Source organism: Hippoglossus hippoglossus, chromosome 3 (assembly GCF_009819705.1).
Source record: "Hippoglossus hippoglossus isolate fHipHip1 chromosome 3, fHipHip1.pri, whole genome shotgun sequence".
In the NCBI taxonomy this organism is placed as follows: Eukaryota; Metazoa; Chordata; class Actinopteri; order Pleuronectiformes; family Pleuronectidae; genus Hippoglossus; species Hippoglossus hippoglossus.
In genome coordinates, this window is record NC_047153.1 from 21,677,089 (window position 1) to 22,253,804 (window position 576,716).

The 576,716-nt window shown below is 41.8% G+C and overlaps 13 protein-coding genes and 2 long non-coding RNA genes across 36 annotated transcripts; 7 read left to right on the forward strand and 8 right to left on the reverse strand.

Annotated features, from left to right (window-relative positions):
- Positions 1-347: 347 nt before the first annotated feature.
- hcn4 (hyperpolarization activated cyclic nucleotide-gated potassium channel 4) lies at positions 348-74,203 on the forward strand. Its single transcript, XM_034581344.1, has 8 exons — positions 348-1,561; positions 23,734-24,157; positions 39,728-39,889; positions 43,317-43,535; positions 57,992-58,138; positions 58,471-58,711; positions 68,477-68,641; positions 70,433-74,203. Exons 1-8 carry the CDS (start codon positions 882-884, stop codon positions 72,661-72,663), a joined length of 4,269 nt encoding a protein of 1,422 aa, XP_034437235.1. The 5' UTR covers positions 348-881; the 3' UTR covers positions 72,664-74,203.
- Positions 74,204-95,273: 21,070 nt separating this feature from the next.
- LOC117757207 (trans-1,2-dihydrobenzene-1,2-diol dehydrogenase-like) lies at positions 95,274-99,113 on the forward strand. Its single transcript, XM_034578103.1, is given in 8 exon segments — positions 95,274-95,292; positions 95,295-95,362; positions 95,451-95,562; positions 95,640-95,803; positions 96,886-97,138; positions 98,019-98,143; positions 98,345-98,495; positions 98,772-99,113. Coding segments are annotated over 8 exon segments (1,002 nt in total). The 3' UTR covers positions 98,882-99,113.
- A 2,168-nt stretch (positions 99,114-101,281) lies between these two features.
- Positions 101,282-105,881, forward strand: dhdh.2 (dihydrodiol dehydrogenase, tandem duplicate 2). The gene is made up of 9 exons (XM_034581352.1): positions 101,282-101,422; positions 102,463-102,574; positions 102,881-103,044; positions 103,680-103,932; positions 104,808-104,932; positions 105,193-105,343; positions 105,534-105,646; positions 105,697-105,725; positions 105,757-105,881. Exons 1-7 carry the CDS (start codon positions 101,333-101,335, stop codon positions 105,641-105,643), a joined length of 1,005 nt encoding a protein of 334 aa, XP_034437243.1. The 5' UTR covers positions 101,282-101,332; the 3' UTR covers positions 105,644-105,646; positions 105,697-105,725; positions 105,757-105,881.
- A 689-nt stretch (positions 105,882-106,570) lies between these two features.
- On the reverse strand, positions 106,571-122,866 carry pkma (pyruvate kinase M1/2a). Of its 4 annotated transcripts, none has more exons than XM_034581869.1 (11): positions 122,680-122,866; positions 116,207-116,391; positions 115,619-115,710; positions 113,222-113,353; positions 112,916-113,102; positions 112,503-112,773; positions 112,133-112,283; positions 111,815-111,967; positions 109,673-109,839; positions 107,967-108,148; positions 106,571-107,826 (listed from the first exon to the last, which is right to left on the reverse strand). In XM_034581869.1, the coding sequence occupies exons 2-11, from the start codon at positions 116,361-116,363 to the stop codon at positions 107,720-107,722; spliced, it is 1,599 nt and encodes a 532-aa protein (XP_034437760.1). In that variant the 5' UTR covers positions 116,364-116,391; positions 122,680-122,866; the 3' UTR covers positions 106,571-107,719. The 4 variants fall into 4 exon arrangements, with proteins under 4 accessions (XP_034437760.1, XP_034437763.1, XP_034437761.1 ...); XM_034581872.1 differs by lacking the exon at positions 109,673-109,839 and adding an exon at positions 109,095-109,261 and having other exon boundaries at positions 122,680-122,852; XM_034581870.1 differs by having other exon boundaries at positions 116,207-116,394; positions 122,680-122,811.
- Positions 122,867-123,138: 272 nt separating this feature from the next.
- Positions 123,139-149,929, forward strand: LOC117759626 (protein mono-ADP-ribosyltransferase PARP6). Of its 6 annotated transcripts, XM_034581864.1 has the most exons (25): positions 123,139-123,159; positions 124,591-124,698; positions 126,160-126,268; positions 127,655-127,811; positions 128,305-128,408; positions 131,218-131,312; positions 133,026-133,086; positions 133,292-133,382; positions 133,543-133,609; positions 133,970-134,119; positions 136,478-136,628; positions 137,026-137,157; positions 137,843-137,938; positions 138,131-138,223; positions 138,555-138,680; positions 138,886-138,951; positions 139,251-139,318; positions 139,785-139,833; positions 139,993-140,105; positions 142,122-142,194; positions 144,259-144,328; positions 145,752-145,831; positions 146,165-146,228; positions 146,738-146,822; positions 147,842-149,929. In XM_034581864.1, the coding sequence occupies exons 4-25, from the start codon at positions 127,793-127,795 to the stop codon at positions 147,942-147,944; spliced, it is 1,956 nt and encodes a 651-aa protein (XP_034437755.1). In that variant the 5' UTR covers positions 123,139-123,159; positions 124,591-124,698; positions 126,160-126,268; positions 127,655-127,792; the 3' UTR covers positions 147,945-149,929. The 6 variants fall into 6 exon arrangements, with proteins under 6 accessions (XP_034437755.1, XP_034437754.1, XP_034437756.1 ...); XM_034581863.1 differs by lacking the exon at positions 123,139-123,159 and having other exon boundaries at positions 124,313-124,698; XM_034581865.1 differs by lacking the exons at positions 123,139-123,159; positions 124,591-124,698 and having other exon boundaries at positions 125,138-126,268; positions 138,889-138,951.
- A 38,565-nt stretch (positions 149,930-188,494) lies between these two features.
- si:dkey-205h23.2 (CUGBP Elav-like family member 4) lies at positions 188,495-323,932 on the forward strand. 11 transcript variants are annotated; one of them, XR_004613515.1, is made up of 15 exons: positions 188,612-188,861; positions 199,497-199,579; positions 280,061-280,109; positions 290,243-290,371; positions 294,251-294,330; positions 302,714-302,887; positions 303,776-303,923; positions 305,108-305,257; positions 306,065-306,127; positions 306,703-306,783; positions 310,518-310,661; positions 315,849-315,998; positions 318,732-318,782; positions 319,544-319,617; positions 321,970-323,932. XR_004613515.1 is itself a non-coding variant. In XM_034581788.1 (13 exons), the coding sequence occupies exons 1-12, from the start codon at positions 188,612-188,614 to the stop codon at positions 315,974-315,976; spliced, it is 1,476 nt and encodes a 491-aa protein (XP_034437679.1). In that variant the 5' UTR covers positions 188,495-188,611; the 3' UTR covers positions 315,977-315,998; positions 321,970-323,932. The 11 variants fall into 11 exon arrangements, 9 of the variants coding, with proteins under 9 accessions (XP_034437679.1, XP_034437678.1, XP_034437680.1 ...); XR_004613514.1 differs by lacking the exon at positions 318,732-318,782; XM_034581788.1 differs by lacking the exons at positions 318,732-318,782; positions 319,544-319,617 and having other exon boundaries at positions 188,495-188,861; positions 306,706-306,783.
- Positions 246,976-300,611, reverse strand: LOC117759591. Its single transcript, XR_004613519.1, has 3 exons — positions 300,254-300,611; positions 248,538-248,617; positions 246,976-248,335 (listed from the first exon to the last, which is right to left on the reverse strand). It is a non-coding gene; the product is annotated as an uncharacterized LOC117759591 (long non-coding RNA).
- LOC117759590 lies at positions 302,842-382,218 on the reverse strand. 3 transcript variants are annotated; one of them, XR_004613517.1, is made up of 4 exons: positions 381,741-382,216; positions 381,113-381,218; positions 380,718-380,832; positions 302,842-302,892 (listed from the first exon to the last, which is right to left on the reverse strand). It is a non-coding gene; the product is annotated as an uncharacterized LOC117759590 (long non-coding RNA). The 3 variants fall into 3 exon arrangements; XR_004613516.1 differs by lacking the exon at positions 302,842-302,892 and adding an exon at positions 379,383-379,922; XR_004613518.1 differs by lacking the exon at positions 302,842-302,892 and adding an exon at positions 379,552-379,604 and having other exon boundaries at positions 381,741-382,218.
- LOC117759589 lies at positions 371,487-373,822 on the forward strand. The gene has a single exon (XM_034581796.1). The coding sequence runs from the start codon at positions 372,412-372,414 to the stop codon at positions 373,228-373,230; it is 819 nt and encodes a 272-aa protein (XP_034437687.1). The 5' UTR covers positions 371,487-372,411; the 3' UTR covers positions 373,231-373,822.
- A 1-nt stretch (position 382,219) lies between the features above and the next one.
- dpep2 (dipeptidase 2) lies at positions 382,220-398,748 on the forward strand. Its single transcript, XM_034581795.1, has 11 exons — positions 382,220-382,319; positions 382,596-382,753; positions 382,876-383,002; positions 383,092-383,221; positions 393,161-393,311; positions 393,598-393,667; positions 394,162-394,338; positions 395,781-395,865; positions 395,944-396,019; positions 396,493-396,628; positions 397,725-398,748. The coding sequence occupies exons 2-11, from the start codon at positions 382,599-382,601 to the stop codon at positions 398,025-398,027; spliced, it is 1,410 nt and encodes a 469-aa protein (XP_034437686.1). The 5' UTR covers positions 382,220-382,319; positions 382,596-382,598; the 3' UTR covers positions 398,028-398,748.
- Positions 398,749-399,470: 722 nt separating this feature from the next.
- Positions 399,471-419,983, reverse strand: slc12a4 (solute carrier family 12 member 4). Of its 2 annotated transcripts, XM_034581782.1 has the most exons (24): positions 419,738-419,981; positions 410,899-410,996; positions 410,677-410,808; positions 410,192-410,338; positions 409,693-409,747; positions 408,982-409,112; positions 408,626-408,867; positions 408,028-408,242; positions 407,216-407,380; positions 406,795-406,893; positions 406,639-406,696; positions 406,369-406,543; positions 406,049-406,167; positions 405,845-405,943; positions 405,551-405,670; positions 405,297-405,401; positions 404,170-404,338; positions 403,629-403,824; positions 402,568-402,737; positions 402,136-402,267; positions 401,736-401,843; positions 401,402-401,589; positions 401,139-401,272; positions 399,471-400,800 (listed from the first exon to the last, which is right to left on the reverse strand). In XM_034581782.1, exons 1-24 carry the CDS (start codon positions 419,871-419,873, stop codon positions 400,709-400,711), a joined length of 3,285 nt encoding a protein of 1,094 aa, XP_034437673.1. In that variant the 5' UTR covers positions 419,874-419,981; the 3' UTR covers positions 399,471-400,708. The 2 variants fall into 2 exon arrangements, with proteins under 2 accessions (XP_034437673.1, XP_034437674.1); XM_034581783.1 differs by lacking the exons at positions 399,471-400,800; positions 401,139-401,272; positions 401,402-401,589; positions 401,736-401,843 and adding an exon at positions 401,882-402,012 and having other exon boundaries at positions 402,053-402,267; positions 419,738-419,983.
- Positions 419,984-448,902: 28,919 nt separating this feature from the next.
- On the reverse strand, positions 448,903-473,445 carry slc6a2 (solute carrier family 6 member 2). Its single transcript, XM_034581275.1, has 15 exons — positions 473,367-473,445; positions 472,466-472,940; positions 470,770-470,901; positions 469,383-469,620; positions 461,256-461,394; positions 460,458-460,592; positions 459,320-459,423; positions 457,326-457,450; positions 457,074-457,186; positions 455,926-456,054; positions 454,953-455,052; positions 454,286-454,386; positions 452,709-452,876; positions 450,867-450,938; positions 448,903-450,165 (listed from the first exon to the last, which is right to left on the reverse strand). The coding sequence occupies exons 2-15, from the start codon at positions 472,764-472,766 to the stop codon at positions 450,142-450,144; spliced, it is 1,881 nt and encodes a 626-aa protein (XP_034437166.1). The 5' UTR covers positions 472,767-472,940; positions 473,367-473,445; the 3' UTR covers positions 448,903-450,141.
- Positions 473,446-479,054: 5,609 nt separating this feature from the next.
- On the reverse strand, positions 479,055-489,906 carry lpcat2 (lysophosphatidylcholine acyltransferase 2). The gene is made up of 14 exons (XM_034580734.1): positions 489,602-489,906; positions 489,072-489,214; positions 486,710-486,927; positions 485,496-485,608; positions 485,179-485,239; positions 484,690-484,748; positions 484,269-484,303; positions 484,046-484,100; positions 483,563-483,645; positions 483,084-483,209; positions 482,653-482,806; positions 482,019-482,117; positions 480,983-481,124; positions 479,055-480,368 (listed from the first exon to the last, which is right to left on the reverse strand). Exons 1-14 carry the CDS (start codon positions 489,710-489,712, stop codon positions 480,190-480,192), a joined length of 1,578 nt encoding a protein of 525 aa, XP_034436625.1. The 5' UTR covers positions 489,713-489,906; the 3' UTR covers positions 479,055-480,189.
- A 3,559-nt stretch (positions 489,907-493,465) lies between these two features.
- mmp2 (matrix metallopeptidase 2) lies at positions 493,466-508,227 on the reverse strand. Its single transcript, XM_034578723.1, has 13 exons — positions 507,816-508,227; positions 507,376-507,602; positions 506,235-506,383; positions 505,230-505,358; positions 504,551-504,724; positions 503,551-503,724; positions 502,607-502,780; positions 502,228-502,383; positions 501,932-502,058; positions 497,173-497,309; positions 496,407-496,566; positions 496,001-496,110; positions 493,466-494,638 (listed from the first exon to the last, which is right to left on the reverse strand). Exons 1-13 carry the CDS (start codon positions 507,969-507,971, stop codon positions 494,535-494,537), a joined length of 1,977 nt encoding a protein of 658 aa, XP_034434614.1. The 5' UTR covers positions 507,972-508,227; the 3' UTR covers positions 493,466-494,534.
- A 48,534-nt stretch (positions 508,228-556,761) lies between these two features.
- irx6a (iroquois homeobox 6a) lies at positions 556,762-562,154 on the reverse strand. Its single transcript, XM_034581619.1, is given in 8 exon segments — positions 556,762-557,301; positions 557,675-557,786; positions 558,044-558,721; positions 558,865-559,157; positions 559,380-559,489; positions 560,245-560,421; positions 560,424-560,528; positions 561,672-562,154. Coding segments are annotated over 7 exon segments (1,536 nt in total). The 5' UTR covers positions 561,738-562,154; the 3' UTR covers positions 556,762-557,301; positions 557,675-557,679.
- Between the last annotated feature and the right edge of the window lie 14,562 nt (positions 562,155-576,716).

Genomic DNA, 576,716 nt, shown 5'->3' on the forward strand with positions numbered 1-576,716 from the left:
ATGAATGTATTTGTATTTATTCCCATTTGAGTCATTCAATTAGAGGTCGTGAGAGCCCACATTTTGTTAAGACGACCCTGCTCTATCCCTAACTGTATTTGTGGGCGCAGATTACGCAGCGGGTCTGTTTTTCCATCTGAAGCCTTGAGCCTTGGCCGAACAACGGGTTGGCGTCGTCTACCTGTAGCCTTAACTTGACAGAAAGAGGGGAGCGTTTTAAGAATGGGGGGAAGAGCATTCCCCTTTAAACAAGGTGGGCTGAGCTTATTTGCAGTTCTCGCTCCTATGGCAACCCAATAGATCAGCATCATGAATATTCACAGTTCACCAAAACGCACCCTTACTAATGGATCAGTGATGTCAGCGGTGCCTGGAACGCTCTCCTGTATTTTTCTTTTCTTTGACTGAATGTGTCTGGTTGTTTGATGGCAGCTGGCAAGACATCTGGTGAACAGAGCATCCTTCGTCTTGCATGACCTTTCCCTCGTCTCCGTATCACCGTCCGTCGGGCACATCCCCTCACATGTCACGCTAAGGTGACTTTCAAGCAGTTTTTTCCACTTTTTGCGCACAATGTCCAAGCGGCACAAAGATGAGCATCGGAGAAGCAGTGGCCAAGCGGTGCGTGCAGCCCGTGCGTGAGGACATATGCAAAGTGTCAGGTAGTGTTTTTATGGGAAAGAGTGCGTCTCATCTGTTCCAGCAGAGCCACGGCGGTCCATGTCATGTGCAGCAGGCTTTCAGGGATTCAGATTAGCTCCAGACTGATCGCTCTCACAAACGCACACAGGGAGCGCGGGGCTGGTGGCAACAATCGTCTCAACACATCCTAACAACAAACTGGATCTATTGAATTTTCTCCACTGGGTCTCAATGTCATAATGGACAGGTTACACTCCTCCATGCGTAAAAGGCTCTACAGTTTGCCACAGCACATTGGACAGAAAGCATCCATAATGGGCGAGGGAGAAGACGCAGACACGGACACCCGGAGGAAGAGCATCAGGATGAAGCCTCTGCCGTCGCCGACCTCTGGGGGAAGCTGCAAAGGCATCGGGGAGACTAAAAGTGGGGAGTCCGTGATCATGGAGACGGACATAGGGAGACCGATGAAGACCAGCTCGAACGGAGACTGCCGGAGGTTTCGAGGCAGCCTCTCTTCCATCACGAGTCGGCATGTGCACGACTCGGACTCGGCGGAGGAGAGGCGCCTGATCACCGAGGGGGATGTCACCCCGAGCGAGGAGAGCCCCCCCGGAGCCATCGGCGAGGGGCCGCCGGACCAAGGCGCGCAAGGGGCCAGCGGTGGCGGCGGTGCCCAGAGCGAGTCCCCGGGTCAGCAGTCAGGGTTTATAAAGTTGGACGGCATCGACCAAATTCTGCCGGACGACGAGAGATTATATCAGGCTGGGTTCATGCACAGACAATTTGGAGCGATGCTTCAACCGGGGGTCAACAAGTTCTCTCTGAGGATGTTTGGGAGTGAGAAGGCGGTGGAAAGGGAACAAGAGCGGGTTAAATCCGCCGGATTTTGGATAATTCACCCATACAGTGATTTCAGGTATTCAGACACCTCAACACGTTCTCCAAAACAACACATGTTTTAGAATAAAGCATTAACCTTAACGTGGGTGCCTTACACAGGCCCAGATGTTTCTCTCAGTGTGTTTATTAGGACATTAATCACCTCAAGAGGAGCCCAGTCATTGTTTGCCCACCTCCATCACTTATAGTACCCTACTCCTTCATCCTGAAAGATTACACATCACAGTACAAATTGCTTTTCAGCTTTATAAAATATGATATATTAAATTTTAGGCTAAATTAATGATACATTTCAAGTGCCATAACACAGGAGAAGGAATATATTCATTAGTTAGGAGTCCTGTAGACACACTTTGTTGTGTTTTGAAGCACAACCTTTGTTAATTAGGCCAGTTTACCTAACTTGGGTAGATGCTAAATGGATAAATAATTGAATCCCTTTTAATGGTTTCTTCTCCACCATGTGTTCAGGGGACTTCATTTATCAAATTGAGGCCTTTAATTCACACTATCAAGCTTACATGTTGACTTTTCTTATGCCTTTATTCATGGTATTTTTTAAAAGCAACTTTTTTCAATAATTTAACTTGAATTATGTTTGATGAATATTTTTAGTTGTAGAGCAACTTTGACTGGATCCACATGTTTTATGTCTGTTTTAACAGTGTTGTCCCTGGTACTGACAACAGCAGCAAATCTTGGTCGAGAAAGTCCATAGCACTATTGTTGTCACACAAGTTTCCTTGTTAATGTCCTTGAGTATGTTATTGGCCACATACATCTGATTCATGGCCACACAGAGGCTCTAAACTATTAAATATGAGTAGATTTAAGGTCCCTTATCATTGCTTTCAAGATTTCTGGATATTACAAAGTGATTTTAAATATTGGATGAAATTAAATTGTTTAACTCAAATGCATACATATGCTATCACTTGATTTATCAGATGTCTTGTTTGTAAGAGGTGACAGGGAACTGCACATGTATTACCGAAAACAGTCAATGTGTGGCTTGATTCCACATACACTAAAGCATAAACAGGTGTGTCTATGAGCTTGATATTGTTAGATGGAGCTCATGATTGAAAGATACATAATTTGCTTCCTTCAGCCAATCCACTTAAAGCAAATTTGACAAAGTACATCTACTCCGACAACCTCGTACCTTGTATCGTGAGCAGGTAATGAACCTTAACCTTTTTTAATTGAAGACATTCTCCTCTAGTTTAATAATTCAGGCAAAACTATTTCATTACAAGCTGTGTCAGCCATGGCATTTAGCTCACCAACGCGTCCCCTACCTTTCATTTCAATCCTGCGGAGACATTAGCGTTGCTGTAAAAGGATTTAGAGCAGTATCATCCCTGTTACACATACTGTAACATTTCTCCTTGTCTGTGACATTGAATGCTGTCTTGGCAGCCTGTCTGTGATGGTTTTAATGACATGCGATATAGAACCTATCACTGACCACAAAAGGGTTCAGGTTTTTTTTTTTTTCTCCCTCAAGAACAAGATGTCTGACTTTGAAAGACATGTGAGTTGTAGCGCGAGTTGCTCACAGGCCCGGGGTGTCAGAGGCAAAGGCTAAATAAGACTCTTCCTGGAACAGAGAACAGACACATTTATCTGCCGGTTTATCCTGAGAGAAGGGACGAACATGCTGCGGTGGCTGACATCACTGGATGTTCTCTGATGAATTCTGAATTTAGGATGAACTACTGCGTCAGCTGTCTAAAGCTGTCATGAAAAGTCCTTGTTTTCTAAGTGAACTCTATATGTGTATCATTTAGAAGAGAGATTAAAGTAAAATCAACATAGGATTTCTTGAAATATTTAACATCACACTTCAGCTAATCCTACCCTTGATACAGACCCAGGTGATCAACTCTATTGTTTAGTGTTTCCAATCTGTCTTTGTTTTATTTTGCATTAACTCGCTGTCTGTCTCTACGAAGCATGTCGTCAGTGTTTGCTCAGTCAAAACCATAAAACAAGCACACGTCTGTAAAAGGCATTTGGAGCATATTGGTATCATGCTCATAACATTAAGACATCATACTGGATGGTAACTATTATTGCCATATCCGCACATGACAGGTCGTCATAAAGAAGTGAGATATGTTTATGACAGTTTGCCATTTTTGTCATGCTCCTCCCAGTTGGTTGTGTTTCCTCTGACCCCACTGCTCTCTTACTCACTGTGCTTAATGTCACGAGGAAGGCTGATTTTGGGCTCGGAGAGTCTGTCCTGATTCTGAAAGGTCATAGATTTGGCACCAGCGGTGAGTTTTGAAGTGTTTCTGAGCAAAGACGCTGAAACAGGGAATTCGTTTTACACCGCACTGCGGTTGAAAGGATATACATGTGTCACTCTCAGGGAGATGTTCTAAAGTAAATAGATAAATGAAAGTGCAGAGAGATAATTGTTTGGAAAATTGAGGTTGAGCCACTGACTTGTTTCAGGGGTCCGAGGGTGGATACTGTATATTACCACAATTAACCATATTGGCGATCTGAGCTCATTTAGCTTGTGGTCCAAGTGCTCAACACTGATTAGGTAATCACTCCAGTCTACAATTAAAACCACACATGTGGCACTCAATCAGGAGAGAAGAAAAAAATTGAGACTGGTAAAAGATTCTTGAGCAATTCTCTGTGACTAACTTAGAAAAGACATCAATATAAACCAACAAGAATCACTCATTAAAGTACTTTAAATGATAAAAGGTCTTTACTGATGGAAGTCAACATCCATGACAGCTTTTTATCTGTATTAAAATGCTTCAAATTATATTTGAACCCTGCCGGAGAATGTTTCATGTCAGTTAACACAGCATGTTGAGAGGAGCTACAACCCCTATTTTATTTTTAATGAACTGAAGGAGAAACATGATAGTTCTCAGAAACGAGGATGAGAAACAGGACAAGATGACTGTAATTAAAGTATACAAGGAGATGAGATGGGACCTTTTAATGGGCCTGCCGAGTCGAAGGGTCTCTGTGACTAAAAGTTGTATTCCCATGTCTGCATCAAAGCTTTGGCACTATAAGCTCAAATTAGAGTGTCACAAGGAATCACATAGTCATCACTGTGCCAGAATTCAGCAAAATCTCCTCTTGTCAAGTATTGTATAACGCTAAGAAGCAGGGGTGGAGCAATATCTTGCAATGGGGAAAAAGACGGATTAAAAATGGCATCATAATCCAATCTACAGCCTCATTTCCAGATCCAAAGCTGAACAGCTTCCTTCGATCCTGAACAAGCGTCTCCCAGTGCACAGATGTGGTCACTTAACCACAGGGTGACATCTTTAACCCTTAAAAAAGAGGAAACAGCATTCATACAAAATGACTGGTTTACAGAGTCATAAATAAGGATGGTTATTTCTGTCCCTAGGCAGAAGATGACCATAAAATATCTGTGGAGGTTTGATAGGATTATTGAGCAATACATGTGATTGGTGCTGAGGTTACTGCATCCTCTCTGTTCCTCACTGAATGCCTCTGTCTGATAGCAGCTCTGCTTATATCTCTATCGTGAAAATGTGACTTTATGATTGTTGTTTGAAAGCTGATGTGCTTTACAAGCTGGCTGAGACCTTTTGCTGATGCGTGTCCTTGATCATAAAAAGAGAGAAATCAAAGTCATAGAATCGTTACGCTGTGCTTTTTAAAAGAAACAGATTATTTCCCTGCTTGATTGGCAAAATGATATCCCTCTCACAGAAAGGATAATGCTCTATCTTTCCATGCCGAAAACCAGGTGAGAGCCTATTGACCAGATTCTATCAATGCAGCAGCATTGTGCAGAGTTCTAGACAAATGATACGGCACAATATTAGAATGCATCCCTCTGATCGGCAAGTGCCTTTTTAATTATCTTGTGGTTCAGAGCCCAGAGGACACATCTGTTGGAAAGTCTTCCACATTTCCCTGGAGAGATAGAAGAGAAATGTCGCACATTAGAACTTATTTTTTGCACTGAAGGCTCTATTAAGCTCCCCCTTTTCCTTTCAGAACTGTTTTGCCAATGCTATCAGTGAGGGGGGTCGGCCGTCCCGCAGTTTCTGTCAATCAGTTAAATCCCTTTGCTACAGTCATGTGAATCCTTCCATCCACTCTGCAAAGTCCACTTTTCAACAGCCCTTTATTCTTCCTGCACATCCAGTTCTGTTTCCCAGAGGACATGTACCTAGACAGTGGCAAAAATAAATCCTCTAAAAAAGACATCTTCCGATTTTTTCTTCTGTTATTTTTTCTTTGCAGAGAATACAGTAAAGGGAAGTAGAGCAAATGTGGCACATTAAGACTGTGATATAGTTCAAGGGAGGTAACTTTTAGGCAAGTGTTACTAAATTAGACGGTTTTCTCTGTTTTAAAAGCAAATAGTACCTATTAATTTAACCATTTTCTGCTCTGATGTTTTCTTTCTCTTGATGAAGTGACTCATAGCATTTTAAATTTCCTCCATTAATCCAAATAGAGAGATGTTGCTTTTTTGGGGGGGGGACAGCTTCTCACAGTATTAGCATATCTACTGAACATTTGCATATCTCAATCTTAAAAAGAGGAAAACTGTAAGGAGAAGCTCACAATACTTGAGAGAATGCTAACCTAACTTAGACTGCCCTTGTGTTTTCTGAAAATAATTTCCATAGCTTTTATTCTTTTGATGAATTTTAAAGAGATATTTAAAATGTTATCAAGCTTTAGCAGCCACTAACAGGTAAAGGGCTTTTGGTTTGAAAAGCACACTTACTGTACCGGTGAACACTTGGTAGTCCGTGTGATCAGATTAAATAACATTCTCTATTTCAGTCAGGTTGATTACTGGTGATTTGAGACTGCGTATTGCTATTGATTTGTTTGGATCCTGCGGGGCCTCGGGCTTGCCATCGGTGGGGGTGGATTATTGAAAAATGAGATGGAGAAACATACACAGCTGTGGCGAGGGTGATTCCCCCTCCCTGTGGCAGTGGCAGGAGTCTGAGTGAGAGTTACACAAAGGTCAAGATGAGGTTCTGGAGATGCAGCAGATGAGACATATAAAGGCTGAACGTTTGGAGCCCAATTTCAACAGTTTTTTTGTATTTCTGTTTTTTGGAGAAGTAAGTCTCAATGAATGTGTTTTAGTTGGCACCAATTTTTCAATGTTAACCTGATCAAGGCAATAATCTGAATAAGACACTATGATGTAAACAGTATTTTCTGATTACCTTATCCTGAATAAGGCCATACTCGGAAAAAGCAATAATCAAATCAAGACATTTGGAATTTTCTGACCTTAGTCCCATTACGTAGTCATGTATACATCTTAATCGCTTTATATTTCTATTATTTTTTTTACAGCATTTTGTAACATCGAAATACAGCAGTTACCAAATGCTTGCTGACTCATGTAAATGGTGTATCGTACACTTAACTATTTCAGGTTTGGGTTTTAAAACTGTAGAAATAACATTGGACATAATGGTGTAGTGGTTGTAATTTTTCAGTTCAGTTATATTTGCCAAGTTGCCTAGGTCAGTAGTTGGAATATTGGTTTCCATGTAAACATAGTACATGTACAGTAGATGATGATTATGAGATCCACGTGAGATCAACATGCTTGAAATAAAAAAATGAAAGTCCATACTGCACTGTTGTGATAAAAAGGCTGCTTGAGATTATACTGTAGGATGAATGTCACTCTCTTCTCTTGAGTCTCCATTAAATAATTCCTCCTTTAATTTAGTGCGGGTAAAACACGGGGATTACAGATGGTTCTGGCTGGGCCTGAAAGTGGGGTAATCAAAATAGGCTGCTGTGCTCAACCACGAACATTAGGAGCCAAGAGATTATTACGACACAATTTATTTAATGGAGGGAGCCCAGGAAGGATGTGCATGCGTGGTCGGTGGGTGGAAGGTTGCCTGTCATAGTGGCAAAATGATTGAGTGGTACCATGTGACCTCCTCGCCACGCACACTTTTGTGAGGGAGTGTGAAATCAGGACACGTGATGACAACTGTATAAGAATGGCCCTTTTTGTTCCTGCATGTTTGTAATTTCCACCCATAGTGACACATCATTTTATTTGGCAGAGAGCTGAGTTTAACCTTGGGAAAGTAATCTCCAGGTGAGATTATATTGATTGATTGGACATCATATACATTTTGAAAATGGGAAAGCCAGCTGCAAGCATTTTCTGGGCCCCACGTGTCACCTAGCTGCTTTGCTTGATGTATTTTGGTCACCTGACAAATATAATGTTATGTGTCCTTCCCGCTTCACCATCCTCTGCACTGCAACATCAATTTATAATCTCTCCGGGTGGATACACAGCACCGGGCGAGATCCTCTTTCAACACATTTCAGTGTCAAATGTATTTCTCTTGCCACTGGACAGATGTGATTATTGTCCCACTGACCACAGGTTAATGTGTCAGTTTCACTTATCTCAACATTTCAGGTTTGGTCAATGGAGAAAATGTATTATCAGGTCACATTTGAAATTCCTTGCATGTGACATGAGAGAAACCAGTTGACCTCTGTCGATCTTTGTGTTTGTGAAATCAGATTCTGGTTAAGCTTCATTATTCATAGCTAATGTTATTATGTTACAGTATACCGTTTGAGACCACTCTACCATTCACTTGAATGGATAAGTGGTCTCAGACTTTTATACATGGTTTTACAAATGGCTCATGCAGAGGAGACGTTGTGTAGGAGAGAGAGGATTTCTGCATGGTCTGAAAAAGTCTAAAATTTAGTAATCCTAATCAAGGCTGTGTATTGGCAAGGACCCCATGATATAATATATCACAGTATGATACGATACATATTGCGATATACTGTACATACCATGTCACTGAAAAGTGAACACACTGAATTGAAATGCATTTGCCAACATCATACAAAAGTAAAGTGCTTATTGTGCCAATTAAAGGAATATAAATAAGTACTGTATAACTCAGTGTGATAGTGATACCTACTGTATGCTTATTGTGTTTTCTTTTCCTGTGGCACAGAGACAATTATTTTACACCCAAACGCAGCAGGGACTCTGCTCATAAATCTCACTTGAAACATTTAGTTTTAATTTGACTCTGACATGTAATCAGTGCCGTAAGAAAGGCAATCAGCACAACACAGAGTATATAGGTGTAATCTTCCAATGATACCCAAGAGGGCATTCTTTACTTTGATTACAGGCACTGCAGTGACTCAGGCTTCTGCATCAACACCTAATTCATAACCAGACTAACCTTAATTCTCTCTGGTATTATTGCTTTTCCTAACTGTGTAATGAATTTATTCCATATTGAAATGTTTTTACATGTCTAAAGCAAGAAACAACCTGGTTGCCAGCAATCAACAGCACACTGTATTTTTTGGGAATTGTCAGCGTGGTTGGAATGAATTATTAAGATTGCTTGGGTGAAAATACCTCCTGTGTTCTGTCGCTCCCCTCTGATGTCTGCATCCTGGCACGCAATTTACACACAGACCTGGATGATACTTTCCATTCAACTCAGTTTTATTTGTATGGCACCAAATCACAACATATATATCAAGGCACTTTGCAGAGTAAGGTTGAGACCTTGCGTTTTTATCGAGAGAAACCCAACCGTTCCCATGATGAGCAGCACTTAGTGAAAGTACAGAAGAAACATTGTTTGCATGTACTTCTCTTGGTTTGTTATTGCTTAGTCAGGAGCCAGATGGCTGGGATTTGCTAATTTGAACAAAGCTATGAGGGTCCATAGACAAACAGTCACATTTTATGGCAACTCAATACACCACTGAATGTGACCTAACGCACAGACCAACCTAATACATGAAAGGACGTCCCTCTGCACCACATGCAGTTGAAATAAATTCAAGAATTACCTGCACACAACATTTTGACCCTGATTTGTCCTTGAGTTGGAGAAACATGTTGAGAGACTCCTCAGTGTTAAATTCTGCCTTAATCATGACTATAGGTTTTTATGTCTCGTTTAGTAACCAAATCACCCCATCCTATGGGTTGACCTCTGGGTGCATGCTGCAGCCTCTTTTCTCCTCACATAGATTCTGCTATAGGTAGTACATACAGGTTGACCTTTTCAGCCCCGACTGTGTCCCAGGTGGATTCTCACACCCCTTGTGTCCCCCCCCCAATCTGATAGGAAATGGCCAAGATGTGAAACTGGCACTGACATTGTATGTTGCTTCAGGGGGCGGACGAAATAGAAGAAACGTCATATCCAAAAGCACTTTGACACTTATCATTACCAAGTCAGCTTAATGGGAAGGTTTTATAAAGTTCAGTGACAATAAGTAGATTGTGCCAGAAATAATAGTACTCTAGGTGATGTATATAACGTGTTCGTGTGGGTGGGTACCTGTATTTATTTCTTTGTGAGGACCATTTTGAGCATAGACTTTACAGAGTGAGGACATTTGGGAAAGTGAAGACATTTTGGTCGGCCCTCACTTTTTCAAGGGCTGTTTAAGGGTTAGAAATAGGTTTAAGTTTGGCTTTTTCATTCAATTATGATGGTTAAGGTAAGGGGAATGAGAATGGAAATCCATTATGCCAAGTTGTCTTTGATAGAAATGCACTGCTCAAAAAAATGAAGGGAACACTTAATCGTCACAGTATAACACCAAGTAAGTTAAACTTCAGGTTTATCAATCTGTCCATTTAAGAAGCAAAAGTGATTGTGAATCAATTCGACTGCTTTGGTGCAAATGACAGTGACTACAGGTGCAATAGAGAGACAAAAGCAAGACAACCCCCAAAAAGGGAATGTTTTTTTTGGCAATTTCTCTCTCCTTATCCTTCCTGACTATTCTTCTCTAGTCTTGTGTTCTGCTACTGTCCTTGTCACGACTGGTAACATGAGACAGTACCTGCAGCCTAATCAGGTTGCACAGGTAGTCCAGTTTCTCCAGGATGGCACATGCATACGTGCAGTCACAAGAAGGTTAGCTGTGTCTCCCAGCACAATCTCAAGAGCATGGAGGAGATGCCATAGAAGGGTATCAACCCAGCAGCAGGACCTGTATCTGCTCCTTTTGTGCGAGGAGGAACAGGAGGAGCACTGCCAGAGCCCTACAAAATGACCTCCAGCAGGCTACTGGTGTGCATGTTTTTGACCAAAGTTCAGAAACAGACTACATGAGGGTGGCATGAGGGCCCAACATCATCTAGTGGGACCTGTGCTCGCAGCCCAGCACCTTGCAGCTCGATTGGCATTCGCCAGAGAACACTTGAATTGCCAGGTCTGCCACTGGTGACCCGTTCTCTTCAAAGATGAGAGCAGGTTCACACTGAGCAAGAGTGACAGGTGTGAAAGAGTCTGGAAACGCTGTGGTAACTTCATCCAGCATGACTGGTTTGGCGGTGGGTCGCACAGACCTTCATGTCATAGCCAACGGTACTCTGACTGCTGTTAGGTATTGGGATGAAATCCTCAGAGCGATTTTCAGATCTTAGGCTGGTGCAGTTGGCCCTGGTTTTCTCCTGGTGCAGGACAATGCCTGGCCTCATGTGGCCAGAGTGTGTAGGCAGTTCCTGGATGTGGAGGGCATTGATGCCATTGACTGGCTCTCACGTTCAAACCTCTGACCTAAATCCAATGGAGCACCTATGGGACATTATGTATCAGTGCAGGAGCTCATTGATGCCCTGATCCAGGTCTGGGAGGAGATCCCCCAGGACACCATCCACCAACTCACCAGGAGCATGCCCAGACATTGTCAGGAGTGCATACAGGCACACGGAGGCCATACACACTTCTGAGTCACATTATGAGTTGCCGTGATAAAAGTCACAAAAAATGCCAAATTGACATCTGTATGATGGAGCCACAGAGAGTTTACAAATCTTCATGCCAGTTCAAATAATGATCCTTCATGCTCTATACTTGTTGTTCACCTGTGACGTCCATCATTCCCTTGTTAATATTTCTCTCTCAAGCATCTGTGCACCGCAGACTTGGCAGGACGATGGCATTTCCACAGAGGACCTCTCCACGGTTTACTCTGCAAGAATGTATAGAAGGCTAAAGCACTTTGGAAACAGTGGGGTTTCCACTCAGAGTGGACAAGAGTCCAGTGCGCTGAATAAAGAACTCTGTGTGTGGCTTACAAGATTCGCAGGAAATGCTTCCCTGGATCAATGTGTTAGGCCTCGCTCCGCCACATGCTGTGTGTCTAGAAGACTTAGACAAATGGCTGGATTATGAGACATGCAGTGGTGAGAGACAGATTGTTCCCACTCCTCTCCTGTGTGTGTGTGCGTATGTGTGTGATTTATCTTCACCATCTCTTTACTCGATCGCATGTCCTCTTTTACCGACACCAGTTGTGGGTTGTACTAAGTTATCCAGTGTGTGATTGAATATGGGACAGAAATTTAACGTGTATAAATCATATGCTTTTTCTTACTCAGATTTGATTAAATCTATTTTAGTATTAATAAACCTCATACTACAAGGTTGAATCACTGATTGGATGTGTTGTTTCCGTGTGGAGTTTGCATATTTTCCAAAAACAAGCAGATTGGGGTTAGGTGAATTGGAGACTTTAAATGGACCATAGTTGTGAATGGTTATTTGCATCAGCCATGCGATAACCTGGCGACCTGTCCCGAATGTAGCCCGCCTCTCACCCAATGTCAGCTGGGATTGGCTCCAGCCCCACAGTGACCCTCATAGGATAAGCAGTAGATAATACATGGATGAATGTACCTCATACTTTATTTTTCCATTAAAAAAAGAGAGATAGTGTTACGTTTCCAAAGCTACACCTCGAAGTAAAAACAGATGATCTCTTTGTTTAGAGGACGATCTCCTCACACTCTCTGTCTGTGCCCTCATGTTGTACAGAGTCTAATTTTCTATCACTATTTCCTCATTTTCTTTTCTTTTTGAGCCCCTACTCTTCCTCTCACCCTTTGACCTCAGATCAGCATTTTGGACATGGACAGAAAAGCCTTTCGTTGCCGGCACTCCATTTGCTGATTGCAGCCCCTAAAGTAGTGAAGATAATGGCCCGGCACTGGTGCAGCCTAGAACAAGGGCATGAGGTGATGGTCTACTGCCTGACCAGCAGCCAGTATTACACACTGTACATTATCATAGCACTTCATCTATGTTAAGAGAAAGCCCATTGCGCCATCTAAATCTCCCCCTGGCTTTCTCCTGTTCAAGTGTGGGCTGGTGGAGTATATATTTTTGATGTGTTCAGCAGTTGGGAGGCTCTTGCCTATGTTTCCTCTGCCACACTCTGTGGCTGGCTGACAGGGGACCCCTCTGACATGACCCTAAGGACCTTGCGAGAGATAGCAAGGCATCGTGATAAAACATAGATGCAATTAGTGGCAGGATGAAAGTCCACAAAGCCGGAGTGCAGATACTGGCACATGCTAGTAGGATAAGTGAATGCTGATGGCCCCAGCTAGAGAGCTTTCTTTACTCTCCGCTTCTTTACTCTGCCACTCACTGTCTCCCTGTTTACTTTTTTTCTCGTGAGACTGCAGATTACCTTTGTACAGTTTTTGTTTCTCAGAGCAGATTGTCAGCAAGTTCTGCTCTGTGAAGCTGGGAAGGACTCTGTGGGGTGGCGGAGACGAGGACAGGGACACTGAGTAGCCACTTGTGGGACCGGGCAGAGCATGTCCAGCAACAGCCCCCACCCAATAAATAGAAAGTATCCCAGTGGGATGTGAAGGGGGCCACAAAGAGACTTCTTCTGAGCATTCTTCTCAGTGGGCTCCCTGATTACATCTGGTCATTCTGCAAAGTACCTCTGTTGATTTCATGATTTAGTCAGAGCTCTTAAGTGCACACTTCTGAGCTCTTCAAACATCACTACAAGTTTATCGGCTGGACTTCTTTCACTGAGTGGATCTGGGGCATAATCTTGAGTGTCTGGCGCCAATGCTACAGATGTCAGTGAGTTTCCCTGTAAAATTCCTACCCTCAATCTGTGATTTTGAATAAAGTTGAAGTGAATCGAAGCCGTTTAATTCCAATCAATTCTGGTATTATCACACAAATGAATGATTTTAATATCTTTTAAACCATTGATGGAGGATTATGTGCTGTGTTTTTGTAAATACACCCTCTCATCCACTTAGAAAATGATGTTTTACATCAGTTGAAGCCAAAACCACCATAGTGCACTGAACACTTAATTACACACATGTAGACGTGGGAGTAATTTTCAAAGTAAAAAGTATCTAATAACTTAGATTTAGATGTTTTAGTGTTAGTCTGTGCTTTGAAAGATCTGTCAATCAATTTCAGATTTGCTGAACTTGTGTTTGAATTTGTGCAGCTTTGTTTAACATTTGCAAGCGCAAAGAGACACCTATCAATCTAATGATTACAGAAATCTGTGTCTGTCTGACTATGGCTCCAATTCCTGGAGAATCATTCATCTGATTTACTTCACACTTGGTATGTGTATTGTGAAAGGCCCAAGAGAGGACAGTGTAGAATTGGGTGCAATTTGGACAAACAATGCATTCGATATTAATAAAATTTGAATAAACAGGTGAGCAGCGCCCTGTAGCAGCAGCAGCTGGGACTCATCAGTGACAATGACAACAACAACAACTGATTATCCAGTCGAGGTACTGAGTCGAGCTTTGCTGAACTTTGAAAAGACAGGAGTTGAACAGCTCTTTGTGCAGCAGCAGCTTCAGGGTTCTGTGGACTGAGTCCAGCAGCAGGTCTTTACTTGCCGTGGCTCAATTACAGCCTTGTCACTTTTTCAGTTTCAGAAAGAAATCTGCAACCAGCATCACCACAGGCCAGGCAAACAGGCCATTCCAAATTGCCATGTTTGGAACAGGCATTGCACTAGTCTGTTCTACTTCAGTAGATGTGACATTGGCCTTCGTATTGTCTTTCTGTTGTCAATGTTGAATTACAGTCCCAGACAAAGCTTCAGAGGTGAATGAAAGATCATGCGCTGTGCCCGTATACCTTGATGTCCTACCAGTAAGAACCACCTGTAAATCTTATTTATGGATCTCTTTAAGCAGTGTTAGCTAAGGTTGACTCCTTTCAGTAACTTTTTGCTACTCCTCTCCCCTCAGCAGTGTGGTGGAAATTTGACCTGGTGAGACTTCTGAAATAAAGAGATCTGAGAATAATAGTCTTTTAAGTATACTTTATTCCCTGCAAGGAAGGTCAGACAATCATACTGCATGCAAAGAGCATTCTGCAGAGGGAATGACAAAGAAACATTCCCAGGCATGTGCTTTTATGCAGATTTGGTGAATGTGTGTGTGTGTGTGTGTGTGTGTGTGTGTGTGTGTGTGTGTGTGTGTGTGTGTGTGTGTGTGTGTGTGTGTGTGTGTGAGTGAGTGAGTGAGTGAGTGAGTGAGTGAGTGAGTGAGTGAGTGAGTGAGTGAGTGAGTGAGTGAGTGAGTGAGTGAGTGAGTGAGTGAGTGAGTGAGAGAGAGAGAACCGGGTGAAAAGTAAAATCCCAGAAGATAAGACAGGTTCGAGGTCTTGGTGGGGAAGACGAACCCAGTCTCATATGTGTGGCTGTGACGTCATCTTGGCAGTTAAACAAGCAGTAATGGTATACATGAACAGAGATAATATATAATATAGTATAGTGGTATAATTTTCCATTACAGCAGATGTTTAGAACATCCCCCCTGTCTTCTCTTAGCCTAAAGTTGGGGAGATTTGCCTCAATACCTCTGATGAAATCTTCTAAGCCTGGGTTTGATAAAACATTGTGCCTCACCTAAATATAGCCACCTGCGACTGCACAGTCCCAGTGTCAGTGATGTGCTTGCAGTGTGCCTGCCGGCTGTGCTTAGCAAAGACAGCAGCATTATGACAGTTCATTGGAGCAGGTGACAACAAAAATAGGATTAACCCTTTTAACCGGAATTTCTTTTTTGTTTCTCCTCAACAGTTATATCTTGCTGTGTTTGACAACTGGCTTGTTAAATAACCTTTGGTTTACTTTTTATGGACAATACACAATACAATACACATGTTTTGTTGTTACAGATGTTTTCCCATTAAAGTGTGACAGGCTTTATCATAGCTCTCCTCTCCCTGTGGCTGTAGCTTACGTAAAATGTGATTTTTTTTTAACCTCTCACAAAAGCCTTTTTTATGCTTAATTTTCATTCAGTCCACTTCTTGTATTCATTCAAAAAATAGCATCAGGCTTCATTTGGCTGGTGCTGTGCTCGCTCTTGTTAATCTGGTGCCAAAACAACTATTCATGTGGCTTCAATGGAGGGCAGCAGCAAACAAGTGTTTTAACCAAAATGCCACAAGTATAATAATAATAATAATAATTATGTTGTTGTTATTGTAATGTATTTTTGATATTTTTTCTTCAAGAAATTACTTTAATAACAGTAATATAATAATTTAATAGATTAACTCACTCTGGCTTTAAAAGTCATTAAGGTGGATGTGATACATTTTGAATTAAACTGTCAAATAGTCTTTTAGACACCATGTGAGTAAAAAACATGAATTCTTTAATATTTCATTGATATAAAAATAACCTTGCCAGTAGACAATTTCACTCAATCTGAAATTTATATTACATACCCATTAAACTCAATTAAACTATGCCCTCGGTTTATAGCTAAATAAAAACAATATAGATTTTTCACTTAATCGTAGTTTTTATTTCAATGAAAAGCTTCCAAGCCAATCTTTGTGTATGCTGTTCTTCCCCTCTCGGTACATCTGTGCATAATGTTGAGTGGGGGCAGAACTGGTTCACTTTGGGTGGCGTGTTGTGTCAAACGGCCGCTTTGTGTGGAAATCAAGTCATTACAGTGTGTGAATTCTACTTAATTTTGTCCATGCCAGAGAGCTAATGCTGGCTAACAGCTGTCTGCAGACATCAGCCTGTTGCCATTTAACACAAACAGTGCAGAGGATTTAGTGAGCAGACTTGCAGCTTCTGGCCTGTCTGAGCTGTAAGTGATCATTAGAGTGGACGTCTGTCTGTATGCAACATCTAATGCAGCTTTCACAAACAAAAAATTAGATATTTTAGACGAAGATGTTAACAAGTTATCCTTTACCAGAAGAATAACAGCAATGGTCATTCAAAATGTCTAAATTTAATGATCAAAGTTTCTTATTTCTGACATCCTGTCATTTGTGGTCATGAAATTAATTTCTGCTCAGTAGCAAAACTTTCCTCCCAACATTCAGTGTTGTTGTGTGCTGTTGATCTGGTTTAACCTGCTAAGCTAACAACAGAGAAACAGTTCCAGTGAAATACATGGGTTTACACTAACACTTACACATATATGCACATACGTACTACAGGCACATAGACAAACAAAAAATACGCAGTCCTCTTCATAGTGATGCACAGGTCTGATAGGATAAACTGTCAAATGTGATTGATGCACACGATTTACATTTAAAATACCTTTACTTTCAAGGTCATGGTCAAAGTTTGAATATAACACTTTTATCAATGTTCTCTTTTGTTTGTTTCCTTATCTTTTTAATAGAAATTGCTCCAGCATTAAATGTTTCCAAAAAGAATGTGATATTTTTTCTCTCATACCTGGAGTTTTGGTATTGAAATATATGTTTGTCTGACGAGAGAACACAGGGTTTGTGGGAGCTGTGTGTTGATGTGTGTTGGTCAAAATGAAACCAGTTTGTGGGGCTGATATTTATCATAACATGAGTCAGAATTTTCAGGCATAGTCTGAGCAGGACCCTGATAACACAAATCTTCACAGAGAAAATTGGAGCAAGCAAACACACACGCACATACACACTCACACACAAACACACACAGCAAGCAAATGAATTATTCAACAAAGAAACTGCTTTTTTATGCAAAAACAGATACATTTCAATCATTTGATCAGCGCAAATCGCATTTACAGTGCACACAATGTCGGCTGGTGTCCTTGTGCGTGAATGTGTGCGTGAATGTGTGTGTGTGTGTGTGTGTGTGTGTGTGTGGAGAGCACCCATTTTTCCTCTGCTGTTCCCATTCAGTCATGTAATGACACTGACACTTTTACCTGACATGACAGATAATCTTGCTTGTATGTGACGCCATCATTCTCCCAGCATGGTGGCCAACAGATAGACATCTCTTCAAGAGAAATGTAAAAACAAGAGTGCAGATATGCATAAACAAACACACATACTCTCCCTGTATATATATAGCACTATATATAACCTATTCCTGTGTCTCTTGTGTCCCTTGTGCCTGCCTCCTCAATTTAAACATCTGGGCTACTGTGAAAGGTGAGCGAGTGTCCATCTCTGGGTCTCAGTCTCTTACAGGTAGGTGTGGGCTGTGAGGGTGAGGAGAATGAGAGAGGCTTATCATGTAGTCACATGCACTCTGATGGTGACAACATGTTCCTGCCATCCCTGGTCACCCCACAGGAGAGCAGAGAGGGCTGCAGTCTCTGTCCCTTCAGACTGCAAAATGTCAGGGATCCCTTCATCAGTACAGCAAACCCTCAGCACCATAGTTAGGTGTGAGCCATGCTACTGTGCCTCTTTCCCAGTGTTTCCAGTGTTTGTCTGCTTATGCTGGCCCCATTTAAAGAAATGAAATAGTTTCACTCAAGTCCTGCAAACATTCCCTGCATTTATTCCCTTGTTGCGCCGCAACAATTAAACACAGTTTGTGCCCCAGGCTGTTTCAGGAGGTAAAGAGTGTTGCCCATTATCCAGAAGGTTAGGTTTCGATTCCCAGTCTTCCCATTCTGTGTGGACAAGATACTGAGCCCAAATTTGCACCTGACGGCTGTGACAGCAATATGTGATTGTGTGATAAAGTGCTGCACATAAATTTGTGTGAATGGGTGAATGGCAAAACTGTACAGACATATAAATACAGACCATTTAACACATACAGCTCTGATGTTCTCCAGTAACCTCATAGTTGCATGAATAGAGTTTTGTCTTTTATTGGAGTTTTTTTTTTCTTTTCATTTGGGGTTTTTATGCTCAATGTTTTCAAAAAAATTCAAGCCCTAGCTAGAGTCTCCACTTAACCTAACCCCCATCTGCATGTCTTTGGACTGTCAAAGGAAGGTAAAGTACCTTGACAAAGCCCACATAGTCACTGGGAGAACATGCAAACTCCACACAAAAGAAACCTGCCCAAACAGGGATTCGAAACCAGTAACCTTCTTGCTGTAAGGCAACAGTGCTACCCACTGCTTGACCTCAAACTATATAAATAATAAATAAATAAGACGTTTCTATCTCCATCCACACTTGAGAGTATCACCTTCATATCACCACTGCCAGGTCATTGTATTTCGCTTTTATTTCCCTTGAAGACCGGCTGTTCACCAGCATGCAGTGTGGGTCTGTGATTTTGGATGCACACAGAGATATGAAATTGTTTAATGCCATTGAAACGTCTTCCCTAACATCCCGCACTGTATTTATAGAACAATATTCCTCTGTCAGGGTCCCAGTGCATAATAAAACACAGTAAATGGATCCTTGCTATGTTTAGGTGGACTGACCTCCATTAGCAGGCAACCGCAGAAGGGAAAAGTAGAAATCATGAGCATTTACTCTACACAGGCACGCACATACGCACATGCCACACACTCAGCATGTGTACAGATTATATGTACACAAGAAAAACAGAATACATCGGGCCTGCTACACCGCACTTCTGCATGCTTAGTTACTTGTCCCAAAATACATTTGGGGGTCAGTCACGGTGATATATTTGTTTTCGGGATGTCCTTAACTTTCATACGGATCTCTGCACCTGAATGATTGGTTTTATTGGGAAAATAAATTTGATGGTATGGTACCATGAAAAATGCCAAAGATGATGATCTTTCTTGTTTTTCTCTTTTATGTAGGAATAATTTTCATGCCTTTCTCTTTGTATTTGGTAAGATGCTTTTGTACTATGAGCATACAGCAGCTGCTGTTAATCTTACCAATCCCCATACTCCTATAACCAGTGAGGCTTGCTCAAACAGGTGGCAGCTGCGGCTCTGTTATGTCAGGGTGACATTCAGGGGTCTTAAATAGCATTCTGTCTGGTTATTCCTCCTGTAAAGATGTTGAGGAACTCCCCTCTGGCGCTGTTTTCTCCTTCTTTCAGTTTGTTTCCTCACTCTGTCATTCATACATTAACATCTAACAGCTGGCTGAGGTTTTGCTAAAAGGTTTGACATCTTTGTCAGGCAACCACAACCATGGCTTGTCTTTTTTCCTGGTTCTGAAAGACCCCCTGTTGTTGATCTCAGAGTGTGTTTAATTGTATTAACCACAGTAGCTGCATGGCTCCGGGGATGGCAGTGTTAGTGTGTCGGTATTATCAAGTTAAAGTTTCCATGGTAAACATGATATCTGCTTAACATGTTTGCTTAAGCGTGTTAGTGTTGTCAGTGCAAGGGCCCCAGTGTGCAGCGTCACAGAGCTGCTGGCATGTTACTCTTGTCATTATGTACTTGCAAGTAACTTATGCATGTGGTGTGCATTTTACCACACACACATTTACCACATGAGGATTTGCTGCTGCTATATTGTATTCATACATAATGTAGGTTGTTTTTTTTACAGTGGGCAGCATATAGTGGTTAACACTGGTGCCTCTCCGTGGCCTTTCACAGGGGTCTTTCTGTGTGGAGTTTGCATGATCTGCCTTTGTCTGTGTAGGTTTTCTCAGGACACTCTGGCTTCCTCTCACGGTCCAAATACATGCAGATTAGGTTAACTGGCAACTCAAAATTGTCTTTAGGTGTTAATGGGATTGTTAGTGATTGTTTGTCTCTACATACCTGCTTTCAGACATGCACTGAACATCCACTGAATATTCTCCTGACGAGTGAATAGTCAGTGTATGAGGACGCAAGTGTCTGAATTAGTTTCTCCTGCACATTCTCCGAGCCCATGTGAGAATGCAGCAGGATATTGTCCAGAGAATTCAGTGTGAGCGGGTTGGTGCGTTTATGACGATTCTAACATGAGACAAACAACAAAACTGAACAAAATAACAAGAATACAAATATCTCAGGATGAAAGAGAAATGCTGTACAAACAGAGAAGTGGTTGATGTGCTGTGAAAACAAATACACGTGGGGGTGCTGGAGCCAATTCCAGCTGACATCGGGGAAGAGGCATGGTATAGAAAATGGATGCTTATTATTACTGTCTGCAGTTTGAATACCATCTTGAAGGACAATGCCTCAGTTTTTTACATAAGTAAACCCATTCTCTACAATGTACTTACATTGCCACTAGCCAAGGAATTCCATATGCTGTATAAGATCAGTAATACATTTGTTTAATTTTGCTTGGTACTGCAGTTTTCACTTACAATTGCATTGCTGCACAATGATAATGTGACCTTAACAGCAATGAAAGCAGAGTTGATGTCCATTGAGATGGATTAAAACAGATTTTATTATAGTGAAATGAATGAAAACAAGTGTAGTTTGGAAGAAGGGAAAAATACATCGGGCTGCTTTAACTACACTGAGCATCGGCTGTTTTGTTTCGTATTTAGTTGTAAAGTAGCTGCAAAAATGCACTGACACATAATTTAATAGTGTAAATTAATTTTATGTGTGATCACAGCTGAGGCAAACAGCGAAGCAAAAGTGAGGATTTTCAGCTGTAACAGGTACTGAAAGAAAATTATTATCTTATTTCAATGTTAGCAGACCATGTCAAGTGTCACTCCTATTAGTGCGCTGTGTAGCTCACACACATGCACAGGCTATCTAGCATTTGTAATATCAGGGAACATGGCATTATGAAGAACAAATGTCATTACCTATGTTTGCATTTCTTGCTTTGAAGTTTTTTCTTGTCCTCTCGGGCTTTCAGTCGTAACATGAGCAAACACAGTGGTGGCGAGGTCTGTCTAAATATAACTCCACTTGACAACAGAAGACACCCTTTTACTTTGAAGAATTCCAATTACTGTCACCGTTTCCTCAGTGTGAGTGTGTGTGTGTGTGTGTCTGAAATAGTCATGAAACCTAGATGTGTGTTGGTGTGCAATGTATCTTTATGTATGCATGCTCTTGTAAACTGTTATCCAAGCACATTACAACCCAAGCATCTGGGACATGGCAGCCTGTGTAGTTTTCATTTTTCTTGCTCAAAGTGATGTAAAGCCTGTCCATAGATATCTCATCCCCTGAGACAAACATGACAAACAATTACATAAGAAATGTAGAGCTATTCAAGTTTTAATTTGATAATCTGAGAAATAAAAAGGAATTAGAATATTACTTACACAAAAAAGTTAGCTGCATCAAAGTTTGCATATTTAAATAAAACGTTTCTTTAATAGCAATATGGACATCAATGTTTTAGAAACATCTATGGGGATATTAAGGAATAGTGGTTAGGTACTTTGAGTTCATGTGTTTATCAAAAGCATCAGACAAAGAGAAAATGCTATTTTAGATCCAACTAATCAATTAAAGTTAGTGTACGTTGTTCCCTGAAAAACTGCTTTCTAGCAGTTGTCAGTCAGTGCATGGTCAGGTGTTTTGGGGGCGTAGCTTTGACTAGAGTGCGGATGGAAGGGGGTGGGATAAATCAGTTAGCTTTTGTAGCCTGCTGCTGCTAGCTACAAATCATCTAACTAAAGTAAACACGAGGAAGCGAAGAAAAAAAAAGGTTCCTGATGATTCACAAGAAAGTATTATGAGGAAAGGTTTGAAATTATGAACCAAAAACAAGAACTGAATTTTTACTCAACCTGACTTAATTTGAACCAAACGTCTTTTTGGATCAGGCCATGTGACCGTGTAGAGCAGCAGCCCCCTGCAAACCCAGGATTTATTTACTTTAACACACCGTGGATGAACTATGAAATCAGACATCAGCTGCAACAAAAAAGTAAAACAGCGGTTATTACCTGCGGTGCTCTAGCAAACTTCCAGGAAAAATGTATCTCCTACCCTGGTTATGTATGTAGCATAATTTCTTCTTTATTTCTTATGGCCCCACTCTTAAAATTGTTTTTTGCTCAGAGACAGACCTTTATGGCCCAGTTAACGGTGGGTGGATAAATCATAGGAAGCTCACTGGGCCGGTGCACAATGCAGAACTCCTGCCTGTGGTGCATTGTGTGGAGCATCCAGGATATATCACCTTTAACACAAAAGACCCAATCTGGATTCAATTACTAAGCCGGCCAAGAGTGCAATTTATATCCAAACTCTGAGGTTTGGAAGATGAACGAGGTCACAGCGCAGGTTGTAATTAACTGTTAACCCTCACTAACCTTTGAGTTGTGATTTACAATTTAAACACAAATAGCTTGCATCATGTCGAGCTGTCTGCTGGCATGGTGGAGAGGTTATATATGTGTAGGTTATTACACCATTATCATAGTGTGTTTGTGTAAGTTTGCTTTCACCACACTGCACAACACCCAACATATAAGCAGTCTATCTCATAAGACATTACAGATAAATAGGTGTAACTACAGTTATACCCTTGGTCTGTTGATATTTACAAAAGAATTCTGCCATGCTTTTTATATTTTTGTATAAGTTGTTCATAGCAAATATTTTTCCATACATTTCAATTTACTGAGATGACCATGATAGACATCAACACTATGCTATAAACAAAGTGGATTTTTAAGCACACCTTATTCCAAAGATCTTAGGGTTGAAAGGCAAAATGCTTGCTTTGGGAACAAATTTGGGAAACCACACATCAGATATCAGTGTTTCTTCTATGATTTTTTAGCAGTGGGGGGCAGACTAGCCTCCAGCAAGAAATGACATTTATTTAGTTATTAGTAATTGGTGTCGTATCGCGAACGCCTACGCCTGCGTGTGGCAGGTGAACTGCATGCGCAAAATTTTTTGGAATGTTTGTGTTTATAGGAAATGCATGCCTCATAAATTGTAGAGTGAATCAAAAAAACACAAACTAAACGTCATGTACTGTTGAGGTCCTAATAACTTCTGATTAGTGTTGGTGTTTATTGTTAAAGTGCAGTTTGAAGCAGGGGAGTGGTTACTCTGGCATGACACAAGGCAACTGGGCCTAATGTGCATTTGCCCTAATCCTGAAGCAGTGGCAGTAATTATTTTGTTGCAGCTGGAACCTGGATATATAGTGTGTATATCATGCATCATACCATATACAATGAGTTCTTGAACTATAGAGCACAGTCTGCCACCCTGTAACTCTCTCTATTCTTCTCTCTATCTAGGTTTTACTGGGACTTGACCATGCTGCTGCTGATGGTTGGCAACCTCATCATCATCCCGGTGGGCATAACGTTCTTCAAGGATGAGCACACGCCCCCCTGGATCGTGTTTAACGTTGTGTCCGACACTTTCTTCCTCATGGACCTGGTCCTCAACTTTAGGACAGGCATTGTCAAGGAGGACAACACAGAGATCATTCTGGATCCGCAGCAGATCAAGATTAAGTACTTGCGCAGCTGGTTTGTGGTGGACTTCATCTCCTCCATTCCTGTGGACTACATCTTCCTCATAGTGGAGACACGCATCGACTCAGATTTCTACAAGACGGCGCGCGCATTGCGGATTGTCCGCTTCACTAAGATCCTCAGCCTGCTGCGACTTCTGCGCCTCTCAAGACTCATTCGCTACATCCACCAGTGGGAAGAGGTATGAAAGTACACTTCAGTGTTTACTGTATATGTGTAGTATGATATGATCTGCACAATTTTGTTTACAGCACCCCCACACCAGTGTCAGCTCTTATCCTGTCAAACTCTAGTGACACCTTCGCCGGTGTCTTGTACACCCCCAATATTTTGTCTTGACCTAAAACCCCACTGAGAGTATCACTGTTTTGTTTTTTGTGGGTGTGTGTTGTGTACATCCCATTTCACCCCTTCTCCCTACCCCTTGTTTTCAAGGGTTATCATGCTCCATTTTAAGGAGTAGTGGTGGAAAATCTACCCCTACGAATTGGTAAAGCCATAACACTCGCCCCTACCCCTCAATCCCAACAAGAATCACAACACCCTACCCCTACGTGAAAACGTGCAATACTGAGGGGTAGGGCTAAGGGGTGAAATGGGATTGAGCCTTGGTGTCCATGAGAAAAGCAACAATGTCCATTTGGCTATATTTTGGATTGAACCTGAACGTCAAAAGGAAACAGTCACTCAGTAGAGCGCATACCTAACGTAATCCTGCTAACAAACAAACATACAAACAAACGGACAGGGGTGAAAAGTGAACATTCTTGATGGAGCTAACTAATGAGGGAGTCTACAAACTTTGTGAAGAAAAAGTGGTAGCATCTGGAGGCAACACTTCCTCTCAATGCTCGCGCGCACGCACACATGTCTGGACTCCTGTCTGGAGTCATAGATAACACCAGTATTGTCACAAGTTTATTTTCCAGTAGGAGTGTTTTCAGGCCGTGGCATCCCTTCCCTGTATGATAGCAAGTTGATTCACACAGAGAGAGACAGAGAAAATACCAAGGAAATCACAATGATTGACAGTTGTACAAGGGTATTGTTTGATGAAGCTAGTCAAACACATAGGGCTTCACTTCCTAAATCCAATTATAATCCAAATGGTAGTCCCATCCTGGGGAACTACTGTGAGAATGTTTGCAGAACTCACTACCTACCCCTCTCCCCTGAGAAGGAAATATGGATAGATGCTGCTTCTGATTACATCCATCCCTTGAAAGCAGTGAAGAGGTTCTTTTGCTGTACCCCAGTCACCAATAAGTTGATGAAGCTGGGATGTTGATTACCATTTTCTCTCTGTGTGCCCATCCAGCTAGCAGTGGGACTACAGAGCCCAGAGAGGCTTGATTGTAATTGCGACAAAAAATTAGAAAAGTTCCCATCACTCTCCCTGGATGGATCTTGTTGTTTAGTCTCAGAAGTGAAGCATCAAAGTCTCTGCGTGGAGTCGACACCAAAGACCCCCATCAGAGAATAATACGGGACAGTCAGAGGTATAAGATGGTTAGATGTGAGGCTATACAAGGTAATGTTTCCAAGCGAGATTTATGACGAGTACGAGCAGAGGTTCTGCTATGAACGTTGTCCAGTCACGAAATACAAGAAACACTGGATAATTTAGTAAGAGAGCCCCCCCCCCCTCTGAAGCAGTAGCAGAGCAGGGTTGAGGCTTTAGTTCAGGGTTTAGCGTCTCGATGAAGAGTGCTTTGGCAACATCAGTGTGCATGGTCATAATACAGATATAATTTTAGCAGCAGCCCTGCATCACTCCAGTACATGATGTTATTGGTGTCAGGGATTAAAGCAACATTTTCACTTACTAGTCAGATTGTTTACCTCTGCACCCGGAAACCATTTAACAGATGGTCATTGCACTTAATGTGAGGACACACTGGAACAATACAAGTCCTCACAGTATTTTATTTTCTCTCTTAGTGTGTTTATTACCCAGAAATGACATCACAAGACAATTACTTTTTAAACTTATTGTAATACTAATTAATTTCACTGCACTTATATTTTGTAATTGAACCCTAATATTATTTCAAACTCTCTTAACATGGGTTTTAAAAGTATGCTGAAAATAATTGAGCCCCTTAATTCATAATTTTGATTTACTTTCGTAAAATGTACTTTATTAGTAAGAGCTACATTGTTAGTGATGTACAGTTTATCTTTATCAAAACAACCACTGTCATAAAAGCAATCGTTTCAGACTGAGTCCCTTTATACAGATCTCTCTCTGTGGCCTTATATGATTTTATTTAAAAAAGGCATACATGTACACAGTTTATTTTTTACATACAAATACAAAAGATTATCATGTTATGGAACAATTAATTAAATCAAGAACAATTTTTCAGAAATGACATCATAATTTTCTTTTACTGCAGAGTTTTTCCCCCTAACTTCACATTGAATTGACATCAGAACCACAAGAATTCACACTAACACTGTTTTGATATCCATTAATCCCGTTTGCACAATGTTGTCAAAATGCAGCGCCACTCGGTTAATCGGTGGGTGTGTTCACCTGAGTGTATGTCATTATACGGGCAATTGGAAAGCATGAATAGCGTGCTGATTGCCAATCAAACCGCAGTATCCCCCAGACCTGCCCACGGCATTCAGAAATGTTCCCCCCGTTTTCAAATATTCAGCTGGCACTCTGGGGTAGAACAGTGTGTTTAAGTGTCGTGACATTAATCATGCAGGGCCTCTGTGATGCCATTTCAAAGAGAGGAAAAGTTCACATGAATCACTGGGGGAGAATCCCTTCGCCACCCCGTGCCTTCATGCATGCTTGCTACTGTTTCGTCTGAAGCCCACAGTGCAGGCAGGGGATACATGTAGTTTAGGCCAACCGTCATTTGAATTGAGTGGACACACTTGACAGGAAGCTGTCACATGTTCAGTCTGCAATAAGGGAACAAATGAAGGGGAGGAGGCAGTGATGGAGGGGACAAGGGGAAGGGAACTAAGAGATATAGATAAAGAAAAAGCAGTAGTGCCTTCCTAACTTGCTTATAGCCACGGGCTGTTGTTGTTTGGTTGCAAGCAACCACTACCCCTGACTAGTAACTGTGTTAGAAATAAGGGAAACATTAGGATACCGAAACATATGACAAAGACATTGGACAATATGTTCACAGAGCCACCTGCCATTTACGTGTTTTATGCATGTGTGTGTGTGTGAGAGTGTTTGCTGATGAATACTAGTTAGGCAGACAGAGTGAAAGGCCAACTTTGCCTCAGCGCCAGAGTACTCCAGATGCAACCTCATAGAAATGTCATCTGTCAGCGCAGAATAACTTGTCGCCAAGATCTCGCCACCTGACTGACTCTTTGACTTTTCCTATTGACAGCCACACTTCAGACGACGTGTACGTGTCGGATATTTTGGTAACACTTCACCCTGACCTTACTTTGATCTAAACCTGCATATTGAGCTTTGGAGAGAAATTGAAACTAGACAGTAAAGGCTAATTTATGCTGGTTTACAACCATTCCAACTTAAAGGACTCATGGAGGTATGTGGGCAGTGACGGTTACATTGTTTGCTCGTATCTCTTTGTACACAAAGAAAGCATAAATGAGCTTTACTTCTGCAGTCGAACATTTATACTTATATACATACTACAGTGTAGCATAAAAGTACAAATGTAATGTAATACACTGTTCTACCAATTTTTTATCGTGTTTCTGTTTTTACTTATATATAAACAAATACACTGTTTTTGTGGCTTTCACAGAACTGAGGCAGGATCATTGTGATCCACGATACTGTGTAATTTCTATCCCCTCTAACATCACTGAATGCCATTCAGCGTCCCTCTCCACTCTAAATATGGCTCCGTGATGATGTGCACTTCTCTGACATGACAGAAGCTGCCGACACGTGACGTCCTGATGTCCTTCAGAAAAGCCAAAGCTAGTTCATTTTACTCATATTTCACAAGTATCCGCTTTCTATAAATAGTCCCTGCATAAATCCATGTGGTTTATTGTTTGAGTTTAATTTCCTCCCCAGTAAGAAGTCACACAAAGGACACTTCTTCCGGGAGTTGGATATTGAACACAGCTCAGTGAACTGCACCGCATGGTTTAATGCCTCGTAGAGTGATACTTTTGGGAACAAATTTAAAAAAAGAATCTTCTCTCATGTACTTGCGGTAAAAAAAAAAGCTTTTTAGGTATTCAGGACAAGACAAAGGAATAAAACAATATCAAATGTACCACAGAGATGAAGAAGCCATTCATAACAAAACTGGAAACAAAACAGAGCTCAGATGTATCACAGGTGAATTGCCTGAGGCTGGCTTGTTCAAAATAGATTCATAAAATCGCAGTTGCACACTTAAGAGATTAATCCTGGACAAAGTCTGAATAGGAACTTTTTTTTCCCTTTTTCTTTCGAATCATTTACTGCTTCACATCCTTACTCACAAATAATTACACCGTTGTGACCTGCTCTTTCTTTGCAGTGGGCCAGACCAAGAAGTCAGAAATATTTTTTCATAATCCATTGGAGACATGTTGGCTCTAACTCTAACAACTCTAACAAATAAATGGTCTTTGGTCATGCAAGATTAGATAAGATAAGCTATATTGGTCCCACGGCAATGAAATTCACTTGTTAAGGCAGCAGATAATCAGAGTGAGGCACACATATTAAATTATAAAATTGAATTAATTAGGCAATTCATTGGAGAAAAAAATGTAATTAAAATACTGAAAATATGTACATAGTATTCACCTTTCCTTACAGATGGAAATATTATTTGTAGAGAAATGAACTTGGGTAAAAAACAGTGGCACAGGATGGTTCTACAAGGATGCCTACTGTATTTGTGTATATATATATATATATATATATATATATATATATATATATATATATATATATATATATGCATGTATGGTATGGTATACAACGTGACTATGAGGAAAACTTGTAGGTGTTTTTATATAGATAAAGGGGTATAAATTCACACTAGTATACAATATGATATGAATATTGAAAAATATATATATATATTTATATAATTTCACAATTAGTGAAATGACAACATGTCTGAGACATATAGGTAAGTTTCCTTTGGTTTTATGAAATTATGTGACAGGTCAAGGAGGTAGATAATATTCTGAAATATACATGTGTACATACATGCAGTGGCAAATAGTTAATGGTCACGTGCATTGCAATGAATAGACATGTCCATTCATTGCTATACTTTGTGTGTGTGTGTGTGTGTGTGTGTGTGTGTGTGTGTGTGTGTGTGTGTGTGTGTGTGTGTGTGTGTGTGTGTGTGTGTGTGTGTGTGTGTGCTTGCACCTGCTTCTGCTGGCTTTGTTGACATTGACTATAATTGCATGTCCTTAGCTGAACATACTCTGCTGTTGGCCTGAAGCTCAGACATGTTGGCACATAACCACAAATTGTTGAAGTGTCCTTGAGCTCGACGCTTGACCCCTAAACTGCTCCCAAGGGGCTTCCCAGTAGATGGCAGAGAGAGTTTGTGGGTCAACGTGGAGCCGTATTCTTTTATGAACTGCCACCATATACACTACACACTGCAGCTCAAAGAAATTGTTTTTTGATGGCAGCATTGCAGATAATAAATATCTTGAAATAATACAATTAAAGTGTCAAAAGTTTATTAAATGGCAGTAATTTTCAGTTTTCATAGTTCCATGAAGGAATGTCACGTTTTGAACATGACATTATTTTACCGACCAAGATCCATAAAGCAAAGGAGGGTAAATTTCTATCCTTATCATTATATGCTTTCTAAAGGGGGTCGACAACATTATATCTGATTTAATTACTGTAGGTTTGTACCATAGACTGTATAAAAGTATGGATGACATGACTGCTTTTAATTCCTTAATTGTCTCCTGGTGGCTGGCTGTAATATAGGTCATAAATCCTGCCTCCTCCATGTTAGTTGATGGGACACGGACCAAACTAAATTCTCAAATACATTTTTCCAAAGATGGTTTCTGCCATTTTGGATAGTTCTTATCACCCGGATGTACGTCCATGTGGTAATTTTTCCGGTATTTTTGTTTAAATCATTTATTTAATTCTATAAAAACAGGGTGAAACCTTTATATAAAGTCTATGGATGAAACATCATAATTGACAGCTGAGACTCTCATGATTGGTCAAATGAGTGTATTTGGGAGGACCACAATCCTGCGGCTCCACTCCACGATCACTCTTGCTCACCCAAACTCGCATGATGGCAGCCTTTGTATCTGGGATATTTTGGCTTCAACATCTGGATAGTGGAAGGACGTGGAGATGGGTCACCCCTGTTTATATACAGTCTGTGGTTTCTATTGAAAAAAAAACATTTTACACACAGTGGCTATCTGGTTGAAAAAACTATGGGACAATATTGCTATTCTTTTTTTGTGACTTTTTGTAGTTATGTATCTGAGTGCAGTTCTTTACTGACAATTCTCCCATAAATATTGTAAAAATATTATGAATTAAAACATTAAAGCATTTATTTGCAGATAATTATAACAGGTTAATATAATGAAAAAGATGTGTTTTATTCAGGATTCGAATAATGCAAGGAAAGCCAGCTTGTATTTATTTTGAAACGACACAATACTAATATACTGTTCAGAAATCTACATTTGCTGGAATAACCCTGATTTTCAGCCATGCCCTTTATGTGTCTTTGCAAGCTCTCCACCAGTATTTGACTCCTATTCCAAGAAATTCAAGCAGCTTGACTTTGTTCTCAACAATCTTTCTCTTGATCAGACTGAAATTTCAAGGATGGATCGATTTAATTTTAAGCATGGATCATATAGGTCTCCTAAGATGAGGACCTATATGATCCATCTTTGAATGGGGTTCGGTATAATCCTTTTTTTCTACAGCCTGTTCAAGGTATGAATGTTGCATAATTTTTCTACCTCACCTTTCAATATAAAAAATACAACCACAGAATGAGGGGTGGGGGTTCATGTAAAATTACACACTGCAGTGTAATTATGGCGGCTTTGTCTATTTCAGTATAAACAAGCCAAGCCGTCATAATGAAGAGCAGGATCTTTGGTTAAAAGGTGCTCATGTGTTCACCACTACTAACATGATCGCATTATGAGAGGAAATACGAGTAAAATACGAAGCACAAATAGATCCCAGGATGTTTAAGCAAGTAAAATCATGTCTGTAGCTGCAATCAAATAATCTCCACCTCCTCAGAGACTCTAGTTCACACACCACTAACACCATCAGTATTCTTTTGCATAACTAAAGCAACACCCTGATCCCCACCCCCCCACCAGCACATGAAATCTCCTCCTTGTTCGTCCTTTTTATCTCAGCTATTCATACATTCACTCGGATTGCTTCCATTTCTTTACACTTCAGATTTAATGTTGTTGTTGCTGTGTGATTTGACCAAAATCCCGATAGAGGTCATTACATGATTATATAATAATGCATATCATTACTCATACCTTCTTCTCCACTGTAAATTGGGGTCATGCCTTGGCAGACGTTAAGTCATGAATTTGACTGTTCTTTAGCTGATCTCTTTCCTTCTTCATGAGTTTTTGGCACATGTTGTGGCGCAGGCAAAAGCTTCTTGCAAAATCTGAGTCTGTGGTTTGTTCTGAGCGCTCGTCACTTTTGTGGCTCTCATCCTCAGACACTCTCCGCACTGTTTGACATGATTCTTGTGTAGGTGGTAAAAGAGCTTAGCAGTGTTTGGAGTCTGTGGGGACCGGTCTGTGGCTTAAATTCCAAAGTAAAGTTTCCTGTTTCGTGTCAGACTTTTTCAAACCACCTCCATGTGACGGAAGTAGCAGCTCTTTTAGGTACAAGCCCTTACTTTTGTCCTTCTCCTGTTTAGAATTACCCCCTTCTGTGTCCCGTTTACTGTCCTCCATAGCTGCTTTCAGACATGCACTGAACTTCGGATTATCATGTGATAATCACAACTGACCGAAAGAGAGCCTCGAACTCTCTGGCGTTTCCCCTGTTAGCCACCTAGTACCAGCTGGATATTGTCCTAATGAGAATACAGCAGGATTTGTCAATTAGCCATAAGCAAGTGGTCTTGTTGATGACGTTTCTAACATGCGACATACGCAAAACTGAAAAAAACTAAAATAAGACAAATATCTCAGGAAGAGGTGTGATACATGCCGAAAACACCAACTAAGATGTCAAAGTAGAAAGACAATGACATTCTAGAGCTTTTGGTGATAAGAAACAAAAACAGGTGATTTCTGCAGCAGAGTTTGTACGTTACTTCCAGCTTCCTGCATGCTGCAGCACCCATCGCCTGAACTCTCTGGAGATTTGTGTTGTTGAGAACCCCTCGGAACAGAGAATCTCATCCTGATGGGTTCTTGATATGTGAAAGGCAAACTCTGGAGGAAGTCCGGACCCAATAATTCGGACAAGTTTGTTTGTGTCGGCTTCATGCTAATTGTTTGTGTTATGTGGAAGAATGGAAAGCACGGTCCAAATGATGATTGCTGTACATAATGAAAAAGCAGTAACAAATTTAAGAATAGTGAATTATATGAAACGATAGCTGGTTTTCCATCATCACATAACTTGTCATATCACTGTCATGCATAATGACATTCAGCATGGTGTGCAGATATCACGCAGATCTCACACACACACACACACACACACACACACACACACACACACACACACACACACACACACACACACACACACACACACACACACACACACACACACAGAGAGAGAGAGCCTGTATGGGGGGCCTCCCCCGTCTTCCTCTTGTCAGCTTCCTCTTGTCACTGTTCATTGCGATAAAAATAAGACTGAGACCGGATATTCTCCTCATTGGAGTTGTCTCCTGTTGACGAACCAGTGACTTGGATGAGATTAGTCATCCTGTTAAATCAGATTCAAGACAGTGCACTAATGACTAAGCTCTGAGGGGCACCCTCTCGTCATGCCTGATGCCTGCAATACGACTGTCTTGACTGGCCGACACAGTAAACATTGCTTTTAGCGTGGATGGTGATAAGTTTGGGAGATGAGCGCTGGGGCCTTAACTGAGGGGGATAAAAACACAGATATTTTAAGTTAAGGTGTGTAGTCAAATAGTTTAAAGGTGCCACAGTGGGAAATAATAACTAGATTTACTAGATTCATTTTTCGAGTACTTTTTGCTTTTACTCCACCACATATATCAGCAAATATCTGTACCAAATTATTATTATTATTATTACTTACGTAAAATATTTGCGTACTTCCTCCAGCACTCTTAAGGTGTAAGCAACAACTTGTGTTTATTTCTTACAGGGGGCAGAACGTGATCTCTATTCATATGTTCATCTTGGATTGTTAAGATTTGTGGTTCTGCGCCCAAGTGGCAGTTTGCTGAAGTGAGAGAGAAATGAAACGATCCGTTGGTTAAATGTTCAGGTGCTTTGATAGAAGTCAGCCATGTGACTGCCTTTTATTTCCACCAAGTAAATCTACACAAAAATATTCAATTGAGATAAATCAACTAATCAGCCCCCCACTCGCTGACCCATTACCTTGGCAGAGGCATGGTCTTTCAGAGATAAGAAAAGCAGGAAGAAAAGATTTAATGGGCTATTATTGAGTGCACAATGAGACTTGCCAGCAACAGTGACAGGTCCTCAACACTCTGAATGAGACTCGTTGCGATATGAATACCCACGGTGGATTTGCTTAAAAAACTATTACACAAGAAATGTGTAATCCTGCGCAAACCCAATGGTGCGTCTCGGTAGTGAGCAGGGTGAGAGTGTTTTTTGTGATCCGAGCCCTCCAGGCCTGTTTAGACAGATGATGGAAGGGTGTTCCCTGTGGTGCACTCACAAGCCTATTTCTCATTCTCCGCATGTGCCTCGTCCACCACGACAGCGTGCATGAGCATGACATTTTGGTGGAGGCATTTAGAGTGAGAAATCTAACCCCTGCCCACAGCCTGTTTCTAGAATCTGCCACCGTGTTGCCTGATTAAAAATAACACTGTGGCGTGCATAGATTGATTTAGATGATAAACTGCCTTTTATCATCGGGGAAATCATGAAAGCCGCATCATGTGGCCAATTAACACCTTAAATCTACCAAAACATAATTCAGACCCTTTCTTTAAAGAAAAAGACAATTGTGAAATAACTATACTTTCTGCTATATCTCAACACACAATTTTTGTGTATTTTGAAATGTTTAGCTGACATTAATAAAAACTCAGTAACAGCTGTAAAAATCTAATCATTTTATTTTTCATATATATTTTAGACTGATTAGTAAGATTCAGTTTGTGCTTTCATGTGTAGTTTATGTTTAATACCACTTCCTAACATAAACGATAGTAAATAAATACACAGAGCTCCACTGTGTATTTGTGAGACTCCTCATAACCAGAAATCACTCCAATTAAATAATTTATTATGATTTATTAGTTAATTTAGTACAGTAATACTTTTTTTAATCAGAGCTGATTTGCAACAATCAAATCAACTTTGATCAAATGAAATATCCGCTGTGTTAAGAATTAAATAAGTGCTGTTGAAGTGTAGCTTTTACAATCCAAAGTACTCATTACATGAAGTATCCAAATTAAAGGTTCAGTGTGTAGGATTTAGTGACATCTAGTGGTAAAGTTGCATGTTGTAGCTGAATAACCCTCACCTTACCCTCCCCTTCCAAATATATAGGAGAACCTACAGTGGCCCTCAGTTATCATAAAAACTCAAAAGGACTTCTCTAGATGCAATGTTTGTTTTGTCCCTTCTGGGCCACTGTAGAAATATGCTGGTGCAACATGGCAGCCTCCGTAGAAGAGGACCCTGCTCCTGATCTAAATACTGTATATAGGGCTCATTCTGGGGTAATGAAAATTTGTATTATACACTAATAAAAAAATCACAATGATATGATTACTCTATATGCCATTTTTGACAAGAGATCCATTGAACCTAAATCTTACACACTGGAAATTTTAAGTATATTAAACAATATTTTGAATGAAGCCTATCCCTGGGTAGTATGGCAGTTAAATTCAGACACAAATGTGAGCGAGGGGGAGGGTGAAGGTCTGTGGTGGACAGGTTTAAGAAGTTTAGCTTTCAGACAACAAAATATCATCGGAAAAACAACAGGAGTGAAGAATTTTGTTTTCTCTTATGTGTCACGACGCCATCATGCCAGACATTGATCATCATTAGCAGTGCTAGCAGCGAACGCCAGATGCCTCAGTACACTGCTTCTTCAACTGTGTCCGGGCAACTACCGTCAGCACCATGGGACATATACATCTATTTTCTCACGTGGATCATCCTTTTCTCACACCATCTGTTTTGAGATAACTCAACAGCTGCCTACATCCTCTGCCTGTCTTGGCCTGATCGCAGCCTCACTACATATTAGTTTATGACTTTAGCACGTTTTTGACCCTTTTGACAATTTTGTTTAGATAAAATGTAAACACTCACTGTTTATTCTATAACAATAAGTCCTCATACCTGGGTATACCAGCAAACCATCGCTAATATCGATATGTCTGTGAATGAGACACATAAATGGTTCTTGCTCTAATACATAATTTGCAATGTGTTAATACCAGGTTTTATAGGAGCAGCAGTAGAAACCATTGACTTTATACAAAGTTGGAAGACGTGTCTCCACTTCCTACCACTCTGCAGAAATGAAGCTAAAACATCCTGCATACGAACGCTGCCATTTTGCACATTTGGAGCCTGAATCTGCGCAGTAGTGATCATGGTGTGGAGCCATGATAGCGAGGGCCCACCAATCCACATGCTCAACCCATAGCGAGTAAGTCTCAGCTGTCGATCATGATGGTCCACCAAGATTTTATATCCACAAATAACTAATTAAAACCAAACTTACTGGAAACATGAACATTGCACAAACAACAGTATGGTAAGAGCTACCTTAAATCACAGAAACCATCTTGAGTGTGTTTGGAGACTTTTAGACTATGTCCCATTCACTGACATGGAGGAGACAGTTCTTTTTTTGTCATTAGGGGGCGATCAAGATATTTCCCTTTTGGGGAGCTATCTACAGTAGAAACACTGATAGCAGCAGTTCTATAATTTACCATATTAGTATTTTCAGTAGTAATAAAGCAATAGATTGGCAATCAGTTAGGGGAACCACTCCTTAGGTTAAATATACAGTGTGTTGAGTTATATCATTTATATTATATCCATTTATAGCAGTAAGGGCCCCTTGAAGTGGCTTTTGTCACCATCTCAAATTCCTACAACCATGAAATTAGTACTTCATTAGTTTCCCTTTAGAAACCACTATAAGGGCGTTGACTTACCGGTGATGTGATCTGACCCGTGTTGTTGATTGAAAAAAAAAGACGAGCAGACTTACACGTGGTCTTATGAGGGTGGTGAAAGCAACAAAGAGCCCCCATAAGAAAGTGTTGTGCTGCATCTCTGTGCCCTCATCAATCACAGCTCTCTTGTTTATTCTGATGCTAATGCTGTCAGGCTCGCTCTGTGCCCCTATCAATTAAAAGGAAGTGGTCAGCAATCCATCATCCTCCATTTAACACGCCATGTTATGGAGTGCTGTGTTTGCAAACAACGTGTTTGTGTGTCTGTGTTTTTAAATACTGTATGTGTGCACACTTTCAGTACGTTTATAATACACAGAACACAGATGCCCTGCTGTCTGAGGCCCCCTTTTTTTATACGAATATTGGAGAAACATAAATAGAAAGAGGCAGAGATACAGAGACATCATTCCTCTGCCACAGAATAATGATCCTTTAACAGCCTTCTAACTGAACCAATCTCTGGAACAATTTCTCGTAACTGGAATGTCTGTTCGTTCTTGGCATGGGTGTATTTGAATTGATTACAGCTGTGAGGGGAGATAGGGGAATCACCTTCCTCCAGTGACACCACAGTTTGGGTTGCAAACTGGAGATTTGCATGGCATTACCCGTGACAGTTCTCACAGGCTTTATTCTCCACGCGGAGGTCTTTTGAGGGAGCTTCCACTGTAGAAATGTGGCAAAAGGTTATTGTTGAACCGTAATGAGTCTTTCAGACTGAGCTACAAAACACAGTAAAGGATTTATTCTGCTTCAGAAATATACTGAAAGTGAAGATAGTTTTGACTATACTGACACAAGGACAAAATAAGGCAATATGATGATATATTTCAGCTTCTGCATGTGAATATGCAGAATCTATAGGCGAAGGACAAGATTTTGGGGCCGGAAGCTTTCTGGTTTTTGCTTCTAGTTTGACTAATCACATTTTAGCAGGCTTTGTTGCCTGCAGGTAAACAACCCACGTGCAGAGCAAAAGAGGCTGAAAACTTTGACTGAAATGTATCGGCTATCAGCTTTTTAATTTATTTGCAGTCATATGCAGATATCTATTAATAGAGATGAGCCAACATGTCGTCTGGACCTAAAACACCTACAAAAGTATAATTGTTTTTGCTTTGTATGGAAAAACATTTGACTAAAAGAAACTACTTGGACTGTAAACAGTGTGCGGCTAAAGGAAGATAGACTCTTGGCCTGGATATTTGCCATCGACACTAGAACCGCCAAAATATTGGCCCCTGCCCCCCAGAGGCTGATTCTTCATCAGACGATAGCAGATGGGCTCTGAGATTTGACACCATCTACCCTAGGCTAGATCTTTAGATTGTAAGACTCTGGGAAGTTTTATCCAAGCACCAGGTAAATAATTAAAGTTTGCAAAAATTTGCAACGGATTTTTTGAAGTTAGCTGCATCAAGACACATGTTACAGTCAAGTGCTTGAATGACAATAAGGAAAGTGTGATTGGTTAATGATGTTGATTAAAAAAAATAAAAACAAGTAAGGTGTACATGTTCTGGATTAAGGGGAAATTATAAAATAGATTTTTGGAACAGATTTATCCAGTTTTGTACTTTATCAGTACAAGATGAAGATAAAAAATATATGTTGCTATCAGCATTATGCAGACAGCGAGCAACACAGCTTTATTCTCCGACAAAATATGCAGCTTCCTTTTGCAGATATAGCCTAGGGGTAGATGTTATACTGGGCTGAGATGTAGCCAATGTCTAAATCTCCAATAACTAATTAATAAAAACTATTCAAAATGTAAACAATACATTGTGTGCTTTACATCACTGTCGGTCCTTAGTGTCCCTAGAATTGTTGTATTTGAAATGATGTATTACTTAGCAAGTTTTTATACATTTAAAAGCAGTCTCTGGTATTATATAGCTTCCCCTTCCTGTCTGGAAATGTGATTTCACAAATGAAAAATATATTAGGCTCAATGTGGGAGATGGAAGGGGGATACCTCATGATTTATTCATCCGCCACAGAGCGAATTTAACACTTTAATGCTAAAGAACGCCATTACGACTCCACCAGGAAATTTGACATCACACAACATTGCATGTTAGATAACATGACTTATTTATTGTGGTGTTTAAAGAAAAGGGCTGCCTCCTCAAAAAACAACAAAAGCTCACATGTGACGTGCAGCTGTGAAGGGGAGTGTAGAAAATTAGCGCCTTTGGTGGGTCGAGTGGGGGAAAAAAGGTGCAGCTGCATGGGCAGACGACTCAGCTTTGGTGATGTAAAAGAGCCCAAGGCTAAACATTCTGAACAGCCCAAAGACACGAGGGGCACGGAGGAGGCGAGAGACACATTCACTGTGTCTGTGTGTGGACGGACAGAAAGACAGAGGGGGTGTGTGAGTGGGGACGGCTCCATCCTGGCTCCTCGCTCCTCGCCCGGGCACATTATCCTGAGAGTATACCTCTGGCTCCATGTCCGCTTGTTGACGGAGCTAAATTGATGTGATTTGATGGTGCAACAGCAGCCACACTGGTCCCTGCCAGCCTCTCTCTCAACACGCGCACAGAAAAAAACCCAAAACAAATACACAGCTACACACACTTACATTTGTATTCATTCAGTCGGAAAGTGCAACATAAACGAGCTGCAGTCCTTAACGGAAGGATGACTGCGATTAAACTCGAGGTGACAAATATGATGGTGTTCTTTATCTCGCTCCTCATCATCACCTTCTGCTGAACAACAACAGTGAAGACTGAATGTGCCCTCTTAAAAGGCGCTGAGTGGATTTTAATAAGGAGTGCGGCGATTAGCGATGCACACTCTGGTCTTCATTGGGATTAAGAGGCTTTGAATGGTTGAGGCCATTAAAATCTACACCGGCCCAGAAGCCTTGCAGCGCCTTATGAGTATATTTATCATTAGGATTAACGAACCCAGCCTGTGAACACTCTCCACCCCAGGAGCGTGGCCACCTCTACCCTTGTACCATTATTGTGTTTGGCTGAGTGGCTGATGATAAGAGCGATTCAAACGTGGGGGGGGAGGTAAAGCTCCGGTCCCAGTCCGCCAAACCCGTTCCCGGTGGGCCATTCTCAGAACAGGCAAAATCTGCATCCACCAGCTAATCTGTGTGCAATGTAGAAAGCTGTGGTTTACACAGCTTGTCGTCATCTAATTCCTAAACCACGAAACCCTGTGCATGACGTGAACAAAGAAAAGACCATTGAAGTGCTTGTGGAGGAGTGAAAATCTCCCTTGAGGTCGTATGTATATTTGTGTGTGTGTGTGCATTGCAATCTGGGGGGATTTCAGGGATCTGACCATCAGCGTGTTGAGTCATCCCACCCTAACCCATTTCCTGCTTCCCTTTCCTCCCACCCCCTCAGATCTTCCACATGACCTATGACCTGGCCAGCGCCATGGTGAGGATCGTCAACCTGATCGGCATGATGCTGCTGCTGTGTCACTGGGACGGCTGCCTGCAGTTCCTGGTGCCCATGCTGCAGGACTTCCCCCCTGACTGCTGGGTGTCCAAAAATAAGATGGTGGTAAGTGCTCTTCCTGCCTGTTAGAATTAGATAACGCCCTGTCTTATCCCATCTGTCAGCTTATAATTACTGTACAAAAACCCTCTTGACGGATTGCCTCACGTATCTTGTCGTTTTAAACCCTAAATCAAACATAATTGTTTTTATTTATTTTGGGCTTTTGACATCGGCCCCTGTTGTGAAGGGAGCGAGAGAGGCAGAGAGAGAGAGGCAGCGAGGCAGTGCACAGAGCATTGATTTCCCTGAATAGGACAAACGGCTGCTGTCTAATATTGGCTGTACATTGACAGATCCCAGTGAGCGCTCATGCTGTGCCTTAATTTTGTTGTATTGTTAACAGCTGCAGGATTAGAGCCTGTGTTAAAGCCTGACCTATAATAGAGCTCTCTGTTGTTTGCTTATGGAAGCGGACTGTGTCACACCTGATGTGTGACTGTGCATCACCCGCAGCTGATGGCCTCATGTTAACTTAACATGTTATAAAAGAGTATAGACACAAAGGAATCTCAGATATAACCAGGTTTTGTGCTTCAAGGGGCCCTTACTGCTATAAATGGATATAATATAAATGATATAACTCAACACACTGTATATTTAACCTAAGGAGTGGTTCCCCTAACTGATTGCCAATCATTATGCATGTCAATTTGTGGTCAATAGGTCAATGTTTGGAGTTTTTGTGTTCTGCAGGTCATCTCGGTGAGAAATTGAAATGACTGCATGCCGCAATAAAAGCGTCTGTGACTGAAAAGGTTTATTGGCAATGTGTCGACCAAGAAGGTTTCGCTACATCGATTTATTGCAAACACCTTTTTTGTGTCCATATATTGATTACAGACGTTTTTATCACATTCCTCTCTGGAGGAAAATACACACATCACTTAAACCGGAATGGCACTCGGAGATCGCAACAGTCCTGTTAAATTCAATCAAGCTGCTGCACCAATTTCACACAATAGATCAATTCATTATTCCCTGGGAAAATGGTGAAAATAAAAAAAGTTACAAAAAAAAAAATGTCCTTGGTGGAGGTAAGTACAGTTGAAAAGCGACCAAAATAACTATTGAAGTGAATTAATTATTCAAGTCACAGACAGAATATTACATTTATTAACAGAAACATGACAGATTGGGAGGCCAGAATAAACACGTCCTTAAACCGTGACAACACAACCGCCAGCTTTGAGTTTTTACCTAAACCTGCTTCCAGTCAGTTGATTGTTCAGCTCTTCGTGCCAGAGCAGATGTCACATGAGTAGTTACATCGCTCAAGGTATGATGTATTTGGTTCATCATGCCTCACTGCCTCCCTGACATGCTCACTTGTTTCACAGAATCTGCCTCCATTATATTTAATCATAAGAAATGACAGATGTTGCAAATCATTGTCTCTTGAGATGTTTCACACTCCAGCTAATTTTACTGCCAGTTTTCCATATACCTGTTTCTGCAGAGCTGTATACACACACACACACTGAGGAGCGGGGGTCCTGCAAAGGGGCAGTGTCGGTACCTAAAAATTAACCAATATACAGCTTCTTTGACCAACTTTCTAGTTTATTCAACCTCTTTGTCTTTAATTTATGTGGGTTAATATAGACTAAGTCACAAATATCATATTTATATTCAGACCTCCTTATGGTAAAATCCATTACATAGGTAATCTCTTACAGTTTTATGTTTCTGTTTCCTTTGACTCCTAAATGCATTGAGCATGAAGTTGCGAGAAGATTATCTTAAATTATATAAAACAGAGCTGTTAGGCAATATAACTGTGCTTGATCATAAAATGACATTACAGTATGCATGAATTAAGATTGGATTTGATGTCTTCTTTTGGATTAAATGATAGTATTTCTTCACAAATCCTTTTATTTTTTATTTGCGAGAAAACCTTGTTCTGAGAAATAAAACTGCATAATAGATAGAAGTGACAGCAAAGAAAGGCAGGTTTAAATACTCCCGCAACATGAGGTATATGTTTGTTTTTTACACAAAATACAAATTTCTTAGTTTGATGTCATTCAGACTATAAACAAGTTCAGAGTAGAACGGGATTACGTTACATCCAGCTCACAAATGTAATTTACAAGGGCATGATTTCCTAAGTAGGTTTAAAAGCTATGTAAAGTATATATATATATATAATAAAAATATTAATAAAAACAATAATTAATAGATGAATATATACTGAATAGATAAATAAGAGCAGACATGAGAATTATTGCACATTATTCAATATTGCACAAAGAAATGTTACCTCTACTCCTTTTACCAAAAATAAAGCCATATTTTAGTTATTCATTATTTTTTATCATAAAAATCCTAACACTACGTCAGCGACTCATGGCTCACATGCCGAATGCCCTCTCACGAGATGATTTCCGGTAGTTTTGAATAAATTGTTCTATGCTTCTCATGTTTCCATAATAAACAGAGGCTGTGGACTGTAGGAATCAATCTGCAGCACCAATATAAAAAAAAACGTTGCATGAGGTGCAGAGAGGCCCTCTTAATGTAGTTTAGTTTAGGGATGTTGCCTTTCATTAACATCAAAATGGAGTTTGTTTTGTTTCACACAGTAAACACTGTCTAATTAATTGCATTACATAGAAGAATGCTTCTCAGTGTGACAGAATAACAAATATATCTTTCTGAATTAATTCCAGCCTCGGGGGCAGGCACCTCTCTGATGGAAAGCTCCCTGTGTCTGTGTTCACAGTACCTGGCAGACAAAGAGGTTGTTAGTATTGATAGACTCAGTCACAGTTGGTCTGCCCCTGATTAGGATCATTAGGAGATGTTTTTTGTCTTCTCTTACTGTAGCAGTCCCATTATCTCACCGGGTCATCACTCCTTACCTTTTCAGGAGGGCACTAATAAAATCGCTATCTCTCCTATGGCTTTTTTTCCCATTGTGGAAATGAGTTTGAAAGCAATTTGGACATGTCACCCCAGGAGAGAGTTGATATTGATTTGCCATGAACTAACCATTGGGATCCAAAGGAGAAAGGGGGCAATCTATCTACAAATGAGAAAACTCACAGAGAAATCATATTTTTCTAAATAGCTGACCTACTTTCTGTCATGCAAGCCTCTAGTGTCTCACGCTCCATCCGCCCATTCTCAGGGCTCTGTTTTAGGCTCCTGCCCAAATGTCTGCTTTCTGCAAATGTTTGCATATTGAAGAGTGTGCCTCGCCCTGCCAGCTGCTCCGTATTGAAATAAGATGACTTGAAGTGGACACATGCCATTAGTTTTGTCTTAAGTAATTGGATGTTTGTGTTTGTGTGAGCTGTCAGGATGTTCATTGACCTTTAATGTGTCGCCTTCACTCTCATGAGAGAGAAAGTGTGTGCACGATGGAAAAATGAAGTGTTCTGATGAGTTCACCTTAACTGACCCCTGTCTCCTCTATTTCATCCAGAACGACACATGGGGACAGCAGTACTCCTACGCACTTTTCAAAGCTATGAGCCACATGCTGTGTATAGGGTATGGCATGTACCCCCCGGTGGGCATGACAGACGTGTGGCTGACCATCCTCAGCATGATCGTGGGCGCAACCTGCTACGCCATGTTCGTGGGCCACGCCACCGCGCTAATCCAATCTCTGGACTCATCTCGGCGGCAGTACCAGGAGAAGGTGAGTCAAGATGGCTGTGTGGTAGTAAGGTGGGATGCTGGGTTTCGTCTTGTTGTTAAATGTGGCACTTTACCACAAAATGTCTCCGTTTGTACAGCCACAAAACTCACTCTGACGTGTAGGTATTGCAGCTTTATCATAACTCTTCCAAAAAGGGAAAACAAGCACCATCAGTCCTCTCAATGTGGGACACGCTCCGACAAAACTGAGACAATTGCACCTCGTACCCCGGTTACCTCACCTGGTAGTGTGGGTGCCCCATATATGGAGGCATCCTGCAGCGGCCACAGATTCAGTTCTGGCCTAACTCTTTGCTGCATGTCTTCCTTATTCTCTCTAAAGGCAAGATGCTCAAAGCATATCTTAAAAAACATAATTTCTAGTATACATTTTTTTTTCACTCCTATCGTTTCTCTAACATTTCATTCTTACTTTGATTTCGGAGACAATCATCATATATGTTTTGGAACTTTGATTCCCAGTGCTTTGGAAGATGCTAAGACAAACTCATATCATTGAAGTATTAGCACAGGGGGGAAATGTAGTAATGAAATAGATAATAGAAATAAAATCTAGACTAAATAATATAAATACAAATACTATATCTAATAAGATAGTTATACTATATACAATGCTTTTGTTTCTAAATGTGCAATATAACTGTTGAGGAATTTTTGACCATCCTCACACATTACTGTATATGCCACTATATATTAAGTATACAGTATATATTAAATTATATCTGTACAGGAGAATAGTGCCTGTCTAATTCCACAGATACTCCCTTCTCTCCAAGCAGGACCCAAGGTCAGGTTATAGATAAAGGACCAACAGAACATTGTAGTGTCTACGCTTAGGCACTTTCATATCTAACTGAGATGCCCAGACAGAGAGGCACCAACTCTAACTCTACTGCGTATTTCAGTGGCAAGACGTAAGGACACAATGTGATTTAGGAATGCATACTTAAGGCTTAACTATCCAATAGGATGCAAACACCTACATGTAACATAGAGAGTAACAGCAATTCTAGCCATTCATGGACAATTGCTCATGTTACTCTGTTAGCGTTTGTATATTGTTTCACATTCTGGTCTCCTTGATGCATCAAGTCTACATTAAAACCTTCTGCATAAGACATCAGCTGCTGCCTGAGTTCTCCTTTCACCAGCTTCCAGAAAACTTCCATAACAATAATGTGCAATTGTGCAATTTCTCCATATTCTTTGCAATATATAATATGTGCAGCAGTCTTTCTTGGACTATGGAACAACTGCTAAGTGACATAAATGGTAAAGCTGTGCATCTCCAAAATGTCAGCTTCTCACAAACTAAAAATAACAGCCTCGTTTCTTGGTTTGTTTGGAAGACAAACAGCAAAGAGAGTACTATTACTAAAAATTGGGTCATAGTGAGCCAGGCGTCCTTATCTTTGCCTGGATGTTTTTTTTGCAGTGTTATCATATATGCACACAGACAGGAGCGTCAGTATCCTCAGTTCAGGGACAGAAAAGCCTTGATGCCTGGCCATGAAGGTCGAAACATGTGCCACAGTGCCATGGCCTCTGTGGGCCCAGCATGGGCGATAATGAGCTGAGCTGCAAGGCTGCCACGCTGTCCAACTGTCTGCAGCGAGGAGGAGACGGGAGAGCACGGCCTCCAGGGAGAGGAGACAGAGGCTCGTGAGACCCCACCCGAATGAAAAAGGGAGAGCGGGAGCAAAGAGGGCAGAGAGAAAGGAGGAGGCAGACGAGCAGAGGGTAGAGATTAGCTGACGTAATGGCTGTGTGTTGCTGCATCTTCAAAAGAAGAAAAAGACCACTGGATAAATGAACACCTGACAGATCCAGTGGTGAGTAACTAAATCCAAAAAGTAAAACACGCAAGTGGGGATGTGACAAAAGCAAGTGAATTGAGTAGCTATTAAATGAAAGATGAGCGAACCGACTCTCAGCTCAACGCTCTCCACTAGTCTGGCGAACAGCTGGCCTGTCTCAGCACCAGTCAGCATGTGCGGCCAAAGCCATTTCCTGCTGTTTCCGGGATCACCCCCTAAGGCGCCTTGAGAATCCCCCAGCCAGCTAAAAAGGCTCCCCTGTGCTCCCACAGCCTCCCATGGTGCCTGCCTGCAGAAAGGTTATTACTGCAGACTGCAATTCATTTTTTAAAGTGCGGATTCCCTCATTTATCTTTCCACATGCCTCAGTGATAAGACACTCTCTGGCTGCACTGTCACTGCGTGCTCATCTGGCTGTGGTACTACTGTACTATACCAACTCCATTTTTTAATCAGGGTTAGTTCCTTCAAAGTCGTAAACCTTTGTGTCACTGGCCTTTGCACAAGTCGTGTGACAACGAGATCTCCTTCCTTGAGATTTCACTCTGCTTTTCCTTGCTGGACTAATACCATAATCTGCATACTCAAGAAGTGGACAATCCATCGGTCAGTCTCTGGAGTATTGAGGAAGACAGGTGACTGTTTTCAGAGAGGCATGACAGAGACAGCTGTTCGTGTCTGCAGGGACCCAGCCTGGATAAAAATCGTCTCACTGAGACACCAGCGTCACAGTAGCCAGTGTCCAGCCCTGACAACTCAATCAGACAACTCACGTTTGAAATGTTTATTGCAGCAGCAGAACATAGTTACTTTCTCGTCTAGGCTCCATCAACTTCATCACTTCCCCACATAAGATTACATTAATATAATGGGTAGTGATGCCTCTGCCTACAGGTGGATTCTGGGGTGTTGGAGGGGCTGAAACAACAGGCAGCGATACTTGCCAAGGGGAGCAGAGGCATTGACAAGCAAAGGGAGTGATGGGAAATCTTTGCAGCTTAAATAGAATGCCAAACTGGGAGGGTGTGTATGATGAAGATTGTGGAGAGTGAGGTGTGTCACATGATTAGAGCAGTCCAGCTCGCTCACAAGTGTTACTCCATATATTCATACATTAATATAACAAATACTAAAGAGCCCCTAAAGTCCCTACAGCTGATCATTTTTTTATCTCACGCACAAAAGATTATTACTTGCACACAATAACTCCCACGCAAACAAATTGCTTGTGCGCACAAGATAGTTTCCTTTTGGGAACAAGTTAATGTACAGTATGTGCAGCAAATGATTCTTGCAAGATTATTTGACATCCCAAGGTGAAAATATAACATGATTATATGAGTTCTCTCCATCCCGGTGTCTGTATGCATCTGAAGTAAATTAGTAAGTTGATACAAAAAACATCTGTATAATACACCTGTCTATTAGGCTGGGTGATATTATGCTGTCTCACTTAGTAAGAAACCAGGTAAAGATGTGACAGGTGGCCTTTTGTAATTTTTCAGGTGGGCTCATTGCTAATAGAACTTTTCTCCAAATCTAATGTAATTGTCTTTGGTCCCACCTCCAGCATGGATGATATCACGGCAAACCTTGGTGAACGAGCACCATTCACCAAGTACTCAGCTTGAAATCTGGGGGGGGGGTCTTTGACCAAGAGCTGAGCTATAAATCCCACATTAAGAATGTTGTGCAATTGTGTTTTTATCATCTAAGAAACCTGGCCAAGGTCACATAATTTATCTCCCATACAGACCTGGAAAAATCATTCACCGCCTTTTTTCCTCTCGCCTCAACTACTGTAACTCCATTAATTATGGTCTTACTCAGAAATCCACTGTCTACAGTTAGTCCATAATGCTGCCGTTTCATTTTTGTCAAAAGGCATGTACAGTCTATTTGTTTCTGTTTTTATGTGTCCTTAACAAGAGGAAAAAGAGAAAAAAATATTAATTGAAAGCTCATAAAATACTGTATATTTTTTGTAAAATTACATACTATAAATTCTATAAATGTCAAAATAGAACACAACTTAAACATAACTTAATAATAAATCAACAATAATTAAAAATGGAAATTAAATGTACTAATTGTAATTCAGTTTTGAAGTGGCATTTTATTTATTTTATAAAAAATTTGATTACCCTCAGGAAAGCCCCAATTTGTATATATATATATATATTATTTTGAGGTATATAAACATTTTAAGAGTGTGAATGATAATGACTATGTATTTTTTCATTTTTTGTGTCTGACCAGAATTCAAACTAAAAACCTGCTCTACTCTAGTGTTTACAAAGATTGGTGGTAACTAGTATATTACTTTATCTGCATTAACATTAATAACCTGGATTTTTGTTTTCAAAGATCAACAGATTTTAATGTGAAACACACAACATTTTTAGATTTTTGATAGTTGGGCTATGTTTTTCTTTAAATATGTTTTAAGCTTTTTTGTGTTAATTAAATCTAACTATCTCAGTTGAAGTTAAAGTTTTTTGATAGCATGAATATGTTTATGAGCACTAACTCATACAAACTACTCTGCCACAGTTTGTCACTGCCTTAGTTGGTTTCTAAACGACATCAGAGTGTTTGGAGTGCTGAGTCAACACATGAACTGATGTTGCAGTTTACGGACTGTGAAATATGAAAAATGTGACATTTGACTCATTAAAATGCTCAAAATGCCACCACCTTCTTTTCTGTTGCCCGTTGGCTCAGAGAAATTATGCTCTGTAGTTTTCAGTTTTTGTATTCGGAAGCCAAATGCGCCTGTGTTGATATTCCAGAGATGCTATCGGCAAGACTGCAAAACTGCATCATTAACATACAGCAGCAGTCTGCAAACTGGCATGAATGGTGATTTACTCGTCTGTTTAGCTCCACAAATCACTGATATGTGTTTTGACAATCTTGCTTACAACATAATATTTATCAAATTCAAATGTGGAGTGGAGTAGCAATGAAAATGAATAGTGACCAGCATGGAGCTGGATAAAAGCTGCAGTAGGCAGGTTATTGTGTTATCGCTGTGTTGTTTATGACATTGGAGAGAGTGCTCATCGGTAAACCCCCAATCAACTCAGGCCCTGTTCAGACTTGGTATTAACATCCGTCCTGAGAGATCACAAGAGGTCAGCGCTAAGTTCATCTGTTCACACCTGGCATTACAATGTGTCCTGGATGTGTCTACTGTGAAGACACTCAACATCAACATAGAAACTCTACCGCCACTAGCTTTTTGTCGGTGTAGTTGCAGCACGTACCTACGACGTAGCTTAGACGCAGAAGCATAAATGTAGCTTTGACGCAGAAGCATGAATTGGGCTTTAGGAATGGTTGAATGAATGATTTTGTGCAGCTATTAATAAAGATTTGACCTATTCAAGAAAAGTATTGATCATTATGTGTTGGTCAGTGTTTCTATTGTGGTGTTGGCTACAAACAATTTACCATATGGTCACTGAGAAGTTTAAAATGTTAGATTCTTTGTGAAACCCTAACGGGTCCATGGACGTCAGATGAGTAGGCGGTCTTTCATATGTGAACCAGGACGGATTTACATTCACACAGCAAGAAGAATATTGCCACACGTGTCCCAGATCAACTCGGATGTGGTCTGATTGATCAGATCTCAGGACACATTTGGGTCCATAAGACCAGTTCTTAGCACTGACCACTTGTGATCAGATCACTCAGGATGAATGTTAATACCAGGTCTAAACGGGGTCTCAAATATGGCTCACTACTCGCAATGGCACAGACGGTAGATATGGACCACCGGTTAGTTGGAGAAAGAAGTGAAAAAATCAGGTCAGTGTTGTGCCAAGCATCACCAACGCTACAATTATCTGCCCGACACATGGCTGTGCATTCATCCACTGTAAATGAGCTGTAGAAAGTAGAACATGCAACCTTCATACACATGGCTGTGGGGCCAACACGAGAGGCCATCTGTCCAGCTGGCATAGAGAGGGGACATCCAGGTAATAGTTACATTTAGACGTGAAACAAATCAGTGGAACCCCCTCTGAGAGACTCTGATGAAGAGAACCAGTCTATGAAAGGATCTCAGAAGTGTACTGTCGGCACAGAGCAAAGGAGGAAAGAAAAAAAGGCTCTGCTCTCAAAGATGGTAAAATTATCATCAGAAAGCACGGGTATAATCTTTTCTGAATAGAATTCTATTACAATGTGGCACCATGTGATAAATGCCTTGGCTGTCAGAAGCTAGCAAGCGGTCTTAAATACTCTTAAATAGGAATCAGGCAGCCTGTTAACTGTTACACAAAGTGGAGAGCCCAGCAATCACATTAAATACTCGAGGTTGATATACGGCCTCCGCTGAGATGAAAAATAGCTTTATTAGATTAATTTTCACTCGGCTAAAAATAAATACTCCAGTCTTGATGTTTTTTTGCTGTGTATAAACAGAGCACGCTGATGCAGAATAATAATAATGCATGTGCTTTTTCTGCCTGTTTGCAACTCCGTTTTGTTGCGGGTGTATCTGATTGCATAGATTAGGTGGGGTCCATGTCAGATTGGAAACATGACTGAAGCACCACCTCCTCTACTCATGTGGTGCTATTTACAGAGTGCTGTAATCATGTGATTTTAATATCCTGAGATCCCAAAATGAAATGTTCATATTCATATTTTAGTGCAACCATCAATTCACAACCCTTATATTCAATTTATAACAGACGCCTGTACTCGTTTTAAACCAGCCCTGTTTGAAATGGCCTGTGTTAATGCTGGTTGCAGCTTTCTTTCCGAAACTATAGAAGTGGCCTACAGTGATTGAGCTGCAACAACTAAAGACCTGCTGCAGGACTCAGTCCACAGAACCATGAAGCTGCAACACCACTGCAGCACAAAGAGTTGTTCACCTGTTTATTCAATGTTCAGTGAAGTGCGTGAGTACACAGAACCCAAAACTGGAGAATTAGTTGTCATTGCCGTTGTAGTGAAGGCTCTGCTGTTGGTGTGATTGACAACGTCGCTTAAATTGGTTAGTCCCAGCTCCTGCTGCTACAGATCGCTGGTCTCCTGTTTTTCTTTAAATCATATATTATATTACTATATAGTCAATTAATATTGAACATATCAGGTGTACAAATCACATCAAATTTGACACAACTTCTATGGACCCTTAACAATAGACATGCCAAGTGTGAAGCCAATAAGAGAAATGGTTCTGGAGATATGCGCTCCACATTCAGACAGAGATTTTTATTAGATAGAAAAAGCAGTAAAATTATACATTTTTAAATTTGAAACCATTTATTGTTTGGCATGTGCTGCATGATACCTATTACTAAAATGTTCTGTACAGTGACTTTTTGGATACTGAAATAGTTTTAGCACTGTTCTTTTTTTAATCTTGGTATGATAAACTGAGACCCGCTCTACAGGATCAGAGTGTCACTCCTGTAGGCTAACAGAATAGTGCACTACTGTAGGATATGTTAGTGTGGTATAGACCTCTGAATAACTCTGTTAATCTGTTGGATTCTCTCATCTCCACATTGAAACTCTATATTACCCAGCGAGAAGTTCTCTTTACACCACGATCTAAAACATTGTGAGCTGGAATAGGTTAGTCATTATTCAAATCCCCCCTGAGGACCCCAACCCCCACCTCCTCTCTTGTCTCAGGCATGTTAAGAACCATTATCACAGGAAGAGAATTACATTTCCCCCAGATTGGGGCCACAAAATGGCTGCGCATGTGACTGTGCATATACAGGGTGTATACGCCGCCTGCCACTCCAGCCTGCTGTAAGCCAAAAGAAAGCAAAATAGATAATCTCATTCATTTGTAGGTGATGTGTGATCCATGTTGTCTCGCATACTTTGGAGAAAACTCGCTGATCCTTTTGAGGAATTCTCATCTCTTGTTTTTTTTTAAAACAGTATGCTGTTAATATCATCCAGAGTGGGATAACCAAGGAACGCTCTGTTGTTGTCCGTTGCCGGTGATGAAATCAGAGTTGCCCAGCAGGGACCTGCATATAAGCAGCATGTTGTGGCATGCCACTCCCTAATGGCTTTAGGAGGAAATGGCAACGGGGCTCTGCACCCCCTCCCCTTTAAATCTCCAATTAACACTTAGCAATTAAACACAGCTCTTTGGGGAATAGTTAATAAGAAGCCCGAAACTGATTGTATGAGGGTGAAGAGGCTCTAGAGATCTTTTGTTCCCCCACTTTAAACCTCCAATCAAGACCTGTGTAAATACAGTAAATAGTCATCAGAGGGAGACTGTGTTTGCACATGACAGAGTTGTCCCTGTCTCTCTAAGAGGGACAGAGATGTATTAATGCTGCCAGCAACAATCAAGGCCTTACAAACCCCTATGATGTAAAAGATGTAGGTCTCTTTCACAATAGCGACAACTTGGCAGCGCCTTGTGGGGGCTAAGTCATGATTTCCCCCTGTACTATCAACCAAAGGACACAGCTGTCAACAAGTTGAGTAGCTTAAGTCAGATTCTGCCTTACAGTAACAGCCGTTCTCATTAGTGGGGACCTGACTGATGGCATTACTGTAAACCCTGTTACATTCCCCTTTCCTCTCTGTCTGCCACACAACTTTTACTGCTGACTTAAGGCCTGTTGACGTGCCCCAGAGGGACTCTATACCGCTCTTTGAATGCACCACCAAAACCAAATCCAAAGTGCAGCCAAGGTCAATGAACTGTCTATTTAATGTCCCATAAAAATTGATGCTTCCTACAAAAGGAAATCCCCTTGCTTAAGCGAGGGTCGACCATAGTTACCACGGACTGTACTGTTTATAAAGATGGATGACTTGTCTCCACCTCCTCCCACTATCCAGACATTAAGCCAAACAATCCTAGATATGAATGCTGTCATCTTGTGTATTTGAAGCCAGTCTGCACAGTAGGAATCAGGGCATAGAGCCGCCTTATCTCGGTCTCGCCGATACACATGCTTGACCTATCGCTAGTCAGTCTCAGCTGTCAATCATGACATATCAACCGTTTGTTATAGCATCATATAACTAATTAAAACCAAACCAGAAAAATGAACATACATCAGTGTGATAAGAGATACCTAAAATGACAGGAATCATCTTTGAGAAAAATGCATTTGACTTGTTCTTTGACTTTTTAGTTTAATCCATCTCCTATCCGCTAACACTTTTAGGGGAGCTGTCATGTCGTCCATCTTTATATTCAGTCTATAATAGTGACCATTAACCTTTCAAACTCTTATCTACCCATGGCCTAGTTATTGATAGCATCATAAAGAATACATCACTAAAATATTGATAATGATAGATACTATCTCTAGCATTGGCAGGAAAAGGTACAATGACAGTAAACGAAAAACCCTTATGATTCCCATACATGGCCATTGAAGTCATAGAATGTATAAGAAAAGTATAATGTTAATGTGTAAGTGTACAGTGTGTTAATGCCATTCTTTCCAACAATTATTGCCGATAGGAAGTATGCAGTGAAAACAAGACAGAGTCCATGTCATGCTTACAATGGCGATGCTAACATGATGATTGTTTTACCATGTTCTCCATTTTAGTTTAGCTTGTACTAAAACTATACACTATACTATTAACACTAAAGTCAAATGTATTAGGTCATCATTCATTTTGCAGAGATCTGGTCATAAAATTAAGTACAAGACAATTTTAACCTCACTGTGGCCCAAAAGAAAAAAATTCAGGAGCAACAAGGGGTTAGGGTTAGGGTCAATACAATTCACAGTGGGTGGAAAATGAATGCCTTTATCAAATCTCATGGCAGTTTCTCCAAAAGTTCAGACTGACTGACATTCTGCTCCCTGGAGCCACTAGGACAGCTAAAAACCTTGATGCCATTTCACACAGCAAAGGCAATTTCTAGGACTTGGCTATTGGCTGGTACCTGTCTTAATGTAGCGTTATAAACACTGCTGAATATAAGGGGACGGCTACTGCCAGTGTTCAAACTGTTCTGATTCCTGTTTAATGTTTACAGTTGTGAGTTCACACATTTTAGAGTTGAGGGAGCCTCATTATATGAGCCCTACCTTTTGACCATGCGGTGCAAAGTTGGGGAGAAGGAGACAGAACAGTGGAGAAAAATAAATATTTAGAAAGTATAATTAAGTGGCTGACATCTCTGTTGGGGAATGAATTATTCATCTATTATTTGGTAAAAAAAATTTGCATCTGCTTGGAGAGCTGCATGAGAGAGAGGGGAATTGGGAGAGAAAAAAGCATGATAAAAGAGCAGGGGGATGGAGAGGAAAAAAAGAGTATGAATGGGAAACACACCAAAGATGGATACGTGAGAGAAGGATGAAAACTGAGAAGAGAGGAAGGATTTTTTTCAATTGAATATTGTGGACAGAGCTACAGAGTTCAGTGGGCCAACTATGCTGCTACTAAAATATGGCCAAGGCTGCAAGCTAATAGGCTAACCTACATACACAAAAATGTAATGTAATGTACTTAAAGGACAGTAAGTTAATGTAAGGTTCTTAACCTTGACAGGTCACTAGTTTGTGCATCACAAATATTCATCATTTTATGCATAAAAATTGACTGCAAAGTCAAAACCAAGATTTAATCAAACACTTTCATTTCACATATACACTTATATAAGTATGACAGAGTATTACTGCAACTTAAAGTAATAAAGTCGAGAATCAAATATATATAAAGAAAAAAATGAATTTTACTTTATATGTCCCTCTTACTCCATCTAAGAAAAGAATACCATTACCACTTATTTATTTAGTTTTATACTATGTTGTGGTTTTGGATGGGTTATATTATATCTATACACACAACATTACACATTGGGCTGCTGTGATGACAATGGTAGTTTTTCTGATTGGGATACTTGTTGTTCCAGTCCAGCAACAAGCTACGCAGCTAGTCTGGCTGTGTCCAACGTTAGCAAAAGCTTTTACCAACAACCTCACTTATGACTTCCACCAGGGAAGTTATGTTTTCACCCATGTCCGTTTGTTTGTTTGTTTGTGATGGAGATTATATCAATACAGCTAAACAGATTTCCCTCAAACTTGGTGAAAGCATGTAGTATGAGTCAGGGAAGAACCCATTGCATTTTTCAAATGTCTTTAACAGGGAATTTTTTCAGCAATTTAGTTCTCAGAGAATAATTCATGGATCTTGATGAAAAAATCGGACATGTTTAGCGGACTAATATTTATGTGCAATTTTGTGCAGATCCAAATAAAAATCTGGATCCCGTGAATTTAAATGTGGTTTCATAAGGGGAAGGTTGGGCCTTGGATGAGGTTCTAGTCAACAAATTATATCTTGTTGTGTAAAAACAACTAGTTGAGGTTTTGCTGGATTTATGCAAGGATTTTTTTGGCAAGGCACAGTCACTTCATGGAGTCTTGCTGGCACTTGGAGGTTGCCAGACTCGACTAATTGCCTGGCGAGTGCTCTGTTGCCTGAGCTTTAGAGCTGCTGGTTGGTATAATGTGTTAATGTTCTAACTCATGCTGAGCACCTTGTTGACTGCTTGCCATTACCTTACAGATAGGGAAATATATTTCCAAAAATAGTGAACCCAAGGAAAGAAAGATAGAATTCCATGGGTTTCCTTGGCTTCTCTTAAATATTGAGCAGCCCCCCCCTGCATCCTGACCCCCCTGGTTGTTAGAGAGCAGTGAGGGAGGCTCCTTAATGCTGACTGTGATTTGATTTAGCAGAGCAGGGATCTTCCTGGTGGTGGTTTGATGGTGGCTGTGCCACAATAAGATGATTTCCTGTAACAGTGGGTGTTATCAGCTCATCACAGCATCAGGAGAGCACCGTCCCAATCAGCCCCTCCTCTGAGACTCATCAGTAATTAGTAAAAATGAAATGCCTTCAATGAGACACTGATCTACTGTAAGCAGTGCAGTTGCACTCATCACAATATAAAAGAAATGATCTTGCATTTATTCCTTTGACAAATGCTCTTTCATGTTGGGAGAATCAAATCGTAACATGCTATAAAGCTCAGGATAAATGGTTCTATTAGATGTTATGACAATATTACTTTCCTTTTTTTCCATGATCGTTTAAAAAAAAAAAAAAAAAAAACGTTCTGAGGGAGATGATAATTCCATGCCTTTGAAATAGAATGCCCTGGCATGTCTAATGCAGGAGACATAAAGACATTAGATAAGATGCAAAATGTGGGTTACATCTGTCATCTTCACCCTGGTATCACACACACATGCACCATCTTCACTGAAACACTTGGCAGCCAATGGACGTCTGCAGCCGTTTTTCTGGAGTAGAGGAGCAACAGTTATTGTCTGTGGAAGGATTTTTTTTTTCATCATCAGATCAGTAAATGCTCACTTTTATGCCAAGAGGATTGTGGGGGATAAAAACTGAAACTCTCACCCTAGTGGATATCTTAAAGCTGCTTTCCACATCTTATTCCTGCATTTAAATTGTCCAATACTTCACTTGACATTCCTAAGAATTGAACTCATATTTTAGGTATAAACCACTGAGTCATTTCTCAGTGTTGGACATACAGTATAATATAATCTAACCCTATCTGCTGAATTATGGCATGTACAGTATGTGCATGTGTTATTTATATTATATACTCTTGCAGTACAGCCCGTCCAATATGGATTTCTTTGGGGGACCGATGGCAATACTGATATTAGGGAGCAAATATTTTGTCGTTGCGATGCTAACAATGCACTAAAAACGGGATTACCAGCATAGACATGCAAAAGTGTGCAGCTAACTGTCACAATAAAGGTAGCGGCCTCATCAGCACGCACTCTGACTCCAGACTGTTTTCTCAGTCTGTGAGGGACTCGAACAGCTCTGGTCAAACACAGACAAACTAAAACCCACCTGATGGGGGGGTGAACGTCTGGGCTGCATAAAGGACGTTTGTGTGGGCCAGTGCAAAGGTAGATGATGTTACCTACAGAGCCTTGACCCGACGTGATCTTAGCCCTCACCTCTGGATATTTTATAGCACAAAATTTTAACTCTGGTATGTGTTTCCGTCCAGCTCCACACACGTCCCATGATTCACAGGAAGTGTGACAGCCTTCCTGCTCTCACAGAAAACAGTCGGACAACGTATGAGGCAGCTGTCCTTATTTACTGTGCTATATTTCCACAAGATCAGCCTTTTGATGACTCCCCCCCAAGATCTGTAGTGACTAGGTTAGTGGAGTCGGATAACAAAGGAGACATCTGAGGTCAGCCATGTCACTGAGGGGTGAGGCCACTGGCAGCGTAGAAATGGTGATCAAAGAGCACCTCCAGCGTTGCCCTATGAATGGTTAATTTCCTCTTTTCCTTTTTTCTCTCTTACTCTAGCGGTCAAGGATTCTACCTGTTATTATTCCCGAGGTGCTCTCCGTGTGCTTTGATCTGCGTCTCTGCTTTCAGTGCGGTAGAATCAGTGAGAGGCCATATGACACACATTTTTGATACATTTGTTTTAAACAAACAGCATGAAGACTGAAGGATGCAAACACACACTGCACTGTAAAAGAAAAGCTGTGTGTTGTTTGAGGAGCCACAGGGCTTTCTTTGTTATTAATTGCAACTCTATACCCACGTATATAAATAGGCGTTATCAGCAGGACACGTACATGTGAACACAGCATGGATATTATATTTTTCGATTATATTATGCAAATATTAATGATTTCAGCTAATTTTTTTAAGATAATTTCTCAGTAATTCTCAGGAATCCTGTAAAACACCTGAAGTGCATATTTTGTATCCTTTCCTGTATCCGGTTATTTTTGTCAATTTAAGTATTATTTGGTTTAATTTATGATGTCAAACCTGCTGTATGAATACACACACACACACACACACACACACACACACACACGTAGATACATGCATTCACACAGCTCTCTCGTTATCACATTTATTTTGTATTGCACTTTTTTCAACTTACCGTCGCCTCAAAATAAACATGCTAGGAGGTGTGTGATTGATGTGTTATAATAGACATATATGAATGTAAAGTATTTAAGTGCTTTAATAAATGTCAACTCTTCTCAAACTTATCATAGGAGCAATCGTTCTTATTAAATGTAATTTCGCAAGGAAACATACCAACACGCATATCCTGTCTGGTTCTTCCTTGAAATGAAGTTGTGTCCACACTACATGTAGAGACAGTACTGTTGGTTAATTTCCACATACCGGAACTCGGTCTAAGGGTCCGAAACTTCAGACTTTTCATTGTTATTTGTACCAAAAAAGTTAGCGAATACAATAGCTGAACTGACAACACACTGAAGTCAGGTGCTCGCCCATCTACAAACCATTCTTTGTCAAGTATAGATAGACGTAGCCCACATATGTGATGACGACAGGATGCAGGTTATTCAAAAGTCTTTGTTTAGTCTTTAAACCAAAAATCACAGATCAAATATAAACAATGTAACAAAGACATGAACCTTCAGACTTTCAGGTGTGGAACGGTCTTCAGACACGCACCCATCTCCATTTCCTTGCGTGTCTCACCTCAGTGCCAGCTGTTCTCTGTGGCCAGGTATTTGTGCTACAGCGCCACGGCCTGTTAGTAACCTCATTGCTTTGTGTCTCTGTGTCCCTGCAGTACAAACAGGTGGAGCAGTACATGTCCTTCCATAAACTACCGGCAGATATGAGGCAGAGAATCCACGACTACTACGAGCACCGTTACCAGGGCAAGATGTTCGACGAGGAGAGCATCCTGGGAGAGCTGAACGAGCCTCTCAGAGAGGTGGGATATGTGTATTCTTGTCTTGAGTCTGTATCTGCTGTGCACGTGGCCGTGATGCATTCAAAAGCCTGCGTGCTTCCTGACATTCCCCTCAGTTCAGTTCACATTCACTGACATTTTACCCTAACACATGCACAGAGTATCCAAAAAAAGAGGTTTTCGTTTGAGGCCAAATCCAAACAAGAGTAAAACTGAGAGAAGCTAAAAAAAAAAAATAATCAATTTCCATGTTGTCACTCCATTATCTCTCTAGTCTGAAATATGGCAGGTCATTTGTAAAGCTCCAGCTCTTTTCTGCTGCTCATTTTTTTTTTCTTTGCATGCTCACACAGGAAATCATCAACTTCAACTGTCGAAAGCTGGTGGCATCAATGCCTCTATTTGCCAACGCCGACCCCAACTTTGTCACCTCCATGCTCACCAAGCTGAAATTCGAGGTGTTCCAGCCGAGGGATTACATCATCAGGGAGGGCACCATCGGCAAGAAGATGTACTTTATCCAACACGGGGTTGTCAGTGTCCTCACCAAAGGCAATAAAGAGACCAAGCTGTCTGACGGCTCCTACTTCGGAGGTAAGACGAGCTAACTCTGCATCTCAAACACAAACTCAAAGGACACACACATCTTCCTGTGTGGCTTGCATCTGGCAAGGGGAATTCTGGTAATTTTTTAACCTAGGCCCTATGTTTATAATGTGGCTGTGTGAAGGTGCTTTCAGACATGCATTTAACTCTGGATAATCTCCTGACTTTAACCGAATGGGTTGTATGTGATAACACAAATGTTCTCTGTGGAGTTTCTCCCGCCAGCCTTCAAATAAAAAACTGTGGAAAATGTCTGAGTTAGCCAATGTGAGAAAACAGAAGGAGATCCTCCTGAGGATTCACAGTGTGGGCGTGTTGATGACATTTCTTACACATAACAGACCCACAGTTATAAACACTGGGCCCAGATTGAAAAATACTGGAGTTCTTCTGTAATGATATGGCCTGACATTTTACTTTGTGAGGCGACAGCATTCAGATGATTCTATTCTTGCTCTGATATCGTCATGAGCTTGAAGTTGTATGTTCTGCAGAGCTCTGTCACCTCACTTAAAATTCAGCTTCATGGTTTATGCAGGACTTTTCCCTTAATTCACATCATGGTCTGTCTGGTAAATGTAGGACAAACTCAAATTAGGAGCATAGCATTTGCTGTAGTGGAAATGAAGAAATGTGTGTTCAAATGTGTCAGAAAGCTGTGAAATTACATACTATAAGAATGTTTAAGTCTAAACTCATTTAACTCATGTTACATTCTTAATCAGGGTCAGAGAATGTGTCAACTGCAGAGCTTATGAAACATTTTGCAATACTGCACTCACCAAAACGAAATGAGTGTGTCCAGTATCATTTTAGACGACACTGTGAAGTAAAGAGAAATGGTAGCAAAGCATTCAACAGCACATGACCTTCCTGAGAGTTTAATTACGCCTTGCCTGCTCAAGTCCTTCTCTTCCAGAGGGGTCAGAGGGGGGTTTCCACAGAAATAATGAAAAGATGGCAGCCAATCTATCTCCACACATGCTAAAAATAGTCAACATTTTTGACAACATGACCCCATCTCGCTCGAGGGCCTCGTTCTCCAAAAATGTTCCCTCCAAGGTCCCTTCTCAGCGAGGCAGTGCTCAAGATTCAGTCGGAGTTTGGAGTGAGCTCATAGGCTTGTTTGTGCTGCATGTCTGTGTGACAGTTTGATGTTCTGCCACTCAAAGACACTGGAGTGTGCTCTAGGTGGCAATGCCATCTAGGGCTGTCAATGAATTTGGTTATTTAATCAAATTATAATCAAAAACACATTTGATTGTGAAAATGAATATTCAGTTGTGAAAAAGCACTGCCACCGTTGCACAATGTCATGTTGAAAGTAAAATTTATTAACAACATCCATGCGATAATGATTACAGAGAGTTCACAACCCAACACGTCTGCAGACAAAATGACTCACATGCAGTCAGAGCAATTTAAAAAGCTCTGTTTGGCTAAACTTTGGATTTAGATCAGCAGCATAAATTTGTTCAACCTCGACATCCCTAAAATATGTCCTCAATGAGCATGACCTGATGTCCATAACTCCACCCAAACAGCCATGAGGTTATGTTTTCACCCCTGTCCGTGAGCAGATGACCATGAAACTTGGTGGAAGGATGGGGTATAGGTCAGGGATGAACCAATTCAATTTTGGTGGATCTGGATCAGGGGTGGATACAGGATTTTGTTTGCGCAATACAGCGTCTATCAACATTTTCCTTGACATTCATTTATTTAGAATCTGTTTATCACACACTAGTTGTTTTATCCTCATACCACATGACTGGTTTCGTCAATTTTTAATCAAACACAATCCCCAAACCCATGTTTTTGTTTTATTCACTTTTCACCAATTTTCACACCCCTAATGCAATTTTCACAATCTCAATACATAACCAGGAATGCATCCACATCTGACCTTTTTTCTCCATGCGTAAACACGTGTAGTGTAGAACAGATTTTGGAACAGAAACTGGCTTGGTTGCTTTAATCATAATCTTTTGATGTGTAATTATTTTCCCCTCCTGTGCATTATAGGCACAAGGCTTTTGACTCCATTATCCTGTGATTATCTCTGGCAGTGGCACTCCACTGGGGGTGTACGGGTGGGGGCCAGTGACATAGGCCTGGAGCCACTGGGAGTTTGTTACCAAACATGAGTTAGTCATTCATGAAATTAATTGGTGCAGGATCAGCATTGGGGGTTGTGGCACATGTGCATCTCTGTGTGCTTTTCAGTATCAGCATGCAGAAGGTCGAAAGTAATTAGTATTTTTTAAATTTCTGTGATTTTATTAATGTGCCGGAAAGCTGACATCTGCAGGTTTGAGTCCTTGTATGGGTGAGGGACGTACTTGTTACGGTGTAAGCATGAGAACAAGGAGCTGAAGCTGTCCAGTTGTTCATTTTTGTCAAGCACGCTCATCGTCAGCAGCCTCTGGTTTACAGTACAGCAAATGGCGTGCGTATGCGCTCATCAACATCTCGGCAAACTCATGTACCGTATACTCATTCATTCATAGACAACATGAATTATTTACGCAATTATATACTTAGCAGTCTACTCCAGTTTGTTAGCTGCTGGATTAGCTCGACGTGTCCTGGACGGGAGCGTCGGCTGGGCACACAGCGATCCAGTGGCGAGGGGAAATGTGATGTGACTTCAGTACTCACGCCAAGGGACACATGGACCGCTGCCAAGCCCGCTCTCTGGATGCTGCTCTGGGCTCAGAAAGAAAACACGCACCCTCCCTCCATCCCCACTCCAACCCTCCCACCCCCCTCCTGCCTCCTTATAGTTCAGTACAGAAACACTTATCGAAAAACTGCATCTCCGCCACCCTCTCATTCCCAGTCTAAACAGGTTATTGTTGTTATAGTTCATCCTGCGTCCACTCCAGTAATTGATGTGTTGCCAGTGGCAGACCGCGGCTCTCTTGTGGTTGGAGTGGAGCTCGGTGACCTAGTGGCGGCCCTGCATGCCAGTCAGAGGTGCTTATCAAAAGCTGCCTTTGATTGCACCGCTAAGATGGCTCACTTTGCCTCTGAGTGAGTGGCTTGTTGCAGCCCTGCGAGCGGGTGGCGTGAAAAGAAAGAGAGACACAGCCAGAGAGTTGGAGGCGGTGGAGTATGTTTTGACCGCACAGCAATCTCCTGTGTCATCTTTTTGGCTTTACTCTGTCTCTGATTGGTTCTCCGGCAAATGGTTGCTCTTTAAATCCATACTCTTGTTAAGTCCTGGGTTAGGGAACTAATACTCGTCCGCTCTCTGCTCGCTATCACTTTTTTTTTTTTTTACCTCTTTTCCCCTCTGAGCTCAAAATGACAGGTCTGTCAAGCTGCCAAATGACCACCCTGACTGAGTGAGTCAGTGAGAGAGGCTGGCAGCAGTGAAGGCCCAGGTAATCCTTGTGGTCCTTAACCCAGTTAACACCCCGACACCTCTTATTCTGAAGCAACTTCAGCTGAAGGTGGAGGCACGACAGCAGCTGACTGAGTGACAGAATGGGGGGTATGGTAATATATATAAGAGTCTTATATAACATGACAGGTTGGTTAGGATAGGATGATAAACGACAAAATGCTGTGCGATGTCATATGACACAAAACACTGAGATGCTGGGCTTGTTGTGAGTGAAGTGTTTTATATAACTGATCAGATGCTTGGGGCTCATGCTTTTTTTCTGATATATAAGTTACTTTATTTATATCTTTTTGTTATTACTGGGTTTTTTCATTTTTTACTCAGTTGGTTTGGATTAAAGAGTCGGTTGAATGAGTAAATCATTCACTCCGCTTCACGTGTGTCAGTTCAGCTAAATGTTAACATGCATTCCAACATGCTCATAATAACAATGTTATCATGCTGTTGTGTACTAGATTTCATGTTTACTGTGTTCAATGTGTGTTTCCAAATGGAAAATGTCATTAGTTTTAAATTCAGTCATTATAGTTGCTTGGAAATTGATTGGAAGTAAAATGTTCATCCTTTTGATGGAACTAGATGTAAAGAGAAGGGATAAGTTACTAAAAAAAATCCAAAGGGGGACCTGAATGCCTGCATCAAAATCCCATGGCTGTATATCCAATAGTTCAGATATTTCTCTCCAAAACCACAAATAAAGTTGTGAGATCATTAATCTTCTTCTTCTGGGAAACATACAGTATATTGTGCCAGTTTGACCAGTTTTTGGTGAGATTTCAGTCGGTTACAAAGTAGTGGAATTATCAACAGCCCATCATTGCCATCCTGAGGGCCATAACACCAGCGGTGCACAAACATCATCTACCAATCGAATATTTCCAGAAACCTCTGTCTGTCTCTCTGTTGGTCTGTATGTGACTTGCATAACTCGGGAACAATTAATCTTATCGGCTTCAATTTTGTCATGTGTATTGAGAGGGGCCCAAGGAAGCTCAGTGTCCAATTTGGTGAAATTTGGACATTTTAAATCTTAACAAACAGGCGAAGAGTGCTCTGTAGCTGCGTCAGCTGGGACTCATTTATGTAAGTGACGTAGATCATGACAACAGCAAGTTCACAACAATGGTGCGTTCTTGACAACAGCAACAACTAGTTGCGGTTTCTGTCTTCAGTGTCCAGCTTCCCTGAGCTTTTAATAAACAGGTGAACAGCTCTTTGTGCAGCAGCTTCAGGGTTCTGTGGACTGAGTCTTGCAGCAGGTCTTAACCTACTTTGGCTTAATTGCTGCAGGTCACTTTTACAGTTTCAGAAAGAAAACTGCAACCAGCATTAACAAAGGCCAAGTAAACAGGAGACCGTACTAGTGTTATAAATAGAACAATGGAAATGCCAACAATAACTTTAAATAAAATAAGTTAGCAAGTCTTTTGAATTCAAGACTTCAAACTAAAAATGAGCTTAATTTGCATTTGCACGTACTACATGTTCTGATCCGTGAATGTTGGTTTACTGTGTTTTTGTCCCTCACTAACATAAACATCTAACTTCTTACCTATTCAGAGGGTGAAAAAAGACAATGAGAAATGACGGGCGCCCAGCGTCCGCTGCTGTGCTGAAACACACCAGATATCCTCTACCTGCCTGTGCATGCTAGCCTAACGGAAGGTGTTTGCGTAGCTATGCAAATGCTGGGAGGGAGTTATCATGACATGTCACGGGGAATCAGGCAGCCTACTGCGGATGCTTCAAAGGTTAGAGAGTGTGCGCTCCGTGGGCTGTGGGCAGTGTCAGGGAGGGAGATGGGAGCTGACAGAAGGACTCAGAATCCAGGTGAGCTTTGCCAGACCAGGCTGCAGGACACAGATACTTCATCACAAACCAGGCAGCCCTGCTCATACTCATTAATTCACATCCATGCACGGTCATAAGCAGGGAGAAAGGCAACCAAACACACACACACTCAGTGACATATAGACAGAGGCACACACAGACTTAAACTTATTTAAATGCACTTTCAAAGGCCAGTATTTGCACATGTATACATAAAATCAGCCAATAATGTTAATGTTGCTATCATTGGAAAGTTATACAGAGAGAAATAAACATTAAGGACCCTTATTTTATATTCACTTTTGATTAAATTCAATCTTAAAGGAAAGGCTTTCAGCTTGGTCTATAGAATACACACTGAAATCTTGCGTACAAATTGAGAGCTGTTGCAAGGGACTCTGGGTGAATCATCTATCAAATAATTCCAGATCAATATGTCTGTTTGTAGAACGTATGTTTCAAGAGAACAGTTCATCTTACCGGCTTCAACTTGGTGTATGTGTTTTCAAGGGCCCTAGGAAGTATGTTGATTAGGTGTCATTTGAACATGTGATATAATCAATGTTGATAAACCTTAAATAACCACAGTGCTCTGTAGCGGCAGTAGCTAGGACTCATCAGCAACAACATCTCTAGTTGAGTGTTCTTCGTACTGAGTCAAGCTTCACCAAACATGGAAGAAACAAGTAAACAGCTCTTTGTGCATCAGCTTCAGGGTTCTGTGCACTGAGTCCTGTAGTCTGTCCTAAATTTCTTCAGCTCAATTACTGCAGGTCACTTTTTCAGTTTCCGAAATAGAACTGCAACCAGCATTAACACAGGGCAAGAAAACAGCCCATTCCAAACAGGCGGGTTTAGAACAGGCACAGCACTAGTCTTTCTAATAAGAGCCCAGGTCATAAAGGCTGTACCAGAAAAAAACTGTCATTTTACTCTTCCCTCCTCAGAGCTAAAATAACAGTTGTTATTCAAATTAAATGACTGCATTGTCACTTAAATGTGAAAGAGAAACACATCGTGGCTATGATAAAGATGAGTTTTCATTTTAGACAATATGACAGTATTGTGTCTACCTCACTAACTTTCCAAACACAGTTGTAGGAGCACATATCGTTGCTGAGCCAGATAAACTCAAAGCAGAACAGGAAAGTACAAAAACACATCTCATTCTCAGCCAGATATCAGTACACCGGTTATCTTGTATCATGCTTTGCTAATTTGAGCTAACAAAGCCCACAATTTTGGGCTGCTTATGAGTCATCTCTTTGTCACTGAGGACCACACAGGAATGAATGATTGTAGAAGCGGCTGCTGGGTTTGAGGAGAAAACATCCACATCTTATAGAATACAGGCAGAGCTACACCAACAAAGCCCATTCTGTGATTTCATGCAGGATTTGGGGAGCGCTTCACTGAGTCACAGGAGATGTGAATAAGCAGTGGGAGCAGAGAATTCACAAATATATTGAATGTAAGTCTCAAACCATCCACAAAAAATGTCTTGAACTGAACAGTGAAGTATACAGAAGTTTGCATCTCACTCAGCAGGATGACAGTTTTATATTTTGAATATTGGAGTATAGTGTCCAGTATTACACAAATAAATATGGGCTATATACATAATAAATATCCCAAAAAATAAGGATAAATACATGTGTGAATTGCAATAACCGGTATTCTTAAGCGCTTTGAGTGGTCATCAAGACTAGAAAAGATGTAATTTATTATTACATTTAATTTAATATATAAATACAAACCATTTATGTTTTAAGTTGTTTCAGTTTTTCTGTTTCTGTGCCAAAATACATTTATGAAGCCTACTGTATATATTTACCTCTGCTAAAGAGGTCATGATTTCATCCTTGTTTTTTGTTTGTTAGTTAGAAGCATTACAATAAAGGATGTGGTATGGGTCAGGGAAGAAGCCAGCAAATCTTGGTGAGAACATAGAGGGTGAGAACCAGATCAGTGAGCGCTTTTTTCAACAAGCTTGTTTAGTACAGAATCAAACAAACATTTGCACATAATTCTGCCCTATTTTAATCCACTTTTACCAAAAACAAGACACTTTATTTGGACCCACATTTTTCTTGACTACTGATGTTAAAGTTCCAGATATTCAGGACAGTGTTGATCTTCAGAGCAGCCGCCTGCATTTAGCCCCTCTGCACTCAGAGATGTCCACTAATCTCTTATTGTGTAGCTTGAGGCGGGTTGCAGACCCAAACCCTGCCATGGATTTTTTTTTCTCTTTCTGTGCTCGTCGTTCAGATGGCACTGCTAAGTGTCTGGGCTTCACTTGCTTTCTGCAAAGACAGTTAGATGAGGCCAGAGAGCTCACTGCAGCTCATCGCCTCATCTTGGCAGTATTGGCTTCATCCAGAAAGCCACGGGACAAGAGGATTTAATACAGAGCCGCTATGCTCCTCTCCAGAGGGGATTACTGGAGCAGTGCTGCGGGAAATGGACCCCCAGCACAGCTACAACCGGGGCTGCCCCCTCCAGCACACACTTAAGAGCGCGCACACACAAACACATGTGCCAACACACAGTGTGCATACAAACACAGGCAGGCGAGCACTGTGTTTTATCTTTCACATCCACACAGCTTTCTGAGTTAACCCAGGCATTGTCCATTCACCCATGCTCTCTCTCGCTCTCTCACCCACATGCACTCACAAACAGGAGCACACTACATATGATGTTGTTCTTATGCTTCATACCTATTCCTCCCTCACTGCCCTGTCACATCATACATACACTCTTTATCTGTTACCCGATCTCAATTTTCAAACCATTGAGCACAATCATAACCATTTCACACTCACTGACCAGAAGAGTACAAAGTACTATACAATTTAATGCCATGCAGTCACTGTGTCGTGAATGCTCCGTACTCTATGTGGACATTGTGGAAAATTTTGCATGAATTTTTTACAGAAGAGTTTGGCAGTCAATACTAAATTCATGTAGAGGTTTTGTTATTATTTCAATATAAGCTCTGCTTTTAAGGAAGATGAGCGGAGATGATGACCAACTTCATGACATCATACTCTTCACTGTCATCGTGCCAACATACAAACACTGCGTGCAATTCTACCTAAAGCAGACGCCCACGTGAAATATAAACACAATATCCACATTTTCTACAGTAGATGGAAAATGTCTTGGAGGGTAAAACAGAATTAAAAGGCAATTTAGAGAAAGACAGTGAGGGTAGAGGGTCAAACATGCATGAGATTTCTGGAGATAAGTTGGATAAAAAGATTCTTCAAAATTTTGATTTGATGTATGCTAAAGGGACTGAAAGTAGAAAAGTGAATTATCTGTGTGTGTGTGTGTGAGAGAGAGAGAGAGAGAGAGAGAGAGAGAGAGAGAGATGGAAATAGTTTCTGAGAAAGAAGGAGTGTGATAGCGAAGACAGGAAGTGAGGGTGGAGGATGAGCTGAAAGCTGAAGAGAAAAGACATTAGGGGATGTGTACAAACACACAAAGTAGTTAATACATGCGTCATTGTCACTTAACCCCTGTCCATATAAATACACACATATACAATATATATACATTACCTCCATCTAAGTGTATTCATATACTTTAGACATAATGTGTGTATATATAGAAGATCTAGCCTATATTTTCACCATCACCTCTCCCATACTGCGCTCATGAATAAAATACTGGCATGCATACGCACATATATAGTACGTTTACATCCATCTGTGTACGCACACATACACACGTTCACACTGGCTCTCATATAGACACATCATACTTGTGCATAGCCGACGTGCTGCCACACACACACCATGTCTCTGTGACAGAGCTGTACAACAGTGCAGCTTGTTAAATGGAGCATTATTTCCCTGTGCAGACATGAGGGCTGGCAGGCCTCTAAGCTCTGAAAATGGCATTAAGTGCTGCTGCGATGGATTACTGAAAAGTTGTTGTTTTTAATGCTAAAAAATGAAACTGCTCTAGATTTCACTTATTTGAGAAAGATCTTTTTTATTGGGTCATACTGAAGAAAAATAAAGAGATACAACCATACACTTTAGATCATGTCGAAAGAGGGAAAGGTAAATTGTGTTATTATTAACTATGGGGAAATTGTGGGTCTTATGTTACTGTGTTGTCATTAAGTACCAGGCTAGAATCTTTTGTTGACCACAGCAGTAGTGGTCCAGTAGCAGTACCCCATATATGTGGATGGAAATGTGGCCAGGACATCATTTACATTTGTTTGAGATTTTAAGTGAGTACGAATAAGTGACTATGAGGGGCCCTACAATGAACCACCACTCAGCTCGGGGTTCGTCTACCCTGTTGCAACACTCCTGCGCATTTTGTGACTGTTTTTATCTCTTGACGTTTGAGCATGTGTCTGTCACAGAGAAATGTATTGTTTTATCACCAGTATAATTGTTTTTAAAATTCAAATACAAGTGGGCTTCTGGATTTAACCCCACGACGTAACCCTGTCTTCTTTTTTTTTTTGCTATGTTTTGTTGCAGAGATTTGTTTGCTGACGCGGGGTAGAAGGACAGCCAGCGTGCGAGCGGACACATACTGTCGCCTGTACTCACTGTCTGTCGACAACTTCAATGAGGTGCTGGAGGAGTATCCTATGATGAGAAGGGCCTTTGAAACTGTTGCACTAGACAGACTGGACCGTATTGGTAAGAAAATGATCTTTAAAAAGATGATGTATGATTGAAATCTTTAATATGCTGTAAACTGTAAAGACCATAAAGAATACAAGAATATAATTTATGTTTACATTTAATAAACGCTTATTATTAATCTAATTTCACATAGTCACCATATGGCTGGGTAGATTTAACCAGTGGAGAATACCAATAGAATTACTGTACCTTTGTTTTCTTTTCCGAGGGTGTGTTTAGCTCGGCATTCTGAAATGAGTAGAGCAAACAACGCCTGAAATTACTTTCAAAGTCATCTTCATATAAATATGTTGATAGACCTGTGGTTTTGAAATCCCTGTGTGACTTTCCCTACATATACAATTGACTTTCTCTCCATATCCATCACTGTTCCCAGGCTCAGCAGATGAAAAATTCACAATGAAAGGCACGCCTGTATCATCACTCAGCCATCACTGCATGCTCTGTTTTATCCTCAGCTATGTTTAGAATGGAAGATAGAGGAATTGCTTTAGGGAGTCTCTTTGTCGAAAATGGCTGCTTTGAAAAGATGTGGTGGGCTGATAGGCGTGCTTCTGTGAGATGGTCTCCTGCGTACTTCCATGCTGCCGAGCATGCTCATGTACAACCCTCTTCCCTTTATAAAGTAACTCACAAAGCACTGAAATTAATTATTGTCTTGATGGACTGTGCACAATCTGACTGGAGGAATGCAGGTGATAAAGGGTCAGGTGGTGCAGAGGTCAAGCTCAATGTACAGTAGGTACAATAGCTCACAGCAATGCTTCTGCTAATCTGCCACGAGTCATAAGAGAAAATGGGGAGATTGATCCGGGTCTAATTGCATTTACAATATCTTCAGGTTTCGTGGCCTAAATTGAAAATGGCAGTCATGTGAATTAACCCCATCACTGCTCATGTGGCCATTCAACAATGACTAATGGACTTTGTGGTCGAAGTTGGACACATTTCTCTGGAAGGTTTGTTAGCAGTTAGTATGACTGTTATAATGATGTAACTCCAACCTGTCTCTTTGACCATGAGGACTTGGTTTTCATGTGCATGTGCCTCAATAATGGAAATGAAGGAGTACAAGATATTAGGGGCAAACATTTCTTAAAATTGTGAAAAGAAACTGTATCCTGATGATGGATTATTCCAAGGAAACTTTTGCATTTTATAGCAATATGGTTTCAGGTTGATCCTGGATTATTTTTTTCTTTTATGTTTCCCTTTTGAGATTAACAACCAACAACAGAAGAGAAAATATGACATCAATAGATATATGCCGACTTGTTATATTTCCTCCGCTTACGCTCTATCCCAGGCTGAACCTGCACCTTGTGGTACAATGTTTGCTTTATGTTTTGTCTCTGTTACCGAGGGAATCACAGTAACAGCTATTTAAACAAACATTGCCTACACCTTAGGCTGTCAGGCATTCTGAACGTCTGTCTCAGGGTAGTTACTGTATCCCCCGCCTATCTTTTGTTGTTTCTCTTATTCTGTGCTCTTTCATGCTTTGTCTTTGCCATTCTGCTCCATCCCTCTGTCTCTTTCTGAAAAATATTTTCCTCCCTTTTCCCACTTGTGATTTTCATATATATTTATTTTCTTTATTTTCTATCTTTGTGTGTGAGGATGCTCTATTAGAAAGGGTTTCTGGAAAATAGGGTGCTTATTCGAGTACACCAATATGTCAACCTGGTTCTAACTGCCAAGGAGATTTATGCTCCTGCTCTTTTTATCTGTCTTTTATCTAACCTGTCACTTTGTGTCTGTTTTTGTCTCTGTGTGCTTTTGAAGGCAAGAAAAATTCCATCCTGCAGCATAAGGTTCAACACGACCTCAGCTCTGGTGTACTCAACTACCAGGAGAATGAGATCATCCAGCAGATTGTGCAGCACGATAGGGACATGGCGCACTGTGCCCACCTCATGCAGAACGCCCCACCCCAGACGCCTCCCTCGCCAACTCCTGTCATCTGGGCCCCCCTCATCCAGGCCCCTCTCCAAGCAGCAGCTGCCACCGCCTCAGTAGCCATTGCACTGACACACCATTCCCACCTCCCGCCAACACTCTTCAGGCCTCCGGTTTCTGTTCTGGGGTCCCTAAAGGACCCTCCCAGTCGATTCAAGAAGTTCCATGCATTTGTTCCTTCATCCACAACACCTGGCTCTGCTAAGGACTCCCCCTCTAGCACACCCTCTAAACTGCACACTGGGGTGGACATGCCATTGTTGGCCTCTTTTCAGGCCCAACAAATGACTTCAGTTTCAGGGGCAACTGGCTCTCGCCAACAGGCTTCAGGTAGCACAGGCCAGCAAGGACCTAGTAGGGGTGGATCTTGTTCAAGTGGAGGAGGGGTGTCTGCCCTCCCTTTTGGACCTTACTCATCCTCTGGATCACCCTCATCTAGTATGGCCCAGCTGCACCCACAGCCACAGCATCAACAGCCCTTTCGCTCCAGCACTCCACCTCTTTCAAACCTCTTCCACCAGGGATCTACAGGTGGAAGCACAGGGTCAGGAATAAGTGGAGGGGCAGTTGGAGCCTGTGGTGGTGCCACAGGATGGTCTACAGGTGGAGTGGTAGGAGGTTCTGTGGAAGATGCCACTGGGGGAGACCCTCCTTGGGCTGGAGAGGAATTTGTAACTGGAACAACAGAAGCTACTCTTGAAGGGCACTTTGGTTTGGGAGGAGCTACTGGTGGGTCAGTAGGAGGGATCTCAGGGGAATCATTGGGAGGGATCTCTGATGGGTCAGTGGGTGCTGCTTATGGCAGGTTAGCAGGTGGAGCATCAGGTGGGTCAATGGGGGGCATTACTTGTGGGCCAATAGGAGATGCAGCCAGGAGATCAATGGGAGGGGTATCTAGAGGATCAGTAGCAGGGGCCACTGGAGAATTATTTGTAGTGACGTCCACTGGAGGATCATTTGGGGGAACCTCTAGTGGATCGATAGGAATGGTAGGGAATCCTGGTGGATCGTTAGGAAAGGCTTCCAGTGGATCAGCAACTACATCAACTAGCCATACAGGAGGAGGGTTGAGTGCGACAGGGGGAGGGGTAATTGGAGGATATATTGGCAGAGCAGCAGGAGGGGCAGTAGGGGGTCATATTGGAGGGGCTATAGCTAGTCCTGGAGGAGTGGCTTCTGTTGGAATTACAGCTGGACATATTGGTTCCTCCCGTTGTCAGAGTCCTATATCTACTGGCTCATCCAGCCCTATGCCTGGGCAGCTTCTCCATAGCCAGCCACCTCCAAAGCCCCCTCAGGTGGCTCCGCTGCAGCAGTTTGCTGGGGGAGGCAGGACTACCAGTGGCTTAAACCTCTTCCATTCCCCTACACAAGGCTCCCCATCCTCCAGCAGAGGACAGCCCAGCCTGCAGCCTGCTGAGGGCTCCCCATCTTCCCTCAGCCATTTTAGCATTTCAGGCCTCCAGTCTGGCTTTCTTCCACACCAGATATCCCTAGAGAGGTCTGCCCTGGCCTCACTGGCCCAGTATGGTTCAGCAAACGCCTCCCCCTGCCTTACCCCAGTGGCGCCCAGCCCTACTATTCAAAGCCCAGTGGCTGGCAGGACTTTCCACTACAGTGACCCCTCCAGTACCACAGGATCCCACAGTTCGCTGCTGATGCCTCAGTCATCTGTCCCTTCACAGCATCCCAGTCAGCCACAAACAACAGGGAGAGATTCTCCACTGGGTCGCTTTTCTGAGGACCTAAAGCTTTTATCCAGCTTACACCCATCTCTGCCCCAGGAGGTTGCCCAGGCCTTCGGCCACCAATCTCCTCACTCCTCGGTGGAAACTGGATATTACCCCTCACCCTTTTCCTCACCCACTCTTATGCCCAAACCCTGTAGCTCAGTGCTAGGACACATGACTCCTCCAATCCAGATGTCTCCAGGGCACCCTCACCAGACTCAGTCCCCGGAGACCTCCTCGGCTTTGCTTCTACGGAGGGGCTCATCCACCTACTCATCGGATCTAGAACCTCAAACTGTCCGCTCTAAACTCCCTTCCAATTTGTGAGGATTGATCACACCCTCCTGTGCTCCTCAAAACTAGATCACATGCAAACCCTCCATGTGTGGCTCTCTTTTCTTTGTGTCTTTAGACTTCACTGTGTTCCACCTCTCATTTTACCAAGATCTTGAATTTACTGTGATTTGAAAGATACTTTACTGGGTAACTTGGAGCTCTAGAATAGTTATTTGTTTTATGCTTTATTTTGTTTTTTATTTATACACAATGTATATAGATAGAGATATATTTAAATGATAAGTTAATCAAGGGACTAGGAGGGTGTGAAAAATAATCTCCATTTAAAGGACAGTAATTTTCTTTATTTCTTTAACTATGCCAAATTCATCTTTTGATGTTTGGGAAGATAATTCAATGGACTACACAATAGTACTCTTTTTTTCTGCAGGAACCTATGCACTAATACCTGCATGTGTAAAGGCTTTTTGTGTGTTTCAAAAAATGATCTACATTTTTAGATAAAACAACATGCTTCGAGACAGGCTGACTCTTGTACCATCTCATTTAGGGTCACATATTGTTGATCCTTAAATGTATCTATTAGATTGTACTTATTTATCCTCTGTGTAAACGTTTCAAAATCTTATGGGAGATGGAGAAGAGACGTTAGGAAACCAAAAAGACTTTTCCTGTGGGGTAATAATTCACCTCCTCTTGGCCCATCGATCATTATTTTATACCAGTTTATCATAATACAGTTTTTTGAAGCAGGGCGGGAGGGGTTCGGTGATATACCCTCAATCGTAATATTCAGACATAACAGCATGTGAGCAACTGGCTTTCCGCAGAGTTGTCAACTACGTCCTAACAAGCTCACATTGTCTTCCAAGCTCATGCCACTAATGTGTGTGGAAAGCATGTGTTGTTTTTCTTCCTGACTGTGCAACTGTTAATATGCGAGTGTTGGTGAGGGAAAAAAAGTGTGAGAATCAGTGGGACAGTCGGATGCGGGGCAAGACTTTTCCCCAGATCATCAAAAGGTTCTTTTTTCCTTTTTCACTCAATAACGTCCATTGACCACATGGGGTTTGTTGTAGCTCTCAGACAGTTCAAAATCAACTGAAATATAAAATAGAGTTTTTGTCATTCAGCAAACACACTACACAAACTGCAATGTCAAAGAAAGTCCATCATATGTTGTCCTGTAACTGCTACAGTATATGGTCAAGTCAACATAGACATGTGTCCTCACTGAAGGGTAGTACTGAGTCTGAGATGTTGAATGTATGTACATTTTGGGTTGCTAAAAGGCAGTACTGCAACTATGGTACCACAACTTCAAATGTCATTGGTCCAACGTTTTCATCAGCAGCCAAAGTGTCCTTTAGCAAGACACAGGACCACTACCAACAAAACAGTTTTAAACCAATCTGGATATGTGACTCAGTAGGTTGCCGCTTACCCCTACTTTTTACTGTAGAAGCTCCATAGCATACTACTACTGTGCCGCTGCTGTAATGCTAATAGAAACCCCATTATTCAAAATCAGACCTCTGTTGCGCTTGTGTTGCTGCAGGTAACAATGCATTGATATACTGTGCATAACATACAAGGAGCAAACATGAAAGATGAGACAAGAAAATGCCCTTCATGTGTATTCATCTAAATTCTGGTGACACCATCAAGAAAAGTGCACACACAGGAGAATAAGGTATCACTTGACTCCCAAAGGAGAGGAGGAGTAGTGATATGCCTCCACATGTTTGTCTGTAGCTCATCACGGAGACAGACCCAGGTTCCACTAGGAGACAGCTGAGTCCCTAACTCAGTCACAGCACTCAGCTACAGCAGCCTAATTTAACAAGACAAGTCTGTAATCCCTGACCCGAACAGGCTATCACGGAGTCACGTGCAGAGGTGCACAGTGACCACGCTCTCCCCCTCATTACATTTCCCAGAAGTCCCTATAATAAGGTATAGCAATACACACGACATGGCACTCACCTGCAGGCATGCACATTTACAGACATGCACACCATTACAAGAGCATACAGTGACTGCTCCTGTAAAAAAAAAAAAAAAAAAAAAACATTCAATACCAATCCACATGTTGTGAAAATATATTTGACTGGATTTATTAGCAAGCAAATGAATGGCTGAGAGATTTTCCACTTTCTTGTTGCATTCACACCACCCAGGCCAGTTTATTTGGCCAGTAGCTCATATACCAATTTTATAATAAGCGATTTTATGTTCATTTTTTGTTGAAGATGTACATAACTACATGGTCTGGCAGATTTAGGATATAATTATTTAAGAACATTACATATTTATAATTTATTACATCCATTTCCAATTGTGTTTTCAGCAACACTGTTGGTGATGTGTAATGATGATGATTAGAATGTTAATGCTATTTGCGTACAATTTTTCAGATAACAGGTCAAATGTCAATGTCATTATCTGATGTCGGGATCATTTAAAAAATAACAAAAAACCCAATTCATCAACAGCCCCGAATTTCACAGAATATAAAATTTAATTAAAACAATTATAAGCACGTGGAGTCAGAATTCAATGGTGACCTAGACTTCAGATGTAATAAAACAGATACATCATAACATGCCTCTATACTGCTCGTGTGGTGTCATCCAAGTGTCTGCAAGCCCGACTCAAAACCAGGTCATTTACACCGTGTTTTCATTTACAGCCAAAAAGTCCACCGGAACTGGCTAAGCTAGCGGACGTTAGCACGTCCGTAAGGGCGTCTAGTAGGAAGATATCAGAGACATTTAGGCTTAAAACATGTAGTGAATGACCTAGTTTCAAGTAGAATTTGAATGTCGGGGCTTGCGAACACTCGGATGACACCACACGAGCAGTATGGAGGCATGTTGTGTTTTTTCTATTGTTTGTTATTACGCCTGAAGTCTAGGTCACCATTGACTTCAATTGTATTGGATTCTGCTCTAACAAAGTTTACCCCTGAGACTCCAGAAGTGTTATGTGGACTCAAATACTTCACCCACCCCTCCATTGGCATAGTGGTGAATAGATGAGTGAATTTTCATTGAACTTTACCTTTAAGAGCTGACACAGAATTAGACGGGCAAAGTTAGAGGAAGAGTTCGGATTATTTGGTTTATCGTTTGAGAATTTTTGCATTAGAACAATCTGCCATCGGAAAGGCTCTAAGATACATTTTAAGTTGGCCTCACGCCTCATGTTAGAAAACCCGGGACTCTTCAGACCACCACCAGAGGGCCGGGAGGGACAGGGCTCTGTGATGGAAAGTGAGAAGAGGAAAGTGTTGTACCTTGAGAATACTGATCGTCTGTGCACAGCCTAGGCGTTTAAACCTCGGTCTTCCTGTACCTGCCAGCCTTGCACTGAACTGATGCAGACAGACTGCGTCGCCTCGCACATCAGGAAATGTCCCCTATTTTCTCCTCACTATATGACCATATAGACGTGTAGAGTCAGAGTTTGAAGCCAATCTGTGAGACGTAGGTGGAGATGTGAGAAGACATCGATGCACTGAGGGAATGATGTAGTCAGACACGGGGTAGGCGGGCAAACATGCCACCCCATGGGGTACTCATGCTGGCGGGGTACTTGTTCCTGGTTGGACTTGGGGCATGTCTTCCTCTTGTTTATGATTGTTCCTGAGTGCTAGAGGATGCTTGTCACTGCAGTATTGATTGGAGGGATATGAGGGAAAGCTATTTCCTAGCAACCATTGTTTGTGTGTTTCCTGCTCTGCCTGGCAGGGGTGGATGACTGGGGCTGGGCACTGTCTGAGGAGGGTTGGACAGGGGGAGGTACAGATTGGAGCTTAGGGAGAGATAGGCATGGCACAGGGATTGATTAGTTAGCCTGAACTTAGTCTGGTCCATTATCACAGATAAGTGGCTTAGGGAGGGGCGGATGGGGGAATCTGTCGGTTACACAATCTGCGTGAGGTCCTGTATATGTCTTTTATGTGAGAAAGCATCTCTGCAAAATCTCCTGTCATCAACTTTTTATGCAAGGAAAGTTATCAGTTTTATTGAATAAGGAAAAACTGCTTTTGATTGATGACCACGCAGCTTTGAAATGAACAGGGTTTCATAATCCTGAGGGTCATGAGACTTTCACCTGTCAGCGATGTTTATTCTTCAAAGAGATTTTCCATTTCCTTCCTTCCAAACTATTTGCTGCTGCAGCATCTGTAGCGTAATAAGGCTGTTTATTGGGGGGGGGGGGGGGGGGGGTGTTGGAGGAATCAGCTGGGAATTAGATATGGAGACTTTGAAACTTTGTTGTTGTTTGAAAGAGCTGAATAAAGGAAAAAAAACAACTGTGACTCACTTGCTAACACAGGGAACTATTTTCTATACGTCTCCCTGTGTCACCCACAATAACATGGGAAGAAAACAGCTTTGCCAGAGCAACCGAGGGGAAAAAAGAGATGAAGGATCACAGGAGCTGCCAGCATTCTGTCCAAACACTGCGAGCAAGGCTACTCTGAAATCAGTTCAGAGGAAACGGTGGGGAAGCATCTGACATGTCTGTGTTTTGATCCTGTGTATTTGTTTCAGTTTAACGTCGTACATTTATATGAAATGGTTGCTAGGGTTTAATTGAGTCTAAAGTCGAGAAATTGAAACTTGTGTATTTTGAGGTAAAAAGACAAATTAGTCATGATGTCTGACAGAAGTTATTAATGTTTTCTCTGCCTGAGGCCATACCTGGCTCCGGCCCTGGTTTTTTTTGGGCTCTGTCCAAATGGGTGTTGTGAAGCAGCCAGCAGGTTTGTAAGTTGCTTCAGTGCAACACTCCCATCACCGAGCTTTGATGGAGCTCCACATGGCGCCTCTATACCATTTCCATTCCGCGGTTGTTCCTCTAACACAGCATTCTCGGATTCTGTTTGGTGCACCTCCAATTTCGCAGCCTAATCTCAGCCCCCCCCCTCTCCTTTTGTGCCGCCCCGCTCGCCCGTGAATATGTGTCGGTGAATCAGCGATGCACGGTAATGAAATCATTTGCTGTGATTGAGGATTAGATGCAGCAGCGGCGGAATCGAACCTGCCATTTCTCAAGGGAGGCTAAGGCACGTGTGTCGTCCCCCCCGAGACCCTCGTTACCGATTCATGACCACAAACTCCCCATACCCTCCCACAAACACTCAATTTATTTCGTACACAAGCACAGGAATCAGGTGTTACCTCACAGTGACTGGATGCGATGTAAAGATTGCTATATGTGGCGAAAGGTTCTGCTTATCATAGTGTCTAATACCACTGACCTTTGCTTGCTGCTCCTGGATGGAATAACATGACACTGTCACTTTGACCACAAAGTGGGCTGCTGGCCAGTGTAACCTGGATGTGACCCAGATTGAGGACACTATGCGACAGTGGGGTGCGTGCACTGTGTCGCCCAGAGATCATTTAGGTTGAGGGCGCTGTGCGGCTCACAGGCAGGTGTCTGTTTGTAGCTGTCAATACAGAGTCACTCAATCGTGCTACGTTACAACATGTTCATACAGATGTTCAGTAATCTAACAAATATACATATGAAATGCTCCGACTTGTATCTGAAAAAAAAAAAGGTGTAGTTGTTTCTCTATTGATTGCAGCTGATGGGTCAATCCTTTATTGCACATTCATTTAATGTTTTATTTGGAGAGATGAGGGTTTACTTAAAAAAAATCCTATTTATTAAAGTTGTCTTTCATTTGTTGAAGTATGTGCTGTAATCCCACCTAATCTGAGGTCGGGAAACATGTCGACATGATAATTACTTATAAAGATTTATATATTTCCATAGGACCTATTTATATTTCTATATTTATTTTAGACTCTTAATAAGTGATGTCATCACCATATCAGATAAATACTAAGCAATGTTCACTAAATTGTGTGTATAGAATTCATGTCCATGATTTGTAATGAAACATGTCATTTTCATTGTATATTCTGTCTACGTTGGTGCGGCGCAGGAGTGGGACATCCAAGACCAAGACTTTGTACGTGAAGGCTCAACCTCTTTTTGTTTCATGAACGCTGCGACTGGTTCGACACTTCTTACAAGGACACGCATCCTTTTGGGGAGGACCATATTTTGACCGGTTTGCTATCGATCAATGGATATCTATTTTTTCTGCATTTAACATGGGATCTATGGGGAAAAAAGCAATAAGGGAACTGTACAGGTATGGTGTGACTGGACGTATACCTACGGGACATTGTGCTGACCCACAGGACAGCCACACACAAACAGACACACACACACACACAGTAGCCATGGCTGATAGTTTGTGTGGTGGTGAGAGGAGGGAGGCAAAAACTGCATTGTCGAAAAGCACACATACTGGATGAAATAAAACGGTATAGAATAAATTATAAGGAACATATACCTGAAGTGTTTGTTCTCTCTCTGTTGTGTGCATCACATAAAGCAGTCACTCGATGGCACATCAAAAGGTTGCTGTATTGCAAAACTCCGATATTCTGTGTGTGGTTGTGTGCGAGTGAGATAAGTGACGTCACAATGAGATCAGAAAATCATGTCATGCAAATTTTAAAAATATCTTTTTTTTGCATCCTATTGGACCAGAGACGCATACTCATTTGATAAGAATGACATCATCATGACGTCACTATGAAATAACATTCTAAACTGGAAATCATGACCCTCTCTTGACATGTTTGATACATCTTTTTATTTTTAGACGCTATGGCCTCTACGAAATCTGAGGGTGTAAGAGAAAGACATGCAGCAAAGAGCCGAGTCGGAACACAACCTGCAGCCGCTGCTGAAAAATGAAGCGTCAGTCCATGTTATTTTTAAATATCTTTTAAATTCAGTTTGCATAGAACGTCACAGAATGTCATTGTTTTAACATGTGTTTTCCTGGTTGTGTTCTGTGCTATGTGTATGTTCTTTGTCCCTGCTTGTATTTATATATGAAACTTCTTTATTTAATTTCGCTTGACCATGACTTTCTGGTAGAAGAAATATCATCAATGGGCCCTTCCTGGGTAAATTAATTATTTTAAAAATGAGAAAAAATGGCATCTCTACAATACTCCTTCCTCCCACAGTCAAAGACATGTAGATTGGGATTAGGTCCATTAGAAGCAACTAATTAACTGTAGCTGTGAATGTGAGGGGGAATGGCTGTTTGTCTCTGTATGTTGGCCCTGTGACACTCAACCTGTCCAGGTGAACCTCGCCTCTCACCCAATGTCAGCTGGAGTTGGCTCCAGCCCCCTGTGACCCTCAAGGGAATAGGTGGAGTAGATGATAGGTGGATGGATCATTATCACCACTCTGATGCTTTTTATTATTGCATGTTTTTGTCTACCTGTGTGCACAGGTTTGCAGCCAGCTGCAGGAAAGGGCGGACCTGTGAGGTTTTTCTTCTCCTCCACCATGTGAGATGTGTCACTATAAGCGAAAGCCTTTTTGGCGTGCACACACAATGACTCACAGATGCAGACAATGAGCGGTCAAGAGACAGGTGAGGCTCCTCAGAATGCTGGAAATGTTGGCAGACTGTAAAAAGGAGGACACTCTGCGTCTGCCCCTGTGGGCACTCAGCCATCTGCTTCATTAGAATTCCCCCTTGAGGTAACCTTCCCTTCTCCAAGAGAAACTCATTGAAAGTGAAGGGCTTTGTTTTAGATTGTCTATTGTAATTACACATTATTCTCCTCCTCTGATGCCTGCTTGCTGTGGGCTGCAAGGAGCTGGCTTATAGGAGTGTGGTGTAAACAGTGCATGACCGCTGCTGCCACGTGAGCCTCCTCTATGCTGTCTCTGCATGGTTTTGTGCAACAGGCCAGATCAGTGAGGTGGTGGTGACATCGTCGCTCGGTTGGGGATGGCTGTCTCTCTGCTGCCATAGAGGGACAACCAGCGCTAATGCCTTCCTCTGCAGCATCTGGGATAATCTGCTCTAGTTCTCCTTAGGTCATACTCAACAGTAATTAATCCCACCATTACCCCACAGGCCTCTGAGTCAAAGCATTGTATATGCGAGTTTTTGTCTCGTCTCCCAGCGAGCTTGACACTCGACTTCACACTGGTGCTGGAAGTGGGAGAAAGAAAAATAAACTTATGCCTCAATTTGAACATAAATTTAAATAATTCAATAGGGACATGGGGATTTGGGTGGATTTCTGTCAACCAGCGAGTGAAACATGAGTGTCCTGCAGCGTCACATTGGATCGAAAGTAGAGTTGTTATATAAACTCAGTACCAAAACAATTATCAGGTTTCCAGCGTCCACTATTTTTGATTTCCCCTTGTTTTGCAGACCTGTAATATTTGTTAGTTTTTTAAGCTTTTACTTTGCAGATCTTCTCACGCTCATAGCACGCAGGCCTGGCACTATGTTTTTTGGCAGCACACAGCCCAGAGCACTCACAAACACACAGTAACTACAGCACATCCGGGTTTTTTTTTTGGTATTAGTGCTTTTTCCCTGTAAAGCCCTGCCATCAAAGCCTTTTGACATCTGCCAGTTTGTTCACAAATATTGTCCAAATGCCAACTTTGCAGGGCTCCAGCTTATGATGCGCATGGCTGAAAGTTTCTTTTTTGTGTCGGTGTGTACGTGGCTGTCCATGCACGTGGGTGACTCTGCGAATTTGTGTGTGAGTGTGTGCCTCCTGGGATTAAGTTCATGAAAGCATACGCATGGATAACATCAGAAAGATGGCCACAGGTTGCCAACCTGATGTCCCCTCTCCGCCTCTTCCACCGCCACCCCCCCAAAAAAATCCAGCCCTCTGCTCTCTCGTTCTCTCTCCCCGGCAGGAATCAGGATGGTCAGAAATGGACCATATGTGCCCTACTTAGAGATGGCGGAAAGTTTCATTGGGAAATATTGTTCTTTTTACTCTTCATTTATTTGTCGAGGGGAGTTTCTTTTCTGTTTAGGATTTTTAATAAACAAAATTACAATGTTGAAGTAAAAAATAAAAATCAAACCAGCTGTCTAAAATGTTTTTGTCCTGCTCTTCAAGTAACCTGGAATTAAATGTCTTTTTGCGGATGGGACTGCAATCGGATCGACCACATGAAAATACAGGTGTAAATGCAAATCCAAGATGCATTGTGATCTGATCAGCCAGGCCACCTCTGGAAGTGATCAGGGACATTGAACACAAGAGTGAATTAAGCTGAATACTACAATACTACACACAGAGCAACTACATGGCTATTTAAAAACCCACAAGACCGTTCCAACCCAGAGAGGAAGCAGCAGCCATGAGCCAGTAAACACACAAAGCCTCTCCTCTGTCCTCACGTTGTTCAAGACTCGTGGACCTGCTCCAACGAGGAGGATGGAATATGAATGATCAGACCACAATCAGATCTCAACATGGACACATGAAGTAACACCAAGTGTGATCAAGTTATCTAGAAACAATCAGGATATGAATCCGCTTATGTCATGTGTAAATGTAGTCAGAGACATTTCACCTCAAAACCTTTAACTCGTTTAAATAAGTTTGTGGCCACAAAGTCAAACTCCAAAGTGCCCTTGGGCAAGACGTTGAATCCCCAAATACCCATTGGTGTGTGAGTGAGACTCAATATGACATTTATTTTGTGACCTTTTTTTAAATCCAGAGATTGGGAACCACTGGTGTAAAATAACTCGACCAGATAGATGACACTCAATGCACAGAGTGATATACATTTTTAACTATATTATAATGTAATAAATAACAAGACTTGCACTTAGAGAGCAGATACCTATGCCCGGGCCCATGAGTCTCCTCATGAAACCTCATTTAAATTCACTAAATCCAGATTTTTTTTTTTTAGATCTGCAAGTTTCACACACACAAAATCCATTGTCTACAGATTTTTTTTCTTCAAGATACATGAACCATTTTTTTGAGAAATTAACAAATGTTGAAGGAATCACTGTTAAAGATGATATAAAAAAAATTGGATTTGCCCTCTGATCTAGATCTGCAGCAAAAATAATGGGTTCTTCCCTGACTCAAATTTCCTGGTAAACTGTCCAGTAGTTTTCACTACTCGTTTACAAACAAACAAACCAACTAAGAAACAAACAAACAGGGGTGAGGTAATAATATGTTAGTTGCAGCAGAACAAGTTATTTTGGTGCAGTAGAATTCGTTGATAATAAATTGTATTATACATTTTTACATTGTGGTTTTGGAAGTATTATATGAAGACGGGATCTAAGTCCACTTATATTGTGCTCATATGATTTACAGTAAAACACATGATACCCACTCTTTGACCTTCTCTGGTTGTTTCCAGGTCATCGGTGAGTGTTAATCTGAACAGAGAGAGACAGACTTTGATGTGATGATGTGCCGCCTTGAGCTGTGACCCCACTGTGATATGTCAGCACACGAACCAGCAGCCCAAGTTGTCACCCTGCCATCTGCTAACAGTCTGTCCTAAATGTCGCTTTCTGAGCGAAGCCAATCCCCCCTCCAGGCAACCCCCCCAGAGCCGGATACAGTTAGCTGCCTTTACTTCTGACGAGGAAAGGCTTAAAGTCTCAATCTTGCAATGCTCCTAAAATGTTTTAAATACTGTTTATTGAATTGGTCCTTGAGATTGAATTGCACCGGTTCATCCCAAAAATGCGATATTTTCAAAATGTGACCCGTGCTCTGCTTACAAGAGCAAAGTATTTCCAGTGGGTATTTTGGGGTTTTAATTTAAATGAGTGATGTTCAGTGAAATGCTGAATGGTAAGCTGACATAGATTTCTCTCCAAACCGAATATATTCCAATATATTAGCATGCTGTATAGTTCAGGCCAGTGGATGAATCCTGCATATTTTATAAAAACTCTCTAAAATAGTCTTAAAATAATAATAAAAAAACAAAACCCAGAGGAACTCATTTGAAAGAGAGGAAAATACCATTTTCTTATTTTTAGAAATATAATCCTCCATGACTGGTGATCCCTGCAATATCATCCTCCTCCACTTCCTCCCCCTTCTCCTCCCCCATCCTTTCCTTCAGAGAGCTGATGGAGGAGAAGATCTCCCTTCCCCATATGCCTCTTGGCTTCGAAGACATGTGTGTCTCACCATTGCACTCTTTTTTTTTTTTCACAGGGTGAGGGTAAACCGTAGGAAGAGCAGAAGGCTCCTACCGCCACCCCCAGCCCCCTCAGCCTGCAGCCTCTGTTCCCTGTTTATCATATTAGCCCATGCCCTTGAGCATTTTGCAGCCAGACTCATCCTTTGAACTGAGCAGAGAAAGCAGGCCGCGGTGGCCATACCATAAATCATGCGGGTTTAGATTTTGACAGTAAGTGTCCTTGTACTAAACCATCGCTGAGCCTCAGAGTGGAGCATCTTGATTGGCTGTCTTGGTAGGCTAGTGTTCCTGCCACGGCCCCGCTTCCGGCCTTCAGGGAGATCAGAAGACGGAAAAATAACACACACAGTGTCTGTTATCGTCTTTGGCTCCGAAAAGCAAATAAATATTAGCAGCACCATATATTTGCGATAAAATCATGAGGATGTCTGCCATGAGGGGGCTGAGGCAGCCAGGATCAAATTATCCTCGGCCATATGCATCTACAAAGGCTTAATTACACCAGTGCAGGACGAGCCATTGTTCAGAATAATTAAGATAGTTCGAAGTGTCATTACTGACTGCCGTAATTATAATTTTGCAGAAGAGCCAGTCCTTGGAGCAGAGTCGCTCTTGGAGGGGGGGCAGAGAAGAGAAGAGGAGCAATTTGCGAGTCAGCCAGCCAAAGCTCTGAATGTCAAGCTGGCCCCTGCTGACCTCCGTGCTTCATCCCAACTGCAAATGAATGTCTTCGCCACTGGTGGGAGGGGGCGAAAAGAAAAGTAGCCTATTGATGGAATGGATTCCAAGTTCATACCTAATGTGATTGGAGAAAATCCTAACTGCAGATACATACTAAATACTAAGGCAGCCCTCCTTGGTGAGAGGAGCCCAATTACATCTTCAGTCTCCTGAAAACAAACAAACCAAACAAGCGTGCAGGCATTCCTGCGGTGGCCATCTTTTCAGCTGGTCAAAAACCCACTAACGACCACTCACGTCTGGCTTTTGTATGCAATAGGAATGGAAACAATCAGATCTCACTCCCTGGTCAAATGCTGTAAACGTGGGTTTTCATCAGCTCCAGCTCCGATCGGCAGGAATGGAAACGTGAGCCCTAATTTGGTAAGACAGCAAAGTGAGAGAGTGCCTCGGTTTACAATATCGAACATGATGTACTGGGGGAAAAAAATTGCCTTTTTTTTTTAATCAGGTTTACTTTGGTTTTAAGAAAAAACACATGCACCCATTAATGTTGTATAAAGGACATATTGTTCTCTGCTGCACACCTTAATTTTATAAACAAAATGCTTCTCATCAACCAGCTAACAGATGGGACACACATGGCAAACATTTCAATCATCCTCCTTATGTCAATCGGGCAGTAGCGTTATGTCATATGGCCCAGGAGAGCTGTTACAAATACCAGCACTGGGTGAAATTGATACAATCTTAGTACAATGTCAGCCTGAAAGGTCTTTTCACTGAAACATTTCTTTTCTTATTATAGGACATAAAAATTGTCACCGACTACCCCTGGTGCGCTTTAGAGCCAGAAATGGCTCTTATGCTGAAACGCTTAGAGGAGCGGTGAACAATCAGCAGCACATTCACAAAGAGAGCAAAGAATGAGGTGGGCTCGGGAGGGAGACCTCGAGCTAAATTAATTTAGTTGAACACAATGGCTACACAGTCTAAATTATAAAATACCTGTGTATTGACTGACAGCCCATATTGACCACGTCTGATCCTCTTTTGGCCGCCGTTCCAAAGGGCACTTTGAAATGATTTCTGCGCTTTTGCCAATATGACTTCAGAAGGAATCAAGTCACATACGGCTCCAGGAGGTGTGCAGATCATTCAGGCATTTGGTGATGCTGCCATTCCCTCCCTCTGCCTGTCAGCACTGCACAGTCCTTCCATTTCTGTCAGGCTCCTGACAACACAGAATATACTGTAAAAACTGAGGAACATACAAAACAGATTTCATTCATTTAAAAATAATATTTTTGTTCTCTTTCTTTAACCATGTCCAGTTGTGGTTAATGTTTGATTTGGGCACAAAAGGACTAAGATTGATGTGCAGACAGTTTGGGTTAAAACAAACCCATTTCTTTTGTTAAACCTGAAAGAGTGGATTTTTTTGAGGAGCAGGTGGACCCAAGTCGCAAAGACAAATGTTTTAACAAAAAGTGTCCTTTAAGGGAAAAATCAACAAAACAGAAAAAACAACTAGAAAAGGATATGAAAAACTGAAAAACATAGATCACACTGGGGAAACACTGGGAACTCACGAGTGAAGGAGAGAGGGTGATGACGCTGAGGAAACGCAACCATGACTGACGACGAACCAACAAGGACAAAGGGAAGCACAGAGACTTATACACACAGGGAAGACAGGAGTAATTGAACACAGGTGGGACACGTGAGGACCGATGCAGGCAATCACAAGGGCGGGAAACAGGACAAAGACAGGAAGTCAAGATGGAAAACACAAGGAGCAGAAACTACAAAATAAAACAGGAAACAGAACACAGGGAGAAAACATAAATCTAAACATAGAATGAAACAGAAAGAAACACAGAGTGGGAAACAGAGTGGAACACCATGAAACACAGGTACAGGTCAAATACAAACATTAACACAGGGATAGACACAAAACAAAAGGAGGTCATAATCAAACTGAAAACACTTCATAAAAGAGGTGAGAATAAATAGTCCGGAGTCATAACCTTGACACTGTTTTTGGTCTCCACCCACTCATGAGGGACATATCTGACTCTGATAGTTTTCACGTAATCATTTGATACTGTTTGATTCTAAAATATTGATTTCAGCTTTAGGGAAACATCAGTGACTTCACTGCTCTGAATGTTACTCCATGATTCTGTCACATTTGTACCGACTTTCTAAAGGAGACATATGTTCTTTCAGTCTTTTTCTCTAGTCTAGTGTGTTTTGGGTAGGCAATGTAAAAGCCCAAACGTACAGTAATGTCCTTCACAGAAAAAACACTGCTGCTTCTTAAATGTCTTGTCAGTTGTCATATTTATAGCCAGACAAACCTGTAAATGGTGGATTTACCCTTTAAGGCTACAGCAGCTTCATCAATTTTAAAGTAAAAACTTGGTTATTGTTAGATAATGAATGTGGTCATTATTAAAAGAAACCATTGGTGACTATCTGTAAGAAAGACGAAACAAACAGCAGAATCCTTTTGTTGACACACTGAACCACATCCTGCTGCCTGTGCTGACTTAATGGACCTATAACAATATCACATTACTCCCAACTGACAGAGACATAAATCCAACGAGAGAGCTTTGTCACTTGAATGTAAATATAGGCAATATCAGGGATTTTGCTGAAATGACTCTGCTGCTGAGTATTTGCTGGAAACACATTTTCCTAAACCGACTTGTGTCTAACCTGATCAATATGTCTGTCTCAGTTCCAGCAGCCATGTGTGTGAAACATGTTTCATGGAGTCTATAGAGTCTTTACATAACACAAAGGAAGCAGATGCTAATTTGTGTGGGGGATGACTCACTTTCATTATCTGGAGTGGATCCTTCTGCGCTATCGCACCTTTGATGTTTCCTCCTTAGGTGTTTAACAGGGAATCACTTTTATTTGCAAAATGTACAAGCTTTATATTGTACGGTGTGTGTGTGTGTGTAATTGTGTGTCTCATAGCAGTGGATTCAATAGACAGTTACAGTACAGTGCCAATTTCCCCAGAGCAAAACACAGAAAAATCATAGAGAGGGAGGAGTGGGGGAAATTGTGTTGTGTGTCAATGTGTGTGTGTGTGTGTGTGTGTGTGTGTGTGTGTGTGTGTGTGACCCTGCTTCCTTGGCTATGTGTGTTATGTGTATGCGCCAGGACCCAGAAGCTGCATGTGTTTCAGTATGTGCAAACGTGTGTGTGTGTGATAAGAGGGACGAAGGAGGAGGAGGAAGGTGAAGGAGAGAACCCAGAGCTGAGAGAGTGAAGGAAGGAAGAGGTGAGAGGGTTGTTGCAGCCAAGAGAAAAGACCTGTGAGGTGACGGGTGAGCGATAGAGTGTCTATGGCCAGGGTGGGCTTTCTGTGTGTGTGTGTGTGTGTGTGTGTTTCTGAAGAGACAAATAAGAAGTGAGAGAAACGGGGGGTGTTGGTGAATAGTCATTTCTGCTTCCTTTCTAATCTTGGCAGAGCCGCTGGGATTTAAGGAGGCAGTTCAACTCTGAACATTTCATCATCTTTATTCATGATTTTTATTCGTCAGCCACAAAGAATTGTATCAATTTTATTAACACGCTGGAGTCAGCAGTGTTTGCTGTTGTTCCTGTTGACCTATATTCCCCCCGTACCTCTGCAGCCTCTTGTGTTTTCTGCTCACCTCAAATGGCCAATCCATAGTTCATAGTTTTTGTACTGTTTTTTTTTTACCTTGAGCACACGTAACGCAGCCCTACTTGCTTTGACACCTATAGATGGGTGTGCATGATGCTTAGTGCTGGCAAAGGTCAATCTGTTGTCATAGCGAACTGTGTATTTGCCCCGCAAAGGACAGGAAAGCTTGACGGGCTTAGCAACATTGACTAAGCAGCTTAGCAAACAGTCAATTCTTGTTTATTCCTATCAAATAAATTGATATCTACTGATAATATACTGCAAGTGCAGCAGACTCTGATTTCGCTGCAGGAAAAATCCAGACTGAACATGAAATATAGTGCAGAGGATTTCATGAGTTCAGAGTCTTACCCTTACCCCATTTTAGAGGAAATAGTGCTCGCTCTGTGAAATAGTGTGTGTGACTAACTAGGTGTATCCAATCAGTGTGTGGAATGACCTCGGTGAAATGTCTTACACCACATGGAGGGAGTAGCTGAGAGAATTCAATAATTCCCACATAAGACAGAGCTTGCACTCAAAGAGATCCCATGGAGGTGAAATCCACCTCCTAATCCCCTGCCAAAAAGTCAGCTGGGAAAAAAAGAGAGAATTGGCTTTTCCTCTGGTTTTATGTCTGCCGGTTGTTAGTTGACTCTGAATCTCCAAATAGGATTCTACGCCGTCTCCGTCTCTCCCTCTCTGTGGCTCCCCCACTGACACTTCTTCCTCCCCTCCCCTCCCTCCAAAGCCCTTAAATCACTCAGACTGTGGACAAGCATACAGTTAATAAACCTAACAGCCGGCAGGGAAGTTGTTGCGTGGTGTGTGTGTTTGTGTGTGTGTATGTGTGGGAGAGAGCCAGAGGGACTTTTGTATCCATATATAGGCAATACAAAGCATTGTATATGATACTAATAGGAGTCTGGAGCAATAAATCCATCCAACATATTTACCAGAGCCACCTTTAAACCTCACGTATGGAAACACACTGGCTCTGCAGCAGTGGTGGAGCAGCTGTACATGTGCTGTATTTCGGAAAATATTTCTTTGCGATCATAATGCTCAGTGATGATGAGGCATCAAAGCCAGAGATGTATTTAGGTATATGATGTTCTGTGCCATGTCACAGCTGAGATGCTGGGTCACACAGTTTGATATGCAGGTGCACACAAGTGCAGAGTTTCCTGCAGCAAACAGGCAGCTCTCTTGTCAGAGGTGTACCGAGGCGTGACACGCAAAGACACACACACACACGTTCACACTCACACACGCATCTCCCCTCACGGCAGCCATCCACCACAGGACGGCTGATAAAAATAACACAAGCCCTATCAGGCAATTAAACATGGAGACGCAACGGAGTGTGTTGGCTGCTTAATGGTTTCAGCCTTCCTGCGGACCTGCCAGTGTGTGACTGGCCAATGGGGGGGGACACAGACCACTGATGAAGTGGGAAATCAAAAGGGGGAGGCAGCAGTTACATTGGAACAGTTTCTCTGTCATGTGGTAGAAGAAGGGCGGATCAACACAGACTGTGGAATGTTTCTGTGAAAAAAAAAAAAGGTTTAAACTTTGAATCGTAAGTAGAAATAATAAAACAATGAGTCGTCAGTATGAATCAACACTTTTCTGTGACACTTTGACAAGATTGTGAGACAATAAAAGTTTGTTCAGTAGGAGTATAATGAGTCATAATTTGCACCAAATAATATTATATTGCATTTTATATAAGCCAGATTTTTTTCATTTAATAAAATAAATTATACACTGGGAAATTGGTGCAAATGTAAAAAACTAAAAAAATCTTGCAATGTTAAAGAAAGTTTAAAAAAAAGTACTTGGATCTGCCCCTTTGTCCACGTCTGTGCTGAAATGATATGGGGAGGTTTCTGGATCATGCCTCCTTCCACCAAGTTTCATGGAAATCCACTCAGTAGTTTTTGTGTCATCCGGCTGAAGAAAAAAAAACAAAGAAAGAAAAAACAAATCAACCAAACAACAAACAGACAGGGGTGAAAACACAACTTCCTTTGTGGTGGTAAATAAATCATTTAGGTTATCAGACACCTCCTTATTTCTTATACATTTGCATTTTAACAAGACAATCTTGTTTGGCCTTATGCTCTCTACTCATTCCGGTTAATACATTTTTGAACAGTGGGGTTATCAACTGTTAATTTCTCATTTGGTCTGTGCTCATCCTAAAACCTTGTTTTGCATTTTTAGCTTCTTATAGCTCATTATAAATGGTTTGTAAGTTATGGCTAATGGGTTTATCAATAATAATTAACAAGTAATTTATCAATGCCTTAAAGGGTTGTAATCAGAAGGACTTTGTCTATTTCGCCTCTCAGTTAATTACAAGTCTACAAAGTGCATGTAGGCCTATCACCTTATTTTATTTTCCTCATTTCCTCTTAATAACTCGAGTCATTAAGACTATCAGCTGGTCAAATTGTTATGAGCTTGGTAAATGATGCCACTTCAATGGAGAGGAACTGTGCATGTTAGCAAGCATCTCCCCTGGTGAAGTGCTCTTGAGCAAGCCACTAAGTCACCACCAACTATAACTACAGGCATATCGCTCTGCAGCCAAGACCCTGGTCTGATGTGGCTGAACAACCCTACGTTAGTCACAGTTTGTTTCGTCATCGTCCACCAAACCTCTGTCGTGTGCGATCACAGGGGCTTGCTCTTTTGAACGTAGACCCAGACCGGGGTCTGCTTCAAGTAGGGATATGCAGAACACCATGGAGCTAATTGATCTCCACTCCCTAATGGACGTTACTCAGACCCAAATGAACATTATCAGCTGGATGGTATATGTCCCACGTCGTTGCTCCTGTCACCTCTTCCACTCTCACCTCAGCAGGGGGTCTGTCATGGGCTCCATATCTCCCCACACAATCTCAGCCGGCTGACACACGGGGTCACCACCACGAGGAATGGACACACAACTTTGTTTTGGTTTTGTGTGTGTGAGAGAGAAAGAGAAAACAGAGAAAGAGAGTGTGTGGCCCATGTTTCATGTTTTCAGGCTGCTACCATAGAGTAGGGGAGCTGATTGGCTGAAACCTCTCAAACAAACACAAACATTCATTGTAGGAACAGAACATCTTCTGGCATGCTTTTATTTGTTGTTTCAGATGTTAGATGTAAACATATCAGCATATTTGTAATGATGAAAATTAACCTCGGTACACCCATTCTCCTTATGTTTTTCTGCGCATTATCAGGGGATGGAGCTGCAGTAGTGTGGTCCCATCGAAACACATGCTCGATCAATCACGAGTCAGCAATCAATCCTGAGGTTTCACCTAGTTTGTATAGCATCAAATCACCAGAAACTTGGATTGAACTTCAGTGTTATAAGAGTTATCTAAAATGACAGAAACCATCTTTAAGAAACATTTATTTGACGTGTAATTGGACATTTTAATAAGGCTCATATCCCATTCACTAACATGGATGAGGCAGGATTTATGACCGATGCTGCAGCCAGCCACCAGGTGGCGATGAAGATGTTTTGGCTTCACTTTTGGGGAGCAGCCATGTCGTTCATCTTTATATATATGAACCAACCAGGTCATGTTTGAGAGAACGAATAGATTATAAGTGAAACATTTGACTGTATATAAATCTTATGCAATTCAACTATAATAATCCTTCAAATAAATGTCCTTGATTTCATAATGAGAATATTACCTTTTTTTCTACTGATGATCAAAGCTAACTTGTTTTAATCAGCTTTATATGTAAATGAAATAAGAGTACAGATGTGTCCAAAAAGAGATTAATAAGAGAGAGAGTAATAACTGGTATTAATTATTTGCATAAATAAAGATTTCCACCACAGTGAGACGTTGTAAGTGTTATGTCAAAGTAAAGTTAGCTTAAAATTTGCTTGGAGTTTGCTAGTTTGAGCACACTGAGGATTAGGACACATTGCTCAGGGGTATTTAGGTAGCATTGTGCACACTTGACACCAGCGACTGCTAGCTTATTATGTATTGTGCCACTAACGCTGCAAAATTTGGGCCTTCAACAGGCCACCAAGCATCAGGGACACAAAAGCGCAGAGCACACACTAGAATAAATATCAACCATATGATACCCAGCCTGCTGACATTTTGCCTAACGTGTCTTCCTTCTGCCGTGTACGTGTGTGTCCTCAGCCACATATGGAGAGAACACACCTCACCATGGCAAATGTGGATTTGGCTGACAAAAAAACATAGAAATACACGGACAGTGGGTTGAAATGAGGAAAGCTCACCTGACATAATGGCCCTATGTGTAGCTGTACTCTACATCCTGCTCCCCCCTCCCCATCGGCGCTAACACCCTGATGACGGGCTGCTAAGTCAGCGCCGGTCCAGCCTTCTCTTGCTCCACAGCTCAGCCTCCCAGTGTGTGTGTGCTGCGGACAAAGATAGGACTCTCAAAGGGGGCCCGCACAGTGCTAGGTGGCACAAAGGCTCCCTTTTTTTTTTGCTTGCTCTTCTCAGTCTCCCTCTATCGCACTTTCTCTAATGGAAAAAAAATGACCTGGCCCACACATCAGAACACGCTGTAGCTTTGACAAAATGACTTATTGCTCTTTGCTGCCCACTTTCCCTCCCTCCCTCCCCAGATTCATCAAGCTACCAACCTCCCCTTCAAAATGGCTGGCACCCACTGGCATTTGTCTAGCCTGTCACCCTTTCTCTGCTGTGACCTTGAGACAGAGAAGAAGGAGTGATGGTGCTCCCACAACTGCTGCGATACACTTTCTCTCCCCCCCAGAAAAAAACTCACCAAAGTGAGATAGCTCTCACTTACACTGACAGTTGGAGGAGGGGGAAAAACCCTCTGCATATCCACATCAATCAAAATAGGATTAGGATGCCTCTCTACGGCCCTTTTTATTTCCCATTAACTCACGGTGCTGATGAAATCTGAACCGCTAAATGGTAACTGGGGTTGGAAAGCCACATTGTAGCTTCAACTCTCTTCAGTAATTAAGTTAAATTCAAAAACATCATTATTAGGAAGTGTTTTCATCATTACGAGATCAGAGGCTTTACTGTTACACTGGTACGTTGCCATTGTCAATGACAAAGGGCAGCGGAGTCTTTCTGACAGCGAGATAATGACATGACAATGTGTGAAACTAAACTGTCCACTGCCATCAACCACCTTCACAGGCAAAACCATCCACGCCCCTCCGAGGAACCCGTTGTGACCGCTCGCACACGTGACCCGCCGAATGCCACTTTTCCACAGTAGTGATGCAGACGAGAGATGATGCATGAATTCTTAATCTAATAAAGACAGTGATAGGAGTGGAAGGCAATCGTCCCGGCCATGCTGAATTAATGAGGCGCTGGCTTCCTTCCGTCTGCCAGGTTTGTGAATGACTCGGCTCGTCAGCGTTCACTGTGTGAAGCCGTCGTTTTGCTGTCCGCCTCCAGGCCTCAAACTCCGTACTACGTTAGCCAACCTTGAGCTCGTGCTGAGGACTGTGGCTTTAAGCAGGAAATTTTGAGGTTTCAGTGTCTGATAAAGAGAAGATGTCCCTCCGTGAGGCAGAGAATAGTCGGGGTTACAGGCTTTTGGGTAACCCTGTCCAGAACGCCTCCTTCTTCGACCACCTGAGCCGCTGCGCTGCATGAGCTCGTCTGCAGCACAGCACAGAACCAATTCATTGCTTCACACCAATTCAAAATCTAGTTGCACTTGCCCCGTTAGGTTACATCTCATCCCTCACACCTCTACCTCTTCTCTTAACACCTGTACCGATGTGCCCGAGCTGCTGCATCCTCACCCACCCACCCAAAAAAAGTTAGAAAAAAAAATTACTTAGGAGTTGGGCATTCCCATGGCAACCAGGTCCTGTGGTATAGGAAGGGATATCAGGCCAAGCCCAATGCCATTTGCATACAAATTGCCCAGCTGGTACCTTGTTGTTATGACAACGGCACACAGCTCCCAGAATTCATTTGGAAGTGAAATACAAAAAGAGAGCAGCCGGCAAGAAGAGTCATTTTTAAAATTATTTTTCTTTTATAATGAAGATGTTGTTTTGACAGCGACACTGTTTTCCGATGTAAACCCAAATACCTGGAGGAAATAAGAAAAAAATATATGATTCTCAAGCCTCAAGACAGGCTGATGAGTGAATATGTCAGATTGTTTGCAATATAAAATATATTTTACTGGAGAAAAATCTGTTTAAATTAGTGAATTACTGTCAGACTATAAAAAACAATCCTGTTATGAAAATCTGTTGTTTTTCTTCTCCAGAATGTCTGCATGACCTCTGGCAGATACTCTCCAAACTACCTCGATCTGCCTTCTTCGTGGTTCACCTGATTTTGCAAACCTTTATATAATTCCTTGCAATGAGCCATGCCAAATCCTAAGAGCTTGAGAGAGAGAAAAAAGGGAAATCAGCTGACGACACAGTGTCCTCTGCTGGCAGCAACCAGCAGTAGAGTTCGCACAACCGTCTGCCTGTTTAAACGGATATTATTTAGCTTAAGGGCAACTGAGCCGATGCTTTTCCATAGTCATGCTGGCTCAGCTCATACTGGCCAGTTAAATTGGCCTGCTGAGTATGAGTGTTCTGTGAACCTGTTTATCCCAGAAACCTCCACGAGACTCCAGTTTAATCATTGGCTTCTGTGCCTCTGTCAAACCATCACAGGCCAATCAGCGCCTCCCTCAACGGGGGAAACAAAGGTGCTTCCGGCTCCAGTACTTGACCTGTTGGAGAGCAAGGTGAAACCTCAGCCTGTGCACATTAAACTTATTTTCCGCTCTGTGTGTTAATGATGGCAGTGAGCCCCAATGATGGTCCTGTTACAGATTGTTAGAGACAACTGGTCCAAACCACTTCAGCCTGGATTGAAAGGCCTGTATCAGCAACAATACAGCAGTGTGTGTGTGTGTGTGTGTGTGTGTGTGTGTGTGTGTGTGTGCACGTGTGCGTTACACCCCATACCTCAGGGTGGGAGCAGAAGGAAGGTGACACATCCTGCCTCCCCAGCATATAAATGCAGGAGCCTTCTCGCTGAAGTGCTGCCGGTGCTAAAGCGAGACAGTTTAGTACATTTCCTCCCCCCTGAATGTGCAACCTTCTCCCAAGGTCACAGCTCTCCAGCAACTCAGATCTTTACTGAAGCTCCACTCTGCACATTTGTCGCCCAACGTCCGATTCAACATGGCAACCCGATGGGGACTGTGGGCGCCGGGAAGATCAGCCATGACTTCAGCGTGGCCGTGAAGACTCTGCCTCCCGGAGATCACCAGGTACGCAGTCACACAAGATGTCTCCCTCAGCGACATAGCTGCTGTTACTGTGATGAATATATGCGCAGCTTTCTCTCTTTATGTGCAGATAGCAGTGATTGCATCGAGGAGCTTGGAGCGCGCCAAAGAGTTTGCCAAGAAGCACGGTATTCCTAAGGCTTATGGCAGCTACGAGGAGCTCGCCAACAACCCAGACATCGGTTGAGTGCTTTACAGCCCACTTACAGGCAGAGATGATGGTGTGTCGGTGTTCTCCTCATCATTTGTGTCCTCGCAGACATCGTGTACCTGGGGGTGTTGCACACGGAGCACTGGCGAGTCGGTCTGCTGTTCCTCAATGCGGGAAAGAACGTGCTGTGTGAGAAACCTTTTGCCATGAACTCCAGACAGGTGAAAGAGCTTGTCACGGCCGCAAAGAAAAACAAGGTCTTCCTGATGGAGGTAAGGTTTTAAAAAGATGTTGTAAGCATAGTAAGCTCAGGTAGTAGAGCAGAACAAGAAGGTCGGTGGTTTGATCCCCGGCTCCTCTACTCCACACACTGAAGTGTCCTTGGGCAAGATGATGACCTCCAAATTGCCCCTGTGCCAGCAGTGTGTGAATGGTGTCTGATGGAATAGTGCAGCATGTAGTAGTGCTGTATAACTTGTCTGTGTGTGACAAGGTGAATGTAACTTTAAATATCGTCTATACCAATTGCTGGTCATGGACGTTGCTGTAGTTTCAGGTATAATTCAATCAAACAAAAAAAGAATTAGTTTGTTTTGTGGTAATTGTTGTACAGATTTTTTGTGAGGATAAACCCCTTTTAAATCAACCATTTCCGAAGGGCCCTAACACACAAACAACCACAAAAAACAACAATGTGAACCTAATAGAAAATACAAACATTAGACAACAACATATTCATTTCAACAAACGCACAAACTTCATCATGATAAGTGCAATGCTCAACACACTGGAAGGCCACAGAGAGACCCTGAACAAATGCTTGCCCAGTAAAAATATAAACGATAGATACATGCTACATATATATATATATATATATATATATATATATATATATATATATATATATATATATATATATATATATATATATAGACATTATATACATAAAATAAATAATGAAAACATGTCACGTATCAGATGCAGAAAAAGGATGTTGCTGCTGTTAAGTTATCTAAGACGTGAGGTCGTGAAGTCAAAACGAGCTCACCCACACTCTTCTCACTCACGCACAGTCGTGCTAATCCTTAAAGCAGCAGCCTGACATTTTGGAAAAACACTCATATTCCCTTCATTGCAGGGAGTTTATAGATCAGAAGTCATAAAGCCTGAATGTCTGGGGAGTATTTACTGCTCGTGCTACAGGGAAACATCTTGTCATGTCATGTTTGAGCAGAACATCTGCTCGTATATGAAGTGAAGAGCTGTGGTGATGAACTGCTGCTGAGCTGAAACTCCTGTATTAACTGTTTACTGATGCAGTGGTGCTGTGCTCTCACCTCTGTCCCACCCCCAGGCCATCTGGTCCCGCTGTTTCCCCGTGCACGGCGAGGTGCGCAGGCTGCTGGCGGAGGAGGTGGTTGGGGAGGTGAAACTGGTGAAGGCCTACTTCGGCTCCCCCCAGCTCCACATCCCCCGCTCGGTGGAGAAAGAGCTGGGAGGAGGTGCGCTGCTCGACATCGGAGTGTACTGCCTGCAGTTTGTCCTCATGGTGTTCAACGGAGAGAGGCCAGAGTCCACCCAAGCCACGGGGGTGCTGCTTGACTCAGGTATGATTCAGCACTCGGGTCACGCAGCAGAGGTGGGATGTGGATTAGTATCATTAACCACACAGCACGAATCAGTGATCACAAACCGGCTGCTCCTCACCATGAAAAAAAAAAAGGTAGAGGAAAAGAAGAATCCCTCGAGTGACGTGATGTGAAAATTAGACCGAAAAATCACATCTTTAAATGAACTGTCCTAAATGTAAACACCTCGGGGAAGAATTCTTCACACAGAAAATCCCACACTTATCTCTTAAACGTCAGACTAATCCAAATCCTCTCTGTGGAGTACAGTAATAAAACTGGCAGGGGGGGATGTAACTGCATTTCTCACAACTAGTTATCCTTCACTGTAAGATAATCACACACTTCAGCTTTTCCTTCTCTTGTTCTCAGAGAGGTCATGCCAACAGTGGCAGATCGAAGATTTTTCTAAATCAGGGGCTATAAAGGTGCCTCAATTTGCACAGAGGGGCAAATTACATGTCCAACATCCGTGTACAATTCCTGATTCAGTGAGATGCACATTTAAGCCATTCCTTGTTCACTGTTCACACAAATTACTAGTAACTGAAAGATTTGTCTGCGTGGACGTTAAAAATAGCACACACCAAGTTAGAGATCTCTGATGTTATTATGACTACTAGTGTCAAAACATTTGGTTCATTATGAAACTGTGGTGGGACAAATTACATAGTTACAGTCTGCATATGGGAAACAATGCCTGACAGGACAGGAGCACTTCAGGGGCCAATCAGACCCCTGGATCCACCCCGGCCTGCCAGTGAAGCTGAACTGAACTTGATTTTAAAGGTATATTGTTAGATTTCCTTCATTAATTCATTAGTCCTTCAGATCAATGTTTTTTCAAATATTTTGACAGGAGTGGATGAATCTGTGGTGGTGGTGATGAAGTTCCCCAGGAACAGGATGGCCTTCTGCTCCTTTTCTATCGCCGCTCGACTCCCGAATGATGCTGTCATCAGCGGCACTGAGGGCTCCATTAAGGTACGCCGTGCCAGTCTTGTACAGGAACCTTTCACTTGATTAAGAGATGATTGAGACTAAGATGGTCCCTAATTACTTTCTCATTCGATTAAGCTGAAGTATATATCAGACAAAAGATCCATACCCACTGCGTTTCATGATACACGAGTGGAATGATCGGATTAAGATGGAAGCTCATTTCCTTTTCTGCTCGCCGTGCAGGTCCTCGGCCCCATGCACTGCCCCACTACGCTGGTTGTGAATGACAAGGAGACGGAGTACCCTCTCCCTGAGCCGGGCCTCCCTCTGAACTTCACCAACAGCACTGGGCTCTGCTACGAGGCAGAGGAAGTGAGGCGGTGCCTGCTGAAGGGTAGGTCATGGTAGAAGGAAGGTTGTGTATTTGGCCTCTAGTAGATGAAGTTGTTTGAGCCGCTGTTTAAAAGGTAAGGTGAGTCTGAAATTCATTATACATGAATGTACTCATCAGATCAGCTTATACAGTATTACACTCCCATGGCAATTTACATAATCATTACATCCCCGCTTTGACCTAATTTATGCATCTTTGTGAGTCTGTGCATAATTATTCGTGGCTATAAGCAGAAGTGTCTTTCCATCAGTGGGATTTTCTCCTCCTCATCCACAGGACTTAAGGAGAGCCCACGGATGCCTCTGGCTGAGTCCGTCTTACTGACGGAGATCATGGATGAAATCCGGAAGCAGGTGGGAGTTGTCTTCAGCCAGGACAGCCAGTGACATCACTCCGGAGCCAAGCTGTTCCACCTGACCTGAACCTGCTCAGGTGGAACAGAGGGAAGCCGCTCGAGGGAAGGCGACAAATATTTGGCACAAACAGATCACTATTGGCACCGTGTGACACGGCCCGAGCACACACACGTTTTGAGCTGTCACACAGTTAAAGATAGAGCCAGTATATTCCTGGAGCATGTACATCTACAGTTTATTTACCACTGTTTTCCTTTATACATTCTGTTTGGCATCTAGACACATCCGTGATAGCTCCAAACCATAAAGTGTATATAAAAATGGAGCAGCTCCCCAAAAGTGAAGCCAAATTATATAGATTGTCCCGTGGAGGCTGACTGCAGTATAGGTCACAACCCACCTTCTCCATGTTAGCAGATGGGACATTGTCCCAATTAAAAACTCAAATGTAAAATAAATTACTTCCTAAAATGGTTTCTGTCGTTTTATGTAATTCTTATCACACTGATGTTTGTTTGCTTGACCTTGTACCCATTTATTGAGCAGCATCTAAAATTTCTCCAGTAACGTCAGCAGATAATGTTAGTGTTCATGTTTCCAGGAAGTTTGTCTTTAGTTTGTCTTTTGATGCTAGAAAAGGGGTGAAAAGTCATGATTGACAGCTGAGACTGACTCACGATTGGTCCATCAGATGTAGCTGCAGGGTGTTGATACCATGGCTCCCCTCCATGGTCACTGCTGCTTCATTTTTATACAATGGGAGGAAGATGTCGTCCATTTTTATATACAAAGTCTGTTATGCAAACACAGTCATTCTAACTCAGTCAACAAGTAAACAACCTGCATATTCTTTACAATACAGCGCATGACAGAGACTGAGACTTTTTCTCTTTCATTAAATACACGTAAAATCTGAAAAATGTGGTTGAAAACCAAATAAATCACAAGGTAAACAAACAGACCAACCTTGTTGTGTGTCGACAGCCTGTAATCAAGTCCCTGGCCCTTTAAAGACAACCCCAGCTGTCACTGCGAGGTCTGTGATTGATGATTCCAATAAAGGACTGATTGTGAAAGCTGTGTGTCATTCCAAACATCCTCCGCTAGAGAGGAGAAGAAGAGACGTGGAGTGGCACATCTGAATCAAAGTGTTCCGTCAGGTCTGGCCCTTGTAGCAGCGCACAAATAGATTCATGTTCCCCTGCACAAAATTAGGCTGCACTGTCTGCTTCTGAAGGTTGGGAGAGAGAAAGGCCTCTATTAGTCAGCATAGAGCACGGCTCATCTCATTCTTGTTCTCAACCTTCTGTGCTCAATGAACTCTTCAAACCTGGAGGAGGTTTCACTGATAAACCGAGCAGCCCAATACCAAGAAACACTTTCATTTCTGAGGAAATGAAACATTTACATACTTAGTACTTTCTTTCTTAATACTACAGCTTTTTCTTGTGCCACATTCACCAATTATATTTAAAGTATGAAGTTAAATTTACAGACCACACAGTGTCAAGCCAGGGTAAATATGATCTGTACATGTCAGAAGACCTCTAACCTTAAACCACTCTTGGTGATTACATTCAAGCAAAAACTAAAGGACATAAAAAAAAAAACGAGATGGTAGATTAAAGATTGTTAATATCAAAAGGAATTAAAATGTAAATAAAGAAAAAAAAAAATTTGTCAGTGGCGAAAATAAAATACAAAGTCAAGTATTTCTTTTTAAGTGGAAGTAGTACAGAGAATGTTAAAATAAGATTATGATTACAATCACAAGGATAAACACAATTAATAAAAGGAGGAGCAGGAAGAGATAAAAATCAGTAATAATAATAATGTAGCCTTATATAGATGCAATGAAATGATAATATCTGGTGAGAAAAGACAAACTGAAGATAAATAACAAGATAGACAAAATCAAGGTATACTAATTCATCCTAAATAGCTACAAGGACATGATAATATCTGGCGAAAAAAATCAAACTGAGGATAAAACACTATATATCTGTCAATAATAATAATAATAATAATAATAATTTAGCCTTGTATAGCTACAGTGACATGATTGAGAAATTATATTTTATTAATCTCCACCGTAAGATTGTCTTGTCGTGGGGAAAAGAAAATACAATGGGAAATAAATGCTTAAAAAAAATGTATAGTAAGAAAATTAAATAGAAGATGTAAGTTGTACAGAGTAATAATAAGGACAAAAACAACTAATAACAGGATGAGATAGAATAATTTACACCAGTGGGATTATTCATATATGGAATGTTGTCTGCTGAAAAACACAAATCATCATCATCATCATCGTCTTCATCATCATCATCATCATCATCATCATCGTCATCATCATCACCGTGATTTCGTGCAACGCCACACGGTCAAAACGAGTACTGTGTCTCCACCTTGTGGCAAAAACCTGTCACTGCTGTAATACCTTACAGCCCCCATCGCTGTTGTGTCACTTCCTTGTTCAACATGGCAACCAGGTGGGGGATCTGCAGCAGTGGGAAGATCAGCCATGACTTCACTGTGGCCCTGAGGACTCTGTCTGCTGAGGACCACCAGGTATCAGTGTGTTGTTAGTGTGCAGACCTGTGTGTGTCTGCGGAACATGTAACAAATCACACACACACACATTCTCTGATCACACACACACACATACTGTCGAGCACACAGAGGCTGCAGGTGTAACGAAGAAAGTGGTTATATTCATTATTTAGCCTGTTCGTCCATTTACTTTCACTTTATTTAAACATTATTTGATTTGGTCGGGTTCTGCCCCATGCCCTTCAACATCACTTCCGGTTCATTTTTTTCACAAGCGGAAGTACAACTCTCTCACAAAGATGACTCCAGCGATCACTGTAAAGTGATTTAAAATCAAAATCTAGTTTCTCACACACACTGTTTCACTCTTATCTAAAACCTACAAGCTTCTCTTTAAATTGACCGCTGCCGCCAACGTGCCTCACAATCCGAGACTTTTACTTCCAAGGGGAACTATCTGTTTCCGTCTCCAGATTTCCTCTTTTACTTCTCACTGTACAAGATGAGTCTGAGTTCATTGGATACGACAACACGTGAAATCTGTTAAGGTGGTAATGTTTTTAGATATTATATGATGTTTCCTTTTTTATGTTAAGTAAGAGGTCTTTATATATATTATATATATTCATATTATATATATATTATATATATATATATATATTCATATTGGAGAGCCACCTGGTGGCTATGTATTGTAACTACACAGTTCTGAGGCAGTGTGCTCAAGTGATGGACACAATTCACTTAGTGCAACTGCAGCATTGAAAACCTAAAGACTGAAACAAAATCTAAAGGATATCAGTAAAAGGCAAGAGCTAGTTAAATGTATGTTTAATTTATTTTCAAGAGAGAAGAGTTCTCGATGATGAGAAGTTTAATTGAGCTCCACAGGTAAATGTACTAAGGCCATAATGTCTCCATGTGCTTGAGACGACAGCATCAGACCCCAGCTTCTATTTCAGCCTCAGACTAAGCTCTGCAGCAGCACAGTTGTGGTGAGACCTTTTAGTGAAGAGCAGCTGATTGTGATAAATAATGGTTTGACACTGTGTCTTCAGGTTGTGGCTGTGGCTGCTCGCAGGTTGGAGGATGCACAGGAGTTTGCCAAGAAGCACAGCGTCTCCCGAGCGTACGGCAGCTACGAGGAGCTGGCCAGAGATCCAGACATTGGTCAGTTTCTGTCATTTCAGGTTTAAATTTGATTGGTTCTTTGCTTTTTTCTTGTAATGTGTTGTCCCTTGATGTGTTGTATCTGCTGCTTCAGAAATCTCCAGGTGAAGCTCCTGGTGAATCTCCACAAATTGTTATTTCAGTGCCAGTGTCCTCTTACAGCCTGGTGTGTGTGTGTGTGTGTGTGTGTGTGTGTGTGTGTGTGTGTGTGTGTGTGTGTGTGTGTGTGTGTGTGTGTGTGTGTGTGTGTGTGTGTGTGTGTGTGTGTGTGTGTGTGTGTGTGTGTGTGTGTGTGTGTGTACACAGATGTGGTGTACGTCGGAGTTATCCACCCCTACCATCTGAGTGCTTGCCTGCTCTTCACGAACGCCAAGAAGAATGTGCTGTGTGAGAAGCCTCTGGCCATGAACACCAAGGAGGTGAAGGAGATCCTGGCGTCTGCCGAGAGGAACAACGTCTTCCTCATGGAGGTACGGGTGGAGCGGAGGAAACAATCTGGACTCCTCACAGCTTTAGTTTCTTCTCCTCTACTCCTCACCTGCAACATCATTCTGGATTCAAAGGGACAAAGTTCATCGCTGATCACATGAACCCCACCCTTCACACTCTACTTTGCTTTTCAGTTATTTCTCTCTTAACATAATTCTTGCTGCTGTGAGAAAAACAAGTCTGTCAAAATACAAAGTACGTTCAATATATTTTGCATCCATCAATTCAACTTTATAACAAATTTTGTAGATTATGCATTATTCTTAAAATTGTGTTTAAACTTAAAATATAAGACATTCTTAATGGGTTTATAGATGCAGTTGGTCCGGTCTTGTCAGCAAAGAGTCATGTGGCTATGAGGAAGTTCTCTCGTTCCCTCGACTTGTTAACGCTTAGTCATGTAATATTTCTTTTCCCAACTGTCACCAGGGGGCCTCAGTACAAACCCATTTTTATTAAGTCCTTCAAAATTAAGGAATGAGCATGTAACCCCTCATTAATGATCTAAACCTATTAGCAGCTGATTTGTGGGACCTGTGAATCACTACATAAAAAGAACCCAGCTTGTGTCCTTCAGATGTAAATGAAATGCCTCCTGTCCTGTCCTTGGCTCCAGGGCGTCTGGACCCGGTTTTTCCCGGCCTCAGTGGAGATCAGAAGGCTTCTGGCCCAGGAGGAGGTGGGCGAGGTCAGGCTGGTCAGAGTGGAGTTTGGCGTCCCGCTGATGCACGTGGCAAGATCTGTGGAGAAGGAGCTGGGCGGAGGAGCGGTACTAGATCTTGGCATCTACTGCCTGCAGTTCATATGCATGGTGTGTAACGGAGAGAAGCCACAGAGCATACAAGCCACAGGGATCTGCCTGGAGTCAGGTACGCATCAACACGAGTCAGAGGAATCTCGGACATCATTTCCCAAAGCACCAGAATCACATTTATCAGTTATCATGACGGGACATGTTGCACTCAACAACATGATGTCTGTTCTAGTATAGAAAGAAGCCTGTTATTCTAAGTGAGTCATCCTCCACCACTGCTTTCTCTTCTCTTTAAAGGCATCACACACGGGTCTCACAGGTTACAACCAACAGGGTCAACATCATTCAGCTTCTTATCTGATAATAGATGGGAGTTGTTGGGTTTCGAATTGAGGATTTCTAAACAAGGAAGTGTATGGTTGCGATAAGAGCTCAAATCTGATCTCCGTCACTGTCTTTTATGACTTAACTGCTGCAATTAAAGTCTGAAGATTCTCAGTCATCCAGGTCGTTGCATTTCTACAAACTTGTCCAAGGACTTTGGACACGCCTGTGGATGTTTCACCTCTCATCTGAATCACTCTGGTTCAGAAGAAGCCTCTCAGATGATGATCTTCAGTATAAATCGCAGTAGCTTTCAGTGACTCTGCATTTTGTTTAGCAGAGAACACAACTGAAACATGATTAGAATCCTTGATAATGCTTTTATTTTTTATGTCACCACTTTCATAGATTTTATTTAATCATTTCCTATTCAAATGTGCGTCAGGTGGCTCAGTAGGTACCGAAGGTTGGTGGTTCGAACCCCAGCTCCTCCAGTCTGCATTCTGAAGTGTCCTTGAGCCAGGGACTGGACCAAATAACCTCTGTCAGCTGTATAAATGATGTGATATAAAGACGTGCTGCATGTAGGAGCGAGGGATGGCCGATAAGACTGGAAATTGACATAAATATACAATCTATTAAGCTTATATCGTTATGTTGTTGCAGGAGTGGATGAAACTGTGGTCGTCACTCTGAAGTTCTCCAAGAACAGAATTGCTGTGTTCTCCTGCTCTTCCCGCGTTCACCTGACCAATGAGGCCGTTATTGTGGGCACCAAGGGCACGATCAGGGTAGGTCATCACAGCAGGGCCGCACCTAATCAGATAAAAAGTCTGAAACACCACATCCTTGTCACCACCACATTTGTGTCTTCAGAATAACATTAGAATTTAGCAAGTGAACTCAAGGTCATCTGTGGAGTAATTTAGGAAGGCGTGTGTTGTGAAAAACACCTTGTGTAATAACAAAAAAGTTACACAACATGACAGTTTATACTAAAGTTGCACACATGGTTCTGTATAAACTGTGATTTACTGTTGCATGTGTTTAGGTCCCTGAACACATGTGGTGCCCCACGTCACTAGTGGTGAATGGGAAGGAGACTCAGTACCCGGTGCCTGAACCCCATTTACCTCTCAACTTCCTGAACAGCACAGGGATGCGTTATGAAGCAGAGGGGGTTCGACAGTGTTTGCTCAAAGGTACAGTGTTTTATGTATTTTACTCCAGAGAAATCCATTGACAAACTAAAACTAGCACATTTTAAATGGATCTCTGTATACTTGTAATACACTCTTTCAACATCGGGTGGCGTCAGAAACACTACACTCTTAAGGCCATGTACAGACTGTACACTGTAAATGTCCTCACTCCGTGTTTTTCCTCCTGCAGGGCTGAAGCAGAGTGCAGTTGTGTCTCATGCTGACTCTCTGTGGCTGGCCGAGGTGGAGGATGAGATCCTCAGGCAGGTGGGGGTGGTGTACGACAAGGACGGCCACTGAGTGTTTTACATGATATAGTGAACTTAACATTCATAAACTACTGCTAAATAAAGTAGTTACTTTGTGAGGATGAGTAGTTTTCGTACTATTCACCATAGCTTGCTTCAGTACAGTTAATGTGTTCTGATAAAGATGCTTGAAGCAACTTTAAGTTTATCTTGAACCTATCCAGAACTTCACTGACGCTGTACTGCTTTGATAATTTGTCAAAATAAATCTTCAATTAAAGTTTGCTCAATAGTTTGGTCTCAAGAATGTTTCAACTGAATCCACCACTTAAAGAAACATTGTGCAAATAGCAGCCTCACAATTAGATTGACAGTACAATGACTTAGAATAGGGAGAGGTTCAGGAAGCGGGGGATTATGGGTAATATCTACTAATCGCTGGTTTCAGTTCAGCGAGTGGGACTACACATTCTGAGCTCCTGTCAAGAGATTGATGAGTTTAGTTTTTTCTCTACATGAAAACCATTTTAACGCTTTGACAACAATCCCAACCAAATTATAGGGCTGTAGCTACAATACAAAAAACTTTAAGAAACAAATCAATTTAAAAAAAAAAATGTCTTTGTAGCCTATCTGCACAGGTGAAGAACATTACGAAGATACATTAAGTGTGAACTGACAGGATCAGATTTTAGTGGTGGTAATAGTGGCTTAGATAGGTCTCAAAAGAATCACTTATTTAAATTGTCCAAAAGCTAAGCTTACTTTGTGTTGTGTATAATGTTCTAATACTGGTATAAAATGTTGGCATTTTAAATCAATGCAAAAATAACAAATACTGTGCTGCTGCGCTATATTAAATGACAGATTTTCTCCAGGCACCCCCTACTATGACCTTCCTGTTGCTCAGTAACTTACATTAAGATGCTTAAATGTAAACCACAAACTACAATTTGTGAATGAAAGAAAACATTTGCACTTCAGAGTTAATTCAGGCGATCATCTCTTTTATTGATGGAAATCCAATCTTGTAGGACAGCTCAGGACCGCAGCTACAACATTAATACCCCTCAACATTTAGTCGATTCTTACACTTTTAGCATTACAATCAAAAGCATGTTAGACACATGAGGACAACTACAGCAGGTCACTGATGTAGAAGGAGAGAGAGAGACTAACTAAGGGGTTCTACCCACTCATCACCCACTGGGACTGAGAGGGACCAGGCTCCCTCCCTGCATCAGCCCCCTGTGAAACATCCCTAAAAGTGCTCATTCACATCAGTCAACTTTAATGACCCATGATTCATAATTGCCAACTTTGATATGATCCAAATACAAAGAATGTAAAGGTGTTATGACACATCTAATAACACAAAATACAGTAACTAGCTCAAACACCTCAGGAGAGGACATCCAAAACTAACATTTCTCTATTGTCAGACAAAATATAAGTAGTATTGGATGTCCCACAGCAAAACTTCCCCATTCACAAAAATAATAGATTGCAACATTGTCTGTAGATTAGGAGTGCAACACTAACACGTACACTTAAATACAGTGAGAGCTGGATTAAAGAGAGGACACTTCATACAGACAGCACTACACAAGGATCTGTTTGGGTGGAGCTGAGGCTGCACTGCAGGAGGAGCCCTTTTACTTTGAAAGCCACAAGTTTGTTCATTCAGGCGGAAGAGGAGTGTGATTAATAAATGTAATCAAGGTGCTCTGTTGAGATCAGTCTGCCCCACCACCAACCCCACCTAAACATGAGCCTGTATGCGCATGCACACAGAACCAGGATGCATTCACTCATGGGACAGGTTCACTTTTAACAATACGGATAGTTGAATTAATAAATACAGCAGTTTCTGGTTAGGGTGTATTCATCTGAGGCCCTGAAGACTGGTTTGATAAGAGAATCTCGGTGTGAAGGGAATGGAGACAAAGTGGAATTATAAAGAAGGCTATACTCTATTTGTATTTTTTTTTTCATAATTGCCTAAATGATAATATGTTCAGAGTGTGGATTCTGTGATCCTGGATGTGAAAGGCTCTGAGCTGTAGTGGAGTGTGGGGCACTATGAAAGATAGATGAAGGGAGAAAGCAGAGCAGCCCCGTTTGCTCTTCAAGCCACCAGAACCACACGCATGGTGTTGGTGTAACCAGAGCCTGGACGCCAGCCGGTCAGGCAGATGACAACATCTCCCTCTTTGAAGAAGCCACGGACTTTGCCTGGAAGATAAAATATAAAAATTTTGACCAAACGATGCTTGTATGTTGTCTTAAATTCTGTTTAACATAATGTCTTGGCATCAATATGCACAGCAGTTGGGCCTTGTGCACTGCAACAACTGTGCGATACCAAGTCTTACCCATATCCATGGCGAAGTTGACACGCATGTCGACGTCCTCGGCCCACACGTCGTGGGCAGGGTTAGTGTAGAGCACAGGGAAGATGCCGCGGTACAGGTGAGCTTGGCGAGCTGTCTGAGCGTTACGGCTCACGGCGAGGATGGGGGCACGGGGCCTGTACCTGGAGATCAGGTGGGCGGACCTGCACATGTGCACAGATACATATTTGCAAACTATTTCTTACAGCATAGATACACATCAAATCACTGATTATTACACAAGGACCAAATTCAGTGCCTAAAGTCATGTTTATGTCACGTGTGGACAAATTCTATTTGGTGTTGGTTTCCAGAGTCAGAAAGAGGTTCAGTTACTATGGCAGCATGTTGAATACTTTACTAGAGAATTTCTAAATAAATATTCTATTAAATTGTGTCTTTGACTTCCTTGAAAAGCGCTATACATATACAATACATTATTAAAACGTAAGTGTGCCTTTTAACCTACTGCAAGTCATTTATATTAAAGCTGATAGGCCTACATGTGCCCTAACATGCTGTGTGATTGAACCCTTCCACTCAATCATAAGGGATGGTGAGTCGTCCCGCCCTAACAGGTGCAACAAGGGACCCTTGAACACAGGGTGAAAATGCCCACATAGTCCTGAGCCATCAATTCAGACACAATTACAGTGAATCATGGGTGTGCAGAAGTCAATGGCGTAATCCAAACGTCCTCTTTAACACTTTGAAGGCACTGGACTTCTCAGAGAAATGAACTGTATGAACCAGTCAGGTTTGTTTAATCTCATAATGTTTCACCAAATGACTCGTTCTTCTTGAGGCATTTTCTTGCAACCCCCTTGGGTCAAACGTTTTCACAGAGCCAGGTGCTGTGAAGGAGGGAACATATTTGGACTGGGCTACTGACACATCCACTTTCGCTCTTGAAATCTGTTGCTATATCCAGCCACCCTGTTTAACAGCACACATACACACAAACACACAACTGAAAGAGAGGGGATACATAAGTGCACATTAGGTGCTTTGGCGGAGAAGCGATAGTTGTGCATGACAGGCCGGTGCGAGTATGGTGACACTTTACCGTCAAGACCAGGATCGTTTCACCTCTTTCCTTCTCTTCCTTACCTCCCAGTCTTGGTGAGAACAATGATGGCACTAGCGCAGCATTTGAAGGATGACTCAACAGCTCCGACAGCTACAGCCTCTGAAGGGTCTCTGGTCAGTTGGGAGTGTCTCCTCAGCTCCTCAAACAGCTGTCTGTGGAAGGTGGCTGCCTCGGCCTCACGTGCAATCTGAGGCCCGAGGGATGGGAGGAAGGAAGGAAGAGTAGGGGGGGTGTGGGAGGGCTGGGGGTTACTCCCAGTCACACGCTTAACACCACAGCAGCACGCTGAGTCATTCACACCATTGTGAGACACTGGCAAATAATGAGTAAGACTCCTGGTCGTTTAGTTTTTGAGGAAATGATAAGGATTGTGTCCTTTAAGCACTAAAGCAAATGGAGGTACAAAAACCTCTGTCAGAAACATTATAAAATGATTGTGTTAATGTATAAATGTCTACAACAAGCTGTCTGCTCAAGGTATTTGCCAGACTCATCCATACAGTCAGTCCCTGTCTGGCCCTGCTCTGCCTCTCTCCGACTCCTTAAAAACCGATACGAGTGTCCTCCTTGACCTGCAAGGATCAGATAACCTGCCTACCTTCCGGAGCCTGTGAGCACAATGATCGCAGAGGCTAAGCTCTTAAAGGAGGCCTCGACGGCACCGATCGCAATGGCCTCAGCGGGGTCTTTGCAGAGTGGCGTGGAGCGTCGCAGGTCCTCGAACACCTGCCGGTGGAACATCGCTGCCTCGGCTTCACGAGCAATCTGGCACAAGCGAGGGCAAAATGCATCGAGCAAAGGCATTCCCACGCCAGGCACACAAAAAGGTGGAGAATTAGGAGAATGGGGGTAGGAAGTAAATAAAAAAGGGACAGGAACATGGAGAATAGAGAAAGATGGGAAAGAGGACAGGATGGACAATGAATAGAAGCGGTTAGATGTGCAGTTAGTGGGCATGGAAACAAGTGAAGATCAATATTAAAACATATCCAAGAGTCAAAGGCTGTGTCTCAATTCACATACTTCCATACCTACAGTGTTCAAAGTATGGCAACAATAATGGCACTACAAGTACCCAGATGGTGCAGCCAAAGAGTTGAATGTAAAATGATGGTCACCTCTCACCCTCAACATTCGCCATCTTGGCTTCCTTTTGGAAAGGGAGGGACCACCATCACCATCGTATTTTCAAACTTATGAATTAAAACTTATGAATTAAAAAATGTTTCCATGTCTAATGACAGGGGGCACACATGAAAGCAAAACATTCATTTCTTTAGTAGCCAGTAGATATTATGGCGACAGAAAATCATGGTCATGTTGAAAATTATGATCATATTTTGGTGAGCAGACAACAGTCATGTTTGTTTCAGTGCAAATTACAGCGTAGAAATTCACACACTACAGCAATGAGGTAACTGTTCTCACAGTTTAAAACACGCGAGTGTACTGACTGAAGTATACGATTTGAGACACAGCACAATTATTAACAATCAACAACAAAACAGTACAATCTGGAGGTTAAGGTACAGCTACAACTAGATTAAAAAAAAGAAACTATTAGAAAAATCTAATGGCCACAAATTAAATGAGATCTGAATCACACGCACTGCACACAAAAGTGAAGAGATGGTTAAAAAGGTCAGTAGGATTTAACAAGAAAAGTAGTGGAAAGAAAAGTCAAAGCTTGATAGAAAAAATGGCTACGAGACTAAGTGAGTCCTCATTATATTTTGGGCTTTAAATTGTGCTCTACTGTGAGTTGAGAAGCAGAAGACTGGAAGATACACATGCAACAATCTGAAAGGCAGGAGGCTGTAGAAGTGCAGAGTCATTCTTGCATCTGCAGGGCAGTGCAGACTGAGCGTAGCCGAGGACAGTGGAGGTTTGCCAAGAAAGGACCGAACAAAGGAGGACATGCACGACAGCATTAGCTGCATTATCCGTCTATAGTGATCATGCATAACTTGGAACGTTTACACCTTTTCCAATTGGTGTTTTTACTTCTTTCCCTGACTAAAAAACAAAAAGTAATCAGGAGTGACTTATGTGCACAGTAAATACCCGTTGACAGAAAAGGCCAGATGACTTTGGGGGTGATTATCGCGCACTTAGAAATAGTAAAGAAGGGCAGCCACAGTGACTGTTAGAAAAAGAGGTGCAGGCGTTCACTTCAGTTCAGATGGACTCAAACATCCTAACATGTCATTCATTTAAGTTTCACTTTTCACTGTGTCCCTCCTCTGTGGCAGTTACAGTTATAACAATAGTTTGTAAAAAATGTGCAAGGCCAACAATTTAAAAATCTACACAGCTGGAACCAAAATTCCAAAGGTTGCTTGAATGAGGTTGCACCAACTTTAAATATCATTATATTGAACTTATCAGATTTGATGATAGTGATTTATCGTTTACAGACTATTCTTTAGAATACCTTTAGAAAGATGTTGACTAAAAAAGTGGAAATCAGTGGATGGATAAATGAGATGCAGTTCCAGTTGGCCTTACACTCCTGACACTATCTTTAGCAGCTGTTGGGCCAAGAGGAAATACAAATACTGCTTCATTTTACAGCTGCATGAGAATATAAATTAAAATAAAGAAAGTAAATAATATAGATGTCAATATATTTTTTTAAATCATGCAATATAGACAGTCAATTGCTCCAATCAATAGGTGCTTATGAAATGACCACAATGTTTACTCTTGTTATACATGTATTTAATAGACATTAACTCACCATGTGCTGTGTGCGTACTGCCTCCAGAGGGTAGTCACCCTTGGCGGTCTCTCCGCTCAACATGATGCAGTCGGCTCCGTCCAACACAGCGTTTGCTACGTCACTGCCCTCAGCGCGGGTCGGTCTGGGCTTCTTGATCATGCTCTCCAACATCTGAGTGGTGATCATGCGAGGGGTTCCGAAGAGAAGCAAAGTAATGCTCAACAGTTTGTTTTACCAAGATAATACAAACACTGTTCTTCTTCATTATGAAATCAAATTATAAATAAACATCCTGAAAATATAAGAATTGCAGGACGTCATTTGCTGTTTTCTGACCTGAGTGGCACATGTGATTGGTTTGCCAGCTCTGTTGCAGCGACCAATCATCATCTTTTGGGCGAGGAAGACTTTTTCTGTTGGAATCTCAATACCCAAGTCCCCACGGGCAACCATGATGCCATCGCTGGCCTCCATGATCTCGTCAAATCTGCGCAACAGACATTATATAAATATTTGAACTAATTAAACTAAATCAAACCAGTACTAAAAGTATTCCTGTCAGTAATCATGGATGTTAAGAGTTGGGTTCATAAAACACAATTTTTCACAGATGGAACTTCAAAATAAGATAAAAACATTACAATAGACCTGAATTAGTGGACCCCACACATGAAACAAAGAAAAGATGAAGACATTTCATCCACACCTGCGTACACCCTCGTGGTTCTCCAGCTTGCTGATGATCTTGATGTCTTTGCCTTTCTCTCCGAGCACAGCCCTGACAGCATGTACATCTGCTGCTTTGCGGATGAAGGAGGCGAACACCATGTCCACTCCCTGCGCCAAACCAAACTGCAGGTCCTGTATGTCCTTCTCTGAAACAGCAGGCAAGTCCACAGCAGCACCGGGGAGGTTCACTCCCTTCTTGCTGCCCAGGGTGCCACCGTTCTCAATCTCACACATGAGGAAATCAGAGCCTGGAGACAAACATGAAATACTAATGAGCTCAAGACTTTTGTTTGGGCAACGTCAGTGTTTCCTAAACCTCCTAATGGATCAAAAGAGATTTTTATGGGGCGAACCTTATTTACTGTATGTGTATGCCTCTCCTGCACTCACCAATCTCCTTAACCTGCAGGGACATAAGTCCGTCATCAATGTAGATCTTGCTGCCAATTTCCACCACGTTGGTAATATTCTTGTAGTCGAGCCAGAGAACCTCATCACTGCAGTTGTTCTGGTAGGTATCGTCCAAAGTAATCTTGATCATTTTGCCCTTCTCCAGCTCCACCTCTCCTTCGCCGCTCTGTCACATCATCAATAGACACTTTGTTACTGATCAGTATTATTGAGAACTGTTGAGTCATTGTAGAGGAGCATTGTTTTGTTTTGGGGTTAAAGAGTGACAAAAGGTGGTGGACTCACTCCTTTGATGAGGCCAGTCCTGATCTCTGGGCCCTTGGTGTCCAGGGCAATACCAATAGGCCTGTACTGGATGCTGCCAGGCTCGAAGCTCTCACATGCTTCACGCACGTTCTTGATGGTCTGTTCGTGGTACTGCAGGAGGGGAGAGTGTAACACTTTTAAAATATCTCCAGAGATTTACTACCCTCTCAAGGACAGACTTTGTTGGTGTAAGAGTTACTCCAGTAACCTAAAGATTAAACTCAGCAAACAACCATATTTCAAGGTAAATATAAAAAGGTATGTCTGACATCTCTCACAGTCATAAACATGAGTCATACTGTCACAGCACCACAAGGGCTCATATCTTTCTTCCTCCCACCCTGAATAGTGTTGTGTAACTTAGAGGCTTTAAGTTAGAATGCCTTGCAAATTAAGTGTCATTCTAGAATCGTCCATATGATACAGTATCGCGTGCAGTATAAATATATTGGTCCAGAATGTCATCGCAAATAAATGTTAGTTTGTTGCAGTGGAACCTAAAACACCACCGCAGACACAGTTTACACCGCAATGTTTATTGCAAGTGTATATGGTGAGTTCATCATCTGAGGTTCGTTTCACACTGAAACTGAACAATTTAAAATCTAATATCATGCGTATACATGATCCAAGAGACTTACATAAAACAATTCATCATGGTAAACAGACTCCGACAAATAGAAGTTCAATTTTAAAAGTTTTAAAGAAACATTGTGAATGCTGATGTCAAGTGCAACCTTGGCTAAATGAGATGCAGTGAGGAATGTAGGAAGAAGTGCAGTGTTATATAAATGATGCAGCCATCTTCTCATGCAGGCTAATGAACACATGGTACAATGTTTGTGACTTTGAAGACAGCTGTCTGCTGCACTTGGCTTATGCTGCCCACCTGGGTAACCAGAGCTTTCAGTAATAACTTAAGTGGCAGTTAATTATGTTGGCTGCCTTTCACATTGGCAACACCCCAAACTTACACTACACTGACTTTACTTCAAATAAAAAAAAAAAACTGGATGGTCTTTAGAGCAGGTGACTGTTTTACATACTTTATGTATGGGTATAGGTCCACGTCAATACATTTAAAATTCATTCCCTACATTATGTGAACTGAAACTTGAGTAACTGTTCAGCTACATTCAGTTTTGCGCAATAATAATAATGCTGGTTTAAGAAAGGGGACTTCCTGGATTATGCAACATAAGCTACTTTCCGCTTCCCACTTTGGCTGAAAGTAAAGTGACCTTGGTGCAGGTTTGTGTAAACATCCACTTCCAGAATCCAGGCATGCTGCCTGCTGAGCAGATAAAGGCAGGGCACAAAGCTACAGGTGACTTATTTATAGTCCAAGCCAAAGAAGCTCTGGTTTCTTCTGCTGTTCTCTGAATTTACATTGACCTTATTGAGACTCCTGCACCCACAAGAACCATGAAGAAGACTTCAGCTATTGCTAACAGAAGTGGTAAATTGTCTTGGATTTGCAATTGAATAAGATCTACATATCTATACAAACCATGCACCTTCAAGTGTGACATTTATGTGGAGTGAAATTACAATTTTTATTTTAAAGTAAAAAATATTTATATGAGCATCTTGCTGAATCTCAATAGACTCTGTAATTAGATGTGTAGAAAACGGTCTTATTTTCAAATGACATAACAGAGACAGTATGAATTGTAGGTTTAAATGGACCCATTTCTCATACTGGATAAGATCATATTTTGATACACATGATGAGAGAGCAGAGTCAGGTTATAGGTGATGTTCAGCTCAACTGCCTGGATACAGTATTTGCACTGTTGATAATCTCCCTCTCCCCTGGCTTCTATCTTTCAACCTTGACGCTTATGTTTGGTGAGTAGAAATAACTCTTGTGACTTCTTAAACTTTTGTGGTGTGCACTCGATCTGCAGCTAGTCCAAGTATTCTGTCCTCTCAAAAGCAGAAAAAAAAAAAACACTTTTAAAGTGTGTGACACACCGACTCAATCCAGCTACATCACTGATAAGATGTTGGCTAGCTGGCAAAAACTGGCACTACTATATATCCCATTCATGGTGGCTGGACTCCTCCTGCTACAAGAGGCAAGCTGACTGCAGCTCACAATGAATTATGTGCTTTTAACTGTGAACTTTGTTGATCTTCTACTTTCAGCATAGTTATTTGGAGCAAAGAGTTAACAAAACAAAATCTAAATAAAACTAGACAAGAGAAAGCAAAGAGTGCCTCATTAAACCAACCAACGGAATTCGGTGATAAGGCACAGAACCATGTGTGATGCAAAGGATCAGACTACTTTAAACGTGACTTTTTTAATAGTCTGACTGTTGGCTGAACCTGACCTCACTCATTTACACAGTGGAGAAAGCAGTGACCCACCTCATGTGTGCCATGTGAGAAGTTCAAGCGGGCAATGTTCATTCCAGACTTGATCATTTCCTTCAGCGTATCCACTGAACGAGAGGCTGGTCCTGTAGCAGTCATTGAAAGGAAAGGGTTGAAATTCATGTTGTATAATTCCTCTGTCAATAGATCAACACATTTTATTGTGCACTAAAACTGAGGTGCATCGGTTCATTTTCTGTACAGGGATCCTCTGTTTAGTTCCATCCAGTCCCATCTTACTTTTATTTTCATGAGAATAAAGTAGGTTGTATTTATATATTAATCATGTACCATAGCAAAAAGGTTACTGACAATTTAAAATTTCAATGTGCTACAGTCTATTCATGAAAAAAAATAAAAATCTGTATCTGCAGCAATCTCATGTCTCAACAACTGAACTGTCAAGCAATGGTCAAAAACTTTAAACGTTTTAATAACCTTTCCATTTAATTTGCTTTTAATGTGTTCTCTTGAGAAATGCACAGCTACAATACCACACAAAGGAAGGGGTGTTTCCTTATATTTGAATTAAAGCACATGTTTTTCTATCTTGTAACGTGAAGACTAAGAATGTAGACCAACCAATGGTGCAGATGATTCCGGTGTTGCGTGCAGTGGTGGGCTCAGAGTCGATGTCCAGCAGGCACAAGTGTTCCAGGAAAGTGTCGGCCGTGGCGGCGTTGAGCTGCTGTGTCTGGATGAAGGCAGAGCCCATGTCTACAGACTTTGACTGAGGCATGGTGATTGGTGGTGCAGCTGAAGAAGTCCTGCCACAGAAATGGAGACAAATACACAGTCACTGACAGCGCTCTTCTGTAAACCACTGTTGGCTTACACTTAACTTAACTGCCTCCGGCCAACAGGTGGATTAAACCAAGCATAACTTTGTATAGCCTAAAAGACTGAGGCAGAAAGTCAGAGCATTTTCAACACTGTAGTTTCTTTGCTCTGGAACAAATCCGTTGAGGCCCCTTGTTTTCATTATTTTCTCTCCACCCTAGGTAAAAATCCAAGTGAACCAAAATGCATGACTACAAACCATCTGAGAACTCGCTCTGCTTACGGGGAAAAACAAACCATCGTGTGATTTAACTGGACTACAAAGTGCAGCTGTGACAACACCTTTAGGCTACCTACCCTGCTGTGTGTCCTTAGTAACATGCGGTACCTCACTCTGCTTTGTAGCTGAGCATGGGGTAGTGAATTAAAATTAACTAGGAATGTCCCTGTGGGAATCAATTAATGAATTATGTTGCTTGCTGACATTCAAGTTCAGTACGACGAGATAACTGTAATTGAATTAAAACTTGCATATGTGTCAGCCACAAAGGCCATGATAAGGCTCCTGATCTGTAATCACTGCAAATCTAGTAATGGGTGTTTCTGAGATACTTTGAATAAAAGGGTCTTTTGTTACCATTTTAGCTACTTTTACTCACCCAATAGTTTATACTAGGGCTGGGCAATTAACTGAAAATGTATCGAAACTGACTTTTAGAACCTCTAACTGACCTAATCCTGCTCATGTCGATTAATGCGGTTATTACTTTCCCCCATTGCATGCATTCACAAACTGTCGGGTTTCCACTTTGTTCATTATGCAGTGGCCGCCCGGGTTCCATGTACCATCTTGCATTACCCCGCCACATGTCCTCCCTCCCCCGCTGATCTGCGCTCACTTTACACATCAACAATAAACACAAACACTAATCGAAAGTTATCAGGACACGTACAGGACTTGAAGTTGACTTTGTGTTAGTTTGATTCACTCTAGAGTTTGAGACACATGTTTAAACACATTGAAAAAAAGTCCATCATTCTGTGCGCACGCAGTTCACCTGCAACATGTGACGCACACAGCCAGGACATCAGTGTTGAAGTGACCAGAATGATCTGGATTCTTGAGCAGACATCAATGATTAATAACAAAATAAATGTGATCGTCAGTTTGTGTAATGCGCGACAGGAGATAAGTTTTTCCTGCAGATTATGAAGTAACACAGATTTCTAACTTCATTCTTGCAAAAGAGGCGACACCCGTTCATCCATGAACATGAATTCAGCAGGGTTTTATAAAGATCAGTTCTACATGCAAGTGATTGGGGAGTGATTATTCGTAATCAAGGTATAAGTTTGATAATATTAAATCATATCGCCCAGAACTAGTTTATACAGAAAGTACATTCTTGTGATAGCTGGAAAAAAAAAAAATAAATAAAAAAGAGGAAAAACACTCAAGCCCTTTCATGTAGCTGTGAGACATTCACACTTTGATACATGTAGGAAGTAGTTAAGGCTAATACTTAAGCACAACATGGCCTTCAAACGCTAAACCAAGTAGAGTGGGATATACCGTCCTGAGCTGTGACACGATATAGTACATTATGTTCCCCCCACCCACTGCTTACTGAGTCACCCATAGCAACGACACCATTACCAATCTGATCAACAGGGCAAGGATTGCATCTAGTCAGAAAAGCAAAAAAATAAAGTACATTGCACAAAACATGTCAGTATCCTGTGTGACATAATGAGCTGCTCAGTACTTCAGTACTGTCATGTGCGACTTGTCTCAGAGAGAGTGCTTTTCTCCCTTGGTCTAACAATGACAAAATTATTCAAGGTGATGTATAGGCATGCCATCAAGACATGTTTGAACAAACCAACAAAGAATGTGTATTTGGGCAGGGTGACAAACCGCTAATCTACCATGATGAGGAAGACAGCTTCTGTTAGTGCTCTGGTTGAAGTGGTTACATAACTACACCAGACTGATGTGGAAATGCTTTGTGAACAGTCAATCTGGTGATAGGTTTGACTTTCAAGCAAAAACTGGGGGGTGGGGGGGGGTGGGGAATCAAGAATACACTGAGATCAAGAAGAAGCAGGTTTGCAGCTCCAGTTTTTCACTGAAATACACAGATTATGCAAATGCACTCTTCTGGGGTTGGTTCTTCACAAAATCCACCATTTACACTTTTCACTATCAATATATCACATCAAGGCAATGTTACAAGAATATAATCTAAATTTCACATTAGAAAAACCCGATTAAATCTGAATACAATTGAGTTTACACAAAGTACGATTGAGGAGATAGAGTAAAAACTAAAACATATGAATGTTGTTTTAGTTTTTACTTTATCTAACCGTAACCCATAGAGACAATGTACAAGAGAAGGATAAATAGTTTATAGAATATTCAGTTCACTGTCTAAACCACCCAGTGGAGAGATTGAAACAAAAACCCTCACTGGTTCCCTCATTGAAGTAACAGGTTGACAAATTAATATCTCTTTTATGCAACAACCCCTTTATGCATCCTTTTTCAGATTCAGACAGTAGACTAACTGCAAAGACTGAGAAGAGAGCTGGAAGACGCCTGCATCTGTGGTTGGGGCATCTGCAACTGAGGACACATTCTTAGTGGAAGACCAAATTCTTGGTCAAAGTCTCTTTAAGGAAAATCTGTTGCATCCCCTTCCTCATCACGTCCCAATTACAAATGGTGGGGGATTCCAGGCACAGCCAATATACCAACAGGCTCCTTGGCCTGCAGCCACTGACTGATGATGTAACATCTGAGTCAATGGGGCAGACCACTGCCAGACCAGTGCTGTACGTGAGCACTGTCACATCCCCATTAATGCAACACACAACCATGAAGTGGACTGAACCATAGAGAAAGACTGCAGAGGGGAGAAAAGAGTAAAATACCGGCACTTACGTACAGTAAGATGCACTTTGCGTGTGGGTGTTTAAATATTTCCCATATAGAACATTTGATTCAATTTGAAGAAATCAAGTTTAACTTAATTCCATGCTGCTTTAGCATTTTTGACTAAATGTTCAAATCAGTCATGCAAAACCAGACGTGGACAATGGCCTGATCTTTCACACTGCTCACACTACTTTGCCTATATAGTTTTTTGTAAATTATCAACCATTTGATTTTACTTTTAAAATTAACAGTAAAAATCAACTATCAAGGCATATTAAATGTTGGTATTTTGTAAAATACTTTTCTTAACTTACAGATATCACGCACCTTTCATTTAAATGAAATTCGAAAATCAATGCAATACTGGCAGTTGCTATTGCAAAACTAAAGGGGATGCGCCTCTGTTTTACAGGGAAAGGCAGAGATTACATTTCAGGTACCGCTACCTACAAGCTGTTTTGCTACTTGACCACTGAATGACGACTACAAACAAGTCACGTGCCCAAAAACACTGTAAATAGAGGCTTACACACCAGTGGCACCACAGACTCTGGCTGTTTTGAATGTCACTGTTACTGTGACATTTTAAACTATGTTATTTAGTTTGTCAAAAAAACAAACTGTTGACTGCAATGACTTTTCATGACCAACTGAACCTCAAACTTCCTGCATCGAGGCGATATTTTTGGAGCCATCAGAGGGAACACCACGGACAAATGACGCATCAGAAAATCAGGTGGAGACTCTCCTTCACTAAGTGCAGTCATGTCTTGGACTCCTCGATTGTTATGGAAAGACAAAAATAATATCATTGACCTGAACGATTCACTGACCCCAGACAGCCAGTGAGCAGCCGCCACAGACTAACAGCCAAAGTAACCCTGACACAGATGCAGACACAGGGCTAACTTTAGAGCTGGCTGCCAATAATCCCCTCCAATCCCCTCCCAACACATCTACCTTTGTAACATACTCAGTCACTATCTCATATAATAAGCCTGTACAATCAGTAGCAGCAACAGTAACATTGTTGTCAGGGTGTCATGACATTTACTATGTCCTGGTTTAGATGGTAGCACGTCACATTGGGCATATCCATGTTGGCTCACAGAGACATTATCCCATCAGTCACATTCACTTAAACAAAGCACCATTTGCAGGTTGAACTACATACCAACAGTAGATCTTCCGGTTTCTTCTGGGGATTAATAGGCAAGTTACAACCAGTGACCTCCACAACAAGCCCAGTTGGTTGGATTTTGCAGTGCCAAGGATCGCACCACTCCCAGCAACAGCAGTCCAAGCAGAATTGGCCCCTGCAGCGCGCATGCACATGTTTGACACTTTCAGGAGCTCAAGAGTAAATCCCTTCAATGAGGATAAAGGATATGGAGCGTGCCTGCTGTGAGAAGACACTCGCCATGACCTGATACAACGGACATGCAAGAGACTTCCACCACGACACACCAGAGCAGTGACGCTCCAATGTTCAACCAGCGAAGGTCATACAACACTCCAGGCCTAAAAACAGAGCCCTGTCTAATAATAACACACAGCATGCAGAGTCTGTTTGTAGAAATCCAACACTCAGTGTATGGTGGTACTTGTGGTATGTAGGCCTGTAAACATAAACACAAACCTTTGGTTGCATACTGTACAAAATTAAGTGCATGAATAGTGTAGAATGCTGTGCAAGGTGCATATGAAGCACTTCAAAAACACATGCTAAATCATGTGGCATAATTTTCAACTGCATCTCTATATATAAAACTGAGTTTGTCACTGCAGTGGGTAGTGGCAAAACAAATATGAGTGGTAATTCCAACCTGTGGCGCTGCATAGCATTAACCATCAAACATTTGTTAAGCACTTTATAAGCCTTAAGATCTCTAGATAAATAACTAGATATCCTCCAAACTCGTCTGCTCTCAGTCACCAGCCTGCATTAGACAGACACTGTGCGTTCCCCTTTGTTAAGCTCATCACTTAAATTCTCAGCCACTTGATACTGTGACCCGGCTGGTCCCATGAGAGAAAGACTCCATTTTCAACAGGGCCCACCTGCAGGGAGGCCTTGGCGTAGAATTGACAGTGTCGCCTGAAAGTTGGTTATGCACAAAACAATCATTGTTCCCTGCATAACAAAGCATGCCAAGGCCTTACTGCAGGTCCAGTGCATATAATACACATAACAGTAGATCTGTTTGACAAAGGATTTGACATTACACTTTATTTGCATGCACCTTTAGACAAAGCCCACTTTCCTTCAGCTGTTTTGGGAACAAAATGGCAGACGGAGGATTGTAAATCACATAAAAAGTACAACACAGAGAGCTGAAACTCATAAGTATTTGCTACCTATACAGGCATAGTGATATTTGCCCTGCGTCTCATCTATCCAGTGTGATCCAGGCCTTTATCCTCTGAGGTACCACTGCAGCACGACACTGCAGTGAAGCTACTCAGGCAACTAAATTACCATTGGTCAAAGGATTCTTATTAACTGCAACACAACTAACGAGGTTAGGTTTCGATCACAGGAAATTTAGCAAAGAATATCAAAGAATGAACAGGATACATTTATCTCGTCACTTAAACTGTCGTGTGAATGAATATGACGATAGCACGCAGATTATAAAAGGATCATTCTATCTCGGGTGAATCCCTGTCATCAGTATTGTGGTCAGTGAGCTGTATGTGATGTATAGATTTGATTATGGTGACAGACGCAGCACACGCGATGCACCAAACAGCACGTTCTCATCCTGCGTCACATTTTCCTGAGCTCGAGGCATCACGCTGGCGGACCAATGGGAGGCCGAGAACGCAGAGCCGCCACACCCACATCAGGAGGCAACAGGAAGCGATCCTGCACCGCGGCGTCCTCCACACATCACATGAAACCGGGTTGTTTTAAACATGTTAACGGCGTATTAAAATAAAACTGCAAACTGACGTGTTGTAGCTGAGAGTGTCGTGCGAGCTGCACTGCGCACGGACACATGCATCCAGTCCAACCGTCCGTTAGCTGCGTTTCAAACGAACAACGTTGTTTCACACATCCTCAGCAAATATAACACGACTTATCTTCAATAACTACAAACAAAGTGTTCCGCCATTTTAAAATAAGACTTCCATTTAAAAGTTGAGTGGAAATACGTCGCAGTGACGAGTGACTCGCACGGTCGCGGACTTACAGGACTTACACGACTCGCAGGATGCAGCTGCAGAGGCGATAAAAGCGGTTAAAGGTGGTGAGGTGACCGTGTCCTGTGGGTCGAGCGGTTCAGGCCTGTGTGTGTGAGATGAGAGCCGCTGGGGATTCAAACCTTACCTCACTGACAGACCCGCGTGGAGAGATGAACCCGGTGTGAGAGACGCTCAAGGTGATCTTCTTGCTCCTCACTCCGCCGAACTACTTTCTAGGGATGCTGCGATATCCATCCGAGGCCATATGGGTAAAAGAAAAGGAACACGCCGCCTCATTACATTCCAGTCAGCTAGCCCCCCCCCACTGACTCATCAGACACGTGCTGGTGTTCAGCTTTATGCGATGGAAAAGTCTGGAAATAAGGGTCAAACTGTAAAACAGCGCGGAAGGATACGCGGAAACAAGGTGGAAGTGCTTGGTAAAGTTAGGCAGCCAATCAGGACGCTTGAACGCATCAGTGGCTGGTGGGGTGAGACACGTGACCGTCTCAGACACGCGCTGCTGGAGCAGAGACATGATGCTGTTATTTTACTTCATTATCACATGGGTGCACAGAACTTCGGCTGCCGAAATGCATCATGGGAAGCATCACCAGACTGTCAGGTACACTCTGACACGTTCCACTGCTGAAAAACGTTGTGTGCTTTTTCTTTCTAATTTTTGGAACCTGGTACGAAATCACACTAAAACAACGTTGGACTGTTCCCGCAGTACGAGCAGATCGCAACCGCTCAATGGAGGCTTGACTAATGCTTCTATGAGGACCCCCCCCCTCCCCCACCTGCTGGTACTTCTCCACTGCAGTGTTTGAGCCAATACTTCCATCTAGTGATGAAAAATTATCTAGCAGTCTTGAGATGCTTTTCAGTGATATGCATTGTATTGTTCAAGTACATAGATCATTGGGTAAAATTAAATATATAGATATTATTATTTTGTATTTTAAATTAAATATTAAACAATACATAAAACACAAACTATATATATAATTTCTATTCCACATTATTATTATTATTATTATTATTATTATTATTATTAGTAGTAGTAGGAGTAGTAGTAGGAGTATTATAAATTACAAAATGTTATATTTTAAGCACACAGCCAATGTTGATGTGTGCTTAAAATATATGTGAATATATATGTTGATGTATACATAAAAATCACTGTGCAAATCACAAATACAGCAGCACTATACTGGTACTTTTAGTATGTTTTATTATTTTATAAAAATAATGTTTTAGATAAGTCACGACAAGATGAGATAAGATTGTCCTGTATTAGTCCCACTATGGGTAAATTTACCATGTTATAGCAGCATAAAGGAGGTAGTGACATACACATTTGGTAAAGGTAATAAATATGTATAAAATACAAGGAACTATAACAGATAGAAATATGTGCAATGTAAACAAAATATAAACAGTAAAAGAGTATTGCACATCAATAATATTGAAATTGCACAGATAGAAAATGATAATTGCCCAGTTAAGTTGGGTAATATAGATGTGAGGTGCATGTGGCCTAGTGGGAGCTGTGCTGATTGTACAGTCTAACACCAGCAGGAAGGAACAACAGTGGACAATGGAGAGAAAATTAGAAAATACAGATTTGTTGGAGGTATGTGGGTGTTAACTCTTGTCCTGTGCTAATGTGTTAATGTCAGAAAATAACAACATGTGATGTCTGTTTGTCCAGTGTTGATAATACAGCTCTGTCATACATGCTCACCAGGGGGATTCATTCTATTGTGATAATCAGCTCTGCCAAGGAGATGGCACAGGTCCTTGGCATAGACACAAATACTCACCATATCTTAACCATAGTGACATTCAAATCTTAATATTCAGTCTCCGCAGTAGAGGTCAGACAAATCAATCTGGCAAAGACGCTCTTGGAAGTACGATTACTCTGCAAGGATTTATTTTCTCTGGACTCGCTGGGACCTACAGTAAGTCACATTGTAAAGTTAGTCCACGTCACCTCCCATCCCAGTCCCCTGTTGCTCTCACCTGTTCACAGCTGTGTTGGTATTAGCACTGCTGCTTCCACTGCCCATGTCGCTGTCTCACTGGCTGCTGGCAGCCTCTGTCTGGACCCTCTAACCTCCAGTGTACCTGGGGCCAGTGGGACACACCTGTTCAGGTGAGGGCCAGATCTACCGCCCAGTCAGCCTGTTCATACAGTAGGTTCAGCCCCTGGCTGTCAGTCAGCATTAATGGCTGCTAACCTCTTCGCTATGAGCTACTGTGAGAATATCCTCAGATAAATCTCAGAGGATGAGACGGGACGCCCTAATTCTTCTGAATGTATTATTACTACACGAGTCAAACTACTGTTACCAATACGATTTGAATATTAGGGCCAAAAGAAGAGAGAAACAAATGTTAACTCCATAAAGTCACATATAGAAGACAGCACAGAAACTTGGTGGTGGGGTATCCTAAATCAGCCATTACAATTTGGGATAACTGTTATAGTACAAATAATGATAATTTGTCTGGCTGGTTCTCAAGTATCCAGCATTAAGTCATAGCTATAATGTGTCAGTTAGTGAATCATATTTCCATAACTGTTAACTGACAATGATTATTTTCTAAAAAAGAAGTACGATGCTTTCATTTTAGAATTCCTGAATTGCTCACTATATTATATACATCTCTGAGGAGATATGTTCAGGATAGTTCCAGTAATTGCACAGATTTAGCCTAATCATATACAAAACGTACAAGACAGAATGGCCTCTGCTGATGAGGTAAACATGGCATGATGTCAGACCGATACCCAATATTTTTATTCAACCATCAGAGTCAGCGTCCCTTTTGTTTGGAAGATCTGTCAATGCGAACCTGTCTGCAGCCAGTAGACAGACAGTTAGCTGGACACCTGGTCATTAATCCGTCCATTCTTTAGGTCAGTTCTAATAGATACCCTGAGATAATGAGGCTAATGCTGATTAGCTCAATGGCCCAATGACTATTGTGTCACACATGCACACAAGGACACAGTGTAACAGAAGGTAGGTAGACATTTATTCTTCATTTAGATTTGCTTTTTTTTTAACATGCCGTGGGAACATAACTATATTCTACATTTTTGTATTACTCTTTTGAGGATAGTTTGAATATTGAATGCTTAAATTTATTCATTGTGCTTTTTTTTCCTTTTGTATTTGCATGAATTTAGACACAGCACTTGAAAGCCCTTAAATATAAACCTGCCTTCAAATAATTTATAGACACTGACTTATGACATCAGACTCTCTCTTTCACACACAAACATAAACATACAGGGGCAGAGGCATATGCAGGAGCAGAGCCATTTTTTCCTGTCATTTCTCAGCTGCAGCAGTCAGCTGCAGGTCACATGACTGGCTGGGCTGGTTCTCAGTGAGCATGCTCAGACCCCTCAGTGTTGTCAGGCAAAATAAGACAGCAGCAGCAGGAGCAGAGATCTGCAATAGATAAACACACAGACCCTCACACACACCAGCTGGCTTGCTCGCAGACACACACCACCGAGAGAATTGAGAGGCAGACGCTACAGATGTGGAGGATTTCATCTCTGCTTTCTCTAAATACCTTATTTTAATGGACTCATCGTCAGCCATCATTTCAGTGGAAAAACAGCCACCGAGGCAGAGAGGCAGGTGTGCCCTTTAAGAGGGGGAGCAGCTGAGGCAAGGACAGCATCCAAGTCTCCATCCTCTGTGGAGGTAAGTGCGAATGGATGGGATGGATGGATGGACGGAGGGATGGGGTGGTGGGGGGCTGCAGAGCGCAGGGGGGAGGGGGTAATCCGCCTGACTGCATCTGTGTTTGTGTTAAATAGTTATCAGAAGGGGGAAATGGGGACGGTGGTGGTGGTGGCGGCGGATGGGGGTTGGGGGGGTTAAGGTTTGCTGGAGACCAATGGTATGTGAGACGACAGGGGCTATGGGAATGGTGTGGAGCGTGTGCTGGGTGGTGTAGATGCTAGCAGGGCCGAGGACATGGCAGGGCAGCAGGGATATACAGAGGAGAAAAACGGAGAGGAGGTAAAGATGTGGCAACGACGAGGGAGCCATGTCTAATTGGGTGCAGTTGATGTCTGAGATGGTGGTGAGGAAAAGAAGGGAGACACAAAAAGTGACAATGAGGACATGATGGTTTTCTGTAGACATGTAAAAAGGAAACAAAGAGAAAATGAACAAGTGGGGTTCTTGCAATTATAATGACCTATATAAAGCGTAGATGCATTCATGCATGACAGTTGTGTTGGGTATTCTGCCCTGTAGTGTTGAGCTATGACTCCATCTCCTCTTTGTTTGCCTTACGATCCAGTCCTGATATATTTTTCATTATATTGGTTCAATATGCACTAAAACGTGTAAACTGAAATGTGCATTCTGATGTGCAGGCTGAAATAAGTATCTTCAGCTTCAAGACACCGAGCTCAGTGTTTACATGTCTGACACAAAAGGTAATGGGCCGCTATAATACAGAGTGTACTGTGGTCGCCTTTGTCATGTCAGCAGTGATATAGCATTTTGGCCTTTTGAAAAAAGCTTAATAGCTGTAACTATTCCTTTATCAGGAAACCATTTTGTTATTATGTAAAATTATATAATTGTTTTACTTGAAATGCTGTGGCTACAATGTCCCTGTCCTATTGCTAACCCAGGAAATCTAGCATTTGCCAGATTTCCTTGAATTTATTTGCCAGACTAAGAAATAGACATCAGTGCAACATTGGAATGACATCAGCTCATGTTCTGTTTTTGCTGCACAGCCATATTTGTATGCCAACCTTTGGTGCATTATTTTAATAGATGAAGTCCCTGTGAAAAAACAAACAAATACAAAACAAAGAAATGGAGACATCATGGCCCCTGAACGTACAGCACATATCTCCCACACACTCACCACAGTGATTAATGCCACTCTGAGAGGAGGCAGAGATGGCTGTTGCTAGGATACATGGCAAGGTGAAGTGCAGACGTTTTTTAAAGGGAAAAAAAGAGGAGGAGGCCACCGTTAACAAAGCATGGCATCACTGGATGGGGCCTTTGTTTCATGTTTTTCTTCCTTTTATTGTTTTTTTTAATTTATTTTTCTCCTAGGTTGTGCAGCCCTGAAGAGTGCGAGAAAGAGGGGTGGTGGGTCGAAGCTCTCCGGTTTTCTGTTCTCGTTCCTTCCATCTGGAAAAGGCTGAAATGGTTGGCAGCGTTCACGGGCCTAAACCTGTCTGAGTGAGCCCTATGAACACAAGATCCAATGGTAAGGCAGCAACTGATTACGCTGAGTCATCCATTTATGTTATTTTTTAAGATGTATAAAGTGGCAGATTACATATATTTAGATTTGTGTGGCTACTAACTCAGCTGCAGACCTTCTATAGACATTTAAATGGTATATAAGCATAATTGAACATATTATAAATATATTGTAAGTTTATGCAACAGGACCTTCAGGCTTCAGATTTTCCTGGAAATGACAAGAGACATGATTATTTTTATTCTAGAAAATGTATTTTTATGAACTCATCCCTTTGTTATTGTCAGTTGATTCTTCTTTTGAAGGCTGAATTCAAAGAACTTTTTGTTTATTGGAAATTAGTCACATCTCTTATGTCCCTATTCTGTCCCTCTGAGATACTATTTAAAGCAGTGTTTTGATGCCCTTGAACATGAGGCTAAATGTGGACATGTGAAAAAGGATTTGAGATGAAGGGATGATGAAAGCGTTTTCTTTTTCCGCTCCACTATAACGGCCTTTGCACAATGTGTGGGCCCAAAGGACATCAAGGGCCAGTGTTGGACAGATGAGGAGTCGGACGGAGAGAATGAGTCGGAGCAGTTCCTGTACGGCATTCAGGTAGAGAAGAGGCTGTTACCCTTCCTAAAGCTTTATGCTCAATCTGGTGTTTTTGTTATAGCTGGGCAATAAAACAATATCACTAATTATTGCAATATAGTTTTTATCAATAGAAATATAACAACAGTTCAATAAATATACTGTAGATATATTGCTTATGCATTGTTGATGAACAGTGAGGAGGTATAACACCTCTATTGATCTACCACAGATTTTTAAAACGTTTTGTTTTATTTCAGTTGTTACTCTGCCGATAAAGAAGCGTTTAAAACCAAAACCTTCACTTTGGAACAAAAAACAGTCTTTAAAAGAAATAATAACGTGACACAAAGATGTTGGAAAAAAAGCACATAATAATTTAATAAGATAAAAACATCTGAAGACCAACAGCCTTTTCATGCTGAGGAGTTAATTTCATCCATGAGATAATAGCGATGGACAGACCAAACAAGATTTTGATAGTTTTGTTATTTTTCAAGCTTCAGTAGTTAAAATTATATTTAATATGAGGGTCTGTGGAGTTATTAAAATGAATTAATCCTTATGGCAATATGTCAATTAAATTATAATATCTTTTGTACAAGTTGATATTTTAGCTTAATGGTGGTGCTCATGGAAAGGTTACCGAACACATTATTCATCTTCTATCTGTTATGGAGGTTTTCTGGAAGCTGGTGAAAGGAGAACTCAGGCAGCAGCTGATGTCTTATGCAGAAGGTTTTAATGTAGACTTGATGCATCAAGGAGACCAGGAGGTGAAACAATATAACAACGCTAACAGAGTAACATGAGCAATTGTCCCCCCCAAGTCTGAAGATGTCTCCCACAGCTTCCCAGTGTATATCTCTCTCTACTTGCATCACCCATTCTAACAGCACCTCCGTGAATGGCTAGAATTGCTGTCACTCTCTATGTTACATGTCTGTGTTTGCATCCTATTGGATAGTTAAGTCTAAAGTATGTATTCCTAAATCACATTGTGTCCTTACATCTTGCCACGAATGAAATACGCAAAAGAGTTGAAGTTGGTGTCACTCTGTCTGGGCATCTTAGTTAGATATGAAAGTGCCTAAGTGTAGACACTACAATGTTCTGTTGGTTGGCCCTTTATCTACAACCTGACCTTTGGTCCAACTTGGAGAGAAGGGAGTGTGTGTGGAATTAGACAGGCACTATTCTCCTGTAGAGATATAATGTAATATACACTATATTCATAATATATAGTGGCATATGCAATGTGAGGATGATCAAAAATTCCTCAACACTATCAAGTTTCACATTAAACCAGCTGCATCTTTTCATTCCGTTAGTGTTAGTGTTGCAAGACAATAAGTCAGAGTTCACCAAAAATAATAACAATACTTTTGTGGATTATGAATATCTAGGCCAAATGTCATGGCAGTTTGTTCAGTATGGTTTGAGATATCTTACTCTGGAAATGCAGAACAGATGGACCAGCGGACTGACATTTCCATCCTAGTGCCTCACTGCTCGAAGGGGCGAACATTTCAATTTGTATAGCTGAATATTCTGTTAAAATGTGAGGCGTGTGTCAGCATTTTGGGTCGAGGAGCAAATAGGATTTTTTGTAAGCTGACAGTGGCGAATATGACATTTAACGCTGAAGTACAAATCAGGTTCTGGAAAGAATTTTGCATTTTCTCTCTAATCAGGTGTCAAAGTACTTTTTTTAGTGCTATCACCCTTTACCACCTTAAGTATCAATCATGAGCAGCGCTGCCAAATTCATTTCCACGGCCACAATTTAATGTATCATCTCATCTCGTAAAGTTCAGTGCCTCACTTCCACAGAAGATCTTAATCTGTCAGTCATCCTTTTTTACTGTTATCTTCCAAGTCCTGTGATTGAAATTTAAATCCAGTCTGGGACTTAAAGCTCATTTCTATGCACTGAGAACATGAAAGCGGTGCAGTGAAGATAAGGATGAAAGTGTGGGATCTGCTCCACACTCAGAGCTGAGGAGACGGGAGTCTGACTTCAAGTCTAGACACCGGCAATATGTGTGACAGACTTGGGTCAACTAATATTATTACTCTTCATACTAGAAAACGCTCTTTATAGAGGACATCAAGTTTGCTGAGGTAACCACAGAATACATTAAAAGTCAGAACATAAAACGATTAATACGAATACAATGAAACTTATTTTTATTGAAAACATCCACTGTGTGACATCCTGATTATGTCAAGTCATTCCACTTTACAAGACTTGCTCCAGGCAGTTTGTTTGCAAAGATCTCCTGAACAAGTTTCATCGTGCATGTCTTCCTCCTTATCACACCGTCAACTTTACAACTGATTTTGATTTCTAATTTAGGATGTGCTTGATATTGCATCAGAGCTGCTGCTCAATACTGAATAAATTACAACATTTTATAACCGGGATCACAGACAGTATGTGTCTGAATGTTACTTATATCGTACTCTAGTTAACTAGTTTTTCTCACAATGCCTCTAATAGAGTGCATTTAAAATAGTTAGCAAGTGAGCAGAGATGTAGCTAAAAATTGATAACTAGTTGGATAGCTAAAAAAGCTGTACATACTAAACATTTTGTCTAAACTAGACTGCTAAAATAATAGAGAACTGGGTATATTTAGCTAAAACATGGAGGGTTCATGGTTGAAATAGCTAAAAGTAAACGATAAATGATGAAATTCAACTATTGTGTAATTAATTGTGTGAAATAAGAATCAGAGTAAAATAATTTCAAAATTCCAATAAAGACATTTGGAGCATGGAGGCGGAATGTGTGGTCAAGTCAGTGCTGATATTTGGCTTGTTGCAGGGGAGCTGTGCCGCTGACCTGTACCGTCACCCTCAACTGGATGCTGACATCGAGGCAGTGAAAGATATCTACACTGACAGTGCTGTCTCTGTCAGGTACCACACAAATATACAAACACCCACACACACACACACACACACACACACACACACACACACACACACACACACACACACACACATAATCTATATGTGCACTATTTAGGACATTTTTGAAAATAAAAAAAGTACCACATGGAAATAAGATTCTGTCTGCTGGCTATTCTTAATTTGTTATGCAGCAAAAATTTAAATGCATGATTCAAACACATTATACACACCAATTTTGAACAAGGCACTGCATGGCAAAGCAGGAAAAAAAGCTAACCATTATTATTCCCCCTTAAGGGACAATGTAATGTGTAATGCATCAGATAAGTTATGATAAACAAGAAAATGCATTTCCTGCTGAAAATGCAGTGTGAATGTGGCGTTTGCTAAAATGCTTTGGGTGTGGGGGTTGAGGGGGGTAGTACGAAGTCAAGCCTGGAGACATTCATGCATTAAGGATGTCTCCCATAGACACCCATTAAAAAATCAAAAAATGAGTCTGAGAAGTTGAAATAAAAATGTTTTAATGTTTGAGTAGTAGAAATCTATTCAGGAGTAGTTAGTGACTAAAAGGAGGCAGAAGCAGAAAAATAACATTTCCTACTGAAAATTCATTTTCTAGTTATTTATCCCTTTTGTGGGGAGGTAGAGACTAAGATAAAGGCTACATGTGTTGTATCAGGGACTTGTCCCCACAAGCATAAATGAGTGTGTGTTTGTGTGTGCATGCATCCGTAGTTATGAGGGCCAATTTTGGGTCCAATACCATCATTGTACAGGACAGGACATTTTGACGTTGTGAGGACATTTTGGCTGGCTCTCACAAATGAAATTGCCTTTTTGTGGGTTAAGACTTGGTTTAAGGGTTAGAATTAAATTAGGTTTAGGTTAGGGTTAGGGTTAGGGTTAGGCATTTAGTTGTGATGGTTAAGCTTAGGGTAAGGGGCAAGGGAATGCATTATGTCAATGACTATAGAGAGACACGCGTGTGTGTATGTGTGTCTCAATGAGTGCTGTTAAGCTTTACTGAACACTGATGTAAGATTTGTGTTAATAGTGTGAAAAATGACTGGGATATGGCAGTTATAAAATCACATTGGTGATTTTGATCAAGAGTTGGAGAGGACATTGATGTCGATGTGGCTGGTGAAGGCCTTTGGTTGTTGATGGTGCCACTGTGAATAGATCATAAGTCCTATTGCTTCAAGCACACTGTCTGAAAGATCAGAAATTCATGAGCTGAAATCTATCTGTGTGAAGTGAAAGATGTGGGAGCTACAGGAAAAGAAGTACAAAAATAGATAATAGTAGAAAAAATCCAGGAGTGCATGAAGATGTCATCACTGAAGCTGAACTACACACACACACGTTCTAAAATCCCAAAATATCAGAAATATAGCATAAAACTTTAACAGTGATTATACTGTTATAGAAACTGTTATAACAAACTTGATGTAAGTTTAAATTTAGTTAAAACAAAATATGAAGTAGTAGACACAGTTCAAAGAACTGAAGGTTTTTGAAGAGTTAAATTTGATTGGGAAAAAACATGCAGAACAAGTTGAATATTTCAAAATGTGTGAACATTAGAAAAAAGTTGAATGTAGGTATAAATGTCCTGAATTTGACTGAATTTAAAGAATGTTAGTGACCTATAAAGGTGCAGAAGAAAAACACTGAATGAAGATTTAAAATAGCTCTTGTTGTCTCCCTGAACAGAGAGTATGGAACCATCGACGACGTGGACATCGATCTTCACATTAACATCGGTTTCTTAGACGTGAGTCAGCATAATCTTTTCTGAATGGGCACATCCTCCATCTTTGCCGATTACTATTCTAACGTTGACATTTTGCAAAGTAACACATCATTTATACTGCAGCATGTGCTCATGATTTATTTATGTAATGAGAAATGGCCTTAATTAGGGTGCTAACTCTGTATATGTGTGTGTATGTGTGTACGTGTGTGTGTGTCTGACTCAGGAGGAGGTTGCGACAGCTTGGAAAGTTATCAGAACAGAGCCCATTATTCTGAGACTGCGCTTTTCTCTTTCTCAGTACCTCGATGGACCTGGTGAGTAAAGATGTCAGTGTGGATGTTGGTTTTCTGGGAGGGACTTTAGGTATTTGTGCTACTCACTGAGCGTGGGAGGTGAGTACAGTATGTGCTACACGAGAGGGAGAGTACGTGTGAATCTGTGCACTGTGTAATAATGTTAGTCATCTTTACACAGAGCCGTCAGTAGAAGTGTTCCAGCCCTCCAATAAAGAAGGCTTCAGCTTGGGCCTGCAGCTCAAAAAGTGAGTTATGTGAGCTGTTTTATCGAACACCAATATTTTTTATAGTAAAATCGTACATTGGAGATTTCATGATAGAATCGCAGTTTTCTATAAACAGTAACATTTTGCAAAATCAAAGGTTTTAAATAAGACTAGAAATCTCAGGTTTTCTATTGTTGACTCTAAAATCATCAATAGACAAGATAGATGTATGAGGCATAAACATTTGAGCGTAATCACTCTTAGTAATCCTTTGGTTGGCCAGTGCCCTCACTCTAAATAACAATGTTCACCAGTGACAAACAGAGGCTGAGTAATAATCCACCCACTGCCTCTGCCACTCACACTTCTCCCTGCCGTGCTGTTTTCGTCACATGGCAGGATCCTGAGCACGTTCACCTCTCAGCAGTGGAAGCACCTCAGTAATGAGTTCCTCAAGGCCCAGCAGGAGAAGAGGCACAGCTGGTTCAAAGCCGGAGGGACCATCAAGAAGTTCCGCGCCGGGCTCAGCATCTTCTCCCCCATACCCAAGTAGGTCTCTCTCTCTCTCTCTCTCTCTCTCTCTCTCTCTCTCTCTCTCTCTCTCTCTCTCTCTCTCTCTCTCTCTCTCTCTCAGCACCTCGTAGCTAACACTCTGAGCTCTCAGAGGTGCTGTCCATTATATTTTTTAACATTTTAACAAGTTAAAGTTCTACCACTGTGCACTGTATTGATATAATACAGTTTTAAGGATACAATCTGAAAACTGATACAGCACAAATGCATAAATTGTGTTATTTCATTGCAAACTCTGCCTCTGGCGTTAGTCTTCCCCTTTTCAACTGGTTATAAAACCCACTAACACCAACTGACATCTGGCTTTTTTCTGTAATGGGAATGGATTCAATCAGCATTCACCCCAGAGTTAAATGACTTTGTAGTAGACACAGGTTTTATCGGCAGTGACCAGCAGTGATGGAAACGTATGATTTAACACGAATTTAGCAAGACAGCAGGCTGAGAAAGCTCTTCTGTTTTTGTTGCATTTTGGTGCATACCAATTTGCATTTGTGAATTGGTTGCAGAGCATCAGAAAATGTGACGTAGCACAGAGCAACAGAAAAATATAAACCGATTACACCTGTTCTTCTAACAGGGAAAAATTACACTGTGTTGACAGCAGACCTCTCTCCGTATCAGCGGCAGCCATCTTGGTTGTTTATGAAAATGCTTAAGCGGTGCTCCCATTGGGGGCTCCTCATGGTAGTTAACATATCAACCCGCCTCATTTTAGATTAATGTTTGTCATTTGACTGACCAGTTTTAGGAAGAATGGAAATCTGTCTGAATGGGAGGACAGGGCCAAACTCATCTGAGCAAATAAATCAGTTTTCTCATTTTAAAGTACATAGAACAGATTCTTTAGCATTATTTGCCAAAACATCTCTGGTATGTTTTTGCTTTTTTTTCACAGGAATTGTAAATATTTGAAAATGTTCTTAAAACACAAGTGAGAGCCATTCTTGCTGATTAACTTTGTCCATTTACAATTGGTTGGTAATGATTTAGAAAGAGCTTATGATTTCTCATTGTGTCACAGTATACTGTGCATCTCTAAACTTGTATGATTCAGTCTGCTCCTGCTTACAAAAGATCTCGACTTTATTCTGGAGACGTGTTGTTTATCCAGTTTCATGGTGAATGATGTCCACAGCATCAGATCTGTCAGATCCTGAATGGTTCTCTAGGTTTTAGACACTTACAAGCAAGCTATTTTTCCAAGACAGAAGATTTCTGAGGGATCGGAGTAAAACGTTATCATTCTGGTCAACAAACTGTAAAGATAGTGTTAAAAACACGTTATACACTTCTGTCTGTGAAAAGTGAAGCGTGGCGAAGATGACGCGCAGAGCAACGGAGGCTCTGACACAGCACAATATGTGGATTGACTTAAATTCAAGATCTGTCACACACACAACCAGTTTCCCTCAGGGAGAAGTCCTCTTTCTGGCCTCTGTCTTACTTCAAGATGCTTTGACAGTTATGGGTGCGCAGGGACTGAGTCTCGGCCCACTCGCTGGACGTCAGCCTCACTAACTACCAGGCTGTCTGACATCCTTATGACTTGACAGGAGTCTCATGTCAAGAGGGTACATGGATCATATCCTGAGAGTGATGCTGGAAGTGAACACTAGTTCTTGTTCTTTTTAACAGTTAGTGACTTCAGATACTGTCTAAACAGTTTTCACTAGAGTAGAGTGTGCTATGTTAACACATGACAGTCTAACCTTGTAATATTAAAGCTGAGGAGATGTTGTCATTGATGTCACTTTTAATTCAGATTCTATTCATAGGATCATTATGATAATAATTATGATAATAAGCTACATTTCTAATTTAGCAGTGTAACAACTGTTTATTGTAAAATTTTTAGGTAACACTTTATATTAAGGTGCACTTATTCATTGGTCAGTTTACACCACACATAGCATATTGTCTCTTTATTGTTCAACATAAAGCACTTATTAACGTTGTATCCTGCATTGCTATACCTCAACCACAACACTTCTTACTCTCTATTGTTATTCTCCGATACAGATATAATGTAATATACACTATATACATAATATATAGTGGCATATACAGTAATGTGTGAGGATGGTCAAAAATTCCTCAACAATAACTTCTTCACTAGTACTGTAGTACGGTACTTATTACCCCACACAGGTCCCCTGCTCCGAAGTTTCCTCCTCTTCAAACTAAAAGACGAAAGTAACACAGCTATTGCACCAAGCTGAAATATTGACGAATAAAGAGCCAATATGTACGCTAATGAACAACTAGTTAATGGTAAATAAATGTACAATAGTATAAAACGCTGCCTTTTTTTTGTGTCTTGCTTTTCACCAGGTCTCCAAGTTTCCCTCTGATCCAAGACACAGTTTTAAAAGGGAAGCTGAGCGTCCCTGAGCTGAGAGTGACCCGTCTGATGAACCGCTCCATCTCCTGTACCATGAAGAACCCTAAAGGGGAGCTGTACAGTTATCCCCCAAACAGCCAGGTCAGTGCCAGTCAGGAAAAATGAGCAGCTATATATTCAGTCAGATTCATTTTGTTGCCTTTAGTGTGTCTCCCTCACATGTTTGAATGTGTCACAACACTGAAACTGTAAATACTACACTTCTTACACTGATTTGTAAATTAGGATTGTATGATAATTTGTTCAGTGTGATCCAAGATCCTGAAAAACATGTTTAATGTGTTAAGTTTAAAAAATATGTCTGCTGTTTTTAAGGCACTGTATCTTTGTGTCTTAATCCACTGTGACCCGCTCTGACCCTCCTTCTTAGTCACCTGCCACCCGCACTGTTTCCCCACCCGAGTCTTTTCCCTGCCCTTACCATTACATGGCTGCTGCACCGTTTCCCATAATGCTTTGTCTTCACTTGACTCATCAGACTGTGGCTGTCCCGGCGGCCAGGGCCCCAGCGCAGATTACCACGAGGCAGCTGATTGAATTGTTTTTCTCATCCCAGGCGGGCGGCCACTGCAAGAACATCCCTACCTTGGAGTATGGATTCTTAGTGCAGGTTAGACCTTAAGGAGATTAGAGATCACTTGAAGAAGCACTTATACACTATGTCTTGTGAGAGTCCTCTCTAGTGTATACACCTGATAGGCATTTAAGACCAATGGGAATTTGTATAAGGAGGAAGTACAGTTCATAACTAGAATGACATTTAGCAGAGTGCACACCTCCACCGAGGCCCAAACGGCCCAATCAAATCCAATCCAGCCATACCAAAGTGCACACACTTTTAGATATTTTTTACTTAAACATGCCCAATTTTTTTTTATCAAGATCCACGACTTAATCCCTGGGAAATAAGACAAATGTTTGAAAAACGGCTTACCTTGCAATGAAAGAAAATCCTGGATTTTTGCATAATTTTGCTCACAAACAAACCAACCAGAGGTGAAAATGTAATCTCCTTGATTCTTGTATGTGCTGGTATGTGCTGTATATAATCAACAATTAGAACCTACCTTACAATCTGCATTAATGTGAGGACCCTGAACTGTGCATTGTGTGTATGCAGGTAGTTTGGGAAAGACAAATCATGGGGGCCCACACTGCATTTTATGCGCAGGGACCTCCCAGCAGTCTAGACCAGCTGTAACTGCAGTGCAAAATTGTAATTTGTGACAACTCCTCTGCCAAACTAGTTTTTATTCCTTTATGCGGCAGTGCTTTTTTTGCTTTTCTCCTGACAGATAATGAAGTACTCGGAGCAGAGGATCCCCACGCTCAACGAGTACTGCGTGGTCTGTGACGAACAGCACGTCTTTCAGAACGGATCCATGCTGAAGGTAACGCATGCCGAGAAAGAGAATCATTGAGGAGAGATTAATCAACCTTTTCCTAACATGTGTTTTCATTATGTTTACGTGATGTTTATTAATATATGATCCTGTTAAAAATAAAGTGTGTGCCAGTCCATGTGTTAGTAGGTGTGCAAATGAGTGTTATTTCATTATTCTCTGTCTTGTGTGTTCATGTAGCCTGCGGTGTGCACCAGGGAGCTGTGTGTGTTCTCCTTCTACACTCTGGGTGTGATGTCTGGAGCTGCAGAGGAAGTGGCCACTGGAGCAGAGGTGACAGCAACGCATAGTACATTGTAGATTTAATAAAAATAGAATAGAATAGAAAAATAGATTCAATATAGTATATGATATAAAGCTTTTCCTGCAGTAGTTTAGTCCTACTTGCCAAAAACTGTAGCCTAAAATATATTTGATAACAACTAAACACAAGTGCCAGACACTGACATTGGAGAGGAAAACATGATTCAATTATTTGTAGTTTGGAACTTAGGCGGCCATCTGCCGTAATGTAACAGTGAGTTGATAAAGGCATCAAAAAGAGTCAATAACTGTATTAGTTATAGGTATAAAATGTATAAGTGTAAAACCTCTGTCTTACCAGGTGGTGGACCTACTTGTGGCTATGTGTCGAGCAGCTCTTGAGTCTCCTCGTAAGAGCATCATCTTTGAGCCGTACCCATCAGTCGTCGACCCCAATGACCCCAAGACTCTGGCCTTCAACCCAAAGGTCAGCACTGCTGGAATCATAATTAATTGCCATATCAAAAGTTAAATGAATGAGATCATTAAACAGTTACACTTAACATTATGTTTTCTTCTATAAGATGTTTGAACAAACAATTTTTAAGCTCATACAAGTGATCTAAGATCTCTGTATGTTGTTCCCTCTCTCATTGCATACAATGGATGTTTGGCTTAACCCATGAACACAGAAGAAGAATTATGAGAGACTGCAGAAAGCACTGGACAGCGTCATGTCCATCCGGGAAATGACCCAGGTACGAGGAGGAAATGGGAGGGGAAGAAGGGAGGGGCCACAGTGGATGTATCAGGACACTTGATTTGTCGTGTGTAGATATCATTTTAAGGTTTTCCATTGATATAAAATCCTCATTCTTTGCCCACAGACACTGTTGGTTTAGTTGTTTTCCACTGTTGGCTGTGGGCTTTGTCTTTAACAATGACAGTTATTGCTGATTAGTTTATCTTGTCTGTGTTACTTTAGCTCACTCATTGTGGTGGGACTGTATCTATACTGAAAACTGACAACAACACATGCTTTGTGTGGCGTTCGCAGGGCTCATACCTGGAGATCAAGAAACAGATGGACAAACTGGACCCTCTGGCCCATCCGCTGCTGCAGTGGTGAGTAGACAGGGTTTGTCCTTTACTCTGCTTTGACTTTGTTTCAGAGAAAATATTCAGCACTACTCCTTCGAGATCATGTCAAACTGAACATATTAGAGCAAGGACAACATTATAATACTGAATAGAGCTTTTCTCAGCAGGAAAAATAGGCTGAATGCCATTGAGCTGTTTCGGTGTCATGATGTAATCGTTATTTTTGTTTAGTCTTTTTTTTTTGTGTTACATGGTTTCGATAAGTGCTACAGATATGATATAGATTCATTAATATTATTATTATTATTATTATTATTATTATTATTATTCACTGGCAAATAGAATCATCAAAAATGAAAGAAACAGAAACGATTAACATTGAAACATTCTTCATGCTTTTGTGTGAGGGTGTTAGCAAATGGCAGGGGCTTTAAATTCTGCTACACTCAATCACATGTTATTTATTGTGTGATCTTCTCTCTCTCTGCAGGATTATTTCCAGTAACAGGTCTCATATTGTCAAGCTGCCGCTCAGTAGGGTAGGACACCAGAATAACATCCCCCTCATCACTCCTTTATTATCAATGAGCTGTTTACGTCGTCATTGAGTAATTTAATGGTTAATGCTCCCATTTTCAATCTTTCAATTTGTCTCCCTCTCTTGTCCTCACTTGTCCCCTGTGATCTCCTCATGGCAGCAACTGAAATTCATGCACACCTCCCACCAGTTCCTGCTGCTCAGCAGTCCCCCGGCCAAGGAGGCTCGTTTTCGAACTGCCAAGAAATTATACGGCAGCACCTTCGCCTTCCAGTGAGTCCACTTTGCCCCCCCCCACTATTGGCCTTTACAGATCTCATTCACAAATTTTTTCTATTGTACGGTTATTTCAACTCTAATAAAGTCAAATCATTCAGTCTTATAAAATATGAGTAGTTAAAGGTAGGGTTGGTATATGGTATTTCATAAACACTTTTTTTAATCTTATTTGTAGAAATCATCTTCACTTCCCAATAGCCATTGATAGTTAAAGAAAAAAGCAGGTGTCTGTGGCCCTTGCAGGACTGTATCAAACACAACAAATCATTTCATACAGACCAAATGAATTGGCTGGGATACCTGTCTGTCACTAACCAACAGAGACATACACCGCTGAAGCAGAAATGATAGACAGAAGTTAGCGAGTGAGTCATGGCAAAGTCGGCCTCTAGCAGTTTTCAGGCTGTGCCTGTTCATGTGTTTTGGGGGGGCATAGCTTTGACGAGGGCTAATGTTGCATATTTCAAAGTCAAGCCTACTCTTGCTTTTCCAGGATTATGAAGCCTAGCTTTAATGTGTAGTTTTTATATTGTTAAACTTGTGGCTGTAGAGGAAATATGAGAAATCACATTCTGTAAATAATTAATGTCATATCAAGCATATTTGCATGCATTCATAATTTAGCAGTACAGCGGTACACACATGAACATGTCTGAGTGTAACACCCGGTCATTATGCTGTGGATGGAGCAGATTTCTATGGAACCATAACAAACAACAGCACAGAGCAGTGGTCCCTCTCTTGGACAGAGAACCACCTTGCTGAGCCAGCACACCGAGCCAGCCGTGTCTGTGGGATAGACACTTGTACTGTAGCAGATGGGGCTCTGCTGAATATTTTAGATACACTCGGCCCATCTGGGCACTTGCAGGGTTCAGCTCACTCACGAGCAGTGTTACCAGTCTCTTTCTGCTGATTAATTATCCAAACGTGATCATCCTCAGAAAATACCAAAAAAAGTGAGTCAGCTTGTTAGCCCTTATTTTACATTAATATAAATAGTTACACACTAATTATGAATTTGATTTACAAGCAAATCAAAAAAACCTGTTTATTTATTAAGGCTGTGGTAACAAGAACCTTACATTGCTTTAAAACTTTACATAAGAATAACAACAGAGCCAAGATGGCACTGTGGTGACCGACTGCATCTTATCTTAAAACAGTCCAGGTACCTGCACTGGGGGATGTATTCAAACAGACCCTTTTAATAATATTAATGATAAACTGTATTTATATAGCACCTTTCAAAACACAGTAACAATTTACTTTCCAAGTTATAAATGAAAAATTGAAGGCAAACAATACAAAAAGACAGTAATGGGTTGTCATCTTTCGATTTTAACTTTTCACACTATTAAATGATATAAGTTCTGTTGACTACAGTTATGAAGCAGAATTTTTATATCAGATATTGACAGCTCACCTCATAAATAAAAAAAAATAGGTATGTAATAATGACAAGATAAAGATTAAAAAGCTGTAAAGCTAATCTTAGTTGATCTTTTTTTTTTTTTATTCCATATATATTTTTTACATTTTCTTAAAATTACAATTATAAGTATTGCATGCGTATTTACTATTACTTACTGATGTCTATTTTTGACTGCCCTCCTGCTGCTGTAACACTGCTGTGGGACGAACAAAGGATTATCTTATTTTCTCTTATCTTATCTTATCTAAGACTAATAATTCATGATATTTACAAACAATAAATATAATTTTTGTGAATGGCCACTAGCTAGTCCGTGTCACTGCTCTGTGTTGATAATTGATATAACATATAAGAGATTTATAAAGCGGATTTAATTGAATTGAATTCAAGATGTTGGTGGACAGACTGTTCAGTGAATCAGAGGTCACATAATAAAATCCACCAGTGTCATTTCATTCCAATGTTCTTGACCAGCATGGATCTGGTCAACACACATCATGAGAGATCCACGCATCACACAACACTTGGTTTCATCTCTCCTTTCTTATCTCTCCCTCTCTCTACACTTGCTCTAGTGGTTCCCATATAGAGAACTGGCACTCTGTTCTGAGAAATGGACTAGTCAATGCCTCTTATACCAAACTGCAGGTACGTAACCCTGGCAGTTGGCTAAAATTTACGACGCATCTCCTCTCGGACAGTAAACCTGCTCTCAGATAGAACAGGCTCGTTGTCCGGCTGATTCATTTTTGCAGTTAATGGATGCCAGCTTCCCTTTCATCAGCTTTTGCGTTTGGCACTGTAGCGAGCAGGGCACACGGGGAGATTTTTCCTGGCCAATGTCGGCCGCTCTCTGAATATTACTGCAGCGGACAGCAGCGGACAGCACGTCTCTTCCTGTGGGGGGACAAAGGGAGGGGACTGTGGTGTCAGCTGTAATGTCAGGAGGCTGCCCTGTGTGCCCTGTAGGGGGCAACCACCTAGAGCACTGAGTAGGGTAGGTCTGACGCTGAAGGATGCAAAGGACAAGCTCTGTGATAGTGAGTACCTTCCTGTGGGTGAATACAGTAAGGAAGGCTTCCATATAAGGTCAGTAACTGGCACCCCTCATTATCTATAGGTCAGATAGTTGCCTCGAATCATTAAAGAGTTCATTTAAAAAAACCAGATTGGCACAAATGACCAAATCAGGATCGGAAAGATAATTTCAAGGCAGACACCAACAAAACAACATTCCATTCTCCCCTGCATCCATCTGCATCTTCATTTCTGAAGTGTTGCACTTAGCGACCCAGGTCTGCAGAAGATAAATATATAAAAAACACAAGAAAAGATTAATAGAGCACTAGAGAGCACAGCACGGTGGATAATTACTGCTCGGAGATACACCGCCTCGTCCTAAAAAAAGATTAAACACAATTAAATCTGAAATCTCAAGGATCTGTGAAGCTTTCTTGTCGGCCGTGATCGCTGTATCATGCTGATGTGTTTCATTCACACCTTTTGTTCTCCCAACTTATTTGAACTCTCCATCTTTGATCTCGCCTCGGTGCTCTTCCGCCTCCTCTCTCTTTCTCCTCTCCGTTTCACCTTGAGCAATGACAAGCTCCCACCCATCCCTGCCTGTTCGCCACCGCCACCCCAGGTCATTGTGGAAGAGGAGGAGGGAGGCGGCGTCAGCCTGCAGCTCCAGTCATCACACAGCCCCCCTTGTCTGTCGTTCCTTTTGATTTCTCCTAGATTCGTCCTGACCTCCATCTCTCCATCTCTATATTTTTATTCCCAAACTATCAAGTTGCTCTTTGTTCTTCCTCTTGTTCCTTTCACTGTCGCTCACGACCACTTCTCCATGTCGCACTTGTGCTTTCTCATCACGGACATCCTTCCTTGTGTGAAGGCTCATCGTCACTATCAGTCATCCTCATGTCATGTTTCATCCTCAAACCAGCATCCGTGGTCTCATTTCTGACGTCAGCCTTCCCTAAATACCTGGTCGTGTTATACATAAATTTCACTCGCAAAATTCAAGAGCATGAAATGATCCTCGCTGGACTGCACTGTGCTGTAAGAAGAAAATATGTCCACAGTTAAAAGGTGTGACTGTGCGGATTATTGAAATGTTTCAGATCACTTGAATAATGAAACCTATTTCTCTTTCTTCGGCTCGTTACTGTCCGCCATCTTTATATTTTTTGTATGTGTGTGTGTATGTGTGTGTGTGTGTGTGTTTGGGTATATGTTTTACATTACATATCATTTAGCTGACACTTTTATCCAAAGCGACTTCTAATAATTACATTCAGCCATGATGGTACAAAGTCAAACCAGCAAGAATCATGTAAGTACATTAGCTTCAAAAAAGCCAAACAACAAAGTGCTACATGTAAGTGCAACATATTAGTGCAACTTGACTGAGACCATCTTCCTAGCCAAGGTGTACTTGGAATTGATGTGTTTTTAGCCTGCGGTGGAAGATGTGTGGACTTTCTGCTGTCCTGATGTGAGCTGTATTTATTTTGCTACGTGGTGCGATTTGCAAGGTTAAATGTTACATAAAGATTTATATCGTCCTATAATTTCCTACGATTTAACCACAGTAAGTTTGGTGCGTTTCTGTATGCGAGTGTACACATACCGTGTGTGTGAGTGTGTGACGTCCTGTGCAACTGCTCAGTGACCCAATCCTTCCTTCCTGCTCTTTTCAAACCCAAGCTGCATGGGGCAGCGTATGGAAAGGGCATCTATCTGAGCCCCATCTCCAGCATATCTTTTGGATACTCAGGTAGGTGACGGATCATCCCTCACCAATCAGACCCCGCCGGGCCCCCTTTTCCCTTTTTTCCATCGTGTTGGTGAACATGATTCTGTGTGTTCTGTGTGTGACATGGCCTGAATATCATCCTGGAATATTTCATTTTCACATGCGGGAAGTTTCCATGCTATCCTCTTGTGCTGCACTGTGTTGTGTGTTCATTTTGGGTGTTGGGCCTCGGGCCTCTGAGCTTGTGTGCCACCTACCATACCATACATGTTGTTGTTGCTCAGTGGATTTGTGTGTGTTGCTTTGTGCTTTGTTAGCGTTTTTTATTGGTTTCTTTTTGTGGGGTGGGTGCATACAACCATTTAAACCTTTAGGGCCTGAGTTCATGTTATAGAGTTCAACAATGTGGTTCCTGGAGTAAGCATTTTATTCGTTTTCTGAATAGCCATCCAATGTAGATCTATAACAAGCTACAAGATTGTGAAACAATGTTAAATGCTCCAGTAGAAGCCACATGTCTTATGATATCAACTGCATTTTAAGAAAACTGTGTTTTATTAGCTACACTACCCATGATCCTCAGGTGTAATTGCGACGTCTCTGATTGGTGGAGCTCACTTTTATCCTGGAAATGTTTACCACAACTGCTAAATTCATGTTGACCTCATCCACAAAGCAACCAGGATTTCCCTCTCTAACACAATGCTGTTATTTAGAGATGAGAACAGAGTCCATTATATTAATTTTTCTCCAAATCAAATGTTTCATTGTCTCATTCATCTTGTAGCTGGTCGGCCTTAAAATGCCTTTCATAAAGATTTTCTGAAACGTCAGTGCAGAAAACGAATATGAAATTTACTTCAGCAACCAGAGGTGTTCTGAAAGTGACACTGTCATGTTTTATTTCCACTTAAACCCAAATTCAGAAGTTCGATTTCAGGATGTACAATGGTAGTCAGAGGCTGGTATTGTGGTCAGCAGGTTAGCAGGTTGCCGGGTTGCCTATGGTTTCCCAGCTTTAACGTTGGAATTTTTGAATGTCTGAAGACTGATGCAACATTTCTGGCCTTAAATCCACTTGGTTTTATCTGCTCTTGCAAGATCAAATACAGTTATTTAGATTATGATAGGTAATTCATCTCTCTAAAGAATATTGAATTTCAGCTCTTTCTTGATAATAAAAAATGATAACAGCTGTACTTGCTGTACCCACTTTTGTTTATGATGCTGAAATTCATTTGGGAGTTTGTTTTTTCTCATGTAGAAATGTTCACTAGCATTTTGGACCAGTAACCTTCAACTGAAGGTGAGCACCGTGGGTAATAATTTATCTTTACAAGGCGTTGGAGACCACTAGAGGCAGCTTTTTCACAGCATGAATGACTCGAGGTAAGGTCGCTCTGACTGAGGGTTGTTTACTCTCTGTGTGCTTTGCTTCTTGCAGGAATGGGGAAAGGACAGCACCGCATGCCCACCAAAGATGAACTGGTGCAGCGTTACAACCGCATGAACACCATACCACAGGTGAGAGAGCACGACCCATTACATCCTCACATAATTCATTTATTAAGTCATTTATTGTTGGGCAACAGGATTCCAGATTCCTATTGCAACCAAGGACAAAATCAAGGGGCAGAGACACAGGAAAATGTATAGCTTTGAGAGAAAACAACACTGATTTCCAGATGAGAACTGTTGATCAAAAGGAATGATTTATTAAAAAAGTTTAAATTAAGTTATATTATATTAAATTATTTTGTAACTATTGGTGTTAGAGCTCAGTTAGATATTGGCATTTACTGGAGCAGCTTGGTTACTAAAGCCTACTTATTGTTGTCCCTACTTTTTTTTCAATAGAGCCGACCAATACAATCAAGGTTTCTTCAGAGTCGAAACCTGAACTGCATCGCTCTGTGTGAAGGTAAGAACACGCAGAGGGTAGAACATGTGATAAAGCTGAGATTAAAGAGAGTTTGTAGAATTTTAGGTTTGATTAACACAATGTGTTTTGGTCTATTAACGAGCACAAGTTTTATAAGATGTACAAAAAAAAAAGAAACAAGCACTGATATTAATTATTTAATAAAAATGTATAATGTCCCATTTGTTAAATTTAACAACCATCTAAGCAAGAAATGAAGAACAGGAAGAAAATGACAAAGTTACACCATTTAAATCGAAATAAAAGTAACTTGTGTGTCAATGTATTATCTATAATTACATAGTAAATCTCAGCAAATAAAATAATATTGTCATAATTATCATAAAACATTTAGAAATAAAGTGCATCACAGTTAAAGCCTTTATGGTTTTGTGCATCTATTATGCAACACTACAACAACAACAACTACAAAAACAACCATTAATACAATCATAGAATAATAAGAGTGTTCTTGCTGTTGGTGAAACATGCTTGTTTCTTTGAAACAGTTATCACATCTAAAGATCTGCAGAAACATGGAAACATCTGGGTGTGTCCCGTCTCCGACCACGTCTGTACTCGCTTCTTTTTTGTGTGAGTATCATCAAAGCTTTTTAACCCCAAAGAGTTTATACTGAACAACCAAAAGAGTTGGCATGGCAACCATGTAGCAGGCAAAATGGAAATCATCATGACCCTTGAAAAAATCATCGTTCATTACTCTGGTTGCACAGTTTCACCTTTTAAACTACACATGATGGCGATTTAATGGAGAGTGATTATAGGCTACATGCTGCTGCTGTCCCTCATCACTCTGCATCATTTTAAACTGATCGTGAATGAATTGTGCTCACGGTTGAGTGGAGGGACTGCTCCTCTAAACTGGGTTTCTGTTCAGGTCAGAGACTTTCAATAGGATGTGTTTTTATGTGTTGGAGTCCATCAGGTAAAACATAGCTGCTGATGTTCATGCTCTCTGAGTTGAAGCTTTGGGATGGCCCACAATCTAATTCAGATCACAGACAAACATAATTCCACTTCAATGTGGGATTGTATTTTTCATCTTGAAGAAATGTTTGGATTTAAAACAAGATGATTTGTTGTGTCAGACCTAACACCACTGTAGTGTGTGCACACCTGGGTCGGGACAAAAATCTTTAAATGATAAGTGTGTGCAGCAGGTTTGTTTTTTTGTTACGTCAGCTGGGGTATCTACTAATTTCTTTTACAATGCACGTGCCTGTTATCGGGGAAAACCTTGGGCTCGAATCGGCTTGACACAAAAATCTGAATGCCTGTCAGGTTTTGGGTCCAGCTTGGTTAGTTTTCTCTTGGGCCTGGTCAAGGTCGAACAGAAAATTACAGCAGGTAGAAGAGGCTCATAGAGGCTCAGTTGTCATTGTCAAAATTTGTTTTTATCAACAGTACTATGCCTTGTTTATAAGATGAGATTCGACTATACTTAATCATCTGGGCCCCTTATACTACTTAATAGTACAGAAAAACACAACAGAAAAATAAATAAACTTGACTTATTTCCCAGGAATATAAAACTTAATGAATGATATGCTATACCGTGTACAAACTCCAGGTTTCTGTTTGAACATGTGCAGGTATGAGGATGGCCAAGTAGGCGATGCCAACATCAACACCCAGGAGCCTAAGGTTCAGAAGGAGATCATGCGTGTGATTGGGACCCAGATCTACTCCAGCTAATAGAGGTTCAGCAGCGACGCGTGGATGGATTCTTCTCTCTGGAGGAGGCACACAGGCAGGCAGGCTGAAAGAGCGAATGTTTGGCCGAGTGGACCTCCGGCCTGATCCTGAAGGCCGAGGCAGCTCTTGAGCACATTGTTTCTAGAGTCTTTTTTTTTTTTTTTTTTGCTGGTCCTCTCATTTGACCCTCTCTCTCCTGTTGTTCCCTCTTTCCGAATGATTACATGCTACATGTTTATTTAACCGTCAGTTAGGCTTGAGCCTGGTCAGAGTCTGTCCGCTTTTCTCAGTTCATGACATTTACAACAAAACTGTAACTCTGGTGAAGAAAAAACCAGGGCAGTCACTGGTCTGGCTCTCCACACGTACAGTATATTCACACACCCACTTTCAAATCTTGGATCAACTGGGCTTTCTCCTTCTTGCTGCACTTCCACTGATCCGTTGGACTAATTATCTCTATTTATCATTTCTCTTTGTGAATATCTAGTAAAAAAAAAATAATTCCAAACAATAATTAAATCCCTTTGTGGTTGGATGGATTTACATGCACATAGAAGTTTGTTATCTTATTGTGTTTACGAAGGCATTATCTCTGATTTCATTTTCCTCAACGAAAGACATGAATTAAGCTTCTGTGAACTTATGGTTATCTGACGGGGAGCAGGCAGCGCTCTGTTGTTTTTGTCCTTGTCTGACTGGATGAAGCTGCCAGAGTCCAGTAAACGAGGCGTGGCTTGAAGTTACGTACACTATGGGCACTTTGATTATCAAATGTAAAAAAAAAAACGAAGCAGTTAACAGTGTTGTGATTTTTCATGACAGGATCAAGACCGTTCTGATCGATGATGCACTTTCAAAACCTCACAGCTCCTCAAACAAAAACCCTCGAGTTCTATCTGACTGGACAAACATGGGAAATGACAGTTTAAATAAGAACAAGTGTCCTGAAATGTCCTTAAATCTTTATTTAATTATATTTTTGATTAACAATAATGAGATTAGACCCTGTAATGTAAAAGCGTTTAATTCAGTGTTTAGTTTTACAGAGGGTAGCCTGTGTTCCACTGGACATTATTTTTGCACAGTCATGCATTTGTCTGAAAATATGATCCTGTCTTGATATTTTGACAAAGATAGGATTAAAAATCTGTTTGTTTAATCAGGCATTTTTTTCCTTTCGACATTTTATTTTTCAATAAATCTCTTTGTGTATGATCTACACTTCTCATTGGATTAACAACTTGCAAAAAATCACTGTACAGAAAAACATTTTACAGACAATTTAACCAAACTATCTACAGACAGTATCCAGTCCAGGTGAGCTCACATCCCTCCCACTCCGACCTAACGGACACTGGATGTTACAGAGGTGCATTAAAGTGCAGCTCTTTGAGAACCTTGTATAGCTAATCAAGTTTATCAGTTAGTCATGTACTGTATGTATGTATGTATGTACGTATGTATGTATGTGTGGGTTTGTATTTTCTTGACATTATACTAGACATTGCACTTATTCAACGTTTGCCTAAGCTGGAGAAAAGGACTGTCCTCGGACCTGCAGCAGTGGAGGAAAAGAGGGAAAAAAAATATTAACGGAGTCAGGAAAACTATATTATTCAACATCTTAACTATGTCTGTACTAATATGGGCTTTCAGTGTTTCCTGGAACTAAAGATTCCGACTACTGAATGGACTCTGAGGCACTGAAAGAGAGCGAACTGTAAATAAGGACAATGGGAGGACTCGTTTAACCATTTTGCAAAGAAAGAGACGGGTGTGTACAGTTGACTGTGCTAGAAACTGATGCCTGTTTTTTTTGCCAAGAGGTTTGAGCATCTGAGAGATTCTGTTCTCTCGCCGCCCTGTCTCTGGTGAGTAATGTTTTCAGAGATGATGTCAACGACAATGATGGTGATTATGAATATGATGAAAGGTGACAATGCAGGAGGAAAAAAAAGAATAAAGCCTGATTTTGCACAGTTTTACATAAAGTCTCCCTTTTTTATGTCTCTGTGGAGTGTGTGACCATTAAATGCAGAGTTATGTTGTATTTCAGACAGAAGGGGGCACCATTACTCCACCAATGTATACGTGCACCACCTGAGTCCTGTGCTTTATTTTTCCAGTCTCCTCTGGAGATCAAAACCAGACATTTTCCCAATCGTAGTCATAACTCTCTCATTTAGTTGTGTAATATTTTTTGTAAAGAAAGTTTGTTGACCTTTTTCATGCGAGTTCTTATGTAGTGACATAGATCAAGTACCATCAGCACATAAAGCCATTACGTTCTGCATTTATTTGAAACATGATTACATCTATTAATCTATTGAGTGCAATTCATCTGGATTGTGTTTGACAATGCATGTTAGTCACACATAACAAAATATAGACCTTCATTTATTATTTTTAATGGAAATAAGATGCATTAATGCTACGATGGAAGGAAGGAAGGAAGGAAGGAAGGAAGCACAGAGAGAAATTAGGCTTAATCATTATTATAGATTACAAGAAGCTAAAGAGCCAGAGTGCGGTGGTGGAGATCAGCTGTAGGTGCACACAATGGCTTGGGCGTGTCCTCAGAATGGACCTGAACCACATGCCGGAAACCGCCCTAAGATGGTCACTAACTGGAAAAACGCGAAAAAGGTCGGCCCAAAGCGTCATGGCGGTGAACTGTGACAGCCAAGCTAAAAGAGAGGGGAGGCCCAACACGTAGCCCAGGACAGGCCAGGATAGATGCAGATAGTCGATGCCTTATGTCCCTCAAGGGATGAAGAGGAAACTGTACACAAATAAACACCAAGCACACAAAATACTCTGCCCTGCTTTATGTTGTAAATGATACTGTGCAAATGTAATGTATGTAATTGATTTACTTCTGGAGGAAGTGGTGCAGGACCGATCCATGCACTGGCATATAATTATATACACCGCAGATTGTTCAGGCTAATGCTACATCTTAATATTTTCACTTTATTGCATCACAAATTGATTCAAGTTTACATCGATTTCTTCAAATCCAATCTCTGTATGTTTAAATGTGGCAGAGCCCTGATAGTTTTCTGATCGGTCGACTGCTCGCTGCGTCCTCCCTCCCAGTGCTCGCTCCAACCACAGGAAGCTCTCCTCTTTCAAACCAGTCCAACACTTCCTCGTGGATGCTCCCCTCAGCCAAAGTCCAGGCTGATGGCTGTTTTGGCAGAGGAGGGCCTGTATTTACACAGCAAGTGCTTGGTGTGTGTTTGTGTGGAGAGTAGGCATAATCATGGGGAAGCTGAAGCACTCCTGGCCCCTTGAAAGGCACTTTATGTGTGTATTTGTGGCTACGGTAATTGGGCCCCTCCCTTTTATAAGCTGACCCATTTGACGGGGTCCATGTCTGAGCCCTTGTACTGATATTTGTGTGTGTGTGCGTGTAGCAGATGATGTGTATGGTTCATGTGTTACAATGATCTCTGAAACCCAGCCCTCGTGTTGGACATGGTCCCCTGGTTTGGCTTTGTCCCCCATTACCAAAGCCAGCTGGCTGGTCGCACACAACTGCATGTTGCTTAGATTCAACCGTGGCTCATTCCTATGTGTAATTCAACCACTGAACACTGAGGGGAGCTCTAGTGTTATGCCGCCCTGCTTTGTTTCAACGACTTTCTTTGCATACTTAATACACACTGTGGCACATACACACAGGGCATCAGGACGTACATACACATGCAGGTAAACACACACCCGCAGAGTGGTTGTTTGGTCAGATAAAGGAGTAGTGACGGGAGGGCAGGGGGTCACTGAGGGTGTCTGGCCCTCAGCGGAAGTGACTGCTCTCAGCCTCCCTCTCTCCCGCCTCCGTAATAAGAGTGACCGTTTGATTCCTGCACAAAAGGAGCAATTACAAGGAGTTGTTTAATCACCCACACTTTTATTGAGCTCGGGGTCTCTTAGCTTGCAGCTCAGGCCCCCATCGGTGGTGGCAGCGGGTGACCGGACTGACAGAGAAGGTCGGTGGTTTAACGGGGCGCGAAGGGGTCTCGTTTGAGTTAAGACTTTGCAGACGACTCTGCATGCGGCGGAGGCCCCCGGGACAGAGACAAAGAGGTAGACGATACCAGAAGACAGGCCGAGCCAGCCAGGCAGGAGAGATAGATGGACTCAACAGAGGAGACGGAGACTAGAGGGCAGAGTTTGGGGGACACATTGGAATCAGAATGACTTTCTTTGCCTAAGTGGTTTAAATGTGCAGGAGGTTCTCTTGACAGACAAATCGGCATAATTTATGCATGTGGCGCAAAACTAAAGAGGTGTTTAGTTACGTGGTGGTGCACCTGCACTTGTTGAGCAGGTGTGCTGAATTCCCAGGACAGCAGCGGAACCGGCGTCCAATGATTTTAGAAAGAAAAGCTTGAAATACGCAACAAAGCATGGACATGATTTTCTGAACTTTACAAGCAGTGAACCACACAAGGACTTATGTGGACATTGTGGGTGCAGGGGTGGCATACAAAAATGTCGAACAAAGAGAGATAGAAGAAAAAACAACAGAATACGATTTTCCTACTTTACAGTCATCCCAGAGCCCCAGTAAGCCCAAACTCCCATTCAAAACAGTACGGAGCGCCGTCAGTGTCAGTGCTTTTTATTGAATTTTCAGCCCTGGTGTTACTTTATATTTGTGTGCATGCGGAGTGCCTCCTCCTCCTCCTCCTCCTCCTCCTCCTCCTCCTCCTCCTCCTCCTCCACCCCCCTGGATATGAATGATGGAGTACAAGTCCTTGTCTAGTCCCTCAGAGATGGAAAAGGATGGTGGTGTGAGGCGAGGACGGTGCAGGGGGTGCATGGGCGATGGATGGAGGAGCCGACGGTGGTGGTGGTCAGGAGAGGAAGGGGGTGGTTGTTGTCAGATGGCGCAAACTGGGAAAGAACAGCACCACTGTGCGGTGACCGAGGGGAGATGGGTGTGTGTGTGTAGGTTTGGAGGAGGGGGGGGTGTGTTGAGAAGAAGAGGGTCGAAAAAGATAGAAGAGGATGAGAGGGGAGAGGGAGGGAGAAACAGAGTACACCATTGCCGCTCATAAAGCCAACAGCTGTGTGGGTAATGTTTTGTGACACCGAGCCTCTCTGAGCCCTTCTGTTTCCCAGAGAGCGAGGAGACGCCATATTCCGTCGTCACAAATGGCTCTGTCATTCACCCCCTAAGTCTTAATTATCGCTCCTGGTTTTTTTGGCCACGTTTTGCTCAGGCGTATGGATCCATCTGCACGCTGTATAATTCCACTCCGCAATTTACAAGTGGCATTTATTACAATGGCCTCGGCGGCATCTCCTCTTTAACACTAGCAGCTCTTTCCAGAAAGACGAGGGGGGAACAAAAGAGCAGTGCAATCTGGTAGCAACAGTGCCCACCCTCAGTTCGCTCAAATCTCTCTCTCTTGTCTTTTTTTTCCATCTTTACCCTTGCTCTCCGTATGACTATCTCCCTCCACCCCCGTACCTCTAATTTTTCCACTTCTATTCGTGTGTGTGTGTGTGTGTTTTCCCTTTGTTATTAATTTAATTTTTATGGGATTCACAGTACTCGCACAAACCGCCCCCTATCTGCCTTGAAGCAGAGGAAAAGGAAATAGCTGATGTTGATTTTTTTTCCCTCCTCTCCTCTCTCCCCCCCTTCGTAATTCATTTTGGATTAATTCCCCTGTCTTCAGAGACAATCCTAATTCTTTATTATTTCCACTTCACAGGCTTGATGACATCCCCATATCCACATATCATATCCAGGGGAAACTTTACACCCAGCAGACATTCTTGTTTTCTCCTCTCCTTCCTCCTGTCTCCCCCTGTCTCCCCCTTTTCATTTTCTCTCCCCCTCTCTTTCCGTGAAGCTCCTGTTTCTCACTCTTCTACTTCCTCTCACCAACTTAGTTCTACGCAGCTGGGCACACACACACACACACACACACACACACACACACACACACACACACACACACACACACACACACACACACACACACACACACACACACACACACACACACACACACACACAGCGCTGCTATCATTATAAAGACTTTGCATTGACTTCCATTCAACCTAACAAAATCCTTATCCCTTACCTTAACCTAACCACAATTCACATCTTACTACTGACCTTAACCAGGAGCTCAGAAATTAAGTTAAGCCTCATTAGGACTTTGGTCTCCATGAAGTCTATTGGTCCTGACAAGGTCAGTGTTCATACTGGAAAAGCTCCTAAAGATGTAATAAAAACGAGTACACACACACACCTCTCAGTCATTGTCATAATGTGTGTGTATATACTGTCCATGCCAAGTGAGCTCGTCTGTCCATGTTCATATGGCAGTGAAATTACACAGAGCGTTCTTTGCCATTAAGGAGCAACTGGAGGAAAATCTACATTCATTTGTCCCTTGTCTTCTTCTCCTCATGAAGCAATGCACAGTGCTTCTCTTTGAATCCCTTACACTGCTCACATGTCGAGTTCCTCTGCTATTAGACATGTTCATTGGCTCATCATATAGCAGCTCTTTTTCATCCGTTTGTCTTTTTTCTCTCTCTTTTCCTCAGCTCTCTCTTTGTCCCTTTTATGTTTTTTCTCCCCCCTGCATTTTACTCTTCTTCTTTCAGCCTCTTTGCCTTCTCCCCCCCCCCCCCCCTCTAAATCTCCCTCTCCAATCATCTACTCCATTCATTCTTTCTTTCTTTCCCTTTTTCCTTTGTTTCTCAAATCAGTCTTTTTTAGATTTTTAGTAACCATTTTCGCTGCTGTCATGGGCGCTCTCCTTTGTCCCACACCTACCAAACGAGCACACACACACACACACACACACACACACACACACACACACACACACACACACACACACACACACACACACACACACAAAATGTCCCATCTCCAATTCACTATTAAGTGGGCCCTGAATTTCCCCTGAGCTCTGGTATGGTGGAAGCCGCCTCTGGAGTCCGGCTGTGCTAGATGTGTTGTCTGCTCCCTTACCATTCAATTACCCTCCTGTAATCTGACAGGCTCCTCATGGCCTGCACTGGGACAATCACCTGTGTGTGTGTGTGTGTGTGTGTGTGCTGTACGAGTGCACCTCTCCCTCTCTGTCTCGTCTGTGCCTGTTATTATCTCTGTCTCTCTGAGAGTGTATCCCTCGGTTTGAGATGCATACAGATGAAAGGATGTTTTTTTTTCATTGTGCGCTTTGCTTAACTTTTTATGTTTATTTCCTTATTAAATCTCTCAGTCAAAGTCCTCCCCCGTAGATCTCTGGCCTGAAGTCACTTGACATCCTCATTTCTGATAGAATGAAAGAAACTTGCCACAAATGTCCAAACCCAACATTTTCAGTCTCTTATCTGCTCTGTTATTTTTTTCACCCTGCAATCTCCCTCTTATTTCTTTATCACTCTCTTTACTCTGGAAAATTTCATCTTGCTCTTTTCTTTTCTACATCATATTTATCAAGCCCCCCCTCCCTAATCACTGTCCCTGTGTTTTCGCTTTTAATCTTCATCTAGCGCCCCATTCCTCCTCCTCCTCCTCCTCCTCCTCCTCCTCCTCTTCTCTGTCTGTGCGAGGCAGGCTGGCTCTCGGTGTTGACCTGAGAAGGACTGACATTCAGAGGCCGGTCCCCTGCCTGCAGCACTGACATTTCTGCCAGACTTTGATGGCGCCTTTGAACAGAGATGTGTGGAGGGAAGAGCTGCCTGTCTCTCTGCCTTCCAGCAGCTCTATATTGCGCTGCCTCGCCGCTACTCAGAGTAAGATTTAGTGTAGCGGCTGCTCTTCCATCACACACACGCACACACACACACACACACACACACACACACACACACACACACACACACACACACACACACACACACACACACGAACAGAACTGTGCTTACATGGGCTACATATGCATGCCTGATATTAATGCTCCTACATCTGCACACATATCTGTATAAAACACCATTCCACACACACACACACACACACACACACACACACACACACACACATACACAATCAGGCACCTCCTACTGAGACGCCTTCAAAGACCCTCATTGCCCCCCTCTGATAAAACTGGCGCAGGGAGCGAAGCAGAGGAGCAGGGTGTTGGAGGGGGACCCGGTTATCTCTCCCAGCTCTCCCCTATCAACCCAACCCCCTCCACCTTGCCAGCCCCTCCTACTGTGGCGCCTTCAAAGACACCCGTGTCACTCCAGTAACCCCATAGCTCCTCTCCGCCCACTCCTCCTCTTCTTCTTCTTCTTCTTCCTCCTCCTCAGTGCCTTTCCATCTCTAACCTCTCTGTGCACCACCACGATCCCTTTGTTAGCAGCACAATGTTAGAAAACACACAAGAGGAAAAAAATATATACATAAATAAATAAAACAGAGACAGGAAATCGCTTGATGTAACTTGCTCTCCTGACAATCAAGTTCAGCAATGATGTAAAAATGGCGATCTGTTATTCCGCTATTATTCAGAGCCGGTTCTGTGCCAAGTCGCCTGCTTTGGCAGATCCCCCCTCGCTCTCTGTTGGGGAAGGGGAATGGGATTTTTCCCTTTTAGGGACCAATGTGCATGTGGTGCTCTGTGGGTCTAATTAAAATGACTTGGCTATTTTGCCATGCGATGGTGTCTCAGAGAGGTGGATAAGAATTGAAACACTTAATTTCCCCTCGCTTGGTGCCTCCTCTCTGTGGAGTTGGACTGAGCCGAGTGTTGATGAGGGTGTGGCTTTGACAGCTAGATGCATATTTGTGTGTGTGAGTGTGTGTGTGCCTTGTAAAAAATATTGCAGGATCATTAAAATGTCCTGCTATACTACAACGATTTCATATCAGTTTTAATCCTGCACCATACATGCCTAAAATAGCAGATCACGTGACCACTCACTTTTTTGGGGCATGCACCTGTTGGTGAACACAGATTGCTCGAATAATATCTCGTCTCCTATACAAAATTAAACAGTTGTATCATTGTAAAATGCAGAATTTAACTGAACAACAGCTGTTAACAAAGACAACAGGGTCAGCAATGCTTGTAATTGATTATCCATGTTGCGTTCTACACTGGTAGCTGAGGCTGATGCCATTTGTTTCACAGGTCATGTGATAGGAACCAGACGAATAAGCGAAGGCTACAGTGTGACAGAAAAGATCCAATCAGCAAGCGGCTGTGAACGTCTACGTCATTGTTTCCAAACATTTCCGTTTCAGCCCCTCCAGGCTAAAAGGCAGCTCTTAAGTTTTAAAACTAAAACAGGGCCAGCAGTGTTTCCAAACTTCTCAGTTCAGGCGGCTCTAAACCTGCAGAGCAGGGTGGACGCCAGGCTTATCTGTAGCAGAGTTAATGCGTTTTTTTAAACGAAAAGGTAGTGGTGTGTATGTCGCCTGAATTTGAGTCTCATGTTGATTTTATTGATGTCCCTGGATAGAAGCAGCAGAGATCTATTAAAGATCTCCTGCCAAAAAAGTCCATCTCGTATTATTTCATCTTGTTATCTCTCTTTAAATCGGTAGTCTTGACAGTAAAACAGTTGAGCTTTAGTGAGACAAATTCACTTGTGTCTAATTCATCCAAATCACTTTCAAGTGCCTTCTTGAAAAGAAGCAGATTAATCGTCTACTTTGAAGATACTGTCACTTGTTTTGAGGAAAACTCTTCAACCAGGAAACACCGTTGAAGAAACATGTGAAACTATCTCTGTATAGAGAGATTATTATGAGCAACAATCATTTTTTTATTTGCTTTTGCCCAACTGAACTGCAGATTTTACAACTGTCTTTGCTCAATGAATAAATCCAAAAACCTCTATTTGTGCAATTTATGTAATCCAAGTAATGAAATTGAACTTGTATGTAGCCAGTTTTCTTTCTTCTAAGTCTCCCACCCTGAGTCACTGATAAATACTGCTTTTATTTCCTAAGCTGGACTGGAGGGCAGCTTCCTCCTCCAAGGTTGCCAGCAGTGCATTAATACTCTTCACTTAGTGTGTCGATTATATTAGCCTGGTTTTCCTTGTTTAAAAAAACAAGGAAGATTTGAAGAGTGAATTTGCAAACACTTTTGTTCCTCGATGTCATCCTCGCTGTGTGTTTGTGTGCATGTGTGGAGAGAGAGGAAGTGACAGGTCTCGCCCCTTCAAACAGCCCTCGGGCCCAGCAGCATGGCATGATACCACCTCAGCTCCCATCCCTTCCTCATCCCCTCCTCCTCCTCCTCCTATCTCCTCGCTCCAAGCTGGGGGCCCATTGGTGCCGGCAGCCTGCCTTGTACTGGGCTATTGATTGGGAACAGGGCTGCAGCTCACCTGCTAATTGAAAGCCGATTGGGGCCCTGGGGCAGAGCTGTAAATCAGGCCCCACATGGCATTAAAAGCTGAAGGCTGACGGGCCACGGTAAATCCAGAGCTGCTAACAGTGGTAATGTATATCCATCTGTGTTAGAGCTGGATTTGAGTGTGCGTGTCCATGTATGTGTGTCCCCTTTTCTATTTCATGTGCGCACACGTACATGATGTTAATGTTCGCATGGTGCATGTGTGTGCATCTAAATACAGTACACGTGCATGTCTTTGCACATGTGAGGTTGTTGACAGTTTTTGTGTGTATTCCGTGTGGATGTCAGCTGTGTGTTTGTGTAAGCACAGTAATAAAAATGTGTGCGTGTTTGAGTGGACACTTTGGTATATTAAGAGTGTGTGTGTGTGTGTGCGCATATAGACACCACACACACTTATACAGACTCATACACAGGTGGTTCATGGTGACAGCCTGGTCTCCCCCCGGAGCAGGAGAACAGTCTCGTCTGTAATGGACACATCCTTCCACTTTCTTCAATCCTCCTGACAACAGTGGCAACAGCTCTTCATCCTTCCCTCCCTTCCTCGTCTACCTCTCTCTCTCTACCTTCCTCCAGCTTTCCCTTCTTTCTTTGTCTCTGCACAAGTCACACCTGTGATCCTCCGCTGAGACATCAGCTCTTGAGCTGAGCCTTAATGTTTTTTCCTCTCCTCTGATTCTTTTCTCCACGACAGTCTGCTTCCTCTCTCAGCTCCTCTTCTCTCAGTCTTTGGTACATCTATGTATGGTGCATGCATGTATTCATAGGCTGAGTATCGTTGGTTCATAGTTGGTGTTGCAGTTCATCCAAAAGATGTGTGTTGGAGTTGAGGTCAATTCTCTGTGCAGACCAGGTCAATTTTTTTTCACTTTCTCGTGGATCTCGTTGTGCACGGGGGCGTTATCTTGTTGAAACGTGAAAGTTTCCACAAATTGCCTCCACCAAGCAGGAAGCACTACATACATTCTCTAAAATATTATGTAGGTTTAATCTGTGTCGTTTCCCTCAAGTGTAAAAACTGGCCCGAGACTAAATCAGAAAACAAAAACCTATTCGAGATCTTCAGTATGTGGACCTGGGTGTCATGCAATATATCTATCTATCCATCTACAGTATCTCTCTCCACGTCGGGCTTAGTTTTTCTTCCATTAAATCTCACTCTCACTTTCCGCTCTCGCTCGCTCCCCGTCTCTTGGTCTGTCTCTCTCTGAGCGGTGTGATTGAGTAGGGAGGGTGCTAGCTGTCCTGCAGCATGGCGCGTGGAAACAGAGGTTAATTGGATTGTAATTAGAGCGGAGGTGATTAATTGATAGCATCTGTAAATTTGGATGTTTTCATTGTAAATGTGACAAATGAGAGCGTGGCAGGCCAGAGGAGGAAGGGCAGAGCGAGAGAGAGAGAGGGAGAGAGAGGGAGAGAGAGGGAGGGAGAGAGAGAGAGAGAGAGAGAGCAACACATGGACAGAAGTTGAGTGGCAGAGACAGGAGAGAGAAAAAGAGAGGGGTGAGAAAGAAAGGTATCACTTAGTGCTGAAGCCCATGGTGCTGTTGTGTGGCAACGTGGATATGTGATTAATTAATTTGGGTTAATTTCATTAACGAAAACTGCGACAAAACAGGTTCGTCACCAACCTTTGAGATAGACGAAACAATGATGAGATGGCAGCAGCATCACACTTACTGTGACTAAATCCACATGCAATATCAATGACAAAAAAAGACAAGACTGAAATGTTGTTGAAAAGACAAATCACGAAAAAAGAGGAGCAAAGTCACACAGGGCATTTCTTCAAACACATAATATAACATCATATAAAAGTCCAGCGCTGCACGTCTGTCTTCCTGTGCACCTAAATCGTCTTTCTTCTGCTCAACAGCAGCACAACCGACGGTAAGGCGAGACTATGTGAGCGCTCTGGCTGTAGGAGATTGGATATCCTACAGTGAAGGTAAGAGTAGACGATGGCAACAAAACAGGTTGACATTTGTACACACTTCAAATATGATAGCGCTGGACTAAAAGGTGAGAGTATAGTCTGGTCTGGAGAGAAGCCCGGAGGCTACAAAATCACTGGGAAAAAACATCCAACCTGAAGACACAGCACACAGAACCTGAGGTAACCTGATGTTACCATGTTAAATAACATTATGTTTTAAAGCTGTATTAAGTCAGTGATGTACCACTTTATATTAGCATCTCTCATCTTATGCGTCGCTTCAGACAAACACCGACAATTTAACTGCTATTGACATTTCATATGTTTATAGCAGTTAAGTTTTGTTAAAAGTTAAATGTGGCACATCCAGTAATTCAAATACACATCTTTAATGCATACGATTATTTTGGTTTGGATTAAAGTCTGTTGGGTAGCCAGCTGTGTAGTTCTTAGCATGCTCCATGTAAGAGGAGGTTCCAAATCTCCATCCTTTAATGATCTATACATGCGTATTGTTTGAGGGTGGTGGGTGGGGGCTGGAGCCACTCTCAGCTGACATTGGGCGAGCGGTGGGGTAAATCCTGCACAAGTCGCCAGCGCATCACAGGGCCAACATAAAGAGACTAACAAGTATTCACATTCACACCTATAATCAATTTAGAGGCTTCATTTAACCTAACCCCAATCTACATGTCTTTGGACTGAGAGATGAGGGTTCCAGGTATTTCATTAACAAAATGAACTGATCATTATAAGGTGAGGATTAATTTCAATATTCAAATATTAATCTGAGCCACAATATTATAGGAGAACACCTACCTATAGGCTAGTTTAGGTTCATGTCTTGTTAATCGCTGAAAATCTGCAGCCTTTGAACTCATTTTAATCTTATATGTGATCTGATCTGATGCTAAGAAGAAACAAAGAAACGATTTGACAGCACAAGTCCCTCCTTAGTCTTATGATGTGTTCTTGTTGGCTGCAGTTAAACAATGTAATTATAGTTTACCAACATGGGAAATGCAGCTCAGCTCTTATACACAATCTTAAAAACTAGATGTGCCAGTAAAACTTAAACAATGTCTTCATTACTTTTGTTTAGTCATCACACATAACACATCTTTCCGATTCATTTCAATGACTGCTCTCTGGCCGATCATATACAGTATGTGTAGATCGGATCTGAACAATGTAATAACTCTTCTACTGTACCATCTCAATCATCATTGTTCAGACGAGAGTTGTCATGATAACTTAGTCCCTCACAGAGATTCATAGCTGTTATAAACCAGTGTTTCAGTGTTTCATTTTGATGTGCCACTCAACCTGGGTTGTATTTCATTCACTGTTCGATCAGCTAGGCTAAGGTTTTGATTTTAATATACTTTCCACTCAAATAATGTACACGCAATCTAATCATTATCATATAATTGCATTTAATTTATTCTGCTGAAACTCCATCTTCTCCATGTCAGCCTTTTTAAAGCAGAATGACGTCAACCCACCGTATCGCACCTGCTTGCATGTGATACATGCAGCAATTTAAAACATCAGATCTTACTATCACATTACTGTAATAAAGAGTTTCTATTTAAACCACTGGTTACCTCAGTAGATGGTTTTGTGCATTTTTGATTTGTGCAAAAAAAGATTATCATTAAGATATATGACAAATGTTAGGAAATGGTCGTTTAATTAAACGATCTTTTGAGCCTAAACTAAATTCAAAAATTCAGATGAAAATGAGTTGTAAAACCCCACATTAGGATGGCATTCAAAAGGATTTATTATTTATATTAATATTTTGTCAAATGGCTGTATTTTACTGGGACGCTCTGTAATGTGTGTGGTTGTGATGCACTGTTCCCTCATGTTTGATTGTCCCTGCTGCTGTTTATACAATGTTGTGACTCGTGCCGTTTTTCACATGGAGATGTATGCTGCACTGTAACATATGGAGAGGGTGTGAAAGATGCACCATGTTAGGTGAGAGTGGAATGACTTCATCACAAGTCATGTCTGAGCTCGTGCTGAGAGGCTGCTCAGGCCTCTGCCTTTTGCCCACACCTCTTTATATGCAACATATACAGTGAGATAAAACACTGTATGTTGACCAGGGGAGGAAAATCAACATGTTTGCACAGGAGTGGACAAGATGTGATGCGTTCTCAAGTAATCACAATTCACAGCGGGGCGCTGGGATAACACAAAACTGCACGAGCCGTCAAATTAAGGCATCACCCTAACATAGAGAAATTAACAAGGCCGTTTTTTCCATCATCTGAGCACAGAAAAATTAATAAGGCCCCACTTTTTTACACTCACAAGTTCTCCAATCTAATTTCTGGGGCAGGTGTCACAACTCTGCAACCCCTCTCACAGAGTTCACGGACGACTCACTGTTGCTCGTGCGGTTCGTTGCTCAACGGAACAAATTGTTCATTAACTGTGGGCCTAATGCGCGAACAAATGTTCCAGGAACGTTGCCGTGGTGGTCCACGCGAGGATGGAATTAAGCTAATCAAATAAGCCTCCAGTCAGGTCCTATCAGACAGCTCCAGACTGCAGCAAATGAGCCCACGTCGCAAAATTTACATTTCATCTTCCCCGGGGGACAGGTAGGGTCCCACCTCGCCACCGCCACCACCACCACCACCACCACCACCACCACTCCCCCACCCTCAATCAGCATCTGGCTCCTGGAGGTAGAGGAGGGAAATGCGGGGGGAAAAAAAGAGGGATGCGTTGGATCCTGAAGCTGCCGAACATCTCCTGCCACTTCCTGGGCATGCTTCCGATGAGTAAGGGAGAGAAAATAGAGAAGATGACAGCAGGGGAAATATTTGCTGTTGTGGTTAGAGCACCATTCAGATCCCAAGAATGAGGGGCCGGGTATATTTGCGCAGCTGTCCATCTTCCAGGCGCTGAGTGTATGAGTTTGTACCCGCTGGAGTCTATTTGTTTGTCAAAGTCACAATGCCTGCGTTCTGTAAGTTATTTGTGCCTTCGGTTGTGTGTTACTCTACATTGTTTGTTTGTGTGTGTGTGTGTGTGTGTGTGTATACATGCATGCATGGGAATTAGAGGGAGACAAACAGAGAGAAAGAAAGAGGAAAGAAGAAGAGACCGAGAGAGAGACTGAGAGAGAGAGAGAGATGTGTGTGTGTGTGTGAGTGTGATTGAGGGCGTATCCAGGGAGAAGCAAATCCATCTGTCTTTCTCGGATAAAGATGCCAGAAAAGGAAGAAGGAGAGATTCGGCTCCAAGTGAGGCTGCAGAAGGAAGGAGAGCCAAACAGATGCCCTTATAACTCCTAACTCGTCTCCTTGTCGCCTTCCTCCTTCCAGATGTTTTCTAACTTGTCATCTCCCCGTTTTTATATGGCATACCGGCCTCCAGTCTCAAGAGGAATATTATGCACCCCATGCAAATGTGTTATTTTCTCGAAACATTTTGAACTCATGTTCTGTTTAGAAATTCTAATTACATCGTTTAAATTGTACATATGCAATTGGGAATTCTTTCCAGCGACAAACATGTACATTACTTATAGTTTCCTGTCTTTTCAGTATAGTGGGGAACTGACAGTAATTTTAGCCGACTACAAGGTTTATGGATCCCCTGCAAATTCTTGGTTTCTTTTTTGAGTTGATTTTCCTGATTTAGTTATTGATTCTTACAGCCCCACAATTGTACAGTAGGATTTTGTGCTACTTAAATTTTCATGTCAGTAACCTGATGACCTGCAATATCTGAAACCCACAAACATTTGATCATCATACATCTTCTAATACATAGAGCATTGTATTGTAAATAATGCATCAGCGCATCAAATGTATTCAAGACGACTTCATTGATAGTTGATTTATTATAAATTTATGCTTGTGTCAAGGTTTTTTACTGTATGAATAAAAGAAAAAAACTTGGGGTTACAAAACCCACATTTAAATCAGGGTTTTCCCTGCAGACATTATTTGCTCACAATTCAAGTTATCTCTATGAACAGATTCTGCATGTAAATATATAGAATCTGTAGGGGAAGGACAAGGTTTTGGGTCCAGGCGCCTCTGGTTTCTGTTTCTAGTTTGACCACGTTTGAGCAGTCTATATAGTTACCCTGATGTAAAGAGTCCCTGTGGAGAGCAAACGAGGCGGAACACATTGACTGAAATACTGAAATGCATTGGCTATCGGCTTTATTTAATTTATATGCATTTATGTGCCGATAGCTGTTAAAAGCAACAAGCCAAAACCTTGTCTGGACCCAACATTTACAAAAATGTCGCTGTTTGTGTTTTTTGTGGTGAAACGTTCAAATAAACAAAACTACTCGAACTGCACAGTGAAAGGATGATAGAGTCTTGGCCCAGAAATCCACTGTCTACACTGGAAGCCCCAAAATATTGTCTGTTTCCCCGGGAGGCTGAATTGTCATCAGAGGGCTCCAAGATAGCAATTCAAGTATTATAATAACAAAAGATCCTCCCATGGACGGTTTGACTTCCTACCTTCTTTTCCATAAACTACTCAAAAACTTCTACTCAAAGACTCATTTACTTTAACTAACTGCAGGGTTGATAGCTTCTGATGAGTGAAAACACTTTTTTACTATAGAAGAGGCTTTGAAATAAGAGATCATAACCTGGGAATCCAAAAAATCTACCTGGAAACTCAAACAGCCTTGATGTTATGACGCACTGTGGGAAGTAAAAATTAAACAAAATGACATGCTGCGATAAAGACAGGAAACACTGTTAAAAACAAAGCAATATATAATTTAAAATATATATTTCATTGTAATGGGACTCACCACCTGCCAGGAAACAAACTGTGGCAGCAGCATTTCATTACAAAAAAACAGATGTGAGTAAATAAAAGCAGCATTAAGGACTGTCCCTGTTTCCCGTTGAAAGGAGAAGCAGCCAGTATTGACTCATGCCCGTCGCTCCGGCAGAAAAGAGGAACTTGTCACTGCGGTTTACATTGTACTTGGCTTTCACCAAGCTAATCTTGTTTGGAAGCTTGATGAGGACATTTGCATAACAAATTAGCACTGACAAATGACCCATTATCAAGTTTAAATATGTTAACAGCCTGGTGATAGGTTTGAGCTCCCCAAGATGTCAAAACTATGTTTGGCTTCCACTGAACATACTTATTGCTATAGACACACATCTTCTTTGCAGTGAGGCAAACTTCAGTCTTGCATAACCAGACCTGAACACTGCTGTGTCACTGTGTCTGCACGCATTACCTTTCTGATATATGGGGGAATGCTCTGGCTTGTTTGCATTGCGTTAATCCAATCACAATTGTCTTGGGCAGCGTAAAGCCCAGAATGCTGCAACAGTGCCGCTGCAAATTAATGTCTTTGGGCAACTTGTTTTTGTTGAATATTTGCATGTGCGAGGGACATGCAACATCATTAAAATGGCTACTTCCCCACAACAACCCCAAAAATAGTGATGAAGCTGAGCGCAACATCCATCAGGAAGACCGTCTCTGTATCTCATTCCGTCAAAATTCCCCTTCACTCTCCCCACCTCTTCTAATCAGCTGACCGTTGAATGGTTTACGGCGATCCAATAAAATCTCAATCAGCCAATCATGTTATTGCTGTCAAACTTTAAATCTGTTTTCCTCTCTGTTGCTGTCAGCTGTCAATTCAGTGATTCGCTGTGAAGCCTCCTCCTCCCCAGTCACCTTCATATCCAGTACCCACACTACTCTGGAGTTTAGGAGCTGCTAAAACGCCAATGGCGCCGTTTTAGTTTGAAAACTCTGGGGTCGCATTTTAGATGGGAAACTCCGGGGCTGCGTTTAGGCAAAATAGACTCTCATCTATATCACATCACTTTCATCTGTGCATTGAAATAAATTTGGTTCCTTCTTCAAATTGAATCTGTCCTGATGTAATAGCTGACTATGTGGTTGCATGATCCAAATATGCAACAAAACCTTTTCACCATGCAGGTTGCTAACTTGGAGGTTGCTCTCATTGTTTCCAAAGGGGAGCAGGATGCTGCCTGAAATAGGCAACCAATGGCAACCTCTGTCTATATCCTCTGAGTCACACTAAAATTGGACTTGACTTATGCAGCTGGTCAATGTCCTGCACTCTGTTCATTTTTCAGTGAATGAAAAGATAAAAGCTGTCTCTCTCAAACACAATTCATAAACCATAGAAGAGAATCAGTATTTATCAAATGTGCTTGAGAAAACCTATAAGATGCTCCTCATGTTACTTTTAAGCTCAGCTATAAACCTTGAAAAATGTCCTCTTCTCTGTACAGTACATCTTAATGAAATAATATTTGTTGCCATAATAGTGCCTCCTAAGAAATGCTGACTCATGCTGGTGCAAGGAGTGAGGATAGGTTTTGTTCTAAGTCAGAACTGGGTAGATCGGTAGCACTGAACACTAATATTATCAGTAAATTGTGTACTGCAGATTCATCCAACATGTACATATAATAAATCCTCTGGATACTTTGGAGACAAATATACAATCAACACATTTACAGCTACAAACAATAGAGATGTTAAACTGTAAATGTCAATGCAAAACATTATTGGTGTTGCTGCATAACTGAAGTTTGTGTAGCTAACCTGTTTGTACAGTGCAACTTGCTCTGGCCTATATATTGAGCATGCTAATGGATAGCTGGACAGCTTTATGATACAAGGGGTCAGATTGTAAAATACTGGGGCTTGTAACAGTGATGGCCACAACATGGCTTTAATTACCTCTGCCAAGGAGGTTCTGCTTTCTCAGAGAATAATTCATGGATCTTATTGAAAAAAATGTGGCATATTTAGGACTGATATTTATATGAGTGTGCTATTTGGAGCAGATCCAAATACAAATCCAGACATAATGAATTTAATTGTGATTTCATAAGGGGACTATTGGGCCTTGGTGGAGGTATGTGCTCCACTGAGTTCCATTCTAGTTAATAAATTGTCATGATAAACTCTTTTTATTGTGAAACGATGCACTGAGTCAAGAGCTGGAAAGAACCTAGATGTTTCCACTATTGCAGATCGTAACACCTTTATGGGATGCTGTGTTGTTTAAATTTGAGGTAACGCTCATGTTATATAAGGACATTTCATCTTTAGTTAAGAGGTAGAAACTCACAGAGAGTCTCTGTTAGCTTATGATACATGCAGCTTAATTTCCAATAAGACAGCGTGCAGAATAATGGCGACATCACTGGGAACCTGAAATGTCTTCCAAATATTTATATTATCTCTCCGACATGAAAAGTCTATAAATATTTTCTCCGGGTTTGCTCAGTCTGAAGGACTCATATCTCCCGTCTCTTCTCTTTTGCCCATTTACAAATTTGCTGAATCACTTTGGGGATTTTTTTCTTGCCTACTGTCACTGACATTATCTGAGACTGTCACATACCCCCTCCCACACATTTATTCACAGAGGTTATGAAGACTGTTGGTCCTAGTTTGATTTTTATTCAAAGCAGCTCTCTGTCATCTGGATGTGTTCCAGAGATTTGAGAGTGGCTTAGGATCACTGGGTGCCGGAATGATCCAGACTTGATACTTACACTCCGAAACTAAAGAAATTAGAGTAGTTTTAAAATCATCCTATATTCTTACAGTTATCGACAAAACTAATTTGATGATTTATTGATGACTGTTTATTTAGATGAGTGCACCTTTTTCCCTTTATTTGACCTTAGCACAGCCTTTGACGCATTTCACTCTGATCAGCAGGGTAACGTATAGTAATGGGTACATTTGGATCTGCCTTCAATTGATTCACTCGTTTTAATCGAGAGTTTTTTGTCTTAACTGATCATTTTAAATTGAAGATCATTTTCCTCAGAAATCTGTTTCTGTACTTGTACTGATGAATCACTATGACAAGTCTTACTGCTTTCTACGATGGCGTAGTCAAACTTTTCTGACACTGAAGTGATACATTCACACAAAAAAAACTTAAATATTCTCTGACATTATAAAGTCATACATTTGCAAGGAATTTTCTTTTTAATTCTTTGACATTAAGGTTACAAATTGATGTGATTTTGCAACCATTCATCCACTCATCCATCCATCCACACATTTCCGTCTAGTATACTCAAGTGGAAATACCAGAAATAAAAGAGAAATTTGTCTTTTATTAATATTGAGAGAATCATTTTCTTTTAAATTCTCAGGCACAGTTGATGGTTTGTCACTATCTTTTCCTTTTTACTGTATCACTCATTTACAAGTTATTTTATGTGGCCTGGTTCCAGGTTACGTCAGTGAGTTACTAACTTTACTGTGCTCCAAAGGCCACTGGAGTCTGCTGACTGTTCCAGAGTCAAGGTTAAAATCAACTTACTGTCTGATTTGATTGAGAATATAATTTCATGCCGATCATCAGCCCAATTTAAGGGACGGTCAGTTTGTAAACAAATTCATCTGTTCCAGTTACGGCACTTAGAAGCACCGAGTGACTGTGTGACTGTGAATGACACCTTTGTATGGGATGTGTTTGAACATGCAGAGAAAACTGTTAATATTCATACAACATAAATATAGACTTTGGTAAACACTAAACAGTTGATGCAATAATAGTGACTTTTACCAAGGTCTACTCAGCTGACACTTATTTTTTGCCTACCCCCTATATTTCAAGTATGTATGTATGCATTTGTGTATTGCTGTATGAATATGGATGCACAAACATGGATATGTCTATGTGCACTCATGTTTAGGTGAGCTTATGTTTGTATGTATGCACCCTGTGTTTATAATTACTTTATTATTACATTTTTTATTTCAATATTTATTTATTTTTAGCATTATTTATTTTTCTTTTTGTCTTGCCTTGACTATTACCTGAACAATTCAAGATCTGTCTATGTTGGTTGAGATGGTTAAGTCTGAGTTTCACCCGCTTGTTTAAGTTATAGAAAATGAAGCTATTCTACATATGAAAAACATAATTACATTGAGATATATACAATCTATAATATTCCATCTCATGTCATCTGTCATGGTTGTGGAAGATGTTGTATATGCAAGGATGGTTTAGGTGACAAAAGTTCAAAGTTCAGCTTTCATAAATGAAACGTGTCCGTGTTTACATGGACACACTGTGCCTGCATCGTTAACTGTGTGCGATGGTTTTTCAGTTCATTACACTCGAGGAAAGCATTCATTCTAATGATGTTTTGTGCAGAACCGTTATGCAGCAGTTGTAAATATTTATACCTGTAAAAAAAGAAAAACAGATATACCTCATTAAGCTTTGCTGAACTTGGAGGGCAAAGGACAAATGAGCTCTCGTATCAATAATGTAATGACTGTTTGTTTCTGCATTGATATTCTGCAGCTGTGTAAACACTGGTGACAATGGGAAAGCTCACAGATGAATGGGATTATGTCTTTTTGTGTATTGAAATAAGCATTATTGGAAAGTAATTCAATTCAGACGCAGATTACAAATTCCTCATTCCTCTATTAGTTATTATAATTTCCCTCCAAGCAAGTCTCCAGCCGGTGCCACAAGTGAATACGAGATGAATGCAACACACACACACACACACACACACACACCAACACATGAATAAAACACACCCAAACTCCTACATTTTCTGTTTAACACATACATACACACCCCCAGTCAAAACAAGCCTGTCAAATTGTACGGCAGCAGAAGTCCCACAGCACATACACAGCAGTGTGTGTGGTTTGGGCCTGCTCCCCCTCATCAATCACATCTAATAGTCTCCCTCATTTGTCCATTTGATATTTGTTTGGTTATTGCCTCTGCTATTATTGTTGCTGTAGTTTGATACATTTCCTGACAGCTCGTATTTCCATTATAAGTCATCAATTAATACAGAGAAATGTAATTATTGTGACAAGGCGTCTAATGCGGGCCGCGGAGATGAGAAATGGATTGTGACGGCGTGTGCTTCAAGCTGTCACAGACGGCGGTGCGTTCTCGCCGACCCTTCTTTACGGCGCCAATGACTTATCACAGCTCCGTCCTTCTAGTTTGTGTTCTGAAGCGCACGTCCCTCTATCTGCCTGGATGTGACTGAGTTCATCTAACAGTTGACATTTTAGCGGTAATCATACTGTCATTGAACATAAATGAACATTTTCCATTAATATCTCTTTTACCTTCTCTGCTAAACAAGTTATAATATCATTATGTTGCTGAGTTACGTCCGAGATATTGTGAAAGCTACATGACTCAATATGGGAGTAAGGAAATCAGCAAACAGCCAAACAAACAAAACAACAAAAAGCAGAACACCGGGGTTTGAAAGCTTGTGGCCCTGATGTTTCCGAGCCAAACTCTGGATAAGAAAAGAGCATGAAAGACTTATTTGAACTTTGTTTTCTCCCTGATAACAGGTCCTAGACTTTAAAAACAGGTTTGTGACTTTGCAATAAGGTGCACCTTAAATTAAATAACAGATTTGCTCTCTATGATAAGATTTTTTTGTTGTTGATTTGAGGGCGGCTAGGCCTTGCACAGGAAGGAAAATTTAAAAAGTGATGAATCAGAATGGGATGATAAAATACGGACTTGAACAGCAGATGAGGGGGTGGGGGAGACTTTTCTTCTCCTTCGAATGCCTTCACTAGAATATTTTCACTTTGCAACTTTCCTGCACAAGAACAAAGTTGTGACTTCCATCAACACCACAATTACTAAAAGTGGTCAGCTCATGAGGTTTTATGATTCTTGCAAAGCTACTTTGTTTAGCTGAGTGATGTGGAGTCTCATCAGAGATTGTGTTTGTGTTACTGTCCACTTTTCTCATTGGTTTAAAGTGGCCAGAAACGAGTTGGAATAAGTTCCTTGATGAACAAAGACAGTCATGAGGTTGATTTCTTTTGTTGCCAGGCTACTGTTAATAACAAATTATCAAACACACCCACACATTCCTGAGGAGGCAGATCTGCTGAATTATGAATACTGACACTTAATAAATAAAATCAACCTGAGCTTTTCCGTTATCTATTTACTCCTGATTAACTAATGTTATGGAGGATTATGTAAGATAGGACTCTTTCAGGGGTCTTTTTTGTCCCTATATTTGAAAGCAGGCTACAATAACTTTGGCCAGTAGGGTCTCTCAACCAAATCAATAAAAAAAGATTAAATTACATCATGAAGTAGCGTGGGATCATGGGAGTCTTTGTCTTGTCGATGAAAATCTACCTGAATACAACTCAGGTGCAAATCATGTTCCTGGATGAGGTAATGAAGAGAAATTATTCATGTTTCACAGCAAACGACAACGACTAATCGTGATCTATTACAAGTGGCAAATACAAACAGTGGAAGGATTTCCTTCATCATGCGCTGTTTGCCCTTGAAGTTACAGCAAAGATGGACAAAGTGGATATGATGCAATTAAAAGGTGACCAAAAACTTTCCTTGAATAAAAGTGGGGATATCTTGTTCAGTTTGAACTGTTGGACACATTTTGGATGATGTAAGTACACAGGTCAACAAATATACTGTATACAATATATGTCCAGTCGTTTTTAGAAATTGTTTTAATTGTTAGATATTACATCTTTAAATGGTATTTTGATGATTCTGTATGACATAATCCATGAGAAATTAAAAAAAGCTTAAGTGTGAGGGAAACAGATATTGCACATGATCATTATGCTGAGAGAGGCAGAGCACAGCCCTGTGTTTAGACAGAGCAGTGAACTGTGTCTAATATGATTACATGACATTCCTCACATTTTGCACCGGGCCCAGAGGCCTGGGTTTGCCCTGATGTTGACCTCTCTTCCCTCAGATGCCCCAGCCTTGACTCCTCCATGGCTCAGTTGCCGTGTCCTGTGCACTAATTCTCTGACTAATTTCACATCTTCCCTTCCCACTCATGCATCGAGCTGCATCCATCTCTTTTTTTATCCGTCTTGCTTAGCTCCCTCCTCTCTTGTTTCATCTTGCCTTATCCTGCCAATCTCATGTCCTTGTTATCCCTACCTCTTTCCCCTGCATGCTATACCTCCCCCAACCCTCCCTCACCCTCCTCTTCTCGTGCCCCTGTCTCTTACTCTTTTTTCCTCCCTCCCTTCCCTCCACTGTGGAGGTCAGCTATGATGCAGCGCCAGAGAGCTCGCCCGTGTTTAATTACATTAATAAAACACCCTGTGAGGTAGAATGACCTCGCACCCCACGTACCATCTCCACACCCCCCGCATCCCTCACCCTCTACCGCGCTCCCCTCCCCGTTGTTCTGCGGGCTGAGGCCTATCGAGGCTCCCTGCAGTCCCAGTCCAATTGGTGCCAGGTTGCATTTCATGGCTGATTGCGAGGCATGTGTTTCTCCCTCCTCGGCTTTGGTTCCGCCCCCAATCTCCAGCGGCTCCCCGACATGCTCACTTCACTCGAGGTCATGTCAGAAACGTCTCCCTCCCTCCCCTGACCTGCTGCAGGTGGAGAGTAGCGCTGGCAAAAAACGAGACCTCCCTCCAAACAGCTGTAATGATAGACATGCCCTTCCGGATGAACTCCACAGAGGTGTCAACTCTTTCTTTTTTTATTCCTATATAGCACGCTCTGACTCTGTCAACAGGAAGGCCATGTGCTCCCCTCTGAACCACATAGATGGGGAGAGAAGTGAAAAATTCATTCGGAGAAGAGTTTGTCCACTCGTGCCAGGTTGTGGTTCACTTGGCATCTGTGGAGGCCCTCCGCTCTTCGGCGTCATAAACCGAAATCGAAGGCACACAAAATGCCCCCTGGGCCGGAAGACAATGGTCCCGTGCACATAAATTACAGCTGAAGCAGGATGGCATATGACAAGCAGCAGTAACTTAGTATTATTGCCGGCAACCGATGATTACAATCCCCCCCGTTAGCCAACAGGCCGGAGTGATGTAATATGCATAGGATTCATGTAAATGGGAACGGCTGAAATGTGTCAGAAATATTGCTGGGTTGTGTCTTTGAGAAGCAGCCCTATTTTCCTGCTGACAACCATGATGCTCAACGTAGTTTATGAATAGATTTTGTGGGCCTCGGGGTCACACAGCTGGCACTTCGCACAAAGAACCACATAAACCTCCAGCTCAGGTTGAAACATGGAAATATTACTACTTGGACTTACAAGGGTTTCGTGCAACAGCAGGAATCTAATCTCCTGCAGCCACCTTCATGATTTTCATGAATAGTCAACAGCCTCGCCATAAAAAAGTGTCATCATCTCCTCCAAGAACATTACAGCTTAATGTAGACACATAACTAACATTTCCTCCACAATGGGGAATCCTAACCTTGTGTGGGGACTTGGCTCATGCTATTTATGTGCCGCATTTCTCCTGACTGTATATACGTTGATACTGTAGCGCCATTGTGGCATGTTGTTGCCAATATATTATGAGCTAATGGCAAAACCACAGGGGCTCTCTGGCACCCTAATAGCTCTGATGGTTCATACTTTGAATTTGACTGCCAGAGCAAAAAGTAGTTAAAAACGTTACTCGCTGTGGGCATCGCTCGTCTTTTCCTCGTCGCAGAGTCGTTTATCCTCCTTCAGCCATTTCTGTTCTTCAGCAGCAGCATTCATTCAAAGAGGGGACACAACAATCTGTGAGAGCAGAACATGCAGCTTGTGTTTATCTGATAAAAAAAGCTATCTCGATGATAGAATGAGATAATTTTATGTCCCTTTGGGTCAGCTTTTAAATTTTCTCCTGAAACATGTTTCACCGAAATATATATATATTTTTTTAGAATATTTGTTTCCTTCTTCCCTGGTCTTACCATAAAAACTTGTTTTATTGATCTCTAATATGTGTTTCAATACATGGCTGGCATTTTATTGTCTCTCCTTGTGACTTTGAATTACTGCTGGTTCAGTCTGCAAAGCTTTAACTGTCTTTTATAACTGTACTAACAGTGTTTATCATTATAATAATTTCATATATTCTCTCCCTTGCATTGCATCTCCTCCCTTTGTTCTACTTCACACACTGTTCTCTGTCTGCTTTGTTATTTGTTTGGAGGGTTTTCATTAGATTCCCCGACTAGCAATTAGAGATCCTCTCCAAAGCGATGGCAGAACAGTGGCACTCAATACCCCATCTCTTTATTGCATTGTTAAGTACCCTTCAGACTCACATGGTTATTAATAACATCACTGCTAAAGCGCACGGAAAAAAAGCAACGCGGCTAACTAGGTTACCACGAGGTTTACTTTGCCTCAAAACAGCAGGTTAAACAAATTTACCTTTCACCTCATTCACTATCTTTGTCCTCTCTCTCCCTAACTCTCTCTCCCCAGTTTGAATGTGGGGACAAAGAGAGGCAGAGAGAGGAAAGTTAATTAGATAGAGGTCCACGGAGGGGGGGTAGAGTGTGGAGGGGGAGCACCTGGTAATGGAAAGGGGCTGTATGAAAACAGATGGCCCAGAATTTATTAACTTGCACGAGCGCTTCAAGGAAGCCACTGCAACCAGACATTAGGCCAGTCACTGTCTGCAAGGCGGGGGCTGTATCACAGGCGGCTGGATACAGGTAGGCTGTCAGGGAACCAAAAATAGAAAGCAGATTTATCTCAGGATCGTTGCAAATGATCCATCAGAGTAGAACGATGGATGTGGTTCAGTTCACCGGTTGACGGTTTTAATGCCTTTGAATCCACTCTGCAAAATACATGACCAGATAGCAAAAGAAGTTACAGAGTTTTATGCGAGATTTATTTTGGAATTTACTCTAAAAGTTAGTTTGAGAAGTCATCAGTCAAAACCTCTACCGCTGTACCTCGACATCTCCCTTCAGCATTGGCACCACTGTACGTTATAATTCCTATTTTAAAACATGGACTTTTACAACAGCTTATGAATAATGTCCATCCATCCATCCCACTTATTCTTTGAGGGTTCTGAGGGGTTGCTGGAGCCAATCCCAGCTGACATTGAATCAGAGGCGGGTCACCAGTGTATCAAAAGGCCAACATACAGAGACAAACAACCATTCACATTCACACCAACGGCCAATTTAGAGTCTCCAATTAACTTAACCTTAATCTGTATGAGTTTGGACGTAAGAAAGTGTTTAATACAAAACTCACATTTCTGCCTATGCTTTTGTTTTAGTTTCAGTTAGGCACTGTCGATAATCAATGTCCCGTGCTCGAATGTCTTCACAGATAAAATAAAGGAAGAGAAACATCCCTACAGAGGAGAAACTGGTGAAATTTATAGACAATAAATGTACCACAAACGTCTCTGGCAGATTCAATACAGTATATCTGCATTTTACAGACACCCAGCTCAACAAAACAACAACATGAACTGTGGCCAATCAAGAAACTAAATGTTATTCCTAATGTAGTTTTAGCCAAAGGTCAACGTGAGCTAATTAATTTATGAATCACTCAGTAGAACAATCTCTCTGCAGCGTTCAATAGGGTTACAGAATGTCTATATATATGTATGCTTGTGTGTGTATTGTGTGTGTATTGTGTGTGTGTGTGTTTATTGTGTGTGTGTGTGTAAAAGGAAAATATTTCATAAAGAGCAAAATACATTAAAAAGTTTATGGACTGTTGTATTTGTACGCTGTCAGTGCAGTTATACGGTATTCAATGTAAAACCATGAGTGCTCGCAGACACAAAATACATCCTTTAGACTGCAAAACAAACTGAGCTGTCCTTCCAGCACAATAAACAGCATTATATTGGATGGAAGCACACTACTGGGAATGGAACACTCTTAGAAAATAAGTCGAAAACAACAATATTATATTGAGCCCCTGAGGTCTTCAGACAACTTAAGAGAGGTGGGCTTCGATTCTGCCACACACTCAGGCTGCTGTGTGAATCTTACAGAAGACACACACACACACACGCGCGCGCGAATGTACACTTCAACATTCCCTTGTGGCTAAAGTGAAAAGTATTCAGTTCAAGGAAAGAACTGAGGACAGTTACAGGTGCAGAAAAGGTGAAGAGTATATCATGTGCCTTGTCTTATTCTTCCCTTTTTTCTTATTAAAGTGGGATTGCGGTATTTTTCAACCTGGGCCATATGTTTATAAATGTGGGTGTGTAAATGAATGGTACTTAGAAAAACATATGGAATCAGTCCAGTATCGTCTCCGCTGGCAGCGCTGACATCGTGGCAGTGGCTACAATGTAATCTTATAGGGCAACAGTCTATGAAATGTCCATTCAATGTGCACTCTCAAGTCTCAGGAGGGTTGATGCAGGAAGCGTGAGTGAGAGTTTGGATTTTGCTGAGAGAAACTATTATGGCTGGTTAATTTTCTGACGCTGACAATGTCGATGAAGCATTTGACTTTGGTGGCCACCCCTACTTGTTTGAGTCGGAGGATGAGGACGAAGGAGTCTCCACTGATAAAGTTATATTTTTAAACATTTGGTACAAACACTTTGGTACAATTTTCATTGGAGCTGAGAAGTCAAACCTGCACAACTTTTATCAAATTGCCTTTTTTGGCACATGCATTTGTTTGTGTCTATTCAGTGTTTCCTATTTATGGACTCAAACACAGGAAAGGAACCTCCAAAGGTGTTCAGAGTTGTAAGGAGATGCAGGAGTTTTGATGTGTTGAGCCAAAGCTGTAAAGGCAGCACCGCTGGAATCAAACAGCTTGCACAATGCATTGCTAAAAGCTAATGAAAAATAGATTTAGTGGGGAGCACGTTACTTTATTTCAGTCTCTCCAAAGCACCGTGATAGAAAGGCAGCATGTGCGACAGAACAGCTTGTGAACTAGATGTGTAGGCTCTGTGAAGCAGTGCTGTTTGTGAGTCAATGGCGTGAGCTTCAAATGCCACACCGCTGAGCCTGCCGGGCCTCCACCAAAGTAAAAATAGACTGTGATGACAAGTCTGTGGTGCCATAAAGACGCCCATTAACAATGAGTGTTGCTGGTGCTGCCGGGGGGAGCTCCAGATCAGCTCACCTCAAGCTGTCAAAGCATCCTTCAGCAAAAAAACTAAACAAAACAAAACAAACCCAACACCCCTCCTTGATCAAACAATCCCAACCACATATAGGATAAACAAAATCCGAGATGACAAAATGCCCAGTCTTTGTAAACATAGGCTGAAGCAGCTAACAAGGTTTGACTGGCTGCAGTGCCAGACTGTGTGTTACATCTGATGGAAACAGAATGCAAGCTGTTGGTGCTGGGCATGGCATCGAGCCTGACAATAGCGGAGTGCTGTGTAAGCTTCACTGTGCTTTTGCTGTCAGGCTGCACAGCGGGAGAGTCCACAGTGTCCTCATCAGATTTTTTAAAAACTATAGGGTGAACTTGGACTTATGTGCATATGTTTGTGTCTGCTTGGGAATTAAAGGGCCTCATGTCATGTCGTGGTGACATGGGTGTCAGGCGGGGGGTTAGAGGTACAACGACAGAGGCGAGGTCAGAGGAGGGTGGCATGGCCTCACGCAGAACACAAACCTGTTCATAATGGGACTGTTAAGGTTTCCTAATGGAATCAAATGACTTCACAGGGGTGCCAAACCATCACAAAGAAGAGCAAAACACAAAGCACAATCACATGAAACACAAAAATAAAGCTAAGTAATCTAATCACAGACACGCAAACCAACTTAATTTAGATTTAAACTACGGTAAAGTCCAAATGGTCTATGAAGACAAAGAAAACAACCACAAATCCACACTAATCATTTACAAAGAAATGTAAACAACAACAAAGAGACCAAACGGTAAAGGGACTTAAATGGCTACAAAAATGCAAAAAGATAAACAAGACAAAGAGACACAAGCACAATAAGATGAAAAACAACTACAAGGAGAAGCGAAATCATCACAGACACACAACTACAAAAATAACGTAAAGCGACGACAAAGATGTGCAAAACAACTGAAAAGACAAACAAAACAAGCACAAATAGACATTAACAGCTACAGAGATGTAAACCAGTAACAACGAGACACAAAATATCTACAAAGAAATGTAAAACAACGACAAAGAGACACAAACCCTGTCAGGTTGCCTTGCAGCAGGGGAGGGGCAGGAGGTGTGAGGGAGGGGGCTCCTACATACGAGTGACCAGGGGCTCGTCGTTGTATAATTTGTCCACGGATGTAGGCCACTCCGTGATACAAATAGCAGCTGTTTCTTGATAGCTAGTCTCGAGTCTGTGCCCCAGTCTGGTTCATTCAAAAGTTTCTAAATTTGCTTTTTATACTGGGACGGTCTAAAAATACCAACGGGAACTTTTTGTATTGTTCAGTCATAACAAGTTTCATCAATGAACCAAGCGGACCCCGGCAGATTGTTTGTTTATTTACTCATCTGCAGCATCTCGCTGTAAATCAGAATTGAGTATTGCTTTTTATAAGCAGACTGTATATCGTCTGATCTCCTCTCCAATTGCTATACTTCACAAGCAATCTAGGCTGAGAAATGTGTATCCTACTCTGTAGTACATGTTGTCGTCTTTTGCATTGCACTGTGTATTAAGTCCATTTGTCCTTGTGCCATTGTTGTCTCTGTATGCACCGTGAATCTCTGTAAGTTGTCATTGTCTCTGCACCAATGTCACAAAGAAAAATCCCTGTACATTTAGTCGCAGTCTATGTCGAGTGCTGTGAGTGAGGACATGACTTTTTTACCATTAATGCACGAGGGCAGGATCTTTATAGGCATTTTACGAAGCTGATCTTTCAATCACGCTACCACACAGATATATTTTTTCATTGTGTCATGATGATTATAAACAGATCACTGAAACTAATTTCTGGTATGTTATTGGTTTCCATGCATTCGGGGTTCTTCCTTAGCTAAATATGAAATGTTGATTTGAAATCCAAGGACACTGCGGTACATCTACATTTCTGTCTAGCTCTAATTTCATATATACAAAAAACATCTGTCAAACCAGGCCACGGGAAATTGAAGCAGCAATTTCATCCCGACTTTTTCAGATGCTGATGACATTGTGCTGATGTTACTGCTGGTAATGACATGCTCAGAGGGGTGTTTATTTCACAGGCACTCAGGACTACAGCTTTGAAATCTCTTCTCTTTGCAAGCTGCCAATAACTTTTATAGTCTGTGGTGACTGTATTGTCTTTGCCTGGTCTATAAAAGAAATACATTAATTCATCTTCCAGTGTCTATACAATCAAATAAAGGTAATTCACAGCACAGTTACAGGTACCACCTGTCATTACATTCATTGCTATACTGTTTTATCAATTGGAATACATGTGTTTTATATACAGTATGCACACATTCACATTTATTGCAGCACAGTTCTACCTTTGACACTGTTTTTTAGCCCAATCATTGTATTTTATGTGATTATTAAATCATACTTACACTGATGAAGAACTGTAACTTTTTTTTAAAAGAAGAATGGTGCTTATCTTCTGCTGTCAAATGTTGAGAAAATGTCTTTAGTTTCCTGAAACCTGCAAAAAATAACGCAGTTCGGCAGCGATATTGTTCTATAACTTGGTATTTATAATTTTTACGAAAATACTATATGCAATTGGCAATCACTGTTTCCAGAAATAACTTAAAGTTATATATATATATCAGAATCATGTATTCATATAAATGCCTTTAACGTAGAATCATTGCATCTTTGTAACCTTAAAACCTTTCATATCATAGCTGCACTCTTCCATGGAGGCTTCCATGTTTTTCTACAGTAGCTTAAACAGACAGAGTACTGGAGGATTGTTCTTAAGTAAATGTTCTGTTCCCTAAAAGAATTAACTAGAAGTGAAATTATTGATGTAAAATGTACCCAGAAAAAAACTTACAAAATAAGTCACTTAATTGTAATCTAGGTAAATGTTTCTGCATTCCTTTTTTAAAAGGTAAAAGAGGAGGGATACAAATATTATTATAAATATATATGATCAAACTCTCACATCGAAGAGCATCTTTAGGCTAATGGGTGTATATGCATATACGCTGTTTAGGTGAGAACTGAACTGAAGAAAACCAATAAATCCCAGTCAGGCACTTTGCTACTTTATGTAGCAATATTAATCTACATAAATCAAAAAGCCTGTCACCTCTTATAGAATTAACAACATAATAAAGCAGCAGAAAATGTGGAAATTTGTAAACAACATAAACTCCACAGTGGCCACAGCCGACAAACACAGACAGAGAGCTACACTGCAAGGTACTGAAGTAGTTGTACAGTAACTTACAACAGTCAATGCAAATAAATTCTGGGCTCACCTCACACACTGAAGGTTCTAGCATCAGTATTTCAGCACTTAGTGTTTAGTCTGACCCAGCATGCACCTGTTTGTTGTGTTTGATTTGAAAAACTTTCTCTGATGCTGGTTCCATCGTTTCCTTTATTGCTTTCTCAAACACTTAATCATAACGTGGCTTTTGTATTTGCTCTGTAATGGCTTTAACTTAAAATGTATTCAATTAAAATAGGTGGGTTAAAAAACACTTAAGTAAGAGTAAAACAAAAAATTATTTCACTGTAATGATGGTAAATGTGACTTGTTAGTCGTGAGGGGAGGGGCATTTAGTTGGTTGCAATCTGCATCGTCACCACTAGATGCCAATAAATCCCACACACTGGTCTGCTAGAAATATGAGAAGAGTATGTAAAGTAGTCAGTAGCAGCCAGTTAGCTAAGCCTAGCTCATAGACTGGAAACATAAATTGCTGACCTGGCTCTGTCTGACAAAATCTACCCACCAGCACCTATAAAGCTCAATGATTATCAAGAGATCTCCTTAATTTACTGATGTACAAATTACTAATTGCACTTTATTAAAGGTTATGTTTAACTATGTCTTGTCCCTGTGCGGTAACCTCCTTAAGTAACTGCTGCTTTTCCAACAACCTTACAATGAAGACACCAGGAAGTTCATCACTGCTTAAAAATACTCCTGCACGTACAAAAACCCCTGTATAGCAACAAAACACATTCTGGTTTCTGTACTGATTTAACAGACAAGCTATATTGTGTTAGTTAGTGAGCAGATTTTGTTAACTTTGGACAGAGCCAGGCTTGATGTTTCCACCAAGTATGAGGGTGGAATTGATCTTGTCATCGAGCTCTCCGCAAGAAGCACATAAGTGCATTTCCCAAAATGATCTACCTACAAATTTAATTCCCGTTTGGCAATTTGACTTCACAGTAGAAGGACAAAGTTGCCGCAATGCTTTCTAATAGACTAAATTACAGAGCTTTGATTTTGATAAGTTGTGAACTTGGGTCGGAAGGTTGTGTCAATTCAGGCCTCACTGCCTTCTCCAGTGCTGACTCCCTCCCACCACTTCTGTACACTCATTCTGCTCTCTTTCTAAAGTCCTCTCTCCCAGTGAACCTCAGGTGAAAGCCTGAAGACTCATAGCCAAGATGCTGTCCACATCCTGAGTCTCAACCCCCGCCACCGCCCCCTGACCTCATCACCTCCCGTCTCCAGTCAGCTTCTCTTAACATTCACACTAAAGCGTCACACTGCATTCTGCTGAGGCACGGCCTTTGTTTGTTAACTGCAACGTAATTGTCCTGCAACACCCTCTCAAGTACTGAAGTAAGTGTGTTTCGACTTTCTGTGCATGCAAGCACTTTTCTGTGTGCAGATAAGTGTGTGTGTGTGTGCATTATAGTGTATTGTGTTAAACTTTTTAAAACATTTGCAAGATAAAAAAACTAGGTCAACTTATCAAAGTGAGGCCATGAAACAATACTAGTTCTAAGTGGCTTAGAAAACAGCTTTGATACATTTTACATCAAAAGGAAACACTGCAATGATATAAGAAACCCCTGACACATTATTGCAACTTCCGCCAAAGTTATAAATGACTATCTTTATTTTAGAGATAAATGGGAAAATGCCACTATTTAACACATTAACTTCATGCATATATATAGCAATATTTTTAAGAAGTTGTATGAGGTACTGTAACAGATATTGCTTTAGAACAGCCGCAGGCACATTTTAATCCATATCAGAGGAGTCTACGGTGACAGAAAAGTGACATTCGTTTAGTAAAAACAGCCTAAAGGAAGGGAAGTGAGGAGGAGAGGGTGTGTGTACCCCTCAATGCCCCTCGCTCACACACACAACACATATATGGTAAATCAACACCACTGAGCGGCACAGCAGTGTTGCAGATTTCTGTCGGACTCTGCTGCAATTTCAGCGTGCACACCAGCAATGCTTAGTAATCTTAGCAACAACTTGCAGCCGCTCTTAAAGCACCGACTATTTATGTATTGAAGTTTTCTTTTTAGTTCATAACTCGACCAAACTGACCTCAAGCCTATACCACTTGTTTTTCAGCAGTTCTGTCGGGAGACGTTGAGCGATATCCACTGCCCACACAGGATATACATATATTCTGATGCACAGTTAATACCCAAGAAAAAGCAAAAATGCTGTAATTACATGCAATAGCAGTGGAAGTAAAAGCTGTGTGACTGTACCCAGGGGAGGTCTGCACAGAGAATTCTGAGATTCATTAGCTGCTGGAAAGCAGATGACTCATTGTGGTCTCTCTGACCTCTTATTTGTTTTTCTCTCATTTATTCCCAACCTTGCGTCACTGGAGAACTTAAACATGGAGCAAGACGCCTGCTTATCATTCAGCAGAACACCAGCAGCAGTACAGACGAAACGCCATCCATAAAAAGGGAAAATAGAGATGTAATCCACCTCTTCAAAAATAAAAACGAGCAAAATTTAATTTATCAAAAACATTGTTCGGGCTCCGCCAACAATCATTCTTGCATTTTCCCTACAGCGCCGAAGCAAATGAACTGGCAAGAAATTGTGTTTTAAGAGAAAATTATGGCTTGTGAGTGAGTGGTTCTTTATCTTGCAGCACCCGTGTGGGGGGAACAGTGCAGCCCTCCCTCAGGCAGAGACTGCAGTTGAGGTTTGAGGCTGCTCTGGTATTACCATATACACTCACAGATTCACACACACAAAAAATACTGTCACACCTCATACTGGCTGTGCCATGAATATCAATGGTTGCTCTCCTTTTGGACTCACTCTACAAAACAGACAGTGAAAAATGTTCACGCATGACTACTTTTCCACCTGGCCCACTCCAAATATCCACTTTAATGGGATAATGAACTCACAATATAAAGGAATTGTGCATGACACCAAGCTGCTATGCACAATGCATGACTTATGTCACTGATTTTGCTCCTTCAAGGGATTATATTTGAGGGAGCTAACGCAGGTTGTGTGTCTGTGACATTCCAACAAGTCACCTTGACAGTGGTGTGAATAATCTTTGTAATAAAAACAGAAATGACATTCACTCTGGACTATAAAACAGCAGTTTTACTGTATGAAATATACTCAGATTAAGTATCTTTTTGCATTATTCTGAAAGTTGCTGACACGTTTACTATGTTCTCAGCCCTCCCTGATTCCAATTCTAGATAGTCCAGTGAGTGACAATCCTCGCTCATCACTAATGGGTAAATAAAGCTTCCATCCAGAAATAACAGGAAAATAATTTTAGTGAAATGTGTCTCTGGAGTGTGCAGAGATCCGAGAAGGACGTCTTTTCTTCCGTGTTGTCCCACTTCACAGACGCAGCTGGAACTGTTCTGACTTCTCTTTTGTCAGAGAGGAGAGCAGTCGGCAGAGGTGCCCTGTGCAACCATCCAGGTGCTGAGTGTGGCGCAGACAAGAAGAAGAACCCTGTCAACCTTTCTGATACGCTTGTCTGTGTTCAAACAAAGAGGATGCTTACACACAGGCATTATTGAAGAGATCATGCAGTACCTGCATTTCCTCCTGCCGGGCGGTTTCCCGAGTCCTCACAGCTGTGCGGGGAAACTATCCCGCAGAGAAATGACAAAAAAACAAGGAAACAAAAATCACAAAGCCAATAAGCAGCACTGAAGCTAAATTAGCTCTGTCTTTGTGGGAAAGAATGGCCCCGATGTTATTGACAAGGGAGACCCGTTGTGTTTTTGATCTCCATTCAGAGCCAAAAAAATATGCAGGATTTTTTTGTAGATGGTCTACAAAGACATGATTAAATTGGAAATAAATAAATATTAATAACAAAGCCAATGCAGCGCCAGATGTTTCTGTTAGTTACTCTCAGAATACCAGTATCCCCAAAGACCGTTCACTCTGACAGACATCAGGGGTGAACACACACGCGCACACACACACACACACACACACACACACACACACACACACACACACACTGAGAGAAAGAAAGAGAAAGGGAGGGAGCAGCATGCACAGAAAACAGCACATAATCCATCAAAGCTGACTTCTCGACTACCTGGTGACCAAACAAGTTCAAGAGGTACATTGTGACACTTCCCACTGGGGCGACTCCCTGCAATGTATGTGCTTATCACACTGTTAGATATTTTTTTAAAGGTTCCCCCCTGTTGTCTATTTGTGACAGATAAGACAGCCCCTCTGATAACAGTCAATAACTCAGTGAAAGTCGCTCAAATGTCAAATTTGCATCTGCACCAGAGTCAAAGTAAGCTGGTCAACTCAATCACTGACTCATGGGAAATAATGTTCACAATGTTTTTAAATGTGAATAAAATAACATAAGGTATGAAATAGCAAATAATTGATTCATTTGTATGCAGATAGATAGATAGATAGATAGATAGATAGATAGATAGATAGATAGATAGATAGATAGATAGATAGATAGATAGATAGATAGATAGATAGATAGATAGATGGATGGATGGATGGATGGATAGATGGATGGATGGATGGATGGATGGATGGATGGATGGATAGATGGATAGATGGATAGATGGATAAAGGTATGACACCAGCCTATTAATTCTGACCTAACAGAGGTTAAGCATGTCTGTTTAATGCTGTTCAATAGCAGACATGTAGTTTTTTCTGTGATTGTCTACTGATCCCAGAAGACGTGTTTTCTCTTCAGTTCCACTGGAGGATCAAACGTCAGGCTCAGTTACAGAACAACTCCTCCTGAGGTGTCACAGAATCTGTCTCTTTGACACTTCAAACAAGGTAGATCATAGTCTGCTGTATAGGTAACACGTAGCTCTTATTCATTTTAAATGTGCCACATGCAATCAATAATTGTTACATGATATAATCAAAGCATCACCATATATCAGTATGAGCTGAACAGCCCCTGTATTGATGTTATATTCCCATCTGCACTAATCAGACATTTCTGTATACAGAATAAACTTTGCAAACACAACCTTCCCTTTGTGACGTAAAGGGCAGTAATTGTGCACAGTAGAAAAAAAAACAGAGTGTGCAGAATTTGTAATACAACTATTTTTTGTAGAAAGAAAAATATATACAGCTTCAACAATCTATTTCACGCTCTCTGAATGGCAGCTTCGATTCAGCACCATGGACAGTGACACAAGGCTGTTCTGACTGTGGAGGTTTGGAGCTGACATCACTTCAAACTACAGCGTCTTTATTCTCTCCTTTTTTTTTCTTTATCTATTCACGTTGTTCTCTCTAGCAAAAAAAGAAGAGCATGTTTAAATAGTGCAACGCTCCAATGGCTGATAGTGAGTCACATTTCAGCACACTGCAATCTTTGTAATTATGTCTTTGATCCGAGCACCTGACCAAGCTTTCATTTTCTTTTTAAGTCATTCATTTAAAGGAAAGCGGCTAAGGTCTACGACTATAGAACATATTAATACATGAATAAGCTCTGTAGCATAGTGAACTATGTTGGAGAAAAACATCAGACGTGAAGAGAGTGTGTCACATGTATTAAAAGCATGATAGTGCTTGATGACAGAAAGGTAACCCTTTGAAAGAACTGTTGCACACTTCTGTTACATGTTTTCTTTAACTTGTTGGTGTCTCTGTGTGTGATAGAAATAATGAGTGAATGATTATTGCTAATGCTGACAGGGGTGGATCCAGGGGAAGGGCCAAGGAGGCACTGGCCCCCAGCTGAAATCTGATTGGCCCCTCAAGTGGGCGTGTCCTGTCGGTAGTCGTTTATTTTGGTAAACAAACTTACTAACAATACAAACAATAAATATGACAATTTGTTGGGGGAAAAAAGTTTCATCTTTGACTTGAACACAATGTCCTTGAACAAGGACAATTTTCAGTATCCAGTATATTCAATGATGTGTGACTTTGCTTAAAGCTACAGAGCTAACAGTAAACAGGGAATGATTTAATGTGCACCTCACTGAATCAGGAATGGATGCTGGACATATAATTGGCCCCCTCTGTATAAATTGGGGCCCCTTTATGGCCCCTGATTTTGAAAAATGGCTACTGGCTTGTATGGCAATACTATGAAAGCCATGTGACGCCTTTTTAAACTGAACACCTACTGTCACAGGCAACAGAGTCAAAAGCTGCCCCAGTGAACATAGGACAAGATGGAGAATATCTCTTGTATGTATACTGCCCTATTTAAAATGCCACCAGTTGATGTTAGCAGATGTAGCAACCACCAGCGGATGTTAGGGACACGTCTTCATTTATGTACTTTAGCATCATCAGGTGTTTCAGCCTTTTAATCACAGCCTTTTTTGAACACTTATGGCAAATTTGGAGTCGTTGGACAACTCTCTCATCACCATCATCATCAAAACATAGAATGGGGGGGATACATTTTGTAAGAATGATGTTTTATCCATCTAGGATAGCTTGCAGTAGCCCAACCCCTTTCTGAGACACTTGATTGGTTTTTCCTTTGTCATCCTTCAGTATTTCATTATAGCATATATATATATATATATATATATATATATATATTTTGAATTTTTTTTATTACAACCAATTCTCTACCATTTGAATGATAATGGTATTGTTACAACTTATTATACAATTGTTTTCATTTAAAAGTGTGTCATATTTCTGTGTTACCTACATCAGACCATGTGAACACAGAGCAGTGGGGATGGAGTTTCTATCCTCTCAGGTAGTTAATAGCATTCACCTTTTCCATCCCAGCTGTTAAGTAGTTCCTGTTACATGGTTAGAGCGAAAGACCAGCAGGATTGAGATCCAGTGCTACAGAGAACATTTCTACAAGACTTCACAGAAGTGGCTCTCATAACTCAGGTCTTCAGGACGTACACCTGTTTCATTTCTAAACATCTGACAGGGATGCTTTTATGCCCACTGTGCCACATGTATTTAGAAGAAAAACTACAGACCAGAATGCTAACTGATCTATATTTATATAGCCCATTCAGTGCATCTATGTGCAGCACTTTCTTTACCACATCACTCACACTGCCAGGGTTTAGTATCTTGCCCAAAGACACTTCAACACGCAGAACGGAGGAGACTGGGATGGAACCACAGACCCATGGTTAGTGGACGAAACGCTCTACCTTCTGAGCCACAGCCGCCCCTATGTTATAATGACAGGGCTTCATGGTCTACAAACTGTACATCATTGTACAGTATCTAAGAATTGAAAATGAAATTATTAATCAGAATAGAAGCATATAAATTCTCTGGAACCACAATTTTTACCAGTAAATTTGCAATAACCATAAAAATCTATTGATATTGAGCATCTACAGAGTGTTTAGGATTAAATGAGCTAGATGGCTGTGGCTCAGAGGGTTAGAGCAGTCGTCCACTAACCAGAAGATCTGCGGTTCGATCCCAGTCTTCGCCATTCCGCATGCTGTCCTTGGGCAAGATACTGAACTTTCTCAGAGAGAAAGCTGTACTGTGTGAATGGGTGAATGTAAAACTGAACTCTAAAGCACTCTGAGTGGCCGTCATGACTAGAAAAGCGCTTTATAAATACAGATCGTTCATTATTAAAGCTAATATTCCATCCACATTTTGCCTCGTTGCTATACCAAACCTAAATGACCTCACACAACAGTCGGAGCAGACCTTCACACCATTTAAATGTCCCGAGCTCTCTCCCCTCTACACAAATGTTTGCTTTCTTACTCTACCCTGTGGGGCCCTCAGCCATCCTACTCTCACGCGCTCATTATGCAAATATGGGCTAGGTGGGCGGGGCCTGCTCACCGAGAGTACGACCTGACGTCACGTTGTGAAGTGGCAGGCTGAGTGGAGAGTGGAGAGTGGGGGGGGGGGGGGGGCACTTAAAAAAAAGAAAAGAAATGAAAACACAAAGGATATGAGAAAATAAATAAATAAGGTTGATCTCCAAAAACAAGAGAGGAAAGAGGAGTAGTAGGGAGGGAGAGGCGGAGGAGGAGTGGAGAAGAGAAGAGGGGACATATAAGGGAGGGGGTGCAGTGTGCGCTGTGCAGTTATAAGTACAGAGAGAGAGGGAGAGTGAGAGAGATAGAGAGAGAGAGAGAGACAGAGATAGAGAGAGAGTGAGAGAGAGAGAGCGAGAGAGAGAGAGAGAGAGAGAGCAGCCCGCCGGCCCATTGAGGAAAGATGGCTACAGTCACTGCAAACGGAGTGCAGCAGGAGAATGGATTCAGCACCACGAACAGCGCCGGCAGGATGAACGGGCTCACCATCGGCCAGAACACTATTCCAATGAAGGACCACGACGCCATCAAGCTTTTCATCGGCCAGATCCCCCGAAACCTGGAGGAAAAAGACCTGAAACCGCTGTTTGAGGAATTCGGAAAGATATACGAACTCACTGTACTGAAAGACAGGTTCACGGGAATGCATAAAGGTTGGTTATTTTTATTTGGGATATGTCACTTTTATGCTCCTTTAGAAAAAAGAGGGGCATAAACGTCCCAGTTCAGGGGGACGGCGCAGGAAAAGTGTGTTAATTTGCAGATGTTTGGGACACACACGCATGCACAGACATATACATGAAGCGTGAGAGGGAGCACACGTGGAGGGGCACTGCCTCCCGAGCTGCAGGCGTGATGGTCCAGCCCGTCCACGTGAATACTACAGCTGAAAACGCCTTTGTGTGTTTACATTGACGATCATGTGGCTGCCGAGCATCCCGGTTTAAAGGGGGGCGGGACAGGCACGGTGGGCTGTTGTGTTATTTCTGCAGCTGCACACATTTCATCACAACTTAGAAGAAAAAGAAACAGCCCCTTCCTGCTCTCCTTCCAGTCCATTTGCCGCTGCACATATAGTCGCAGTGAAATAAAATGCTTTCAGGGGAGCGGAAAATGCAAAACCATTATCAGGGCAATCAGCACCGGTGATTAACGTGGTGCTGTAGTGCTGCTTTGACCTTTTCAGCGGGCTAATATGCAGCGTGCACGCTCTCAGACGTCATTAGCGCTGGAAAATACTATGTGCATGGCAGATGTATTGTAATGCTGCTGCTCCGTGGGCGGGTTGCAGTCAGGAAGTACAAAGCAGGATAGTAGAGGAGGCTGAGATCCAGCATGCATCGCCCCCCCCCCCATGCCAACCCTCACTTCACTCACACACACACACACACCCATTGTCTAAAACGTCCGGGGAGCTGTGTTCACTTAGTAATTAGTCAGACAGGCCACTGATAATCAGGGATCGATCACTTCTATAGCTATCATTATAAATGATAGTTGTAATAATGGATGTCAGAGTGTGGTTATAGGGCTGGAGGATGTTTTAGCTACAAAATAAAAGACCAGGTCCAGAATTCCACCTCTGTTACTTTATGCACTATTTATACAGTGGCATAGATATAATGACAAATTTTAAAAGAAGACGATTGAATTAAGATGTTTATCTATTATTAATTTTCTATTAGTGTTTTATCTTATTCTATTATGGGTCTAGTATTAGCAAAATGTAATTGCAAGCTATTATTTTTTAATATCATTATTAAATTAACGATAATAATTCAAATCCAAAATAAGGTCACATTTCCTGTTTTAGTCCGTGTCATTATAAGCAAGCTGTCTTGAGCTGCAGGTTTTTATTTTATTATCAGTGAAAATACTGTGCTGTATTAAAAAAACAAACATCTATATATATATATATTATCTGCTATTGCTGCTTGTGACTTATGGTATTTTGTAGATAGTTCATCTTTATTTCAGTTTTTATCATTTTAATAATTTCAAATCACACACACACACACCACAAGTTCACATTTGCACACAAGCATTAGCTGCGTTGAATTCACAATCAGCTCGCCCTCAGTAAAAAAATAATGTATTCACAGGGCAGGCAAATTATGTATGATATGTAAGTCAGTGGCTACAGTTCATGATCTCATCGATCAGCACGAGGAAAGCTCTCTTGTGGGAGAAAGGAGTGTTGGGCTCAGAATTACTTTCCTGTGCGTGCACGCAGCCCTGCAGGTCTCCATGCACCACCTGTTCCTCCAGCCATCAGTTGCTGGTGCTCAACACGCTCCTCGTCTTCCCAGCGTTCCTCTTTGGCGCCCGGTGATCGATTAAAACAATATTTCTGATGTTCATGTTGTTTACGCCTGTCCTCAACCATCCCTGAATGTCAACACTCTGGAGGATGGTTGCCTCGGGAAGGATAATCCTGTTCCAAAGCCAGACAGTGTGCCCGCTCAAATCATCCTCCACCAAGGCCACTCTGATGTATGCAGTATGCCCACTTCATCCCGCATGACATTCAAAGTCACTTTGGGAGCACAGGCATGCACTTTTAATAAGATTTCACAAATGCATTATATGGATGAGTTTTTCTTATTGGCCACTCACCTAAACCATGTTCATGCCTCCTGCCGCGTCCATGTATGATACCTGTAGACCGAAGCATGAAGGGACAAGAGTAAGGAAATGGGATTAGTGTCGTTAACAAAACATAAGTAGGTAGAGTGCAATCATTAGCTGTGTCAGTCAAGGAGAGCAGTTTAAAACACGGACTGAGAGGCCAGTCTGAAACAGAGAAAAGCTTCTGTAGGGGAAGTGAAGGTAAAATGAGTCACTTACTTAACTGTGACTTCTAAATGCTGCACATTTATTCAAAGTGAATTATGTTGTAAACAACTCACTGAGTCTCCCATATAATTAGATTTAGTCTACAACTTTTAAATTAAATTGTAATTTATGTTTTACAATTTAAGTCTTACACAAGTCCACTTAACAAAACAGAAATATAATATTTACAATGATAGTAATTATAGGAACAAACTGTAAATCATAAACAATTACATTGGGTCTCATGATGCTGGTGAATATTATCACCCTCTTTTGAGATGTAAAACCCTGCAATGAAATTGTATACTTTAATTTCATCAGTATGTATCTGTTTGCTGTATTTGAACTGATGCTTCTGGATGTTCGGCTGTTGTAGCTGCAGAGCTGTGACACGGTTGTGTTGTGGACAAAGGGAATATCTGACAATTCCCATTTGACTTGTGGCTAAACGCAGAACATGATCAGGTTCCCTCGGGTTAAAGGTTCTATATCACAGAGTGTGCTCAGCATGTCGATACCTCGGAAATCAAAGACTCTCCTCTGCTTCAGCTTTCAGGGATGACCATTTAATACACAGGTTTATGGAATATAATCATTTTATATGGTTGATCATTGTGATGGAGCTTTGAAGCATCTTCCAGCTCATTGTGTTGATTTTCAGTTTGATTGTTTTCACTGATGACAGAAAGTCATGTAGTGCCGAGCTACAGTGGAGCATTAGGGACCAGCCGATGAATATACTGGAGCATTTAGCAGCTAGAGATTCACACGTTATCATCAGAGCAGAACAACAGAGCTGCTGAAGGGAGAGTGAAAATTCAACAGGTGGCCAAAAGCATGACTCCTATTATAATGTATGCTAATTGTTATGTGTCTGCTAGATATGTAAATTAACAACCATGTGTCAAATCAAATTATGATGATTGGTGGTGAAGCGTGGACGTTTGAATTCCTCTGGGTTGGTCACATGTCGGGGTCACATGTGGAAGACTCACCGTAGAAATCCCTCGTATCAGTGTTGATGCTTCTTTATCTGCAGCTACAGGCCTGTGGGTAGTTTCATTATCACCCGATGTTGCACTGCACTGGATGAATGGTATTAATCTGCACAGTGTTGTAGCTGTGGAACCATCATCAACAATGTTTAGTCATTTCCTGCGCCTCTACACAAAATAAAGTTTGGTAATAATATTTTGTCCATAGATTATGTATTACATTGTGGTTTAAAAAGTAGTTTCTTTTCTGTTCGCTTCACAAAAAATGGGTAATGTGCCATCGGATAGTGGTTGGCTATTATGTCAAAGGCCTGGGAGGCATCTAATGTTGCAGCATTATCCCACATTCAATTCACTTTTTTATCATAAACAGCAACACAAACATTTCTCACAGCAGGACAACAGGAGAATGGGGGGATGATATAGCTTGGATCGACTATCCCTTAAAAAAAGAAAAAAGAAAGTTCATAAAGATTTAGTGCGGTGCTGTAAATTTAGTTTGACTACCACTTCCACATGCCTCTTTAAACTGAGTTTGTGGCTGAGAACGGTTTGATTTGTTCCACACAGATGATGTATATGGCTGTAGGTTATCAGTTAGTAAAACATATTTAATGGATGATTTGTAGCATCTTCTTTTACACAGACCCGTGACATAGAATCACACCACAATTAAGAGCAGATCAAAATATGTCATGTTTGCTCACGACTAATTCACGTGGACCGTGCCGCATCAGTTTGAACACATGTTTTGTGCTTTGTGAATTCCTACTTTGGGCATGTGAGGTGCCTCCAGGGACTTGTCTGAATATCTACTTGTTACATTTTTCCTGTACGCGTCAAACCGCCATCGTTTCAGAGAGAAAATCTTTTTATTTGTTCCCTTAAACCAATGATTACATCCCACCTCGGAGTTGTTCAACGCTGTTGCCTTTAATGTGGCTTTGATAGTTTGTGGGTCGTCAGGGAGCCTTAGACTATGCGTGGGATGACTTGACACTATTGGCGGGCACGACGCTCATCATTGTGTGCTGCAGCCAGGTCGTGCTGTTTAACATCCATCATTTCGGCGAGCACTACATTATCATAATACTTAGCGTCGGTGCCAGAGCGCGTGCATTGTTCAGACATGCTGAATGTTGGCGGGGGGCAAATCTTTTGCTTGAGTCGCGTAATCTATCAATCCGTCTCTGATGCTGAGAGGTGGGACACTGAGCCGCAGCACACAGCCAGGAGGAAGAGATACAACGAGTTTGTTAAATATCTTCATCCATTCTGCTCCCCCTCTGTAGGTCCATGCAGTGTAATTGGCTATAAATAGTCCGACAATTTGACATAAAAACCCCTCACAGGCTCTGACATGTCAAAAGTAAACCTCAGCAGGGCACTAATATCTACTCGCAATCGACTCATAGGCTGTAACAACAAATCTTTGAAGGTGTCCTGACGATTTGTAGACAGTTTCTTTGTTGAATTCAATTCTGTTGACTTATAGTAATGACCAGTGAGTTACAGATCCATGCTTCTGTAGGGTTTTATCCACCGAGTGAGTGTTATAGAGGAAGCGTGGGGCAGTGACTGACAGTTTGTGTAAGTTGAGTGACAGGTGTAGTTTAAGTCTACAGAAAACCTGTTTGATCATTAGAGAGGGGGCTGTGTGTGAAGCAGACAGCTGAACAGCCCACTCCGAGTGGAGATGGATAGAACGACTGAAAGAGGCTCTGCAGGTAATAGCGTGGTTAACATGAAGAAACATGAAGCGCTGGCTGAATCCTCACATCGTATTTGTCTCAGTACCCGTGAGGGGGTCAGTCCATCACACTCTGCAGCATCCTGTTGTTTTACATATTTTTTTTTTAACGTGCCTGGATATTTCTCAGAAATTAATTTGCATCCTTTTCCCGGTTTAATGAACATTCTGGGATCAGACATGTGTGAAGAGAGCAAAGGCGAGCAAATTGCTCATGATTCATGAATTCACTGCTAATGAATTCAAATTTTATACAAATGTTCTCTAAAGTTATTTCAATTACAGGTACCTGATGCTTTAAAAAGCACAATTTACTTTTAATGCCTGGATGCATGTAATTGTGAGCACATACTAATTTCCATTTTAAAACAAATTGTAAGAAGAAGCGTTACAGGGGGAAAAGTTCTTTAAGTAATTACCCGGAACGTGTCTCGCAAAACCAACAACACATTTCCTGCTTCTGTCTTTGAACCAGTTTGCAGGGTTTAATTTTTCATTTTCCTTCAAATATAATTTGCTGAACTTTTGTCCATTGCTGAAATTATAGTGTCTTAAATTGTCTTTGATTACCAAAGTATTATTTTCACCCCACTTAACCTGCTCATCACAGGACGCCAACAGTCCTTCTGTTCAACCCCCACCAGAGCTCAGTCTTCGTTTCAGGACCTTGTCCACTTGCACCTCCTTTTCTTCTTCTCACATTCAACTCATCCTCCAGTCTTAAGAACATTAGCTTCATTCAAAATTTAAATCACAGTGGAAAGTTGAAATATTATATGAAGAATTTGCTTAAAGCATATCTTATCTTAAGCATTTAGTTTTACCATGTTTTTTTTCTTTTTCACTACAAATAGTATGTCCTTGACATTACAGTTAAGAGATCTTGCTTTAGATCACTATACATCACACAGAAGCAGGTCTTTTATTTTACAATTAACATTATTTTGTGGCAGTGTAGTGTTGTGCACCTTTTAGAAATCAGTTTGCACTTTCTGCTGCTTAACAAGTGGTATGTTCTTGCAATTTTTGCATGGTTGCATACCGAGGGGACAACAATGATAATGTGTAATATGAATGTAATCCCATGCCAATTAACCGACCCTAAAATTTAAGATGACAGCGCTAACTTTCTACCAGCTGCTACGTCCCTGTTCCCTCCTCACATTATATCACTGTGCCTCTTCTCATGTTCTTCAAGCTGAATGCTCATCTGTTCCACAACTCGCTCTCCCAATCACCGACTCCTCTGGGCTTCATGTCCCTTGAGCCCACAGTGTCGGATATGAAGCTTTCTTAAACTCCTGCTGATTTCCCACCACCACAAGGAAGCAGAGGCATTCATCTTGCCGGTCTGAATATATAAAGGCTGCAATGCACTAAAAATCTTTAATTTAAACTCCCAAGTCCAGTGCCCGTTCTCAACCTGCCTGTTTGGAGTGGACTGTTCTCTTGGCCTGTGTTAAAGCTCCAGAGATACTTCCGAATTATTGCTTGTCATTAGTGAGTCCTCCTCAAACAGTTCTACAATATACTTGTTTATTGATTGTGTATTGGCGTTGTTTGCAGAGCTTTATATAAACAGTCTATGGTGCAGAGTGAAGTTGAAGACGTTGTGCTCATCCTACCTGGTTTATCAGATTTTATAGTCAATGTTTATTCTAAAATGAAACTGAATTTGCTTTATTAAAGTTCACATGTGGGGTTTGTATATAAGTTTGAATGATTTACTGTGGTCTGTTAAGCCATCAACCCAAATTTACAGATTTTCAAAATAAAAGATCTGTAATTAAGCTAAATGGTTTGTTCTTACTTTGAATACAACTTGCCAAAGAGGAAGTGATTCCATGAATGTTGTTGCAATGACAGAGATCAGCACTCGTGAATGTGTCAGCCTGATATGGTGAAATAAATTAAATTATCTAAATGATTTGGACCTGAGGTTTGTCCCAGTTTTCAGCCACTGCTGTAGATGATCAGAGGATGTAGAAGAAGACCTGTTAAACTCAATCCACAGACTGAGTGTTAGCACGCTGCCTCGTCCTGGTTGACTGCTGTAGCGCGCTGGTTGTCTGTTACATTTTTATTATTATTGAACGTATCATGTGTCTAAATCGTAACAAAAATCAGCACTGCAATCTTTTTTTGTAATTTACAATACACGTGTCATGTGTAAAGCAAATAAGATGAACGGTTAGCTCAAGATGCATTACATATACAGACATACAGACATGAGAGACGTTTATGGAATTAGTAGGTAGATGAATGCTATTTTTCTTGAAGCAACTGGACAACATTTGCAGTGGGTTGATGTTGCTTCCCTTGTTTCAGATGCGGTGCCATTGGCTTTGAGAGTGTGTCTGGAAAAACCGAGTCAGTGTTGAGGATCTGTATTTAGGTCAAGTAAAAGTAGCAAAGTACTCCATTAAAAGTAAATGTTCTGCAAAGTACGGCAATTAAAAGTACTCATTATACAGAATGGCTTACAGTATATGTGGTTTTATTTTTATATGATTAATATATAAGTGCTACTTAAATGTTGTAGTTGCTCAAGGTGAAACTGATGTTAACTGCTTCATAAACCGCTGGTTTATGGAGAGTTTTTGCATGTAAAATATTAATCCTAAAAGTACGTGGTGGTGTATAGTTTAAAGCTTCATAAAGGAACAAGTGCCTGTTTTGAGGCACAGTGCTTGAAAGCAAACAACAAAAGAAAAAAAGTGAAAAGATTTTTTTTTTTAATTGTCAGGTTTCAGGAAAATGCTGGACTCTAAAGGCAAAAATAAGGAAGCTGAGACAAAAGAACTTTTCAGGTGCTTAATTAAAACTAACCTGACTGTGAACAGGTTTGCTGATTGTCAGGTTCAAGGTTCGGGTATAGGAGAGAGTTTCAGAGATCCAGTTTCCAGAGTCCAACCTGGACAGGCAGCGGAGCAAGCAGGCATCTGAGTGAAGTGGTCAGCAGAGCGTGGCAGAAATTTCAGGTATTAGGTTTTTAGCAAAAACCAGAATAGGCTGAAGAAGAGTACGAACTTCAAAGTTCAGGAACAGCTGGAGCGTGTCTGCCACTGACGGTGTCTGAAGATCTGGCGGAGTCTTGATAGATGAACCGGTTCTAATGCTTCAGGACGTATTGGACAGTGTGGCTCAGGTGTGCAGGTGAATTGGAGGGACAGCAGGAGCCATGACAAAACGAAACATAGACAAACAACACACAAGAGGGAAGAAGCAGGGGGTGGGAAATAAAAGGAAAAACTTGGCTGGAGGGTTTTTACCCCAATAACTTTAAGAAATCATCAAATTCCTTCATTTCAAATGAGAAAGATTGAGAAAGACTGTATCTAAAGATTGACAAAATGAGTGCTCCCCAAAAGTGAAGCCAAGGCATCTCGATCGCCCTCTGGTGGCTGGCTGCAGTGTATTTCATAAATCTCTCCTCCACCATGTTTGTGGATTGGACATGAACCAAACTGAAAAGTCAAAACACATGTTGAATAATATTTTCTCAAAAATTATTTCTGTAATTTTAGTTAGTTCTTATTATACTGACGTATGTTCAATTTGGTTTTAATTATTTATTTGATGCTACCACGACTCCATCACATGATGACATTGGCGCAAGATGACTTTGTTCCTCTCTGGGATATGTTGGCTTCATTTCTAGATAGGGGCAGGACGTGGAGAAGTGTTGTCCATCTTTATATACAGTCTGTGGTCTAGATCAACTTTCCTGGAAGGACAATGGCCCAAACACTTTAACTGGTAAAGCGCCGTTGCTCCTGTATTAGTGCTGTACTGATTTCTGTTTACAAACTCACACCACGTAAAATATCATGTGATGAAATCTTGCTAAGATATATAAAAAACACTGGCAAAGCAGCAAGGTGACAAATATATATATAAAAAAGACCTTATAGGGCAGTAGCAGAATGTCAGCAATAGCCTACGATTTCAGCTTCTGCTAGGACATGGCCCCCCGGGGCCTTGGTTCATGTCCCACAGTTTTGTAATGTCACAAAGGATGAAGAGTGTCACCCCAGGCCCCCAAACTTTTCTGCTTTGCTGTGTGACACGCTGTTTCATCATTGTCATTTAGGTGATTTTTCCTCTTGAGTAACTGCCTAGTTGTGGAGGAGGTTGAAGGTTGTCGTGAATGGGAGCTCTCTTGGCCGAGCGCCAGAGTGTGCCGCTGGGTTTCGGGGTTGATGGGTGCTATGTGCTGCACGCCGGGTTTTGTCTGTATGTGTGTGAGTGTGTGTGTGTGTGTGTGTGCGTGCGTGCGTGCGTGTCTCTCTTCCCATGGGAATCCTTGGCAGCAGGTGTGACATGTAGTAATGGGAAATTATGCTGCATAGTGCAAAACCTCTTCTGAACGGGGTCACCCACTGTCAACGCTGCCAAGCACGTAACACAGCAACCACTCAGTCTTTAATAAAAGCCGACTTATTTACTGATGCATATTCATTCTGCTTTCCTCAATTTTTCCAACTTAAAGAAAAGTCTCCAGAGATGATACAGTTTCAGCTCATCAGCAGAGCTTTATTAATATGTAGGCAGTTAAAACATGTGCATGCTGTTTGACTTTGCTCTCCAGTGTCCTGTTTAACAACTAATTAGAAAGAAGTATAAAGGGTTTTAGACGATGAAAACAAGTGGCTGGAGTGAGAAAGAATTTTCCATGACCCCTCTGCTTAAACTCCTCCTCCATGATCACACCACTATGTTTATGTTGTTCTATTCTACCTTGCTTATGTCATTTTACTATATTAAAATCAATAGATTAATAGAAAGAATTAGATGACAAATAATAATAATAATACAAGGTCTGTGGCAAATATTTTATTCTGACAGGCTAAAGAATGAAGGTATGCACAAGGCCAGTAAATCTAATCTGAAGCTGTATTCATTTTTTGAAAAGAAAGTGTAAGATTTTAATCTAACCCAGCCCGTTATTTTCTCGGAGAGTATAGAGCTATTAACGTCAGGGAGCCACATTCCAGCTGTCAGCGCAGTGTATGAATTCCATTGTAATATAATACATGTTTTTGGCAATAGCTTGTAAAACTCCAGTTAGTCTTATATTATGGCCCGGTGTAGATTGGAATAAGTTCAGTGAAGTCACAAATCTCTGGGTTCGTTTGGAAGGCTACAATGTGGTTTCTGGAAGACGACTGTAGAAACGCTTCATCTCTGAACAAACAGCCAGAGGGAGAGAGGTGTGAGGCGGCTTTCACATCGACTTTGAGACCTTGATTTCATTTGTTACTGTGCAATCATTTATGATGTTTAACTTTTTATTGCTTTTGTATGTTTTATTCATTCTCTGCTTTTAAACATTTAAATATTATTTTATTTACATTTTAAGTCGGTTCAGTTTGTTTTAAATGTGCTATATGAATAAACTTTGACTTGACTTAATTTAAATGAGTTTCATATTCACAAATGTCCATTTATATCCTTTATATGGCTTGTACTTTTTCCTTTATAATCAGTATTTTTACATTTTAAATATTATTCTTGATGGATATTTAAAACTAAAATCCTTTAGATTACAGTATCATCATGACATTAAAATGACCCTAACCCTAAATTCTCAGTCACCAGATTTTCTTTCTACTTCATCTTTCTTTTTTATCATTAATGGTGGTGTGTAGTTGTTTTATAACTATTGTCTGGTTGAATTAGCCTTTGTCTCTCATGTCTCCCTGTAGGATGTGCCTTTCTAACATACTGTGCCAGAGAGTCAGCACTGAAGGCCCAGAGCGCCCTCCATGAACAGAAGACTCTGCCAGGGGTAAGTGCCCCCGATCTGCCCTCTGTCATAGGCTAAAGCCCCCGGGGCAACCAGGGGATCTACATTAACATAGGAGTTATATCACAGTTGCTCACAAAAACACACCCACACACACACACACACACAAACTGTTGCACACTGAGGCACATGGCGACACAGTTTACATTAAGACACAGATTTGGAAACAGATGGAAAAAGTCACTCACATTTTCTCAGTCTCCTTCTTTTACCCTCCTTTTTTTGCTCACTCCACACACACACACACACACACACACACGCAGAAACACACACACACACACGCACGCACGCACGCACGCACACACACACACACACACACACCCCCCCATACACAGAAGAGAGCGAGTGGCCTATCTCACCTTGCAGTGTCTTATTACACTAATCACCCCGGTGGAGATATTTGATAAGCGCTCCCTCATAGCAGCCAATGCCGTCCTTCCCCTGTCCTCTCACAATATGGCTGCTGGAGACACTAATTGCCTTGAGGAATCCCACTCTCATTATCACGTATAATCAAACAGTAAGTATAAACAATCATTTTTACCATGTATGTCACCATCTGGTGTTTTTGTTTTAATTCTCTCCCCCGTTTTTTCCACCACCCGTCTTCTATCATTTGCCTTTAGCGAGCAGGTAACTTTTTCAATTAATATAATGGCCTCTTCAAACAACACAGGTAACACATAGCTCTTAAGCCCACCCAGGAGGAGACCCTCAATCTGGGATGAGCGTGAGCTTGTGGTGTCTATCTGTACTTGATGTGTGTGAGGGAGGATTCGTCTCCCACATCAGGGGAATTATCGAGGTGTGATTGAATTACCCCTGCGGGTCCCTGAGAAGGAGAAGCTGCTCCAGTACCCAAGCTCCTTACTGGCCCCCTCCACCCCTGCTTTTCTTTCACAACGTACCAAAACATCCTCTCAGGTTGGGGCTTTAATCGGAGCCGGAACGGAGAGAGAGAAAAGGAGGGAAGAGATTGGTAGGAAAGAGAAAAGGTCGTGATAGGGAATGGTTTGCAAAGAAAGAGGTGGCAAAGGCAGGTGATGGAGTTGCGGAGCTTCATATTGTTCCTTATTGTTGTGTTAATATGTTGTTTGCACTTCACTGAATGTCAAGCACACTGGCACACTGTGGCGAAAGAGTTCCTGGGAGATCCGGCTCCCTGGCTCGTTACACCTCCCCCAGCTCCATAATGAGATGATTGTCGTGATGGTCCTGGATAGGTGTTCACTCGCTTTATTGCCCACATTCTTGTTTGTCTTCTATCTAGAAAGAGGTTAATGGCATGTTCTGTGGGGCTTGGGTAAACATTTCCCCTGTAGAGCTCACAGCGAGGGGTCAGGCCTGCAATCTCGGGCTGAGCACAGCCTGCATACAGAGGGCTAATATAGATGTTCTGTCTCTCTGAGAGGGGAAGAGAGAGGGGAAGAGAGAGGGGGAGAGAGGGGAGAGAGAAAACAATGTGAATGGGAGAAAGGGAGAGACAGACAAAGACTGGGAGAGGTGACACTTCTGGACAAGCCTCATTGTCACTGTCATGGCCTGATGGGTTGAGATGCTCGCTCGCATAATGCTGCCATTTCAGGAGCTTCTTTACACAGCACTGTGGACACGACTGTGCAGTGTGCCTGTCAAGAAACTTAGAGACAAATTTTCTTTAAACGATGAGACATCGGCCTTTAAAAAAATATCAACATCTGTCTATCAGAAGGAGAAAAAAAGAGACAAAGTGAGAATAAAATATGGGACGAACAAAAATCTGATGTAGGTAAATCACATTTGCAATAACAGCCATAGTTATAATAATAGTATAATGCCATGAGGTTAACTGTAAAGTAGAGTGGTTGTTGACTTTAAACGAACTCTGACAGTCATCACACTAATTCATCATGTTTATCCCTTTCTTTGTGTGAATGAGGAGACATTTGGGTAAAGCCAAACTAAACCTTTTACCTAGATTAACAGATGAAGGCGTCATCCTTTAGTTTATCATCGTTTTTAGGTCAGATTGCAGTTTACATATTTAACTGCCAGGTTTGATCCAGACAATCAATCTTTTAGCTTTTTATGGTGGGAGGAGGAGGGCTAGAGCCAATCCCAGCTGACATTGGATGGGGTTCCACAGGTTGTCTCATATATATTGACATACAGACACAAACAATCATTCATAACTATGAGCAATTGGGAGTCTCCAACCAAAGTGCTGACCATACTTTCCGTGTCCGCTGAGAACTGCATACTCGTTCCGGTCACACATGCATGCCCACACTAAAATGAGGGTCCGGTCTGGCGTTCCATTCAGGTTGTTGGATATGTTAGATATGGAGCCTGTGCAGTCAACATGCGTAGTCAACGTGGTCACAAATTTGGGGCTGCACGCAGATATCGACATAGGGGTCTGTGAATACCCTAGTTGACATTAATGGATGACCACATTTACTTCATGAGGACCATAGCGGAACCCAGTGGACTGGCAGACGTTAAAACTATGAATTCGTCTTAACCTCAGGCAGAAGTTGAAGCAGTTAGAGGAAACCCACACAGGCACGATGAAAACAAAGTTTACTTAGAATCACCAGCGGGGGAGTAACACCGTGCCACCCTGATGGATTCATACGGTACATTAAAACATTCCAACCAAACTTTAGGTGGACTGGGAAAGAAGGTGTATGTGAGTTTGATGAACCATAGTCTTTTTGACCAATTGGCTTTGGTGTGCGACAGACAGGTGATTATGGTCTTGGACGACATGTGTCAAAAGGAAAGTAATCTGGGCAGAGAGAGTTGATAAAAGCTTCACAATTCTTGCTTCCATTTTTGTTGTCTATGTGCAGCAGTATGGTTTGCAGGAGTTGAAAAAGTAAGAACATCCTCAGCATCAAACAGGACACATACACACATTGTTGAGATATAGAGATAATGTTTTCACATAAGATACAGTGGTTGGCTCTCTGACATGTGCACACTGTTAGTGCAGCTGTATCTGACAACAGGAGACTTGAAACTCCCGTTGTCTCTTCATGACTCACGACACTGTTGCTTGTTCATGAACAGCAACATAATGATGCAATATGTTGTTTACTGAAGATATATTGTATATATGGCATAAAAAGTAGCATGGTAGCTAATGTGGTAAGATTCATAGATTCAGGTTTTTCTAAAATCCCAAAGACAATTTAGTTGCTGTTATAACTCAATATAAATGATTTGATTCAGATGAATTAAGCATTTTTACATTAACACCTTGAAAAGTTTAAGCTTACATCTTGAAATATACCATAAAAACTTACTACGACTCGTGAATTGAATCGAAAGGAACATGTGTAGCCTCCTGAGTATCTCACTCAGAGTGTATTTCTACTTTTCTGTCCTTAGTGCAATATTTTATTGTTTCATTTTAAGGCAATGTGTGTATTTCACAAAAAGGAATAGTGAAGAGCAGTGTGATAGAGAGGAGACAGAAATATTTATGTGTGTGTGAGAGAGTGTGTGGTCTCAGCAGGAAGCTACGACTCTTACATCATCTCCAGATTGGCTGCGAGTCTCATACTTCCCATAATTCACATCCCCTTTATTTACTAAATCTTGTACTGCGTGTACCGCATTTGGATTGCCACCAGGGAATCTGCCTCTGTCTGCTGTGGCTGAGGCGGGCTTTGTTTACATTGTTTGATTAATTGCATGTAAATAGCATAATGAGCTCTTGATGTCCTGTGCATCAGATCCTGCTGCTACAGTTTGTACAGTAAATGTAATCAGAGATTCAGCCTCTTGCCCTTAGTGAGCTCGGAGTTGTTGATGTGTTTATGTGCACATTCAGCATATTCCCTAATGTAGGGCAGTGTGGTGCTGTATGTGGACAGGTTAGGTCATGCCTGTGAATGATTTCTCCCTGGATCTGATTAATACCTGGGATGTTAACACACAGACCTGAGCCAAGTTGTAGCTTCTGCTCGATCCATTCGCTCTTACCTTTTACCTCAGGACAGTTTGTGTAGACCAGCTAAATTGATGATCACAAAGTTGTGATGACCACACACACCTCTCTCTCTATATATACCAATATGTGTTTGTTTGAAAACACATTAACTCTACTATGGATACGCCTGGTCTCCTCATTACTCAAAACAGAGATGTTTGAAAACAATGACGTAGACACTCAGAACCACTTGCTGATTGGGTCTTTATGGCCATATTGTAGCACTCATTGTGAGTGGCTACTTGATATGTGTTTTCAGGTGTGTTGGGTGGACTGGGATTAAAACTGATCCAGAGCCAAAACACTTGTGTGGACAGAGATTGTTTGAATAAAGAAAGAAAGAAAGAAAGAAAGAAAGAAAGAAAGAAAGAAAGAAAGTATAAATAATATTTGCAGTTGCAGAACCACAATGTTATTTCCAACTGTTTGCTAAATAGCCTCCCAGCCTGCTGCTACTGGAGCCGCAGATCTTCAAATGAATCCTGCTCTCTCTCCTTTCTGGATCGTGCTGCTCTCTCCTCTCAGGCCAATTAGCTCTTGGTGTTCGCATGTAACAAGCATGCTAATTGGGTGCTAGTGAAGCCCAAAAGCCAATTAAAATTTCCAAGGAAGAAAAAAAAAGAAGAAAGATCCAGCTTCTCTTTGTCTCTCATTCACTTGTGCCGTTCTCCTCTTCCTATCCTTTCCCCAACGTCTTCTCTCATCATCAATCTGTACCACTTTCACTCCCCCACTCTCGTTTTCCACCCTCTCTGTGAGGAATGTGCTGAGTGTGCGATGGCGCCACAACCGTACTTGTCATTTACGCAGAGGGTTTTCTGTGGAGGGATCCAGATTCCTTGGTTTCTGAGTGAGAGCACCAGCAGCCCAGCACCTGACCCCTGTATAAATGACAAGGCAGCCAAGCGCAGCAAAGAAGAAGATAGGGGAGAGACAGTAACCAACTCCTACTTTCTCAAGTGTTTCTCGTCAAATTTGAGCAGGTAAGCTTAAAGGTTTCAGCTCTCGCCAAAGTGAGTCGCAAGAATGCTCGGGCTTCTCAATTTTTTTTTCTTCTTCTTCCTCTTCCGTGCATTAAGAAAGTGCAGTAAATTGACTTCAGCATGTGTCACACAAAAATGGTCTCAGGGGGGACATTGTGCAACACCAGTATTATGTGTCACTAAGCACTCTGCCATGGACCAGTGCATCTGTGTTCTCGACACCCTCGCCCTGCATCGCACCACAGATGTGGCCATCTTGGACCTGCCATATGTCTTTGTCTGTGGCTCAGTGCATGCTGACAGAAAGCAACCAGTAGTTTTTCCCCCTAAAAATCACCCATACATTGAGTCACACATCATTTCACAAAATGTGTTCTCAAATAGTTTATCACTTCATTTTGCTCTTTATTAAAGCAGTTTTTTGGTCACTGAGGAGTGACTGCTCTTCACTGACTTCCAACTTGTGAGGTGGTATAAGCTCACGTGACATTCGCACTAACTCAGCCGATCCCCTTCCTTTATTCTCATTTATCTAGTTGATATATTAAGTATGAAATGAAGCGTAATCCAGTTGTGTGTATGTGGGTGTGTGTGTGTGTCACAGTCTTATCAAAGGACACACAAAGCTCCTCTACAGCAGGTCCACTTCTGGACAGACATGCTGCAGGTTAAACTAATTACTCAGGCCACACAGAGCCTTTACCCGTTCTTTTAAGGGACAAATTGTGCTCTGTTGCCGATCAATTTGTCCTCCGTGCCATATTTGTCAACCTCCCGTGCCCCTGAGCAGTTGCCATTATCAAGCAAAAAACAAAAAAGAAAGAAAGAAAGGGCCGGGCACTGGACGTGAGACCTCTGCTGAGGCTCCCCCTGCTCCCTTCATCATCAATTACGTCTATATCATTTTCTTTTTGTTGCCCGCTTTAGAAAAGAAATTAAAAAGGGCCATTGTTTTTCTTATCCCCCTGGGATGAAAGCATTTACTACGCTGCTGCACCGTGCGCGGCCATCCTGCCGATTAGGGAGTGAATGGAATCACAATCGAGGGATGCACTCGGCATTGTCTTCTATTATGTGGCTGGTGGCCCTGAATATTGTACAAAAATTAATTTTGTTCCATCTGATGGGATTTTCAACCTTGGAGAGTGCAAAATGTTAATCCTGGCAGGCGGGTGGACACTGTGGAATGCCTGGCGTTTTCCACGGGTGAATGTGGATGGGCACACACATAGTTGTCTGTGAGAGAACTCTTAACCAGCCCATAAAGATGGCAGGCCAGAGGCACCAAGCAGATGAGCAGGAGAGATGGTTTTTCCCAAAGGCCGCGGGACAAGAGAGTTTTGGTGTTCAGAGGACGGCGACAACTAAGGCCCATTTGTCCTTTAGATCTCGAACATATACTGCAATACAGTAAAACAGGCTGGGGCCCAGGTTGTTTGAGTGAAACAACCTCAGCCTCACGATTTATTGAAAGATCGATCTATGGACAAAGTAGCCAACATGAAAACAAAACAAAGCTGTGAGTTTTTCTTCAAAATTCAAAGATCCAAAATTCTACACTTTCAAAAATCACTGAGGCTGATGGTATCCATGACATTACCATCATCCTCCCATGACAGGTGATAGCTTTATTAGTCTGTGCTAAAACCAAAGGTTTGAAAGCAAGAAGCTGAACCTGTAAAACCACTCATAATGATCATTAAAACAAAGAAAAACAAGGTTATACAAGTTTTAAAGATGATGAATACAGGGAATCCTTGATTAACAAAATGTGAAAACCTTTCTGCATAGCTGCCTTTATTCTAAAACATTGAACGGTCTGCCACGCGTCAGCCTCACTGACTTGGTTTTGTTTTAATGTGTTGAAAGCTTGTAAGCTGAGCAGCTCCCTTACACCCTTCCCCCACATCGACACATTCACTATCTCCCCCTCGCTGACAGGTGGAGTCGGACTCCGCCGTGCATGCTCTCTTGCACTAATTTATCCACTTCTTTAGCCGTAATGAGGCAGAACTGGTAAATGTAGGGACAGCATTGTTAACATTGCTGCTTCACTGGGGAAGAGGAGAAGGCTGACAAATAGTGGGAGAAGGATGGAAATGAGGCCCGGGTGCTGTCATACCTCCAAGAATTATGATTTTAGTCTTTTCCCTTTGCTGTCTATTAGACTGCACGCTGCAATATGACATTTCCTAAACCAATTAAACATCAAAGTTTCTGTCGCATCAAGATCAGGCTGCTTTGGAAATAACAGCTGGGAGGGAAACTCCAAAACAAACTAAAAATGAATATTTGATGCTGAATTTCTCTTAAACAAAATAATCAAATTGCTGCTGATTAGAGTAATAAACTTCCATCCGGCTCATATTGAGATGATCAGTGCGTAAAACTTCTTTTAAAGTTTTTCGTGAGACGTCTTCATCTAGTTTCAGACAATGTAACGTCTCAATAGATAGAAACAGGAGTTGACATCTCACAATGAGTTGGCTGCTGTCATTACTTAGACAGCTACAATGAAAACTGTTTTTTTCTTTACTTTTCTTTCTTGCTGTTTTCATTCTACGACGTAACGGCCACATGATGAAGAAGACATGAGATTCCAAGAATGGTGTTGTCACATTACAAGAATGAAGTCGTAATATTACAAAATGTAAGTCATAAAATTACGAGAATATAGTTGTAATTTAATGAGAAAAAAGCCAAAATATTATGAGAATATTTTGATTTACATTCTTTAACAAATAAGTACTGTGCTCACCACTCATGGATCTAAAGTCTACAACCAATCTCACTGTTTCTTGAGAAACAACAAACCCTCTTTGAATATCACGCAGAATACAGTCCAGCACGACCAAACATTTCCTCATCCACAGAAAAGGGCAACATCCTCAAAGTCTGTGTAGTTCTTTGTTTTCCGGGGAAGACAGTTTCTTGCTCAATCTTTATTAGTTATGATAATTTTGTGCTGATGAGTTTTTTGTTGTTTGTTAAACCCAAAGTACCAAAGTAAATCGTAACACGATATGCTATATTCTTCATTTTAACGCAGCCAAGAGGCTAATCTTATATTACCCCTCCAAAATGACACCTAGCCTAATATTACAACTTCATTCTCTAAATCTCAGATATTTGTTTCTCTTTAAGTAGCCCGTATACGCATCTTTCCTTTCCGTCCCTCTACCTCTCTCTGACTTCCTGTCAGATAAGGTAGTAGCCTTTCATTGCCATTTACAATTCATTCAGGCAGTCACACAAGACGTGCAGGACAACCTGCAGGCATTTGTTCAAAGACAAAACAGGGGGTGAAGAAAACATGATGTCGCTGAGTTCAGCAAATCAGCCTGAGTTAACAAACTCTGCAGTTTATCACACAGGGACAAGTGTAAACCGTCGTGCTGATTCAAAAATCATCTCCACATGTTGTGACACATATACACACACAAACATTAGAGGAAGACAAGTAGTGATGATGTGACTGTGTAAATAGACCCCCCCCCCCCCCCCCCCCCCCCCCCCCCCCCCCCACCCCCACAGCATGAGTTATACCTGGATCACACAAACGCACACACACACTCATAGTATCTTGTAAAAAACGTGCGATTAAACCTTTTTTGGGAGAGGACAGAAACACGGGATAGGGGAGAGAACCAGAGAGGAAGGAAAAGAGAGCAAAAGAGGAAAGAAAAAAACTGATGAGTCATCATGAGAGAGAGAGAGAGACAGAGAGCGAGGGAGAACGAGAGGACACACTTTCTTGCATAATTAACAACCGAGCATCACCAGGACAAACTCCTCCATCAGCGTGTCCAAAGGATTAACTACGGCGCGCTCCCCTTATCTCGCCCATTTTGTTTAAGAAAGAAAATGACCTTGCGCTTGTTTACATGCTGATTAAAGACAGGAGGGAGAGAAGGAGACAGCGAGAAAGTCAAACTGTAATCAGAAGAGTTTGTTAAGTGGAGTAGTGTCGGTGGTGGTGTGCTCTCAGCAGATACAGCAAGCAGCACCCAGACTGTGTCAGAGCAGTAACGCGAAACAAACCCAACCCTCACTCACACACGATGGAGCAGCTAACAAGCAATGAGTGGGCTGGGACCAAGAAAGGTGTGTGCTCTTGTGTGTATGTGTGTGTGCGTGTGCATGTGTTTGTTTGTGAAGGTGGTGTGCAATAAAAAAAGTATGTTTAGCGTGTGGGTGGTCCCATTAGTTAGTCTGCCTGTTTTATTGCACTGGGAATAGCTGGTGTTTCTGGGCTTCTATGAGTCAGTCTGTATACACTATCTCTGCGTGTGTGTGTGTGTGTGTGTGTGTGTGTGTGTGTGTTCTTATTTCTTCCTTTTTATCTACCAGCCAGAATTTAAGACCTTTGAAGCAAAGGCATTTGTGGCTTCTTCAGGGCAGTTAACTCTTTCTTATTTTTTGGTTTAAATGAAGTGACCTGGATATTTCTACTTAACTATAAATAATTGTAATTTCTTAGTAAAATCACAGAGCGTCTGAAAATGTGATTGAGACTCATAAGTCTCTATTTCAAATGTTTCTCAAAATGAAGGCCATGTTTCCTGAAATCTCTTCTGCTTTTTTACACGTCTGTGTGCCATGAAGCCCTTTGTGCAGTAAAGCTTTACAATCAGAGCACCAGCCTGAGAGTCTCGCTGCAAAAATCCAGCATCGAGGCTTTTAGATGCTGCCAGTACCTTTGGCAACGATCGACCATCAATGATTAATTGATTGTTAAACTTCACTACAGGCAGCGTTAAGATTTTGGTGGGATAAGAAGTCATGCTCAGGTTAAGACTTCATGCATATTACAGTTTAGTTCAGTCTTATGTTTAATCAGTCAGGGTCATGGTTATTCTACATCGGTAACTGATACATTTCAGATATACCTTCACAGTTTGTCATCTCAGTTAATCGATGAACACTGAAACAGGTATTTCTTGCTCCTGCTCATATTGTAGTATTCAGTCTTTCCAAAGTAAAGTAAAAGTGGAGATCTTCCAAAGTTAGTAACCAATTCTTTTTTTGTGTTTCTATTTCTCCATTGCAGCTCAGAGCAGTTACACTGTCTAGGGAAATGTACAGAGCGACTCAGGATTTTTGTTTTACTCCAGATGCAAAACTTTAGGAAGCAATCTCTTAATGTCCTGACTGGACAGAAGAATACAGAAAGCAAAACCTGTCCTAATTTGCACATGATTCCTTTCTTTCTTTACTATGTAGACTCTGATATGAAATGCTGTACATACAGTAGTTCGTGAGCGGCTTTTGGAATTTTTCAGCAAATACTTTGAGAACACCGTAAATCTATCATTTTGTCTAAAACAAAATCCTAGTCATGTATAGTAGATACAAATGTATCAAAATCTTAAATAAAATAGGATGTGAATTAAACAAAAAATGTTGTCATTAAAAAGTAATCAATGTAATTATTAGTCAGCCATTTCAGTAATTAATTGATGTGATCAATAAATGGTATCACTCTAAATGAAAGATTTGCGAATGCAGTGAAGACTCACTAGGGATGGGAACCGAAACTCTGTTCCAAATTAGAACCGAATCCAAAATGCCAAGTACCGGGTACCCGTAATTTTTATTTATTTATGTTCTGCTTATCGGTTCCTAAACTGCAAGGACTCGTGTGTATCTGCCAGGACCTGCCCACGTGACTTTGTCACACACTACACAACAGCCTGTCCATTTGTTTAGACGCGACCTAGCATGCATGGCTAACGTGGCTAAGATGAGCCGCGATAAACGGTCAGAAGTGTGGCTTCACTTTAAAAAAGACAGTGACGACAAGGCAAAGTGCAATGCATGGGGGAAGCTCACCAAACATTTAAGGCAGCACGGCGTCGATCTGAAAGACTGTACAGCGTTTAATGTCGTGCGGCCTCCAAGCCCGAGTGTGACATCTTCAGTTAGCGCTAGTAGCACCTCGCTGGCACCTCGCTAGCACCTCGCTAGCACCTCCAGTAGAGCTAGGGAGAGCGAGCCGCGACGGCAGCGACACACTGTTCTTGCTGGCATTCAAGGGAAAGCTGACCAACATGACTTGTGTGAATTATGTCAGTAGGTTTCCTATAAATAAGACAAGCAGCTCAAAACGTTATCATCCACAAATGGTTCAGATGCTACTGAGAGATTCACATTCATCACAGATCTTAAAGTTGACAATTATTGATGTAACATTAGTTTACAGGGACAATTGGAACAGTTTCTTATACTAATTATCTACAAATATGACTGTGGGTTGTTTGGTTAATTTAAAGACATTAAGCATGTCTGATAAGGCTCTGAGATGAGTTGTGTGGGTTTTCTTTTTTAATGTTGCCTGTCGACCACAAGGCATTACCACTGCTGCCCCATATAACTAAATAACTAAAACCATTCTCAAAAGACAGTCTTGTTGTCTTTCCAATTTGACATTGACTTTGGTATCTTCTGTGTATCCTCTTTTTATCCTGAGATATTGGTATTAGTTCTGATGTTTTCAGTTTTGCATCCATCACGTGTTATAAATATTGACACGCCCAATCGCTCATTGTGAATTTTCTGGACATTTCCCTGCTGTATTCTCACATGGACTCACTCAGACATTTTCCACACATTCCACTAGGGGGCTGGCCGAAAAAGTTGCAGAAAATGTGCATTCTCACGTACAGCCCCTTTTTTTTAGGAAAATGTCCGGAGCGCAATGGATTTCTGAAAAGGCATCATTTTCATATTTGTTACTCACTTGGTAATATAAGCTTTGGTAATCGTAACTGTAAATATTGTAAAACTCGTATAACATTGTCACATCGTAGACAGGCTGTAGTGAGACAGACGAGGTGAAATGAGGGTGCACAGGCCCCCGCAAGTTTCTGATCAGTCGGGCCTGCCACTGCAGAGGAAGGCTCTGACAGGGAGGTGTCAGAAATAGCACCAAGGCTAACACCTCTCCTCCCGCTTATTAATGCATCCTCTCATAGCAACCTCACACACACACACACCCACACACACACACACCCACACCCACACACACACACACAAACACACACACAAACAATGGAACACACATCAACAAAGTTCTCACAGCTCAGACACTTGTACACATGGCTGGTGAGAGCATATCTCACACAAACACACACATACCTGCACACCTTTTGCACAGACACGCACATAGACACACAAAACACTGTCAGATCAATATTGCATTACTGAGGTATGTTCTCCTCTCAGAGGTTACAGTGATAGGTGAGGGGCGTGGGTAAGAATCTTCTCTTCTGTCTGTACAGTGGCCAGACACACAGGGCAGATCTGAGGAGACTTCACAGCTCAGACAACCAGTTTCACCTCCTGCCTTCATCGCTGTCGCTCCACTGTCTCATCCACGGCTCTAAATCGGGCCTATGATCATCTGTACAGCATGTCTATGGTAGATTGATAGATAGATAGATGGGTAGGTAGAGATAGATAGATAGATAGATAGATAGATAGATAGATAGATGGGTAGGTAGAGATAGATAGATAGATAGATAGATAGATAGATAGATAGATAGATAGATAGATAGATAGGTAAGTAGATAGGTAGGTAGGTAGAGATAGATAGATAGATAGATAGATAGATAGATAGATAGATGGGTAGGTAGGTAAGTAGATAGGTAGGTAGGTAGAGATAGATAGATAGATAGATAGATAGATAGAATCAGAAGAGAAGTTACTGTTCTTGATTTGTTTAAAAAAAGTTAAACTTCCAGAGATCATACTGATGTGTGTGTATATAAGTATATATTTGTGTGAGTGTGCGTGTATGTGTGTGTGTGTGTATGTGTAGAGGGAGTGGAGTCCTTGGTGCCGGCTGAAGCTCCAGCTTTTCCATTTAAACTGTATCATTAAAATGGGCAGAGAGGCGAGGGAGATGGCCCCTCCACACCTCATAAAGTGTGAGTGCCATGCCAGGCGAAGTGCCACGCACCGCTGCGTTTACGGCGCGCCCAATGCACTTTTTACACACCTTGTCCTCTCTCTCTAGCTCTTGATCGCTCCCATGAATATCTGTTTATATGACATTACTCACTCTCTGCTTTCCTACTTTTCTGGTTTGCCCCTTGCTAAGTATTGACCGGTATTTCAACTGCCCCCTTCGGATCCTCCTCTCTCTTTTTTTCTGTCAAATTTCTCCAACAAGGAGTTGGAGCGTAACATTGAAAGGGTATAATCAATGGAAAAGCACCACTTAGGGAGCCCATTTGATGCATACTGTAGGGCAGAGTTGATTCAAGGGTGTAGATTGAGTCAAGCCTCATTTCATATCCTCCCCAATTAGTCATCCAGCTTGTGCCCTCTATAACCCCCTTTTCTCAAAAAGCACCAGGCCAGACGGGCTCCCATTTCACACTAAACTACGAATGAGTTATTTTCTTTACATCCTCAGTCCCAGAGCTTTTTTTTCCTGCTAGAAGATAGAGCCGTATCTTCTTTTTTTTTTTACCTTTCCTCCTGCTTCTCACCTTTGCAGGGATAAGCTGAGGTGCCCCCCCCCCTTCTCCCCTAACCTCTACACCTCCTCTCCCACCTCCTCCTTCACTCCCTTGCACTCGCACCTCACCAACTTTTCCGCCCGTCCGCCCTTTTTTCCCTCCACCATAAATCTCTACCCAAATCCTACTTAAACCTGCATCAGCAGCTGTCCTTAAAACTCCATTATCTACAATTACTCCAGCATTAGGGAGTCAGAGCACACCTGCCCCCACATAAAAGTGCCCTCGCCTAAAAATATTAAACCTGCCCAAAAGGGATTTGTGCTATTTTATTTTTTTCTCTCCTTCCTTTGTTGTACCTGCTTTGTGGCTGCCATCGCGATGAGCCTGTGAACCGAAAATTCCTGCAGTCTAGATGAGTGCTTCTGATTATTGAGTGGGTGGGTGTGTGTATGTGGGCTGTGTGCACAGTATTGAGATGGGTTGGTTTCCCAGCACGATTACAGATGGGAGGTTACGGGCTCTGCCTGACTGAGAGAGAGTGACATTGGGCTGGAGTGTGTGACCGTCCTTTAGGTCATTGCTGTAAGTACATATGTAAGACTAAAAGAGAAATGGTGTTTGCAGCATCAAAAAAATGATTTACATATCGAATGAATTTTTCAAACTAATTGGATTCATGGCTAATGGGTTGGGGTCTTTCCAAGGAAGCACTGGACAGAAGAAGTATGATATTTTTTTTTTAACAGTGATAAACTGAAGAATAAAACTATGAATTGACTAAAACTAAAATTACTTTTCATACCGAAATGCCAAACATAGAATTTATGTTCTCATTTTCTTATTTAACTCTGCTATAAAACATGGCCGACAAAGCAAGTTTAAAGTACCCCTAACATTTATTTTGGGCAACATTCCTTCCTTTCTTCATGTGCACCAGGTGAAAATAAAAGCAAAGATATTTGCTGATCCTGTGATACACGCACTGTAAATGGTGATTGCAAAGTAACAGTTGTAAAGCTAGAATATTTACAACGGAATTATTGCTGCACTTTGCTTCCTTTCCCTTGAGGAAAGTTTTAATCAAAATTAAATTTCACTCGTGTATTTGCCATGAGCAGGTACAAGAAGGGATCTGGTAATTAGCAGTTACAGAGTTTAGTCTTCAAATATGCTAATCGGTTCCTAACAAAGATGGAAGTGTTTGTGGTCACTGAGCAAGACAGATGCCAAGAGAGGACATCAATTTAAGGCAAACTCGCACAAAAGATGCCAATGCTGATGGGGCATGTGCGTGGAAGACACTGCGGGCCGGAGCGTGCACGGTGCGAGTGTTGTAATGGACATGTACAGGGAGACTGGTTGGCGGGGGGCAGCGGGGGGGAGTGGGGTTGAGCGGACTCAGCTGTAGGTAGCCTGATCTGCTCTGATTGACAGTGATGGCAGATAAGGTGCTTGCGGAGAAGGGAATGCGAGTGGAGCTGCAGGCGAAGATAAGGGGGCGAGATTAGCACCCTGCCACGTCACACGCAGAGAGAGACAGAGAGGCGGTGAGGCCGAGGGGCCGAGTCCAGCCGAGAGTGAAGGATTGAGTTGTTAAGGCGGAGAGGTATTGGCTGCAGCGAATACAATGGTCAACCAAGAGTGAAGACTGACTTTATTGTATGTATGTGTCTGAATGAAGACTGTGTGTGTGTGTGTGTGTGTGATTGTTCATCAGACCGTGTCCCAGGTAGTATGTACACACCCTGTTGAGTGGAGGCAGCTCAAGGAGGAGGGCAACTAATCAGCTCATAATCCAAACGGCTGGCGTTTCCACGGCAACACTGCCGTACACTCATGCGTGGCAAACAGATACACTCGCTCCCTTATTTTCTGTCTCTTGCTTTATGTTTCTTTTTTCTCTCCTCCTCGGCCGTTTCCTGTCAACACGGCCCAATTCCTCCCCTCTCCTCTCTTTCTTAATGTCTCTTTCTCCTCTCCTCCCCATCTCGCCGTCTCACTCCTGCCTCTCTCCATTCCCAATTTTCTCCCTTCCCTCCGTCAAACCCATCCCTCTCCCCTCCTAATTTTCTCTCTCCTTTTACCTTCCTTGTCATCCCAGTATCCATCTATTCTTCCCTTCCCCCTGTGCCGTCTTTCAGTCTTTCTTCAATCTTCAATATTCTCTCTCCCTCTCATTAATTTTGTGTCTTCCTCCCATTTCCCCCCCTGTAAACACAGACCCCCTTCTTCCCTCTCTTTTTTTCTGCCCTCCACTTTTTAATTTCCTTTCTCTCCCCCTACACCCTTTTCATTTTCACTCTCCCTCCCTTTTATTCCTGTAAACACTCTTTGTCTTCACCCCCTCCTCCCTCCCCTCGTGCCAGGGGGTCCAGGGTTGGTGTATTTGTGCAGTGATGTTGGAGGCCTTGATGATCACTCTCTAGGAGATGATTATGTGGTCAGGGCCCTGCAGCCTCCTTTCCTGCCCCGCACTGCTGGAGCTCTGCTCTGCGTCTGTTTGTCTCTATGTGTGTATGTGTGTTTACCCACTATGTGAATATGAGATAATTTGCTCGTTTGTGTATGTGCGTGTGTGCATATTCCTCTCATTAATACGATAATATCGGCTGCTAATACATATGCATGTAAAGGCTGTTTTAATACTTGCTACGACAAAAAAAAAACATCTCCTGCAGATCAAATCTTTAAAGAATGCATGCATATTTTATGTATTAAATACCTTTCATTACATAGTTGGAGAATTTAAATATTGATGAATGGTGCTCATTTTGGACATCATTTTCCAAATAGGCTTTTGCTATGATGAGCAAATTCCAGTCAGTTATATGTTAGTGTGTGAGTGTGTGTATTAGTGTGTGTGTGGTGTGTGTATTAGTGTGTGTGTGTGTGTGTGTGTGTGTGTGTGCAGTCTCCCTCTCTCTTTGTCTAAGTCAGCCACACGTCCTTCCCCTGCCGTCTGTCTGCAAAGGAGCTGAGCACTCTTCTGGAGCGATGACTAACTAACACACACCTGTAAATAAACAACGAGCTGGATTTCTCTGCTCCCTTACTGCTATCTCTCTCTCTCAATCTTTTTTCTCCCCTTCTCTTGACCTCTGTCTTTTTTGTTCCTTTTCGTCTTCAGTATCCCTCCAAACTGCTGAGCCCCACCCCGGAATGCAAACACAGATGCCTGCTGCCCCTGGCATTCGAACTAGCTGTCAATATATATATACTGTGTATATATATATATATATATATATATATATACAGTATATTATATTTATTATATTATATTTTGTTTCGTTTTTTAGCAGACTGGGTTGTCTGATTACTCAGATGTCTTATTACTTGCTGTAAATGTGGAAGAAGTACTGGTCATGGTGTTCCGCCCAGCCAAATCACTCTCACTCCTTCTCTCACTTACTGCTGGAGCAATGGGCCTGACTGCGTTCATCGCTTTCACCAAGCCGAGGTTGGGCTGCGCCTCCACGCCACAGAGACAATCGATTGCTTTCATAAAATAAAATGGTGGACATGAAAGGAGCTTGATAAATGGCAGGCTATTTGGCCCTAATTGCAACCCTTTAAAATGTCTTAGGTGATGATTTGAGCAAGCTTCGAGTGAAGTTACTCAGATCAAAGTGAAGAGAGAAAGATTAAAAACGCACTAGCTGGCTGCGTCTTAACTGCACGTCTCCGACTCATGACCCCACGCGGCCCCCGGCTCCAAAGAACAGCCGATATTCTGCACCTTACAGCCAAATAAATCAAAGTCTCGGCAGAGAGCTGTCTTATCATGAGTTATGCCAGTTCCTGGATCCTGTTGCAGTTAATCATCATCCCTCAACCTCAGCCTCATTATGGCTTACTAGCTCAGAATAAACATAGAAAGATGGTAGTTGGAGAAAATATGAGGGTCGGGCTTCGGAAGCACAGACGCAGCGTGCACATACACACACACACACGCACACATATATTTTGATGACAGTCAAAAGGAAACTTGTAGCCGTAGAACATACGAGATACAGACACACACGAGCCAAGAGAACAAATATTAACAAAGACAGATGACATTCAAACAAAGGGAATACCGCTAGTAGAGTAAAGCCAGGGGAGTGAAGAAGTGCGTGTGAGTGGGTGAGTTAGTGGGTGAGTGGGTGAGTGGGTGGGGGGCATTGAGATGAATGGGGTTAGGTCAGACGGAGCCATTAGGACGATGGAGGGGAGCAAAGAAGGGGGAGAGAGCGCCGAGCAAGTGCCAGTCCGCCCGGCATCCCCTGAGCCGCCTCGGAGACGATGTTTAATCAGGCCTGTGAACCTGCGAGACTGAGGTCACCTCAGCACACTCATTAGCCTGATGGGAGCACTGTACCACGACAGATGAGTACAATCTTCACTACGTTCATCCATCTCTCAAAACACACATATAATCACCTTGCAACCCCCTCGCACACTCACATACACACACCCCTTACCCCAAATGGCTCATCTCTTCGGCTTATTATTTGTGTGTGTAAAGTGTGCTCCTGGGCACGAATATACACATACTTACACACCGCACACAGACACACACACATGCTTTGGCTGGGCCTCTACTTCATGGCTTTGGACAGTATTGAAGAGGAAGATGAGGCTCACAATTGATAAAGTGAACAAAGGGAAATGACTCCGTAAAGGACGGCAAGACTCGTAGGGAACAAATAAATACAATCAGATTAATAGAAGTCAGTCGTCATTACATACATTCATAGAGACTAAACGCAGTGTTTAATCAAACTGGCCCGCCACCTTGAAATGATGACGACTCCTCTCGGACCAAACAGGTTGGAGTTGCGCAGGGGATTGATAAGAGGTGAGACAAGGATGTTTGCTGAAGCTAAAAGCACACAGTCCTGTCTGTATGCCCCCCCCCCCCCCCCCCCCACACACACACACCTACAGTAAAAGAGCAGAAATTTATTACCATGCAAATGACAACCCACAGTGCATGCCAAGGACTTAATTACATGCCAACCTATCAGACGAGTTACATGACAAAATAGACTTGGCATTGGCAGGTTAGGATGGAACCAGGAGGAAGAAGATTAGAGAAAGGGAGACGGGAAGGTGTTTGCATCTGTGCTGCGTCCGTCGAGAATAATCCAGGAAATGGTCACACAACTGCACAAAAACACACATCAGACAGGTTAGCCCGCAGTATTTTTTATTGCATCCAGTATTACAAAGAAAGACAATAAGTATATTGTCTGTGTTTTATTACCTCGGTTGTCTCTCCCTAACCAGTTGAAAATACCCACGCTGTTTATATTGCAGCACTTCCTTTGCTGAATGTTGGTTATTGAAACTGGCAAGGACGAGAACTGTCAATATAATGAGACAATATTCACACCCCGTGCACTCAGTGTACAATACAGAGTAAACACGGTTGCATAGACATCCCAGAGCAAACACCAATCTCAGCGCCATTGTGCAAAAGAAAAGAGGGAATAAAGCATACTTTGTATTTCTCTTACGGGAAGAGCAGAGAATGTCCTATAAATCCCGATCGTGACAGCCGTGTAAATATTTATGTTCACAAGCCAGACTGAAACAGCAGAGGACATTGTGACTGGGGAACTGGGAAGTGCAGCTCCATCCTGCTCAGCACATTAACTCAATATTCATCTTCCTCCCCTCGCTCTATTTCTCCCAGTATCATCCCTGCTGCAGACCACACCATGTATATTCATTACTGACCTCTGAGCATCTCGACCATGGAAGCCGCGAGCCCCGAAGGCCAGTGTGTCGGCACCGTGAAGCCCCGTCACGAGCGTGCGCGGCATCGGCTCCATGAGAGGTTTAGCGTGTCAGGAAAATGAGAGGTAATGAATGCGGGCACGAGCGGTGCGGGGCGGCCATTTGTATCTTTGTTTGCTTCACTGTAGTTCTGCCAGCTCCCTTTAGGGCAAGTGACTTGTGCTGTGGGTGGACAGAGGAGGAGGTGACAACATGGGAAAGGACATGATGTGGTGGGCTGTTCGTGATGTTTGTGGGGTGGGCGGATTGAAAGGGGATATTGTGGGATTGGTGGCAGTTGGTGTGACAGCCACTTTTTTGTGCTAGTTTCAGAAAGCACGGAAAAAGACATTAGGAATTGTTTTTACGTTAATGTGCGAGTTTCCAGCAAAAAATGTATGTGAAGGGATTTTTACTGTTTAAAACTCTTTAATAGCAATGCAAATACAACACCTGATTTTGAGATTAGCTGCAAGTACTTTTGCCTCAGCTGTACTTTAAGGTAAATATTAGCAACACACTAAGCAGTTGGACCAAAGCACCACTGTGTGTAGATACAGCTTCACAGAGCTTTTAGCATGGCTGTAGACCCTTTGTCAAAAATAAGCCAATATTTTCAATATTAATAAACTTTGAATAAACAGGCGACCAGCGCTCTGCAGCGGCAGTTGGGACTCATCAACGTAAGATTCGTCGTGATCGACAACGGGTGCATTCACAACATCACCTGATTCTGCAGTACGGGGTTCTGTGTACTGAGTTGATCTTCACTGAACTTTGAATAAGCAGGTGAACAGCTCTTTGTGCTGCGGTGGTGCAGCTTCAGGGTTCTGTGGACTGAGTCCTACAGCAGGTCTTTACTTGTACTGGCTAGATAACTGCAGGTCAAAACTGCAACCAGCATCACCACAGGCCAAACAAACAGCCCATCCCAAACAGACACATTTAGAACAGGCACTGTACTAGTTAAATAGAAATGAAACTAGAAAAAATCTAATCAAGGAATAAGAAAACATTATGAAAAATACATTTGATACATTGTGTGGACACACTCAACAAGTCAAGTTTTATACCCAACCATGTGCATCTTGCATGCACTAATTGTGCATTGCCAGAGTAGGAATTTTTCAATCTAGTGAATGTAGTTTAGCGATGGCAGAATGTGTGTGTGTGTATGCTTGCTTTTGAATGTGTGTGTGTGTGCGTGTGTGTTGACTTTCTGGCCGCTGGGAGACAGGGGGTCTAACGAGGATGTATGGCTGTTTCAGCATCCATCTGCAGACATTTTTCTACCGTCATTCACTCCTTCTGTCTCCCAACAACACACCTCATCCCACCTTATCACACACACACACACACACACACACACACAGAAAAGCCTCCTTGTGCCATTACGTCCACTATTACAGCATTTTCCCAGAGCTGACAAATCAGAGGCGTGCTTGGAATCCAGAGCTGCGGTGGCCCGAGCCTCGTCTTAGCCCCTGTAATGGAGGTAAAACCTTTATCAGTCTTCTAAGCTGCCAGGGTCCTATCTCTGCCTTACTTCTGAGTTATTTAGACCCATTTTAGTTTCGGCTATTCGCACACCGGAAAGGTCGTATTATCATCTCAATTCGTTTTTCCGCTGATTAATTAGCTGATAGATACATTTTCATTGAAGACAGGGGATACGTATGTCATGATTGAGCTTTGTCTTATTACAGAAAAGTGCTACAAGGGTAAGACAAACACTAAAAGGAACCTATTTGAGAGTTCTCAACTAAATCTTATTAATGATGTTCTGAACTTTGGTGTAAAAATATATTTAGTTACATACTGTACATACATATATGGACTGTCTGGATTTCCTCACATTTACTATTTATTCTTATGTTTCAGCATTTCATTTGCAGTAGTATGGACGTTTTTGACAGCCTGGATGATTGATAGTCTGTGTGTGGTCAAATGATTGCAATCCTAAAATCTATTAGTTTCAGAGATTATGTGTATGAGTAGGAATCTACAGTTACTATTTGTTTTAATGCTATTTAGATTGCAGCAGCTGTACAACCCCCCCTGATTGTGCAGCACATTTTAGTGCCAACATTATTTTGATGGATCAAGAAAAAAAACTAAAAAAACCCACTTTCAAATCATCATGCTCATGCAGACGGAAGAAATACATTATTTTTCCCCACACATCTGTTAGTCTAGTTGTATGCCGTTTTAAGACAGACAGGAACAACACTGGCAGTTGATCGCGTTAATTAGTTTTACAGTTAAAGAGAATTTGAGCGGAGTGCAACACTGTTTAAGTCATTCATGTCAGTGTTTGAGCAGGCTACCAGTGTTTTAAAGCTTTGACAGCTCGGACACTTGTTGATTCGTTCACATTTAGTCAACTGTGTAGTTGTTTCCAGCGCAGCAGGGACTCATTTGGAAAAGGGAATCAAGCGGTGGAGTCTCGTAATGTACATTTACATGCAATTTATGTTTTTGGAGTGTTGTAGTTGAGTAAAGCTCATTACCTGATTTAGTTTATAATCAGGATAAGCTAGTGCCGTGCACCTTCATATCCTCATCTTCCTCTGTAAACATGAATTGACAGACTATTACCATGTAAATAGAAATTACACGGACAGAAAATTGGATGAAGTGTTTACTTGACCCAGCTTTGCAGCTACTGTTTTTCATACCCCTACTATATTTTTGGTGTTTTAATCCAAGAATAATTTCTTAGCATAATTACAGTAGGCATTAAGTGCATCTACATGTTTGATTAAAACAAAAATTATAAACGAAATTCAAACAAGCGGCACTAATTAGCACAAACTCATAGATATTGGCTCTCTAAATATGGCTGTTTTTCCATCAAGATTGATCAAATCTGTGAAAATGTCAAAAAACAACCTATTTTGCAATCTTTAAGAAAGTGATAAAAAAATTCCTGGATCAACGCCCCCTAATCTAGATCTTCCCTGACTCATACCACTTCCTCCCACCAAGTTTGAAGGTAATCCGTTTTGTAGTTTTTGCGTAATCCTGCTTACAAACATACAAACAAACCAGAGGTGAAAACATCAGCTCCTTGGCAGAGGTAATAAATATGGTGAAGTTATTGGGTTGTGTTTAAGTGAATACATATAAGTAACACTTTAATCTCCAGGAATCACCAGAGTCCTTACAGAACCTCGGTAAACAGCAACAATATGGTTTCACAGAGCACAGAGCGCTGATAAACCACACACCAGCGAATACACAACACTGCACATATACAAAGAACACTTTTTAAAAAGGTATTTTGAACAACCCAAATGCCACATGGATCTAGAAAGGATTATATGAAAAGTCAATTGTTTACCTGTTCATTTGTTACAGCTGAAAATTTATCAAATTAAATTTCACAGTCTGCACTTAAACCTCAGCTAATCCAAATACTGAGCCGAGGAGCGCATTTCAATTAAAGCCCAGGGATCATAGTACAGAACCAGTCGGATTCAGGTGAAAGGTACAAAAATCACAGCGACAGACGGCAGCATCCACTTCAAACGACGTCCTCTGAATCAATAAACAGGAAGACAGGCTGATTTGCATCTACTGTACAAACACAATCAGTCTCTTTAGCTGTTTGGGGAGAGGAACGCTGCTCAGCAAGTTCCACTCCTCTCATTACTCATAATAATGCAAGTTAGCATACTTTATCAGCCAAAACAATGCAATCCGATTAAAGGCAAATTATGACAGCGCTGTTTGTTTGGACGGCTAAGACATTAGGCCAACTTATTCAGCTCAATTACTGTACGACTCGCCTGGCTTAATGAATGAAATTGTCAGAGACCAAAACTGTCGGTATTTGAGATGAATAACTCACAGGGGATTAATTTGTCATCTCGAGTTTCTTAAACACGCAGTGATCTTTTTGTTGAGCTCAAACTCACTATACGCACAATTACATTTATGAAGTGCTCATTAGAGATAATAAATAAACAATGTGCACAAAGTGCAGGGATGTGACATCAGAAGGTGTAAGCTGTGATCGGCCTATAGAGTCGCTTAAACATCCTGCGCTGTTCTGGTAAAGCATCTTGGCCCCACTGCTGTAGTAATAGAACATCTGTACTCAGCTGCACCTCTTAGCCCCGAGCCGGGTGATGTCATTGTCACCAATCTACAGTGTGACAGGTCAGCATGTTGCATCAGCCTCAGCTGGCTTTCACAAATCCACTGTCTTTTCCTCTTTTCTGCCGTGCAGACGTCTAATCTACCTCTTCCTGCTTCTCTTCTCTTTTGTCTTCTTCTTCTTACTCTTCTTTCTTCTCCTCTTTTTTTATCTTCCTCATCTTCTTTCTCTGCTTCTTTGTCTTTCTCTTCTTCTTTCTTGTGTACTTCTTCTTCGTCTTCTCCCTCTTTGTCTTCACCTTCTTCGTCTTTTTCCCATTCATCTCTCTCTTCTTCTTTGTCTTCTTTTTCTTTCTCTTCTTCTTTCTGTTCCACTTCTTTCTCTCCATCTTTGGGCTGTTGTCAGCATTGAGAAGCCGCACACCTTTCCTGACATTACAGTTTTCTGCTGGTTTCTCTTTGTCTTTTATCTCCTCTCCTCTCCTCTCCTCTCCTCTCCTCTCCTCTCACTTCAGATTTATTTCTCTCTGATCGCTCAATCTGAACCTGGTTGGCTAAGGGAGGACTAAAACAGAAACAACAGTAAAGGGCTTTCCTGAGGTTTTTTCTCAGATGCCAGGTTGAATCAAACAATATCAGCATGCAAGTGAAGCACCCTGGACAATAGCTTAATATCTGTCATGCACAGCTCACGCTTTCAGACAGACACAGGCCTTTCCCTGAAAGGCACAGAGATAAACACACACACACACACACACACACACACACACACACACACACACACACACACACACACACACACACACACACACACACACACACACACACACACACACACACACACACACACACACACACACACACACACACACACGTGCAGCCTCTCAAGCTCCTAAGCTTCTTTTGCCCTGGATGGGAGACTGTGCCTTGCTGGTAGTGGTGATAAAGCATTTCCAGGCTGTTCTGCCCAGACCTAACCTCCTGTGTGTGTCTCTTCCTGCTCCACAGACCCAAGCCCCTGCTGGTTAAACCTATCGATTCCCACAGCCACACAGCTACACCCAAGACAAAGCCTCTCTCTTTCCTCCTCGCGCTCTCTCTGCTTGTCAGAAACAAAGCTGAATTCTCTGCCATGTTTACTCCCCCTGGTGTGTCAGCAGTGAGGATCTGAAAGATTTCTGTCAGCGTGTGTCTTGTGTGGCTCATCAGGAGAAGTCTGACACATTTTTTTTTTCCTGAATGTGTAGGTTTGCACATGTGAGTCAGGTTATGATGGAAGGCCAGGGCCACGTCTATGCCCTCCAAGTCTGATTGCAATTAAAAGGCGGGGGGAATGACTGTGTTAATATGGCACTTAAGGAGCTGGGAGCTCAGCTGGCTAGACCCATTTCTGTTAGAGTGGCCGCTGACGACTCCCAATTCTCTCAACCAATTATCTGAGCACTCATCTATGCACAGTGGGGCCACTCCCATCCCTTGACCAATCAGAAACCTGAGTGCCTGAGGTTAGTCGGTATGGCAAATTAGTCCAGCGTCCCAACACAAAGTCAAACCATAGACTGTATGGATGACACATTACCACTGCTTCCCACTATCCAGAAATGAAGCCAAAATCTCTGCCATAAGATCACCACCTTCTCGCGCATTTTGTGCTAGAGTTTGCATAGCTTAGTCATCGGGGGATGGAGCTGTGCGGTCAACGTGGCAATCAAGACACTTTAGGGGAGCAGTCGTGTCATCCATCGTTATTTACAGTCTAGAGTCAAATGCCAAATGCCAAATGTCAAATGTCAAAGTAGAGGGGGAACTTTATTGTAGCTACCTAGCTAACTAGAATAATAACCCTTGTAGAGCTAGGTCATGCAGGTTAGGTTAAGTGACGACTTGCCCGGTGTGGATGTGAGTGGTTGTTTCCTCCTGTGAAAGGCCGACGACCTGTCCGACCTGGACGACCTAGCTTCTCAGCTCTACCTTCAAAATATGACTGCTCTGCCAACTCTCCCTCTTTTGGCTTGAAACATAATTTCAAAAATTGTTTAAAACACTGAAAAAAATCAGAGCAAAGCGGCCGCGCTCAGGATGAGTCCAGCGCCATCAAAGCTGTCGCCAAAAAATATTGCCAAGCAGATTATTACAGGGAGTTTTCACTTCTTTTACTTGGAAACAATAACATTTGGCGCGGTGACATTACTGCCAGCATGAGACTCCAATAATAAATAAATCACTAAATGAAAAATAATGAAAGAGATAGTAAGAAAAACTTAAATGCACTAAATCTTTAAGATACTGTAGATCTTTTAGTGGAAGTTTAATCTATTTCTATTTATAAATGTCAGTGTTTTGTGAGCCATACATCCAATGGAAAGAAAGGTCTGATGAGAGTGTATTGGTTTGTGTATTTTAATGGTCATCCAAAAATTATTAAAAATAATAATATCCATCCATTCATGAGCTATAACGTCTCCCTATTGAGGGTCGCAGGGGGCTAGAGATAATCACAGCTGACATTGGACGAGAGGCAGGGTACACTCTGGACAGATCACTAGTCTATCACAGAGCCGACACACAGATACAAACAACCTTTCATGCCCACATTCATTACTGTGTTTACAGTAGGTTTATACCGAACCTGCATGACCGTGGTACCTGGAGGAAACCAACACAAGCACAACGAGAACATGCCGGGGCCAGCTAGCAAGTTCAAACTCATGAACTTATTGCTGCAAGGCTATTCTCTGCACCCCCCTGCTACCCAAGAAACAAATAGGTAGAATAAAGTAAAGATGTTCTGGCTTCTCCCTCATGGTATCTGAACATTTAGATAGTTTTAGATAACAGCTGCTTCAGTTTCACCAATATAATGTAGACGGATGGAATTTAGTTTGTGGTACAGCAATAGAAAACAAACTTTAGAAACTTCCACATCAACATCCCCAGGTTTCTCTGGAACTACAATGGCAATAGTACTCATTAAAACTGTCCATAGTGTGGTCTATGGAAACCAACTCAACCTTACCAGATTGGTCTTTGAAGATGTAGCGTTAAATATGTGACGGATTGAGAATTAAAAGAAATCCGGTTATGAAGAAAAAAGCAGGTTATATAGTTCAAAGCTGAGAGCCCATGGCTAGTGTCGGATCAATATAAAGTTTCCACATCCCCTCCTCTTCATCTATAGTATGTGAGAACACCAACTCGTATGTGCAGGGCATGTGTGCAGCACTCACATGTACAGTACACTGTCATGCAAATCCAGAAACACTGAGCAGTTATTCCCACATTATATCTAGGACATCCATTTTATTGGAGGCCTGGAATTAAAACTTCATCCACCGGCGAAGAGGGTTCTGTGAGTGGCAATAATTGAGGGAATATTGCCTGTCTCCAAGAGCGAGCCACGCTTTTACGTGAGGGCCCAGAAAGTCATTTCATTTTTCTGCCCATTACTTTTTCCTTCTTTTTTTCTGAATCAAAGTAATGTTGAGCTGGTGCTTTGAGACTGGGGGATATAGATGGAACATGTGTGGTGGAGGGGCAGAGGGAGGAACGGGGGGAGGAAAAGCACAGAGATGAGTGGGACTGATGTGACCGAGGGAATTACCTGAAAGAAAGATGTGGAGAAGAGAGGGGAGGGGGACATTGATGGGAGTGAGCGAGTGCCAGCGTCAGAAGAAGATGGGGCAAGAGTGATATATATATACATGTCAGAGTTTGTGTGTGTGTGTGTGTGTGTGAGAGAGCACCCACATGCGACTGTGCATGACACTCTCACCCTCCAATCCCACCCTCCATGCCCCACCCTGCTCTCTCCACTCTTTTCTCATCCACTTCCACTCCTTCCTCTTTTCTTTCTCCCTTCCCTCTCTTCGTCCCTGCCTCCCCCACTGTTTACGCTGACAGTAATTTGACAGGCCCAGGGCTGACAGACTTGAAGGCGGCAGGGTAAGCGATTGTCAGGCCTGGCGTTGTTGGGCAGCTGCTGACTGGCTGAGGAGCTGGCAGTGAGATCAGGAAGCTGCGACTGGCCAGGGGATTGATGGGGAGGCGAGGGAGAGCTGTCGCTACGGTGATGCGATGGAGTGGGATAGATGGCCCTTGAGAAGCCCGGAGGGGGGCTCGGAGGGGGTGTTTGCAATGCAACTTCAGCTCAGCCCAAGACATCCAAGCTTTGTCCAATTGGTCTTGTCTGTCCCCGGGAGCAGAGAAAAAACTGCCCTTGGACGGCTATGACACTGTGCCACCTCTTTGATTACTGCTCGGCAATCTCATACAGACAGGACTGAGACACCTCTCATACCTTGGTCTTCACGCAAATACTTTTCCCATCAATCATCACACTGAACAGGCATATGGACAGTCACAGATATTTTTCGTATTTTTCTATAGCGGTACAGTTTTGACCACATATTTCGAGCCAGGCAGGACTGAGTAGATTCGATCTAGCCAGCCATGACAACAGACAACCTCACCATGAAAAAACGGAATAGAAAGAAATGAATTGTCTCAGCAGTGATGTGGGCTTGTATCAGCCAAGCCTTGTTAGTCACGCCAGTTAAGACAATCCCGAGAACAAATAAATCAATTAAAATGAAGAAAACAAAAGTTATTGTCAAGGTGAAGGAGGAGATAAATAAAATCAGGTGCTTGATGGAGTTGAAAGGCAAAGCTAGGAGCTGGAGCACGATGCCAGCTGGACCCAGAGCCGGGGAGTCCCCTGAAGGGTTCACACATACTTATATAACCCGTTGAGAGATGGCCAGGTGGACACACACACGCACACACACACACACACACACACACACACACAAACACAAACACACACACAGTGGACAATCTGTGGGTCCAAGTGTTACTCTCACACATTCATGCGGCGTCACACTATAGTAGCACACACAGCGCATTAGGTGCCAACCTGGCTGGACTTCACCTGTGGACAAACAATCTAAACACACATGCTGTATACACATGGTTACACTGACAAACCCATACACATACAAGCACTCTTGGCAACCTCAGCAACCCAGAGGAAATCAGCATTACTTAGGATTAAAACAAAGGACCCTGAAGCTTTGACGTGACATGCATGTGCTCCCATCCATCTTAATCTCCTCTTTCTTTGGCAGTCTGCAATCTTTATTGCTTCCTCCTCTCCTCTGTCCCTCGCTCGTTCTCAGCTCTGCTGTTGGGATGACGGAGGGAAGGGCTAAATTTGTTTTTCTTGTTGGTGTTGATGTATATATGAAAATTGTTCCATGGAGTTTATCCAGGAACCAGAAGTCTACGGGTCATGAAACTCACTCTAAACATAACAATGTATAAGCTTTCAATTCAAATAGGAACAGGAGAGAATACCAAACCTACAGTTACATGGGTTTTATCCACCATCAGCAATAACCTGGTACTGCTGTACCTGTGGACACATCAGAGGGGTTTATGGGATCTTTATTCCTGATTGCACCCTTGTGAGCTGACAACGGCATAAATCTCAGTGGTGCTTTAAGCAGCAGCATATGCAGCTATGAAATGCTCAGGGAGGTTGTTACAGTGAAAAAGAGGGAGAGGAAAAATCTTCCCTACATCAGTTCGGCCTACGTGCTTCTCTAGAGAATCTACAGCCTCCACACTGCAGAAAATGTCTATATGAAATGTTATTGAATCACATTTGATCAATGAATCTTATTGTTGTTAAAATGAGTCAACTAACTGGATTCTAGGGGGACATCACTTTATACTTTCAATGCAATCGCTTCAAGAATTTGTATTTTCTGCAGATGCTGAATATTTTTCAAAAAAAAGAGGCTATAAAGGTTCTTTAAAGTTATCCGATTTGTTCACATAAGTGAATAAAAAGTTTATTTGGAACAAATCTGATTGCTAACTGTAACCACAGTAAGTACAGCTCAGTTTTGTAAAAGAAAGCTGTTTTGGTGGCATGGACATAATAATAGATAGAATTTATTTACATAGATACATAAAAATACATTGAGGCCATGCTTCCACAGCAAATATTTTGGTTATTTTTTAAATGTGTTGCTGTGATAAAATGATTGAGACCTAAATTAGGAGTTTTCTTTCAACAATCCCTGCAAAATAAGAAAAATATGTTGTTCAATTTGTATAAAAAACAAAACCAAAAAATAGACAACAATGATACAGTGGTGGCTGTGTTGTGATGGATCACTTGTTAGGGACGAGTTTTTTTGCAGTGTACAGCCTGACGCTAGTCATCACCGTCATCACTTTGGCTTGTTCCAGGTGCACCTGCTGCTTCTTTACCAAGCAGAGCTGAAACCTATTCCCATCTCTGTCTCTTAATCAACACTGAAACATCAAGTAAGGCTAACTCATTTTGGCAGAGGTGCCCGGGCCCCATGTTAACACCCTCCCCAGTGCACTATTGAGCAGATTTCCTTAGGCTGCTCTCCCTCTCTTACCCTCAACATATCCTCTTGCTTTACGTACAAAACACTTTATCACAAAAGCAGAAAAGGAAGGCAGCTTCAGTCAGACAAAAAGGTGAGACTGAGGCTGTGGGAGAGTTTGCAACAGAAATGTAAACAGGTTCTTGGGAAAAGCTTTTATGAGCTTGGACTTTAACTGATCCTCCCACCCAGGTTGCTGTACCTTTAATGAGGGAATTGGAAACATGATCGCAATGAAAACGGTGGGGCCATTATTTCATTATTTAATTAAATCTTCTCCTCTATGTTCACGCTCATCTATCGGATGGTCTCTCCTCCCAGTGGTGTTTCTTTAACGAGGACTTTTCTGTAATAGACCCTTAACGAGGAGTGAGCCTCCCTGCCTGGCCCAGCATCTGTGCTCTGCCTTGCTGGGTAGATTACGCCACGCTCCAGCCAAAGCGCCCATCACCACTCCCTCGCAGCCTGTTACTCCGTCCCTAATCCAGCCTGCCGAGACGCTGCACTTTCTCGACACTCAGGCCATATGCTCACCCAAAGATCAACTGAGATGGGAGAGCGAGGAGACACAGCTTGAGCATGCTGCCTTCTGACTATAGCGATGATGCAAGCTTTTCCGAAGCGGGTGAGCTCTTCTTTCCCTTCGTTGCAAATCTCTCTCTCGTTGAGGTGGGCAGCGGCAATAATTCATGGCAGCAGATGGAGACGTCAACTCTTATTGTTCTCCTGTGCAAAGCCTGGACAGGACGGTTAAGCCACTGTCGCTAATCACAGCCCGGCACACACACAGAGTCTGGAGTTGATCTGGTGATTACTGAGGATATGGAGATGTCTGACATTATGGATTCCGCATGCTGGGAGACCAGACTGGGCATGGGGCTTCATGGAGCATACTGGGAAGTCAGTCTGCTCCCCCCCATAACCCTATCCTATGGAGAGCAGCAGGATAGGCTGACTGTCAGGGACCCACCAGTGAGCTATGACCTTTCCTTAGCCCCTGGTAAACTGATGAGACATTCAGCCCGAGGAGGTGGAACAGAAACAAGCAGGGATTAGATCTGAGGAATGAACGTAGAGATGGCACCAGTACTGACAAAGTGGAAAATTTCAAATAAAAGCAATCATGCAACAAAGAAGTGGCAATAGAATAAAGGACATCATTCTCTCTATATTTCTTCTTAAGAATTAGATTTAATATAGATTTAAAGAATAATGGTACCTTTTACACATTAGAAATGGCAAAATCTGATCATGTTTTTTCCAAGAGACTCAACATTCAGCATTTTAAGCTTTAAATCTAAGCACATGTTATAAATCTACACTGCAATCTGTTGTGTGAAGCTGAAGGATAATAAGTGGACAAATCTCAGGCCTGTCACCCTTAGACCCTGTGAGATGGGTGCCATTCAGTATGACTGAGCTTGAGTAACCGGCGCAGAATATTAGCTCTTTGCGGTTCTCTATTTGTTTGTGTCAAAGTAAACAGGATACTCTGACTGGTAGGTCAGAACTGGGAATGCAGACGGTGTCAGCTTCAATTATAGCTCTCGTCTCTCTTTGCAGCGCAGCCACTCGTTTACCTGCATGGCCCGTATCCTTTCTCGGGGAGAAATCCTCAGTTCTTTGTCTCTATCATTATATCCCTCTCCTATCTCGTCCCTCCCTTTATTCTCTCTGATGTTCTTTTGTCCTCCATTTTTATCTCACTGTGTTCATCAAGTCATGTTGAGATGAAGAAATCCTCAGATGATTGCGGCACTTGCATTGGAGGAGAGCATTCAAAAGTATCTGTGTAGGGGGAGGGAAGGGATATGTGGAACGTTTTAAAGATTGAAAGGTCAGGATGGTAAATTGCCTCTCTGTACATGAGTCTGACTAGTCCTTTGACTATAATGTGTAGGATTAATCCATCCGCCTGCCCTTTGTGCTCACAGCTAACAAGAGCCTGCGTAATATGTAAGGGGCTGATTTTTGGAACATTCTGTGAATGTTTTCTCCTCCCTCTAAAGTGCTCTTTGAACGAGTAGGCTTTTGAAAGATGAAGCAAAGGAAGATCCTTCTGTGAAATGGGGTTTAAAATAAGAGAAAGAGAAATTAAAGTTTATGTCAGTGTTTGATATTCATATAAGTAGGGAAAAAATCCGGCCGCGATGTGTGAATGTGTAAAATTTCTTATTTTTATTTTATAGGGTATACATACATATATGTGGCTCTGTCTTTTCTGCAGATGCTCCTGCATATGCTTTTCTCCCCTTCCTCTCACTATTCTGTGAACGGCCAGGCTGATATCTGTGGTGGGCTTCATTTTCATATAATTGAATCGAGGCCCTTCCCACTGCGAGGCAGGATTTGGTTAAGCTGAAAGTCCTCCTTGACTGCTGTTACCTTTGTGCAGATTCGGTTACAGCTGTTACCACGGCAGCAGCCTGCCAGGGCCTGTCTCCGCGGATACCTCCCCTAATTACTGTGTTTATTGGAAATTAAAGATATACCAGCTAATGAAACGCGGCAAACATTACTTCTAGCCTGGCTCCCATCTCCCATGCGAGGCTGAGGCGGAAAGAGGTGCTGCACATTAGCATAAATATGAATTTTAGTCAGCTGGAAAGCACTTGAATGAAGAAAAAAATAATGAAAAAGGTGTGTTTTCATTTCCCTCTTTATTTTCAGGATCGTGATGAATAAATAGATGGTGGCGGACTGGGCACAGGAAAAGCATTGGAGACAGATAAGATTGTAGGCTTCCCTTTGTATACGGCCCCTGAGCTGTATGGATGTCTGGCAGGCAGACAGAAGGAGGACATGGAGGACGGCCTAAGTGTATTGGCATCTGTGGGCTATACAATGAAGGCCTCTGGTTCTCTGCTGGTCTGTTGTTTGCCACCAGCAGTTTAACCCCATTGTCACAGCTCCCAATGCAGGAGACGGCAGATCGATTGAAGTGCCCATATCATAAACACGCTCAGGTCTCAGAAGCTGGCAAAGGACGGCATAGAGCTGCTCCATATTTGGGTATTGGCAAAGCAAAAGGACTTGCTTGTCCTGCTACACAACATATTTCATTATTGCTACATTTTGTATATGCCATTTCTTGTATAATAACTTTTGTACATTAGTGATGTTTTGATAATCCTAAAGTAGGGAATGAGTGTGGGTGCCATGTCCATGATGCTATTACGATGTTTTATTTGTCTAGAAGTGTTGCAGTTTCTTTACTGAGTTTAAACTGTTGCTTCCTTTAACCGTCATGCCCCTTGCCTTTGCTGTGCCTTAGTCCCAGTTTAATTCCCAGCCTAAGCCCTTTATGACACTGTTTTTGTGGTCTATCCAATTGATGCTGATACTGCCATGGCTTGGTATGACTAGCCAATCAACCTCCTGGGCCGATGCAGTCATTAAGCTGCCATCTGCATTAGCAGAAACTTGTTTTTTGGTGTTCAGGGGAGTAAACAGTACAATAATCAGCAACAGATACATGCAGAGAGGCAGGGTTGAGATAAACGGGGGTTACAGCCTTATTCTCTCCTGAATTATCTCATTTCTGTCGTACGTTTTTTTTGATAATGATATTTCACATAGACTCCACATATTCTACCATCAAGGGACAGAATATACTTTGCAGTTAGAGTCAACAGTTGAGAGCTGTTAGCATTTCCATACAATTAGCGTGTGAGTGTCCACCATGCACCATGTCTATTTCCTGTGTGTCCTCCTGCCCACCTCCTTCAGTCCCAGGGACTTTGAGATGACAAGCTTATTACTTACCACAACTCCCATCCATTTTATGTTCAGCGTTTTCATTCATAGGTCAGCACGGGTCGCTAAATAGGTCCCTCTCGTACATTCATATATGCAAGACCTGTGTGTGTGTGCACATGCATGCACTAAACACACACAATCAAACATAGGGGAATATTAGGTATTGGGGCAAGGTTGTACAGGCAGCACATTAACTTCACTGTAAATGACCTCAGTGCTCCCCTAGTCACACTCGACCCTCTCTTTCCTCTTTAGGGATCATCATTTTCTCTCCTTCTCCTCATATGTTTTATTCTTTCTTTTGCATGGTGCTCCAAAGAGCAAGAAAACCCAGGTTTGTACCAGAGGAGCATCAAAGATGAGGGAAGAGAAGAGAGCAATTTTTTTTTCATTTTCTTGTATATATATATATTTTTTTTTCCCCCTCTTTCTTTCTTTCTTTTTATCCTGTCCCTTCTGAATAGTTCCTCCCCAGAGATGATGGCTGCTTGAGTGTCATTCTGACGGGACACAGGAACTCTGGGGACTAACACTGTCTCCCTGCTTCCAGAGGGAAAACTTGTGAAGAACTATTTTATCAGACCTGTCCCACGGAGAGTCCTCCCTTTTCTGTTCCCTATTGTTTTCATTTTGAAAACACGGTGATGGTTGTGCAAAGAGAAGAGATCAGAGGACATGAAAGACAAAGACGTGGGATCTTTTTGCTCTGTAAAGATGCCATCTCCTTGTTGAGAGAGCTCAAGGATATGCATCAGAGGCAGTTTCATGTCGTGTTCTTTGTTGTCTATTTGACGCTTCGCAGCTAATTACGCTCCCTGTAGAAAGTTATGGTCTCTCTGCGTCTTTAAACAGTAAACACAACTATCCTGTTTGTGCAGCGCTGTATGCTATAGCATCCCCGTGGTGGCTCGTGGTGCTGCCTAGCCTATCAGTTTTGTCCTACACACATTTCCTTGTGTGCAAATGTCCTCTGCACACCTTGGAGCTGTTCTGTAATATGATTAACGCAGAAGTCGTCCCAGCAGTGGCCCATGCTCCAGAGCACTGCGCTTGCCCTTTGGACTGTCTACAGCTGCAGTGATGAAACCAAACACATTTATCAGCAGCACTGATATTAAACTGCAACAATTTCATCATCCTACTGCCAGACACCACACCCTGAAAAATAAAAATAATAATGGCGAAATCCAATTTGATAAAGCAATAATTGGATTTACAAACATCTGAGAGGAGATGCGATCCCACATTATTTATTTAATGAAGTCTTGTGATATTGGCCATATGTAAATTGTTAACCATGTGAAGAGTTTTTTAATAAATCCCCTGGTACGTTTGCGGAGAAGTGGTGAAAGGAATATGTTATTAAGTGTTGGTGAAGCCCTGCTGGTGTGGACTGTCAGTTACGTGGGGTGCATGATAAAATTACCAACTGATTGATGGTTTTGAAGGAGGCCCCGCTTAAAACGGAAGCAAGGGCATGCCGAGGGCCGGAAACCCAGGTCTGTTTAAAAGCTCCCACTCAGTCAGCGCATGAATGAAAGCTCTCAATAAATAAGCAGGCCAGGCCGGCTATCGCGACAGCCCTGTGAGGTAAAGATGGGGAGAAGCGTGTAGGGAAGGTCCTTTTCTCGCCATCCATCTTCGCCACTTCTTCACTGTTTAATCCCTCTGTCCCATCTGGGAGGAGTTGAGATTGCATAGCTCCTTCATTCTTATAACATTACTCCCAATGAAACTTGTCCCAAGTGACTGTTGGCTCCTCACAAAGCTTTGATTAAAGCCAGTTCGCCTTGGGACAGCCAGCGTCTATGCAATGACAGCTCACTGCAGAAGGGCTTATAATGGTACGGGGGAGCGTGGACTGTATGGAGCCCTCAGTGCAGTATGTGGTAGTATTAATCGCCCGCATGGCAAAGACCATAGACACCCCCTGCAGTTTGTCTTGTGTGAGCGGCCTTGAGGGACTTATTCTCACACGCCCTCGATGACATGCTGTCTTGGAGTCTCGAAGCTCGTCAACGAGCTCTAAAGTGAAATTTTAATGGGCTACAGTATATGCATGACCCCCCAGTGAGATTTTTCCATTTGATTTTAAAAGTGGATGCCTGCAGATGCTGCCATTTAAATGACCAGCAGCGCAGAGAGATCAACTGTTCAAAAGTGTGGACGAGAGTTCTTGTGTGGACGAGAGTTCTTGTGTTTCTCCAAATTCTTCTTCCTTGCAACTCTACTCTAATCGTCCAGCAGGCCAAGGATGACTGACAGAGCGACACATCCGTCCAGCTCCTCTCCTTGCTGTGGTAACCTCTGCCATCCTCCCAGGCTGTATATTGGCAGTGTGACCTATTTTCATCAACACGTCCCAATCCCACCTCTAGGCCAGAAGCAACACAGCTCTGAGGGACGTGAAAGGAGGATGTGCTGTTTACCAAGCCTCTGTCCCCTCCATGTCTTTAGTAGAGGTCGCCAAAGCACGGGCTCTGTCTTTCTCTCTCAATCTCGCAAACACACAAACAAGGACACACTTATGCTGAAGTACTGAAGGACAGATGCTCTACATTTATTAGGACACATACCTGTAACATAAATCATGTGCTTTTAATTGATTTTGAACATGATTCCCTTAACTACCATCCTTGTACATGTACACATGGTGAAAATATAATGTTTATTGTTCTTTAGTCCTCATAATTACAGTCACAATCCTGGTCCCCTCTGATAGTTAGCTCCTGCGTGTTTACTATCAAGTAGTAAAAGTTATGATATTGGCAAAACCCTGGTCCCATCCCATAGTCAGGTGACTCAAGTGATTATCTTATTTATACATTCTCAGCACGTATTGTTAATTTGTGGTTACTAATCCCCCATTTGTTTCAACACACAAGCTATTCAAAGAACTACACTTTCAGATATGAGCATCTAACACATTTCCCCCTCATCCTCTTCCACCACACAGAACACGTTCTTGTTGTCCAGTGCCTCGGTGTCGAGGCCAAACGCAGGCACACGGACAAGCAGAGGGATGAGTCTCACTTTGTGAACAGTCTCTGGCTACAGCCGTCGCCTGCTTTTGGAGAGTGATTTTTCAGCCTCCAGGTGTTTACCTGCAGGATATGCATCCCTCCTGAGAAACACATCAGTGTCACACAGTAGCTGTGGGCAGGCACATCGCTCAGTGCTGAGTGAGCGAACGAGCGAGACGAGGGTGGGGCTGGCGGTGGCAAACAAACAGGGAATCGAGGGCAGCGCCGCTTTGTGTGCAGCCCTGCTGGAGCTCAGACTCATTAGGTATGAAGCCATCTTGGAGCAGGCATTTGTATCCTGTGAGAGATCCCACCACTGTCTGCACTGAGAGAGCCATCAGATCTTCTACAACAGGCCCCTTTGAACACAACAGCTCAGCCCCCTCCCTGTCCCATGCTGCTTAAGCCTGCTGCAGCTGCTACTGCATGGAACAGAGATAGGAATATTTTGTTCACTTATTTTGCCCTCCATGTGTAGGCTGTGCGGTGAGAGTTGTAAATGGAAGGGGGAATAATAGATGAGTATCTGCTTGCATCTGATGAAAGGTCTAAGTGATACAAATGTGTCCCATTTCAGTGATCCATCCAGCCCTGTGCCATCGCGGTGATTTGTGGGAAAGGTCGTGCAAGAAATGACTTTGGCTGAGGAGGCGAATCCCCTGCTTATGTTTGTTGTGCCTGGTGCGGCGGCCCGCAGAGCGATGGGCTGGGGAGATGGGCGTCTGGTGCAGGTGGTGTTTTTGGAGGATAGGGCTGATATATCATTTGCCAAGGTCGTACTCAATTAGGCTATTTGTTGAGCATAGCTGCATGAGGTTGGTTTAATCAACCGAGGAATGGAGACAACAACGACAAAAAAGGAAATAAATTAGGCATGGCCAGGCCACACTCTCAGGCACGCAGCAGCATGCTGGAGAAATGCTCCATTTAGCTGGCCGTCTCCGTTCCCAGAGAACCGACTGTCCCCACATACCACACACGTATACACACACCGCTCATTTCTTCTGCGACTTTCTGGTACAACTGAAACAACCTTTCTGAATCATGCCAGGCTACACACGAAAGGTCAATTATGCCAGATGGGCACAATTAGAAATACATTTTTAAAAAAAGAGTGAGAACAGGGAGAAAACTGGGAGTGACTAAAGCTGTAATTTGTGGCATACATCAAACATTGTGGCAGTGCCATGACAAAGAAACAACATTTGTTTACCCTGATTAAGCCAAGACCTTGAGGGGTGCTGAAGCACCTGTGTAAGTGGGTACAGCCCTGGAGGAGAGGAGTCAGACTGTGTTAATAGTGGAGCAATCAGCGGCCATTCAGGTTAATGGGGTTTCAGCTAGGCGGCCCTGGCTAATGTGTGATTTGGAGGGTCAGCCCATAGCTCAGCGGCAAACACCGGTCACATTCAACCTTGCCACACGCTGCCAATGCAGACTTTCCCACCACACCCTCAGGCTCCTCGGCTGCTTATGACAGTAAATATTTGATTAAATAAATGAAGGTTGATTAGCTCTCAAAGGCTTGGAAATAGAATATGTTGTGCTGAGGAGCGGGCGACTTGGGTTTCAGTTTCTTACTAGGGGACCGTCTCTAAATAACCCAGCGTCTACATTGTCACCTGTTCAGACTGTAAAGTAAGTTAAGAAGTGTGTGGGAGGATTGTGAGGCGATGGCAGATGATTAATAAGGTTGTACAGAAACAACACAGATAATGTGACAGAGTTGCTAAAAGATAAGAAGGAATGTGTTGATCACGTCGCTGCGTTTTCTCACTCGTACCTTTTCTTTCCTGTCTTTCCCTCCGCTTCTCTCTTCCTCACTCGCTTTCTGCGAGACCTCTTAAGCTGTGACATTTCTGTTTCCCTGGAGACAGAGCGTGCCAGGCGGTTGCCATAGCAACACCCTGCTCTTTAAGGCCCGCACAGCATTAGCCCGCCCCCCTACCCCATACCGGGGATGTGGGGTATGGGAAGAGGGGGCTCCAGAGAGAAAGCCCACCTGCTGGCTTTCTGCTAATTGGCTATTTCTCTTCTCACCACTTCCCTGTTTCTGCTTCAACTTTTTACCCCCTCCCTGGATTGCCTCTCTTTTCTTTACCTCTTTGCACCACATACACTCTGGATGCGGTTTCGCACTCACACTCACTGTTGCTCTCTTTCTCTCACACATTCTTGCTCTCGCCTTTATATACACTCTTTTTTACTTTTTGTGGAGCTCCACCACAACTCTGGCCTTCAGCATCTGGCATTTATCTTCATCTGACCCTGTCAGTTCCTTCTTCCTTTACCTCTTTATTTCATTTTCTATAGCGCAACTCTTTTATATTGTCATCCCAGGGCTCTGCCACAGTGGTTTTGACCCTTGCACACACTGTACTTAATATTGCTGGCTTGTCATGTTGGTGATATAACAATTTAAGCTTATTCTGATAGGTGGCCCTGGCTAAGAGCATCAGGTAAATGTGAAAGGTCAAATGTAATCCTTTGTCCTTCCAACCAGGCATCATCTTAGCATCTAAAGACAGGGATAAATCTCCTTCTCATACACATCGCAGCGCGCTTCACCTTCATTCAGGCTCAGTCATGGAGTGGATGAGTGTAAATTACCAGTGGGGGTGTGTGTTAGGGCTACGGTTAGTTGGTTAGGCCCATCTCCTCCTGGCCACTGATCCTCTTTCTCGAGAGACCTCCATGGATTAGAAATCATCATCTCTGTGTCTCTCACGCCCAGCCATCATCTCTGTCCTCTTCCTACACATCGTTGCAGCTGCTCTCCCTATACGCACCTCCATTTGGCAAAACCGAAAGCTAATATTTCTCATCTTTCCCCATGCGCTATACTGCCTGAATGCACCTACTGATTGAATGACATGTTTGTAAAGTGATATTTATGGTGCACAATGTATTGTTTGTCCTGCACTGTCCATTTGAGCTGAATGTTCGGTGCTGTCATTCCTGTTCAACATCTGACCAAACGCATTTGTAACCATGTCAGTTGATAACACTTCCTCTGTGCCGTGAAAAAAAGAAGTAATTTTATAGAAGATGAATACAGAAATTCTGATGCTCTCTCTGTGCTGAAGTCTGATAGGCCCAGGGTATTTTCTTTGGTGGTACTTGTCACAAGGAGGGCTGACAGGTGGCCAGACCAGCCTGTCACCCCATCGGCTGGTGACATTTGAGCGATATGAAAATGACTTTGCGTGCATCACGCCGGGGCTCAGCTATTCCTTTTCAATTAAGTCCATGAACAAACCTTCTGTGTGTTTTCCTGCTGATAAAGTCATAGCTATTGACTTGTGAGCAGCGCCAGTGACGATGATGAAATCTGTTTGCCGTCACACAATGAATGCTAAGCAGTCTGTTTGTCTATTTGCGAGGAAAAAGATAACCAAATAGATGGTTATATCAGTGAAATGGGACTGGGCGAGATAAAACAATAATAGCAGAATCTAAAGGCTAAACCCCGACCAATACTCTATAAATGCCACATACTGGCTTGAAGATATAGGCTGTCAAACCATTTGTAAAGGTATATTTTCTCTGCTGTCAGTTTCTGTACATCATAGACATTGCCTGGGGCACCTGTGGCTCAATGGGATTTATTAGCGCCAGGCATCTCGCTCCCATAATGGCAAAATTTGGCGGGTGATGAATAGATTTTTAACAAAAATGATAGAATATGGACAAACAAGGACATGTGACCTTTTTTCCCTGAGTTTTCTTCTGCTCAGGCCCAGTCCAACTGGTCCATTTAGCTTCAGCACATGGAGCTAACGATTACACTATTGATCCATTGACTGGCTGGGTTTCATTTTTCCAACCCATCCAACTTTGAGCACTTCAATTATCAGAGCCATCACAGCCACACTGCTGCGAGTGGTAGCTTGTCCAACAGTGTAATCTGTCAGGGAATGAGATCCCAACAGCAATGTCATCGCATCAGACGCTCCCCCATAAGTCACCTTGATCATGAAGGGCCGTCAGGGGCTGACAGGGTAGTGAAAGGGCCCAAGTAGCCTTAGAGATCACCGGAGCTCAGATTAGCTTAGCTGCACAATCGACCCAGTCCCATGACAACCCTAGGGTTTGAGATTTGAGAGCAAGCCTTGGACGCCCTGTTAGCAACCTCAAGGGCTTTTACACAGATGTAAGTCATACAAACTGAAATCAGTTTTCTGTAAAGAGGGTTAGTTTGGGTGTTTCCTGTATTTTATAACATACATTTTCAGGTGGTTACACTGAAGGCCCTGTACCCACATTTGTGTCGTTTGTTTGTTTGGCTTATTTTGGTTCTATGATTTTTCTTGGTATAAATTTGATGTAATTATGGAAATTGAATCAGCTATCCTGTCTAATTTCTACCACATTCTGGATTTAGTCTCAGTGTATCACCCTTGATCAACAAATATATTTTTTTCTGTATCGAAAACACTTCACATTCGCACACAGGTGCTACAAAAACTAAACATAATTCATATTCATATATGGTGAACTTTTTTAAGCAAGAACAGAAAAATATCTCTATACTGGCTCAGGCTGCGGTGATTATTCCACATACAGGTAATATCATGATTATTATAATGATTATTCTGGTGTTCGGTGCTTTATCTAAAGTGGTGGTCTGGTTCTCCTTTGGCTTTTTAATGGGATAACTAAGTCCTTTTATATTCAATGTAGAATTGTAAGCAGGACAGATCTGGTTTCAAACATGTACAGTATTAATTCAATGTGTTAAGGTGGCTCTAGTCTGCCAAGTAACAGCCGTTGAAAAAGATTTGTCAAAGACCCAAAAGTAATGCATTGTCTTTAAATATCTATCTGGTTCTAGTTTCAACATATCCACCATCAATGGCCTTTAAGATTTAATGTTCATATTACAAAGTTATTAACTGGAGGGAAAGGAAAAAATGACATCACAGGCGTATGCTCTGCATCAACACTGATGATAACGCCACTGAGGCAAAAACAAACACAAGACAAAAAGAACAGAATGAGCAAAGATAAACAGCCGAAGAAGCAAAATGCAATTTGTCTTCTGAATTCATTTCCTATTTTGACATTAGTATGTCTCTGTATGTGTTTATGACGAAGCTATATTCTGGAAAATCACTACTATGCGTATTCAGAGTGGTTTAATATCACTGAGAAAACTACAGCACATAAACACATAAACCACAATTAACTTTAGAGGCCACCAACATCAAGTCGTGATTCTCAAGCAGTAGATTTGAGGAAATTGTGCTGCATGTATTAGAAGTGGGTAAATAATGACCAGGCTTTTTTTCTCTTATGAAACATGGCAGACATGAACAAGGACAGGTTTTCAGAAGCAGTCTGTCCGGCCTGAACTAGCTGGCCAGTGGGGGACAGGATATTGATCTGAGATCCAGTCTGAGCTGGGTGAAACAGCACGGCCATACCGCCGCCCACGCCAACACACAGTCGCTCTATAAAAAGATCGGATTCCTGTGGAAATAAGGTTGTGTGTGTGTGTGAGAGAGAGAGAGAAAGAGAATGAAGGGGAGAAAGATTGTGTGCATGTGTGTGTGATGGTGTGAGAAGTAGGCGGAAAGTGTGTGTATGTGTGCACAATCACATGGAGCGCATGTCTGTGTGTTTAAACGATCCCCCACCAGGGTGACTCTTGCTGAGAGCATCAGGTCTGGAGGTTTGTGACTCAGAGCTGCAGGAATAGACAGAGCTTGGCTGGATGCAAGGCCAAATGGACTGCATTCAAGGCAGATATTAGTCACCACACTTTTGGCTTTGAGCACACAACAAATGGTGCGACTAGTTTTGACCAGAAAAATTAGTTTTGCCAGTGGTGAATACAAAGCACAGTTTATCCAGTTGAGGTTTTAAATACCCATTGACCCAAACAGGATTTGTAGCAGTGGAAAGTTAAAAAGGTTGTCCCCGATAGAGGAAAAGAAAACAATGTGATTATTTCACCTATTATCACATGTAAGTGTAAGCCTGAGTGTAATTTCCGCAATCTTTCTCCATCTGGGATGTCACAGATTTCCCTGGCAAAAAGTTCACAGCAGTTTTTAGTCAATTGGAATTTATTTTGTTAAATATAAATTCGCTCTGCTTTGATTTGAATTTTTATCAAGCTGTATTTACCCTTCTAAGATTACTAACTAGAAAACGCAGCGTTTTCCCAAGTGCATTGCTCGCTGAAACTTTGGCCCATTCACTTGTTTCATCTACATAATTTCGCTGAGCTGTAATTACCATAACAAAGATTTGATGTCCTCCAGTGACATTGCTCAGAGAACAAATTCCAACTCAATAGCTCTCAAATAACATCTAATATAAATGAGAATTGGTCGGATGTTGACAGCTTTATGATATGCAGCAGATAAGGTAGGAAATGCACCAGATTAGAGCTATTTTCACAGCAAAGTGCCTCTTAAAGAACCACAGGCACAAAGTAGTGACAGACTTATCTTCACTCTAATTCCAAAGGTGAGAATTTCTTTACTTTCTTTCCACATTTTTCTCTTACTTTTTCCGATCTCTTGTTTTTTTTCTGTTTAACCCTTCAATAACCTCATCAAATGATAATTACTAATAATTACTTTAGAACAAATTTCTTTATTAATTTGTTCCATTCTTATATTACCAGACTTCTTCGAAGGTATAAGTAGACATAAGAATACATTGATCCTGTCCATTGGTTGGCCAGGCTGTGGTTTGGAGTGTCATGATCAGGGAGTGGGATTGATTTACTTTGGCTGCTCCGATACTCTCAGCTCTGGTTTCAGGTGTTTGCAAAGCTCTACCTGCCTGCAGAGAACTGCATGCCCGCCACAGGAATACACACAGTTAAATTGGAGACTAGTGTTATGCCAAGTTAACACCGGTTGTCAGCAGCACGGCGGGAGAGAAGCTCCGGCGGTGGTGTAGGATTCTATAACTGAGCTGCGACCAAGATGCCAGCTTTACGTCTATATAAAAAAAAAGGAACAAACTGTAGGATCTTTAATTTTACATGGCCATACACAGTTCAGCCATATACTAGGTTTTTACCTCATATTGTTAGTTGACCATGATGTCTCAAAATATGAGAGTCTAATTGATCAATGCTCATATTATACAGTCTTATAAAATAGAAAAATAATCCACCCCTCCTACACACAGGCACTGGGTTGTGGATGTGGTGGTGCATTTAAAACCGAGAAGTTGAAATACTCCACTGGGGGATCCACCCAACGTTTTTATAGTGACTTGTGGTAATTTTTTTAAAATTTCCAATCTTAATGACACATAGGCCAAATCCCATTTCACCCCTTCTCCCTACCCCTTGTTATCTTGCCCCTTGAAACAGAGGGTCAGTGTTTCACTCACAGCAAGATAAATTAAACAGGCTATCACCTCTTTATGTGCATACCTCTTGGGTGAAAAGTAAAATTGTGTCTGATAAATGCACCATTTCCACACTTATTTACTTCATATGAACCTATTTATTTAGACAGACTATTTTTAGATGTGTATTGTCTGTTTTTAGTCTTTTTTGTTTTTACAAGCGTTAGCATGCTACCATTTTATTTAAGGTTGTTGTGAAAAAAATGACCATAATACATTGAAATTATATTAAACTTAGATATTACAATTATTATCGGCATTTAAAAAAAAACTATTAATGGAGAAAATACTGCATTTGTGGATCTCTCTCCCATCTTGCTGGTGATTCACAAGGCATTCTGGGAAATTGTCCTATAGCCCTCGGTTTGAAGTGTGAGTCTGAAGAATTTCCATTTTGAGGGATGTAAAGCCCCAACACTTGGCCCTCCCCCTTCATCCCAAAAATAATTGGGACATACTACGATTGTATGTAGTATACAGTATGTTTTTTGTGCATTTAAAATGGCGACAAAATATTTGAATAACAAATTATATAGTCTTATTGGTTTAAAAAAAATAACATGAGCAGTTTATGTAGAGAGAATAACCCAAAGTAAGAATTCTACATGCTAGCATTATGAGCAGAAGGTGATAAACAGTTAAATGTACAACTTACTGTGCCTGACAACATTGCGACAATTTGTTGATTATCAAGATTGTTGAGACTGAATTCGTAACGCTGAAGCCAACAACAGTATGAAATAATCAATTAATAACCTCAAACAGTCCATTAATAACCTATGGTAACATTTTCTAATTGTCTACATGACTTTTTAAATAGATGTGCAAGTACCTTGCTGTTGATTAACAACCTCCCCTCGGTACAAAACTATACCTTCCATACTCTGCAGCAGTCAGCAGTGTTATTCTATAGTAGAAAAAAATCATTTCAGCAAAGGTGAAAAAAACATACGATAAATGCAGTACAGAAAAAAACTAACCAAGTCAATGTCAAGAGATCAAGGAATTCCTTTAAGTCGTAAAGCTGGAGTGACAAGGCTAAGAAAGGAATTATCAAGATGAGTCTGGCCCTACTTTGCCCCTGTCGTGCTTAAACGGGCACTTTGCTGTGAAAATTGCTCTAAGCCACTGTATTTTCTACCTTATCTCCCACATATCATAAAACTGTCAACATTCTACCCCATTTTCATTTATATTGGATTTTATTTGAGAGCTAGTGAATTTGAATTCTGTTCTGTTAGGGTTCTAAGTCTTTGTTATGGTAAATTCATCTCAGTAAAAATTACAGAGGGTGACACACGGTGGCTCAGTGGTGAGCTCTGTTCCCTCACGGTGAAAAGAAGGTGCCCTGTTCCTTTCAGCGTGGCACTTGTAAATTTTTATTGTGTTTCCAATGACACCACAGGGTGCTCTGGCTACTGGCAGGCCAAAGACTCGCAGCTCTAGTTACACTGAAGAATCTAAGAAATATGACTATGGTTGGACAATTATGTGTTTACATATGATAATATACTCTATGATTGTAATGTTTTTTTGAGTTGTATCTGAGTGAAACCAGTCAGTTACTTGCCAAGCCCCGTCCTGTGTCCAGCTCAGGTGAGGAAGACGCTACCCTGCCAGTCTCTTACAAAGAAACGTCAGGATTAGTATGTGTGTGTCCTCTTTATCCAGCGCTAACACCTTTACCATGTTGCCAGCCGCACACAAAACGAGCGTCGGCTCAGCCTTGTAGCACACACGTACGCAGCACGTTCCACAACATGGGCACTCTGAGTGCGCCTGGGTGTCAACACTACCCAACTCAATTACTTTAGTCTGCAGCGCACCACTAATCCCCACCCCGCCGCTCCTCCACTCCGCCACCATTATTCCTGTACATCAACAGATTTGCATGTACTTTCACGCCACTATTTAGTTTGCTGTTTATTTTTAGAAGCCCATGCCTAATTAGGGGGAGCTGGTGTAGAACACAAGCATAAACGGCAACATTAGTGCTGGTGCTAATGAGAGAAGATATTGTGGGTAAAGCTCAGTAATTTCATCCTGTACTGTATTATTATTCTTCCATTATCATCTCAGCGGATGGCTGACCCCTCTACCTCTATTGCTCTCACTCTCTTTCTCTCCTTCTCTTGGCAGTGTTGGGATCCCTCTTTTTCTTAATGTGCGTGTGCGTGTGTGTTCAGGTTGAGGTAGTTGTGTGGAAAAAATGCATGTGTGTTTGCTTATGCTGGCGATGTTCGTGCGCATGGCAGGCTGCTCTGAGTGCAAACAATAATGAGCCGTGGGGAATGATGTGAGAAAACCACTGAGTCGTTCCCTGAACACCTATTTTTCATATCAACCATTATAGTTATAGTGTAACAATCCCGTGCACATCACCCCCCATTGTTCAGCTCATTGGGAAAAGAAGACACAGCGAACAGAATCAAAAGTAATCAGTGTATGTCAGGGACGCTTCATAAACCCTATGTCTGTGTTGCAGGAATAATTTCCCCCAATCATCTTCTGATTTCCATGTCTCTGATATTTATTTTTAATCGGAATAACCCTCATCATCTACCACAATGCACCTGGGCCTTTTCCATGCAGATGACTTTTGGTCCGTTGCAGGATGAGGAGGAGTGGAGCTGTATTACACAAATTATCCGTCACACAGGCAACGTGTTCGTGGAGGCTAAGCAGGGGGGGATGCATCGCTCTGGGCAGTCAACTGTGCTGGGCTCGGTGTGAGCCAGCCGTTCTACAGGCTCATTATCTTTATCAGTTTGCTCTTACTATAGGGACAGTAGTGAGTAGTGAGATCAGAAGATGAATCTCTCACGAGTATAATATGCTGTACCCTCAATTAGTATGCAAACATATCCATTAAGTCCTAGATATTTTCTCCCCTTTGCATTTCTGCCTCATGCAGAGATGAATCAACCACAAAAGCATTGCTCTATTATAACAGTGAATCTGGTGCAGACTAGAAAGATGTTTTTCACAAAGCTTCATCCAATCAATTTACTTTTAATCCCAGAATGGTAACTGTATATATTTTTTTCTTGATGGCACTGCTGGTCCCCAGAAACCAGAGCAGAGGGGGAGAATCTGTAGATTCATCCTCTGTGCTAGGGGGAGACGGTCTGTGAGTTGTCATCGGGTACCTGGACAGTGGCAGCAGGAAGCTGTAGAGCTGTGTGCCGTCACGCCTGTCTCCCCGCTGGCCCTCTCACGCTGAAGCCCCTCTGTGCTCCTCCGCCTAATCAGCCTACTCAGTATGCAGAACAACCTCCCCGACGGCCCCAGCGCTCAGCCCCCAGTCACTGACCTCCCCTAAAGCTATGGAGCCGAGCTGGGCTGAGCTGTGCCCAGTCAGCCGGTGCCAGATGTCAGATGGGATGGATGGCAGAGATAGTTATGCAGAGGAACGAGCGGGGCCTGGATCAGGTAAAATTGGCAGAGACTTTTTTTTTAACAGTTTGCCTACTGCGGAGCCAGATGGGTGTCGCCTGTTTGCCTCGTAAGACAACAAATATATAAGTGTCAGGATGCGAGAACATCAACAGGAAATTGTGTGAAAATCTGTTTTCTTGTTTTAGTTTTTTCATTATTTAGGTGATAAATCACCACATACCATATTTGCCTTTTTAATACCACACCATCAACTCAACTCATCAAACAAGTCAAAACATGTAAAATCTGTTATTTGTAATTAATACATACACGAGCAATGGAGAATACTGTTTAATGGGTTAATAAAAGCAAACACCCAGTCCTGGTTTAACGGTCGTAACCCTCTGCCACTCAGGAGCTGATATGCTCCTATCTATAGAATCGGGTATGAGCAATAGACAAAACACACCTACTCTGAAAAAAACATTTCATACGTGTAAACATCAGTTACTCTTAAAAGATAAAGACTGGGCCCATTACAAATTGAAAAAGAGGAGTGTGGATGCCAGTGCTGCTTTTCCACACTTTGGATTCACTATTATTGTCAGTGTATTACAGTGAACTAGTTGCAGTCAATGCAGCCTTGCAGATTTGCCGTCACTCACTTGTTCTGGATAAATCTATGTAACGCAGATAATACATCCCTGAAGACACGGCCGCTCTAAGGCATTGGGTGTTGTTCTGTAATTTGTAGTCATTTAGCCGATCTCAGTAGGACAGCCTGTTCTTGTTTGTTTGGGATTTGGGGAACTGCTGTCAGTCCTGTGACGTCAAAGTGCTGCCAACGCTATTTTAATGCGAACACGGGGAAGTGAAGCGCAACAGCAAAGCACTGACCGCTCGTCACAGATGGTCTCAGTGGCCAGACTCAAAAGACAAAAAAAAGAAAATCACAAGCGATCCACTGAATGACATTTGATTAGGTCGCAGCACGTTTTAAATTATTACATTAGTTTGATGAATATTTGAGTCGACTAATGGCCCACCAGTCGTATTAGCTGTGCACATACATGCTCCCTCCCATCCACACTCCTTAATGAAGAAAAGGCTGATGTAATCCAAAGCAACACAATGCCCATAACCCCGCACTGATGTTCACACACCTGCTGTATGTCAGGCAATTTCACCAGAAATTCACATAAAAAAAGAAAACTCTCCTCCCTGGGAATTCAGAAGTAGAATTCCTTGTCTGCCTCTCAACATGTCACATTTTAAAAGGAGTCTGGGTATTGATCTCTGGGAAGAGAGTCTGTCAGACTTGCCATGTGCCAGCTCGCGGCTCCCAGCTCAGCCAGAGCCCAGAGAGGATGTTATCCCCCGGGGCTGATTAGAGGCATTTCACTGGGAGACTCCCAGGTCACTCTTTAAGCTGCTTCCCCCTCCTGCAAGGCTGCCATGTCAGACACCCGAGACTCAGGGAGATGACTCCTGAGGAAAATGACATATTTCTACAGCTGTTATCTCTAGGTTACTTCTGTTTTTAGTCATTTTGTGGTGTGTGTGTGCGTGTGTGTTTGTCACAGAAAGTTCTGAATTAATTACCTCTGTTAGACTCAGGTTTCCAATATGTACGTATGTCTGTGTGCGTGTGTGTGTGTGTGTGTGTGTGTGTGTGTGTGCAATCTTTCACCTGTCGGTCCTCATTGTCACCGCTGTGCTCTGATTGATCACATGGTCTGATTCTGTCAAACACTAGTTCAAACCCACTCGCTGCCATGAGAGGGAGAAGACGATGGTGAGAGATGAAGAGAGAATAATCTATTTTCACTGTTATCACATCGTGCCCCTAAATTTTACAGTTGTTTCTAAAATCTGTGTTGTACGAAATACATGTGTGAACTGTTTGGCTTTAGTCGAGTTCCTTATGTTTTTAAACTATTTGGGACGATTATTTCACAGGGTAAATAAAACCTATATTGAGAAAAGAGAATAGTGTTAATGTGAAGTGTGTAAAATAGAGGGATGTGTGAGGGAGGGGGTGGAGAACAAAGAGGCATTGAAACAGTGTCTGGGCATTTCTGATTGATAAGCTCTCGCAACAAGATGTTCACTGTTGCCTACTTCTTAAAACCAGTTTTAGAGGGCACAACATTTGTGGTTTAAGGCTACAAAGGAAGTAGCTACAAATAGGCAAACTAATAGAGACAGATCTCCTTCACTAAACAGGCAAAAAAAAAGAAACAACATCAAATTTTGGAATGGGCTGTTTGCTTGGCCTGTGGTAATGCTGGTTGCAGTTTTCTTTCTGAATACTTTCAAAGTGACCTGCAGAGATTGAGCTGCAGCAAGTAACGGCACACAGAACCCTGAAGCTGCACCATCATGGGCGGCTGCACAAAGAGCTGTTCACATGTTTATTCAAAGTTTGGTGAAACTCGACTCAGGACACAGAACCCCGAGCTGGAGAACCAGGTGTCGTTGCTGTTGTCTTTAAGGCTGTGGTGGCTGATGAGTCCCAGCCACCACTGCTTCAGAGCGCTGGTCATTTATTTATTCAAATTTTATTCATACAAAAATCGTATAATGTATCAAATGTCCACATTACAGCAAATTCAACACTGCACTTCCTTGGGCCCTAAACAATATGTTAACCATATTGATCCAAGATCTTTACATTAAGACATTTCTGTAATTATTAACAGACAGATTGAAACTGCTGACTAATAAGAACTAACCACCTAAATGTTCGCTCAGCAATTTTAACTTGAATCTAAGATGAAGTTACTTCAATATAATAATAACCTAAATTTGAAACAGATAAGAACATCTGGTTATCCTGAAATAAGTGTCAGTGCCAAAATTAAAATTCTCTTAGCACAATAGGCCAAAAATAAATCTTTCTCTTAAAAAGCAGGGGGGAAAAAACTCAAGTTGCCAACCTTTTCCTGTTCTTAGGAATACAATCATTTTCTATAAAATGACTGTGCTGTAGTATACTGAATAAATTGTATTAGATTTCCTGTTGCTGCCATTCAGTGCGACATATAAACTGCCTGGTGCAGCTTTAAAAAACCAGGGGAATGAGACAAAGTCTACTAAAAAGGTCTGAATGCAGCCTCCATCAGTATCCCTGAGGTGGGGGTGCCATGCCTCCTGTCCCTCAGCAGGTCAAAGCAGGGACAGGGCGTCTACCAGGGGGCAGACTGACCTTTACCTTATTGAGTTAAGCATGATGAGATTACAGAACAACCTGTACTGCCAGGCCCATTACCACCCTGTTCTCCATTAGTGACCTCTGCTTGGTACTACATGTAAACAGTGCATTCATCCAGACTGCACAAACCCACACGGAGGGAAGGTTACATGGAATAAACCACACACATGCTAACACGTATATAAGCAGCCATGAACACCAAACACATGCAACCAGTATTTACACGCATACACTTCAGGGTTGTTCTTTAACATTCATCTACAGTGAGCTGAAATATTGAAGTGCATCCATACAGTTTGTATTAATGTGTCCATGTAGGTGTACCTTTAGTGTCGTATGTGTACAAGTCTGTATTTATTGTGCAGCAGAGCCCGCGGGGTGAGCATGCTCTCTCCCTCTTTCGCCTTGTCGCGTTTGTCTGTTCCTATCTGCCTCACAGCCTCCTCTGCCTCCCCCACACTCTGCCTGGGGAGTGATTAAATCAGTGTACGCCTGTCCACAAGCCAAAGAGATTGGCATATACACACACACACAAGCGCACAAACACGTACACACCACAAACACCCGCGTTGTCGCTTAAACGGAAACACGCTTACACACGGTGACACAGTACAGACCCAACTATACAGAGGCATATATTTACCCACATCCCCGAGACAAGTATTTGAACACAAAACGTCAAATATTTATTCAGTCTTAAATGTGGTGTGCCATGAGATCACAATCTCTCAGCCTGAGACCGAGTCACATCGAGACCAGGTATAGCTGGCTGTAAGTGTTGTGTGTGTGTGTGTGTGTGTGTGTGTGTGTGTAGTGCCTTAATTAAGTGTAATTCTGGGTCCTGTAAAATCTGTTTACGTGTATATTATTAGACTGCCTCTGTGTTGCTGTTTGAGGCTTGTGTGTGTGTGTGTGTATGTGTTGCAGTGAGGGATACATCCACTATATTTGCACGTTCATGATCTGCCTCCTTTGTATGTCTGGGTAGAAATGTCTACTGGAGGTGTGTATGTGGTGAGGCACCCTGATACGTGTGTGTGTGTGTGTGTGTGTGTGTTTCTCTACAGGAAGGTTTTGCCCATGTATACATGTCTGGGAGTGGAAGTTCCTGTGTGTGAGCATGTGCACGCGCGTGTGTGTGCTGTAGAACGTCCTTATGATAAGTGGCTCCCAGGCTGATTAAAGAGAACCCTTTCCCTCCATAATGAACACAGGAGATCCATCAGCTTCTGCCTTTGAGGAACACCAGGCGCGTCAGCAGCTAAAGTGCCTGTGATCTCTCGGATTTCAACCATCGTTGATTAACTTGGCAGCATATTAAGTGGAAAGGTATTGAGCCGGCTGGAACAGCAAAAAACACATCACCGGGAGTTTGTCTTGTAGGGGATGGTGTGAAGTCATATTTGCATATCCGAGTAAAGTTAAAGTGCTTATGTTTTGCAATCAGTGCAAATATGATTAGAGTTTTTCAGGTCAGCCGAGTGGGTCAGAGTATTATCAGGCTTACGTCGCTTCAGGTCTGAGGGAGGAGAGGGAGGGTGCACTTTGCACAGAGTTGTCCATTTTACATAGTCTTAAAACTTAATTCAATGGTGTATATACAGCTACACTTTTTATTGATGAAAGATTTAAAAAATCATCATTAAAAATTTCAAGTAAATATCTATCCCATTGCATTAAATTATTTAATATTAGCTTACTTACTGTCATTAAATGTTTTAACCATTTTCTGGATAAAACCCACTACTGGATAAAAAACAGTTGAGAAAAGAATAACCATGAAACAGAACCAGTTTTTGCCATCTTGAGGTTATTTCTGTCATGAAAAGAAAGAAAGGGATGCATGTTTGTTGAGTTTAGGGTTAGAGGTGATAAAGAAATATGCTCTGATAAAAGTTATATTAGTGTATACATATTTAATTTAGTTCGCTGTATATTCTTCCACCTTATCCATCATGTATCTTAAAATATGGTTTCAATACACTAACCTGCTCCAGTAAATTTTGTACGAAAGGTTTTATAAACATCATGATATACTGCAAATAACAGGTCAAAGTAAATTATCCTATTAAAGTTTCTCCAGCATTATCAAACACAGTTACGGTTAGGGAAAGGCTATGGTCTGGTTTATTCCAGACAACAAAATCAACTTGACTTCTTTATTCACTTTAACTAAAACCACAATCTCTCCCTACGTGCAATAAAGGTTGTGCTTCAATCATTCAAAAAAACTTTACCTCCGAACTTAATCCAGCCAGCTTTAATGTTCACGACAAAATGTATTTGCTGTTGCAATTTGGTTGAAACTTCATTTCCAGGAGAGAATTGCCCCATCACAACCACCAGAAATAAATTGATTTATATAGCATAAGTCACATATTGGCAGGAAGCTATGTCACTCAGGAACATCTGACTGAAGAATGTCTGCTTTCTTTGCTCCGAGGTTAAGGGCTTGTACAATGACATGTGGGAGGCTTTAGCTCAATAGGGGGAACAAAGGCATACTTTTCTCTCCTCTCTTTCATATATTTTGAAAATGTGTAGCTGGCTCAGATCTTTTCGTTTTGTATCTAAAAACTTCTATTTCTGCAGGGAAATTTTGTGGTTTTGATAGAAACAACGGCTTCTGGATAAATGTAGTTATCCTGCAGCTTGGTTTGATCTCTTCTTTTATCTTTCCGGTGACAAAGGGCAGTGAGGTAAAACAGGTCTGGATGTGTCTGACAGTCCCCAGACATCCAGAGGAGGGATATGGTATGAGTACAAAAATGCAGGGAGGGCAAATTGGGATTCAGTGTAAATGTACAAAGGTAAACTTCAATAAGGCAGCATGGGGACTAGTTCTGCTCTTTTATCACTTATTGGCCAGTGCTCTCTCAGCCTGCTGGGAGTTGTCCCACTTATTCCACCAAACACATCCTGCCACGTAGGTGAACCCTCCTAATATGGGATAGGCCCCTGCCTCTCCTGAAGTCCGCTTCCTAATCTAATATCAGGCCACTGGGAAAGTTTGCTCGTATTTTCACTCCAACCACATTTCCCAGAAGGTCTTACCCTTGGCTATTCTGAACCCGGAGATGCATTGATGGAGAAAGGTCCTCAAATCGGATTTGGAACTAAGTGAAAAAACATGAGGAATGAATCAGCCTTTGTGCACGCTTATCTTTCATCTCCGAACACATCAACTGTAGCAAGCTGTCCTATTTTGAAGTCGGGTTTGCGAGATAATTTTTAAGAAATAGAGGCATTCAAATTTCTCCAAGTCAATTTCATCCCCCTTTTCTTCTAGTCAGTCATGGATTGCCGCTTCCCTACTATATCGGGTAATTTGTTTCCTCATGTTTACAACATGGCTTTTGATTATACATTTTGTGAAATCATTCATCATGAACTCATCATTTCAGCGGTAGATGGCATTGAACTGAGCTCCCGGCCTGGAGAAACAGACATAGATATCAAGCACTTTTTATCGGGCAAATCAAAGTGACTGACTCCGGCTGACCTCTGACACGACGGGGGAATATTGTCATGTTGTATAGCATACATCCAAATCTCCTTTTCGTTTTTCACCCATCTCGATAGGCCTGAGTTTGCGTTCGATGTGTGGTATTCAACTGACACTCTCACCCTGGATTAAAATCTTAATTAACTTGCGTTAAAGTCTCTCTTCCTATAGTTGAAAAGGCAAAGTCATGAGGAGAATGAGGAGGAGGAAGGTCTGTGGCACAGGCGATCATGGGATGCTTGCAAGTCTGCTGCAGGGGGCACCGTTAGTGTGGCTGGCACCACTGCTATGCTTTGTCTGCTGGGCCCCTCCCCCTCTTAGCTTACTCTGTCTCTCAGTTTGTCTCTGTCTGTCTCTGTGATAAGCCCTCATTCAGCAGTGGTTAGGGCATGGAAGCGAGGCGGATGGACAGCTCATGCTTTGGTAAGACACAGAAACAGAGGATCTCTCTCAGAGCATGACCTCATGTTATGAGGACGACATGGCCACAAAATGAAGATTTCTTTTCCAGTTTTATTTGTGAGGGTGAGTCGAGAGTATGAATGTTAGCCATCACTCCTTGCCACAATCGCAGGAGCTGGCTAGTCGACATGGTCTGATCTTGTGTCACCTTCATGACAGAAATGACACGTCTGATCAAAGGCTGGCTATTTGCCGCTGGGATGCCTCAATATTTGCGCCCAGCTGTGCCCGCCTGCTTGTCTGACCTTGGCCTCTCGTCATGAAGGTTTGTGTGGCAAATAATGGCTAATCTGGCCCCAGCTAACGCTCCTTTGGTGTGCCCTTCATCCCTCGTTTCATCTTGGCATTCAGTTCTGCGCTATACGCTCTGATGCAAGCACGGCCGTTTGGAGGATGGACATTTGTCTCTAAGGTGGCCAAGATGAGTGATGGGTGGTGTTCGGGTAGAGGGAGCGAGAAAGTTTACAGGACTGTCAATCAAAAGCTGCTAATGAAAAAAGTTGACAGCTTGAGTCGTCGTGGCCAATTTTTTCACAGTCTGAGTCTGTTTCTCCAGGGGAACTGCATGAAGCATCTTGCCAGAAGGCGGCGCTGTGCTGGGAACCCATGCTGGCATTTCTGTACAGTAGCCATCTGCCCATGACGGCTGGACCTGCCATAGACATTAGCAACATCACCGCCACTATGACAACTCTCACACCAGCTGCCTTTATCTCCACAGTTTTGTTTCTTTGTCAGTGTGAAATACCATTTGAATTCCAAATGGAGCGTAAACAACCCATAATCTGAGTACAGAGAATAGTTTTTTTTTCCATGTTCTAGTATGACAGAGCTTTTATGTGCTGAGGCTATTCTATCAGCTTCCTACGAAAGCCCCAGTGTTTTTCTCTCTCTATAAGCCTTCAGCTACTGATCCGATGGGCCTCCCACTGCAAATGGCAAATGTCTCTTCCCATGTAAAGCGCTCATAGCTCTTTATTGAGGATCATTGCACTGGCAGTATATTTCAGCCAAACATCAGCGTTACCATTCAAATGCTGAAATTAATTCTGCAGCCAGGGTAAAAAGGTGAACAGTCATAACAGTAAACTCTCTCTCGCTCTCCATTCTCTCTTTTATATAGCCAGGAGCAGCATTTCCCTTTTTCCTGGCTAGAATGTCTTTGCATCTGAAATGTGCATTAATGCACCACTAAGGTCAACTCGGCTCATTTAAAAAACAAAGCATCCTGTGAGTTGCAGGTCCACGGGTCGGCTGGCACACAGGAAAGATTTATTGCCTGCCCTGCGCTTGTGCTGCCGCTCCTCGTTACCAGCCAACTCTGACCCCGTCCTGCCGACAGCGCAGAGGTGCTTTATCTCCACGGATGACTCCTGTATGAATAGATTTTAGTCAATGTGGAGCGCCATGGTGCCCGTACTAGTGCCCTGGCACGGGTTGACACCACACACCGCCAGTGAGACAGAGGGAAAGGGAGAGACATCTGCTGTGGTCACCCACCCTGCCATGCCCTATTGTACTGGGACCCATAGCATCCCTGTGGTTTACTCTTTTCCTGTATGCATGAGGGTGTGTGTTGTGGGCGAGGAGTCGAAATGGGAGGTGGAATGGAGAGCACACAGGAGAAAAGGGGATGCTTTGCCATATGGCCAATTCCCTGCTCGAGTTTAGAGAGAGGAGCGAAGGGAGTGCAGACACTAAAGACAAGCAGAGACAGCAATGTGACAAAATGTCTACAAATTTTTACAAGTCATTTAATCTTTCATTGCTCAAAGAATCGTTTTTTCCTTAAAATCCGGAGCAAAGCTGCCGATATTGTGAGATGATCTCAATTGATGCAATCCAACTTCTTTTCTCAGAAAAAGCCGACATTATCCCGCCACATCTGGATATGTAACAATGTGGGCTCGTGAACGTTGTTGCAATGAATTTTTAAACTAATTGGTAAACAACTGAAACACCAGATTTAACACCAGACCCCAGTCAAATTGAATAGTTAATACGATTATTTTTGCAGTTTGGTCATTAAAGGCAAGCAGAGGGTGGGAGTCAGAAAAAAGACCTTTTATCTTGCCATCTCTCCCTTTCTTCAAGAACGTGCCTGGAACATGTAATGCTTACCAAAACCCTGCCTCTCTGTGTAGGACAGCATTGAAGCAACGGGGCTTTCAGAAAAGGGGGTGGCAGCAGTAGATTTTAACCTTTAAACAAATGGATGGTCCTTGTGATCCTCCCACAAATGTTGGTTTAATGGATTGTTAAATTCCCTGACATTGAAATCTCCACCCAACTATAGGGCTGTGTTTCAAACGTAAATGAGGAAGACACACAGAGCAATTGATGGAAAAAAAGTATTGGACTGATTGGTATCAGATTGGGCACTTTCAATAGTGGAGTGACATTCAAAAGGCAGTAGCTCTTTTATGGCAAACGATAAACTTTACTTAGTGATATTTGTAGTTGGCGGAATTGACTCTTTAACCGCTTACATGACATTAGGCAGCTGAGCTTAAAATGGTTGTGCCCTTCTATCATAATTACTGAGCACCAAAAGCAGAGCATAACACCAAAGTAGCCATTTCTACTTTCTATTACTCATGCTGTGTGAGGTGAATTTAAGATTTAAGAATCGTGGAACTCATTTCAATTTAAAATAGAGATGATGGGCTTTTAGGAAGAGCTGAAAAGCAACTGTGCCCTTTGATTTGAAACTTTCAACATCCTCAATCAGATGACGAGGTTCTTAAAAGACTCGCTCTTTGTTGATGTTGGTGGGGAATTTGCTGTGACGGCTGATTCCATCTCTGTATGAGGTTTGCAATTTTAAATAATTGACATTCAGATTTCAGACAACTCAAATCAGTTACTGAAGTTGCAGCAGGTTCTGAACACGTCTGGATCAATTTAATCAAAAAAGAAGGGCTGCACATTTTCTTATCCTTAACTTAAAAAACTGTTATTCAGTTATTCCACACTCACCAGGCTGCATCTTGACCAAGGTCAGACAACTGCTAACTTTTGTGAAATACAAAGTTTAGCTGAAATATATTCAGTGTCCTATTATGATATCACTTATTCCACTTTTTGAAATTGATTCATCGTATATGTAGCGTAAGAGTTCAGGTCTAGTTAGAGAACAAAGTGATCGCAATATGGTTGAAAAGATAATGCGTGGAAAATGTTAACCATAGTAACCCCAAATCTCTGCGTAAGGAAACCACCACCAACATAAAAATCATACTCATGCCCTTTATAATGTATGTTCAACAGGGTTGTAACCTACGTAGATAAAAATGTTTTTAAGTCTTGTTTAATATGTGTCTGAGAGAGAGAGGGACAAGTCAAATATTATTCATACCACTCACACTTATCCAGTCTGACTTACAATAGAGTGCAACAGCAGACTGAGCTCATATTAGATCTGCAAAATTCAACACTCCAACATCATGAAATGCAGCACTGTGCACTGATATTCTGAGTGTTGAGTGATCACACTGAAGGACGGACACATGGGATGTTTTTTGAGAGTAGCAAGGTGAGAGAATGAGACAAGGAGATTCAGTTGGGAGAGAGCTCCAAAAAAAAAAGAGACAAGGAGAAAGACAGAGACATTCAAAGAGAGAAACCAATGATGCCGCTCATGCATTGGGATTGCCACGCCCACTGAGCAGCCCGGGGCTCTGGAGTGAAAGAAGGATCTCATCTGTTTTATCTCCTCTGTCTTCTTTTTTTTAAAGTTACACAGAGAGCACGTCCCTTTTTTCCCTTTTCCCTGCTTCAGTGAGGCAAAGATCTTAATCGCCCCTGACCGTAATCTAGCAGAGTGGAACGCTTTTCTTCAATAGACAAAAAATGAGCTTATAGATGCTGCACCCTGCAAGGGTATAACATCACAGGGTTATCCTCTGGTAAAAGGGGAGAGATGTGCAGTGTGTGTGTGTGTGTGTGTGTGTGTGTGTGTGTGTGTGTGTGTGTGTGTGTGTGTGTGTGTGTGCGCTTTGTCCTTTTGGTTCCTTTTGCAGTGACAGGCACGGCAGACATCAGAGTGACAGGCATAGTGAAAAGGCGGAAAAGGAATACAGTCTGTAACTTTACACAACTTCTCTATCTTTTCTTTTGTCTGCACAGAGTAGAAAAAAATCACAGCAGTGTTAAAGCCGCTCCCTTTGTGGGTGTAGTTTTGGAGGGATCAATTAGTCGTGTTTATGGAACAACGTGAGGGCAATTTTCATCTAATTTTAGTTATGATAGCCCAGTGAACAACCCGCGACATACACAATTTTTGCAAACCCACACCCACCGCACGTGCAGAGCTCTGAACTAAACCCAACCTGTTACCTGCAATCATCTCCAAGTCAAATCTGGACCTGTTAACATATGACGTGTGACATGACCCATAACCCATGATGACACACACAAGCTACACACACAGTCACTCACATCAAATAGTTTATGGCAGCCTTGTCCTCTCGTTGTGGTGGTTAAGTTGTGTTCTTGTAAAAAGTTTATGAGCGAATTGTCACCTGCACTCCTGCAGCTGTCAATGTGTTTCCATAGCGATGGCATGCTGAGAAGCGTGTGGCTTTTAAAAGCTAAAACATTGAGGGACTTTTTACAATCATCGGATCGGATCAACAGTCATAGGATTTCACAATAAAACTAGTCCATGTGGCTGACTAGGTTTCATATAAGCTTATTTAGATGTTAACATTATTGTATTGTAATTTCTGATTTCTACAGGGGAAAAAAACATACTTCTGTTCCCATTGCTGCCTGCCTACATTTATTAATTTATACCCATTGACACACCTGTAAATGTATAAATCCTACTTAATATATTTTTTACCCACTACACAATTTTTTTGCGGGTTGCCCGACCCGGTGCTGGACTCTATCTCAGCTACTCACAAGCAAAGTCTAGATCCTGTAACACCACAGAAAACTAAGCAAGAAAAAAACTGTAGCTGTAGAGGCAAATATTTTGTTGACATATCTTGAGGCAATTCAGATGGATGACAGCGCCACAATGTACACATCTCCCCGTAAAAGCCAAATATTGTTTTGTTTTAATCTCCTCCCAGTCTGATGGGTTGGGATATGACAGTTTAGAGTGTTTGAAAAGTCAACTTATTTATTTACAGTTGACAATTTTGTATCTTTTTTTCTTCTCCTGACATCTGAATTGTCCTTATGTGGAAAAAAATCATCCATCTGGTGCTTGAAGCAGACTAAAACTGACACTATATGTTATTTGCAAAGAGAACTGCAATCATAGATCGTTTCTGTCGCCACAGCCAACCTGCCTTAAAGTTTCTCTCTTTCTGTGTGTCCTACCCACTCTTCATTTTCTCCTCTTTTTCCTATATTTTTGTACTTTCGACATACCTCGTTTTATATATATATATAATTATTTCTCTCTTACTCTCTGTCACCTCATTTTATTCTCATTGAGCTTTGTAACTTTCTCCTTCTCCATCTTTTCTTGTTCACTCGTTTCGTTGTTAACTTCCTCTCTCGGCAGTGTTTGGCACTTCTTTTTCACCAGCTCTTGTATTTTTCCACACTGTCATAGACCCACACTAACACACACACACACACATAACAAACAGGCATAAATAAATTGTTGTTGTCCCTGAAGTTAGAGACAAAGAATGATTTCAAAAATCCGCACAAAAAAGTCACTCGCACAGACTATTCACAGTGCGTTATTTCACTTGAAAAAATAACACTCACCCACCTAGCCTAGAGCTGAAAGCTGGCACATCAAACTTTCCAAGGATTCGTCTGAGGTTTAGGCACAGTAGTTAGGCAGACATGTACATAATGTGTGGAGGGGGTGAAGCAGTTACATGGTTGGGAGAGAATTTTATTCGACGAGCTTCGTGTCATCCTTATCTCAGTATACATATTGTCTCTTTACTGGGGCACCTCCGTTATCCCTCCGCTTCTGAATGCTGAATGGTGACTAAAGCAAGGATATGTTTTTGTGATAATGCGAGACATCTAAGGTTATTCAACTTATGTGGCATGTTGATGATTAGCAGTGTATCAGTGTTTGAATGTGTCCCACTGTCTGTCTGTGCACCGCCATTTCCCTTCCCCAAAAATAGACCGTTTTTTTCACAGCAGACATTTTGACTTGTCACAGTGGGAAAGGCCCAGATGTTCCTGATAACATTAATAATGGCAGCATCCCAGTAATTAATTTCATTATTTACACGTGTGCTTTTCCTACTGTGACATGTCAAAAACGTCTCCCGTGAAAAAAGACCTGTCAATAATAATCCTTCTTCTGCAGTCGCTGCGTAGCAACAAATCATTTTCATACCCGTTCCAGCCGATGCTGAATTGGAAACCGCATTCGCCGGCTGACAAGCCTCGCCGCAATGTTTCCTTGTAGAGCGCTCGTGTTGTCCATGTCTCTGTGAAGAGGGAGGATTGGTAAATTGGATAGAATCTCATCAGGCGTAAATAATGGCAGCTATCTGTAAATAGTGTTGGAGCAGGGGAGCAACAGATGCTGCTCCTGGTGAAGGAGAAAAGCCTGCTCTCCTCCACTGAGCCTGCTCACCGCATGCTGCCACTCACCTATTTGGCTCCCATTAACACTGATCTATATTAATTCCTTGGAAAAAAAAGGGAGGAATAAGGAAGTTGATTAAGGAAATGAAAATCTATTCTGCTGAGCCGAAGCTCAATGTGTTCCAGTCTGTTTCACACTCTGGGATTTTTAAACCTTAATGGCTATCCAGTTAGTCACAGACCAGCGAAGCAAGGCCAGGAAACAATGTTTATTTATCCATCTACTTTCTTTTTTAAACATTTAACCCATATCCCTCCAGATATAGGTTGAGATATCAGCGAGAGGAAAACACTGAAGTCATACCCCATACTGACTATAATTCTCCCGCTTTTCATTTGAGTGTAGTCTCTCTACCCAAGCTACCCGATCTCTACTTATGCATGTGTACGGTAAACAAAAACTCAGTGAGCTACAGTTGTTTGATGAAATGCACCTGGCATTCATCAATAGCTGGAATGTAAGCTAACGCCTTCTCGTGTCCACCGAGGCTTGTATCCTCCCATTGATTTTTGTCCAGGCATTTGCTCACCCCAGCCAAGGTCCAAATGCAATTTAAGTGTTGTGTGGGGACGCGTTTCGAGCATAGAGCCTGACACGGTGTGGTCAATAGCCCCAGGCAGTGAATGAGCTCTCAAGTGGTACAGCAACAGCGAGACGCATTTCCTCTTCCAGCTCACCTCACGCCTCCTCGTCAAATTAAACGATAAAGGCTGGAGGGCTTTCTGCAGGCCTTCAGCACACTTTCACCCCTTCCCGTCTCTAAGAGGACGAGGCAGGCACACGACAAACACCGCTGCTCACACATGCAGGGGGGTAAAAAAAAAAAAAAACCCACTTCAATTATTCCGTTTAAAATGGCATCAGCTCTCGACCCTCTACTTCAGGAAATTAAATTTCAAAATGGACCATGGTTACGGCAGCAAAACAAAGGCGCTTGATGATTAACGGTGGATTTTAATAATGCCAGATTTTCTTCACGGGTCTGAAGAATATGGGGAATGAATGTAATAATTTCCAGGTCTTGAAAGGTTAGTGGATTGAACAAAAAGCCTGAGAAAGTGCAGCGGACAAACTTTTTCTGTCATGATCTTGTATTTTTAATGGAGTTGGAATGACGTTATAATTTCTTTTGTTGTTTTCTTGTTGTGTAGACTATATATTATAGAGTGCTATGGCAAGTATAACAGCGGAATCGTCATTACGGCTTACAGGGTTTTGGCCGCTGCCGTTGATAGTATACATATGAGGACATGAGCTGCTGTTACCATATGCTGTGTTGAAAAGTGACACATGCAGAGCACATAGACACATTAAAAATGGCATGTCCTTTGTTTGAGTGTGTAGACACGCACAAAGGCCGTCACCAGCCTTAGCATCCAACCCCTCAGCCGGGAGAATAATTGCCGCGGGAGGCTGATGGACTGTCAGTAGTCACACGAGCTTGTTTCCTCTGTTCTCCTCTTTTCCTCCCGTCTCGCCTGGTGACACAGACAGACGCCACGGAAGCACCTTGTGTTCGCCATGCATGGAGATAAACTGCATATTGCATTCTGTTTCAAGTGTTACAAATCTCTTGCAATAATATAATAAAAGATGTATTATTCATTGCCTCTACAGTGACGAGTGGGGGTGGAGGGTGAAATATGCATAAGGAACGAGTGCCATTTCAAAAAGCCAACGCTGGGCAACATGTGACGGGTGATGAGGGAACATCACATCATGTCTCTGGTGTCATCAAAAGCTGGAGAGGGGAGATTAGTCGAGGGAAGACAACATGGGCAGATGCAGGGACCACTTCATGGTTGGCAAAATGACCGCGTTATTTTGGAAAGAGAGGGATGTGAGTGTAAATAAGCATAAATTTCCAATCTACTGTATGACGATAATCCATTTGTGATCCCCAGGTGTGACAAACAAAAGGTTTGGATGTGTTTGTTCCAGATCTGTCTAAATTGTTTTGCCTTATTTTCCATTGAGATGGGGTGTGCATCGAGTGTGAGATTGGGGTGCTGGGGGTGCCAACCAAGTAATTTTGCTGCCTACACTCTGCAGAGGGTATAATTGCAGACCTTAAAAATGCCCACTCTGCTTTGGCACGTGTGAAAAGCTGGGGGGTGAGGGTGGGGTGGGGTCAGTTGTGTTGGTATTGTGTGTACAAAGGATGGTTTTATGTTAGAATGAGATGTTAACAACACATATGCTTGTGTACAATCACGCATATACTGTATATTATTATAGGGGAGTGAAAAAAAAATGAAATGTCTCCATTGTTTCATTCCAAGAAACCTCATCACAGCAGAGTATATTTATAACGTAGTGTAAAATGCACAATATTTTTAGGCAATATATTCTATTTTATGTTGGTGATTTCCAAGTGTTTTTCTATTGGCCTAGGGGCCTGTATGAATGAGTAATAGACAGAGTAATGGCTTCATGCTCACTAGGCTAAATTTGTTTTTCCTCCTCCTGCCTTGCAAATACAAAAAAAAAAAGAAACTGCCAAAAAAATGATAAATAGCAGCCAACCAATTACTCTGGCATCACCTTATTCAGGAATTTATGTTTACATTATCAAGATGTACCACAGCTCTGCATGACAACACCTTGCCACAGAAACAAATGGCATTTACATTTCCTCTGGGTAGTGGCTAGGTGCAGGTTCCTATTCATTTAGCCAGTTTCCCTCCTGAAGTAATGGGAGGCCCTGACCTAGAGCCTCTCTGTCAGCCCATTAGTGAGCGTGGAGAGCAGTGCATCGGCGCCTCTGCTGTTCTGCCACTCAGAAACACCCCCTAGAATCAACACAAACAAGCCCATAATGCTGCCCCTTCTACTCACACACACATACACACGATGAAGCTGGGGCATTGATTTTATAATGATGCCCTGGCTGCTTCCAGCCATCGAGGAATTGGAGCTGGCTGAGCTTAGCTCTTGGTGTGTGGAGAGTATTTTGGATGGGAGCCCTGCTGGTTGCTGGGACTAGTCCGGTGGAGAGGTTAGTCTACAGACGTGTGCAGTCGGTGGATCCAGAGCATGTAGAACATGGAGAGGCAGCCGTGCCCAACTTTACAGAAGCACCCGGAGCCAAGCGTCCCTCCTCAGCACACACAGACCTGCAACTGCCAATCAAAGCAGCCTCGGGCGCTGCCACTGCCTTGTGCGCATAAATTAGCATGTATTTGCATAAGAATCCACTCGTTTAGCAGACCCACTTGGCTCTCCCCCCAAATGGCATTTTTCTCGCTCCCCCGCTCTCTCTCACTTTTCCTCTCCTTATCCTTTTACAAGCACCGATAAGAGCTAGAAAATAGTGTGTTAACCCCTTTCATACCAAACCTCTCTTGACACAAATTACATGTGTGCAGGCATGATTGAATGTGCGCATATGCCTGTTTGTTGGGGATTTGCCAATGAGAAAATTTTACCAACAAATGACTCAGAAAACAAACAAACATAGATGCGCTAATGTATTTCAGTTTCTTTCTTCTGCCTAGAAAACCGATGTGCAGTCTTTGTGTTTGTCCATAGCACACATGCAAAATATCTTTAACACCTCAAAATTGCACTGCAACTTATGGGTCAAAAAGCATTCACCAACATGGCTACATTTGTCAAAAGCAACATTAAAGTCTTGTTTCACACAGTTCAACCTCAACAGCCCTCAGAGAGCAGCAGCCCATGCATGCCCCTCTAAATTACAGCTTAGGAGACTGGAAAATCCAGTTGGTCAGCAATGGCAACAAGGAAGGTGAGCGAGACAGAGGTTGAAAATGAGACGACATTAATTTTTCACCATGAACAGTCAATCAGGAAACCATACAGCAGGCCTGCCTGGGATTAATAAGTAAAGAACAGACGGGGCTGCCCATTGCCGTGAGCATAGGTTTTGGGATGAAGTAATTGGCTAGGATTGTGCCTTCAGACTCAATGTGCAGCCACGCACACGAGCCTAATGAAGGTTTTTCTGACTTTGTTGTACTTTTCTTACCCTTTCTGCTTATTTTCATCGGTGGTCCACGGTTCTCATCTGGTAAATTATTGAATGTGCTCTTTGGTCCGTAAAGCTGGCTACGATAGCTAAGGTCTTTGCTCTCTACTCCACGGGTGATTAGCTACTATGGATGTATTAAACAATGGATGAAGTATTCAAACATGGTGCCCCATTCATTCTAATAACAGCTGCTTGCCAAGCACATGGAGGGAACTGCAAGAGTTTGTCTTGCTTCCTGCTTCCCTGCCGCTAATGCGTGTGCATTTGCGTTTTAATCTGGCTCTGCTTGGCCAACTACTCACCCACATGACATTGAGATATCTTATTATGGCTTTCTGTGGTTTTAAAATGTTTTTGATGAGCTGGAAAGTTACAACTTTTACCACAATGAGCCTACAGCAACCGTCCAGTTGGAGCAGTGGATGCTCACACCCTCAGAACGGCAGATTCATGAGAGGCCAGTTACTTTAAATCTATTTGTGTGAACACAATGTTAGACAAGACAAACAAAAGGGACACTTCACACCTCAGCTTGAAGGTAAATTTAGATGATTTGTTTGATTTGTGTTTGAGTAGGGAAGGTAAACAGGGCCTACGATATCTTCTGCCTTTCACACATGAGTCACATATTGGTAAACATACATATGTAAGGGAGGTGGCGTCAGCTACACACACACGCACACGCACACGCACACACACACACACACACGTTAGACAACATGAGTTTGACATATATGTGAAAGATGGCACTAGAAGGAGGATGACTGATACCAGCTTGATAACACTAACACAAAAGTCACACTTTGAAGTTAAGGTGTGTGGTGTATGATGTGTTCACATATGGGTGTGAGTGTGACAATCACAACGTCAAAACACACACTGAGGAGTTAGGCACGTGTATTCCTTGAGGACAACTAGCAAATTTTTAGCTCTGTCTGGTATTTACGCAAGTGTGAGTGTTTTTTTAAAAATATTACTTCCAACCCCAGGAGGTTGGGCAGTCGCTCAGGGGGCTTCTCTTTCTTCCCATGCTCCCTGCTGGTCCAGGCAAACGGCTGAGCTCACTGTCACCATCTCTAACCTGTGTTTCCTTCCCCTCCTCATATCTAATTTGAGTCGCACACAGAAACACACACACCCAAAGGGCTCAGGCTGCCCTGTCTCATCCCATTTCCTCAGCATCTTTGATCCCCAGCCCTCCCAAAAATACACCCCCCCCCCACCCCCTCGCTGTGTTAACTTCCTGCCATGCTATTTAAGCTTCCTTGTCTGCCTGTAGCGACCACAGCTTTGGCGCTGTAGCTGCTACTGTCTCCTAATGACAACCACACAAGAAGAACAGGCTGGGGGGTGTTGGACAACAGGAGCACGACAAAAGGCCCTGAGGTGCAGCACGAGATAAGGACGGCTCATTACTGCTGAGGAAGGGTTAATGTTCACAAACGGCTCTGAAGGGCCCATCCCCAAATACAGCTGCTTGTTATGAGAGCTAATGATGTCAGCGGAGGGCCTGGCTTGTTGATTAGCCTAAATGGAGGACTAATAGAAGTGTGTGAGCGTAATTAATGACTGAAGGGGGAGCCTAAGGGAGACGAGAACTCACCGCTGTGGTCTTGGGTGATCCCGGGTTGAGTGTGTCCCTGGACAACATGGCAGGGCACCTTATCAGCTGGCCACACTATCCCCATGCCATCCAATGCCATGCCCTGCTATGCCATGCCACGACTCCCACTCCAGCCCCCAGACAGGCCAGTCTTTGTGGCCAGGCCTAATTAGCTGTCACAGCAGGTGGAGCAGGGACCAGGGACACTCTGTGGTCTGCTCTCTGACAGCACAGGTCCCCGCAGAGCTCCCCCAGACACTTACCGCACAGGAACAATGTGTGTAAATGTGTGTGGAGCTCCGAGTGCATGCATACGCACATGCATGAATACACATGTGTACGTCTGTGTGTGTTCATGTATGACTGAGAGAGAAAGAGACTGTGGGCATGTTTTTATGTCCCTATGGGGACTTCAACCTGAATACACACCAGCCCATGGGGACTCATATCAACGTGGGGACACAAATTGAGGTTTAGAGGTAGGTTTTGGTTTGGGTTAGGTTAAGGGTTAAGGGAATGCATTATGACAATGAGAGTCACCCTCAGGATACTGAAACAAGTTTGCGTGTATGTGTGTGCGTGTTTGCGCGCACTCTGAGGTTGACAGAGACGATGAGAGTAAAGAAAATGGTATATACAGAAGCAGTGTACACATACTCCCTCACAGACAAGCAGAAAGAAGCTCATTTTATTGCAAATGTCGGGAACAGTGTGGGTGTTTATATGAGTGTGTGTCAGCGCGTGGAAAAGTTTAAACTGCATTTCAGTTAACTTTGCCTGTCACTGATTTAGACAGAGATTGTCAGCCTGTACCTTACAGCTATATACTATATATTAGACAGAACAGAACTTTCTTTGTAAGTGGGACATTATGGAGCAACAATACATTATATAGTGCACAGTTATAGAGTACACAGGATGATTCCTGTCAAAGATTTTCAGGTTGAATCAGAAGTGTATATAACTTATAATGCCTGTGAATTAGACACACTATTTGCCATTGATACCGCAAATAAAGAAGATGGAAAAGGTGACTGACTAATTTGAGGTGCATAGATGTTTTTCTCTGGGCACATCTGTGGCTGTAAACAATCCTTCAGCCTTCCTCTTCCTTAACAGCGGCCTATTTACACATTTCCTGTGTATCGTCAGACCCCTGTCACCTCCCTCCCAGCACAATGCATTAGTTAGTGTGTTTCCCTACGACCCCCTGCTGTGTTCGTCTCTCTTCTGATGCTTTGTGCATGTGTATGCAGGGAAGATACAGGGCTTTCTGAGACATCCTCGCCTCTGTATGCTAAGGCCTGTGTAAGCTGCAGTAATACTTCTTTACTGATAGCTCCGCTCACACACACACACACACACACACACACACTGCAGCCCTATACACTCCCCTGGTTTAATCTATTACCATTTTTATGTGGCTCAAATATTCAGGCCGTGTTAACCAATGCATCATTATGAGGCGTATAACTGCGAAAGCCAAAGGAATTATAGGCTTAAATAAATTATGTGCTACGATAGTGCAAGTTTTATGAGTTACAACTATTCTTTAAATAATAATAATAAAAGAAGAATTTCCTGGAAGCGGGGTGGTGTGAGAAAATGATTCCTCTTGTTACAGCCCACCTTTAACTGCACATATATCTTAGGCTACTCACACTATAACATGTCTTTACAATCATCTCACACACATTAGATGAACTGATGGGTTCATTTGTGGTTGTGTTCTTGTTTTTCTTTTTTTTTTTTTGCTCCTTGCATCGCTAGCCATCATTTCCCTGGGTGTCCTACTTGTGTTTCCTTAATGTATCTCAAATCATTTCTATTGAGCATACTCATGTGCTGTGACAGAAAACACGATGCCCAAGCACACGCAACACAACATACATGCAGTGATGTATTGTGTATTTGCAATGTAATATGTAGCCCACATGGTCACTATACATCACCTCTGATGTCGTGTGAGTAGGTGTATTTGATTCCATTCGGCAGATGGATCCAATTGTCCGGGTTGATATTGGGTTGTGACAGAAAGCAATCTAATGGCAGACTCATTGATGATGATGAGTTCTGTTCCATTGCGCTGAGATCCAGTCCAATTTCAAAAGCAAATTCAGCCATTCATCTTCCAAATAATTGTGGCACTTTATCAATTGCTCCCAGTCTTTTATCTATCACTTCGATTGATGTGATCATTTTCACAAACAGCCTTCTGTGCTAATGGTGTCTTGGAACACACTTGCAGGGTTGCGTGCGTGCGTGTGTGTGTGTGTTACCGCTGCTATGTGTCTAAAGGCATCTCGGCGCAAGCATCTCAGCTTGTGAGTGTGTGTATATGTGCATGAATGTGTGTGCAAGTGAGTAAGTATGTATTAGTGTGTATGCATTTACTTGGTCATCCACATGCATCTGTGTATAATAACAGTCCTCTGATGCTCATTACAACAATCCATCTTCTGTTTTATTATCATTATTATTATTTTATTTCCGTGTTCATTCTGCTGTGTGTATTTATGAAACCATTTAACTATGGTTGTGTGTTTTTGAGTGTGTTTGATGAGCATCTTCATGGTTGTGCCTTTTATTACTATCAGCAGCCTGTGTGTGTGTGTGTGTATGCGGTCTATTGTTCTTTTGCATGTGTAGTCACATGCATGACACATTTGTTATATGTGCCTCATATTATCAGCAGTCGGTCTATGCCCTGAGATTTCACCTCAAACCTATTAAAATCAGTATTCATACGTGTAATGTTAATCGGCTCACATGTTAGTGTTTTTTTTGGCTCCCTGGAAATACCCCAAACTAAGATCTGAAGTGTTTATAACAATCATCAAGATTTCCCAAAAACCCTTATCACATTTTCTAAGTGAAAATGAATGAGTTTAACAACAGATAAAAGATACATATTTAATTTGTAACAGTGTATCCTGTGAAAATTGGTTTAGATAAGTAAACTGTTGTTTTATATTTTAATAACCTTTGGAACCTAATTATCTTTCTTTACATTGAACACCACCAGGTTCCACCATCTCCTGGTAATCTGCACATGCATCTGCTTTAAAGAGAAAGGAGAGACAATGCAATGACTCCCTCTCTCAGGTCAACACATGAATGTTATTAACTCAACACTACCTACACTATGTGCGTCTGACACTTGTGTAATGTTTGTACACTTATTACAGTTCAGCTTGCTGTGATCCTACAGGGAGTTGTGTTGTGTTATGTTCATACCAGGTTGATATGTGATGTGATGCACAGGTTCGCTAATGTACTGTGATGTAGCTTCATTACAGTATGTGAGTGTATGTGTTATTGATACTGCACAATTATTTGCCGTGCTGAAAGCCTGTGTGTGTTTATTTGTGTGTGCATGTGCACCAAGATCATCATTTAGATTACATTAATATCTGCAGTGTCTGAGTGTTCATGGTAATGTGAAAATGATTGTGATATCTAGCAAATTAAGTACTTCATTTTGTAGTCTTACAATGATTGTTCTTGAAAATTACAATTTTATAAAAGATATTGTTTTTCTTCATACTGTGCCTTTTTATTAGTGAAAAAAAAAGAGTTGAATCCAATCAAAAACAAACTCATCCACTTCCCTGACCCAACAAATGTTAAAACTTTAAACAAGGCAAATTAACCATCTAGTAAAGGACAAAAACAATCTGTTCACCATATGTATATTATCAATTCTCGATTCATGTCGAGATTATAGATATATACAGTAGACTATCAAGCAACACTTTATTAAACTGCCACATTTTTTTACAGAATGTTTAGAGTGACAGTATGGTTAACATATTATAGTAATCAAGCCAAGTCATCCCTCCAAGCTAAAGTGCGCTAACTGCGCTGCAAATGGTTCGGAAATGTGCACAATTTTTGCTGACACAGAATATCAAACGGAAGCCAAAGACTGCTCTCCCTCAGACTCACCCTGGATCCAGGTCGTAGATCGTTTCACCAAGTGGTCAAGTCAACTTGACGTAGTGGAATGATTTTACCCCAGAGAGCAATGTGAAAGTGATGAGCACTCACTCTGCAGCTACTTCTAATAAAAATAAAGGTTCAACTTGAACAATCCTAGTCGACTGAGCGGGTTCGGACTGATGATTTGATTTGACTCTTAGACTCTCAGGTGACAGCACTACTACTACACTTCTCCATATGTACATCGCAAAAACGACAGCAACAAACATGTGAATTTGAATCACAGTTCAGGCCTTAAAAAACATTTTGATCAGGTCAGAAGTGGACAGCTCTAAGTTCAGATGTGAATGCATTTTTGCTGCGTGAACACAAGTGAGTTCTGGGCCACATTGAAGGACTGCCTCTTCAGCCAACGTCCTCTAACCCGTTAGTTTCATAATGAACCTAAAATATTTTCACACCTCTGTGTTTCCCATACACTGGTTTATTTGTTGCCACCACCAGTTCTTGTCATGATGGCTGCTGACCATGGACTATGGTTACAAGACTGCTTGATATACAATATTTCTACTCAGATACCATTACTGACAATAATCCATCAATTAATTTACATACCATTATAATACAAACTGTTTATTCTAATCAATGCAGCAAATACTCTTATCTTTCTGATGTTCTCCATTACACGTGGCATCTATTGCACTTCTGTCCGTCCTGGGAGAGGGATCCCTCACATGTGGCTCTCTCTGAGGTGTCTACGTTCTTTTTACCCTGTTAAAAGGGTTTTTTAGTAGTTTTTCCTTACTCTTGTTGAGGGTTAAGGGCAGAGGATGTCACACCTTGTTAAAGCCCTGTGAGATAAATTGTGATTTGTGAATATGGGCTATACAAATAAAATTTGATTGATTGATTGACCACCACAAAATTAACAGTGGCCGCCACAAATTGATATAAAATGTTTTCACTATTTAAATCTTATTTTAATGTAGAGCTGTATGTGTACACATTCTTTAAATGCTACTCTATGCCCGTTTCATATTTGCTTTTCAGGGTTTCCTTTTGCATTTGTGCAGGCCATTTTGGTTTGTTTGTCAGCGTGTATGTGTGTCTGCTCTGGGCCTTCAGAGCCCGATTGCTGGATGTTGTCATTGCCCACAGCAGAGCGAGTCCAGCTCCATTCTCGCCTTTGCTCTGTGCTCTATGATTGCTCACCTCTGACTCATCTCATCAGCGCTGTGGTGTGTACTGGCTGCGGCGCAGACCTGGCCGGCGGGGGTTTGAGAGGAGCAGAGCAGGACATAGACTCTCATAAATCTGATAGATGCATGGCATGTCATTACCTTCCACTTATTATTATTCTCCCACTCCTCTTTGTACTGTGAGCCACTTTGGCTGTTTTTCTGGCCCGACTCAGAAACATTTGTACTGTGGCTGCGCGGAGTGATAGATGCTCCCGGGGAGGTACCAGGTTATTCGCTGCTATTCCTATTCTGGTGTTTTGTTTGTGTGCAGGGCTCGAGTGCGGACATTTTATCCTCTATGCAAACTGTGTGCGTTATTATCAACTTGGATTTTTTTGCCTTTGGAAAGATCTTCAAGTTCACAGTCTCTCATCCAAAATCTCCCGTTATAAAAGAGTTTACATGACAGTTTGAATATCACTTCACAAAGTTATAGATAATAAATGCTGGACAGTAAGAGCACTTATTTCATAGATGCATGGGGACATTAATATGCTTTACAGGCTCTACATGAAAAGATAATTAAGTACTTCATAAATACTTCAATATCCCTCTTCAATATGTTAAGACTGAAGATAACTATATGTGTAAGAGTGGCTGTTATATCATAGCATGCAAAATGAAAAGGAAAACTTAAAGCGAAGCTGAAACTCTGCCGCCTTTTTTCTTAATCGCTGAGCCTCTCCTCTTGTATTCATTATATCTCCCTTCTCTATTCCTCTATCTTACACTTGCTTGCTGCTCCTTCCATATTCCACCACTTCCTTTGCCGCTTTTCTCTCATTTTCAAATGCACAAATATGTACCACACACACACACACACACACAGCCCTGGTATGGTGTCCCTGCGGCCCCAGAGCAAGAGAGAGAGAGACAGAGAGAGAGGGGAGAGCAGCAGTCGCCTCACAAGAGCAGACCTCATAAAACACCCTGTCACTTTGACTAATTTGTTAGTCTTGTCTCACTGTGTCGAATCGTCACCCCCTCCTTCCCCCGATGCACCTCCACCCCCGACTCCCCCTGTCCTTCTTTCCATCCACCCCATATCCACAGGAAGAAGAGGGAGGGCGATGGGGAGGGGGAAAAAGAGGAAGTGGGGGGGAGCAATAAATGTAATGTAGTGTGCTGCCCATTGGTTGCAGTGATCTGCACAGCAATCCATCTACACTCAGAGGAAGAACAGAGGCTTTATGGAGCAGAGGATAACATGATGGCTCGATTTCTCATCCACTCTGTCTGAAACTGTCCCACCTCAAGAGGAGTCCTGCTGGGCGCCGGTGGAGTAAGAATAAAAATAGAAGGGGGGATTGGGCTATTATGAATGTCGGCTGGGCAGAGGTCCCCAAGACAAGGTTGGGTTGGACCAGACTAAACAGGGCAGGGTGGTATGGACTGGTTCAGAGACTCAAACATAGATTTACAGAGATAAATTAAAACCCAACGATTAAAAAACGAAAATGGGACAGAGAACCCAGAGACAAAATACAAGCACAGAGATGATCTTCTACAAACTGCAGCATCATTCCAGGAAATACTGTGCCAGCCGTATACGACCAAACTTTTTTTGCCGCTGCTGCCCGCCTCCCCTTTCCGACCCGACCCAAAGTACCTAGTCTTTAAATAGGAGCTTGGGCTCAGAGCTAAAAATAGGCAGCGTTTCACCGCCAGCCACCCTCTGCTGAGCTGTCAGCACCCCTTCTCCCTCTTCTTCTCCTCGCAGCGAGGCAGACACAGCCCTCCTCCCTGTGTTTTCAAGGGAGACAGGCAAGTGTATGATCACTCCGACTATAACCCGTCTCCTCCCAACACACGCGGCAGGCTCGACCTCTCCCGACTCGCTGGCCTCACAGGAAAGCCGCTGTGAACTTGCACACCAATTTAAGAGAAAGACTTGTTCCCGCTGCGCTGCTCTGGACCTGTTTCTTTTCCGTACAGAAATGAGGCGCAGGATGTCCTGACATGTGAGCGATTGGTGATGGAGGCAGTAGTCTGGGCTGGCACAGCACAGGCTGGCAGGATCTGGGGGTCTCGCCAGCAAGATAATTGTACGATAATTGTATTTTCAAAAGAAATTCCCCTTTATTCAAATTAAATAAGAGATAACATTACCTAAACAGATTATCATTGTAATCGAGACATTTTGTCCTGTTTGTATTTACTATTCTCCTTTCAGTGGGGCTAGTATGACATAAACTGATATGAAATAAATAAAGCACTCTGTTAATACTCACCCTCTTAGTTAGTATTGACAGAAATGCCAAATCCATTCAATGAAACAGTCAAATGCTTCCTAAACCTCTAAAGACACTTCACAGAGGTCAGGGCATTTACATGTATTGTGATTCTGTAATGGGTAAAGGTCAGGCTCTATCCTAACATCTCCTTTAGGAATGAGGTTCCCCTGTTTCAGACTTTATTGGCTCTTCAAGAAAAGTCAGTGTGCATTAAATATCTTTTATAGCACTTAAAAGGCTGTAAATGGCATCAACAGCTCCAATGAATTCAATGACGGCGAAACTACAGAATGATAAGAGGCATCAAACAATAGATGGCTTATCAACAGAATAGTACCCGATGACTTGGAAAACCGAATGGTATTTGATGTGTGGGATGAAACGAGAGGAAGTCAGATGAAATAACTGCAAAGAGGAAATAATTAACTTGTCTTTTCATTGACTCATTTGTTTGTATAATTTCACTGTTAGAGCTTCGGGATACAACTGTCAAGTGCACATATATGTATCATGGACATTTTAAGACTTAAATGTTCACTATTTGCACAACATAACAGAAGTGACTCACAACCACAGAGTCCAGTATATAAAATATCCTCTCTCTTCATCCACATCAAAAATGACTCTTACAATAAGGCAAGAGCTGTGTGTAGCATTACCTTCTTAATCAAATGCATTTTGAAGCCTGCATTAAATTCCCAATTTTCTTAAGTCACAATAGAGATTGATCTGTAGCTGTAAAAAAACAGAAAAACAGAAGTGTTTCTGTAAAATGTTAAATTGGCGACTTAAGAAAGAGTAGGTGGTAAAGATTTGTTTTAGAACCAAAAAATTCCCACATTTCTCCAGAGAAAGTCATGCAAGTATTAGGTTTTATTTAAGGGAATTGTCAGTTTTTGCAGGGCTCAAAAGAGACTAATGCTCAATCACAGTTTTGGCAGTATAGCACATTTGTTGTTTGGATGAAGCCAAAACTAAATTAGTTTAACTTCATTAACTTCCTAAATAAAACAAAGGAAAGCAGACAATGAGACTTTTACTGTAGAAATTCAAAACATCTCTTTCCCAATAAAACCATGCTTTATTGTAAGAGCAAAATTGGTGATTTTATATATAGACACTATATATTTGTGCGTTTGCCTCTGCATTTACTAGGCAAGACTATTTTCCTACTTAGACAAACTGGTCTAGACTCTTCCCCTCTTTTCGTGAGCCATATTCTTCATGTGCCACTGTGATTGGCACAGCTGTTTAAAAGTTATGAGATGAGTAATGTGACTGGCTGAAAAGGTAATGATTCATCACCAAAGCCTCCTATTAATACCCCACTTCACCCTGCGTGGATGCTCACTGAAGAGCAAAAATAGCAGGTGCGCCCGGATACACCTTCATTGTGCATCATGTGCACATGACACGACACTTACAGGGATCATTGCAAATTAATAAATATATGTGTGTGTGTTCCTACAATTTTTATATCATATTCCTTTGGCTCTTTTTCTGAGTGACTTGACATTTATTCAACCTGCAGCATTTAAAGGACTTATTGTGTGTTTGTGCTCATGTTACCAAACATCTACTCAGACGACTTCAGAATTCTGTGTGTTTCTGGTATTGGTTTTTTGTGGTGCACCAATCATTACAATATAACCTGCGTGCTAACTTGTCAGAGTTGATAAGGATGTGTGTAAAATGAAAATATGAAATAACAAGAATGGCACTAGTAGTCCTCTAAATATGCGTGATTTGTTTCATCAACATCCATGAATTATTCCCTGGAAAATCTGTAAAAACGTTGAAAAACACCTTATCTCACTATGTTAAAGGGAGTGAAAAAAAAATCCTGTATCCATCCAGGTTCTTCCCTGACCCATGCCGCATCCTTCCCCCAAGTTTCATGGTAATCTGTTGAATTGATTGTGTAAATTCCCTTACAAACAAACAGACAGGGGTAAAATCCTAACCTCCTTGTCGGAGGTTATAATCCTAAAGTTGGATGGTCGCATGCTTGCATACGTTTCCCAACAGGTTCAGCAGACTAAATAGAAGTTAACAACTGAGATAAATGTTATAAATGTACAGATCAGAATGGAAATTTATTATGTAATTTATTCATCAATTCAGATTTTGGAAGGGCGTTCATATTCGCACTGGATGCTAGTCATCTAGCAAGAAAGTGTTCGAGTTACAGTGAAAGTGACTCTAGAGTGGGGTAAGAGTATCAGTGCTCACCTTTTAGTCGTGCTTGTGAGGGAACATTTTTCTGTATTTAGAGGCTCTGATAGATAGCATTTCTCCTTGCTTGCTTTGCGAGCAGTGACATTCACACAGCATGGTCAAACGCGGTCAAAGGCCAGCAGTGTCCTTGTCCTTCTTCCCCTCCACTGCACTATTATCAATCACACGCACTGGCAAAAGACATATGGACTTGAACACACGCACGCACGCACGCGCGCGCACACACACACACACACACACACACACACACACACACACACACACACACACACACACACACACACACACACACACACACACACACACACACACACACACACACACACACACACACAGCTCAATGCTCTGAAACTTACACACAGAGTCCTTTGCTGGAAATTGTGAGCAAGTTTCTCTCTTCCACACTGTTGGTTCTCCACCCCTCCGTGACTTCAGCTGACTTTTATTCATCATAACAGAATGAAAAATATAGATTCGCTCCTGGAGATTAGAACAAAGAAAAAAAATGAACGTATAGACATAAAGGAAGTAGAGCATGAAAGAGGGGGAAATATAGAGAGGAAAAAAAAGTGAGGGAAAGAAAAAGAAAGATAGAAAAGGGGAGAGATGAGGAGAAAGAGAGATGGCCTCTCTAAGTGCAGCAGCACACAGGCACAGAGCTGAGAGAGCCTAGGCAAGACAGCATGAGCTGCCTATTTGTCAGCATTGATCAACCCATTAAGGGGCTGTGGTGGGAAGCATATTGGTTTTGGAGGCCAAAGGGGCAGAGAGAGACAAAGATAAAGCAAGACGGGGGGGTGGTGTTGAACTCCTTTCAGCCTCGGCAGCCACACGTCTACAGGATGAAAAAGCCTGTAGTCTTCCTCGCCGATGTCTATGCAGTTCATTCCGCTGTGGTCCGACGGGCAGGTAGTAGATGTCATTTGTCTCACAGCGTCTCTTGAGGCTCCACTGTATGTGCTATCTTAGCTTTCTGCTGCTGCGATGCTAATAAGGAAGTAGCTTCTCAGACAGACCGAATGTCACTTGCCCTCTTGCTCGATGTGTGTGCATGTACGTCTGTGTGCAAAGGGTGGGTGGTGGGGGTGGGTCCTGGCCTTAGGGGAAAGTGGGCTGCCTCTTCGCCCAGCCTCTGATGAATTCATATAATTAACTCTGCCTTGATCTGTTGGCTAATCCTGCACTCAGTAATAAGGGATTAAAATGTCACCTAAGCCACCTGCTGTTATTGAGCCCCAAGACTTTTTGTGCCTCTGTGTGTGTATGTGTGTGAGAGAGAGAGTGAGAGAGGGAGAGTAAAGTAGTACAACTAAAGTCAACATCAAGATTTCTGTGCAATAAACTTGAGAGCTAGAAACATCCCCTCTGTTAGCGCAAGAGAATATATGTAGAGGACACAATAAAAGTAGCTCAGAGCAGCAGACGACATAACTGCTGCCATATGTGTAGGTGTGCCACTCACAGCTCCGAAGTCTGGCATCGAGCTGAACTTCATAATTTGGCAGGAAGATGGAGCAAAAGTTACAGCAGACTCGCTCTGAAAACTCATTGTCACAGTCACCGAAAAGGGACATGAAAGTGGGACACGCTAGAAGGTGGGAGTTGAGAAATCTTTTTTCTTCCTCCCTTCTCACTATGACCTCCTTGGACCAAGTAAAGAAAAAAAGAACAAGAAAGAAATGAGTGCCAATTGGTTGGCGAACAGCCCACAGACCGACGGCCAGCTCGCCACGTCTGCCTGCCGGTCAGCTCCGCTCGGTTGCTTAGCAACCCCAAGTGTACTTTTGGGTTGTCTAATGACTCTAGCTGCTGCAGTGGCTCAGGGGCTACTAATGAAGCCTCCTGACCAATCACTGGCGTTTAAGACCTGGATGCTGACTGATCACTGGGCAGGGATCTTGGGACTACCCTAAACCTCTTATGCGAGACAAATTCTGCCCCCGACCTGAGCTGCTGCACTCAAACACACACACACACACACACACACACACACACACACACATAAATACACACTTTTGTAATGTGTGTAGGCACAGCATCTTAACTTACTGCTTAGAATGCTCCAACTGACCTAATTTGCTCTACCACACACCGACATACATCAATGCTGAACCTCACCTGAACTTTACCTAAGACTCACATGTAAATAATATTCAATGTAATATTGATGGCTGTTATACACAGATAAATCATTAGAGAGGGTTCTAGTCTGGATTCACACTATAAACACAACCCAACAGGACTTCATATTCACTCCATCCCCCAGAGCCAGTGAGCCAGACAGAGCTGCCGAAACATCTGGAATCAAGGTCCCCCTTGAGAACATAAGGAAATTTTCTCTTTCAAGCCTTTTTGTTTGGGCTTGAAAGAAGTAAGTCACCTCTACTTTCCTTTTAATTAAATGTAATAACAGTTAAAGGATTGACAAATATGTCAGAGTAGCGCTGTTAGTGTTGATGGATGATGTTTATTCAGAGTGACTGGCAGTGCGTCAGCAGGTCAGCGACATTCTCAGCGATACTTTATCTCATCTGACACTGACAGCTGCAGAAACTGAGTATATGACCTTTGTATTTCTGCGCATGTGGAGGATGGTCATTCTGACAAAGCAACGTACCCTGCGACATTGCAACGTGAAGACTATTTTAAGCAAGATGTGATTTGACAGTATTTATTTTGTTTGTTAGCATCTGCACACTGTCAACGTTGTGCACCAAACCACAGTAGATCAATTTGTCTAAGCTTTTACGTAATATTACCTTAGAAACTACAGCTAGCATATACGTGTGGAGATGTATTTGCAGGTCCATTGTATGGGTGCTATTGCCCCTGAGTCAGTGTGTGTGTGTGTGTGTGTGTGTGTGTGTGTGTGTGTGTGTGTGTGTGTGTGGCTTCATGTGCTTGTCTTTGTAATGCGTCCGTCATTTCTCAAAGCTTTGTTCCAGTGTCACAGCATATTGCCAGCTGAGTACTTTGTGTCCCCAGGGTATCACCATGTATACGCTTGTCTATACATGTCCACCAGTCTTAGTTCTATATTTGGCCATGGTCCATGCTCATGTCAACTGCTGTCAAGTGCTGCGTTGCCTGAGGGCCCAACACCCACTTTGCTTCTCGAGTGGACAGATCTGAGTGGGCAGTACCGTGTGCCATTCACTGGCAAATCACATGATGGAGCTGTCCACATGGCCTAGTTAGAAAGATGGGCCCAATGCCCACTGAACCCAGAAGATCACAATGCCAAGTATGACAAAAGTGGCTAGCTTCAATAAGCAAGGGTCTTCTTTAAGGGTTGCTCTTAACACTCACCCATTTCACAGAGGTGAGATGGAATATCATACCTGTTTCAGATAAGGTACAAAAGTGACTCTTTTCTGTTTTCATGTTAAAACTCTGGTAAGTGAGAAAAAATTAAAAACCATCGTCAGGGGAGCAAAACGATTTTTTTTATATTCAAGGCAGGCAGTTTTTAAAAGGGTTCTTTTTTATATTAGCTTGGCATCCCTTTGCTTTCACCTCAATATGAAATGGATCTTCAAAGGTTGTTTATCGATTCCCTACTGTTAACCTTTCACAAGCTGTTTCAAAGCTATACGCTGTTTGGTGGTGCAGAGTGGGGTTGGCTGACCACACCAGTGGGACATTGGTTGTGAGTTTCCAAAGAGATTCTGTGTATAGAGAGGCAAGAGAGGTCGAAGTGATGGAGTCAGAGAAAGAGGAATTACTGTGGGTCAGGGATGAGCAGAATGTTCGGTGGTGACTGGGAGTCTGGAGCCAGGAGGGGACAGGAAGAGCAAGGGCCAGCCAGAAAGGACCTTTCCCTGTGGGGCTGGGAGTGGCTGATGTAATGGCATTAATCTCCAAGTGCCATCTGACACCCAGTGTGGCTCCGTCATTGAAAAGTGCTAATTCTGCTGAACTGTGAGGGGAATTCAGGCATCTCTAGAGCCAGTGCCCTGGATTAATTAAACACGCTGGCATGGAGCACTGCACAGATTTATCTTTTTTTACGACACTGTCACTGTTTGATTTTTGTGTTTAGCCCACAGAGCTGGACAAACTCAGAACATTAGCACTAGGAACACTGCCACGTATCACTTGTTCTCTTCCCACTTCACACATTGCAGCAGTTGCTCCTATCGTTGCGTACTAACCAGGGATTTCCCTTCTCTTCCTTCTGTCCTCTTCTCTCTCCAGATGAACCGGCCCATCCAGGTGAAGCCAGCCGACAGCGAAGGACGAGGAGGTAATTAACCTTCTCCTGGTCTCTGTTGCACACCCTCCTTAAAAACACGCAAACACATGCACGCAAACACCGGAATGCACTGGAGTAGCACACGTGCAATCCTTAATATTCTGCTCTCACTGGAGACACACTGGGAGTTAGCAGAGTAGCCTGTAATATAGGTCACTTGCTTCTATTGACTTCCCATCTGTGCCAGCAGAGGGGCTGTCTCAGGTTCACAGTCACTGGGAGCAGTTCAAAGACAAGACAGAGACATGGAGAGAGAGAGGATGGACACGAATGCCGAAGGATTTCCACAGAGTGATTGTAAAGTCTGCTTACAGTTTAGAGGCTGTGGAACACACACACACACACACAAACAGCTCAGACTATCATGTTGGAGATACTATCAATCTATCAATGTAAGGAATCTTATGATAAATATATCAATTTATTGGTCTCTAAATAAAGGGAGGAGACAGTTCAAGTCTTTCTAAGTGTGACATGTCATGATTTAAGGAGTTTGAAACTTCTTTGTGCTGCATATGGTTTCTGTTTTACAATGAATTCATCTTTTTACACAGCCGGTTTCACGACTCTTAAATCAACGACTGTCAATCAATGTTACCACAGTATCGGCCTTCCAACTTACCTGACTATCTAGCTACTGATCTTAATGTAATGAAACAGTACTAGTTTATTGAGTAATATTTATTTATTATATTTTATATTAATTATATATTTATATAATTGATTTGTTATGGGATTTGTGAAAAGAAAGGAACTCAAAAAAGAGATCTGTATCACGTTATGTTATTTGAGGGGAAGGTAATTTTTCTTTGTCCTCCTGTTTGGAATTGTTTTTGGATTACACTGGAATCAACTATAATATATAATATATAATAAAACCTTTAGCTAATATCCTAATTATCTGCTTCAATATTGGCATATTACACTGGGATTAAAACTTGAAATCACAAAATTTCAAATTTAAATTGAAACAGCTCAAAGTTAACGAAGTAAGATTCAGGGTTATTCAGTTTTTGGTGAAAGACTTTTAGTCCAATTCAATTGAAATACAGTTTTTACATGTTTATCATTATTTATATGTATTAATTAGTTAAATTGGCTACATTAGACTGGAATGCAAATTATGCTCTACTCTAAAAAGTTATCCTGTACATTTAAAAGCACCAGTCATCACATTAAATTATGTGATTTTACTGTGACACTGTGCAGATGCTCTTGCGCTGCCTCCTCCCTCCATCTTTAGTCTGACTGGCATGGTGATTGACCACATCATTCTGAAGCCATTTGTGACTAACATCACTGAGGTTAATGCAGATTAAGCCACGCAAAGATTTACATGGCTGGAATTGGATCTAATTGGACCGGTCTGTGTCTGCCCTGTGCTTGCATTTCAGAGTGGTGATTTAGACCGCCTAGGTCAGATTAGACTGAGCCACTTTGCTGATTTATGTGGTCAAGTGTGAATCAGATGGCCCATTTCTATTGCCACACACACCCCGATGTAGATCTTTTTTTGTCATGGCGGCACTTTAATTAACGGCCATCTGAAAACAGGCAAAGTCTGACCGACAAGGCCTGGGCGAGAGCCAATCGGCATTCTCACCAAGATAAATTGGATCTCTGGGCTTAAGAGAGGAGGATGGATGGGTCCCAATATCAATTACTACTCTTTTTTCAGTAGAAAGAGAAAGGAGATGAACAGGCAGTGTGAATGAAATACAGAGGGCTCTTAGGCAAGCACAGCCCCTGCTTGTCTGTCAGATGAACTTTCTCTATGGGAGGACAGGATAGGACAAAGCACAGAATGAAATAAGACCAAGCAGACAGGCCCCAACAGAGATATTGAACGTTAATGGCAACAGGAAGTCAGCAGACAGGCTAGGGAAGTAAACCACAGTCGCGGCTGACAATGAAATGAGATTTACTATGAAGGCCTGTGGTTAAAAGGAAAATAGACAGCCCAGCCAGGGCTGACTTAAGGAGGGGAAGTTGAAAGGGATTCATCCTTGGAGCGATGAGGACCAGTCAGGTGCACCAATCCCAGTGGGGATTCTGGATGGTCAAATCCAGGGTTGTACTGGGACATTTACACCGTACATTTATCACTACCAAGACGTCAGCAATTATCTGTCATGGGAACTTGTAAAGAGGTCTCCATTACGTGCCAGCAAAGGCATTAGGGCCCATTACTCCATTTGGAGACTCCAGTAGCCCTTCTTTTGTTCACGGTCCCTGAGAGACATCCTCTCCCTGGGGATACGTGAGTGTCAAGAGAAGACGTAAAACCAGAGCTCAGAAAATGACTAGGGGGGCCTGGCACCACAGAAAACCTGCCACTCGGCAGCCATTGTGGCTTACAGAGCTGATTCTCTGGCTGTCTATTAGAATGACTCATGGCTTATTTTATTTTTTTCTTGGATTATCAAGAAAGAATGGTGCATGGGAGGGGAGCTTCACAGCCTTTAAATCTATTTTTGTTCCTTCAGTCAACTGACCTCCTCCCCACAATGTCTGCATTTATCTGATGAGCTTAAGCACCACTTCTTTTCTGCCCAGTTCGATCAAACAATGAATTCAACTCAGACATACTGAGCCACAATGGAGTCATGGGTCCTTTGCTCACTTACTCTGTGGTCAATGCAGGAACAGAGAAAACTATTTATACTCTTGAAACTCAAGCAATCTGCCTCAATCCAAGGGGAACAGAGGAAAAGAAGACATGTTATACTCTCCTTTTCTCTGTTGTTTTCCTTCTATCCCCCCGTCTTTCTCTCACTGGTATTGCAGTGCAAAGGAAGAGATGAAGCGAGTGATAGAAAGAGAGGTGGGGATTCTGTACAAGGCCCGTGGAGGAATGCGAGAGGGGTGAGAGATGGAAGACAAAAAGAGTGAGAGTGGTAGAGATGACAGGATGAGAAAGTTAACGGAGGGTGATGGAGGCAGCTGAGTGAATCTCAGCAGTAAATCATCTCAGAGCCGCCCCGTCCCTATCTCCTCCTAGCCTCGCCAGGAATCTTTTTCCCCCTGACCTTGTCTGCCGCTGTGTCTGTGAAGAAAAGATGGGGCCAGATTATCTATGATTGGAGATGGCCATTATCTAAACACAATCTTGGAGCCAGGTCCCACTCCTCTAGCGACTGCTGTGAGACTGGAGACCACACTGATGAGAAGAGAGATGATGGGTGAGCCCGCAACACCCTCTCCCTTTATTAACTCTGATAAGATGGTTTCAACACTCTCTTGAAATGCCCAGAAACCAACCATCAACATCGACTTTTTCACAGTGTGCCACTCACAGTGCATTTGTCCAGACTTCTTATGCTGGTCTACTTGTTTATTAGCTCGCCTATTTTGTTTTATTGGATACTTATACAGTGCCAGCAGCACTGCAATCCCTGCATTTGAAAGTCAGCAGCCCTGTGTGAGCCTTTTTTAATATCTTGTCCATGCCTTTTGTCTGTCTGGCAGAGGGGAGTCATTGTGAATGGGTCGTGTTTGTCCTTGCCAACCTGCTGCTCTTCAGAAGGTTGACCCCAGGCGGGCAGTGGAGAGATTGACAGGACCTTGTAATGTTGTGCACTGTGCTGTCATGCCCCACCCCAGCAGGTAGGGAAGAGTGAGGGCTGCTGGCTGGCTCAGTCTGGCAGGCCACAGGGGAGGGACTGTCTGGAGGCACCTCACGCCCACAGAGGTGCACGCTTCACTTTACATGCAAATGAAGCCAAAAGATCCCTCTGTGCCTCTGGACTCGGTGGTGCAAAACTCTGAAAAGTCAAGAGGAACCCTGGCAGCAGTTGATACGAGTGTGTTGGGAAACACACTGAGACACACTGAGACATGGAGACACATGGACACACAAAAGGATACAGGGGTATCCAACACAGACCATTGCAGCATATTAATTTAAATAGCTCGTTTTTAATGAGCCTAGCCATTAGAGAAGATGTTTCCATAATAGAGATTTCCTGGTACAATTGTTCCTTTCCTATTACCAATTCCGACACCTGGACTTTGCATATCGGTCGATACAGAGTACAGATCCGATATCAGTGCATTTAGATAAAACAATTATATTTAGATATAAAAATGTATGCGAACATTTTTTCGACAGTATCAGAGGCAATTCCAATGCTGGTATTGGCATTAGAACATCTCTAGTTTCCAATGTAGAAAAAACACCTGTTAAATAATCTGGAGATAAACCGCAACAGGAACTCTTTTACATGTTTCCTCAGTAGTTCTGTGTTACTTTTTGTTCATGCATACCAGAAGGTTGAAAGACCCCCCCTCCCTCTCCCTTGTGTAAATGGATGTGATAGCTCTAGACGTATGAGTAATGCATTTACAAACACGATGCCTGTATCCCCTCATCGTGCCTGATACACTGACAATTTGAATATTTGTTCTCCTCTGATTATTCCATTTACCACCTCACTATACTGGATAATCCACTTGCATACATCAGATTGGGACCAGCAGCAGAAAGGTTTAGCGTGTGGCTGCACAGCATTTTCACAGGGATGAGGTCTAATTACTTCTGTTAGCTGGGTAGGAACTAAACATGAGTTCGATGTAGAATGGGGCTTATTAAGCGGTGGGAAATTGGAGCGTAAAGGCAAAGGGAATGCTTGGGGTTTGAGAAGTACAGCTGAACATACGTCATGAATCTTGTTTTACAATAATCTCACTACATTATTTTACACTTTCTACATTAACTGCTTTAACACTGCACTTGAACCATGCATATTAACACTGAATTATACATCAAGTTTGAGCATTTTTAAATAAAAAAATTACACCATTTAAGGGAAAAAAAGAGTTTGATTATTCAGTAACCCTTATAAATACTCTATACCAAGCAATGGTGTTATCAATAGTATATTAAAATGATTGTCATCCATTTTTGCATTTGTTCTAAAAAAGTAAGAACAAGAAAAAAGTTTATATGAATGCAAACAGATAATAATTGTAGCATGAATAAGTCCACGATACTGAAGCAATGTATGAATGTTAGCAAACCCTGCCTCTCTGGTGCATCTGCTAACACTAGCTGGTACAATAAGAGCTGCAGAGATCATGAATTACTTTCCTGAATACATTCCTGAGCATCAAACTGCCTTCTCGAATCTTCATTCTGCCATTTCTACTGACTTTGTTCATATCAAATAATGTAAAGTTAAGAAAAAATCCATAAAACTTCTGCATTGTTATAAAATACTCAAATGAGTGAAATTGACTGTGCAGGTATTCTCTCTCTTTACCAATTCCCATGCTAAGAAAAGGTGGAGCACAATTATTGTTATGTTAACTCATGGTTACACATCAGCCACTTTTTATTTTGAGGTAAATGCCTCCATTTGTATTGATGTAGTTTCTTTATACTCTATTTGGAAAGCCATTTATACCTTTCAGTCATTTTTATCATTCATTACCATTACAGCAAATAATTGTCTCCCAATCACTATAATAACTACCCTATTATTTAGTTTTAGTAGTGATTGCTTGTTTAACAAATGATTAATCAATTCATTTATGGTTTTCAGCACTATTTCCTTGCACAAAAAAGTTTCCTGTGAATAAATGAGGCTTGCAGGAGATACATTATTCTCAAGTTATTTGGGAAAGGAACATTAAGTCTGTTCTTTTAAGGATGACAGTTTTGTGACCACAGCAAAACTTCACTAATTCCAAAATGTGGATATTCTAGGTTTTTTTTTCTCTTCACGATGCAAATATCTAATGCTCATTATCTAAAAAGCCTATTCCAAAAGCAAATAGCACCTTTTGATGTCAAACAGAGTCCTATACCCTCCTCACCACAGGGGAAATATAGTAGATGATGAAAAACAAAGTCTAACTTAATAACAAGCCATTCCCACCACTTTGTACATCCAGTCTGTACGCCTACATGTACATGTGTGAGCGTATCTGGTGGCGGGCCTCCCAGGCAGCAGTGCACCAGCGTCAGGCTTTTCTAATGAGTCCATAAGAAGCGCAACTCCTCTGTTGTGCTGCCTGGAACATTACTCTGCATTTGAAATGCATCCAGTGGCCTAGCAGGCATCTTTTATCGTTGGATGCAGCTGTCCATGCTTTCTGAACACTTACTACTACCAAGCTTCCCTGACTACTGCCAGCGGGCAATAAGTGATAGAATCATGAAAAAATAAAAGGGAAAAAAAAGAAAGAAATATTTACCCCCACACAGGAGTAGGAGAGTAATAATTTAAAGAGAATATCCCCATTATTGGCAAACAAAAGCAGAAAATTTTGAAGTAGACTTCACAGCAACAAATTCCATGCCTGGAGAGAAAGAGCAGGGCGAGGGGATGACAGTAAAGAATAAAGAGAGAGCTACAGACAGAGTAATAGATAGACAAAAAGAAAAGAGAGGATGGAAAAAAGTACACTATATATGCATACACTGCAGCCAACAACACAAGTAGCACTTTATTCCGGGGAGAGAAGCATCAATCTTGACAGCATATGGCGTCTGTGCAAAATCCATTAATTTTTAATATACCGGGCACTGAAATGAAAAGGCTTCCTGAGACAAGCAATTGTCAGATGTCAGTAGTGTTTTGATAACTTTTTTGATCTTTTTATTTGCATTTATAAAATGGGGCTGTCCACATGCCACCTCAGTTTGGACATAGCTGGAGACTGACATGGAACCATTTTCCACTCGATTGCTCCCACCTTCACTCGGGAGATGAAAGGTTGGGGGGGGAAACAAAAAGGACGTTTGTGTGACGTGTCTGAGTGTGGGAGAAAGTAAGCATGTAGCTGAAGCCTGCCCCATTTTGTGCATATATATATATATATCCTTGAATCTGTTGACTACATTTTAAAGTCATTGCAGAGGTATTATATAGGGAAATACATGGATTAATTAATGATGTTTGACCATGCAGCGACACCATAAATTCAGCATTATGTAACCAGGCTTTCTAACTACCATGCACGCACATGCACGCACGTTATTATTTCAAAGTAGTAACGAGGTTTAAAAGGTAGATTACAAAGGTCTCTTCAGAGTAGAGCAGAGAAGTGCTGTAGAGCTCACATTTTCTCCAGCTGTGTGGCTCAGCTCCGTTAGAGGGATCAGACGAGCCTTTCTCAATGAGAGATTAAGTACAAAGGTCAAACTGTAGGCTCAGTACAGTTTTGTCATACTTCTATGACTCCTCAGTCAGCTCCATAGGAAAGCTCTCACCCCTCTTAATGCAAGTACATGAGTGTACTAGAGGTGATGGCTATTATTTTTTTCCTCCACTCCACCCTTTTAATGGATAACTCTGGCGTCATGGAGTCATCTTCTTGTACAGAGGCGGCACTACACAATATTTATTCATATTCATAAAATGCCAATTTAAAGCTCACAAGTGGCCATAGGAGATGAGCAGGAACTTGTGGAATCCAATAAGAGCTATTTTGGAGACAGGTGCAAAGTGGACTAATTAATAGCAATCTATACTCTGGCCAGGGCTTGCAGTGGGCCAACTGAGACACTCTTAGGTCAGGCAATGAAAAGATAGCAGCTCCAAATTCATTTTCTCACTGTGGCTCTCCCAAAGGAAGGCTCCCGAGTACACTCACACTTCCTTTAATTCCTTCACTGGGGTGTAATTTATTTTTGCGTTTGCCAGCACATTTGGAAAGTTCATTACCTCGCTCATGGCTTGTTAATTAGCCTTGTAAAGCCGCCATTAGATCTCCCCGGGCCAGGACCGAGATGAGACTTTTGTCCCAAAACATTAACACGCTGCAGGAGGCCTGTAAAACTCCACTCTGCCCATTGAAGTTGTAACAGTGACACCTCAGTGAAAATCTGAAAGATAGAGGGTGGTGCTATCACGACAAAGTCACATGCTCTGAACGGGCTGACGTCCGGTTCACCTTTGCTGCCACAGAGAGGAGTCGGACTCATTTCTCTCTAACACCTGTTCAGGGCTGACTTTACAGCTACTCAACTCATCCACTGATGCTCAATATCCAGCTAGATGTCTGTCATCCTGTCGGCCTTTGGTAAATCCCAGCCGGCAGTATACAGAAAGTAGCTCTCTATATGGCGACCTCTACAGGGTTCGCACTCCCTTCCAGCCCTGGAGCTCCAGAGGAGAAGGGACTATAATGAGCAGTGGTATTAGGCTCAGCTGGTGGGTTTAAGAAATCCTGCTGTGTGAGGTGTGACGACAGCAACATGTACTGACACCACAGCTCCAGCACCAGCAGTACAGACCAGGCAGCGTGGCCTTATTGATTATGCAGGTGCTCATTTATGTGGCCAAGCGAGTAGCAGGCACGTGTCTCATTTGAACTTTACAGGAATGGAACAGGATCCGACTACCCCGCTGCAAAAAGGAAGCCCTGGTGCTTTATTTTTAGAACAGCTGCGTCTAATGGGGCCTGGCAGGTACAGGAGGCGTCACATCTGTCGAGGCCCAGGTGATGCTCTCGCCCTCCGTTCCTCCCTGCCCCCTCACCCGCTCCAGACCAGTCAAATGACTCGCACCGAAGATCAACAGTGTAATTTCCAATAAACTCGTCTTCCTCTTCCTGCCACTTTCCATCAGTTCTGGCGATGGGCTCTTGTAGCCATTTCATTCCACAACATCGCAGAATAGGGGATGCATAATGTAAAAGATGTAAAGAAGATGAATGCTCTGTCTAATGCCAGAGCGCCGGGAAGATTAATTATACAAATCCAGCCCTCTGACTTGCCAAAAATGTAATAGTATGGAGCCCATACGTCTGAGCCAGAGTGCCCCCCTCTGGAGCTCTGCAGCAACTATGACACACAGTAGCAGTGAAGACATTGGCGTAGGTGGAGCTGCCCTTCAAACTTAGGTCTTAGCTCTTGGTTGGGTAATTGGAAAAAATCTGTCAGCCCAGATTTTAAAGTCATACTAGATTTTTGCCAATATTTAGTGCTTCCTCACTCTCTTCAACCACTCGCCCATGACCTTAGAGATGTCAGTTGGGGATATTTTCATGGGTCATTGAATTCAATATTGCATAATAATATATTTATGATCCTTTATCATTCTAGTTTTGAGGCATGAGAACCAGACCTTGTAGCTTTCATGATAATTATGGTTTCCCCAATGCTTACACCATTCTCCATCACTGTTTAATTTTGAAAACAACATATATAGAATTCTGCAGTGTGTTCATGAGGGAAGACAAATTCTTTCTCTGAATTGCACTGTGCGAATTCTAGTTTTTATTTGTTGTAATTGGAGTTTAACAAATACAAATCTGCAGAACTTTGGCTGATAATTATCCACAACCAACTTCAGCTGACAAGTTTCATCCAATAATGCACAGTGCACAGAATCATGTTCATTTTATAAAAAAGTTAACACATTTTATATTTCCTGTATTTTACATTCCCCACAATTGTTCATACTCAAAAAATGTGAGTGTCCCGAACTTTGTCTCCAAACAACATTTTTTTACATATTAAAGTCGACAGAAAATCGAGTATATTGAGAAACCAGTCCACACTGACTGATCATTGTTAACTCTTCTTAGTTTCATCATTTGAAAGAGAAAACCTTTAAAAGTCCTTTTGGAAATTATCCAGTGCCCCTCAGAAAACACCTCTGACACACTTTACTCTTGCTTATTCCAATTCCTTCCGCCTTGTTGCTGAAAAATACCATGTTCTGGCTCCATGTTCTCTTTCAACTTAGTGACTTAAGCATCCAGACAATCAAACAGTTTGTCAAACCGAGCAAAACATCCTCACTCTCTTTCTACCTCTACCTGAAACCCACAGCGCTCAAAACATCCTCTGTATCACAAATCACTGTGGCAGACTTGAATAGCTCACTCGAAACAGGGATATATCTTACCCTCGTGCCAGCGTGGGGTGGCACACCACACAACAGTAAGATCAACAATAACAATAACAACAGCAGCAGCAGCAGCAGCAGCGGTGTAGGCTCAACAGAGCAGACTACTGATAAAAGGAAATGCAGGGGGGGGGGTTGAGTTGCAAGTTCCTCTCAGCTCAGCAGAACGGTGCCATCAGCTGTAGCATTTGTCTGTTCTTTCCCCCTCTTCCACCCTCCCCTCCTTCCCTCCACCCTCCACCCTCTTCCCCTCTTCCCATCCAGAAGACAGGAAGCTGTTCGTGGGAATGCTCGGCAAGCAGCAGAGCGAGGACGATGTCCGGCGGCTGTTCGAGACCTTCGGCCAGATCGAGGAGTGCACTGTCCTGCGAGGGCCTGATGGGGCCAGTAAGGGTCAGAGCCCACACACCTGCCACTCTCCTTTTTTTTTTTTTTTTGCCCTGTCTGTCTCTGCATCCTCTTTCTGTCTGTACACGTCCTTTCTGTCTTTCAGATTTTTACATTTCTGCCTATGCACTCATTGACATCGTCTGCGATCCACTCTGCTCTTCTAAAATAACTCATCCTCTCTGTCAGCCATTCTGCTTTTTTTAACCACCATCACTTATGTGTCTCGCTCACATTTCTTTCATACCTCATTGTCACCATGCTCCGGCACCTCCTTCCACCCACTTTCCACTCTTTTTCTCACTACCTTCTGTATTTCCATTCCCTTTTTTGTTCGCACTTTACCTCTCACTCTCTTTCCCCTTCCAAACTTTTTTTCCCCCTCTTACTTAGTCTCCTCATCACAGCAGCTCTTCCCAACTGGGCTTGTACTCAACAAATACATCACACAACACCTTGTCTTTCTGCTCCCCTCTCCCCTCTTCCTCCTTCTCCTCTTCCTGTTATCTGAAAAACGTACGGTGTAATCATGTTTGTTTCCCACATTCCCGTCATCCCTCCCCCGAGACACCATTGGACGATAACGTCCTTACTGTAAATAAAGCAGCCAGGTTCTGGGTTTTGCTGCTGTCACTCACTGTGAGGCAGATTTGCATGAATTCAGGCATTTCCTTATGCATACGGCTCATGTGCTATTTAGTAAGTAGAGCATGTTTAGAGGAAAGGTGGTTGGGAAAAGTGCGCTGTAGGTGGGATTGTTCTGAGAGTGCGACTCCAAAATCATCCTCTGATGGGTCCCTGTTTCGCAGATATATTTGGAGGAAGAACACCAATGATATTGCTCGGAAACCTCCATCATTCTTTCTCTCGTGTTGACTGTGAATCATTCTCCTATAGGAAGCATATGAATGGCTGAGGAGAATTTGTGAGAGGGCAAGGGAGAGAGGTTGGTAATGTGTGATCCCGCTGAGTAGATCAAAGAGAAAGACTGGTTTTACTGAACCGCACACCTATCTGTGTCTGCATCCGTTCCCCTCGCTCTTGATCTTGGATGCATTGCTCTGTGTCACCTCACCAGCCCACCTACCTTTCTACCCCGGCTCGTTTCCTCTTTCACTGCGACTCCCTGCCTCTCCAGCTCCCTCTCTTCCTGTCGACTCAGACGCCTCAAGCTGACTGACAGCACATAAAATGAAATAAGGCCGGTGCTGCTGTTACAGAGAGGAGCGAGCTTTCTCTCTCATTCGTACTTCCACTCCTTTTCACCCTCCTGCACCAGACTCTTCAACTCCTTTCTGTTTCTCCTCTCTTCACATGCCATATGTTTCCTGTGTTGGTATTTGTCTCTATTATCACTGGCTCAATCATCCCCTTTTCTTCAAGTTGCACCGCTACAAAATGGAAAACTGTGAAGTTATGTTAACTATGAATGCTTCCATGAGGCAAAGGTGTCATATAGTATACAGGTATTTGGTCCTATCACTCACTGTGCAACAGTCCTATGCAATCAAGTCGAGATTTTACGGTAAATTATTTTGCCAGCTGCCTCGCTTGGGATGAGGTCTCTGTAATTTGAATGAGACAGACCTTGAAATTGACAGTGCTATCTGTTCCATGATGGAGGCTTTGTCCCCTGTTGATGTAAATTTATGCTACTCAGAGGCTTTTCAGCACCCCTCTTCACCCAATAAAAAAGGCCGAGAAGTTTAACATCCATCTCTCTTTGGCGCCGCTCCTCAAAGTACTTTCAAAGTGCAACACTTGCTGCCAGAGTTGAATAGAGCCCCGAGTTGTCAGGAATAATAGAGAGATGGCTTTTAGGTCTATAATTAAGTTGTGTTATAAATGTCACCCATCCAGTGGGATGGAATTCATGCATACATATTATTACCCCGGGAATTCAAAAGGCAGCGCAGATCCTCTCGCTTGAAAGCAATACAATCTTTCTTTTTCCTTCTTCCCCCCCAAACTCATTCTGAGCCATCAAATTCAAAAACTCAAATGTGCACTATAATTTATGAGGCTGTAGCACTTCAAATTCTTTTGAGATGTTGTGCTCCGTGTCCCTTAACTTTTTTTTAGGTCAGAAGAATCAAGGCTAGGGCACTGTTTCTTTGAGGACATTGTATGTTTGACATGACGTGGTCATTGATGGTGTGAACTGCGGTTTTGAATGTCTTTCTGGTTGGTGTGAGCTGCTGGGGTCACTGGGACCCTAGCAGATGGCCTTGTTAGTGGACTATCAGCAAGTTATCATGCCTCACAAAACCCAAAAGGCTTTTTGTGAGGACAAACTGCTCCTTATAATTTCAACTAGAAAGGTTAAATGCATTTGTTCCCTCAAAGACAGGGTTACAGTAAAATGCACACAGTGGGCTGATAAACAAATTAAGACCTTTTCAAAACTCTTTCAGGAGGGACGTTCAAGTAAAGTGAAAGGGTGCTAGGGTGCTGTCAAAAAGTACCCAAGGTTTCTTTGATTTTCTGCTTGCCTCTGTACATTTACACTGCCTTGAGGACATATGACAGTACAGAAAACACATGGCATTTACGACTCACCATATTTCTAAACACGGCAGTTTAAAATACTTACCATGTACTGTGCAGCAGCATAGTGCATGGAAAGCCTCGGGTAAAGGTAGAATCTGTCCTCCACTGATGTGCACATACCATATGTCCTTGAGTTCAATTTGAAATTTTTGCGAGGAAATAACTCATGGACACTTGTATGTCAGGGAAGGAAAGCTGACACCTGAGATGCAGGAGGGAATGGATTGCTGCCAAAAACATCTCCTGAGCCTACCTATCAGTGTTTGTAATTTAAATGAATCATCACGACACCTTTGGGAACGCAGAGAGAATAAATGTATATGAATGCATGCATCTGCAGTTCTCACGAAACCACACATTGAACTCGGGTGAAGCCTGTCTGATTATGGGACATTGGGGCTACTCGATTAATGAAAAGGGGGCAGAATTAATCCACGAGTTTGTTAATTAGGTATCTCTTGACTTAACACATGAGATACCTGAAGGCAAGGATAAGAATAGGACATTACAAAATAACTCTTGCACTCTATGACGACCATAAAGCTTAGAGAAATAGCTCCTGTTTAATTTAATGGCTTTTGGAAAATTACCACATTTCAGTGCCACTGTAATTCAGTTCACTAGCTTTCTGTTCATGTAGTAGTTTAGTGCCTTTCCTAACCTACACACTGCTACACTGTTTAATCATGTGGTAAGGATGTGTAAGCTTCAAAAGCACATATTGTGCATTAATATTATCTACTTGAATCATTTTTAATATCATTTGAAATGTTAATGCAGTGAGGCTCCAGTGCGCCGCTGCCGACGCCCCTTCCCTTTTCTTCCGGCCAACTTTTGATGTTGACTTTTCCTTTTGTGCATTAACTACACAACAGATTTAAGATCATTTGAATGCCCCTTGAGCAAAGCCCCCACCCCTCTATCTGAAATTATGTGCGCAAAGATTCGGTTAGATAGGCAGATTATAATACTATTCCTTTGTCATCATAATCTCTTTTATGAGTGACTGCACACAAATCACAATGTGTAAATATTAAACAGATTAATAATCACAAACAAGTCAGGATAGCAAATGCCTTGGCTGCATGCTCCGAAGTGGAGGGGCTGGAATTAGAAATGGGCGAGGGAAAGAAAGCTCCACGCCGCTAATGCCTTAGCCACAATTAGACTGATTTATTCAGAGTTATGCGCCGAACACACCAATGGCAGGATATATTTACAAACCAGATAACATGAAAACAATGGTAATGAATGGTGTTTCCTGGCCATTTTCAAGACCACCTCCCTAATGCTGTGCCCCCTCCCTTCTATTTCTCCCTTTTTCTTTGTATACAGGCTGTGCCTTTGTCAAGTTCTCAAGCCACGCAGAAGCGCAGGCCGCCATCAACAGCTTGCATGGTGGACAGACTATGCCTGTAAGTAACGCACTATGAAACACACTCAGTCCAAATAACAGAATTAACTAGAGTATAAACTCAGCTCAATTGTTTTTACACCTAATGTGGACAGTGTTAGAGAACGTTTTGCAAGTGAGGTGAGGTTATTTGTATGTGCCAGCTGTTTTGCTTGTGTTGCAAAAGATGTTTGAGGTAGACCGAAATAAAGTTTACAACAAAGATAGGTGAAATTTTGTATAAATTTTTTCTGCCCTGCCAAGAGAAAGATGTTCTGTAAAGTGTTGGCAGATACTGCAAAAATATTTAAGACCAAATCATACATAGAAGATACCAGACATCTATTATCTACCTATGTATTTATTTTTTCATATCCACTTAGTACAGCTGAGCACATACCACGTACAGTATATACTGTACATGTATAGAGTCACCACATTGACTCTTTTCGAAGCACGTCAACAGCCAGTCTCACATACGTTCTCGTGTTATCACACACAAAAGATTCCCACAGTCAGCATCCGCCACCTTACAGCACACAGCTGCATATTCTGTATCTGTCTTTTCACTCAGTATCCATTTCTTTCTCATGCAATTCAAACTACATTTCCAGCAGACTGATAGAGTATTTACATTCACCGTATTATAAGATATGATTACTGTGCACTGCACAAAAATCCTTGAATGTCTCCTCGGAGGACATTGTACTGCGTGTGTCAGTATGTTATTTACATAAATATAGTGCATATGAAACTGAAGTAGAGACATGGGTGTAATGATGGGAATAAAAAAATGAGGAACTATAGCATTGTATAAAATGAAACTGTATGTATGAGATTGTTCTGGTTGATTCCCATTGTTTATCTACTTGCTGTATAATGATTAAACAGCACACAATTCAACTCAAATTTGCACACATTTCCGCTTGTAATGAGAAGTAGATAAGTCTTACGTTGAACATATAGTGAATAATAGCTCATTTATTCAATTGCCAAGTCATCTGGATCTTACCATAAAGTATTAGCTAAGAGTGACCCTACTTACATGTATAGAAGAAACAGCACCAAACTGCAGGTGACATTTCAGACACCTATGAACTGCAAAGTACAACATTCACAGGCATCTTTGTGATGAAAAGTACAACTGTCGGCAAAGTTGAAGTAAATTATCTTTGGAAACGTTACTGTAAGGGGGAGACAAACGCAAGACAGATTATTCAACTAGGTTCTAAACAAGAACAAATTAAACCTTGGATGACCATTTTCTACTTGTGAATTAAAATGTTTCTCCCTAAATGATGAAATACTGCTCTGTCAAAAGGTAATAGTTAGGTAATAGTTTGAGAAATTCCCAAAAATTGAAACAAAAGTATAATTAGTGACTTTATATTTGGAGACAAAAATATTGTTATTGAAATTGGACATTTTACTATTTGCTATTTATAAAAAAAATGTAATGATTAAAATAAATAATTTGCTTGACGATTGTTTTTGGGATGGAATAAAAAGCTTTATCTCAAAAAGTGACTGCTTGTCTGAAAGTTAAACCACTGGCAGGAGTGGAATAGATAATAAATACAGAACAAGCACTGACCACTGAATATTTTTGTGATATGGTGGTGACATAACCTCTTGTAGCAACAAGTGAAGAATGACTAAAAAACTGCTCATTGCTGCCAAAACAGTGACAGTTTGGCCTCTGTCAAGGGCCAATTTATTCTTAAAGAATATTAAATATTTAAAACAGGTCAAACATTGATCAAGGGATGCTTAATTACAGTGATTGGAAGGGAGGTTGACAAGGAAGTCAATAATATTGAAAAGCAACCAGGAGTTCGGATGTAAGGTCAGATTATTAGCCACCTTTATTTTCTTAACCGCTTCCTGATATTTCAACATTAAGTCTTTCATTATGTTGTGGGACACTGGCAGTTCATCAGCTTTCCATTAACTTTTGACTTTTCTACATTTATAATTCAGCCTGAGCATCATTCACCGGGGTATTTATCTTTATATGCGTGCGATCATTTTATGCTGTAAGTAATTGTGATGTTGTTACTCAATAATGTTGTAAACAAGATTGCATATTAATCATTGTGAATACGGGTGGTATAGACACATAATACATGTAATATAAGAGAATGATAAAAGAATCCTCCATTACAAGTGCTTTTGAGGAATTGTAGAAAGTAGGTAATGATGCATTGTTCCAGCTTGATATACAGTAGTTGTGAGATGCATTAAGTAGCATTAGTTTGTGTTGGTTTGTTTAGTTGAAGAATGAGGCCACCAAACCCATAGGTCTGATCAAACTGCAGTTAATTACGAAATTGGACATACTTCTGTAAGGCTTGAACAAGGACAACAGAAAAGTAAGAGAAATGAGAAATTACAAAGCAACTCACTGCCAGTGCTGGATGTGTGTTGAGCACTGCACAGCTGGACATGCACATGAGCGCACACTCTTTCTGGCAGACATCCGCACCTTCACACACTTCACTGATGTTCCGCAATAAATATTTACGGATGCTTCCTGGCAGCCAGATAGTGCCCTGGAAGCCAGATGTAATTTACACATCTTTTTGATGCCGCCTCATTTTGCATTACACTGAAGTAGTGAGGAAGGGAAATAAGTGCTGGAGTCGGTTTAACAGTGTGTGTGTGTGTGTGTGTGTGTGTGTGTGTGTGTGTGTGTGTGTGTGTGTGTGGTAGATGTGCTCAGTACAGTCCAAACTTTTTTGGATGTAAACCACAATGGTCAAAATCTAATACAAAGTGGGCCACGAGCCAAACAATAATCATGTTGCACACTGATCATGCACAATTACTGAAAATGATTATAATCAAGACATGTACTTTCTACTTAAAATATCTGTTGACTCAATCAATGCTTGTTTGCATCCAGAAGATTAACATATTGAACTCCTGTGAGGTTGTTACTTGTACTGACCAAAATCTGGCACTTGAGGACAAATCTTGCACACTTTTGTGTGTGTGCGTGTGTGCGTGTGTGTTCGTTTTGCTATAACCCAGGCACAATTGTTTTTGGTTGGATCACTAAGCCACCTGAGGTCTGCTGCAGATGAACTGTCCAAGCAACATATGGAGCCCCAAACAGACCTGGGGCGGATCACTAGCCATCCAAAAGTTCATTAATAATCTATATTATCCATATCGCTCTCCCTCTATCCCTGCACCTGTTGTCCTCCTCTGCCCATATCCAACTTCCCCTCAGATTAATAGGCAAGGTGGCCATTAGTATCCAACTAAAGCTTTGGTACCGATGGGGGATGCAGTTAATTTGGATAATATCACTGCCACATGTCGTCAACAACAGACTAACAGGAGGCAGGATTCAGAGAGTGGGCTGCCTCGCTCACTGCCTGCTGCCAGCTGTGAGGTCTGGATGAACCTTGAACAAAGAGTTGTCTCTCACTCCCTCTCTGTCTCTCTCTCCCTCTTAATGTTCTCTCTACAGCATCTGTGTTACCTGGCACACACACGGCGTGCCATAAATAACACCTCCACCAAAATACACTGGCCCAAATTGAAAGGCTTTAACAAAGCTTAAGGACATGGGATGCCACCAAAGGGCATGCGCTGATAGATTGGGTCATAGCCTTAATTGATGTGTATTGCAAACTGCAGGTGCTTTACTCTTGCAATGTTTAGCTGCTGCATTACAGTATAAGGCTGCAAAGACACCTTAGGCAAAGCTTGGAATGGCAAAGCTGAGGGCAGGCAAGACAGCACCCAGCAAATTGCAGACATTGTCATGTTTGGTGTCACAGCGTGGCTGACAGGGCCTGTGGAGCTTGCCGGTGTTGGCAGCAACAAGAGCATGCATGTGTGTGATATGATGGTTCTGGATTAATGAGAGATAAGACCCAAGCCAGAGTCCGTTGTCTTTGTAATACACAAGTCATCAAAGCCACATGAAACTTTTGTTGAACCTCGGCAGGCCTGTAGCTGACATGCTACATGGAGTTTTATTTGTTGGCGCTCCTCACATACGATAGTAACAACTGGTATTTATGGACAAAATGTAGCAGTAGCAGAGTCAAAATACCTTTATGAATATCAGGGATTGCTCCTCTGTCTCTTATGCCCTGTCACAATTCCTCTCCCTTGGCATTAACCCTAGAGGAGTGTCTCCCTCCAAATGGAGCCACAAGGGAGAGGGCTAGAAAATCTTCCCCTACGAATTAGGACACCAATCGCTACATCATCAGCAGCCAAACAACGTTATTACAGTGACAAACATTATCAACTAATGTTACTATATCAACACCCGTATTCAACTAACATTATAATAGTGCCACATCTGACAACTGCAGGACAGACCTACTGAGCAATACACAGTCAGTCAGGGTGTTTATATCTCGTATTTCATTGTAACATGAATCCTGTCCATAGAAACGTCTGCTCCACAATGAAAACATGAGCACTCAAGAGTGTTTACATACTTGTTTTGGCAGCGTTAATAGTGATTTTCCTTAAACGCTTGTCACAGTGATTCAATAACGTTTTCATTTGCTACTGGATTAAAATAAGACATTCCACTGGATTTAAACATTTTCATAAGTATTTTGCAAGATTTCATTCATGAGCAATTTACCCGAAGCGGTCACCTTGTTGATTTGCTCCCTCCATTCGTAAAAAATTGGGAATTTCCGTCTACCCCTTCGTTTGTAGGGGGGTCGTGAATACACTGTGTTTGAAGGGGTGTTTAAAGGGCTAGATGGCCACTACCCCTAAATCACATAGAGAAATGGGACGACACCACCCTTCATGGCCACGCACAAAGAGAAGGGGTAGGGCCAAGTGGTAGGGCTAAGAGGTGAATTAGGACAGGGCATTAGTGTGATGCAGCTGTAAATGGACGGCAAGGCCAGACTGATACAGCATCAGCCACTGCAAATGACAGACAGTCCTCACATGAGGCTAGCAAAGATGTAGCAAGGTTCACAGAGTTCAATATCAGGCCAGAAGGAAGTTCAACCAATTACCAAACAAACTTGTCATGGTGTCTCCATTAAATTCAAACAGACTCTCGATTAGCACTTTTAGTGTTTGAGTGTGTAGAAAGCTGCAGGTTTCTTTTAAAAGTAGCTGTTATATGTTGGCTGAATGAGGAGAAACGACAGTGCTTACCACATTATTGGCTGATCTTTAATATGCTTTACAAAATTAGTTTCCCTTCAGTGAGTGTGTTGTGATATTGTATTTTTCTCTAAGCCTCTATAAAGAATGAAAGATGAGTGTCTGTTTACCTGTTAGTAGACACTTAACACCAGCCTTTGTATCACAGTAGTGCAGAGATAAAAGAATAATGCTGGTTTACTGGTGTAGTTTACTTCTAATCCCTCAATTACCATTGTGTATTTTTCTATCTACACATTCTGTGGCCTATACAAAATCCAATATGAGAGATTTTCACAAGTCAAGTGTGTTGTTGAAGAAATTTGATTACTTTTTGAACCCATGACAAATTCCTTAGTTGTAACTGTCAAAAGTGAAGGCTCCCTGTTGGCCCTTATCAAATTCAGCAAATTCATTTTCTCTCCAGGTATAGGAGTCATGCCGGTGGAGGTTATTATTCTGTTTGTTTGTCAGCTTGTGATTTTCTGCTATGGGTGAAGAGTGGCTGTTTTGCATCCAGTGCCTGTTGCCTGCTGCCACCTGTTCCTTCGTTACCTGGCCACATATTACTCTTTCTTTGTGTGGATAGAAACTCTTGATCCATGAGAGGGTCGCACTCCGAAATCTGCTTTTTCTGATTCTGGCTTGTATCAAGTCGGGATACATCTGCTTCAGATGTAGGGATATGAAAGTCTCCTATTCAGGAGTGAGGATAGTATTTTTTGGGGGGATATTTGGCTTTAATATTATGAAAGTCAGAAATGCTCAACTCTGACATGAGTGGCAGTGTTGACAACACCTACCGAGCTTCAGTGTACTGCTTCAGTGCTGCTGCCAAGACTTCTCAGTGTAGACACAGCAGACTCTGCTCCCGTGCTGTCGTCGGCAGCAGAGCACTCTGCTGGGAGGATCCAGTCCAGACTCGCCTCACAGTCTGGCCTCGTCTGGCTCGAGTCACGGTGCAGTGAGTACAGGCAGCCGCGGGCTTTCACAGTCCTGATGCTCACAATGCATTCTTCATGAGGCATTAAATGAATATAAGAATACACAGATACACAAAGCAGAAAATGAATGTGATCTAAATGCCAGGCCCCCGTGCTGTGTGCAGGCTTGAGCAACAACGCTGGAGGAGGATGTTTGCTCAGTGCCAGCCTCATTAAATCCAGCAGCCCCGTCCCGTCAACTGGCCCACGACGTTGAAAAAAAGAAGTGAAAAAGGTCAGGAGGTGGGATGGAATGAAAAAGGGAGGGAAACTGTGCCGCTAACGCCACCACGCTAGTGTATTGATTTAACTAATTGAAATGGCTCCAAGGGAGAAACACCAGATGGGTCTCCTCTGGCCTGAGGTGGGGTGCTGGCTGGCTCTGATAGGATCCCATCTGAGACGCACTGTCCCTGGGGTGCATGCTGATGCCTTCCTTCATTCCCAAGCCTCTCTCGCACAGTTATCTGCAGCAAACACATTCTCCTGGTTGTGTTAATAAAATATTTCCAAGCACATTTTCACATGGGTTAATCAAATAGCTTGCAAAAGAAACCCAACTCTGGCCAAGAACCTATGTATTTTTTACATTCAGTACATGCATATTAGTTTTCCGTACATAAAAATGATTCAAAAATATAAATAATATATAAATAAGGCTTTAGATGAGTGATTTTACACAAGTGTAAAAGAAAAGAACAATAAATGTCTAAAGGTACAGGCGGGATAAATATAAGACTAAACAAACTATGTTTTCTGTAAGGATTGCTGCAGCATCCATGACGTACCAACGCCCAAAGCACGAGACCACCCTGGAAAACTGCCCTCTCAATGGCACTATCGCTCTACTTTTCCTGTTTAAAATTTCATGAAGGCTTTACAAAAAAAGGACACACTTTTTTGCATGAATTAAAATGAAGTAAGACTGAACTACAGACAGAGGCTGTGTGTTTGTTCTGCATTATTCAACTTCACAGGGCACAAGTTTGTTTGTTTCTATGATTTTCTGTTTGCATAGCTCTGCTTAAGTAATGTGCCGTCTGTGGGCAGCATTTTACTTGGACCTGTGGAGGCATTCGGTGTAGCTTTGCTGATTTCAATTTCTTGTACCCCGAAGGAAAATAGACAGGAAGCAGGTGTACACATAGAAACAGCCGTTTGCAGCATCAATCACACTGGTCAGTTTCCCTGTCACTACGTGCCCTACAGTTCACTAGTGTTTCCTTTTTCTGGATATGGAAATATCAATCAAAGCCTGAAGTTGTACTGACCCTGTCAGGATGAGAGATTTTTGAGAGATGGATCCATGTTGTGATTATGGAGTCTTTCTCTCCTCGTGTCTTTGCTTTTATGATCTTACTAATCATATCCTGACTGCCCCCTGGCTGCCTGTGTCCTTCTGTCCTGGTGGTGCTCCATGCTCTTTCCCAGCATGCACTGTTTGTAATTAAATAGGAGCCTGGTCCTCTTGACAGTGTCTGTAGCTGCTTTCTCTGCCTGGCAGCCTTGTCATCCTCCATATCTCTCTCTCTGTCTCTCACTCACACTCAGACACTCTCCCTCCCTCTTTCCTTGCCTGGATGTCACATGAGGAAGTGACTCTGGTCTCTGTCTCTCAAATGATTTAATTGGATGCAAACTCAGGAGCACAGACATCAATATGGAACTATATCTGCCATAAGGCAGAGCCATTAGTCAATACTTCGCCCTCCACATGCCGAAGGCTTTTGTCAGAGCTAATTACCCAGGATTGTATTCAGTGGAGCTTCACCAGTGGGGGACTGGGACTCCTGTGGGATCTGGTTAGGATCACAGTTCACTCCCAGTGTATACACTAGAGTTGGAAAGTTCACAAAAGCAAATATCACTCACAATTCTCTTCCATTTAACACTGACAGATAAGTGACTGCAGTAATGTGCATATTCAGTTCCAGTGGCTTACATAGTTTAGAAATACAGGACTAGGCGATGAAGGCTGAAGTGTTATGTACACTGGAAATCAGTTATATAGTTATAGAAATTATAGCTATAGAAATCAATCCTTGTGGCTGTTTCTCCCTTGCAATCATGCAAAGAATCCACAGTAATGCTTTTGATGTTCCACATATTTTCTACTACGTAGCCATCATTTAGTTGTTCGCTCATATGCAATAGGTTTGTTTATGTTTAGGTTCCTTAAAGAGTTTTTGAAGATTGTATTAAGTAAAAAACTGAACCTACAAATCCACACCCGGTATTAAAACAATTTTACTAACCTTGTAAAAATACGTGTCCCACCAGGGTGCCTCGTCCAGTCTGGTGGTCAAGTTTGCAGACACCGATAAGGAAAGGACCCTGCGTAGGATGCACCAGATGGCGGGCCAGCTCGGCATCTTCAGTCCCATGACCATCCAGTTTGGGGCCTATGGCGCCTACTCTCATGCTGTAAGTCTCAGCCCGGCGGGGGAGGAGACGGTGAGCTTTTAAAAAAGAATAACACAAACTGTTGTGATTTGCGGTTTGAACTCACAATCTCTCCCACCAGGCATGTGACACTCCCAGAGAACAACGCTTTAAGTGATTCACACCATTAAATGGCTGTTACAGCCCAGATTTACACAGGCTTTAACAGAAAATGCTGCACTTCTTTTTGTATCGTGTCTTTTCTTTTATCCCTTCATTTGTCCAGGGAAGCTGCTTATCATGTATGCTCAGCACTACACTGTTTTACTTTCACACAGTTGTAAGCATCCACTTCACACTCATTTTCCTTTCTCACATTTCCTGACGTGGTCTTTGAATTTAAACTGCCAACCCGAACTTGCCTCTTTAACATTTCATTGCTTACATTACTTACACGTGTTCTTTTACACTCAAACAGAGGTGCGTGTCATTACCAGGAACCCACACCCCTTGTCTCTACCACCCCCTCCTCATATTCACACATGAGAGTCTGTGAGATTTTGCACTCATACAGTAGCTAACAGCTCACCCTGACAGGTGAGAATCGCCCGCTCACGCAAAATCTCTCCACTGACTTTGCCACCGCGGCCCCCCTTTTCTCTTACACACTCATATATACATTGCATATAGAAATACAGTTCCAGCTCGCTAAAGTTATCCCAGCTTTTATAGTGTGTCAGTATAATGAGCACACGACCAAAGCGGTGTTAGTGTTGCTGGGAAGCAGCGCTGCAGGGCAACACAGACCACTCTGTTCAAGTACAAGGCATGGGCCAAGCAAACAGAGATGTGAGAGTAAACATGTTCTGGTCCTGCGGCTATTTCACCCTCCTTTCCTTTTCTGTCCTTCCCTCCATCCCTTCACTCGCCTCTCCTCCCCACTGCTCTTTAATCCTACAGCAGATGATGCAACAGCAAGCAGCCCTGATGGCAGCTACACAAGGGTCCTACCTGAACCCCATGGCAGCCATTGCTGCTGCGCAAATGCAGCAAATGGCAGCTTTCAATGTCAACGGCCTGGTGGCTACTCCCATGACACCGTCCTCAGGTACAGGCGTACATACATACACTAACTGGCATGCAGGACTCCTCTCTCCATTTCTCACCGCTACCTGGAGACATTTTCATCATTAGCAAGAATTATAGAAGCAGTACAAATGTATTCATTCAAGGCCTTTCTACTCATTGCCCTTGTTATATTTTTTAAGATGTAGGCTCGCTAGTCTGCACTGAAGCAGACATTGCCAGTGTTGAATTAAAGGAAGTGTAGCCATGTATTGAGTGAAGCATGATGGGAGAAGATGTACAGCATTCCTCATTGGCAGCCACATTATAGTCTTTCCCTCTTTTCCTGTCTCCCATTATCTCCCCCGCTCTCTCTCCCTCTCTGTCCGTCGCTCTCTATCCCTGTGTCTCTGTGACAGTGTGTGTTTTCTGGGAACGCAGCCAATCCGATGACTTTGGATGCAGAGTCCTTGGCTTATACAATATAAGAGCAAAGATTTGTGTGAGATAATCCTGGACCCCAGTCTGAACTATCTTTTTGGTCCTTGTCATGAGGAGCTTTGAAGGCTCGACACTAAGTAGCCAGGCTGCCTGGAGGCAGGGTCATTGCAAATGTATTAAATAAAAGAGGCTTGATGCTGTACCTGGCATTTGTAATCCACAAGGCCTACATACACTAGGTAATGCCCATCAAACATAATCCTACAAGACCTAAATGCCCTTCACCTGGATTAGAAAAATAATAAAAATCCATCAGCACAAAGGGGCAATGACAAGGTGACGGACTTGGAATATCTACACAAGGTGGAACGGTGGTTAGAAGAAGAGGCTCAGGCTTCTGAATTTAATATACACCTTTGTATCTTCAAAAGTGCAGTTATGAACCCCGAGAGCCAAAAATATAGCTTAAACAGGCGTATAATAATGAGAATATATCCAGAAAGTCTGAGTGCAACCTTTTTACCCAGTTCCACCCTTCATCCACACCTACATTGGTTTGCTACCTTGACTGATTTAAGCAACTGTACTTTTAGTTCCAGTTGAATTGGTACCAAACAACACAGAACATTTATGGTGGGTCAAAAGATACGCATTGGTGCTCATAAGGACCCATTACGTGCCTGTTGTACAGTACTACATTTGTGAGGAAATGTTCTGTATTAAAAATATACCTCTCTTGTACCGTGCACCCTGCAGTTTCCATAATGACTCTGTCACTATTTGCAGGCACCAGCACACCCCCAGGCATCTCTGCCACAGCCGTGTCCAGCATAGCCACCCCGATCGGGGTCAACGGATTCAGTGCCCTCCCGCCTCAGAGCAACGGGCAGCCCACCTCTGAGACCATCTACACCAATGGTATTCATCCTTACCCAGGTGAGCAAATCAAGGTTTTACATAAAAGGAACATGAGATGTATTTGTACCATCCACTGTCATGAGACAGTTGCTCTAACCCCGACACTCCATCGTACGCTTAGCTGCTTGTACCAATGGTGATCTATGAATGTTTGATGATTCGAGTATTGCACCTGATCTGAAAAGGAACGTACCTAATTGCAACAATGCAAGTTCAACTTGTAAGTCATGACAAACTAAATCATATCAGAGACCTTTTTACTTTGCACTCGCACAATATCTTTTTCTGATTTGAACTGAAGTCTTTAAGGCTTGAGGGTCAATCAGCGGCGTCTTTGGCAGATTTCTGAGCAGCCAGCCCCAGTATCATGATAAATCCATCAGTTCATCCATCAGTCCATTACGGCTAATTTGATGTGTCTCAGCCCGTCCTCGGCTTCTTAATGCTGTCTGGGACTGATTCCTGAAGAAATGACAGACGTGCATTCCTCATTCTGCATTATGCACAGGCAGCTGCAATTGTAATGAACTACAAAGTGGTTTGTTTGGCATGTTGTTAATATTTGATGCAAACATCTGGGGCAAACAAGCATTTTGAAGAACTGAGAGATATGACGAGCCATGTTTCTCCTGCTCTCTGTGTGATCTCACGCCCTAATGATTCTCTGCAGATAAGCCAATTTCTGACTCGCTTTTTAACTTTCTCTCGATATCTTTCTTTACCTCTGTATCTGTCTTGACCATTTTGTCCTGTCTTTGTCTTTTTGTGCTTTCATTTTCCTCTTTGTCACCCCCCTTCTCTCTGTCTCTCTTCCCGTCTCTGCAGCACAGAGTCCAACTGTGACCGACCCTCTCCAACAGGCTTATGCCGGTGTCCAGCACTACGCAGGTGATCTGTCTCTCCTACCTCCTCTACTTTCTCCCTCCCTCCATCTGTCTCTTCCCCTCTACCCTCTCCCTCTCTGTTTGTCACATCAGTAGACACTATGACAGGTAGAGATAGCCAGACGACTAGCCAATTTCCTCCCGGATTAGGCTACTTTACATTAGAATTTTAAAAGGATTTTCAGTTGACTTGATTATACACCCACACAAAAAGTCTTAATTCCAAAAGTACATCACAAGGGTATGAACCTGCCATAGCCTCCTACATGAGAGATGACATACACCTCTCACACCACTGCATAGTGCCTGATATCTGCTGATATTAACATGGTGTTAAGTCTCCCTGTCTTTCTTTGTATGTCTGCTCAGTTGAACTGCACTCCCATCCCATTTCCCCGTACTCTTTGTGTAGTGATCCACCAGCCAAATGAGTCCGGGCTCTAAGTCATAATGCAATTTATGTATACAGTGTCTAGAGGACGCCAATGGACACTATGGAATAATGATTTGAAGTTTTGTTGTGTTAAATATGAAAATGGCGATATGAAAAATTCTACTCTGGTTCTCCCTTTGTAACAGCAGCCTACCCTGCCGCCTATGCGCCAATCAGCCAAGCGTTCCCTCAGCAACCAACCATCATTCCCCAGCAACAGAGGGAAGGTAAGAGCGAGCGCGCCCACCCAAGATAAAAGGTGATAATTGCCATGTTCCATTCTAATGTAGCTGCGCTGCTTTGAATTAGCGAGGGAGGGGAAAAGCTGGCTTGGGAAAATGTGAGAAAAAGGTTTCCCATTTAAAGAGAAGAACATTAGCAGTGAGATGGAAAGTTACTCTGTCATTATTCAAAAACTGCACTAATTCTAACTCGCAACGTTGGACTGCTTAATCAGTCCATTACAATGTGTTTAAGTGGTTATAAATATTCATCAGATTAATTAGCTGCATGCATAATCATTTATTACCATTCCTGGTCTAGTGTTCCTTCTTATGCCACAGCATCAGATGTAATAAAGCATAGGATATACTGTGATGGTAAATCACTCTTTTTGACGCCATTTGTCGGTCTCAATTATTCATCTATATGATTGTACCAGACAGCTTAGAGTGCATGAATATTCGATATAGGAGCGCTGAAGTTCAGTGTTTCCAGCCGGGCCTGGAGAAAAAGTTGTGAGTATAGTCTAGCTACATTAAAGCTGCCTTCAGACATGCATTCAAATCCAGATAATCTCCTTACATTATCCAGAGGGGTTGTATGTGAGAACACAAATGGCAGAGTGAGCGGTTCCAGACTTTCTCTGGAGTTTTCTTGCCAGCCCCCCAGTAAAAACTGAATGTCCGAATAAGCCCATGCAAGAATACAGCAGGAGATCCTCCGGAGGATTCACCACGAGTGAGTGGGCACAAGACTCAAAACTGAAAAAACTAAAAGAATACCAATATTTTAGGATGAAAAAGAGGTGGCTTACACATACAGGCGCCGACTGTGTTATCAACCTAGAAAGACAGTGAGATGTGTCTCTGCATTGTTCATGTGTAAAAGTCTAGACCCAATTGAGAGTTGACATTCTCCAGAGTTCATGTCTGAAAACCGCTTAACTTATCCTAAAATGTCGGCAACCCATCTCTCACTGCTCACTTGGAACATTTTAATTGTTCACTGTTAAATGATAGAAGTCGTGGTCATGCAAACACACACAAAGTCAAAGATTCTCCCTCTCTCTCTTTTACACACACACAGCTATTCTTGGTTGAGCCTGTGGCCTGTCTGAGTTCTGGCCTCCTCTGAGTTTTGGCAGCTCTCCCAGTCTGTCTCAGTCCACTGCCACACTGTGCAGCTCTGCCATTTAACAAGAGACACCTACACCTGAATACACAGGCACAGTCAAGCCTCAGCTTCAGCCTCCCTCTGAAAGCTGACAATTTCAACAATGTATTCTATCAGCCTGTGTCTGTGTGTTCATCAACAAAGAAGATCCTCCCAAATCCTAAAGAATAATTTTAACCAGACAAATCTTTACTGTACCATTTGACAATATGTGTCCTTTTCATTTCAACTGAGCATCGGAGGCAGCACAGTAGCATTTCAGTGTGATACAGCGATAAATATCAATACCGTGTACATTATGGCCAAAGTAATGCAGTACTGTCAAGTGCTTGTGGATAAACTGCATATGCCTTAACTTTTAATCAATACAGTAAATGATTTACCTGTTAAAAAGGGTTTATGCATGGAGAGTGTAAAGGTGGGTGCAATGCATTACCATAGACTTTACTATAATATGCATCCACTATATTAGGCCTTTAAATATTTCACAACAGAAAGAAAAAAAAGTATATTAGTATATGCTACAGACAATGTGTTGCTGCGCATTTTATAGAAGTGAAAATGGCTCCAAAGCTGACAGCGATTACTCAAAATGACAATTATCAGTACACGACTGTTATTGTCTATCTGTAGTCTATTAGAGGCAGAAGCAAAAGAGTGAATGAAGTAGTGATATTGGACCCAATCTAAGACCCATTTCAAGAGCACTGGGTCAGATACATCACCACCAAATAATTTCCAGATGATACTCTGTGAAAAGACATGGCAACAAATCTCGATCATCGACCATCATTAAATGTCAGTGGTTGCTTGAAGGATGGGCAAAAGTTGAAAAAAAATAACATTAAACTGTAGTTTTAAGCTTTATTGATGTCATTCTTAATTTTGTCTCAGTGTTGAGTGAAACTGTCACAACAATATGTTATATGACATTATCGATGTATGGGAAAAATAGCAAGTTAGCGTTGCACTCAGATTCACAGTGGATAGTATATCGTATAAACTTCTTTGTCAAAATCTGGTAACTACTTTACCCAAATGCAACCCTAACCTAATTCAGGTGAGTTATGGTAGTTGTACAGACGTCGGGTAAGCTCACTTGTTTCTAACTGCATGGCTACGGATTTTTAGCAGTAATAGTCATCACAGCCTCTGCTGATGTTACCTCATGTTACATCATTTGAGGTAATTTATCAGACTTTGCACAGCTCCCTCTGGAGCCCTACAAGGCTGAGTATAAGTAGCACTGCCTGTGACCTGTAAACAGACATTTATTCGTAATATTGCCTCTGCTTTAAAATAGAAACATGTATACATATTGCGTACGCGAATCATAACATAATTAATTCTCACCCTAGGCTGTGTGAACAAGCCATACAACCAGTATGTCTGTATAATGAATGCAGCCAGATCAAATTGTCAACATGTACATTCTGCACTTTGAATCTTCACACTTTTCTACAATGGATGGAGCTTTAGATACATAATGTCAACACAATCGAAATATGCAGATATCTTAATGGAATTTAACAGATGCATCTCTCTGTAAAAGGATTTTAGGACAGAGCTGAGATTCATCCTTAAATAAATAGAATAAATATATATATATCATCACTGTGTCAACCTGTGTGTGCATGTGCATCCTCTATCTCTCTGAGGCTCAGCAGCACTACAGCCAGCCACCACTGCAGCCATCTTATCAGCCTTCTCACCAGCCCCGGTCTCATCTCGTCACGCGATCACCCCGAGCAATGAGACAGGAGAGAACGCTAGCCGGGCTGCCAGCTGCACGCACTGTCCGCGAGTCCATCACATCTCTCTCCCTCTCTTTTTCTCTCTGTCTGTCCATAGTTCCATTTCTGTCTCCGTCTCCCTCCAGTTCATTCCTGCCTTTCTCCAGATTGGCCTGTACAATATGTGGCAGCTGGGTGGATGAGTGTGGAGGGATGGAGAGAGATTGGAAGACAGTCCTACTGTCACACAGTAATTGGGGCAAACACTTGGCTTATGTCTTAATGCGTGCTCTGCCTCTTCCTCCTCGTCTCTGTCTTTCTCTGTATGTTTTTCTCTTTCTCAGTATAACCGTCTCAAAGTTTCTCTTTCAATCTGTGGTTCTTTGTTTTTCTTCCTTCTGTTGTCTGTTTGTATCACTGTTTTTCTCTCTAACCTCTCCTGTGTCTGTTTCTCCGTGGCTATTTACATGTGCGCACAGCGATTGCAGCATGTTTTCTGAGAAAATAGTCAAATTTAACTGTCTAATTAGATTTAGGAAGGTGCCACCTATCTATCCAGTTGTTGTGTGAAATGAGGTTCTAAGGGATTTGAATGGAAACCATGAAAAGAGCTGACCGAACAGCCTGTGTGAATACTGTATGTACTATCAAGTAAAATCTAATATCTATAAAAACTAATATTTGTGCCATATGGCTCCAATGTTCCTTTAATTATCGTCTTGATTGCTTTATTGAGTAATGCTTACATTCATAATTTTCCACCACTGTTGTTATGGTCAGTCTCTCTCACTCATAGGCATCTCGTGTTTATGTTGACTTTCTCTCATCACCAGGGCCAGAAGGTTGCAACCTGTTCATTTATCACCTGCCCCAGGAGTTCGGAGATGCGGAGCTCATGCAAATGTTCCTGCCTTTCGGCAACGTCATCTCCGCCAAAGTGTTCGTGGACCGAGCGACCAATCAGAGCAAATGTTTCGGTGAGTCGAAAATTGACGTTGAAGAAGAGTAAAAGGAGTAAAGAAAGAAAATAAAGACATAATTTAAATGAACAAAGTCACACGGGGGCTGTGTTTGGCAATCATCTCATGCCTCTTGTTGCTTTCCTGCAATTAGTGTTTGCTTTTGCTTTTATTCCCAGTGTCTATCCTAATCAAGTTGCAATTAACATTTTAAAGGTGCCGTTACATGCCACTGAGCAGGGGGGTGAGGAGGGACATGGGAGCTATGCACACATGCTCCCCGGCTTTATCACACAGGCATATCTAACAAGATGGTGGGGCTGGGGCGGCGGGGGAAGCGGGGAGCGAGGTGTTGGGGGGGTGGATGCTCTGCAATGAATGAGGCCCTCGTCTGGCCACTGACCCCAGATCCTTTCACAATTGCCACTTGCTCCACACATCTGTTCATCACCCTCTCCATCACACCACTCCTAATACAATCAGTATCCATCTCCCCCTTCTCTGCCATTTCCAGCCGCCTTTATACCCAAGAGGCAAGCATTTTCCCCAGACACCCCCCACCAACAATCCTCCAGTTGGGCAACCCAGCAGCATCCCATCTCCCCCTCCTCCTCTCTCGCCTCCCACACAGCAAACCAGTTCATCAGGGTGGAGGCGGTGCAGGTGGAATCCATGAGCTTAAAGAGATAATAATAGACTGGTGTGGGCCTTGCTGTTGATTCAGTTGGACAGCAGCACCCAGGAGACAGCCACTGAGAGAGAGAGAGAAAGACAGAGAGTCCCATGCAGCATTGGCTTTCTTTCACTTTCTCTTCAACATGCCATGTCTATGAGGCTTCCTCCTCCCTTGTCTCTCTCTCTCTCTCTCTGTCTATATCTGTCCCTCTCAGGACAGTCTCTCACTTTCTCTCCCTCTGTCTGCTCCTTTATAAACATATGCCTCTTGCTATCACTATCCGCCAGTCACCAAGGGGGAAGGACAAAGGGGCGGCGACCTCATCAGTCTCACCGGCTTATTTTCCATGGCTTGTAATTAAGATCTTGGCTGAAAAACAGCAAATTAACCCACGAATCTTTTATGTGTGTGTGTATTTTTTAATAATTTCTCCCTCCTTTTTTATAGCAGATGCCCCAGGGCTCCTTTGTAAGACATTAACAAATTAGTAAGATGACGCTGCGCATTAAGGGGGAAAAGTTATTAGGCCTCTAAGAACTTAGATCATGTCATCTTAAAACTGTGAGTTTAGAACTGATGGAACCATGACATCGGGCCTAAACTCACTGGTGTGAGTGTAGTAGACATGTATGTATATAAACTTGATGTACATAATATAAAGGGGGTTGAAAAAAAAAAGGATAGATAGGCTGATAAACTGTCTATTGTGGAAATGTATAAAACCTGGCCTTGCTCCCACTGGTGTGAAGTAAATACTTAGTTATCGGTCATTTCAGTGCTTTACCTGGGAAAACTAACACAAAGTCCTTGCTATAAACTGAGATCATTTCTATTATGTGTATTCCAAGAAGACAAAATAAGAAATGATATGTTACCTATTTATAGCATAAAAACAATCCGGGGGTATGTCAGCTTTTAATAATATAATAATTAAACCAAGATTTTAACTTTCCTACTGTCTACTAAAATAAAACCAACATTTTCTTATATAGATCATTTATTAAATTGTTTTTTTTCTTCTGATTAAAACAAATAAGCCTCAGTCCAACATGTAAATACTGCCATTAACACTAATCACAAGTTTGTATCTCTAAAAGTTAACTAAATACAATAGCTTACAGTATGGTAAATATTAAGCTAGAATTGATCATTTTAAATTAAATACGGTTTAGCAATTTGCTAACCGCATTAGAATGATTCTTTTGAGTTTTCACAGAGACAGCTGTGCATGTGCGGCCTGATTCCTCTACAGCAAAGGTAGATTTGGGGATTTTGAGTTAATCAGACGTCACTTTTCGAGTGAGTGAGTGTTTACAGAAAAGCTTAGAAATTCCACTATGATGAAAAGGTCACTGGAGCAGCACTTGACGCGTATTCCTAAAGTATGTGTATCTGGACTATGATTTGGAATATTCTCCGCAGGGAGGCATCAGTGTTAGTTAAGACAGATGTCTGTTTAGTTTAGGTTTTTCTCTAAGGTGATAAAATTGATACGAATATGTGAAAGAGTGTGGTATTAAATAGTGCAGGTGAGATGAAGAATGATCTAGGGATTTCTGAAATATTTAACCCAAACCAATTTATCATAAATTAAGATGACAAGTGACACAGAAACCTGCTTTAAGCCCATGTAGGACAAGGGTGATGTAACTTTGTGTTTATCTTTAACATTAAATACTGCACACACATTAACAGGCTGTGGTATTAGCCTGTGTTGTGCTTTATTGACTCATTGAAATGTAAAGTTCACATTATCCACCGTTCACAGTTTAAGAGCTATATGTGTGAATTTAATCTGGGACTCTATGGGAACAACATTAGTCTTAATCCTCAGCGTTTAGTCACTCAATATTGACTTTTAAAAGTGATCAAAGCTCACCTTGTTAAAAGGAATTAGTTGGATTTAGCTTGAAATGGATTTCAAAAGGTCTGTCGAGAACAGAAAGACACACCTAAAATAGAAAAACCCTCTGCTTTTTAGATACGGTGAAAAAAAATACACACAAAGTGCTGCAATTTACCTGAAGGGCTTCTGAAAGCAGGATTTACCTTTTGTTCTGCTGTTCTTTTTTTTCCATAGATGTTTTTCTTTTCCTTTTTTCTTTTTCTGACTTTTAAGTCGGGGAAAGTTGCCTGTTAAGGTTTGTCTCAGCAGCACATTTCATACATTTATTAAGATTCACCATCCTCGGAATGAATTTAATACTTTTAAAGTCTTTAAGAGCCACAGAGGAAAAGACAATTGTATCAACACTTATATACTTATACACATAAAGTAGAATCTTTTCGCCCTGCAGTTATATGCCTCTGCTAACCAGCGCAGTTTCAGTCTGCAGACCTTTTTTGAGGTCACCGTGACCTTTGACCACTGAAATCTTGTCAGTTGATCTTTGAGTCCAAGTGACAACTGGACAAAATGTGAAGAAATATACCTAAAGGCAGACTTGAAATATCATGTTCAAAATAACATGTTCAAAAGGCCAAATCTAATCAGTTATCCGTGAGTCTTAAGTGAACATTTGTGCCAAATTTTAAGGGTTCTCTCCATGCTTCCTTAAGATAACATTGTTAACAAGCATAATCCCACTGACCTTCTATTTTGACCTTTGAACACCCAAATCCAAATTTGCAAGTAATCAATGTTGACATTTCTGAGATGTCACGTTCACAAGACATACAAGAATGTGGTTCGTGAGGTCACAGTGGCCATGACCTTTGACCACCAAAATCGAATCAATTAATTCTTGAGTTTAACTGAAGGTTTTTACCAAATTTGCAGAAATTCCCTGAAGTTGTTCTTTAGATATCATATTCACAAGAATGGTATGGACTGAGGAACTACCACAAACATGTGTCTGGCCACTATAGCTGTCACATGCGTGTGTGCATAAAAATAAATTAAAACTCTAAACATTTTGCAGCACTACTCTACTTTCAAGAGCTCTACTTGAGAATTTCGGACTTCTAAGAAGCTTCAATGGATCACATTTACTTATTTTTTTCCCAAAACCTCACCTCTACTTTACAGCCACCCTGCATTAAAACAGAAAAAGGTTTTCATAGTACTAAACATCATTAGTGCATAGAATCATTTATTATAGCTCTTTCTCTGCACAGCATTGTGAGACTTATGTAGTGCATCATTCTCTACTTCTCAGCCCTCAACTTGTATTTTCCCCACTGTCACCCAAATAATGTTTGCTACTTTCTATTAAAAATGCATAACATTAGAATGTGTACAGACATTCTGCTGATATGGATGGCTGCGGTGAGAGCCATACCTCAAACACTAGTAGCGTTTGGAGCATTGAGTCTTGCAGCTCCTCAAAGTCTGTGCTGCATCAAAGACATGAAATATCAGCCGGTTACTTTCTCTCGAGAAAAACAGCTGAAAGAGGAGACCTGCTCCAAAATCCCATTCTGCTTTTATTGTTATACACACGGATTCCAGTGCTTAAAGTTTGCAGCGCGTTCTCCTGCGTCCTCTCTTCTTCTTCTGTGCTTTGACCCCCAGCTTTCTATCACTGCCTTGGCATGTGGATGTAAATGTGAGGTATGGAGATTCATTAAAGCCAGGGATAGTGTGAGCGTGTGTGCATGTTTGTAAGATTGGGAGATGGGGGGGGGATCACTGCCAACTGACAGGCCCTTCCCTGCTCAGTTTGTTTAAAGGGTTTGTAAAAGAAGCTACCTTATCTCACCCGCACTGACAAAGCCTGCCCTCTCCCCCCAAATTAAATTGGACCCATAGCGGTGTGATCAAATCAGCTGGCAGGCGGAAAATTTGGGCCGTCAATCACTGAGGTGTCTGATAAGAGCAGGCAAGGAGTCCTGGCGTGGAAAGCTGTGGGCTCATTCCGCCCCGACACCCAGGTGATAACTCAGAGCAGCAGGCACCTCCGTCCTACACACCTTGCTCCTAGCATCTTGTCACGACCCCCGTGCCCTTTACTCAGATACACGCTCAGTCACACACGCGCACATGGCATTACACATTCAGACACACACACACACAGACCTGCCACTCTTTCAGCAGCCAGGTAACATTTAAAGACTCTGATTTCCTCCACAAATTCACACACAACATGAGACTCCCTTTTTCCCTCTAATCTTTTAACACCTTTTCATGTTTTTCTTCTTTTTGTTCTCTGTTCAAGTTGGAATTCTAATAGCTCCTCTTTGTTTGATTTTTAATATCTGTGTTATTAGCCATTGTTGTATTTCATGTAATCGTTTTAATTCAGATATTTTCAATTAATCTGCAGAAAAGAGAAAACAAAGACCTATTGTTGTATCATTGTTGAGAGTTAAAAAGGGTCTTCTTCTTCTTCTTCTTCCCTCTTTCTTTCATTTCTCATTGTTTTTTTTTTATCACCATCTCTGTCCTCCATTTCTCTTCATGTTTCTTTCTCATCTCTCTACATTCTTCTCCCTTTATGTGCGGTTCCTTTTTTCCATTTTTCTATGCCCCCACCTCTCTCTCTCTCTCTCTCTCTCTCTCACTTCGCAATTCTGCGTTCTTGTCTCAGGCTTTGTGAGTTTTGATAATCCATCCAGTGCTCAAGCCGCAATCCAGGCCATGAACGGGTTTCAGATAGGCATGAAGAGGCTGAAGGTGCAGCTAAAGCGGCCAAAGGATGCCAACCGACCTTATTGACTCGCCTGCTGTCCATACCCAGGTACAGTAACAGCCAGTGCCATAACACAACAGGAATTGTCACGTCATCCAATAAGTGTTAAAAATCGAACTGTCCGATTTATTTACGTAGCTACTGGTTTAACACAGTTGTGTTGCTACAGTAGATGTGAATGTGAAAGAGCAAGGACTCAAAGTTCGATTTAACTTTGATCCACAAACAAGGAGTATTTCAAGTCTGAGTAGAGCAAATACTTCGGCCAAGGCCCAACAGTCCCCTCTTGAAACCACATTTAAATTCACTAGATTTAGATTTTTATTGGCATAGGCACCAAAATGCACACAATCATACATGTCAGTCCCCTAAACATGCCAGATTTTTTTCATCAAGATCCATGAAATATTCTCTGAGAAATCAACGACAATGCTGATTTGTCAATGGTTTTTGTTTCTTCTGGGGAGAGAAATCTAATTTGTACCTGCAGGATACTCCACTGCCGCCTGATGACATCATCAATACCCAGCTGTGCATGATTACCCGTCTACCGAGGCTGCCGTCAACAATCAATGCAAGTTGTTGAGCTACAAATACATAAAAAGCAGTTAGCAATAATTTCTCCCCGAATAATAGCTCAGCATTAGAGTTCTGTCAGCTGCTTAGCACGATCCAGGGAACGTATCAGCATGAGCTTATAGGAAAATTCATGGAGGAGATCCACGATAACACAGAGCAGGTTTATAGCATCTAGACTTTTTACAAGAGCAGTGATGAGCCTGACAAGTCAATGCAGGATGTTTGAAAGAAAATGCTGGGCTCACAGACAAACAGACAAAAAGACGCTTAATGGAAAGCACTTACTCACCTCGTAAACTGCAGCGGCCTGTATAATGATAGAAAACAGCACCAGCCCCGCGAAGAACCGTTTGGTGTAGCAACTACTGTCCATGAAAAAAGAAAAAGATGATGCTAAGCAGGCTCCCTACTGTGACGCATTCAAAAACTGATCCGTATTGTGGCTTTTATCAATATGGAAAATTAAAGCAAAACGCGATGGTAAACACAAAATATTGGAGCTCTACTCCCACCTTATAAAAACCGACAAAGAAATAGGAACGGTGTAAAAGAAAAGAGAAACCATATTCCTTGCCCCCCCCCCCCTTAGCCGAAAGTTATAATAAAACAAATATCTGCAACCTAAATAGAAATTACAAACACTAAATAATAACTTTGGCTCCAATAGTTAGGTCAAGTGATGCTTCACTCGTCTGTCATCAACTATAACAATCATAGTCCATTTTCATTTGCTTGTAAATATTCTCGAATAAAAAAAACGGCAAAGAAATATCTTGAATTTTTTTTTTCTAATTAGGACATTTGTTTGACATTTGTTCTCGTCTTTCCATGAGAACATCGTAATATCTCATTCTAATTAACCATAGCCTTGTAGCAAACAGCACAGAGTACTTTGTACAATGCAATTAAAATCAAGACATGATATATGTGTAATAGTTAATGTGTAAGTACACAAACTGACATGGTCATATATTTCAAAATACCAATACAAAACTGGGAGCAAGTGTTCAAAACTATATAATAATGTTAATTTAATGCCATGTTTAGGACGAAAGTCTCAATATAATACTGAACATTTCACAATAAAATGTATTAAAAAATAACCTATTGAAATCAAGCTTAATCATGTATTTATGTAGCTTGTTTATTTTCTGCCTTTTTAATGGCACTGATAATGACTCAACAATAAGAGCAAACATGAGCTATTTTTTTCAGAGATCGAACAAATGCTTGGTTACCTTTACTTTTGATGAAAAGTATATTCTGTATTCATTATGTCTTCAGTATTCAGCAGAAAGTCAGAGCTATCATGCAAAAATTATAAAAAAGATGGTTTACCTAAAGTAGCACCATCCCTCAATAAAGACTAATTTCACAGTGTCAGCCTTGATTGAAAGAATCATCGCCCATCTGTCACAAAGTGCAGCTGCCAGCGCAAAAAATAATATAGATGCATGCTCTCTTCGCCCAATTGGCTAGACAACTTTTCATTACAATAACATAAGCCTGGATTATATTTCTCTATAAATAAAAGCATCATAATACCATTTGTTTGTTTTAGATTTGACTCTTTAAAAGCCACAAGATGGCATTAATGGAAGGTAGTGTGGAGTATAAATGATAGATGCAGCCTTTATCCCCTCGCCTGATAGCTTTTGAATAGAGCTCTGTCCTGCTAATTGAAGAGAAGCTTTCAAAGCAGACACCCGGAGAAGATGCACATCAATGAGGGACAAATGGAAAATATCCTGCAGCAGTCCTGAATGACAGGACAGTCATTGAGATGTACTCAGAATGTCTCAGCGTATGCACACATTTCAGAAAATAATATTCTGTCACTATCAGGAGGTGTGTGTGTGTGTGTGTGTGTGTGTGTGTGTGTGTGTGTGTGTGTGTGTTGGTGCATGTGTGTTTTTTTTTCCATCTTCCTTCGTCCCCAGTCCGGATCAATCCATCTCTGTTTTTTCCTCTGTTAGTACACATTTCTGTTGTTGAGTTAAAGAAAACCAATAGACCAAAACCAGGAGCAATCCCATGAAAACAATACGCTACCGGCGGGGGCTTCTGAAGCCAAATCTGTATCACAGCTTTAGGTTTTGTAGATTCCTCGAAATCAGGGGGGAAGAAGGAGTATTTCAAAGACTTGACCACTCAACTTTAAAGATTTGTCTCTTTTCGTTTATTGCCTTGCATTTGTGGCAGACAGTGAATTGAACCTCCTGGGCAGCTGAGTGAAATACGTAAAGTTCAGGTGTAACCTTAATTTTCTTCTTTCTACTACATTGTAAACTTTGATGAAACAGGAAGGATGATTGTGTGTGTGTGTGTGTGTGTGTGTGTGTGTGTGTGTGTGTGTGTGTGTGTGTGTTCCTCAGGTAAAAAACTTCAACATGTAGATAACTTCAGAGGACCCTTTTCCACTCTAATACTGACAATTTCACTTTGAAGTTGAATTAAAAACACCATCAGACAGCATTCTCCTCTGCTGGTCTCCGGAGCCCTGCTACTCTGAAATTGCGTTCTGTGTCTTAAAGATAAACTTAATGCAAAAAGCTGAAGCACTCACTGTACGGCCACCCTCATAGCAAACAATGCAATGGAAATCCAATTACTGTAGACAGGACAAGTTTCTGAAATATGCATTTCTGCCTTAAGGGTTATCTTTGTGAATATATATTTAAAAAAACATCAATTCAACCTTTTAACCTGCACATTTTGTCAGCCTGAAAATATTTCACCACCTCACTGAGGCACAGGCCCTTTTTTCGTGCTGTGTTGAAGATTATTTGTTCTCTTATTTCTGTTTTGCTTGTCAATTCGTTTTTTCTTTACGTTTTTTTTAGTAATGACCATAATAACCTCATTTGATTTGTCAGGCCGAATAAGTGAGAGTGTGGAACAAATATGCAGAGGGGTGCTTTGAATTCTGAACCTGAGGAAAGGAGAAAATCCCACTGTTTCTTTCCTTCTTTTGCACCCCCACCAACCTGGCAACCTGACATGGCCAATCACAGTGTGACGTGGCCTTTCTCCGCTATAAAGCCACACCCCTCCCCTACACCTGTCATGGGGCCAAGTTCCCACAGCTGTAAGTTGAACCCATGGTGTCATTTTCTTTTGGATGACGTCATGTGGTGGGACTGTGACTGCGTTGCATGACGTGGCGTTGATTGATATCTCTAAACTCTATCTCTTTATACTCTGCCCTCCTTTCATATATATATATATATATTTATATATACTGTATATTGTATATTGGCAGTTTGTGGAGTGCAGTAAACTGATGCCTTTCTTGGCTGGTACCTGTTGTACATAATGTAACTCACGTGCTGCTATAACTGGTTGGTTGATCATAACTGGAAGTGGCCTTTAACCCTTTGTGCTATTGTACCGTGTGCCCTTGTGACGTTTTACTTTTTCCTGTGGGGTTCATGTGTATGGATGTACTGTTTTCTCTATTTCTCTATTTCCTTCACATTCACATCAAGTGTTTTTTCCCAAATAAACTATGATTTTATTTTTTACTTTAGTAAAGTCAGAGGAATTGTTTCTCCCCCCCCATCCAATGGACAGCTGTTTAGTTGAGAGGTGGCCAACATGACCCTATGTTTGTGTAGCCAATTAAATCTCCACTGTTCACGCAGAGAGCACAGGCAAATGTTGACACTAAACTTCTCCGTGGATTCCATCTGCACAGGGAGTACTTCTGCAAGATTGTTTTGTTTGCCTAACATGAGAATCACTTCCCATTTATTTATTTATGAGGGTGCAAACCAATTACACCGTGATAGCAGAGCTGCAGGCAGTGCTGTAGACCCACATGGCTAAAATCCGTCCACCACACAGCCACACTGACTGTACACATAGGTGTGTATAAGCAGGGTGTAAAAAAAGAGCAAAGTGCCTGGGATGAGTGTTTGCCGCTGCCTATCCTTGTCTTTTTTTAGTAGGATTATGTCGCCAAGATAAATTAGCTGTTATACTTTTGCCGTTTGCATTACAGATAATTGTTATTCTCTCTGTAAAACCAAAAAAAAGGAGTCAATGGATTCGGAGGGAAAAAGGTTTGTTTCTCTCCCTCCAGGCCAAAACCCTGATAAGAGTTAGTTGTTTTCATCTAACTCTTTGTTTCTTCTATTCTTTCTGAAGCCCTGCAGGTGACTCTCCCCTCCCAAACTCTATTCAAGGAACTCAGGGGGGTGTCGAGCGAGGCAAGCCGGGGGGGGGGATGGGGTCTTTCTGGCAACAACTGTGCCTCTTAACTGCCAGGTGTCTTTTATGGAGTCATCTAAGAAGGTGGTGGTGTGGTGGGAGGGGCAGGGCACAACGCTGGAACAAAAATCTTGTGGAAAAATAAATTCTTTACTATCTGACAAAGTTGCAGGGTGAAGTAGTTGTGATGTTTACAAAAAAGCTGTTTACTTCGTAGGGGGAAGAAATATCTATTTTAAAGCCACTGTGTGATTCTTTAGCTCTGCAGTAGATGTACAGCCAGCGTCGAGAGTGGCTTATAAAAGAGGGAATTTGTGATAGCGACTCTTATTGCTTCATGCTGCTAATGACCAGGCTCACTTTGGCCCAAATTTGTGGAAAAAAAGTTAGAATCAGTGTGCTCCCCACATCTGAAAGGCAGATCTATTATGAAATGGTCACAAGCTCATTTACAAAGATGGAAGGTAGAACAAAGAGCATCAGGGCGAGTGTTCCTGTAACAAAGTCGGAGCCTTTCATGTTCACTTCCACAGAGTGATTTGCTGTGATTTCATAGCCTTTCTTCACTCACATCATAGCACACAACATATTAGGGATGATAGCCTGTAAACTAGATCTTTTATACCTCAGCGGCACAGACTCATTAAGTAACGGTGCAGCATATCAAGTCAGCACAACACAAGGGGAGATAGGTTGGGTTTTTCATTGGATCTTATATTAAGGCCATTTCTTGAAATATGTTTTTTTTTTTTGATAACCATCAGTTCCTCGTTTTAATCATTACACACTTTTAACTTTTCAACATGCCCTTGTCCTGTTTCCTTGTTCTTTTTTTGCTTTGAAAAAAATTACCAATAAGATGAATGATAGCAACATCTCGGGCAACAATTTTTTTTCTCATGCAGGAAGATGGAGTCCGTTTAAATTAGGCCTTCGTTGGATTAGTGCTGTCACTGTGTAGATGTCTGTTCCATATGGTTAAAACACAAATCTCCCACCCCACCTCTTGCCCACTTATTTCTGGTTTTGATTGACATACTCCTCTTTTTTTCTCCCAACTCCTCTCCGTCTGTTTCTCATGCTGTTAGCTGTGCCTGTCAGTCTGTGTGATAACCAGGAGCCAGCAACCCCAAGCATGTTTGCCACAGCCTCTCTGAATCCACTCTCTTTATTCTCCCCCCTCTCTTTTCTCTCCCTTTACCTCTCTCTCTCTCTTTCAATGTCACAGGATGAAGGGCCACAACACCTTATTTCCACAAGTGCAGTAAAAAGTACAAAGACTTCTTGCTCTGCTACATATCATGAAGGAAGGGTGGTCCCTTGATCCTGCTGGAAAACCCACTGAAAGATTGGGTGACTGAGAAAAGGATCCCAGAGTTGTATTTTTTTCTCTTTTTTTATTTTACTTTTTTCTTTCTTCGCAAATGCCTCCTTTTTCCCTGTTTTGCTTTGGCGTCTGTGGAAGAAGATTTTTTGCAGAGACCAACTTTTTGCTGCTGTTTTTTAGACATGATGGGGAAAAAATACCTTTATAGACTCATTATGCTCAAAGCATGCATACTGACAGAGGATATAGATAAACACACACGAGTACAGATAACAAACCAAACATACACATCTAAAGATGCTATACACCTGAAAAAAAAGAAAAATGACAAAAAAATATCTACTTTGTACATGTATAAATACGTGCAAATGCCAACTCAAGTACTGAAGCAAACACACACACAAACGTACACACAAACACACACACCAGCCTGCTGCCATTTTGGTTTTTGTGCCTACACAGGTGTTGTGCTCTGTGACAGGGCAAGCTCTGGATTGAAGAAGAAAAGAAGAAGATGAAGAAGAAGATGATGATGATGATGAAGAAGAAGAAGAAGAAGAGGAGAATCCAGGATAATTTACATGCATCATTCCTTAGGAAATAGGGACCAAAGGACTAAATGCTTTTTAAAAGAATATAAATATATAAATATATAAATATATATTTAAAAACTCATACCTTGTAGCTGCAAGTATTACAACTTACTCGTAGTAAAAAAAATCATTAAATCAATATCCAGTGGCCTACTGTAAGTACGAATAAAAAGAAAATGGAAATAATGTATTAAAAAAAAGACATGGAATCGTAGTATAGGGGCTGATCTTTTGCTCTGGATGCTGATTTAGCACCAGGTTGTAGAATAGTAAAGTAGTCTAGAAAAAAATGTAGATTTGCTAACTTTTGCTGTTGTTTGAAAAAATACTTGAAGTTGTAATGAAAAGGAAGGTAAACGGAGGGGGAAAAAAGGAAACATTCATCTGCCCCCCCGCCCCACGTAGGCAACGAGTCTCTATCTCTTGGATGTTAAGGTTTCAGCCACTGGATATTTCGCTCATCATGATGTACAAGTCACTGCACTCTCTGACAGCTATGAACAGACTGTTCCGGAAGAAGAAAAAAAGAATGACAAGAGACAAAGAAAAAAAAGAGTGAACTTATGTCTGTGCTGGACAGGGTGCAGACGTTTCAGGCTTCTCACTGGCCTTTGTGTTCAAGTGACAATCCACTGCAAAGACCAAGCAAAATGGACATGGGGTGACTTTTGTTGTTTTTTTTGTTTTTTTCTTGACCTTTTGTATTGCAACATGAAGTGTGAATTATGAAGCCACAGATTGTTAAAAAGGAGATGGTTCTATTAAGAGAGATGGACAAATGGATAGTCATGAGGGGAGCGAAAAGAAGGATGAGGAATGACGCGACAGCTACTGAAACTGCCAGCAGAATGAACTCCAGTATACAATTGGCCCTTATGGCATTGGAATAAATAGCATACCCCAACTGTAAACAACCAGGATTATATAAGTGACATGTCAAGGATATGTGTGTCCACTGGAGCTGCTACAGAACCCCAGACTGAGAAAAACTCAACCTTGTGTCTTTGGCAGATCCAAACAAACATTTCTCTGAAGACAAACTCAATTTACTGTATTGATGGCAAAGGAGTGCAGGCTTTTACAGTTCATTTAGCTCTGTCAAATATAATGTAAATTCCACTTTGTTCCCTCACCTGCTTTCCTCATACACAACCTACAAAAGAAAAAAAAAAAGTATACGGACTACATCTAAATTAGATCTAACCGTCGTTCTTCACCATCACTCAGCTCGCCTCTAGCCTCTCTGACACTGACGCCAGGCAGGAGAGAAATAAAGCACTCCAGCAGTGTCATGTCTTGATTTAGAGTCCCGTAGCCTTTATTTACACTGTTTCAAAGCTCTGGATGCAGGAACTTTCTCTTAAAGCAGATCAATATGTTTGAAATGAGGCTAGAGGGAGGAGCGATGCTGTTTAACACGTCCCAATTTTCTCCATCGAACACCTGCTCACATCCCGACACCAGTCCTTTGAGCACTGACCACTGGGCGTTGAGAGGCCAGGAGGGAGGTGAACAAAGGAAGTCAACAACCACATTGAGATCCTTTAAACCGGTGCTTGGAGGGGGATTCCCAGTGATTTAATCGATAAAGTTAGAGGCTGTAGTTTGGTACCTTATGTTTCATTCCTAGAAACATATCTTGCATTCCCTCTTGCTCTGTTCAAACCTGATCCAAATCACTAAATGGGGAATGGATCAAATTTGACTCTTTCACCCATTAAGACCAGATACATGTATTTACCTTTAAGACCAGATGGAACGTTTGTGTGCCATTTCCTTCAGAGCCGGACAATTAATATATGATGTGTCTCCTGACCCACTGACGAAGTTAGACAAGGAAGACCCGGCATTTTTTTTTTATGTTCACAAAGATTATTGGAAATGGCATAATTTAAATCCTCTAAAATGAAAGCCAAAAGTTTAAACTAGCCAAAAGTTTAAACTAGCAAAAAAATGTTTTTCATTTCATGTCTCTTATTTGCTTCAGAGGCTGAGATAATTAACATTTTTGTAAAAAATTGGCAATTCTGTCAGCTCTTCAGGAAACCATCAGGTTTTAGGCTGCTTTTCTACTTGGCACCTTAGGTCTTAATGGGTTAAATGAGCAGAAGGTCTTGATTTGGACCCACTCCATGTGCCCCCCTCCTAAGATCAGCCATGCCTTTTCAGATCTCAGCCCAACGTTCAGCAGGCTCACACCTTGAAACAGCATTTTCCGAACCTGGCTAATGTCGTCGCTCACTACCCTTCAATTAGCTTGTGCACCGTATTAGACATGCTATTTCACCTTTCCTTCTAATCACACTATAATCACCAACCTCTATACATTAGCAGCAACCAAGTGAAAAATCACCGGGATAATCACTTGGACCAAATGACGGGAGAAATGGTCCCCTGCATGCACATGGATGACAGAAGGAAGATTAGAGAGAATTATGTTTGTGCCTACTCGCTGGCAAGGCTGCTGACAGCTGACCTGGCACCAATTACGCTGCAAAATTTACCCGAAAAGGAGGATGTGGGATAAAACTTTACATATCATAGCAAGGTGCTGATGTTATCAGTAGATTTACTTTACTAGAAATTAGAAGAGAAAGGTGGATGGCAAAATGTACAACAATTTAATTTTTTTCTTTGGCCCCAACATAAATTAGGTCAAAACCAACTTTCACTTTAACTGGAAATCCTCAATTCTGTGGAAGCAGCTGCTGTGAGGCCTATGTTATTGTGCTTCCTCTTTCGGCTCATAATTGTGTCTCAACAGTCGCCACTGTGGCTGCCATGTTTTACAAAATAGCTTGCTCTCCTCTTGCTCACCAGCGAAGCATCATTTTGAAGCACAGTGGTTCTTCAGATTGAAAATGATGCCCATCAAAATGCTAGCTTTAAAAAAGAATATGCCCTCAAGTACATGTTAGGTAAATCCCAGCCCTCCTTCCTCAGCCCTCAATACGACTTACGTTGCAGGAAGCTTCATGAATTAATGTGAAGTAGGTCAAAACAAAACCATGTTCTGCAGGATGTTTGTGCTCATTATTCATGTGAAGCCCAACGATTCAATGGCAAATCTAATGTTCCACAAGTTTCCCCACGCTTGTCATAGCCGGCTTTAGAGTGCGTTCTGCGAGTGAGGCTCCGTCAGGCCAAACATGAACCCTGCATGCCTGCTCCACTCTTATTCGTCTTATACCACATGCTGTATTAGTTCCCACTGCTAATGGCATGTTGAGTTCCCAGTGAGCCAAAATCCAGCCAAGCCCGTCCTTCTGTCCGCTTGGATAACAGCGCAGTGTTCGTGTAGCATCTTTGCTATGCCAGGGCTAAATCAGGCGATGTGAAATCAGCATCTCAACCCTTTTAACAAGGGTGCTCTTATTACTTTTACACCCCAGGGACGATGTTATTGAGGTGACACATATTTTTAAAAAAAGATAGCAGTGAAATAGGCTGCAGAACTACCAAAACAAGGGGAAAAAGTATTTTTAAGATCTTCTTGTTCCCTCCTTTATCAAGTCTCTGCCTATCCTGCTCCAGTCTGGTCTGGTTTCTAGTCCAGGCTGTGTCACCTCTAAGAGCAATGACAACTGTCAGCCCAGCAGGAACTCACGAGCTGTTGCCAAACTGCTATTTGGCATTTGCCCTCAAATTTACAAAGAGAAAATGTAACTTGGCATTTTACCCCAAGGAAATTAATATGAATCTAATTAACTGTGAGAATATGCCTGAACGCAGTGGAAGATATACAGAAGCACAGCGAGTTCTTATTCAATAATCATTCCAACCATTTGCTCCTCTGCAACTGATCCATCTCCCACTCTGACCTTGTATCATTGAATTAAAAATCGGGTGGTCTATACACAGTATAAGGATATGGGTATACTATGGGTATATACGTTGCTTAAAAGATTAGTCCGCGAGAGGAAAAGGCCCAGCCAATGGCAGGGCCAAGGGGAGAACCACTAGAGCATGTCTACGAATCTCTAACCCCCTGGGTGCATAACACTCACCCTAAAATAGCAGTGATTGTCAAGGAAAGGAAGTGAAATGTAATTGACTGAAAGTGGAGAGATAATTAAAGGAACCTGTTGGACAGGAGCGAAGAAATTAATGCCTCTCATTTAATAGCTGCTTTGGGAGAGAGCTTTTCCTTCATCACACTTAAGCGCAAAAAAAAAGGTTTCGCTGTAGAAAGGGGATTTTGTATGGAAAAAGGTGGAGGTGGAAATAGGCAGTGGGTGGTTGGGGTGCTGTGTGCTAAACTGAAACTCCACATAATCATTCCCAATACTCAGGGCATCAGGCTCCATGATGTCACGATTAGTGGAGAGGTTCAGAGCCTTGCGTTACCCCGGATTCTAAGGGACATCGATGTGAATCACTAACATGGTCAGCAGGAGCGGTGAGATGGCATCCAGTCGCGGGGAGTGCTGAGCCAACAGAAGGGCTGATGAAACACCTGCTTTAGATTTACAGTGTCGTCATCCAATTCCAAGACTAACAAACACATTAACAATGAAAGAAACAAAAAATGCCATCGTCCATCTAAAAAATGCAGTTAATCCCTGGAGGCGTGAAATTTAACAATGTGGCTGAGAGTGATGAAGACAAATACTTTTTTTATTCCTTAATGTAAATAGCCTATAAAATACAAAAACAGAGGGCGGTTGTATAGCAGCTTGTGTTGAGAAGCCCAACTCTGTGGGACAATGATGTCACTATATAATGTATCCACAGCAGTGCAGGGAGAGTTTTAGTCCTTTTAAGCCCCTTAAGTTTGGGCTGTGAACATGCATCCTACAACCTTAAGCGTCAGACCATGGCTTAGACAGCATTTGACTTAGTGTCAAACCTAAGCCACGGCCCCCAAAGTGATCCGTTAATTAAGATTCTGTGTACGCCGACATGTCTTGATTTTTCTGACAGAAGAAGGATCGCCTGTGCTGTAATTGGATTAGTCCAATTGGGGCTGATGAACAGATATGACAGTGACAGTAGAGTTCATCCATCTGCATGCTTACTGCTCAACAGTGCAGCAAAAGAAAAAAAACATAAGAAAAAAAAAAAAAACACCACACTTTTTCCACATTCTTTGGGAGTGAATATTTTGGCTTTAAGGCTTTAAAGAAGATCATTTTACAAAATTAAACTCCAGGTAACACTTTGTTCAACATGTACATAAACCATTTTTTGGGGTAAAAAAAAAAAAAAATGTTTCATTCACATGGTTGGAATTACATATACATGGTTCGGCCGAGATTGAAAGAAAGGGACAAACAATGACAGCGGTTACTGGAGAACCCAGCAGAACAACCCCCTGCCTGCTTGACCCAATCTGCCACTGCTCTTCTGACCATACAGTTACTTCTGTACATACAATATAGCTTATTTTTCAATTCTGTTCAACCTTCTTTATAGGCCGTAAAATAGATCATGTTCAAACATTTAAAAAAAAAGTTAAAATAATAGTTAATATATTTCAGTGAAACTAAGAAAATGAACCTATGAAATAATTTATCAAAAAGATAAAGTGATTTTATTTCTTGTACAGTGAAGCACTGATGTTCAAAAATGGGATTTTATACTCATGTTGGTAAATCGTTCTTCAGTTTCTATCTTTTATTTTGTTATTATCGGCTGAAGCTGGGAAAGGCCCATTGTCATGAGGTTTATTCGGATATGCTTTGATCTTTTTGTTTTTTTGGGGGGTTGCACAATCCATGTATGAAATCCCAGGAGGAGTAAGTTCAAAGGGATTTTGCCACAGAAAGCTCTTAAAATCAATACAAGAATTAACAATCTGCACTGTAAAAGAATGATTGATGGTACTGGTCATGTGGATTCAGAAAAAATGAGTCCATTGCACAACTGTGTTCAAATGAATCAGCATTGCATGTTCAAAAAGAATCTCATCTGAGGCCTTTTATTGTTTTGAGAAAAATACAAAAAATGATGAAAAAAAACAAACTTGAAAATAACTTTTTCAGCCAGGTTGGAAGACTTATGCTGTCATATCCCATTGTCTGTAAGCCATGAATGGATTCCTGTAATGAACCTCTCTTAATGTAACTGCTTTTCTTTCATTTGTTTACTTGTTTATTTCTTTTGAAGGGCTGGTGGTAATCATTGACATATCTCTGTTTTGGTTCTATGGTTTCTTTCTCAGTTTGTTATGATCTAATGTGACTTCATCCACTGAAGACATTGTACCGACAGTGACAGCGCCATTTTGTTTTGCTCCAGTCAGGTTGATTTTGTTAATCTGAGGAGGGAATTCTGCCTTAAACCCAGCCTGTTCTCTTTGACAGTACTACCTGTGAACAGTGGTCGGACACACTGTATTCTGGGGATGCCAAATGCTCTATCTTCAAAAGTCAAAAATCTGTTGCAAAGACAAAAAACACCTCACCAGAGTCAGTTTTGCCTCAAACCCATTTTGACATGAATGAGGATGTGGTTATGCACCTCCATTTTTCATTGGTTATAAGGACCAAAATGTAAACAAACTCAACTGAGTAGTTTGCTCCAATCAAGCATTCAATGAGAGCCTTTAAAGAATTCACATTTAGCCATAAGTAATTTTGCATCCATGATCTTTGTATCATGAATCATTACATTCCCAGCTTCACTTTATCATCCTCTTCATTTGTTCTCATGCACAATCCATTTATCATATGATATTTAGGTATTCATATTCACAAGGAACGGAATAATCATATCTTTGAATTAAACAAACTGGGTTTCTGTTTTCTTTTTATCTGAAACAGAGATGTAATTTGAATTAACGTTGGCTCGGGTCCGTTTCCCTGATTCGGAGTGATATCTCCTTTAGTGCTCCTGAACTCTGTAGTTCTCTAGTTCATTATATTCTGCTTAGACTAAAATAAAGCACAGTCCTGTAGAAGATTGAGCCTGCTTTGTCTTTTTTTATCTGTCCTCATTAAATAAATCCAAAAGGTTTGGGTCTATCTTTGGTGTGCACGCATGACCCTGTTTGCAAAGATGTGAAATGTTCAGTGTCCTCTGTCACTCGGTTTGTGGAGAGAATGCATTTAGGACTTGTCATTGTATTAATTGAGCTAACAGCGCTAACCATATCCGAATACCAAATTAGATGAGACGGTTAGTAGAAAATCGTTTAAAAAGGGCGAATAATGCATAATAAATGGAAGGGAGATTGGAAGAGGGAGGGGAATAAATTGTGAATTGATTAAAGGGAAATGAATATTCAGCTCTTGTCTTGCGGAGGTGTTACAGTGGAAACAAAATCAGGTGCAATGGGTGCTGCTGGTTATCATCTGTGAATAAGAAGCAGGACGTCAATCGATTAATCAGAGGTTTTCGTCACGCTGCGTTTTATTGACAGAGATGTTACGGTAAGAAGGGTCAGGTCACATTGAAGCCTGTGGTCAGTGTCCTTTTTATGGCCCCCGGAGTATCCCCCTCCCTCATTAACCCTCAACAGTCACCAGACGCCCCTAAATCCTACAAGTCCGTACAATATTAACAAGTCTGCATCTAACCCAAGCCGCCTTGGTACAATATTAGAAATAATTTACCTTTTTTCTTTGCAAATCAACGCGGTTACAACAATCCCCAGTAACTGCAACTGCCCATCACAGCAGAAGGAACACATCAAAACTCGCTGGCAGTAATTGTTCCGAGAATAGTGCATGACACCCCCGAGACCATCAATGACAAAACCTCCCCAAGACACCAAACATCATTTCTTGTTTATGGGCCTCTCCGGTACATCTATGTAGCAGAATTGGTGTGGAAACAGATTTATGGTTGCTAAATTTGCAGGTGATAAAAAGGGAAAGAGTGGCCAGTTGGGGCACTAACTCTTGGCTATTCACATGTTGACTCCCGTGCAGGGTCTCCGGGGGCCCTTTCTCATTGTGCGGCAGACACTCCATGATTCCACATGACAAACTGGATTGTTCCTCGAGTGAGTCCTGCTGAATTATTTTGGTCCTTTCGATTGCATCTCCTACCCCTGAGATTTTCCTCTACTGTTGCCTTTGAGCCATAAGCCTCGACAGCCACCGTTGTCGATACTCAATCTGTTCTGTAACCCCTAAAGCTGATGAAATGTGCTAACAGGGGTTTGTTTGTTTGTCTCCAGGAGGGGGGCCAGGAGAAAGAAAATGGAACAACAAGACTCTTTTGACAGTTCCATTTTTCCAATGTTTTGGAGTGAGGGATAATCATGAAGTATGGATTGGATAGAGGAAAGTTATTACATTTTGTTGTCTTTATCCTTGTTTGACTTGTCAGGAAAAAAAAAGGTCAGATTGTTCCAAACATGTTTCTTTACGGGTTTATCCTCAATTCTGGCTCCCGTTCTCTCTTAAATGTGGGTGAGGAAAAATCGGTTTTCTCGCTTCTCTCAGTCTTGTAACCCTCTAAATCTTCAGTGTAAATTTGACAAACACAACCCTCTCCATGTCTGGCTGCTGTGTTTCTTGTGTGTATTTACTTTAGTGGTGGTGCTGATTGGGATCGGGTGGCTGGATAGCTCAAATACGGCATCTGACACACGGACACACACGGGAAAAGAAAAAAAAAAGGTTAAAAAAAAAAGAAAAAGACTTAACACTACTAGTGTCTTCAAGTAAGTGTCTTTTAGCATCACATCATTCACATCAACAAATGCACCTGTTGGAAGGGCAGTGTGTGAACTGGCTGTATCAAAAAATATTTGTTCTTTCTTTTCTTAAAGCACTTCTCTTTTGTCACTACATATTTTACGGTCTAAATTATGAAATGTAATAACATTTTAAAACTGTACATATGTAAAGTAAAAAAAAACATGATCACTATTAATAGTTTATAATATTTACTTCTATTCCTCACATGGAATATTTAACTGAAAATGCCAATTTAATGGGTTATGATGAAGTGAAATAATTGTATAATGTCTTCCTGATTCTTTTGCAACTAATATATAACTGACAGAAACGCATTTCAGCTTATTACTTTCATAAGCTTTTAAATTCATGCCCTGTACCTTATTATACCAAGGAAGGACTTGTCAGTATGTAATCGTGAATAATGGCCTTCAACTTCTTAACTATGCCCTACACAAATATTTACTATATTGACTCATCACTTGTCACTTACCACACATTTAGCATTTTACTTTATCGTCCATTAATCTATCAATGCATCCATTAGGGACACTCAAGGGTTTGGTCGCCTCTGCACACTCCAGAGGGCCTATTAGCATGTCCTGTAATGGGAAGCATGTCGCAAACACTAAGCATAAGCTACGCCACTCAGAAAACTGAGCTGCTGTCAACACTCTCTAAATTGTAGATTTGCATAGAAGAGGCTATATGCTTTGTCTTCTCCACTTGTAATTATTACAAAAAAGGTCTTTGTGCATCTACAAGCCCCCAAAGGAGCCTCAGAATGGCTCCGACAAAGGGTGGCAAATTTCGATTCAATCCCTCTTAACATGCAGACTCCAAAATAACAAAAGATTATAACTAAATGAAAGTGTGAAGAAAACCTGGGTAAGCAAAGCTGCACAATCCCTTTGATCCTATTATGTATTACAAAAGCTTAATCAATATCTAATCAAGGGGAATATAGCATGCCATGTCTTACAGAGCTCTTTGTTGTCAGAGGTGAGGTTGCCATGGTGACTGGACAGGTGTGGAGAGCTTAGGCTGCAGAGGTATTGATGGAAATTAAGCAGCATTGATGAGACCTGAAGATGCTGGGATTGAAAAAGGAGATAATTAAAGCGAGGGATATGGCAGGAGACGTGGGGGGGGGGGGGGGGGAGACAAAAGAGATTTAGGATGATGATACAGGAGGTGATGCAGACATGTGCAACTTGGACGTGGAGCATGAAGTGTTTGCAAAGATTTACATCCACCACCACCTGACCTACAGAGTCTTTTGAAACACACGGAAGAAAAATGAAGGTTGGATAATACCGTAAAGCATGTTTTAAATTTCAATTGATTTCTTTACTTTAATACTTCAATCCGATTTTATATTTCAAGAGAAATAAAAAACACCACACATGACAAACATTACATTGTTTATGGCATCTGTGGCTCAGCAGGCAGACTGAGCCGTTCAGTAACCAGAAGGTCGTTGCATGCTCAATATTGCCCCCCGATGGTACCCATGCTGCATTGTGTGCAATTGTATAGAAAAAGCGTTGTGAAATGCTGCGTGACTGTGACTTGTACTATAAAGGGCTTTGAGTGGTCAATAAGACTGGAAAGGCTCTATTTAAATACAGTCCATTTACCATCCCTTTTACATTGGCAGATAAATACCAGCAAAATACCACACATTACTACAATACATGAAAAGACCATTATACACATTTGGCAAGTTATTTCATTCTAAACTCAATTAGTCTTCTGGCTTCTCCAATGAGTAATCAAGGTTTACAGTTTTAACTTTTCCAACTGCATATATCCCATAAATACAAAATCAAATGAACAGAGATCACACAAGTCTCCATTTCAATTTCAATTCCTTTCTTTCTCCTTTTGAGGTAATTCACAGGCTGCATGGTAAAACTAACAAGGGAAGATTAAGCAAGTGCACGAAAACATCTGAAAGATGATGTCATCGCTGTGCACAGAGGGAAACTTTGTCAAGGGTCACATCTGCACTTTATGTTCCACTCGACCCTCGACTGTCGGTGGCAGAAATCCAGCAAGTTCTGTCCGTTCTGGCCCTCAGCCCTGCCCAGTCCCACAGAGCCCTCTCTGTCAACACCTGATTAACACTTGGGATAATAGGTCATTAAAGTTCTCCTTCAATCAATGAGTCCAATCGAGTAATCAGGGCCGAGATTGAATGAACCCCAACCAGTGTGCAGCCCTGTGGGAGCGGAGCCTTAATCAGTATTGGAGAAAGGGTTGCTTTCAACTGGAGATGTATCCACAATAACACTCCTGGTTCTTTTACTCACTTAGAATCTAAAATCACCTTGTGCATAATTTAAATAAAACAAGAGCATCTTTTATGGGTGCTTGTTTTTTCACCCATCGGTGGTATAAGTCACCTTAACATCTCTCCGTGTCTTAAAAGGTTTGTATGACCTGCAGACGCCTCATGCTGTCCTAAGCTTTGGTGACGCACACAGCCCACTCTGCACCCCTCTTTGTTTCTGTGATGTATTAGCACTGGCCTTTGTTTAAATCTCTCCTGGCATTCAGCAGGTCAGTGTTGTTTAACCTGCTGCCTTTCAGCTGGGAGATTTCATCCATTCTCATAAATCACACTGAAGTGTCATTATTTTCTGATTACCGTCTTAATCACACAAACACACAATTATTGCTGCTTATAAGCGTGCCAAATTAACACACATAGATAAGTTACACATTTCTGAGACACGATGTGCTACATTTTCATGGAGTACAATATCATAGTAGGGCTGGGCAATATGACTTCAAATCAACATCAAGATTATTTCAAACTTTTACCTCGATTACGAGAAACGGGCGATTCTTCTTCTGCAACAATGAAGTTGCATCATAATCTGCGGGAAGAACTTCCCTCCCGTCTGCAGGAGTGTGTGTGTGTGTCTTCTTGTCTCTGTTGCGCTTCACACAATCTGATGACCACATTTATTTAGTTATTCATCAATGATGTCGGATGATGAATCTGGATCGCTGTGCGCGTTACGTTGTGTGAGGCATTAGAAGTGCGTGCAAAGGTTTGACTTTTTTTCACTGTGTTTAAATACGTGTCTCATAATCTCTTGAGGGAATCAAACAAACACAAAGTCAACTTCAGGACTGTTCAGGTCCTAATAACTTCTGATTAGTGTCGGTAGTTATTGTTAAAGTGTAAAGGGAGCACAGGTCAGCGGGGGAGTGAGGGACGACATGCAGTACAGCACGGAACAAAGCGGACACCCAATAGTAAGTAAGTATTAACCCAATTTACCGACATGAGCAAAATTAGGTCGGTGAGAGGTTATAAATGTCAGCTTCTATACATTTTCGGTAAATTGCCCAGCCCTATATCATACATTCAATAACAATTATGTGCGAGCATGCACACACGCCTGCCCCCTTGGAGAGTGCATGGAGGTGTGTGGGTGCACTTGAATGAGTAGCCATTGCCAGTTGACAGCTGAGCTGAAGTGAAAGCGTGAGGCCCAGTGACAGAGAGATCAAGCATTATCATCAAAAAACGACTCCAGTGCTCCCTACTGTGGCCTAACAGCTTCCTCCGGTCAAGCTGCTGGTCTGTTTGCTTGTTTGTTGTGTCAGAGCGGATTGTCCATCTTTTTTGAATCAATGCACTTTTCAGCTCCTATTACTTGATGGGAGAGGAGAGAAGAGGGCGAAAAATAAAAGTTGAGATAATAACAGAAAGGTTGGACCACCTATCTTTCATCTTTATAAATCGGTATTCACATCAGATTTCTTAATATCTCATTCACATCTTCATTTATCTGTTTTGTGTGAGTAATTCCTCAAGCCAGAATTACATTTAAAAAATCCACATCTATCTCCTGCTTTGCTATTACATCACCTTACAAGGATGTATGTATGTCTCCCACTACCACAGCTGTGGTGTGATGCTGTAGGAACTGGCACACACGATGCCAATGTGCTTCATAAAAGGACGTATAACTGCAGGGGAGTGTGCCCAATTCTGCTCTGAGTGTAGCACTCGTAAAGAGACATTGTGGCTAGCCTACTAATAGAGCTGTGAGGGGAGAATGATGCAACTCGGAGGCAACGCTTTAATTTGCCCTTGGTTTCGCACACTCGTCTAGGAACAGCCACTCTGTTCCAAAGCTGATTGGCCCGCTTACCTTTAGACATGGGCCAACCACTCGCCTCAGAGGTATGAGGTAGCTGGATTTAGCAAGTGTTGAATTTTGTTTTGCTGTGTTCCTTTTCGGTGTGGGTAGGTCAAACGTGGCAGAAACAATCACTGTAGTTCTAGGTGTAATGCTGGACTTTTTTTCTCCTGTTCTCCCTTTGTACATATAAGCCACTTTGCCTTTCCACGTTACTTTTAATCTTTAAAGTTAATATTTATTAAAAGATGTTTGCAGTTCAGTCCACTGGGTCGGGACTGCTATTTGTATCTTAGCAACCTGTGCAGCAACAGAGGAAGATCACAGAAGCTACTTATTAATCTGTTGCTATGACTACGGTGGTAGGCAATAACTCAGAAGATGCTTTAACCCTTTTTCGCTAGACTGCCACCTCCAATCAACAGACAGACGGATAATGTTCAGAACATTTGGTCGAAGGAAGGATCAAAGCCTGCATCAAAATGCATAGTTCTTTTCTGTGTGTATTTTATGTCTTTTTTTTTCTATAACTGTATTTGACCGTGTGTGTGTGTGTATTAGACACAGAGTGTGTGTGTATATTTCTGTGGCACATCCCCAGCAGAGTATGTTTGCTCTACAAACCAGTGGAAGTCATAATCCGTACACTATCTGGATGAAAACAGAAACAATCAATAAAGACGTTTCTTTTCTTTACCTCCTTCAAGCATTGAGAGCACGTTATGGAATCTGCATAGATGTACCGTATTGGACACATCTCACAGGCCCAATCAATCTGACGTACCCGCGTGAAATGGTGCAGATGTTTCCGTCTTTTTTTTTCTGTACACCTCCAAACGGGGACTCTGAGCGGTGACAAATGCTTTCCGTACGCGGGCTGAGGCGTGAGTGTGAACTGATTCAAATTGATGTTATTCCAGGAGAAATCAATGCATTTTTTTAACAGCTGCAATTACGCCCCTCACGTCAATTCATCAAGAGATTTGCATGAGGTAATTGTTGGCACCACGTCTACTGATGCATTTTTATTACATTTCAATTAGGAATTGAATCCAATTAGGGAAGTCATTCCAATCAACCAACAGGGGTCTCTGCTCAGAGCGAAGCCTACAGTGTGAAGAGGCTGCTGAGCTGAAGGAGAGACACTGAGCCAAAGTCCATGTGTTGTTATTTTACAGCTACACTATTTGTGTCATCTCTCACAACGCATGTTTACACAGTAATAAAAAGTGAAAGCAGTTTACCACAAACCGTTAGAAAGCAGTGTTGTGCCACCCTTGTACTTTTACATTTTTTTTGGTAATTTTCTTTTCGTGAGAAAGTACAATTCACAAACTAATAAGAAATTAATTAAATTCTCTTTGTTAGTCTTTTTCTTTGCTGTTCCTGGATTTTGTTTTGGTACATTAAGACATCAAACAAATCACATTAGGCAGCCAACAATTGAGATTTCCAAATCATTAACTTTCATTAATAACAACAAATTGTAGATAATTTGGAGTTTTCTTTGTCTTTTCTGATGATAATTTCATTATTTTAGCACTGAATGATATGAAGGTAAAAAGAAACATGAGATATGCAGACATGAAATTCAATCAACACTTATAAAATGGGATGTTTGCGAACGACAAATATGACACCACCATTTAAACTCTAAGTCTTGTCGATGTTTGCAGCTGAATGTAACGTGTTGCTTGGGATAATCTGTCATCGCTTTCAATTATTCTCACGCAAGAGATCAAACGCCTCACCTCCAACTAACCCTGATGTTTGCTCCCTCACCAGATGACACAATATCGGTGAAAAACACACACAATAACCCAACCTGAAAGGAGAACTCACAGGGGTGTCACACACTGTTTATTTGCTTGTGAGAATTATTTTCCTAATAACATTGTCGGAGGCCAAAGGCACGGTATAGAGCTGTGCTCCCTATTCAAAGGGAGCTGAATGCCTCTGCTTTTGAGGTTGGTTTCTCATTCTGTGACATTGTGTTAATATCCTTTTTTGAAAAACTGCTGAAAACTTGTCCTGAGGTAGACGGAGGAGAGGGCAGCCGTAGCTGCTTGCAGAAGCAGAAGCACTGTCTCTTTGATGTCAGGGCTAAGTTTGCCTAGTAGCCGTGTGCACGATGCTACTGCCCCCTGGGGGAGACGCTGGGGATAATTGGAGCTGGGAGCGGCAGATGGCTCCTGCAGCTTCAGCACCAAAGAATACTTGTGTTATCTACCAACAAGAAAACTCGTGAGGAGTAAGTACTCCCATGGGTTTCTATCATCACCATACTAATCGGATCAGCCTCTAAAAAAAAAAAAAGATGAGAGCTTGTGTAAGTCAGGTGGTTATATGGCCATGAGCACTAATAAACAGTGAGCTGTTCCTGTCTCTGTGTGCAACATCTGTGGGAATATGTGGAGACATTGACAAACACTAAAACTGGAAAGTTTTCCAATCCCAGCATCATAATTAGCTTCAAACTGACAAAAGAAATTAATGTATTTTTTGTTTTGGTATAACACGTATTGTAATAATGATGTTAGGGATGTTATGTCAAAGAGAAGGCAACTTGGAAAGCTGGTCATACTCAAACTTTCTCTCTCATTAATCTTTCAGTTTTTAACCAGTACCCAGGCTGAAAAAAAACATATATACACAAAGGTTCAGCAATTGAAGTCACCTGCGCAACCTTTTGTTATCACCCTCCTTTTTTTTAACATGATAGCTTTTCACAGAGTCAAAAGTGGATTCCCCACCCTCCTCTCTTTTTTACTTTCACATCCAGCGCAAATACACACAGAGAAACAGATGCACACAAACGTGCACAGAAACAGACCCACTAAAATGTAGCTGCGGCAAATGGAGGTGTGGAGATTGCCCACTTAGACGTTTACATTATCCTTTTTGTGTTTACTTTCCATTCTCTGCTCCCATTTTCAGCCTTTTTTCCTGTGCTCTTTTTGTGCCTCATGTGCTCGCACGGTCTCTGTCAGGTGTGTGCGTCTATTTCCTATCCTCATTGTCCTGTCTCTTGTCATCCTTTCACCCGTCCCTCATCTCTCTGCCATCATCAAGGACCCGGTGGCCTCCTACGTAGCACCAGTGGAGAGAAGGGTCTGTATCTCGGCAACGCACCTAGCAACCGCTCCTCGTAACTATGGATTATAACCTGTTGCCAAGGGAGACAGAGATGGAGGATTGATTTTTTTTTCTTAGGGATGAAATTCAAAGTGAATTAGATGCATGAATAAACACTGCATCAGGACATGAACACTAACATTTATGAATGGTGATAATTCATTTACAGTTTTATCTGTGAGCTTTATTCTTTATCTTGATATAGTTTGGCAAAGATGTACAAATAAGGGAGGCCTGTTTTTGTGATATGTACCTTCTGTGAAGTAAAGAGTACAATTAAACATTATGAACATTATTCATGTGATATTTATGTTCTTAGCAGTGCATGTTTGAATATAATCCCCAAAAAATTGTAACTTAAGTTTCAACAAATGAAGTAATATATGTATATTTAAAGGGATTTCTATCTATTTGTAAAATAATGTTATAATTTCCTTTCAATATAATACCTTTATTTGTAATTATTATACATATAATTTAGTTTTCTATTGCTGTATTATTTCTGTTCTTTTTGAATTTCGAGTTTTGGGAATTATTTTAATAAATTAATCAAAAGAATAAAATGCAGCAGGGATGATATTTAAATGTTATCCCTAACATCTCACTGATTGCTTTCTCTGAAATAAAAACTAAATCCACTGAAAATTAGTACACAAAAAACAAAGCTCGAATAAAAAAAAGGGACACACACACACACACACACACACACACACACACACACACACACACACACACACACACACACACACACACACACACACACACACACACACACACACACACACACACACACACACACACACACACACAATGACAAAGTCCCTCCTCTCTCTCTCTCTCTCCATTTTGGTTCTTCTCATCCATTCTCTCTATCACCCACTCTCTGATGAGTGCTTTTACATGGCCACACAAACTTTCATTTGTCATTAAATTAACCCACTATTTTCTATCACCTCTGAGCTAAATTATCACACACTGCCTGGCATCCTGTGGACCAGCTTGTGGATATGAAAGCCCACAATTCCCCTGCTATCATCTCTCTGGGCTTTCACAAGCGCACTAATGATAGCCTGCCACCGGAGAGCTGGTGGAATGGAGCTGTAATGTCCTTGGAAAGTGCAGCCTGGTGAGCGTGCAGTGGAGAGAGACCTGCTCTGTGTAAGGCTCGCTTTCCCTCCCCTGGTGTCGACAGCCTCCGTCTTTCGGCCTCCGTGTTAATGGGCAGATCCTAGTTTGAACCCTGATGGTGGGAAGCTTGTGATTGGAGCCTAAATTTGACAGAGGTCTGTGCCATTAGCCTTCCAGTGTTGAGCAGAGCGCTCCAAGGCACGCAAACACACGCACACGCAAACACACACAAACACACGCACACACACCCGCAATAAACTAATCCATCTCCATCAAAATTTACAACTGTGCCATATGTTGTAGTACGCCGTGTCATGCTATACTATAATATTATGTAATACTTATACAATATTACAATACTTGTAAATAGCAAAAATATCCTTCTCACCATAACATCCTAAATACATGTAGTTATATAACTTTTTATTCCCCACAAATTAATTATTTAATTTTAATTGCGATGTTTTGAATTTATCTAAATCTATAGAATCTTATTCATCGTTTGTAACAATCTATATAGTTGGATATAATACAGATAAGGTTATACTACTATATCCTCAGTTGTGCACTGAAATGTTAATAAAAATATTTATATTTATTATAATAATAATATGATATGACTTCTTTATCACAGTTTTGATATGCGTGAGGCATGAAGGTTTGTATAGATTTTTTTACTTTTGTCGCTACCATCCATCCTGTGTGTGCCTGCAGTATACACTATGCCATTACTACATGCTATGTAATTTAACAGTGCATGATTCTATGTGTTGAGATATACCAGCCTCCCCCTCACACTACCACCTCCACACAGATCATAAGTGACTTTCATTTGTAACCAGCGACTGAGGGGGAGGTTCAGCCAGAAGAGCAGTGAGCAGGTTTGGGCCCTGTGTCTTGCTCAAGGACACTGTGTGGAAACGTGACCACACAAAGGACACTAACCCTAGCTCTGCTGCGCTCCTGCACTCCCACTGTGCTACAGTTTATGGTTTGTAAAGGACAAACTTGTCATATTCTGACTTTTTCTTTTCTTTTAAGCTGTTTAAATATATACTGATTTGCCTTTTTGTCAATGTTTGTTTCAAACAATAGAAAACTGTTCTGTAAGAACTGGACGAGTTTGTCTTTATTTCTTACAGGAAAATGCCCTGTCCCTGTCAAATAAAGTAATAAAATAAAGCAAAGTAAAACCATTTGGCTTTTTGAAATTTAAATGCCTGTTGGTGATAGGCTTTTATAAATAGTCCCTTCACACACTAGACAACAATTAATGTGTTTTTTTTTTTCATGCAAAGACACTTGAAGCACATGAGTTCAAACTGGCATCTATTAATTTATCGCTGTTGTTTTTTTGAGGAGTAAAAGACTCCTCTCGCCCAATGTTTCAAAAGCCTCAGTACTTTACCACCACCTTGTGGTTGCTGGAGGATAAAAGCAAATATAATATTTACTATTAATAAAAGAACAAGAAAAACATTTAGAGTGAAATAAACAAAAGTGTTGCCAGCAAACATATTGATGCATGTTACATAAAACTGAGAAGGCACATAAAGGGTAAGTTTATTAACAAAATAAGTAATTTAATATTTAATATTATAAATTTGAATTAAATTATAAAATATAATCTGATATCAACATTCCCTTCATTCATGGGTGCTTTAATTTTCTGCAGAAAATAAGTGTCTCAACAACAATTGATCATCCTATTTTCTCAACAAAGATGTAATATGCTCTTGCACCACATGAGGGCAGTAGGAGTATGTGACAGATAGAGTGGACAAGCACAACAAAGCCCTCATGGGAACAAAGGATTAGTTGGTGGTCGCAATCTAAAGACTGTTGTATGTAAATCATGTCAATTCACTGTGGCAGATGAGGGTTATGCCAGTCTGATTTCATGCCCGGTCAACTCACAGCAAACGGACCTCAGGCCAGTGGACCCACGACTGAATGGTTACAGGGAAAAAAGGGCATTGTACAAAGTCAGCCACTGACACACAATCACTTTTTTGTACAATTGTTTTTGTTTCTACAGTTTTCATTCGGGGATACATTTTGGGCTTGGATTCGTGCCTGACAGAGAGACAGACCGACTGTAAAACAAAGAGCAGCTGTCAGGTAAAAGTTGTCAGCAATACAGTTAGTAAACAGAATCCAAGAGGCCATGAAGGTTAATAGCAGAGTGGTCGCTGGTTACATGTTGTGAATATGTTTCCTTCAACATAATTTTCCAGTAAAAAGACAAAAAAAAGTCAAATTATCACCCAGGTAAACACATTTCCATTTTAGTCAGCCCATCAGTCACCAGGGGACAATGGGAGCTTTGCGGTGAGGGTGAGTGAGTGGGTAAATAATTTGGGAGAGGGAGATAGGGACACAATTAAACTGACACATGTAAATGTTGGCAAAATAGGGAGCATGGAGGAAAGGGAGCCTTCTCAAGCAGTTAATTGATCAATTATGTAAACACAGGACCACTCCTGGAGAGGTGTTGTGGTGCATAGGGCTGGAGAATGGGTGCGAGATAAGGAAAGATGCTAATGACTCATCTGCAGCTAAAATATGAGTCTGGAGATGAGAGTCCAGCAGGAACGGCTGTGGTGAGATACTGTAAAAACACCTGGTGGCCAATGCAACAGATTCAGAAACCAAGCCAAAAGTCTATCAAGTGTGTGCGTCTCCGAATACTTCCTGTGCAGTGATGTTGTATCATCCTGTATCAAGCATGTTCTGCGTATACATCTTTGATTTCATGAGGTATTTATGTTGTATTAAAGTTTATTTAGGTAACAGTACACACTGCAATTTAGTTAATTCACATGCAAACATACAGACATGTTGCCAGAGGTACAGATACTTCAGAATTTGTAGAGACTTGCTGGCTAAGTGAGGAGAGTTTTTCACACACTAGATCATAGAGTATACAAGTCTGTAGTTGATCTAAAATATCTCAATCTGTTTTGCTGCATGGAGGAAAGGATCTTTCCAATTCTGATTCCTGCATCTCTGCTGCCCTAAGTATTAAAGTTTCACTCTAGCAGCTTTTTACAACCCCTCAAACTCTTTTTTGTTCCTCAAAAAACTCAGAATCTGTTTTTTTCATACTGGCATTTGTTTACCGTTATGTTAAGGTAAAAATACCCAGCCATGGTGCTAACTGCTTATTCTGCTCAAAATATCATAAATAAATCATATCATATAAAAGGCACATGGGGGACAAACTTGATATTAACCAGAGGGGGACATAAAGTAAACCAACAATAAATACCAGTAGGTAAATACACACTGTAAGAGATGCACCCTACAAAACAGTGTGGAAATCCAGCAGCACCAAAAACTACGGCTTCATACTGCAATTAGAATTGAGTTAAATTACCACTCAATCACAAAATAAAACTATCAGCATCACAAAGTTGAGATTTATTGCAGGGCTATTATCTTGCGTATAAGACGATATAGGCATAGCCCTGTGTTGTGCTGTCTTATTTGTATGCCGTTCAGCTTCTGGGTCCTTAAAGCACTGCTCAATGTACATCTCTAAGTTCTATCGAGATGGGTTAAGTGTTTAATGTTTTGATGTGAAGGTCTGTCTACTTGCGTATGCCCTCTGTAGCAGTGTGAAGTACTTTGTCAGGCCTTTTTGCCGAAAGAACTGTAAAAATAAAATTGACTTGATCCGACTTAAAATATAAATGTGAAACACGGGCAGTTCTGTTCCGGTTTGAAGATTAAATGTCTTTGACTTTGACTTTCTTCGATAATATCTTGCCTTATAATGGGGCCCCGTAAAAGTGCATTATCCGCACGCTTGGGAAGAGGGTAATACATTAACAAGAGATGCTCTAATGTTCTAAATGTGTGGAGTAAGTGGCGCTGAACGAGACGGGCTCCGGAGCTGACAACCAGGTGGACAGGTCCCCACCCTCATTCCCTCTGTCTTTCATTTGAATAATGCATGCTAATTACCTACTTGCTGAGAGCAGAACTGTCACCCCCAGGCCCCAGCAGACATTTCCATGCACATACAAGCACACGTAGAGAAACACGCACACTCACTGGCATGCACATACACATAAAGTAGCTGTCATTGTACCTGTTCTACTTACCTCCTAAACACTGGCAAATTCACAATAGAAACTTCAGACACTGTAGCTGATAGATTTGAGGCAATTCCTTGAACAAAAGCACCTGTCAAGTCACTGTGTAAGCTAATGGTAGACTATATCCAGCACTCAGTATGCTGAGAATTCCAGAACTGAGCATGGCACTTCTCATGCTTTGCCAATGTACAGCCAGTCAAAGAGATTGACATCAAGGGTGAAACTTAACTCAAATAAAGGTGCTATTACTCCGATAAAATTGTATCTATACTAACAGTAATTTGATCATATAAAAATGGACGACAATGTAAAAAGTGATAATTTTCCAACTGCTGTAATGTCAAATCATCTTTCTTTTGCATTTTTGCATTCCAAGTTAAAGTATCAAATAATGTATCACTTGGAGTACCACTCTTGCCGTATCATCTATTTATCTTACTCTGTAAAGCATTAACTTACATAACACCCTAAAATTCAAAGTGTTTTCGACACATCCAAAAACACATGACTCCCATTCATACATAAACACACCCACAAATGAAGAAATATATATATAAATATATACAGTATATATGCATACTCTGTCTCTTTCCCACATATACACTCCATTACACTACTGTGTAACATAGCTCTGGCATATGACTAAAGCTTGTACTTTCGCTGATTCCCACACCACTTTCAGAATACCGTAGGAGCTCAGGGGTTTTTCATCGTATTCATTTGAGGCTTGGTTACACAGGAAAAAAATCCTCAGTTGGCTAAACCTGCAATTCCAATGATGAGCTTTCTGGCTCTAAACCTGATATGGAGGTAAATCTGGCAAAGTGTGCATGGGTGTGTTTTTATGAGTGTATTGTGGCTGTGCCTGCAGACAAATCGCCAAACAAAGTTGCCAGCGCTTGCTTCTCCATCTTCCATTGCCACAACAAAAACTGTAGCAATCGCAGACTAATTTGACCCCCCTCCCGCCTGTGTGCCTCTGAAAGGCCCGTCATTGGTATGCAAGGCATGGTGGGTCCTCAACAATAATTCGGGAATAAAATCAATGATGCTGCCAGTGAATGGCCCATGGTTTTTACTGGCTCCATAAGTGACTTTGGGAGGGTGTGTGTGGCTCTGTGACACAGAGGTTTGACAGATCTTCAACAGCTGTGTTGGTGGAGGGCCATGTGCGGTTGGGGTTAGGGATGTTGACAGGGCTGTCCATTAAAGCTGCAAGTGACACATGAGCAGCAGTAAAGCTGGTCTGTCCCATGCCTGTGATCACTGTCATCAGCTCGCCACTGCGGAGGGTTCAGCCCTGCATAAGTGGATTCCTATTAGACGGATTGTACTTGATCACATCTCAGTTGAATCTCCATTAAGATGTCAATGCAGTGGTTAATGTATCTGAGATTTTTCCCTTCGTCCTGCTAAACCGTTATTTATGACACTTATTAGGAAGCATAACCCGGCCATCAATTAATGTCCTGCAGGCATGCTAAGCAATTGGGCCCATTGGCGTCTTACCAAATGTACTGGAACGTCCATTAATACTGCAATCCACACACAAGTGCTCGCATTCAAATGAGCACAGTCAGGGACACACAAATGCCTTTCTTTAGGCAAAGCTTTGTGTACATGGACATCGTTTTATATGGTTTTACATTCTGATCTTGGCAGAGGAAAATATATCCGCACCACTGACTGGATTCACAAATTGTGAGAAGGGTAAACGGTCTCTCGAAAGGTCAGCTGATGAGATTGCATGCAGCGAAATGTCAAAAATCTGTGAAGTTTACTGGAGTATGTGTGTGTGGTGCCACTGTGGCCCTTCTTACAAGAGAGGTTAATACACTGACAATGAAATGCCTTGTGGTACCAAAGCGATAAGACATTTTAAGAGCATTTAATACTGTAAACTTTATGACTTTACCATCCAATCTCTTTTTTTTTTAAATGGGAATTTCAAGTAGTTAAAAAATGTATTACTGTTGCTTATATTTACTTGAAGGCGTCTGGAAGTGTCTTTATCACCTCATTTACTTTTCAACGCAGAGCTAATGTTAATTGTCTCCATCGTGCCAGAAAGCATAAACAGCAGTTTGCATTTAGAGTATTTCCGCCACAGACACTGTGCCGTCTTACAGACAAACAATAAACTCTAAGCCACGTGGACTGAAACATAAATACAATGGAAGGATTTTGTGGGTTGCAGGGACTTATGGAGGTAATGGATATAATTGATTGTTATAACTGACATCAGCAGATGATGCAGCATTTTTGTGTTTTGTGAGATAACCAAAGAAAGATTAACTGGATCAGTTGAGATGGACGCTGTACCTCAGCGTACATACCAAACAAAGGACAGATGATACAGAAAAAGAAAAAACACTGCAAATGCTTAAAATTATCAAAGTTTAAGACAAAACAAGGTTTGGCTTTGTAACAACTGAATCAATAAACGTAACATTAATGGAGTTAGTAACCAGCATGTCAATCTCAGACTCAATACTTAGCATTGTTTGCCATTTTTTGTTCATACAGAGAGCAGCATGGAATGAGTTACAAAGGTAACACTGTCATAGCTTGCACAAGATTGTCCACTATTCATTTAGCGTGGGCTAGTGTGATTAGCAAAATGTCGCTGCCTGGAAGGACAGGAGTAAACACAAGCTGAGTATTGAGCAAATCGTGTTTGATGTGTGAGTGTGTGTCTTCATACCAACCATTTTTTAACATCAAACATATTTTGTTTAAATCTTATCTAACATTGCACTCACAGTAAAATCTATAAATATTATAAAGGAACAAGATTAAAAGAATAATAGGTCTTAATCTTGATTACAAAATAATGCAACTCTACTGGACAAAACACTATTTATTATGCTATATGTTTGGCAAGTAGAATAATCATATTTTTCAAGTATAGTTCTTGCCATTTTGTGGATGCCATTTGATGGTGTAAGCAACAGACCTCAGAGACAATTTTTTGACAGTTCTAAGTTTGTAAGACAATGTTTCATTCCTCAGAGTAACAGCTCATCTCGTCTCTGTTGTGAGATGGAATTTACTTCCCATGACGACAGCTGAGTGTCTGCAACCATGTGCACACAAAAACCCTGTTTGGTGGAGAAAAGTACACATTCAACCTGCAATCAGTGGTAAATCCCCCCTGAATGCAGTTCACACATGGGTTTAGTACTGCTGGTCTGCTAGGCATTTCTGAAAGGATACCACATTCATGTATGTAGGGTATGTACAGTACATAAAATGTATCTGGAGCTGAGTAGTGACAGCAAACACAAGTAAATCGTATCAGCTGGATAGCAATAGTGCACTGAGAGAACCAAGCACAGCACTAGTACGAATATTACAACAGGGTTGCATCTTTTAACGTTTCTGTAACAGTACAGTAATAGTCATTTCACTATCAGAGTTTTTATATTTCTAAATTGCTATGCACTATCCTGAACTGATATTTAATCTATTATTTATACTAAGCTAATGTAAAGCTAGTAGCTAACAGTTAGCCAGGGAGCTTGGCAAGTGTACCTGCCTCACAGTAACATTGAATCAATCAGCAGAGCTGACCAGTCATGATTTTACTTCCTGCTAACTGTTGCCAACTGACCATCTGTTGACTGGAACTTTCAAGTTTACAGCAACTCCAAAAACACTTTCAGCCCGAGACTAGCTGGTTGCTTCAGAATAAAAGTGCCACTGGTTCCGGTCTGATGATGCTTATCTAACTATTATAAAACTAAAGCTTTATAACAATAATACTGCTTCAATAGAAAATTTGGTAAATATTTATATTCTATAAGCAATTAAATACCAAGTTCTCAACTTCCTAGTGGGACACCTAATCAGTGCATCATTGGAGACTTGGTCTCTCACTCACACTCACACACACACACACACACACACACACAATTTAAATGCACAAACTACATTGGTTGGGTGACTGAACTACATAACGTGTTATGTGCAAAGGTTGAATGTGGTCTGGAGATACACAAAGTATACAGAAGCATAGTATGCTTAGTTATTACAAAAGTACATAAGACTGAAAACTTCAGTTAACATTATTGACAAGCTACCAGAAAGACACACAGATCATGATATCTTCACCAATGTCCCTTCATCATGCATTGAGCTAAAAATGTACTTAACTTACATTCCCTATGGTGGTCACGAAGATGACTCATTAAATTTGTAGTGTTGCCTCCTTACAAAAAACAGAACACGACAGCACTTGAAAGCGGTTGATAATGGATGGTATAATTGTTGCAAAGCATAGTAATCGAACAGTTTCAATAATTATAATTGGAAAAGGTAATACCAACATCAGGAATGTTATCGTGGTTTCGCATGAAACTTTGACCTTTCCCCTAAGCTACTAACATTAGCTCTCCAGGTGATGCAGTACAAAATATCCACAAAAACTTTGCCTTTGCATTAGAAAAATGTTTTAAGTTATTCAATCAAAAATGAATTTCTGTATTGAAGATTAACTGCAAGATAACTCTAGTGTGTGTACACCCTACACTGTTCAGGAGTTGAGTTTCACCTTTTCTGCGCAGTCAACAAAACTTAATGATGTACAAAAATCCGTCGAGCTGATTCTGAACTGTAGAGGGTAAAATTCATGATCCTTATGGGAATCTATTTTCCCAACCTCTAAAGGTCAATACCATTCTAATGTCTGTACGCTAAAAGTGAGGTTAAGTCGGGCCAGCAGACTTTTGAACAAATGCCATAGAATAATTTAATTAGTGAGTTTTAGAGGTGCTTCAGCTAATCGTCTCCTGGCACTATAGCTTCTTATTTATTGAACAGAAATTAGTCAATCCTTTAGTCTAACCTTTGGCAAGAAGTGAATAAACTATTCATTAAAGTCACAAACAATAGAGAAAAGAAAACATTAGTACCACAACTTCAACAAACATTTTACGGACAAGTGTGTTTAAGTGCAGGTCCCCGGCCTGAGGGCAGTTATATTGCTTGATAGTGCTGCTGATCTCTCTTCATTCTACTACTGTGTGTGTTAAAGTGTACATGCGTGTGTGTATGCTTGTGTGGACCCATGGCCTGTGGGGCAGAGGCTTCTGTCAGGCCCACAACTGAGTGATGAATGTGTGTGCAGCGAGGGGAATCGGGTGCCAACTGCATTGACTTGTCCACAGACTGTGTGGACGTGTGTGTGTGTTTGAAAGTGCGAGTGAGAGCGACACAAAGTGTGAACATGTATGCATTTCATATGCATGCTTACGGTAGGTTTAAGTGAATGTATAGGTATCTACAGATAAAACATGTGCTTGTGGGCGTGCATGTGTGTGATTCTGAAAGCACAGCAAGATAATACTTCTCTCTTTCTCATCTCCCTCATCCTCGCTCATCCTGACACCCCCCATGCCCTCTCCGTCACACTGCTGCCTCTCATCACAAACCTAATCGTCTCACCCCCTCGGCAAGTACGTGCTGTGCGAATTAAAGTGCCCCTGCCCTCTTTTTCTCTTTCTTATAACTCTTTGTCCTCTTCCTGCTTCTCCTACCTCCTCCTCATCCTTCTCTTCCTCCTAATAATTTGCAGCTTTTGTATGGAATGGGTGTCTGACTTTAAGTGGCCACAGCATTTCAATAATGTGTTTACTTATCTCCATTTAGCTATTGAGCCTCTGACATTTTCAATTTATGTTTACAAATTACAAACATTAACATGTAAATGTGAAGGATGCCTCACAGGGCTTCCATATTCATTGAAAAGGGGTCATGAAATAGGACAACAACCCAATAATGGCACAGCTTGTTCCCAAGCATTTGCGTGCATCAGCGGCTGTTGTGTGGCTAACGAGTCTAAATACGCATACAGTGACAGTGGGTAGATATTGCAAACATACATGTATACATATATTTTAAATTCATATATACATATATAGATATATTCATACAATCAAAGTCAAACAATTTTGTAATTTCTTTTTTCCCGAGGAATGGTATTTATATTTTAGCAGTAACCCTTTTCGAACATTAGGGGTCACTTTGTTGTAGCAATTCATTTTTCTATACTGGAACACAATCCTTCAACAGTGCAAAATAAGCAAGGAATTTCATGCATGTGCTAAATTGTATTTACCAAGTTATATATAGACAAATATATTGGGTTTAAAAATGAAAATGCACTTCTCCATCCAACTGAGCAGGAAAATAAAACATACTGCAAAGAGAAAGAGTGAATTGTATACCAGCTACCAGCGCCTCTCGAAGGCTTTTCAATCAAGCAAGAAGCCCTAATTCATTTTCTCCTCCAAGCTGCAGTTGGTCGCAGTTGAAACCACAATTACATGGATAGACAGAGTGACTTAATGCTCATGGAAGGGAAAGAAAAAGGCAAAGTCTATATTCAGGAGTTCAAACTGCGTTTGGTGCAAGTGTGGCTCTGTAGACTGTAACAGAGACTGCCTGTGGCTGGGAAGAGGAGTAAGGCAGGAGTAATCTATAACTGAGAGGCTAGTAATGAGAAAGATGTGCCAGCCGTCTGCTCGCTGTGATAAGATGAGGAAGTTCCCTCAGGGCCTAAAGCATCTCTGACCCAAACAACAAAGACAACAAACGGGTTACTGCCCAAACCATTCCTATTTTTCTCCCTCCCTTCCTCTCATTCTTTTTCTCTTCCATCCATCGTTTCCATTCCTTTCTGCCCATCTTTCTTACCGTCTCCTCCCTTCCTCTCCTTTACTTCCCATTTCTCTACCCCCTTTGTCTCCAGCGTTTTCTCCTCTACTCCCTCTCTCTCTCTCTTACCATCTATTCATGCCTAAATCCAGCTCCATACAAAGCCCCGCTGCCATGTAATCGGTTTCATCAGCGTTTTTTATTAGCTAAAGAAGAATACATGGTAATTAAGGGGAGTGCGGCCAGGCGTGACGGGGAGAGGCTTCACCCAGCTGCTGATGTGGAACAAGAAGGAAGGAAAGAAATAAATGAGATGGAGGGGAGAGAATAGGGTGTGTGGGGGCAAGGACGGGAAGAAAAAGAGAACGACAGCCAAGAAAGGGCAAGAAAGAAAAAGGGAGAACAGACAGCGAGATAAGGAAGGTTTGAATGGCGACAGGAAATGAAAGGCTGGAGCGTGGGGGTCACAATGATTTTGGTCGCGCTCTCCAGTGTTGTGTAGAAGTGCATGCTGTAGGAATGGAAATGAGACTAATGTCCTGTTAATGTGGTCCGAGTCACACTGAACCAATATGAGGACCTCAACTGCCATCATCTGCCTAATCCCCTGTGTCCACTTAAATGGCCCATTCAGGACAAGTACACCATAAGGGTGCTATCTGAACGAGGACTCCGGCGTTGTTTCATGCTAGGTTGATTTTTATGTTCTTCACACTGAATGAATGATACATGTGTTAATGAAGTAGATGAAGAGATGCTTCTCATTGTTGAGCAACCTGATATTGCTGAGGAGCACTGGGACTGATCAAATCCCACTCGCACTCTCATTGGGTACCTTTTTGAAGTGCTCTTGAACTCTTAAAATGTATCTTATTTTGGAATAATACGATTAAAATGAGCATTTCTACAGTTTTAATTGTCTTTGTGAAAAATGACTCCAATATTAAAATCATTATTTTATGATGCTCCTTGAGCTTTGTATCAATTAGCACATATTTTTTAATTTGTGGAACATGATTTGTGTGAGCCTGCACACAAAGGTGAATTATATGCATGTCCTCAATACAGGATGTTCATTTCACAGACAGAGAGTTCTAGCAGAAGCCAGTGGACCAAAAAGACCCAACGCTAGAGTATATTTCCCAAAACATGCCGACCGTTCTGCCACCAAGCTGTGCTAACATTAATTTTTTGCTGAAACAGCCACTGGCCTGCTAGAGCAAGTTTGCCCGGAGCTGAAATATCAATTATACTGTTCTCCCCGGCAGAGAGTGTGAAGCTTTAATCTTCACTCAACCAATCAAAATTTTGTCTGGACTGAACTGAAAGAGGAAATTGTTGGCCACACTTAAAAAGGCCAGTAGTTTCAACCCTACAAACTCATTTTGACACAAAGGAGGTTTGTCGTTGGACTGCTTTGTTGCCATATCATGCTTTTCCATGTTTCTTTCCCCCCTCTCTCCCGTTCAGTGCCACAAATGAACACAATATCAACTACAGATCCATTTTCTTCCAACTGATACTGAGCAGGGTCATGAAGTCTGCAGCATGAAATTTAGCAAAAGGCAGGTCCCACCCACTCTCTATTGCGACAAACAACCTCATTCATGTTCTCATTCACCTACAGCTAAAACCAAGAGTTTCCAGTTCACCTACAGTAACCTGCATGTCTGCACTATCGAAGGAAACCCACACACAAAATAATTTTATACAAATATGAATACATATGTGTGCACACATGTCCACTGGCTAAACTCACTTCTGCACCATTCCCTGGTTCACTAGTACCCTAAGACCAAGCCTGGCTCCACACTAACTAACACTGTAGACTAAACTGATTTTAATCTGATACCCAATGCTTCATTCTAATTTGACCCATTCAGGAGGAGAGGCCGAAAATGTGTAAAATCTTCAGCTCAAACTGGTTCAAATATGGAGACAAGTGCAAGACTGCATAAACGTACACATTTCCTCTGCTTCCACAGGGGCATTATAGACTAAAACATCCTCCCAAATTCTTCTGTCTTCTTCACACAGCACTGGCCCCCACTGAGCAGCAGCAACAGCTTCCTGGCTGGCATGTGAAGACTGTAATTTTCCGCCACACTTCCCCTGCTGTTTGCTGGCTCTTTCCTTGGTGCTGTGGAGATAGCGAGCGAGCGGTGAACAAGGTGCGGGCCTCGCCAGCTCTCCTGCCTCTGTGCGATTATTAATGCAGCAGCAGCCAGCGTGGCCGGCAGGTTAAAGCAGCAATCAGCACACACTAAATAAGATCATTCACAGCCTCTTTAAAGGTAGACAGACAGCGCTGCAGTGAGACACACACACAAACACACAAACCGGTGAGCATATGGATGAAAGAGGGTGCAGGTAAATGGAAGAAGGCACAGAGGATGCAAACACACATACTTGTTCAGTGCCATGCAGATGACAAACACAGGTCTATGGTTTAATCAACAGAAAATGATATTGATATAAATAAGTCAGAAAATATGCATTTAGATATTATCCTCATATAATTCAGAAGTAAAGTGAGTTGTGTGTGTGTGTGTGTGGGGGGGGGGGCGGGGGGGGGGGGGGGATGTAAATCAATATTGTACTTTAAACACTGCAGACTATGCTGAACATCATTCTGCTGACATTTTGATGATCTGAGCTTTGACCTGACGTTATACAGGCTATATATCAAAGCTCATCCAAGAAACATATAAAAACATTCACATGCTGCAAACACAGGCACAATGTATGTCCATGAGCATAACAAATTGAATTCCATACACAGTTTATCATATGTCCAGCAAATACAGTATTTTACTGAATAGCTCACAACAAACAAACCCAAAATTAAAAGAATTATACACAGTGTGTAAATGTTGTATAAAATACATTGCAAAAAGTTTTGTTTCACTATTTCATTTTAATTGTGTGTTCCTTTTAAAACTAACTGATGTCCTCCGGGGAGGTGGTGCTTGTCAGCTGGTGCATGCTGAGAATGGAAATCAATGAAAAGGGGGTTGAAGTGTAAACAGATTATTAACACTGTGTTCTGTACCCATTTCACTGTATTACATACCTCTATGATTCCCAATAGATGACCTGAAGCACAATAGATTTTCTGGCGTAAGCTCTGCAGAAATCCATTGGTAATTTCAGCCTAATCAATTATCCATTCAAGCTTATCACATTCTCAGTTTAGTTTGTTTTGATGTCCTGCTGTGTGTAACAATGACAAACTACTTACAGAGTAGATTGTGAGAGAAACTGCACTGTATTTTTCAAGATCTCTGCTATTAAGTCTTTTAAAACATTGTTTGATTCAGTTTCATTGTAGGTAACAAAACTAAATTTTAGACATTCTTTACCTGTACTGAACAAGTACTTTGTTTGCCATAACTGATGTTGAATTTGTGTGAACACACGCTTCTGTGTTCATATTGTTTAATAAATAATTATAGTCTAGTAATGATCATATAAACTATTCACTGACAGAAAAAGTAAGTCAAATAACATAATTTTGCACAAAATATCGAAGGGAATATGTGGTGAAACTCTATCCTGTCCATTAAATAAGGTTCAGAAGTAAAGATTAACAAAAGCACCTCAGAATATTATATTATCTACTATTAATATTATTAATATTAGAAACACTGTTGGATGTGAGCTAAGAGTGGGCCAGATATAGATCATTGTAATAAAGTCAAATAAACTACTGTCACAATAAAGTTATATTTAATAATATATTTAAATACAGTACTGTTATGTAATAAAATTGAATAAAGTACTGTGACAATGACCTCTCAACTGCCATCTTAATGTGGTAGAGGGGTTCGTGTGTCAAGGGGTGTTGTCCAAGGAAGTAGCCTTTGGTAGGGACTTCCAAAGCTAAGTGGTCCCAGGGGAGGGGTCAGAATAAGAGTAATTCACAAGAACCCTGATGAAACTCCAACACAGTTGCTTGAAAAGGGGAAACTTGGGTTCCCTTCTGGAGCCAGACCCAGGAGGAGAGTTCTTATGGCAAACATCTGGTGGTCAAGCCTTTATCATGGGGTCTGGTGTGATTGGAAAGAGCAACCCCAAAAATGTAGCAGGGGTGAACTAGGAATGTCTGGCAAAGGTCACTGTCTATTAAGAAGAATGTCCTGTGCGTCCTGAGGAAGGTCGGGCCATGTTCAGAGCCTACATTACAGAGGAGACAGGTAGGAGATTTGGTGAAGGTAATTGGTGCCTGTCAATGAAGCAACCTAAAAACTCACTGGTGAATACGAGCGCTGAGGGAAGCTGTCAAGGCTAAAGGAGGCCTTTTTGGCTCGTTTAGCCCAGAGGTCTCCTGAAGCTGAATACAGCCACCAGGGGGCCAGAGGGGCTGAAGCTTTGGAAGCTGGTAGATACTTTATTTCAGAATTTCGAGGTACAGTCATAGTTAAAAGAGTGTCCAGCTTTGGAACTTCAGAATTATGTCCCTGCTCTTTGCAAACTGAAGATATCACGTCCAAGAGCCCAAAAACCTCTTCTGTGAAATCACAGTGACCTTGATCATCAAAATCTGTTTAACCTTGAGATCAAGAGAAAAAATGCGGAATTTCACAGGATTTAGCTTTTTTCAAGGTACCTTGACCTTTTACCATTAAAATGTATAAGTATTGTCCAAGCTAACATTTGTGCCACATTTGAAGCAATTCCCTGAAAGTGTTCCTAAAATCACATTAGCAAGGCCAAAAACGTTTTTGTCCTTTGAGCACTAAAATCTAATCAGTTCATACTTGAGACCAGATATACCTAATTATGAGGAAATTCACCATGATGTCCCTGACATAGTGTGCTCAGAAGATTGGAAAGGACAGATGGACAGTTCACTTTCTGCTTACATTAAACATCAGAATGAGGAAAAAATATGATTCTGTGATTGTTGTAGCCATAAGAACTGGTTTGAGCATTTCATGCACAACACTCTTTAGTTTACTCAGAACGATGAGAAAATCCACCATAACATTTTTTTAATAATGAGCAACGGATCGGCAGACGTTGTTGATAAGAAAGGTCAGAGGATAAAGATAGGACTGGTTGGAGCTGAGAAAAAGTCTTCAGTAACTCCGATAGCTGCTCTTTGCAAAAACATCTAAGCATGTCAAACCTTGCAGTGGATTGGTAATAACTGCAGACCACATCAAATTTCACTCCTGTAAAGAACAGAAAACTGAAGTTGCAGTGGGAGTAGGCTCAACAAAAACAGACAGTTGAAGATGTGCCCTGGTCTGATGAATCTGGATTTTCAGTGAAGCACACACAGAATTTGGTGTTAACAGTTATACAGTATACATCACCGAGTGTACATATAACCTTTATCACCATATATGTGTATGAAGCTTCTGTTCCATTTACACATCACAGCAATTTATATTTCATTGTTAACTGATTCAAACGTTTCACTTTACAAAGTCCACGTTGTTGAGAAGCTTTTTGTATTAATCACAAACATTTGAGTCGGCTAATATCAACTTAAGAGCTCATTAGTTTGAGTACTACTGTAAAATAAGAAGCATTCGCGTTTTTTGGTGAAATAAATATTGGCAAATGCATGCAGGTAGAAAAAAAGGAAAAATTAGGCTGCAAATTTTCAGGCACAGGAAATAATGCAATAACTTGTGTAATTAATACTAATTATAAACATATCACCTGACACCCATGTGAAAAAAGCCTAATATAATTTAGAGAAAGAGAGTATTGGGTCAAAAGTTATATTTTCCAACACATTCTTGATATGCGTTAAAGATCAACTTTCAACTCAAAATCCAAGACTCAAAAGGGTTTTTGAAAAATCCTTTAAGTAACTAGAAATGGTTTGGTATTTACACCCAACCCTGATGTTCAGTGAACACATCTAAATAGCACGTGTAGAGGAGGTGAAGTGTAATTTTTCAGTACTCTGCACTTTTACAAACATGATGGAATTGAGCAATGAAAGAAAAAAGAACAGCATTTAGACAAAGAGCAATGTCGAGTGAAGAGATAGCACGAGCAGGATAGGTGGGGGGGGGAAAGGTTGGTGATTGTGTTGAGCCATCCATGGTGAAAGCACGAGTGTTTTTCCTGCTCTGAGAGGGGGGAAGAATAGTCACTGGGCAGATAGATGGGAGGAAAAAGTGCTGCTGTGGCACTGATAAAGTGACTGAGGACCACTACTGCCACACTTGGACAATTCCAGACACAATCTTCTACCCTTTTTTCTTTTTCCTATGCTGCCAACCCCTGTTCTTGCAAGCATAATAATGGCTGTTTTTGTCCCCTGCCCCCCCCGTTTCTGTCTCTCTCTTTCCCTCTCACCCCCCCCCCCCCCCCCTCTCTTATTCACAGACACACACTTACAGTGTCAAAGATGTGAGGAAAAGTAGGAGGGGAACCACTTTGGGATACAGTGAAGCCCTGACAACCTTTCATTAAACAAGCAAAATTAGAGGTTTGTAAACTCCTTCTCACCTCAGCCACCCGAGCTCATCCACCTCAACCTTATCCTTTGTGGCTCCAGCCTGCACATTCTGTATCTCTTGGTTGTCAGAGCATTGTATCTCTTGAGGCTTGTGAGCAAGAAAGTGTTTTTGATCTGCACTTGCACATTATCACTGGGATGTAAAAAATGCCTTCAATGTATACACCACAAGCTCAGCCAGAGGGGGGAAAAAGACATTAGCACAAAAGTTCACAGTTGATGGCATGCAGATATGCTGACACCTGTAATAAAATAAGGCCAGCCGGGTGTGCAAGAGTTGACATTGCATATAGGTGTACAGCCGGGCATCTGCATAAAAAAGCCTCTGCTTCTGCCAGCAGCCATCATGGCCTTGACAGATTAGAAATTGTGTGTGTAAGGATTCACCGCAAATAATGAGAAATGAGTTTTAAATTGTAGCTCAGGCACTGTGGAAAAATGGGCCCTGTCAATATGTGGTGTGTGTCATGCACGGAGAGGGGGGGGGGAAGTCAGAGAGTGTACTAGAGGATTTAGGGGGAGAGAGATAGGCAGAGACAGAGGGAGAGAGAGAGAGAATGAGGGATCAGGGGATGACTTTGTTTTGGTTTACTGCTTATTACCATCATAATCCTTTGTCCTGTTTTCCACTCTGCAGTCCGGGCACACCTCTCGCCTCGTCTCTGCGTTAGACACTATGATTGCCTTGTATTTAAGAAGCCTTCTGTGAGCCTCTGTTCCGACAAATGCTTTTCCAATACCAATCACAGCTGAGTGCACCTCATTTGAATCTGTGAAAGGGGTTTTGATTCCATCAGCAGAATGCTCCTCCAAGCGCGGCACAGACCATTCAATACTGTGGCAACGTGTGAAAGCCTCAGAATATTCTCACCTAGTATATGCATACACTGTAAAGGCTTTGAACGAGGGCTGCCTAGCCTCTTCAGACCGTGTTGTTCATTAATCCCCTTTTTATTCTCTACATAGGACCTCATTAGCTGTTCCTCTTTATGGCGTTTGGAAAATGTAAGCTGTGCTCCATGTGACTTTCAAATGTGTGATGAAACAGAAGCGTTTTACTGATCATAAACTTTGATGAGGAGTGAAAAAGGCTAATTGTACACTTAGTTTTAGTGTTTGATAGTGTTTGTGCCACTCGGTCACCCTCTAATGTGTATGTATACATTAAGTGTGTCTGCATTTTACTGCGACTGATTACGTGTGGTACCGACCAGCTGCTGATATCTCCACTGCAGCAGCTTGTTGACCTTCAAACTTATCAGTGCATATCTTTTGTCTGAGCAATTGCTTGCCTTTTGGTCTGTGAGGAGTTTGGATAATGCATCCAAATTAAAATCTTTTGTACATCCCATTGCTTGATTGCTTGAGTGCCACTGAGAGTTGTTCAACATTAATGGTGAAGGACTTCCTGATTCCCAAAGTAATTTTCTCTTCATTATTCAGGCATGTATTAGTACTTCTTGTTTTCAACACAGAGATAACACCCTGCTACTAAACTGCCTCATAGAACACAGTTGGCTCAGGAGACAAACAGGCCATACACATCTCATCTGTGTCACAGTGTCCACGGATATGGGCTCAACTCAAGGTTGGGCCATTATGCATGTGAATCAAATTTAAAGTAATTTCCGAGCTGTTTCACATATCAAAACCAAAGATGCAGATTACCAAAGATTATTTATAAATAACATTGACTTTTGTATATTAAAGTACATATCATTTTTATTTTCTCAGCCACCAAACAAAATCGAACACTTCCAGATAATTTACATGCTACTCTTTTAGCCACCTGCAGAGAAGTAGAAACAAGTCACTGGATATCAACAATAGTCACAGCAGCTGTGTACCATCATAAAGTCAGCTGTATGAATATATTATATGCTGAAATTAAAAAAAGGAAATAAAGCCAAATGTGCAATCGATGATATGTACATGATGTCACACTATGCACAGCTACCAGGGTAACTTCCCCCATGGGCAGCACACTCAACATGCAACATCTGCTATCACGCATTAACATGAAGAAAACTGCTAGAGTGGTAAAGGTTGTTTTTCAATGAAATCCACAAACACATTCTGAAAAAATCTCTTAAACTAAAGGGAACAGAAGAAGTGAAGTGATTCTTTATGAAGATCTTGCAACACAAATTAATCAAGAATAGTTTTGTGAGTGAAACAATAGAAATGTTTTGCTTCCGGCAATGTTCAGCAACAAGACTTCTAGAGTCCATCAAAGCATCAAAAACTAAAATTTTGTTTCAAACAAATCTTTCCCACTTTGTGTCAAAAATATTCATGCTGAGCTACATTTTATCCCTAAACAACGAATAAACTGATTTCAGCCGATAGAAGTACATATTGGACACTCCACAATCCACTTCACTATCCAGAAAATAAAAACTGTTTCACACAGATGTATAAAACATTATCTGTTTAAAAGGCCGGGTATGTATGGCTTGCTTAAACTTTGGTTACATTTCAATGCTAGGGACTTAATTCTCCATGGCACCTAAACTAAATGAATGGGAAAAAAAGTTTTTTAACACACTGGTGAGAAAGAATACGGTATTGGCCCTAATATGAGATAATATTTTTTTTCCTGAAAATGTGTTCTTGGCTTTCTCTTGTCTTTACTGTAGAAATGAAGCAGGGAGAAAAATCTGTGGAACTATTAACTATGAGAGAAATTGATTATGCAATAGGAATGAGAGTTATAGAGCAATCAACTAGCTACAGTAACTCAGTCAGCTGACAAGGGGCCACTGGGAAAGTGAGCTGTCAACAGACCAACCAAACAAAGATTTTGGTCTGCAGCCCAATGCTGTAATATTGTCAGATGGTTATGGGGAAAACAAAATACAGTTGAAATCAACTCACTATATGTTTTCTTTCACGTTTTTTTTTCTCTCAAAGATGTTGACGACTTTACTCAGAGACAAGAGTCCTGTAAGATTTGGCTAACTTCATCACCATATTGGTTATGCTTTTCTTCTTGCTAATGTCTGAGTGTGCTGTATAAAACAACAACCTGTGTGTTTATAAATATTGTAATGATAGTGGGCCAAAATTAAATGAAAATATACATTTTATATATTGGCACCCCAACCCCTGACACCACAACACTTAAGCCAGGAACCAAGGGAAAACCATGATTACCCTGAAGACCATGACTTCTCTGGAGAGTAGGTCTGCCTAGAGTATTTCCCTACAATTGCTCATATGCTAAAACTACAAGGTGGACAACTTTGGAGTCAAAACAATAAGAAACTAAATAAAATGCCAGTGCCGCAAAATTACAACATCTGTCAGCTGCATTAATTTTTCAGTTGTATTAAACACAATTTCATGGTTGACATGGTGGAAGAGGATTAATGCCCAATTTTTTATACCTTTAAAGCAAACACAGACTGCTAATGCTGTAGCTCCTAATCCCCACAGAACTCCGGGCAAGAATGTGTTCTGTCTGCAAATTTGACTCCGTGTGTGCTAGCTGGCCTGGATAGCTGATGACTAAAGCAATGACTGAGGGAGTGCAAAGGCTAGAGGGAAATCAAGAGTTGTTGTACCCAGCAGCTAAGAGAGGGACTTGACAGTGTCAAAGGATTATGTACTGTGGGGCTAACAATACTAATGGCACTTCTTTTGCATTATGATAATTGCCAAGACAAAATTGCCACCTAATTTCTCCCTGTTCCTAATTATTGGGCTCTTCAATGCAAGCAGGCAGTGGGAGAAGAGCATTGGCAGGCAATTAAACTCCTGCAATTATGGCTCTATTGTAAAGCGCAGCTTTACCGAGGATTTGTAGGGCAGAGAGTGATTGCTCTCCGATGCAATTAAATACAGGATAAATCTGGTGGGGACCTGGAAACCATGAAACCTTTTAAAGTTTATTGAAACCTGAACCAAGTCTGTTAAGGTCTCTTTCCAAAAAGAGCCACACCAACCATTCACACATCGTTTAGAGCAACCCCACCAGATGCATATGCTTGCAGCCAAATTTCCAGGGAATGCTGAGTAGAGTTAGTGCTCCTCTTCCTCTACCATGTCAGCGTGAGCAGTGATCCGATGCAAATTTGTGCACCAGGAAGTTTAGAGCTATGAACTGTGGGATACAGATGATTGTGGCCATCTGGAAAATTCTGTGAGAGGAAGGTGTTTATGAGAGCCTGGGGATAACAAAGAGCCACAGCCTACATCGTCTTATTATGCTGTGCAGAAGCCACTGATCCAGTGCACCGCCAAAGAAATAGATATAAATTGGTCATTAAATAGGTTTTAGGAAAAGTAATCTTTTTTGCCAAATATTTTATATTTTTTGCACCACAAAAGGCACATCTATTATACAGTGCTGGTCTGCCTATTTTGTAAACACTCAGTTGTCAGCTTTAGGTTACACCTAGTCAATCCTGAAGATTATAATTTTTTGGTTGAAACTGTGTCAGAATTTTTAATTCAACAGTACCACAGCGCTGGCGGTTAGCAACAGCAGGAAGCATGTAGCCTATCTCCTTAGCCTGAGCTAACCAGGTAACGTTGAGCTCTGTGGGCATGGATCAGCTGTCAGTCTTCATTCAGCCCACCTCAGCTCCACTCGAGCTCCTCCTCTGCCTATATTTGGTATAGCCAGGAACTAGGAGGAGTCAGACACCGGCAAGATGGCGACGGGTGAAACGCCTACTGTGAGCCTCATATTCACTCTTCAGAAACCAACAGGTGATGTCACGGACACTACATCCATCTTTATACACAGTCTATGGTAAAAACAGACTTTGTAAACTTAGACAATGTATGTAGAGCTGGAGGAGATGTCGGGGTGCGCTCAGTTTGGTTTGACGCGGTTGGCCCAGCGCACATCGCAAATGATAGATACACAGAGAGGAGCAGTAAATCACTGACAGAGCCGCTAAAGACTGTACAAAAATATTTTTTCAAGGCCCATGAATGAAAAGACCCCAAATTAACACTGACTTAGTGGAGCTGTGCATAGCTCCCTGGTGCCTGCCCCGGACTTGGTGGCGCTGCGACCAGGCTGTGCACCTTCTCCCTCAGACTGTGGAGCTGTCCATGGTCCGTGCATCCGTAGCCAGGGACTGTTTACGTTTATTTATCGCAAGTCATATTGTCATTGCGATATTCAACATGTTATCGAATATCTCATGTTTTCCTAATATTGTGCAGTCCTAGCTAAAATGAGAGTTAATTTTGGGCCTACCTTGGCAGGTGGACAGAAACAACAAATAAAATAAAACAAATAGTTTGATCGATGCATAACCCGCACGGATTGGACTGACATTTCCCTCAGGATGAATTAAGTATCTCCATCCATCTAACCATGTTCACAATTTTAACCGTATAAAAAAAGTGACAGTATGACACTGATGCAGTCACACTCCCCAAAGTGGCCAAAAAGTTGATTTGATGACGCCAGTTGTTATATGTTTTTTGATAAAGAAAGCCATGCCGGTGGGCCTTGCCAAAATACCTGCAGTTAATAGATCATCCTGTGCACAGTCAGTTGCATAGAAACATACAATTTGACTGCAACAGCAAACATTTTATAGAAAGATTATGACTTAATAGCGAAAAAATTTTTTATTAAGGTAAATCATTTCTTATCTTATGTATATGGAATTCAAAAATATGTTGATACTGAGCATATCAGTAAAATCCACTCAAATATGTGATATCTCTTAGAACAATATTAAGATTATTTAACATTGTTAAACTTTTTTAGATTTAAGTTTAAGCAAAAAAAACAAGGTTAGAAAAAAGTATGACTGGTTTAATAAAGAAAAAGTTAACGGTGACCAAAGTGCTTTTGTTACCTAAACCTAACCAAAGAAAACTGTTGGGTTAACATAATCTAGCTAGCTATCGTTTCTCCAAGAAAGCACATTTGAGGTAGTTTTTTGTACTTGACTTGTATTGGATTTGGCTGTAGCATAGTTCACCCCTGAAACTCCAAAAGTGTTTTGTGGACTCAAACACTTCACCCACCCCTCCATCGGCATAGTGGTGAGTAGATGAGTGAATTTAAATTTTGGTTGAACAGGGTTAGAGTTGCCACATTTGCCCATCACTCAATAACCCATTATGACAAAGAGAAACAACATTTTTTATGAATGAGAGGCCGCACAGTGTATCAGTGGTTAGCACTATTACCTCATAGCAAGAAGGTTCTTGGTTTTAAATCCTGATTCGGCCTGTGTGAAGTTTGCATGTACTCCTCGTTCCTGCATGTGATTTATACGGTTACTCCAGCTTCCTTTCACAGTTCAAAGACATGCAGATTGGGGTTAGATCTAAATTGACCGGGAGTGTGTTAGTTCAAGTGAATGGTTGTATGCTGACTTTTTTCTGAAGTGCTGCCAAATAGAGCGCAGACTTTGTGCAGGGAGTGGCCATCAAAGCCTCTGCAACACACTTCAATGGGCTTTGAGCACAGCTTCCGGCCACTCTGCAGCACTGCTCCCCCAAACCCTGATACTAGTATCATTTCCATTCATTTGCCTTCCTTAGGAACTATCAACTCTAGCAGTACCTGCTTTGAAGGGGATAATGATGGCACCACGTCTAGCCTATACAAAGTTCTCATAATGTTGCTCAGGCAGCTAACCTTATAAAGGTGATGTTCCTATGGCTGTGAACATGCTTGTTGTTGGCCACGGCTATGGAGATTGCCTCTGCAACTGTTTTCAGCCCCTGTTCATGTCGCCAGTGGTAGTAGCCCACCTCCAGGGCTGTTGGGCAGGTGCTGAGAATTTACCTTTTCCTTTCCTGGGGCACAGAGGACATGCTGGAGAATCACTCTTGCCCCAGACATGGTAACTTTCTGTAGACCTCTCTGATAAAGCTTTGCTGTGGGGCACAAATCAAGGCAAGCATATAAAACCAATTCTAAAGCTTTGACTGTCCCCAGGAGTAAAGTCCCCTACATCATTTTGAAATGGAATAAGTTTAGGACTCCTAAAGTTGGCTGTCTGAAGAGCCTTAATTAGGGAGGTGAACCCAACAGTCTCTCTGACAGAGCTTCAGAAGTCCTCTGCAGAGATGGAAGTACCAAAACTCGCATCAATCACCTTTATGGTAGAGTGGAAAGATAGAAGCCACTTAAGTAAAAGACATGACAGCCCACTTGTGTGTCAAACAGCATTTACATTCCTCTGTTGGTAGAGAATGAAAAATATATTGTTCTCTAGACCAAAATTGAATCCATTGAGCCAAACCCCAAGCACTATGCTTTGCAAACCCTAGGCATGTCTCTTAAACTGGCCTATTCCACCAGAATCATTCTATGGGAGGCAGGATGACTGATCAGAGTTGAAGGAAGTATTATTGAAGCAAGAGATGTCCATGATGGAAACCTGGTCAACAAACGCATATGACCCTACCCTGGAGCAACAGAGCACATTTCAGCAAGAAACTGAACTGAAGCATCAATCCAAGACAATGCTGGAATTGTCTTGCTTGGGACAAGTGTACAAATACCTTTCAGTGGCTAATTAAAGTCCACACTTAAACCCGAAAGAACATCTATTAAACACCTGGCAATGGCAGTTCATTGTCTCTTGCCATCCAATCTAATGGTACTTGAGTGAATAGGCAAGAATGTGAAACATTCCATTTCAGGTGTGCGAAACTTGTAGCGGCTTACCCAAGAAGACTATAAGGTATACCATAGTTTCTGCCAATGGGTCATCTAAAATGTACTGAATTAGAGGTCTCAATACTTTTATAAATGTGTTTAATGCTGCATCATTAGAAAATGCTCACTTTGCTTAGCTGCAACAAATATAATTCTCACACAGCTGTAGAAGAGTGATCAGTAAACAGGGTGCCTTTTATCTATGAGATATAATTATGAACAGTAACACTGGATGCACGCGTCATTTACTTTAAATCCCTTGAGCATGTTTTAGCAATTTGAAAATTTTCTACACAAGAAAAGCTGACTCTTCCAGAAAGATTGAAAACCACAGAAAAAATGAAAATGACATTATAAAAAATATAATTACTAGATGCTGATCGAATGGCTACTGCAAGAAAAATGCCCTCAGTACAGTGTTTCCCATTAATTAAATAGACTGTGGCAGCCAGACATAGTCTTATTTGTCTCACCAGTTTCATAATGAGGCACTTCTCATGATAACATATAAGATCTCCAACTTAATATTTTGCAATATTGCTTCATTATGGAGCTGTTTTCATCTTTTCACTCTTGCTTGCTTGCTCTCCCTCTCTCTTTCTCTCCACCTTAAAAACACATTGACCCGTCTGTCACAGTTGGCTTTCACCATCCTTGCAGGCAGACAGACCATATCATGACACCAGTGGTTTTACCTTTAGTTGTGTGCATTCCCATAACTTGTATTCTCAGCAGGCAGGTAGACCAAGGCCCAGCACCTGCCCTCTATGTTGCTGTACACTCTCTTTTACATGTGACCAAGGAAGCTGCCTTGATCACTTCGATCGAATCAATCAGTCAAATTTCGGTACCTGTGAGTGCATCTGGGGTGAGAGATTAAGTGTACCTGAGTGAGAGTGAAAGAGAGAGTATACCTTAAACAAAGCATTGAGAGCAAGATCATGTGACTCACCCCAGAAACGTGAATAAGCCAAGCTCATTTTTGATCAGTGCACTCAGTCAGAGCAATGGAGAGTCAATGACGCATATACCCAGGGGGCCACGCACAGCTCCACTATGTTCGCTTACAGTGTTCATTTTGGGTCTTATCAAAAAGGGTTATTTTTTTACAGTTTTTACCGGCTCTGTCAGTAATTTACTTCTCCTCTATGTGTCTCTATCATTCGCGCTGCGCCAATCGAATCGAGCCAAACCGAGTGCCCCGCCATCTCCTCCAGCTCACCATATTGACTAAGTTTACAAATTCTGTTGTTTTTTGAAGAAAAGTATTAATCATTATGTGGTGATCGGTGTTGATATTGTGGCGTAATATCAAACAAATCGACATTTAAACTGTAGGGTGTAGTATTTGTGTGTGTTTGGTCCCATTAAAACTTTCCTTCAAGTTCTGGGACTATCATACAGAAGCTACACAATTCTTTAGTAAACAACCGCTTAGAGTGCTGAATTTGGCCCAGGAGAAATGTGATCACTATAAGTGGTTTCCACTGTTCTGGAATTTTGTCGCGAGGCAGAAGCGGTGTTAGGAAAACCCTGGTCTGACATTTTTTTTCGTTATGCAGTGAGAGTAAAGTGCCGAAAAAAAGTACTGATGGGTGCCGGTACTCAACCCTAGTAAGAACATGCTGCCTTAGAGAATCAAACATTTGGCATTGTCTTCAACGTGAGCTCTAATTTCCTGAACGTCTATGTTTACCATTCTGAAACGCCAATCCACTTGCTGTCGCCCACATCTGTTTGTCTATAAATATATGGTGAGTAGAATTAAATTCCCTTGTTGAAATATACAGAATTATTGAGTTCTTGCTCTGAGGCATTCATTTATTTTTTGGATTAGTTTCAACATGGCCAATTAATTTCTTGATATAATTGATCAAATTTTTTCAATAAATTCCATTAACTTTTAGCCTGAGGCCAGACAAAACCGAAGCACCAAACACAAATGCTATCATCAACGACTGCTGCCAATTTAAATTAGAGACAGTGCTGTTAATCAAGCTGTGTACAATAATGCAGCTAAACAACAGATCAACAAGGGCTTACTTCTTCTTATTCTTTGTTCGGTTTATTGGAGGGTGGCAAGCAACATCGAGGTGCATTATCACCATCAACAACTCTGCCCAGTACAATTTATACGGAACCAAGAAATGCCAACCTTTTATATCATGGTGCCACTCCAAAGACATCAAAACATTTGTTAGCTGGTGTGATAGGTTTGTAAAGCTGTTTAGTTGATGAAGCTAAATACATCACTTTCATTGACAGGTCACATAAATCAAGAGTTGCCATGTCTTTCTTTGTCTGCCATATGCTTTAGCTTTTTACATTTTAATGCTAGGGTTTCCAAGTGCAGAAACTTGTTATTGGCTGATAGTCATGATGTTGCCCATCCCATCCCACCCCAGCAGCAGTGCAACCTACCCCCTACCACACATACACACAAAAAAAAAAAAATACTAGTGTCAAATCCTGACATCCTCAACATATTTCTTTTAGTATGGAATATTTGACAAGAGTCTGATTCTATACTTCATTTACATTAACTGTTGATTGAGAAGCATGTGTATTTGACACATTGAAATAACACAGCTGTAGACTAGTTAATGTCACACCATATTTTATATGAACATCTTGATACAAATACTTATGGTCATGGATAAAACTATGGTCTGTAAGTTCCATAGCAATTAGGGCTACATGATTTTAGGAAAACATGAGATATGCAATAACGTTGTTTAATATCACGATGATGATATGAGTTGCAATCAATTAACATAAACAGTCCCTGGCTACTGACGCACAGACCACGGACAGCTCCACAGCCGTGAGAAGGCACACAGTCCGGCCGCAGTGCCACCAAGTCTGTGGCAGACACTGGGGAGCCATGCACACTCAGCTCCACTGTGTTCACCTATGGTGTTAATTTGGAGTCTGTTCATACATGTTTGGACGGTGAAAAGTTGATTTTTTACAGTTTTTAGTGGCTCTGTCTCACACACACACACACACACACACACACACACACACACACACACACACACACACACACACACACACACACACACACACACACACACACACACACACACAGAGTCAGTGTGTGTGTGTTACTTTCCCCTCAGGTTCTGGGATCTAAGCTACACTAAACTACACAATTCTTTTATATAATCTTCCGCTCATAGCGATGAGTTTGACACAGGAAAGACGTGATCACAAGAAGTTTCCACCGTAGAATTTAGTTGGGAGGAGGCGGATCGAGATTTGATGGAGCCGCTTCGCAGTTCTCTGTTTTCTCTCTATTCTCTTCTTCCGACAATGATTAATTGACAAAAAACCATCAATGATCTCAATATCTTTAATGTATCGTCTAGGGCAGCAGGGACATGGAACACCATTTATCGCAGTGTTTGCCATGTTTTGCGATAGGCACGTTGATATCGCGATAAAGATAGATTTTCGATATATTGTGCAGCCCTGATAGCAATGACAGTTCAGTTTTGAGGATGCCATTACTGACGTGACACAAAAGGATGTTGAAAACTTGGACAACAGCCAAGTTTAATTTAGATGCAAAAACACCACAAGCATGTTTGTTAGTTTGACCTGCGACAGTGACGAGGTAAAAATAAGAAGCTGCAGCTGACGGGTTCCCACAACAAAACCTCATTCTTATCGCCCATTGCAGTAGTTAACTATACATATCGTCATATCCTGTTTCAGTAGACATCACCCAACCCTATTTCTGGTAGTGTTGCATATTCTCATCAGTTCTGTCTACCACCTTAGGTTCCATGTCTTTCATGCCTGGTCTTCCCTCCTCTCTCTTATATTCTTTTTCACAAGCATCTTCAAAGTTTCCTGCCACTGTGCAAGACATATCTGCATTGCAGTGCCATGGGGGAAAGCAGCTGCTGGAGAGGAAAAGTGTATGAATAGCTTGAGACAGGGTGGCAAAAAAAAAGAATAAGGAGGTCTGACCTGTCATTGAGGCTACTGAAATAATGGATGCCTGAGTGACAGAAAAACATCACTTGATGCATCATTTGGTATATTTCACCACCATGGTTTTATTTTTTTATATTTGTTCTGCCTGTGAAGCAAAAACATGCCCATTTAAACTCCCCCAAAAAATCTAATACAAACAACGATTTGCACCTCAAAGTGCTGTCACAGGGAAATCACAGAGAGGGTCATCCACCCCCACCTCCCTGCGAGCCTCTGAGCCTCCCTGTTATTAATGGCGTCATCATTTTTCCTCTGCTCACTCTATTTCCCTTCTGATAGTAGGGCCTGCTTCATCGTGTTCTGCCATGTTTCTGTAATTGCTCCAACAGCCTGCCTTATGCTGAGCATATAGTTTTGTGTGTGTGTGTGTGTGTGTGTGCATGTATTTGTGTGTGTGTGTGTGTGTGTGTGTGTGTGTGTGTGTGTGTGTGTGTGTGTGTGTGTGTGTGTGTGTGTGTGTGTGTGTGTGTGTGTGTGTGTGTGTGTGTGTGCCCATCCAGTGGGCGTGTGTCTGTAAGTGCCTGCATATGCATGTGTGCGAGTTGCACTGTCCCCCCACCAGGGCCGGCTGTGAGTTTGTGGGGCAGAACCAAGCCGCAGGCGAGCTCCACACAGAGCAAAATGACAGCCTCCGGGCCACCATTGGTTGATGACCGTGAAAACACTTGCGGTTAACGTAAAGTGAGCAACCGGCTGTCACAGTGAGGCACCGCGCTCATGTACAGCCCTGACAACTGCAAAACAAGCCCCTCTACGACTAGACTCTGCAGTGCTGCAACAAACGACAGAGGGACAGCCCTACAATTCACAGCAACCACTTCAGACATTTGAACTACACAGCAAAGAGTGTGAAGAGCAAGACACAACCACTACTATTTGACAGTGTTTGGGAATGGTTTTTCTTCACTTAAATGATGGTGGCCAGGGGAGAAAGCTGAGTGTGACGGTTGAATGAAACGGGGGAATTAAGCCTGCAGGAAAGAATGCCTAGATTGCCACAGATGCCAGCCAAGGTCAGATAAAGTGAGGAGTAAGTGCTTAGAGAGCTACAGGAGCAGAGGCCAACTCTGTGGAGGAGGAGTAAAGGAGCGAGTGACCAAGCGTGAGCACCACCTCCTCTACCCATCATTAAATGAAGCCACTTAAAGGGAAAAAGAGCTCTGTTCAAAAAAGTCAATACACAGCACTTCAGCACAGTCATGATGGTTTTATTTGGCCATCTGGAGAATACTTATGTCTTTGATGGAGACACAAAATGTTGTAAATATGTCTGAAACCACCTTGCTCAGAATCCTGCATTTTGGCTCATTTGAATTGCTTAATCTATCACATTACTACCAGAAAACAGGTATCTGAGGTTACAATGAGGATCAATAAATGATGTGCCGACATAGGGATGATTGCAAAGTGTTTTTTCTCATTAATTTCTAACCTCTGTGGTTAAATCGGACTTCTTTTACCCCCTGCCCTCTTGCATTACTTTCTTACCTCCTCTCTCACTCACTCCAAACACAAAAATGTGTGCTGTGCACACACACAAACACAGTTTATTATGCAGTAACATTACCAGATCCCCTTAGGCAGCTGTGCATCTCTGTATGACTGATGAGGGTAATTTCTCCCAAACAACAGAATGATCACTTTGGTGTTGAGCACTACAGATCCTCCCTCTTCCCCCGTCTTCCCTCTCTTCTGTCTTCTTTTTAGCTTGTAACAAAAAAGGCAAGCAAAACAAAGATATATCTTACTACGTCTCCTGCAGCGTCTCGAATGGCTCCAGAGATAAATAGCTCTCCCACCATATACATACAAATAAAATAAATAAATAAAAGTGAATCATTCCGTGTATTTAATCAGCATATTGATTCTTCAATGATGATTCCCATTCAAACTCTGCTAATAAAAGCCATTCAAATCCAGTTTCCATTTTCCCGGTTGGAGATGGGGTGGAGGAGGTTTCCTTATTTTTTCTTTTATTACCATAGGGATCCAATATAATACACATGCCAGTGTGAATTAACCTCAGTTTAAGGACTGAGCCGAACCACAATGAGTTTATACTGTCTGTGTACTGCTGTGCATCATGGGATATACTGTGCAGAGAGTAGTTAGAACTTGTCTGCCTCTCTCTTGGCCTCATAGGTTCAGCCTCAGTGGGTTGTCTTTACCTATTCTCCCATCTGTCAGTCACACACAAAAACAAATCCACCTGTCGGCCAGGAGACTGGACTGAACGGGGCGATGCTACAGCTGTCTGTGACAGACTTGGCGCAGAAGGTTGCAAGCCAGCGCCCTCCACTGGTGATGGAAAGCCCATTAAGATACTTATTACACCACCTTTCAGCCCCATCTCCTCACCTGCACAGATACGACAGACTAATAAAGACAGTCACTATTAATACAGCAACTTGAACATGTAGGTCATGCCTCTATGCTTTTTGTGGTCCTTGTGTCCTTGATCACAAGGGCTCTACAGCCTCGACAATATAACAACCCAAGCGTTAAGAGACATTCTTACCGCGCCACTTGATTGCCTCAACAATGAAGCTATTAATGCTGCATTATGTAAATTGTAATGGTCACAAACATCTAATAGGATAAAGGCTAAGTACAGTGCAATTTAATGCTGCCGACTTTCAGAGGTTCTTTGAAGGATGTCTTCAATTATAACTCAGCTAATTCAATTCATTGTTTCGTCGCTGAAAATGCATTTTTAAGGGTTGACTGAGTCTCTATTTCAAAACTCAGGTTTAATCAGTCATGTACATTGAACACTGGAACGTCCTCTAAAGAGATTGACAAAGTTGCCCGGGATCTATGTTCTAGGTTTTAAAGGAACACAGTAGCCCTACCCTCCTCTTTTCCTCAGATGACAGGCTTCAGTTGTGGAGGGGAGGGTGTTCATCTAAAAGATGAAAAGACCTGCGCCTTTAAGAGGGCTGTCTCCCCTTTCCCTCATGCTCCCCCTCAACCACACAGACACTCCTCCTGTGAGCATTTGTGAGGCAGCTCCTGTCCCTTATGTCTCTTTGTGGGGAACAGAACAGACTTTCCAGAGCATCACTGGAGACAAGACAGAGCTCCAGGGAGGAAACACCAGGTGTCGACCTCCATGCAAACCTGACCTCAACTTCAGTGGATGCCAGGATGAGCGGAGAGGAGGAGAGGAGACGGAAACCTACTCAAGCTTGAGTAAAACATCTAGGAGTCCAAAATAGGAGGTGGACCATAACAGCTGGACAATCCAAGAGGTCAATTTTGAATTGAAAGCGACATGATCAGCAGATCAAAATCAACAACGCTGGACTGGAACGCAAAGAAACAGGTTTTAATTTGAGCTTCTCTGTAGAAAAGTTTTGTTAAAGAAAAATCAACAAAGTACTCCATATCTTTTGCAGCTATTGAGATTGAAAGCACCATATGAAATACATACAAACGAAGGAAAGAGGAGTAATTATAATTTTTTTTCTATCCCTCTCCTGAGCACTTTACATACAGTCATTTGTGGTATGAAATTGAGATACTCTTTAAAGAACATCTTGAATGGTCCCGACAGTGCTCTTAATTCACCAGCCAGGCGTTTATCTTATTTCTCCAGCTCCTTCTGAGAGGGAGCATTAAAGACTTCATTGATAGTGCTCTCGGGAGCGGGTAATATTTCTTATGTGAAGTCTTGAAACTTTAAAGCTATTGACTGGAGGGAGAGAGAAGTGCCACATACATAAGAAAATTATGTTGAGCTGTTTCCAAATGTGCGTCTTGACTAACACTGCAGTAGAGCATTAAGGACAGTAGAAATGTTCACAGGGTGTGGAGTGGTCACTGGCCAGAACCAGTACCTGACCAGAGACGCCGTCAGGCCCAACCCAGAACTTGAGGTGAGCAGACAGATTCAAATGGAAAATGGGGTGACCTCGGGGATGTGCCCCTTCTACCAGGGTCAAAGTTGCAGAAATGCTGGCCAACCAGCAGTGGTCACTGTTTCCAGCCCGCTGAAGCAAGCACCACTACCAGTCCCTCCTCCAGCACTAAAACTTGGGCAGGAGGGGTTCAAGAAAGTCTGCCGAACTGAGGAGGATAGTCCCTGTCCCTTCCCAGGATTGGCTTCTGGGGTGCTGGAGATGCGTGTGAAGGAGGGAAGTAAAATCCGCAACTTAATGGGATTTGCCATGGCACGCATGCAGGGAGAGAAATGTTTAAGTGGTGGTGGACTGAGGCAGGTGGTCTTCACTGGGTCGGGCCGTGCGGTCACAAAGACCATCACTTGTGCTGAGATCATGAAACGAAAAGTGGGCTCTCTGCACCAGCTGACTAAACTCCGCTACAAGGTGGTCAAAGAGATGTGGGAGAGTTCTGAAGGGGGGCCATCTGAGATGACGGTGCACAGGACTGTGCCTTCCATCAGCATTCTTCTTTCCAAAGACCCGCTGGATCCCCAGGAACCAGGCTATCAACCTCCGGAGAACCTCACTGCATTGTGGGAGGAAAAAGAGGGTGTCGAATCTGCTTCACAGACAGCATGCAAGAGACCTCTTGGACCTTTGCCATACAGCAGTTTCACTCACTGTAAGAGAGTGTGTTTGGGGGATGGGGTCTCAGTTCTCCCTCCTCACTGACTGGCTGAACGGGTGTCAAACAGTGGAGCGGATTGAATCAGAGGAGTTCATTTGGAGCTGCCCTCCACTCAAGCACAATGCTGAGACAATCAGAACATTCACTCAGACAGAACAGTGCTTTTTCAGAAGAACTGAGTACCAATTCCAGCCTCCAGAGGTCAGTTTGACTTGGACGTAAAAGCTTGCCTCTGTACATACAGCATTTAAGGGATGTCTTTCTCGGCACGTCCAAAAGAATCTCTCAAAGCCACAAATGGTGATGATGAGTGCTATCATGCTGTAAAATCTTTAACAGATTCATATCCCATTTCACACAAACTAAAGAAAGAGCCATGAATTCCACAGGTTCCATGTTGCAGTGAACTGTCAATGGCCTGTGGACCAAATCATTTACTAACATCACGTTACAATCATCTCTATTCCTCCATGCACTTAAGTGTGGTCTTTGAAAATACACAAGCTAGAACCAAGAACATAAAGTAAAAGCAGATTGAAGCCATTGATGATTTGAAAAATGCAAAACATACCAATTTTATTTGTCTGATTATTAGCTCTCAAGAAAAAAAAATTAAATGTTTTTTTCCAAAGGAAACTTTGTTTTGTATTCCATTCCGTCTTTCTTAAACATTATTGAATTTGAAAAGCTCTGATTGAACAGAAAATCACAGTGTGCTGATCTTTTGATAAGAATAACGGCAGTGAAATTTGTCTGTAGAAAAAGCAGATTTAATGACAAAGCTGTTGATAAGGCACAGCTCCTAAACCAACCCCGCCTGACAGAAATGCCTAGAGCAGAAATACAAGCACAGATAATCATTAAGATAACAACATAACATCACACAACACAGTGGAGAAAAGGATTAATACTAGGCTTGACAGAGCTTCACACTACACATTTCCTGCAAATATAAAATCCAGGCAACGTGCTACACACAGCCTATAGGTCTACCCACCCATCACATCTATTGTATAGTGTAGTCGACCTCTTCCACTATATACTGCCATTTGTTTCAGGAAATATAATATGCTGAACAGTGTCATCTTAAAAGAACCAAGTTTTACGGCAACACCATACACTTATATTTGATAATAAATTAAACGGCTGCAGGCTCTCTCCAGCTGACATTTCTATATACAATGCCTCCCCTCTTTTTCACACCATTTGGATACCATTTTAGTTGCAAATAAAGGTATCTCTGAGTAATTGCTGAAGCTTAACTGGATGCTGCAGACATGGATGGCAATTGGATCAAAACTCCGAGCAGAATGCAGCAGTGAAAAAATAAAACAGCTAGAAGCGCACATATTGAATTTTATGGATTAAAGATTTCTACATATATTTCTTGAAAATTTGCCCTAAAACAAGACAAAAAAAATAAACCTCCCTGAGTCTAGATATATCCAAATACTTAAGAACTTTCCACTTAATCAACCATGTCTTCTGGGGATAATAACTTAGACAAGTGGAACCTTGTCTGAAGCTTTTAGTGTTGATCTTAATGAAAATCTGCAAATGCAGATATCTGCCTCCAAAAGTAAATTAATCAAAGTGACTCCTAACAGGGGAGACAATTCTATTACAGCTTAGAGAGAAAAAAGGACAATTCACTTGTGGCATTTCTGTTCATATTCTTTCAAAGGAATACAAATGGTAATATTTCATATAGTGGTCAGCCAGCACTTTACCCGTCTATGGCAGACATTGTGATTAACCTCCCTCTCAATCCCATTAAATGAATCAGAGCACAGCAGAGCACCCAAGGTTGAATAAGAAATGCTGCCACTGCAATACAGCACATATGTGGCAAACTGTGTCCTCGAGACTGCTGGAAGGTTATCACTTCAGGTCGTTGTTATCACAGAGTTAACAGCTTTCACCCAAGAGCCTGTGGGACAGTCGGTCCACGATGCAGGTCAAAAAGATAATGCTGCTATAAGTAAATTTTAAATCGACCCGCATCTGTTATCAAGCATTAAGAATTCTGGGCCAAGTGTAAAATGTAGTGGGGGTAATTAGGGATAACAGTATAGCGTACCTGACTGAGAGAATAGATAAAGCGTACTGGCAAATGCATTATCCTGGAGCTAAATCCAATGTGGCTGGCACAAAAAAGCATGGGCGAAGAGTCCAAGTGCATTATAAGAACGAGGACAAGGTTATTCAGAAGTTGAGAGTCCATTCTGCCGGTGACATTTGTTTTTAAAGATGCAGAAAAGGTGGAATTGTAGGGGATACAAACCTTGGCCTAAAATATACTATACTAAAAGCACTACTATAAGCACAGCGTATATAAACTGAGTGCACAAACATGTTCAAACGCATGTTCTCTTTCCGTGAAACAGACCAAGTGGCAGCTTAAATTTACGATTTAACATTATCTGGGTCACGTATACATTTTGTGGGTGTATTTTTGTTAGAGAACAGTGATCTTGTTTTTATGTTTTTTTGTTGTAAAATATTGATGGAGCATATTTAAGGTTTCGGCACAAAGTAGAACAAAAAATCAATTTACTTTTCTTTTGTAATACTTGAAAAATACTTATTAAACTATTAAATCTCTAAAAGGGAAAACAACATTATATTAACACTGACCAATCTCAGTTATCTATCATGGCAGACACAACAGTAACCTTCTGTTTACCAAAGCCAATAACTGCATGCACTGACTGTGAATAAATTCATTTTGAAGTTAACATAATGAAAGTGTTGGCACTCTTTTTTTCCCCTTCTCTGCTGCTGCAGCAGATGAGAGTGAGGTCTCTGGGATGGCGTGGGAGTTCGCTATCTCCCAGCCTCCAGATGGTTCCGTCTTCTCTTATCTAGAAGAATGGGTGCTGCCTCAATTTTTCAACTCGCCTTATCTGGGAATCCTTTAAATTGAATATTTACTGGGCCTATGTTTTCTGCCCGTGTTAGCCTCTGAAGTCAACATTCCTCTTGCTTGTCAAGACAGGCCAAAAGGTTTTTCTCACTCATACAGTCTCTTTGTCTGCCTTGTCAAGTAATGGGACAGTGATTGATTGTGTGATTGCTGCGAGAGAATGGAAGGTTAAGCAGTAAAGCAGAAAGCATTGAGACATATTAACGAATGTCCACAGAGGAAATATGTTCAACAATAGAGAAATACATATTAACCCTAGAGCATGACGTTTGGCAGACCTTTGTTTAAAATAGATTAAATAAATTATTTTCCAAACAGTCTATTGTTTCCTGCACAGTGTACACTAGAAGTTAAGAGACCACTTAAGCAGCCATTGAAAACATCTTATTGCAATATGACTGGCTGTGGTCTATCTGCATAAACAAGCCGTGCCACAGCTACTCCCTGGTAAGTGTCTGGAAATGTCTTTTCAAAACCATTTTGTGAAATGCCTCCATGTTGGATTAATCAGCGCAGCTGAGGATGTAATTGCTGTGCTAAAGTCAAAGCTGTAAGAGCAGATAATGAACACTGACTACATGGCTGCCAGAATCCAGGGCAAAAGAAATGAGAAGTTCGGAGACTAAAATGGTTTCAGCAGTCTTTCACAAGCCCTGATAGAAAATGAAGGCACACTGTATTGACCCTAAATAAAACACCATCTTAAAAAAGAAAAATGTGACTCAATTGATAGCAACATGAACATGTTGTAGCAGCAGCAGCGTCATGTTGTGAGAATGTAAAGGAAACTTTTTCTCTTAATCTCTTTGAATTATTTGTGCATTAATTTATGTGTTTAGTTACAAGCATGCATCTGATAGTTTTTCGTATTATGCAGGTTTTTGATTAATTTTCTAATTTGAGGCAAGGGCTTATAAACATGATGAAAACCAGCAAGGATTTGTTCTGACTGTTGCTGCCCTCTGGTGGACAAATTGGCTCAAAGTCAAATGTGAAAAGATACATCCTTGTTCAGAGTTCCTATTGCAGGTATAAATTCGACAGACATTTATAGCCCTAGCGACTGTTGGGTCGAAGATAAGACCACCATTATCTGATGAACTTTGTGTTTTAAAAATAAAACTGAATTTACAACAAGTAAATAGCAGCTGTCGGCCATGCTATATTTTGCTTGTTTAAATCGAAATCTTACTGCAGCTGCTATATTTTAATTCCCACAGTAAAAATCCTGAATTCTACGCTATTATCAACCTTCCCTCATCCACATGAGAGTACCTCAGACTCAGTAAGCTTAAAGAATTCAAAGTATAAAAGAGGTTGCCAGTATTTTGAGAAGCAAACCTGGTGATAGACACTCTTTTAGAAAGGTTTTTATGAGAAACGGGAAAAGGCAAGACTTGTGAAATAAGTAAAAATGGAAACACTACCCATGCACACACACCGCTGACACATACAGGTCTGCTCCAGTGAATATGTTCTTCGCTTTGTTTCAGTATTATCTAGTAAAAGGGCAGAGGCAGGACACTTCAGCCTTAAGGGAAACATGAAGATAAACGCTATAATGGTGAGCTGGAAATGAATAAACCCTGGGTCAGCTTTTGTCCTCCGACCCTTCATGAAAAATGTCCGCATGGGGGAAGTGCATGTGTTAAATATAATTACTCAACTGCTACAGAATACAAATGAAAACATATAGGTAAGTGTTATGTGCACTGCAGTGCTTCTGGGTTGCATATTATCATTCATGGTCATGATCTAATCAGCACTGAGTGATGAACATCTTCTGCCTCTAGCTGTTATTTGTGTCATTGGATGCACCTTTGTAATGTGATCAATACAATCTTTGAAAAGAAAGCACACTGGTTTTCGTAAGCATCTCACACTTGAAACAGCGAGATTTTAAAAAGCCTTCTCTCCAAAAGCTTTGGATAATTAACATTGTAGCACTGTAAATGCAACAGATATTTAAAAAGTGCAGCAACTGAATAGCTTTTGCTTCCCTGAGGACGCTCACCACCAAAATTTCCCGGACAACCAAAATAAGACTATTGCTTTTATTATTCAAACGGTTTGGCTCAAAGTATATTTTAAATTTCAATACGTTTTTTGTTTGATATAGGGTTCTGCAGGGTTCAATAAGTTACATGTAGGCTGTTTTAATTCTTCCTGATGATATAACTGATTTAATCAGAATGATCCATGACCGTACTATACTGTAACTGTGTGTTTATTATTCTAACCACCACAACATCCCTCACCAAGTTGTTTTGTTGCCAACACCTATTTTTGTGCCTAAGTCTGACAAAAACATGACTGTCCAAAAATGTTAACTGCATGTTCAATATTGTAACCATGGCGTGTTCAGAACGCCGGCCATCACAGGCTCACAATTCAACAGAGGCTCTTTGGGTCATATCAGGATATAGGGACAAACAGCGTACAAGTTGTATGGTCGTTCAGGTTGGACGACTGGTAGACAGTGTGTACTACAGGGCTGATGGTGCTGATTTAAAACTGGACAACCAATCTACTGTCTACAACATTTTTTTTTACAGGTTTGTAACATCTCCCCCAGCAAACTGCAATCATCCAAAAAACATGATTCATAAAAGGTACAGCTGAATTGATTTTCTGTTTGAAGTTAAGCAGTGTAAGCACAAATATATTGCTACATGGTAGGTGGAGGGTTTTAATATAAACTGTAAAATTATTCTGCTCCAGTAACTTCTCCACAGCACAACTATAATAAAAAGGAATAAACTGCTATTTCATTTTCGTTTTTAATTATATCAGCATTACAATTAAAGAATAACAAGGACTTTCTGTGTCCGTTTGAAAGACAGATTTTCCCATGTCTTTCTGTAGTAATTCAAAATGCACTTTGTATTAACTATAAGGTGGTGTAGTTAAACGTTCCACAAACTATATTATTGGTACTGGTACCGGCCAAAAATCATGTGAGGCCAGAGGCATTTCCTAATGGAGTCTTTTTTTTTTCTCTCAGGGTGATTCACAGTGCTTCTCTCCGGAGGTATCAATGTTCTACTTGGGATTTCAAAGAAAACATTAAACAGATACAATTTTATAAAGTCGTTTACTGAATAGTGACCTTACCCCTGCACCTTTGCTTTACACCACATTTTTTAAAACAGCTACAGCAGCCAGCTTCACAAAAATGTTGGCTCAAGCTTCCTCATCAAAGTCTAAAGACACAGTTTAACGTGACAGATTTTTATCTCTTGTATTGCCAGTCACAATCCGCGCCAAGGTCGGCAATATGACTAAATGATTTGGTTAATTTGAATTCAAACAGTGTCAGCTGGGGGTCCACTCCGCGCAGTGGGAGGATTGGTAGAGTAATATCAACACAGTTGTGATTACTCCATTGAAGCAGTAGGGTGCTCCAATCACAGCCGATTCACTCTCCTCATTACAGACTCCAAGGCCAAGTCTCAGTGGGTGGACCAGAGAATCAGGCTCCGCATCTTCCCACTGAAATTAATTGAAATTCATGTGTGGCACCCTGATGCTCCCCATCAACACCACACTCATTCACATTTGCACAATCCAGCCTGGATTCATTAAGCACACGCACATTTCAAGTTTGAAAGAAAATTAAAGCAGATGCTGTTTTATGGGGTCTGGACCGCTGCGTTCAGACCAGCTTGTAAGAGTTCACAAAACCAGATGCATCTTTTTGGGGAAGGATTCTTATTACAGCAAAGTTAAAAACAAGGTTTTGCTCCAGGTGAATGATCCCTGAAATGATCTTTTCCTCTTGATCAGACACAGAGAGAGAGATCGAAGGTTCTGTGGAACAACAATTAATGTTTTGGTCTGCATTTGTTTTGTTAGTAATTTGTGGATCTTGATGAAAAAAAAAAGAGTAATTATCAGACACATTCTGAGGACTGATATCTATGAGTGTGTGCAATTTGGTGTGGCTTGATTTGAATTTAAGGTGACTGTTATTGGGCCTTGGCAGAGTTATGCTGTCTACTGAGTGCTAGTGTAGTTATATCTCAAATTAATAGGTGTTACATCTCATAACGAGTGGTGGTTTTGTTTGAGTCAACAGTTACCAAATAGTATTGGACATCTTGCCAACGTGTCCCCCCTGTACATCATTCCAAGGATACTATGTAGCATGTAAAAGTAACAGTTTGCAGCACATGTGATGGATTACCACAGGCCACATGTTTCACATCCTTGTTTTCCATCGCATTCAGTCCTGAATTCAAAATAAACTATTTGTTACAAGGCATTCCTAGAACACAGCTTTTACGCACTGCAGGCTGAAGCTTTCCTCTTTCCAAAGAAAACCAAAGTACTACTCAGGCAAAAGAAACAATTATCTCAAACACATTAACAGCTAATGCATTCAACATCCCACTACTGCTGCTCTATGGAAACTATTAAGAGACCTCTAGCACTTAACGCACGAATACTGTCCAGACTCGTCAATGTTTGGTTGCCATTTGTCGATCTGTAGCGGTTTCTCACAGACTAATGGGACAATTTTAAGCTGCTGGAGCCACGGATGGCATTTGGGAGGCTTCACAATAATCAGTATCAGATAACTATTATAGATAAATGCTCTCTTACCTCCTGCCCTGTTGGGTTGTGTGATCCAAATGTCAAACTTTTCTTGCAGATCCGCTGCAGCAGCTTAAGTTTCTGTGCAGGTACAGACCACCGGCTCCTGGCAAGCAAATTTCACCTGCATTTATTTGAGCAAAAAGAATATGAATTTTTGGTTAAAGAATTAATGTGATATCGACACATCAAAATCTGACTGTGTGAAATAGCTATATTTGTCATTCTTCCTCTGCAGCGAATTCTCACTTTAACAATGGAGACTTTGTGCAAATCGATTCACTATCAAATAAATTGCTAGGCGGTACACTCATTCAGATATTCTTTATTTGTACCCATAGGCAAACTTTGCAGCAATAATCACATCACAATCAGAAACATCAACAGACATAGTCAAAACTTACACTCATACTTCCATCGTACCTTCAAGCGGCTCTGGAGTGACATAGGTTGACATTTGGTCCAGACCAGCTGGACATCCACATTTTTCTTCTTTTAGAATCTTAACGGCTTGTGGAATAAAGGACATTTCAAATTTGGTAAATAGAGGAGGCGAGAGCGTGCCACTCATCACCCACAATGACCCCAGTTCTTTTCATGACCGTCTATGTAAATACATCCTAATGTAACTGCCATCAGTTTACTGGCTGTCGGGACTGTTCTTCCAATCTGCAAATACCAAACCAGCAGATGATACAGATCGTCAAAACACAATAAAAACAGGTGAAGCACTTAGAAATGCACGTTAAAAGATGTCAGTTTCTCACACAAGCATTTATTAATGTCATTAGTAAGACATATGATTTTCCTAGATGAAAGTATCTGCTGTTAAAAAGTCATACTTATACCCTCCAGTCAAACATTTCAAGCCAAACTTTCTCCGTGCTTCAAACCGTACACAGAGTATATTCTCCCTGGCTGCTGTGCAGAGAGGAGGTCAACTTTAGCCAAACAGGGTTGGAAGCAGAAAGTTACCTAGCTAGCTGGGTTAGCTTGAGGGCTAAACAAGCACTATCAATTTAAAATGTTTACCATTTTCTTTTGACTTACAGATTGCCAAGTTCAACGAGATGGGGTTTTGTTGAGTTTGCAGCACACAAACATGGTGGCTTGAATGTAAATGTGTCAAAAGTAGAATTACATGATGGATCACTGGTCTGCTCCTTTTAGCATTTTAGGCTAAAGCTCCGGTCAGCAGGTGGCGCCCATCAGCGTCTCCATGCTGCGTTCTCTTCTCCCTCGTACGTCTCAAAATCCGAGGGAAGCAACAGAATAAATAAAAACTGCGTGTTGCACGTAAGAAAACAAAAGAAATTCAAGTTTTGATTGTGTTCTCAAGTGTTGTTGTTTCACATTGGTGGTCTGTTTATGTGACCCGACAAAACACATAGCATTCAACTTCACTGCTTAAAATAAAACTTTGAGGCCCCACCCCATTCCGTCTGGGGCTTTAACCTTCAACCCGTGAGACAAAGCGATATTTTCTGGACGCGCCTTGAACGCAGCACACCAGTCAGTTTTGTGTGACTTGTGTTCGCTTTGGACGCTGAGCCGGAAAAAGAGCTGTGAGAAACAAGCTCCTCAACAAGAAGCTGTTATCACACCTGCAATGTGAGTCTATTGGGTTTTTCATTTTAAATTTTATTATATTATATATTGTGTTATTTGTTTTATTATTATATGTATTAGATATTTACTTCAAAATGAAAAAATGTATTTCAAGTCAGATTCAGAACATGTATTCAGATGCTCTGTTGTTTCTAGCTGTCACTGTAATGCGTGTGTGTGTGTGTGTGTGTGTGTGTGTGTGTGTGTGTGTGTGTGTGTGTGTGTGTGTGTGTGTGTGTGTGTGTGTGTGTGTGTGTGTGTGTGTGTGTGTGTCCTCAGACCATGTCTTCTAGGAAAGCAGTGACAAGCTTTTCCATGCACTCCATCAGGCACCTGTTGGTTCTCTCCTCTCTGTGTTGTTTCATATCTGCAAACGGCTCAGAGACCGACAGGAGCCGAGCACACGAATTGATGACCACATATCCTCTTATTGACGCGTAAAGCTTGTTTGATGCCGTCTCCACACATGAGTCACATTCGTGGAAATAAATGTCTTAAATCAGATTAAAATACGTCTCCATCCTGACCCCCACACTTCTCTTGTGCCCTCATTTGTTAGTCATAATGACATAGCTACTTCGCTGAGGGCCTATTACAACAACAACCTGAGTGAAATTGACCTTCATAATCTCAGCCATCTGACCACCGACATCTCCCGTCTCCAAGCAGGCCATGTTCAGACACAGGTATTATCCTACCAAGTGACTTCTGGCTCAGAATGGCAGTCAGGTCAGAAACTCAAATGTCTCTTTCTCTCTCTCTCTTCCTTGGTCAGATGTTTGCAGCCTTTGTACTCTGTCCGGCCCAAGACAAGGACGCCGTGAGACTGACGCTGGAACAAATAGATGTGATCAGACGCATGTGCACTGAGTACCAGCAGTTTGAGTTGGTCACATCTCCCGAAGGTATTGTACAACTCCAAAAACACCACAGAGTCAAGAAGAGAAGTCTTTGAGAAAATCTCTCAGTTGCAACAAATTATCTAATTATGATTTACCATGCATTTGTTTTCTTTTTTTCCATAATTTAAATGTATATTATCCCATATGTCTTACTTACAGTCCATAATTTGAGAAAGGGAATGGAAATTATAGGGATCTATGCATCATAATGAAAAGGTAATTACTTGTGAAAAATGAGATGTTGCACTCTCTCTTACAAGAAATCAAAACTCAAAAACAAATTGTGGTACATTTTCAAAAGATTCAGAATTCTTTGTTCTTTTTTGCACATTTCACTGGCTTGTATTGAATATAAGGTTTTATCTGAGGCAATAACCCTTGTGTTGTCCCTGCTTCCCCCGGCTGTTGGCCCCCTCACATAGCCCACCCCATATTAGGACGCACACGTAGCGCAATAGACAAGTGTTACACCCTTTGTTGCGGTTGTAGTCCAGGACGATGACCGGTTTCCCGTCCTCGCGGTCGCTGATGTCGGCCTCAGGGTGCCGTGTGCTCAGGAGCACCACATTCCTGTTTTTCTTTGGGATGTAGGACACAAGAGTGGCAGTGGGCGTGAATGCGAACTTGGATGAGAACACCTCTCTTCCCTTGACCGCGAGCAGCCCGGTCGGGAGCTCGGGCTTGTTCTTCCGAACAGTGCCGACCACGGTGAGCTTCCTCTCCAGGAGCTGCCGCGCGAGTTCGTAGGAGGTGAAGTAATTGTCGCACGTGACGTTACGACCGTGCAGTCCCTCCGTTACATCGAGCACTACCCACGACCCCTGGTTCCGTTCTGGGCGTCCGCCGCTCGGCTTTCCGGTGTACACTTGCATCTTCCAAGCGTAGCTTGATTTCGCATCGCAGGCCACCCACGACTTGATCCCGTATTTCGCCGGCTTGCTGGGCATGTACTGACGGAATGGACACCGGCCTAGGGAGAAAAACAGGAGGAGAAGAGATGAGAGGAGATGAGATGAGGACAAGGACTAGCAGCATAACTAACATAACATAACATAACATAACATAACATAACATAATAATAATATAAAAAAAAAAAAAGACTAACCTCTGAACGGAACCAGTTGCTCGTCCACGGTCACTTCGGGCCCCGGGTTGTAGAGGTGCGGTAGCCGTGACACCCACGCGTCCCAGACCTCTCGCACGGCCGCCAATTTGTCCGTGGCTTGTCTCGTGCGTCTCGTCTTGTGGTCGTCGAAGCGCAGCAGTCTACAGTACGTGTGGAAGAGTTTTAGGGGCATCGTGGCACGAAATATCGCCCAGCCGCTCTCGGCATCCCACAGGCTGGCGGCGGCCTCGCCCCGGGACCTGTACACGCCCGCTAAGATCAGCAGCCCTACGTAGGCGCGCAGGTCGGTCTCGTCCATCCCTTTCCATTCGTCACCGTATTTTCAACAACCCTCCCGATTCGTCATCTCCAGGATGATGTTCTCTACCGTCGGTGTGATGAACAGGTGGAACGTCGAGGCTAGGTCACCGGTGCGGGACGTCGCATGGATCGTGGGGCCCCGGGGGACCCCGCTTTGAGCCGCAGCAGAGGAGGAGGAGGAGAAGGAGGAGGAGCAGTGGCCCTCCTCTCGGCCGTACGCCCTCGAGGACCATGTTATTTCCCCGTTTCTTGAGGGGAAGGTCTCTCTTTCCACGAGTCCGGTGGTGGTGGTGGTGTCGCCGTGGTCTTGTCCTCCTTCTTCTTCTTCTTCCAAGGATGACGAATCTGCAGAAGCATCACCCACTGGGTCTTCGTCTTCGTCACCGTCGTCGTCTTCGTAGTCACCGTCGTCGTCTTCGTCTTCGTCGCTATCGCCGCCATCTCCGTCTCCGTCTCTCGGTCTTCTTCTCGGTCTGCTTTTCTGTCTGCTTCTCGGTCTGCTTCTCCATCTCCTTGTCCGTCCGCTTCTCGGTCTGGCTCTTTCGCGTCCTCTTCGGGTTCAGAGGATGGTTGCTGGGAGAATAGCTGTTGGAGAACCTGTTCTCTGGTGAAACGCTCCTGACGCGACATCGTGCCATGGTCCGTGAGAGAGTGGCACACTGAGACTTATATGTGGGTCTAATGTACCCCCCCTTGATTTCAATTGGAATCAGGTGTGGGTCTAAATGACCCCACAGAGCACCACAGCGCCCTCTCTGGGGGTCTAAATGACCCCTCCCATGACAATCGAGAATGACAATCCATTCGTCTCAATTACCCCAGGAGAATTGGATAATGACAATCCTTGGGTCACCCTAACCCTAACCCTGACCGGCCAGGGCTTGCGTATGATCACACGCACGCACTCACGCACGCACACACACACACACACACAGACACACACACACTCTGGGTCAATTCGACCCAGGAACAACACAAGGGTTAAAATAAAAATAAAAAAACAGATCAGAGATCAGGAAGTGTGTGTGTTGTTGTGATGGACACATGTTTGAGTACAGTAGAGAAGCTGCTGTTAAAACAAACCCACATTTCTTCATGAGTACTGGCAGAGAGAGGTGGGCGTGTCCGCCCCACTCTTTGTTGTTGTGGTTGTTGTGTATGTGAAAGTTCAGTGTTTAGGCTCCACGTCAAAACACTCTGTTTGTATCTGCACTCTGAAATCAAGGTTCAGGAATTTAAAGGTGTGGAGGTGAGGGGGCTGGGAGAGCACCCTCACCTGCTAGAGAGGATCAATCAGCGCAGGTGAGAGCTGTTAGCTGATTGGTCCTCGTGCTTAAAAGGCAGCGTCTGCACTGCCTCAGGACGAACCCAGAGACTCAGACACTGGAGAGACGCAGACACTGGAGAGACGCCCGGACTGAGCTGCAAAGCCAGTCTGCTTTAAGTTGTAGTTTGAATTTATGTTTATGGATTAAATAAAGATGTTTAAGAGCAACACTTCCGTCTCTGGCCGTGTGTGGGAGAGCCCCGTGGCAAGGACAATTGCCACACTGGCGCCCAACGTGGGGCTCCACACAGACACGGACCAGCAGGCGGAGTGGGAACTGGTTCGGAGGATGGGGGACCTGGTGACTGCGTACCGGGAGGAGAGCGCGAGGACCAGACGGGAGCTGGAGGCGCTCCTGAGGCAGGTGGAGACGGAGGCGATGACGTCGACGGATGCTCCGGTCTCCAAACCCCTTCCGGCCCCTGCACCAAGGCTGGCGGTAAAGCCAGCATCCCCTGTACCCGCACCAAGGTCGGCGGTGAAGCCAGCGTCCCCTGTTCCGGCACCCAGACTGGCGGTGAAGCCAGCGTCCCCTGTCCCCGCACCCAGGCTGGCGGTGAAGCCAGCGTCCCCTGTCCCCGCACCTAGGCTGGCGGTGAAGCCAGCGTCCCCTGTCCCCGCACCCAGGCTGGCGGTGAAGCCAGCGTCCCCTGTCCCCGCACCCAGGCTGGCGGTGAAGCCAGCGTCCCCGGTCCCCGCACCCAGGCTGGCGGTGAAGCCAGCGTCCCCTGTCCCCGCACCCAGGCTGGCGGTGAAGCCAGCGTCCCCTGTCCCCGCACCCAGGCTGGCGGTGAAGCCAGCGTCCCCTGTCCCCGCACCTAGGCTGGCGGTGAAGCCAGCGTCCCCTGTCCCCGCACCCAGGCTGGCGGTACAGCCAGCGTCCCCTGCAGCCCCTGTTCCTGCGTCGGCAGAGAGGCCGACACCGGCAGGCCCGGTACCTTTTGCCGGGGCGCCCGGGCGGAGTCGCCCACCTGGCCGGCCTCCGGAGAGACGCTGCGTACGTCGTCGCCCACCTGCTCGACCTCCTGAGAGCCTCGGTGGATGCGCTTCCTCTCCTGGTCCGTGGGGGGGGGGAGTAGGTCAGGCCGGGATAAATCCCTGGCCTGAAATTTGCGGTGGAGGTATGTGGAGGTGAGGGGGCTGGGAGAGCACCCTCACCTGCTAGAGAGGATCAATCAGCGCAGGTGAGAGCTGTTAGCTGATTGGTCCTCGTGCTTAAAAGGCAGCGTCTGCACTGCCTCAGGACGAATCCAGAGACTCAGACACTGGAGAGACGCAGACACTGGAGAGACGCCCGGACTGAGCTACAAAGCCAGTCTGCTTTAAGTTGTAGTTTGAATTTATGTTTATGGATTAAATAAAGATGTTTAAGAGCAACACTTCCGTCTCTGGCCGTGTGTGGGAGAGCCCCGTGGCAAGGACAATTGCCACAAAAGGTAATAGCTACGACCACTGGGCAGAGGGTGTGCTTGCCACATGCACTCACACACACACACACACACACACACACACACACACACACACACACACACACAAACGACTTCATGCTATGAGATGTGAAAAGAGCTCATGGGACCAAAGCTCGGTTCTAATGAAGCAGACCCCCCCCCCCCCCCCCCCCTCCCCCCCCCTGTGCTCCCCCTTCTCCCCCCCTCTTTCCTGCATGGTCCTCCTCACACACTGGCTGCTTTCACACCAAGAGGACAACCTCTGCGACTCATCTTCTTATTTTTTATTATTTTTTAACAGTTGTGACAGAAAATGGTTACAGAAAACATTTCATGCAGACCTTTTTTTTTGTTTGGATGTGGTAAACTGGAGCTCCCAGAGTGAATCCACACCCCTTCAGTAGAAGACACGTATATGCACGTCCTCATTTAAAGCAATAGCATTTCTACCGTTTAAAGAATCTGCTCAAAGAGGAGAAGAATCTGGACATCCTGCCGGGTTTTTTGGACATGTGGCTTTCCATAGAGGCGGCGATTCTTTTCTCGACCTCTGGTTCTTTTCGATAAATGGAAAGCAGCAGCGTTTCTGGACAGTCCCACATCTTACACAGGTCCTTGAACACGGCCTTGTGGAGGACATTGATTATATCTGGGGACATGTCTAAGTCAATGTCTTGGACTTTGGGCCATGTTTTTTCAAACAGGTATTGAGTGAGGTGTATTGATTCGTCACACAAGTTCACTTTGGACTTTGCATACACTCGAGTGACGAACTGGTCAATGACGAGATTGACATACATCTTTTTGCGGGGCTCTGCCCGTTCCGTTGCACTGTTGATCTCTGAGACCGGAGATCCTACGATGGGCTCAATCTCCATTAAAGCGGAGGTCACCCTCTTGGTGTAGTCACCGGCCTCTTTTGAGAACCACCAGTTCATCAATGGCAGGAAATTGATCACTCTCTCCTTTATGTCCGCGTACATCTTTCTGTGGGACTTAGGAACAGACACTTTCGTCACTTCAGCTGGACTCGCCACTACAATGTCAGTTGCGATGTACGTATAGAGGACATCGGTAAGGACGGGGGCGTTTGCAGGTGAAACTCTGTCCTTGGTCTCTGTCAGAAGCAGAGACTCCACACTATCCATCAGAGACTTGACTGACTCACTGCTTGGGACTTGGGTCTCCTTACTGAACTTCTTTCTGACTTGTGTCCCCATCTTGAGCATCGATGCTGTCGCCAAAAACTTTGCAAAAAGCTTCTTGATCCTCTTCCCCACTCCTTTCCAAAACTTCTTGTGGCTCTTTGAGGATTTGGAGCCTCTACTCGAATCAGATGATCTGACGCTCTCCTCTTCACTAATTATCTGATAGATTTCATCTGCAGCAGCTTTAAACTCCAGAGAAGATTCAGATATCAGCCCACTCAGGTCAGATTCTGACATTTCGTCCACAAGGGGCTCGATGATGTCGCTCACCTCCTTCCCGATGATTTCCTGGACGGCCTCACTTGTCCTATAGTCACTGCTGCGGACTGATGATTCTGAGGATGTTCGTCTGTCAGAGCGAGAACTGCACGATGAAGAGTCAGTGCGTGAAGAGGTTGGTTTCCCCCTAGGGAACTCGTTTATCAGCTCAAATGTCTTTTGACTGCGTAGTTTCGGCTTGAACGAGCCCTCGATGTCGCCGGCAGATTTCTTCAATACTTTGCAAACAAAATTGACCATTTTCTCAAGTTTGTTGGCTGTGGTCTGGTGACACTGTGGCAGTCTGGTGGAGCATCCGCTGGTGGAGCATCCGCTGGTGGAGCATCCGCTGGTGGAGCATCCGCTGGTGGAGCGCTCAGACCGGCGGGAATTGACCCTCTCTGTCATCTCCTCTGCAACCAACTCAGTGAGTTGATCCAAACTCACAGACTTTTTTAAGCTGCCCGGTGCTAAACTCTGACTGAGAGCGTCTCCCAGACTGGACTGGATACTCTCCGCAGTAAAGGGAAAGTCGTTGTGTCCATGTGCTGTGATCAGGTCTGAGGACACAGACAAAGTCATGTTCAGAAGAAGTTCTGCCAACAGAAACCTTGTGACGTTGTCTGGTGTTTCTGATTTTAACAGTTCCCACTGCTCCGCAGTCAACTTGGTATAAAGATCCTCAATCTGCATGCGAATAGTTTCAACTGTCATGCTGGGAAGCTCCAATGCATTAGATGTATCCATGGTGAATGTCTGTATTGCAGTCTCCTCCATATCTGGGTTTAGGTCTATTTGATCCGTTTCTTTCCACTTAGCGCTGCTGACCAGGGTAGTACAAAACACCCTTGATATGGAACATGAAGGGTATCTTCTTCCATAAGTCATATAGACACATCAAAGACATGATAAAGAACCAAAGACAATTTTAAAGATCTCAAATAATGTTGAAGATCAAAGCCACAAAAAGATTGTGACTCTAATAGAAAGCCCGGCCTCTTGTTCAAAGACATTGTTATTTTAAGGGCGTTTTCAGTCATGAATTGCGGAGGATGTCCGAGCCTCTTCTTCTTCTCTGTTTGGTTTATTGGTGGGTAGCAACCAACGTCAAGGTGCATTACCGCCTTCCACTGTGTGTTGAACCCCCCCGCACAAAATATGTTATAGAAGAGTCAGTGGAGCATGTAATGCTTCACTTTAATAAGTGTGTTCGAGAACGAGAAAAGCTCAAGAGGAAAAGTGCAAAGCAGAGAGGAAGAACTAAGCTTGGAAATAGTAGTTACCTTTGGAATAGGGAGTATGTTCCATTAGCTGAGGGAGACAGGATTGGACAAACTGATTTAATATGAGCTAGATAACTCTGATATACACTCCAACACAGGAGGTTGTCACCCGCCACTCAACTGAACGAAGGAGAAGCTATCAAATATCAAGGGTAATAAGAGATACGCTACCGAATGGGGAAGAAGAGGAAGTAGGATATTGAAACACACAGTAGAGGGCGGTAATGCACCTTGACGTTGGTTGTCACCTGCCAATAAACCGAATAAAGAAGGAGAAGAAGACTTGGGACTGGACTTTCTCTGGCGATCGTCTTTCACACGTGAAGAACGCAGCAGGAGGTCCTGGGCTCAAACTCTTAAATTCAAGGAAGCACAACAACGAGAAACAGAAAGTAAATCTCGACGAGTTGTGTTTCATGCTGTACTTTTCATAACCCTTGTGTTGTCCCTGCTTCCCCCGGCTGTTGGCCCCCTCACATAGCCCACTCCATAAGCCCACCCCATATTAGGACGCACACGTAGCGCAATAGACAAGTGAGCAGCCCTTGCAGATGTATTTGTTACACCCGCGGCACATGGTGTGAGTTTTACAGTCCTTTTTCCTGGGGCATATCTGACACCTCTTCCTCTTACTCGCCCCGAGCGGGGCTGCTGCTAGGTCTATGGAGGAGGCCGGACACTCGGGTCGAGCGTCGTAGTCAACAGCTCTCTGTGCGGCGGCGGCGGCGGCTTTTACAGCCTTCACAACCGTGGCAGACGCGTCTGTGCGGGGGATGCGCTCCCTTCGTGCGATGAACGGAGTCACAAGAGCCTTTCCCAGCTGCTCTAGGAACACCCTCCGCTTGTTCTGCTTGCCCGGTATCCAGTCTGGGTTGATCTCTCTCCATATCACGAAGGCGTTGTAGGAAGAGACATCGAGAATGTTGTGAAAGACGACCAGGGGCCAGCGCGCGGGCATACTCCTGCAGCTGTACGTTCCGATCACCTTGTCTAGGTTGTCCATGCCACCTTTGTTGCGGTTGTAGTCCAGGACGATGACCGGTTTCCCGTCCTCGCGGTCGCTGATGTCGGCCTCAGGGTGCCGTGTGCTCAGGAGCACCACATTCCTGTTTTTCTTTGGGATGTAGGACACAAGAGTGTCAGTGGGCGTGAATGCGAACTTGGATGAGAACACCTCTCTTCCCTTGACCGCGAGCAGCCCGGTCGGGAGCTCGGGCTTGTTCTTCCGAACAGTGCCGACCACGGTGAGCTTCCTCTCCAGGAGCTGCCGCGCGAGTTCCTAGGAGGTGAAGTAATTGTTGCACGTGACGTTACGACCGTGCAGTCCCTCCGTTACATCGAGCACTACCCGCAACCCCTGGTTCCGTTCTGGGCGTCCGCCGCTCAGCTTTCCGGTGTACACTTGCATCTTCCAAGCGTAGCTTGATTTCGCATCGCAGGCCACCCACGACTTGATCCCGTATTTCGCCGGCTTGCTGGGCATGTACTGACGGAATGGACACCGGCCTAGGGAGAAAAACAGGAGGAGAAAAGATGAGAGGAGATGAGATGAGGACGAGGACTAGCAGCCGCTATCTACATAACATAACATAACTAACATAACATAACATAACATAACATAACATAATAATAATATAAAAAAAAAAAAAGACTAACCTCTGAACGGAACCAGTTGCTCGTCCACGGTCACTTCGGGCCCCGGGTTGTAGAGGTGCGGTAGCCGCGACACCCACGCGTCCCAGACCTCTCGCACGGCCGCCAATTTGTCCGTGGCTCGTCTCGTGCGTCTCGTCTCGCGGTCGTCGAACCGCAGCAGTCTGGAGTACGTGTGGAAGAGTTTTAGGGGCATCGTGGCACGAAATATCGCCCGGCCGCTCTCGCCGTCCCACAGGCTGGCGGCGGCCTCGCCCTGGGACCTGTACACGCCCGCTAAGATCAGCAGCCCTACGTAGGCGCGCAGGTCGGTCTCGTCCATCCCTTTCCATTCGTCACCGTATTTTCAACGACCCTCCCGATTCGTCATCTCCAGGATGATGTTCTCTACCGTCGGTGTGATGAACAGGTGGAACGTCGAGGCTAGGTCACCGGTGCGGGACGTCGCGTGGATCGTGGGGCCCCGGAGGACCCCGCTTTGAGCCGCAGCAGAGGAGGAAGAAGAGGAGGAGGAGGAGGAGGAGCAGTGGCCCTCCTCTCGGCCTTACGCCCTCGAGGACCATGTTATTTCCCCGTTTCTTGAGGGGAAGGTCTCTCTTTCCACGAGTCCAGTGGTGGTGGTGGTGGTGTCGCCGTGGTCTTGTCCTCCTTCTTCTTCTTCTTCCAAGGATGACGAATCTGCAGAAGCATCACCCACTGGGTCTTCGTCTTCGTCACCGTCGTCGTCTTCGTAGTCACCGTCGTCGTCTTCGTCTTCTTCGCTATCGCCGTTGTCTCCGTCTCCGTCTCCGTCCTCTCTGTCTTCTTCTCGGTCTGCTTTTCTGTCTGCTTCTCGGTCTGCTTCTCCATCTCCTTGTCCGTCCGCTTCTCAGTCTGGCTCTTTTGCGTCCTCTTCGGGTTCAGAGGATGGTTGCTGGGAGAATAGCTGTTGGAGAACCTGTTCTCTGGTGAAATGCTCCTGACGCGACATCGTGCCATGGTCCGTGAGAGAGTGGCACACTGAGACTTATATGTGGGTCTAATGTACCCCCCCTTGATTTCAATTGGAATCAGGTGTGGGTCTAAATGACCCCACAGAGCACCACAGCGCCCTCTCTGGGGGTCTAAATGACCCCTCCCATGACAATCGAGAATGACAATCCATTGGTCTCAATTACCCCAGGAGAATTGGATAATGACAATCCTTGGGTCACCCTAACCCTAACCCTGACCGGCCAGGGCTTGCGTATGATCACACGCACACACTCACGCACACACACACACACACACACTCTGGGTCAATTCGACCCAGGAACAACACAAGGGTTAATGTCATACAATGTGTTGTCTGTCACTGCAGAACTGGAGAATGCTGAAAAGAGGCGTAAGATAGCGTGTCTCATAAGCATTGAGGGAGGACACTCCATCGACAGCAGCCTGCCAACTCTGCGGATGTTTTACCGTCTTGGTGTCCGCTCCATGACCATCACACATAACTGCAATACACCCTGGTAATGAAAATTATTTATTTTCAATGTTATAGTTATACTAGACTATTGCAGCCAGTTAAAAAAAAGATGAAATGAAACAATGAACCATATTGAGTTTAAGACGCAGTTCTTTACCCAGTTGACTGAATAAAGTCATCAAACATATTTACATTATTTTCCCTCTATGCAAAATAACCTATATTTGTAGAGAGACAGAAACACCTTCAAATGCCCTTAACATGCCAACATTCTTTTATATTTTACACCTTCTGATGATTTGTGGTTTTAATAACATTTTTCAATGCAGGGCAAAGTCATCTTCAATGTTGTATAGTTTCTATCAAAGTCTGACGAACAGCCTGACAAGCTTTGGGAAGGTAAGCTCAATCTTCAGTCATATCAACTGCAAAAGTGTCAGCTTGTTTTGAGTTTTTTGTTATCAGAACATAAAATAACTGAATATTTATGATGGATGTTTTATTTATAATGAGAAACCTTTTGATTAACATGACTTTATTTATTATTATTATGTCATTGTTAAGCTTTTAGACACCTCAGTAATGGACTGTGCTAAACATACTGGACCTTGTTATTGTTCGAGTTTGCTAATGCTATGCAAACGTGAATAGAGACACAGCTGTTACCCAAATTAGACTTGCAATTCCTTACACATGTACTTATTTGAGATAACACACAATATAAACTGCTTCTTTTGAATAGACAGCTTTATAAGGTGTTTCCTCTTCAGTTGCCTCTTCCTTGTAGGACTTCCTTGATTGCTGTCTTGCTGCCTGAGTGTTTCTGTGCATGTGTTCCTTCCCATGATACTGGGATTGGTTGATTTAGTGGTTTTTGGATGTGTTTTTCCGAGGCTGTGGTGGAGGAGATGAACAGACTGGGGATGATAGTGGACATCTCCCACACTTCTTGGGGCACGGCCTCGGCTGTGCTGAAACACACCAAGGCTCCTGTTATTTTCAGCCATTCGTCCTCCTACTTCATCTGTAGTAGCCAGCGCAATGTTCCTGACATTCTGCTGCACAAGCTGGTGAGAAAACTAATTTACTGAGTAATTGTTTGCCTGCTTATCAACTCACTGATTAATTTATAGTTCATTCATTTAATTACACTTTTATTCACCCCTCTGACAAAGAACATGCAGTGCATTTTTCTCTGTAGAGTTTTGTGTATCAACGTGATAAACAGACTTACACCAATAAAGTATTTTTGCAAATAACAATATTATTGATGAAAATTATTAGGGTATATTTGCAGGTTTAAGAACCAAGATATGAATACAAATTCTGGATATGAATTGGGGAACATCTTGGGAGGTGATCACACCAGCCGCAACGCACTTCAATATGTTAATGTTTCGATCCATGAACACATCACATTACAACGTTATTACATGGATACTCAGTTTTGCGAATTGAATCTCGGGATGACAAAATCTAGCTATTAACATATAAACACATGCCAAAGTAGTCAAAACCACCTCTGTAGTCGTTCCTACTAAACACACACTCACACTTTGTGTTGGGTCTCCGTGACTTCAGAAGACATTACATTGACCCAGATTGCCTGAATTATTGGGGGGCAACCAGTCCCTATAACTTGACTGTGTAAACAGATTTAAAGGTTCAGTGTGTAGAATGTATTTCATCTAGTGGTGAACTTTCATGTTGCAGCTGAATATCCCTCACTTCACCCTCCCCTCCCAAACATAAAAGAGGGCATGTGACAGCCTTCAGTTGTCTTACAAACTCAAAAAGTGTTTAGTTTGTCCAGTCTGGGCTACTGTAAAAAAACATGGTGGCCTCCGTAGAGAGGACCTGCTCCAGATGTAAATATAAAGGGCTCATTCTAGGGTAAAGGAAACAACAAAAATATACAATTTAGATGAAAATATCACTAGGATTATTTTATGTTCAGTTTCTAACAATAGATCCTTAACCTAAATCTTACACACTGGAGCTTTAAATCCCCACAACATGAGTAATAACATTCACACACACACACACACACACTCACAAGGTGAAAACAATACCAATGAGCTGAACACATGCAGCAGCTACACAGGAGGCAGCCATCATCATCTTCATCATCATCATCACCATCAGCAACAGCACCTGGGTGAGAGAGACAGGGAAGGGAAGAAAACACACAGGCCCTTTGACCCTGCCTGACCTTGCTGCACGTAACATGGATCAATAGCAATTCCCTTATTTAACAGCAGCTATCCCTGTTCCTAGAGGGACATGTTCCTCATTATTCCAGATATTGCAGATGTGTGTGTGTACAGTTAAACAGTGATTACTGCAGAACATAGTTACAGAGTGTGTAAAATAGATAAGTCACACAGAAACTTGATCTTAACCGCATCTACCAACACAGCTAATGAAGGCATGTGAGATAGAAATGTAGGTTCTTTGTGTGTGAAAATGTATTTATACATAGTTTATCCAATGACTTGTGTATGTGTTTCAGAAAAAGAATGGGGGGTTGATCATGGTGAATTTCCACAACAATTTTGTTTCCTGCGAAGACAAGGCTAACATCTCTCACGTGGCAGGTGAGGCATCTATTTTGAACTCTAAATCTGGTATTTGGAGTTTCTCAGTTGATTGATCATTTATTATGTGTTTTACAGACCATTTTGATCACATTAAGAAGGTCATTGGAGCTGAGTCGATCGGATTTGGGGCGGACTTCGAAGGCGCTCCAACGTAAGAAATACTCCCTTGCAAATTGTCATTTTAGTTTTAGTGCCTCTAGGTATTCTAAAACCTGGTTGCAGGGTAACGATAAAACAAAACAAAAAGCATGGTAAGTACACTCGTACTCTCCTAACATGTTTGAGAGGTTGTTCATGAACCAGATCAATTCTGTGCTCATGCTAGCCTGTCTTCATATCAACAATTTGGCCGTCTCAGCTATCAGCAGACTGAAATTTGTAGAAATCAATAATGGTTTAGTGCGAAGAGGCAAAAAGAAAGTGATGATCGAATTTGTTTGATTCCCTACATGCAGACATCATCAGTTCCAAAAAGCAATGTCACGAAACAAATAATAATAAAAGGCTTAAAGGGTTTATTGTTGTAACTATTAATTAGTATTTACCTACAACTACACGATTAGTTTTTAGTGATGCCTTTTGCAAAATAAATATGTGTGAATGTTTTTTTTTGGTTTTTTGCAGGTTTCCTCAGGGGCTAGACGATGTGTCCAAGTATCCTGACCTGATCCAGGAACTGCTGCAGAGGAACTGGACAGAAAACGATTTGGCTAACGTCCTTAGAAGGAATTTCCTGCGAGTTTTTAGGGAGGTGGAGCGGGTGAGCTGGAAGATTAATATACTGTATTCTCTTGTCAAATATAAAGCTTTCCTTGATTAATGAAGGGAGGAAGTCCCAAATGTTTAGCTGTAGACAATGAGTAAAGGATATGTTTGAAATATTGGACTTGATATCGGTTTATTTTATTATGCCTCCACACATATTATGTTTTCTGGTTGTCCATCTGTCCCATTCTTGTGATCTCACTATGAGGGATTTTATTTAAAATTTGGTTCAAATATTAAGTCGTTCTGAAGCATGAACTGATCAAATCTCTGTGGTCAAGGACCCATTTTTGTTCTTGTGAACATCCCAGGAGGGATTTCAATTTAGTAAAAACATTCATTTGGACTTAAAGATGAACTGATTTTTGTGGTCGAAGGTCATGGTCATGGAGACGTCATGTTCTTGTGAATATGATATTTTAGGAACAACCAGAACGAATCTTATTACATCTGAAACGAACATTCACTTGGACTCGAGGACAACCTGATTCGATTTTGGAGGTCAAATGTCAAGGTCACTGTAACCTCAGGTTATTTTAAGAGAATCCTTTTAAACTTAGACTCATTCAATAAATTGATAAGATTTGGTGATCAAAATTTAAGGTCAAGATCACAATGGCCTAAGTTTCCTTTTAAGAAATTTCTTCAGAGTTTGACCAGTTGTCACTTGGACTAAAAGATGAACTGATTAGATTGCAGTGGTCAAAGTTCAAAGGCCACAGTGACCTCATATTTTTGTGAATGCATTATGCCAGGGACTGGAACTGCAGTTTGTCAGAGGCACAAACCCAGGACAATAATTCTAGTTTTCCTGACAACAAAACTTATGTATCTGTCTGGATGCATATCCTTTATTTAAGAATTTGTGGCAACTTTAAAAAAAACTCCCTGTTGGTCAAAATAACATTTTCAGATTCAACAGTAATCTTGTTTGCCTCCTGAGATTGACTGAATAATAATGAACATATCCAACAGATTAAAATATTGCTTTTTACAGTTTAAGAGAGTTCTCTATAGCACAGACTAATTCAAAAGTTGACTCATTTCAAATGTCACCTCCCTCTCTTGTCTCTCTCTGTATTTTCCTCCAGGTCCGTGATGAGTTAAATGTCACCCTACCCGGTGAGACCCAGATCCCTGCTAAGGGGATCCAGAACAGCTGCAGACTGAATCTTACGCTAGCTAAAAAATTACAGCAAAGTCCCATCTCCAGACTCACCTCCGGTCTCACCTTCAGTCTCATCTCCAGTCCCAACTCCAGTCGCACCTCCAGTCCCAAATCCAGTCGCACCTCCAGTCCCAAATCCAGTCGCACCTCCAGAGCCCAACACGGAGCTGCAGATCTGCTGATCCTGGCTACTGTTCTGCTGCTTTCCAGCATGTTTATTGATTGAATATTTAAAAATGCACTTCAGCCAAAGCGTCTTTATTTTAAAGCGATACATTTAATCCTGTGTGAATAACTAGAGCTCATTGAGTTTTCTGTAGCCATTTGGAGGCTGACACATCACCCCACAGGTCAGCAAAGATAAGGTGATGGATCAGATTCTTACCACCAGTGCAACAAAAAAACATTAGCACTTTCTTCCATCTGGGAGGTAATTTAACTTCTGTCTTTAATTTCTTGGTGAATGTGTGTTGCCATCTCTATGAAAAATTATGATATATAGGAAAATAATGACACTGACAACTCCAGAGATGGAACTTTAGTATATAAAGTTGTTTGCATAAGTTTTTTTAGTCTTTGCTTGTGAAAGTTTCTGTGACTGGAGGTGGGGTCACTATGCTGGGAATAATGAGGGTAAACAGTTCTGTTAAGTGAAAAATTATACATTATCATAATATTAATATCACACAAATTATGTATTGCTGTAATGGTATTGTATTAAAGGTTTCATCAAAGCAGTACAGGGGCAGTGTAACATTATGCATCTTCATAAAAGGCAGTGTGTATTTCAGTGAGGGTCGTTTGGCCAAGCAGACAACTGCTCTCACTTTTTTCATTGCACTTAGAAATAGTTAAAACCAGATCTTTAACTTAGATGAGCAGTTTCTCAAAGAGTGTGATGCCCCGCTTTTTATAAGATTCAGAATAAACAGTGTGCTGGAAACAAAGTTGATGAGACTTCGCTGTGTTGAGCTCATTTTGATATTTTATCATCGTCCACAGCATGTGCATGACTTTCGGATAACCACACAGCTGTGATGTCACAGTGTCATTGTGTTTCAAACCTGAATACTCTCTGCTTCTCTAAAGTACTGCCAACATAAAGTAAGTGTCATTCAAAGAATTGCGATGTGGGATATTCCGCTTTAAACTTATGCTGTTCAGGAAAAAAGTTTAAATTATCGAGACCATGAGCGTTCTTGTTAGTATTGAATGTTTTTAATAACTGCACACCTTGTAATGAGTTATCCGTTACATATAAAACACCCTCCCTGGCTTGTGCCATAGACTGTATTTAAAGATGGATGACATGACTGAAGCCAAAGCTTCTTGATCGCCACCTGGTGGCTGGCTGCAGTCTAAGTCATAAACCCCACCTCACCTATGTTAGTGGATGGGACATGGACCAAACTAAAAAGTCAAAGTACACGTCAAAAATGTTTTTCCCTAAGATGGTGTCAGTTATTTTAGGGTTTTCTTACCACACCGAACTTTCACTAGAAAGTTTGGTTTTAATTTGTGATTTAATGCTATAAAAATGGGGTCAAATGTTATGACTGACGGCTGAAACAAACTCACAATTGGTGGAGTGCAAGTATATCCGATAATATCCAAGATATTTTATCTTCATTTCTGGATAGTGGGAGAAAGTGGAGACGCGTGGTCCATATTGAAATACAGTCTATGGCCTGCACAGTTTATTTAATTGAAACAGTTTTCACTCTGAATGCTGGTCCGAAATACTGATCATACTTTACTTCCTATAAAAAGACATGAAAACACAAACATGTGGTCTGATAATCTAATGTATCTGAGAACATAATTTCTTAAAAGTTGTAATCCTTCAGATTTCAGTGCTGGTTGATAAGATGACACCAATGGTTACTATGGTAAAATGTGATTTAATACTACATGCAATGCTGCTGAAGCTGGTACTTTGTCAGACATACTGTTACAACAGAATAGTAACTGGTACATCTGTTTACAGAACAACCCCACAAACTAACTTTGTAGAGAAAGTGTAGATAGATGATTAGAAAACTCTGCTGAATGTACCACACAGATAGGTATTTACAGAACGTGAACACATTATGGCAATTGCAGAAAAAATAATCATAAATTGTATGGAAATGGATTTGATTTCATGATAATCTCAAGGACTATAACTTTAAATGTTGCCTTCTTTGTAATGTGCAGATAAGCTTTAGAGGTACAGTAGAAGAAGTACAAATGTAACAGTAACGGAGAACATTCCTTGGACAAATATTTGTCCAAAAGTCATAAATTATAACTCTATAAAAACTTGCTTATGATCTCTGCCATCCACTTTTACAAACTGGACTTTGTGCCACCAACACAACATAAGCAACGTCGAGAATTATGTTATTTGTATTTATAGTAATATGTTCTTTTACCTCAGTGGGGACTTGTTGCAAAAAATAAATAAATAAATACAAATGTGCTTCCAAAATAATCAAGAGGCTGTTTAAAAAATAAAAATCTAAAATACTATTAAAACAGGTGTTAAAGAAAGTGTACTCTATTGTACTAGGATTGTGTTGTCTGCCAAATCATCATATAGGTTCATTTTCACATATGAAGAGGTATTTGTTACCTCTAAATAGGAAAATCGTAATTTTAACGTTTAACAGTCTGACACAAATACTGATTTTATGAAAAGACGGCGAAGCTGTGAACATATTGGACAGATATGGACACTGATGTGTCCCAATATTCTACAAGAATAGAATAAACTTCTTTTGTACTCAGAAGTCCATACTTCAGATAAAAAGTCAAATCGATGCATCTACCAACATCTGTCTGACAGCTGTGCGTGTACTGCCTTGCGTCCAGATGGGGGATGTATTGTGATGAGTCTGCGCCCCCTGTGCAGCAGCTCCTAGTTGGTCATGAGTAGATAGTGATGACCTCCCGACCTCCGCCTCTCACCAGCAGCACTCTCTCTAAGCCTTCGGTCAACACCTCCAAAAACTCCATATCTGAGGAAGCAGTTAAGGAAGTAAAAACCAGACAAACTATCGTCTACTGTAGCTCATCATCTTTTACAAAACTGCGCACAACCCTTGGGCGACTGTGGTCGGCAGTTTGATCCCAGTCTCCCCAATTCCAACTGCTGAAGTGTCCTTGGGCAAGATACTGAACCCCAACCTGCCCCTGTCAGCTGTCCTGCTAGTGTGTGAATAATTTGTGAATGATGTGTGAATGAGTGAATATCAAAACTGTACTGTAAAGAGCTTTGAGTGGTCATCAAGACTAGAAAAGCATTATATAAATGCAGACCATTTGATTTTAGTTGTATCTTATTAGCAAAGGATACAGTTCTCATCTCCGTCCGTGTCTCGTGGCGGCCCCGGCATGTTGAGCAGCACTAATCGAGCATCATGGGACCTGTTGACTATCACCTCATTGAGCTTCACAGCTGTGTGCATTCGTCGCACATTGGACTGATCCCTGGAGTGCAGCAAGAGGGAGAGACGGAGTAAACATTTTAGCATTATGTCTAAACCAGCTCTCATTTTGTTGAACTGAGAAAACATGTAACAAGTACGGGAAAATGAGCCGAGAGGTTCAGCAACTCACGGCTTGAGGCTCATGAGTTCTCTGAAGTTCTCAGGGGCGTTGTTCTTGTTCCTCCTCTCAGCTTCACACTTCTCCTTCGTCCACGTCATCTGAACCTTCTCTGGAGGAGCCTCCACCACCTCCTCCTCCTCATCTGAGTACAGACTTCCCATTCGCACTAGAGAGTGTCTGTCTTTAATCAGCTGGGCCTGCAGGGGTTGATGGGAGTATTATGTGGCTTGATTGTCAATATACTGTATGTAACCAACACTAATATCAATAATAGAGTTAATGCTGAGCAGGTAACATTCACAAATTACAAAAAAAACAAGACAAAACTACATATAAATCCCACCTCTCTTTCTCTCTCTGCACTGGACAACCTCATCTGCCTCAACATCTGGGACCTCTGCTCCATCATTAACGTTCGCTCGTACGTGTACGCTGAGATGTCACTGTCGTGCTGAAATCATCATTTCAGTGGTTAATACAACTGAAACATATTAGTTTACATGGATGGTGTCGCAGTACCAGTACACAAATTCAGGCACAAATATTTGAACACCAAGGATTTTTCAGTTGAAGCAAGCACATTTGTAGCATCCTGTGAACAACAACACACTTAATTTTGTCTTTCAATGGACATCTGGTTTTAGTTGGAATTCTTATAACCAAGTTAAAACAAATCATAAAGAGCCAAAAATGAATTTTCCCTTTTACTGAAATGAGAACAGGTATGTAACAGGAGCCCTCACCATCTCCACCACCTCCACCTCAGCCTCTATTCTCAGCTGGTAAAGGAACGTGGCCAGATCTTTTTTCATCTGGATACTGTTGTCGTCCATCTGAGCCACAGTGAAGATGCGCATCATGCATTTCCTCCACACCTAAAATAAAAATCAAACCATGTTGGTATTGACAAAACTGTGATACTATGATGTGCAGTATTGAATACATTACTTACTACTTACTTAAGGTAAAAATGACAAAACTAACAGACTGTTCAAAAAGTATCTTAATTTATAAATTAAAATTCACAATTTATATCTGAAATAAAATCAACAAATGCTTTAATGCTTTAACAAGCAAACATTTAACAAACCACTTGGTAAAAATACATTATTTACAACTTCTGAAGTAGTTTATTGGGAAAACTCAAAAATAGACAGGAAACACTGTCATCTCACTTTGTGCTGTTTTAGCAGGAAAGGCAGCAGCATTAGCATCCCGCCATCATGGACGATCCACCACACGTCAATGTTGCCGTCCGTGAAGCGCTCATGGTTGCTCGGGTAGAAAGAGACATTTTTGGGCACCATCAGAGCAAGGTGGGCAGCTGTGGTGCAGCGGACTGTGTCTACATAGAGATGAACATGGCAGAGACAGTAGTATTGTTTTTATACACTGGAACATATACATGAAAACTTGTGCTGCGTCTCACATCAAATTCTTAAGTGAGTACACTTAATTGTAGTACACTATTTATGTGCTTTCAACAGGTTAGTGTTGGAACACAAAACTTGAGACACAATGTATTTTACCATCCAGAAAGTATATTCACATGAGGTATTTCAGTCCCATGGTGATTTTGACTACAAGTTTAGAATATCGAGGTTCCTGAAACATTAGCATATAAACATTGTGCAGTCAGAGCTTGATTTTGATGGCAGTCAGCTTAGTGTACAGTGCTCATCAGAGAGCTTCTACAGTGGTTTCTTTTCTTTTTTTAAATAGTTGTATTTAGATGTAATTAATGCATTTTATATTAGGTTTTACATGTGATATACCTCAAATGTGGCCAAATGGCCAATTTGGAGATTACTCCTAAACATGTCTCTACTAAAACCTCTATAACTCTGCTCTGGTTTACTTTAAAACATATAATGTGGCACACATAATGTTCCGATGTTGTGCTTTGGGGCTAAAACTGTATGATTACATAGGGGATATTTACTCTAAATTTGTAAACTTGTGTTGGGCAGAAATACAATCTTTCATTTATGTTATGTTCCATCTTCATTTACTCTGACCTCGTAACAACTATAGTGATGCTTACACCTCTGCAGAAGTCTTACGAGTGTTACCTCTATATGGATTACCAAGATTACTCATATAGACCCTTTAGTTGCAGAGATTCATTTGGGGAATGTAATTATTGAGCAGGAGCTTGAAAAAAGGGCCATATTGCAAATGCAGATTTTGTCATTCAAGTACTACATCATGTCAGTGGTATTTCAGTGGGACTTACTGATAAAGGTTTTCCAGGCTCGAGGGTCCTCACTCTGTCTCCAGCCGTAGGGCCAGCCCATCACCACAGTGTTGTGCATCATGCCTCCGAGACCACAGGACTGGATCAGGTGCACGATGCCCTCACGCACCTTGGATGCCACCACGACTTGGCAGAAACCCTTGACCCGTTCAATCTCCATCATATTCTTTATAGCCTGGCCAAAAAAAGGAGGTTAGACTGAACATTAGTCCACGATCACAAGATGTAGGTGGACATATTAAACAGTTATGAAGAATATACACATAATGCTTTTAAATGTCTAACATCAAACTCTAAACTCAGGTCTCCATCTTTGTTAAATCTGATTATAGTGACACTCGGCTCCCAGTGAATTGCAGATGACTGCATCTTTTAATTATTGTCACATAAAGAAGAGCACATTTAATTTGCCTAACTTGTTTAAATAATCTATTTATTAAACAATGTTCCTGCACCAAGGCATTTGACTGAGACAGCAGGAGAGCTGACAACATGCAAAACACCCCTCTCTAGTTTTTACCTGTTCAGCTGCCTGCATCTCCCCATAACTGTCGAGGAAGTTGCCCTGGACAACAGAGCCCACAATGGTCAGACCCTTTCCTGCCTTCAGCTGCGAGGCGAAGGTGAGCAGTCGGGGGTATTTTACATGGAGGTCCTCATCCAGCTTCAGCAGCACTAACAGCTGTGGTCTGCAGAGGAGTGAGGAGTGGGTCACAGACAGTAAACATGAGACAGAGGCCCAGGTAAATGACATTTTTCCAAAGAATTTAGTCCAAATACAGAAGAAATTTGTATATTTTATTTGATGCAGTGCAGGAAGCATAGATCCAAAGATATTCAGCTATCAAAAAATGACAAACAAAATAAAGTCACTGTCAATTGAGGAACTGATGAAATGCTGAGTTTCTGTCTGCTTGTGTACACATTCATTACATACACTTATTGGTTATTGCTAGTGTTATCAGTTAACAATATCTAATAAATATATGTCATGAATGTGTACACAATTAATATTTCTAGAAATACTTACATTCTGCTATTTTTTGTAAAATACCTGCCGGGGTCAATAAAAAAACAAAACAAAAGAACAAAACAAAATCTTGCTTTAAAAGATGAAATCTGATGTCCACACATCTTGGTTACATGTTACTGCTTCTATAGCATTTAAGTGACATATTAAACTGCATGTTCAAATACGTGCACTTAATGTGTAAGTTTATCCCAGTTTCATCCTGGACCTCTAGATGCCTTTTGACCTCTGAACGACTCAAGTCTTTGCTTATTATACTGCGATATAGTACTGCAAAGTTGACATGCTACTGGAGCTGCCCAGCAAACACGATGATAATTAACAAATGAGGAAAAAACTTCCTTTGGCCCTTACTCCCCAAAAAATGTTTTAAATGTTTTGTATGCAAACTACCAGATGAAACTTATTTGGTGTGTGTCAGTATGGACATAATGGACGGATTCTGGAGGGCAGAATGAAACTGACTAGCATATGAGGTACAGTCATAAAACAATGTCAATGATTCCTCTTGTGACTGAACACACGTATGTGAAAACACCTCCTACATCCCCACATGCCACTTGGTTCCTCAAAAATGTTTGTGACATTCTGAGCATCTCCCGGAGGTGTAGCTGTACCTCCAGTTCTTGGTGTGCGGGGGTCCGACCTCCAGCCTCAGCAGGGCGTAGCGTGCGGCACTAAGGGACAGTCCTCTGATACCATCGCCCCACTCCTTCTCCGCTCTGTTATTGTTTGACAGTGAGAGAGACAGGAAGTGACACTGATGTGTGTTCGACATTAACTGAAAGTGATCTTTTCTCGACCAGTATCCCTCCAGAAACTCCAATGTCCTCGTACATATCAGAATCCACTGTCAGTTAAAGGCACATACCCCTGGTACTCAATGTATTTGTAGATCATCCCAGCGATGCCCATGGCCACGATGGCGTAGTACCAGGAGGAGATGAACATTAGAGCCAGACACATGCTCATGCCAAGGAAGGACAGAGCCCTGTGGGTCACATAAACCTGAACATTACCTGTGTGCATACCCAGAGCAGTAACATTATTTACATGTACGCACTATGCATTAGTTTCATGAAGGTAATTGTAACATATAAGTTGGTCATTTGAATTCCTGATAGCCAGCAGAATATAGGTATGGCGGAGATAGACCTGCACTGACCAGTGGTAATATTTAAACCTCGGCCTCCAGTTTGGGGTGCGTAACAGAGTCTGCACTGCACAGGCTAAGTTCACAAAGAGATAGCACATCAAGAAGAACCTGTTGAATAAACACAAAGAGGGTATATATACATATATATTCATATCATCAAAATTACACTTTCTACAGGGGACATTTGACCTGTGTGCATGTATGTGAGATTACATGGAAAGAATAGGAGCCACCATATCCAGCGAGGCGATGAGGATACCCAGCTCTGCTATGAGCCCAGTCAGCAGCAGTGCCCATGTTGGCTCTCCGTTGCTCTTTCCGTGACCAAAAACCTGGAACAACACATTCAACATGCTTTACATGCTGCTATGCAAATCACCTTTTTGAATTATATTCAAATATGTCTGCACATGCTAAAAATATTTCCCTGTTAGACAAGCTGCATAGATCTTATGCTAACATATCCAAATCATTGTGTATAATGGAAATAACAATGCACGCTCTTGATCATGCATTACACAGTGTCAACCTACCCTGAGGAAAGGAATGATATTGTCCTTGGCGATAGCCTGTAGAAGGCGGGGGGCTCCAGTTAGGGACTGCAGGCCGGCGCCGACCGTGGAGAAGAAGGAGCCGATCACAATAACCCACGGAGACGGCCAAGAGAGGGTCCCCACCACCAGGTTTTTTCTCACAGCGTCCCCAAATCTGCAAGGATTCATGTTACCATTGTTAAATTTTACTACTCACAAAAAGTGGCATGATAATACTTGTTAACTACAGTAGGACACAAATTAACTTACTTGTCCCTGAGGACTACTCCCTCTATACAAGACCCAAACAGGACAACAGAACTAAAATCTGAATACAAGAGGTCAAGGAGCTGTAAATGTCATAAAGATGTAACTCAAATCCGTTTTCTGCTCTTTGTCTTATTGTGCTCACTGAAATAAGGATACAAACAAGTGATGTAGTGGTAATGGCTAAAATAGTTCCCACAGGGATGGACTTCTGAGCATCTCGCAGATCACCAGATCTGTTAGAGCCTGCCATGATACCTACAAGAAAATAAAGACAGAAACAAAGGTGTGAAATGTGAAAACTGTTAAATGATGCCCCCTGCTGGCTGGATCAGGGAGAGGTCCATTTCTTTGCACCTGCACACCAATTTCACTTTGTTTTTATTACCTTATGTAAAAATGTCATTTTATGGGTTTATCACAATGCATAAACCAATAGATGGGTCTATCTTAAGAAATCATATTATCTGCAACATATAGTTTACAACTTTATCAGGTCAAACAGAGTATTTACACTCAAGCTGTTACAACAATAATACTTATATAAACTGTTTTGTAAGTAATAACGTTGTCGTTATACCTGTGGCAGACGGGAAGAAGATCCCCACCAGAAGTGTGAAGGACGTAGCGATGTCCGCTGACGCATACATGCCAAAGTTTTCCATGGTGCCGTGGGCGTCCACTGACTGAAGCCCCGCTTTCTCTAAGATCTCTCCTTTCTGCAGGTAGTTGCCCCACATGTTATCTAACAGGAAAACAATGGAAACAAACCAGCATTATAGGTGAATGGCATCAGATTACTAAATATGTGTTATCATGAAGCAGGATAAGAATTTGGCATTTTATTTCCAGAGGTTACAGACAACCCATTGAGTCAAAATATTGATTATTGATTATCAAAAATATTACAAATTGTGGCATATGTGCAAACTCACCATGAGTCTGTAGTCTACTACTGTATTCTACCTCTCGGTTGAAATGTTTATTGCAGCAGCAGAAGATAGTTAAGAGTTTGGCATCTAGGCTCCATTGAATTCATCACTTCCCCAGATATAATTACATCAGTATAATGGGGAGTGATGAGCAAATATCTTTAACCCGCCTGTCGCAGCCTACAGGTGGATGCTGGGGAGGTGGAGGAGCTAAAATCGACAGGCAGCGCTACTGACGCAGGGTTGAGATGGGAAATCTTTGCAGCTTAAATAGAACCTCAAATTGGGAGGGTGTGTATTATTGAGGGTTGTGGAGGGTGAGGCAAGTCATAGGACAGCTTGAATGTGCTGCCTGAACTAGCTCGCAAGATTAGCTCCATTACTCATATACTTGGATCATTAAGAGTTGTATACTTCACGCTGAATATTTCAATCCCTGATAAATTAAAAGTCCATTTACCACTGATAATCCCGCTGCCCAGTCCGGGGATGCCCTGTATCTCTGTCACATTGTTCTGGATGAAGTAGTCGTCACACTGAGCGCTGCTTATGTTCTCGGCCAAGCAGAACCTGTGCCACAGCTGACTGGGCACGCTGATGTTGCCCTCCATCACGGTCTTAGCGCACACGTCGAAGCGATCTCTCACCAAAGTCCTGTTTCCTAACATGCAGATCCTGCAGCGATGACGTGGACGAAACGGGGAAATGTTGCTATTTTAGTCAAAATTATTTCCACCATCATCATCATCATCATCATCATATAACTCTTCAGACTCACAACCAATGGTTAATTTACACACACTGCTATTGATTTAAATAAATAAACAATCCATAAATTGGATTGTCATAGAAAAGTTATACTTGAAGATACAGTAATAATAGTAAAGACAATGCTATCAATAACACAAATAGTACAAATATGAAACAGAAACATGTAGTACGTAGTGTGAAAAGAATTACTTCTTCAAAACGAATCCTCTCACAACCATACATCTTTGTTAAGTTTCCAATAATTCACCGTCACATTTTGTTCGAACACACCACCCCGGCAGACTTACGTGAATTCTGGTGGATGAGTCATGGATTTGATTGCCCCGGCGTAGATGGAGACAATTGAGATAATGACACAGGCCAGGAAAAGAGAGGCCAGCTTGTTGACATATTTGACTCCCACAAAAACCACCACAGCCATCAGGATGAGGCAGATGGAACCGTAGACTCGCATGTTGTTCAGCATGGCACTGTCATTACTGAGGGGGTCTGTGGCATGAAAGATGGCCGCCTGGGGGACCAGATATTTCTATATATAGGAAAAAATGACAGAAGATTTAGGTTAATGCATGTGTGTGCATGTATATGCCCATACAGATCTGACCCGGAATGACACAATGAAGTACGACTTCAACACACTGACCAAGAAGATTTCAATGGCACCCAGTATGTACATGGCAGAAGCAAAGGTGGTGCCCAGATAGAAGCACAGTCCCACAGCTCCTCCGAACTCTGGGCCGAGGGAACGTGAGATCATGAAATAAGCTCCTCCAGCTACAAAAAAAAACCATCTGTTACATTCAGGAAGCCACTGAAAATGTAAAGTTTATCCCTGCATGCCTTACATTCAGTAGTGAGTTTCTGCTGCCCTCAAGTGGAAGAATGTGGAATTGAAAACTATAACATCTTATTTTAGCAGAGCAGATATGATGGAAGCGAAGATGCGGCAAGTAATTGTCTGAAAAACTGAGATTACTCGGTTATGTAAAAAATGTTGGCAAAAACAAGCAAAAAGAACATTCAATAGTATTTGTGGTAATAATAAAATAGGTGCATGATAATTGTAACATAATTTCTTTTTCGTTTTGAAACCTTTTTCCTAATTTCTGTCTAGTTTTCTTTTTTGTTCTTTTCCCACTTACTAGGATTCTAACTACTCTTGTTATCCATATTACACGCAGGTTGGCCCTGTGTTGTGAAGTAATACAGTTAAACTGAAAAAGCCCTGTGTAGTATTTGTCTACATGTGTACAGCATACTGCTGCATTTTCTTTAATAAAGTGTTGTTTAAAAAAAGGATATGTAAGCATATGTAAGATGAAGGGGTTAACACAGAGCAGGTCCCAAGAATTACCTGGAACGACACCATTAGTAGCAATGGCACTCATTGATATGGCTGTGAGCATCGTCTGTGGAGAAAAGAGGAAAATATAAGAAGTTTGGAAAATGACACACATGCAGACGTCATTGCAACTTGTGGGTGTAACTTTAACTTCCAGTGATCAAGCTGTGGCCAAGCCCAGCTTCTAACTAAAGGAAGACACATTTAGCATAAGCAGCTTTAGTAGGTGATGAGAGCACACTGGGTAAAAAAGCACAAGTCAAAGCAACATTATTTTGCCCTAAATAGAGTCACTGCTGCTGCTTGTGAAACGGTGTGGATTCTATCGACTGATTTGGCAATAAAAGCCGGCTTGTGTCCCACATTGTTGGTGGTGGAACGTGTGTGTGTGTGTGTGTGTGTGTGTGTGTGTGTGTGTGTGTGTGTGTGTGTGTGTGTGTGTGTGTGTGTGTGTGTGTGTGTGTGTGTGTGTGTGTGTGTGTGTGTGTACAGCATGTATGTGCATACTAACACAGGAGCAGCACATGAGAACAATCAGGAGGGACTGCATGATGCCAGCCATCCCGACAATCCACGTCAGCCGGAGAAAGAGAATGACACCGAAGATGTTCTGGAGACACGGCAGGTAGACTCCCATCAGAGTGCCCATGTTCGGGGACTGATAGAAAGAGAGAGGGGGAGGGGTAGAGAGAGAGAGAGAGAGAGTATTGAGCATGACATTTCCGGAAACAAGTGTATCGACCATTAGCATTGATTGATGTACTTTTTAAAAGGTCATTCAATCGTGTTATCAGCCCTTTGCATGTATCCAGCTCTTAAATGGGCACAGTGTGACTGCAGAGGGTGAAAAGGCAGAAGCAATCTGTCAACAAGTTCTAATAGAAAAGTAGAAGTTGGATGGTGAGGCAGGGAGAGGGCTGGGGGAGGAGGATAAAGTTACTAAAACTGAAGAAAAACAGTCTCATAGTGTTCCTCTGCTGTGGCCTGACTCCTGACCTTGGGGGTCTTCCTACGTGAGGCCTCAGTGCTCTCCTCCTCCTCATGCTCCTTGGCTCCCTGGGTGATGTTAGTGTAGTTGACCAAACGGCTGAGGAGGGAGGAAACCTTCGGCCGGATGTCCAGCTCTTCCTGAAGAAACAAGCAGGACAGATATTATATTAATGCGTTTTGTTTTGGTCTGCTTTCAGACAGAAATATTGGAAAGTAAAACTAACGAACCTCAAACAAGGCCAGGTTCCTGTCGTAGAAGTCATTCTTCTTGCTTGCAGCATCGGCGCTGTTGAGGAATGGGCTGTCTTCTTTATGACTCCCATGTCCTGTTGCAGAGAGGAATAAAATACTAAAGAGTAAGAAAAACAAATACGTTTTTTTTGGCAAAATAACAATTTGAGCTACAGGGCCAAACAAATAGATATTTCCCAGCCAATAAAGCAGACAGACATGGCTCTTTAAGACATTATGGAGGCATCTTGATAACACGCAAGTGCTGCATCAAGTCAATATGCATCATGTTACAGTAACGAGCTGACTTCCTCTCTAACATGTATCCATCATACCGCTTATCCTTTGAGGGTCGTGTGAGAGGCGGGGTACACACTGGAGAGGTCGCCAACGCATCACATGCAGGGTCAACATAGAGAGACAGCCATTAACACTCCCATTCACTATAGGGGGAGGATTTGAGCCAGAGGTGACAGTGCTAAGAACTGTCCTACCATGCCACCTCTCAACAGGAAACAGGACAAAGTTGGGGTGAGAGGAATGCTGACTTCATTTTGTATGATATATTTATTAAAATTATAGGTAATCCTTTTTAGAATAAAACTTCTCTTAGAATAACAACAACTATGAACTGATAACGATTTAGCTAAAAAGTCCACAATTTCATCCACAATCACTGCAGGTCTACATGCAAATAAATGTAGTATTTGGTAAAATCCTGTCCCAAATAAATGACAGTTTCATCTTTAAGTTGACACTTCTGATGAACAGTCATTGATATTCCACAAGACAAACATGGTTACAATCAGTGTCAAAGATTTGCAGTAAAAAATAAAGTTAAATCACAAACAAACAGAAAAGGATTATGACTAGATTTGGAAAAAAAGAGCAAAATCCACTTAATTTAAACGTCAAGATAAAAAAATATCTAAGTAATCAAACCAAACCTGCAGCTTTACTATGATAAAATCTCAATTAGGAGAAAAACACCACTTTTGTACAGTAATTAATAAAAACAAAGACGACAGGGACAATACAATTTTCTAGTACAACTCCAGTTCAATCAGCTTTTAATTGTCACTATTAATCATAAATTAACAGACAGCGAAGCTGCAGTGAAAGGCCAAAAAACAAACCAAAGCAAAGTTCAGGTGATAAACAAACATATAATTAGATTTTACTCCCATTAACTTCTGCTTTGAAAGAAAGGAATCAATCAAGCTGAGATGAGAACAGTGCCTGGTGAAATCATTGCACGCAAACTTTATAACACACATTCACAGCCACGCACAAACCCAATTACCTTGAAATGACCTAGCCTAGGTTTATTGGAGCGTGTTAACTTCAACAGTGGCATCTGAAAAAGCCAAATTAATCCTGCAACAAAAACTCTGCCAATTTACCGATTGGGCATGAAGCAGAAACATATTCTCAAATGTGGTGAAAATAAACCCATTTACTGTCAGTGACTTGGTTGAGCGTCGGTCCTCACTCACCTGTGCTGTGTGTCTCGCTGCAGCAGGTATCACTGTGGCTCAGCATAGCTACAGTTTGCTCTGTGTGCCGACTACAACAGAGCAACTCTGTGCTCCAGCCTGGTCAAACTGTCGATTACTATCCAGGACACCCGGTCACCCAGGGTGAGCACTCATTCAGGGGCCTGATCCAACACATGGTGTGGTGAGGGGGGTGGAGAGTGGAGGGTACAGTGCTAATTTACACACACACACACACACACACAAGCGAGACCCATGTCTGCTCATTGGGATATCAGAGCCCTGGGTTGGGTTGGTGGTATCTCACAGAGGTGCAGTGTCTGTATCCCTTCACTGTGCAGTCTGGATGTTTAGTCTGGAAATGTCTGGATGTATCACTGACAAATTGTAGCTTTAAGCAAAACAATAATATTAACTTTTGAATGATGGTAGGTAACATGGTGATGTTTAATTTCTTTATTAACTGAGGAAAGCATTTGTTTAAAAAATGTTGACAGGATGCAAAAAGCTCAGAATCAAAGGGTATCAAGTTAAATGTTCTTTAAATCCTTCAATCAATCCATCAGTAGAAACTTAGAGGCTAAACTGATTATGTGTCTTTCCAACCCCTAAAAAATAACACAGCTGGAGATTAGCGATGTCCGGGAAGATAAATTATGTCAACACTGTTCTCTGCGGTTATTTTGCCATCAGTGGAGCGGGATAAAAATGCAACATCTGTATTTGAAGCAATAATGAAAGGAAACAACCGAAGAGGAGACAGAGGCACTGATTTATAGAGACCTTTATTTATCTATTCTATTCAGATGGATGTTGTGAGAAACTCTCTACTGACAGCTGACAGGAACTATAACTCAATCGCTGCTGCCTCAAACCCAGTTTCGTTTCCAGCTTACCTTCGAAACTAATAAACTTCACTTCAGAGTGGGCTGAGGAGACGGTGGGGGTCTGCTGTTAATAACCTCACATTAAATGTCTAATTAAAAAGATGGAAGATAAGCCGGCCTGTTATGGAGGCAGGCAAGAGTCGTGCTGGGAGCACAGAACAGCAGCGAGGCTTTGCAGCGACGTGTCCCAACATTTCACCTGCGTGCCCGCACCAAAACAGCCACAAGATCAAAGACGGTGTCTGCTGTCACACAAACACATTTACAGGAGGGTGTGTACAACTTTTACTTTCTGCAGACTTCTTTCTACCTACATGAGTGTGGGAATGAGCATTTAAGAATTTAGTATATACAGTATATTTTAACTCATCATCATGGCATAGATTTTGTTTAGGTTTCGGTAGGTAAATCTGAGTTTCATTCAAAACAACTCACTCTTGTAAAGTGAATGTTATTTTCAGGTGATCTTCATGGGGGGGTCTCAGTGGGGTCCTGTGGTCAGAACAGTCAAGAAAAGAAGAGCATGTGATGCCAAGGGAATAGTAATCTAACCAGATTGTGGATGTGAATACACAAGATTTGGGGGCCGGAAGCCTTCTTGTTTCTGTTTCTAGTTTCAGTTTCTGTTTCGCAGGTAAACAATCCCACACTATAAATACAGCAAACTATCATAGGTTTGTCTACTGCATTTAAATAAAAGCCTTGGTCCAACATAAAATTCAACAAAACTCCAGAGCAAATGTTCCAACAGATTGCCTGTCTGTGTTAGTTGTTGGGATATATGTGTTTCTAAATGGATCAATTCCCTGTGAAGATGCTGGGCTGTCAAGTCTATTCAAAGTGCAAAGCTCATGACTTCAGAACAAAAACAAACTTCTCAGGTCAAAGCTATAAAGACTAAATCAATATGACTCATGATGTGTCATAGGTCCAACAAACAACTTCCAGAAAGCAGCTCCTGCAGCGAGTCTTCAAGACCTTTCACCAAACAGGTCACATAGTTCACTTGGTATAGATTGAAGTGTACTTGGCTAAGATGTGTGGAGCATTCAACGAGTATATTTACCAAATGAACATCTAAAACACCAAATGTTCACGAGAAAAAGAAACTTGACCCTAATGTGTCTGCACTTTTCAAAGCCGATTAGACATGGAAAACAATATCACTGTCCATTAAGTGCTCAGGGTTTGAGAAAGCCTCTTTGCTAAACTTCCTCTTTAATAAACATTTAAGACTTAATACTGAGGCAGAGAAGTTGTGCGGCTTAGCTCTCTCTGCTGTGCAGTTAGCCGACAGGAATGTGGGAGTGAATGCTGGTGTGTGCATCTCTGTGTGTGTTTGTGTATATGTGTGTGTGTGGTCTTGGTATTTCTCATGTTGTGAGGACCTTATTGTGTTTACATGCTTACATTATGGGGGGTCATGCGTATGGGGACAAAAAGCAATTTTACATAAAATAATCCAGTAAGATTAAGGTGAGGGTGTGTTTAATGGTTTAGGTAAAGTACTAAGAGTGGTAAGATATGAATTGTGGTTAGGTTAAGGTTAGGTATAAATTAGTCATGGTTAAGATTAGGAATAAGGTTTTGTTGAGGCTGTCCACAATGAATGTAAGTCAACGCAAATAAGGATAGCTGCACAAACAGTCGCTTTGTGTGTGTGTGTGTGTGTGTGTGTGTGTGTGTGTGTGTGTGTGTGTGTGTGTGTGTGTGTGTGAGTAAGAGATAGAGACAGTGAAAGAGACTATATGTACATATCCTCTGCTCCTCCCTAGCCTGTGGCAAGGAGCAGTTTAATTTAGTTGCAGCAATAGGCCTGTGTTAGCTGTAATGGTCGTGTTTCATGCAGGGAGGAATCAGCACGGAGCAGGGAGATGCTAACCTGCTGAGCCGTGCAGCAAAACATATTAGCTTTGATGTGCGCTAATGATGAGAAAAGGACGGCAGCTCAGTCTGATTACCTCAGGGGGTGAAGGTGGGCGGAAAGAGGTGATCGTGCAACAGACTTTCAGAAAAACACATATTAACTAAATGGGGATGTCAAAGGGTGTAACACTAATGACTGATTGAGCCCAAAGTGTGGTCTGAACAGTAGGATTTATCTGCAAAAACAGTTTAATGCACTCAATAAAGTGAAGGCCTAAAGCTGTATAGACAAGCAAAACTCATGAATGCTGTTTTGTGTGAAAGTTACATGTAGTGACATTACAAGGTGTACCCTACAGTGTATGGTACAGATGTAATGAATGAATGTGAACAGATGTAGGTGCAGAAATGGGTGCTGGGAAATTAGGTGCTGCACAACAAATTTTGTTGTACAAATTTGTGAATTGACAATAAAGCTTTTCTGATTCTAAAAGATGTGCCTTGTCTATGTATGTTATCATGAACAGCATCGACACAAATGCACTAAATATATAATCTTTAGTAACTTCAGTTCTCGTTCAACTTATAGACTGTGCTGTATCAAAGTGCCAGAAGGAACCTGTCATGTCCACAGAACAAGCATAATGCATTTATACCCTAAACTGTTTTTTCAACTTCAACACTCACTATACTCCTCCTATATGTATGAGTAAAACCCAAGGACAGATCAAGCTTTTAGGCACAGGCTTAGAAAATGTAATAAAGGTAACACCCTGTTACTGTTGATGTTGCTTGTTCTATTATAGCAATCTGATACATAGTGCACACAAACCTTGTGTCTGGCTGAAGTAAGACAAAACTATAACATTGAAAATGCTACAATTGGCCAACAGTCTCGACAGCAATATTTTCTGTTACATTCTTGATAACGATTGTGTAAGAAATTGTCAATTTCGTCAAAAAGTTTTTTCCACGGGCCCATGAAAATCATAGTAATAATCATTTATCCATGAACATTAAAGTATTTGTGTTTACCCATGTTTTGCTGTGTTTGTAGTGTATTGACCTCTGTGAAGTGTCTGGCAGTGAAGAAGGCCCCTCTAATAGTACATTGGAAAAGTCTGAGCTGCTCTGTTTGCCTCAAGTCACTTGTATGGAAATGAGCAGAATAAAGAAGTCAAAACAGCTGCATCACAGGAAATGTGTAACAAATCGTCTGCAATTATATTTACAGAAAATGACTTACTGTAAATGTTGAACAGTTAAGGGTTGTGTGTGTGTGTGTGTGTGTGTGTGTGTGTGTGTGTGTGTGTGTGTGTGTGTGTGTGTGTGTGTGTGTGTGTGTGTGTGTGTGTGTGTGTGTGTGTGTGTGTATATATATATATATGTTTGTGTATGTTTGTCTACGGCTATCAGAACGTGTTCCAACCCCATCATTGCCTCCACATTTCTGCCGCCCCACAGTGTTTATCTGTTATCCGTGTGGCATGCCAGACAGCATGACAGGAATGGCCGCCCTGAATTAGAGAGAAAAACTCACAGCAGCATTCTCCAAATCATCCACCCATTACACGAGGTCCTCCGGTTTGGTTTAAGGTCAGTACAAAAGCCACGTTTTAAGTGGTGTTCTATTGTTGCTGTATTGTATTCATTACAATAAAGGAAGAAATATGACTAGTGAATTGATATCAGGATCAAGTTGTCCCTTGTAGAAGGAAACCCACAGAAAAGTTAGTGCTACGACTGTTTTCAGCTCAAATAATCCCACTGTTTGGTAACTGTCCAGCACCAAATGGCACTCAAACAAAGTTAGACAGTAGCTTGTGATCGTAAAGCAGCATTTAGCAGCTAAAGACCTAGATGTTATTCTCCAGTTGGTGGAGACCAAAGCAGAGACGCAATATAGCAAGAAACAAGCTGGATGTGGAAGAAGTCATTGTTACTGTTTGCTTATACATTCCCTGTAACAACTTTAATTAAAGGACCAGTGTGTAATATTTAGTGGCTTATAGTGGTGAAGTTGCATATTACAACCAACTAAAAACCCCTTGCTTCACTCTCCTCCTCCAGGCATGTAGGAAAATGTATCATCTAACATAAACATGCAAAGGTCGCTCTCTACTGCCATTACACTTGTCCCTTCTGGGCTACTGTAGAAACATGGCAGAATCTATGGAAGAGGATTGGCTCCAGATGTAGATAAAAAGAGCTCACTCCAAGACAACAAAGGCAAAAATCATTCTTGGTTTCAGGTAATTATACACTAATCAAAACAAGTTATTATTATAGTTTACTTAACTTCTACAAATAGATTCCACTGAATCCTACACCCTGGACCTGAAAGATGTCAATGTTGTGTTTACAGATTGTTCCACTGCCCTCAAGCGGCCAATAAATTAATTAATGCAGATTTAAGACACACAAAATCTCATTAAGTTCATGAAAGATGAATTTATTATTATTATTGTGAAATTGTATTCAGTCAACACATTCGTATTAGTATGTGGACATTTGGTTGGCTTGCCTGGACTAAGAGCACTTAAATGGCAGTAAAGGAGAGAAAATATGGTCTGTTATTCACTTTCCCTCTTAGATTTATGAGGGTTTCAAAAATCTTTGACAATGGCACAAAAATAGTGGGATTTTACAATCTGTCATGCAAGACATCATGAAAACTGATGATCTTTAAAAAGGCTGCTATACCAGCCACAGAACTCCACAAATGTCAATTTCTTTCAACTGATACTTTCTGAAAAATGAAAAAAAAGTTGGAGCACACGAACAGAAAGGTTCAGGTTGTTTCAGGGTAGTTGCTCTTGCTCAGGAGTGCAGAGCTCCTTCAATGACCACAGTGTTCAGTCTGGTCCTGTGCTGAACAGAGCTGAGTTCACAGCCTGAGACAGACTCTGCACTGTGTCATTTCCTCCATGCTGCAATGTCACGCTGTTGCTTAGACACACATGTGCTACGCTCACAAACCCACCACTCCCATGATGAAATCATCTAGGACACGCATCCACTTTTAGACTATTACCACTGGGACTACTTCCCCACCCAACCTTTCCCCCCTTATTTCCATCCCTGACGTTGTTTGCGAATGCAATCAATTACCAGTTTAGTCTCTGAAACATAATGGAATCCAACTGTGTGGACACTCCACATTCATCACATCCTTGCAACTGTCCACTAAATGTATTGGTTGTTGTTGTTCTCGAACTACAGGAAGTGCTCCTCGGGTGGGATGGAGCGAGCAGGAAGACAGGGGAGAGAGCAGCAGCAGGCCTGTAGGAAAAACTCACCCAGAAACCTTGCAGGGTTATTTTAGGACATCTGTTTTTCTCTCTCTGTCATCAAAGCCTTTTAAAGGGGCATGGTCCAAAGTTCTGCTTCGCCCACATGTGAGCCACTGCACCTTTAGACACTTCTTCTTGTTCTCTTCAGTGTTTTAACTTTTTGCGTGTTTCTAATGTTAAAAAATGCCATTCAGCTCTGAAGAAAACCTAGTGCTGTGACGTGCATGTGTGAAAGGCAAACTTTAAACTCTGTAGCCAATTCTCCAGATTTTACCCAGAGGTTATGTCTGAAAATTGCTCTAGATGAGTCTTCAGCCTTGAACTTAGGACCTATCTGATGTTATTCAGTAGTAAGGAGCGAATACTGCCAGACAGTTTCAAATATTTAAGTGAATGGCCTCTCAGTTTGTAGCTTTGTGCCCAGCCCGGCCTTCTGTTTGCCTGCGTAAGCGTGGGTGCTTCTTTTGAAGACCACACCTACATGTATGAGAGTCAGAAAAAAAAAAAAAAAAAGAGAAGAAAACTCAAGTTGGTAATAAAAACAACTCCCAACTTGGTTGTCTGGCTCAGCCCACACAAATCAGTGCTGCGTGCCCTCACATAATCCAACCCAGCAGCTCCAAAACTCCTCGCTCCTCTCCTCGTTTGCCCTCAGTCCTCTTTCTGATCCCCCCCTTTTTTTTCCCCTGACGCTGATACAGTGGAGCCACAAGAGAGTGACACAGGGAAACAAGTACAGGCAGAGGAGTTAGGAGGGACAAATCTGCTCCTGTGTTATTGAGCGGCCAATCTTCTGTGAAAGGGAATCCACCCCTGGCACAAAAGAGAGCTCCATCTTTTGTTGCGGGAAACCACTTGAGGCCCTTTTTCTTGTTGCAACGGTGGTGTGAACCCCTCCCTTACCCAACCCCAAACCCCCGTTGTGTCTCTCCCATGCGGTTCTCGCCCCTTTCATTGTTTTCACTTTCTGTCCAACAGTTTATTTTTTTAAGGCGTAGGAAGAAAAGAAATCCCCTTCAAAACCATAAAAGAAGTGCTGTACCTAAAGTGAGCTGTCAAAAACAGACCTGTCTGCCGTGGGAAAACTGCTTTCTGGCCCTGAGGGATTGCCATGGTAACCATACAACCAGCTGTTCAGGAGGCTCTCAGGACAAAGAAAAGCCTCTCCATGCTGTGTTGGGTTCAACTCGTGAACTAGCACTTTTAGGACGTATTCTTCCAGCTTCAAAACTTCCACATGAGTAACTTTGAGTTTCTGAGTTAAGAGATGAAAATGTGAAGTTGTGGGACTCACCATCAGAGCTGACAGTATCATGATGATCATGGTTTTCCTGCCCAGTGTCCCTGTAATCCACCCAGTTGATCCCCTCCAGGCTGTCGTAGCTGGACTGAGCCTGGTCCTTCACTGGCACCACAGTGAAGTGAGGCATGTTTTCATCACTCTCCTCTGCGTCCCCAGCTCACACTCAACATAGCAGGCTAGCTGTTAGCCCGCTCAAGCTCAACTCCCACTAATGGCAACTACATTCCACTACACTGCGCTCACTTCCTCTGAAGGATATTATCATATTCCCCACCCACAGGACAGCCCCTTTGTGTGTGTGAACAGCACGGGCACGGAGGTCTCTGGGATGCTTCTGGAAAGACACACACACGTTTGTGCTTCTATCTAAGTGAGACATAATAAAGTCCCCAGCATCTTACCATAACCTTCCAAACTAAATGCCTAACCTTAACCTTAATTCTAACCCTAAAACCAAGTCTCAACCCTCAATCAGCCCATTGAAAAAGTTAGTACCTGTCAAAATGTCCTCACTTTCCAAAAATGCCCTCACTCTGTAGGGTCTATGCTTAAAATGGTCCTCACAAAGATATAAGTACAGGAACACCCCCTTTACCCCCCCCCCCCCCCCCCCCCCCCCCATCCCACCCCTGTGACCTGTGGGTGCAGGGTTGTGATTTGAAGAGTTTGCGTTGTCCTTCCTGAGTCATGCACAGGGAGAGGGTGGGAGAGTACATGGTGACCCCCCCTCTCTGATGTCTGTGTCACACTGACAGGAAAGGAGAGTAAAGCTCATCTGTTCAAGGTTCACACAGACAAACCTCTGTGAGTGTGAACATTTGCCAAAACACACACACACACACACACACACACACACACACACACACACACACACACACACACACACACACACACACACACACATACAGTAACGTGGCAGTTTTGAAAAAAAAAAAAGTAAAATTACCTTGGAGAAGAAGAAATAAAGGGAAGGGGCTCTGACCTCGTGATCAATCACAACTTTTTCAACATTTGCCTTGTCATCTATTATATGACAGCACATGGATGTTAGGTGTAATATATGATTTAATTGTGAGGGTTTACAGCTGTTGAAGCTGTGAAGACAGGTCCAGCAGTGAATGACAGTAACATTACTCTCAGAGGGTGACGTTGACCCTCCTCTTTCCAGGAACAGTAGCTGCACTCAAACCATTAAAGCAGCAGATTAAAGGCTACGTCGAAAGGCTGTGATTAGGAGTCCTGCTTGAGGCCGTCTGACATGCTGCTACTGCCCCTTTTGGATTGAAGAGACTTTGTAAACTAATGTGACTATGATGGCTTTTTCCCTTGTTTTAGAAATGTACATTTGAAGTCAAAAAACATTGGAAAAATAATCCAAAAAGGACTGAAGTGTAATTCGCTCTCATGGCCGAGGTGCTGGAAGGACAATCTCATGTAGTAAATAAAAAGAATGCTTCTGCACATTAACACACTATTTGATTAAGCTTCTGAACAACAACCTTTTTTAGGCATAGAGTGCATACAAGAATGAAAGAGGTGAAATGAATCACTGTGTGTAGACATTTCATTTATCAAACCAGGGGCGAAACATTAGTGTATCCTTGACTTCCAACCTGACACTCGAGGGTAATGTGGTCTTAAAGGATGTGTGGACTACAGAAAGATAAAAATTCCCATGTAATGATGATTATCCACTGACATACTGTCTTGATCATCTGTTAGGACAATGCATTGTCAGCACATACTCTGTTTAGCATGATAAATCTTTCACTGACTAATCGTCATCGTGTTTCATAACCCCACAGGAAATTCTAGGGAACTTAACTTATTTTGCCACTCCCTTAAACACTGAGAGATAGGGTATTTTTGACAATTCCAAAGTTTTCTCAGGGAATAAATAATGGCTCTTTATCATGCATGTTTAGAGGACTGATATCTATGAGTGTGTACAATTTGGCGCAGTTTAATTGAATTAAAGGGGACTGTTGGGCCTATGATCCACTTCTAAGATTGTCCATGTCTGTTTTGTTCATGGAAGGACAGAACCATGAGCACAGTGTCTATTTAATTTGGCACCTTGGTGCTTTTAAGACCCTGACCCACAATAAATAAAAGGCATCGTCTTTTTCTTCTATTCTCTTCAAAGAGATTGTTGCTGGTTGGGCAAATACACAAGATGCCATCAACCATAGAAGGTTATTTCCTAGATTGACGAACTCATGCAGCGCTGTGTGCCAGTGAGGGTCAGTGAGCAGCAGGCAGGCAGAGGCTGACACACTCCTTTCTTCCACCACAATGACTCAGTCTTGTGGAGAGGCATGTAAGCAGGAGGGGCAGGCCCCAGGAAACATGAGGCCCACATGGGTCAGCTTGTTTAGAGCACAGGGAGACGACTGAGGATTGTAAAAGGCACTGTGAGGTGAAAAAGTACTATTATAAAGGCTTCTCACACTGATCCTGGTTCTAACACTACCAAGACTGAGGTCAAAGATAGCAGAAAGTTTCTCTTTCAATTTTAAAGTTGTCTACCACCAAATCTGCTCAAGGTTAACTTAAGAACAGAAAAACTGCTACGTGGTGTCTACCAGCATTGTATTTTTCCTTCTAATTGCACTTTAACATTATTTTACCGGATGACCCGATTATTGCTCACTTTCTATGGGGCCATTATGGTAGCAAAACTATTGACGAATGTGAGTCTCAATCCATCTGTGTGTTAATCAGATTTGTGAATGTGTAAAAGAATCTCCAAACGTGTAATCAGATTTGTAAATGTGTACACGGATCTGCAAATCTGAATTTAGAATGTGTGTGTGTGTGTGTAAACAGACTTCTAAATGTGTTAAAAAAATTCAGAATCTGTGTGTAGTTTGGCTTTCTTGAAGAAAATTGTACTTTCTTGATTCTTGTTGTTCTGGGTTTGTACCCTCATGGTTGAATGCATTTATTGTAAGTCGCTTTGGATAAAAGCGAAATGTAATGTAATGTAATGTGTGTGTAATTATATTAGAAAATGTGCAAAGAAAATATCTTCAAATATCTATTCAAATTTGAAAGGGTGCAGATTTGACAGACTATCAATAGTTTTGCTACAATAATGGCTTCATATGATTTTCTCATAAATTGACCTCCATTCCTTCCTCGTTTCCTCAATGTTACTTTTCCATTTGAGGCTCCCAGTTGCACCACTCGCTTCTCTGACCTGCGATTATGGCTCTCACCCACTAGATGGCAGCGTTTGATTACCTTACACACCGTGCTAAGGCATTTTGAGTTTTCAGTTTGTGGATTAAAACTGTGAGCAGACACCCTGTAGGTGTCAGACTTCTGATATTAGAGCATAGGCTGTATGGTGTCTAAGAACCTCCCAGTATTTCATTTGGCAAACGTTTTTTTTACAAGAGCCAATTTCACAGAATGATGTCAGAAACAGGGCAAAGCTCTAAAAACATATCTTATTGTTTCTTGTTAGAGGCATGGTATGAATTACAAAATATTGATTAACTGGTACTTGAAATATTTATACAAACTTGCTTTCCTGGTATGTAAATTAGTTTTAGTGTCAGGAAATATTCAAAATGTCAAATGTTCTGGTGTTTGATCATCCATGAAAAGAATCAATAATGGCGGCATTGAGTTCTGATTTGCTGTAGCTACACTTTCATTTACATTTTGAATAAGGAACTGGCCTTAAGTCAAACTTTATTAACAGACATGGTAAATGTCTACAGTTACTTGGTTCAGTTATTCTCTGTTGGTTGAAGTGCAGCCTCCTGTATTGCAGGAACATATTGGTTGGTTGAGAATGATTTTTGTAACACATTAACCCTTAATGTATTTTGTAAGTGGAGTGCTAATCAACACCATTGTCAAATATAGAAATCTTAACAGTGACCTTTTAGTGAATTCTTCATATTTTATTTTTAACACTTTTTCCCACAGTCTTCCTCTCCTCGTCTTCTAAAATTGCGTGAGAAAGAGAACAACTTAAAAGACTATTGTCTGAAAAGGGGGATTTCTCTGCATTTTGAATAATTGGTACTTAGCTGCATGGCTAAATCCAATTGGTTGTGAAAGCTAAGCACCCCTTGTCTCTCTACCAGTGACATTGATTAGGATTTTCTAATACTGTGCCTGAGGGGACTTAAGTCGATCCAATTACCTTTGGCTGCAATCATTAGCTAGACGTGGCCCCAGGGGCCCTTCCACTTTGTCTCCAGATCTGGATCTGGGGAAAATGAATGCCATGCATGTCTAGCTGCTCTGGTGACTGAAAGGTTGGGCGCTGTAGTACAACGTCTTCACAGCAGCTTTGCCATTCTTTACGGTTTGATGAAGATCAACGGTTGGTCGTTGGACTGTGTCTCACTCGGAGACATGCTTGGACAGAGTTGGGTCAGATTAAATAGAAATGTAGTCAAGTTACTTGTTACAAATTACTTGCCATTAGTATTGTAATTTATTGCATTACAAACATGTAATTTTAAATTACTTTTTGGATTATTTCAAGTATAACAAAATACAACAAATAAAAAAACAAAATTTGAATTGGATTTTGCATTTCCAGCCTCCAACATCTGTATCTTGCAAAGTATTGCGCTTAACAAGCGAAGCCATCACCACCATTATCAACATACTACTGTGGCAGATGCCAATGAGCAATGATTTGGTTACAGTTACTGATTTTCTGTAATGTGATTACGCAATCATGACTACATGTAATTCGTTACTATGCAATCCTGTTTTTGGACTAGGAGCAGCACTAGTTCCTGACAAGTTGATAACTGCAACATCAGTGGTTGAAAAACAAACACAAATATAAGTTTCCCATTGGACATAATTCATATCCAGAAGGACAGCTTAACAAGCCTACTTGAGAAAGTATTTCAAACACCTAAAATGTGCAAACTGGACAGTGAAATTACCACCACCAATTTTGAGCGGGATTAGGCAAAAAGTAATGAACCAAATTGCACCAAACATTGTGGAGTGATGGAGTGTGGGCCAGATATGCTAAGATATGCAGATCTGCTAAGAGGGGCTGATACATTAATTATTTTAATCATTTACTTTAACATTGCAAAGACATTTGTATAAGACTTTTGTAACACTCGAAGGATAGACTCTGGACCAGATGTAAAGACTGGATGTTACTGACTTTGCACTTTTCCCATTTTATTTAACAGGGAAAATCTAACCATCAAGCATTGAAAAAGTGATGTGTGAAAAAGGAGTCATAATTCACTTTTGGAGCAAAGCCTTAAGAAAGATACTAAATTGAGAGAATGCAAAGTGTACATACCAACATCTGCTATGTTGTCAGTAAATAAAAGTGGACAGCATTAATGAAAGTCTTCTCCCATGAAGCCAGTCTTATCAGACAGAGACAAACCCGGAAATGGGAAACAAATGTTTTTAATTGAGGCAACCGTTACGCCTCACACTCGATGCACCTCAGGGAGAAATGTCACCCTAACCAATGCGAGAAATGTGAAGACAGGCTTAATGATTTACTGAAAGAGCAAATTTAGCATTTCTTAACATCAAATGTTGGTCCAGATGCTTCGCACCATTAAGCTGATTAACAGCCAAGAACGCATACGATTTCAAGGTTAGTGAGCACAAGTTTAAACTTTGCCAAAAGGTTTTTGAGAGAAGAGGACACAGATGGACATTAAAATGCAAGTAAAACGAGGATGACAAGTGTTCCAGGCATATGTCAGAGGACGCAAGGGGATTAAGGGTTGCAAGTATGTAAAAGGATTTTTACGCACCACAAAACAGGAGACTCATAAATCTGAATGAACTGTAGGTTACAAAGACAGTAATCCTCTTGATAAGATTGGCTTGTGTGGATTTTTTGCTCGGACGCCCAATGAGTATTACAGTGGGATGTTGAAGGACAGACTCCGAACAGGTGCGCATGATTCATTGGAATGTCATGTAAATGCTGCATGTTCTCCCCTTGCTGCATGTTGCACAGATGTCCCAACTGTTCTGGGGCAGATGCTTTGCAGAAAGACTTTCTTGAGACCCATGAAATCTCTTGAGACTGTACAATATGAGCAATGGATTACAGAAGGGGATAAACTCTGGTAGTAGACCTTCTATTGTAGATCACATATCATCATACTTGGCTCAGTTGAAGGAGAAGAGGGATATCTGGACACACTAACAGCACACGTAATGAAACATCCACTCAAGCAGTTGAGTTTTGGAGTTCGTACACCACTGTGGTCCAGGAAAATACCTCACTCATAAGGATGAAGGGTAGTGGTGACTTGGATCTGTCATGGAAACATCTGATGCTGATGATGGAGACTTCATGGTCAATTTCATGCATTCGCATGGGCCAGCAAGACAGGATTGGGTACCTCTACAGAAAGTGCTGTGCATTTGTTACAACCCTGAGGTTGTGTGAGATGTCCTGTGCATCGGTGTATGTAATTTAATCTGCTGTGTCTGTGTTGTGGATCTCTCTCCGCTGTGGTGCTTGTGTGTGATGTGTTGCAGGTGTGTTTGGCTCAATGACTGACTGAGTGGATGATTGACTGTGAGTGTGTAGGTTTGTATCCAGGGAGCTGATTGGTTCCAGCCTCCAAGCTTGCAGGTTAAGAGGACGGCTTTCCCCACCTCCTGCGGTCTCTCCTCTTGCCACTGTCAGCCAGAATTGTGACTTGTAAAGTGTCTTAAGATCTGTTGTCTGATGTACCAGCCCGGTTTGGTAGGGGTGGGTACATTTTTTATTTCACCCTTGTTTACGCCTGTTTTGGGATTAGGAGTTAGGTTAGTAACTCGTCTTTTTGTTTCTTTAATTTGAGTAGGTAAGTTTAGGTTGTTCGCTCATCATGTTGTTCATTTATCATGTTGTTCATTGATCATGTTGCGACTGGGTATTCACCTGGGCCGTGTCGTAAAACAGCATTATTGATCCCCCAGATACAAGAAGTGGAAGACAATTCTACTTGGCCATGAATGATGACTTTGAAATGCTTACTTACAGAAAAATAGCCGATGGAAGAATAATCTGGTGTATTTTTTCAAAGCAAACAAACTGGACTGGCAACTTGTCCAGGGTGAACCCCGCCTCTTGCCAAATGTCAGCTGTGATTGGCTCCAGTTTACCCGCTATCCTCAAAGTATAAGCGCTACAGATAATGGATGGATTGGGAACACAAATCCAGAAATAGAAACATGAAACACAAAGTCCAAACATGAGGAAATTCTGAGTCAATAAATCAAAAGTCCAAAAAGTATATACAAAAGATCCAAACATAACGACTTAAATGCGGAGCAGAATCATGACAGCATCTTTGAACTTTTTGTATTGAATAAAAATATAATTATGTAAATCATTCTTGTGGAAATATAAATTCAAAATGCTGTAAAAAAAACAACAAATAAATGGTGTCATAAAAGTCATCTCAAAGTGGTCTTTTGAACATGACATGATTTCAGTGAATCTCCCCAGTCACTGAATCCGAATGTCAACATGAAGCAGAATCTCAAAGGAACATTTCCAAATTCCTATGAAAATCCTGCCTCAAAGAATTGAGGCAGTTTTTCAGAAAAAAATGGAGGCCGTACCCAATGTTACTATGGTGTTTCTGGTAAAATAGTACAAGAATTTGCTTTGTAGGATAGGATTCCCCTAGTGTTTCCCCTTGTTTTCCGTATTCACACTCTACTTGTCTCATGTTCATCTATCAGGAACATTTGACAGTTAAGAGGCTTTGCAGTCCCAGATACCTGTGGTAGCAAATGTCACAGTTTGAAGTGCATCAACACAGAAGATCACATACACAATTTTAAATAGTTAAAAAATACATTAAAAAAAATGTATAAACTTGGGTAGCAGTTTATCAAATAGTTAGAGTTGGCAAAATTGTGCAAAAACTACTGGACAGATTACGATAAAACTTGGTGGAATGAATTCCTGGATCCACCTCCAGATCCGGACTCTGTAATCACAGTAATCTGTCGAGTAGTTTTTGCATAATCCTGCTAATTATCCGATGAACCATCAAAATCATAACTTCCTTGATGGAGGGAAAGAATAATAAAGTTTATTTATATAGTACTTTTTAAAAACAGTTTACAAAGTGCTTTGACAACAAAGCAAAAAAGTAAATAAAAACTTGAACACAAAAGCAGTAATATGACAATAAAAATATATGAACAAGTAAAAGAAATTGATAAAAACACAGTAAAAACACATCACATGAAAGCAAGTCTATGAAAATGGGTTTTAAGAAGTGATTTAAAAGAAGTCACCAACTCTGCGAGCCTCATGTCCTCAGTTAGGTCGTTCCAAAGCCGAGGGGCCCTGATGGCAAAAGCATGGTCACCTTTAGTTTTCAACCTCGACCAAGAAACAGCAAGCAGGGCTCCACCAGAGGATCTAAGGCTGCAGATAGGCACATACGGGTTCAATAATTCTGTGATGTAGCTTGGAGCCAGACCGTGGCGTGCTTTAAAAGTGATCAGTAAAATCAATTCTAAAATGGACAGGGAACCAATGGAGAGAAGTAATGATCGGGGTGATGTGATGTTGCCTTTTAAGACCAGTGAGAAGACGAGCTGCTGCGTTCTGAACTAGTTGGAGGCAGGAGAGACTTTTGGCTTATGCCAGAGAGGTGGGAGTAACAATAGTCCAGTCTAGAGAAGACTAGTGTATGAATTACTTTTTGCAAGTCTGGATGTGAAAGTATGGGTTTGATTTTGGAGATGGTTCTGATTTGTAGGAAGCAGGACTAGACTACTTTTTAAATTTGTGGTTCGAAAGTGAGTGTTTGGTCAAACAGATCTCCTAGGTTTCTGGCAACAGGCTTTACATTGACCAGGTACCAAGGCTACGTTCAATGTGATTGATGGGGTTAGGTGGATTGAATAATACTATTTCTGACTTTGAGTTGTTGAGCTGCAAGCAGTTTTGTGCCATCCAACTGTTATCATTTAGACAGTCTAACAAACCAGCTAGGCTTTCAGGGTCATCAGGTCTTCTGGACACAGGACACACAGGACATCTGTGTGTCATCTGCATAGCAGTGGAAAGAGACGTTGGATGATTTGGTCAAGAGGAAGTATATAAATAGGGCCTAAAATTGAACCTTGTGGTACACCACAGGCAACGTGCGTTTTAGAGGATGTGTAATTACCTATGGTGACAGAGCAGGTTCTTTCTAAAAAGGTATGAATCAAACCAACTAAGTGCAGAATCCTTGATGCCAACCCAGCTTCTAAGACGGACAATTAAAATGACATGATCCACAGTATAAAAGGCTGCACTTAGGTCTAGGAGGATTAAAATTGCCATCTCTCTCTCTCTCTCTGTCAGCTGCTAAAAGAAGGTAATTGGTTACTTTGAGGAGGGCAGTTTCTGTACTGTGTAATGCTCTAAAACCAGATTGAAATTTCTCAAAGATGTTATTGTGACACATGAAAGATAAAAGTTGGGTTGAAACCACTTTTTCTAAAACTTTTGATAAAAATGGAAGTTTAGAGATCAGCCTAAAATTGTTAAGAACAGAGGGATCAGCATGTTTAAAACTGGAAGGAAAGATTCCCTCTGTTAGGCAACTGTGTCAATAACCTCTTTAAGAAATTTGGTGGGAATGATATCAAGGCTGCATGTAGTTGGTTTCATGTGGGTTATGATTTCAGATGAAAACGGCAGTGACGTGGGTTCAAATTTGCAAGAATAAGTGGGAATGTTCCTCTTGGCATTTAAAATGCAGTCAGGAGAATTTATTTGTTGCCTAATTTGTTGCATTTAAAAACCTCTCACACATCTCTTTTGAGGCATCTGTAAAATGAGGGGGTGATGATAGAATCTATTCTGTGATTAGAGTAATTGATTAAAATCAAGTTAGAAAAAGGATGATTTTTGCATCTTTAACTGCCGTTTGGTAGGTTAACATTGTAAATGTAAGCCGTTTTTTTTCTCCATTATCTTTCTTTTCTACTACAGTCTTTTTTTAAATGCCTGGGTGGTTTCATTTTCCCAGGCCTGGGGTGCAATCTTGGATTTTTTTGTCACTGTAGGGGGCAACTGAGTCCAGGACCGTCTGGCAGGTTTGATTAAAAAGGGAGACCAGCTCTTCTACATAAAAATTTTGATTAAAAGCAGTTAAAGAGGCAGAAGTAAAAAGCTCAGAAAACCTTGTTAACCGAGGTAGGATTAAAAATGCAGCGGCAAACAGGTGCATCATGGTTAAAATGTAAATGGGATTAAACACACATTAAAGAAAACTGCTTTGTGGTCAGACACACATCCTTAGTTTCAATGTTGTTAAGGCTTAAACTGTTAAAAAAGAAGAGATCAAGAGTGTGACCATTTGAGTGAATTGGTTCATGTATTGCCCGAGTGAGGTTAAATTATTCCAGTGTCTATAAAATCTAGGACAGCAGACATGTTAAAATCACCCAAGATAAGAATTGTATCACATTTTGGTACAAAATGTGATAAAAGCTCAGCAAACTAAAAAAGCAAACTGTTTTAATTGGGCGGTCCATAGATTATTAAATTATTATATATATTTTGTTTATTGGAATTCATTTCCGAACTTACAAATTCAATTTAAAATCTGCTTGTCAGATTTTAAATTGAATTTGAAATGTAAATGATTAAAATGTATTTTCTAGGCACACATTTGCATCAACCATGTGAATTTTTCAACTCCATGCAGTTTGTAACAACTGATGCAAGCAGGGTTATCAGTGGCTTTGCTGATCATTATTAACAATGAGGAACAGTTTACATGGTGGTGAGGGGGGAAGTGTCAAATCAGTGGAGGTAGTTAAAACAAGCAAACATCCAAAAGTCCAACAAAAGGAAAAGTACAATTTTTTTAAGGGACTTATTGTGCGTTCTTTGGTGTCAGAATAATAAGATAAATGACTTCCTGATTGGGAAAATTCATGCAAATACCATCTCAAGTCGAAAGAACTTGGGAACAAGATCAATATCGTGTAAGACATGAAAGCTAGTGACAAAGCCAAGCCCCCAAATCTCCCAAAGAAGCTGACAGAATAAATAAGCATAAACCCACATATCTTATATATCTTCCACTTATTATGAACAATCTTGTCAAAAAACGTGTTTGTACACACATGACAGATCTGATTATATCTGCAAAGGTCAAATGAAAGTATTTGTGTCTTGTTACATTTTGGTAATTCTTATTTAGTTGTGCACAAGAGCTTTTATTATTAGTTTTTCTATAATATAATGTATAGTAGTCTACATGATTAATTGCAAGAGGTATTTAAGTAATACAATTCAACATCTTCCTTCTTTTCTGTACACTACAGAAACATACACCCTGTTCTCTTCTCAGGAAATCTATGGCTGATGGACCAGATAACATCAGGACCATAGTCCTGTGACAGATCACAGACAAGGAACCAGCTCAAACAGGATTATAAATGAGAGGGTAGACGAGACACAGAGGGTGGAGGTAAAAACTGACAGAATCAGACTGTGAAAGAGAGAGAGGAAGAAAACATCCACAGAAGGGCAACATCCAGTATAAATACTATAACAGTTCTGATGCTATGCGTTGAATTTCAGACATATTTCAAGAGATTAGCATGCTGGCCCTGGCCCTTCACATCAACTAATAATACCACTTTTTACCTCAGACTCATCACACTTTGCCCCATATCAGGCAATCAACTCCTCAAGACACCCCAGTATTTAAAGATGGGCTTGACCACAAACTTCTTCACCAGATCAACGCACAACCTCTCTGGTAGTAACGCTTGGGCTGACCTTTTTGTCGGTCAGACCTTTCTGTTTTTTGATCTTTCTTACCTGCCTGCCTACCTGATAGTAACTTGCAGTCCCTTTGTACTCAGGATCTTTGGTTGTATCTGAACTTACCAGCCTGTCAGCACTCTCGGGTTGTGGCCAATTTAGGTTTTGATCATTTGCTTCGTAAGCTCCTGATTCTGTAAATAAAATTCCATACATGCACTTATCTCCCTACTGTTGTGTTCTTGCACACTAAGTCCTGCCTCGTTCCACTGAACATAACAGAATATGGATTGAATTTGCGAACGACTTGTCCACGTAAATTCCGATGTTGCCATATGTGGAACCTGCATGTGAAGCATTTAAGAACAGAAAGTCACGGGGAAAACATTTCCATTTGTGACAATATTTCCAGAAGATACTCCCTGTGGTCCATCTGATCTAGATATACATTTATGTAAAAACGGGTCAAGCTAATTATTCTTTGATCAGAAAGAAATAGATTAGTGTGATGTAAAAGAAAACTCTAATCGCCAACTAGTTGGAATTCCATTCCTCAGGGCTTCTAGCTGCTAAAATAGCACTTGCAATATGAAAAAGTGCAACACATATGTAAGAGGAAAGCATGCAGGTATTTGTAATTTCTTCAGCAGCTGCTAACACTCACTTCCACTTCAACCAAACACATTTCTCTTTCCACAGAGGAACACACGCTGCTTTGTTCTGACTCAATAAGTTCAACTGACTGTAAAATTACGTAACAGTTTACTGCTCCATTAGCCTGGCTAATATGTGGTCATTTTTTATGGCAATGCAACTCTACTGTTATTCATTTATTTCCCTAAATTTGCCAGTGTAAAGAATCTGGTCTCCTGCTGGGCTATGTGTGATTTGTGATGGTGTTGCATTTTGAAGTAATTACATCCTGTGTCACACTTATATCATTTAGTTCCAGGGTTAAATGAGCTGGCCCCTCAAAAAACAACAACCGGGCCAAGTGTGGCCCGTTTAAGTTCGAAATGGCCGAGTGCTGCCACTGATTAGTTCTGGTGTACAAGTCAGACCTACCACATGTAAACCATGTTACTCAAGCTCTAAATACAGAGGCAATTGTTGTTTAGCACATGCCTGCACACATGTAAACACTCACATGCTTAAATAAATAAATGCGTGGTCTGGACACATTGAAAGTAAATACATGCATACATAACAAACATCATTAACAGGAAGTGGTGTAAAAACTATGTGATCCGTAGGAGACAACATCTCTGCCTGAAAATAAAACATGTCACTTTTACATCAATATTCATTTGCAATACTGGGAAAACTGTTTTATTTTAAAATATGTTTCCTGTCTGCACTGTGATTTGATTCATTCTCATTTCTGTCAAGGCAAAGCAGATAACTCAACAATAGTTCCTGCTGATACTGATGTTATAGATATAAGCATGTATGTGAAGTGTAATTTGGGTTCAGTTTAACTCAATCTGATTGATCAGTTCCTGTTTGTTTTTTTTCCATTTCTAATGGTTGAACAAACAAACGTCCTCATTGTCGATAGTAAACATTTTTTTCAGACTGAGATACGCATCATGCTCACAAGTGCAGACTGCACATAGAGTCCCAGGGGTCTTATCCTCACTGTGAAGATTAGGCCAACTGTAAATACAAATGTAATCACTGAAATTATGAGATATGGTAACAACAATCAGGGAATTTATCAATTGTAGTCATTACATCAAATCAGTTTTTATTATTTTTATATTAAAATGTACATGTCTGGAGTGTGATAATGAGTAATCAGGATTGTTTCCCGTCTGTGGGAGCAGACCAGTACTTAAATGTACCTCAGTTTGAGTGATCTGCCAGTTGATTCCCTAAACAGTCTTTTAGTGGATAATCTCTGGCGCAAAAATGTGTCCATTTTTAAATGTGAACTTAAAGTAATTCTCCCAGAGGGATCTATATCAGATTTTTGTGGTCTGCTGCAATGGAACTGTGTGTGTGTGTGTGTGTGTGTGTGTGTGTGTGTGTGTGTGTGTGTGTGTGTGTTCTAGTAAAATGATGCCCACCTCTTTCACCATTACATTTGGTTGCTTTGAGAGTTAAACTACTCTTCAACTATTTGAGTTATGTTTATAGAATATATGAAATATGTTGTTGTGTAACAGTGTACCATTGTATTGATTTGTTATTTCTGTGTGGTGCGATAACGTTGTTTAATATCCCAATGGCGATATGACTTGTGATAAATAAACAAACAGTCCCTGGCTACGGACGCAGAGACCACAGACAGCTCCACAGGCCGCAGAGAAGGCGCACAGCCTGACCGCAGCGCCACCAAGTCCGACACCAGGAAGCCATGTTTTGACCGTGGAAAGTTGTATATTTACAGTTTTAAGTGGCTCTGTCAGTAATTTACTGGTCCTCTGTGTCTTTGTCATTTAAGCTGTGCACTGCACCAAGTCAAACCGAGGGCGCCCCGACATCTTCTCCAGCTCTACATACATTAAGTTTACAAAGTCTGTTATTTTTACCCAGTTTACACGTTTCCGATCATGCTGTGTGTGTGTGTGCGTGTGTGCGTGTGTGAGTGAGTGAGTGAGTGTGTGAGTGAGAGTGCAGCTGATGAATGCGCTGCCCTGAATAAATATTTAGCTCATTAAAAAAAGTCTTGGATCATTATGTGATGATCACTGTTGATATTGTGGCGACAAACAAATCAACTGTAGGGAGTCAGAGATGTCAGATGAGAGAGAGGGAGAGAGAGAGCAGCGGAGTCAGTGTGGGTTACATTTCCCTCAGGTTCTGTATCATAAAGAAGCTTCACAATTCTTCTATAACTGCTCCAGAGAATTAAGGGAACACTAATCGTCACAGTATAACAGCAAGTCAGTTAAATTTCAGCTTTATCAATCTGTCCATTTAGGAAGCACAAGTGATTGTGAATCAGTTTCACCTGCTTTGGTGCAAATGACAGTGATAACAGGTGCAATGTAAAGGCAAAATCAAGACAACCAGCAAAAAGGGAACGGTTTTGCTTGTGCTTGCCACAGACAGCTGCTCCCTCTTTATCCTTCCTGACTATTCTTCTCTAGTCTTGTGTTCTGCTACTGTCCTTGTCACTACTGGTAGCATGAGAAGGTCCCTGCAGCCCAATCAGGTTTCACAGGTAGTCCAGGTTCTCCAGGATGGCATATACATATGTTCGGTCGCAAGAAGGTTTGTTGTGTCTCCCAGCACAATCTCAAGAGCATGGAGGAGATGCCAGGTGACCGGCTGTTACACAAGGAGAGCTGGACAGGGCCGTAGAAGGGCATCAACACAGCAGCAGGACCTGTATCTGCTCCTTTGTGTGAGGAGGAACAGGAGGAGCACTGCCAGAGCCCTACAAAATGACCTCCAGCAGGTTACTGGCTACTGGTGTGCATGTTTCTGACCAAACTGTCAGAAACAGACTACATGAGGGTGGCATCAGGCCCGACGTCCTCTAGTGGGACCTGTGCTCACAGCCCAGCACCGTGCAGCTCGATTGGCATTCACCAGAGAACTCTAGAATTGGCAGGCCCGCCATTGGCGACCCGTTCACTTCAAAGATGAGAGCAGGTTCACACTGAGCACATGTGTTAGGCGTGAACCGGTTTGGCGGTGGGTCAATGATGGTCGGGCGAGGCATATCCTTGGAGGGTCGCAGAGAGAGATTGCCAGACCTTACACTGCAGTTGGCCCTGGGTTCCTCCTGGTACAGGACAATGCCCGGCCTCATGTGGCCAGGGTGTGTAGGCAGTTCCTTGATGACACAGGCATTGATGCCATTGACTGGCCCTCTCGTTCCCCGGACCTAAATCCAATGGAGCACCAATGGGACATTATGTATATTATGTATATTTTTCCTGCAATAAAAAAGATAATATAGCATAGTAAACTTACATGTACAACATGTACTTGTGGTCCCTTCTGGCAGTAGGGATTTCAGGGTCACAGGGCATTCTATTTTATAATTTGTTTGTTTGAGTAAAAGAGCTCAGATTTTAGGGGTGCGCTGTACAGCTCAAAACATGCAGTTAAACTGGATGAGTTGCAAGGACAAATGTGCTTGGATAAAGTTAACGCTCTTCCCCTGACACTGCTGAACAAGCTGCTTTTGAGACATGCTAAGTGTTACGCAGGTTTTACGTTGACCGAGCTTAAAGCTAAGGAGAATAAGTGAAGGAGCCTTAGTTACCTGTGTGGAACTACTAGAAATGGTCAAAGTAAAATTGTTCCAAAGTTTATGTTGACTTACCATTGTAGAATGGAATATTGATATGGCAAACAATATTGAAAACACTGAAGGACTCTGCAAGAAATGTCTAGTTATTCTCTCTGGCCTGCTATAAAAAAAACAGACCTATCTGGGGAAATCTTAGTAGTATAAAAAAATGCCCTATTTTGCAATGTTAGAGAAAGTAATAAATTCCTGGATCCACTCAAATTGCATGTGCTCTTCCCTGACGCATAACACATCCTTCCACCAATCCATGCACAGCGCCCAGCAGCTTTTGCGTAATGTTGCAGACGAACAAACAGACAGGGGCAAAAATAAAACCTCCTCGGCAGAGGAAAAAGGCTTCTGCTTATGAGCAAAGTCAAATTGTTAGACAAATATGAATGAACATCAGCTCAAATGTGGAGCAAAGATATGCTTAGTCTTTACAGTTGTCATTCTTTTGAAGACTTTTCCTCCACAGTGTGTTCCCATGGGCAGAGAGGAGTTTCCTGCCTTTGAGGAATGTTGGCCATAGTGCCATGCCCACACATGATCTGTGGTTGCTTGAGGTCATTAGCCATGTGGTCACAGCCAAAGAAGGCATTCAAAGACCCCATTTGAATAAAAGTGGAATGTAACTTTTGGAAAAGAACAGCAGCTAAATCAATAAATTCAATAACTAAGTTTAGCATTGAGAAATTGAAATCACCCAACATCTCATCCATCAAAAAGTCACATCTAAGTACCAGCAAATATTTGTGTGAAACCTAAAGCATTTAAAGATTGTTGTCGCAGTTAGACATCGTGGTGAGAAAAGCTCATTGCTCACTGAGTTTCTTATATTTCCAAGAAAAACAGAGACGCTGGTGTTTTGTGAAACTTATCCAGTCTTGAATTTAAACCGCATAGTAACCATCACCCGGACGCTGACCTCAGTGCTCTAAGGTATAAATCTGAGCTGTTTACTTCAAGCCGAATGCACAGATGTGCAAACAAAGAGTGCTCACATCAGAGTACTGTATAGTGCTCACGTCATAGTAGTTAATATAGAGTGGGAATCTTGGAAGCTCTCACCAACAACTGATCCTCATAAATTAGATCCGGCATCAGACACTGTTGCAACTTTACTACTCATGTTACAGAAACCGTATAGTACACAGTCAGCAAACATGTATAATCAGGTATAATCCACTGTGACAAATGCTGCAGATAAACCTAAAGTTTCAGGATTCTCTCCAATGTCCCTGCCAACCACAAAAGGATTTGGCTGCACAGTCACAAGGATTATTCCCTGACAATTTGATTATGAGTATAGAACAAGTCCTCAGTCTAAAGAGGACCATTAAAATTGGCTCTTCTTTGCCTCAATCACATTAGTGCTCTGCAGAGCTGCCAATTAAGAAGCAGTCTATGGTCGTCCGCATTGACTTTTATTGGCCAAATTTGATGAAATTTTGTGGTTTTGACCTTTTCGCTGCATTAAGGTACAACTGGAGGCATTGAGAAGCAGGCCAGTGATGAGGAGCTGGAAAAAGCCTATTGTAAAACTTGCTGTTCTTGGTCAAAGTACTCCAGAACATAGTGTGTGTGAGGAAAATTTTACCTCCACACGCAGCAGAGACAATTTCAACATTATTGGTCTGGTGATGTGGCCCAAATGTGAAACAAATAGTTGTGCAAGCTCAGCTGCTGGAATGTTTTTGGAGTAAATGGCAAACTGACTAAAGCTGACCACAGGAATTTCAGGACGGTTAAATCCCGGTCCGAAAAATCTAGTCTACAACCTTGGTTGGTAACAATGTTCAGCCCAGATTATCTGGTAGTGTGAGAGATTACAGGGCCCCTTCTTACACCTCCTGAACTGCCTGCAGAATCAACGAGGCTGCCACAATAATGATCAAAACAGGTTTGATATTTAGCATTTAAAATCAGGACGATCATGACAGCAGTTTCCAAACCATAACAGCCATTGATAGAGACAGAGAGATACAAGCAGCTGAACCTGGTTCTGCTTAAAACCAATATAAATTTTACGAGAATTTAAATTCATTTTAAAACACCAACAACACTACCTAGAGATGAGAAGATGCCTACATCTCCATAAAGGCTACACTTACTCACTGTGTTGCTGGCGGCCCATCTTCTGGTCCATAAGTTCCGCTGAGAGTTGCCGTATAGATACGGCTCGCTGGCTGTGGTTTCCATAGCCAGCGAAACCACAGCCAGGTCCCTTGGTCCCTCTTAATTGGTCCCTCTTAAGTCTTCTACGTGAAGACGGCACAGCTAACAGTTAGCAGAGATGCTAACTGCCCTTCTCATCCTTGGCCTGAACTGAAAGTCTCTGCTGTCTCTGTTTGGTCCGCTGGTCTTTGTTCACCTGATGCTGATTGCAGCTTGGGGTTGGTGTGTGTCCGTGCAGTTCAGGAGCAGTCAGGGAAAACACTTCAACAATCCACACGAACAATGAAACCATAGAAATCAAACAAAAGATTAAAAATCATTAAGAAAACAGTCAAGATAAAACACCCAAGTATAAAACAGGCAGCAATTTAAAAATCCGACCATGTATAAAGGCCCATCACACTTACCTTGTCACACAGACGATGCCCAGCAAAGCAACTGTTAACATTTTGAGGCTAACGTCAGCTAGCATGCTACGGTTAATAAATATAACTGACTGTTAAAATCTCACCTGAAGAATTGATATATCACGTTGACGACTCAAATGGACGACTCCACACGAGGACGGTTCCAATAAACCATCTTCACAAGTGTGAAGTGATAACAGACACAGGTGAAATCAGAATCAGAATCAGAATTATTTTTATTGCCAAGTATATTTACACATACAGGAAATTGCCTTGGTGTGGTTGGTGCATTTGGACATAAAAACAACAATCGGACATAAAACAACAATATATACAGTAAGAACAATAAGTTATGGGCACGTGCGGTGCTAAGGTGCAGTGATTGGTTTCGGGATAGTGCCAATAATATATAAATTATGTGCGGGGGGGGGGCCAGAGTCAGTGTGATGCAGGGGGCTTGTTTGTGAGCCCCACTGCCGTGGGGAAAAAACTTATCAGGTGGCGAGAGGTTTTGGTCTTGATAGCCCGGAACCTTTTTCCGGATGGGAGTCTCTGAAATAGGTGGTGGCCGGGATGGGAAGGATCAGCAATGATCTTGCCTGCTCTCTTACTGGTCCTGGAGTGGAACAGGTGTAGGAGAGCCGGCAGGTCGCAGCCGATGACCTTCTCAGCTGACCGAATGATCTGCTGCAGTCTGCCCTTGTCCTTGGCAGTGGAGGCAGCGAACCAGACGGTAATTGATGAGGTGAGGATGGACTCAATGATGCCCGTGTAGAACTCGACAGGAAGAACATCCTCTGCTGGGCCTTCTTGATGGTGGAGGTGATGTTCTCCGCCCATCTCAGGTCCTGTGCAATTATAGTCCCCAGGAATCTGAAAGACTCCACTGTTTTAACTGGGGACTGCGTCCCATGTTGACTGCGTCGTCTACAGACCTGTTGGCTCTGTAGGCAAACTGCAGTGGGTCGAGGTGGTGGTTGGTTATGGCCTTGAGGTGGGTCAGCATGAGGCGCTCAAAGGTCTTCATTACTACAGAGGTCAGGGCGACTGGTCTGTAGTCATTAAGGTCTGTGATACTCTGCTTTTTGGGAACGGGGATGATGGTGGATGTTTTGAAGCAGGCAGGTACCATGCATTCAGCCAGTGAGGTGTTGAAGATGTCCGTGAACACTGGAGACAGCTGGTCCGCACAGTACCTTAGTGTGGAGGGGGAGACAGCGTCTGGTCCAGCTGCCTTGCGGGGGTTCAGTCTCTTCAGTAGTTTGTTGACATCTCTCTCTTGAATGGAGAGAGGTGTGATGGGGGGGGGAGGGGGCAGTCTGGGACCATTTTGTGGGGGGGGGGGGGGGTAGTGTCTTTGTCCAGGCTGGGAAGAAGATGTGTGATAGCTGTGGAGGGGGGTTGGGAATGTGGGGTAGGGTTAGGACTGGTCCATTGTCTGTCGAATCTGCAGTAGAAGTCATTCAGGTCGTTTGCAAGTTGAAGGTCTTCCACAGAGTGGGGGGATTTGGTTTTGCAGCCGGTGATCACCCGAAGGCCTTTCCAGACTGACGAGGAGTCGTTGGCTGCAAATTGTTGTTCCAGCTTCTTGGAATACTGTCGTTTGGCCTCCTTAATCTCCTTGCCAAACGAGTATTTAGCCAGTCTGAACCTATCCTTGTCCCCACTCTTGAAGGCCACCTCTTTCTCCAAACGAAGCTGTTTGAGTTTTGCTGTGAACCAGGGCTTGTCGTTGTTGTAACTCTTGTTGTAACCCTGGTGCGTGTTGGAATACATCTGTCCTCACAGAAGCTGATGTATGACGTCACAGCCTCTGTATATTCGTCCAGGCTGTTGGAAGCAGTTCTAAAAATGTCCCAGTCTGTGTTGTCCAGGCAGTCACGCAGCTCCTCCACAGCTTCTCTGCTGCTCCAGTTCTTAGATCTCAGCACAGCAGGTTTAGAAAGTTTGAGTTTCTGTCTGTAAGCCGGGATCAGATGAATAAGAGCGTGGTCGGATAGACCCAGAGCAGCGTGGGAAACTGCATGATAAGCCCTGCTGATGGTACTGTAGCAGTGGTCCAGAGTATTCTCCCCCCTGGTCAGGCATTTAACTAACTGTTTGTATTTTGGGAGTTCGTGAGTTAAGTTGCCCTTATTAAAGTCCCCAATGACAATAACAGGGGAATACGTGTTCTCTCTCCTTCTCTCCACTCCTAGTATCTGATCAGCGAGTTGACGTTGAGCCTCGCGCACGTCAGCTTGCGGTGGGATGTAAACTCCGGCCAGGATAAAAGAAGTGAATTCACCGGGAGAGTAAAACGGTCTGCAGGTGATGAAAAAAGATTCCAGGTCAGGAGAACAGGATTGTAAAATCACTTTCACATCGCTGCAACCGTCTCGCTGCAACCGTCTCGCTGCGTGACCGAGGACCACGGCACCTTTGATTAGTAAGTCCACTAAATCCACGGAAGAGGCGAGAAAGTTGGGACATAAATCAGATGGTGTTGTGTCCCTGATGTTAAGTAGCTCATCCATCGTGAAAATAATCCGGGTTGAGTCGCAATGTACTGAATTAAAGACTAAAAACAAACACAGAACTGCGCACCAACACACCGAGGCGGCCGTTCGAGGCGCCATCATCAGCTCAGAAATCTAGTTTACACACGTTACACGCGAAACCAATGCAAGGTAATCACAAAGAGCGGGAAAGGAGACAAAGACAGGGAGTGAAGTGCTCTGAAATGAGAGACAATGGTGGTTACAAAATGAAACAGGAAACAACTAAAAAACGCACAAAAAAGAGAGACAGGACTTAACTCAACTACGAGAAGTAGCATTGCAACTGCGGGTGCCCACTTAAAGCATCAGTGAGTCTCTCTGTCTGGTTCAGAATCTCCACACTAATAGGTCTTCGTGACACAAATTTTTCACTTGAGTTGAAATATTTTCAGTTCGTCAGATGGATGCATATTTTCTCTTGGTTTTTCTGTTAGGAAAGTTACTGGGGATTGGTTGTAGAATATTGTTTGTTATAGAATATAATTTGTTTGTTTGTTAGAAGAGGCCATCTTTATGTTATGCCCAGGTGTCCCCTAGGCCAGGCACAACAACGCTGCCCAGCACAGAATTGTGGCAAATCATGTCTGTGCATTGACTTTGTATGTGTTTGGGACAAAAATCCACTTTGCATTGTCTAAACACACCATTACCCTGTATCCTATTTTACGGAAAACTTAAACTTAATAATCAATACGTTTTTGGTGCACCACAGAAGCAGAAGCAAGTACTCTCTCTTTAAACTATTTTGTAGTTTTCTTTCGTAGTGTATTGGTTAGTGTTTTTTAATAGCAGAACGGATGGACCATCATCCCCAGCTGTACATAAGACTGTACACAATAGCAGTGTGTGTGTTTAATCCCAGCCTGCCCTTTACCCTTGTGTGTGCATGTGTTCTTCTCTTCTCAGCCGCTAACAAGATATGACAAGCAGCTTTAACAGATAAAAGGTTTCACCTGACTATCTGTATTTTAGCTTTCTGAAAATTCATTGTGACGAGTGACATTTACAGTGTGACCAGCCAGAATGATAATTCAAGACCTCTGCAAATACTGGCTTACTGTTAGAATAATAATTCCACATTACTAAAAGTAAATTACCGAGGGAGGATTCATTCTAAAGGTCCCATAATGTGGAGAGTGAGATTTCCATGTCTCATTTGAGGATAAACCAGGTATAGGTGCAGTATAAATATTGTGAAAGTATCAAAGAATTCAATCCATGGAAAAATTCACATAGGCCATATTTAAACTGTGCCCTAGCTTTCAGGACTTCCATGATTTTGTGATGCCACACAGTGTTGACCACTGCCTGTGGTTTTGAATTGGATTGTCCAGGTCATCACTTGGTGGTGTAGTAACACTTTGGCATTTTTTCAATGGATATACTGTGCATTTTATAGGCTAATTTGAAACAATTCATGCTGATTCTGACATTTTCCCTGTCGGCCTCATTTATAAAACATTGCGTGGGATTCATACTAATAGTGCACGTGCGCACAAAAGCCAAAACATGGCATACGCAAATCAGATTTAGAAAACCGTGCGCACGCACACCTGAACGCAATGTTCACTTTATAAATCACAGTCCACCTGAACGTTCGTTCTTGGATCCGCCCTCTACACGCCCCCTTTTGGTCAATGCAATGCACCTCATGAAAATAAATTGGGAAAATGGGTTTCCACAGCAAATCACTGCATCAAGCGATGAGAAGAGGAAGCGAAACGTTCTGACACTGACATCGAGTTGTTTCTTAGTGATGTGGAGGTGAAGAGTGATTTTATGGTACAGCAGTGATGTCATTAATAAAGAAAATACATTGATACACTGTTGCTTCTGATAATACAATGTGTGAGAGGGAGGATGATAGAAAGAACGGAGCCTGAAATGAAAAAAAATGTCATTAATAGGTGAAGGCAAAAAAAGTAATCGCTTCACACTGTGAGGGAACTTGTTGTATCGACTGTTCGTATTTTAATCATCCAAAACTGCAGCATTATTAAATTCAAAGACAGCTGTGACGTCCCCAATCTATAGAATTTAACAGAATTATGATTATATGCTTGTGTTTCTACTGGGATGGCTCGCTTCCGTCTGTCGATCTAGTACTGGACTCAGTACAGCACAAGGATCCAAGATCACAGATCTATAGAATCTATATCAGCTGATCAGTCATCACTGAACCCTTGTTTCCTCCTCATTCTTCCATTCACGTGCATCCATCACTCAGCATTACGCACGAGTGTCACCACAGTATTTACATATTTAGAGCAATCGGACCGATTACCTCACACATCAGTGGATCGTAACCTCCACTCTGGGATATTATTTGGCTATAGTTTGAAAGTGAATAGTTTTTCTTTATTTTTGTGAGTGATCTCCAGTGCGCTCTGTGCACCTGATGGCACAGTCACGTTCACTGCAGCGATTTTACACACACTCGTACTTGATGATACACGCACAGTGTTGTAAGATATTATTAAAAACTATGAATAACTCGGCTCTGTAACTCCGCTGTTTAATGGAATCTGAACGTTATTTGCTGGAAGTTGTTTTATATCTTTTTCAATTGAAGGTTCGTGTGGAACAGTTATGTCTCGCGAGCACAACTAAAAACTTTTGGTTTTAATTTAAATGATGAAGTGGATCAATAATCTGGCTTCAGTTTACCACCTCACGTCTGCATCGTCATTTTCCCGTCTCCAAAATGTTAGTACGCATGAGTCAGAGTTTGCGTGGACATGCGCACATTTTCCCGTCAAGTTTGTTTTTATAAATCCCAACGTTTGGGTGAGAAGTGTAGATCGCACGTTTCAGGCCCCATTTTGTGGGTACGCAACGGTTATACAAAAAAACCTGTCAACAAGTGGGTTCGGTTAGATGAGGGATTGCCTTGAGTTTTTTGTGACTTCAACCAGCTTCTTGTCAACAGTGAGGCCTATAATCAAGTGTGTTCAGTATTAATAATGAACCATAACCCAGGGAATTAGCACTAAATCCTCTGGCACATGAAGTTGCTGACATGGGAAAAAGCAAGTGATCTTAACATGCTGCTCAAAACTCTTGAAAGACCTCTACCAAATGTGTCTGCATCTGTACAGTTGCTGTGGAAACTGGCTCCTGTGTCAACAGCTCACAGGTCCAAGAGTTGCCCAAAGACTTATTTTCAAGCTGATCAGATTCACATGAGACTTAGTGAAGAAATGTTGGTTTCTCTCCTGATGCATATTTGCTGGAAGTATTAGCTTTTCAAATATAGCTGGGGGAAAGCACTGCTTTAAGGATTTAGCACTTGCTGCAATTACATTGCTCACTCTTTCGAACTGCTTGAAGATTACACAAGAAACTGAATGGGATTTCCTGCCCTTTCAGGTTTGAAGTTTGTTCAAGGCCAACATGAAATGGATATCGTCTACACTCCATCCTCCCCAACAGCTGTTAGAATAATTTTCTTACATCTCAAGATTTATTATTTTAAAGGAATCATACATCTTTTAAAATAATTTGCATCTACACTACAAAAAGTGTGCATACTACTGTCTTCTTTTTGCTAGTGCTGAAAAACTCAGGAGTTAGTTTCCAGCCCCAAAACTGGAAAGTATATAAAGTTATATCCCTCCAGCTTTTATGACTAAACTTATAGGCATATTTGAGCAGTTCCAGAATTACACTGACAAAGTATATTAATTATATCTTCATGGCAGCTGACTGTGGTGATTGGTCAGTCCCAGTTCTAATCTCCACCAACCTTGGCTCCAATCTGTAATAATAATTATCCCCCTTCAACTTTTGGTTTTTGAAGATTTGTATCTACTCATCCTAGACATTTGGACTACATCCATTTCATCTTTTCAGATATTTTCCAGTTTTTCATCTCTTCCCCCCAGCCAAACGTTCTGCTTTCTTTAAACCCTTATCTTAGAGCAGTATATCCCTTGTATCATTTAAAGATAGTGGGGCTACTAAAACCCAAATTACCAGAGAGCAGGGTGTGTTAAAACACCCCCTGAATTCTAAAGCATGTGTTTCTCCTATATCCAGACCTATGCACCTGCTGTGCTCAGTGCTCAGTGCTCACCTCTGAACTTCAGGTCCCCAAAGTGTTATGTTTTATGTTTAAATGCTTCCCCTGGGCCACATCATTTTGCAGCATAAAGTCTCCTTTGCTATGTTGAGGATGCATACATCTACTGCTCTCAAAACACCTGGATATTGTTAACATGTGTGATTAAATGTTTTATCAGGACGAGGTAGTGGTTCTTTTATTTAATCCTCACAAAGAGAGTACACCTCAGGATAAATTTGGAACCATAAGCTTCTGTTAAGGCCCAAGCTAAAAACAGATAAAAGCTTACCTTTGTAGGAATATTGAAAACATTTAAACATTCCTTTCCCAAGCTAACCTAACACAGGTACAATTGTAAACATTAAAAGCCATTTGTAATCTTACTCCATCTTACATTAGTGCAGTTTATATGTAGCTGCTCATTATCTGAGCACTTCAATGGTCACTTTTCTGCTTGTATCTGCCACGAAAGTTGTGATCAGTGGTGACAGTGAGTTAGGCAACTGAACGATCTCACATTGGCCGACACGATTTCTGCCTTCAAATCAATTCCTTTTAAATGTACATTTTTGTCCTTCATTCTTTCAATTATTGTTATATTTTACTCGTGATTTCTCCCAGCACTGATAACTTTGTTAAGAAAATATGGGATATAAAAAAGAATACTATGGGCAATGCAGAGTTGCAAGATCCAAAATACAAACCCAGAACCTTCTTATCATTAAGTCATAGCGCAAACGATTGCACCACCACAGGGAGTCCAACTTGAGCTGGGTCCTCAGGCCTCTTTGACATGTGTACAGGTGATGAAGTGGTTGTGGGGTGAGGAAATGGTCAAGTTGGCATTTACGGAGGCATTCCACTGGATTAACATGGTTCTGGCTTCTCTCTGCTTTCTCTCATTTTGTGTGTTGGGTAAGATCACAGTCTTAACTCTGTATTGAGGTCATAGCCAGGTCATCTGCCAATAACGTACTAAAGACTATGTTATGACTAGCTTGAATTCTTCCCAGTCAACACACTGTTTAAGCTAACAGTATCTCCTGGAGATTGTTTAATTTTTTTTTCTTCAGTTGTATTGAGAGTTGATGAACTTTCTAATTGCTTACTTTTATTTCTAGATAAAGGTAGTACCTTCTTGTATTAAAGAGTTATTTATTCTGAAAAGTAAATTTCAACATTGTACTCGTTTTTAGCAGAAAGATCATTGCTCATCCACTTTATTTATTTCTGCACATTAATATTGTTTTTGTTTATTTTTTTCCTGTGTACACTCATTTTTTAGTGTGATGTTGATGTATTTTGCTGTCCCACTGAATGTAGTTTAAACTGTTACTGTTGGTTTGCAATGTACACTGAAAAATAAACATTATTTACTCAAATCTTAAACTTAAAACTTAAAAAAATACTTCAATTGGCAATGTACAATTGAATAAGTTTGTTCAAATTAAAGTGAAGAAGTTATATCAACACAATTGATAACCTTAGTAAAATGTATTTGCTTCTAAGCTACATCACTGGAATAAGAAAACAGATCACTTTTGTTAGCTACAGTTTATTTGAAGACCTGACCAGGGCCAGTGTTTAAACACTGTTTTGTGTGTATCTTTTTTGGAAGTGATTTTCTCAAGGGTTATTAATGAATGTGAAAAACTGGCTTGTGTGCAGCAGAGGATCATGAACAATAGTAGTTTACTCAGCAAAGGCACAGAGAATGGACACTGAAGGCTTGTATGCCAGTGTAGAGCAGGAGAACAAAGGGAGAGTCAGTCGAAAGGCACAGTCAGCCACTATTAGAAGCCCTCAGTCAGCAGTAAAACTAAACTGAGTTAGTCAAGTTTCTCATGGTTGGGGGGGGGGGGGCTTGATTTACAAAAAATACATCCTCATCCAGTAATACATGTACAAAACTTGACCCATGACCCATTACAAGTAGAGAATGTTACTTGGGATAAAAGAACGATGAACAGGGATTCTGGTGCCACTTATCTTTCTTCTTATTAAGGCAGTTTTAAATTTTTTATAATATATTGTTGTTAAGGGGGAATTTACTCATAAACATTTGCACTTCTTTGTTAGCAGGAGCCATCTGCAGAAGACAAAAACCTTTTTATTTTTCCATTGAGAAAAACCTGCTTCACATTGTTTTGCTTTTCTTTCAACAAAGAAACACTCCATTTCTAATATAACCGATGCTATAGCAGCTTACACTAAACTCTTTTGTAGCTGTCATTTTTATTGTTCTTGCTGTTGCTACACCTTTTTGCCAGTGACGGAGGAAATACTTTACTTACATAAATGTACAAATAAACAGACAAAATGTACTCAAGTAAAAGTTAATGTACCACATTAACCTTTCTTTTTGTGTAGAAGCAAGTGAGTATTTGCTTCCAAATGTACTTAAAGTATTAAAAGTACCTGCTGATGTAGCCTATTCTATTCCCTAATCCAATTATCTATGGCTGAGCCTCGGCCGATGCCTTTTCCAAATCCATTTCAGGTTTCTTAACCAGTGATGCGGCTGCTGCAGGAGTCTGATGTTCCCTGCCCACTCTGATTGGATCAGTGGATCAATTCACCTCGCACTATTGATTACATTTAGAAATATAAAAAACAATATAAACATGTAACAGTGTAAAAATATATTGGATCAGAATGTAGAGATATTTACTGATACATTTAGTGAAGTAAAAGGGATTCAAAGTACCCGGAAATAAATATAGAGAAGTACAGATGCTTGAAAAATGTACTACTTAAGTATAGGTATGAAGTAAATGTACTGTCTTACATCTCACTTCTGCTCCTAGCCCGCACCAGCACCTGTCAGGATAATTCCTCCCTCATAGGACACTGATTGGTCTGAACCACTGTGGTTCGCCCACAAATGAATAACTAAAAGCCAAGCAAGATGGATTCTGGCAAGAAATACAGCTGCCTTGTAAGGCTAGCCAGCTTCAAACAATAAAGAAGAATGTGTGGACTAAATAAGTTGATATCTCTGGTCTGGGTTTTGACCCTTAATCAGTTTGATGTCTATCATGAATCTAACAAGTTAAGTCTAATTAATATTATATAATAAAAGGTGATTGCAATCAAGAAAAGACGAAAATCACCACTCGTGGCCTTCAGCTTTGTGTGTAGAAGAAATTCTTTATTATCATAGTGTGAATACTTCAGACTTCTTCATAGATATTTGTCACTCACGTTCCACAGGACATTGGTATTGTACACAGTATTTTTGTAAACATAGCCCAGGAAAGACAGGGTGTATTTGTTCACATCCGCATGTGACAATGTAACCCTGGATTACACTATAATATAATATTCTTTTTCTAAATAGTCCATCTTAGCTATACATCAAACACAAAGTTATGACTGGGGACATTTACGTTTAAAATACTTTACATTCACGCTTTGTAATAAACAATTTGATAAATACAAGATTAGATATAACAAAAGAATATATTTATATATTTTTTATATCTTCTTATATATTCCACATAAATTATATTTTTTCGATGTGGCTTTATTCCTTTCAGTAAGGGTGTTCTGTTACGATTCAAGGTTCAAATTCAACTTCATTCGAATAAATAAAAAAAATAAGAGAAAACAGAAAAAGATGATCAAAAACATTCCTAAATAAACATAATGGCACTTCTAAGGTTATTAAAAAAGAACGTCACAAGATATGTTGATGACAGAATAATAGTGTGTTCACAAAACGCCAAGCTAATTTTTTCACGACAAGCCAATGCAAAGACGCGAATAGACACAAATTTCACTCGCATCAGGCGACACAAACAGCACGAATGATGTGATATGAGAGATGCAAAGATGCAGAATTGCTCGAGTTGAAATATTTGAACTCGAGTGAAAAACTTGAATGATGCCATGTTGCAAAAGCCAATCAGCATTGAGAATGAAACCCACTGGAGAAAGTGAACCAAGCTAGCAAGTGAATGGGCCACTGGTAGGCAGGCCTCAGGTAGTCAAAATCGCATCACTTGACCCTTAAAAATTGGCTTTGCGTTTAGTGTGAACACAGCATAAGAATTGTATATCCACTACTCAACATAGTAGTTAAAAACAGTGCAGTGAAAGAGGTATTCCTCCATGTACTGAACGCTAACAGCAATACTGTATGGCTGACAACAAAATCTGAATACACACAAACTCTCTCACTCTCTTGCCATCTGGAGAAAAAGCTCAGAAGCACTGAACAGACGAAAGTTTGTAACACAACAACGATTCAAAACTGTAACAGTTACGCCATTTGTTTAGCTGAATTTTTTCCCTGCATCTTAAGTGAGCAGCCAGGCACTGATCAGGATCAGTCTTTCTTTGAGATAAAGCTCTGGTTGTGAGTCTGGCCTTTCAAAAAGCGTAAAGAGGTGAATGAAGCCTGCCTCTTTTTTTCTTTTTAAAGCTTTGGAGTGATGCATGCATTATTCCCTTTTTCTGTAACACACAATATGTGACAAAAAGCATTATATCAGGCCTGGTTTCTCTTCGCTAAGGAGCTCGACCTTGATGCTCTGTCGACCTGCAGCTCTTTGACTTGAATGTCAAAGGACCAGGTAGCCGGCGAGCTGAGCCGTTCCACAAACTGTGGTTGGATTTAGTGGGTTCCTGAGTCAACACAGTTTATTCTATTTCTTCCTGTACGGACTTTAAGAAACATGGAGTGTCTCGCTCGATAAGGCACTGACACATAGAAGCCACTCAACCGACAGAGTGACAATAATAATAATGTTATAATAATAAATAACCACAGGCCGAAAAAGAAAACTGAAATATGCTTGTCTCCTCTTCAGTAATAGGGATTGTTTTGGTTTTATTTTAGTTTATATCCCTTCTAGGAGATTATAGTCACATCACTAAATATAAAAATTAAATAGTATTATAATAATTAAAACTGTGTATAAAAAACATAATAATGTCCATGGGCGAATAACAGTAGATTTTCCCCACCGGGTGCCCCTCCCTTATGAGCCGAAGTTGTAGAATGGTTGAAATATGAACAGGCATGACTCCGAAATCAAAGTGCTTAAAGCCGCTGTTGACAACGAATGCCTTGGGTGGTAGATGCACAGGAGAGGGGCTGCTGCGAGACAGTGGAGACTGCTGCTCTCCTCATGTGTCCGACCACTGGTAGCACAATAGACGGGACAATGGACGAGGGAATTCTGGGTATTCGTCATCAGATGGCCAACCAATGCTTGAGCTGGAAAACAAAATAAAGTGTTGGGAGTTGTCGTCAAATGTGTTTTAATGTTGCTTTTTCTGCTTTCTCACTGATGGGGTATTTTCTCAACGTCATATAGTGGAGTAGGTTGTTTCCTCACATTTTGTTTCACTTTTAAAGGAGACATATTATGCTTTTTCACTTTTTCAGTACTCCAGTGTGTTATAAAGGTGTGTTATCTAAAGCCCTAGGCAGTAAAAGTAGCTCCTCTCCCCCCAAAGAAAACACTGCTTCTGAAGCCCCTGAAGTAGTTTGGCCAAAACCTTTGCATCATTGTGATGTCATGTGACATCACACTGCACCAAATTTGCACAACACACAGCTAGTCTGGTGCGCCCCCTAACGAAGCCAGGAACAGTGGGAGCAGAGGTCAATATTTCCAGTATATGAGGAAAATTATGTTTACTGAATATTCAAGCATGTACACTTTTTTTCCAATGTCCCCAGTTAAGATAATAAACCTGAATATGAGCATTATATGTTTCTTTTAAAAAGCGTACATCCAAAAGTATTATTCCTTTCATTTTGCCCATGTTTTTTACAGTAGATATTCCCCACATTTTGTCATTTTGACAAATTAGCAACAGTAAGTCATAGTGCACAAATCAATTTGCTAATTCCATGTGTTCAAATACAGATTAATTGCAGGCTCCTTCAAGTTAGTCAGAAAAGATACTTACTGTAAATTGCCGTATATTTCCCTCAGCCACCAAATGATGTTCATGTTCTGGAGTGATACAATATGCTATCCTCTGCAAAACAAGTAATAACACCACATCAGTCTCAACCCTGAGCTCACAACATGGCTACCATCTGCAAGGCATGTATAAACTGGCCCTTTAATAACTGTCCATACACACTACTGTCAAAGTAGGTAAACCACATTTTTATAGAGAAAAGTTTCTATTGAAATTGACTTAGTTTAATGTCTAATTGTTTCTGTAATAAGAACAATGCACAAACAAATATTTTGGAGATTAAATGGGATTTGAAATAATCAACATTTTTGACACATACAGCAGCCAAACATACACACTCTCTGGAAATCAAAAGTTGTTCAGAAGGGTTTCATGATTCTGCCTTTGTTATGATGAACTTTTGAAAAAAACTGTTTTGGTCCTGACCTTGTTTTCCTTGAGTTAAGTTTAGTTTAGAAGTGTGGGTTGTGTTTGGGTTGTTCATTCTGAGTTCAGTTTCCTGTTTTATTTTGAAGTTTTGCTCCTTGTTTCTCTCTAGCTAAACTTCCTGTCTTTGTCCTGTTTCCTGTGGGATCGTCTGCTCCTGTTCCGAATGTGGTTCACCTGTGTTCGGTTATCCCTGCCTTCCTTGTGTATATAAGTTCTGGTGCTTCCCTTTGTCTTTGTCAGTTCGTCTTGTTCCCCGTGTTCATTATTGGTTGTGTGAGTGGCAGCTCTTTTCCTAATGTGTATAATTATTCTTTGGCCACTGTTTTTTGAACCCTCCTATGTCTGCATTGAATTAAAATACTTTTTAGCTTTTCACCTTGACTTGTCTCCTGCATTTGGGTCCACCTGCTCACCCCGTCACAACAAAAGGTTTTAAACAGAGGTTCACACTGATGTGTTCGACCTTCTGTCCAATTGATTAAAAACCAGCTCCCTGAGGTTTAAGTCTGGAGACCTTGCTGCTCTTCATCATGTGAAGCCTCTGTCTGCTTCTTTTCTTCTGAGGTCAAACCCTGGTACTCCCTGTTTTAGTTATTATCTTGCTGCAGGACGAACCCCTGGCTAGCCCGCCTGTCTTCCTTTATTACTTCACATTATAATAGAAACATATTGTCCGACCCATACCTGAAGTCCAATATTAAAAATTAAACCGAGAAAAATTCGGTAATAACTTTCCACCGATAATGTATCTACTTAAAATTTTGTTTTATTATTTAATAATCGAATGCTTGCCTTCTTAAATACATTAGTAAAACAGTTCATGGAGGTTATCTCTGCTTAGAGATGCCATCTCTTTCCAGAACCATGTGAGGAATTCTCAGAGCAGTTTATTCTGGTCATCATGAAGAGAACAAAGCTAAGGAGTTTAGGAGTTTTCAGGATTAACCTGTGGGGAATCTTCAGGCCTGAGTAACAATAGGAAATGCCAATGGGATTTCGGACCTGTTCCAGTCGAGTGACCCACTCGTTAGCTGCTGAGGGTTCAAAACAGCTCTCTTGGATAATTACAAACATAAACTCTGACTGCTTTGAAGTGATGATTTCATCTGAAAGTGAAATCTCACAGTGTCATCAAGATTAGAGTTTCCTCCAAATCCGACAGTTGTTTTCAAGTTGTGCTTGAAACACAAACATACTGAAAAGCCCTTTGGCCACAAGTGTTCTGTTTACCTCCAATTACACTATTATGTAATGTCTAGCTACACTGTGTGTGATGTCCAGTTTTATTTTTACTGTGTACCAGTGTACACTTGACACTTGAATCTTGAAATATTCATTCAAAAGCAATAAGAATGCAGGTTAAACACATTTTTTACAACTTAATTGGATACTGACCTGTTTTAACGTTCCTTTTACGCTGAGTATTTTATAAATAGCATAGACGGGGACAAACAGCATGGAGGACATGGCCACACCCCAGCCAACTACATTGGACCAGTAAGGGAAGGTGTAGTCATCATACTTTAGGCCCGAAGATGTCACAGCACTGGCTATTACCACAAACTGTGAAAGGAAAAGGAGAGGGAAAGAGAAACATAGATTAGTAGAGTATTAGTGCGGCATTAAATATTATGTGGAGTCTGAGGCAGAGATAAGCTGAGGGGAAATGAAGAAACAGACACAGCGGAACCCAGGTCAAGAACTGAAATATCTTTATCAGAACAGATAATCCTTATTAAGGTCCCTCTGTAATTTCTTTAAAAGTTCGTCTGTGTGCACTGTAATAAATCACTCTCCCTTTCTGTAACCTGATTGACCTGTTCTGGACTAATTCATGACGGCGCTACCTGTGCTCTGTCCCTCGGAAACATCATTTGCAGTCGTGTATCATGGAGGAGTCAGTTTACCGGTATACCCTGCTTTTTCATCTGACTACCAAAGGCCATGTTAGTTGAAAATACCACCTAAAGTGCGACAGATCATTGAGTCTCCGTTAGTTAGAAATTTTGATACAGACAAAGTGTCAATTAATCAATAAAATCATTTAAACCTCAGTGGTCTAGTTGGGTGCTGGAGGCAGCAGAGCTTGTAGGGGCCAAAAGGTTGGACTTCACACCTGTAGAACATTGTTTTGACCTGCCTGTACCTCCTGATACACATTGACGGTGTATGCACACATGGTATTAAAGGTAAAATGTGAAAATCTAGACTAAGAGAAAATGAGTAGATGAATATAATTGGTTGGATGGGGAATGTGTTTCCTCTAGACATCTCCTATGGCACAAAATACAAAAACAGAAAGAATTTTTTTTTATTGCTCTATTTAACTTTTTTGCGAATGAGATTGTAAAAAAATTATAATTTTTGACATAAAAGATCTGTCTTTCCTATATATCAAAAGCTATATCTTTAAACAATACTAATTAATTGTTTTCATTTTTGTAATTTACATTATCTTAATGAGATCTCCTCATTGCTGTGAAAATTCCTCTCTTGTCCAGGAGAGGCTGTCAGCAGCCGTATGTATTAAAGGAAGCACATGGCTGTTTACTCCCACCCCTGGACGACAGCAGACCGAGCCACGTGCTTCCTCTTTATCCAGCCAGTGATAAAGTCGCCTGGAGTCGGAGAAGGTTCCATCTATCCTCTCTGTTCTGTCCTCCCTCTGGGAACAGGCCACAAGCACCTCTGCAGATGATTGAATATGAGGCGCTGTGTAAACGGCTTTTCCTGTGTGCCCACAAAACTATTACATCTATTTACTTGAGCTGTTATTGATTCTGATTGCAATGCAATTAAAGTTCTGATGCTGGCCAGCACTGTTTCTCTGATGCATAAGCTTCTGTATGCAATGAATGATGGCGTCATACATCTTGCAAGCATTTGTGCTGGAATTTCCAACACATTAGATTATTCCTGTCAAGGACACAAGCCCTGAATGTAGCTACATCCATTTTCTTGACTCCTCTCACCAGAAGAAAAGCTGGGCTGACAAATTTCCAGCAGAGCCTCCAATAAAGACCTGGCTTGAAGCCCATCATCCGCTCGATATCTTCGCTGAAGCGATCCACACCTGGAGAGAGATGTTACACAGCACAGGTTACTGCAGAGCTAAAAGTTATACACACTCAACATTTTAGGCCACGCCAAGCTCTCTGTGCCAAGTATGTGGTCTCAGCAGGCAGAAGCAGAGCAGCACTGACATGATGATCTACACCTTCAAGTCATTTTTTACGTGTCTTTGATTTATTTCCTTCACTGTCCCATCAGGACTGCCAAATTATTTGTTTTCTTCTCCTAAAAGTACAAGTTTCTTCTCAATTATGACTTTATTCTCTAAAATTTAAATGTCTTGAGTTATATTTATGTTTTGAATTTTTCCGACTGTATGTCTAGTAATTTACATGAAACATTTTTTGTCACTGTTGATTCTTCTATCATCTGCACATACAAGTTTCAATGTGTATTTTTCTTAACTTAAATTATATCAAGAGTTCGAGAATGTGTGAGTGAAGAGACGTTTCAGTTTTCACTCGTCAAATTCATTGTCATGTTGCAATGGCATTAGAAGAAATCTATAAATGTTTTGTGTTGATAAACAAATGTAGTAATTTTTTTGAAAATAATTTACGTACTTACCATAAAACCACGACACTCCAATGGCCTCAATCAACACAGCAAACAGTATGGAGGTCCCTGCTGCATACTTATCTAATAGAGTCAGCACGTAGATCCCACCCTGTAGAGAGGAGAGGAGACAGAGAGGATTTCAGCGTAGGTGTGTGTGTGTGTGTGTGTGTGTGTGTGTGTGCCACGTGTGGTATATAAACCTTCACCCTTAGAGATGAGTGGCCCCCTGTGTGCAGTCACATAAACACTAGTGTTAACATAATACCCTCTTTGTATCTGCTTGCCTTTCATCGGGAGGTGAATGGAAGTGCACTTTGAAGAGAGAAAGTCGGAGCGTAGACGAGCGTCACATGACAGCGAGGGGTTTTTGTTGGGCGTTTGATTTGGATCCTGAGAATCAACAATCGCTATCTTGTGTAAGTGGATTAACATGGACAAGGCATCGTTCACTATCCCCCAAAGAATTATTTATTGGATTCAAGAGAAACCATGTGATTCACAAACATCACGTCTTTCTGTCTGCCTGAGTCTGTGTCCCGTTCAGCATTTCTCATCACTGCTGATACGTGAATGCACGACAACCTTTGAGAAATCGAATGATTTGCTCCCTCTGTACAGCTCTAATAACATTCTAATGTGTTATCTGATGTGACCTAACTAAATGATTTCTTTGAGAGTTTCGTCATCAAGGGACTTTAGTTTTTCCTTTCAGAAAAGGGCGGAATCGGTTTGAATCTGTGATGTATCTTGTTTTGACATTGCAAATCAACTCAATCTCTCAAATTTAACACACCATTCAAATCCAATATATTTTGAAACATGCATTTCTGTCAGCCAGGTTTTTAGTTGTTTTCGGTATTTGTACACGGACAGTATCATGGCTGAGTGAGTGTATGAATCTTTGTCATGTTAGACGTGAGGCTTTGACATGTGCTTCATTCAAGTATTGTCTGTAAATATATGGTGACAATATGACACTGACATTAGTAACGCAGAGCAGGGCCACCAGGAAGGTTCCAAAGGCTGTGGCGAAGGTGAAGATTTTCCTGTTTCTCTTGAGGAACTTAAAGTCGTCCGCCAGGCCTGTGATGACCGCCTCCATACCGCCCATCTGACGCACACAGAGAGAGAGAGAGAGACGACTCATGCTTATTCCTAGATCCAAGTATAATTATCAACACTTTGAAAGTATGCTTTTGTATGCAGATACATTCAGTACTGTATAGTCAACTAAACAGCTGTGGTCCCAATGTATATATTCTGTGTTATGCAATCATCAAAAAAATAGTATTCCAGAAACACTAATTTAATTATTGAGTTCATACCTCCACCCAGGCCCAAAAGTCCCCTTATGAAAACACATTAAAATTCACTCGATCCCCTCTGAGAAATCAATGAAAATGAAAACCTAAACTGTCCTTATCTTTGTACAGTGTAAGGAGGCCGGCCCCCACAGCGACAACGCTAACCACTGCACCAATGCCAGGGTACCACGATGTCTTTCCAATCAGACTGGCGTGGGCAAATCTAACCTTTTAACATCTAACGAATGTTAATTCAATATTGCATTTACAACATCATGTGTCCATTAAAACAGGTTGATAGAATTTCAATTTTGACGAATTGAGTAAAACTTTTTCATCCAGCAAGGGTTGGAAATGTGTCTTTGGTTCTACTTCACTGGTATAATTGTGTTAAATAAAACGTATTAAGTAATCAAGTCATAAGGCTGCAGGTTTATTTATGTTAATAGCACTCAACAGTCTAGTTTAACATCAGTCAGACTGTGAGCAAAATCTGATATAAATTAAGAAAAGCTTCTTCAAGGAGGGAAATGTTAAACAACATTTTACTGTGTTCTCTACTATATTATTTTCATGTCATGGCAGATTAAACAAAAGTCAGGGTAATCTGACTTTTTTAAAGCAAACTGGTACTTTCCAGAAAAAACATGTGCTATCTCTCAGATTTGAACTAGCACAGGGAGGTTGCAGTTTCCCAACAGTACTCCTCAACAATACTATGCATGGATATCATCACCAACCTGAAGGTTTTCTTGACATATACACTTCCATCCCACGTGTGGTTAAAACGATATGATCTGCAGACAAAGTGTTTGTTGAGACTCACCGAGCTGTCGATGCCCAGCGTCAGTAACATGATGAAGAACACGATAGCCCAAAATGTTGAGCCAGGGAGTGTAGAGATCGCCTCAGGGTAGATGATGAACACCAATCCTGCCCCTGTAAGTGCACACACACACACACACACACACACACACACACACACATATACACACACACACAAACAAAAGTTATGACATCCCCAGACTAATAGATGCTTTTACAAAGCGAATATTAAACTGAATAAAAACCTGCTCACCCTCTGTTGCCACATCTTCTATTTTCACCCCATGTTTGTAAGCCATGTATCCCAGCACGGAGAAGATGGCGAACCCTGAGAAGAAACTGGTGATGCAGTTCACAGTGCTGGTCAAGAGAGCATCCCTAGAAAAAAAGTTGTAGCTTGAGTTAGGATTCGCTGACTTAATTTTTAACAGAACATGGCAGCATGTGTGTTACTAACATTGTTGAATCACTGCTAAAATCAGTGTTGCTTAATATCTTTTAAGTTTCCCATGAGTCTTCAGCCCAACACTGTGTTTTAGGAGAGATTTTCAGGTTAATGAGCCGCTTTTGACCTCTGCGCCCGGTTGGTGGTTCGATCAGTAATTACTGTGCTGCTGTTGTGGCCTCACACCTGTGGCTGTCGGCCTCCTCCAGAGCCGAGGAAGCAGAAACGTCTCACAGATACATTCCCTTCCCTCTGATTTTCCCTCTGATCTTGTGCTCTTATATGTTTTCCTTTGTTTTTATTCACAGAGCCAGTGGCTCCCTCAAAACCAGCTATGTGAAAAACAGGGTATATTAAAAGAAGGACATTTGTCCATTGTATACTCAAAACTTTCCTTTAAAAACAATTCTAAATAACCCATTTTAATCAAAGTTAGTTGATCTAGCACAGGAGTATATGTGTACATCGAGTACAGGAGGAGGCATCAATGTCTACTCTTTTATGTTTCATATATCTTAACCTGGTTAAAATAACTATGTTTTTATGTCTTTTATTCTTATAGACATTGTATTTCAATTTATTCAGTCAAGTGTTAAAAATGGAATTAGTTTCTTCTTTTGAGCTCTGAGGGTCTTACATAATTTCACCCTGTATGATTCCCCTGAGTACAATATGAAGGAGATTCAGACCCCATGCAAAACTCAAAGGAGAGAGGTTTAGAGGATGGATGGAAGAATGGAGTGTAAAGGACACATTGCTTTTCATTTACTGCAGTTTGCTTTCATAGATTTCATCCAGCTGTGTGGGTATTTGAACATAAAATCTGTGTTCAATTCTGGTCTGGCCTTTTACTTAGTTTAGATTTGAGTTTTGAATTCTAATGGTAATGTGACGACCAATCAAAGTGCCTTATGTAATGAGTCACAGTCACACACACATTTACAAAGTGCTTTTCTATTACACTTGTCCTCATACAGCGTTGGTACATCTGTTAAGTTAAGACTCTGCATATTCCATTTCCTCTCTTATTTTGTTCCCGACTAACACTTTTCAGTTCCTGGTTCTTGGTCAATTCACCACTACACACTTGTTACTGGGTTAGTTTCCTGTCCCTGCTTTTCCTGCCTGGTAAACCCTGTTCATTATATCTGCCAATTCTATTGTTCCTCTGCCAATTTTGAATTTTTACCTCCCTATCGTCTGTTTCTGTTTCTGGTTTCTTATGTAAACTGACTCTTTGTGTACGATCACTTGGACTGCGATTAAAGACGACGTCTCTTATCTTAAACCCCGGTCTCCGGTCTGATCTCAGCATCTGATTCCTCCGGCAGCATCACAGGCACTTTTCATTATATTTCACGCGTTGGAGGATCATTTACTTGAACTATTCAATGTTTTATTAAGAGACAAAATCATTTCAGCATTAGCTGATGCAGCGATGTCGTGAAACTATAGTAAAAAAGTTTTGCTGCTACGGGCAATGGGCAGTCACTAACAGCACCTCTGCATCCCATTAATGTGGAAAACATGAGCCAGCCTCATATCTGCTTTTTGTGAGGAAGAGGAGCACTAAGACAAATCAGTGGACGTACAGCACAGCCCTGGGCTATAATCTGACAACCCTTCCTGGCCTGTGCTTTATCTTTCCTGTTAACACCTGGTCACTGGGGTCAGCTGGACAGATTAGCATCACCTGTACCGCTCTGTGATCCAGTTACATGTCGGGAACGGCCGACTGCTTAAAATCACCAGGATGCTATGTGGCTGCTGGCTTGGTTTGCAAATATACTGCAAACGCTTACCTGTAGCAGTTGTTGTCAAATTTGTTATAACTGGCAAAAGCAATGAGCACACCGAATCCTGCTCCGAGAGAGTAGAAGATCTGGGTGGCGGCATCGATCCATACCTATACAGCAAAATAAAAGACAAATAGGAAGAATATTGGATTGCTAAAGAATATTCAAAGCACTGTTTTGAAGAGCCTATAAATGCTAACTCTCATTATTTAACTTATTTTATTATTCAAATGGTGCATTATGACCAATATGTGGAAAACTGAATCCTTTATTCTCCTGTACATTTTAGGCAGGTAATTGAAGTATGTAATTATATAATTATAATACTGGAATGGCACTCAGACAGTGTATATCTCCACCAAGGCCCAATAGTCCCCCTAAATTAAATCAAACTGCACCAAATCTCACACACTTATATATCATTTCCCCTAAATGTGTCAGATGATTATGTTTAGCCAAGATCAATAAAGTATTCACTGAAATGTTGAAAAATGCAATGTTGAAAAAAATCTTGGGTTCTTCCCCTGATCCGGATCCACAGCAAATTTGTATCCCTGATCCAGACTGCATCCTTCCAACAAGTTTCATAGCAACCCCTGTTGCTTATAAACAAGTCAACAGGGGTGAAAACATAACCTCCATGCCGGAAGAAACAACTACGTCTAGTGCCACAAATATTCAGCAAAATGTGAACTTCTTGTCAACCCCAACACATGTATATCAGTATCAGTTACTGGAAGATCGTATCTTACGTACGCGTGTAAAGACTATATTCATTCATTTACAAACATTCAGCATTGGAGGCACCGCTGAGTATCCAGCCTTTAACCCTGAGAGAGCTGGAGATACTCCACCCTCTTAATTACAGTGAGACAGACAGACGGCTCTCTAAATCTACATAGCCTCTGGCGTGCATGTTATTCATTTAGAGAGTAAGATGAATGGGCAGATAAACCCAAAGGCTAACATGAAACCATCCAGATATAAACAAATAACACCAAACTGCTATAAAACCTGGGATTTCACACTCAAAGCAACAATCATTCCTGTGTCAACCTTGTCTCTTATCTCCAACACTCATGGATGAGTTCAGATAAAATAAGATAATTCTTTTAATAGTCCCCCTAAGGGTAAATCCTCTGACCTCCAGATTGTTGAGCCGCTTGAAGTCGATGTGTAGGTAAGCCCTGATGCCGTCCATGGACCCTGGGAGAGTTACGCCTCGGATCAGCAACACAAAAAGGACCACGTAGGGCATAGTGGCTGTTATGTAGACCACCTGAACACAAACACAGGACAAACAGGGGAAAGGGCAAAAATACATCATATTGTCCCTTTTTTTCTTTGATTCTTTCTATCATTAAATAAATATTGAGAAATAAGAAAAAAACTGTCTAGAGATTATATGCTAAACATGCACAACATGTGCAGTGAGTTTGATAAACACTATGACAGCAACAAATCAGTATATTTGCTACAGTTTGTTGCGTGCATGAAAGTTATCTCTATAAACCGATTCTGAATGTAAATATACAGAATCTGTAGGCGACGGACAAGATTTTGGCGCCTTCTGGTTTCTGTTTCTAGTTTGACCAATCAAATGAAAGTCTTGGCCCAGATATTCCCTGTGTACACTAGAGACCCCAAAATATTGGCCGTTGACACCAGAGGCTAATTTGTCTTTAAACGATGGCCAATGAAAGTAACTACAGTAGCTTATATAGCATTAAATAAAAGGCTGAATGTGAGAGTCCAGCCCTCACAATGTTTATCACTGCCTTTTGACCCAGTACCATCAATTTATACTGATGCCTGTGAGAGTATTTGCTACAAATTCATCTACAGATATTTGTGTCAAGGTTCTTTTTTTATTAAACTAAAAGAAGATAAAATGTTGAGAAAGCAACGGTTATTTGTATTGAGTGGTGATCCAGGCCCCTACCTTCCCTGAGGACTTGACACCTTTCCACAGGCTGAAGTAGAGGATGAAGACCACCACAACCAGACACAGGGTCAACTCCCAGCGAGGCATGCCCAGGTCCTGGATGCCCCTACTCTGATGGAGATGCAGCACACCCCGTCTGCACGAAACACACAGACAAAATGAAGAAAAAGGGATCATGACATCTAAAAGGTTGTCTTTGGTTTTGATATATACTGCAAACTCATTTTCATCTGACAATAGTATATTTAATATTATTTTAGGTGATATGTGATGAAACAACAGCGTCGTATTGTTAATAGATGACAAAAATATGCACCATGATCCATAGGAATATAATAAACACTGATATTGTGCCTCAGCAACACATCAATGAGTTTAAATATGATAAGAGGGACAAAATGTTATCTTATGTTATTTATTTCGGCCACATCTTAACGTTCAGAGGTGTTTTTGTAGAACAGGCCCACCCAGGGGGTTACAGCAGCTGGGAGAGTCTAAACCAAACAGCCCACAATATAAGGCCTGAGGTGAAGATCTGCGTTACATCATGTCACCTCAGTTAAACACCGACAACAAACGCATTTAAAAGTTATTCAGCAGTTATGCAGGTTAGCGTGAAAGTATCCGGGTAAAAGCTCTGTTGTCTGGTTTTTAAAGTGCCTTAACCTTCTCTTTCTCATCTCTGCCCCACCACAAACGGATGCTTTAAAACTGTCAATAATGACCTCCGGGACTGTTTTGCTATTATCGGCCATCCTCGAGCAAAACACTAAATGTCAGATCAGTGTGGGAGTTCAAAAGTTCAAGTGTTTTATTATGACATAATGAAACAAGGGGAGACAAATGGTGTCTCTTCCTCCCCTGGCCAACAATTGACTCTAGCTGCAAGCTCATTCTTTAAGTTTCTGCTCTGAGGAGTGGGAAGGAAGCGCTGTATCGCACAACTTCAGTGTACAATACTGTAGTAAGAGCAAAGTTCACACGTTACATGCAATTGTTCTGGTCACTGATGTTATGAGCTGCAGCCAATGTGTCGTCCTGTCATGTGGTGATGGCCCAGGCTCCAGTGTATTTGAAAACGGCTTAAGCAACTGACTTTCATTAAGACTAAATCTCTATCTGCAGTGAAACACTATCCCTTAGTTGAGATATGCTAATCTATAATGTCACCACTGTATATACTAGTGGTTTTAATGAAACATAGTGTTATATATCATCTTAAAGTCCGGGTACCTCATGTTCTGTGTGGTGCGCCCTCAGGTGTCTCTTCAGGTTTGTGGTTTTTCCCACTGATTTCGCAGCCTCAGGGCTTCTCTCCAAACTATGCACTCGGTTTTTTCTCTCAGCTGCATCATGTTTGATGTTGGTGCAAATGTCAACCAGCCTTGTTGTCGTCATGTTCCTTAACCCTCACTTTATGTTATCTGATCATAACCAGCCGCAGCCTTTTAGTGCTTAGCTTGGTCCAATCAAGTGCGTTCATGGTTGTGCTTCAGGATCACAAGAACGACATTCAAGGAAAGACATTTAGAATTTTTGTCTCATCAAGGAATAAACAATAAATGTGGAGAGATTTTGTTAAAGTTTTTAATTTAGTCTTGTATTCTTTCATCAAAGATGTTGATATAGTCACAGTTAGTGTTTAATGACGCCAGTTTCTTGACGACGACTGTTGTCTAAATTTCCACAAGCGAAATGACTGTGTAGGTCATTCTGTAATGTTTGTTTCATTAGGACAGTTACAAAAGATACGATTTTGCTGCGTTACTGTTGAACACAGTCTGACACAACAGCAGCATCACATGTACATGATGCTTTCTTGTTTCCTGTCGGATTAATACAATGACAGTATGTATCCATGGAGCCACGGTCCATGTGAAGACAGTGACTAGTCACTGAACACGAGTGGAGGAATAAAAAATGTTCCAGTCATAAATGTTTGCACTGTAAAAAAGGTGTATACATGAAAAGTTCAAATCCCCTCTTTGAAGTGCATGAAAAAAGCCCCATCTGTTTATACTGTATACTTCAAAGACAGATAGCTTCTGTGAAGACTGTGCAGCCCAGAGGAAGTCTGTGAAATGACTTTGACAATACAGGACACATGCTGAGCTTGACGCACTAAATATATTGAGCACGCAGCATGGCCAATAATCAAACCTGCTGAAGTTCCACTCCCTTGTACATGTATGTTTATTTTATCAGCCTCTCTGGATATTGTTCAGCCTCCAGGGACTTGATCTATTATTAGTAAGTCAATGATTTTACTTGACAGGAGAAAGTCAGTGTCAAAGTCAATCATATGTAAGCTCCGGACCTGTGAATTGTTAAAAACCTCAGGAAAAAGAGTGACATGATATTACTCGAAAATAATATATGAATCGTAAAATCGTGAAGTGAACCATATATTCCAGGTGGACTATTGCGCTTGAAAAATAATCAGCGAGTATAGTGTGTATGGACGGACGGACAACAATAGGGCACTTCAAGGCAGATCTTGCTTGGGGTTGGGCTCTGTAGGGGATAATAAATCCTCTTTCTTGCTGCTAGCTTTGAGCACACAGCGGCGATGCCAAGGCACAGCGTGAGGGAGCGAAGCCAACTGAGTAAACACTTCTCTTCCTTCACCTCTTGCACTCTAACACAAACTGTATAATGGAAAGTTCTAGTCGGCTTTAGATTATAGCTGTAGTTGCGTGCATGTACATGTGTGGAATAAGGAGGGGTAACGGTTTGGGATCTTAAAAAGAACTGTAGTTATTTTATATATACTGGGAACCTAATAGTATTTTATTGTTAGGGTTTTTATGAGCTGCTGAGCTAAGATCCAGATGTTTGGGAGTAAGTTGGAGAGAAATCATACCATAGTTATTAATTACATGGTACCAACTCTACGGGCATTAAACTCGACCTTTCAGCGAAGATGGATAAGTGATGTCTGCATCACTTAATTCATCTCATGCGATTTTATTTTAAAATGACCTTATTACAGACAAACCTTTACTTCTGACCTTTTTTCCAAAGTTAAGACACAGATGTGCACTAGTTATTTATAGCACAGCAAAATTATGAAAGGATCAATGTGGTTTGCCTGTTAGTTGGTATTAAGATCCCATGCAATGAAATAAACAAGGCAGTAGTCATCACTCCCATCTTTCCTGAAATGTCAGGTTTATGGTCAAACTGTACTCTGTCCTGATAGAGAAGTTAAAAATGGCTAATGTGTAAGTTCTGTGTGATATTCTTCTAATAATGTAGTTATATGTTCTGGTACAAACAGTACAGTGTACATTACACTGTAACTCTGGTGTATTCACCCTGTATGTAGTGGGATGTAATCTAAAGCATTACCAACTTTTATTTTCATCTAACTTTATTTTACACCAAAGATGTTGTGCTCTGGGCTCATAATACAGAACAGTTCTTAATACAGGACTGTATTATTATGATTAAGTCCATGTTACAGCTAACGAGTTACCTTCAGAATAGAATTGAGCCTTAAAAGCAGGAAGACTCGGCTAATTTGTCTAATTATCTGTAAATTTGTAACTTCTCATAATAATAAATATTAGGTATAATATTTAGAATAATAAATAATAAATAGATTTCTAACTTGGCGCTTTGCTCCGTTTGCTGCATTGTATAGCTGTGTGTAGCACATGCTCACTCGCATATTCCTGCTATCTTCCATAAAGTTTTTACCATCCACACAGATTGTCAGACCTCATAGTTTCAGTTTTAACGCGTACTTGCAAGTGGCATGCGATGCAGTTTTCTCTCTTATGCAAGAACTTGTCTTTTGCTCTTTACCTGTCACTCAGAATCTGTGAGAGTCACTTCCGTGCATGTGACTAAGGTTTAACTAATTCTGTGGGAAACGCTTCAATTCCTGAATCTGCTCATTTTTTTTAGATCCGCTCCAAAATGTAATTTCCAAACGGTTCTTCCTCAGGCCAACCCTATTCAAAATTTCATGGAAATGGTTCTGGCTGTTTATTTATGTTTTTTAGGTCACTTAGAGGAAGCGGTGTCATATAATTACCTCCTTAAGTTCTTACAGTGACCATGTCCATAAACATTTTGAGTTGTCTTTCAGGCCAATGCCACTTATCACACATGATAACATGATATCTCAGGAACGCTTTGATGAAAATAAAGTTATTATAATTTGATGTTCAAAGGTCAAAACCTCTCGAACACGTTATCTCAGGAATGCCTTTGGAATTTCTCCACATTTGGAACAAACATTCATTTGGAATCAAAGACGAACTGATTAGATTTTAGTCAAAGGCCAAAAGCAGAGTTTATGTTTGTTAAAGGTGCCTGTCTACCATTTGGTGCACAGTGTACAGTGGAAGCTGTTTTCAGTGGTTCCTGAAATCCCAAAAGTATTTTGCAGGCCCGAAAAATTAGGGAGTTAGTTGAAAGATGCTAAACACTCTGTAGAGCTGAGTGGAACTACAGAAATATTGATTGATAACCCACAATAAAGGGAGATTCCCAAATACTGATCTGTCAAAAATCGAATGAGCTGATCCAAAATATCCACGTCTGTCACTTCTACAACTTCATAACCTGATTTCATCCTCCAATATATTTTCCAAAGGTTGTCTGAAACAAGTTTAATTCTTTTTTTAGCACTGAATAATGAATACCGTCAACATTATTGTAGCTGAGAACAGCAAGCTGGGCGGATTTAGGCATCACATGCAGGACTTTAACAATAATTCAATGATAACACAGACTGAAAACGCCATATGACCGGACTCGATGAAGGTGATATGGAAGTGAAATTTAATTCATGTGACATGGCTTATTTGGAAGATGTGGAGTGGAAGGGGCTCAGTGACGGCGGCCAAAAAAACTGACCTGGAAACAAAAGATCTGGGCATTTCTCTGCAATTAATTTTGTACCTCGTGCAGCCTCAAAAGAAACCTCCAAGATGTTAAACTCTCAAATCACAGCATCAAGTCAATTAACTGTACAGAATGAGGCTGTTGGAACTGAGCTTTCATGGTTAAGCTGCGGGACGGAAAGTCCAACACTTTTGGAAACCAGCTCCCCCAACACCTTTCTAACTAGAATGGAACCACATTCAAATTCACTACATCCGGATTTTTATTTGGAGCTGCACCAAATTGCACACACTCTTAAATATCAAGGTAAATGGTCTGTAGTTATATAGCACTTTTCTTGTCTTGATGACGTCAGGGGCAATTTGGGGTTCAGTATCTTGCTCAAGAATCGCAGGTCTTCTGTGGACGAACTGCTCTCCCTCCTGAGCCCCAGCCGGCCCCAATATCAGTCCCCTAAATCTGCCTTTTTTTCATTAGAGATCCATGAATTGTTTTTCCGAGAAATAAACGAAAATTAAAAAAAAAAACTATGTCGTAATTTTACAGAAAGTAAAAAAAAAACTAACGTTCAAACTGAAAAATTGACAGTGACAAGAACACCAACCCCACACATTAACATCCATTCTCTTCAGAACAACCCTGAAGCAGCCACATGTGATTTCATGTCAGGGATAACCAGACTTGATGAATAGCCCTCATTTAAACAAAGAGATCTAATTACGCAGACACTTGAGGAGATTGATTTCACCTAAGCCTCACATGCAATTTGACTTATTTGCTGAAATAATTACTTTTAAAACAACAACGTCAGATCATTTTGTAATTAATTAGATAAATTAGGAGGAAATTTAATCAAACCTCTCAGCTGTGTTTTGACCTATGATGCTTTTCATTTATTTCATTTTTTGTCCTGCTTACTCCGTTTCTCATCCTGTAACCAACATTAAAACACTGCGTCAGCCTCAAGTATACAAAGGCCAGCCAATGGCAGCCCTGTGTGTTAGGAAAAGCAGCACACCAGCTCATGGAGTGACGAAAAGAGTAAATGTGTTTAGAGTAACAGGGCCAAAGGGACCTGGAATGATGTTAAAGTGAACATTTACTGGCAGCGCAATATCAATACGATCAGATGTACAAGGAGGCCTCTGGGAATTACAACACCACACAAGGCCTCTGGGTCATGTACGGACTCTAAATTTCGTTCTCCAAATAAACTGATGTCTTCACGCTGCTATCTGTCTCCCAGAAGACCCTGTAGCTTTGAATTTACTATCAGCCAAAGATAAGGCGAATGCTAAAGAGGAGTTTCGCGGATCCTTCGGTCCCTTCGGATTGTACGTCTGGACACATACGCAGTTTGCGTGTTCCTGAGGGCTTTTTGTGTGTCGAGCGGTTGTGTATGCAACCTGAGTATCCGATTCTAATCCAGTTCCGCTGTTTATCCACCCACGACGTCACATGCCAACAAGATTGAATCTTTTCTTGAGGAAAGTCAAATGTGAAGGGAACAAAAGTGAGTTGAAATAGTTTACTTCAGGATATTGATATCCAAATAAAACACGACCCGCTCTGAGTGTTTCTCGGCTCTGGAGAGACATCAGACATAGTGAAAGAGAGACAGACCGTCTTACTTGTTGGAGACGCGTTTTCCCGTCTTGAGTCCTGGACAGACGGACCATCTGCTGAGGCCTTATGAATGCAGTGATTTATAACTGTCATTTTACACAGTATTTTTTATGCCTGGCAACAGTCGCACACAGTATGTGTCAACAGTAAATAACAGAAAGAAAGATTTTTAACTGTGATACGGATTTGAAATGTCTACAATGAAGATGGATGACACGTCTCCACTTCTTCCCACTGTCTTGCACATCTGGAGCCGTAGCCTTTGCAGTAGCGATTGGGGGATTTCAAGAACCCGTTGATACACACGCTCAACCAATTGCGAGTCAGTCTCAGATGTCAAATAATGACGTTTCCCCCATCAAATAACTTTGATGGTGAAACCAAAGTGTTTCACTTGAAAATACCTAATGCGTAAAACAACTTTCTGAAGCAGTTTCATTCATGGGACTCTGACAAGATAATGGCCATATTTGGCTTAAGTCATTAAGTCATTAGTGCAATTATGGATCTGGTGTCAGTTCATCCTGGGTTAAATTCTTGTATTTAATCAGTACATCCTGCTTGTTTAAACCAAAGACTCAGAGAAAAACGGAAAAATAACAATTTGTGAGTAAATCTATCCATGTTTCTATCCAAGTTCTACAGTCACACAGTCCTGCTGTTGTTTGTAAAGAAATACTTCTAGCACGTAACTTCTCATAAACCCTGAAATGTCAATTATACATTAAAGCCTAAAGCTACGATAAGTAGAGAATTTGCTACGGAGTTTGACTTTCTCACATGCACAACGCAGCGGGACGTTCTCTGCACAGACGAGTTCACAACAGCAACAATCCTCTGCATTATTCAGGCAAGAGGTGCAGCAGACAGAGACAGGAAGCGACGTATTGCCTCCGCCGCGGAGATCACGTGATTTCCACAACCCACTCAAGACACTCGGCTCATATCACCACAAACTCTCTTGACATCTTCGTCGGTGTCTTCTGTTGTGTGGCACCGCTTTTTCACCTGGAGACATTTGTTTTCTTTTTGTTTGTTTTTATTCACTTTTGTGTCTGTTGCGTGTTATAAGCATCAGCAGGTTCTCCTGCTGTGCTCTCACATTGAATTCTCCTGAATTTCTACGGACTTTATACTAAAAGGCCACGCGGAGAAATTCCACGGATAATCTGGGGCTTCTCACTCGGACATTTGCGTTCACACATCACCACCTCCGGAGAAAATACAGAGGAACTGAGGAGTTCAGTGAATGTCTGAAAGCAGCTTTAGTCAGCTAGTTTAAGACAACCACACACAACTTAACTGCTACACACACTTCAGATGTTGTCAATGCTGAAAGTCTGTGACACTTAATGAGGTCTGACACATCAACTGGTTATTCAAATACACAGCATTAATGTATGAGATGATTTTGGTGTGTAGGGCGTTAGTCAGCTGTAGTTGTTAAGTTAAGTTTGCTTTGTGTAGAGGAGGTTTCAAATATATTCTTTAAAATGTGTGGTAGTGTACAACCTATTATGAAATTCCCTGTACAACACAATCTAGCAAAACATTATCACTAAGACCTACAAAATGAACACCTTTCTGCCATTGTCCTGACACAAGGGAACATTATGCTCTGACTTATCTGAGATCACTTACTCGTAGTACTCCGCAGCCGGGGTGATCTTGTACTTGGCGTAAGATGTTCCGTTGCCGAGGAGGGATGCATTTATAGCTTTGGGGTCCGTGCAGTTCGGACTGTTCCAGCTGTTGTCACATCTGAGCCACGGCAGCTCGCTGGTCATGGAGGAGTACAGGTAGTACAGGGACCAGGCGATGATGACGTTGTAGTAGAAGCCGACGTACAGGGCGATGAGGATCACAGTGTAGCCCACACCTGGAGAAGACAGGGAGGACGAGATGATGGTTTACTCTAACACTGTGCTGTGCATACAAACATGACCTTAGGCAAGTTACACACCGACAGTACACGTATCTGTACCACACCACTGTCTTTACAGTGTTTTACAGCAGGGGTTCTCAATCTCCTTGAGGAGTGACACAATGCATGACTATTTTGGTCCTGGTTACTTCTTGTAAAAAGCAAATATCTTGTCAAATGAGGGTCCGTGGTCTAATTTGTGTCAGTTTAGGGAAACCACTGTTTTCAGAACATCAGCCTGGTGAAAGGTCCCCCGACAAACGGCCTCTTAGAGTTGATTGGATAAAGAGTCATTTTCATGCATCATCCCCATAAGGTACGTACAGTGTATAACTCCCTCTGTGCGGTGAAGGGTATATGCTGATAAACACAAACTACTTAATATGCATACACATCTACTTGGGCTTAATGTAGAATTTCCATTGAATTGCACTTCTTTTTTATTTTATCGTATCCCAAGTCATTCAGTCTCCTCTGGAATGTGACATCCTCACATGAAAACAGAGAGGTCCATAGACCCATCACCCACTCATTCCTCGGCAGGAAAATAACAAACCCTCCTCAGCGCTGGCGCCAACAAAAAGAACGACTGGTGCTGATTCAATAGTGCAGACAACGGTGGTTATCTGACTGACAGTGTTAAATAAGAAGTGATTGAATAAGAGGCTGCAGTGTGTAAAGGTCAGGTCGGATTTACTCTTATCCAGATACATGTTATTAGAGCTCCTTCTATCACAAATCACAAAAATAGTGAGTTTATTTTTGAACTTTATAGTAAATGTGCTGCAACCTTTTCCCTGTAATAAGGAACATGTTTGATTTGAAATGTAGGCGTGTGTTTCTGTCCTGGTTTGTTTTCACTCAGCGGAAATCTATGATGTTGCAATTACAAGAAAAATGAACATATAGAAATGCAGAGAGGTGATGAGAGACACTTATACGTCTGTGAGGGGAGAGGACATCATCAAAGGGATGAAAAGAAAGAGGAGGTAAAGAAAGAAAGGGCAGGACAGAGCAGGGTAAGTACTTTATGCGGTTAGAGAGACACAGGTTCATACACGTGCAGCTTCACATAGGTGAGTGTGTGTTTGTGTTACAGTTCACCTTTAAAGATGGGGCATATTTTCCAAACCGTAGCTGCCCCCTCCCTGTTATACTGGCCCAGAGCAAGTTCCATATAGAACAATGGCATCCCCGCTATGACCAGGAAAAGAATGTAGGGGATCAAAAAGGCACCTGGAGAAAGAAAGAGGGAATTACATGTTACATTTTGAGTATTTTTCTGCTCATTCATCTCTGGTGTGACTTACATTTAGCTCACGGTAACAGATGTTTCAATATTCATATGGAAATAAGTGCGAGATAAAACAAATTACCAAAGAGAAAAGTTGGAGAGGGGATTGACATTCTCGGAAAAAGGCCACGTAACAACATACTAACATACGAGCAGGAAGGCTCACAGCTATTTTCCCACTTCGCCTCAGTGGCACATCCACCAGCGAGGAAATGACCTCCCTGTAATTCAATTGTTCTCGACATTGTCCATCACAAATGACACATTATCTACTGTAATGAATACATTTCGCTGAGAGTCAATATGATTGACAGGGACGGCAGAGGAGCTGATCCTTTGGGGCACCGCGCACAACGTGTTGATTTTTTTTTTTTCTGAATGGACACGTCGGCAAACAGAGGACAGAGCAGTGCACCTTCTAGTGACCACTCTGTTGTCATGAGTACTGAAGGTAAAACAACACGGTTGGACACCATCCTTTGTTGGCTCAACCACGCACACCTATTTTCCTCTCGCTCTCTTACTACAGTGAAGCTTCACTGGTCAATGGGCTTGAAAACAGTGCAACCTGTCCCGCTCTTGTATTCAGACTTAAAGAGTAAGACTTGTTCTCAGGTTTTCAGATAGTTCTGGCAAATGAACCTCGCTGTATATTTAAAATCTGATATTAAGATTAGAATCTAAATGATTTACACGTCGAGAGGTAACTTCACTTGATGCGTCTGACCATGTGAAACAGTAGGAGTCCGTTTAAAAGCCACATCTGCATGAGACCTTTTCTTCATTCTAAGCTTTCTAATGAGCCATTAAGCAATTAAACACAATTAAACACCACTGTTTCCCCCCACTCACTGCAGGGAACCTTCAGTTTCCTATAGTTCTAATGGTGGTTATGTTGTAACCAAACCTGCAGAATATGACACCTGTATTTCCATACTCACTTACATTTTACAAAGAAATCTTGCAGGATATTAAAACAATGTATTCTGTGACAAACCCTTTTTTTTGGACATTTTTTATCTGTCAGTCTCACATGGTGCAGTTTGGAGTAGGTAGATGTTTTACACGTGATCTTTTTTCATGTGCATGCTTTGATAAAGAGATGTAAACTATTCCCTTCATAAAAAGCGACATATATCTTCTCATATATAGACCTGAGAGTATTGAAAGCTGATTAAATGAGATTAAAGGAACCAAAATCACAACAACTATACAGCAAAATGACAAAAGATTACTCGATCACAGAATGCTGAAGCCTCAGTGTGAATTTGGTTACTTAGTTCAATCTCACTGGGACGTTTACCTGGTGAAATAAATTATATATGATATCTATGAACAGTTTAAACTCATTTTAGACATTTTAAAGTAAAAGTAAAAAATTCCTTGGCACATTTTGCTACAAGGGTTTAGAGCCTGAACGTGTCAGCTCGCGTCATGATATTTATTGGTGACCTCCAAAATGTTTAAGCATCTGTTTACGCGCAGAATAAAACATGGTTAACTCACCTCCTCCATTTTTGTAGCACAAGTAAGGAAATCTCCAAACGTTAGCCAGGTCCACCGCGAAGCCAATGACCGACAGCAGAAAGTCAATTTTCTTGCCCCAGGTTTCTCGCTCGTCCTCGTCGGAGTTGGATCCGGGGTGACCCACGAGGTGGCCGGGGGTGGGAATGATGGAGGAGCTGGTGTACTGGACGCCATTCTGGTCCTTCACCAGGATCAGTTCTACCTCTTTTTTCTCCACATTGCACTGTTTCAGCGGGGCCACCGACGAGAGCTTGTGTTCTGGCAGAACCTGGATGTTCATCTTCTCTGCGGGTGAGTACACGGGAAGGAATCCCGCGCTGGTCCGGCGCTCTCACAGCCCCCTCCGGGAGCCGGTGGTCTGAGCCGGTGCACTGGAGTGAGGATCCCGCCGATACCACCCGGACAAGAGAGCGTTCTCCGCTGACACTACAGCAGAGACCTCCGCGTGCATGGGCTGGAGAGGAGGGAAGACAAACAAGAGAGTTTGGACAGGTTTGGTGCTGGTGCGTAAAGTTGCAATACATTTACGCACAGCGACAAATACAGGTTAGGACTGCCAGGAGGGAATAGGTGACATTATTACTCCTACAGCAGACAGACCTATGTCTGTGCCGCATTAAGATAAAAAACATTATAGTCTGATGTGCAGCAGGAGCAGGTGCCGAGCGATAAACACTTCAGAGCGAATTCCTCCCTGCGTCACCGGCGCGCATTGTTCAGAGCGCAACGATCTACCCAATTAAAACAACTACCTAAAACATTCCTCGTAAGGATAATGAAAAAGATAAATGTAGTTTTGAATATGTCCCCGTTACTAAAGCGATTTAAAGCCGTGCCACTGAAAGGCAAATCCCTCCGTACTTGGAAAAGCTAGGGATACCTCTCCATGACCCGGTGCTGTGGTTGTCCAGACGCATCTGAGGGACGCCTGCCCATTCTGAGGGAACTATAAGACTCGCCTTCTTCAACGGAAACCATATAAAAAAGCGAGCTTTTAAAACGCTCCCCTCTCTCTCTCTCTCTCTCTCTCTCCCCCACGTGATATTTTATAATTGAACACTTTCTCTCCAGTTTGATGTTGACTTGGCATGATCGCGTTTTTTTTTCATTTGCAGAGCTCATAATCCCCAAAACTTTTGCATCTGCTCCTGACTTGACAGGAGGGGAACAGTCACACGGCAGTATACAGGTTTAAAAATAAATCCACTAGTGGTGCGTGACATGGCCACTTACCTTTTCTATAAATCCCATAGTTTATCTCAAGAAAGAACCTGATGTAAACTTTAAAAGCTTTGGGTGCGTTTGTTTATTTGAAGGATACATTTTAAAGACAGACCGCCTCTTGTGCCTCAGACTGGTGCTTGGATTTAACATTTTCCAGGACACATAAGATCCCTTTACCTGCAGTTTCACATTTGAATTTTACATATGGGCTTCAACCAAAACTTTTACCAATGTTTTTAATTCAGACTTTATCTGTTTCTTCTCTGTTCTGAACAGATTGAATTACAGTTTTCTAAGAAGCAGTAAAAGCATTGTGTTCCATGTGTAATTCAATTCCACGCCAGCTTTAGCCAAGGGCAATGATTTCTATTAGATATGGTTGATCAGTTCATCCCATTAAAGTCAATAAATGTCCTCTTTGCTCTCCAGTGCTTGTTTTTATAAAAGCCTAATAGGGCTGGTTTTAGGCATTTTGTTTGTGAAGATTGAATAACTGCAGTGATGGTAAAGTAAAGGTTCGGCTAACATGGAGGGATAATGTGTTATTACTGATGTTTTCCCCTGAATATGTTCTATTCTTTGCACCTTTTTTGTATAGTCATGTACATTTGAATGTGTGATCTGATGTACTTGTGTGATGTTGCGCATAAAACTGGGCTTCTTTGAATTTCAAGCCATCAGTAATGTACACTGGCACATACAGTTTGATTGGAGCTGTCCCTCAGCTCAATATGCAGGTGTATATTCAGGTTATATATTGGAGAATAAAAAGGAACTGAACCCTTAACCTGCACCATCATGCTGAATCCATGGAGGTGTACAGGACTGCTCGAGGCAAAATTATATCATCCCTTACCTTTTAGTTTGATCCAGTTCCAGAGGCCTCACCTCTCGCTCTGTTTGAACGTTCGGACTCTCCCATCAGTTCCAAGCTATGGTTGAGAAGCTAATTGAACAAGACGCAGCCTCACAGTGCGACCCTCTGGATTTAACCTGCGCATTTGGTTGAGGTCGCATGAGACTCTGTTCCTTTCCTGTCTTTTTCACTCTGGATATGTCTGTAAATGCACTGCTACTTCTTTGCATTAACTCAAACATTAATCATAGCTACTTGCCCAAACCATACCCTTACCCTAAACTTAACCTAACCCTAACCCTAACCCTAACCTAAACATAAACATAAACCCAAACCTAACCCTAATGTTATCCTAACCTTAAAACATGCCCTCACCTTAAAATGTAACTATTTACATTATGGGCACTTAGATTTAGGACCCCATAAGATGAGTAATACCTGGTCCACACACACCTGACCTCACAGTTCCAGACATCAGATGATTTATGACATGACTTGAATCAGACTTTCAGATCTATAATGTACGTGTGTCAGCCTGTTTTTAAAATTTTGGAAAGTGCCCTTTTTCAAGCATTCTTACATCTGTGACCTTTGTCCTCTTGAATGGGGAAGTGCATTTCTTGTTTTGTCATTCCTCAGACTTAAAGTGCCAGGTCATTATCGCATGGTAATCAGGTTGTGGTATTAGCAATGAGTGGGGTTTGTTTTGTCCCTCAGTCTAAACTCTCTGGGTTAAATCTCTCCACTCAGGCCTCCTGAGAGACGGAGTGTCATAAAGCTGCTCCCTGGGCTTTACTATAGTATCTGCAAAGATTTAAGCACCTCAGCAATGTTAAGTCTTGTTTGCTTCACAGGTTGTATACATGGAGTGAGAAGAAACAGCAGCGTGCGCACCACGTCCAGTTAGAGCAGCAGCAGGAGCGCTTTCCAACAACACAACACATTTGGGAGGTGTGGCGTGTGAACACCATGAAAAGGTGCAGAGGGGTAAAGTGAACTCTTCAGCAACACCTCATCTCGTGCTTCCACCGAACACATACATTCCAAAACAAACACCAGAGAATGTGGCACCATTGTCTTTTAAAAAGCTTAAAATAATAAGCATGTTTTCTGGCAGTCTATACGTCTATAAAACATGTTTTATCTTTCAGTAGAGGTCACACCCCTCCGATCCCCAAGTGGGTGGAACATGAAGAACACAATAGGGGGTGCAGGCAAGTTGAGTTTGAATGGTGGGTAGTAATTAAGGGGCACAAGAAGGGAGGCATGACAGCACAAGGACAGGCGTTATTTAACTGTGAGAGCCTGACAAAATAGAATTAAAAGGCTGTGATTGATTGACAAGTAAGATTGAGACAAAAGATTGGATTCAGACTGAACCTATAGACATACTTTTCATATCCATAAATATATATCTTATTTTTTCTTACGTAATTGTTGCACATTATTAATAAACTCTGTAGCGCATCATACTCTCCCTCACTAACCACAGCAGTTTTAAGAGTGACTGAAGATGTTCTTTTCTTGTCTCACACTGTGCAGAGAGATGAGCCTCGCGTTTGTTTGGAATCTATAAAAATCTTCCACGCCTTATTTGGACAGTCACACTGACAAGTTGGAGACAAATGTCTTTTCCACATCCTCACGCTGACCCCTCCTCAAATATTACACAGGAAAAAGTTGTTGCCCGTCATCCAAAAGTCATCTGGAAAAGAATCAAACGCAGATGTGTAACACCTAAAATACCGAGAAAGAAAACAAACCTGGGATGCAGATACCGGTGCAGATTTGGCTGGTTATGGCCACAAATGTTTCATGCAGTTTCCCCAAACCTTGCCCCCGTCAGGACCTTTACTGTTCCTACAAATCATCACACGGGGAAATGGAGGAACAATCACTTTCCTGAGAGAATAATAGGAGGGAGAAAAACAACAAGGTGTCATCTGGTGCGAGAAGGAAACGTAACAATAAGGTTTGGAGGAACTCCCCGAAGAGCCGACGGACAAGTCGCCAGGGTCGGCCCCGCCACAGTCAAAGGTGATCCACACCATGTGTCGACAGAAGCCCATCAGACGTAAAGAGGTGAGTCAGGCCCTGTTTCTGAGAACGGACAAAGCTGTGGGTCCATCTTCTTTATCCTCCCTCTCAGTGGTATGTTGTGCTGCCAGGCATTACTCAAATTCTGAGAATTACGATAATAAATCACACTGGACATCCCAAAGTTCGCCAAATATCCATCATATCATGACGTGAAAGGAAATATCTATAAAAAATGACATCTTCAATATTTCCATTAGATGATTCATACAGTCATGACCAAATGGTTTCCTCTGAAGGCTTCAATATTTCAGTGACTGTCAGCATGGTGTGAGGTAGAGGAGAGAGTTTCTTCCATTTTACACAATACTTTCAGCCTTTACATTGTTTAACTTACTTAGCAACCATTTCTAACCTATCCACTCAGGTTAACACACTGTGCGGCCTGTTTGAAGCTCTATGTTCATCACGCAGGACAAAGGAGGGGGGGGGGGGGGGGGTCCAGGAGTGTATATGCACACAGGTATCCTGTTGTTATAAGCAGGAAGGTCTATTCTATAGGAGCATGAAGCCCAATTAACTTTTCTTCCTCCTCTTATGTAACAATGCAAAAAACATCCTTGCAATAACGAAGCCCAATCACCGCTTACTTTAAAAAAAAAAAAAACAGTCAATTGAACAAAACAGTTGAAGAAAGATGTTAAATGTGTTTACCCTCTCAGTATGTGACAGTACTTAGAGATAGGTTGATACAAAGCATTTACCCCCTCACAAATCAAACCAATCGACACTACACAGCCTCATGGTTTGTGAAATCGTCGTCATGTTGCCTGAGAAAGCCGGGCGACCTGGTGAAATTGAGGCACATAGTAGTGTCACATCAGTTTAGCAGCGAAGCCTGTCGACGCTGACCTTTCCTTCCCAGCCTGGCACAGTGAAACCCTCCACCATACGAGGCCTGCGTCCAGCCCGGGTCCACAGACAAGAGGCCACTCACTCACTCAGGTCCTATAGAGAAACAAATCAGATTACCACCACATATCTCCTACAATCTACTGTGACAGGATCAGCCCCCAGGCGGCGCTCAAATGGATACAGCAATATAAAACAGCCACGCCGAGGGAAGAGGCAGGATGGAAGGGTGTGGGACCAGAAGAGGAGGGCGGTGGGAGCTGTGCGGGCAGGGGAGGTTTCACACCGGTGCGAGCACGGCAACAATGTGACTTAATTGATTCCCTGCCATCTCATCAATTCTGATTAAAATGAAATGAGCCTCTGTACGTTTGAAAAGGTTAAAACAAATTGAAGGAGGAAATCACAGCAGGTAATCACAGTTTTGTCCAACAGCAGGCTTTTAATGAAGTGAGCCGCTTTCCATCACTCATTCCAACCAACTCATATGGAGCGAGTGTGTGTGTGTGAGCATGTTCACATAAGTTGTATTTAGGACAGCATACATTAGGTTTGTATTTGCATTATGGCCTCTTTACAGATGAACTAGTTTCCTGACAGCAGGAGAAAAAGGATTCATGGTCGCAGCACCCACAGGAAAAATATCAGTTTTGACCAATGAACTGTAGAAATGAATGAAAATGTTTATTGGGTGCACATTGATTTACATGACATTTAAAAATACTAATAATACATCATTTCTAAAGGGTTGAGAAATTATATTCAAATAGATGAGCATGTTTATATTGAACATAAGAAAATCAAGTCACACCTGACTGAGTTCTCATGAGTCAATGCAATATCCACTCCAACAATACAATATTTTCTCTGTGCAGTTAATGAGTTAAAATGGATTTACACGTTAAACCAGAAAGACATTTTTGACATATCACAGCATGTGTAAATGACAAAATGAATGATGGCTGTATTCCATTCTGCTGCTTCGGTTTCAGGGTTTTGTTATTGTGCATGTCGGCTCATTGTCACACGGCCCTGTCTAAGAGACCCTTGAACTGAACAGAGCCATCGTTAATGTCATCAGTAATATCTCGTGCTTTTCCTGCTCTGACATAACAGAATGTCTGCCAATACTCAGAATACCAACCCTACAGTATTGCTCTGGGTTACGTATTACACATGTTACAAGTGCACACACATATCTGTGGTTTTCTCCAGCCCTCGCCAATGCACACATTAAATCAGATTCTAATTCATCCCTGCCTAGTTTACACACACACACACACACACACACACACACACACACACACACACACACACACACACACACACACACACACACACACACACACACACACACACACACACACACACACAGAATTTGTAATAGGTATCTGCTGGCACCTGGTGGCGGTAGCAGTAGGTGCAGCTGTAGCCCATTCATTACACTCATTATTAAAATACTATTTATAAAGTCAATGAAAGTCATTACAAGTTTCTTCAGTGGTGAATCTAAAAAAAACCACACAAGTCAGGCAAGAGTTAAAATTGTACTCTTGTTTTATTCTAAAAAGCAAACTTGGCAAAAAGGAGAAGAAAAAAAAAACAATCATAATTGCAATGCACCCTGTTTGCTAAATAAATAACAGCAGTGCTAGTTAATCTGAAAGCATACCCCGCTGGAATATGCTGTTGTGAAGAAGCACTGTTGCCTTTTTGCTCACAAATTGCCCTATTTTCAATGCTTGATTTGCTTTAGTAAACTTAAAGCCACATAGACGCACTGCTGCCTCAGCAAAACCGTATTCAGTGGAAATGCAAATGGGTACACATGCAAAGCAAACCTCTGGCTAATTATACAGCCGCCTTACAAGGTCTGTGTCCCTGAGCGCTGGGCAAAAAAAGTGTAACACGCAGCATGTATGCTCTGCGGAGCAACTGCGTGTTGCCAGATTAGAAAGATCTTAATAAAGCTTACTGTTCGCTAATTATACAGAAACACAGAAGCACGAGGACTCTTCACTTTTGTTTAAAACAGTGTTTGTTGTGTTTGGCAATTTCTCTGCTCATTTACATGAAACCACAAAGACAAAGGATAAAGGTACACAACGCTAAGTTCATCTAAGTCCAAGCAAGCGAGGGGAAAGCTCAGGCTACAGAGAGTGGTGCATCCAAGTGGAAAACATGGTGAGGCAGTTTTAACAATGAGGAATATATACTGAAGTATATCGTAAACACTGTTATTAACATTACAACTATAAAGACTGCAGGTTTTACACAGGTCACTAAAACACAGAGTTTTCATGTCACCCTTAACTAACTTTTAATTGTTTAATTTTTTTCTAAAAGGACAGGTAAAATACACACACACACACACACACACATACATACACACACACTCATGTACGCAAGACGTATAAGCAATATCAGCCTCTGGCCATAAGACATTTGTTGTGCAATGACTTGGGGAGTAGTTTTTTAAAATCTCTATAAGGCACTAAAATTGAAAATAGAAGTACTCAATAAACCACATTAATGAAAAGGCAAGCACATGACCTACAATATGGCAACGCCATAGCAACTGACTCAAGTTTGCTGCCTTTTCCATCTCAGTGCAGTCAGTACAGTTTACTGTCTCTCAGCGCAGTCACGAAGGTTATTTTTCTCGTCGTCCGTCTCAGTCATCTTTCTTGTCCGAGGTGCTCTCCTCCTGTTGTTCCCCTGAACTGGGCTGACCAGTGAGTTCCAGATCACCTGGCGTCGCCTCCTGGATCGCTTGATATCTCTGGAGCTCCAGGTAGGTGGTGAAGAGCTTGGCGTACTCCGGGTGGCTTGTGGCGAAGGATTGAAATTCACCTGAAGAATCACAGAGAAGGCACAGAGAAAGGCGTTAGGAAAAAGTGCAGCTGTTGAGAGGAATGTAAAAAACAAACCATTGTCTTAGAATAACCATATAATATTTATAAAGATGGATGACACTCTCCTCCTGTTGTACAAACATTAAGCCAAAATAACTCAGACGTGGGTGCCGCCATCTTGCAATTGCACAAAGTCTGGGCAGCAGTGAACATGGAGTTAAGTCGCAGCATCGACCAATCGCAAGTCAGTCTCAGCTGTTAATCATCCCGTTTCTACAGCATCAAATAACTAATCAAAACCAAATTTTCCATAAGAGAGAACATTTGAACAAACATCAGAGTGATAACTGAAATCATCTCCGAGAAAAAATGATTTGACATGCACGTTGACTTTTTTGTTTGGTCTATGTCCCATCCACTAACATGGAGGAGGCAGGGTTTGTGACCTATACTGCAGCCAGCCACCAGGAGGCAATATAGGTGTTCATCTTTATATACAGTCTGTAAAAAGGACATACGGATCACTTTACAGCACGTATTCCCATCCCGTAATAAAAGGGCAGAGAGTGGACTGGTGTTAAACCTTTTGTGTTAGGAACAGTCTCTACTCACTGAAGGTGATGAAGCCGGAGCCGTCAGCGTCAATCTCCTTGAAGAGCTTGGTCATGTTGAGATTGGACACACCCAGAGCGGAGCGCAGCAGAGCGGTGAACTCCTCCCTGGTGATCCTCTCATCCTCATCTGTGTCAAACAGCTGCATGACAGAGGAGAGCAAAGAGGAAATTCAATTTTCCTTTCACGTGTTTCCACGTCCAGAAAAAACTATTCTATATTATGTGTGAGAATAAAGTTTACATGAAATCAGGGGAAATTAATCATTCTTGCTGTTCAGTCACAGAATAGAAACACCAGGACTGTTTGTCAAAAAAAAACAACCACTGTTTCACTTTCCGGACGGCAGAATGACTCACTGCTCTACACAACCGACACACACTGTTAACTTGACATTATCCAAGCCTCTGTGAATGCTCCCTCTGTTCTTCCTACAGTGGCACTGACACCGCCTGCTGCTCTGCGTGTTGTCGCTCAAATTCAATTCTCTGAAATACCCTTAACTTTAGTGTAATATCAATATTGTTATATATTTTTTACGTTCAGTATAAAAGTGAACATTATATTATATTATCACCATATCCTGTTCACTTCTGTCTCTTTAGAACTAACTCTGCCGAGGAGGTTATGTTTTGATTGCTGTTTGTCTGTCTGTCAGCAGGATTACACAAAAACTCCAATTTCCTTGAAATTAAAGGGGTACGGATCCCAAATTTCTCAAGATATAATGCAGAAAACAAGGCAGACACATGTAGAGTGCTAGTATAAATGAACAGGTGGAATTTTGTGTGGATCTGGATAATGATCTGGATTTTGTGAATGCAAATACGTTTTTTTAGTGGGGTGAATTGATATTTTGCCTCTGTGTCATGTGAGCAGTTTGCAGAAAATGTCTGTTCGTGGTATCTGTATCTGATGCAAAACATGAAAATGGAATATGGTGATAAAGTGGCCAATCAGCCTTGGTCTAGTTCCTCTGACTTTTCCTTTAAACCCGAGTTTTCAGCAGAACAATATCAGAATGTCTTTGTTTTACCTTGAAAGCCATTCGGAGAACATCTTCAGTGTTGGCTGGTCGACACAAGATGGTCACACCGATCACGTACTCTCTGAAGTCTATAGTGCCATCGCCGTTCTTGATGGGGTGAAAGCAACAGCAACAATTAAACTTCAGTTCTTAATGCAAAGATTATTATGAGGCGTAATATTTTACCCTTTATGATATACAAACAAAGACGTTTGTCAAATATCAACAGATTTTAATGTTTAAGGTAACAAACAAAATTGAAAATGCAACATGTACATAATTAATTGATTTCTAAAAGTGGCAATTATTTATTATGAGGCATACATTTTTGCTTTTTTACTCATTGACATTCACATTAAGAGCGGTTGATATGATTCCAGTCCTCCCTTCACACCTAGACCTTTGGTGGACAAACCAGAGAGAATGAGACTAAACTGCTTGGATCGGTTTCCTCCCTGTTTTACTTTCATTGGTACACAGGATAGGCTGTGATGTGATATGCATGTGATCCACTAAATCTAATATTTGGATTGATACTCATTGTTGTTTTGTTGAGTTGAGGCCTGGCTGTGTGTGAGCAAAACTAACTGATCATTTACAGTATATTGGTATTAATCAGTTGTCTACAGTGAACGTGTCTCACCCTGTCGAACAGTGCAAACAGCTCCTCAAGGGCAGAGCTGACTGGTAGCTTCAGGAATCTGGAAAACTCATCGATAGTGATGCGTCCTCCCTTACAGGAGCTCGCCATGGACGCGAAACCCTCCAGCTCTTTCCTCACATTGTCCCACTTCAGACTGAGCGAACAGGGTACAATGAGGAAAGTGTACGTTGTATGAACATTAACAATAAATACAACTTTTCGAGCAATATTTGTCAATCCTAAGTTCCCTGCTTGGTGACACAATAGACTGTACATAAAGATGGTCAACGTGACAGCTCACGGAAGTGTGGCCAAAGTGTCTTGATCACCCCCTGGTGGTCAAAGTACAGGTCAAGATATTTGTCGTCGTTCATCTTTATACAGAGTCTATGGGACACACCCACAGCTTACTGAGGCAAAGACGTTCTTACTGGAGTTTACGGCTGATTTTGGTGAACTCGACCAGGCCGGCCTCCATGGGCAGAGTCAGTTCACCAGCAGAGATCATGAGGCGGCAGTCTTCATAAGTGTGGTCTGTTACTGGAACTCCCAAAGCGCTGTAAACACACATTTTCATATCAAATGCAAATGATCCTTTGAGAGGCGGGCGCAGCAGACCAGTAAAGTATGCAAAGATCAGACTGATCAGAGGAATGCAATAACCAAACTTACTGCAAACTAAGTTAGCTATATGTCAATGCAGATACAATATTTTAATTTAAATCTTGACATTATCTTGACGGTTATATAAAAAAAAGCAACATTCGTTTTTCTATTAACTTACATGTATTCTGTGTATGTTTAACATTGAATCAATGACCTATTACCGAGTATTTATGTTTGCTTTACTGTAACACTCTGTTCTACTGTGTGCTCCGACAATGGAATGTGCTCTTAAACCTTGACTCACTGCGCCATAGTTTCTCGCACTCTGCTGGCAAACAGAGGCGCATTTTTCTTCTCCTCTTCTGAGGGAATATACGGCGGCAGGAACTGGAACACAGAGCAAGCAGATTATAAAAAAAAAAAAAGGTCACAAGAAAGAGCAAGCAGAAAGCAAACTTTGAGACATTTTCATGGAAAACTAATCCCCTCCTGCAGAAAACAAATCTTCTCAATCAGGATCTTTAAGAGCAGAATCAAATCCAACTATAATTCTACAAACAGAGAGAGGCACTGATACAAACAGTTAAATTAACAAAAAATGATTTTAAATGGTCTTTTTAAACAAGGTGCTCTGTATAATGATTGGATTTGAAATCAAGGTGCATATATAGAGTAAATGGCACTTCACATCAACTGTTTTATTATTAATGTCCACAATTATCAGTGTTCGTTAATCCTGTTAGAAGATCTAAAGGGAAGAAAAAAGGAAAAAGGCCATGCCTGTTACCTCTATCTCCACTGTGGTGTACAGCTGGCACAGTGTTAGAAGCAGCAGCGTCTTCCTGTGTGAAACACAAACAAGGCAGTCAGTCACATGTAATGGTTCACCAGCTCCAAATGTGGTTCGATAGTGTTAACAGTTGACAAGTAGCAGCACCTTCATCAAACATAGAATCTGCATGAGAAGCCACTAGAGGCACAATTATATAAAAAAAAAGAAGCTAACTCACGAGCTGAAACCCTGCCAGGTCCAAGTCACTGTATCCTGCAGGAGAAAACAGAGGAGGATACATGAAGATATAAAACATTAACAGTGGATAGAGATGGTTACGTGTTATCTGGTGGGAGTGTGATGCAGTGAAGCTGGAAGCGTTGCCATCACTCTGTCTTTGTGAATGACAGCACTGTGGGGAAACTAAAACTGCAAATGTAAGAGGATAACAACCATTTGTAAAGATTTCTATGATGTGGCTTACTGACAATTGATGCTTGGTTGGTTAGTGTGTATATTCTACAAGCATATATCAGTCATCTATGGCTCTATATGATAAATCAAATATTTATCTTTTAGGTGAGTACAGTGTGGCATACGCAACACATTTAGCTCTCAGAAGGTGAGGTCACAACTGTGCATCAGTTACAATCACTCACCAGTTTGTTGGGATACCTCATAACCACAGGCTGCACAGGGACCCCTGGGATAAAGGCACCTAAAGGTGGGACAGTGACACACAGTATGAATAAAAACATGGCGGCTGTGATTTCTAATTCCACATGAATGAATGTGTATTTAAAAGTGTATGACTTTACAAAGCTGAGATTCACATCCTCTCACATCACTCTAAATAACTGTATCACTTCATAAGTCAAAGCACAAACCGCATCGCACAGTGAATGAATGGAGCTGTGTAATATCAAGAGACCTTTCTGTTGTGTAGCCTCTCTGCTCAGTGGATACAGTGCATGCGAGTTTGAAATGTTAGATAGACAGGTAACAGATAAAAGTGTTGATAAACCGATGTTTGGTTTTTTGGTTCTCTTTCATTTGCCTGTTTTTATTTCCGTTGTCGCTACTACAACTTGTTGCATAAGACTGCTATTTACATTAAATGACATGCAAATGTGTCTGTTTTGCATTACCTTGTTTGAAAGTGATGAGACATGAGCGATTCGTACACGTTCCCTCTGGAAAGATGAGAACCTGAGGAAAACGGCATCATTAGTAAATGTTAAAATCACTACAACTTCACTACAGCCACTAATATGCAAAGCAAATGTATCATTTTATGAATTTTGGCTAATTCTATAATAATATTTAAAAAGAAGCATTTTCATAGCCAAAGCAACATCCTGAGTTACAGCTCTTTGACTGACAATCTCTGAGTTTCCTCCACAACTATACAGTCGTCTATGCTGACAGTGTATGTGGATGTTTTCTTTGACGTGATGTAACAGACCTGTGGCCAGTGTCCTCCTGACTTGGCTCTGCTGTCAATCTCTTGGATTGTATTCTTCCGTGAGTCAGGGTCCTTTCTGGACACCAGCACTGGCTGGAGACAGCGCACGAACCCTTTAGAGAGAGCAAAACAAATACTGTACATCAATATACTGTGCCAACTTCAAACCTGCTATTAACATCCGCCCTGAGATCACAAGTCGTCAGCGCTAAGTTCATCTGTTCACACGTGGCATTAGAATGTGTCTCCTGTGACCACATGGATCTCACTTCCTGCTCTTTGCAAATATACAGTGGAGACCATAAGATGTTGGTTTTACCCAGTCTGAGTTAACAGATGTGTCTGATGACAGTGTTGGGTATGTGTGTGTGTGTGTGTTTAAAGAGAATGAGCTCAGTCAGGAGGGGCTGGGTGAATTAATGAGCAGAGCGCAGATCTACAATCTACCGTCAATCATAAATGTTAATCATTAATGATATTGTGGTGGTTGCTACAAAAAAATCAATATATGGTCACAGAGAAGCATAAAAATACGTTTGTAGTGAAACTGTAGGTGGTCAGAGGACGTCAGATGAGTAGGTGGTCCTTCATATGTGTCCCATGCAGACCACCTCTGAATGTGGTCTGAGTGATCAGAACTCAGGATGCATGTAGGTGAGTTCCGACCAGTTCTAGTGCTGATTACTTGTGATCGGATCTCTCAGGGCGGATGTGAACATCAGGTCTGAACACGAACTTATAGGAGGAAAATTCTGTCATATTATTCACTGATGATTTCATGTGCAGGTCCTGATTAATTACATTGTTCCATTTAACAGTCACTAATGATATTATGTGACATTTCTAAAAAAAAGAGATCTGTGGTGTATAAAAAGGTTGGAATAGCTCATGTTTATCAAGTCCTCAGAAGACTATTACATTAAATAGCAGATATTTTAGTTATAGTAATAATTATGATATCTGATTAACAAGGGCCACTGTCAATAAAGACATTGAACTGACCGATTTCCTATTGGTAGCATAAGATGATGATTTTGCAATAAAAAACACATCGTGTAAAATAAAAAAGAAATCAACAAAGAGGATGTGAAATTGAACTGAGATGAACCTGAAGCAACTCGACACAAGTTTCACACACAAACACACACACTAGTGGCTGTGAGGACAAGAGAGGGCCCACAAACCACATGCAAATCAGAAAAAAAGTGTCTCACGGCCAAAGATGGGTGTAGCCAGGTTCTCGACGCGGGAGACGGTGGAGGGCAGGCCTGCGACGATGCACACGATCCCATCGAAGAAGGTGGAGTGGGGGGCGACAGCCAGAATGGGGGCCTCACTGCTGCTGACCTGCTTCCCCTTGACCACCACTCTGAAGCCCATGCAGAAGTAGTAAATCCTCCCCAGGGCGGCCATCAATCTCCGACACATGAACCTGGAGGTGACAGACGTTTTAGATGATGAATCCATGAGATCACATAAAGGTTTAATGAATGGAAAGTTTAATGCACAGCCTGAAAACAGTGCTCATTATTAGTTAAATGGAAGTTTGTAAACATCCAAATAAAAACTTGAGGCAGATAAAGTATTTTAGATCTTTGTACTCTGTGTTTATTTAGTTTATTCTAGTTCATCGGAAATCACCTTCAGGGCTATTGTGTGACAATGACTGAATGGGTGTTAACAGGAAGAGTTACAACATAGAGAAAAGTATTTCCTCTTAATCTAGAGACAGGGTGGAAAGTTATGAGAACACTGTAGTCTGAGACACTGTGAAAAGATGATACACGGTGAAGTGGAATGTCAACTTTTACCAAGAGTATAAAAACGTATGTGTCCGCGATATGTGCAGACAGCATAATGTCGTGTTTAGCAGTTTTGAGAACAGCCAGTGTCTTTCCCAGACATAAATAATCAACATGTTGGTAAACTATCAGCTTATAAAATGATAATGATGATATATGATGCTGCCTGCCTAAATATGAAGAAAGCTCAAAGCAACATGGAACTGCATTTTGGAGTTTTTCCACCACATGCCTAACATACGTCCAAAAATACTGGTCTTTAAGCCTAAAAATATCATTTACTTGTCTGCACAGAGCAAGGAGCAAATGAATACTCATTTAATTGCCAAGTTTACTAATGTTGTTCTTTCAGAATAAAGCCTAAGCTTCCGTGCTTAAACGTCCCGGAGAGTTTCTGACACTTCTAGTCAACAAATAGCTGAACTTTAACGTGATGAGATAAGCTTACTCAACACCATATTGGGTCATAAACACATAAGAGGCTGGGCTCTAAGGTCACAAGAGATTTCTTGTCAGCTGCAGAACTGTTAGCTAAGAATGCCGAACCCTGTTTGCTGCTCACAGGGAAAATGTTGCAATCTCACAAAAACTTTACATTTAATATAAAGTATGACATATTTTGTGCGTTATTAAATAGATATATGAAACTCTAATTTGAAAGCCCATCATTTATTACAATGAAAATGTTCAATGGCTGATGTAAAAACGTTTGGTATATAAAAGGGGATACATCACTACTTCTGTTATGACAGGAATTGTTCTTTTAGGAATATGCTGCCTTGGCTGTGTTTTGTTGTCCAGTTGAACCCAGCAAATACACCGATTCTGCTACTTCTTGCTCTAGTATGAACTAATATTTAACCATCTCAATCCATCTTTGTTAAATGTTTATTTGCTACTTCACCAGGAGTAAATGTTTAAATACACTGAATGGAGCAGGTACATATTTTACATATTTTGTACATATATTAAGCTACAATGAATTAACTTAAGCAACTAATTTCAAGTTAGGGTAGGTAATCCTGGTAATCCTGCGTTTTAGCATAGCTGGGCAGCAATTGAGACATTTGAAAACGATGACGTACATGATCACAACCACTTGCTGATTGGGCATGTTTTCAGGTATGTGCAGGCTGATTCATGCTTCTGCGTCTAAACTACACCGTACTGCAGGTACGCACATAGCCTACGCACGGGGGCCGAACATTTTTAGTTTGCTTAGATGTGTGTGAGTTGCGCTGCAATTACACCACCGAAACCCTAGTGGTCTGCTTATTCACAGATTCTCTGGCGTCTCTGTTTACTTCAGAACAATGGCGAGTGTTACTAAGTGGATCGTGTTGGAGCTGAAAGATGTTAAAGAGCAAGAGAGAGCGAAAACGGCGGCGAGTCTGCCTGAGATGCGATGCTACCAAGCGGACTAATCACAGCTCTTGCGGTCTGTGAGGCCTTGACGCGTAGTTACATTTTTGGGGAGGTGCACGTCAGGGTACGACATATGGCTCTGCGTAGGGTACACGTCTACGTGTAGGCTACGGCGTAGCTTTGACACAGAAGCATGAATTGGGTTTTAGTGTGGACAGGGATTAGAACTGATACAGAGCCAAAACGCTTGTACGGACAGAGAGTTGAAGTATGGCTGTAGTCTAAGGGAACAAGTGGCTGATATCCACATGGCGTTTGATACCAGTGGGACCTGGTGCCCCCGACACCTGGGCAGCTCTGGGGGAAGCTGTGGTGCAGCAAGATGGTGTAGCGCTTGCATCCTAGTTACCGTCGCCAGCCTGTCATTGGCTCCACGGCTCCTTTCAGAGGATGCTTGAAGGTTGTTATGATGGCCACCGGCCATGTCACCATGAGAACCAGGGACAGCAGGATGGCGCGAATGGGGACCAGGAAGATTCCCAGGAGGACACACTGCATGGAGAGGAGGAGGACACACAGATACACCATCAATAGGAGCATATGTGCCGATAGAGCATAAAGGGAAGTGTGCTGTCAAGTCAACTCCACCCTGGGTTATGACATTCCACAGAGCAGAAACATGCACCGGTGTGGAAATCCACATCCCTGCTCAGCTTTACAGAATCACAAGCACACAACGGCTCTTATTGTTTGAGTTGCATAGAACGAGGCATTACAAGCGGATTGTGAGAGGCTGGTTGGAGCAGATTACAGGCCCTGGTCTCACAGCAATGTAATCTCACACATCATCAGACGCGCCGTGCTTCCCCCAAACATCGATGTCTTCATCTCCGCCAGCTTTTATCATCGCGATCGTCACACTCACAGCAGCATACTCACTTTAATTATCGCAGCTCGGGACAGTTTGGTGTCCTGCACGAACGGGTTGATGACGGCGGGCAGCAGCAGGGACTGCTGCCGCGGCAGGGCGAACACTCGCTGCGGGGGCATCGCGGTCCAGGGAGCGGAGAGTCGGGCTGACGCTGCGGTGAAAGCACCGCGGTGTTCTCATGTCACTTCCTCAGCAGGGGCCCTGCTCTCGCATTTCTTCCCCCACAGATCGGGCGATCACACGGGGCAAGTGCCGACACACAACAACGTGAGCGGAGCCGGACTGAGGCTCCACCTCCAGCGGCGGGGCTGCAGCTCAGGCCGAATCCAGTGGGTTTATTTTCGGGGGGGGTTGAGATTTCACCATACCTGAGCCATCATGCTGTCATTTAATTAGAGTTACATGCAATAAACATCACAGATCAGATGAAAGGAGGAGGGGAAACGATGCTATGTGGTGGCCGTTGATCAAAAAGCACAAAGACAGCCTCAATGAATCAGTACCAATGACAAGTCTGCGGATTGTTTACAAGCTCTCATGATAGTCCACAAGATGGCGCCGTTTCATGACAAGAAATCTCGCCCCACTGAGGAAGCTCTGGTAGTGAAGGAAATGAAGTGCATGTACTCAAGTACTGTGCTTTATGTACTTCGCCCAGGTTGTGTAGTAGGAAATCCACTGCACAGAGGTAAATCTAACAGCGTCAGAGGTTCTAAGTATATTTTCTTTTCAATTGAAAGGTCAAAATACTGCCTGTTGTGTTTGGGAAGAGGGTTCACTCTGCACAACATTGAGACTCTTCATTATTTAAACATCATTTGTTTGAAAGCTTTTCGTTGAACTCTAGACTAATTGTTCTTGGTGAATATCATTTAGACTTCCCCGAAAACCCACCACTTATATTGGGTTTGGTTTTGAAATACCTTGTGTTCACGGATGGAAAAAGTTGTCAACATTGATGGTCAGAAAAGTTGCAACGTGGTTGAAGATCTATTGAATCAACACTTTATATGAGTCATTTAGAGGTGGGAATTAAGTGCATGTTACAATTTTGTACTTTGAGTGTTCTCATTTAAATGGTAGATTTGTATGTGCATTCATGGTTTTCATTCATTTACCAGTTCCTTTGCATATTTAGATTTTCCATTCTAAACAAATGGTCATCTTCTAAAATGTCATGCATGTTTATAGACTTGAATTACCCAGCAATTTTTAGTAGCTGAGACCTGTTCCACTAGGACCAGCTACAGCCTCACAATGCTGCATGAATCATTCATCTCCAGATGACATACAGGATGCAACTAGAATATACACTTTATGAAGACATTGCAGGGGGAATATTACTTCTGCTCAAACTGAATTTAAACTGAATATAAACTCAAATTAGGGCCATTGGTATTTTGCGCTTTTGAACGGATGTTGATGAATTCATGTAAAAGACATGCAAGCATGTGGGAGTTTATAGGTTTGCAGCTGTGGAAATATTTTGTGCATGCGTTGAAAAAGTTTTGTGCACACAGATACATTTTTTGTAGTTGTATAAAAACTAATAAACATTTGGATTATAATCCCAACAAATTACGGCAATGTAAAGGTGACAGCTGGCCAACACACAGAGTTATAACATTCTCAGACTGGTGATCTCCTCTCTGATAAAGCTTGGAAAACAAGCAGCTCCTAACTCTTCATTTACTTGCTTGTTTGTGCAGACATGATGGTTATTTGATCCCACAGACACTCAGTACAGCAAAGACAGCCACACTACAACGAATACGAAAAATGTTGGTTGTGGCATTTGTGTTTTGGGGAAAGTGGGAAAACAGGGAAATTCTCCACAAAGAATGCATGTCTGAACTATCTCTCTAGCCAAGTCCCACATGTGATTTCCTTTTGATAACTAATGGTACTAATGTAAAAAAAAAATTCAATTCCATTAACTGAACCTCCCCTGAAACAGCGTGGAGCCCCCTGGGTAGGCCTGGAAATTAATGTGTTTTTTATAATATGATAGGCACACCGTCCTTGTTATGCCAATGAGATCCCAACATCCAGCCCTTCCTTCTTTATAAATAGACAACAACAAATCATGATGGTGGTGAACCAGCAGCAGCAGCAGCACAAGTAGCAACAGAAGAAATAGCAGCAGCTGCAGTGGCAGTACCAATTGCAGTAGTAGCAGCAGCAGAAGTATCTGTTGTAGAAATTGCAGCAGCACAAGTGAAGAAGTAGCAGCAATAATTATAACAGCAGCACTAACAGAAGCACTAGCAGCAGTAGCAGCTGTAGCAGTAGCAGTAGCTAGTATCATTAGTAGCAATAGCACTAGCATTTGTAGCTGCAGCAATAGCAGTATCGTGTTAATCTCTGTGAACAGTTGAGATAACACAGATCTACTCCTCTTCATCATGCTGCTCTAAACAATACCAGAACTCATTAAAGCAGGAAACTTGGCCCAGGTTCTTATATCCTGTGTGCAGGAAGGAGGAAAGGAGAAAGGAGATCAACTGCACGGAGGTAAATCTGACAGTAACAGTATCTAACAAGAGATTTTTTATTTATTTTCAATTAATTGAAAGGTCAGAAATCATTGTTTGGTTTGGGAAGAGGGTTTAGGCTGCACAAAATTGAGACACTTCATTATTTGAAAATAATTAAATTTTTTTCAAAACTCTTGTTTTTGGTGACTATCATGTAGACCTCCCTGAAAAATACACTTTTATTGGCTTTGGGTTTGAAATACCTTGTGTTCCCAGATAGCAAAAGTGGTCAACATTGATGGTCAGAAAAGTTGCAATGTGGTGGAAATAAGCTCTATTGAATCCACAATGTACACGAGTCATGTCATTGAAAATCAATGTCCCAATGCGCTGACTGCGACTTTCCCTCCTAAATATTTCAGATAAAAGGAAGATTGGGAAACAGCCATTTTAGGGGAGGAGGTTTGGATCACATATTTTAAATGAGAAACTATGTATATTTCCCTGATGTATTAAATATCTCTGGATTTTGATTAAAAATAACAGAATAAGTATTTATGTAATGATGAAAACATGTAAGTTGCTTTTTCTATATTCAACAGTTCCAACCGCCAAGTGTACTTATCATCTGTCACTTGCCTTTGGAGAAGGACCCAAGTTTCTAATCTTTAATCTAAGGAAATGCAAAGGAAAAGACCTTCTGTGACATTGTATTTCACTTTGTATATATTTGATCTGTTAATGCAACATGGGCCTGTGTGGATAAGGGCGACTTTGGGTGTGTTTTCTGCCTCCCCTGCCCAAGAGATTGTGAATGAATGGAATAGTGTCAACAAAAGATTGTATATAAAGATGGACAACTTGTCTCCACTTCCTCTCACTATCCAGAAATGAGACCAAAATATGCTGGAAACGAATGCTGCCATCTTGGGAATTTGGAGCCAGAGTCTGTGTAGTAGCGACCGGGGGTAGGAGCTGTGGGAGCAAGGACCCATGGATATGTGGGACCAAACGTAAGTCAGTCTCAACTGTCAATGACATTTCACCCCATTTTATAGCATCAAATAAATAATTTAAACCAAACTTACCAGAAAAATAAGATCTTGAACATACATTAGTGTGATAAGAACTACCAAAAGTGACAGAAACCTTCTATGAGAAAAAATTGACGTGTACTTCGACTTTTTAGTTTGGTCCATGCCCTATCCACTAAAAGGAAGAATTTATGACCTATACTGCAGACAACCACCAGGTGACTATCGAGACGCTTTTGCCTCACTTTTAGGGAGCTGTCATATGATCTTTATATATATATATATATATATATATACAGTCTACAGTGTCAACCCACAATGTATATTTACCTCCTCCTCTATTAATCACTGATCCACAATATATTGACCATCTTTCATCTTTATTGATGACAGTAACAAAGTGCAAAAGCATTAAAAACAACACAAAAAAAACATTACTGTTTTGCTAAAACCCAGCAAAGAAACAAGATTGTTAAAAAAAATCAATACTACCGTGGTACCCTTGTCATGATTCTATCATGCAGCAAACCTATACAGCCTCTAGAGGCAACCTGTGCCTTTAATCTGTCTATACCATTAGTGAAGGGACATACAACATGAAGTTGCCATGACAATAATCTGGTCTCTATATTGTTTAGTTCCCTTGTATAGTCTTATAAAAAAGTGCTAACCAAATTAAGAATAATGTGTGTCTGCGAATACTACTTTCTGACATTCGGAGAATGCTAAGTTGTCCCATCGGACATAGTTACACTGAATATAAGTTGTGTATATGTATATATATTTAGGACTATATGCAAAAGCAAACTCTAAAGCACCATTTTCGGTCAGACACATTGTGCAAATTCATTTCTTTAAATGTATTGCTCAACAATGAGAAAATTAATCAATTAAAACTGATACATTTATAAAACTGCACTTAGCACACTGGACATAGAAGTAATTCTAAGCCAACATGAATTCCTCATCTGGTGTAACACAGCCTTTCAGAATCAAATCTGCATTAAACGGCAATATCTCACAGCAAAGTATAGCACTGCGTTCAATGCAGTGTGGACATACCTGATGTCTGAATAAAAAAACAAATAAAAAAAACAACTACCAAACAATAAAACAGGGGCTACATAATGTAATAAATCTGCATCAGCATAACAAATACAATGTCAATATCACACAGTAATATCCAGTTGCCCATGTATAGCCTGTTTAGAAGGTCCCGAGGTCCCTTTCTACAAAGCTGGAGGTTGATTATACAGGTTGGAAGGGACATGTCTCACACAGAAGCGTGCATAGTTGCCAGGACAAAAACTTACAACTTACAATGGTGTGCACTGCAGTGACCTCAAGTTGTGTATGATATTATGCCAATGTCCTCATGAGGCCAGGCGTCATTACAGGAACCAGCAAGTTGTAAGAAATTTTCGACGCGCTCAACAACCGAGCCAGTCCTTTGTGATTTCGCCCAGTTTGACAATCTTCAAGCTGCTGTCTTCCAGTTTGAAATAGTGGTTGCCCTTGAAGAAGTAGCTGTAATCTGTTAAAAACAAGCAGAATGCACACTCTGTTCAAAGTTTTTCCTTCAGTTAGTTTTCCCACAGCAATAATTTGTGTAAAACAAGGAAGAAACTACCTTCTGATAACCTTCAAATAATCAAGCTAATAAAAGCATTTAGATTAGCAGTGCAAAGTCGCTCTCTTTAAATTATGCCAATCAGGTAGTATACAGAGGCACCTCTGTGCAGGGGAACTGGCGTTCTTTTTAAATAAATTTGTTTGTTCACTGTGTGGGGAAGGGGCTCTGTGATGCTTGCTACACTGTGTGTATGTTCAGAAAGCAGTAATGGAAAAATCCCTGGTTGCTTGCCATAGACAAATATCTGCCACCTCTAACCCTAAGTATACATTGCTGACAGTGACATTCTCAAGAGGAGGTTTACCTGGATCATGCCTAAAAATCAACACTCACTCACAGGATTTCTTACCCTGCAATGCCCTGCTCACTAGCCAGCAGAGCAAACTGTTATGTGTTACTCAGTCACTGAAAATTAAAGCATTGCGTAAGAGACAGAAAAAATAAACTGGACTCCCACTGACTGTGTCGTTCTATCAACATCAGACCACAGATGACTCCCTAACTCCAGAACAACTCCCTTTGGCCTGTTTTACTTCTTTATTTATTTCTTTGTGTATTCAGTTCCTGTAAAGGATTCACTTTTGGCACAATAGCATCATCACTGCTTGTTGGGTTTGGGGCAGAGACAAAGTGCACGACTCACTGATAGAGCTGACTTTGTTTTTTGCAGTGTTTAAATGAGTAAAGCCAGTCTGCAGAGAACCAGTCAAGTTCTAATCGAAGCCAACAACCTCCAAAAAACTCTAAAGGTGTAGACCCAGAATGCCTTTTGTTGTTTTGTCTCTATTCTTTTATTTACAACCCGAGCAGTGCTTAGCGTTTGGGTTTATTTTAATCTTTCCTCTTAATTTTTAGATGGATGTAATACAGCATTGGTTTCATGGTGTAAAAGGCATATGAAGGTTATTGCAAATGTTCATGATTCTCAGAGGATGAGTCCTCGTGACTTTGAACGTTTACAGATTTTGTTCTCTTGCACCACCATGAGGTTGTTTCTTTTATAGTTAAACACTGGATTAATCAATACTGGATGGATTGAAATAAAGTTTACCGCTTTAACCAAGGCTCAAGACAATTGCTAATCATTGAATGCTAACATGCTAAACTAAGATGGTGCCAATGGTAATTGTTACATGCTCTGTGATTGCCCAATGAGCATTTTAGCACAATTTGCTGCTAGCTTGTGGTAATTTGGCCAACCTCAAATTATACAGAGCCTTTTCCTTCACAGCTTTTGAAAAAAGAAAAATAATATATTTTTACCGATGCCATTAAGACTGAAGGCAGAGTCTATGCCATCTGGGATGCCATTCCAGGAGTCAGCAATAAGTCTGGGGAAGCCAGCGTCCATGATCTTATTTTCTTCATCATATCTGTATACATGAAACAGTAAAGTCAATGCTTTAGAGTTCCCTCATATACACAAAAATATTCAACACTCATACTCTTTTATAGAGATAAAACATTTTGTCATCATCACCTTTAAATCCCATGTTTTGTAAGGGCTAACACAGCTGTTGTCGTTTAGAGTACAGTTTAGGTCATACAAAATACTAACTAGATCCAGGCATAATTCAGTACTGCAATAGGGGGTGATGACAGCAGCATAAGCTAGGGTGTGTCAGACAAGAGCCGTTGGCCCCTAAATAGTTTCAAGTTTGGGTCCTACCTCCAGAATTTGTCTCCAGAGAAAAGATAAGTCTTCCTGTTCTTCCTGAAGCTGAAGGCAGCGTCGATTTGTGTTAGGTCTGCCGGTAGGTCAAGACTGGAGAGCTTCTTGGGGTAACCACTCTCCAACTCATTCGCTTTGTAGATCCACATCTCCTTGCCTGGGAGAAAAAAATAATTAGAAAGGAAAATTGTGGCTAAAAAATACTCAAGACATTAGTTATACTGACGGAAGGTAAGGTAAGGACCGTTACAAAATACACATTCTTACTTCTATCTACCAAGTATATATATATACAGTATATATATATATATGTATAAAAAATGAGTGAGATCTTATGATTGCCATTTAGCATAGTAAGAGTCCCTCCTTAGCCAAACCAGCTCTGCTGCTGATGTACTCAAAGCTGATCATTTAGGTAAAACTCATCAGTATTCATGAGGATTGTCATGTTATTAAGTTGCAAGGAATGCACCATAAACCACTAATAACTATTGTGGAATATCTCAAGTGTCCCAAAAGTGCACACAGGAGCGCCAACATTCCTGCTTCTCTTACTGTTTCACTTTGTTGAAATGCTTGACTGTGAATGGAAAAGCATCCCAATGATCAAAAAGTAAAGACACCCCTTGATTACTCATGCAACTCTCTGTTTCTCTGATCACCATGAAAGCAAAAAGATGATGTTAACACAGTTTATGTAACAACACGAAGCAATGCTTAAATCATCTGTTTCTAAAAGTTATACTTGTCTTCTCCAGCATACCTGAGAAGAAGACTGTTTTTTCCTCCAGTGGGTTTTCATAGGCAGCGTCTATCTTGGCAGGCAGGTCAGGCCAGTAGGTGGCCACTAGCATCGGGCCGCTGGGCTTGCTTCTGAAGTTGACTGACCTGAACAGGAACCTGGCAGACAGATAATGAGTGGTTGAGCGGTCTTATGGTATAAGCTGGGGATGAAATGAGAGTGAGAGTGAAAGAGGAGCAGAGGAGGTCGACGACGAGGAGTGTGACTTTGTGTATGTGTGTGTGTGTGTGTGTGTGTGTGTGTGTGTGTGTGTGTGTGTGTGTGTGTGTGTGTGTGTGTGTGTGTGTGTGTGGGGGGGGGGGGGGGGGGGGGGGGGGGGGGGTAGTGCAAGTGCTTCACTGGCTGAGCCAGCCACAATGGCCTGATTCATGAGCATCTGGTTCTCGTTAGGACTAAGGTTGCCGACGCCAGCGGAACAAGACCCATCTTGCCTGGATTTCCAAATCCACAGCTGCACAACAACATCAGCTTCCCAAACTCTTTTCCACTGACCTATTTTTTGAAAAGAAATCATCTACCGATTTCAAAGTTGTGATGATGAGAAAATAAAAATAAGACATAAACTTCAATAGCATATATACACTCCACATAAGTACTGTATTTCAGAATTAAAGACATATTCCAGTCTCAACCAATCATGTGTAAGTTGTATCAGCTGTATTAGCTGTGTTATTGTCCCAATGTCTTTAATTAGTTAATTAATTAATAAATAAAAAAAAACCATTTCTGCTGAAGAGAACAGACTTGAATGATTGACAGATTTTTCCAAAGCAAAGTAATGTAACTTTGTGCTAATGTCAATCGATGTAAAAGGTCAGCACTGCATTGTGATGCAATGACAATGTAAGTCTGACAGAAATATCAGCAGCCATAATGCTCCTGAATTGATTCTACATCGTTGACAAGACTAGTCCTGCGACTTCAAATGTAGTGTTGTTGTCCTGAAAACCTTCCTTTTGTTGAAGGCAGCATCAATTGCGGCAGTTCTGTGGTCGAGGCTGGAGAGCCGCACTTGGGGTCACCTCTCTCAAACCTATTTTGTAGACCCACATATCGATGCTGTTTTGATTTTGAAGTATCTAAGGAAACATTTCTTGGTGATTAATCTGCTTTTATCAGGATTTTAAAATACTTTTGAAACAGGACCCTGACATTGCCAAGGTGGCATCCATTTGTTGATGGGAGCAATAACTTAGACCTGCATCCAAGCCTGTTAACATACTGTCATCCTCCAGACCTGCTAGCATCCAGCCAGCCTCCCAGTTGCTAGCCCCCAGCCTATTTCCCAGCTAACTGCCGCAACCTACACCCTGTGCTAATCTCAGTCAGTTTCCAAATATGGCAAAAATTTTACCCATAGCCTTCAGGCCTTTTTGTACATTGGCCGGCAGTCTGTCAGACCCTGAGAAGTGTCTTCAAAAAAACTCGGCAGATGTGTTCCTAGGACACCTGCAGCGTATGTCCAGCCAGTTCCAGCTTTGGGGTCCTGGATAATGCCCAGTCTTCAGTCTGGCAGACACCACCCCATGATCTCCAACCAACTGATGGTCCTTGAGGGAGATGGAGTAGGGGCTTGCTCCATCCACTCCACGCATCGACTTGGTCTTGCAGTACTTCTAGGAAAGGTGCACCAACACAGTACATGGTGGGAGTGCACCTTGACGTTGGTTGCCACCCGCCAATAGACCGAACAAAGAAGAAGAAGAAGAAGAACGGTTGGTCCGATACCAGATCCTGGATCCAAGTCGGCCGTTCCCGCCCTGCCTACCTCCTTGCAGACAACACAGCCTATATTCCAACGGCTGTACTGTGGCCTGAGCTGACCTGCAGTTGAATGATCTGGTGCCAGCCATCTTGCTAAATCTTCAGTCTCCTCGCCATCGTCCACGGAGACTTTACCCATGCCATCAGATTCCAGTTATACTCCTACTCTTCCTCCTGAGAGGCCCTGCTGTCGCTGGCCTCCTGCTTAGCCTCCTGAAGGGACATCTGCATTCAACATGTCCCAGCCTTCATTGTTGGCCTCCTGTCGTACCCCTGGAGAGATCCAGTTTTTGCTGTTAGCCTCCTACTCTGCTTGAAGAGAGTCCTAGTCCTTGCTATTGGCCTTCTACCTCAGTAGAGGTCCTGCATTTGTCCATGCCTTTACTGACACTCTTGGGGACTGCTTCGTAAGTCGGCCTTCTGCTCCTTTATTCCCAGACCAGGAAAGGCAAGCAGTCCCACGAAATGCAATGTTCGAAGATGCAAATTTTTGGCAGTTTTTGTCAGTAGCTCCACAACTTCTAAGCAAGGTAATTAACTCAAGTGTATCCTCCTGTTGTGAGGAACAATAATTGCATTATGTGTAGCACAAAATTAGGTTCTGGCTGAAATTATTCTTGACTGACTTCTTTATTAAGATAATGTTATTTGTTTGTGTTGCAAAAAAATACAATCGTTGCTCCTCTGATGTATTTTCTGTTTAGTTTTTAGTTTCTAACAGTGTCTGCTGAATAAGTGTTTTATTGTGACAAGAAAACCATGCGTTTCCAGATTAACTAGGAGTGAAATCTCAAGGATTGCAACTATAGGGAATTCTTTATATTGCAAACAACCCCTGGCTGTGACTACATGTTAATATACAAGAGCGTGAGCATGTTTTACCACTGACAATATTTGTTCTGTAAAATTATAGTCATAAATACACTAGGACGCTTATTAGTAGGTTGGCCAAACTGTTTCTTTGAGACGGACTTTATAATTGCATTCTCCTTAAGCCTCCAGACAGACAGACGCACACCACTGCTGAGCTCAGGGTGTGCTACAAGCTTTGCTCATTGTATCATGTCAAGATTTGTCCTACATCATAAATATTGCTGAGCCAGGAGACGGGGGGGGGGGGGGGGGGGGGGGGGGGGGGGTCCAATTTGTACAATGGAAAAGTCAAGTGAGCTTTACTCCTGGAGCCCAGAGGCGACTGCTCTTTCTCTGAAGCTATAAAGCTTTGTACCAGAGCTCTGCAGCTTACAAGCCTGACATGGCCTTCAGGCAACTCATTAAGTTGCTGTGAAGGTCAGGACAACAGGCTCATTCGGAAACTTTGCTAGAGAGTCAAAATGTGATGTACGTTCATTTCAGTGCCTTGAGAGAACTCTGTCCTCAATTTATCTCCCTTGCCTTTAGATGAGTAGCTCTTAGTCCTCTCAAGCATTGACACATTTTTCCATGACTGAAATTCAACTCATATCAAATGAATAATTGCTTGAAAATATACAAAACAAAGTCTTATGACTCCACATGAGACGTAACACAGACGTAGGCTGCTTAACAAACCCTTGATTCTGATTTCAGTTAAAACATCTGCTGAACTAGGCCTAGCTGCAGATAACCAAAGAGAGGCAAAGTCCTATTATTCAACTAGAACATGGAGCCGTTAAATTTCACTATTACTGGTCCGCAAATGTATCTAGATGGCAGCTTTGCATCAGAATGTTAAGTTAACAATTATGGAACAGCACAGATGATAATCAACTATGTTTATCTTACTTTTTCATAGTTGTAACTCAGACGGAAACTTTTAAGAGAAGAAAGTATCAAACTAGTTTGATTTCCAGCAACAGGGCCAGGGGGTCATGGTCCACGGTGTCATGGTCCACATGGCACCCTATGAGCGAATGTGCTGCTCTGTCTTTCGCAATAAATGTGGGTGAAGAGAAATTCTGTATTAAAGCAAGTGAGTGTGGCTTGTTTTTTCTAGTTTTTAAGTCCAGGTTCTTGGAGGGGGTGAGGGCCAGGCTAAATGAAAGACTACACTCTTTGGTATGGAGGTCTGCTCGCCTGTTTACTTTGGATGATTTTCCCAAATGGCCATGACAGATACACAGCTATGTTAACCTCAAAATTGCAAGGAGTAGATATTACAGGGTGCATCTATGAGAATTAATGCGTCATAACCAGCAAGGATGCTGTTTGTGTTTTCTATCACTCACCACTTCTTTTGTTTTTGTTCTTAGTAACCCTCAGGAGAATTTGACTAACAAACTTCTGCTATTGTTGAAAGTGTTCACTATTGTCAGGGAAAATGCTCTGACTCACAAAGACTGTTGACCAAACCCCGGGCATGACAACTCCTGCACTGGGTCAGCTGGTAGACACAGTAATCTTACGAGACTTTGAAATCACTGGTGCCAGTGGAGGAGAGGACTGCGGACTGTGTTTATGGCTGACGACTATTTTGGTTGTCACTGCATGCATAGACAAATTGTTTGTTTTTGCTTCTTTCTAATCGTCACATCATGAAACAAGAAATCCACACCACAATCTTCAAGTGGCACAGGATTGCAAAACGAGAAACAATAATTAACAGGGTACCTCATGTCAAACTGCTTGTTTTTGTGGGCAAGATTATTATGAAATCCAATTTGCGTCGGCTGAATTATTTCACTTGCACAAGTCATAACGCCAGAAGTAGGCTACTGGGTTTTGTTTGTTGTTCTTTCCATAGATCACAGACAGGAAATCCAGCTAGACTTTGGCAGTGCTTGCAAGTTTCAAGAAAGTCAAACATGGAGCAAATGAAAACAGAGCAGTTATTACATCAAACAACATGATCCAGAGATTGGATTATGGATGGATTGCTTGTTAGTGCACCTTCCTGGCCCTAATATGGTGTATGCAAACTTGGTGAAATCTAGTTTGGGCCAAAACAACATCAGGACTTCCTGTTTGATGTGATTACCTGTCCTTGAAGAAGAAGGTCTCTCCTCTGATTTGTGCTATAGCATCAAAGACAACTGGCTCCTTACAGATGTCCATTGGAGTGACTGGACCTTGAGTCGGAGACAGAGGCTTGTCTGTCGACCCACCTAAATTGAAGAGATTTACCACAATATATTTTATCTTTGATTGATTAATCACACATTCATAGTATTAATACTTCCTGGGTTCTAATAAGAAAAACATTTTTTTTCATTCTTGTATTAGACTTAATCAAGATCTAGGCAACAAGACACATATCACAACATTTCATCTCACCATAGAGCTCCTGGATGCCTAGAATGTCATCATGAGAAAGTCTGAAGTCTTTTGTGTAGGTGTAAATGGGGGCCATTAAAGCTCCGGGGTCCTGAGAGTGCTCCAAGCCAAGGGCATGACCAAACTCATGGGCTGCCACCAGGAACAAACTGTAGCCTGAAAAGACGTGATTCAATGATTATCTTCACATGCGAAACAATTCATTTGAAGGTTGAGACAAGTCTTAGTAAATGAGTATGGTGGAGTCTGACTGACAGTTTGACAATTGCTATGGCTAACCAATTCATAGTTTTTGTGATTTAACAGTGTTGTAATCATTCCTCTGCCTTTTATGGAAAAGCAACTTGGCTGCTAGTCCTACAGGCCCATGCCTTCATACCTTGGTCTGGACAGAAACCCCATTTACGGTCATCATCATAGCTCTTGGTGGAAGCACACCACATCTTGCCATCACTGCGCCCTGATGAGGTGCAGGCATCATAGGTGTCTGCCAGGAAGGTGAAGGGGAAGACACAGGGGCTTCCCTCTGCATTTCCTCCCACTGTTGACATGGCTGGAGGGGTAAACACAAAGTAAAACTGAGAAAAAGGGAAATGTGCAGCGACCTTGGTTCATCTCACTGTCTTGTGAACTCATTCACATGCCAAAATTCTTCTCCAGAGCAATTAGGCTTGTATTATATTGTGAAATCGACGCAGATGATCGAGAACAACACAACGAAGGCAGCTGGCACATGACATCAATACCTAGGCATAAAACCAAGAAGAGCCCGCCCGAATTGTTTTCTTTCAGAAACATCATTTTCAATTTGGCATGACAGGTTTTGTGCTGTTTTAAAGAAAAATAATTTCTTATTCAGCACAAGGTATCGCTCAAGGCTTTACAACAAGACTACATTCCCAATCAATTAGAACCAGACGAAAGCCCCAGTGGCTGTACCTCTCTCTCTATCTCAACGTCTCTCCCTCCCAACTTCACTACTTCAGCCCTAAAACGCAGTCCTACTGACAGAATGGAAAATAAGCCCTGCCACTGCACATTAAAATACTTTCACTGGCATTCAGCAGACCACAAGCAAGACTGGAAGCCCCAACTGGCAGATTCCAGTAGACCTTGCACGTGACTTGGTACCATACACTGCACATCAAAATACACACAGACAGTGAAATGCACTATATGAATCTAAACAAGCACATAAACAGGACACATAAACTGAAGATAACCTATACTCTGTGAGCATCTTTATGATACGTAGAGGAAATTCAGTTTTCTTATGTGATGAACATAGTCTGACATAACAGACAGTGTATAACACCCCCTTACCAGTTTCAGGGCAGAACCCATAGCTTTTGTCACGGTCGTAGTCCTCAGTAGTGGCACACCAGCGGTAACCATCGTCCCTGCCCTGCGTGGTGCAGCTGTCATACTTCTCTTCCTGAAAGGTGAAGGGGAACTTGCATGGAGCGCCCTCTGCATTTCCAGCCATGGTGAATAGCACTGTATAACAAAGGTAAATAAATAGAGATATACTGTAGTTTAGTACATATAAAGATCACATATCTATATTATAGTTATTATAAATATTAAATATCATAATATTGTATTTTTCCCTGTTTACAATGAATACGCTCAGTTTCTTACATGATTATTGCAAGCAACTAAGACGCTTTGATCCCTGAATAATGATTTCAGACAAATGTACTGACAGAGGAAAATAAACCATAATTACAGCTGGAATGAAACTTTCTTGTACATCAATACACATAACAGACGGCTCCAGTACAAACAGTTGTGTTCTCATCATATAAAACAACTCAGTACATGTGTACTCTGTCTGTTTTCTTGTAATGGGTCTGTGATCATGTTAGTACCATGGACAGCAACATAACACAGATAAACAAAATGTTTGACAAAGCCCACTCTTCTAAAGTGGGGCAGCAACTTGGAAAAGAAATATTCCATACTCCACTCCAAACAAAAAACAACACTTTCCTGGCACATGGTCCAACCTACTTTCTTTCTGTCCAAAATCAGCAGAGCAGCTTTTAATATGGCACTTATCTGATATGAGGTTTTACTTTGCCTCTATAGGAAACACTGATTCTATTTACTGAACTTCCTCATATGTTGGGGTTCAGTCAGGTGCAAGGAGGGCATGACAAAAAGTCTGCTACGGTCAAATGGGGCCACAAAAGTATAAATCCACTCAGAAACTTACTCTGTAAAGACAAATAGGTTAAGAAACATTGCAATGCCACATTATGTGTAGTATATATACGGTGAGCTATGTCAAAAATAAATGTAACAACATGACAAAACTTACATTCATGAGGGCAGAATCCATATTTGCCATCTTCATCAAAGTTGTAAGAGGTGGAGCACCACAGGAAGCCGTCGTCACGGCCCTGGGACGTACAGGTCTTGTACTCAGTGCCCATGAACAGGAAGGGGAACTTACAGAACTCGCCGTCAGCATTACCAAACTTCACCTTCACCACTGTGAAAAAGGATATTGATATTGTTTTGAACCAAATGATTCAGTTCAGTTCAATAGCAAAATGTACTTTATATGCAATAGGCTATACTGGTATAAAGCATTTCAGAGCACTGATACAAGACAGAAGTTCATTTTACTTTCTGTGAGAGGTAGATTGCTTTTGCACAAGTAATAGATTCAGACAAGAGGATCTGAATAATGGGAAATGCATAAAACTATCTGGGTCAATGCGTGCAAATATAAATGCTGGCAGTGGATTTTCTATTCAGCTTCCAGATGGCTATGATTTGCCATTTTGAGTGCCAGAAAGTTCAGACAAAGTTAATACAATGACAACAAAGTATCTGAAAGTCAGATCAGAATTATCTATGTCAACATTAGTGTCCTGACACCTCGACTGTTATGAACTTATGCTGATGACAACTTGTACTGCACTTGTGTAGAGAAACGTAGTGTAGCCTTTTTGCCATTCACTGTTATACTGTGAATAGTCCCCCGCCATTACCTTGGCCATCTCCCAGTGTCCACTGCTCATCATCATCAAAGTGGGAGTCTCCGCCAATTCCTGGCCCTGGAGCGAAGGCGTGAGCCAAGAGGCCATCTTTGCCGTCAAAGGGGTAACCGTCTCCGTGCTCTGTTAATGACATCATTCAGTATTAAAGGTCCAGTGTGTAAGATGTAGGTGAAAGGGATCTATTGGCAGAAATTTTATATAAAATATGTTTCATCTAAATTGTATGAATTGTTGTTTTCTTTATCCTAGAATAAGCCCTTTATGTATAAATATTTAATATTCACATCGGGAGCAGGTCCTCTCTGCGGAGGCCGCCATGTTTTATTTTACCAAACTGGACAAACTAAACACCTTTTGAGTTTTTATGACAACTGAAGGCTACAAAGCTGCTTTAAACAGGAAGTACTAAAACTAATAGTGGGAAAATATTTTCAACATGTTATGGCATTTGTGTGTTTATTCAAACACCCAATTATTCTTCATATTTTTGTTGGTAAAACAGTCTGAGGTGTCAAACTTGAAAAACTGCTGAATTCCTTCTCGACAGGGTCAGCTAAGGCTAATCTGGATGATATTATAACCGTGTGAGTAAATCATGACTGGAATGATCAGTGATACAACCACAATTCTTTTTGCAAGATAAAGGATTCCTAACATTGGTTTGCAGGGTGTGGAGTCACTGTAATAACATTTGTGAGTGCACCTTTACCATTTCTCAAAAGGGCATTGAACTTCTGTTCATCAGTTTCAAAACTCAATTTTCCTCTTAGAAGTGGGCTTAAACGTCTTGTGGAGAAAATCTTATACTTTTCATCTTGGGATATCACTCCTATGTCCAACTAAAGGCTTCATTAAGAAGGGCATATGGGCATATGAAGTCGTTTTTGCTATAAAACAAGTTAATGTTTCTTGACATTTTTTTAAACTTTAAATGTGTGGCATTTTGCAAAATATCTCAAGTCTCTATGTAGTCTCGGGTCTGTCCACATAGCATACCGTTGCGGCCAAAGTTAATCATGATGTCAGCCTCTCCGTCCATGATGCGGTTGAATGAGAGTGGGGTGACGTCGCTCCACACTTTGAAGGCTCTGAGGAAAGCATCATTTATGACCTCCTCGTCCAGATCAACAGAGTATCCCAGAATTCTATGGAACAGAAAGTTTCAAGATAAGGAATAAAAACATGGACAAAAACTCAAAAGTCAGTGTGACATTTTGAAAGGTACCTAGACGATTCACTAGATCTCCTTCTCTACTTGAGATCGTGGAAAAGAACCCAGTAACAGCTTATGAATCATCTGGAGAAAATGCTTCCTGAAACAATGTTCGGCCGCAAACTCTGTTACATGCCTATCTACGCAGTCCTTTGCCTATAAAACAGTCAGTGATCCTTGAGTTGTTGTTGTGTTTGGCTTGCAGTCTTCCTTCCAAGCACATGGGCAGACGGGCTGGAATGATCAGGCCACACTAAAAAAAACACCAAATCCCACTCTCCACATTGTTGTAAAACCTCAAACGGAGCAAAAACAAAAGACCTGACACACACTGTGTAGGAATGCGGAGTGTTAGCAAGAAACAAAGTGCAAGCGCTCCACAGCCTTGCAGATGGGGGTGGGGTGGACTGGGGGCTGAGGAGAGGGTGGGGGGGGGGTGGGGGGGGGGGGGGGGGGGGGGGGTGTCAGGCGGGGCCAAGCTGTGGTCCATTTCTCAGAGAAAACAGACTCTTAACTCGAATTTCTACTTTTGTGCTCTGGAAATTAATTTCAAACTAAAATATTTAGGTTTTATCATGGAAATGACATATTGTAAATAGTCCGTCTCAATACTAATAGTTTAATTTATGCACTGTAGTTGGGTGGAGTCAAGTTATTTTACCTTTCTGTGACATCATATCCTGATGTTATACATGAAATGCATCTATAGTACTGGGCCCATTTGTAATGCTGTTACCTTATATATGGGCCATACTCTTAAAAACGTGCATGATTTGATTGGTGGAGCACAATGATTCAGATTCATAATAAACTGGGACCCAGTCCCATCACTAAATGCTCCTTTGCAGGAGGAACTCACTTGAACAACTCCCGGATAATCACAATGACTCTTTAGAAATTAGAAGGTAGTGTTGTTTTCCTGACCTGTAGGTGATGTCATTCTTCTGCCACATGGGTTTCCTGTGGAAGAAGTTGTAATTGGCCACATCTGGGACACCACAGCGAGGCTTCTTCATGATCTCTACAGTTTGGGCATCAATTTCTCCGGTTTCTTGCAGAGAGAAGAACTTCTGCATTGTCTTCAGCGTGTCCTTGAGCACCACGAGGTTACATCTGTCTTCTGGGCATCCATAAAACTTATTCAGATAGTGCTAAAGGAGAAAAATATATATATATATATGAGAATGATTTAACTATCAGAATAAGTATTTCTATTTAGTTAGTCCAACACACATGACTAAATATATAAATGATGTAGGCTACAAAGTATTCCCTGGCAATTCACTTCTTATACGTAAAAACTGCATTCACACATGACTGACCCACTTAGACAAAGTTTCTGGGAAAACGAACAATAAACTTACCAGAGCAACTTCTTTGTCTGTTGTGGGGGTAGTATCGTCTCCAGGAAACTTGATGATAGGCGAGGGGGCAGCATACGTCGCTTGAAAGACGATAAACTGAAGCAAAAACAATTTGAGAACTACCCGACGACAACCATATATCGTCGGAAAACCCATTTTCCCAGGTGAAGTGGGTCTGCAGTGCGGTAAATGTCGTGCACGATCCTTCCTTTTCCCGTTTTCCCTTCTTCTTCTTCTTCTTAACGGGACATCCTGCACCTCCGATCTATGAACTTTCTCAGTTCTGCTTGCACAGGCACTTTTTCTGCCCCCGGTGTATTCTGCGCAGTCTCCAGGTTGGGAGAGAGGAGCGGGTGGAGGGTGGAGGGGAAGAGGAGGCCACAGACAGGAATAAGTTCATGCGCACTCATATGGTCGGATTCCTCTCTGTCTCCCTTGTTTTTACTGGAAAAGCACGGGCGGATGAGGGGAGAGTCTGCAGCGCGATGTCTGAGGATTAAACATGAGCGGGCATGACAGATGATGATCTACATCAGATCTGTAGTGTCCTCCTCACATTCCAAAAGCCTCAACAGTTGTCCAACATGTCGCCATTTCGTCAGAGAGTTTATTATTTAGTCTAAGGCTACTTGTCACCATTGCTGTGAAGTCTGTCTTTTGCGGATATATTGTAGTGCGCGATGTGCGTTTTGATAAAGCAGCCAATTTGCGTCATAGTCCCCAGATACTAGACTGTACTGCACTGTAATCTGCTGTAACATACACATTGAAAGTGGGGTGCAGTATGCAACATTACTTATTATTGTTAGGTTTTTCACAATATACAATAAAATGTGCAATATTTAATTTAAAACCACCCCCATCACTCATAGATACTGAAAACATATCTGTTTTTTGCGTCATGTGCACACCACTGTTTGTACATTACTTCATACTAATAAGAGGGTGTTGTCTGTATATATCGACATCTGTTTATTTCATTGTCCCTACCTTACCCTTTATTAGCCTATACCACACATGTGTTATCAGGCCCCCGCCCCTCCTGCAGGCACCATGGTCCTTATGATCAAAATAATGTTTGCCTCATTTTGTTGAATAATAATATAAATGAAATTAATCATAGAAACTGATGAGATGTTGCCCATTATGCATCACTCATGCGCCATCTCCTTTTTCACCAAAGTGGAAAAGTGAAAAACTATGGCTCTCTCCTATTGTACGAATACAAATCCACATTTTTGATGTAACTATCATCTGTTGTTTCACTTGACCAGTAATACAGCGACACCCAGCGGCAGGCAGGATAGGCAACATTTTAAGTGCTATGGCGACACCTGGTGGCAGGACGTGAAAACAGCTTGACAAGAGAATCGCATGTAGCCATAAAACACAAATGCAGTATCACTGATTTATCCCGAATTTATTGCTATTTTTTTCACCATGATCTATATAATGTATTCGGCTAATTATTTAATAAATAACTCCGAATGTCCAACCTCATGAAAACTGGAAGGAATTTGACTTCTTCTTATGTGCTTGAAAAAGAGAAGGTCTCACTGTGGAAGATGTGTTCAGAGGCATAAATCTTTTTCAGATTAAATATTTACAGATACAAAATAATCCCAGTGCATAGGAAGTTGGGCTTTTAGAAACATTTCCATTCATTGTAAATAGAGTGAGCATCTCTGCTCATTAGCTAACTTTACCCATCTATTATTCATTTTAAATTATACTTATGTTAAACAGATGTCTTGAGTATGTTTTAAACATGTTTTCCCGCTGTCATTATGTAGCTGAGGAGATCTGTTATGTTGCTGGGAACTTATTATCACGTGTTGCATGAAACCATGTTGCAGGTCACTGACTCATCCCAACTGGTGTTTCTGTGAAACCGCTCCCTTGTTCCTACCAGAAATTCAGAGCAACATGTCATGACTCACAGCTGCTGAACTAGAGACACATTTTAAACACACTGTAAAGAGTCCAGGGTTTACGCTGTGCCTCGAACACTGTCATTTGGGATCGACTCCAGCCATGTCAGAGGATCAGTGGTAAAGATAATGGATGGATGTTCAGAGGGAGCTGGCTGAGGCTGCAGCAGCATAGAGCCATCAGTGTCGCTGCCCTCTGGTGGCTGACAGAAGCCGTGCATCTGTGTCTGTTCTTAAGGCCCTCGGAGCCAGTCTTCTTTACTGAGGCGGCATAGATTTAGGATTTGCTCTAACTCTCTTTGACGTGTCTTCCACTGTTACGCAGGTTTACTCTGAGCAGCATATGAGAGTGGACTTTTTAATAGAGAGAGCTGAAGGACTTTTTTTGCAAAGAGATCTGACAGATGGATAGCTCACAAACAGGATTTTGTGGTATTATCTAGCAAAGCAATTTCCTTTCCCTTTAGCTAGAGTACAGTTAATTTTTCATAGCCGGGGCTGCTGCTGGTGGTTGCAGAGTGAATTTAACATCCATTTGCCAACAATATCCAGGGCCTGTCACTTTGGAGCAGGAGCTTTATTTCATGCACTGATACTTGCTGCCATCTCCTCTAACTGACACACTCGCAGTGATCCCGCGCAGAGCCGGGGAACAGAATGGCTACCTATTAAATGTACATGGGCCTGCCTCTCTAAATAGAAAACGCTGAGATGTGAAAAGTTGAGCCACAGCTACAGTAATTGAACGGCTTTGTGCATATGAATGCAATTTTGCAGATGAAAGTGGCATAAAGAGATTGAGATGATAAGATTTGATTTGCATGTAAATTGTTTTCTTTTTTTTGTGCCCCTGTTGAATACTCAAGCTTTGTCTAGAATGGAACGGCTCTCAATGTGTGTGTGTGTGTTTTAATGAAATACTGTTTTTAAAAATGTGTCTCGCTGCGGTTGATTGCAGGTGCATCTCTTCTATTTGTATTTGTTTGTTGCTGAGGTGGATGATTTAAACACAATCATGGTTTTATCGGATGCTTTACACCAGAACAACTGATTTATACTTCAACATCTACACCCCGACATAATCATGTATCGTCTTCATAATCAACTATTACCTCTTTACTTTAAATGGTGGATTTCTGCATGTGTTACAAACTCAAAGCTACAATATGCTCACGCTGGTCCGACAAACTCACATAATTAATTATGACAGTGAGTGGCTTCCTGCAGCACGCCAGTGTGGCCTCCTCGTGCGACTGGGAACAGGACGTTCTGGATGTGCAGGCCAGTCGTATCATGGCTCTCCAGCTGGCTCTGCATCTTCAGGCCCACTTGATTGACCCCAGTCCAGCTGAACAGACCGCAGCCCTGGATGTCACCCTCTCCCCTCACCCTGGTCCTCTGGCTCTTGCGAGGGACCCAGGCAGATCCTCTGATGGGTCATCAAACCAAACTGCCCGTATGGCTGGCTGGCACCAAGGTCATGAATGACAAATATCCCAGTCCCCGCACTGGCCTCGTCTCAGTCCAACTCAGGAGCTGCTCAGAGTGCCCGGTGCGTGTTGTGCACTGATGTTTGGTTCAGGCTTGCAGTGCATAGTTAGCCTGGCTCTGCAGTTAATTCTGACACAGAGTGGTTTCAAATCAGTCCATTGGCATTGTTTGTTTTATGTTCTGTGCAGGAGTAATTAAGCAATGGCTGAGTAAATGAATGCAGCAACAGCTCTGTCAATAAATCTGTTTCAAGATAACTTAATTTGGCTAAGCACTGTGTTACTACTGTGACACATATTATATCACTCGATTTGAAACATTCCGATGATGAATTATTGAACATAAATCCATTATCTTGAGCATGTTTTATTTATGAATGCACCAAGACACTGGAGGACTTTAACACTGCAGGATAATTATTGTTCCACATTGTGTCACCACTGTTCTCTCAGATGCAGCTGCCAGCGCCAACTGCAGCGAATCAAAGAATCCTGACTTTTGATTGACATTTTGTGCGAGTGCGAGGCCCAAAGCGACATTAGCCGAATTGCTTTATTTAACGCTTTCTCCCTCATTCTGTTTCTCTTTTAGCGCGCCTTGTAAACACTGATGCAATAATGCATTCCATTATACAGGGGAGAGGAGATGAGTGTCTCTCGTGGCTCCTCTCCATCTCAATAATAGGTCAACAGCTGTATTTAAAAAATTCATCACATTCTTGGCAGTCGCAAAGGTTAGCCGCGGCGCTCTGAGATGCAATATTGGAAGCTCAGATCGGCGGCAAATCTCGGCGGGGATGAGGAAGAGTTGCCTTTGATGAGTACAGCATGTAAATGATTTGTGTGTGTTTATAGGACACGGGGCTGGCCCTGCCTCACTCCAAGACAGCGGTCTCGGCACCGCTCGGTGGCAGAGGCTGGCAACAGCAGATGGAAAGAAGCACGAGAAGGGGAGGGCTGACCTGACTACAGCGCTCCACTGTTTGTTCTCTCAGCAGAAGGATTCTCTTTCTTTTCTCCCCTCGCAGTCTATCTCTGTTTCACTTTGAGCCTTGTTTCATTGTGTGTTCTTCTTATACTTCATTTCTGCTTTGTTTCTTGTATGTTCAGGTCCAAATCCATTTATATTTAAGTATCCGAGAGACTTCAAAGGTCCCTATATTACAGCATATATTATCTGAGACTTCCCTGCATACTTTTCCCATATCCTCAGCACTCTCAGGTTTAATGTGAGCAGTGAGTTGTCTTCATCGCAACCCAGGACAACTAAACAGCTTGTTTGTTAATCCTGTTGTTTCCTGATGGAGACATTATCAGCTTGTGTGTGTGTGACCTTTTAAGAAATTCAAATATTGATGCCTTTCTCACATCAGAGACAAATTACTCTCAAAGATATCCTGAGGTATGAGGACACGCACATGAAATATGCATGTCTACCTTGGATTGCTTTTAGTAATTCTGAAATATTCAAAGTGGTATTTTTGGAGCGCCGTGGTTGTTGCTCATTGTGCGTACAGGCTGACGTTCGGGGATGAATTTTTTAGCGCCGATCTGGGTCGCCCATCGCAGTAAATGGATAGCCTTGATAAGTCAAACAACATTGCTACTTGGATTGTTGGGTGAAAGTGAAATACTGCATGATGCAAGTGAATGAAAGGAGGGTTGAAACGCAGCCGTCTGTCTGGCACTGCCGACATGGTTCTGAGACCCGCGCGGCAGATTAGCTATTACTACAGTGCCTGTTCTCAACATGCCTGTTTGGAAAGGACTGTTCTCTTGACCTGTGTTAATGCTCTGGAGCTACTTCAGAATGTTTCCTCTTCGTTAGTGAGTCCTCTTCACGCAGTTCTTCAAAATACTTTCCCTTTTTATTGTTTGTGTGCTGGACGTTGTGTGCAGAGCTTTTTATGAACAGTCTTTGTGTTCATCCTACCTGGTTAATCTGCAATGAAGATTTATAGTCAATGTTTTTCATAAAATTAAACGAAAATTGCTTTATTACTGTTCATGTATGTGTTTTATATATAAATTTGAAGGATTCACTTAACATATATTGCATGTTGAATGGCTGTTTATTTAATTTTTATTGATAGAGAATGTATCACATGTCAAAATTTGACACTGCATGTCCCTGGGCCCATGAGAATACGCGTGCCAAGTGTGCAGACACGCAGATGTTTGTAGAGTAACTTGGTACATGTTGTTTGCACGTGTTGGCTTTGGAAACTTGTCTCCAGTATTAGTGAACCCTATGATAATCAGTACTGTTCATCCTTCACAGGGACAATTTCACTGAACATATTTTGGCTGATAATCCAGGAGTCCCACCACAGCCATAGTTCATACATTAACAGTTACCAGTTTTCTTATGCTAATTGTGTTTTTCCCCCTTTGGAGTGTAATTAAAAACAAAAAAAAAACAATTAGAAGATAAGTAATAGTCCATTAAAAGAGAATGAGTAGTGTTTCCAAAACAACAGAGACCCTTTGGGAAATCAGATTCACTATCATTCCTTTTCATTCATTAAAAGAAGAAATCGGCCAGGTCTGGCAGCACCCCGGTGTTCTCCAGCTTAAAACTGCCTTCCCTCCTTTTGACACATTTCTCTGCCAAGCAGCGTCTTCATCTGAGAGACGAGAACAGATTCAAATCAAAGTCTTTCACTGTCATAAACACCGTAAAGCAGTCAGATGAGGCCTGGAGTGAGTTGTCCCTCAGGGTTCTTCAGAGAAAGAGTAATACACCCAGGTAGGCAGCTTTAATCCGATTACAGCTCACAGACAGACTTAATTTGATTTGATGTGTATCTTTCTGCGTGCCTACTTTACATAAAACAGCGAATTTCAACAGCTGGACTTCATCTTTTTCCCCTTTTACATCTCCACCCGTGAAAAATCAGTCACATTTGAAGCCGCTCAAACAAATCACCACAGTCACCTTACCAGACCTGCTTCCTGGAAGATAACAGAAATGCCTTTTAAAGCTCAACAGGTCACTCTTTATTATGGTTTGAGCCCACTGTCGCAAATTCCGAACAAAAGTGAATTTCCTTTACTTTGTCAATAACAAGCTTGGTGTCACCTCCAAAGGTGAGGGAGCTTGATTTAATAAACGTTCTCTTTTCTTTTTGTTTTGACCCCGTGTCACCTTGTTAGTGAGAGAGAGTTGGATTTCAGTTTTATTTTTCCTCCTCTGGCAAGTTCCCCACTGGCTTCCTAGAAACCCACCAGTCTGATTATCCTTTATAAACCTCTGATAACAAGACTAGTCCAATAGAAATAAGTCGGTTTTAGTGCCAGAAACCGAAATAAAAGAATGGCATATTTGTAGGTATTGATTTTGTATTGTTTGCAAAGAAGGTGGCATGACTACTGATTTTTAGCCTTCAAAACTTTTGCCCTAAGGTGAGTGTGTTGAAGTTCTCAAAAGTAATGGATTTCAACCAAAAAAACACCCCTTTTCCTCACAAAAATGAAAAGAACTTCATGGTTTGTCCAGTGTCTAGCCTCCGCTGCATGAAAACAGGTTTGTTGTGTCATGTGTCAGGGGAGATGTGTCGATGTATGAGCCGTTATTCTGCCTGTACGGAAGCTGTGCCTCCTCCTATTGCTTCTATACCTGTGATCTGAGTCCCCTTGTGTAGGGCCTTGCCTGCATCTTATAGGCCCCCCTTGTGTTTTAAGTACCGGATTGCACGCACGCCGCCGCCGTCCGTGTTTGCAGGATATTGAAAAAGACCTTTGTCAGGAAGCTGAGGCCCAGCGGCCTTTGGGGAGCAGTGATCGTGCCGCTCCAGATCACTGTATCACCTTTCAGTCTTCGTCCTAATAAACAACAGTCACGCGTCTGAATGGTGATACTCATGCAACAGGCTCTTTTGCTTTGAAAAAAAACCCACACTTTAAAACAAGCAGCAAAAGACGAGTAATCTCCCGGTCTCTGTTTGATTTTTCCATCAGGGTGTATTTATCACTGTATAAAATAATATACTGTATAACACTTGGCAGGTGGCAACATATCTTCCTGAGTGCATTGTGTTTGCAGCATTGAAATGTGACTATAGAAATGAATCAAAGGACTCGGTAGCCCCAGTGCCATTACTATGCAAACCAGATAGATGGCTTACATTTAATTTATATAATATTCCCAGAAGAATCATTTTTATTACTGGGGATCTTGGTCGGAATATTTGGCCTATAAGAAATTAACTTTGTCTCTTTGCTAAGTACACCAATGCATCAAGCCATTATCTACGTGATAGATGAATCATATTTGATATTATGCAAGACAAATGTATTCATATTGCATATTTTTCTAATTTTTCCTGTCTGACCATCTGTGTGTGTCTTACGTCTTACCAAGATTAATCTGCTGATCCTATTGGGATAGAGGGCAGGAGTTTTCCCCTCAAACGCACAATAGTATAGGAGCTGATATCAAAGTATAATCCACCATCATTTTATTCAAATCTTTTTAATGTATCAGGGGCAGTGTTTTCCACACATGGGCCTTATTCAGAACTGATTTATTCAATTTTTACTGTATTTCGTGCATGTGTGTGTTTAGACAAGGCGGAGCGTAGCCAGAAAAATCCTATGTAGATCATTGTGAATATGAGTGACATATGAAATAGTACTTTTGTCCTTGGATCAGTGGGTGTAATCATTTAAGTAGAATGACCCTTGACTGGATTAGAGGGAAGTGGGTGAACACTGGGACCTTTGGCTGCAGAGACAAGGGGCAAAGTTCACCCTTTTGTTATGGTCGCTGCTGTTGAGCCAAATTCCATCTGTCATCATCGACAGCATGTGAGGATTATTCTTTCAAGATAAATCGCAGCATTCGATCTACACCTTCACCTCTTTTTGCAACAAAGTGGCTCTAGACGATGATTTACACCGACAACACTCACCTAGCGCGCTGTTTGGTCTGTTACAGCCACTGTCTTACACGTGCCCTCCTAAATTCACTTATGTAGAACACTTGTCTTTCCTGAGGTGTTAGACGGGATGAGTGGATGCTTGGGCAGATTGCAAACTAGTGTTAATGATCGGCCTGTCAGGCAGAATCTGTATTGCTTAATCTCCCGGTCCTGCCGTACTACATGATCAAAGCGATGTAAATGCGACGGGATATCGATTTCTACAGCATCTCTTGCACTTGTATCACTCCCTTTCACTGTTACCCACAGTTTCCATTCACATCGCTTCTAATCCCACAACTACTGTCATTAAAACTACCAGGAATAATAAAGTCAGGCTTTTCTCTGTTGTAGTTAATGTTGAAAGCTGTTTTTCTGGTTTGATGTTTAACAAAATACAACTGATGATTTCTCATTTGATGTTATTTTATAATCAGTATTTTATCTTTTTATCTGTGTATCTCATTGCAGATATGTAACTTGTCAATAGAAGATCAAGGGATTAAAGAAGATTCAGAGCTGTAACAGATGGTTTGCTATGATGTGTCCTAAATGCTAATCCTGTCATCATTTCACATAGCCAGCTGTGATTGATATATTATGACATATTGTAAAAGCTTTACTCCGTTGGGTGGTTATTGTTATCTCAGTGCACAAATGATCCCCCCAAAAACTGGGACAGGGGAGTAAAGTGTAACCAGTGCTGTTTTGATCAAGAAGTCTGTCTGAATTCGCCTAAATCCCTTTTTTTCCTACTCATAAAGACAGTTACTGGGCTGCAACACAATCCTTTTTAAAGCTCCAGTTCTGAAACATGAGCAGTGACAGTGAACTCTCTTTGCACAGTGGTGATTTAGACGGCCAGCGGGAGATGAAAACAAATTCCTCCAAGCTCTGGAGAGGTGTTGCATGGAATTGTCACACAGGTCACCCTCCGCAGGTGCGGGCCGCCGTGTGCAAAGTAATTATTCCAGTAATAATACATCTCAAGCTTTGTGAATTTCCCCCACACAGGACTTAAAGGGATATTTTGGTGAAAGGTCTGAGCAACATTTACCTTTATTCGTTTTTTTTAATTTATCACGTTTCTGTTGCAAACTTGGAATTCTGTTGTGTGACACAGAGAGAGAAACAGGCCCTTGTCTATATATTATACCATCGTAAAAAAGGAAAAAGTTATTTTCCTTTGCAAGGTTGGATTTTTGTAAATGTGACTAATACTCCACCTTAAACCTGCAGTAAATGAATCTTTGACCACTTGTGGGCAGCAGAAACAAGAAGAGAACACACGCTGACATATCAAGCCTTTAAGTTGAATTGCTTATTCACACAATGAGCAAAGTCTGATGCTGTGTCTCTAGTCATGTTCAAAATCCAATTAAAATTTATCAATGTGAGAATATTTATTATATATTGAGTGGGTGAAGTGTTTGAGTCCACAAAACACTTTTGGAGTTTCAGGGGTAAACAGCATTGCAGCCAAATCCAATACAATTGAAGTAAATGGCGACTGATTCTTCAAACGTACAAAACAACAGAAAAAAAACCATAAAATGCCTCCATACTGCTCCTGTGGTGTCATCCAAGTGTCTGTAAGCCCCGACAGTCGAACTCGACTCGAAACTGCGTCATTTACACCATGTTTTTAGCCTAATACTAAGTTAGCATTAATGCTATTAATTTGCATTAATGCTAATCGCACAGCACAACTAGCTTCATAATATCCAAAGGTTTGATGGCAAAGTACCTAGAAATGAAATTATAAAGACTATGAAGAACATTGCTCATTTGTCAGTCACATATTTCATAATTGCATGTTTCATTGTCAACATCCATTGTCAGTCACTTCTGTTGTGGTTGAGTTGTCATTGTGTGGCTTTTGTAGTTGTGTTGTGGCTTTTGTATTTGTGTTGTCACATTTGCATTCATGTTTTGGCTTTTGCATTAGTGTTTCCCGCTAATGCGGTTGTGTGAGACGTCTCGGCCACGGTACATTTAATTTAATCATCTGTTGCTGGGAAAATACAAGTCATTTCTATTTTGTGTCTGTATGCAAAATACTATGGGGGATTTGCAAGTGAAACTGTTTTGCTGAGTAAGTTCAAACAAACCCAACAAAGAATGTAGAAGTCTAGTAAACGCACCTGTCATGTTACATTGCTGTTTATTGGTCCCGTATGATTGCAGGCCTGAACTCCTTTCAGCATTACTGTCTGCTTGACTCACATCCAAATAATGGCTGTGCTTGTGTGCGGACGGCACCCTTCAGTTTTCTAATTGATGACTACTGGGTGCAGTTGGACGGAAGCAGTCTGCAGGCAAACACGCGGGAGGAAACCACTGCCAAGACAGCTTTTCTATCAAACTGCTCTTTGAACTTCAGGCTTATGAGCTGCTGACAAACTCAGACTCTGCATGCCGGTGTACTGCAGAGCCCCTTGCCTTCCTTCCTCTTCTCAATCCCCGAGACCCTGTGGAATCTACAAAGTCAACACCACAGTCTAAAGAAGGGGAATATTCTGCTGTTTTTTCCCCTCACAAATGTGTGCAATCTCTGGCGCTCTGTGATTCCAACTTAGGTCTAAATGGAAACAGTGTTGTTTCTTTTCTTTCACGCCACCACCTAGCAGCAGAACAGCGTGTCAGACTACTTTCCCCCGAATAATTTCAGACATGAGAGGCCCGTTTCAGCCCTCTCTTTTGCCCCCCCTTTGTCTGCGGGCCTGGCCTTCATTAGGCTGACTTATTGGTTGCACATGGCCAAAGTGGACCGTGTGTTATCCTCACGCGAAAGGTGCTGAGGAAATTGCTGAGTCTTCTATCATAAGACAGGTCCTGAAGGCGATTTCCTTGGCTTGCTTTGCACGCGTGGCCTGGCGTCGGCCTGGTGGCAGGGGAAATAATGAGGCTTAGAGTGAGTGGGGCCTTAAGCCTGGCAGGTCCTCATGCCTCACTGAAAACTGGTATCTACATTGGGCCGGACACAGAGCCCTGAGGGATCTCTGATGCAGTCCTGTGGGAGATTAGCTGTGCTACCTTTCACCTTGTATGCTTCCTTTCCTAATTCACTAAACTAATAGTGTACTCAAACATCAAGGAGAAAAAAAAAAGATTAAATAATCACAAAAGGTGGCTACTGTAAAGGTACTATTTATAGGTACTATTAATAATAGGCCTGATGGTACACTACCGGCCTGAAGTTTTAGAACTTTTAAACAGCCCCATTTTCCCGTTTTTTAAAGCATTTTAAGTTCAGTGCATTTTAAGTTCAGTGAATTAACTTGGATGGAACAAAAGTTAAACTGCCAAAGGTTAACTTTTGGCAGTTTAACATATAAATATATATATATATAACTTCAGCAACAGTGTTGGGATGGACTTTCTGAACATTATTTGATCTCATTCTAGAAAGAACGCCATGATTGTGTTCGCTACTGGATGAGTCTAAACCTTTAATTTAGAAAGATTAATTGATTCCTTTTTCCATTTTTCTGTGCATCTGACAGAAGACTTCTGACCTGTAGCCTGGTATGACATGTAGGCTCAATAGGCCCATGCAGTCCATCTCGTAGTATGTTATATACTTCTACCTGCTAAATGTCTGTGTGTCTGTAGAACCGTTTGTCTTATTTGGTCAGATTTAGACACATGATATGTTCAATATTAATAAACTTTGCATAAGCAGGTGAGCAGGCTCTGTTACTACATCAGCTGGTACTCATCGACATAAGTGACGTTGTTGATCAATACACGACAATGACACCATATTCTCCAGTTTGGGGTTCTGCGTAATGTGTGGAGCTTCACCGAACTTTGGATAAACACACCAAGACAACAGCAGTGGCGCAGCTTCAGATTTCTGTGGACTGAGTCCTACTGCTAGTCTTTACTTGCACAGCTACTGCAGGTCACTTTTACAATTTCAGAAAGAAAATAGCTACCAGCATTACCACAGGCCAAGCATACAGCCCATTCCAAACCGACTAGAATTTAGAATGGGCATTGCACTATTATATAACATCTCTAATCTACAGTATGTCTCTATATGCAGGAATGCAGAATTCATCATCAATCATCTCAAAATAATAGATAAAAGACACAAAAAGATACGAGGCAATACGAGGCAATAGGTTAATATGATAGAAAATGTGATCCATGCATCATGACACAGAACTGATTTAAATAAATATTGTCGTGATGAACATAAAGAGGCCCATTTATGCGGACATGCACACCCATATTATTATTATGTGTTTATATGTATTGCTATGTGTGTGCTCTTGTGCCCTGGGTGAAAATGAAAAGTTTTTTGGACTTGTAACCCCTCTTCCCCTGTCGGTAATCACCCCAGAGCCCTGTAATCCCTGGCGCATGCAGATGCCGCCGGGGGAATATTACTGTTCATAATATTAATCTGCTCTCAAATTCCTTTCTGTTACCAAGATGAGGGGCCTCGTGCACCATGTTCTTTTGGGTATTAAGTGTGCTACAAGAGATTCATCGAGAGGTAGATTCTGAGTCGTCAGGGATCAAGCCCAGCCTGAGGTCGTATCGCTGCTTTAAGGAACACCCACGAGCACGCAAAACCCATCTCCATATTCTCATAAACAGCCTGACTTGAAAGACGCTGTGCCACAGCAGGGACTCAAATCCTCACCCAGCCCACATGAATAATGTCAGGCTGATCCAGAGGAGGGTTAAAGCCTCTTTAAGGTGCTCGGTCCCTGGCTGTGATACCTGACTTAGCAGCAGGTAAAAACCCTCATGCCATGGGGCTGAGGAGAGCTTCATTGTCTCCATCAGCTGATCAAAGGCTACGACAGCGTGCCACCGCCGCATACTTCCAAAAACCACAGGAGTAGAAGTGAATAGGAAGCTGCCAGATGGATTTGAACCCGTTTTCCCATTCAGCTGCTGTTCATCATCCTGTACCTGGAATTTGGCATTGTAACATTTGTTGTACATAGCTTAGCGCCAGGGTGGATTTGTGGCTTTTCTAAAGGCCTCAAACACAACAGCGTGATCGTTCTAAGCCTGTGGGAATTTATTATTAAACAAATGCATGGCTAATGACCACAATTACTTTAATCACAGACTACAGAGTAGCTGTCTTTGAGGTGCAGGGTATTTAGCTAGCACACTGATGACCCTTTTCCCAAATGACACATTTCTCCTCTCTCATTCTTATGCTCATGATGCTCATCTTACACACACACACACACACACACACACACACACACACACACACACACACACACACACACACACACACACACACACACACACACACACACAGTTCAGGAGTTGAGAAGCCAGTCTTGCAGATGAAAGCCTCACCCTGTCCTTAACTGGCTCTCTGTGCTTATTACTTAATGTTTAGTTTTCTCCGCCCTCCCCCCTCTGCCTCCCACCTTGTGCATGTACTTGCCTGAGATGTCTGAGCGGGTGTGGAATTGGATGCAGTCCACTGTGTCACCAGGAGTATTTATGCAATCAGGAAGCGAGCAGGCGGAGGTGAGGTGGTGCCAGTGGCGTGTGAAATCTGCCGGCATGGATTGACACTTGGATGACGGATACCTGTAAAAATACATTCATGCCCCTGAGAAGGAGGGATTATTTGTCTAGTGTTACACAAAACACTCAGCGACACCACTGATGGATTCCATTCTCCCCCCACGGCATGAGGAGAGGAACCCTGTGTGAAGTTCAGTTGAGGCAAAATGAAGAGAAAGGCCTCCACCGCCCCATTCAGATCATTTTGATGTCTGGGAAATGCACATTCAATTATAACGGCAGCGCTGCTTGTGAAGCTGTTTGTTCAGTTCCCTGAGCAGAGCAGCCAAACTGAGAACTTGTAATGGAAACTCGTTCTCCTGAAACAGTGAGCATTTACATGCAAGGTGTTTATGTTCTGCCTTCACTGGAGATTGGATGGAAATCTACATTATTTCTACATTATGTGCCTCTCTGTCCGATCTTGTAGAGAGGAACAAAGAAAGATGGAGGAATTTGCAGTGCAACATATTGATTGGTGATCGTCAATGTCTCTGTGTCGTTTCTCCTGTAAAGTGGTGTGGTGTGTTATGACCCTTTGCTTCCCTCTACAGGGGTATTAGTCACCATTAGCTGTGCTAAGGTCACCTTGCAATGAGCCGACCGTCCCTGTGGAGGTGACTCTGTCAGGGTGTCACTGGGTATATGTAGACTTGTATCTTAACCTTGACCAAGAAAATGTATTTTCCACTAGTTAAAGATTTCCAATGGGACCCAAGGCTATAAGGCCTCAGGGATTTGACTGTCCAACCCCCTCTGCTTATCCTGCTGCCTGCCCTGTTAGCTATCAGTATAAATGCAGACCACCAGTCATGCATTAAATGCATAATTATTCCATTTCCAAGATAAATCTGGTGTGTAGTGTCATATCCATCATGGCTGTCACCTCCTACATGGAGAGTAGGGCACTAAATGAAAGTCTTTTTGCTCATATGCACTTCTATATAGTCATCAATTCTGCACAGTCTATTCATTGTTTGGTTTGACAGATGTGAGCTAATAATGAATGATCAAGCAATGTCCCTCAAACAAGAACAGCCACCATAAGCCTACAGAGCCAGTGAGGAAGAGAAGGGTGTATGTGTGTGTGTGGGTGTCATTCCACAACACAGAGCTAGACAGGCAATCCTCTTCTGCATTACCCCTCATTTTTTTCAAGGTTACTGTTTTGGCAATGGGGACAATGTCCGAAATTTGCAGCGATCAATATTTGTGAGTGTGTCTGATCAAGGAAAGGACCAATATACAAGTGTTAAAACAGGGCCTAGGCCATACCAACGCGGGTTTACAGCTTGTATACACTAGGATATGATACGAAAACAGTGGTTCGGCCCTCAGATGGCGCCCAAAGAGGAGCTCTGATCCTTGTCCCCGCCTTGTTTCACAATAAATAACATCGCTTGTCCACTTAGGACGGACATGGAAAAAGGGATTTAGTCCTTGACCACGGGATGATGTTTACTTTGTCCTTTTACTATGTGTTATTCCGTTTAACATGGGATTAGGCATGTTACTGCTGATATAAAGCTGAAGTAAGGCTTCTGGGCTGATTGGAAGTAAATCAGGTTATGTGATGTACATAATAAGAATATTTGGGCAATATTGGGGTTATTTTGAAAGGCTTAGGGAAAGGCTTGAGGACAGCGACTAGTCTCATACTACTTCCCTCTGGGGTCGGTAAGAATATAACTACTGCCTCTCACAATATAAAAAATGATTCAAAACCCATTTGCTGTTGAAAGTAAATGTGCTATCAAGGTATCATAAATATTCAGTGGTGTTATTGTGGTTTCTTTTGACTGAAGTGCTAAAAATCTGACTCTCTTCGTCGGCTTATATTATATGTTTCTCACAAAAGATGCATTACAGATTTATCCAGGATCCTTTAGGGGTACGAATGTGCCATGAATTCCGGTTGAATTAGTTCAGAATAATGTTGGCTACCGTACAGAATCTCACAATAGATAGTCCAAATGCTGCTCCGGGCTCCCCAAACTGAACTGTGAAGATATGTTAAATCTCACATGCTTGACTGCCCCTGTTGCATTTACAATAATTGATTCTTTTCAATGATTTAAAAATGCTGAGGCCCCTGCTGGCATTGCATGTTTAAAGGAGTGCAGGCATGTCACGCATGGCTTACTCCCACAGATATGCTGCTTCCTTGTAATTCTATCCGGCCTTGCTGCACCTAACCAAGGTGATTAACTCTCTTGGACACAAGTGCTGCCGGGCTTCCTGAAATGGATTATGCCCAATATCACATTCACATGTAACCTCATGCATAATGGCAATGTCTGTACATACTTCCTCTCACTATTGTATATCTATATATTTTTTTTATCTCACATGGATTTGAAAATGTGGATGCTGTTGGGTTGTTGTGTTGGCAAAATGGAGTAAAAATGCAATAACCTCCTATTTGGTCCAAATTCTTAGCATATTAACTGTGTACAATATGTTTGCTACATGTATAATTTCTTTAAAAACATATTTTTTTTATATGGAGAAAAAACTAAATGGAGCTAAAAACCAAGACAAACTGCAATAACTAAATTCGATGGGGCCTGAGCCAGGGATAGAAGCAATATTTGTCATAACTATTAGTTATGAGAAATAAATCATATAGGTTATCAGACAACTTCCTTTTTTCTTTTCTTTTTCTAAATTACACTAACCTAGGAATGGTGGGCACTGCTTGTCTTTGTCAGATGTCAGATGAGGCTGTTGATGATGCTACTATCTGCTGGTTTTCCAGGTTTAGCTCTGTCTTGAGCAGAATTGAGTCTTTGCTAAATAAGTTTCTCATACATTCATTAAATTATAATATAATAGAATAACACTTTAAATCCTTATTAATAAATAAAGCTAAAAGAACTGACTTTTCCCTTAAACTAATTTAATCATGCTGCATATGCACTCTAAGGTAAACTATTATATAGTTTCTTTTGGAATGATATTTAGAGGTAAAGTAATCAGCCCAAATGGGAATAAAATGAACCTACAACCTCTTGTGTCTGCAGAACAGACAATGCTTGGGTGATTTTTAGAAGTTCAAGATGGGTCTAAACTCATTTATTTTAATTTCCATTTTTTTCTACATGTTTGCAATTTTGCTGTCAGAAGGATCTCTGTTTTTTTAAGCAGCCTATGAATTTTTGATAAACACATTGTAGACGAACCAGTGAAATAATGCACACACGATGCAAAAAAAAGAAGAAAAAGCATGCATCAAATGTGCTTCACAGCCTTTATCTGTATTGTACTGGTAAACAACAGAGAAGTTATTTTAGAAATGAAGCAATTAAGCAGATCCAAAATGAACACAACCCCCTTGTAAACCAGCACATGGCAATGTCATTTGCATGCCTTTGAATAACTAATCTCTGAGGGGAGTTCCTTCAGATAGAATTCTCAATGCCATGCGCTCTTTGTTTTAAACACAGCAAACAAACAAACAAAAGCGTCCTGGGTCCAGAGTTACTTCAGCTGGCCCCCCCGTCCCCACACTGACTCCCCATCCCGATGCTCTGTCTCTCTCCGATGACCTACAGCTGATTGGCAATGACCGTAAAGGCCACTCACCACCAGCTAGGGGAAAAAAGATGGAGGGATAACCTCGTATTAGATAAACAGAAAGGGTGAAGGAGGGGTAAAAAGGGGGAAATAGCATCTCAAGTTCAACGTAGCCTTTTTTTCTTCTTTGGTCTTAATTAGAATCACCATCCATCATGGTCAGAGCGCTTCTATTCATCCAGCTGATTGGGGACATGACAAATGAATGTGGGAATAAACGGAGTGTCAGGCGGGGAGGGAGATGGATGTTCTCTCAGCAGGGAGGAGCAGGAGAAGTACAGTTAACACTGGCAAGTGGCCAGAGCTTCTGGGGCTCCATGTCTCCACACATCGCCCCTGGGGCTTCGAGCGGGAGCACTTCCCCTCGTCTGGACCTCCTGTCACCCCCCTCTCCCTATTTATTAGTAAATTAACACAATGTCACATTGATGCTCCATCACTTGCCTCACCACCTGCCCCGAATCTCCGGACTGACCTCCATGACCTGAAGTATCTGGATGTCAATCAAAGGGAAAAACGGAGTTTGTGCTGGCGTGCGAAAAGGCCTCTTTAAAGAGACTTCTCTTTACAAGTCCCATGGTGTGATGGTGCGATGTAGCAAGAATGTACGATGAATGTTAGGAGTTGTTCTAGTTGTTGTCTGGATGTAATTATAAAACAGACATGCTGAACATTAACCAAAGCCTAACAGTGAATAGATTAAAGGCAGTTTAGTACAATGCTGTGTTTTATTCTGCCCGACTGTGTTCTCGGCAGGAGCTGGAGGGCCACTGTGCCCATTGATGTGTAAAGCAGAGCGAGCAGTGCAAAGGGTTGCTGAGTACAGACTGAATTAGACACCATTAGAAAGTGTTTGACTGACATACTGTAAGCCCCTTCTTCTTCAGACATTATTAGCAAACTCACTTTGATCCTATTATACATCAGACAATTGTTATTCTAGAAATGAAGAAAAAAATAATAATGTTATAAAGATTAATGCACTCCTACACCTCATTCTTCCATCCGCCCACTTTTGCACCGACCCGGCGCTCATATAAATTTGAATTGGTTTTTCAATTATTAGAGTGCCTCAGCTCTCTCTGGCTAAACAAAGAATTTCCATCGGATTCATTGAGATGAAGTTAGATTATGCATTACTGCAATATCCAATTTAATAACTCTGATTTTCCTTTATTGTTTTTTTTCTTCTGTTTGTATTGTATTCCTTTAAACGACTTAACCAGGCTGGATGGCAGGCTGGCATAGACGGCAGCTCAGCATCTCCGCCTGACAAAGACATACACAAGGTTCACTTCTATGATGGAGAGCGTGAATAAATACAGGCCCTCTTCAGTGAGGATGACAAAAACTTGAATTCATGCTTGAACTGACTTAGTGGAGCAGAATAAATGTGATTAAATTAATTACAGAGTAAACCGCAATCTGCCTCAACTCAAATAGCTTCCAAAATAACAATGATCATTGTCAGTTTGTCAGTTTAACTTCTATTAATCATATTTTAATGACATTTCATCTTGGAGCTTGCACTTATTGTTCTGTCACTCTATGCCTTTATTTAACACTTTGAGAAAGCACATAGCTTATCTGCAGTATATATCTATATATTGAAGTCTTTGGTAATATACAGTGTATGTGTGCGTGTGTATAGTTTGTTTCTTAGATGACATGTGGCTGAGCTTTTGCACAAAAAAGATCTCACAGCTCCATTTTTCTAAAAGTGAGCACGTCAGTGGTGTCATTTCAAATTTAAGGGATTATAGTGATTGAGCTGCATAAACAACCTGCCAAAGGAGTCAGATTCACTGTCACATCCAGACGCTTTACTCTGGGAAACAAAGGGAGTGGAAAAAGGGATTGTGATCGCAACTCCGTGGTATATTGGAACAAAAGCCCAACCTGAATGATTTATCTTTTCCTCCTCTTTGAAGAGCAGAGAAACACTGTCTCCCCACTGCCTCTGTTTGAGCTGCGCTCGTGGAGTACCTGGGGAGGGCAGCACCATGCAAGACAGCGGGTTGCGGGTTGCTCTTGTCCCCATATTTAGTTTACGCGGAGACAGTGCATACAGAAGGGAACGGGAGTACAGCCGTTGTGGCCTGAGGCTATCTTGTGTAGAGCTCCCTGAGCTTCAACAAAGTGCATGAGACAGTTTTGAAACACAGATGCATTTTGTTACAGAAGAAAAGAATAGATGAGAAGTAAAGCAACTCATGAAAATTAAAAAAAAAGGAAAACTCTGATGCAAACCATGTTTCAGCAAGATCCCCGGGTGATTACATTCGATTGAAATAACCAACACGATGCTTGTCATGACTTGCCAGTATTAAAGCAGAGAGGCAGTGTTAAATAAGGCCATTTGATACAAATCTTTCACTTGACACCCCCTCTGGTAGCTGATAATGCATGATGTAAATGAGGAGCTCTTGAACTCCTGGTTACCATCCTTGTAAGCTTGGTTAAACGCTTGTCTAAAGCTTTTATTTATTCATGAATGTATTTTTATAAGAATCTGATTTCTCTTATTTATACCAGAAATAAGATATTCCGAAGACATCTGTTATGTTATTAATTTCACATAAATCTTAAGCTCCTCAATGCTTGAAATGAGGCTTCATTCAAGCTGAATTAATGAAACATGATTGTAAGTCCCTCACGTGGAGGAGGCTGTCATACAATATTGCGTTGCCTATAATCACTGTGTAATCTCACTGTCTGCCAGGGGAGGGCGGCGAGAAAAGCCCTCAGTAAAACAATGTCTTGAGGAGATCACAAGCCTTTTGCCTTTATCTGGCAGGATAAAAAGCCAGGGAGACAACAGTGAGGGGGAAAAAATGACTCATTGGTCGTCGGCAGAGGAAAAACTGCAGATTGATGATGTGTAGCCCACTGCTGTGATACTTGCTGAGAGATCAGAGTGCTGCATGTTTGCTTGAACTAAGGTAATTGTGCAAGTGAATGTCTGGCAGTGCACAGAGAGGCCATACGAGAGGCAGAGTTGAAGACGCCCACTGCCATGACTGAAGGAAACGCTAACTCTCCGGAAAACCCAAGGGTGCAAGCCGTTCACCATGAGAGATAGCAGTGTTAGGTCCTGTCTGAGACCAATAATACAGCAAAAACTGCTGAATTGTGTGCATATGTCTGTGTGTGTCTGTAGATCTTCATCCTTATGTTTCTTATTTGGCGGGTGCTGTGCTTCATCTGCTGTGCACAGACTGCTGGGGCTGAATGCCACGCGAAGAAGGTCTCAGGTGTTTTGATGTGTTTAATGTCAGCAGCATGGACAGCAACAGCCACAGCACTTTATCAGACAGACAGCCCCTGTTGCCAAGGGTCACTAGTCACGGCACACACTGGATGACTGGGCTCACACTAGGCCTTTCTTGTCACACCGTGTAGCGCTTGTCGCACCTCCACTACAGTGTTACTGCATTACTTGGCAAGGCTTGTTACACACCTTCCCCGTGACGGACAAGTTTTCAAAATAGAGTCATTTCGCAGATCGTTTCGCGGCGCCAAAACAGCACATGGCATTCAGTGATGGACCTTATCACCTACACCAGTCAGGGGAACGCTATCAGCTTTATCTGCCAGCTCCATCCAATGCTGCTGCTCCAGCCCCAAGCCTAATTATTTCTTATGCAAAGCAACAAAAGAAGAGTGGGTGACACAAAAACACAGTTGAAATTGAGATAGACCTCATCATTGTTTGGCTACACCCACATCTTAATCAAAATTCGCAAGGAGCCTGGCTCCTTTGTTCCTGCCGTATTGCAGCATTGTTCATCAGAAGTGAGCAGGAGAACAAATAATCGAGTGCACACACTTCCTCCGGTGAAGCTAGCCCTTTCTCTAGAGGTTTACCCTACTTTACTTTTCAAACTGACAGAAATGGGTTGTCTCAAATCTGCCACGGCATCGCTTCATTAAAGAAGTAGCCTGCTTTAAAACAAACAAACAATACACCCACCCACCCATCCCAGTTCCGCACACCCCCCAGAGCGGGCACAGGAACACTTGACACCCCACCCATCTAAAATGTGTCACATCCCCGGCAATCTGTAATTTTGGACCCGAGGGGTTAATTGCCTGCCATGGCATCAAAGCAGAGTTTTGATGTGCTTTTTTTTTTGAGGGCTGTCTTTAGCCAGGCTAGGGAGTAGAAGGGAGAGAGGAGTGAAAAGAGGGAGGGATGTGGTGGGAGCATAAGGAGAGGAGGGCACGTGAGATTTCACTCACGGCGTAGCAGCACGGGCGTCTCCTCAGGTAATCCTGCCTCTCCAAGGCATTATTGAATTTTCTTGTTTTTCTTCTTCTCTTTGTCAAGGCAGGGAGGAGAGTGTGTGCAGAGGGAGAACCGGGGTGGGTAGTGGGTGGAGGGGGGGTTAAACAGAGTGAGCCTGACTTCTGAAGGGTCTGCAGCGGGTGCTTGATTCTCATTCACCTCTGCAGATCCACGTCAAAACACAGCCAGACCTTTTAAGGCGGCCGGCTTTGAAGTAAGAGGAGAGCCTCAAATCCAAGCTCTCCGCCACATATGCCCAGTCTGAAAAATTAGCAGCCATGTGCGTCTCCCTGCCCCTTTGAAGTTCCACAGGCCCCTCTTCTCCCCACGTTCCTAACAGAGAAATCAGAAGGTATGCAGCCTGACTCCCAGATTAAGAGTAGTGATCGTGCGGGATGGCAGCACAGGCAAAGTGCCTCGTCTCTGGCTTTTGTTCAGTCGGGCCGTGAAAAACCTCTGCCTTGTTAACACTGTTTACCTAACTCTTCAGAAAAGCTCTGCAAAGTTGAAACAACTAGTAAAACAACCAGTTGTGACAAAACCCCTCCTCTGTGATCTGCTTGACGTGACATCAATTTTCTTTTCTTTACCAATAAAGGCTGTAGATGTAGTTTCCTAGCTGACGGCCAGATCTTTGTTGTTTATGGGCAGAACATATAAATTAGTTATGACTAACCTGCCTAATATTAAGCTACTTCAATCAAATGTGGGAAAAAGGGCAGCAATAATGGCCGTAGTGTGAAGAAAAAGAGGAAGGATGTGAAGGGACTGGAGCCTCTCTGAGGCCTTGAAAAAAAAGGTGTAACACAAATGGGATTTGAAAAACTACACAACTACACAAACTTCATAAGATGAATCATTGGAAAGTCCCGAGAACATTATGTCTAGATGTTCAGATGATGTTCTAGATGTTGATCTCCATCACTTCTGGCTAACCTACTTTGTAAAAAGCAATTACGAACATAATTTGCATTCTCTTGACATAATGCAGACCACCTCAAGTAGCAGGGAGAGGACTTTGGGGAGACCCGTTAAGAGAGGAGTGTTAACCACACAATGTGCTGAAGCTGCTTATCCCATTGTAATCTGACCTGATTGGAAGGGTCTGATTAAAAGCGAAGGGGCCACGCGCCTCCTAATCCCTACTGAGCAACGCTCCATGACCACATCTAACCTCCTCAAATGCCACACGTCCTCCTCCTGTCAAGATGGCTCAGTGCACAGTACCAGACGGTGGAGTTTGCTGTGCAGGAGTTTAGGGCAACTAATCCCCAAGCTTGTCTTGTCCCTTTCTCCTCTTATCCCCATCAATGAGACTTTCTCTCCTCACAAGAAGATTTGGGAGATGACTGCTATTTTGGTGCTGGAAAGTGAAATACCCCCGAGGGGCTGTGTAAACATTGTGGCTTAGCGCTAACCGTCATAAGAGAGGCTTCGAGACTAGTCTCCATACTTCTAAGGCAAGCACATCCACATCTTGTTATGGGGGAATCGGCTGTGCTAAAGCCTTGCTTAGTGACACATCTTGTTGTCAGAGGGTTTGTCTAAACAGGTATCACAGCTGTAAGCTGTCGTATCACTGTGCATCATCGGCATTCTCTGAACTTACTGTCATCACAACATCCACCCGGTTCACGAGGAAGTGTCAGTATCAGGGGTTTCAGGGAGGAACATCATTTTAGTGTCAGTAACACAGGAATAACATCTGGGTGTGAGTGCACCTGTGTGTGTTCAAACAAACGTGCGTTTAGGCAAACCCCCATCCTCAGGAGCATCTTTAAGTTGCCTCGTTTGTGCTGAGCGTCGAAAGTCATCTCTAAAACCCCTCAACTCCTTTTCGTTTGGCGTCTGACTACAATGAGAGAAACTGTCAGGTAGAGATGTGAGTGTGGGAGAGGGAGAGAGAGGGGAAGGGATCATCTTGCCGTCAGTGTCAGTCTCAGATGGTTTCCCTGTAGGAAGCTGAGAAAAAGTGTATGTTTGTGTCAGTATATATAGTATTTTTTTACAAAGTGTGTACTTGTGTGTTTGTGTGCGTGTGTGTGTTTGACACGTGTTTGGGGTAGCGGAGTGCTGCTGGTTCTCTGCAGGCGGCCTGCCGTGCGGCTCTGATCAGATCTTATCGAGCCGAGAGAGGAGGCTGTTGCGAAGTGGCTGGCTGCTGGGTGGGTCTGGTTCAGGTGTCAGGGGGGAAAGGGAAGAAAGATTAATGGCCTCTCTGAAATGAAGGCCTTTCTCCAGTTACCGTGAACCTGCCTATCAGGGAGGGGTCCGCTAACTGACCTGCGATCACCAGGGACAGGTAGGGTGATTTTTTAAGGCCTCTCAGCTGATTGGTTTGGTGTGTCCTGTGAAAGGATCACTGAGTGATGGCGTGACGAGAAGACAGCAAACTGCCTTTGGTTGGCCTCGACGAACAACTCCCTCATTCATAGCTCTGTCCCTAGCAAGTCTCAGGAGGTCAGCTGCAGATGAAAAGGTCTGAATACTTTGTTGGTAGGTCTCAACACTCTGCAGCTCTCCTTATCTGATGGGGAAATGAAAAGACCAGTTTAAATAGAACCGTACCCCAACTCTTTGTTCTCCAACTTTTTGGGGAAAATGAGGTGAAGTGGTGTGCTGAACAAATTGTGCAAAGAGGAAACATGTTAACAGTCCAGAAATGACAGTGCTCATGTCTTCACAACATGCAGATTTGTATTCTTTAATCCAAAACGTGATTTCATGGCTCCCAAATGTCAGATCATTATCTCTAATTGTCTGTTAACTTCCACACCATGTTAGGGCAGATCAACGCTATAGGGAAACACTCGAGCTATTATGTAGGCCCATAGCACCAAAGACCACTGTGAATATCAAACAATACGGGAATTTTAGTTAAACACTTGAAACATTACATTTTCCAGTGATTATAAATTTTTGGATTTTTCAGTGCTGTACCATTGTTTTATTGTAGATCTTTACTGGGCCCACTTCAATCTGCTCAAGTATATTTGTTAGTCAGCATGGACTTTTTCCCCTCCATATTAGTCTCAATAGATTGCTCATTTGCAGGCAGGTTCCCCATGTCTGAGAGTGCTTCTTAAGCAAATAAATGAAGCAATAAATAATGCAATTTAAGACTAAATTAATATGTTATTATGTGCCTGCCCATACCTCTGGGGTCTTTAAGGAGGCGGAAAAACTGTGAGCGTTGCCAGATTTTGCGAAACGCTCCTTATGAATTGCATATTCAGTGTGTTTTAGTTAAATTTAATTGGGGAAGCAACTCAGGTAAGGCTTTGTTTTATCAGTAGTGACGGCAGGCAGAGACGGACGCCTTTGGCGCAAGTAGCACTCAGAAGCTCCAGGCATCTCACCTTACATGTTCACACTGGATCAAAAGTCTGTTGTGCTCTTCAGTCCAAGCACTATTAGCCAGTCTTACCAAGGTTGTTTTGTGTTATGTCAGAACAGGCTCTTTTCCCCTCCCTGATGAACTCAGACATTTTTTCCTGGCTGTCATCACCATAGTTAAAGTCCTTTATTGCATAAACATGTTGACAAATGGTCCTTTGTAAACTTTGTTGCTGGCGACATTTATTCTGTAACAAAGCAGTTACTTGAGCTGGCTCCCTGGGCTTGCTTTCTATTCAGGCTAGTGATCAGTTGTCTGCACGCCAGTGGCCCCTGGGCTGCTAGCCCACCCATGATGGGGGGCTCCATGAAGGAACTTATTTATAATTGCAACTGAGGAAAGGTTTCCTAAAAGCATTTTTCACTTTAATGAAGTTTACTGGCAGCGGTAGGCTGGTGCGTAGCCAAAAGGTTTAGTGTTCTTTAGTAATGTGTTAATATGATTTGTCTTGGCAAGAAGCAAAAAAGTGAAATTGGCACCGAGAGTAGCCATGAGCTGGAATCCCAATGCCAAATTTGTCATCCATGTTTTTTACTTTGAGGTGGGGTTGCAGGAAAAAATTTAATTAAGGCCATTGTTGCAAGTCTCTGTGGGGGGGCATTTGCTTTGGTTAAGCCTTGTAATTATGAATGATATCCTCTTTGGCCTGCTTTGCTTTCTGTCCCAGCAGCCAAAATTGGATTTGTTCCACACAACCCTGCTAGACTCGCGATAATCTTTGACCTGAATTGTCGTCACCTGCAATCGCTGCTCAGGGCGATGCTTTTCCCATTCATTTAGCCCATTCACCTAAAAGCTTGCCATCTCATCAGAGACGGTGCTAACACGATGATCACAAAAACTGACTGCCCTGCCTTCAGAGAGGCCGACTGATCCCATCAGCGTTGGGTTACCTGGCTGCCCCCGTGCTCACTGTACCTGTTGAGAAAGACATTAATGCAGCGGTATGCTCAGGCAGGAGGGTGGGATGACCCCCGAGGGTTTGGTTGACGGTGTGAAGGCTCCTCCAGGCCTGAGTGCTCTCGCTCGCCCAGTGTCTCGCCTGACCCGGCCAGTAAGGCCCAGCACAGACCAGGCTTTCATTCGGCCCGGCCCTGTAGCTTCAGCCCCTAATAAAGCTACCATTTGATCCCCGTGAATTTCTAAATCGTTCTTCTTTTGATTCCCTCTTAACTCAGCCTGCGTTTTTCCACTTTGTTCTGAATGGAGTGTCAGGTTTCTCCTCTTAGTGATTGAGTGTTTGGCGAACTGTGTATAGCTGTGCATAAATGCGTGCGTGTGTTTTGTAGCCTTTCAACAAGAATTATGGTCCCATGATGAGATAATTAAAAGCAATTTAGTGCTGTGAAGAAAGTGCTGATATTCGTATTCGTATGTGGTCATGGGAGTATCAATATTATTGTTTATATGATCAATCAATCAATCAAATTTTATTTGTATAGCCCATATTCACAAATCACAAATGGTCTCATAGGGCTCAATGATCAATGAGACAGTGGTTAGAGAATTGGAAGATATTATATATGAAATAATCTCTGATCATCTAATACAAGCCTCACTGCAAAAAAAACATATAACACTGATGTAGTTGAGTTAATATATTACTGGATATAATGTCAATACTCCATACTTAAATATACCTTTTTGTATACCACAAGAATATATAAAGGTTTATATATTTTCTATAAATTTCCAACAATTCCAAGTTAAAGTAGCATGTACTGCATTATTTTGCATGTGTTTGTGAAATTAGAAAGTCAAATATTGTGAAATGAGCATTAGACAGTAGTTATGAAAATTATTTCCTTTCCTGTTCCTGAGGAGCAATCATAACCACAAACGACATATAACTCGAGCGGCTAAATGATATGAATAGAACCGCGGACTTCAGAGGCCCCGAAAATTACAGGTTTGTTTTAAAAGTCTAATTATTCTCTGGTGCAATGAGCCAAGTAAACCCATAAATTTGCACGGCTGCCTGGAGGCAGGGCCCAGTGTGTCAGGGCTGCACAGGGTTTTCTCCCTCACGCTCCTCTTTAACGACTGAGGATGGTCTTTAAGGAAATTACACCCCAGGTAGCGGGCATTCCCAGGCTTTGTTAATTGAATGCCCTTTTTTTATCACAGGGTTCCAACTGTGAGTCTTATTTTTGTAATTATCATTTTAAGTACACAAATTAAAACACAATCATTGTACAAGGTGCCTGTAATCAGAGTGGTTGAAAGAGCACTGCTCAGTCCTCTGCTTTGAAATGGAGCTTTTAGCCTCTGGTAGAAGACTCTGAGTTCTTCAGAGAAAGTTACATTTCGAGTTCATTCACATCGGCAGTTAAATCGTTTAACAGTTCAATGCTATAAAAGTTGTGTAATACAGTATGTCTTTGTTGCAGCTAGTCGGAATTTTAATACATGCGAAAAAGTTTTTTAGATGTATTAACATGTATGACCTTATAATCTTATTTTGTTAAATTCATGGCGTGTAGTTATGGCAGATTGTGAATTTATATATATCAATACAAATCGTTTTGCATTGTATCACATGGTATCATATCACATTGCATCGCTTTGAATCGCATCATATTGCATGCTATCGTATTGTAATGTATCGAATCGTATTGTATTGTATGGTATCTACTATATTTATCGTATATCATTTAATATTGTTTCATTCTAATTGTATCTATTTGTAGAATATCAGCTAGTATCATATCATATGTCATATTGTATTGTAGCATGTGGTATAATTTTGTATTGTATTGTACCTTATCTGGTCACAATGTATTATATTGCATCATAATGTATTGTATTGTTTTGTATCATATCATGTGTTATTACTGCCTTTGTTGTGTCACATCACAGTATTGTATCATGTGATAGTGTATCATTTATCACATCATGTTGTATTGTGATGCATTATACAATATCATGTATAGTATGTTGTATTGTGTCATCATATAGCGTCACTTTGTGTTGTATAGTATTGTAAAGTATTGCATCGCATCGTGTCGTATGATGCTGTATTGTGTTAAATCATATTTTCTTCACATCAGAGTTAAGAAGATTCAGCACAGATAATGGAACTGACTTTGCCTCCAGCAAAAGAACAAAATTTCAACATGTTGAAAACTAATTTTACTTCATAAAAAGCAGCAACAAGCAAGGACATTTAGATAAGCTGAAAATGTGCCAGTTGCTAGAATCATTTTAAAACATCGAATCGTATTACTGGTACATGTCAGTTTTCTGGTCTTTCTGGTCTGGTCTAAACATTTTAAGGGATAAAATTTGTGGATTTTTGGGTGATCCTTTTCTTTTTTGTGTGCTCTGCAGCTTTCAGCACTGCTGTCCAAATATGAGGGGAGCATTGACTCGAGCCCCACTCACTCAGATCACAGAGAAAGTATTTCCTGACATGTGTTGGTGCCCTGGCATGTGCCCGTGCCCAGCTCTGTGTGTGTGCCCATGGCACTCAGCAGAACAGGGGGAAATGAAAGAGCTCTTATGCTGGTGCCAGTCACAGATGTCCAGCACCACCATGCCACCGCCTGCTCTGTCTGCATTCCCCTCTGACACTGTCCGGACGGGGCCCAGCGCAGACCTGCAGGTGGCCCCATTAGCAGGGAAAGTATGTCAGTGGAGCTGCCCAGGGATAGTGAATGGAGCAGACTGTTCCTGGAATTCGGCTCCTCGGGAATGAAGAGGATAGGAAGTAGGGCTGCATGTGATTGCGAAAAACTGTTTCTTAATTGTTTCAACAACATGGCATTTCTGTGCTGTAGAATGTCTAGACTCAGGCTGTGCTATATTTAATTGTTATAATATATTTAATTTTTAAGTTGTTTTATTTGATTTAAAATCAGAATGCTGTATTTTTTAAGTATGAAAAAAGGAAAACACAAAGCTTTCTACACACAAAAAACAATGTTATAGTAATTACAGCTCTGAGTAAATGCAATGCAAGTTATAGGTCAGTTTGTCAGGTCATATGTGAGTACAGGGAGAGTGGGGCCTGTGGCACTTGGCTTCTGTGCGTGCGTGTGTGTGTGTGTGTGTGTGTGTGTGTGTGTGTGTGTGTGTGTGTGTGTGTGTGTGTGTGTGTGTGTGTGTGTGTGTGTGTGTGTGCACCATGTAGTGCACTATACAGACTCCAGCCCATAGCCAGATCCAGGCCCAGCCTCACAGCTATCTGTTCCACAAGCTGAGATCAAAGTGCCGGTGTTGGCAAATCCGCCCGGGCTTCGGCACAGCCTTGCTCCAGCAGCTGCTAAGCAGGAACAGCCCCAGCATGCCTTGCTGAGTTTGGGGAAAGGGGCTGAAAGATTCATGGGCTGGATGTGTCATTAACTCACTGCATGATTGATGTCCCACATGACTAATGTCACAACTCGAAAGGAGACAAGAAAAAGGCAAATATTTTCAAACACATAATTTCTTGTTCATTTTCACTCTGTCAGACTGAGTGAGAGAGAGAGAGACAGAGAGAGACAGAGAGAGAGAGAGCTCTATGCCTGTCTCGCTTTTTTGCAACTCTTCCACTCTGCTGCTGTGAGCTCTCCAGGACTTGTTTGGCACTTGGGACGGGAGAGTGAGATGAAATCGTTGGTATGATTTTTGGATCTCAGCAGGGCCCTAGGTGGCCTGGCAGCTGCTGTTGACTCATCCTGTTTCTCTTTTGTTCTATAATCGTATAAATATATGAGTAAAATAGAATGTATTATTAATATCTTAAGTATATCTTTCCCTAATCAATCTTTTATAGTTGTTTATTCTATCCACGAGTGAGAGTAGAGAGCAGTCACTAATCATGAATGTCTAAAAATGTTTAATGATAAAATTAGTGGATTTTAAATTGTCTTTAGATGTGAGTGTGAATGGTCGCTTGTCTCTGTATTTTGACCCTTCGATAAACTGTCCAGGGTTTTCCCCACCTCTCGACCAACATCAGCTGGGATTGGTTCTGGCTGCCCCCACCACCCTCAAAACGATAAGCCGTAGATAATGGATGTAGAAGGACAGTAGACAACCCATGCAAACCTGTGTACATGCAACTCCACTGTTGCTATTGTTAAACCCCCTGAAAATGTTGCACCCTTTTCATGCACTGTTTGAGGATGCATTGACTTACATGTAATACTCTTAAGCTGTTTTCAGACATGACCGGCAGGTAAAATCCGGAGAATTGGCTTCGGAGTTTACCCGCAGTTTGCCTTTCACACATGCACAATGCAGCAGGAGGTTCTCTGCACAGACGCGTTCACAACAGCATCAAATCCTTCACATTAGAGGGTGGAGCAGCCGGTTGCAGCAGGCAGAGACAGGAAGCAGCGTATTAACTGCGGAGATCACGTGACAACACAAAGACACCGGTATCAGCTTTTTCACCGGGAGACATTCTTCATTTTTGCGTCTGTTGTGCGTTACAAGAGGCATCAACCCCCCCGACTTGCTTGCATTGAATCTGCTGTGTTCTCATATCGACTTCTGGATTTCTATGGACTTTATACTAGGAGGTCATGCGGTCAAAGTCAGCAGAAACTGCCACACGTCTCACTCGGACATTTGCGTTCACACATGCAACTCCTCCGGAGAAAATACGGGGGAACTGCGAAGTTCAGTGCATGTCTGAAAGCAGCTTCAAATAATTCTGGAATAAATGCAGAAACTCTGCACCTTTTGAAACAAAATACTGCCACATTGACAAAATTCCTCTAAAAGCACCTACTCTCCTTTTTAAAAATCATGTATTGGTCAAAACAATCTGTGTGTGTGTGACATTTCACGCTGTTGGCTGGTACATCCTGTCCAGTTGATCTAATTTATTTCTCCCTTTCAATAAAGGGCCTCCTGAGGCAAGGTGGTGCACAGAGACAGACATGTGAGCCTTTGACCGTCTGTGAGTGTCTGCTCATTAATTAGGCCAGGGAATTCCACCAGCCCGTGTTCTGAGGGGGAGCAAAGGTACCAGATGGACTCTGTGAGGGGTGCTGAGATAAGAAAAAAACAATGGGCAGAAAAAGGGAGAGATAGACAGGCCCAGAAAAGCGACAAAACACACATATATGCACCACACACACACACATGCACACACACAAACAATTACAACGCTGTCAAAAATTGTCACGAAAGATCAGCCAACCCCAACCCCGCCCCCCCGCCCTCCCCACCCTGAACCACCCCTGTAGCATTCTGACTATATGACCTAATAAGATTCAGAATTAAACGCCCTAAAATGTTATCAAACCGCTATCAAACTGAATTTGTGTTCTTCTCTGGGGAAAAAAAAGGTCATAATCTTCCATAAAGCCAGCTAGGCTGTGTTTGACCCATAAATACCCTGTTTGCATTTTGCCACAGTAAATCCTCCTTCCTCTGCCAGAGAACGCCGCGTCAAAAGGAGCTTAAGAAAAGACAGAGCAATGAGTTTGCTGCGCATGAATACAGTTAATGTTGTTTTTTCAGGTTTCATATGTTGTTTGATTTGATTTTCTGTTATTGTCATTTCGGCTCTTAATCTTCTGGGATTGGAACTCTCCGGGCCGGGTGTATCTCAGTCAGGCCGATATATAGACGATGAAATCACCACCAGACTTGGCACTTTAAGCAAATGCTAAGATGTTTACTGTTTTTTTGCGATGTGAGATTTTAACAGGAATGGTTGTTTTTGACAAAGTATCAATCTGCCACAAACAGAATTCACAATGTCAGGATAATAGCTTCCTACCAGTGATTGGCTGAATCTTAATACATGCTTCAAGCTTATCCAGAATGTGGGAAGTCCTCAACTTGTTTTGTTGTGTTTTATTTTTCTCCTCTTAATTTTCGGAAGCGAGAAATAATACAACGCTGTCGAAAAGCGGGAGATGCAGTACAATCATATAGATTTTTTATAAATGATTAACCTCTATTTCCATTTCCATTTCAGTGGGAGGAAAAATTGATAAAAGAAAAACTGCATAGATTGATCAATTGATGAATTATGGACAAGAGCAGAAATGTGCGGGACTGAAAGATTCAGATAGAAAATGGAGGAAGTGAGAATGACAGAGTGAGACCGAATGGGCCGAGAGATTGACAGTGTCGGGGGAAAAGCGCTGCAGATAGATAAGAGTCAGTGTGAGCGCGCAGGGGAGAGTTGTGATGGATAAATAAAGAGGGGAGAGGGACAGAGGGAAGGAGCTCTCTTGATTGCCGGTCGCAGGCATTTTGACTGGTCGGTGACAGCATGCTCCTGCTCCGACCATACGGCCTGTCTCCTTAGCTAACAGCCCAGCTGCACGGGGAATGTCCCCGGGCCTGACATTTTGACACGGGCGCCACGTTGACAAATAGCTGGAGTTTTCACCTCCTGCTACACTGTCTGCTTCCTGCTAAACCAGCCCTCGCTGACTGTATGAAGCGAGGGGGGCGGGAGGGCTGACAGATCTGCTGTCAGGCCGGGGCTGCTGATCGAGGTCTCTGTGGGTGGCAGACTACTACAGAAAAGGGGAGGGCTGGGATGGGGTGGCGCTGGCCATTGACAGAACACTTGAGCCAGTTTTGGGGGCTCTTTGCACACTACAGTGACTCTAGTTATCTTGCACTCTGCCCCGCTCCAACTCCCACGCACACTTCCCCCAAACACAGTGGTTTAGGGGGATGTGCAGTGGAGGATTCCAGAGAACCATTGCCCCCCCCGTTCCCCCTACACTTCCAGCTGAGAGGGCTTGTCAGTTTGGTGTTGGCGAGGCAGCATTGCAATCACGGCACAGTGTGGGGTTACAGAGTGTGCACCTGGCTCTCAGATGAGGTGTGGCCGTGAGATGGACTGTTTGGATGTTGTGTGTAAAATTATTTTTAGCGATATTTTTTAACTGTATTTATTGACACAGTTTAAATTTCCATTTCTTTTCTTGCCTCAAGAAGGACAACTCATAACTCATATGGACAACCTATTATTTCTTTCATGTCCAGACACTCCCAGCAACCGCACAGAAAAATAGTAATAATGTAATTATCACCACCCAGTTTCGCTCACTTTTGTTTTCACAACAGTTACTGGTCCCTCTGAGACAAAGCATGGGACATGACTGGCTTGTGTTGAGTCTGTGCCTCCCTTTTGCCTGAGGTGTCTGCAGAACGTCTTTCACACAGTTTTGAATGGAAGACGTATACAGGTGTGCGTGCACGCTTCCCCAGTACGAGCCGGCCCGGGCTGAGCGTGTGGTGCCTCCAGTACCAGTGGGGTTTTAAGTGCTGGTGTGTTGGCTTGTTATTATGGGCCTGTATTGATTAATCCCCTCGCCTGTATAACCTCCAGCTCACTTTGAGGTGTCCCCAGTGTGCCGGTGCTCTCAGTAGAGCGCACGTCGTGATTAATGCCCATCTCCCGAGTCCACCCCGTTACACAGCGACTGTGTCAGGCCAGATTTGTTAGCTCACAACTATAGATTAGTCTACGTCTCCTCCTCAACTTTGAAGCCACCAGTGCCCTGTAGTGTAAATCTGTCCACTCTCTCTCCCCTCTCACCGCAGCACACGTCCCCTTGGGTGAGAAGATGCAAGATGCATTAAACAATTCACTTAATAGATAAGCAACAATGTGCTTGACTTTCTTCACTGGTAACCCTCCCTTCTTCCCCCCACATGTCCTTCCTCCCTCTCTTCCCTCGTATCTCCCGCTGCCGAAATGGAATTGGATCAAAGAAAGAGAGACGGGGGGTTGGGGTGGAGGGAGGGCTCCTCATTGGGTTTTGTTGAAATATTTATGGGTCAGGGTTGACTGGTTAAATTGAATATCTATGCTGATCTCACTTGCCTGTTTAACTTGCGCCTAGGCAAATATGTTTCCTAGGTGATAACCTTTTATGTACCAGTCTGACTTCATTGAAATGCATAGAGATAAAAATGTGTCACACTCCGCAACCAAGCCAGGCAGCCACTGATGCTCGATTATTCAAATGATAATTGACCCCCACCTGTAGCTTGCTTATATTCAGTAGTCAATCACTCCATCCGCTGTTAAGATACGGAGGAAATACATTCTGTCATTTACATTACAAACCACTGGTGAATGTCAAGTACCCCAGGCGAGCCATTTGTGTGGAGAAGAATGGGAAAAATATATGGCCAATTATGATTTCCAATCTTTTTAATAATTTAAATGCTGTTGATATGTGAATTACTGGCAGCATAGCTCTCAGTCCTGTGCCCTGTTTATTTCCAAGCTGTATTATTTTCTCCCTAACAAATGACTTGATGTTAATCTTCATATATAATTTTCATTTGTCTGATATAATGGCTTCTAGTGACTTGCTGTCAGAGGCTGATAAATTGACAAGCAGTATCATAGCACTGGAATCAACAACGCAGAAATGTTTGTTGGCCAAGACAGGGGCGATTTTTTTTCTACCATAGGGCACTCCATGCAATGAATGAATGCATATTCATGTCTCCACAATCACACATACACATGCATGTGAACACATTCAATCATCTGATACTTGTGCAGTGCAAGCTTTGATCCTCATTGTACAGAATTTCGTACCTGTGCAGGGTATTTCCTCCAAACCACCAATGGCTTGTCGGCTCCTGCTCAGCGTTTCTCCCGGCGTTGCTGTCAGATCTTTTGCGAGCACGAGCAATGTGTCTTAATGTTGTCAGTTTCATCTTCGAAAACACACGATATGGGCGCAATTTGCATAAATCTCCAAATGGAAGGCGTGAAAGCATGCTCGGCAACTGTGCCTGTTTGTTTAAAGGCAGCCAAAGCTCTATAATTAGCAGTGTTTAATTATGGAAATGGCTGCCGAGGAGAATTTCAAACACACTTCTTCCCTGGATCATTAGTCACAGGGGCAAAAAAAATGAAATGCTTTCAGCAATGAAGGGTTCATATTTCAAGCTTATAGCTGCTAAAAGGGTGTACTCAGAAAATCAATTTTATGAAAGTCCGTTCAGCACTAAAGGGAGTTCCATGCAACTAAGCAATTTTGAAATAATGTCGGTGTGGGCCTGATTCATGGACGGTAACAGGACTTTGCTCTCTTTGCCTGGGACATTATCCTCTAAGCCCAGGTCAGAGGTCAACCTCTGGTTTAAATCAACCACTGTTTAGCATAACTCGATTCCTAAAGCGCTGCTGGCAACCCCACGCTGAATAGATAAGTAGTCTTCTGCAAGGAGAGAGTGTGCCGCGTAACAGATCAAAGATCTGATGGGAGAAAGTTTAGGTAGACTATAGGATGAAACCTAACCTTGACCCCGGGAAGTGCTCGTTAGGCCGCACCACAACAATGACTTCTTAACCTTGGCCGCATCCTCACACGCCGACAGTAAACATTCAATTTCTGCATGCCTCCCAGCACACAGGCGCCCTCCACACTATAAATCCAGCTTCTTTGATAGCCCCCACACATCAAGCTGGGTGTCATTCTTTGGAACGAAGGATATGGACAACACATGTGTGATGGGGTTGCCGCAGGAGACGCGTTGGGGACATCAGGTCTCCCCGGCTCCACTTCGGAAACCACATCACCACCGAGCTTCGCCCACACACTCTGTGGGAGACCCCTGTGCTAATAGCTTGTTGTGGTGTGTTTTTTTCGGTGTGTGTCCTGTGTTCTTCGGTGGCAGTGGCCGCGACGGCACCGTGGGGACTTTTTTCGGTGGGTTGTTTAAGCTGGGAGGTCACATATAAAAACGGCTACAGCTGCACTGGGACGGCTGGCCCACGCTCCTCACAGGGGATTCCCATTAGGCAGATTGATTGTTTCCTCTCCTCTGCTCCTTTGATTCATGTCTTCCATCTGAGCTCTAATGAGCCATCGGCCGTATGGCACCACTCAGGGCATCTGTGCATCAGCCCCTGTACTGTACATGGCTTAAGGGGGGCACATACTGTACTGTAAATACACACGTATATGCGATATGTATTGTCTATCCATGCTGCTTTCTGGATGGCCTGGATATATTCACCTGCTTTGTCCCTGCACATAAATACTGATACTAACTTCCAAAGATCAGACCGACTTTTATCCCTTACAGCTATTAATCTACAGAAAAGATAAAAGATAACCTAGTAAGCATCACTGTACCCAGTGGCCCCAGAGAACAAAGCAGAACGAGTGTAGATGTGCACTGAGCACATGCACGCACGTTATTTATTCTGCCACAGAAAAGAGGGGACAGCTTTACAGCCCTCCACCACAGCCGTTATCTACAGCCCCTGCTATCCATATATCCTCCGTGATCCACTTTTATGGCACACGCAGAATGATAATTATGATAACAATAATAACTACCCATATAAAACACCTCCACAACACTCTGGACTATGAATGAGCTGTATTCTTTTCCCGACCCTGCACTCCACTCTGCGTTCCTCGCTGGAGAGTTAAAGCAAGCGCCGGTTTCCCCAAAATGAAACTCAGCCTGCATCTGATATTGATTCACAGCTGCGTCTTGGAACATTTTATTCAGGATAATTTTCTATCTTGGGAATTTTGGGGTGTAAAGGCTCCGTAGCGAATCGTTCAGCATGTTTGAAGATGCCGTATAATCATTTTTTTTTCTTTTAAGCTGCGGCCCCTCTTCTTTCATAGTGCAGCTAAAGGTTATACTTTCTCTTTTTCGATGTGGTGGTTTTGCACATCAGAATTAGGTGGATATATATGTCTCCATCTGCGTCCTTATCAAAACATTTTCTATTGGCTAACAGGAACCGTAAAATACTATTTTGCCTCCCTCCTACTGCACTGGTGTTGTCAAAGTGGCAGACATACTTTTGTTCTGAAAATATGACATGAAATCACAACACCCCCCAAGTTTCCCTTGATCCATATGCTTCCAGACATATTGTAGTAATGGTGTTAATGTTGCAATGCGAGTTCAGCTACTAAACACAAGAAGAAAATGCAAATAATGAAAAGGTGAGTGTGAGAGAGAGACAGAGGCGGCTATAAAGAGAGAGTGACATAGACGTGTTCGTTGACTGGAAGAGAAAAAGAGATAGAGGCCAGAGGGAAGAGGAGTGCGTCGGCTCCGATGAACTGCAGATGAACTGAGCGAGTAAAGGCAGAGTCATAAACACATGCTGCTCTGTTATTGATTGAGGGAGAATAAATGAATGTTTGCTAAACATATTAGATCAGAGGAGACATGGCCCTCGCACTGATCAGGGCGATCTGCAGGGTGGCCCGGGGTCTTGTGTGTTTGTGTTTGTTTAGCTGTGTGAGGCCTGGTATGCACCTTTAATGACGTGTGTGCATGTTTTGTTTAGCATATATATGTGCGATTCACACACACACACACACACACACACACACACACACACACACACACACACATACACACGCACACACAATCACTTCACCTGATTTTTGCCAGAGCACCTCAGGTTGCCTCTACACTGTATGTGGAGAGAGCTGTCTCTAGAGGTCACTGCAGTTCCATGGGTGACAGATGCAGCTGAGGCCATCAACAACATCCTGTTTAATACAGCCATTTAGACAACAGGCGTGAACTGGAGGCAAGAGGGGGAATCTGAGAGAAACCAGAGCCTATCACAGTCAGTCCCACACTGTCGATAGCCACACACACATACAGAGAAATGCACCTATGAAACAAACCCAAAAGGTGCAGATCCAAATCAGCATGAGACTGTGTTGGAAGCGAATAGCAGTGATTTCACACTAACACCACAGATCACATGTACCCGTGCCTCTGGTGTCCCCTCACCACGATTATTTAACACCTTACTCCGTGCCATCAATCACTACAGCATGCACACTGCTAAAAAAAATATTCTAGTTTGATTTTCAGATTTTTAAGTGCTCTCTTGGAAAGCCCAGGAATACCCAAAAAAGTTTGAAAAAGCGATTTCCCAGCCACACAAGACTCACAAGAATGATCTTAAAAACACAAAAGCAGCCTCATACTTTCCTTTGATTTGGTTAGGCTTCTCAAACTATTATTTTAATCTTGCACAGGAGTCGAGAGAGGAGAGTACATGCTGCCAGGCGCCGCTCCGCCACTAATTCTATTACACTGGGTTATTTTTAAAAAGTTCCCTTTCTAAACATTTACTGTCAGTAGTACACTAAAGCTGCTGTTCCATATGCTTTGTTTGTATTGTGGTTGTGGTCGCAGTGGGGCCGAGAACCGCCTGCTTCCAGGGAGCTAGTGGCAGCTACAGTACGTGGTCCGCCATGCCAAGTTTAAAATTAGTAACAAATTTAATATGTGCTCCGCTGGCATCCGGTGCCTTTTGCAGAGTGCAAAATGCTCTGATAGTTTGTCGTGGGGTCTCTCTGGAAGACCACAACCAGGCCCAATATAGAATCTTCAATTGGACGACAAGGGGGAGAGAGAGAGAGGAGAAATCCAGAGCAGATGCGGATAACGTCTGCAGTCATCAAGCTGGGAAAGCTGAAGCACTAACACAGGACCACCAAGACAAACTCTTGCACTCGCAACGCCTCCCTCCCGCCAGCCAAGGGTGCTCCGGGCTCCTTTCCCCCCACGGCCACAACCTCAAGCCCAAGCTATTAGCATGACCTAAACGACAAAACCATGCTCCCGTTAATGGCATAATCGTGGAGGGAAATGATTTATGGCTTTCATTTTTAAGGATCACTCCCCACATAACTCCTAATATGGAGAAAAATATCTGTTTTCACTAAGGGAGCTCTCCCATAATGCCTTATAGGCTGTTAAAGCATGGAAAAGAACATATTGGTGTCATAAATCTAGATTTCAAACAGGACAGCATAACACGTATTGCAGGATTACAGATGGGGGGGGGGGGCAAGAGTGAGAAAGTTCAACCAAAGCAAAAGATTACAGAACATCTTGAGAGGCTTGGATGTGAAGTCTGGAAGTTTGAGGTAATCTCTATTAATAGTGCGTCATCAAGAGATGGCTTCTTGGCTTCTTGGCTTCCTTTGCCATCCATCACATCTTCAGCTGCCCAGACACTGGAGTATTCACATCCATTTTTTTTTTAATGGCTAGGACCACGAGTTTGAAAGAGAATTGGGTTCACGGATAGAAGATATAGCATAAAAAGAGAATTTGGGAAGTGTTATTTAGGCTGACAGAATATTTCCTTGACAAACCCCCCTCACCTACACGTTTCTCCGCTGGTCGTGGAAAGCAGACCGAGTCAAGAGGGCTGCTAATTCACTGTACTGTAGTTTGGCCTCTGACCAGTAGAGGGAGGTCATTGATTTATTTCTGCCATGTTACGGCAGGGATCTGCATTCGCTTCCTCCTCCGGGGGGTTCTTGATTATGAGTGATTCAAAAGAAATGTGTCAGTTATTATTTTTAGACAACTGCATAATGCAAGCACAGTGGGCCCTTTGAAGGCTCATTTATTACGGAGGAGATAAGCGTGTTCCAGCAGCCAGATTCCCCGGGAACAGGTCACCGGCTCTGATTAAAAGTGACTTCACGTCAGCCCATAAATATTTGCGAGCCCACCTTTGAAAGGCAGGCGAGCCGCGGCTTCTCTCCTCGTTCGCCACATGAAAGTGCAAATGGAAACACTTAGGGTTGGGTGCCGCATCAGTCATAGCTGGAATAAGATGGCCAATAAAAAGGGCGTAATTATGATGCTCCATCATTTGACACAGCCCGGGGGGTTCGGGCTGTTTGCCTGCGTGCTATGAGAGAGAGAGAGAGAGAGAGAGAGAGAGAGATTCCCACCCGTGAATAATGGGACCAGTACTTTTATGAGCGTAGTGTGTTTAAGAGTGAACTTTGAATATGTGTGGTCTGTGTGTCACCTCCCTCCCTCCCTCCTTTCTTCCTTTCTTCCTCTCTCCACCACCTCGTCCCTCGCTCCTTCTCCTCGCCCCCTCGGCTGTTTACCTCGCCGCAGCGGAACGTGGAGCGTGTCCTGACTGCCCCCCCCCCCCTTTGATGCCTCTCGCTGCTCCGCTGTGTCAGAGCCACGTCACGATCGCTGTGCCACCACAACAACAACGCCTTGTTTTCAGCCGCCCTGCTCGCTCGTTGTGCGGCAGGGCGCTTTACGGCCCACTCGCTGCCGTCGCCTGATGAGGGCCCACTCGGTTGTTTGCGACAAACAAAGCAAATTGTTCACATTTCATGGCTTCTATACAATGTCTTTTAAAGGAGGTCATTTGATTTACTCTCCATAGGGCTCCATAGGGCTCCCTCAGGCGTCATCAATTACTTTTGTTTTTGATCAGCAGCCTTCTGTAGGTATCCAGCGTGACATAATTGCTTCGAAGTGCACTTGTGTAATTTTGAGTCACTTTGCATGCATAGGTTTTTGAGGTCAGCGTTGTCACAGTAATGATACGTTCTGTAATCATGGAGATTCGGTTCTTGGAAGTGGCTCCACATTCCTTGGCGTGTCTCCCTGTTGTATGGAGGCCACGAGTAACAGTAAGCAGCAGAGCTGATGTAGACATCAGGCAGGTGTGGAGACGCCATTAGAGCTAGCGAGCATTTGACTTGCACACCAGTGTCTAATCCTACACAGGAGCTTCACACAGAGAGGCAGGCCCCCAAGCAGAGCCCAGTGGAGAAGAGTGCTGTCGACACCATACTGTTACACAGCCCCGCTGTGAGTTTTCCTCCTGCCCGCATGATGCCAGTGAAACTAATGTAGTGGAAATACTCTGTGTTCAGGTGGAGGAGCTGTTCATTATAGGTGCTACTGCTCCTCATTGTGCTGCATATCTGTGAAGAAGGGGTGGGGGGTGTTGTAGGTAGGTAGGTGTAGAGTCTTCAAGAGAGACAAGCTAGTGGCTTCACGTGCTGGACTTCATCTGTCAAATCTGCACCGGTGTTGGCACAGGCTGGACCCAGGAAATTGGAGACATAAATTGAAGAGAATTGATAGGCCTGCTGCTGCTTTGCAGAATACTGTTGCTGAACATTTTTTGTTATGTGCAGTCCAAATGAAATGCTCTGCAGGCTGTCACCTGTACAATCCCACCAAAATAAACCTAGTGTGACTTGATTTTTCAACAAATCAATCATCCCGAACCAAAAGTTCTGTGTTGTATGTGATTTATGTCCATGTAATACAAAGTTACAAACTTGTGTGGGTAGGCCTGCAGAGGATATATGGGATATTTCACAGCAAACTATTGCTCGGAAACAGTCATGGCTTCAAATTTATAATTTTGTTATTATTTCATCGTCTGTACCATAGAAACAGAAAACAAGAGAACTTTGTTTCAGTGGAGAGACACCATACTACAATTATGCTTTTATAAATATTCCTCCAAATAATCAAGAATACAAACTGTGGAATACCATTTCATCCTTTTACTTTAACTTTATGTAAACTCACCACTGACTAGACATTCAGCGACCTCAAATCCACACCCTATATGTTCTCATTCATTGTCCTCATTAAAACTTACAATGAAGTTAATGTTCACTATATCTGTCTATCACTTTTGGTTCATTCACTTAGTTTCATGAACCGCTTTGGGTTTGATAAAATTTTGTTAGATTAGGCAACAAAAATATTTTTGATAGATTAAAGCTGCACTGATCACTTGGTTTTGCCACTAGGAGGCAGAATGTGTTAGCAAACAATGGCCTATCTTCATGTTCAACAGAACCAAAATGTATAAAACCAGGGCTCCAGAGTGCGACCAAAGTGCTCCTCCACTCTGAACACCCTGCAGCGTCACACGCGTGGTCATCACGTGTGTTACCCTGGTAACGTAAACACATTGGATACCTGTTGCTGCTACTGTTGGCAAATGAAATTGGTTGTGTCACCCCAGGACCCTGAATTGACAGATATGAATAATATTATCGTTAAGCTCCGAGCCCGCAATAACATTCTCATTGAACAGCAATGCCTCCAATGCGCAACGTGGACTCTCATGCATGAGGGCTCTGCTGAACCACGTGACAAGTAGCTAATGTTAAAGTTAAATTATTACACAGCTTTGTTAGACATAACAACACACATTTGCGATCTCCATAAAAATGTGTCCTCCATATCGTTTAATGGCTGTTCCACTTCCAATTTCTTTGGTTTCTTTTAAGCACTTCAGAGAGGCGCATTGACTGCTGGGTATTTTTTCTTGTCAACTTATGGCAAACTGATGAACTGTTGTGCTGTTCTTCCCTGTAACGTTCCAGAACTGAGCATAACTGCTTCCTAGGGTTTTTAATAATGCACTAAGTTAGAGGTTTCCTTGTTCAGTTTACAGCTTTAATTCTCTAATATTTCTTTCATATCCGTGCAAAGTTGGTATTGTACAATGAAATATCCTTAGTGAATCGATATAGAATCGAATCTGAAATAGATTCAAATACAGACCTTGTGGATTTGAATCAAATCGATTTGAGAAATCAGTGGCAATACCCAGCTTTAAGAAAATTACCAATATATATGGGAACAAGAAAAGGTATAACATATATAATATTTTGATGGTGGTGCCAAAAGAAGCAGTGAAAAATTTTGGGTGCACCTACTGTAAATAATGTGCTGGTGCACCTAAATGAAAAAGTTATCCGTAGTGGTGCAAAATCAAAGCCAAATGATCATTTATTTGGATTTGCATACCGATCCACCTGATAAATGTAATCCATTATTCAACTCACTTTTTGCTCTTCTCCTCATCTGGGAACAATATTTAATAATAACACCAATAAATAAATAACGCTATGCAGCTCTTCAGCAGCTAGCTGCTATGTTTGGCTGCCATTTGATGCTGGGCAGGTAATGAACAACTGGATAATCAGAGATTGTTTAGTGTATATCACAATTATTTATTCGTTTATGTATTCATTCATTCACTCATTCATTATATTTTAGGGGGTAGATAAACAAAATAAAAAATAGCGACAACGAGCTAAAACAGCCATGGGCTAAAAATGAAAAACAGAATAATTCTGGTTTAAGTCTATTGTGACATGAAATATCAGTTCTCTCATAGCAGAAGGTATGCATGAGATGTAAAATGAACCTTGGCAGGAGAGATAAAAGTGAATTGATATTCACCCCCCACCCCTGCTGCAACACCTTTACCACGTTATGTCAACACACTGCCTTTTTCAGTCACATGATCTCTGCCTCGTCTTTCATGTGATTCATGGAATTCCATACGAGGTGTGCCGGGATTCATAAAGAGGAGATGTTTCAAGTTTACTGCAGTTACACGTCTTGTAGAGGCTGCATAATGTGGGACTGATACCTATTTTGTGGTCAGGCTACAAGACGATACACCCTGATTAAAAGTCAAATGGAGCATCAACAGAAGGCATTAAAGGCCAACAGATGCCTAACATAAAGGGGAAGAAAAACAGAAGGAGAGAGCGAGATTAAAAATGAGATGCAGGGGATTATTAAAGGGCATTAAAATGACACAGAAGATTATTGTGATGTCGGTGACGCCAGCCTAAGATCAGCAGCAGAAAACCAGCCAGTCGAGCAGGCACACATGAAACAACAAACAAGACAACAAGGAACAAAAGTGCACACAGTTCCGCACTGCATGGTACAACCTAAGTCCTTTCAGGCAAGCTTCGCAAAGCTGCAGCCGTGCTGGCAACGACCCCATGCAGTTAGAACAAGATCCAGATCAGGTCCCTATCTAAACGATGGTGTGATGGCCACAACCACACCTTTAAAGACGTTGTGATTTGGTGACTTCTCCCGAATAAAACAAGGTTTAAAATGCTTTTTATGCCACAGGTTATAGTTTGACTATGCTTGTGCAAGGTTTCATGACACCATGGTAAAGCCAGAGTCCCATGGTATGATGGTGTTGGCTCATCCCACACAGAGCACCCAAACAAGTATGAGGATTTATTTTTTGCTGTTAAAGTAAAGTGAAATATTTATTTCTGATCATTATTGCTCCAAAACAACTAGCACAAGCTTTGACAGTAGCTTGGCTGTTGATTCGCTCGTGAGCTAACCAACTGTGCACTACTATGCGCGCAACAACACAATCGGCTTGGCGTGTCACCCAGTTCAGGCTGTTATGAAGAGGGCGATTTTCCTTTTGGGGGAGGGTGGGGTGTGTGTGATACAACCGGCATCTTTGTTGTTAAAGACATATTCAGGATTCTTAAATGGTTGGTTTCGCAGATAGGGAATCAGGCCGCACATGAAAGCTCATCTTGCGCTGGCAGTCAGTGAAATGTACATCATTGCATTTCCTTGTGGTCTATCATTGTGATTGGAGCCTCTTGACCTGCTTATTGCTGTATGAGTTCATAGTGAACTTGACAACCCTTGGTCCAATTATTCTCTGAGCACCATTTGCACTCCTCCTTGTCCTCTGGTTTAGCAGAAGCATAGATCTAAGGTTTTGTTAAAAGGGTGATGTCCACAGTTTGAGTCACATCGGCCTTTACTACTCAAAGACCTTGCTCACTCTAACAGAGGGTCTGCAGCAGACAGAAGGCCCTGGGAAATGGCAGCGCTAGCATCACTTTGTTCTGTGCCCCAGCCTGATAGAGCCTGGCACATTGGAATCAGGGTTGGGAACATGAAATATGAAGAGGGCAAAGGTGCCGGAGCAGATCACTCTGCCTCGGGTTCACCGCTGATAATGGAACGGAGGCCTGGATTTTTTTCCGGACATGAAGCGTAGGTCAAACACGGGGTATAGAAAGAAGCAGGGGTCACAATACCACATCTACCCAAACTGCACAAAGCCAGCTTTTCATTCCTTCTCTGGCCATTCCACCAAGTCCATAATTGTCTTTGACAAAACTCATTAGCAGAGACCTTGTAGCAACATCGGCAATCAGAAATTCCATGGAGGGAGACATGCACAGAAACAATGTCCCACACACATTTCATTGCGCCTTTTGACAAAATTTAATGAAGTGTGTATATTGTCCCCCTCATCTGAACTCTGAGCCACTGCTACAGAGACTTGGTACTTGTTTTATGAGCCTAAGCTGCCCAGCGTGGGACACAACAAATGGCACCTCCATGCGGGCTCCTTTGTCAGACCAGAGGGCAAATTATTGTTTGGTATGTTGTTGTAGTTGTTGTTGTTGTTATGGCTCCTATTTATACCAAGAGGCCATTGCTATCGTGTCAGAATGATTCATACACGTTTACATTGTGGGCACATGCTCATTAAGTAGGGGGCCTAAATGTAAAGAGCCCTTGTGATGGATGGGCCTGACAGTGTTTTGTCAGAGGTTAACCCCTCATTGACCTGAAACATTATGTTGTACAACATACCACAGTTTACATTCACTGTGAAACTGGTTTCATCCTCTTTAACAGGTCAAGAGAAGTAGAATACACAAAACAAGCACTAAATTTGTTTCGTTCACACATATGCCACTGATCTACTATTGGGCTGGGATTTCTTTATTTGTGTGTGTGTGTGTGTGTGTGTGTGTGTGTGTGTGTGTGTGTGTGTGTGTGTGTGTGTGTGTGTGTGTGTGTGTGTGTGTGTCTGTAAGTGCACACGCACGACATGTTTATTTTTTTACATTGTTATTTATATTTAGACATTAATCTGACCCCCATTTTACAAGATGCATAGTCGCAGAAGAAAAGGCGAAACCATTTAACAATTAGATCTCTAAATAACTGCGCTCGCTAACTGCATCCATTCCTCCCAGACGTTTGAGCTTTAAAATGATATTCATGTGGATGACTTGAAGGAGTTGCCCTTGAACGCAGAAGTGCTAAAATTCACACTTACAGTACTTTCCTGCAGTCCAAAATAGTTGTGATACGAGAGGCCCATGCACTCTAAATAGGTCACGCTCATATTCAGAAAGTCATAAAGCCCATACTTAACTTCCTCAAATATAACTTGCCAACCTGTAACAAGTGACCTCACGGTCATTATAAACTCATGTTAGATTTCTGCACTTTCAGATCTGTAATTCTGAACCTTGATTATGGGCACTGCTGCGACTGAGAGACTGAAAAAATAGCAGGTTATAAAAGAGAAAAACAGCAGCACGTGTTCATCACGGTCTCCATCTTATATTTTGTAAGTGGTTCATAGCTAAAATCGTGTCTTTAGTCGACTAGCAATAGTTTACTGTGAAATTTGACATGGTGTTTACCTTTTATTTGAAGGTAAATACGCATCTTAACACGTTTACAATTATAATCCTGTTTCCAAACACTGACTCCAACAGACAGCTGCCCTGTTGACTTGAAAAGAGCAGAGGGCGAAGGCGGCAACAAGAAAAAGCTCCGTGATCCATGTGATCCATGAGAGCAGCGGAGGCGTGGAGGCTCAGGTTGACTGTACACTTATGGAAGTGTTTGATAATAATAACAGGCATATAAGCATATATAGAGACATGTTCTGATGCTCATGATGGTCACAGATTAATAATGTGAAACCTATTTAAGTATTCATGTTAACCCTCGCTTGTTTTCCTTTTTTTTTTTTGAGCCTCATTCACAGATTATCAAAAATCTGTTTTGGATTATGCAAACATGCCCCCTCATTCCCCCCCCCCCCCCCCCCCCCCGAATGAAAAATGTAATTTACCAACAGGAAGGCGTGTATTAGGGAGCTTTAGTCCTGCATAGACCTATATAGGCTACCTAAGGAACTTATTATCCCGTAACATGGTAGTTTGCCACAGATTTCATGTCTGACCTCAGATTAAAGACGACAGACAAAGACAATGTCTTACTTTCGTCCCCCTCCCCTTGTGTTCACCACAACCCACCAAATGTTATCCCCAGTTTTTATTCATTTATCTTTTCCCTTTAGGTTATTTTTCACTTATTTAAATGGTGGGTTTCTTCCAATGGTATAGATGTGAATAGCAGCAGGCTAATGTGGTTTCTGATCCATGGCGTCCATACACATCTGCCTGATTGTCTCTGCTCTGTGCAACTGCTTTAGCCGTATGTAAAACACTGTGTATAGGACGGACTAATTGACCTGTTAGCTGCTCCAGGCATAAGCTGCTATATGAGCCCATCATGGCCATTATCTGCCGTTTCCCCTCAGGTACGTCGCACTGGTGGTAATCCCATTGCGCATGCATCATTACCTTCAATATCATAAGGCAGCTCTCCTTTACAACCCCCCACCTCAATTTAATTAAATTTGGTTGTAAATATTTCATACACACCAACCCTACGTTTTAATGTAAAGACCAACTGATCATGCGTCATGACTGATTACAGTTGTGGAGGAAGAGAGGGGCTTCCAGTTAGCAGCTTGTCATTAACAGGCGGACAGTTACACAGGCCATCAGCCTGAGTGATTCACTTATTATCCGGCCCCATATTAGGTGGAGTGAACTGGTCCTTTTTGTTCTTAAATCTCCACAAATTTTGCCGAACCTTTTAATCCCCATCTGCTTTTATACAGTTTAGAATGCTTAAATAAAACTTCTATAGTTTAAAAAGGAGAAATGCATCCAGCTCCAACATGGCCCTTTAAATTTCCCTACAAGTGACCTTCATTTAGCCAATCAGTGATGTCATGAGTCCCTTTTACTGGTTATGATGTGTACATGTTAATCAATAAAGCAAAACCCAGCCATTTTTGGTCATTTAATTAACTATGTATATTTTTTTTCCAATATTAAAAAAAACACAACATGTTTTCGCCTTCAGCTTCACTTACATCAGTTTTTCTCAGATTAACTCAGAGAAGAAAAATGAACTGGAAAAAATTGAAATAGGCCTAAGTTATTATTCCTGACCTTCCTCATCCTCATCATGTAGATTTCCCCTGGATTTACCATGGCTCCGTGCGTCTGCCCCTGGCACAAGGACGCACGGGATGACCACAGCGCCTCGGAAATCAAGCCTGAATTGCCTTAATACGGGAAAAGACTTTTTATTACAAGTATAATCCCAACAAATACGATCCCAGATGACGTTTTTGCGAGGCTGTGGGACTGGTTGCAGGTGTTATTTCCAGCGGTGGTCCGGGAATCTAATTTATTCGTAAAAATCTAAATCTTTTGTTTTTCCTGCTGGTGGAAGAACATTTCACAGGAGATCAAGACGGAAACAAATCAAAACAGGCGTTCACATCACTACCGAGGAAATCACTGATTTAATCAAGTGATTGAAACAATTTTAAATTATATCACAAATAGGGCTAAAGCCAGTTTTCCTCTCCTCTCTTACGTTGAGGTTGTTTAAAGGCTGTCAATATAATTTGCTCTGCAGAGTAAAATAAATTTAAGATTTGGCAAATGTAATATTTCTGTGGTTTGTGCATGGGTTAAAATTAATATACACTCAGAAATAAGTTTGCACAGGACCCCTTTGTCTTTTTCTACGGAAGAGTTTGATTAAAAAAGTTCGCAATAAGGGTGGAAAAAGTTTTTGCTGAGCGCCATTACGCACCACAGACTGCAGTGATCATCTTATTACAGCTGTCTCCATGAGAGGCAGGAGAGCCACAGCACATAACGAGGTGGACCATAGGCAAAACAGACAAATCAAAGGACACTTTGATGGACCATGTGAATCTCTGTGCCGGGTTTGATCCTACAAATGACCTTTTTACACAATGTTAAGTTAGTGCAGCGGCTCGCTACCAGGGACAAAGCGCGCATTCATCCCCCATATTCCTGCCTCGCATGCTCGGCCTGAACAGTAACAAAGTGTTTGATGCCACTTCCGATTAGACGCCGACAATGGAGAGATAATGTCCCCCTTTCTTCCGCAACTTGTGCATTTCACTCACGTCCTCCTCTGCGTTATGACCCTCCATGGGCGCAGCGCCTTTTACGCACCGAGTCAAGATGATAAACTTTGATCAAATGCACTTCTGCGAATGTTTTAATTGGCCGATGCATGAATAACCATGACACAGAAGAACTCTTGGAAAAAAGTTGTATTGTTAGAAAAAAATCATTCACGGTAAAACACAGGAGAAGCTCACATTTTTAACACAATGACAAAACAAATCTCCAAAAGTCACAGGGGGACCCAGTCCTTTTAAAGTCAGCTTTACATCAGGCAAAATGACACGAAGCCACAGTTGAACATATAACACAAATACTTAAAGGAATCCAACCGATAAACACATTTAAATAATTAACAGACAAACAGACAACATGACAAAAAAAGAATAAATACAGAGAAACACAGAGAAATAAATACGTTTTGCTACACTACACGATTGCCATACACAAATTCGGCCGTTTTCACTTGGCCAGTTTCATACCTTTGCATGTAGAATTTTTTTTGCATAAAGTCTTTGAACACCATAGAAAACAATGTTGTGCAAAATGATGGCCACGTCCACAGTTTGACAGCTCTCACTGCAGCGGCGCCAGGTTGCTCCCATGCGTCCTACTGAGGCTCTACCAGTGTGTCCTTTAGTGCATAATAAATGTCCCTTTATTTATGGTGGTGCAGTTTCCAGAGATCTATAAGGGGAAGAACATGACAGCAGTAGTTATAATAAACTCACAAAATGAGAGGGAATAAACTCTCTTAATATATTTTAAAATATATTTATTATTGCAGTAGAAATGTTCATATTTAGTTTGATATTTAGGTCCTTATATACTTTAGTTGTGACATCATGCATATTGGCAACCTTTCATGTTGCCGCCATTAGATAGAATAATAGTAAACAACAGATATTTAACAACAGGTGAGAATCAGTGTGTTTTCACCAGTAAGTGTGTTTTTCTTTGCCCTGTGTGTGTGTGTGTGTGTGTGTGTGTGTGTGTGTGTGTGTGTGTGTGTGTGTGTGTGTGTGTGTCTGCTTCCTTTCGGCTCAGTGCAGATGCCCACCTGCTTCACCTCTTCATTACCGTCCTGAATGCAGTGACCTTGTCATCCTGCACGGTCCCACAGGCTTCGCTGAGGTCCGACGACTGCGTCTCTGCTTTGCCACCAGAGAATCCTGCACACACCCGAATAAAAGCACATCTAAGAAACTGGCCCACAGGGTGCAGGCTGGCACAACCTTTTCACTTCATAACCTTAGAAATTGTATATTATACATCCAGAATCACAAGGAATAATGCTTTAACATTTTTGTCAAAGCTGATGTAGTAAACGGTGGTTATTTCTGTCTGGGTGTATAACAGGGGAGAGTTAAAACCAGTGGTATCCCTTCTTATAGAGTATGTTAAAAATTGGAGGAGAAAGATCACAAACCTTCAATGGAGGAGTATTGACATGTGTCTTGGAGTGCAGCATAGGATGAGCAGTGCAGTTGGAGGCCCTTGTGACTGTAGCTGCCAGTGCCGTACACTTTCGAGTGCAAGGATGAGCCCTCAGAGAAGGGGCTCTCAGCATTGGTGACGCTGATGGCTTCATGGAGGCCTCTCATACCCCCACACTGTCCCATCGGAGCCCCGCTAAGCCTGTTGCTCTGGAGCTGGCAGTCCCCGATTGAGCTGCCTGTCCTCAGCTCAGAGCCGTGCTGCTGAGGGCTCAGTATGACCCCTGAGGCCGCCGTGCGAGCCAGAGACCAGATCCGCGGCTTGTCCGATGCTTCAAAGTGGGACAGGGACAGAGTTCCTGCCGTGGGGCCGGTCGAGGAGGGTGCCTTGGACTCCACAGGATCCAGGAAGTCGGATGGGAGAGGAGGAAGAGTGGTGAGGCCTTTAATGGCACAGGGGAACGCGTGGAAGCTGTTGGCTAAACTCAATTGCAGCTCAGAGCTGCAGTCTCTTTTTTGAGGGACTCCGGATACTGCCATGGCCCTTTGGAGGTCCTGCTCGTCTGCAGCTCCCTTTTCAGAGTCACTGTCCAGCTTGTCACAGTCATCTCCGTCCATGTCGTCCAGATCACTCAGATGCAGATCCTTTTCATCCTTGCAATCACTAGAATCTGCAGGTGGTAGAAAGTATATTTTAAGGCAACACAGTTTAGTAGATTTATAGTGACGTACTTTGCTCAGAAACCTTTTTGCTCCGGCACCTATATTGCTCAAAGTTACGTAAGAAACCAAAGTTCTATTTGGACTCGGTTACCTTTGGTGACGCAGTCTTGGTCGCTTTTCAGGTCGTCCTTCCTGTCATCACTGGCCTTATTCTTTGGTGACCACGTCATCTTGTTCTCCTTCTTTAGCCTCCTCCTGGCGTTGGCGAACCAGGTGGACACCTGGGTGAGGGTCATCTTGGTGATGATGGCCAGCATGATCTTCTCTCCCTTGGTGGGGTAGGGGTTCTTGCGGTGCTCATACAGCCATGTTTTCAGGGTGCTGGTGGTTTCGCGAGTTGCGTTCTTCCGTCTGGCCGTGCCATTAAAGTCTACTGTCCCGTACCTGGACACAGAAACAGACACATTAGTGCAGTTAGAGAAGGATATCAGACTACTCACACTTCTCTCCATGCAGATATCAGTATGCGGTTACACTCTGACCTTTGAACTTCATGTGGCACAAGTGAATGGCTGCTTTGATCAGTGGTGAAATACTTTTTTTTACCAAGTTCACTCAAGCTGGTATTACTCATATTTTTAATGACCACAAAAGACCAGACCTTACCTGTCGTATTGATACTGTCCCAGTGAAGGATCATAAGGGTAGTATGCAGCAGTCTGAGTGATGCCAGAGTGTAAAGTGGCTGTGCTGTCCTTGATGTCATACTGTGGATTCTGTAAAATAGAAGGAGGGTTGTTATAACAGTGCAACAAGAGATGTGACTGCAAGTTTATTGCTCAACATTTTCATGAATTTTGATTTACATACATTTCTTACTTAATTCTTTTTAAACCCAGTCTCACTATCAAACTGACATAACATCCCAGGAATGACATCAACCTTTCATTGTTAACTATAATTTAACAAGTTTAATGTATAATATACTAATTTATATTTGTATTTCTTAAGTTATTTTCTGATCATCACAAGACGTTTTTAATTGTTTTCAGGTCAACTATATGCAGCCTTTTCATGGACAGTAAATTTCAAAGTTTAAAAAATACCAAAACAATTAAAGAAAAGTTTCAGCTGCTACAAAAAGCCCATTTAACAAGTCCTTTAGTCCTTTATTCACATCACAGTGAATGTGGAATCATTTAATTTTACTTTTTCCTCTTCAGCAACAGACACAAGTGCAAATATTTTGAAACAAGTAATAAATGAATAAGGAGGATCACTCTCTCATATTAACATGCCATCAGATTGAAGAGAGACAATTCTGCCCTTCACCTCAGTGACAGTTTCTTTTCCTGCAACTTGTTTCAAAGAATAACAAAGACACGACTGGCTGCAGGATTAAACGGCTTGTCGTGGTGGATGCGTTAAATTGATTGAACAAAAAAACACTGTTGATCGATCAGCCTGAGCCCCCCTCCTCTCCTCCTCCCCCCTCTTTACGCATCAAATCGAGGCTGAAGTAGGAGCCCACCAGAGAGGAGTAGATGGCGGATGGGTCGGTGCTGTAGGGGAAGTAGTTGGCGTAGTTCTGGCTGGCGGCGGCCGCGGCGGCGTAAGGGGAGCCGTACATCCCCAGCGCCGCGTTCAGCTCCGTCCGGCTGCTCGCCAGGAGCCGGTTCTCGTAGGACGGGCAGCAGAAGGAGGCGGCGCGGCGGCGGCGGCAGCGGCGGTCTGGGAGCCTCCCGCCGTCCCGTCAGACACCGACCTGGAAATCGAATCGCAGCAAGTCGTACTGGGGTTTGCCGACACGAAAAACTGCATGAAGAGAATCGTGGACAGACATGGTCATTGGCTGTGCCGGCTCCTATATCTGGATGTCTGTGACAAGCGCTGTAATGAATGTGGCTGGTGCGCTGCAAAAAAAAAAAAAAAAAAAGGTGCTCACATCTAAACAAGTTGTGCAGTCAGTAGTGTCGAGTCTAAAAACGATCGAGCGAAGAATGTGAAGAGATGTCGTTTGTTTCTGATGCACATGAGAACAATTAGCATGAATCAGGTGTCATTATTTTAACTTGTGACCTGCCTTAATTCAAGGTAAGTCACTTTTTTTAAAGATGATTCCTGGATGGAGAGATAATATCTTGTATTGGAAACGAGTGCAATAAGCGATGCCACAGAAGTCCTTTTTCGTGTTTAATAAAAAATAGTACTGCATATGAACAAATTACATCATATAATGGACATTTTACAGTGAATATTACGAAAGGAGTGTGCGTAATCCGTGCGTAAAAGTGACTTGTTCCAGTTTATCATCGCTTTCAAAATTGAACTTCTGGACAGGATGAGAAAAATATGAATCAATGTCATTGTCAAGTAAATTTCCACTTTGTTGTGAATTTAAATGATCAGAATTTTACATTCTATCTTCTAAACATTAAAAACATTATCGAGATAAAAGTTGGCTGACAACTTTGCCAGCTGTCCCCCCCATCCACCTCAGCTTCTTCCAACTTGTCATCATGCGCATAAAGGTGTCTGAAAATCTAAGAAACCACTTTTACCAAGTTTTAAAAGCTATAAAACCAATCCAGTGTGTCTACATGTCCCAGCGAATTTCAAACAGAAAGTTTGCGAATGTGTGTGGCCACAGCACGCGCTACAGCCCAATTACACCTCGCAGTGCGCAATAGGTGACATTCATCTCTATTGTCATCAGAAAAAAAACACGTGAGTTCATTCATAATTCAGTGTAATTGGACACGGGCGCGTGTATATCGATATTTGCTACTGCAGCACGCGAAAAAAAAACAACTGTCAATAGTGTCACAGCAGTCACTCATCCACACATGTTTCTTACAAGAGAAAAGGGTTCAGGGAAATAGAAGAAAGCGTGCAAAAATAAACAATGTATGTGTTTGCTCAAAAGTTAGTAGAAATAAAAAAAGCAGAGGGTCTTACCTGTGAAGTTGCATTGTATGGGTATCCAAATTGCGAGAAAGACATAGCTGCTTCTTTTGTTACCATCAGCAATATTCTTCACCCTTGATCGATTGCAACCAATTCTACTTCAAATCCACCGTCTTACACACATTTCCACGCACGGCCTTTCGCTCAATAATAGATGACTTCACTCACAGGAGGGAGACTTTTGGGCTGGCACCAGCTGCAGATTGTTTTATATGAATGAATAATCCCCCCCAAAGGACCCGATAAAGAAATGAAATTAAGCGTCATTAAGTGCAAAAAAAAAAAAAAATTGTTGTTGTTGTGTTAGCTGAAGGAGGCTTAAAGGATAACGTAAGACTTGCAAGATATGGACTCTGCTTGTGCTATTATTTGTGGCTCCATAGTTCTTTAGCATTCGTCCATGCAAGGGTATCAGCGTGACGTCACTGTAATCCCGGAACGGCAGGGTACCAAGGATAGAATAATGTCTTTGCCAATCACGTCCAACGCAGGGTTTTCTTAAGGTGCACTGCGCACTGCCTTGTCCCGCTTTTATAACACAGTTCTCCCACTGATTTGCCATAGATACAGACAGCAGTGTGAGAGTTGGTCATATGGAAATCATTGTGTAGATAAATAAATTAGAAAAAACTGTAGATATTTAACCAGTATTCACACAAACACGTCCAGAATAATACAGTTTATTTTATAGGCAAATAAGAATCTCCTAAAAGTCTCTTGAGTATTATACAAAAAAGATTTTCGTTTATAATCACTTCTCTTATGTACTACATATATTGCATAAATATAACACCTCCTGTTTTTTAATGTCGACCCCTTGTTTGCCTCTGGCACTCATGGCCAGAGGTCCATCCCGAAGTTAATGACGATGATGTTTCTATCTTTCTCTATTAGAGAGAAGGGGGGGGGGGGGGGGGGGGGGGGGGGGGGGGGGGGGGGGGGGGGGGGGGGGGGGGGGGGGGGGGGGGGGGGGGGGGGCCTGTAGCAGGGGAGATTTAGAGAGAGGGGGTGGGGGGTTATTTGGCAGGTCAATAGACCAGTGATTGATGCGCGCCAGGAGACCTACGTGACCATTACGCGTAATGCGTAATTGTATCAATTAACAAATGGATACATGCCCTTGTTTAACCAACGAGCTACAGAGTGAAAATATGCCTTAGAGGTGAAATCCGAAGAGCTTGTTTTAGAAGAGGGGGAAGAAGAAAAAAAGACAGTGGAAGCCCTGCTCTTCGGTCTAATTAAATATCCGTGGATGGGGGCGACGAGAATTGCATTTTAATTGAATGATGCTCACTTGAAAGATGGGTATAAGAAATGGTGCTGCCTCACATAGAGAAATAATTTTAAGCCTTATTAGATCAGCAGCTCAACCATCACCGTCTCTCTCCTATAAACATAAACAAGCTGAGCCCCCTCCTCATGTTGAGCACAGGGACGGATGGAGGGGGGTATTATTTACCCTGTATACATTGGCATTGACAGCTATGATCAGTCTGAGTCATATGATCTGCCTTTTTTCCCTTTCTGACTATCTGGGTGGTGTAAGGTTTCCCTTGTCACTACTGATACCATGTGCAAAAATTTTGTCTGGGCACTGTCTCTCCAAACTGCATGTATGGAGGTTCCTTCCTCCCCCTGGAGACGCTTGTGCGATTACAGCCTTTCTCTCCGAGGGGCGCTAAAGAGCCGCGTGTTGGAGATGAAGATCTGTCAGAGATTTTCCTCGGAGATGAAAGTGGACAGAGTGGTCGTGGCCCAGGCCCAGTGAAGTGCCATCTATTTTACAGATAAGATACAATACATTATGATACAAGAATCCCCTCTCTCTCTCTCTCTCTCTCTCTCTCTCTCTCTCTCCCTCTCTCTGTCTCTCTCTGTCTCTCTCTCTGTCTCTCCGTCTCTCTCTCTGTCTGTCTCTCACTCTCTCTCTCTCTCTCTCTCACACACACACACAAACACACACCAGTGTTTTGGGGTCCTGAAAAGTGTTCATTGCTCGTGACAGGCACCTAAGACACAGGAGGGAACCTGTTGGACAGAACATCCTGGTGCTCGACAGTGAGAATTATTCCCTGTGTTACCAAACTGTACTCAAGCTTTAATGTGGCAGAAGTATTCTTTGAATAAAATATGCACTCTCCTTACATCTCTTCCAACTTGTTGATGCTTTCCACCTCCAGCCATCTCTCTTGTAGTCTCACATATACCGATTTTTCACCTCAGAACCAGGGTCAGGCTGCTCCCAATTTATTTTCAGTCAAAAAAAATCACATCCAAAAACGGGTCAGTGTAAATGCCTTAAAAACAATGTGTACAAATGGACGTACAAGCCAGATAAATGATAACATGACCCTGTTTTCATTTCTTTTAAAATTAAAAGAAAACATGGCATATAACTCTATATGGTAACTGAAAATAAAACCGTGGAAGCTGTTTGTTATTTATGGTGTTATTTTCATCAGCTGCTAAAACTTACAAATTCAGTTTATCAGAAAAATCCACGACTACAAAATTTCCCGTTCGGTTGTAGTTTGTCGAAAGATCACAACAGTAAGCAACATTTAACATGCTTAACATTCCTTTTCCCATTAATGGTGCATAGATCAGAAGTTATTATCTCAGGAGGAGGCACATTGTCATGCCTGTAAACCTCTGTTACATTGGAGGATGCTCACATGGAGAAGGCTGAAAAAAAAAGAAGCTAAATGTAATTGCATGCCGGTGGTCGATGCATTTCTACAAGGGCATGCATGATGGCCCAAGTGCATATGGACAGACTCATGCATAATGCATGTCCAGCAGTCAGTGCAGATCTCCCTGAATCAGGCCCAAATGAACACTAATTGTAATGGCAGACCGACCACAGTGCCCTTCCCCAGAAACTGTATGACAACCTGACAATGAACCATTTCTTTACACTGTTTTCTGTGTGTTTATTTATAATCTCGTTGTAACAAGGTTTTTTTTTTTGGAAGCTAAATCGTTGACAATAGGAATTAGTTATTCATATTTTAAAATGTTTAGGATGTGTCTGTGGCTCTTCACTGTATATTTATCATTAAGTAAATCTTTCATTTAAGGGGTGGTACATTGTATTTTAACATTTAACAGGAAAGGCCTCCTTTAAGCCCGGAGCATTCATAGGTGAGTGTAAGTCGCGCTGCAATTACACCGTCAAAACACTAGAGGCAGTAGAGTTTCTATGCTGGTGTTGAGTCTTCAGGTTTTTGGTCCGCTTATTTACAACTTCTCTGGCGTCTCTGTTTACATTAGAACAATGGCGAGTGGATCGTGTCGGAGCTGATAGATGTTGAAGAGCAATTACTTTTTCTTAAAGAAAAGGGCTCAGCGTACGGTACAAGTCTACGTGTAGGCTACGGTGTAGCTTCGACGCAGAAGCATGAGTTGGGCTTTAGCCATCAGGTCTCAACCCAACCCCCCCTATCAGCATGCACCACCCTGTGTTTAATTTATGCAGATTTACATGAAGTTTGCTCTTTAGAAAATGAAATTCGGAAAGGGGAGTTAATCGAGGATGGTCAGAGGGGCCAATGCCAAGCGCACAAGGGAGTTCAGAGAAGAAGAAACTATTGCAAGTAAGTTCTCATGATACACAAAAGTGACTGTGCCTCTGATAGAAACAGGCTGCAACAAACTCCGCCAGTTGCAGTTGTAGACAAACCTTTCAGCCCACAACGATCATGTACTAGAACATTTAACGACTAGCAGACAAAGGCATTCACCCCTACAGTAGATTCACTCGTGTTATTTGAGAATAATCAAGTCCAACTTCTATTATTTCTCGTTCTAAATGATCCTTGTGCTTCCCAATGAGACTGAGTTTTGCACGCATCCTCCGTTAAAGTATCACTGAGTGGAAGAGGAGAAAAAAAAAACTGGAAAGGTTAAGTCAACACTCAACAGCTCCCAGCCCTATTCTCCTACTTAATACATTTCCTATGCTGACTTAATGAACCACACAAAGCCTTCCTGTTTTTTCATCAGATGGGGGGTGGAGAAGGGGGGTTTACGAAATGGTAATAAGGGCAGACAGACAGAGAAACGGAGGGAGAACCTCGAGCCGAGCAGAGGGATGATGCGGCACCTACCTGGAGGTGTCTGATCTCATTAAAGCCAAATTGGTATATGCCAATAAATCCAGGGCACTTGTGATGTGGAATTATTACGCACACACACACACACTGCATACACACAAAGTTCCCCCACCAAGAGCATTATTAGTACTGCTAAATTATCCAAAATGGAAAGAAAAGTAATAAATATTGTAATGAGAAATAATAGAGCGGTGGAGGATACAGCGGTCACAGCAGTGGCCGGCTAACACTAAAACAAACATCCTTAGGGCTGGTGAATACTTAGGGCGCACAGAGGGAGTCATTAGACTTTAATCAAACGGAGAAATAAGGGGAGGGCGAGTATGGCGTCAGGGCGACTGTCTCAATAAATCAATCCGGTGTAGAGAGAGAAAAAAAGATAATTGTACGTGATGATAGCGTACAAGTTGCGCCACTGTGCTGCGGTACGCTTTGAGTTTGAGTTTAAAAGACAATGTGTAATCTGACAGAACATAATTACAGATACTGTGGGGTCCAAAAGTCTGAGACCACTTGGACCCCGCTGTATACCATTTGGTTTTGTTTCCCACAATTTAAACACAGATCCGTACATGAATGGACAGGCGTAATTGCTGTTTCATTTGTACCCTCGTCACTTTGATTGCTTGTAGTCAGATGTTTAACTCAAACAAACCCTAGGCATTTTGTGTTTGGGAGCCGCGTATCCCAGAGGCCCTGGGGCTCCTGGGAGAGCGAGTGGGACACACAGAGGAGAGAGAGGCAGGGAGAGAAGAAGGCGTGTGCGTGTGTTGTTTGTGTGTGCTGGCTGGCAGAGTCCCCTTGAGGCTCTACTGTAAAGCTATCATCAGTGGTGGTGTCAGGGATTTGTAGCTTGTCACTGAGAGAAAGAGAGCGCTGGCAGTGACTCTGGGAAATAAGTGCTTATAGAGAGAGAGCCTGGCTCCCACAGCTTGTGTGGGTGTAGGTGTCTATAAGAGAGAGTGAGAGAGAGGGGGCGAGTGTCGGTTTTCTCCCCGGGGTGTGTGTTTGCGTTTGTGTGTGTATGGACAAGTTGGTTGTGGGTTGATCATGTGATGTGTGGATCCATGTGCCGCCTTTTATATCAAGGCCTTAGGCTCTTGGTCTATGTGTGTTCATGTCAGCGAGCGGTGCGTGTACACGTCGGTTCTGGGCGTGTCAAAGCTGCTGCGGTGGCATTGTGTGTGCAGCTCCTCAAACATTAGCATTCACATTTGGACGTGAGAGTGATCGAATATATATTTTCACTCACCCGCATTAAGGAGCCTGTGTAGGCTACCTCCCTGCTACTACACCCGTGTTTGTATATGTGTGGTCCTCGCCAAGATGGATGCTGACTTCAAACCTAACTTTCCCTCAAGGCGGAGCGCCAGCAGCAGCAAAAACGCTGCCATTGAGTAAATACAAGTATCTGCAAAAAAAAAAAAAAGAAAAAAGAACAAGTTCCTCTGCAATGACGAATGGAGGGCTCATTTTCTCATTGACAACCATGTATTTCTGAAATCACATATTGGCAGCTGACCAGGTTTCAAGGGCCTGAGGGTCATGAAATTGACTCGCCTCATAAATGATCATGTCAGCGTTCAAACGGAGGAAGAGAAAGGAAGACGAGGAAAATTCCAGTTACATGGTTTCCATCTGACTGCAGCTGCTAAATCCACGGCAGCATTGTGGCCCATCTCTACGACCCGCAGAGGCAGAAAGACAGTTCCTATTACTGTCAGTCCAATTACCGGCCACAGCACAGCCACCGCTGTCAACACCAGACGGGTCATGGTATGTATCGGCATCTTTTCTCTCATGTGTAGCCATATTTTCGAGACCAGGGAACTCGAATGTTATACAGCCCAACTTTGAACTATAAGCACATGATTATCAACGTTTAACGTAATGTTTTATCATAAACGAGCCGTTATGTGGGGTCAACAGTTGAGCGGAGTAGGGAGTAATCAGGGAGTATATAATTATAGCCTGCTTCAGCATGCTCCTGCACTACTAACATGTAAAAATTAGCGAATAAAATATTATGACACCATGCAATACAGAAATGGCAATATTTCCTTTGTAGCTTTATGCGTCCTTGTGGAAATCCCACCACACTTACAGTATACACCCAGAAGTGGGGCATGTGTTGAGAAGTGGTCTAAATATTGAAACTCGCTCCATTACAGAAGACAGTGCTTCGGGTTCAGCATGTCTGCCTCCATAGTGTTGCACCACACTGAGAACGAAATGGCCCAGCCCCATCTGGTCTTGGTTCAGTCTGGTTTACTGGAGAATGGTGCCAATACAAATAGCTGAGCTTGATGTTTGTTTGCATAAATTGTTTTGAAAGGCTTCACCAGGAGTTTTTTTGGGGTGGATTATGGTGGGGAAGTTGGGGAGCCAACCGTGGTGGAATAATCCTCATTGAGCTGACAGTTAGATTTGGTCTTCTTTAAAAAATTTTAAAAAAAAAGATTGTTTTGGATTTTTCTTCTCAATTCCTGGCAACGAGTTTGGACTGTGAACTTTTCAGTGTGTTGCGTGTGTGTGTGTGTGTGTGTGTCTGTAGAATGTGGCCGTATGATGACAGAGCATGCTGAACAGCTCTCTCTTCTCTCATAGCATAGCAGTGTCAATTTCGATAATATCAACGTAGCGTTTAACACATGCTAAAAGTTCAGTTAAAAGTTCAGAGGCCCAATGCAATGAAGGGAAAATGTCTCTTTTCCTAAAGTCCTCACATATCCACTTTGATTTTTCTCCCATAGGTCAAGGCAACACTACAGGAAGGAAAAAGTTATGTAGTGAGGTGAATTAGGCTTGTGTTACACAGAGGGAAAAAAGTCAGTGAAAATGTATCTTCCATTACTGCAGGCACTTTATTGTTTTGATTGCACACCACCATCCTGGGGGGGGGAAAAATGACATAGCGACCAATTGGTAGTCATCATCACTTAGCTCTGGATTTGCTTCAGGTAGAAGAAAATTTACCTGATTGATTTCATGTCCAGGTAAGTGTCTCTGCTTAGTGCTAACTGAAACCAGACAGGTTTTTGTCAAAGTTTTACAGATACCCAGGCCCCTTTAGTCTCAGCCAGAGCCCCTGATAGGATGAAATTGCTATTCTACCAATGACAGTTCAATCGTTCGGGCCCTCTGTTCTTCATTTTGCTGCTCGGCCAGTGGAGGTCCCTCCATGGTCGACTCCAAACTGAATCCAGATGGAGCTAAAAACATTTGTCTTTTTCTTCAGCTCCTCTGCATCTACATTGTGTCAGACTGCAGAACTAATGAGGGCATTTTGTCGTCCATGCACAAATACCTTACATTTCTACTCTGTCTTACACCTGGTTGCAGCACATTCACAGGTTTGGACAAGTTCAGCAACCAGAGTAATAAAAGTTGAAACAAGTTGACAAATTGCCTTTTTTCAAACATAAGAGATTGTGTGTTTAAGTCTTAAGGTTGTAGGTGAAGTGAAGAAAAAAAGGAGTCCTATCTATTCATAGCACATAGCTCTGACTTACACAAATAAACCTCAGTGTCAACCATCACGATGTTATGCTTTTTGCTTCCTAAAACTTCTGGCCCATCAGTTGGATTTCCACTCCAGCTCTATCAGCGGGCCTGAGAATATATTTTTTTCCGTCAGTCCATCCAACCTAAAAGCAGATGTTACATGGTTGCCAACATCAAAAGGTCCTGTTAACTGTAGAGAAGGTGAAATCATATACCTCTGATTAGCCTTTTTACTGGTTAATGTAAACAAGCTTAGTACATGGTTGCCAAGTGAACCCTGACCTTGGCCTCATGACCAATACATCATCAGATTACAAGGGAAAAAAAACACACGTTTGTTTCAACTTTGGCTTGTTAAAGGCTAATTTCTGATTTGCAGATTGTCAAGCTTACTTTGGAGAAAGCGAGGGAACTGGATCAGATCTTTGTAAGATCCCCCCCCTGCTCTGGAGTAACACAGACGCCTCTAAATAAGGGGGCAGTATCCTTGAAATACAACTTGGCTCCTGCTCAGATCCTCTTTCCCTGCTCAGTTCAAGATGTTTTCCATTTTGAGTTTGAGATATGCCTCCTATTTATCTCAAGGATATTTATCCTGAGGAAGATAAGGGGTAAAATATGGAGAGAAAGATGGTGCATGAGGGGAAGGCAGGGCTGATAGCATTCCCTTAAATATATGGTGAATGAGGGTCCTTCAACAAGTGTTGTGTTTACATTGCTTGTGGGAAAACAAATCGACACAGGCGGCGTCTGAGGGGGCTGTAAAACAGCTCTTTAGTAGGGAGCATGGCTTAAATTCCAAGCAGTGACACCCCAAGGTGTTGAGAGTAAATATACGGTGTTACCTTTAGGCTAAATAGGAGGGGAAAACACACAGAGATTGAAGTGCACATCACTGACAAAGTAGAGTGAGTGTTTTGCTTCGGAGCAGCAAAGAGGAGAACAAGTAATAACACTTATTTTGCTTTATTTCTTTTATATAAAGTACACACATTCAAGGGCGTTGCACCAGTGGGGGCTTTGGGTGTTGCAACACCTGCACTGTCACTTCCATCCCCCATCTTTTCACGGAGGAGGTTGTTTATGAGATAAAACAGAACTTCACATATATATAAACCTATTGGTCCAGTCAGATTGATGGAACATACTTCCCACTGATAACAGCCATTTGACCATCCCACCAGCACAGAGAAAAGTAAATAGTTGAAGTACGGTCAAGTACGAGCGTGGCGTGTGAAACAGCCGGGGCTGTCACTCATTGCTGATTAGGGAATAACACATCAAATGATCTGTGGTAAGATGGTATGGTATATGTTTATTTAACTAGTCAGTGATGAATGCAGTAATATGACAGAAAAGACGAGGTAGACAGCTGGTGACAGTAGGTTTTTGGATATGTTTGAAAATGTGCACACAGTATATGTTAATTTCAATATGCAGGGTTGTATGTTAAAAATAATATTAATGGACTTTTTATTATCCATGTAAAAGCTTTGTAGGGCGTTTCTGTTTGGAATTAGGGAAAAGCTGGAATATTTTCTCATGTAAGTGGAACAATCTGGAGCAAAATGTTGGAAGAGCACTGTGATTGTACACTGCCAGGATTCCTTCTACAGCACCAAACAATAACTTAAGCAAATGAAACCCTTTACTTTACAGCTACAGGTCCAGAGAGCAGTTCATCCTGTCATGTCACCTTCTGCAGATCAAACCATGAGCTGTGTTACAGGCTCAAATTCATGTTACTGTTGGCTTCATTAAACTTGTACATCTGTATGTGTGGTTGCTGTGTTTTGTATCTTTGTGTGCGTGTGTGTGTGTGTGTCTGTGTGTATACACTGCAGACTGTGTGGATGTAGTACGTGCTTGACCTCTGCCCGTCAGAGAGCAACTGCAGTGGAAGAGTGATACCACTGTGCGGTCCTCTAATCTGTTCACTTAGCCCCGGCTTTGGAGCTCGCTTCGCTCTGCTTCATCTGAAGCTCCCTCATCACAAACTGTTGGCAGGGTCCACACAGACCAGTGCCCGGCTGCATTCACACACACTTCTTCTTGTCACTGTCTTTCTCCGTCTCCCTCTCTGTCATTGTCCTTTTATTTCTGTCTCTCTTTTCTGTTCTGCTCCCTCGGCTGTCCGTGCCACCTGACCTGTGCTGTGTGATTTTAATCTTTTGTGAGCACTGCAGCATTTCCCCATTATACTCGAGATGAAGTGTTTGTCTGTGGGATGAGACTGACTGCACTTACATGCAGCTACTTGACTTGTTCTCTCACTCATCTCTTTCTGCTTAGCTTGTCTCAATCTTTGCAATTTTACAATCTATAGAGCAATGCATCAGTCCAGATTAAGAGCATTTTCACACCTGAAAGTTCAGACCATTTTTTCTATAAAGTGCATAGGAAAAAATAGTCTTTCTAATTTGATTTAAGTAAATCAAATATTGCCACTGTAGTATGACCATTGTTCTACTACCAGTGAAATGAATGTCCTTATATGAATATTATATCTAATATCTATATAATCCTGTGAGCCACTTCTTTTTCTTCTTCTGCCAATTGGTCCGAAACCTGATTAAAAAAAAGTGTTTCACGACTGCAAACAAACCGAATCATAGTTCAGTTGAATCTGGACGTTTTTTATTTGGACTAAACTTGTTCTGTTGGTCTGGAATGGGGACTGATGCACATTCACACCTGTTATTTGTGGTTTGGACTAACTGAAAAGTCAGAGGTCCAGACCGAACAAGGTATGTGTGAAAGCGCCCTGAGTGTATATCCTGAGTCGGTCCCCTTACAGACAAACTGTATATTTTCTCTCACTGTTCGCTCAGCGGTGCTCACTAAGACGTGGCCTGTGGTCAGCACTATTCCAGACAGAGTTTACATCTGAGCTATCAACAGATCCTCAACATCCGACACACTGTCCACCTCAGTGGAGTTGATATTGAAATACAAACACACTGTGGTGTCGTTGTTAATACATTTTTCATTATTAGATGAGAATGATAAAAGAATGAAAATAAAACTGAGGAAAGATGGGACAGCACTGATGTTTTCAAGGGATCACATTTCCTCTGAACTTCTACTTCTCAGAAACTACAGCCTTAGAAGGTGGCACATTCCTTTGTCCCTATGTCACACACTAACCCATATTTACGTTTACTGTGTTTACTCATTTTATTTGTTAATTATAATAATTCCTTATTGGTTTTAGTATTGATATAGAAGCATCATTTCTTTTTTACATATTTTTTGATCGTTTTAATTACATTTGATTATATAGGGAATATTTTATTACAAAAGAAGCTCTTCCAAGAACCCACATGATATAAATACAGAAATATTAATACTTACTACAGCAAACTATATCCCATATTTGTCAAATATTATAACTAAACTTGTTTCCATTTCCAACCGGGTGTTCTTTAGTGTCCTTCAATACTTGATGCCATCCAAGTGTTTTCTAGAAGAATAAGCTTTGTGTGGTTTCAAATTTGAATCGACTAATCTTATATTGAAAGTGAATTTTCAAATGTCATCTCTATGTGTAAAATGAACTGTAGACTTTCAGCAAAACAAGAACTCATGTAAACTACATTTAGTCAGTTATTGCATGTTCGTATTGTCTTGTGCCTTGGCAATGTTGACCGAAGTGGGGAAGGGTCATCAGGGACAGTGGTACAGGACTGAATGCTGAGGCTGACGTCTTGTAGCCCCCAGTCCTCCCCCAGGGTGAGGGGGTCCTTGCACAGGGGCTTATCGCTTTACACACATTGTCATTTCCTACACACTTTCCCCTTCTCATCCTACATCCCCATCCTCTTCCTTCCACCTCCCTGCAGTTCTTCCTCTCCTCTCTCTCTCCGCCGTACCTCCTCAAGCTGTTGGCACGCTGGTTCCGAGGGCTTCCCTTCAGGAGGAGAGGTCCGTGCTCCGAACACAGACTGATAGAAGAAGCCCTGATAACCCCGAAGCCAAGTGCTGCACTGCCAGCTGACGTGAAGCAGATGTCCTTCTCACCCTTTTTCTCTTTGGGAACAGGACACCCGGACACTAATACTGGGGCTTGGGTTGTCAGCAGAGCCCCTTCGCTACTGAGGAGGTGTCGCCTGATACTTCAGACTATATGAGCTGCAGGAATTGTTTTAAAATCAGTTGAGTGTTGGCGGGTGGTTGTGGTTTGTTCTATAGATACTATTGAAGACTAGCTATCAATTGCAGCATCAGACACGAATAATGAAAGATTTTTATTTAATAGTAAAGAAAAACATGTGCGCAATACAATTTATATATATTATTATTATTACTAGCATATTTCACAAGACTCTTTTTTTCTGCTGACCAATTTTTCATCATCAATAAAATTAAAATAAAAGTTAAAGAGAATAAAAAATTGCTCTAATTAAAGCACTTATTGTTTCTGGTATGTTAAATGAATGCCCCCCACCCCCCCCCCCCCCCCCCCCCCCCCCCCCCCCCCTGAAATGTATTTTAAATAAAAAAAAGATATGTTTATGCTGTAATTTATTTGACTCTGTTGGATCAGGAGAAGAGAAGTAATCCAATGAGCAATAAGTAGTAATCCAAAGAGAGGAATAAAAGCATGAATGACAATTTCTGAGTTGTAAAAAGATTCTGATCTTTGAGTTTCCTGAGCTTCAAAAAAACATGTTATCGTTCAACATTATTTTAACCTATAGACACAATGGCTGTCCAATGAAAACTACTACTACTAGTACTAATCTCCACATTTTTGGAAATACATTGTCACAAAACAGACAACAGATCTGTTTTTCTTAGCTGGTGAAAAGCTGATGTTTTGCAGACAGAAAGATGCCACCACTCATATGAAATTACAATAATGGGGACTTTGTCTTAAACAGTTTTCTTATCCACACTAGCAAGCTCAGACAATCTAATGGAGTGGTGACGTTGATTGTCACATGCAGTGTCAGGATTATAGAGTCCTCAGGAAAATGATGTAATGTTTGTCACCAAGGCCATGTTATCTCCCGCACATAGACACACACACAAACAGCGGTCAGCCTCTTGGGGGAAAAAGGTGGAGTTGAGCGTGCACAGAGACCTTCCAGCTCTGTGACCTCATTACTATTCAGAACCAGCGGTGAGAAGACGAGCGGTGCTGTGTTCCCAGTACAGCTCACCCCCAACGATATAGTAGATGATGTGCACGAATGGGTGTGTGTGTGTGGTGTGTGTGTGTGTGTGGTGTGTGTGTGTGTGTGTGTGTGTGTGTGTGTGTGGGGGGTGGGCTGTCGCTTCCCTGAACTCCACCCCCACCACTGCTTACACACACACACACACACACACACAAACTCATACATACACTCACTTCCTCCAGGGAGATAGGAGGCCTCTGCTTTCTGTCAGGGTGTCCTCGGCAGCAGACCCCTGGGGCCTCTCGCTTGGTGGGAATCTGGTCTTCTCACTCCACAGACAACCCCCTCCCTGCAGATGAGAAGGGAAACAAGACCTGAGGAAGACACCGCAGCTCCTCTTCTGCTGCCGTCTCCATATTTTCTTTGCTATCTCTCTCCTTCGTCCCCGTCCCTACTCTCTTCTTCCTTTTGGCGGTCCGATAGCGTTAATTGGCTCACTCAGTCACCGGTACATTGATTGCGGTCACTAATAAAAGGGCTATTGATTGGCACTTTGTTTAACACTGGCCCATGCAGTGAGAGCTGCCCTCTAATACCATCCTGACAGCAACCTTTTCCTGTTTGCCAGTCTCTTAATGTCATAAATTATGTCAGTCGATTAAGGAGTTACTTTCCTCTGTTAGTGTGAGGACAGATGGCACCTGAAAAGAGCAGTGAAGAGAGAGCTGAAACCCAACATACTGAGCATGATGTCTGTTTGCTGTCAAAACACATCCAGTTGTCCAGTTGAGGAGATGATATCAATAACTTGCCTCTTCATCTGTTTACAGATATTTATCAGGGCTGAAACCTCACATATTGCTTCTTGTAAACTGTAGAGAAATACAGGAAACACGAGTGGAAGCAGTTAAGAGTCCCAACACATTTCTTGTTCTATCTTGTTGTATCTGTTTACTCATTTGCAAAGCACCTCTGCACAGAGTCTGCAGCCATAACACTGTGTCGTGGAATACTAAATCAAGGGTATTGTTCAAAATGGGTTTTACATGTAAGGACCTGTTTAAGTTAATGATAAATGTCCAGGTGCAGTCCACTACTTGCAACTACACAAATAAAACAGATTCTGAGTCACTGCTGGAAATACAGAGGTTCCATTGGAAGTGCTCCTAAAATCACAACACAGATTGAAAAGGGAGTAGTAACATTGTTTGACAGGATATGTAACAAGCCAAATACAGGCAGGCTACAATGGGACCTCAAGAGACCAGATGCTAATGTCCTCAGCATTGCCTCAAGTTATGTTTTTTCGCTTTAAATGTAGTTTTGTACATTCGGTTACTTGGGAACATCGGTTGTAGGCACACGCTGCACATGTACAGGATGCTCTCTCAGCAACAAGCTTAGCCCATATATTTGTGATACCTGGTGGATACCAGGGATTCCCTGCACAGCTACATGGGACCCCTGCGGATCAGCTCTGTCAAATCAGACAAAAAAATGACATTCAATTTCTACCAACCGACCTGTAACACCAGTGTTGACCACCTTAAGGCCTTGTGTGTCATAGTTAGCACGGACGCAGAGGATTTTAAATAGACAACTAACGAAGTGATAGATACATTTCTGCAATATTTGATTTCTTTTCAAGTGTTCAGTTACAATGCAAGTCTGATTGATTCGGTTTGACAAGGCTGACAGAAGTAACAGACCAAAGGACAGCACTAACAGTTCAAACAATCACTGTGTCAAATATGAAAACATAATACAGACACTCTTATGGGCGTAAAGGTTCACCTCAGACAAAAAGGTCATCATTCACCAAGCTGTAGCAAAAAGGGACTTTAGATAGAACCAGGCAGCAGCACCACTGCACTCTGAACACCATTCTTTTCAATGACATGGCAAGGACAGTTTTTCCGCTGCCATGGACAAGGTTCAACAATGGTGAACAATATTTGTTTAAACTCAAAGACATGTCTCTTCACCTGTGATGAACTCACAGGTTAACCGGAAACAGTCAGTACAATATTCTCAACAGGAACTCAACATCTAGTTTCTGTTACAATTCGCCGTGCGCTGTTCTTCACCGAGCGGGTTCCTGAAGCTGCAGCGAGTCAAAGGCAGGTCTCCTGAGTGAGGCGATGAAAACGGGAAATGGGATGTAAGTACCTCCATGAGAGATTTAATTATCGCCATTAAATATTCAATGATCAATAGAATTTGTTTTAGCCAATCAATAGGTGGTCGGGCCTGAGAAGGACAATGTGCATAAGTTGCTATTTGCATTTCAAAGCAGC

What these genes read in the sequence shown, in the direction of transcription:
- hcn4 (XM_034581344.1), top strand. Translation starts at nt 882, where the DNA reads ATGGACAGGTTACACTCCTCCATGCGTAAAAGGCTCTACAGTTTGCCA. An exon ending in GGCGGCAGTACCAGGAGAAG is followed by an intron (nt 43,536 to 57,991) that starts GTGAGTCAAGAT and finishes GTGTCCCTGCAG; the next exon opens with TACAAACAGGTGGAGCAGTA. An exon ending in TGACGGCTCCTACTTCGGAG is followed by an intron (nt 58,712 to 68,476) that starts GTAAGACGAGCT and finishes GTTTTGTTGCAG; the next exon opens with AGATTTGTTTGCTGACGCGG.
- dhdh.2 (XM_034581352.1), top strand. Translation starts at nt 101,333, where the DNA reads ATGGCAACCAGGTGGGGGATCTGCAGCAGTGGGAAGATCAGCCATGAC. An exon ending in GCACCAAGGGCACGATCAGG is followed by an intron (nt 104,933 to 105,192) that starts GTAGGTCATCAC and finishes GCATGTGTTTAG; the next exon opens with GTCCCTGAACACATGTGGTG. An exon ending in TCGACAGTGTTTGCTCAAAG is followed by an intron (nt 105,344 to 105,533) that starts GTACAGTGTTTT and finishes TTCCTCCTGCAG; the next exon opens with GGCTGAAGCAGAGTGCAGTT.
- pkma (XM_034581869.1), bottom strand. Translation starts at nt 116,363, where the DNA reads ATGCCTCAGTCAAAGTCTGTAGACATGGGCTCTGCCTTCATCCAGACA. An exon ending in AACCACGAGGGTGTACGCAG is followed by an intron (nt 112,284 to 112,502) that starts GTGTGGATGAAA and finishes TCTGTTGCGCAG; the next exon opens with ATTTGACGAGATCATGGAGG. An exon ending in CAGTACGCACACAGCACATG is followed by an intron (nt 109,840 to 111,814) that starts GTGAGTTAATGT and finishes CGCTTGTGCCAG; the next exon opens with ATTGCTCGTGAAGCCGAGGC.
- LOC117759626 (XM_034581864.1), top strand. An exon ending in ATCTTCTCCCCCATACCCAA is followed by an intron (nt 134,120 to 136,477) that starts GTAGGTCTCTCT and finishes GCTTTTCACCAG; the next exon opens with GTCTCCAAGTTTCCCTCTGA. An exon ending in GGCAGCACCTTCGCCTTCCA is followed by an intron (nt 140,106 to 142,121) that starts GTGAGTCCACTT and finishes CACTTGCTCTAG; the next exon opens with TGGTTCCCATATAGAGAACT.
- si:dkey-205h23.2 (XM_034581784.1), top strand. Translation starts at nt 188,612, where the DNA reads ATGGCTACAGTCACTGCAAACGGAGTGCAGCAGGAGAATGGATTCAGC. An exon ending in GTTCACGGGAATGCATAAAG is followed by an intron (nt 188,862 to 199,496) that starts GTTGGTTATTTT and finishes GTCTCCCTGTAG; the next exon opens with GATGTGCCTTTCTAACATAC. An exon ending in AACAGAAGACTCTGCCAGGG is followed by an intron (nt 199,580 to 280,060) that starts GTAAGTGCCCCC and finishes TTCTCTCTCCAG; the next exon opens with ATGAACCGGCCCATCCAGGT.
- LOC117759589 (XM_034581796.1), top strand. Translation starts at nt 372,412, where the DNA reads ATGTTCACAGGGTGTGGAGTGGTCACTGGCCAGAACCAGTACCTGACC.
- dpep2 (XM_034581795.1), top strand. Translation starts at nt 382,599, where the DNA reads ATGTCTTCTAGGAAAGCAGTGACAAGCTTTTCCATGCACTCCATCAGG. An exon ending in CAGGCCATGTTCAGACACAG is followed by an intron (nt 383,003 to 383,091) that starts GTATTATCCTAC and finishes TTCCTTGGTCAG; the next exon opens with ATGTTTGCAGCCTTTGTACT. An exon ending in ACATTCTGCTGCACAAGCTG is followed by an intron (nt 394,339 to 395,780) that starts GTGAGAAAACTA and finishes TATGTGTTTCAG; the next exon opens with AAAAAGAATGGGGGGTTGAT.
- slc12a4 (XM_034581782.1), bottom strand. Translation starts at nt 419,873, where the DNA reads ATGCCTCACTTCACTGTGGTGCCAGTGAAGGACCAGGCTCAGTCCAGC. An exon ending in CACGTAGGAAGACCCCCAAG is followed by an intron (nt 410,339 to 410,676) that starts GTCAGGAGTCAG and finishes TCTTTCTATCAG; the next exon opens with TCCCCGAACATGGGCACTCT. An exon ending in TACTAATGGTGTCGTTCCAG is followed by an intron (nt 409,113 to 409,692) that starts GTAATTCTTGGG and finishes TTTTTTTTGTAG; the next exon opens with CTGGAGGAGCTTATTTCATG.
- slc6a2 (XM_034581275.1), bottom strand. Translation starts at nt 472,766, where the DNA reads ATGAACATCCAGGTTCTGCCAGAACACAAGCTCTCGTCGGTGGCCCCG. An exon ending in TCAGCCCAGCTTTTCTTCTG is followed by an intron (nt 452,877 to 454,285) that starts GTGAGAGGAGTC and finishes TTCCTTTCACAG; the next exon opens with TTTGTGGTAATAGCCAGTGC. An exon ending in GAAATATACGGCAATTTACA is followed by an intron (nt 450,166 to 450,866) that starts GTAAGTATCTTT and finishes TTTGTTTTCCAG; the next exon opens with CTCAAGCATTGGTTGGCCAT.
- lpcat2 (XM_034580734.1), bottom strand. Translation starts at nt 489,712, where the DNA reads ATGCCCCCGCAGCGAGTGTTCGCCCTGCCGCGGCAGCAGTCCCTGCTG. An exon ending in GTGCGAGAAACTATGGCGCA is followed by an intron (nt 483,210 to 483,562) that starts GTGAGTCAAGGT and finishes GTGTGTTTACAG; the next exon opens with CGCTTTGGGAGTTCCAGTAA. An exon ending in TGTTTGCACTGTTCGACAGG is followed by an intron (nt 482,118 to 482,652) that starts GTGAGACACGTT and finishes CACCCCATCAAG; the next exon opens with AACGGCGATGGCACTATAGA.
- mmp2 (XM_034578723.1), bottom strand. Translation starts at nt 507,971, where the DNA reads ATGGGTTTTCCGACGATATATGGTTGTCGTCGGGTAGTTCTCAAATTG. An exon ending in GATTAACTTTGGCCGCAACG is followed by an intron (nt 505,359 to 506,234) that starts GTATGCTATGTG and finishes TGTCATTAACAG; the next exon opens with AGCACGGAGACGGTTACCCC. An exon ending in TGGGTTCTGCCCTGAAACTG is followed by an intron (nt 502,781 to 503,550) that starts GTAAGGGGGTGT and finishes TTACCCCTCCAG; the next exon opens with CCATGTCAACAGTGGGAGGA.